This window comes from Myotis yumanensis, unplaced genomic scaffold (assembly GCF_028538775.1).
Source record: "Myotis yumanensis isolate MYYU_CA2020_CCGP unplaced genomic scaffold, mMyoYum1.0.hap1 SCAF_17, whole genome shotgun sequence".
NCBI lineage: Eukaryota > Metazoa > Chordata > Mammalia > Chiroptera > Vespertilionidae > Myotis > Myotis yumanensis.
In genome coordinates this window covers 10,122,925-10,585,395 of record NW_027223768.1, presented here as the reverse complement: position 1 = coordinate 10,585,395, position 462,471 = coordinate 10,122,925, and the positions used below count along the sequence as shown (strand labels likewise).

Below are 462,471 nucleotides of genomic sequence, written 5' to 3'. Positions count from 1 at the left end.
TATAGTTTCCACCTTAAAGAATGGGGGGGTGGGGGGGGGGATCTTCATCCTGAGTCCCCCCGAAGCAGAAGAAAAGAGAACACTTGTGTGGAATTGAAAATGATTAACTAGGTGTGAGGATGGGGGCCTCAAAAGTAAGGTAAAGAAATCCCATTTTTAAAAGTAAGCACTAAAATTAAGCCTCCTTCTAAAGTAACTCATCAGGCGATAATTATTGGCTGGCAACTGGTATTTATAATAGAAGCGTACATGGCCTTAACGATAGGGTTTGCTTCTGAAAACATTCTAATTAAAAAGGGAAAGAGTGATTTTATAGGAAAGTACAAATCAGTGTTGTGTATGTGTGCTAATGTGTGCAGGGACGGAGGTGGTAATTGCTGGGCTGTGGTGTGTACGTGTGCTAATATGTGCAGAGACAGAGGTAATGGCTGGCTCGGCGCAGGTATCTGTTGCTGAAGATAATGACCTTGTAAATGTACAAATAGTTTCCAGCAAAGCTGAAAATACATCATTATTATTCACCAGTGTGGAATGGAATGTGAAATTGGAACTCAGCAGGTGTGAATGGTGGCTGGGCCTGGTCGGGATACCAACTTTGTTTTTGTTTGTAATTATTCTGATTTCTGCACTAGAATTTGTGGGGGTGATCACACTGTAAGGTATAAAAATGTGGAATCACTATATTGCACACCTGAAAACTAATATAACCAATATCACATTGTATACCAACTATACTTTAATATAAAAAATAGATTAAAGAAATAAAAAGAATAATGTAATATGACTACGCTATTCTCTTGTCCAGACCACTGGCCAGGTCATTTTTCTGCACACCTTTGATTCTTTCCTCTTATCACACTCACTAAAAGTCCAAGCAAGGCAAGAAGAACAGATGCCAGCAAGTCAAAGAATGCTTCCCACATTGAAATCGACATCTGGGTCCAGGAAAGGACACCTCATGGCTGAGAAGAGCCCTGTGCACAGTTCACACCTCTGTTGGTTTCTTTTGCAAGATATAGTTACCTCAAAAGAGCCTTCCTTAATTGAACTCTTATGGTCCTCAATCCTCATCTGTCTATAGTCATTTTTTAAGTAAGTGAAGACATGGATAGGATGAACACAGACCGACTTATGTAAACTGGAATTAAGAGACCACCTTCAAGTTTCAAAAAGACAAACTTGGAACATGCCAAAGGTAGTGTAGTTCCTTACTCATCCACCACTTAGGCTTTTGAGGAGAAGAGGGGAGTTGGAAGAGTTGAAGAGAAGAAAACCAGGGAAGAAGAGCGGGAGAGAAAGGTGAAAGGGTGCTCTGGAGGGTATGCACCTGTTTAGACATGGGGAAGCTGCCCAGATACTACCAAAAGAAGAACCAATGTGGAGTTCCTCCTTGCACATCTCCCCCTTCCCTCCTGAAGGCCCGGAGTGAACCCACAGCATTTTTCGAGCGGTGAGAGAGAACTGCCCTCAGACACCTCCCTGAACTCCCTCCAAAGAATTCAAAATGCCCCCAGTCCAAATCAGTTCCCCCCATGTCAATAGTTGTGCATAAAAATTATAATAATCACATTAATACAGGTCAGAACAGTAAATATTTATGGAGGGCTTACTGTGTGTACCTACTTTATTGTTTGCAATGCTCCAACCAGTGTGTGAGCAGGTATTATTAGTCCCACTTCACAGACACACAAAGTGAAACCTGAGACGTTGTCCCAAAGCATTCAGCCGTAAACAGCAACACAGCCCAGGTCCTTCTGACCAGCTCCAGTGGCACCCAGTTAACCCCTGTGTGATACGCACGCCTCCCCACATGTCTCTGCCTCAGGGATGCGACCCCATCCATTGCTTAGACTACCCACTTGAGCATGGAAGAAGTCCTGTAGTCATTTATTGTAAATCTGCTCCCCCGGATGAGAGAAAGTCAGGCAATTTTGCAGGTTGGTTTCACACTACCACTTTTTATTTTGAAATACTCTCTTCTAAGTGTATCGAATCAGAAACAAAGCCAGTAGATAAAGAACCAATTCTATTTATTGCCATATCTTTGTTTAAATTATAAACAAAAAAAACCACACATACTATTTAAAAATTAAAGGGAAAACACCTATAATACCAGCACCTATAGCATTTTGGAATATTTTATTTAGTTGTTCCTTCATACGCACATTTCAAATAGTTATGATCAAGACATACATGCAGCCCGATCGGTGTAGCTCTGAGGTTGAGCATCAACCCAGGAACCAAGAGGTCATGAGTTTGATTCCTGGTCAGGGCACATACCCGAGTTGCAGGCTTGATCCCCTATCCCCAGTGGGGGACGTGCAGGAAGCAGTCAATCAATGATTCTGTCATCATTGAAGTTTCTATCCCTCCCTTTCTTTCTCTCCAAAAATCAATAAAAACATTATATATATATATATATATATATATATATATATACACACACACACACACACACATGCAGTTTTTATCCTGCTTTCTCAGCTAGTTCATATGTTATAAATCTTTTCCGTTGTTGCTACATAATTGTTAGTTTCTGCATTGTGTTTCAGCACTGATGATAAATGGAGCTAGAATGCTTTCTATGTTAGTATTGGGCTCTGTGTCCAGAGCTGTCTATCTTATTGCTGAGACAGCGCCCGCAGACAGCCCTCCCATACTGCTTCCATTGCCAAGGCCAGCGGGGTGAATGGGTGGGCCCTTCAGCAGCTGCTCTCTAAGCTCACTACCATCCCCACCACTACACCCGTGGCATTCACAAAACTTCACCACTCTCCTGGGGGCCTCTTTCTGTTCCCTGTTTCCTTCCCAGCAAAAGGCTTCACTTCCCACTTCAATGAAGACATCCCCTAGCTCAAATATCACCTCCCCTGTAAAACCTTCCCTAGCCCTCCCACTTTTACACCGGGGGGAGGGGAGGGCATGAAAAACTTCCCCAAACAACTCTCAACACCACAATTTATCTCTCATGCACCCACCTTTACTTCCTGTCCTATCTCAGAGAAAAGTCTTCCCTTCATTCCAATGCTAGTCCTTCTGTTCTGGCCATTGATTTCACCTGCTTCTACCTTTTGCAAGACCATTTTGCCATTCATTATCCTTTTGCCCCCACTGTCATTGTCACCCATCTCTTCTCTGCTGGTCTAATCCCTTCAGCCAACAACTTTATCTCAGCCTTAACGCATTACACACCACACACATGATTAATTTGGCTCAGGCAAGTTTCTATTTCTTTTCACTCCCAAACCTCTTATCCCTTACTGTTCTTCCCTTCTCAAAACCCGGGATCACTTCCTTGGCCTACGTTTATTGAACACCTGCTATGGGAAAACAGTGGGGAAGTATATACTGGTATGAACAAGACAGTCCCTTCTCCTGAGGTGGGGAGACAACTAGTAAACCAAAAAACAGAACACAATAAGTGTCATAATAGAAATACGTGCAAAAGTACCCATACCTGTAGAAGGGCTGTCTGGAGAGGAATTAGAACAGCTTCCTTGGGAGGTGACAGTAGTTAGGCCTGGGACAATGAATGGGATATTGCCAGGTGGAGACTGAGTCAGGGAGAGCCCACAACTGAGAGGAAACCATAATATTAACAGTTACTTAGGGAATATCAGCCAGCTAGCTCGGTTACTGCAAGAACTGAGTGGATTGGTTTAGGTCAGTGATGGCGAACCTATGACACGCGAACTCATTTTTTTGGTTGATTTTTGTTAAATGGCATTTAAATATATAAAATAAATATCAAAAATATAAGTCTTTGTTTTCCTATGGTTGCAAATATCAAAAAATTTCTATATGTGACATGGCACCAGAGTTAATTTAGGGTTTTTCAAAATGCTGACACGCCGAGCTCAAAACGTTCGCCATCACTGGTTTAGGTCGATGGTTCTCAAACTTGAGCATGCATCAGGATCACCCAGAGGGCATGTGAAAGCACACATTTCTGGACTCCACTCCCAGAGCTTTGGGGTGGGGTCTGGGAGGAGGCTGGGTAATTTGCATTTCCAGCCGGTTCCCAGGTGATACCAGTGCTGTTAGTTTGGAGAGCACACTCTGAGAACCACTGGCTTAGTAACTTGGCTTCTGCTTGAATTGTCCTAGTAAAATTACTTTTAGATGTCACCAAAGGTCTTCGACTGCCAAATCCTCAGTCCTCATCCTTCTGGACCAGTGGGCAGTGTTTTGATACAATGGATGATTCCTTAACTGGCCTCCCAGTTTCCAGTCTCACCTTCTTTCAATCCATTCACAAAACTGCCCAAAATACAAGAATAAACCTATCACTTTGTACTTAAAATCCACCAGTGTCTCCCCATTCCCTGTGGTTAGAGCCCAAATTCCAAAGTCTGGGACAATAAAAAAAAAAAGCAACAAACAAACTGGTATTCTGGCTATGTTTACCTCTTCTGCTGCTGCCTGTATTGCACAGTTTATGTTCTAGGCCAGTGATGGTGAACCTATGACACGCGTGTCAGAGGTGACACGCGAACTCATTTTTTTCGTTGATTTTTCTTTGTTAAATGGCATTTAAATATACAAAATAAATATCAAAAATATAAGTCTCTGTTTTACTATGGTTCCAAATATCAAAAAATTTCTATATGTGACACGGCACCAGAGTTAAGTTAGGGTTTTTCAAAATGCTGACACACCGAGCTCAAAAGGTTCGCCATCACTGTAATCTAGGCACATTGACCTACCTGCCAGTTTCCAGATGTGCTGTGAGCTCATATGCTCTTCACCTCTGCATATGCTCTTTCTTTTCCCTGGCATGCCCTTACTCCCTCCCTTTCTCCACCCCAGCTCCCCCATACCCTGTGGAATTCTAGTTCAAGGCCTAGATCAATGTCATCTCCCCTGGGAAGTCTTCTTCAGTTTTGTTGTGCCTTTCCCTGAGCCCCTCTACAGTTGGTTTTGCATATTATATATACCATTTAACACTTAGTTGAACATGAGACTACTATATTAAGACCTACTTGAGTGCAAAGTTTGATTCTATCTTATTATTTTAAAATTATAGTTGACATACCATATTAGTATCAGCTGTACATATAATGATGAGACAATTATATACCTTATGGAGTGAACAGGATAAGTCACGTACCTATCTGACACCATACATAGTTATTACAATATTATTCACTATGTTCCCTATGCTGTACTTTATATCCCATCTATCTTATTTTTTTAAAGATTTTTTTACTGATCTTTAGAGAAAGATGAAGAGAGGACAGGGAGAGAGAGAGAAACATTGATGTAAGAGCGAGACATCAACAAGCTGCCTCCTGCACACCCCCTACCAGGGGTTGAGCCTGAAACCTGGGCATGTGCCCTGACCAGGAATCAAACCCAAAATATTTCAGTGCATAGGATGATGCCCAACCAACTGAGCCACACCAGCCAGGGCTATCTTATTATTTTTGTTCTCATAGAAGACATTCAATGTAGGTGTGTTGAATGAATGTTGGGTACACAGGCAACACATAATTAGCGGTTTGAGTAGTTACTTGCTGCCTCCCCAGTGGAACCCAGCAGTGGGCAGGCAGGCAAAGAGGAGGAGAAGAACACGGAGAGCAGCTTCGTTAATGAGCACGAGCAAAGGTGCCACCTCACACCCACCCAACTCCCTGACTGAGAGGATGAACCATAGCTTTTATTTCCCATGACTCTCTCTTTCTTTGATGGCATACCGGTTTGTCAGCTCCATGGACCGAGGCAGTTATGCAGCTGCCTTTCTTGCTTTTGGCAAACTACTCTCCAGAGGCCTTGTCCAGAACTAGAGCAGGAAATGCTTTGGTTGCTTGGCTTGGTGAGCACATGGCCAGCAGGCAGCCACTCACCTCTCCTTTCTGTGCTGCTGCTGAAGGAATGCTGCATGCTCTCTGGTTTTGGGAAGAACAGATTGTGTCCATTTCTCTCTCTCTCTCTCTCTCTCTCTCTCTCACACACACACACACACACATTCTGATTTCTGTGGTGGCCATATCCTGCAGAAGTAAAATAGGCCTGAATGTCTGTGTGGCCAAGCTGCATTCTCCTCATTCTCTAATGATAACCATAAGGTTAAGAAAGCATCTAGTAGCCAATGAGCTCAGAAGGCCATGCCTTTTGTCACCTAGCCTTTTCCTACCTCTGTGCAGATAGATATTCCTATGAGAGAAGCCATTTATTTAGTGACTATGTGCTAGATGTTTCCACATATGATCCTCACAACATTCCTGCAAGGCAGATCTCTTTTTTCTCCATTTAACAAACGAAGATACTGAGGTTCAAAGAAATTAAATGACTTATCCAAGATCAACAAGCTAATAAGTGTGGTAGGGGTAGGATTGGAACCCATGTTGTAATGATTCCAAAGCCTGTATGTTTTCCATTATTTCTACCATGCCGGAGAAGTGAAAAAGCTGAAAGTTACAGAGTCAGTCATTGTCACAGGGATTAAATTCAAGGTGTCCTGATTTCCAGGGCAGCCTAGAAATACTCACTTTTTTGGAAGAATTATTTGGGTATATTTGATGTTCCAAGAATTTATGAAACTTAAAAAATATATTGAGGTCATAATGTGAAAGTGATCCAGAACTGGAAAAGCTGCCTATTTACCCACCAGTGTCCCTTGTCTATTCTCCTGTAGTCAATGGTTCCTCTCAGGTGTGTGCACCTGAGCAGAGATGTTTCCCTACCCCCTAAAGTCACACATTCACCAGTGGTTCAGACTCCCACTCAAAGCTGTGTTTTAAAATCTCCCCTCCACCTCCTCTTTTCCCTCTGGATGGCAAAGAGTGACCAGGAAGAAAGAATAAGACTGTGACTGCATGCACAACTAGTTTGACTGGATATAAATGATGATTTCTAAAACAAAGTCAATTTTAATAAAACAATAATGCTTTTCTTTTTTTTCTGGTCAACTTGACCCTTAAAAAGGAGGTTTTCTTGAATAGTTCCCTGTTCAACTGGTGCTCTTGGCATCGTGAATAAAGAGAGCTAATGACAACATCCATCAGAGAGTTAAGCACACAGAGTGGGTGATAAAGTCAACAAGAAGCTGAAAACAAGATCTACCACGGATAAGCTGCCAACAGTTGGCTATAGATTCCAAGTGGCCACTATGGCTCATCCATCTTCCCCCCTCCGTGTCCCACCCCAACATCATCCCTCATGACAAGGTAGGAAAGCAAGAGAGAAGGGAAGTTCAGGAGTCGAGTACAGACGATAAATACGTAGCATAGCTGATCTGACTAATATAAATGCAGCGTCTCACTGGTAAATTCCGAATGACTTTCCATGGGAGAACAAAGAAGAGCCTTTTATAAGTCAAAACAACCAACCAAATAAAGGTCAGAGTCTAGAAGAGCAAGTAGACACAAGTCATTGCCAGGTTTCCTCCAAGGAAGACTTTTTTTTGTCCTTCCCTCTCTCAAGCCCAGCTAAGGAGGTTGTAGAGTCTGTCTGTTGTTCAAAGACTTGAAATTGTTTTCCTTGAATTATTCTCCACCCTGTACTTCCCTTGCCTCTCTTTTCAAAAGTAGGTTAGGGATATTCCGGTTCCCCTGAAGCATCTTAATGAGTTAGTCATGATTACAATTGCATCTTTTAAATTGCCCAACCGGTTGAAAGACTGCCATGAAAGCAGCTTCTACAAACACAAGCTGGGCTGTGTTTTTCATTTTCTGATGTTGCAAAATGTGAATGAGGAGTTACCTCCAAGCGCATAATTAGCATAAAAACTGCTGAAGCTGAGAGGAGAGAGGTAGGCTACTATCCCAATAGGAACTGTTGCTGTTGTTCCTAAAAGGAATGTGTACATTGAGACTAAAATAAAGAGAAGTTTTTTTGCTAACAAATGTGAAACGGTTTCACACAGTCCACGGCACATAATAAATGCTCAAAATGTGTTCACTAGATAGGAATCTTCTCCATAATCTACTTTTCAAGCAAGGAACCAACCCTGCCTACCTCCATTTCCTCACCATCCCCTCTTTTAATGTTCATCTGGTAACTCAAATTACGGTCTCATAATCTCTCACAGTGTTTCTCCATCTCCCTCCCCCACCCCCACCTCCACCCCCATGTTGCCCTCCTAAGCAGCTTTTTTAGACATTTTTACATTTCTCCCCATGACATTCTAATACCAGATACATTATTATATCAGTGTATGTACTGCATGTATATCTGCACTTTGTGAATGAAAACATTCATTTGTTTTTTATCCCCCAAGAACCATCCTCGCTCCTGTTGAGAACGCATGACCTAGCAGACCAGAGTAGACACAACAGAAGCAGATCACAGAACTTAAATGCTAGATGAAATCAATCTGGGAAAACATCCAGGCAGGTGTGGCAGGCATGGGAGTTTGTCTAGATCAGGCTTAGTATGGGTCAAGACAGACAGTTGGCCATAGAGGTTAGCTAACCAGAACATAGGTTGCAGAATGCAGCTGAAGGTAGTTTGGTGGAAGACAGGAGAGCAAAGTTCAAGACAGGCAGAGGCATGGAGAATATTGGTCCACTGGGTCAGAGAACGTCTCACACAGAGAGATCCCAGTGTCCACAGAAGTTCCATGGAAGAGAAATTGCTCTCAGATCTGAAGCCAGATTAACCATTTTACCTTTGATCCTGAGAGCCCCTGAACCACTAGGCTGGCTGTGGCCTGTTAATGAAAATGTCTGATTATTATAGGGAAACACAGCAAGCTGGTCCCTATATGAGAGCTACCCATATCGCCCCATACTTTGAACCTTCTTGTCCGATTAAAGAACCAAGCCTTCCAACCTGACTTGGAGCTGTGCTGTGGTGTCATGTCCCAGGCAATCAAACAAGGTGATGGAATAAAAAGTCTGGTTTTCCTCTTCCTCAAGTCATTTCTTTTCTGGAGATCCTTCCCCTCCTGACCTAAAAACAGGGTGGACCTAAGGCCCTGACTGAACGCTCTCAAAGCTGTGCTTCCTAAAACCATCAGAATCTCTCAAGGGCCTTTCTTGTTGATGTCCCAGGTCAGCGTCTCAGTGGCCTTTGGGGCTGCTGCTCATACTCTCCTCTTTGATTACAGGTCAGTCACTCTGACTCTGGTCTTCATCATAATCCGCTTCCTCGAGTCTCCTGAAGTTCTCTCTGAGTGTCCTGTCCATCTCCTCCTTCCTCCTTACTTTCCTCAAGGGCATCCTCTATCTTTGATTCTTTCCTATGGCCCTCAATGCTCATGCACGCACCTGCTCAGTTTAATTTAATAAACAGCGTTGATCGCTTGCTGTATGCCCAGCACTGCTATAAACAAGACATGGTCCTTGCACACCCTTGCGGGAGAACAGAAATGTACATAACCAAGCAAAACACAGTGTGAGATATGTAACACAGATGTGCACAAAATATCTTAGTAACCCAAGTGAGGAAGTGATTGATTCTTGAGGAGATCATAAAAGGCATTGCAGAGAAAAAAATCGCATTTGTGCCTTGAAGAAGGAATAGAGATTCATAAAACAGAAAAGTTGGAGGGAGAGCATTACAGAGAGAGAGATGAGGCTGGGGAAGGCAGAGAAAAGAAGGGTTAGAAAGTCCATGTGACATGAGGGATGGTAGGTGTGAGAGTGTGGCTGGAGGGGTAGGGGTGGGAGTGGTCGGAGATGACCTCAGAGAAGCAGGAAACATGAGCTTCAGTCACCATTTAAATCTACATCTCAGTTCATGAAAATGGCTCATCACAGTGTCTGGGGCAGATCCATTTTCTAAAAATAAATTTGCTCATATGTACTATATGTCATGTACTGTATGAGGTACAAGTGACACAAAGAGAAGCTGCCCCCTCCAGAGCTCAAAGTATAGTTAGGGAGATAGACATGTTTAAAAATTTAATGTATGCAACACAAGCTAATCCATGCAGTGATGGTAGCACATACATGACACAAAATAGAGAGCGATTGGCCCTGCATGGAAGGACAGAGGACGCTTCAGAGTCCTGGCTGGGTAGCTCTATTGGCTAGACCAGGGGTCCTCAAACTTTTTAAACAGGGGGCCAGTTCACTGTCCCTCAGACCGTTGGAGGGCCGAACTATAGTTTTAAAAAAAGCTATGAACAAATTCCTATGCACACTGAACATATCTTATTTTGAAGTAAAAAAACAAAACGGGAACAAATACAATATTTATATTTGCATGTGGCCCGCGGGCCGTAGTTTGAGGATCCCTGGGCTAGACCATCCTCTTGATATGCCAGGTTTTTGAGTTCCATGCCTGGTGAGGGCACATACAAGAATCAACCAAAGAAGGCACAAATAAGTGGAACCACAAATTGATGTTTCTGCCTTCCCCCCCTCTCAAATCAATTTTTTAAAAATATCTTTATTGATTTCAGAGAGGACGGGGGAGGTGGAGAGAGATAGAGAGAGATGAGAGAGATGCATTGATCAACTGCCTCCTGCACAATTGGGGATCAAGCCCGCAACCCGGGCATGTGCCCTGACAGGGAATCGAAATGTGACTTCCTGGTTCATAGATCAGTGCTCAACCACTGAGCCACCGCATCTGGGTTCAAATCAATCTTAAAAAACAACACAGAGGATGCTTCAGAGAAAAATGCTATCTGAGCTGAGCTTTAAGAGACCAATGGGCATTGGATGGTGTGGCAGGCAGAATAATGGCTCTCCAAAGATGTCCAGGTCTTAAACCTGTGACTGTTACCTTACATGGCATTGGGGACTTTGTAGATGTGACTACATTCAGGGAAGATGAAAAGATTATAGATCACCCAGGTGAGTCCATTGTATTTACAAAGATGCTTGCATGAAAGGGAGGCAGGAGTGTCAGAGCCAGAGGAGATGTGACGATGGAAGCAGAGGTGGGAATGATGTGGCCAACAGACAAAACACGTGGGTAACCTCTAGAAACTGGAAAAAGCCAAGAACGCATTCTCTCCCAGAGCCTCCTGAAGTTATGCAGCTCTGCGAAAAACTTGGTTTTAGCCCATGAGACTCATTTCAGACTTCTGATTTCCAAAATAGTAAGATGATACATTTGTGTCATTTTTAAGTCATTAAATTTGTGATCATTTGTTGCAGCAGCAATAAGACATGAATGTGGATGGAGCAGTAAGCAGGGTGTGGGGGTGGAGGGCAGTGTAGGCAAAAGGAATAGCAGAAGCACAGAAACATAAACTAGTATGGCACACCCCTGGGTCAGGGGCTACAGTTAGCCTCATGATGCTGAGGTTCAAGGATCACCAGGTAGGAGGGAGTGGAGAAAAGGCTGGGGTGTGAGGCAAGGACCAGATGATACAGGGCCTTGTAAGGGGCTGTGCTTTGATGGAGTTTAGGTGTTGCTTAAGGCAAATTGGGAGCCATTTCCTGCTTTTAAACAACAGAGTAAAAATAACAGATTTTCAATTTTGAAAGAAAGGCTGACAGAGAAAAGCCTGTCTGGGAGATTGTTTAGGAAGCTATTGTGAAAGTCCTGGGGCAGGAGCTACAGCTTGAACTAACGCCATGTGAGTAGAAGGAGAAGTCAGAATAAAGACTTACTTGACAGAATACTGGGGGCAAAGGCAGTGGGAAGAGATAGGGATGACCCCAGATTTCTGAATTGGACCTTAATGAATAGCCATGCTGCCTACTCAGATGGAGGAAGAAAACTAGAGATTTCTCTGAATGCTTCTTAGACTTATATTTTATTTTAGTGTCCACTAGGCTGATTAGACCCAACAACCTATATTTGGACTGTCTATATTCTCCTAGCTGTGTTTCCTAATGCTCGCCTTTCCCCTACTCAATGAATTCTCTACGTTGTAGTTACAACAACTAATTCAATATTCAGCAGATACTTATTGAGTGCCTACCATGTACCAGGTACTGTTACAGACCTGGGGAATATTATAATGGACAAAATAATTTTTAAACAAACTAGCTTGCATTTCATCTAGAAAGGTCTTTTCAGAAGGTAATTGTGGGCATTTCCAGCACCAATTCACATCTTCCACAATGATCTCCAATTTCCTCTCATTTAACGTTTACGTTTTTTGGTGTGTGCTCAAGTTCTCTGTCAACTCCCTATAACTCTCCCAAACTAACTATAAGGAGTTTCATTTGCAAATCGGTTGTAATCTAAGAGCAGTGCTTCTTCAACTATCTGTAGGTTTGTTGTTGTTTGTTTTTAAAAAATTCCAAACTATTGTTGTCTGACACCTGGTCCTCTTGCACATGACTAATGCCCAAGCCATGACCCCTGTGAATCACTGTGCAAATTTCACAACACTCAAACTCACCCACAGCCTGCTCAATGGTGAGTCCACTGATGAAGTGCCTGTATGTCATGGCATTCTTAATTTGCTCTGACAAATTTTAAGTGCTTACTCTCAATGTCTGTACTCTCAATCTCAGCACTGTCCACAGACCACACTTGGAGTCCCCATACTTACCAAGTTCCTTACTAAAACAGTTTTGAAGAATTTGGAAAAAATTATATGGTGGTGGCATTTTTTGCTAGCCCACGGAAGCCTATATTGGCCATACTAGCTTATAGTTTTCCTATAAATAGACCCTAGATTATGTGGAGGCAGGAGGATAAAAGTTCTAGAACTGCTGTTTGGCACATCACCTTTTTAAAGGAGCAAATGCTTCTTATTTCCCCTTCCTTTTTATGTTCTTCTCTTACTTCTTTAGTCAGCTACCTCCTTAATCCAACCCCTCACACAAATGAAAAATAAAATTAACGTGAAAGCCTCTCAATTCTTTATCAATTCTTGCCAGAGATGGTCCAACCACCTCAATAGATGAAGGCATTTTAGCATAACTCATAGTTTAATTCAACCTCAGGCTTATGAACTGGGTGGGACTAGGAAATTGGAGCCTTTTGTCTCGGATTCACTGGTTCAACTCTGGGCTGGGCTTTTGCTGGACGTCCTCCAGCCCCCAGTGAGCATGTTTGCAGGCTTCTATTACAGCTCTTCTAGGACCTTTGTTCAGTCCTCATCCTCCTTATCCTTTCTTTGATTTGAACACCACTAACTCTTTCTTCCTTGTGGAATAAACTCTCTTGTTCTGTGGCTTCCATGACTCCACATTGGATTTGTTCTTCTTCGTCATCTACTTCAATGTAGTCTTTGCTGTCTCACTCTCCTCTCTCTCCTCCTTTCCCAAGGGCCTCATCCTAGAGCTTCTTCTCTCACTCGCATGATCTCCAGGTGCTCTCACCCTCTCTGAGGAATTCTGTTATCATCTAGGTACTCATGACCTATATTCTTTCCTGAGTAGGAAACACATAATTCCAACTGTTTTCTCAACCTCTTCATGTGTGTACCTTATAAGCATCACATTTCAATTTAATGTCACTTTCAAAAACCTCTTCTTACTGCATTTCATATCAGGACACTGCCATCCACTTAAACATTCAGGATAAATGCTCCTCTCTTTTCCTCATTCCTCCCCTTCAAGCAGTCACCACTCACCAATCCACCACTACTGTGTTTCTCCAGTCATTCTCTTTTTCTCCATCTCCACCACCTTGCTCTGGCTCCCATCACTTTCTCACTGGAACCATTCTCAGTTCTCTCAACCCTCAGATCACCAATGTCACACTGGACTCTGAGCTATCAGTCCCATCCCTCTCCAGAGCAGCCTTTACTCAGCTGTCCTTTTGCATTGTCCTTTCTCTCAACAGGCACATCCAATAATTCACACTCTTGAATACTGACCTTCACAGCTCTTTTACTAGGTCCTATAATATGATCAAAACTCTTTTCTTAGCATGGGTTACCAGGACTTTCACACACAGGCCTTGACTAGCTTCTGTAGACACTTCTACTTTAACAACAAAATCACCATATCCCATAGTCCATCCTCACAGGCTTACTTAACATTTCTCAAACATGCCACCATATTCAACATCTCTCAGGCCTTTGCACCTTTGAGCATTCTATTCTTGCCACCCAAGTATGAACCAACCCCTGCCCTCTGTCTTTATGGCCTACAGATCATTTACCTTCTGGGGCAGCTCCTCCAAGTGCAGGTCAGGGCACCTTCCATTGCATTTCCAGAGCCCTTTGTATATGGGCAGTTCAGTCAGTGGAGTGTTTATGAGCCAGATGCTGAGCTACGTTCTAGGGGTACAAAGAAGACGGTCCTGCCACAAAGGAGCTTACTTTCAACTAGCAGAGAAAGACATAAGTGTAAATAGCATATACATTTGTGTATTTTTTTTAAAAAAAAATCAATGTTACAAAGCACAATAGGTGCTATAGAAGTGTGAGCAGGACACAGTGGACAATAAGCAATGCAGGGAGCAGTTCATTCTACCTGTGAGAAGAAATTGGAGGAGAGGAACCTAAGGAAACGTATCATGAAGGAGCTAACCCAGCAAAGTCCTGTCACGATGGAACAGCACGTCATGTGTAGGGAAAAGCAATTGGTTCTCTACAGCCGATCTTCGACATTAACATTGATGCAGTTAGACAAGAGGTCAGAGAACAAGGGGGAGGATTTACCTGGCAGGCAATGAGGGGCCACTGCAGGGACAGACGAAATGTTCCAATTTCTATTTTTAGGGAGATCATTCTAACAATAGTATATTGAGCACAGTATAATGCTTTGGGAGGGGGAGTTATACATCCACTCTCCCTATTAGATTTTGAGCTCCCTGATGTCAAGTTTTATGTCTCTTTCATTTTTACCTTCTCATGCCTAACACACTCATTGACCAAGCAATGAGAGAAGCTACCCGACATCAGTGCTGGAGTGTGGATTGAGAGTCGGGGAGGCGAGCTCGAGGCCAGCTCCCATCTCAGCTTGGGGAGACATCAGCAAGTCACTCTGGGCTTTGGTCTCTTCAGCTATAAAATGGTGGCTTATTCAAGACCATCTGTCAGTTCTCTTTTGCCCTAACATTCTGTAATCCTATAAGGGAGGTTCCTTTTTTTTGGAAGTTTGCAATCAATATTTGGTAAAGCAAATAACAAATCTGTCTCCAGTTTATAGAAATGAGTGTCAAGAACTTAGTGCACCATGAAGCACAAGTTGACTCAAAGGTTATATAAATCATTCTCTGAATAGTGAGCAATGGTTCTGGTTAAATTATTCACACGGTAAAAGGACGGGTTCTTCCTGCTGAAGGGGTATAGAATTGACTCCCCAAACGTTTATTCTTTTTTTTTTTTTTGAGAAAAATAAACAGAACATAGATTATTATTATAAGCCTTTAAGTGATAAGACAAATGCATTTGGAAAACATTAGAAGCTTGAGAGAAACCCGAGCTTTATCCACCTTAAATTAGTCGGTTCTCTCTTATTAGCTCAGCAGAATACACAGAGCTCTATTCGTTTCTCCAGGTCCCTTTCATAGTTCTTGTGTATCTTTGACTTAGTAGTATATACGCTCACATTTCTCCTTCACCGGTGGAACGTTGGCCTGATGGCTAGAATTTAAAATTCAGGATTTCTAGGAAAAGAGCCAATTTCTACTGGGGGGTAGGGGGAGCAAAGGTTTCTCTTAGCCTCTCTTCTGTTTGATCTCTATCTTGCTGAGACTATAGCTTTCAACTAGCTTTCAATAAAACATCTTTTTTGGCTGAAATGATTTTACTATCTTTTATCCAGAGGGCTTTCTTTTTTAATTTTATTGAAGTAACTCATGAATATAGTTTTAGAAATCTAGTAGTAATTCCCATTCTTCCTAAGTTCTATCATAATTTTTGAGTAAATCAACATTCAGAGTTTACATGCTTATGACTATGTCCATTTTTTTTTTTTTTTGGCTGAGCTAAGTAGAATAGCATATGTTCTCTTTCTTATTCAAAGTTTTAAAATATTCCTGGAGTTATTCATTGATACTCTAATTTTTTTCTTAATGTATTCAGTGATTAAATACTTCAATAGCTCTGTAACATGCCTCTCGATTCTATTTTCCTTACAACTAAGTACATTAGTTTTGTGTGTGTTTTTTTATCCAGAAGATCTCCCTGGAGGCTTTCCTTCTCCTATTCCAACCTGGATTGCTTGCTTTCTAGGCCTCCTGTTTTTCTTAATTAAAAGAAACATCAAATTAATTTTTTAAAATTAAAATTTTCCTCCATATATTTTTCTACTATCATCTTTCTCCACTGATATTGGAATATAATTATTTAAACCTAATTTATTAGAGATTTTGCTTTTAAACTTTAATGTCATAGTAGCCTTTTCCCAAGAAATACTGGTAACATTCACTATCTAGTACTGAGCTCAAATATATAAATTATCTAATTTCTTAATATACTATCTATTCTCACTTTGACCATATTCTCATACTAAACAATGTCCCTGGGCTCCTTTTTACCATAAAACATAGCTGATTCCTTTGTACCAGGGCACAACTTCACAGAATGACTTACAGACCAGCTAAAGTAGCCTGGAAGCGATTCAACAAAATGGAGCCTCCTTTAAAACAAGCCTTTGGGAGAGGAAAAGAGGCCTGTTGAGTAGTTTGGTGGACACAAAAAGAAAGACAGTGGTGACACCACCCTTCCCTGATTCTCTCACACAAGCTCATGCTCTAGGTGGGCGGGTGAAGCCTGTGATGCTGGTAACCCCTTGGGCTTGGGCTTAGCTGAGCATGGACTCTGTTTTCAGTTGCTTGGCTTGTTCTTAGATGAGCTAACAGGGTGGATTCGGGTCTCACCATGTCATCTAAACAAACAAGTTGTGTAGTTTAGCAGTTTCGCCTCCAGAGAGGGCCTTGGCCTTCTAACCGTGCTCTGGTACTAAAGAAGAGACAGGACTGTTCTTGACTGTCCATCTCCTCCAGGCTGTTATTCTTAAGGGGCTTATTCTCATTGGCTCATTTACCCTTAAATCCACTAAGAGCATCTTGTTTTCATTTGTTGAACTGCATCTGAAATATTTGGGGGTATAAGATGAACAGTCCTTAGGAATCAAAAAACTCTGGCCAGGTCCCTATCACATGATAGAAAGTTCTAAAATTCACAGCAAATTCTGAACCAAAATGCACTATTTGAAACTTAAGCTGGATATCATTTTAGCTTCTCTTTTATCTCTTGAAGAAAATAAAAATAACATTCAATAGGAAAATTCCCAATAAAAGGGGTGTATTTCCTGTTCCTTTCCTTATCTCCAAAGTGAGATGATTATTAAAAAAAAACTTTAAATATCCTATGCAAGAAATAATAACAGGAAGGAGAAGTGTGGCCACTGCAGATGAGTTTCTCTTCCCCACCCTAGACCTAGTAGAACCTGGAGAAAATAATATAAGAGTTACTGAAATACTAAAATATAACAAATTAATACAAAGTCTAAATGCTGTTCCAGCCACTTCTTTTGGCTGATTTTTCCCTAAGGGTATCGAATGTGAAAAGGCTAGCCTTATATCACACCTGGGAGAAATGAGAGGGAATTGTGAACGAACTTCGGAAGATGGCAGATAAGAAAAATGAAAGGAATTTGGGAGGGATCCAAGATGGCAGCAGAGTAGGTGGAAGTTACACTTACCTCCTCCCAAAACCAAATCAGAATGACAACTAAGTTACAGAATAATCAACCGAATAACCAACTGAAGACTAGCTGAACAGAAGTCTTATAACCAAGGATTTATAGAAGAAGCCACGCCAAGACTGGTAACAAGGATGGGCCCGTGGAAAGGGCTGGCCCTGCACCCATACGGGGCAGCTGAGAATCTGGTTGAGAATTGGAGGGATACCTCAGCTGCAAAAGTGCACCCTGGAAGAGTGAGGACTCTCAACTTCATGCCGAGCACCCCAGCCTACAGCACCAACACTGAGAAGAAAAGCCTATGTAACATCTGGCTGTGAAAATCAGCTGGGATTTTGTTCACAAGGGTGAGATGGGAGATTGCTAAAAGCCCAGGTGCCCTCTTAAAGGACCAGCACACAAGATCTAGTTCACAGGTATTTATTCACCTGGGGCTCCAGCGGAAGGATGGAGGCTCAGAGAGGACTGGAGTCATACAAGAAGAGACTGGGTTGTGTGGCTTTAGGGAGATGGCTAGAGCAGTGGTTCTCAACCTTCTGGCCCTTTAAATACAGCTCCTCATGTTGTGACTCAACCATAAAATTATTTTCGTTGCTACTTCATAACTGTAATGTTGCTACTGTTATGAATTTTAATGTAAATATCTGATATGCAGGATGGTCTTAGGCGACCCCTGTGAAAGGGTCATTCGACCGCCAAAGGGGTCACGACCCACAGGTTGAGAACCGCTGGGATAGAGGGACAGCTGCCAATGTCCCTGTGCTGAGTCCCTCTCTTATGCTACTCACAGATGCCATCTTTCCCGGGTCAAGCATTCCCCTCCATATGGCATCAGCCTGGGGGAATGCGCTTGCCCCACCCTCTCGACTCCCAGTGGCCCTGCCCTGCCAAGCTCTTGCCCTATGGAGGAGTCTGCTGGCTGCAACCAGCCTGGGCCTGCTTTGCAGTTTTTCTTGGAAGGCTCTCAAGGAGGTTTGGGCAGACTTGGGAGGTGATAGAGACACACAGGAAGAGACTGAGTTGTGTGACTTTGGGGCGAGGGCCATTTTCCCCTGCATGCCCCAAGCAGTGCCACTGTTCCTGTACAAAACCCTCTCTCCATAGGGCCAAATCTTAATCTCTTTTAGCCTGATGAACTCTGCTGGCACCACCCAGATGACTCCCTGAGACCTTGGCCCACTGCAAAGATCCACAGGCCCCAGGCAGGTGGCAGCCGGCCTTGGTGAACCCTGAGACTTTTGCTGAGTTTGAATCTATATCAACGTGGGGAACACCATTCACCCCTACCTGGTGACACTGAACCTGCCTCACAAATCTCAGGTACCGCCAGAGGCTCTTTCATTGGCGGAGCCTAACAGGAGCCGGGAGGTGGAGGAGAATGGCAGGGTGCTTTGGGCACTTTGCTGGCCTGCCCCAGGCACAGTACTGATAGAAGCCTGCTTCAGTAGACAGCTTGACCCCACTCATGCACACCCAGGTCCGGAATAGGCAGCCACCAATGTGGCTCACTTTGTAGCTCCTAATAGGTGGCCCAGAGCCTGTCATAAGCAGCAGCTGACATTGACCTGCACTGGAGTCCTTCCCGAGAGGCACCAGAATCAATACCTCCAGCGGCTGGCTTCAGTGTAAAAGAGCACGACCTTACTAACTCTACAAGTAGCAAACCAAAAGGGAGATCTTGGCAGATACCAGAACCTGCTGGAATAAATTCCACTTCGTGGGGTCAGCTCCTGCACAGCAGCTCATACACCATGGTCGGCATCAGCCCTCACAGTCAGCCAGCCTGAGGGCCCAAACCACCCACAGATGGGCCAGAAGCAGTTCCAGCAAGATCTTTGGCCATCAAGTGAAATAAATAAATAAATAAATAAATAAATGCTCATTTGGTTATAAGATCTAGGATATAGGATTTCAGTTATACTTTTCTAAGGTAGTCAAATAAATCACTGGTTAATCCAGGGTTATATGAGAACTATGTGATTGTTTCTTTAATATATAATTAAAGAATCACTATATATTATTTTTAGAACTGCATTTTAGGTCTTCACTTGTTTTATAAATGAAGAATTGATATCTTATTAGAAAAAAAAAGGGGGGGGGGGGGCTAAAGATGTGATCTTTAAACTCCTAGCCCACTTTACTGATTTACCAGATAATGCATTTTTATTCAAGGTGAAGAAAATAGAATGTATAGAATTAGAATATTAAACTTAGCAGAAAGTAAAAATAAAATGAAAGGTACCTTTTGCTATCTAGGAAGATTTTAATGACTATAAATAAACAAATTTTATGATCTTATTGAATATTAACTTCATTGGTATGTAGGTTGCTTTCGAATACTGGCAGCTGGTACCTGTTAAAAACAGGTTGTAGAATGCTGGCCCAGCTTATGTAAGAATGGCCCGACACTACTGAAGAAATAATGACAGAAAGTAACTCTAGCCCTAACCGGTTTGGCTCAGTGGATAGAACGTCAGCCTGCGGACCAAAGGGTCCCAGGTTCGATTCCAGTCAAGGGCATGTGCCTTGGTTGCAGGCACATCCCCAGTAGGAGGTGTGCAGGAGGCAGCTGATCGATGTTTCTCTCTCATCAATGTTTCTAACTCTCTATTCCTCTCCCTTCCTCTCTGTAAAAAATCAATAAAATATATATATTTTTAAAAAGACAGTAACTCTACACTTATTTTGCTTCTTGTGAAAAAGAGGGCAGAAAACGATGATTTAACAAAATAAGCTTGTCACTTTGTTTTAGAAACAAAGTTAACAAATTTTGAGTACCAAACATTTAAACAGCTAAGGGTTGTTTTAACAAACCATTTACTGGGAGATATATACTGAGATAACTGAGTCTACAGAGCCAAGGCAGCATGGTGGCTGCAAAAGTCAGATTGTCTGGTTGTGAATTCTGACTGCCACTCTCTAGTCATGAGGTCTTGAACAAGTTACTTACTTTCTGTGCTTCAGTGTCCTCACCTGTAAGATGGAAACAATAATGACACATACGTCAGAGTTTTGTGATGTTTGAATGAGTTAATATGTGTAAAATGATTAGAAAAGTGCCTGACACAGAGTAAGCACTTCAGAAATGTTAAGATTTAATTACACTGATTAAAATTCTTCATAACCATGAATGGCCTGAGATTTTAATGGGATATAGGACTGAGACTGAAGTAATATAGACCACAGATCTAGAAAGTTTAAAAAGTGGATCCTCCTATCTCCCAGGATCCTTGTTTACGTTAGAGCAGAGCTTGGAATCTTTTCATCTACCTATACCTATAAACGTGTAGCCCAAATTAAATACCATTGAAAAGTGAACTTTTATTTTGGCTCCTACTCTTGTTCTTTCTCCTATTTTTTCTCCCTTTTCTACTGGCATAACATTTTTTTTTCAATTAATATAATTTGAGTTCCAGTTATAGTAAAGCCACAGGCTAGATTCTGTATAGGTGTCAACCACATACATGTTTCAGAGTTAAATAAACTACTATAGAGATCTTAGAACATGTACAACATTGTTACTAGGGAAAACACATTCCACAATGGCAAATCATTGTTTAAGAATTCATCTCCAGAGAGATTTAAAGATGGCAGTGTAGGTAAAGGCTGTACTCACCGCCTCCCATAACCACATCAGAATTACAACTAAAATACAGAACAACCATCATACAGAGCCGCGAGAAAGCTGGCTGAATGGAGGTCCTACAACTAGAGAAATAAAGAAGAAAGCACACAGAGACTGGTAGGAAGTGCAGAGGCACAGAACGGGCTGCTCCAGCACCACATGTGCTGCTTTTTTTAATCGAGAGGAGATCATCCCTGGGGAGGCTGCCCGGAGGACCAAGGGGTCCCAGCTCCACACCAGACCCCCAGTCCAGGGGAAGTACCTACAGGCAGTAAGAACTATGGGCTGTAAAAACCAGTGCAGATTGGGGCTCAATGGCACAGAGGTTGCTGGAGACCCAGCTGTTCCCCTTAAAAGGCTGGCACCAGGAAATAAACTTACAAAATCCTGCTTCCTTTGAGCTCCAGCACCAGGTTGAGCCTCTGGGGCACACAGACACATACAAGGAGGAACTGGATTGTCTGGCATCGGTGCAGGAACTCTGGGGCAGCTTTCTCCCAGATGGAGGTGTTCACAAGGATCGTTGTTTCTATGCTGGGAACTCCCAGGCCTGACTGGTGGCCATTCCTGTTTGTTCCGCTCTGGTGATTCCCTAAGACCCCACCTCACCCAATTTATATCCCCACCCCAGCTGTTTGCAATGGCTTTGGCATATGAATTGCCTGTCTTTGCTCAGGCTTAATTTTCTCAAACAAGCTGCAGCTGGGTCAGGGAGCCTCAAACCTATCAATAAAAGGCTCAAGACCTGGCACCAGCACCAGCACCAACCTGCCTTGCTTCATAGCTGGGCCTCATCTGGGCACTTCCAAACTTGATACAAGAGGAGGAATCTGCAGATCTCTCTGTAGCTCCTGCTGGGTGGCCTCGGGCAATGGCTGACTTTGCACTTCCCTGGAGACCCAAGAGCCAGTATACCCAGTGATCAGTGTCAGATCATACCAGATTACAACTCTACACATCCATAAGCCACACACTCAAGGGGCAGACTCAGTGAACACCAAAGCTCCACTGAAGCAAGTCCTGTTCCATAGGGGTGTCTCCTGCACAGCAGCTCTCTGACTGTAGTCACAGCTGGTCCTCATAGCCAATTGGCCTGGAGGTCAATTCCTCCCAGTGACACCAACAGCAAACAATCTCAACTACAATAAGACTGTGCTCCTAACCCAGAAAGGGGTGCACCTAGAGCTCCCAGCTCAGATGACTAGGGAGGCTGAGCCACTGGGCCCTATAGAACACCTACTACACAAGGCCACTCAACCAACTCAAGGAGTCATAGCAGCTCTACCCAATACATAGAAATAAACACAGGGATGCATCCAAAATGTGGAGACAAAGAAACATGTCACAAATGAAAGAAATGGAAGCAAGCAAATTACTGGACGTAGAGTTCAAAACCATGGTTATAAGGTTATTCAAGAATCTTCTAGAAATCTCCCCCAAAATGGAAAAGGACTAGTCAGAAATTAAGCATACACTGACTGAAATAAAGAATAATATACAGGGATTCAACAGACTAGAGGATTCTGAGAATCAAATCAATGATTTGAAATATGAGGAAGCAAAAAACACTCAACCAGAAGAGCAAAAAGAAAAAGAATCCAAAAATATGAAGATAGTGTAAGGAGCCTCTGGGAAAACTTCAAGTGCACCAACATCTGAATTATGGGGGTGCCAGAAGAAGAGAGAGAGCAAGATACTGAAAACCTACTTGAAGAAATAATGACAGAAAACTTCCCCTACCTGGTGAAAGGAAATAGACTTACAAATCCAGGAAGCACAGAGTCCCAAACAAGAGGAACCCAAAGAGGACCACTCCAAGACACATCATAATTAAAATGCCAAGGGCTAAAGACAAAGAGAAAATCCTAAAAGCAGCAAGAGAAAGCAGTTAGTTATCTACAAGGGAATGCCCATACGACTGTCAGCTGATTTCTCAACAGAAACTATGCAGGCCAGAAGGGAGTGGCAAGAAATACTCAAAGTGATGAATAGTAAGGACCTACAACCAAGATTACTCTACTCAGCAAAGCTATCATTTAGAATTGAAGATCAGATGAAGAGCTTCACAGACAAGAAAAAGCTAAAGGAGTTCATCACCATTATACCAGTATTATATGAAATGTTGAAGGAGATTCTTTAAGAAGAGGAAGAAGAAGAAAAAGAAAAAGATCAAAATATGAACAACAAAATGGCAACAAATACATACCTATCAACAATTGAATCCAAAAATAAACAAATAAGAAATCTAATGAACAGAATAAACTGATGAATAAAATAGAATCACAGGTATGGAAATGGAACAGACTGATGATTCTCAGAGAAAAGGGGGTGGGAGGGTGGGAAGAGATTAAACAAAGATCTTATATGCATTACCTATGGACACAGACAATAAGGTAGTGAAGGCCCGGGGTAGGGTGGGAACCGGGTAGAGGAGGGCAATGGGGGGAAAAAAGGGGAACATCTGTAATAATCTCAATAAAGATTTAAAAAAAAGAAAGTTAAGTTAAAAAAAAAAGAATGCATCTTCATTCTATTTCATAAGTCAAAGGCCTAGGGTTACTGATGACACCATCTCTGTTTCTTCAATTCTCTGAGTAATTAAGACAAATTACTTGCCTAGGAGAACAGGGGTGCTCTTGTAGCCAACTTGCAGGCTGGTTGAAACGGCACAAGCCCTAACGGAAGTTCATTGCCAGGTTGCCCTTATGAGTTAAGTGGTTGCCAAATGTTGTGCCTTAAAGAGTTCTGGGTGGGATCATGTCTCCAGAGTATCTGCACACTGACCTCTGCTCTCAGAGTGATTTAAAATCCTTACACCCTGCTGGGTCTTCCCCACTGTGATTCATGGTTTGGCATGTAATAAAGGGGTGATGAATCATGCCCTCTCTCCGATTTGCTGCTGCTTCTACTGAGTGATTTGAAATATAGTTGTTTTATGTATTTATTTTTAAATATATATTTTTTATTGATTTCAGAAAGGAAGGGAAAGGGAGAGAGAATCATTGATTGGCTGCCTCCTGCACTCCCCACACTGGGGATCCAGCCCACAACTTGGGTATGTGCCCTGAAGGAATCGAACCATGACCTCCTGGTTCATGCTTTGGTGCTCAGTCACTGAGCCATGCTGGCTGGACTGAAATACAGTTGTTTTAGATGATTATCAAGCCCAGCAATTTAGGTACTACACTATTGCTGTTAAGACTGAAAATCAAAAGCTTTCCAAAAATATCTTAACTGTGTATCTAGAAATTACTTATAAGAAAATACAAAATAGTTAATTTGCTTATCAAATATGTAAAAAACACCCACAAGTTAAGCATAGAAAATACACAGAAATTCCAGGTTCAATATAAATATTGTATCAGCCAGACCACGCTATCCCCAACCTGAGTTCTCTGCCCCAGCTGATGTCTGCCTTTTGCAGACGCAGCCCTGCGCAATCCTTGGGCCAATGAGAGCCAGATGTCATTCCAATTCTTTCTCCAGAGGAGAGTGGAAAAATCAGGAAATGGCTTATTCGTAGCCCGGTTCCCAGCACTAAGCCCAATACCTGGCACAGTGCCTGGCCTATAAAGAACACTCAGTAAATATTGATTAAGTGAACAAATAGGCCGCCACCCCCATAGCCAGTATCTAGTGTGATTTGGGATGGATTTAGCCTCTTGAAGCTCCTTATGTGCATTAATCTTGTTTCCCTGCCTGCCTCTCACCATGTGTGGCTGACTATCCCAGCTGACCCTTTTGATCCCGTCACCTGCCCCTGGTTTCCTTTCCAAACTGCCAGGGAGGATCATGGGATAGTCTGCAGCACCAGCTGAAGTGGAAAGTGGGGCAGGCCAGACCTTCTTACTTGGGTCCAACGGTTCCTTTTCCCTAAGCCAGGCCTGTTTCCAGGGTTTCTTATGTTGCCTGGGAACCTTGTGATTAACAACCCTGAGTCCTAACATTGAGAATCCCCTCTCCCCAAGGCTCTGCTCTGCTTCCTGACTCATTCTTTGGACACTACTGCCAGAATCTTCTCCAGGTTATGACTCAACGTTGACTCTTTTGGCCATAAGGTATTTTACTCTCATCTGTTTTGTGATTAAAATCCAAGTATGAGATCTACATTAATGTATTTTTACCAAAGATTTGCTCAATGCTCCAAAGACTTGAATTTACTTGGTCTGTTCTGTTCTTGGTTTTCAAACAGCCAATCTACTCTTTCTGAAAGAAATTGAAGTTACCTCCCTGTTAGAAGAAATCCTCCTGCCCTCATTTGATTTTATGGGCTGCTTCTAGTGTGTACTGAATTCTAATCAATCTTTACAGTTTCTTTCCTTTTTTTTTTTTTCTGTTCCCATTTCTACCATATCAACTAAGGCTTGTGTTACCTCTTGCCTCAGTTATAGCAATACCTCCCACATGACCTTCTTACTTCTTATACCACTTCATACTGGCCCCAGCCCTTATTATCTGTGGGGCCTGAAGCAAGTTGCTTTTGCTCTAATCCTTAGTTTCCTCATCTGTCTAATAGGCATATTCTAGTTCATGCCTTGTAGTGTTATGATAAATGTACGCAAATGTTCTGTGTTCCCCCAGGCTATAAATCCAGGTGCTAATTAAAAATCTTAATAGTTCTCATCCTCTCCCAAATATTTTAGGAAACCCACAAAATGGATGAACTCAATGACTACTGAATACTCTGTGCCAGTCACTGATCTGGGTTCTGGGGAGACCGTATAAACACATAGACCTGGACACTGCTCTCATGGTGATAAGTGCTATGAGGAGAAAATTGGGGTGGGTGATACAAGGGAGTGAGGAAGGGGAGATGTTTAGTTTTATTCAGGGTGGTCTAATCGAAAAGGTATTGTTTGTGCAAAGCCATTAGTGGGCAGATCTTACCTGTGTTCTTGAATCAGTCATACCATCATTTATTTTTGCAATTAGCTTAGCCAGAAACCATGATGCTGGCTCTGGCAGCACCACGGTGAGCTGGAAGCCCACACCATGCCTCCTATGGAGCCCTACATTGTTCCCCTAGTCAACAATGCTTGAGAAAAACAGGAAGTAAGAGAGCCCATTTTTTCAGCACTAGCACTCAAGGTAAAGTAATTACTGAACTGATGTCAGCTACGTTACCTTGCTGCCAAGTTAGACGAAGACCTTTTCTGTCACCACAGCTGACCCCGTGGTGCTGGTTTTGTGGGAAATTTAGGGCTGACTATCCCTGTGATGCCTGTCAGCATCCTCTTTCAAAGTGCAAACGGAAAAGCTCTCTTCTGGGTGCTCCTCTCAGTTACCCCCGCCCCCACCAATAGGCCCTAGGGCATTGCAGAGTTTCATAAAATGGTTCTTTCTATTACACAGAGGTCCTTCTTTGTTTTCTTCTAGAAGACACATACAGGGAAGCTGAGTAAGGCCCTGCCCCATGACAGTCTTCCAGGACTGAGGTCCAGCTTGACCATTGCAGACTTCTTCCTCAGCAAGCTATGTGCTCCCTGGGGGCCCCATATACCTCCCTACAATCTGTCTACCTCTGGAAATCCCCCCAGACATATCTATCCATGACTAAAACCCTACTGCAGCCAGGATTTGAGTTCTCTCCCCCAGCAAACTTCTCAGTCCCCTTATAAATCAATGGATGCCAATCATTGCTTGAGGGGGAAGGATATTGTCTTGCTTTGCATCAAAGACATATCTGTCTTAATTCTGGCTCAGCTGGGCCTTTATATTACACAGTGACTAGAAACTCTCTTTATAAAGTGACTGCATGATTCTTCTGTAGAGTAGATGCTCAAAAACTAGTAACTATCATAATTATCTGGGTAGTTGAATTGTGGAAAATTATAAATTTATTCTTTATAATTTTTATTTTTCAAAATGCTTTACAAAATTATGTATCCTATATTCAGAAGCAAATTCTTAAAATTAACACAACTCTTGACACGTAGCTGTTTTCTTCCCCTCATTTTTCATCTAAACTTTTCAGAAGAGGAGTCTTATACTCACTCTTTCCACTTCCTCAACTTGCTTCTATCTGGTTTCACCAACCATCCCTCTAAAGTTGCTCTCACTGAAGCCACCAACTGTTTCTTAATGTCATTCCCTCAGGAATATGTTGGTGGGCTGGGAAGGGTAGGCAACCTTAAGTAAATGATAACATGGAGCAGAGTAGACTTGAGTATAAGAGTCAAGAGGGCAAGAAGTGAGACCATTTCATCCAAGCTAAAAGCATGACCCAGGGCCGAAGCTGAATCCAAACACTCACCTTGTCCAAGAGTCAAGCAGTCTAGTTAGAGGTCAACTCACCTAAGTAGAAGAGGGAGTCCAGAAACAAGCCAACTTCAAACAGGTAACAAGCTGACAAATCAAGGTAGTCCCAGAGGAAGAGGGCAAGGCAATGGCAGGCCAAGAGGAATTCCACACTCAGCAAGTTACCAGCTGCATTTGGCTGGCTCTCCTGGGAATGCCTGATGAAAGATCCTAATCTACAAAGTCACTGTTCAGAGATGAGAGATGGGCTCCCAGGAGCACTCCTATACTGGATATGTCAACAAAGTGCCTGCCACACCCAACTTCCTCTTCAAGATGAAACTGCCCCACCCACAGCCCCCTGTTCTGAGAAGCCGAGCTAGGTTGTTCTTTAGCCAGGGATGGCTCCTGATTGGACCAGGGATTGGCCTTTGACATGAGTGCTGCCCCTCCAAAAACCAGGGCAAAAATGGAAAAGATGAGTTAAATCAGCTTCAAAAGATGAGGTCAATCAGATTCTCTCCTTCTGGGATTTGAATTGAGAAGCATGGAGATAATGAGGTAGCCAGCCATGAAAACTGAAGTTGAAATGGAGTAGGGGCCATGGAGGACTATGGTCAGACAAACCAAAGCTCTGAGAAGGCAGAGCAGTAAGATAAGACAGCAGAATTTATAAATAAGCAGCAAGTATGCAGAAGAGAAAATACATGAAGTGTAAACAGAATTTGTTAGTTGGAATAGGATAGGAAAAAGCAAACCTGCAAAGAGTAGTTGAGAAATGGCATACCACTGTCATGAAGATCTACTAAAGCTACTTTCCTGCCATCCAGAGATACTAAAGTCCCTGTGTCTTCATCAGGCCAAACCCAACTTCCTGGGCTCCCTTGCTAATGTTTGTTGGGCTAATGTTTGTAATGAGCTAGGTGGTTGTAGATGTTTGGGATCTCTCACTGAACAAAACAGGAAAGTAGTTATAACAAATCTCTCATTTCTTCAGGTAGGATCTCGGTTTCAAAGGGCCAAATTAAAGTGTGCCTTCATTTTTTCCCATAGTCTCATCGGTGTGGTCAGCCATGGTGTCATAATGAGTCTGCTCCCTCTTGGGAACACAACTCATGTTTATTCCCCCGTCATCATTGGGGGGATGGTTGCATAATCAGGAGGAGAGATTAAGAGTTTGGACATTGAGGAAGCCAGCTAATGTATGAGAGGGCAGCAGAGTGGCTGGATGCCCAAGCTTTAAATTAACTGAGGTTCAAAATTTGGCTCGATTACTTACTCATTGTTCTTTGGTGAGTCAGTTTTCTCAGCTATAAACTGTAGGTAGAAATAGTATTCTTATTGCACTGTTATAGGATTCAGTGAGAAAATATATGCAAAGCATTTAGCCCATAGTAACGATAGTTGTTGCTGGTGGTATTATCAACAATCCTCTAGCTTGTGCGAGGGGGACAATTAGATAGCATCCTATACTCAAACCTTCTCTCTGTACCAGAACATGGTACATTCATCAAAGTTCCTTCAGTTAGTGAACATCTTCCCAAGTCCTATCTAGCTGCAGAAGTATCAATAATGTTGGGAAGCCCTAACTGGTTTGGCTCAGTGGATAGAGCGTCGGCCTGCAGACTGAAGGGTTCCAGGTTCAATTCCAGTCAAGGGCATTTACCTTGGTTGCAGGCACATCCCCAATAGGGAGTGTGCAGGAGGCAGCTAAATTGATGTTTTTCTCTCATCAATGTTTCTAACTCTCTATCCCCTCCCTTTCTCTCTATAAAAAAAATCAATAAAATATATTTTTTTTAAAAATAGTGTCGGGAAGAAGTGGTACTCAAAAGTGTAAGGATGAAAACCATTGTTGCACAGGAAAGCAGTTGTAGAAGGAGGGAAACAATAAATTGAAATCAAAGTCTGTGGCAGCGACACTAGCCAGAGCAGCCAGCTGTGTGGGAGAGGGAGAAGAATACAGGGGCGGTGGGCAGGTGGACGTGGACCTGATAGGTCCAAAGGCTCTGGTTGGAAAGCAGTGCTTTGACAGACCATGGAAGTAGGAACTCTCTTTTACCCCTCAGGATACAGTGACTGGAGTGGATGGTGGAATAATGCAGGGAGGGAAGCATGCCATCTTTATGGAGCTGTCACTGCCAGGACAGTCAGGACTGGGCAGGAGGGCAGACAGAGATGAAAGTCCCATAGATGGAATGCTGGGGGCACGTGCAGATCACGAATCACAGCTGCTCTTCAGGAAGCCTGGGGTTATCTTTGCTTGAGGTCTAAGTGTTGTCATGGTAGTGTACCAGACACATGTGTCGAGAGGGCCATGGATTGTGTTTTGGTAGCAGAACAGATAGGAAGCTGAGCTGATGCTGCATTCAGGCCTTCCTGACAGGATGCACACCACGCTGCTCATACAGAGACCTTCCCGGTATTTTTACTCCTCAGAGATGACTCTAATACTCAAGCCAGAGTGTCCCCGGGGTGAGTCTCTCTGCTGCCCCTTGTCAGGCTTACAATATCGGCCATTGCTCTGTGGTTCTGTTGCTGCCTGTGTAGCCGATGGAGCACCTGAGTGAGGCACATGAGGTGAGCCACCTGCATAGCATGAGCTGAGCTCCCAGGTTTGTTCAAGGCCACTGCAGACTAAGGTCACTGTCTTGCCTTAGAGCCTATAGGCCTTGAAGACATCTTGACAGCAAGCCGCTCTCCTTCCCAAACAGGGATGATAAAGGACAGGGCAGGGCTCCTCCTCAGCCAGGATGGCCCCTCCACAGCTATCCCAGCACCAGTCCCAACAGTGTAAAGTGGAACCAAGTTGGGAGCAGGCTACCTAGAGTTGGCACACAGGTTAAGAGGATATACTCTGGAGCTGGACTGCCCACATTCAAATCTCAGCTTTTACTTCTTTTTTTTTTTTTTTAATATATTTTATTGATTTCTTACAGAGAGGAAGGGAGAGAGATAGAGAGCTAGAAACATCGATGAGAGAGAAACATCGATCAGCTGCCTCCTGCACATCTCCCACTGGCGATGTGCCCGCAACCCAGGTACATGCCCTTGACCGGAATCGAACCTGGGACCCTTCAGTCCGCAAGCCGACGCTCTATCCACTGAGCCAAACCGGCCTCGGCTCAGCTTTTACTTCTTAGCAACTTTTTAACCTGTGAACTTAGAAGAATTACTTTACCTCTCTGTCTCAGTTTCCACATCTATAAAACAGCATAATAACAGCACATATCTCATAGCATTATTAGGAGCATTACATTTGTTACTGTAAGTCAAGTCATTACCAGGGTGCCTGGAACTCAGTAAGTTCCTGCTAATGCTACACTGGAGCAAAGGTGAAGGGAGTCTGAGTTGCCTGAGAAATGGTGTCAACCTCAGCACATCAGACCAACTTCCTTCTCTTTTTTAGGAGGTCAGGAGGTCATTACTGGGTCAGCTGCACAGAAAATAACAAACTGCTATCAAGCATATCTTGGGATGTCTAGGTGTCCTCAAATGACCAAGGGTTCTGTCAGTCCAGAATCATAGACACTTTGCTACAGTAAACTTGGACCAGAAATGCCACACATTTCTGGAGACTGTGTTGGAGGTGCTGATGCTTCAGGAAACCCAGGACTGTTGGACTAGAGCAGTGGTCGGCAAACTCATTAGTCAACAGAGCCAAATATATCAACAGTACAACGATTGAAATTTCTTTTGAGAGCCAAATTTTTTAAACTTAAACTATATAGGTAGGTACATTGTTATTAACTTAATTAGGGTACTCCTAAGGCTTAGTAAGAGCCACACTCAAGGGGCCAAAGAGCCACATGTGGCTCGCGAGCCGCAGTTTGCCGACCACGGGACTAGAGGATTGCCTGAGGCATAGTTGGGCATGTTATGTGTGGAAGTTTTCAAGAGTATTTACGACATAGTTGAAGAAGTACAAAAACCATCCCCTAGAAAATCATGCTGGATACTAGCATTTAGTGCTGCCACGGGTCAAGAGGCATCATGGTCTCCACAAACTGTCCAGACACTCCTAGAAAGTAATCTTTCACTCCTTTATCTTCTAAATGCAGCCAATGTACAGCAAACAAGGTTATAGGAACTGACAAGGTCTAATTTCACGAGCACCCAGAGCTGGCCCAGAAGGAGCATGAGGAGACCAGACAGGATCAGGCCCCCAGTAGTCCTAGCAGAGGCCCAGTTCTCTGCTTTTCTCCTTCACAAAGTGCCCCAATGCCTTTCTGGGAGAAGTGGAGGCTCAGTGGATCCCAAGGCCTATGAATTCCTACTGAGTCTCAGGTTATGGGGGTTGCCAGATAAAACATAGGACACCTAGTTGAATTTGAATTTCAGATAAACAATGAATAATTTTTTTTAGTATAAGCATATCCCAAATGTTGTGTAGCACATACTTATACTAAAAAAAGTATTTGTTGTTTATCTGAAATCCAAATTTCACTGGGTTTCTTGTATTTTTACTTAATAAATCTTGTAACCCTCGCTGGGGGTGGGGTGTAGTCGTGGAAGGGTGATGGATACGTACAGCCTTCAACTGAATGTGAAGAGCAAAGGTGCTAGAGGATTCTGGTGCTCTCACCTTAGAGGAGCCCCTAATACCGGCTCATTCAGTTCAAGTTGCTGGGAGTGAAGCAGGTCTGGACACTTACACACTCGAATGCTGCAGTTGGCCACTCTGTGGACATCAGAGGCTCTTGCCGGTTCATTGTGGCTATGAGAAAGTGTTAGTGATGCCATAGTGTGGCTTTTCCAGCATACATGAGATGTCCTTTTGTCCCCAAATACAAGTCTTGTATCTTTATAAACTGCTGGAGCTGGATTTAAAAGCATGGCCACTGGGAGGACGACCTCAAGACAGAGATCCTGCTTGACAACAGGCATTGCAAGACTTGGCAAGGTCTGACCAGCAACCTGCGATCTCAAAGCCAGCAGCCCCACTGTCAGTAGTTTGCCACATCCACAGAGGGCATACAGCAGCCACCATCTGAGACCACACTCCTCATTTCCCTTCTGGAAGCTGAGTTGCTGAGAAACAGCAGGAGACACAGCCTGACCTCGCTCCCTCAGGTAGGAGTAGGTAGTTACCAAAAGTAGGGATGTGGTGTAAGGCTAGGTTTCCTAAGCTGAGAGAGCAGTCCAGAACCTCAGACATGTACACACAGGTAGAATCCAAAAGCCAGGTCACAAAGACGTACCTAAACAGGTGAAAACATCAAGACAGTCTCTGGAGACAGAGGTCAAAGAGAGTGAGCCAGCAACAGGTCAATGTTTCCAAAGTCAGCACATGACTAGCCATCTGTGGTTCATTTTTTTTTTTTTTTTACCCCTGGGGTTCTGGGTGGGGAATATGGCTGGTTACAGAAGCTTCTGTGAGGTTAGAGATCTTGTCAGGGACGAGGCCTGACTGGTAACACCAAGGCCATTTCCAGCACAGACCGCTGTCCCTGACTATGTTAGATGCTCTCTTTTTGTTGTCACTCTCTAAACACTTGGCTTTGATAATTTGTACTCTTCTGGTTTTCTCCTCCCTGCTCTTTTCTTGTCCTCTTCAAGGGTTCTTCTTCTTCATAATCCTTAAACATTTATATTCCTCAGGGTCCTGCCCTTGACCCCCTGCTCTTATCGTCTCTTTCTTTTCCATGGTGCCTAGATGTTCTCATTTGCTGTCATGGTTCCATCTAAGAGCATGTTTGATTGAAATGTGGGCTGTGAAGACAAAGCACTTGTAGTGAGACTTGGGTGACTTTTTTTTTTAAGCTTCTTTAGGCTTTATAGCCTTATCTACACCATGGGGGTAAATTATACCAACTAGCTTGTAGGACTGTTACAGGCATTAAATAATGTATGTAAATTGCTTTGCACAATGCATGACATAGTAAGTGCTCAATAATATAATTGTATAACTATTATTTATTACTACTTACATGCTATTGAATCTCAGATCTTTGTTTCTAGCTCATTATTCACTTGAGACCCATACTCATATATCCATCTGTTCACTGTGTATTTATACATGAATGTTCCAAAGACACCTCATGTTCATTGACCAAAAATAAAACTGGCCCTTTCTCCTTCTCAACCTCCTCCCCTTCTCTATTCTCTACCTCAGTTGTTGGCACTATCATTCATCAGTCACCCACGCTGGAATCCTGGAAATCATCCTTAACTCCTGTCTTTTCCTTGACACTTGCCATCTATCTCTGCTCATCATCAAATCAAACATTAGAATCTGATAATTTTGCCTCTTCAACTCTTTCACTTTATATTCTTCTCCTATTTCTTTCTTTCTTTTTAAATCCTCACCAGAGGATATGTTGTTTTTTTTATTGATGAGAGAGAGAGGGGGAGGGAGGGAGAGAAAGAGGGGGGGGGAAAGAGAGCGAGAAAAACATTGATGTGAGAGAGAAACATTGATTGGTTGCCTCCTGTACACACCTTGACTGGGGATCAAACCTGCAATCTAGTTATGTGCCCTGACCAGCAACTGAACCCACAACCTTTTGGTGTACAGGATGATGCTCCAACCAACTAAGCCACCTGGCCATGGCTCTTCCCTCACTTCTTGATAAAAAATATCTTGACAAGGTAGTAATTCAAAGCCAAGGCCCTTTGACAAAGCCATGACATTGGTGGCAAAGACAGATTCCTGTGGTAGATTATATTATTGTTCAAAATATTCACATCCCTGCCTATGGGGCCTATAGGAGAAATATACATCTCTGCCCCATTGACATCTGACTTGGCTATCGACTTGCATTGGCCAATGGAATGGGAGCATATTTGACATGTGCCAATTCTGACCAGTTATGAGCAATTCTGAACAGAAACTGTGAGTTAGCATATGGTTCCACCATTTCCCTTTTCCCCTGCTGTGACACCACTATGTCCCCAATACAGTCTGCTCCTTCAACCTAAACCCCAAATACAAAAGATAAAACAGGGCAGCAGCCCAATACATGGTATACACACAACATGAACAGGAAATAAATCTTTTTATTGTTAGAATATTGGGATCATTTGTCACTGCATCATAACTTAGCCTAAACGGATTGATACAACTCCTTCCAGGATTATTCATAGAGTATTTGAAGCTAATGCACAATGATATGGAAATCAGTGAGTCATAATGATGTAAGGCACAGTATTCTCCAACATAGTAAGAAAACTACATGTGCTATCAAGAATCAAAGATACTTCACATGTGAAAATGCTTCTTCTGGTCAGAGTTCTATTTGGCAAAGTAAATGTTTACCATTTTGAAGATGTCAGTAGCTATAGAAGTTTCTAAAAGAGGCCAACAAAATCAGACTTTAAAAAAAAATCTGTTGTGTGCATACACAATGGGAGGGGGGACAAAATAAGAGCTGACCAAACTGAGAGAGATCAAGGATTCACAGAGTTGCGTGCTGAAAGGAAATGGCATTGCTGTGAATTTATTTATGACCTACTTCAACACATTAGAAGAAATGTCAGCAATCTGAGGGTTGGTAACAAAATTTGACAGAAAAACAACTTCAATTTTCTAACCCACCACAAGGCCTAAATCAGCCTGACCATTTCTAGGCGCACAACTTTGCTCGGCAATAACAGTAACAAAAACAATAGGTAAAAACAAATGGTCACATATATTAAACTGTTTTAACAGCAATCAATGTTCAATAGAACATACTTTGCAGTTCCATGTGGCAAATTTGTGTATTAACAGGGCTCTTCAAGAGCCTAACATAGTCTTGACTCAATACTAAACACTCAATACTTAACATTAAAGCAGTTTCTAAACCTCAGCATATTGATAGGTGAGACCAGATAGTTCTTTGTTGTGGGGACTGCTTTGTGCCTTGTAGGATGTTTAGCAGCATCCCTGGCCTTACCCGTTAGGTGCCAGTAGCACCCCCACCGTTGTGACAACCAAAACATGCCTCCCAACATTTTTGTCAAATGTCCCTGAGGTGTCTTCCTGCTTTAAAGGAATGACTCCAATGAGAAACCATGGCACATGAAACTTTTGAGTGGACAGGCCTTTTGGTTTATCCAGTTAGTTCAGTTAGTTAGCTCTTCACTTTGCTTCTAGTCAAGCCAAATCTGCCCCCATTCCTAGTAACAGCTGTTTGATTGAGGCCCTATTATAGACCATAAACATAATTTGCATAGTAAATAGAGCACGGAGATGAAGCACTTGGCTTTGGTGTCAGATAGGCTGGGTTAGAATCCTGGCTCTGCTATGTGTTTGCTGTGTGACCTGGGGTAAGTTTCTTTACCTCTCTGCTAATTTTTTCCTCATCTATAAAGTGAAATAGTATAGCATGTATGAAATAACATAGGATTGTGAGACTTCAATGAGTCAATGTTCGTAAGAACTGAGCCTTGGGTGTGGGAAACAGTCAGTAGAGGTTTACTGTTACTCTTAACCTTGACAACAACCCTGCAACTTAACCAATATTATCTCCATGTTATCTATGTGGAAGCGAAGACCATAGAGCCCCCAATCACACAGCTGCTGAGTTAGTTGGCCACAAGAAGAGGAATCGTGATTCAAACCCCAGGACTGAAGTGTCTGTCACTACACCCCCGAGTGGGCGAAGACAGGTTAAACCTGGGAGGACGAGTTCTCTTTCAGGGATAAAATTGGAACTTGTCCACTCGGCCCGTTGTCTTTGCGTGGAGTGATGGAAAGCACACTGAGCAGAGACGGAAAACAGCCTTGACTCACTAGTTGTGAGAAGTGGGGCCAGTCACTCGAAGATCCTGAAGCTGTTTACTCATCTGCAAAATGGACACAAAAACATCTCTGTGTTCTTCACGGGTGGTGGTCAGAGTGATGTGAGAAAAGGGTAGCAGAGCACTCAGCAAATGCAAGAGCAGAAGGTGACACTCGCAGCTCTGAGCTGCCCCTGGTCGTGTCATTCGTCAGGCTTCACGTGCACACGGCGGGCACGGGCCGGGCCTTCTCCCTCCAGGTCCAGGGTGGGCAGTCTGGAAGGCGACCCCACCATGGAGGCAGCAGCTGCTGCTTATCTGGAGTTAGTCAGCCACCCAGACAGATGAGGTGTCCGCGGCGACCTTCCTGCCTCAGTGACTGTGGGAACTCGGGGCTTCCCAAGGCCAGGGGGTGGGAACATAAACAATATGGGCCCTGCCAAAGCTCCAGCCTCACCTCCTCCTCTGTTGCCCTCACCTGGGAGGAGGCTGGAGGGATCATCCAGGCACCACTGCCACCGAGGGTGCGAGGGTGTGGAGGGAAAACAGCCGGGCTCTGGGGTGCCTGGGTGGCTTTACATCCTGGCACACTCCTGATCCCCGCGGAGGTGGGTGGACGCTTCCTGCCAAAAGTCCCACCACCAGGGGCCTTTGCTGTCAACACGGCAGTCAGAAATCTATCAACCTGGTGGAAGCTCCTCCTCTCCTGGCCCCTCAGCAGGTTTATCTCTGTGTTCCCTAGGCTGCTTCCTGGTCAGTCATCTGTAAAGACCAGGGAGTTCCAGTCTCTTTCTAGCAAAAGGCAGCAAACAAGAGGCAGTGTGGCAGAAACGGCTCCTTCCCGGCCCCTTTCATTTGTGTGTAGAAGGCTCGGCCTAGCCACGGGCCCCTCGGGACGACACCTCTGCTATGCTTTGCATTGATTTTCTTCTCCACACTTCTCCTGTGTGTTGGAGTCTTTCTTCTCAACTCCTCTCACTCGCCTGCTCCACATTCCCTCACTCCTCCAACAGCACCTCTCAGAGGGACTCTGGCAAAGTGGGAAAGCAATTTAAGTCCATGTCTTCCCTCTTTGTTCCTAGTCTTCTTCCTCTCCAGCCTTCTATTGCTCTGCCGTTAACTAACGTGCCAGAAGCCGTAGGGTGCCAGGGATACCTCAGCCAGCAAGCAAGATAAATGTGGTGGCTTCTTGTTGCTTACAGTCGAATTGGGAAGGTAGCTTTTGGACAAGTATTCTCAAGAAAACAAGATGGTTGGGGTGCTTATATCAGTGGGTGCAAACCCACCCTAGGCTCAGGAAAGCCTCCTTGAAGAGATGTTGGGGCTGAGCCTGAAAGCATGAGCGGTACTTGGGTAAAGGATTGGGGAAAGATGGGAAGGAATGGGGGCAATGTATGTGAAGGTGCTGAGGGAAGACAGAGCATTTGCAAAACCCAAAACGAATGGTATAGTGGCTTGTGGTGCATGACCTGGGCCGCACCCTCCCCTACACACTTCTGCCTGCTCACCCACCGTAAAACCTGTTGTGGATGCTCTTTCTTTGAGGCTCTGCCTTTCTCCTTCCATGACTGCAATCTCAACTGATAATTTCCTAAAGTGGGTTTGGAGTCTGGAGACTTTGATTCTTACCCAAATTCTACTGCTTAACTGGACAACCTGAGCAAGTGACAGCTTCTCTGAGCTGTGGTTCCTCGTTAGTAATATGGGCTAGTAATGTGCCAGTAGTAATATTTAACAATGTTTACTCAGTGCCAGCCCCCAGTGCTTAGTGCTTACTGTATAGTTTATTGCATTTAATCCTCATAAACATCATGAGGTAGGTAATATTTTTATCCCTTTCAACCCTTCTCAAGGAGTTTTTGGGAAGTCTCAGTGCAACACAATCACACATGTGCTTTGTCAACATTAAGGGTTAAAACAAAAGTGAAATGACATTACCACAGTGTTCAATAAGTGCCTATGATGAAATGACTAAATTCATTTGTTGAATGTCACAATTCTGGGCTATACATAATTAAAGGAGGCTCAACATCTTTCGTGTCTGCCTCCCAAGCAAACCAAGAAAAAAGCAGTAGCAAGAATGAAAAATGTGGTGATCACAAAAGAGCTCACTGCACGTAGTGCCAAACCATGGACGGGAGAATTCCACAGATGTGACCCCGAACCTCTGAAGCTTGCAGTCTGATGACCACTGCTGTCTGGAACACACACTCAGATAACAGAGTTCAAGTTCAGAATCAGCTCCTGAAGAGGCACTGAGGTCACAGCAAACTTACTGCCCCCCAAAGGTGAGGGTCTCTCAGGAGGATGAATGAGCTGGGAGACATTCGTAAGTTCATAGCAGAATTCAAGGCTGGGGCTGAAGCCAGGGGTGTCTAAGTCTCTTGGAATTCTCCTCGGTACTTGTTTCTGCACTTTCTCCCTGTATTATAGCATTTCTTTATTCCAAACCCCAATTCTAGGAAATTTTTTATACACATGCTATATGCACTGATGTAATAATGATAGAGTCTTACATTGTCAATTTCTGAAAACGTGCATGTGTATCACAAACTAATATGAATATGTGTATGCGTGTGTATGTGTATGTGTATGTGTGTGTTGATATACGTGGGTATGTGTGAATGGCTCCTACATTTCACACTCTCCCACTGGGCAAGAAGTGGTGCTGGCTCCCCCCCCACCCCCCGCCCCCAAGCAGCCAATGTGGGAGAAGTGACACCAAAAACAAATGAGGTGAAAGAGGATAACTGTGGTTTGATGCTCACAGATGGGATGATAAGCAATAAATAAGAAAGTCAATGAGCTGAACATGGCTTGCATGCAGATACCTCCTAGGGATTACACCGCCTGTAAATGATTATGGAACACAGTTGTTTAAACTCCTTAAAGTGCTTTGAGCTTTAATATCCATTTCCTCCTCACCGTAGAGGGCATCTATCTTAGAGGTTAGAGCACTTTCTGGGTTCAAATCCCAGTTCCAGCAGGTTCTGCCTCTTAGTAGCTGAATAATATTGGGCAAGTCACAGTGTCTCTATGCCTCTGTTTCTTCACCTCTAATACGGGGAGAGTGCTGTCTACCTCATGGAGCTCTTGTAAGGGGAAAGGAAAAGAAAATGTAGTGGGTGTTTTGCGATCAATATTTAGCGAATGACTACTGGGATGGTGTTTTACAAGTGACAACACAGATGCCCAGAGAAGACAACTTCCTCTTCTGGGTCCCCCTCCCCCCCAGCTAATTTAGTAGCAATGCCAGGGCAGCAGTCAGGCATCCCGTCTCTGGCCCACAGCTCTTTCTACTCAACCACATGGAGCACCCATCCCACACTGAAATAATTTTCAGGTTACAAGTGATTTTTCATGCATAACCTCTTTAATTTGCGCTTCCCTGCCAAGCCCGCACACGAGCAAGCTCAGCACTCTGAAGAAAAATGTTTATGTAGGACCTTCTGGAAAATTAGTCTAGATCTGGGGTGGCCCGAGGAGACCCAAAGGGATGTGTGAGAGAGAGAAAAAAAAAGACACGGTGTCACACACCCTTCCCTTGTGGACATGTAGGTTATTTACTTTGTGGATTGATGTGACACAATCTGTAATCCCAGTTGGCTACGCTCTGCCACTTCCCTGCTCCATCACTGGGTGTGTGCTCAAGCAATGTAAACTCCGGAAAGAAACGCAAAACCCGGGAAATAAGTCTGCTCTTTTCACCTCTCACCCCGCACCAGCCTCCTCCCGGCTTTTTCTGTCATCCCCCTCAAGCTTTAGAAAACCAGAGATCAACACATTTTCAATTATCTTTGCTCAGCCCCCATTCTGAAAACAGCAGAAAGACAGCAGGCCTGGGGGTCAGGAAGCCAGGGGCGCTGATCCAGGTGACATTGTTCATTGTGGGCTTCAGACAAGTTCGATCAGCTTCTCAGGCTTTGGCTCCTTATCTGTAGTGTGAAAAGAGCAATGACTGAGTGCCTGCTTTGTGCCACGTGCCTTCGATGGGGTTACTTTAGTCTTTGAAAATCTGTATTTATGCAAATGAGAAAATATAGGGGCAGCGAGGCTAAGTAAATTTATCCCAGGCCCAGGAAACAGGAATCTGAGCTGAAATTTGAACCCAGATACATTCCAAATTTTATCTTGTCCTAGTAATCCATTACAATCAATAATGCTCCTTTCTATGCTAATATGCTGTTCTGTGAACACAGTTAATCAATAGTTGGCTGGGTTAGTTACAGTGAGTCATTCCTCCATGGCTTGGAGTCTTAGGCTGAGTAGGCAGAGGCTGCGAGGAGATTTACCACACCCCTCATTTGGTCAGCTAGCACATCAACTATACACCCTAATAGTATAAGAAGTAGTTTCCTCGCCATCAGTTGAAATTTGATACTTACCTCTATCTTAAATACATCTTCCAATAAGGAAAACATTTCCTGGAAGCCCTTCCTTTATCTTTCCTTGGAAGCTTAATATTTATATAATTGACTTTACCTTCAACTATTGAAGACTGTTCATTAACAAAGCAAAGATATTTCACATTTATATAAGAGATTCTAACCAATCTAGCATCAGAGTAGTAAGAAGGGTATTTGATTCCTGGGAAGGGGTGGATGAGAATATTGGTGAGGAGCACAGTTTCCATCTACTCACCATTGTAACAGAGATTTGTCCTTCCCCTTCTTATTCTCGGGTAACTCTGAAGTTAAGACTCAAATAATAATTTAACATGTCTCAACTGTCACTTCAGTGCATAATGGCTGGAAGAGGGAGAGCTAGGGAGTGTACCCCACTCTCTGGGAGGAGAGACAGGAATACTAAATGTTACCTGTTCCTTTGGTAGTCAACCAGATATATCATGGAGCCTATTTTCTTCACATAGTTACACTGTCCAAAGGTAAAGGTGATGTTTGTTTTATTTTATTGTTGCATCCTAAGGTTAGCCCAGCACCTAATGTATAGTAGGTGCTGAATAAACGTGTTAAATAAATGAACATGATAAGGCAGATCAACAGGGAAGATGATTAGGGGAAACCTAGGCCATCACTAGATTAAATGTAAGTTAGCAATTTAAATCTACCAGAAACATATAATATCAGCTCCGTGAGAGTGGTGACCATATTTTAATCATCTTTGTGTTCCCTAGGATTCAGCCTTGTATAATAGGGGCTCAACCATTTCTATGGAATTGAATCATCTTTAGGGACTCCAATGATTGTGTAGTAAAACCATTCTAGAAGATAATATGTTGGAAGGATAAATGGTTAAGTGATTTGCAGGTAATAATGCAAGGACGATAACAACAATCACAATCAGACTTGGTGGTGCTGGGAGGCAAGGATGCTCCTGGGAAGGAGTGATGCTAGTGCTGGTGGGACTGTAACAAGTGGTCCAGGGAAGGGCTGTGATGACCGAGTCCTCTCTCTGCTGCTCCATGAGGCCAAAGTGAGTCCGTTCACATAGGCACTTTAGGGAAAGTGAATCCCCAACACTCCACTCAATCTTGCCCCCATCATCTCCTAATTGTCAAAAATATCACAACTATCACTGATCTGATTATTTTTTCTTTTTCCCTATTTGCATATACAGCCACTTCCTGGGCACACCGCCCTTGGATGAATTCCAGAGTCTTCCCTCCTGAACCCAGTACCACATCCCTCTTCTTCTCCAATGACAACTTCTCTCCAAAGGGGTGGAAGGGGGCTTTTCACTAGACCCATGACTCCTCTCCTTGCCCTCTCCTCCTAAAGACGGCCATGCTCAGTGATTCCAAGGTTATTCTCCTTTCTGCACCGTGGTGGCCATCACTGACAACTTCTACTAACGAGGAGAAAAACATACTTTTTCATCTTTAGTGGGACACCTCCTCTGGCTAAGAGGGCATCTCATTATGTAAGAATTCCAGCAGATGGAGAAGAGAGGATTTCGTGATGCTTCCAAGATGTGTGGTTGTGGGGTCAACCTAGATGTTGACTCAAAGTTGGCGTGAATAGGAATAAATTAATGGTTTTGGTGTGTGTGTGTGTGGGGGGGGTGAGTTGGTCTCGTTTCAAGTCTGGAAGGAGTGGTATTCTACATAGATGAATAAGACAGACAGGAAATATGCTGGAATGGAGCAAGAATGTGGGAAACATTTGGATGTGAACACAGACGAAAGAAATGCAGAGCTTTAAAGTCCTCGTTGAAGATTTAGGAAAATAACAATAACTAAAATTATCCACCCAGCATTTTTCTTAGTTCTTTACATATATAGGGTGTCCCAAAAAATGTATATATGCTTTAAATCATTATTAATTCCAATGGGTTAAATCTAAAAAGAAAGAAACATCAATTGAGCTGTTAAGCATATATACATTTTTGGGAACACCCTGTATTACTCCATATAATCTTCACAACAAGTCTATGAGATAGTTATTAGTATTATCCCTACTTTACAGAATAGGACACCAAGGCACAGAAGTGTGGAGTAATTTGCCCAGGGCCACATACAACTGAGTGGTAAAGAAAGCTGGAATTCCAAGCTGAAGTTCTGTTCTCGACTGACATTCATTCAGTACTAACTATGCTTTAGTCTAGCTCTGGGGTGACCCTGGGAGACCTAAAGAGCTGTAAGTGACAGAAAAACATATCCTGTCACAGCCCCTTCAGTTGCCAACATGTAGATTGTTTACATTGTGGGTTGATTTGCTTTGTGATTTGTACGACACAGTCTGTAAGCCCTGGGTTTTCTTTACACGTATCGTTCCCACAAAATATTTGTATGTACACACGGGAAGTGTGTATATGTTGTGGTATTTATGTACTCAAACACAATTTACCAAACAGTCTTCAAGATCATGCCTCGCTCTTATCTCTAGTATTTAGCATGGTTTCCATTATATTCCTCCGAGGAAACTTTACAGGCAGTGAAAGTGGCTTGGAGGAGGTCAATGGCTTGAGCAAGGTCACAGGTCAAGTTAGCGGCATTTGGCTTAAATCAGGATCAATAACCTCCGTCCCTCCAGCCTGATCCTCGGAGGGTCGGCCTGTCCTGGGGCTTGGAACGCATTCCAAATTGGGTAATCTGGTGCACGCTGCCTGCCTGAAATTCCCCTTGTGGTTTTGCTCACATCTGGTGTTTTTCACTTCTCTTTCTAAACACGTGCTTTGATCCTACTGCTGCTACAGCAGAAAGATGTCCATGGTTCCAAGGAGCACAGCTAACTTAGTGAGAGGTGAAAGATCCTCCTCTCAAAGGGACTTCTAAAAATAAACAGTATCAGAGCCTCGCCTTGTCATGCTTGACACACTTCCCGGAAACCCCCAGATGTAGAGACATCTACACAGTCTCTCTACAGCCCCCAGACCTCTCATGGGCCTGGACTCCAGCCCCCTCTCCCCTCCCCAGCTCCTCTCAAATGCTCGACAGGTTTGAAATCTTGTGCCATTGCTTCCTCTTTGATTCTCAGAGTGCACAGGATGGCAAGTGGTTAAATGTCTTCCATAAGAATTCTGTGGTCAGAATTCTCTCTCACACACTGAGCTGAGAACCATGTATATTCACTGCCAGAAAAGCCTTATCTACAACTAGCTTTCTTGTTGTATTTATTTTATCAAACTTTGTTATTCATTCTGCCCCTTACCTTATTTAGTAAGGCTGTTTTGTAATTATATATGTATTTTTTTTATTATAATGAAAAATTTTAGGGAAATAGAGAATAAGGAAAAAAATCCCACAATCCTGGTACTCTAACATAGCCATTCTTAATTATGTGGTTTGTTGTCTTCTGGGCTTATTTTCCTTATATGCATGTGAGTATATGTTCTGTTTGTTTATTTATTTTTACATAGTCAGCATCATAATTTACATGCAATTTTTATATGCTCTTTTTTTCACTATTACCATTATATTGTAAATGTTTTCCCATGTTGCTACATAATCTTGCAGATATAAAGGAAAGGGGAAATGTAGGTTTTGGCAAAGGGACCAGGCAAAAGCCATCAGTGACCTCCACTAAAAGAATGGATTGTGACAGGCATTTGTGGGGACCCAAATCTTCCCTAAATTGCTGGGATTTTGAATGGGAATATAGAAGACATAGCTAAGTACAAAGAAGCAAAACAACCCTAATTTTTGAAAAGCAAAGATTAATTTGAAGTCACAAATGGCTAAATTCAAGATTCAAGACAATGAACCATCCCTGTTGCGATAAGTCAGAGGCGAGGCTGAATGTTTGGGTAGCATCTACCTAAACAGTTTCCAGAAAAGAACATCTTATCCCAGGTATGGCCCAAAAGAGGGATGTTTGGAAAACACCCCTCCTTGGGAAAGAACATCTTCCCATGTGGAAAGTTAGAAGTAAGTTATGCCAAAACTGGTTTGGCTCAGTGGATAGAGCATCGGCCTGCGGACTGAAAGGTCCCAGGTTCGATTCCGGTCAAGGGCATGTACCTTGGTTGCAGGCACATCCCCAGTGGGGAGTGTGCAGGAGGCAGCTGATCGATGGTTCTCTCTCATCGATGTTTCTAGCTCTCTATCTCTCTCCCTTCCTCTCTGTAAAAAATCAATTAAAAAAAAAAAAAAGGCTAAGTTTAAAAAAAAAAAAGAAGTAAGTTATGTTGCTCACTCCCTTTCCAGAGGGCTTTTGGAGAAGACACGATGGGGGAGGGCATTCTTCATATGAGAGGGAATTGTTTGCTTCCTGGTGGTGTTTTCTACTTTATCTTTGTGACTCTTTCCCTTCCAGTTGCCCGTCCAGACAGCCACCCCAATCTAAGACATACTATCCCAAATGGATTAAGTCATCCTCCTTCCACCAATCTTCCTCCAGCCAACCTTTCAATCCAACCCCTCTTGCTTATCTTTGCTGACCCTCCCAAACCCAAGGTGTCTAGCCAGCTCCCTCCTGCCATTTCACTCTCCACCTTCAGCCTCACCACGCAGAGGCCGGGGCTGAGCAGCAGCCACTTCCCTGCTTAGCAGCCCTGGGGAAGCCTTCATTTAAGAACCAAGTGAGCCCTGAATGATGAATGCCCAGTTTTACTTCTTTGGAGCTGCTCTCCTGACTCTAGCGACACTAGCTGACCTACTATGTGTCAGCCACTTTAATCCTTATAAGAATGCTGAAGATTGTTATGGCTCTTCTCAAATTACAGCTGAGGAAGCTGGCGCCCAGGATTTGTCTATGTAATAATACATAATACTTTAGAGATGGGAGAGAATTCAGAAAATACCCAGAAGTGCAGAAAAAAAGTACAAAGCAACATCACCCATCATTCACCCTCCCAAAAGAACCACTGTTAACTTATTTGTAAACTGTTATTTCCTTTTAGTTGTATGTGTGTGTGAGGGGAGGGGGAGGGAGAGAGCAGGATATTCATGACATAGATGGGTTTGGGATTATACTATTTCTATTAGTTCACTAGGCAGGCACAATAATGCACCACAAACTGAGTGGCTTAAACAGCAGAAACTTATTGTCTCAGGTCCTAGAGACTGGACGTCTAAGATCAGGGTGTTGGCAGGGTTGGTTTTCACTGAGGGCTGTGAGAGAATGTCAGGCCTCTGCCCTAGCTTCTAGTGGTTTTCTGGAAATCCAGGAAGAGATCCTGGAAGGAAGATGCAAGAGAAACCATCAAAACTGACATAAGGGAGTAAGTGAGGGAAGTTTTGGAAGGCGAACATAGAATTGTTAACTATGAAGCACTATAGTATGATCATTAAGTCCTACATAGAGTTGGAGAAGTGCATTTTCAAATTCTAGCTCTCAAGCTCATTTTGGCGGGGGGGGGGGGGGGGGGGGGCGGTCTTGGGTATTACTACTCAGTCTCTCTATGCTTCCATTTTTCCCTGGTAACAGTACCTATTTATAGAGCTGTTGTGAAAATAAAAACAAGGTGATATATGTAAAGGTTTGGCATGAAGAAAGCACTTCATTCAGTCAGTCAGTCACTCATTCAACAAATATTTGGATCTACTGTTCCAGGGACTGTGCTGAACCTCTGAATCCACAATGACCAAGAAAACGGACAAGGTTCCAGTCCTCCTGCCACTTACACTCTGGAAGAAAGGTAGATATTTAAGCAAATAAACATACAACTGAAGTCCACAATTATAAACTGTATAAAAAATGTAAAGATAAAAACCTAATTTCTAAGATGGAAAGTGGGAAATTTGAGTATGTGGGGTGGAGAGGGGAGGCACTGAGGGAGGGGCACTCTGAGGAAGTGATAGTAAACCAAGACCTGAAAGTCAAGATGGAAACAGCCTTGATGGAGGGGGTGGGGTGGGGAGGCAGTCCCAGGTAGAGGGAACAGGGCCTACGGCAGTCATAGCTGGGTTCCTTAGGAAGTGAAAGACACAGCAGTGTGTCTGGAGTGTGTGTGTGTGTGTGTGTGTGTGTGTGTAGGGGGATTCAGAGAGACCCTGAGGAGAGGTTTTTAAAAAAGTCAAGACTTAGGTTGAGGAGGATGAGGACTAAGCAGGACCAAGGGATTCAGCAAGTAAGAAATCCTTTGACCTGGGAGAGAGCAGGTCAGAGTGGAAGCTAGATGGCACAGGGTGAGGAAGTAGCATGTGGTGAGGAAGTGAAGGTAGAGAAGGAAGTTCGCATAGGTTCTTTTCAGATGTATTGTGACAAAGGAAAAGAGAAAGTTGGGTTGATAGCTAAAAGGAGGGTTTCTTATTTATTTGTATTTTAGGTGGGGGGATTTTTGAGCATTTTCTAGGCTGAGGAGAAGGATCCAGTGGTTAGAGATTGAAGACAGGAAGAGAAGGTGGAACTGAGGTAGCTTTCAGAAGGCTCCATTCCCGTGGGTATGTTGCCTGCAATTAGACTCCTGTGTCGCGATTGGACCACAGACCTGAGCAATGTGATTTCAGTGATAGATATGGTTAATCAAAACTCTACAAAGGGGGAAGGGATTAAGAAGTACAAATTGCCAGTTATAAAGATAGTCATGGGATGTACAGTATAATTGTCAATAATACTGTAATAACTATGTATGATGCCAGGTGGGTATTAGACCTATTGGGGTAATCATGTTGTAAGTTTTATAAATGCCTAATCACAATGTTATACACCTGAAACTAATATAATATATGTCAACTATACTTGAAAAACATTTTAGATTAAGAGATGTATACAAACCATTTCCATATATTTTTAAAAATGAAAAGAGTTATATTTTTAAATTCTGGACTTTAAGGCAATTGGCATTTAAAGTAAAATTTTAAGAAATTTATATACAGACACAATTAAGAATTTATTTCAGCTCAGTTAGCATGGCTCTGTGGTTGAGTGTTGACCCATGAACCAGGAGGTCACAGTTCGAATCCTGGTCAGCGAACATGCCCAAGTTTCAGGCTCGATCCCCTGTGGGGAGCATGTGGGAGGCAGCGATCGATGATTCTCTCTCATTATTGATGTTTCTGTCTCTCTCCCTGCTCTCTCCTTGCTCTGAAATTAATAAAAAGAAAATTTTTAAAAAGTGTATTTAAAAAAATATTTTTAAAAATAATTTATTCTGCTGAACACTTTAGTGCTAGCTATAATGCCCTTCATGTAATTGGCTTTATTTTAGAATTTGATAAAAGCCTTTCTTGGCATTTACCTTGGATCATTTCCTTGGGCCCAAACACTTTCAGGACAGCCCCAGATTTCAGGCCAATTTGGCATCAACAGCTCTTAGAGATTTTTAAAGTCTCAATTGCCTGTTGCACATAATTTTTTTTCCTGCCTCAAAAGGAGATGAAAAGACAACATCTCTGCTGGGTTGATGGACTCAAGGAACAAGAAAGTTTCCCTTTACCTTCCTTATCAGCGACGAATGATGCTCATTCCACCTACCTCCTCCTTTTTTCATACAGCAGAAGATAAAAGATAAATTACTGTTTTTATTTAGTTATTTATATAACAGTTAAACATGCATAGTTTCAAGAATAGAATAGTTTTATGTTATTTAATAGCAGTCCCCCATTTCACCTCCTCCCATTTCTCATTCCTTAGGTAAAACCACTTCCAATGCTTTAATTAATGCCCCTCCCCTTTCTTACGTATCTAAAACAGCTACTTCCTAAAATCTATTGGCTTTCCACTGTGGAAAATGGAGATTTGGCTACCACCCCTCCTATACTACACACACACACACACACACACACACACACACACACACACATATTTTTTCTGGCTTATATACCTGTATTATCATTAGATTGATACTCAGTGTTTTTATTATTTTGACCAAATAAATACTATTCATATCTGTGTGGTATAATAAATTATGATCAATTTCCTGAGTAACATTTTGCTTTCTCTGGAGTTAATAATTGTGTCATTTTTCATTTGCCTAAATTTTCCTCTGCATGTGTCACTAATTAAATCCCTACCTACTCTCTCCTTCTGATCTGTTCCTATCTGGGCTAATTAATCTCTAGGCTTGCTGTTGAAGGGAACCAACGGTTTGCCATTCTAAAGCTGCCTTTGGGACATTCATTTTAAGCTGTTTATTAAGAAACAAGACTCGCCTATCCGGTGTTGCTCAGTGGTTGAGCCTGGATCTCTGAACTGGGGAAGTCAGGGTTCAATTCTTGGTCAGGGCATATGCCCGTGTTGCGGGCTCAGTCCCATTAGGGGGCATGTAGGAGGCAGCCGATTGATGATTCTCATCCTTGATGATTCTATCTCTGTCTCCCTCTCCCTTCCTCTCTGAAATCAATTTTAAAAAAATTTTTGTTTTAAAAGAAAAGAAACAAGCTCAGAAAGAATCTTTGACCCTCCGCTTGTTTCAGACCCAAGAGCTTCAGGCAGAAACCCTGCTTTAGGAGAGACCCTTGGCTTAATCACATTACACATCTTCACCCTAGCCTTAGTCAGGAAGACCCCAAGCCTGATAGCTAGACACCCAGTGGTCCCATTGTTCCTGGGTTGCCTAGGAGCATTTTCCTGCCACGTATGCTTCTCAACTACTTGTAAACTGCCCACTCTCACTTCTAAAATCTAATATTCCTTATCTCCCCCCTCCTCTTTTTTTTCTTTGTCCAAAATGTCTTATATACCCAATGTTGAATCACTGTCTTTGGAATTTTCATGCATAGGTGAATTCTCCATGCACACATATTAAAATTTGTGTTTTTTTTACTTTTAATCTCTCTGTGTTAATTCCACACAGTACAGCTGTCACCTTGGGATCTCCCTTCATCACATCCTGGGGATTCCCTTCACCTGTTGTGTTCACTAATCTGGTTCTTGCAGCCTCCCTCTTTCTTGTTCTTGCTTCACTCCATTGTTTTAGGGGAGCACATCCTTCAGTAATTTTCTAAGAAAGAGTAGATTTCTAGGAAGATATAACAGATGCCATCAATGCCCTGTCCACAATCTCTTGGCACTTACCACATCTATGCATTCTAAATTACCAGCATAAATGTCTCTTTGCCTGAGGGCTTTTTCTGGCCACTGAAAGTTTGCTCAGAAAATCTTAGGAATTAACCCCCTTCTCCCTGGAAGCAGCCGTTAACCACTGACTGATAAGAGTTAGTAGATAAATACCCCAGTTTCCTCAGCCCTGACTGGGGATAACTTTGAGGCACCATTTCTACACTGGTCTCCAGAATTCCCCAAAGGAATCACGTCCTAGTTTGTTCACAGTAACTTGCTGGGTTTATTGGCTTCCTTGTTTCACTTCCCACTGCCTTACAGGTGTTTCCTGGGATCATCTCCCAAATAAACTACTTGTGCTCTTATATCTATGTTCCATCTCTTATCTTTATACTTTACTGTCTACTTTCCAAATCTTCTACTGAGTTTATTTTTTGCAATCATATCTACATTTCTAAGGCCTCTTTTTTTTTTGTTCCCTAAAAGTTTCTTTTTAAAAAATAGTATTCTGTTTTTATTTTATGTGTGCACAATTCCTTCTTAACTCTATGAGACTATTAATAATTTTTTTTCTTTTTCTCTCAGAAACGCTGCTGTTGTCAGATGATCTTTAGGGCGTTTCTCTCCAGTGTGTCAGGTTCCCAGAGAAAACTTTTATAATCTCCTGGTTGGATGCCAGGGTTGCACTACCTGCACAAGGAGAGAAGGCAGGGGGTCTCTAGGTAATCTTTTTTTTTTTTGTCTGTTGTCCTTTCACACTACTCTGCCTGGTCCTCCCTCTGTCTTACTCTCCCACCAGGAGAAAAGCCTGCTTTCTTTAGGCTTTGGGGGGCAGGAGCAGCCCACCTGAGAGCAGCAAGGGGAACTGGGGGTCTGAGGATCTCGATGCCTCTTGAACGGACTTTCAATTCATCCTGCTGTTTTTAACCACAACTTTACTCGCAAAATACTCACAAAGTACCTGGCTGGGCCACCAGTGGCGGAGCACACGGTGGATTCTGAAATGTAAAGTGAGTTGCTTGAGCTTTCTCGTCCGCTGGCGTAGAATGCTGCTTTCCCAGGCCTCTGGTGAATCTCTAGAAACACAGACACAAGAAGCTGGTAGCAGCGCTCACTATGGACAGGCAGAAGGTGGGACCTGGGCCAACGGGAGACACGGATGAGGGATACTTTTGTTCTGTGCCTTTTTTACTTTTTTTTTTTTTTTTTTCGTTTTAGAACCATGTGAATGTATTACTTCATCAAACATTAACTTTTGGTCAAGCCCTAGGAGGGAGTGGAGCATAATGCCTTTGTTTAATCTGTGGTCCTTAACCAGAAATCTCGAGTGTTGTTTTCTAAGTTAGCAGCTGCAATGTTGAGTCCATGAGAAGCTTCCCAAGCAAAAGCCATTCTGAGCAAATGCAGAAGCCATAAGCAAAAATATGGACAAATTTGACTCCATAAAAATGCAAGATTTCTGTGAGTCAAAAAAGCAAAAAGAAAAGAAAACCAGGACACCAAAAACAAATGGGAAAGATATTTCCAACTAATAGAAAAAGGGCTGGTTTCCTTAAAATATGGAGTTCTTGTAAAAGAATTAAAAACAGATCAAAGTCTAATAGAAAACAATAGGCAAAGGACATAAATAGAATACATTGGTAAATCCATACAAATGGCTTTTTTATTTTTAAATTTTAAAGCCACTTTTTATTATAAAATAAAACAAAAATACAACAAAAAATATACAGACAAGCAAACAAAACAAATGTTATATAGTAAGCACACTTTTAATCGTCACCCAGAATAAGAAAGAGAACTTGGTCAGCCATGTCAGAGGCCCTCCATGTGCTCTGTGGTGATCATAACTGCCTCCCTTCCCCTGAAAGTAACCACTATACTGACTTCTGTAGAAATCACTTCCTTCTAATTTTGAGGTCTTACCAACCAAGTGGCATCCCTGACTACTATGGTTTAGTTGTGTCCAACAAATAGCTTTTAAATATAAGAAAAACACTCTCAACCTCACTCATGGTTGTAAGAATGAGCATTCAAACAATGAGAAACCACTTTTAACCTATCAGAATGGCAACATTATAAAAATCTGATAATACATACTGGTGAGGTGAGAATAGTGGGGAGATAGGAAATGTAAAACATGTTTTTGTGAATTCAAAAATTGGGGCAGTTTATTTGTACTTCAGTTTGGTACCAAAGGTCAAAGTTAAAAAGTTATACCTTTTGACCCAGCAACTTTACGACCAGAAATTTATCCTGTGAATATGCTTGCACTGGCACTAAGACATATTGAAGACATATTTATACGGATAAACATTATAACCTAATTTGTAGTCATAAAAACTGTAAGCAACCCAACCATTTACAGTAGTACACAGACTGCATATATTGTAGTATATTCATTCTATATACTGTATGGAATACTAAGCAGCCATTAAAAAGAATGAGGTACCTTTAAATTATGTCAATATGTATTGTTAAGTTTAATAGCAAGATATGAAACAAATGTCTATGAATGACCCTATTTCTGTGTTTGGTGGTTTTTCAAGTGTTAGATAGATATACATAGATATATTTACATACACACAGAATATCTCTGGAGGAAGACATAAGAAACTAGCAATTATGGCTACCTCCAGAGAGGGGAACTGGGAAAATAAGAGGTCAAGAAAGGGAAGGAGACTTGCTTATTTTTTTTTCTTAAATACATTTAAGTCTTTTATCCATTTTGAGTTTATTCTTTCTTTTTTTCTTTATTAAGGTATTACATATGTGTCCTTTTCCCCTCATCCCCCCTAGCCCCCCTCTCATGCCCTCACCCCCCTGGTGTCTGTGTCCTTTTGAATTTATTCTTATGCATGGTGTAAGTTGGTGGTCTAGTTTCACTTTTTTAAAAAAGTTTTATTTTAATTAATAAAATAGTTTATTTATTAAAAATAAGCAAACATTATAGAAGAATTGAAAATAAATAGTAAAGTCCCTACTCTCATCTCCACTTTCCTATTCCATAGGAATAATCAATGTTAAAAGTATGGTAGGTATCTCTAATCTCTTTTTCTGTGTATATACACATATATTTATATTTATATTTATTTCTAGATATAGGTGACATGTGTATAATCTTTTATTACTTGCTGTCTCACTCTACATGTAAAATGGACATAACTGAGACTTGAAGTGGCTGCATGCCAATAAGTTACTGACAGGTTGGTAAGCCGTGCATGGAGACACAGTGTCTGAGGAGAGGATGTCATACTCAATGGAAGGCTTGGGGGTAGGGTGATATTTTTGGTTCAGTGGGCTTCATGGCGCCCCTCAAAGTGTAAATTACCTTTTGTAGAAAAATACTAACTTCTACATTCAGGACTGCTTTAGAGCATGGAAGGATCTCCAACATCATCCAGTCCAACCTCAACTGTAGGAAAAGCACTGTTTTCCTGGGAGAAGGGGAAGACTTGGTTAGGGGCCTTGCCTAAGATCACCCAGCCAGGGAGAGTGACAAAGTTGGGGCTTCTTTCTCCAAGACCCTTGTTCACTGTGTTGTGCTGCCTTCGGCTGCTTTGAGAGGAAGAGGAAGAGGAAGGGCAGTGCTCACTTTGAAAATATTCAGTTGCTCAAACCACACGATTCCTCAGGTGGCAGGGCTGGTGCCCCGTGCCTGGCTCCGTGCCCATGAGCTCTCCCGTGAGGTTTTACTCTTGCCTGCTGTACACCTCATTAACTGCCATGAACTCATTTTTGGGAACATCAGTCTTGTACTTTTCAATCCTGGCACTTGGCACTTTTTATTCCTCAAACACAGCTTTCTTATTTGCTCAGGTCTTGGCAGACTACTGAACAGGACAGTATTATATCAGATGGATGATAAAAGGAGGGGGAAAAGACAACCAAGTTCAGATCAATGCCAAATTCATTTCTTTGGGGAATAGTCATTAAGTGCTAGATAATGAGAATGGGGGAGGGATACAGTCAGAACAAGATATATCTCTTGCTCTCTAGCAGCTTCCTGTCAAACAACCTCCAAACTCTTTTCATCATTACACTCCATCAAAAAAAAAAAAAAGTTTAGCATAGCCCTAGCCGGTTTTGCTCAGTGGATAGAGCATTGGCCTGTGGACCAAAGGATTCCATGTTCAATTCCTGTCAACAGCACGTACTGAGATTACAGGTTCCTCCTGGCTGGGGGACCTGGTCGGGTCATGTGCAGAAGGCAACCAGTCAATGTATTTATCTCACATAGATATTTCTCTCTGTTGTCTCTCTCTCTCTTCCACTCTCTAAAAATCAATGGAAAAATATCCTCAGGTGAGGATTAAAAAAATGTTTTTTGCATGCACTCCCAACAATTGCATACTTATTATAAATTATATATGCTCTACTGTAATAATTTTTAGATATTGGTAAAGCTTAACTTTCCTAATATTTAGTATCTATAATAATAAAAGCATAATATGTTAATTAGACTGGACAGCTGAATGACCTTCCAGACATCATTCCAGACATCCTGCCAAACAAAGCCGCCATGGCAGGGACTGAGGCAGAGGTGGTTAGGGGCAATAAGGCAAGCAGGAAGAGTGGTTAGGGGGCAATCAGGCAGACAGGCAAGCAGTTAAGGGTGATCAGGCAGGCAGGCAGAGTGGTTAGGGGCAATCAGGCAGGCAGGTGAGTGGTTAGGGGAGATCAGGCAGGCAAGTGAGTGGTTAGGGGCGATCAGGCAGACAGAGTGGTTAGGGGTGATCAGGCAGGCAGGCGAGTGGTTAGGGGCAATCAGGCAGGCAGGCAGAGTGGTTATGGGTGATCAGGCAGGCAGGCAGGAGATCAGTTAGGAGCCAGCGGTCCCAGAATGCAAGAGGGATGTCTGACTGCCAGTTTAGGCCCGGATCGGGCCTAAACCAGCAGTCGGATATCCCCCGAGGGGTCCCGGATTGCAAGAGGGTGCAGGCCAGGCTGAGGGACCCCCGCCACTCCCCCGCCCCCACTGTGCATGGATTTCATGCACCGGGCCTCTAGTAAAGAATAAAAAGAAACAAGTGCTCACATATTTTTCTTCCCACCCCTTGGTGTATCATCTTGGCCACCCCACTTTGGAGCCCATTGTTCCAACAGGGGAATCAGATGGATACCCCAAAATACTATAACCCAAGCGAGTGTGAAAAAGGCTGTAATGTCAGGGTAAGCAAAGTATTCTTTGAGCATCAAGGAAGCATTGCCAGAGGAAAGGAAAGTTGAGAAAAATGAAAGGACTTTTGACTTACCCCTGAGCCCAGCTCCTCTGGGCTTGGGCCAGGGATTAGTGCCAGGCTTCATTTCCAAGGCTGGTGTCCGTGCAAACACTGCCTTATAAAAAGACTGCAATAAGCTCCTACCTCAACCCTGAAGCAGCCAGTTTCCAGGCCCTTGAGCTTAATCAATAACATGGCCTTTCATGATGCTGGAGGCAGACATTTCTGACTCATGGCCCAGAGCCACGTTCAACGTCTACACCAGTGGTTCTCAACCTTCTGGCCCTTTAAATACAGTTCCTCATGTTGTGACCCAACCATAAAATTATTTTCGTTGCTACTTTATAACTGTAATGTTGCTACTGTTATGAATCGTAATGTAAATATCTGATACGCAGGATGGTCTTAGGCGACCCCTGTGAAAGGATCATTCAACCGCCAAAGGGGTCGCGACCCACAGGTTGAGAACCGCTGGTCTACACTCAATAGTGGTGAGGCAAGGGCCCTTGTTGTGGAGTCGGGAGGCTGAGCTGAATCCTGAGGCAGAACTGGTCTCCTTATTCTTAATCGACTACTAACCAATTGTGTGACTACTGCCCTTTAACCTCTCTGAGCCTTCATTTTCTCATCTGCAAAAAGGGAACAATAAATGCCTCCCAGGATGCATCGCAATTTCTAACATTAGTTGAGTTTTTCACTGTGCATAACATGTATCATCTCATGAAATCTTCATGACAATAGGATGAAGTCGATGCTACAATTGTTCCCACTTTGCAGACATGGAAACAGAGTCATCGAGAGAGTAGATTGTTTGTTTGTACAAGTTTACAGAGCAAGGATGTACAGAGCCAGAGTTCTGCGGACTCAAAAGCCCTTGTTCTGCCCACTCTCCTGGGCTCCTGGCCTCACAATGCTGCCTGGAGCAGCAGATTGATAACTCTAACGCTGAAGTGCAAAGGAGGTGGTATTACAAGTCTAAATGCAAAATATGCTGCCCGGCTCATGTGTCTCAGTGGTTGAGTGTTGACCAATGAACCAGGAGGTCAGGACTCAGTTCCTGGTCAGGGCACATGCTCAGTTGTAGGGGGCGTGCAGGAGGCAGCCAATCAATGATTCTCTCTCATCATTGATATTTCTCTCTCTCCCTCTCCCTTCTTCTCTCTGAAATCAAGAATATATTTTAGCTGAAACCGGTTTGGCTCAGTGGATAGAGCATCGGCCTGCGGACTGAAAGGTCCCAGGTTTGATTCCGGTCAAGGGCATGTACCTGGGTTGTGGGCACATCCCCAGTGGGAGATGTGCAGGAGGCAGCTGATCGATGTTTCTAACTCTCTATCTCTCTCCTTTCCTCTCTGTAAAAAATCAATAAAATATATTTTTAAAAAAAGAATATGTTTTAAAATAAATAAATGCAAAATATGCTTTTCTACACAGCCCTAAAGGTCAACAGAGTAGGATTTGGTTAGGAAAAAAAGGTTGAGAAGAACTTGAAAGTTTTCTTGCTCTATTTTTAGTCCCTTATAACAGTGTATCAGAATCTGGGAAGTGTAGTCGGTTAAGAATAAGGAGACCAGTTCTGCCTCAAACTTGCTGCCTGACTTTGGACACATCATTGAAGCTAAGTGTACTCCTCTGTTAGGGGTCCTAATATATGAGCTCTGCAGGGTCTTCTTGTCTGGCGATCCCCAAACTCCACTCTCAAAACGGTCTGCAAGCTGGACTCTCCCTGATCTCCGGGCAGGGGGCTGGAGAGAGGCCAGAGTTCAGGGAGGCGCAGCTCAGGTCAGCGAGGGCGAGGGCGTAGACAAGGCCTGCGGGGGCAACTGGGAGGGGGCGGGGACTCCAGCCAGAGCTCTGGTGGCCACTCCATAATTATAAGGAGACATCGCAGAGTTTCTGTTGTGGTTGTTCCCTCTGTTTTCTTTGGGCAGTTGTCATTTTTTAACTGACCCTTCCCAGATGAGATCGTCCCTTTTCAGCTGGGTAAAGTCAGAGCCTTGCAACTGATGGGGTATTTGAATCCTCTGTGGAGAGAGGCCAGGGGCAGCTGACCATCCTGCCCCACGCCCCTCGACTCCCCCCCCCCTCCCCCCCCCCCCCACACACACTTCAGGGAAGTGAAGCCAGGGCGGCAAACTTGCTGACAGTGCCAGACAGCCTGCAAACCCAAACATCCTCCTTTCCCTGCCTGGCCTCCTGCCTCCTCAGTGCAGCCATGCGGGGCAGCAGCGCGAAGAACACAAAGCCACGAGCTTTCCAGAGCAGGGGAGGCTCCAGCCATTCCCTCCCAGCCCCTCGCTCCTCCCTTGGGCTCGCAGCCACACAGGCACAAGGTTATAGTTACAGTTGAGAACTGCTGACATCTACTTTTTGGTTGTTGCTTAAGCACACACACACACACACACACACACACACCACACACACACACACACACACACACACACACGCGCTTTCCTTCATGGCTTAAAGCTTCACAACACAGTTGATTCAAACCCAAAGGTGCATATTTGCTTTGCTTCTCATGTTTCCTTAAGTTTGAGCAAAATGAATGCGGTGTTTCAGAGTCAGAGAGAAGGCTCATTGGCTTAGTTATTTTCCTAAACGTTCCAGTTCCTTTCGGCCTCTGGAAACCAAAGAATAGAGTCTTTTACGCCTAAGATTAGAAACATCTGGCCATCACGTTTGAGTGAGGCTGGGCTAGAGTCTGGCAAAGCCAGGTGGAGCGGCCTGCCTACGTGAATGATGGAATTTTAAGCATCGATGGGACTAAAAGTTACTAAATCCAAGCTCTTGGTTTTACAGATAAGGAAACAAGCCCAGAGTGGTTAGGATTTCGTAATGTCACACATCTTGTGTCAGAGGTGAAGCCAGAACCCAGGAGATAACTGGGAGAATCCCATTCCTGGTCTACTATACCCACAGGGAGGACTTGACTATTGAAAAAAATTAAATGTTTATAAATATTCTTAATTCCTCAATTTGACACACCCAACTATTTCCACTTTTGCATATTTCTACCCAGTTTTTCTTTTTTAGAGACAGAGGAAGGGAGAGGGAGAGAGAAACATGGATTTGAGAGCCAGAACTGAGCCAGCAATCTTTCAGTGCACGACAAGGCCCAACCAACTGAGCCACACCAGCCAAGGCTTCCACCCAGTTCCTATTCTTCCTCAAGGAGAAGAAAGCACCCACTCTGCGCCAAGTGTTCACTTACATTTCATCATTGAATTGTCACAACACTAATATATGGGAGGCACTGTTATACCTGTTTCATAGAGGATGAGACAGAGAGAGATCAGACACATCTGCCCAAGGCCACACAACAGAAAGAGGTGGTGTCAGGATTTGAATCCAGGTCCCTCTGACTCTGCAGACTCCAATACACCATGTTGCCACAGCCACTGTGCATGTCACAGTCAATACATGTACCCTTTCCCACTTCCATAATTCCTAGTTTTCACAATTATTACTTTTATGGATGTATTCATTCATTCCATAAATACTTATCAAACAGCGACTCTGTGCCAGGCACAGTCAAGACACGAAAGATAAAGCAGTGAGTGAGCAACACAGATGAATCCCTGCTCTCAAAGAGCTCAGATTCCACAGGGCAAATCAGACAGTAACCCAAATAAGTCACACAAAGTGCTAAGTGGAATGAGGAGGATAAAATGAGGACGGGGAGTAGGAAATGCTGGGAGCTGGGGGTGGAGGCAGATGACAATTTTAAATAGGATGGCCAAGGAAGGAAAGCTCACCTGTGATATTTAAGGGGGCGAGAGAACGAGCCAAATGGACATCTGGGAGAAGAGGGAAGAGTGAGTTCAAAGTCCTGAGGCAGGAGAAGACCTGGTGTGTCCAGGTAACAGTTAGGAGGCAGGTGTGCCCAGAGTGGCGTATGCAAGAGGAAAAGTAGTACAAGATGGGGTCAGGGAGTAATGGAGGCCCAGTGAGGTGGGGCCTGAGACCAACCAAAGATTTCAGCTTTTATACTAAATGAGAGCGGAGCCCAGGAAGATTTTGAATGGAAGACTAACATGTTTCAGTGTTCTCAGTGGTTCCAATGTCAGCTGTAATGGACCAAAAATTTTTAAAAATCCTAAATGGTTCCTATGACTGCAGTGTTGAAAGTAGAGTAGGGGGGTGGGGAACAAGGGTGAAAGCCGAAAGACCGGTCGGGAGGCCATCGCAATTCAGATGAGAGATGATGTGATTTGGACCTGAGGCAGTAGAGAATGCAGTGAAAAGTGACGCAATTCAGGGCCTATTTTGACAGCGGAGCCAGCAGGGTAATCTACCCTCTTTGCATGTCATGATGTCATAAAACATTTATTTTAGAGATATAGGTTGTTCCCGCTGGTGCTATTACTGATAACATGCTCATTAACGTTGCCACTCATGCTTTTTGCGTGTCTCATTTCCTTAGGATAAACTATTAGGAGTTGGATTACTGAGTCAAAGAAAGTGATCCTCCTTATGCCTCTTGCTACGTAATGCCACAGTCCATGGTAGACTCTACCAACAGTACCTTAAAGATCTTTTATTCTAAGTGCTCCGGAATTCCTCTCCTACCCCCAGCATCTCTCACCCACTATGATTTTCTTCTTTTTCTCTTTCTCCTCCCTCTCCTTTTGGGGAATTTATAAAGGGGCAGGGTAACAAAGATGAACAAAGGTTAGGGCTGGCCACAGAGAGAGGTAAGAAAAGACAGGGAGGAATTTCTTCATTTTTTTTCTTGTGTTACAGCCCTGAGAAAGGGCCAGCTGCTTCCCTTTAGTTATTCTTTGGTAAGAATCAACAAACTAACAATACTGCTTACTTAGAGACCCTTTTTTTCTTCTGGAAAGATCAATGGACTTAACAATTTCAATTATCTCTCACAATGTCCCCTGGTGCTAGATTAAACTGCCTCCTCTGCACAAACATTCCTCTCACTCGGGTGGGAAGTTCACCAAACTTTGGGCTCCTTTATTCCCCTCCTCCAGCAGGATGGTCCCCCTTTCCAAGCCCCCTCCCTCCCTGCTTTCCACACTCCAAAGTCTACTTGCTCCATCCTCCTTATCCAATTTCATCCTTAGCATGAAAAAACAAAAATTCATCATTTTTTAAAAGTAAGAGGTTTCTTATGAATTTTAGGATCAGTTTGTCAGTTTCTGCTGATCCTAAAATTCATATGGAAATGAAAGGGACTCAGAACAGCCAGATGATGTTGAAAAAGAACAAAGTTGGTAGACTCACACTTCCTGGTTTCAAAGCTTACTGAAAAACTACAGTAATCAAGAGAGGGTGGTACTGGCATAAGGAGAGGCATTCAGATTGATGGGACAAAATTAAAAATCCACAAATAAATCCTAACCGTTTTTAGGCATTTGATTTTTGACAAAGAGACCAAGAGTATTCAATAGGAAAGAATCGTCTTTTCAACAAATGATGTAGGGAGACTGCATATCCACATGCAAAAGAATTTGGACTTCTATCAAATATATACATAAAAATTAACTCAAAATGTACCATAGACCTAAATGTAGGAGTTAAAGCTATAAGACTTTTAGAAGTAAACGTGGGAGTCAGTCTTTGTGACCTTGGGTTAGGCAATGATTTGTTAGATACAACACCAAGAGCACAAGTGATAAAGAATTGATTTCATCAAAATTTAAAAACTTTGTGTTTCAAAGGACATCATGAAGAAAGTTAAAGGACAACCCATAGAATGAAAGAAAATATTTTCAAGTTATATATCTGATAAAGGACTTGTATCTAGAATATTAAAAACTCTAAATTCAATAATAAAAGATAAATAACCCAGTTTCAAAATAGGCAATTACAGCCCTGGCTGGTGTGGCTCAGTTGGTTGAAGCTTTGTCCCGTACACTGAAAGGTCATGGGTTTGATTCCCGATCAGGGCACATACGTCGGTTGCAGGTTCAGTCCCAGTCAGTGTGCATCTGAGAGGCAACCAATCGATGTTTCTCTCTCTCTCTTTCCTTTTTCTAAAATCAAAAAACATATCCTCAGGTGAAGATTTAAAAAATAGGCAATTACAATAGACATTATTCTAAAGGAAATATGCAAATCCTATATAATAAAAGCCTAATATGCTAAGTGTCCGGTCATCTGGTCAGCCGTTCAACCAATCAAAGCGTAATATGCTAATGATACCCTAAGGCCACTCAACCACTCGCTATGATGTGCACTAACCACCAGGGGGAAGACACTCCAACCAGTAGGTTAGCTTGCTGCTGGGGTCTGGCCGATCAGGACTGAGCGAGACAAGCAGGACACGCCCTGATCCCTCCTGTGATCCCTTCCTGGCTGGCCAACCTTTCTCGTCCCTCCCTGGCCCTGATTGTGCACTGGTGGGGTCCCTCGGCCTGGCCTGTGCCCTCTTGCCATCCAGGACCCCTCGGGGGATGCCAGAGAGCTGGTTTCAGCCCGATCCCGCAGGCCAGGCCAAGGGACCCCACTGGTGCACGAATTCGTGTACCGGGTCTCTAGTAGCTAATAAGTACATTGAAAGTTAATAGGGAAATGCAAATCAAGATCACAATGAGATGCCACTTCTCCCCCATTAGAATGGCTATAATTTAAAAAGCAAACAATAACAGTTTTTGGTGAGGATGTGGAAAAATTAGAACCCTCATATATTGTTGATGGAAAAGTAAAATGGTGCAGCCACTTTTGAAAGCAGTTCGGCAGTCCCTCTAAATGCTAAAAATAGTTACCATATGACCTACCAAAAATATGTCCACATGAAATCTTGTATGTGAATGTTCATAGCAGTTTTATTTGTAGACTCAAAATGTGCCGTAAACAAGCTACATGTCTATCAACTGATGAATGGATAAACAAAATGTGATGTAGCTATACAATGGAATAGTATTTGGCAATGAAAAGGAACCAAGTACAGACACATGCTACAATATGGTTGAACCTTAAAAGCATTATGCTAGGTGAAAGAAGCCAGTCACAAAAGACCACCTATTGTGTGATCTCATTTATATAAAATGTTTAGAATAGGCAGGTCCATAGAAATAGAAAGTAGATTAGTGGTTGCCTAGAATTAGGGGGAGCAAAAGAGTGGAGTGGGGAGTGGAAATGGTGACTGTTAATGGGTACAGTTTCTTTTGGGGATAATGGAAATGTTCTAAAATTAAGGTGATGGATGCACAACTCTATAAAAACCATTTAATTGTACACTTTAAAGATGTGAAGTTTACAGTATATAAGTTATATCTCCATATAGCTATTTTTAAGTGGCTTCTTGCTCACTATTGGAAAAAGACACCAGATTGTTCCATTTAGTTCCCTCAAAAAATGTGTTCCTGTGATGCATGGAGGAGCAGGCTATGAGAATTGCCTTAAGGGTCACTAGTAATAAAAGCTGGAGGCTGAGAGGAGCCAGGGGAAGAGGAGGATGGAATAAGGGATGGAGAAGGAATGATAAGGGATAGGCAAAGGGATGCACCGGAAATTAAGGCATAAGTCATCTCAAGGTTGGACAGCCAGGTGGGAAAGGGAGAGGAAATGTGGGAGTGGGATTTGCAGAATATATTTACTGCCAACTTTGTAGGAATGGGGGCCAGGTGGTTCAAAGCCAAGCTGCAAAGCAAATAATTATGAGGATACAGACTTCACGGATTCCTTGAGTATATAATGCTGTGTAGAGCTGATAGGGATTATTTGGTAAAAGTATATGAGCACTGTGGCCAGTTGGGAAAAGCAATCATGACTGCTATCACCAAATCTATAGCAGAAAAAAATTATAATACGATTCTGCAAATAGCCAGAAAAAAAAAACCACAAATAAAAGGCTAACCTTTCCTACAAACAAAGCTGTGGATTAACGTTAGGTAACTTCCAACAGTGCTCCTTTGTCTAAGCAGAAATCCATGTGCATAATCTTATTTGTACAGCCCCTTGCACCTTGAGAAGAGTATGGTTAATTTCTAAAAAAGTTTTTCCTAAATTAGAACTTTTAAGAGAGATGTTGGATCTGAAATGTGCCTATATTTTAAAATTGATTTTAGAGGAGAAGCAGGGGATAGAGAGAGAAACACCGATTGGTTGCCTCCCATATGTGCCCCGACTGAAGGATCCAACCCGGAACCCAGGTATGTGCCCTGGCCGGGAATCAAAGCCTCAGCCTTTGGGTACACAGGACAATACCCCAACAATGAGCCACATTGGCTATGGCCTACATAAGAATTTTAAAATAAGAACACCCGATAAGTTAAAGAATACAATGGTAACTCATTACGCACACGCACACATCATCCCCCAAAGGTTAAAAGCCTGGCAAGATGCAAATCACACCACTAGTAGCCTCTTCCTTGTGACTTGAGAGTCCATCTCTTCCTCTCACAGATGGTAGAAGAGACAGAAGAGCTGTGACCAGGCCTTACTCATCTGTACAGTCACTAGATGATGATAGTTATAATAATTAACATGTGTGAAGGTTTTTGCAGTGTCCAAGCCACCACCATGCATTTGCTTTTCATTTAATTTTAATCTTTACAGAAACCTCCCCTCTCATGAGAAAATCAAAGCTTAGGAATGAAGTAACTTGCTTAAGATCTCTCACCACTTTCTCCTCAAGTGTATAAACACACCTTAACCTCTCTCAGTTTAACAAAAAGAAACCCATTCTGTACTCCCCATGCCCTCCAGCCAGCCCCTTTTCCCATAAGTAACCTTTTTCAAAAAGTAGCTCACACTCTCTTTGCACTCATATTATTACTTTCTTGTCTAAGGAATGTAATGTACAAAGGCAGGTCACAAGGTGAAAGGTCACACCTGGGGAGCACGCCTTGAGCTCCTGCAGCTTGGACCATGCATGAGTATTAAACACAACTTGAGGGTTTAACAAGAGGGATGCCCTTGACCTCTGAAGAAAGTGGGCAGGCCCTGGGCAGGCCGTCAGGCTTGGGAAGCTTGGAGCACTCCTCGGAGCTCCAAGGAGCTTCCCGTTCCATGGCTACTTTCCCCTCCCTTTCTCTCTGAAGGGAAGGAAGGAAGGGAGGAAGGAAGGAATGCAGGGAGGAAGGAAGGAAGGAATGCAGGTAAGGAGGAAGGGCCGGAGGGTTCTTTCAAAGCAAAGTCATCTGATCACAAACCCCTTTATTAGGATCCCTTCCAACTCACTGCTGTTGAGGTTGCAAACAGAGGCCACACTTTTAGGATGTGTAGCTCTGGCCTGTGAGAGAAGGTCCCTCTCACCAGAATTGTTTCCCTCACCCCCTCTCATTGCACCTATAATTCCTCCCTTTCAACCTCATGAATGATCTAGATCTTGAAAGATGTCCTGAATTGAAGAGTCTCAAGAAGCTGAACAGGACGGGAGCGGGTGAGGATGCTGCAGGCGCCACCTGCTTCCCAGTGCTTCTCAAAGTCACCCAGGGAGGGTCTCGTAGAGGATAGAAAAGTACGATGCAAAGAGGCCGAGGAGTAACTGAATGGTCTTGGGTACAGTTCGTTCTCTCTCCCCTCCCAGCTGCACTCACCGTACTTCCTGTTCTGTTATCTGAAGTGTGGGTCTGGCACCGTGTGAAGACACAAGTGCCCACTTGCAGCCAAGCACAGCAACCTTTCCTCCAGCCCTATGGTCACCCCTGCTCTCGGTGCTCTGCACTTCCGGCTGCAAAAGCAGGCCCAGCGCTCACCTCCCCAGATGCTGAGGCGATGAGCCAGTGCTTAAAATCTAGACAGAGTTCCTACATATTTTCCCACACTTTTCATCCCTTCTCGGTAATCCAGGCTGCTGGAGAATTAGTATCTCCTTTGATAGCAAAGGGGACAAATATAAGTAGTCAGGGGAGGCCAAGGCAAAATCACAAAGTAGGCGAAATATATCTTTCACGCTCCCTTCTCTTTCCTTGCTCCTTCTCCCTCTACTGAAGTCAGGAAAGAATCAGAAAATACTAATTTGTAACTTAATGTGAAATGTGAATATAAAGTTCTCTTGTATCTCACAGGGCCTTTATCTGCAGTTATAAAATTTAAAAGTTTGGGCACTCCTAGAAGCAGCCTTTCAGGCAGGTAGCAAAGGTATTTTTAGGGAATGGGGGACCCGTCACCTGGGAATCACCCCAGGTAGAGAGCTCTTAGAAACACTCTCAAGCCCAGGATCTTCCTGCCCCTGGAGCTGGACCAGGTGGGGAGTTTGAGATGAATGGTCCACAGTCATTCGATTCAGGGGCTTTCTCCCAAACTCTACTGCTCTGGTGGCTTTTTCCGTCATCACCCCCCTTCTTAGGCCAGTACCTGGTAAGTCATGGTAACCCAGGAAGGTTGGATCAGGGGAAGTGAAGAACAGGCTGTGCTGATGATTCATTAAAGCCTGTGGCTTCTGACTCCTGCACAAGACTCCTCAGCGGAGGGTGCGGCTTGGGTCATGCTGGGCACTCAGCAGCTTTGTGGTGGGTATTGGTTTGTGCTTCCTCCCCTTTGCTTTCGATTCAGTGCTTTCCTGTTGCAGTCTGAGCTGTTCTGTTCAGCTGTGGCCCCACAGCAGCCACCACTGTGTGCAAACTGGATCCATCGAGGGGCAAGCGGAGGGCAACCACAGGGGGAAGGGTTGAGAGGTAAGAAAGGAAAGTGGTGGAAGCCAGCTGGAAAGGAGAAAAAATTCCAAAGATAAAATGTCATGATGAATAACAATCAAGAAAACATTCCAGTAATTTAAAAAGTATGTTCCAGCTCACATTCAGCCCTGGTTAAAGTCCATCCTGATCTAAGTTAATTTGTTCAAATACATTTTCATTAGAACATACCCTTGAGTATATTTTTCAAAGAAATAAGAAATGTATAGGATGAGATAAGGTTAATCCAAGAATTAATTGAATTCAAGAGGGTTGGGGGGAGGACAACGAGGGTAAAGGGGGTCAAGTACGTGGTGATGGAAGGAGACTAGACTTCAGGTTGGGCGCACACAATAGAGTATGCAGATGCTATATATAAAGTTGTACACCTGAAATGTATGCAACGCTATTAACCGATGTCACCCCAATACATTTCATTTGAAAGCATGTTTACCAACTTAAAAAGAGTTAATTAAAAATTAAGTATCCAAATTCAATTTTAATTCAGGAATAAGATATCTGACAATATTCGGGGGGAGGGAGGGCTTAGATGAGCTGTATTTGAGGTCCTGTAATAGACTGTCCCAAGTGAAGGGACGAGCATCTGCGGAGGCCTAGAAGCGAGGAAAGTAGGGGTGTGCTTGAAACCCTGGAATCCGGCATGAGTGCAGTGCAGACTGGTGGTGGGAGGACAGGCTGCTGATCACAAAGGGCTTATGAACCCGGCTAAAAGGATTGTTCCCTAGCCTACATGATTTTAAACAGAAGGAGGTTAACTTTATCAGATCTGCATTCACAAAACACCTTTTGATGGCTGGTGGAAAATGATCCAAGGGGAGAGAAACTAAAGGCAGGAAACGAGCAAAGTGTTGCAAAGATCATTTAGGCCAGGATGAGGTTAAGTGGGTAGTTTCAGAGAAGTAGACTTTACTGAATTTGGTTACTGATTGAATGTGGAAGGTGAGCAAAAGAGGAATCAAGGATGAATCCTAGATTTCTGGCGCAAGCAATGGGGTGGATGTTGTGGCATGTATTTGGATAAGGAGCGTTAGAGAGAGAGTTTGAGTGAATGAATATGGTTTCAGGAATTTCCAATTGGAGAAGTTGTAGAAGACAATTGAATGTGTCAAGTTCAAGGGAGGTAGAGATTTGGAAGTCATTGGCATACAGACCTCAACCAGTCCTCGAAGGGGATGAGATTTCTCAGAGAATTCGTAGAGAGAAAGGACTCTGACATAGGTCAGGATCCCGAGGAACACCAACCCTTAAGACAGTGATGGTGAACGCAGGACACGCGTGTCAGAGGTGACACGCGAACTCATTTTTTTGGTTGATTTTTCTTTGTTAAATGGCATTTAAATATATAAAATAAATATCAAAATATGTCTTTGTTTTACTATGGTTGCAAATATCAAGACATTTCTATATGTGACACGGCACCAGAGTTAAGTTAGGGTTTTTCAAAATGCTGACACGTCGAGCTCAAAAGGTTCGCCATCACTGCCTTAAGAAGTTCATAGAGAAGGAGGAGCTTGCAAAGAATGCGGAAGATCCATGACGAAGGCAGGAAAAAAATAGTGCATGGAAACCAAAGGAAGACAGTAGGTCTTTCAAGGAGGTTGATAGTGTCAGATACTTAGAGTCAAGTAAGATAAAGACTGATGTGTCCATTGCAGTTAGTGACACAGGGAGCATTACTGTCCTTAGCGAAAGCCCCTCCAACACAGTAGGAGCCAATTCCAGATTAAACTAGGTTGAAAAGAGAGAGAAGAATTAGGAACAGCAAGGGTAGACAGCTCATTCCTCTTCCTCAAATGTCCTTCCACACTGTTCCTACTTTGTAAAGTCTTGCCCATTTCAGGACTGAGCTAAAGTGAAGGGAATTTCTTTATTTCCCTTTCAACTTTATTTTGTATTGGTTTCAAGTGTACAGCGTAGTGGTTAGATAATCATATACTTTGCACAGTGATCCCCTTGATGTTTCCAGTACCCATCGGACACCATCCATAGTTATCGTGATGTTATTGATTATATCCCCGTGACTGTTTTGTAACTGCCAAATTGAAGTGAAGGAGATTTACAAACAAACAGACAAAAATCCAATATATATTTTTCCAGAGACAGATTCAGCCAGGGCTAGAAGTCAAGAAGTTGAGTGACTTGCTCTGTGCTCACTAGACAGGAACTTTCAACCCATAAAGGCCCGCACACTCCCTGGTGCCAGTGTGGGGGTGTTGGTCTACATTACGCCAAGAATGTGATGCAATTCTTAAGAACAGGAAGAGGTTTAGCTGGAATGGAAAGATGACTCTGGCTGGGGGGTGGCGGCAGAGGGGATGGAATGGGAAACAGTCTTTTTTTTTTTTTTTCAAATGAGCGGAGCCAAAAATGAAGTGACATATGCAGAAGGGAAAAACTGTAATGGAATGCCCTTCTACCCCATCTCTGATTGTAGTGAAGCAGACAGAAAAAGCATCAGATTCAGAATTGGCTCTTTTGTCATTTATTAAGAGAGAACAAGTACCCATCCCTGGAGATTCTCTTGACTTAGGGGGCAGCTCCCCTCACTTTTCTCTTTACGCAAAGAGCAGCTATTCTGATTACAGATGAGGTAATTTATCTGTAAGATGGGGATAGTGGCTATCAACCTCACTTGAAATGTGTATGAGAGCACTTCGTATGCTACGGGAACAGTTCAAATGTTAGCCACTGGTGTTCTTGCACAGTACAAAAGCACAAGAGGCCCTGGCTGGGTAGCTCAGTTGGTCAGAGCATCGTCCTGATATGCCAAGGTTGTGGGTTCAATCCCTGGTCAGGGCACATACAAGAATCAACCAACAAACGCATAAATAAGTGGAACAACAAATCGATGTTTCTCTCTTGCGCAAATCAATTTTTTAAAAAGCATAAGAATATTTTTTAAAAATTTGAATAATGAAAGAGTAAGAAAGATTAGATATAAATAACACTTACTCCAAATGACACAGACACACGCTATGACAGACGTATTTACACAGTGTTGGGAATCGTTTTTTGGACCAAGGTAGGCATCTTAAATGGAAAGAATCAGGCCTGAATAACTTACTTTCTTCTTATTAAAAAAACTATTTAATCCCTGGCCAGTGTGGCTCAGTTGGTTGAGCATTGTCTTCTGCACCAAAAAGTTACCAGTTCAATGCATGGTCAGGGCACCTGCCAGGTTGTGGGCTCAATCCCCAGTAGGGGGCATGCAGGAGGCAGTTAATCGATGTTACTTTCTCGCATCCATCTTTCTTCCTCTTCCTTCCTCTCTAAAAATCTATAAAAATATACTCATAAATTATTTAAAAACTGGTGCTATGTAAGATCTAAAATTCTAGAGTTAAATAGGAAACATGACTAGGAGTATCTAATTATACAGGTCAGATCATTAAAATGAGATTAAAGGAACGGCCCAAATCATTTTCTTCAGAGGATTCAGAAAAGGCAAAATATTATTTGAAATGAGTGAATGTCTGTTATAGTATTTATAATAATGGGATCGGCCTCATCTGTCACTTAAAAACTGTCATTTTTTTAAAGCTGTTCTCTTGACAGGCTGATGGTTACCAGAGGTGAGGAGGGTTGAGGGCTGGGTGAAAGGTGAAGGGATTAAGAAGTTCAGATTTGTAGCTACAAAACAGTCATGGGGATGTAAAGTACAGCCTAGGACAGTGGTCGGCAAACTGTGGCTCGAGAGCCACATGCGGCTCTTTGGCCCCTTGAGTGTGGCTCTTCCTAAGCCTTAGGAGTACCGTAATTAAGCTAATAACAATGTACCTACCTATATAGTTTAAGTTTAAAAAATTTGACTCTCAAAAGAAATTTCAATCATTGTACTGTTGATATTTGGCTCTGTTGACTAATGAGTTTGCCGACCACTGGGGCCCTAGGAAATATATTCAATAATCTATGTATATAAAAGGCTAAGTGACTGTCCATCTGTCCGTCCATCTGTCCGACCGACCAGCCAGTACATATGACACACACTGGCAATTTAAAAATAAACGTTGACTCGCACACATGTGATACATATAAAGCTCTCACTGGCATCATAATCGAAGCTGTAGTATTATCAGGATCTGTGGAAGGAGAGGTTGTTCTAATTTTAAGAATTGATTTGTCCCCATCTGACACTGGCCTCCCATTTAAATTAATTCAAAGACAGTTTCCAATGATGCCAGCATTTGTGATGGCTATTAATAAATCACAAGAACAAACTCTAGACAGAGTAGGGATATAAAGTTGTAAATACTTCATCACAAGGGAAATTAGTCAAGCACTCTGAAAGTGTTTTTACTCTGAATGTGGTATGCAGGGAGATATCAGAATAAGTTTAATCAATTATCAGTCATTGTTTTTATCAATGTTGTTTTTATATCATGTTTTTTGTTGGTTTTATATCATGTTGTTATTGCTTATTTGTTCATCAATTTATATATTATTTTCATATACATTTTACTAATTTTCATCTCTGACACTTCTGTTATAGAGAAAGGTCAAATAGCGATATTAAAATATTTCTTCTAATTAATTTCCTTTCAATGTGCACGAATCTGTGCACCGGGCCACTAGTATGGATAACTATGTATGGTGCCAGTTGGGTACTGGAAATATTGGGGGGAACTTGGTAAAGTATATTATCGTCTAACCCAGGGGTGGGCAAACTTTTTGACTCGAGGGCCACAATGGGTTCTTAAACTGGACCGGAGGGCCGGAACAAAAGCATGGATGGAGTGTTTGTGTGAACTAATATAAATTCAAAGTAAACATCATTACATAAAAGGGTACGGTCTTTTTTTTTTTTTTAGTTTTATTCATCTGGCCCACGGGCCGTAGTTTGCCCATGACTGGTCTAACCACTATGTTGTACCCATGAAATTAATACATAATGATATTGAATGAAAACTGTAATTGAAAAAATTTTTAAAGAATTAAGAGTGAAAAATGGATAAATAAAAAATAAAGGGTGTTCTCTCTGCAGTATAGTTATTTTCCTCTAAGGAAACACTAAGGTTAGACCCTCTGAGGACGGGACAAAGAGCCTCTGAATTGGAGTTTTGCTTCCCTCTTCTGGAAACATTAAGTCATGACCTGAGAAACGGATGGTGCTAAGGGATCCTAAATACTGTAGTATAACCAGACCAGGATACAGCTCCATCGAGAGTAAAATAATTATGCAACTGGGTTGTCAGTTTCCAGAGGAACAGACAGATTGCACTGGTCACAAATGTTTCCTTGAAGTTAGGATAGTGGTGGTAGTAGTAATAATAGTATAAAATAATAATAATAATAATAATAATAATAATAATAATACAGGTCACTTCGAAGTTCATAAAACCCTGACACACATTACTGCATTTTACCTGCTCTTATCCTCCAATCATCCAGGTGAAGCAGGCAGAGATCACTCCTGTTCTCAACCATGGAAAACTGCGGCCTAAATAACTTACCTAAAGTCCTACTGGGGCAGAGGGGGAGCTGGGTCTGGAAGCCAAAACTCCCGACTCCCTGGTTCAGTGTTTTCTGCCCTCTCACCTCCATGGACGCTGCTGCATGTGATGTCAGTAATTTGTCAGTGTTTTATGTGAATCTCTGCCCTTCATCAGCATGTCCCACAGTGTTCACCTAATTGGTGAAAATAGATACGCTGCCTTGTATAGGATTCTAGCAAGGCTGTACTGTTATTGTAGAAAAAACATCTCCTGAAATCTCACAAGCACGTGGCTGGTCTACGGCAGAACTTTACTTAAACTTTTGCTCGAAGTTCTTTAGCATTTCATTGTTGTTTTTTATTTTTCACTTACAGTTACCATACAATATTATATTAGTTTCAGGTGTACAACATAGTGATTAGAGTTATATAAATTATGAAGTGATCACCCCATTCAGTCTGGTACTCACCTGGCACCATACATAGTTATTACATAGTTACTAACTATATTCCCTATGCTGTACTTTACACCCCATGACTATTTTTTTAAAACCACTATATGTATGTGTGTGTGTGTATGTGTGTGTATATATATATATATATATATATATATATATATATATGAATCTTTGGCACGTAGAGTTTTATAATAATAAGTTCCAACTCTGTTACTGGGCAAAATTGAGTTTGAGAAAGATGGAAGAAAAAGTAGAGTGTAAAGATGAAAAAAAAATCAAGAAAAAACAATTTGAAGGTCAAAGTGCTTTTATTTTACAGTTCTAAGTGTGCAAATAAACACATTCTGCATATTAATGAAATGGTCAGACAAAAGGCATACGAATCGACATGCTCTTCCATCTTCCCACCTGCCCTTGTGTGCCCAGCCCAAAACACCTCATTGCCCGCCAACACTATTTGCAAGGGAACCACGGGGAGAAGTTTGGCAGGTGCAAACTGCCACCAACTGGTCAAAACCAAGCCTTACACCAGTTTTGTGCCTTTGGCATGATAAAATATGGCTTCCTTTATAGGGCATTGTTGGTCAAGGTATTTATCATTGGAGTTACTTTTTTAGATGACAAATTGGTAAGGAGTTAAGTGACATGAAAAACTTAATTGCTACTATCCACACAACGTAAAAGCAACCACAGGCATGATGGCTCTGTGGTCAACCAGAAACTACAGGTCTATTTGACTTGGTGTTTTCTCTTCATGTCTAATTTGCCTCCATGCCTGAACTTTCTGCCTCTTACCTTTCAATTGTTTCTGCCCTAAAGAACTGATTTCATTTGCTATATTATTTTCCTCTTCTCCAATGGGTTCACTGTATATAGAATCTTCCTGTTGGTCCTCTCGTAATTTTTTTAGTGTGCCTTCCCTTTCCCATTCTCTTATTAGGCCTATACTATTTTTTCCCAGATTTCTTCTTTCATTCAAATTACGTGTATATCCATGACTTAAGAACAGCCCAGTTCCAGAAAACTTGGGCAAGAACTTTTTAAAATATACATATTTTATTGATTTTTTTACAGAGAGGAAGGGAGAGGGATAGAGAGTTAGAAACATTGATGAGAGAGAAACATCGATCAGCTGCCTCCCGCATACTCCCCATTGGGTATGTACCTGCAACCAAGGTACATGCCCCTGACCAGAATCGAATCTGGGACCCTTCAGTCCACAGGCCGACGCTCTTCTAGCCACTGAGCCAAACTGGCCAGGGCTGGGCATGAACTTTTTAAAGACAACGTACTCATTCTGCAAATATTGCCGAGTACCTCTAACATCAGCCATTGTTCCATGTGCCAAGGATTCCAAACCATGAATTACAATTGGTCTGTACCTCAGGGACCTCATATGGTCTACACAGCCAAGGAGAAAAACAAGCACACAATGACTGCTCTTTGAAACTGGCAAGTTTGCTATGAGAGGACGAAACCATAATCGCCCCTCCACCCCCACCCCACCACCCCAGTTGGTGGGGAGAGGCAGGTGAGAACCTTAGAAAGGCTTTGCAAGGGAGACATCAGAGCTGGATCTTTAAACAATAAGCAGAGCTTTAGCAGATTGAAAGGGAAAAAGCTGGGGGTAAGGTCACAAAAAGGATGTTCTAGAGAGAAGGTACCACTGAGCTAAGGCACACGGTAAAGTGCTTGACTGGTTAGAACAGAGAACTTGGTCAGGCTCAAACAGAGGTGGTGGGAGTGGCAGGTGAGTCAGGAGTGCTACAAAGCACTCAGCGTGTGGGAGGCAGCCTGCAGTACATGACCTTTTATTCTATAGAAAACAGGGTGTGATCAACTTTTTTTTTTATAGGTTATAAGCTTGATTTTTTTTTGTCTAAAGTTTTACATGTCTTCTTTTCCCCTAATTGACACCCCCCCCCAAGCCACTCCCACCCCGGCAAGCCCCCACCGCCCCAGTGTCTGTGTCCATTGGTTACGCTAATATGCATGCATACAAGTCCTTTAGTTGCTCTGTACCCCCCCTCCCCGCCCCCCCCTACCATTTGTCTCTAGATCCATCTATTCTTGTTCTGTGATGAACTTTTTAAGAAAATTTCTGTTACTCACATGGCAGCACTGGGTTGAAAAAGAGACCTGCGTAAGGATAGTAGTAAGGAGGCTACTGCATGAGTCCAAGTTAAAGTTAATGAGAGCTTGAATCTAAGGCCCAGGGAAAGGAAATGACGTCTGAAACATCTTGGTGGTTATTAAAAACAGACTTTTTTTAAACAGTTGAGAGGTGGAAAGCAAAAACACAGGAGGCATCAAATGCAGTTCATGATTTGCTCAGGTGATGCCAAAAAAAGGAACAATAGTAGGAAGCACAGGTAAGGTTTTACCTTTGATAATGAAGTGCAGGTAATAAAATGTTTCAGATGCAATTACATATTTGTGGAAGATTAAAACACAGACCTCCAATAAGCAGCAACAAATTTGGGTCTGAACCTCAAGTTTGAGGGTAGACAGGTATACTTCAGAGTTACCACTAATACAAGAGCTCAAGTCCTAAATACTAATGGCAAGCTAGTGGAGCTTGTTCTTAAAGATTTCTTGTAATGTTTGAATTTTTTTATAAAGGGACTCCTTAAAGCAGGGGCATATCTGCATTAATAAGAGAACATAGTATATTATAAAATCAATAAAAGGTTAGATGAATGAAGGTCTAAAAATAAAGAGTAAGTATAACAGTTGATTTTTTTTTAAAAAATATTTGTAATGATTTCAAAGAGGATGGGAGAAGGAGAGATGGAAACATCAATGATAAGAATCATTGATTTCCTGCATGCCTCTACTGGGGATGGAGCCCACAACCCAGGCTTGTGCCCTAACCTGGAACCGAACTGTGACCTCATAGGTCGATGCTCAACCATTGAGCCATGCCCACCGGGCTATAACAGTTGATTTTGATAGAGCAAAGTTGAAGGATTACATTGACTCCTCAGTAGAAACAGCATCTAGGGAAATTATGTAAAATGCGAAGGGATAAAAGAAGTGAGAAAAAAAGAAAATGGGCAAAAGGAAGGGAAGACTTACTTTTAAAAATCATTTCGCACACTGGCCAGGTGGCTCAGTTGGTTGGAGTATCATACTGTATACCAAAAGGTTTTGGGTTCGATTCCTGGCCAAGGCACACACGTAGGTTGGGGCGTGTATGGGAGGCAACCGATCAACGTTTTTCTCTTACATCAATGTTTCTCTTTCTCTAAAAATCAATAAACACATTCTCCAGTGAGGATTTAAAGAATCATTTTGCTAATCCGTAAGTGAATCAGATGTGGAAAAATGTTGAATTGATAATGAGATCTAATGAAAAAGTCAAACCAAGGATAAGAAAGGGCAAATAAGAACTCAAGAGCAAAAAACGTTAAAAAGGAATACAGAATGACAAAAAAAAAACAAAAAAAAAAAAAACTAAAAAGAGAATGGAATAATACAATGAAATTGTTAAAAAATATATACCTTCTCCCCCAAAAAGCAAATTAAATAAATTGACAGGACAAAGTGAAATGCCAAGTGCTTAAAATGAACATGTCTGCGTGATTATTCAGGAGTATTACACTACTGGGTAGGTGTCTAGGAGTCTGGGTTATGAGGATTGTAATGATACATGTAACATGCCTAATATGTAGTGCTCAATAAATGAAGGTTATGGGGAAAACATTAGATGTCTTGATTAGTATCTATATGAAAGTCAAATTTCCAACAAATTTTCTAATCTAAAACATGGATTCAGTTACAGCACTTATAACTGCTCAAGATAGTTTTCTACTTTTGGATCAACCTTCTCTGTAATGAATAGGATGTGAGCCTCAATTTGCCCATTCTATATCAAACTATGAAACATATGCTACAAATTTTCTTTCGGGACCTTTACTGTACAAGCTATTCGGTCCAATCAGTTAATTTGCAATTATAGTATAACACCTATACACCCACTGCTCTTTGCCTTTTTGCTGAGCTGTTTGAAAAGACACCCAGGGAGGATTCGGTCAGTTTTGCTAAATACACTAACCAAAAAGCCTTAACTGTGTGGCCACCAACATTCAAGCCTTTAGTCATAAAAAACCCCAATGGGATGGGAAACTAAATTATGAGATGTTTTCTTATACATGTATTATTAAATACTGTGGGTGCAGAAGTAATTATCCATTTGTCTTAACTTGCTTTTGCTAGACGTCCTGATAAAAAGTAGAAAATATAAAAGATAAGATCCTTAAATGTGATTTTGTGGAACTGAGACCAAAAATTTTTTTTAAATATATTTTTATTGATTTCAGAGAGGAAGGGAGAGGGAGATAGAAACATCAACGCTGAGAGAGAATCATTGACCGGCTGCCTCCTGCACGTCCCCTATGGGGATCGAGCCCACAACGTGGGCATGTGCCCTTGACTGGAATTGAACCTGGGACCCTTCAGTCCACAGGCCAATGCTCTATCCACTGAGCCAAACCAGCTAGGGCCAAAAATTTTTTTTCTGTACAACCAGATCCCTAAATGTACTACAAAAAAATATTGATAGAATTTTGTTTGGTATACAACCTTTCAAGAATGCATCTCATCCACTAAGTTAGTTCAAACTATAGAATTCTTCCAATTCACCAGAGCGGGACAGTTTTCAAAGCTTCTGGGTACTTACCTTTGACTTCCACTTCCTGCATGTCTGGGGTTCTTAACTGGGGGACCATGAGCCACTGGGTTACAGCAGGCTTCAGGAGTCCTGAGAATTCCCTGACATAGTATGTGATACTTGGTATACACATACGCATGCATTTTTTTTCTGGGTAAAGGCACATACCTTTCATCAGATTTTCAAAGGCTTTCCAAATAGCATAAGAACCAGTTAGACATTTAAATGAGCAGATGTATGTACAATCTGCCAAATATTTTTAACATTTGTGAGATTTCTTAGTTTAATAAGCATCTTGGGAAGTTCAGTATCGCAACAGCCAGAAAAGCTACTTTTAAGAGTAATTCCACATCTTTACTTCCTAGTAATTCACACAATCTTCAACCCACTGCAATTTGACTTCTGTCTCTATGATTAAGTTCCTAATTGCTAAATTCAAAATACATTTTTTGGTACTTATTTGTCCACTTGGTGGTATAGTATAATGAAGAGAAGCGGACTCTGGAGCCAAACTGCCTAGTTCAAAGCTTAGCCCCATCACTTTCTAGCTCTCCAGCCTCGCATAAATTAACTCTCTCTGCCTCAGAATGGTATCCTTAGTAAAAAGTGTCTTTATTCATGTTGTGTGAACAGTACTTACTTCAAAATGTCAATGGGAGAATTCAATGAGCTCCCAACTAAGAAAGCTATGTAAATATGAGTTACCATTTGGTACCTGGGATAACTCCTTTCTTGAAAATCATTTGAAACACGTCTCCTAGGTCTCATTCCAACTTGGGTGGCGCCTTAGTTTCATCTTCCTAGTTCTAGGCTTATCCCTCTCTAATGTATCTTTTACACTATGGCCAGAATGATCATTTGAAACTACAAACCTGATGCCATCTCTTGCCCCTTTATGACAGTGGGCCAGTCTAGCTCTTCTTCCTTAAGTCCCCATTGCCTACACTTACCCTAGCAGGTCCATGGAACCAAACTAACTACAATCCCCAAAATGTGCCTTATTCTTTTAACTCATGACACTGTATAAGCCACTGACTGTCTAGAATTCGGTATCTATTCTCAGTGTGGCCCCAATAACACTGCACACTAATTACACATTCTATTCTAGAAGGCTGATACATTTCATCTAGTCAGATCTTCCCTTCCCACCACCTCTAATAAAGAGTAGAAGTAGGAGCCATATTATGACAGTCTTGTTCTTTTTCTAACATCATAATCTTAAACCATTTTCTTATTCCTTTATTTGTCATTCCATAATCCCCCTTCTCATTATTTAACCCACTGAGTTTATGTAGAAAAATAGCTAGAAGGTTATAGGGACATAAATAAACTAGGTAACAACACTTCACGCTGAAGGGAACATTCTAGAAGTATTTATTTCACTGCTGACCACTTGGTTACAGCATGCAACTCTCAACAGCGAGCTGCCACCCTCCACTCCTACAGAAGCACCAAATGCTACGGTGCCTCTACTTAGTTTTCAGCCTTTCACAGACTTTTATTACCAACATCATTACCGAGGGACAAGCCCTTTGGAGACTTAAAAGCACTTATTCTCTATAAAAAGTAACTTCATATTTCATGCACAAAACTCCAATTGGCAGATGTAGGTCCAAAATGGAAAGAAAAAAATGTATTCTAGTTCTGTAAATTATCAGGAATAAAATAAGCATTTCTCCTTGCCCTGTTATAAGGAAATAGAATTATTTTTCTCTATCAGGAATCAAGACAGTAGCTTTGATGAGCCCACAGTTATAAAATTATTCAATGGTTAAAGTTCCTTCTGAAGATGTTAAGAGGTAAGAAGATGGCTCATTTTCCTGTACAATTTAAAGAAATATTTGCAGTATTTGTAGGAGATATAGGTTATATTGCAGGCCCTTGTGACAATATTTAAAAGACCTATTCTCCCATTTAGAAAATTCAATCTCAGAAGATAAAAGAAAATCCCCATTATCCCTGAGCAAAAAGGGGAAAACATCATAGGTACTTTTGTTACGAGAAGTCACTATAAATGAGCTGCCTAACTCTAGGTCATTTGCAGAGAATTTATATAAACTTACGCAGGTGTGAGGTGCCCTCAGACTTTCTCAGATAAATGTATTTAGTAGTTTGAATAGTCACTCTGCAAAACTTTAAATTTAATTAACCACACAACTGAACATTCTCCATTTTGAAATTTGAGACTGTCCTGAGAAGATGCCTATGGGACATGAAACTATTGGGCACAGAATAATTTTTTAAATATCAGCAAACTGTGACAAGAGGGAGAGAGTGGGGAAAACTGTAGTGGAGACAGTGAGAAAGGGGCAGGGCAAAGCTATAGTTAGGAACTGGGCCTTTCTTCTCCTCAAGTCAGGGGCCTCTAGCTACATGTATGCTATCCTCACTCTTCATATAAACCAGACGTTGAAAAATAAAATTAAGAATGTCCCAAACTAATTTAAGTCTTTTAAGGAATAAATGACAGAAAACATTTTAGCTTCTTAATCAAGGAGTGCTATAATAGAATTTCAAGGCATCTTAATATAATTCGTTTAACCCTAAAGCAATTGTGCAATAAGCAAAATATAAAAGGAAAATAACAAAGGTTAACTTCCTACAGGGGCCAACAGACAAGATCTTTGCTGCACGGCAATTAACCTTCACACACTGGAGTCTTATTTAAAAGGCCATCGGAAACTCAGATTACTGAAAATCACAAATGTCACCAACAAAAGGAATGTTGATCAGATAGAGTCAAAGAACTTCCCAGAGGGCTGCCTTCTCTGCAGGAATTTCAGCCTGTTGCTAGCACAGGTTGGTTTAGTTAAATCTCACTGATGGCTCCGTTAAAGAATGAATGCCCCAGTCAGTGCTGTTTTAAAAATGTAAAACACTGGGAGGGGAAAAATACCCAAAATAAAACAATCTACTGTTCCCTAACATATACAGCTTAGCACCCAGAGAAAGCCTCTGCCCCCAAAAGAGACTTTCCCCATAGGGTTAAGCTTCATTAAATGAGGTGTAACCTTTCATTTTCAGGATTTGTCTTTTCTTGCAAGGTCCTTAAAGGCAGAAGTTCCACTTGGATTCTAACACACATCTCTGTGAGCTCAGCTTCCTGAAAACACACACCTGCCGGGGTCTAGGTTCTCCCTTGCCAGTGACCGGGCTCACTACTTCACAGCCACCAGAATCGCACATACACTATCAACATGATGAAAAACACAGCCACTGCTGCAAGTTTGGCGTAAGTGGACCGCATGTTCAAGTACTTCGCGTCTTGGCGGTATTTCTTAGACAGACTGGACAGATTGTTAGCCTTCGAATCCAATGCTGTCAGAGAAGAAGAAAGGAAAACACTAATTAGTCCATGGAAGTATTTTATCAAATGTATGAAGTCATAAAAATAACCAAAAGGAGTGGCACGATACCAAACAACCACTATGCTTAAATGATCATTTTTATTTTAAGGGTAAGGTTACCTGTACTGATTAATTCATGATCCTAAAGCACTGAAAAATCTACAATGCATTTTAAAACGATCAGACCAAGTTATGTTCAAATTCTTGAGGCTGCATAGTGAAGTGGTTGGGAGTGCAGGCTCTGGCCTCTGACTCTTTGGTCAAATTTCAGATGCATCAGCCATGTAACTCTGCCTCACTAAAGCCCCGGTTTCATCATCTATGTATTGGGGATAACAGAAACTATATCAGAGGCTTATAGGTACAAACCAATGCCTGTAAAGTGAGCACAATGCCTGCATACGGTAAACATCTGAGAAATGTTAGCCAACATTAAGCATCTCCATAATCTTTCAATGGTCTAAATTATATTCCCTCATATTTTGAAAAATAATAATCCATGTAAAATAACATTCAGATAACCAGGAAATCCAATGAACCAGCCATTGAGTATTAAGCTATATCTCAATGATGAATGCTGCCAAATGTCTAAGATTCTCCACATTGTAGAGACTATTATAGGTGCTAGAAAACCACCAATATCTACTAAATTAAGCTTTTTAGAATATTTTGCAACATTTCTTTTCCCTACAAGTAAATGACATTTGTAATGTCATTATCTTCTTATAATTGTTAACTGAGCAATTAGAGAAATAGCCAGATAGACAAAAGCTAGACTGGACTAAAATATATGGCATATTTTAATAATAAAAACAAACTCTCAATTTGACATAAATGAATTCTGATCAAACTTTTTACTTCTTTAAGTTTTTGAAAAACTATTTTGCAATCTGAATGTTTGTTCTTCCTCAGAGAATGCTTCTGGAATATTTAGAGTTGCCTAATAGAGACTGGTTTTGATTGAGAAATGTGGCATTACTTAATAGCACAGGCATGACAGCTACTTCTAAATTATCAACTTGTCCTGTAAGAAAAACACCTAGTCATGTAAAAAAAAGAAGTTACAGGATGAGAAATAACCATGACAATGCTGCAAGGAATCTTTCTAGCCAGTCTACTAGAGTGCACAACTCATTGGACAGAGGTTTTTAACTACTGTGTTTATTTTGCTATATTCCCAGTAACTAGGACAGAGTCTGGCATATATAGTCAGTGCGCAATAAATAAATATTTGCTAAATGAATCTAAGCTGCTGAGACTAACTGGACAGAGGAACAAGTATTAGGTCATATGAAATAAGTAATAGTTAAGTGAATTCCTCTGCATCAGAACATTTAGAAGCACATGATGTCATTAAGACAAAGCTACTGCTTGGAGAAGTCGTTTAGCCAATATGAGAAGACACCATGTGAAGTGCTAGAGGATACAATGATGGCCAAAACATGTTTTTTGATCCCTATATTTTTGAAATTTACAGTGACACCTTTGAATGAAAATACAGAACCTATGACTTAAGAGAAATAGGTATATGTAGGCAGTAAAAAAGGTCATAATTTGGTCTTGCTGAAAGAACTCACAGGAACTATTATTGGGTCTTAAATGCAAAGTAGACTAGCTAAAAATTAGAGAAGAAGACATAAAAGATGGATTCTTATTATGGATAAGCTTAAAGAGAAGGAAAACATTATATGAGGTAGGCTTATTTTTTCATTGTCCTTCAAATATGCTCCATTCAGAAATGGTTTTTCTTCCTCTTAAAATACCACTCTGCACTCCTTCCTGATGTATTAAATTTCAAGAATCCTTCCTGCTCAGTTCACATTTATCTACTTCCTTCTACATTTTTATAGCTCTCATTGTCTATATGTCTATTTAAAACTATCATACAATGAAAATGGACAATGGGCCAACAAAAAAGCAGTGTGGCTTTTAGGAAGCTATTCAACCTTTCTGAGTCTCTGCTTCTTTATCTATAAAACTGGTTTGACACCACCCACTTCACCTGGGATTGCTCTAAAGCAGGTGTCCTCAAACTTTTTAAACAGGGGGCCAGTTCACTGTCCCTCAGACCGTTGGAGGGCCGGACTATAGTTTAAAAAAAAACTATGAACAAATTCCTATGCACACTGCACATATCTTATTTTGAAGTAAAAAAACAAAATGGGAACAAATACAATATTTGTATTTGCATGTGGCCCGCGGGCCGTAGTTTGAGGACCCCTGCTCTAAAGAATAAATAAAATATATGTAGTCCCCCAAACATCTTGTCTATCATTAAGTGTTCCATTGATGTTTGTTTCTTATACCATCTATAAAATTCTGACAATGTTTCTTATTTTCCCAATCAGATGAAGTTACTTCTTTTTCAATCAGCATCTCGGCTTTGTAGCAGCCAGCAAAGCACTAGGAGAGAATTCTTTACATTTCTGATGAACTCACCAATATATGTATTTTGGATTTTTAAAAAAGTTCCTGTGGTCTACTTTATCACAAGTAGAAACTTTAAGTCTGTTATGATAAAAATATACACAGACTCACTTAAAATTACAGTGTGAAGCTATATGCTTGGACAACTGCTTCCTAGTAACATAAAGGTTAAAATTTACAATATATGATAACAAAATTTATTCATGAATATGTAGAAAGGTTAAATTCAAGAAATATTCTTAAGACATCTACTTGTGATCATTATTATGAGAAACATAAAAGAAATATATGAAATAGACATAAAACATAAGCACTACCTTTAAAAAGTACATGTCCACATTAAACACTTAGGTAACATTTAAATACTTAAGTAACATTTAAACATTAAATATAAATATATATTTAGTATTAATAAATATATGAAGTATAAATATATTTATTAATACCAACATATATATTTCAGGAAATTTTCATAAATAAGTACATACACACATATACACAAATACCATATGGTATTGGTTAAGCACCATATGTAGCTAAGTGCTTTAAAGAATTTATGTGCTAAAAAACACCATATGTAGCTAAGTGCTTTAAAGAATTTAATGTGATATGGACTATAAGGATCAGAAAAGGCTTATTTATTTAAATATGTTTGTATTGATTTTAGAGGGAGAGAGGAAGGGAGAGGGAGAAACATTGATGAGAGGCTGCCTCTGGCATGCCCCCTACTGGGGATAGAGCCTGCGGCCTGACCAGGATTTTAACCAACAACCTCTTGCTGCATGGGCTGACATGCAACCAATTGAGCCACACTGGCCAGGGCAGCAAAGGCTTCTTCATAGAGGTAGTTCCTACCTAGATTTAAAGAACAGGTCCAGGATGACCTGACTGAGTCAGAATGTTTGTAACTAGGGAGAAGGAGAGGAGTTTGTAATCTCCTTACCTCCCAGTATAGAGGACACAATGCTTTTGCACATTACAAGTACACAATAATAATGACTGAATTAATTAAAAGTAAGTTGAGACCAGACTAAATCTCATCTTACAGTCAGAGTTTTTAAAGTTTTCAGCAGAGGATTATATAACATTTGATCGGGCAGCAGTAAAATCTCCCCAAGTGGCTACTCAGGAAACCACAGCAATTGACAATTTCCTCTCATTCTTCTTTTCATTTCTGCTCACTTATGTAAGTGTTTCTATAAATATTTACGTAACTTTGTAAATATCTTGGAAATAGTAATTGCTTCTGATATGGAATGAGACCCTTATTGTTTCAACTCAACAAAAGTAATCATGCTAACAAAAAAATATCATAGTGGAAGCTTCATAATGTCATCTGTTTCTGAGAAATGAAGTCTTAACAGTGCTCCATAGACTCTGACAGCATGAAAGTTACACTAATATAAGCTATCCTTGCCTCTGGAATGAGAACCATCTCTTCCTAAGACTTATATGACTTTTAGCTACTACCTGAGAGTGCTTCTCCTCGTTGTAACACTTCTTCGATATTGGCCACCATGAGCCTCTGCACGTCTTGCAGTTCAGTGTTGATGGAGCCTAGGTTTCTCCGAGCACGACTGTCAGTGTATAGCTTCTTGGTTTTCTGAATGTAGGTCTCTAGAATGATGGAGAAAAATGACCATAAACGACTTCTTTCATGTCCATCAAAATACTGAAATAGGGTTTAGGGGCAGTGATGGCGAACCTATGACACGTGTGTCAGAAGTGGCACACGAACTCATTTTATTGGTTGATTTTTCTTGGTTAAATGGCATTTAAATATATAAAATAAATATCAAAAATATAAATCTTTGTTTTACTATGGTTGCAAATATCAAAAAATTTCTATATGTGACATGGCACCAGAGTTAAGTTAGGGTTTTTCAAAATGCTGACACGCTGAGCTCAAAAGGTTCGCCATCACTGGTTTAGGGAGTTCTGAGTTTAGCGCTGGATTGCTACTATCCATGCTTAACCAAGCTGTTGGGTGAGTATCAAAAGGGGAGTTTTGATTTCTTCATTTGTAAAATGTAAAGATATAATTAGATGACTATGCAGGAGAAATATCCTTTGCACACCCTCAAAGTGCAAATTAGAAGTGGCTACTTTCAGGATCCTTAGAGAAATTAAGACCCACTACAGTAAGCCTTTCCTGAAAGCAGACATTTTCCAACTGTATTGTGAGACTCTTATGGTTTCATTACTTAACACGACAAAAAAAAAAAAGGCAACAATCTAGCATTTCTACAGCCTAACATGGCAAAAGAGTGATAAAGTATTTTCTTTAACATTCATCCCAATTTCACTCTGTTCGTAAACTTCGGGTAAAGCAGACATGTATTAGGGAATTTCCCAAATAACACTGTAAACTGCAGCTTCAATTGTGTTTAGGCCATGTCTATATTTCTTAGAACTATAGAAGAATGACTTATTATTAAAGATTACATCTCAACATTTAACAAAAATCTTAAGCTATTTGTGCTGGATACCTCTCATTTGCCTCTTCTGCACCCTGCTTTTGCCTTGGGAAGTTGACCTACGTGGACTACATCAATGGGCTCTTTGCCCCATAGCTTTGAGCCAAAGAGGGAGCCCCAAGAGTAGGAAAGAAGAGCAAACAGTAACATCAGGGTATTTAATCCTTTAGCTCCTCCCTGAAAAGTCACCTTGGGCTGGCAATGTCCCTCCACCAACTTACACTGGAGCTGGCCTTCTCTATGAATGTTCTCCTTCCCCAATCCAGAAACTGCTTCTTTTTCTCATTCCTTTGGGCCTGGGGATGGTAACAATTACTGTGTTATGCGCCCCAGTACCTTGCAGTGCACCTATAACCCGTTCATGTCTCTGTCTATAATCCTTTAACCTAACTTGAGTGTACCAATTATTTCCTGTGTGACCTTGACAAAGCAGTCTTATTTTTTTTCTTGGTTTACTAGACTGCTATTGTCTACAAACATAAAATTAAAAATCACATACATTAAAGCAATCAGCTCTTGGAGAGTTATAAAACACTGGAGTATTTTGCTAAACTTTATTTATTTCTAAAAAACAAGTTGACGTCCTTATCTAGAAAACTTGAAACACTTCAGAAATATAGAGATAGTAAAAACCAATTTCGTTTTTTAACTAAAAATGTCAGCAGTGAAGGCTGACCATAGGTATGCCGTCTTACTTTTTCTACTTGCTGTACTAGAACATTTCCTTTGATCTACTACCATCAGATACTTTAACGAGGCTGAGCAATGCTGAGTCTATAATTCTTATACAAATATCAACACCCATACTCACTACTTCAGCATGTAGTAAATGTTATCCCCCAATGCCATCTATCTTCTGGTACTTTTCTTTAAAATTAGAGAATCTTATTTTTCTAAAAGAAACAAAACACCCAAAATCTTGCTGATTTCCAAATTCTGACCTCCATAAAATGAGCCTTACTGTGAGTGTGTGTGTATGTGTCTGCTTGGGAAAAGAACTTGGCTATTATATACCAACTAGAGGCCCGGTGCATGAAATCCATGCACTGGGGGGGGGGGGGGGGGCGCGAGGGGGGTTGTCCCTCAGCCCAGCCTGCACCCTCTCCAATCTGAGACCCCTCAGGGGATGTCCGACTGCCGGTTAGGCCCGATCCAACAGAGATCGGACCTAAACCAGCAGTCGGACATCCCTCTCACAATCTGGGACTACTGGCTCCTAACCACTCTGCCTGCCTGCCTGATTGCCCCTAACCACTTCAGCCTGCCAGCCCAATCACCCCCTAACCACGCCCCTGCCAGCCTGATTAACACCTAACTGCTCCCCTGCTGGCCTGATCACCCCAACTGCCCTCCCCTGCAGGCCTGGTCCCCCTCCTAATAGCCCTCCCCTGCCAGCCATCTTATGACAACATGGGGGTGGCCATCTTCTGACATGAGGGCATGAGGGTCAATTTGCATATTACCTCTTTATTATATAGGATTAGGTAGACTTGACCTTAATGAAGAATCAAATCAAATAACCAAAAAGGGCAAAGGGCAACAAGTTCTATGGGGAAAAGATCAAAAGACTAGCAAAAATTACTTATAAGAAGAAAGGCCCATTCATTTAAAAGGACAAAAAGAGGTGGAATGAAAGAGGCAGAATCCAAAACTTCAGTAAAATTATGTGAAAATTGTCAGCATAACAAATAGCTTTTCCATATTCTTTGCTCCCTTGATAGAAAGGTGAGGAACAAAAACTTACCAAACTCAATAAAGCAATAGGGTCTAGACACAGTGGGCACCTTCTTTCCATACTGTTCATCAAACTCTGAGTGTAAATCTTCTAAGAAGGCAAAAGCCAACTTCTTAGGGAAGTTAGCTTCACTCAAAACCAAGTAACACACTCCTTGTTCAATAATGTAGCTGGAGAGAGACAAAAAAAAAAGTTGTTTGTACAGTAACAATTTTCTGACAATTTGAAGCAGACTCTCAGTGCCATATAAGCTTTTCAAAGATATTTTAACCTAAGGAGTGGGAGGCTAACTAAATCAGAAAGCCAATTTCAAACAATAAATCCTTGGAATCAGAAAGCAAACATCTTTCCATTAATAGAAGTATATTCCAAAAGGAGTACTTAGACATGTTTAGTATAACTGTCTATTCACTATATAATTCTTCAACTAAAATATCCTAATACCTAAGGCTTTTTCTTGATACCTTGGAGTTGTGACTCCATCCATCCTTTGATTATGTATGGTAAACTAGTATACACAGTTTTAAACTCCTTTCAGCTGTAAGAAAAAGAGTGAAACTAAAAAATGTCATGGATACTTCAAAGTTGGAATTTAACGTTATTTATAGGCAATAATGACCTCAGAACTAACAATATCCCCTGGTATCAAGGTAGGAGGACTCCGTATCAACTGGAAACTGCCCAGTAACAGAGCTGGCTTCCTCTTGTGAGAGTGAGCTCCCCACATTCTGGAAGGGGCTATGACTGAGATGAGCTACTAAGCCCAGACAAGCAGCACAAGGAAACTGAGGCAGGTAGTTAAACAAGCAGTTTACAGCCATCTAGTAAAACGCATAATCTTATTGCCCCTAAACCAAAGACACTTAAGAGTAAATGGTTTGCACGTCTCCTCCCCAACCAGAGGTAAATAGCCTAAATCACCCTCATCGGGGAGACAGATAGAAATCCAATTAATGCCATTTGTCCCAACCGTACCCAAGGACAGATGAAGTTAAGGAAATAAATCTTATTTTGGCACCAGCATAGAACTGCTGAATATTCTACTGAGATTCTCTCATAAACCCCCAGCCTTTAAAACATTCAAAGTCCCAGGGCATGCTCTCCCTCCCAGGAGCACCTGGGTGCCTCTCCCAGCCCTCTCTACTTCCCCCACAGGCCTGTATCTCCTAAACTCTAAGGAACCCCACAAGGCTTGCAACCAGGGAGCAATAGGCAGCAACCCCCTGACTCTGTCCCCCTTTTCTCTGACTTATTAGTGAGCCAAAGCAGCCCAGCCTAGGCTCACTTCCCCACCGAGTCCCTCTCCTGTTGCTTCTTCTATCCTAGGCCCTACCTTGTTTCACTGTCCTCAGCTTTAATAACTGTCCTCTGAAAATCACCTGGACTCACAGTGTGAAATCTTTCCTGCATGAAGTCCAGAACCCACACACTACCAGCCCGCACCTAGGCAGACCCGCTCAGGGCCAGGTCCCCTTTCTGGTAACGTGATTACATGTTTGAGATATTCTTGGAAAGATTAGGCTACTCAGTGGTTTTCAAATGTATTTTGGCCATTGTAGTGTTTATTTCAGCAAAAATTACATTCAGAAGACCAATATGTATAGAAAATAAAATATGTTCTTCAGTTTAAGGAGGCATCTATGGGTCCCCCACCCCTCCCCTGCCCTACTCCTAAGGCATCCTAGGACTCTACAGAGTAGTGTTTCTAGTCTATTATATGATCACTCAGGCCCTTTATAATAATGTTGATGATGGTGATAATACTGCTGTCCTATCTTTTGTTGTTTTTTTCCTAACCTATAGTAGAGATAAAGGTATCATATAATTAAGTGCTTTTAACCTTTTGATGTTAAAAATTAGATTTATAGGAAATGTTTTATATACTACACAAATTAATACCTTATGAAACTTAATGCCACTACTTTATTAACCAATAGGCCAGGGTTTTTTGTTTTGTTTTTGTATACTTATTTGCTTGTTTTTGATGAGTGGAAGTTTTTGTTTTTTTCCTTTTAAGTTAAATACACAAGGCTGCTCCCAGATACCTTAGTATTCGAGTTCCTAAAATAGCAACATTATTCAGCTAATCCTCTTTTCTTTTCCTCTGATTCTCTTATCCTCTTTTTTCTTTAATCCTTCCTGTTTTATCACCTTCAAACTTGACATGTATTAAACATTTGATACCAATTATTTGTATATCATTTGAAATCCAATAAAGTGCCTTTGATCCCCCTCTCAGCTGTATGCATTATCTATAATCAAGGATTGAGATGCTCTTGAAGTGTCTTTTATAATTCTCTTTTTTCCTAAGTAATAAGTAACACTTCTAACTATTCTCTATGTGCCAGGCAAGATATTAAGAGATATACATGGATTCCCTTTACATGGAATAAAAACTATGATTACTTTCCCTACTTTATAGAGGAAACTGAGGCCTGGAGAAGTATATATGAGTTGTTCAAGGTTACACTATTAGTAAACAAATATCCTGGTGCACAGATTTGTGTACATTGAAAGGAAATTAATTAGAAGAAATATTTTAATATTGCTATTTGCCCTTTCTCTATAATAGAAGTGTCAATCAAATTCACAACCGACATGACAGATAGAAAACACACGCATGTGATTTGCACCAGTGAGAGCTTTTATATGTACCACGCATGCAAGAGTCACCTTAGCCTTTTATATCCTATATAATAAAAGGCTAATATGCAAATTGTCTCCACAGGCAGGAGTTCAACCAACCGGGAAATAGATGTGCGCTGACCACCAGGGGTGGCGTGTAACATGGTGGGCATCGGCAATGCAGCGCTGGCAGTGGGCAGCAGTGGAGGTGCTGCTGGCCCCATGAGCCCCGACAAGAGTGGGACTGCGGCGGGATGGTGGAACAGGTGAGTGGGCCGCACCAGGCCAAGGTGGGTGCAAGTGGGGACCCCGATTGTCCTACCAGTTGCCCCACAGATTGGCCCTGATCACCGGCCAGATCTAGGGACCCTACCCTTGCATGAATTTTGTGAATCAGGCCACTAGTATATAGATAAACTTGCTTAATTAGACCTGCTTTCTGATTTAGCTAAACTTTTCTCAGGCCAGTGAAGCACCCCAACTTCTCTTTCAGATAATTGTCAGCAACACAGCAGTAAATATCAACACAAAGCAGATTATTACTGTAGATCATGCAGGGAGAACAAAGGGTAAAATATTTAACTGCAGCAGTGTTTGACTATATTCTGAGCAGTGAGAAAACCTGAAGTCATTTCAAGTTCCACCATTTCTTACTTCTTTTCAGTCAGGTCAAGTTCCTAAACTTTCTAAATCTCTGTTGTCTTGCTAATGAAAAGAAAATAGGATTCTACTGAGTCTCCAATGTACCTACTGCAGAACTTCTGTGAGGATCAAATGAGATGAGGCACGAGAAAATGCTTCACAAACATTTGGCTGAACTGTAAAATGTTTCCACCTGGCTATAAAGCAAGCTGTGTTCCTGGGCTGAAGAAACTGCAAGGAGGCTAGTCACTAGGGAGAGGAGGCTGGGCGTTGCTACATGATGTCATTACCCGGTGCCCACAGCCACCGTTTCTGGGCTGGGTTGGGCTGTGGGCTGCATTTTGCGCCATGGGGTCTTGGCAACGTTGACTGCAATTTGGTGGGGTGTTGCTCCAGGGTGGTGGCGGAGCCTGTGTCCCACTTGGACAAAGCCGAGTATTGGTTTGTTGGTGCCAGGTCCATGGTGCCATTTATTTTTAAATGACCAGTGAGCATCATGGCAGCTCCTGCATTGAGCGTCTGCCCCCTAGTGGTCAGTGTGCATCATAGCTAACTGTCATGGGGAAGGATGGACACTCAGCCTTTTATATATATACAGATGTTTGAGCAGGGTACTAACCTGAATGTGTCTGGTTCAATGAAGCTCCTAAAGCAAAAGCAATCTATTATTGCATGACAGGTATAGCATTCACTAGACACAAGCTGAATAAACAAATCAAGATTTGAGTTTTGCAAAATTAGAGCTGGGGAAGTGGCTTCACTTTTAAAGTTATCTTACTTTTAAAAAATTATTCTCATCACATGTTACTTACATTTACTGTATTTCATACTTAAATGATCACAAAGAAATCAGGATTATACTCACTGAAAACTCATGGTGTCAGCTTCCAAAGTACATCTGGTAGGGGATTGCTCGTTCAATTTTCGAAAGAGTTGCTTAGCCTGACTCTGGTACTTTTGAAGGTCCCGAAAAGCCTGAAAGAAGACACCTTCATTTAAGAATTTTCCAGCTCTGGCCAGTATGCTCAGTGGTTAGAGTATTGTTATCAGTCTGGATCTGAGGTTGAGTATTGAGAAAGAACAAAGTGAAATCTTAAAATTCTAGATAGTAAAATGCTGAGCCAAGAGTAAAAACAAGGAAGCAATAAAAATTATTTCAATGGCAGATAAGCAATGTACAAGTAAGTATAGCTATATTTAAAATGCTGAATTGAAAATGCAAATCAAAACCACAATGAGATACCACCTGACACCTGCCAGAATGGCTAATATAAAAAAAAAACAAGAAATAACAAGTGTTGGTAAGGATACTGAGAAAAGGGAACCCTCATTCACTGTGGGAATGTAAATGTATGTGCAATATTGCTTAATGATAATATATAAGGGTGCAGCCACTATGAAAACAGTATGGAGGTTCCTCAAAAAATTAAAAATCGAACTGTCATATGATGCAGCAATCCCACTTCTGGGCAGTTATTCAAAGAAAATGAACACAGTAATTTGAAAAGATATATGCACCCCTAATATTCATTGCAGCATTATTTACAATAGCCGAGATATGGAAACAACCTAAGTGTCCATCAATGGATGAAAGGATAAAGAAGATGTGGTATACATACACAGAATACTATTCAGCCATTAAGAAAATGGACTCTTATCATTTGTGACATCATGGATGGACCTTGAGGGCCATTACATTAAGTGAGTCAGAGAAAGAAATACTGTATGACCTCACTTATATGTGAAATCTAAAAAACAAAACAAACAAAACCAAAAACCAAAATCATAGATGCAGAGAACAGATTGGTGGTTGCCAGGGGGAAGAGGGAGTAGTGAGTCAAAACGGATGAAAGGGATTAAAAGTTACAAACTTCCAGTTATAAAATAAATAAGTCATGGGGATCTAACATACAGCATGATGACTAATATTAATAACATTGTGCTGCATATTTGAAAGTTTCTGAGAGTAAATTTTAAATGTCCACATTACAAGAAAAAAAAGTAAGTATGTATGGTGATGGATGGTAGATTTATTGTGGTGACCATTTCACAGTGTATACAAATATCAAATCATTATGTTGTATACCTGGAACTAATATGTTACAGGTCAATTATACCTCAATTAAAAAATAAAATAAATGAGAATAAAATGGTAAACTGAACAATTAAATATGAATAAGAAAGTAAACAAGTGAACCTGGGAGTTAGGCAGAGACCACTAGAACTATCAATTTGTATATTTATCTTGCTCAGCGCTGTCTTTATGGCAATGATTTGTTATAATGCTGTTCACTTGAGAAATATTTCTATATCAACACATATAAGTGTATATATATGCATGTACATGTGTGTATATGTATGTATTTATAGTTTTATATATTAACACTTTGAAATAATTAACATTATATACTATCATTAAACAATATTGCGTGTATGTGTGTGTGTGTGTGTGTGTGTATAGGGTGTCCAAAAAAATGTATACACACACTTTGAATAATTATAAAGGCAGTGTTTATTAAAATACATTTCATTTTCAAAATTGAGCTATCAGCTGTTCAGTTGTGTATACATTTTTTGGGACACTTTGTATATATATATAAAATTTTTTCATGACTGGTCAGCCAGTAAAGGAGACTGAACACGATCACATGCTTTGAACTAGTGCACAATACCCTACGTTCCTAGGTTTGAATGGTATTTGCCAATCTGTTTGCTTCCCCATGCCCTTATGTAGCATTCAGAAGAGTTCTGACCCCACAACAATAGATAAAAAGAATGCAAGTAAAGTTGGAAACGCTACTAAAGTGCCAAGAAATAATATCAACGTAGACTAATGCTTTTCAACCTTGGCTTTACAATAAAATCACCTGGAGATCTTTAAAAAAAAATACGCATACACAATCTCCACCCCGAAATGAATTAAATCAGCATCTTGCACAGAGCTCATACACTGCTATTTTTAAAGATACCCACAACCACAGATGTTAAGTTTTTGACAGCTAAAGGCAGGTGAGCACCTTAAAGTTTATTTTATATCTGACAAGTCAAACTTGCTCAAGGGCTTGGGGTCAAGAAGAAAAGGGGCTAGCGTTTGAGCCCAAGCAGTCTAGCTCTGAGTTCCTGCTCCTAAGCATGCAATACCACCTCTTCAATTAAAACTGCTGCAGCAATAGCAGATACACCATCCAGGTCATGTTTTACCATTTAATATTAAGTCAAATTCATAGAAAGTGTTCAAGATACCATGTGGCAGCTTAAATCTAGGTCTCACAACATAAGCACTACTTATGTTAAAGATAAACCCTGTGTGCTTTCAAGATTAAAGTCTACCTAAAAATAATTAGATTAGATATCTTAATTCTGTTTCCTGCTTTATCTAAAATGGACTTGAACCTTTTTACACTATAAGGAAAGGTATCTGTTAGTAATCCAATAATAAAGAGGATGTGAATGTCTGAAAAATTCTGAAACTAATCTGAGTTCATCCAGTAGCATATTTAGGATGTGGGTCTGTATATAATATAAAAAGTACAGGGTAGCCGAACCGGTTTGGCTCAGTGGATAGAGCGTCGGCCTGCGGACTCAAGGGTCCCGGGTTCGATTCCGGTCAAGGGCATGTACCTTGGTTGTGAGCACATCCCCACTGGGGGGCGTGCAGGAGGCAGCTGATCGATGTTTCTCTCTCATCGATGTTTCTAGCTCTCTATCCCTCTCCCTTCCTCTCTGTAAAAAATCAATAAAATATATTTAAAAAAAAAAAAAGTACAGGGTAGTAATTGGCCAAACAACTGCAATAATTTCCATTGGTGTCACTAGGACTGCTGAACAACTAGTTGTATCAAATGCCATCTTTTGCCTTTGCAGAATGTTTAGGTAAACGCTTATCATTTTAAAATTCCTGATGAGCTCAACTGGTCAAAGGCCAGAAGCACCAAAACCAACCATTTTCCTCTTAATTACAGTAAGGTGATTAATCAAAACTCATTCAACTCTAAACAGACTATGCTTTTTTTGGAGCTATCTGTTGCCTACTAGGTTAGCTCTTCAAGTCCACAGAGCTGGGGCAAAATGAAAGAGAAGAGAGTATGTTTCATTTTGAGGTAGAACAGAAAGGTAGGTGAAAAAACTGCAAACACCTGAAAAGGAGAAACAGAGAATGGAAGAAAGAAAAAATAGATTATCAGTTAGGAACTCTAGGATTGAAAAGAAAAGTTCATCTCTCTATTGCCCTAGACCCGTGTTTGGCAAACCGCGGCTCGAGAGCCACATGCGGCTCTTTGGCCCCTTGAGTGTAGCTCTCCCACAAAATACCGCGCACATACAGTGCAATAGAAACTTCGTGGCCCATGAGCAGAAATCGGTATTTTATGGAAGAGCCGGTATTTTGTGGAAGAGCCACACTCAAGGGGCCAAAGAGCCGCATGTGGCTCGTGAGCCACGGTTTGCCAGCCACAGCCCTAGACCTATGCTTCTAGTTAAGCACAGAGGAAACAATGCATAAGACAATCTGCTGATATTTTTTTATTTTACTCTCTATTGTATTATCTGAATAACCATTCAACTGCAGTAATAATGCAGCTTGTACACGGACTAGCACCTAGTAACTACTTAAAATATGTTCTATTTTATCAGTGTAAATACTTGAAAAGGTACTTTGAATTATTTGACCTGGACAATTAAGATACTTACTATAAAAGTATTTGGTAGAGATATCCATTTCTTAAAAAATTATTTCTGGACTCCTAAGATGTAAATACATTATTAAAAAGTCATAGCACAAGGTTGTAAATTTAGTGTAGTGGGTAGATACTAAGGCTCTAGTCTGGAGTCAGATATTGATTAAAAACCAGGGTGGCAAAGCAGGGTTGATTTTGCCCCAACCGCCACCCCCGACCCCAGGACATCTGGCAGTGTCTGCAAACATTCTCGGTTGTCACAACTGGAGGGAGGGCGGAGGTAGTGCTACTGGCATCTAAGGTGTAGAGACCACGGATGCTGCTAGACATCCTACAATGCACAGGACAGTTTCCCGCAACAAAGAATTCTCCATCCCAAAATGTCAACAGTGCTAAAGTTACGAAACCCAGATAAAAAATTGCATTGTGCCCAGCCAGAGTGGCTCAGTTGGTTGAGCACAGTCCTGTGCACTGCAGGATTGCCGGTTCAATTCCCAGTCAGAGCACATACCTGAGTGTGGTTCTATCCCTAGTCAGGAAATGTACAGAAGGCAATCAATTCATGTTCCTCTCTCTCTCTCTCTCTCTCTCTGTCTCCCCCCACCCCTCCTCTCTCTAAGCATGTCCTTGGGTGAGGATTAAAAAAAAAGAAAAAAAAATTTTGGTTGTGCTACTTATAAGCTATGTGACTTTACTCAAGAGACCCATCCTAAATTTCAGAGCGTCCTTATCTAGAAATGGGGATAATAACTGTATCTATTGCTGTTAAAATTGCATGATATCATGCACTTAACAGGCTTAGCACAGTGCATAGACTGTAGTCAGCATTCTATAAATATTCTGTATCTATTGTAATGGTAAAGATTAGTCTACAATTGATATTTTTGCAGGTAATAAAAGTTTAATGCTTTATCATTCAAAGTCAACATTTCTAAAGGAAATCACCATGGGATTACAATCACAAAAAATATTGTGATTGTCAATTGAACAAAGCAACCCATTTTGGTAGATGGATACCTAATCTGTAATTAAATTAAGAAACACACACTAATATGTCAATTTTTCAATAAAGTATCAAGGTAGAGAGTCGGAGCCTACTAATATTAATTTAACTTCAAATCCATTTTATATTCTTTGCCCACATTGAAATTCAATGCAATAGCTGGAAAGCTGACCAGATTTCCCCCACTTTGGGAAAACTATTTCTCAGTCAAAAGACACACCCTTTAAAGAGTATTTCACCACACCATCCCACTCTTCCAAATCATGCTCCATTTAAAACTTCCACTCCTTCTGCAGAGTGTTTCTAGAAAATCTTAACAAATTGGAAAAGAGAAAAATATTTCACAATTTAAAATTCAGAGCATGCTCCATTTTTTTCCACATTTTATATCAATGTTTAAACTTGTTTTGTTGAATGAACAGAAAACATTTCATTTGGCATGACCTGCAACTTCAAAATCTGTATCACTGTTCTTCTAAAAGTGGAAGTAAACACATTTCTATATCAAACCTACAAATGCATACAACCAAAGAGAAGCCTCCCTTATTACCAGATGCTGCTGTCGGTGTAAATGTCATTTCTTCTGGGAAGAGTTTCCTGATCTCCCCGACTCAACGTAGAGACCATACCTTTTCCATGTTTAACCAAACCTTCGTCCTCGTCCACAGCAGTTACACTCCGTTATAATTGTTAGTTGTCTGGCTTTCCCACCAAACTCTAAGTCCCAGGAAAGTGGGGACTGTGTGCGCTAATCCCCTGCATTAGCACCAGGCTTGGCACATTGGGTGTGCTTCATAATTTATTTTTCACAAATATATGAACAAAAAGTCCAAGAAAAGATACGTGCAAACATTTTTTCCCCCCTACAACTCGTCTTATTTTTAAGCCTTGAAGTTTTCGTCCAAAAGCTACTTAGGTTGTATGAGAAAGTAGGATGAAATTGTTACTTTAAACATGTTATAAACAGTTCATTCTCAGCCTCCCTTCTTCAGAGACCTCCCAACCTTGCTCTAGAAACTTGCTTCACACCAAAAACTTTCCCTTGTGCGTCTAAGGCACAAAGGAGCTCCTTTTCAAGATGTCTGAGTTGTTGTTGTTTTTTTTTAATCAATCCAATACCTTTTTGAGCACCTAGTAGCATAAAGCTGCTGTTGTAAAAGCGATCACAAACACAAAGATGGCTAAGATCTGTCATTTGCCTGCTAGGAAACTCTATGAAAAGGCAAAGAAAAATAGTAACGTGAAGGCAGAAAGCGCAACAGGAAGAAAACACAGGGGCTGTACCTCCAACGGTAAGAATCTATAGAAGGAGGCGGGGACTGGGCATAACCTTGACAGAAGGTGCGGAACTGAACTTGAGACAGGTGCCTCCATGTGGCAATACCACCTCACCCGCTTTCAAAAGATATCGGCGAGCGAGGCCAAGGATCAGGTGCTGGAGCTGAAGAATCCGGGAGCTGGTGTAACCCAGGGCCTGTCAGCCAACCTTAGCAGCAGCCAAAACTTAGACGTCCTGGATTTTAACCAAGTCCCTCAAGAATGGCAGAACACTGGGGGACCCCCATCAGCGGCACCTCTCCTTCTCCAGGGCGTTCTGTCTGCTCGTTGCAAGAGAAACAGGTAACCCCAAAATCCACCTCCGCCTTCAGAGCAGATTTCTTCTAACAGGTCGTCTCTCCAAAGCCAAAAGGTAAAACAAAGCACTTTAGAGAGGACCGGAGTGTCCGGGAAGTCGCAGGGGTCTCCCGCGTCCTGAGAAGAAACCAAGTGCTGAGAGCACAGCCCACCCCCGGCAGGGACTTGGGGTCGCGGGGAGCCGGTAGCTCACCTGTTCGTCCTCCTGTATCGAGGCGGCCAGCGGGAGCCCGTCCGCCACTCGGGCGATCATCGTGAGCAACAACATCTTCGCAGGTTACAGGAACCCCACGCTGGGCCGCCCGGCTGTCGGCGTCCTCTGGGTTTCCTCCGCCGCTCGCACAGTTAGGTCTCTCCCTCAGTTCCCGGAGACCCAGCTGCTGGCGTCTCCGCTTCCTGCTGAGGTGGCCGGAACCAAGCTTCAGAGCTTCCACTACCGGTCCCCAGAATTGGCTTCCCACTGAGAAACACAACCCTCGCAACACAGTTCCGCCGCCTCTCCTTCCACCTTCAGGCACTTCCAAGGCCCCACTCACTTTTCTGGATTTCGAGCTTCCGGTAAGCCTCGAGGGCGTGGCACACAAACTGAAACAGAAAGTTCTAGTTCTTGATACTTTACATTTGTGGAGAGGGCTGGAAAGGAGGGTGGGAGTTAATGAGTACTTAGATGGAGGGTGTGTAAAATAAAATCAGGCTACATATATTCATATTTAATTTTTCTATTTTTTATATTATATGTCCTATACATAGTATTTTATATGTTAGTATATTTTGAGGCAGAGATTTTGGGTTTTTTTGTTTTGTTTTGTTTTGTTGTGTTGTGTGTGTTTTGTGTTTTGTTTTTTTGCTTGTTTGTTTATGCTCTACCACCAGATCTCTGAACAATTTCTGGAAAAAAAAAAAGAAGAAGAAGATATTGTATGTGTGAATAAGTGACCAAGTACAGGACCTCAGAAATCACCTAGTCCTAGATCAATCACTCTTCCAAAAGCTGGGAGATCTGCTACATCTATCATGATAGGTACCAGGGTAGTCTTGCTAGAACCTCCAGTAACTAGGTATTCACTCCCTGCAGGAGAGACCTCTAGAAATTCCATTTATGTTACCATCTCTAAAATGGGGATATTGTCTGCCTCTCGGGATTTTTGTGAATATTAAATGAAAAAATGTATGTACACAGGTTTTGTAAACTATAAACTTTTTAAAATTTATTATTTTAAAAATAATAAGTACTTCTGTATTTATTATATTAATAACAACTCTTTATTAAGCACTTGCAGTTGGTGTTAAGTGCTTTATGGATACTTATGGATACTAGTTATTTAACTAAACAACCCAGGAAGGTTGTTTCATGTTAGGTTCCCACTTTGTAGTTGGAGAAAAAGCACTAGAGAGTTATTTTTCCAAGGTGACACAGGTAGCAGCGATAGGAACAGGATTGGAACAGAGGTTGAACTTCAAAGCCTATTCTTGTAATCCTGATGCAACTCTGTCTTAACATTTAACCATCAGAAAAGAGCTCATGTTTTTGTTATCTTTTCTACAACTCTACAGCTATTAGGGGAAAACTAATATTATTTCTTGAGAGGATTTGGGGAGGAAGACCCAATAAGATCTAATAATTAACTCCAGATAAAAGATAAAAGACTAGAATATAGGAAAGACAAAGAGACCAAAGCGGTTATTAACAGACAGTGAGAAAGTAACATAAAAGGCAATCCTTGTGTGTATGAGAGCTTAAGTTGGTAAAATCATAATATCTTACATTTAGAATAGCTCATAGATAAAAGCTGATCTAACTTCCCATCCTCCAACATAATAAGTACAGCCTCCTACCACCGTTTCAAATGATAGTCATTCAGCCTCTTCAAGAACAATTCCAGTAATGAGGAGTTATTAATACAAATATTTTAACAATACAAATACATTAATATAAATAGTTTAAGGGTACTGCTGTGAGGATCAGAGAAGTAGAGAGAGAATACAGCAGGCATGCACAAGGAGCAGATTTGGAGCAAGTCCCAGCTTCTTTCCAGTTCCTGGCTCTGGTCTCTTCCCAAGGCCCATAAACATTCCTGCACACAGATTCTATGAGCCACCGTTATTTCTATACAATAAGTCCTCCCCCCCGCCCCCCCCCCCCCACACACACACAGATTTTTGCCTAGTTTCTCTTACTTACAACCACAGAAATTAACTAATAGGGGACTGCAGAGTCAACCTGAAGCAACACTTTCTTGAAACAAAAACATTCATATTTGCACCTCGTGCTTTTTTCCTCTGAGACACACCAATCTGACACCGTTTATACACACTGAAATTATTCCTCCAAGGAGTGGGCAGTGGTCTTCTTAGGTCACAGAGCAGCCATAGGAGAAGGCCAGAACTGTCTCTCTGTGAAACTGCCCCACACTTAGACCTCAGGAACTCTGAAGTCTGCACTGCTTTTGCTTTTGGCTTAATGAGCATCATCTCATTCACACCCAGGAGTTACCTTTGTGCTCCTGCCCTTTGGTCCTTTGGGCGATACAGGACTAGGTAATAATGGCAAACACTGTGATCAAAATCTGGAAGGTTCTCAACTCTTTCACACTGAATGAAAAATAGGGTAGTAACAAACATTGTCCAGAGCTTTAGAGTTCATGAAGCTTACATATATACTTTGCCTGAAACCTAAGAACACTGTGAAATGGGTCAAATACAAGAATCATGGAGCTTGTAAACTTTGTACTAAAAAGAAAGAAAGAAAGAAAGAAAGAAAGAAAGAAAGAAAGAAAGAAAAAATAGAAGCCTTGAATATCAGAGCTGCAAGTAAAGTCTTAAAACTTATCAAAGAAACCAAGTAAAGCACATATCTAAATCAATTTAAATTAAGCTGCTAAAACAGGATGAGACTTTCTATTAAATGAGTCAGAAGGTTGCAGAGATTTTACACATGAGATCAAAGGAAGGAATAAAGGCTTGTGACCATTTATTCTTAAACAATTCTTGACTACCTAATTATATGCCAGACACTGAGCTAGGTTTTGAACATGAATAACAGTCCTGTGGCCTTATTAACCCCCAGACCAAACACTGTCGATTAAGAGAAAAAAAAAATTGTAAGTAAATAGTCGCTCCTATTCCATTTACATTATTGCATGACTACAGGCCTGATGCACGAAATTCGTGCAAGGGGCTCGGCCCTTGCAGCCCGGGCTTCAGCCAGAAGGTCATCCGGATAGTAGTCCGGACCATTGTTCCACCGTTCGGTCTAATTAGCATATTAGCTTTTTATTATATAGTATAGGGTTGCTTAAATGGGTTGGGGGGGGGGAGGGCGTTTCTCAGCAGGAGGAGATGCTCTTGGCAGATAAAAAATATATAACCCCTGTATCTGGACTGATAGCCAGCCATATGCAATATACTGCCAAACCAGTTATTAAAAAATTGAACCACTTTCTCACACCTTACACCAAACAGCTGTTGCCCTTAAAACCCCTCCTCAGCCTCCACCTTAGGTTCTGCCTTTGCAGTTCACCCAGATTAGGTTCTGATTAGTCGGTTTCTATGCCAGTCAGCGTCAAAAGCTCCGCCTCCTAGGCAGCCATTGGTTCCTCTGGGAAATCCAGAACGGCCCCTCCTTCATGTTTGGTGCCAGCCCTTCAGTCACGCCCCCAGTCGGTTACCCTGACCGCTCTGAGAAGAGGCACCTCAGGTCTGTGCTGTTGGCAATTTTGAATTCTCATCCCTGACCTAACCTTCTTACAGTGCGAGCTCTGTAAAGGCAAGCATTTGTCTTGTTCATTCTTAGTTCACTCATAGACTTTACCTGTGTCTTTGCACACAGGCTGTCCTTTTGAAGTGAAAAGTATACATTTGGGGAGGAAGGAGGAGAAAAGTAAAAAGTGCGTATTGTAAGTAATGTGAAAGCCCCTATTTATAAAAATTACTGTTTTAAATAGCCTGCTTCGAATATCAAGCCTGCCTTCCAGAAGCTACCTATGAAACCGCATCTTTTATCGTGTCTGTTTGGTCTCCCTACTTCGTCGGAAAGCCAGGCCCAGCTTGGAGTTCGGAGTAGTAGCAGTGTGGTGGGGAGGTGGAGTGTTGAGAAGGATAGCTGGGGTAGTTTTGATAGCATCTAAATATGTTACTGAGATTAAAAATAATTTTTAACAGATTTCTTTCAGCCCCTAAATCCGTTCAGAGCAGAAATAGTCATTTGTTATTCCCCAGAGTCTAGTATCCTGAACCTGTAACATAGCAAATGCTCAATGAATGTTTATTGAATAAATGACTGAATGAATGACATGCTCATGGATTGAGATAATACTTCATTGGTTGTATACTGTACTAAGACATACCCATAATCATTTCCTTCATGGATTGGAAGAATCAACATAGTTAAAGTGGCCATATTACCCAAAAGCAATATACAGATTTGATGCAATAAAAATCCCAATATCATTTTTTAAAGAAATAGGACCAAAAAAATCATCAGATTTGTATGGAACCACAAAAGACCTTGAATAGCCAAAGCAATCCCGAGAGGGAAAAAAAAATAAGAACGAAGCCAGAGGTATCACACAACCTGACTTTTAATTATACTACAGAGCAATGGTAATCAAAACAGCATGGTATTGGCAGAAAAACACACACACAGACCAAAGAAACAGAATTGAGAGCCCAGATATAAAACCACACCTATATGGATAGATACTTTTTGACAAATGAGCCAGAAACACACAATGGAGTAAAGAAAGCCTCTTCAATAAATGCTGCTGGGAAAATTAAAAAGCCACATGCAAAAAAATGAAACTAGATTGCAGTTTAACCTCATGTACAAAAGTTAATTCAAAATAGAGCTAAGACCTAAATATAAGATCTGGAACAATAGAGGGGGAGACCAAGATGGCGGCGTAGGTAAACACCGGAGACCGCTGCCGCAAACAACCATTTCAAAAATACAACTAAAAGACTGAACGGACATCACCCAGAACAACAGGAAGGCTGGCTGAAGAGAGACTCTACAACTAGAAGGAAAGAGAACAGCAAATCGAGGCTCAGAGGCGGCGCAGTGTGGAAAATACAAAGGTACCGAGGTGCGCGCGAAAGCGGGCTGGTGGCTGAGGGCGCGGTTGTCGTTTTCTGTCGGGAGTGAGTCTCAGACTCTGGGCTCCAGATCTGGGCGAGTCTCTAGGGACCCAGACTCAAACGGGAGAAGCGGAATTATCCGGCATCAGTTGGAACCTGAGGGCAGCTTTCTCTCCGAGGTTTGCAGCGGCTGCCGGGGTTCTGAGAAGCAGAGCCTCTAGGAACGGGACTGAGCGTGGCCATAACTGCTCCCTCCGCCCGCCCTGTTGATCCCGCCCCGCCCAAAGCCTGCGCACAGCCATTTGCCGATCGCCTCAGGCAAAGGCTGGATTAGCGCCTCCCCAGAAGACAGACGTTTTCCGCACAGCTGATTCCTACAGCCAGTCGGCCTGGGGGTCAAATCCCTCTAGTGTTAACTACAACAATTAAGGCTTGGCTAGAACAAGACTGCGCACAGAGACCACAAGGGGGTGCACCAAGAAAGCATAAAAGATGCGGAGACAAAAAAACATGACAGAAATGGAGGATATGGAGCTAAGAATCGCAATTTTGAGGGCTTGCCATAAATTTGTGCAGAGCCTCACGAAAACTAATGAGACCCTCGATGCTACGATAAAGAAATTAGAAAGTAAGCATACACGGACTGAAATAAAGAATATTATACCCAATAGCAGACCAGAGGAGTACAATAATCAAACCAAAGATTCGACAAAAAACACCCAATTGGAAAAGCAAAATGAAAAAAGAATCCGAAAGTGTGAAGATAGTGTAAGGAGCCTCTGGGACAGCTTTAAGCGGTCTAATATCAGAGTCATTGGAGTGCCAGAAGATGAGAGACAGCAAGATATTGAAAACCTATTTCAAGAAATAATGGCAGAAAACTTCCCCCACCTGGTGAAAGAAATGGACTTACAGGTCCAAGAAGCGCAGAGAACCCCAAACAAAAGGAATCCAAAGAGGACCACACCAAGACACATCATCATTAAAATGCCAAGAGCAAAAGACAAAGAGAAAATCTTAAAAGCAGCAAGAGAAAGAGGCTCAATTACCTACAAGGGAATACCCATACGACTGTCAGCTGATTTCTCAACAGAAACTTTGCAGGCCAGAAGGGAATGGCAAGAAATATTCAAAGTGCTGAATACCAAGAACCTACAACCAAGATTACTTTATCCAGCAAAGCTATCATTCAGAATTGAAGGTCAGATAAAGAGCTTCACAGATAAGGAAAAGCTAAAGGAGTTCATCACTGCCAAACCAGTATTATATGAAATGCTGAAAGGTATCCTTTAAGAAGAGGAAGAAGAAGAAAAAGGTAAAGATACAAATTATGAACAACAAACATGCATCTATCAACAAATGAATCTAAGAATCAAGTGAATAAATAACCTGATGTACAGAATGAACTGGTGATTATAATAGAATCAGGGACATAGAAAGGGAATAGACTGACTATTCTTGGGGGAAAAAGGGGTGTGGGAGATGCGGGAAGTGACTGGACAAAAATCATGCACCTATGGATGAACACAGTGGGTGGGGAGTGAGGGTGGAGGGTGGGGTGGGAGCTGGAAGGAGGGGAGTTATGGGGGGAAAAAAAGAGGAACAAATGTAATAATCTGAACAATAAAGATTTAATTTAAAAAAAAAAAAAAAAAGATCTGGAACAATAAATTACATAGATGAACACGTAGTTACTAAACTTACTGACCTTGGTTGTAGAGAACATTTTGTGAATTTGACCCCAAAGGCAAGGAAAGTAAAGGCAAAAATAAATGAATGGGACTATATCAAACTAAAAAGCTTCTGCACAGCAAAAGAAACCGACAACAAAACAAAGAGGCAGCCAACCAAATGAGAGATGATGTTTGCAAACAGTGATAGCTCAAAGATTTAATGTCCAAAATATATAAAGATCGCATAAAATTGAACACCGAACAACCCAATTAAAAATGGGAACCTGAACAGACACCTTTCCCAAGAAGATATACAAATGGCCAACAAATATATAAAAAGTTGTTCAACCTCATTAGTAATTAGGAAAATGCAGATCAAAACTATAATGAGAGAGCACCTCACTCCTGTTAGAATGGCTGTTATCAACAAGACAAGTAATAAAAAGTGTTGGAGAGGTTGTGGAGAAAATGGAACCCTCATTCACTGCTGGTGGGAATGTAGACTGGTATAGCCACTATGGAAAACAGTCTGGTGGTTCCTCAAAAAAAATTAAGAATAGAGTTACCATATGACCCAGCAATCCCTCTCCTGGATATCTATCCCCCCACCAAAAAAAAAAAACCTCGAAAACATGTATTCTAAAGGATATGTGCACCCCTAGGTTTGTTGCAGCATTATTCATGGTGGTCAGGACATAGACATAACCAAAGTGTCCTGTGATAGAGGATTGGATAAAGATATGGTACATATACACAATGGAATGCTACTCAACCGTAAGAAAAGACAAAATACTGCCATTTGCAACAACATGGATGAATCTTGATAATATTATGCTAAGTAAAATAAGTCAGTCAGAAAAAGCTAAGAACCAAATGATTTCATTCATATGTGGGATATAAACTGAAACTCGTGGACATAAACAGCAGTGTGGGAGTTGCCAGAGGAATTGGGTGAGGACTGGGGGATGAATGAGGCCTAATATATGGTGACAGGAGATTTGACTTTGGGTGGTGGACACACAGTACAATATACAAATCTTGTGTCATAGAAACCTACATCTGAAACTTATATGATCCTATTAACCAATGTCATTCTAATAAATTTAATAAAAAGATCAATCAATTAACAAGCAACAAGTGCTGGTGAGGGTGTGGAGAAAAGGGAACCCTAGTGCACTGCTGATGGGAATGCAGACTGGTGCAGCCACTGTGGAAAAAGTATGGAGTTTCCTCAAAAATTAAAAATGGAACTGCCATTTGACCCAGTGATCCCATTTCTGGTAATATATCCTAAGAATCCTGAAACACCAATCAGAAAGAATATATGCACCCCTATGTTCATAGCAGTGCAATAGCTAAAATCTGGAAAACAACCCAAGTAACCATCAGTAGATGAGTAGATAAAAAAGCTGTGATATATTATATAATACTTATGTAGCTGTAAAAGAGAAGGATCGCTTACCCTTGGAGACAGCATGGGTGGACCTGGAGATTATTATACCAAGTGAAATAAGCTGGTCAGAGAAAGACAAATATCACATGACTTCACTTATATGTGGAATCTAACAAAAGAATCTAATGATCAAAATAGGTCCAGAGACATGTATACATGGAACAGACTGATAGATCTCAGATGGGAAGAGCTTGGCGGGGAGGGATGGGCAGGAAAGATTAACCAAAGAAGAAATATGCATGTATGCATAGCCCGTGGACACAGACAATAATGTGGTGAAAACCTGGGGTGGGGCCAGGGGCTGGGTCGGTGGGTGAAAGAGGGGGACATCTGTAATACTGTCAATAATAAAAAAGAAAACATGTCTACTAAGAAGTATGCACATGAATGTTCATAGCAGCATTAGTCATAATAGTAAAAAATGTCAATTAACTGATGAATGAATAAAGAAAATGTGGTCTTTTCATACAATGTGAAAAGCAATAAAAATGAGTGGAATACTGGCATATGCTACAAAGTAAATGAACCTTGAAAACATTATGCTAAGTGAAAAAGAGTCAGACACAAAAGACTGTATGTCATATGATTCCATTTATATGAAAGGTAAAGAAAGAATATAGGTTAGTGGTTGCCAGGGGCTGCAGGGGGGGAGAGCAGATGATAGAGATGGAAATGGTGAGTGCCTTTGATGGCTATGGGGTTTCTTTTGGGGGGGATAAAAATGTTCTGAAATTAGATAGCAGTGATGGTTGCATAAATCTGGGAATACACTTAAAGCTACTGATGAAAGAAATCAAAGAAAAACTAAATACAGAGATATATTCCATGATGATGGATAGGAAGACTCAATTTTGTCAAGATGTCATTTCTTCCCAACTTGCTCTAAAGATTCAATGCATCCCAATCAAAATACCAGCAACTTATTTTGGGGATGTCAACAAACTGAGTCTAAAGTTTATATGCAGAGGCAAAAGACCCAGAATAGCAATACGATATTGGAGGAGAAGAACAAAATCAGAGTACCAACACTACCTGAGTAATCAAGACAGTGTGAGATTGGTGAAAGAACAGACAAATAGATCAATGGAACAGAATAGAGAGCCATAAATAGACCAACAAAATACAGTCAACTGATTTTTTGACAAAGGAGTAAAGGCAAATTAATAGGGAAAAGATAGTCTTTTCAACAAATGGTGCAGGAACAACTGGACATCCACCTGCAAAACAATGAATCTAAATACAGACCTTACACCTTTCACAAAATAACAACATGGCCCAGCTGGTGTGGCTTAGTGGTTGAGAGTCAACCTATGAACCAGGAGGTCATGGTTCGATTCATCATTGATGTTTCTCTCCCCCTCTGAAATCAAGAAAAAACATATATATTTAAAAAATTAACGGCATGGGTAAAAGACCTAAATGCACATGCAAAACTGTAAAACTCCTAAAAGATAAGAGGAGAAAATCTAGATGGCTTTCGCTTTGGTGATGATTTTTTAGGTACAATACAGATATGAGCCATGAATGAAAGAACTGAAAAATTGAATCGCATCTAATTTTAATTAAAAACATCTGCTCTGCAAAATACACTGTCAAGAGATTGAGAAGACAAACTGCTCTTTTTTTCCCCCTTTTTCTGTCCTTCAACTTGGAATTTTCTACTGACCTGTTTTCCATTTCACTAATCCTGACTTCTGCTGTATTCAGACTGCTATTAAGCATGCCCAATGGGTTCTTATTTACAGGTATTGTAATTTTTATAATTAGAATGTCCACATGATTTTTATAGATTCCAGTTCTATATGAAGTAAATTATCCATCTTTTATTTTCTTAAACCTATTAGTCACAGTTATTTGAAGTCCTGTCAACTTGTATCTATTTCTATACTTTTCTCTTAGTGTTTAGTCATTTGGATTTGATTTTTAGCATGCCTCATAATTTTATATTGGATCTTAGACATTGTGAATAAAAAAAAATTGTAGTGGCTCTAGAAAATGTTATCTACCCTTAAAAGAGTTAAGTTTTGTTCTGGTAGACAGAATACTGGCAGATCCCTTTGGTCCTATAAAAAGACTTGGTTTAAAGCTTTGTTAGATCTATTCTATTTCAGTATTGCCCTTACTCTATGGGTGTAGCCTTTTTTGGGGGGGGGGGGGGTCTCAACTAAAGGCCCTGGGGGTCTCTCTACCTTGGAGAGGCTTGAAGTCCAACTTGTGTTGGATGCTGACATCTCTGCTTAGCTAATTAGCCTCCAAACTGCTCTTTTCTGATGTGGTTTTTGGCATCTTGCTTGTGCATGCTGGTCTGAGGAACTGACCACCATCTTGAGTGGAATTTGTACCTAGATCATTGAGCTACTTCTCTGCTATTCTCTTTTCTTTGGGAAGTCTCCCTCAAGTCTCCGCCACTTTGGTAGCCCTGAATTTTGACCTTTGACACTTTAACCCAGTAATACAACTGCCTTTTACATGGCCTTTATTTTCTAGCATCTGGTTTGGAAAATTTCCCTTAGGAGAAAAATCCCAGGGTAAATATGGAGCCTCATGTTCTCTTTTCTCTAGGGTCATAGATTCAAGTCCTGCCTGTTTTCGTTACTCTTCAATGCCTTTAAAGAGTTATTTTTATATTTTCTGTAGTTATACACATAATATTTGTATAATATAACATATATTTATAACTGCTTATATTTATAACTACTTATAAATATAATATATGCTATTCTATCTCACTCCCCCTCCCCAGGGGAAGAGTTAGTCTGATACATGTTTCTTGATCTTGGCTGGAATTGGAAGTCTCAGCACTTCTTAGCTTTTGGGTTTGCAGTCATCTCACTGAACTTTTTATTTATTTGCCTCAACAAAGATCGCAGATTCCCTTTAAATTAAGGAACCCCATTCCTATTCCTTTTTAATTTGCGTATTAGATGAAATCTACAACTCTTCTGTGGGCAAAACCAAAGTCTGAGTCTCCAAGCACAGCAGCTTCAGCTAAGTAATAGGAGTAGAAGCCTGATTGTAGAGAATTAGATGGTAAAGAATGAACGGAAGTCAGGAAGTGTAGACATCAAACAAACACAATGTATTTAAGCAAATTGGTTATGAAGGGAAGTGAGACATATGATGGTGGTTAGCGGGGAAAAGACTGTTTTGGGGATGACGAGACTTGAACATGTTTGTTGGCTGGGGATGGAGCTAAAGGTGAAAGGGAAGCTAAAGATATAAAAATAAGAAAAGGTACCTAAGAATTTCTTAGTAGAGATGAGAGTGGTAGGATAAATTGCCCAAGTAAGATAGCTTGGGGGGGAGGGGGTAAAAGGGAAATAAAGACATAGATTAATTTAGACGACTTAAAAGAAAGAATGATGAGGTCCCTGATGGTGTCATTTTCTGCAGGCAGTGGGACTCATGATGACAGGGGCCACTTGAAGATAAAAAGTGGTAAAGAAGTAGAAATAAAGACAGGATGAGGTGAATTTGGAGCCTGGGCGACTGGATGGATGGCAGTGCTGTTTTTTGTTGTAGTTTTGAAAGAACAGACTGAACAGCAGATTTAGAAGGAAAATGAGTTGAGGCTGAGTTCAGCTTTGTTCATATGGAGTCAGTCAACAATAGTGACTATTGCCTATGTACCTTGGGATCCACAGCATCCACTACAATGATATACCTTCTCCCTTGCAGGCCTGTGCTATATAATAGTGTATCAGAAGCTTTCTTCTTTGTTGGAGACTCTTTAGCCTCTGTTCTGAGGGAATACTGTGGGAATATAAGCAAAAAGTTTTCAGAACAAACGTTTAGTGGATTTACTTGACCTATGAATTTTTCTTTTTGAATCATGAAGACATTCCCTTGACTTGATGGTGGATACCATGCTATATACAAGGTGGGCAAAAGTAGGTTTACAGTTAGGAGTACATGAAGCACAGAGTTCATTTTTGTATTATTTATTAATTATTGTATTTATTTGCATGACAACCGTGAGCCTACTTTTGCCCACCCCTGTATACTTTATTATGAGTTCATGAGAAATGGCATTTGGAAAGTCTCAACTGAAAGGAAAACTGAGTTTGTTTAGAGGAAAGGCTTTTACAATAACAGGAAAATTGAAAGGAAAAGTCGATTTTAAAAGAGGGAAAGAGAGAGGAAGGGGGTTAGCCAACAATCTGAAAAGTGGTGATTCGGGGGAGGTAAAAGGATGAGTAGTTTGGAGGGAGGAGGGAGAGAAGGAGAGAGAGGTGCGGAAGGAGAACCGTTTTGAGGTTGGAAATTGAGGAAGGTGCCAATGGAGCGGACAGAAAGAAATAAAAAGATCTGGGGATGAAAAGATCTCCAGGTTGAGGTAGTGGGTGGGGTGTTTGTGATAGAGGCACCGCGCAATCTGGGCGGAGCAGGTGGCTCAGGCAGCCTTGGCGGAGGCCTGGTCCTTCCCTCTCTCCGCTCTCCGCCACAACGGGGACCACGGGGCGGATGCTCATCCACACCCGGAGGACGCCGCAGGCAGTGCGGGGAGACCGAGCAGGGACCGTCACTAGGACCGGGGCAGCCAGGCCCGGGGAATCCATGGAGAAGACCGACAGCGGGTCCTGCTGCTGCCGCCGCGCGTCCCGCCGGGCGCACCACGCGCGTTACTGGTCCGGGGACGCGGCACGAACCCTGCAGCCTCCTGGCCCGGAAAGACGGCGCCCGGAGGCGGCCGGGAGCTGGGCTGCGGCGGCGGAGGAGGAAGAGGCAGCCGGGGCGGCCGAAACCTGGATGAGGTGAGAGCACCGCGGGGGCCCAGGGGCTGCGAATGGCGCTTGCTGGCACTGGGCCGTAGCACCGCCCCAGGGCTGAAGACTAGGATGCTTGGGAGGGGTTGTTGCGGAGTGACACGAGTGACATTAACTTGGGGAAGGTCGAAGGCATGGGGGTGGGGGCTGATGGCGCTAGGGGCAGGGGCTGGAGGGGGAAGACTGTGGGAGCTGCCTAGAAATAAAGGTGTGGCGCTGGCTTCTACTGGACTGTAGCTTGGGAAATCTATAGCTCGGGAAACCCAGTCTCCCAAGATCGTTGCTTAATGTGTTGCCCCCACTTTGTTAGTGGAGATGAGGTTGAAGGCCAGGCCTGTTGGGTCAAAGAAGAGATGAGCAGAGCACAGGATTCAGGAGGCTATGCCGGGATGGAAGCATTAGAGGTAGGAAAAGGAGATAAAGGATCAGGAGGTGTGCGCAGTTGAAAGAGTGCGCTCTGCCCTCTATTACACCCCCTGTATAATATTTTTTTAATCTTAGACACAGCAGGGTGGGGTGGTGATGAATCTTTTCCCCAGGCTACCTTTCTTCCCCCACAGAGCTGGAGCCTGCCTTTTGGCTACTGGATGAGGCCATGCAGGATGAGCGCCACCTAAACCGAGTCCCTTCGGTGGCGGTGGCCTGTAAGACCAGACAAATGAGGCCCACATTTTCTTCATTCAGCAGCAGGATGAAAATGTCACACATGATTTTGGGGTTTTTTTTTAGAAGAGACAGATTGTGCTGCTCCTTTTTTGAAATAAGCATTTCCTTGTCATACATCTTTAGCTTATTCTTTTTGGGGAGCTAGCACTCATAAACCCAGCTACAAGGCAGGTGGATTTATGGTTTCCATCTCTCACCGCCATTAACTCACTGGGATCTGAAAAAAAATGACTTCATTTCTTTGGGCTTCAGTTTCCTATGCATAAAATCAGGATTTGAATCTTTTGAGTATTTATTACAGAAGTGTTAATAGATCTGCATTCTGTGTTCAGGACTATGCTTTATTTGTGAACTGGGAAACTTAGTTTATTCACAGACACTTAATTGTATTTATTCGTCATACTGTCCACAGTTGGAGAAAACTGAGACAGATATTCAGTTAACAGTGCTTAAAGGAATCACATTTATATTAAGACACATATAATTACTGCTTTTAAGAAGGAATGAAACAAGTATTCATTATTTTATTTTTTTATAAAGTAGAATTTTAGCCCAAACATAATTACTTTTTAAAAACTTGTATATCTATGGGGTGTTGAATATTTTTCACAGACTACTTTGGAATTTTTTAAAAGCCTGAAGCAAACAAAAAATAGTAGTCTGATATATATTTATAATTTAAAGTCTTCTTGATCCCTGACCAGTTTGGCTCAGTGGATAGAGCGCCAGCCTGCAGACTCAAGGGTCCCAGGTTCGATTCCCGTCAAGGGCATGTACCTTGGTTGCGGGCACATCCCCAATAGGGGGCGTGCAGGAGGCAGCTGATCGATATTTCTGACTCTCTATCCTCCTCCCTTCCTCTCTGTAAAAAAATCAATAAAATATATTTTAAAAAATAAAAATAAATAAAGTCTTCTTGAATACTTTATATTCCTTGGGATAAATTCTTGAATCAAAAGAAGCCAGATTTTAAATACATCATGACTCTTTGTCATTAAGGTGATATTTTTCTTACTGTCATTGCTAACACAAAGTTTGTAGGGTTTGAATTTGCTTCCCTAAATGTGGTTTAATTGTTAAAATAGCACACTTTCATTATTCCCTTTAGTAGTTATTCCTCTGTCAGACCTCTACGTCAATCTCAGTTGATGTAATGCTGAACCTTAAAATACTTTTAAACGTTATAGGAATTCTCAAATGAAATTCTCCAACGTAAGGCACTTCACCAAGGTTGGTGCTACTCTGACCCTCATTTAAAAACCAGTTCTGTCCTGGTCGGTGTTGCTCAGCTGGTTGGAGTGTCACATACCCAGGTTTTGGGATTGATCCCCAGTAAGGGTGCCCACGGGAGGCAACCGACGGATGTTTCTCTCTCTCTCTTTCTCTCTCTCTAAATCAATTAAAAAGAAAACACCTGTTCCCCAGGAATGTGCAGCATACTTTAAAAAACATATTTGCCATAGCTATAGTATTAGAGGTTTATGAGTGAGTATGAGAGGCTTGTACTTGGGAAGGGTGTTTTTGGTATCTGGTTTTCTAATTTTCAGTCAACTAAAAAATGTAAGAAGGCAGCTCTTCACATTATCCAGATTCAATTTAATTCAATGTTATTTATTGAGCAATGATGGTGGAGACCAGTACAAAGCTGGATGCAAAACTACCCTTAGATAACTCAGAATCTATAGTTCTAATCTATGCTCATCTAACTATAGTATAAAGTAAGTGCCATAACAGAAATATGAACTGAGGGAATAAAAAATAAATAAATAGAAGGATCTCTCTGGGGGAAGCTGACTATGTCCCAGGAGGCCATACAACTGGCATTATCTTGGAATGTATGAGTTCTTTCTTCCCTGGGTAGTGAGTGTCATCAATGATCAAACTCTCTTCTCATGCTCATGTATACCTTCTTTTTCCCTGTCTCTTACATGCTAATATATTCAACCAAATGGTAGGAATCCTTGTGTCTGTTTCAAGTGTCTGCACATTTCTGAACCAGTTTGTCATCATTGTAAAGTTTACATTCCAAATGACTGGGTGGGATTTATCCCTGAAACTTGACATTCATTTTAACATTCTTAAATCAATCAACATAGTTCACCATATTAACAGAATAAAAGTGACATAGGCATTTCAATAGATATAAATATCTGCTCCTCTTTAAATTTATTTTTTAATTAAAGTTTATATTTTATATCATTTAGTATTACAGTTTCAGGTGTAAATATAGTGGTTAAATAGTAATCTACATTACAAAGTGGTTGCCCCTTGATATTTCAAGTACCCACCTGGGACCGTACATAGTTATTACAGTATTATTGACTGTATTCTCTATGCTGTACTTGAAGTCTTAGCCACAGCAATTAGACATGAAGAAGTATTGTAGAGGAATAAATGAAACTGATGACATGATATGGTATTTAGAGGATCCTAAAGATTTCAGCAAAAAAATATTAGAACTGATCGATGAATTCAGTAAACTAGCAGGATACAAAATTGATAATCAGAAATCAGTTACATTTTTGTGTACCAATAATGAAATAAAAAAACGGAAACTAAGAAAACAATCCCATTTACAATTTCATTTAAAAAAAAACACACCTAGGAATAAATTTGACCAAGGAGGTAAAAGACCTGTACTCAGAAAATTATGAGGCACTGAAGAAAGAAATCGAGGAAGATACAAATAAATGGAAGTATATACCATGCTCATGGATAGGAAGAATTAACATCATTAAAATGTCCATACTACCCAACACAGTCTATAGATTCAATGTAATTCCTATTAAAATATCATCAATATTTGCTTTATATATTTACTGCTCCTTTACTGGAATGCCTGGAGAGTTTTCAAATAAAAACTACTATGCAGGCCTAGGCTGACTGACCAGCAGAAAAAGCCTGAGGCTGCGGGATGTGTTGGGTGGAGTGGGGTCTCGGGGAGTTAAGGGTAGAGCTAAGGCAGATTCAGATTTGGCCGTTTTGGAGGAGGACTCAACACAGGGACAATGGCAGCTGCCCACCAGTCCTTGCCCTGAAGGCACACTGCTCAGTTTCTCCCTGTATGTCTCTCTCTGGTGCCTCCAGAGCCACTGTCCCTCCATTCAAGCCCAGGGTAAATGCCTGTGAGTGAGAGTCTGTGCTCGGGCCCTTTAAAAGGACGCCTGGGTTTCGAGCAGTCTTCCATCTCACCCAGATGAACAGAACCCCCTGACTTTCACAGCCAGATGTTTTGTGGGTTCCTTATCCCTGGCACTAATACTCTGGGCTGGGGAGCTCCAGCATGGGATGAGATCAGGATGGGGATGGGACCAGCCCGTTTCACATCTCTGTCCCTTGTACCAGTCTCGATGTGGCTTTTTCATGTCCTTAGTTATAGGACTTCTGTCCAGCTAGTCTTCAGATGGTTCTCCAGGTTGATTTATCTATAATTTTGCTGCAGTTTTATGTGGTCATGGGAGGAGGTGAGCACAGCGTCTATCTATCTACTCTGCCATCTTGACCAAAACTCCCATCTTGCATGGTTTACAGTTTTTCCATTTCAATGATCCTAGATTTGCTTTTTCTTAAAACAAACAATCAATCAAAACAACAATACTAAGACTGACGTTTTTTGATTGACAAAAAAACGTTCTGGTCTCCAAATTAGCATATCAAGTGTGAAATTTCTTTTGTTTTAAAATAATAAGCTGCATTACTAACATCTGACTTTGTGGGGATATGCTTTCAGTTCATAGCGCAACATGCCTGAAGGTCAACACAGAGAAATAAATGACCTATTTAAAAGAAAAGAAAGTGTGCCTGGACATGAGCAAGAATCTTACCAAAAAACCATCAGAAACTCAATATTTAGGTTAATAAAAAGGGGTGAGCTGTACATTTCAGAGGAGAATCTGGGACACTGTTCAAATAACAGACTTAAAGCAAGCTGGGCTCAGTGCCCACAACAACAGGCACACGTGTTCACAGAATGAGGGGCTTTTGTTCACTGTCTGTGTGCTCATGTGTACCCACATTTAACCACCCAACATTAGCTCGGTGAAAGTGGGACCAATGAAAGAAATGTTAACATGCACGAGTGACCTTAGTGTACAAACAGAAGCAATACCACATTTTAGCATCCTTTTAGTGTCCATATTCCAGCCTATAAGATCTTTGCCTCATTGCTATATATAAACCTTGACTTTGGAATCTCCAATTAAATACTTCAACTGAAATGTACAACTTTCCTATCATCTTAACAAGAAAGTTCTTAGTGGATTTTACATGTTTTCTAAAATAATAATGTTTTTGGTAGGAATTAAAAGCAAATTTGGGGGAGAGAGTGCTTAGGCAGTATATTCTACAGAATGGTCTTACAAAGGGACTCGCTTTTCACTCCCTTAATTTTCACCATCAATCTAGATTTCCTCTCGTGCTGCCTTAAATAAGTGTTCTGAATTCTTTGTCCTTCTTCACTTTTTCTGAATCGTAGGGCTGAGTCTCTAACTCTACAACATGACCTTGGGTTGTAGGAAAGTTCAGAAGTCTGTATTAATTATCTATTGCTCCTTAGCAAATCACCCCAAATCTTAGTGGCTATTATGGTTAATTCTATGTGTCAACCTGATTGGAACACGGGGTGCCCAGATATTTAGCTAAACATTATTTCTAGGGGAGTCTGTGAGGGTGTTTCCAGATGAAATTAGCATTTTAAATGAGTAGACTGAGTAAGGCAGATTGCTCTCCCCAATGGGGTGGGCACTATCCAATCCATTGAGGGCCTAATAGAACAAAAAGGTGGAGGAAGGGAAACTTTGCTTCCTTTGCTCTCTAACTGCTTGGACTTGGACTATTAGCCCTTGGACTTGGACTTACACTATGGGCCCTCTGGTTGTCAGAACTCCACCATCAGCTTTCCCGGATTTCCAGTTTCCACAGCTGAACTTGGGATTTCTCAGCTTCCATATTGCACAAGCCAATCCCTTATAATATATCTCTTTCCAATACCAAGAGTGTGATTACCAGGGATCACGAGGGTACTTCTTAAAGATTGCCTTGTCACAGTCTGCATCCATTACCTCAACTCCTAGAAATTAGATGAATAAGGCAATTTATTCCTTCCCTTTCTTCCTTCTGGAACAAGGCTAGTACAAATTAAGCACAAAAATCCAGGAGTGTGACCAGAGCTGAGGCCGAAGACTGTGCCAAGCTATGTATATCATGTTAAAGATTTTCATCTGTATCCTTAGAATAATAAAATCCCCAGACTCTACCTGCTCAGTCAGCTCTCCCAACATCTCTGGAAAACATTGCTGGCAGTGACTGGCTCTGGCTATTTTCTTGGATGCCTAAAAGGTTGAGTGGATCAATTTCTGGACAATGTAACCTGTTTGCAGCACAAGAGGAACACTGGCTGGGAAGCTCTGCCTTAGAGGATCTATTGGAAGACCACCTTGTCGAGGGTGGGGCAAAAGTAGGTTTATAGTTGTGAGCATGCGAAACAGAGTTTATTCTCACATTATTATTTATTCATGATTGTATTATTTGCCATATGAACAACTGTAAACCTACTTTTGCCCCACCCTGTATGTGTAGTTTATAGTGATGGCCCCGCAAGCCCCTATTCTGAGGGCCAAACAATATACATGGTGAGGCCTCGCTGTAGGATAAGTTCTGCCAGCAGGGGGCATCTGTAGATGGTTGCACTGTCATAAGACCAGGTTTGGTGTTTGTGGGTGGGCACTTCTTGCCAAGGGAGAGGCTACAGTTTGGTAGTTTCCTAAGCATTTTTTCTCTGTGGCCTAGATTGCCTGATACATGCTCCTTGGCCGTGGACTGGAACTGCTTGTCCCCTACAGGAAAATGACTCAGGTTTTAGTGATGGTGCAATTGTCGTGAATGCCTGGAAAGTTGTTTGTGAATTTACGTCAGTATTGTTTTGGATCGCAGGAATTTATTTTTTTTAACCCTCACATCAGTCCCTTCAATTTTTAAGGCCCAATATCTGTGTTCAAAGCAGTGAGAATTATCCAGGTATTTCACACAAGTCTTCCTTCACTGACCCAACCCCCCTTCCTAGACATTTTCATACCACATTTCTTGCATAATTCCCCCTGCTCCCACATCAGATACACGTAAGTAGTGGGTGTTGAAAGAATGAGGGGGATTGTATGAGTAAATTACCACCAGCTGTCTGAAGGCTTGATCATAATTTCTTTCCTTGAGGGGTTTTTTGTGTGTGTGTTTTTTTAACAGCTGACAGGGCTAGCTAGTAAAGGAGATGGGTCTGAATCACACACACACACACACACACACACACACACACACACACACAGTCCTAAAGACAGAAGGAGAAGATTGGGAGAGAAAGAATACAAGATGATGGAAATACCTCCTTTTATTGTGCTTAGAACTCCAGCCAGGTGGTGAGGGAACCAGTTCATTTAGCTGCCTTGCCAGTGCCTCGGTCTCATATGATAGATCAGAGAGCTGAGAAATGGAAAAACCTGGGTCACTGACCTAGCCCTCGAGAGTAGTTTGGAACAGAACTGACTTTATGTCTTCTATCCAGGGTTGGAATCCTGCCTGGTATGCAAATATGAATAAAAAATAGCTATGATGTATTCACTGCTTTAAATGTGCTAGGCAACACGTTAAACACGTCATATGTTAGCTCACTTTGTTCTCACAACTACCTTATTAGGTAGTTGTTGTCATTAACCTTATTTTACAAATGAGGAAGCGAAAGTACAGAGTTTAAGTAACTTATCAAAATTACAGGGCTGGAATTGACCAAGGGGGAGTGAGGGGAGGAGGGATTCACCCAAGTCTCTCTTACTCCAGAGCCAGAAAGCTTAACCACTCCGTTGTAATGCCTGCCAGTGACAGCATCTACACTGCATGGCTCTTCTGGATGGATGGGACCATAGTCAGTCACTCAGAGGAGACTGGAAACATCTCTCCTTCTCTCAGTGAAAATTCAAATTGTTTAATAGAAGCACGATCTTTTGCAATCCTAATATGTGATAAAGTGTTTTAATGGATAAATGAATGAGATAATGTATCAGAATTCTTGTGTACATGAGAAGGCATTGGTCCAGTTGTCTAATTCTGCATAATGATGCACTTAAAAACTTAGTGGCTTAAACCAACAGCCATTTTATTACATCTAATGATTTTGTGGATCAGGAATCTGGACAGGTCTCAGTTGAACAATTTGTCTACTTCCTGTTGAAACGGAATTTTTGGACTGGAACCCGGATTCTTTGTCCGCCGGAATCAAAGAATGAATCCACGGGCAGAAAGTGGTATAGCAAAGGTGGAGATTTATTGAAGAACAAGTACAGACTCCCACGTGGGGAGAGGGAAAGAGTCCCACAGAATAGACTCCCATTGGGGAGAGGGAAAGGGCCCCACTGAGTTCCTGTTCCCTATGGCTTATAAAAGCTGCAGATCCTGGTGCCTTGATATCCCCTCTGATTGGTCACTATTCCCTTAGACTGGTTCCTATAGCAACTCCTGGGCTCAAAGGTCAAACCTCACATGGAACATGTGAGGTTCTCCCCCACCCTTCCTTATTGTTTTCCTATTCCTTTGGGATTTCTTCTCCTTCTGGATGAAGGATTTCCTTCTCTTTATTCTGTAAATATAGACCTTTTGCTGCTCCCAGCTCCCTTATTCTATGGAAATGTACCTGTTGCAGCTTTTCAGCTTCCCTATTCTATGGAAACATACCTTCTGCTGCTCTGCAGCCCTGTGCTTCCTCCATGGTCCCCTTAATTTGCAAAATTTCTAAAATTTCCTAAACCTGTCCCATTTTACCCCTAAAATTCCTGTTTCACTGTGGTGTTGACTGGGTCTCTAGATGGTATTCAGCTGGGTCTCTAGGTGGGTGTTTCGGAGATCCAGAAAAACTTCGCTCATATCAGACTTAGAATGGGAGTGACGCCTGATGGCTTCATGTCGACTGCTAGATGATATTTCACAAGTGGCCTCAGGGCCTGTCATTGGGGTTGTTCCAGCAAAGTGGTCAGTCTTCTTTTATGGCAGCTCCCAGGTGGAAGCTGCAAGGCTTCTTATGCCTCAACCTCAGAATGTATAACCTAGCACTGTATCCTGTTGGTCAAGCAAGTCACCAAGACCAGCCTAGAGTCAAGGGGTGGAGAATTAAACCCCAGGTCTCAATGGGAGAAGTAGCAAAGAGTTTTCAACCATCTCTATCTACCACATTCCTCCAGCTTTGCCCATGAACATTACCACATGCATTATTTACTCCCTCTCCAAGCTCCCAAATTTCATAACATTTACTTCATCAGCTCAGAATCTCACCATCTAAATCAAGTTCAGGTGGAGATGAAGCTGCTGGGGTACAGCTCCTTAAGTATGGTTCCTCTAGATCTGAAGATATCTTGGTCTTGCCCTCTGGGCTCCTGATCCCATTCTTTGAGTCATTCTCCCCCTCACCCCCCCCCCCCCCATTAAAAAATGGTACTTGTTTGTAGTCAGGCAACTTTCTCAGCCTGCTTTCTCTCAGCATCAGGTTGATGGGTACAAAGGCATCTTTTCATTCCGTACTGTCTAATCCCTTTCAGTCCATGCTGGTACAATTCACTTTAAAAATTTGAGGGCATCTTTTGTGCAAATTTATAGTCCAACTTCTCTAGACAAAAGTCACATCCACACTTAGTTCTGAAGCACACTCTTCTCTACCTCTGGCTGTCTATGAGGCTGCTGGAGGATAATGGATCCTGAAAACTCTTAGCTCTTTTGTCTACTGGAGAGGCACACACTTAAGAGTCTTACAGGCCTTTTATTTTATTATTTTTAATCCTCACTGGAGGATGTTTGCTGATTTGAGAGAGAGAGATCGTTGTGAGAAACATTGAATTGATCGGCTGTCTCCCACCCTCACCCTGACTGGGGATCCGATGGGAATCCAGCCTGCAACCTTTTGATGTATGGGACAGCTCTCCAGCCAACTGAGCTTACAGGCCTTTTAGTTTAACTGCAATTATAGGTGAGGCACTAGCTTCAATCTTTTTGAGTTCTTAATCATCATTCTAGTGGTTACATCTCAGATTTGATTTTTGCTCTGAAACTACATTTGACCCTTGAACAACATGGGGATTAGGACTGTCAACACTCACTCAAAAATCCATGTATAACTTTTGACTCCCCCAAAACTTAACTGTAATAGCCTACTGTTGACTGGAAGTCTTACTAATAACATAGTCAATTAACACATATGATAGGAAAGAGAAAAATACATTTACAGTATTATACTGAATGTCTACATCCTTTATTTTATTTTTCAATTACAGTTGATATTCAATATTATTTTATTAATTTCAGATGTACAGCATAGTGGTTAGAAAATTATATAATTTACAACATAATTCTAGTACTTATCTGACACCATGCATAGTTATTACAATATTATTGACTGTATTCCCTATGTTGTACTTTATATCACCGTGACTATGTTGTACTTCTTAATCCCTTCACCTTTTTCACACACACCCTCCCCCCACAGCCCTCCTTCTATCTGGCAACCCTCAGTTTGTTCTTTGTATCTATCAGTGTGTTTCTGTTTTGTTTGTTTGTTTGTTTATTTTGTTCTCTTAGAGTCCACATGTAAGTGAAATCATATGGTATTTGTCTTTCTTTGCTGACTTATTTAACTTAGCATAATGCGCTCTAGATAATGCCATCCATATTGTCTGCAAATGGTTAGATTTCATTCTTTTTTAATGGCCAAGTAATATTCCATTGTATACATGTACCACCTTTTCTTTATCCACTAATCTGTTGATAGGCACTTGGAATGCTTCCATATCTTGGCCATTGTAAGTAATGCTGCAGTGAACATAGGGGTGCATATATCTTTTTGAATTGGTGTTTTGGATTTCTTCGGATATATACCCAGAAGTAGACTTGCTGAGTCATAAGGTAACGCTACTTTTAATTTTCTGAGGAAACTCCATACTGTTTTCCATAGTGGCTACACCAGTTTACAATCTCACTAACAGTGCAAGAGGGTTCTCTTTTCTCCATATAATCACCAACATTTGTTTGTTGATTTATTGATAATAACCATTCCTACAGGTGTGAAGTGATATCTCTTTGTGGTTTTAATTTCTATCTCTCTGATGATTAGTAACATTGAGCATTGTTTTATATATCTATTGGCCATATGCATGTCCTCTTTGGACAAATATTTAATAAGTGAAAAAAGGAAGACATAAACTTATGTCTAAGTTGTAATTTTAACTACAAATAGATATGTAATAATATATATACTAGAGGGAATATGGAGACATTTAAACAGTTGTGCTGGCGGATTAGATATATAGATAAATAGTTTTATTTCAGAATATAATACAAAAAGTTTCTTTTTGATAATAAATGTAATTTTTTAAAACAAAGAAATTTTTCAAGAATATACTCGTGTGTGTAAGAGTCATTGTTTAGGTTAGAAGGTACATTTTTTAAAAGACTGGAAAGAAATTAAATTTTAACATTGATTACCTCTGGGATTAAGGATAATTTACCTTCTACATACTTTTCTGTATTTTTCAAATATTTTACAATGAATATATTATGAACTCTGGAAAAAAAGTAATTTTAAAAGCAAATGAGTATATTTTCCAGCTTCATTTCTGAGACCCACACTTTATCTAGTTAATGTGTCATTTCTTAAATACAGTACATGTCTCTGGCTATAGACAGAGTTCCTCTCCAAACTCAGTAACCCATAATTTGATTTGAGACAAAACTAAATATAGCACCAACTTTGGGAAGGAGGTCGGAAATCTGACTTTCCTGGCCCTCCCCCTCCCCCCCCGCCCCCCTAAAGAGGCAGCAGTAGATTCTTTTCAAGACAGGTGGCCTGTGAGCCTTGTCTCATTAAACGTTTTTAAATGTTTCCTGGAAATATTCTGAGTTCAAGAGCTCCGTGGCCTTAGGTCAAAGCTAAGTGTTACGATTCGACTCTTCCTCAAATGTTTTAATGTTATCCAACCCTCCCGGCCCCCATTCTTTACTGACAATTAGGAGAGCTAACCCAAGAGGTGGGAAGCAAGAATACAAGCTCCCTATAATACCACGCATACTCAGGCATGCTGGGGTCCTTCCTGAGTTTAACTCTTGGGCTGCCTGAGCGAAGTCAATTAATTCCAGAGAAGCCTCATCCATTTGATCTTCAGAAAGCATGTATCTAGGGCCACTCTGTGTAGGAAACAACCTGGATCAGAGCCTTCGCAGAGCCTCTGAGCCTTTTTGGGTCTCACATTTATTAGCTGTGCCACAAGGGCCACTAAATCAGCATTGCTACTCATGGACACTATGAAGCTTTCTGCAAATTAAAAAAAGGTCAGTGGTAGTGCTATTAATAATGGTGGTTATGTCACTTAATAAAATGGGTTTATTTTAGAGCTGAAAAGGAGCTCCGGGGCTGTAAGCACTTTAATTATAGCATGTCTGACTTGTCTAAATCTCTCACAGAAATAGATGGTTCATGGTCTCCGGCAGTGCCATCTCCAAAGGACCCTGTTCCATGGTCTTAGAGCTTATAAGGCAGCTTCTACGTCCTGATGGCCAGTGTTTGGAGCTTTTCTGGGGGAGTTGGGGAGCACCCCGCCCTCCTGCAGCGAGTGGGAGAGCCCAGCTGCCTCCATGCTTGGGGAACTGACACCCAGAGAGATAGAAATGCCACAAAACCAGGGATGTCTGAGATGGAGACAGCTGCTAAGGCTGCAGTGTTTCGTTAGGATGCTTCCCTTCCCGAGCGAGCTTCCAGTCTCCAAATGAATGGTGAGACCGACATGTCAGATCTCTAATAACCCCTAATTACTTACGGGTGAGACCGACATGTCAGATCTCTGAGAAAATAACCTGGCGTCCTCTGACCATGTAGCATGTGCATCCGCATGCAGCCGGGACTGCGCCTAAAACCCTCCTGCACTCCTGCTCTGGCTCCGGGGTTACCTGCGGGTAGGGTGATGGAGGCACCCGAGAGGACCTCCTCTCTGAATTCACCCAGCCGTTGGTTGGCTTTTTCCAAAGCCTGTCGGCGGGGTGGGCAGGCACAGAGGGCTTGGTGTGGCGTCCCTTTCCTGTCCCTTTGCCAACATCACCAAGGCAGGGAGGGCCGGAGGGTGTGTCTAGGCGGCGGGTAACCCGCTCAGCTCCTGACTCCGGCGGCCAGAGCCCCGCCTCCCCTCGCGGTTGACAGCTCAGCTGGAGCCGGAGCCGCTCGTGCCAGCCAGTCGCGTCCCAGCCTGCGCTGCCTCTGGCCCCAGCTCCCCAACCAGCTCCGGGCGCCGCTCGGCTCGGCTCCGCGTCCAGCTTCCTACTGAGAACAGTCCCTCCCTTGTGCCCGGTGCACCGTTAGCTGGAGGTTTGGCCACGTCAAGTAGGGTTTTCTACAAAAACAGGAGCAGAGAGCTCTCTCCCTTTGCGGACACAGAAGGAGGGAGCTGGGGAGGGCAAGGCTGCTGCTCTTTGCACTGGAGATTCGGGGGCAAGGCTTCGCCTTCTCCCGGGCTGCTTCCTCTCCCGGCTGAGGGGCGCCTGGGAGCAAGCACAGCGCCTGGAAAATGGAGCAGCCGTGGACAAGGTAGGGTGACTGCTGCTTCCGCGCCGCATCCCGCATCCCTGATTTTGTGTTCCCCCCACCTCCACCCCGCTCCCCGCGCCTTTACCTCTAGGGGTCTCTTTTTTGTTGTCTTGCCCTCCGTAATGCCCATTTCTCTAGATCCCCCTGCACGTGTTCGCGTCTCTGGTGTTTCGTTGCCTAAAAAAAATCTCGCCTCTAACCTCGTCTCGATGTTAAAAATACCCATGAGGCTGCCTGGGAGTTTTTGGAGAAACGTTTCTCCATCTTTTCCTTGTTCCACAGAGGAGAGGGATCCCCGCAGGCCTTTCTTTAGGGATACCTTTGATTTCAGACACCTTGGAAAAGATCAGATTTCCTTCTCCCCCTGCCACGTCTTCCTTCCAGACCTCACCCTCCACCTACACAAAGCAAAGGGCTGAGTGAGCAGGCCAGCCAGGCTCATCTCCAGGGTCCCGTTGGAACTGAGTTTGAGAGAGGAAAGGAGGGAGACCGGAGTGCCCTTCATCGCTCAGACCTCGTGGAGGCCAGGGCGATAGCAGCTTTTCGTTCTAGGTCCTATTTTGGAGATGCTGGTGAAATTGTGTCTTCTCCATCCTCCCTTCCTTCCCCCAAAGATACTGTAAAGTGGAGCTCATTCACCGGGAAGAGATGATGGGTTGAAATGAAGACTTTATTTTTGTTTTTCAGTAGGAGGGCAGGTGGAGAGACTGTTCAGAGGTGTTTCCATAACAGATGTTCCCCCATCTCCAAGACCTCGCTTGGGGAACTGGAGTGGGGCCAAAGAGTGTTGGGAGTCCTACCAGAGCTCCGGGCCGGGCAGACGCAGAAAGTAAACGTACTTGTGAAAAAGATGCGGGGGATTTTAGCCGATTGTCCCACAGGAGTGAACTGTACAATGTGCGTTTTAAAGAAAGGGCAAATGGAAGTTTAGGGTATGCTGGTAAATTCACTAGATTTGCAGGTGATGATTCTACTTTCTACTCTTTTCTGCTCTTCTCAGGCCTCTCCTAGGGGACTCCGTTCTCCTAGGGGGCATCACTAGATGAAAGGAATGCAATCAAGAGGCAAGGAGGACTGAGAAACAGGCCTTGGGGGGGTGACGGGAGGACCTGGGGCTCCTTAGTCCAGAGAACTGAAGACTGGGGAGGGGGTTACTAGGTTAATGATGCAGATTTTTCCCAATAGATGGGGTTCCACATATGTTGATATGTATGCATTTTGAGATGTATGCTATTTTGTTGTATTGACAACAAGCTTCAAAACTTCATATGTCAAATTTTCTGAAGGTTTTAACATCATAAATATTTTTACCCTTAAAGATGTGGAATTTCGGCCAAAAAAAAGAGCATTTGCGGGAAGTTTTAATTCATTACTTTATTTGGAAGAAAAGTGCTAGCGATTATTAAATGCAGATTAATCATTAACCGGTTAATTATTCGGATACCGGTTAATTATGCGGATTACTCAACTATTTGAAGAGTAGCTGCTGTAGATGGAGTAGATCTATTTGGAATCTGTTAGGAGGACAGACGACTGATGAAGCAAGTTGTGTGGAGGCATGTTATGGCTGAGTATAAGGGAAAAGCTTTCTAACAGTGACCTGGGCAGTAAATAGGTTCCTGACCCCAGAGTGATTCAAGCGAAGGCTTGATGACCACTTGATAATAATGAGAGGGAGTGTATGGGGGTTCTTGCTCTCTCTGTGTTTTTCATACTTAAAAAAGGTATTATTGACTTTTTTGAACTTTATATTTAGATGTAACAATTTCAGAAATAATTTAGAAAAATCACAAATCATGTTTACTAGTATAGTCCAGCTGATTGCACAAATTGAGTATACCTATGTAACGGGCACTCAGATCAAAAAAGAAAACAGTACCAGCACCCCTGAAGCCCTCAGGACCTGAAGAATAACCATCATCCTAATTTTTAACACCATAGATTCATTTTGCCTGATTTTGAACTTTATGTAACTGAAATTATCCACCGTGTGCTTTCGTATCTGGCTTCTTTCATTCAATCTTATGCTTGTGGGATTTTTAGACATTGTGGTATATAGTGGTAGTAGTTCATTTTTGCTAATATGTGCGATTCTATTGTGTGTAAATATCTCAAATTTATTTGTTGTTAATGCACTTTGGGGCAATTTCTAGTTTGAGGCTGTTAAGAATAGTGCTGCTGTGAACCTTTCTGTACTTGTTTTCTCGTGAACGTGTATACACATTTCTGTTGGGTACATACATAGAAGTAGAATTGCTGGGTAATAGGAAATGCACGCTCAACGCTCGTACATACTGCCAAGTCGTTTTCTAAAGTGCTTACAGAGAGGATAGAGACTCCATCCACATCACTAGTCATCAAGGACATGCAGATGAGGACCACAGTATACATACCACTGCACGCCATACCACTGTATACATATCAGAAAGGCTGGAATGGAAAAGACAGAAGATACCAAATGTTGGCGAGGTGAAACAGTCAGAAAGCTCACCCTTTCTTCTTCATCCCTACCCACAATAAGAAATGTATTTACATCCCAACCAAGTTACATTACACTACCATATGTCACTGAAACAAAAGTTTCATGTAACAGTACTTACCCTTACTCCATGTTTTGTACTCTGATCTTTTCTACCCTATTATTTTTCTTTAAAAAAAAAATGCTGGTATGACTCACTAAATGTGTTTTACCACCTAGTGGGTCACACATGGAAAAATCCTCTAATCATATATCATCACTGATGTCTCAGATACTTCCTAACTCCCAGCTAAAATCAGTTCATGATTTAAAATGTGAGCGCCCCATACAGATCAGGCACTGTGCTAAATGCTAAGGCTAAAACTATGAATGAGACTGGGTTCTGCCTTTGGGGGGTCTTACTTTCTCATTGTCTGTAATTCTGACAGAGAGCAACGAAGGCAGGCATGTGCCCTGGCAGCTCTGGGAACACAGTGAAGCAGCACAACATGGAGAATTCAAAGAATAAAAATTAACTATGAAGTTACCATTTATTAAGCTTGCATTCATTAGCTTGTGTGTTAATCCCTTTTCATACTTTATTTTATCTAATCTTGCAACCCTATGAGGTATAAGGTAAATGTTGTTATACTCATTTTTTAGGACGAGAAAATTGAACTTTAGAGATATAAAGTAATACCCCCGGTTATGCACCCATATGAGGAAGAAGTATAGTTTGGAACTATCTAATTCCAAAGACTAGGCTTTTAATTGCTTTGTTTGAGTTGAGTCTTGTAGGTGACTAGGTTTCTGAATTGGTTCTGAAGCTGCCGCTTAACCTGACTACGCTTAAGCTTATGAGTGAGTTTAAGACTGTGATTCTATTCCCAAGTTTTCTTCTTGGCAGCTCTGGAAAGCCCCTCTCTGATAACTCGTTATCTTGCTTAGTCTTCCAAAAAAGAACTGGGTGCTGAGTAATTGAGTTCTCAAAGTTAAATATCCCTATTCCCGCCCCCCACCTACACATCTTCCCTGCTGCAAGTCAGTGGGAGTGTCCTGTCCTCCCCCCCCCCCCCCCCCCCCCCCCCCCCCCCCGCCTCCCCACCACCGTCTTGCCTGACTGTTGCCAGACTCTGATTAAATCATTCAGGGAGAGCCTGGTTGGTTCTGGAACAACAAATTTCACACAAATACGTAAGCCTTACAAAAAGCTGGTTTGGTCAGTAATCAAACTGATATCCACGGCTAGGGTAGGAGTTGTCACAGGAATGAGCTCATGGAGATGATGAGGGTCATTTTGTTCACCTTGTAAGTCTAGCACCAATCAGACAAACCGCTTCTATTTAATTTTTAGTGTTCATCTCTCTGGACTAGCAACTCTCTAGAACCTTTTGGATACTTCAGAGTCCCTGTTTGTATTAGTTTCTTTTGATGCTGTCACAAATGCCACAAACTTAGTGACTTAAAACAATGAAAATTTATTATCTTGCCTTTCAGGAGGTCAGAAGTCTGAAACTTGGTCCTCTAGGCTAAAATAAGGTGTCAGCGGAATGTGTTCCCTTCTTGCCTGTTCCAGCTTCTGGAGGCTTTCTGCGTTCCTTGGTTCATTGGCCTCTTTCCAGAAGTGGCATCACTCCAGCCTCTGTTCATCTCATCTCCTCCTCTCATTCTTCCTCTCTTGTTTATCTCTTACAAGGACCCTTGTGGTTACATTGGGCCCAGCTGAGTAATCCAGAATAACCTCTCCATCTCAGAATCCTTAAATCCTATCTGGAAGTGCCCTTTGCCATGTAGAGAAGCATAGTCACAGGTTCCAGATATTAGGAATGCGGGCTTCTTTGGAAGGCCGCCGTTCAGCCTACCACACTGGTAAGTGTTGGAAAAGTCATTACTCATTCTCTTCCCCTTTTAGGTGGAAATGTTCTTGTTTCTAGCATATGCGAAAGCTGACTACAAGTCAGGAAACCTTATACAGTTTCCCTGAACAAATAATTCAAGAAAAAGTGAACTTGAAATATTTAAGACTGAAGGTTAGGAAAGGAAAATTAGTCAGTCTGTTTTGTTTTATATTAATCTGTAATTTGTAAAATGCAAGCATTAATTGTATTTGCCTGCTGTGGCTGTGAAAATTTGGAGAAGGGGAGTAGCATCCAAGGAAAACAATGGTTTGGTCTCACGATTCAAGAATTTTTATTTTGTTTCTCCGCTCCCACAAAGCTCAAGTGTAGCCTTCAAGTAAGACAAGATGTAGTTAAATTGCACTTAAATGGTCCCCATTAGTATAGATTATTTGCATTTTTTTCCTGCTCAATGTTAACTCTTAACCTAGAGGAAGCAAGGACATTTATTTCTCTTGGAATTCATGGTGAGTTAGCAGAGTCCCGTTTACTAATTCATAGTGACAACCAGAGATGGAGTCTCCCCTTTTTACAGATGTGGCCGCTGAGGCTTGGAGGGGGGGGGGGGGGGTCAATAAGCATTGGAGCATGAGGATCTGATGATGTTCTCTTTGCTTCCCTGGTGCTGCTGGTTGGCATATTAGGGAAATGCTTCTTTTCTTAATTCTCTTATTATTGAGACATCTTTGGACATTGGATTTCCTGTTTACCATTCAGCACTTCTAGCAATTAATTTTCTGCATTTGGTGAAGGAATATTTCTGTGTTCACAATTCTGATCTGATTTAAGTAGGACCATAGTTGGATTTTGACTTGAGAAATTTATCTTAATCTGTGCTTTCACCCCCATTTATTTCCCACATACCAGATCAGATGAGCCCCCACCCCCTTTCTTTCAGCTTACACATTAAGGCTGGATTTTAAATACCAGAAGACTGGGATGAGGTTGTGTTTGTCTCTGCAAGGATAAGTTGGCTGACACCTCTCCATCACGGTGCCCTCTCCATTCTGGGTGACTCATGGCTAGTTTATTCAAGGCTGCGTGGAGCACCCATTCACTCAGTGGATGCCCTCACTACTCCTATTGGAATCGACCTTATTTTATAAATAAAATTCCAAATTGGGCTCAGAACATTCCACAAGTTCTGTCTCTGGCAAAAATTCAAATCGCATTTAAAGTTAGAAGAAAGTCCAGAATAAAAGAGCTGTCATGATGACCCAAGGTGGCTCTGTTCGATTCTATTTTAAAACGTTTAAACGCTCCAAGGACTTGTTTTCTTCCATCTCAGAACACCTTCTGAGTTCTGTGGTCAGCAAGACAAGTGTGATCTGAATTTTATTTTTTTCCCTCATGGCTGAAGCACTTCCTTAGTCATAGACTATTTATTATTGTAATAATAATAACTTGTGTTTTCATTGCACTTTAATAGTTTCTCACATATTTTCCCTTCATCTGTCTCATTAGTTCCAGTCCTTCTCTGCTGGTTCCACTACAGAAACTTCTTTCTCGCTTGACTTCCCCAAAGCCCTTGGGAAGTGGGGGGGTCTCCTCATCATGGCCAAGGTGGGGGGGTGTAAAGAAGCAATAGCTGCTGATGTATAGAAAACATTGATTGGCTAAGAAAATCGAATAAATCATAGAACTTCACACAATTGAAGTATATATTTATTTTCCATTTCATACTGTGGAGTATTATTATTCTAAATGTAGAATAGCATGTCATGTGGAGTAATACTTTACTTAATCATTCCCCTAAATTAAAGCTTCTAGGTTTCCAATTCTGATAAATATCAGGTGCCCAAAGCATCTCCTTCCATAATTTATTTTTGAATGGTAAATGTTCAGAAGTAGGATAACTATGTCAAACACTTCTAGTTCTTGAAAATACATTGCAGTTTTCTTAGGATTTAGAATCATATAACTCATACTAATATAAAGGTTATTACATTCAATTTAAATATCCTTTTCAAGACCTGAGTCCCTATATGGCAGAAGGGGAAGTGAGGCACACACACTGACATATACTAGGATATCCTGTTCAGCGGTTCTCAACCTGTGGGTTGCGACCCCTTTGGCGGTCGAACGACCCTTTCACAGGGGTCGCCTAAGACCATCCTGCATATCAGATATTTACATGACAATTCATAACAGTAGCAACATTCATAAGTTATGAAGTAGCAACGAACATAATGTTATGGTTGGGTCACAACATGAGGAACTGTATGTAAAGGGCCAGAAGGTTGAGAACCACTGTATGTGAATCAGTAGCAATAGTCCCAGCTTTTACTTCTCTGGGTAAGATGCCTCACTGTTACTACTGTCTCTGTTACCATCTTGAAGTGTTTCCTGAAATAAACAGAAAATTTTAATATAAGACAGAAAAAGTAGATATAATTTACATCAAAATTATGCATACATATTAGGATGTTGATTCCAAGGAGAGAGAGAAAAAATTGAGGCTGTATTTTGTTATACATACTGCTTTGAAACCAAGTAAGCATATGCTTTTATATCAGGTTGTCACTTGGTAGACAAAAATGTGTCTACCAAGTGACAACATGAAAAGTTTGGAACTGAGTTGGTTTTGGAAAGATTCTTCTGTGCATTACTGTGCTTTGAGATTTCCAGATTATTGGCACCTTGGGAACAGCATTATGCCGGGAGCTGGTTCTCCAGCATCATTTTATTCACCCTGAGCTAAAATTATTATGAGTGGGCCTCAGTACACCAGTTGTTCCCACCTACACAGCTAGCCTTGCCTTTGTTAGGATAACTCTGTGTATCCTTCAGAGGGTAGTTGCAGCACTACCACCTTTGGAATTATTTTTGGAACGTAGTTCTGTATGTTTTCTATCGCCGGACCACACTCTGCACCTTGACCTCACAGTTCTTCAATTCTAATTCACTTCAGTACCCCTTAAGCACAGCCACCCTTTGTTACTCATCTTCACCCCAAACTCCCCATCCCTGTGATCCTTAATTCTACAATTATATTCCCTGACCATAAGGTCAAGTCCCCTATCTCTTCATTCTTTCTGTCTATTCGGTTTACCTTATCGTTCAGTCCAGTTCCTCCACTTCTCCGCATCTTCCAGGCCTCCTGCTCTTCATTCCTCTCCCTGCCGAGCATTTGAATTGTTCCCAGCACTGCTTTCGAATCTCTCACCGCTTCAACAGTTCCCACCCTTGGTAACCCTCAGTCATTTTTATTATCCTCTAGGATGCTATAAGCTCTTTTTAAATATATTATAAAACTATACTGAGAAGGAAGATTCTAGATCAGGGGTGGGCAAACTTTTTGACTCGAGGGCCACAATGGGTTCTTAAACTGGACCGGAGGGCCGGAACAAAAGCATGGATGGAGTGTTTGTGTGAACTAATATAAATTCAAAGTAAACATCATTACATAAAAGGGTACGGTCTTTTTTTTTTTTTTTTTTTTTTTAGTTTTATTCATTTCAAACGACCCAGATCCGGCCTGCGGGCCGTAGTTTGCCCACGGCTATTCTAGATTCATTCTTTCTAATTTCTGACAGGTCTGTAATGTTATAACACTTTCTCCTCCTTCGCTCACCTGCCTCCTCCCTCCCTCTTCCTCTTCCCCAAAAATGCATTCCTCAAAACCTTCGATTTCAACACTATTAAATCAAGATACAAATTGTTTGTTCAGTATTATTTCTATTTTGTAGAATTCACACAGGCATATGAACTGAAGAGCAATACATAAAAATCTTTGACAATATTGCCTTTAGGTGGTCGCACTTTTTATTTTTCTCTCTATACCTTTCTCCTTTCCAAAATTTCTAGAGCACATAATTCTTTTCAAATCGTTAGAAATAGACATTACTAAGAAAGGAAACAGTACAAGATAATGTGAATAAAAAGATGAAAGCAGGGGGAAAAAATCACCTATCTCTTGATGCTTGGTCTTGCGCTCTGACATAGACTGAGCCAGTTGCCTCGGCATACCCAGTGCCTTGTGGGTGGTGCTTGTCCATGAAAACTGAGGCGTACAGAATGCAGTGTCAGGACCAAAAGCAAAAAGCGCAAGCTAAGTTTTCGAAGTGGTGGAGAGCCCATCTACCATCCTGGGTGATATCAGTGTCTTGGCTGATTATTTTATTGATTTTTTTACAGAGAGGAAGGGAGAGGAATAGAGAGTTAGAAACATCAGTGAGAGAGAAACATCGATCAGCTGCCTTCTGCACAGGGGGTAGGGGAGATAATTCATTCGGTATTTGGATATCTGATAACCTCATAGGTCAAAGTGAAGAAAATAATTACTTGAACTGCCTTTATCTTTTTTACAGTAGTAAGTGGTTTTTCTGAACCTTGATGGATAGCAGCAAGAAAAATGTCCTTGCCCAGCTGGACCGGCTCAGTTGGTTGAGTGTCATTCTATGACCCAGGAGGTCACAGTTCGATTCCTGGTCAGGGCACATACCTGGGTCATGGCCTCCATCCCCAGTAGGAGGCATGTAGGAGGCAGCTGATTGATGGTTCTCTTTCATCAATGTTTCTCTTTCTCTCTCTGCCTTCCTCTCTAAAATAAATTTAAAAATTTTTTAAAAATGTTAGTTCTTTTTAGTGAAGACTTAGTATAGGAGCAAAATAGGTCATAAAACTCGAAGTTGTTGCAGATGCACAATGATGCTCGTAGCCCCCTATAGCTACTGAGGACTTAGCAGAGTTCAGCTGGCCCTGGTCAACCTCAGTGAATACAGACTGTTGAGTGAAGGGTGTAAATTGCAGCCTGTGTTGGAGAAAACTGGATACCCCTGTCACAGTGTCAAGTCAGCCCATACTTAGTGTGCAGAGGGAGGCTCGGAGTGATGCTCTCTCCTGTCAGAATGGCTCTGCCAATTAAGCATCCTAGCCTGCAATTTTATAATGATAGGTCTTGAGATAAGAAAAAATTATAATCTTACTGCATTTATCATATGATAGTCTGGTGTTCTGCATCTGTGACTTCCATCCCATTTGCATTTAATTTATATGTTTTTGCAATTATGGTGCCAAGTGAAGGGTAGCTGGCAATATTTGGATCCTGAGAGATATATACTCAGTGTCTCTCTTGGCAAGAGAAGAAACTATCTGAGAAGTCTCAGAGCTTATTCACTAAGGGCCTTTCCCATTTGGGTTGTGTCTCTTCCCATCACCTGTCCTGCCTGTCAGCTGATTGCCTTTGCCTGTTAGGGACAATGCCAAGTATCATCACACAAGGGGGTCAAGGCAGGCGTGGGTACTTGGAGAAATTTGTCTAGAAATAGGGAAGTATAAAATAATAGATGACTCACTTTTTAGGATAGGACGTCTATAAAAAGTCGTATTTGCCACTTCCCTTTTAGGATTTTAGTCATTCGTCACATGGCATCTGTTTATACCAGTACTCACATACTCAAGTGTGAACAAACTTGTGTCAGGATTTGACTCTCAATTCCATCTACTTCCCACAGCACCACTGCCCACCCTTCCTCTCACCTCACTTTCCAGGTCGCTTCCCTGGAGGCGAGGCAGGTACAAAGGAGGCTCATTTACCCAGTAACTGAGTGGGTACAAATAGGGTGGAGAGGACAGAGTAAAGGTGTGGAATCAGACAGAAACAGTGTTCACGTTTCTGAACCAACTAGCCAAATAGCTGATCTTGGCCAAATGACTTCATCCTTCCAGGTCCCTCATTTCTGCGTCTGTAAAATTGGGGGAGCAGTGCCTATTTTACAGGATTTTGTGAGGATTGAATGAGATAATGCCTGGAAAATATTGGGCACTCAATAAATTATGGCGGCAGCACTGGTGGTGAGTGGCGGTGGCGGTGTAAATAATGATGGTGGTCATTGACTTCGAGATTAGTGTTGAGGAAAATTCCAGTGTAAGAAAACATGTTGAACTGTAAAGTTGTGCACAGGCAGTCTAGAGATTGTTACCTGTTCACACCCTTTGTTTCTAAGTTGGCACTGCTTGTGAAACCCTACCATGTAACAGCTCTCAGAGCCAGAGCTTCACATATTAAAGAAAGTAGGCCACAGTTCTCCTCCTTCGGGCCCTTTTGTATCTGCAAGGGTTGAGTGTGGATATAAACCAAGAATATGAAAGATCTTTTTTTTTCTTTTTTTAAAACTACTTTTTTTTTAAAAGGTGTTTTTATTGACTTTTAGAGAGGGATGGAGAGGGATAAAGAGCTAGAAACCATTGATGAGAGAGAAATATCACCAGTCAGCTGCCTCCTGCCCGCCCTCCACTGGGCATGTGGCCCGACCAAGAATTGAATCACTACCTCTTGGTTCCTGGGTTGATGCTCAACCACAGAGTCACACTGGCTGGGCCTGAAAGATAAATCTTTGAACATTAGAAAGATTTCTTTCATTTGAACCAGAACCTAGCAACTCATATCAAGTGTGCTTTAAGAATATGGGAATTAAGAGAAAATGTGTTTAGGTCAGTGCCTAATATTAGAAAAGACCCAAATAATCATCAAACTTCACCAATCTTCCCATCATACCACACATATCTCCCACTGTTTGAGAAGGCCACACTGAGCCTAATCCCATTTCATCTTTTATCAAGGACATTCAATAAAAAAGCAATGTAAATTAAATCAAAACATGATTCCTCATTTTTAAAAAAAATAAGAATTATACCATCCTAAACCCTTGCCTATGCACCTCTCCTGTTTTCTTATGTACCCACACCCATCCTTCAAGGCCTAGATCACATGTTCTCTGTTTTCTGTATATTTCCTAGTGCCCCCCCCCCAAAAAAACAGGACAAAATTATCTCACTTATTTTCTGAAATCTGTTTTAAATCTCATTATTCTAAGAATTATCCCTTTGAATCCTGTCCTCCTCCCCTAATAGACTCTGAGCACCTTGATGACAGGGTGTATTTCTTTTTCACCTCTATTACCAGTGCTCGCCATATAAGCAACTTACATGTTTATGAAATGGAATGAAAAACCCTAAAGGTAGCAATCAGAGGCCATTTTGTGCTCTAAGTACTACTATATATAGCATATTGTTTTCCCTCCTCCTGAAGAAGAAAATCATAAAAGGAAGTTTAAAAGATAGTAAATGCTTCTAGGAGATGGCCTTTGTCCCCAGGCTCAGCGATGTGAAGCAGGGTGGTGATGGGGGGTGATGAAGTAGGGGGACCACATTGTGTGGCAGTCCAACAACGTCAGTGTGTGCAATTGCCCTGGGGAGAGACCTGAAAAAACCACCACCCCTTTGGGAGTTAGGACACTCATAAGGGAAGAATTAGCCCTAGATTAATGATCTTTTTTTTTTTTTTTAATTTATTTTAAAAATATATTTTATTGATTTTTTACCAACAGGAAGGGAGAGAGATAGAGAGTTAGAAACATTGATGAGAGAGAAACACCGATCAGCTGCCTCCTGCACATTTCCTACTGGGGATGTGCCCGCAACCCAGGTACATGCCCTTGACCGGAATCGAACCTGAGACCTTTCAGTCCACAGGCCGACGCTCTATCCACTGAGCCAAACCGGTTTCGGCTAGATTAATGATCTTAATAGGTGAGACTAAGAAGGAAAAAGTAATGGGACCTAGATAGACAACACCTTTTTATAAATAGTTTGGGGTGAGTTTGGTCCAGGGGTACTAATATTTCATTCCATTCAAAGACTTGTTGCGCAGCCTGCTTTGTGATGGTGAAGTTGTCCAATCACCATCTTGCCATTGCTCATGTATAATATGGTCCATTAGCATGATTCATTTCTCCTCTCAGTCCACAGATTAAACAGGCCAATGCAAGGCAGCAACGTCACATATGCAGTTTGCAAAGGACGGTTTATGGCTGCCTCATAGAGAATATCTCCCTATGGGCTCGGTTGTGGTGTCACCCTTTACTAAGGCAGAAAGACTTAAGTTTCTACCCCTCCCCACAGTGTGATGAGAGACTAGACTGGTGAGACCGGCAAACTGCTCAAACCTTGGAAAGGAGCTGTATCAGTGGCCATTTTCAAGCAAAGCAAAATCAAGTGCCTTGGAGATTCCTGACATAAGTGAAACTACCATATGTACTTGGAAAGTTGCTGGAAGAAATGATCAGAGCACAATTCGACAGCATCAGAGTATCAGAGTGTAGCAGATGGCTTTGGGAGGAGCTGTTGTTTTCTGATCATTCTCAACCTAAACACCCTGGAAAACTATAGGAAAAGCTAGTAATAGGAGATATTGAATGTCATAGTTTGAGTCCAGTGTCTTCATAGCTGCTTATGAGCAAATCATGAAAATGTGGGTAATATACCATCAGAAATTAAGTAGGTGAACAGCCGGTGGGTGGATTGTACTTGGAAAATGCTTGGTTCTTCAAATTAAGCAGAAGAATGTCCTGATAAAAATTAATGAGTGTAATTTTAGTGTAATTGGTGTCAGTATCAACAGATGAATGAGGTTGGGAGAAAAGGATGAGGCTCATTGAGGGAAAGTGTAGTTCATTTATACTGAAAAAGCTACATTTAAGGGAAAAGCATCTTGGGGGAAAGATCATATATGTCCATGTATGCAGGAGAGCTACAAATGCCCTGTCGAACCACACACTCGCTGAGCATGAGTCAATCGTGGACTCGTGTTAAAAAAAGAAATCGAGAAACACTTGAATTTTAGAAACTGGGGCAAAAGATAAACAAGTTTTTTTCCAGACTTGGGTAATACGGAAGAATTTACCAACGTATATTACTGCTTTGTGTGTGTGTGTGATGTGTGTGGGGTGGCGGGGGGCGGGCGGGGGAGGGCAAGCTTGGAGTCGGTCTGTAACATACTCCAATTCTCTTTGCACTTTGGTTTATCAGATGTCATGGATTGCAATCCCCTGAACATATACCCTGTGTTTCTTCACCATGAGCCCCCCTTCCCTGGGGGAGCATTAGATTCCTTACCAACCTTTTGGAGCAGCTGAGTGAGTCCCACTCTCTGGCAATAAGAGGGAACTTGAGCTGTTAATAGAGTTAAAGTGATTTTTAAAAAACCTCCAGAGACTACAATAATCCCATTAGCTCTGTATCCATCCAAAGTGACCTCTCTACCCTTTCAGTTATCGATTCATCCCGGCCAGACAGCTAGCTCCGAGTGGGTGTGGGCGGGGCAGAGAAGGTGAGGAATCTCAGGGGGCCCATATGCATGGCCTTGCTGTAACCTGCTCCTGATGGATCTAGAATGTGGAATCTTCCGAGCAAGGAGGATTGAATGAGATCATGTCTGGACAGTTCCCCAGATATTTGGAAAGTATTAAAATGGGTTTTATGCTTAAGCATCTACTAGAACAGAATTGCATAAATACTGTAAGGAGCTGTAGAAATTCATGGACTTCTTTTACAAATACTTGAGAAAATTGAAGGCCAGAAGAAGTAAAAGTGACATCATAAGACAGTTAGTAGCTTATAATCACAGATTAATGAAACATGTGCTAAAGCCAATAGTTACTCGAGACTGTGTCTTTAAGCAGAAATGAAATCTGTCTGTGCTTTATCAATATCAGGAAAATAGCCTCCAAGACCTGTACGGAGTCTGGCAGGTATCACAGAGAGTTCATGAGTTGGGACTGAGAGGGACTGTGGCAAACTGGAGAATACACCCGTTCTGTTTAAAGGTGCCAGGTTATCCGCGTGTGGGAAGGCAGGCCAAGCATTGCTAGACCCATTCATTTTCCAAGAGAAGTTAGAAATGGGTCAACTTTGTGTTGACCAAATAGAACATGTGGGATGGGCTGAATTTGGCCTGAGGAACGACCCTGCTCCCGATGGCTACCTAGGTCTATGGGCCGAGTATAAAGGAATTCATCTAACTCGTGAACAGAAGCAGCCAAGTATAAGTTTTAGTCTCTACAGATTTTTTAAGATATTATTCTGGCTGATAGTGTCATTATCCAAGTAGTACATTTATCTCTTCCATTGTTCATTCACAAGGAAAGTTTTTAATGAGAAGTGGAAAAGGAAAGAGGCAGGGGGCCTGGAAGGAACCACCAACTGGTGACCTGCTTTTGCATAATCAAGAGTTGGCAGGTGGTGTGTGTAGACGAATGTGTCCTTTCTGGTACTTTCATGTCCATCTGGAAATTAACACAGTGAAGATTTGTGCCAAGATCCAGACCCGAGACAGTGAAAAAAACATCAACAATTTCGGAACACATGCCTTCCTGTGAATGGCTTTTTAAAAAAAGAAGCCCTCTAAATCTGTCTACAGAATTATTTTTCCAGCAACCAACTGGGAGTATCCAAGGTTTAAGGAATAAGCTGAATGTTGAAAGCATCTCATTGTAGGATGATTGCAATGCTCTCTCTGTTTCTGCCTTCCCCACCCAGCCAGTCTGGTGTCAAAACAGTAGCCAGCCCTTTTAAAACATTCATCACTCAGTTCATCTCTGTTTTAGACACACAAGACTCCAGTGGCTAAATGCCTCTCAGTATCCCAAAAGGCTTTAGATAGTCTGCTCCCGTCCAGCCTTCCCATTACTCCCCTGACCTCCCCTCCTGCTACTCACCACGTGCTCACTCTGCCCAGCCACACTGGCCTCCTTGCTGTTCTAAAACCACTCTGGCGTGCTCCCTTCTAAGAGCTGTTGCTTTTGATTTTCTCTGCTTAGAAAATTCTTCCCCCAATACCCCAAGGCTACCCGTAGTGCTTTTCAGAGAAACCTCGCCTACTGAAAATCGTCACACATACCCCATTGCTTCCAGCACTCCCTATCCTCATCTCTAATTTTTAAAAGTACTTGTCCCCAGTTTCTAACTATACATTTTCCTTTTGTTTCCCCCTTTCTCTAAGCTCCATGAGTGCAGCTATTTTTTTTTTTTAGTTTTTTAAAATATGTTGTTATTGATTTTAGAGAGAGGGAGAGGGAGAGAGAAACATCAATGAGAGAGAAACATCCATCCACTGCCTTTGGCATGCCCCCTACTGGGGATCAAGTCCGAGACCTGGGCATGTGCCCTGACCGGGATGGAGCCAGTGACCTCTTGGTGCACGGGATGATGCTCAACCATCTGAGCCACACTGCTGGCGTTTTTGTCTGTTTTGTTCACTATACATTTGTGCCTAAAACAGTGCCTAAGAACATAGTAAGTGCTTGACAAGTATTTGTTAATAATTTTGAGGTTTTCCCCCCTTCTGTGCTAGGGAATGGTGATCTTTATTGTGCTGGATAGATACACCTCTTGCTACTGAATATTGGTGTTTTTAGCATTTCTATTAATAGACTTTGATTTCTATGCCAATTCTACTTCCTAAACATATCTTGAATTTTTTGCTTTTCTCCATCTCCAGGTCATTTTCTTTGGTTAAAATGATCATAACTCCTTGCTTTCCCTGTCTACCCTTGTTCCCTCCACGCAGTATCACTCAACAGTCAGAATGATCTGTCTAAAATCTAAACCTGGTCATTTACCATTCATTCCCTGATTTAAAATCCTTCTGCGGTTTCCATTGCCCTTCATATAAAACTCAATATCCTTACCCTATCCCACAGGCCAGACAAAGTCTGGTCCCAATCATATTTTCTCTGTTCCTTTCCGACTCCGGTTCTTTGCTGTTCCCTCATGTTGGAATACTCTTCTGTTCCCATTTTTCATCTGGTTGACATTCTCTCTCTTTTCTTTAATTCTCACTCAAGAATATTTTTCTTTTCTTTCCTTTTTTTTTTTTTTTTTTTGCTGCAAAAAGCTTTATTGTTTCATTTGGTCCAATGCATGGAGAGGGCTTCAGGGTGGTTAAAAGAATGGTTAGTAGTTTCAGGAAGAGGCTCAGGTAAAAGCCAGACACCAGGGGATGTAGAGGGGCCTCTCACAAGTCGTTCTTGTGGGTGAGTCTTTCGAAGAGATATTCGCCCAGCCCAGCCTGGGGGCCAGCGGCCTGCGGAGGTGAGGCAGGTGTCGCTCATCTTCTTGATGAGTTTCACCTCCTCACCCCGGAAGTGGTTCTCCAGGAAGTCGCAGAGATGAGAGTCAGCACGGGTAGAACCCAGGGCATGCCGCTCCAAAAGGGCCTGGTTCAGGTTCCTCTCCAAGGCCAGGGCAGCTTCCATGGCGTCCTGAGTTTTGCCCACTCATCTTGGGAGGCTTCAGCACGTCCTGGAAGAGAATATGGCCACCATGCTTGTTTTGCAACTTTAAGAGATGCTCAGCACCCTCGGGCTTCTTTTTAGAAGTCGCCCCCCTACCCTCGAGAGCCACATTGTCTCAGTAAAAATAGAAACCCAGAGCGTGGGAGGCCCACAGATGCAGGTTGGCCAGGCGGTTGACCGCAGCCTCCACCTCGGTGGAATAATTCTGACGAATTTGGGAGCTCATGGCTGTTCAGCAATAAGGAGTTAAGGTAGGAAAAAAAACCAGTGTGCGCCTGGTCCCAGAGGTGGTTCTGAAGGTGGTGACTGGATAAGACACAGGAGAGTGGTCGGAGGCTGGAAGAAGGGGCGTCCTTGGGTCTGTTCCGTCCAAACACTGTTGAAGCAAGAGATAGACCCGGGACCGACGATACTTTTCTGTTGATTTTTAGAGAGAGTGGAAGAGAGAGGGAAAGACAGAGAGAAATATCCATGTGAGAGAAACACAACGATTGGTTGCCTCCTGCACACACCCTGACCAGGGCCCGGGCTGGGGAGGAGCCTGCAACTGAGGTATGTGCCCTTGACCAGAATCGAATCCGGGACCCTTTGGGCAGCAGGCCGACGCTCTATCCACTGAGCCAAAAGGGCTACGGCATGGTTGACGTTCTCTTTATCTCAGTTTTAATGTCCCCTATTCTGAGTTTCTCTCAGTCTCTCTACTAGTTAACTTACTCTGCATTTTCCTTCATAGCATTTGCCACTTGGTAATTCAATGCTTGTGGAATTGTTTAGTCTATGGCCATCTCTAGGTGTGCTTATTGAGGATAGAAACCCTTCTGGTGGGGTTTGTCTTTGTATTTCCAGCACTTACCACTGTCCCTGAAGCTTAGTAGGAGTTTAGTGAATACTTGTGGAGAAATAAATGAAAACAGAACATAGGTAGGTGTCTTGTCGCCCCAGGGATTGGGGACCCGGTGAGAGGTTATCTCATGAATTATTTGTTTCTCTTTACAGAGATTATTTTGCAGAGGATGATGGGGAAATGGTACCCAGAACAACTCATGCAGCAGGTAAGGAAGCTATGGGCCTTGTCTTGTTAAATTCTTGGTTTCCTGCTGGTCATAAATCCCTTGAATCACAGACCTTTCAATTCACCATGGCAGTGTCCTCAGACTTTCTGTGAATTTTCAAACATGCTACTGTGGCATGTAACTCCTCACCTGGCCAGCACATGCAGTGAATCTGTATGTGAACTCTTTAGACTTTTAATGATGCTGTAATCGCAAGGTTAGAGTCACTTGTAAATTGATTAAAATAGAGTCTGCCAGAAACCTTCACTGTAATATACCATTAAAATGAGTATAATAACAGTGTCAAGCTCACAAGTGAGGTTAAGTGGGAAGAGCTCTTAGAACAGAGCCCGTGAAGGAATAAGCACCCAGTAAATATAGTTATTAATGTATTCATAATACGTTCTCATCATTACTGCCCTAACATTAGCCAGAGATCTACCTAAATTACAAAACCAGTGTGAAGATAGCTCTCTCTTTTCAGGTTTTCACAAAAACTTAATCATTTGAGGATTTCACTTTGCTAAGTGATCTGCCTTTTTCATACCAGCCTCGGAGCACAGATAGTTCATATGCACAATGTGGGGAAAAGTTTATAATTGGAACATGTTAGGGATTTCAGAGTCACTTAAAACTAGCATTTGTAGTTGCGTATGTTAATCTACAGTGATCACAGTGCCACCATTATGTGACATCATCTGTTGTTCTGTTTCACTGGAAGCTTTCCTCAGTGACACTAAAGATCGGGGTCCTCCAGCGCAGTCACAGACCTGGAGAAGTGGTGAGAAGGTCCCCTTTGGGCAGACACATTACCTGAGAGCCTTTGAAAAAGCCCCTCAGGTGCAGACCCAGGCTCTCCGAGACTTTGAGAAGGTAAGTCACATGGGTGGGTAGTTATTATCCCAACTAGGAGGAGTCCCATAGGTAGTGATGTCTTATAAAACTATGATCCATGGCTTGCTCTGGTGTGGGCGTGCTTACCATAATGGCGCCTCTTGTACGAGCATGTGCCCCAGTAAGCATCTGCACTATTAGCTGTGTGCCTGAGCGCTGTGGTTCGTGGGCAGTGAGTGGCCTGAGGCCACAGTTCTGCTGCCTCGCCATTTTTATCCCTGGTTTACTTCTCAGATCAATTCAGGAGGTTTAAATGGCACCTGAGCCCAGGGAATCCAGTCCACGTGGCTGGCATTATCCTCTCTGTAGCTGGCTTGGACACAACTCTACACATCTGGATACTGTCTGTGGTGTGAGGCGGCTCAGCCACAACCATTTGCTGCTCATCAAGAATCTGTCATTGTGGCTCGGAACTCCTACTTCAACTCTTGACGTGCTCAGCACCTTGACATGTTTGCCCTTAGATTTGGCCGAGCCAGATTATGGATAATGTAATTCAGGTAATTCAGGACCCCAGCTCCCTGTGCCCTGGATTGACCCCAGGAAGGCTGTACAGTAGAACCCATCTCCTGGCATTTATATGGCCTGCACAATAAGACCCATCCACTGGCTTTTATATGGCCTGGAAAGAGCACCCAGGATTTCTTACACCCTTGTGTGCTAAAAATAGAAATAGTTCTTTGGTGCCCCCTGGGGGTTACCCAGGTATCAGGCCACACACCAGTACTGTGTAGATGTACTCAGACCCGTGGGTTTCTTCTATTCTTGAATTGATAGCTTTTGACATAAAATAATAAAATTCCATTTTCAAAACAGGGCTAATAAAGCCGTGTTGACATGGGTTTGCCCCGCCTTCTCTCGGTTTGTAAATAGAAATGTTTCATTAGGACCTACTGTGCATCCTAACAGATTTCCTGTGGACAGAGAAGATGTGCCACGTCCCGTGGGCTTGAGAATGAAACAGCTTGTTCTTGCTTTGGCTTTGTTTTCACCCAGTGTTGTCATGGATACTGGGTGTGTTTTTTTTTAAGACACAGAGAGTTTGCAGGAATATTAAGTGGCTTTTGAAGACTAAACCTCTGAACCGCTGTGGTGCTGGTGGTGGGAGTCAGGCTGGTAACACCCAGCCCCTCCCTCTTTGTTCACCTTTGGGTTCTGCATAAGCACCCAGGGGTGGGCAGAGCGGCAGGGCTCCTCAGAGCTGGGGGCGTGGCTCTCGGAAAGCCAGTCTGCCTGCAGGTTCCTTTTGGTTGAGAGGCCATTTAGAACCTGGAAGTCGGGGGTGTCACCTACACTGACAGAATGAATGGCCGGATGCTGGGGGGGAGGGGGGAGGAGATAAAGGGCCAAGTTGGGTGACAAACAGAAGTCACCTGACGTTCAGGTATGGAGGTCTAAGTCCTTTTCTCTTAACATCCAGGTCTAAGATCCCTGATTAGTCCTTGTTCTCAATGCTGGGGATCAGGGACAGAAACCGAGCCAGGACACAGAAAAGGCCAATAGGAGATATTTTAAATCTCTCTCCCCTGTGTGTCAAGTAATACATAAGTAACAAGGGCTATGACACTTTTTTTGTCAGAAATGTCATTGCTGGGACTAAGAAACTGACTTTTTCAGGGTTATGGAGTTTATGTACCATGATTATAAATCCAGACAGGTTATTGGGTCAGAAAGATTCTTACATGTAAATGGTGTTGAGAAAAACTCCTTTCATGCTTTCCCCAGCATGTCTGGGATGAGGAGAATAGAGCAGCAGGTAGACAGTACTAGCTATCACATCTTGATCACTTTCTTTGTGTCAGGTACTGTTTTAAGTATGTGCAGTATTATCTCACTTAATGAGAGGGGGGGAGAGAGAGAAGAGGTGAAGGGAGGGAAGGAGAGGGGAGGAGAGGAGAGAAACATCTATATGAGAGGAACATCAATCAGTTGTCCCCCCACCCCCACCCCCAGTACTTGCACAGACGAGGAATTGAACCTGAAACCTAGGTATGTGCCCTGAGTGGGAATCAAACCCACAACCTTTTGGTGTAGGGAAGATACTCCAATCAACTGAGCCACCTGGCCAGGGCAATACTTAATATATTTCATTTCAACTAATTTTAAGTTCATTTTTTCTAATTTTGAGATAGATATTATTACATCTGTTAGACCGATGAAGTGACCAAGACTCAAATAACTTACCTAAACCTATACTGGTTTAAAGTGACAGAACCATGATTACTCCAGTAATTTCCAAGGTTCCTAGGGAAATGAGTGGACCATTCAGAGAAAGAGTTAGATTGGCAAAATGTGCCTAGTGTGGTTTTATGTGTAGAATCGAATGGCAGATGCTATAGAAAAGCTATGGAGATGTGGGGGCCTGTGGCCATAAGGTCTAAAGGGGGCCTCCACTGCTTTCTCCTGTTTACACATCTATAATAATTAAAGCATAATATGCTAATTAGACCAGACGTCCTTCCGGACGAAGCCGGGGCTGCGAGGGAAGCCCAGGTCCCGGGTGCAGCCGGGGGAAGGAAGGCCTAGTCTTGCACGAATTTTGTGCATTGGGCCTCTAGTTTTTAATAATGTTGTCTTGAACATGAAAATACCAGCAAACCCAGCTGCAGTGTTTGCCTAATTATAGTGTGATGCCAGGTTTCCCTGGTTTTCTGATAGTTTGAATCCAGCCACAGTGAGTCAGCTGGGTGAGGCTCCACCCATCCTGGAAAAATTTTCCTCTTGAATCTTGAAATCTGTGTCTGTGTGTATGTGTGTGGTGGTGGTGGTGGTGGTGGGTGGGGTGGGGGTGGGAGGACAAGTCCTAGAAGGGACCTTTCTGCCTTTCTGGAGATCCGAATTCTCACAGTCTGGATCTCCTGTTCTGGGCTAGGTGAATCGGGATCAGATCTCCGCTGGCTTTAGGTCCAGCAGCTTCAGTGTTTCTTGGGAGTTTCTCTCTAATTACAGCCTTGGGAAATGAATGCTACCAGTGAGGAGCATGTTCACTAAAAACAAACAACTCGGCACTTATGCCTCCCAAACCACAGTCCCCCAAGCATACTGACTTCGTTTTTGCTGGTGTTTGGGGCATTCAGAAAGTTATTAGAGGACCCTAGCCGGGTAGCTTAGTTGGTGGGAGCGTTGTCCCCATATGCCAAGGTTGTGGGTTTGATCCCTGGTCAGGTATCAAACATACAAGCATTAACCATTGAGTGCACAGAGAAGTGGAACAACAAAATCGATGTTTCTCTCTCTCTTCCTCTCCCTCTCTAAAATCAATCAATAAATAAAAAATTTTAAGTTATTAGATGAGAAGGGAAGGGGGCAATCCTAAACTTTCAGCAATCATAAGGACAGAATTTTCTTCTTTCTAAACATGACTTTTCAGGAGGATTCCACAGTCATTCCACAGAACTTCAGAAACAATTTCATTCCTAAGCAACATGGCCAGATATGTATCAACACAACCTTTTTTTTTAAAAGAACTATTAATAAAAGAGCTGATTCTGAGTGATGTAGAGGATACAGAGATTCATACAAGTTACCATTCTCAAAGAGTGTACAGTCTGATTGGGGTACATGAAATTTAAGTCATCCAAGATTTAATTTAAATAACAGCTAAGGCAACAGGGGAAGAGATATCACAAGGTTAGAACTTTTGCTAAGGAAATGTATGTCTTTAAAACCCAAATATTAGAAAAACATTCTAAAATTTGTATTAATATAAACATGTGTAAATGTCTCTTCTTCACTCAATGAGGAGAGCTCTATCTTCTACCTATGGACCTTGAGGAATTTTCATTCCAGTAATAATTTCCATTCCAAAAATAATTTTTAAAAATAGCAACAAAAGTGATGGTGCCAGTTAACATTGATTGAGTGCTTACAGTGCCCAGGGCTCTATGAATGCACTTGACTTGCATTATCTTGTTCGGTTCTTATAACAGTAAACCGAGGCTGGCACAACCATTATCTTGATCTGTGCAGAGAGGGACACTGAAGCCAGAAAAAGATAGTGATTGTTAGAAAGGGCTGAGCTGGGATTTGAGCAGAAGTGTACTTATGTCAGAGCCTGAACTCTTTTTTTGAAAAAATATATTTTTATTGATTTCAGAGAAGAAGGGAGAGGGAGAGAGAGATAGAAACATCAGTGATGAGAGAGTATCACTGATTGGCTACCTCCTGCACACCCCCCTCCCCCGCGGATTGAGCCCACAACCTGAGCATGTGCCCTTGACTGAAATTGAACCCAGGGGCCTTCCAGTCTGCAATCCAATGCTCTATTCACTGAGCCAAACCAGCAAGGAACAGAGCCTGAACTCTTAGCCACACTGTGTTTTAATCCTCACGTGAGGATATGTTTTTATTGATTTTAGAGAGAGAGGAGAGAGAGAGAGAGAGACAGAGACAGAGACAGTACTGTACAGGGCCTTGCAAGTTATGTAAAGGGTTTTCATTTTTATCGGAATTCCTTGGGGAACCATTGAAAGCTTCTAAACAGGGATCAGATTTTCCCTTTTGACACATCCCTTTGGCTTCTGTATGGACTGTGGATTGGAGGAGTCAGTCCAAGGCAGAGAGGCAGTTAGGAGGCTGTGGAGTAGTCCAGACAGAGGTTGGTAGTGGTGACCGATAGGATGAGAGAAATGGACAGGGGAAAGAGAGATGTCAGAAGCAGAAGTGACAAGACTAAGCGATTGATTGGATGTACAACCCGTGATGGAGAAGAAGCCTAGGGAGGGGGGTAAGAGATCAACCAAAGGACTTGTATGGATGCATATAAGCATAACCAATGGACATAAGACACTGGGGGGTGGGGGGGCCAGGGGATTGTCAAGGGCAGGGAAGAAAAAAAAGGACACATATGTAATACCCTTTATAATACTTTAAGCAATAAAAAAAAAGGAAAAAAAAAGAATGTAAATTATAAAAAAAAAAAAAGAAGAAGCCTAAATATGACCTCCCACCAATTCATCTCCATTCCCATCGCAGGGTAGGGTGTCACCTGTTGCAAACTTCCAGAGCACCTTGTACTTTTCCTTTAATAACACGATATATGTATTCAGAGTCTCTCTTCTCTCTTAGGATCTGAGCTCCACGATAGCAGAGACTGGATTCATCTCATTCACTACTAGATAGCGTAGTGCCCAGTTATAGCAGGCATGCCTCTTTTCTTTCTTTGCTGTGTTTTGGATGAATGAATGATATCAAGCTTTCTTGCTTGGGCAACTCAACTAGGTGATGCCATCCACTGAGAAGGGGAACAACTGAAGCAGGCACATGCAGTTCTTGTATAATCATTAAACCACCAGCAACAAAGGCCAAAAGCTAGGAAAGGGGTTTTCATTTTTGGAGGGACATTAAGGCGATCCTTCTGCTCTTAAGGGACTCTCAATTGAATTGGCAAGATAGTCAAACAGATAATCCCAAGGACAAGAGTAGGAAGCACTTGTGAGGGGCCCTCCCCTGGCTTTAGGGTCAGATAGGCTTCCTTCAATAGGTGCTATCAGTCAGCTCCTCCAGGGCGAGCTGGTGACAGTCAGAGCCGAGTGGGCGCCGAAGAGGAATGGCTGAACACTGATCCCAGGACAAGTCCTGGGCAGCAGACAGCGTAGTGAATTCAGAAACAGGAGGGTTGACGTCATGGCTGGAGCACTAGTGTTGACAAGTTCAAGTTGTCAGTGTCTCCCCCTAACTAGCCTCTACTCCTGGTCAAAGCCTCTTTGTTGCAACCGTGGTTGTTCATGATACACTGTGAACTCTTAACTCATCCGCCTGGAGAACGTCCTAATCGTGCCTCTGAAATCGCCTTCTTTCCTAGAAAAGTATGGAGAAAGGTTGGTTGGAAATCTAGAAAAACAGGTGAGGCCGTCAATTGATAGGTTCCCCCTTGAGTATTAGAAGCTCTTCCTGGGTTGAACCAACTGTGAACAGACAAAACACCAAGTCCTCTTGCTATAGGTGGAGCCACGCTGATGGAGGGTCGAGTTTGGAGCCTAGGAGCCCTTGGGAGCTGCCAGCATCGGTGCAGCTCAGCTGTCCTTTCTGCTGTGGAGCGCATTTCACTGTCTGACAGCACTGCTTCTGGCTGCGCCATGTATTTTTAGAAGTCAGGGAATTTATTATTTGTTTTGTTTCTGTTTTATAGAGTCCACAGTGCTCTACTGTGGTGATGACGACAGCACCTTGTTATTCCAGGATCAGGGGGTGGCGTGGGTGTGTATCTCTGGTGGGGGAGGGCAGCAGGGATATTGTCTGAACCCCTCTCCTTCATCCACACGATGATGCTGCCTGAGATGGGGCTTTTTTTTGTTTGTTTATTGACCTGATGGAATAGCTCTGCTGTTAGCTCTCTGGGCGTCCAGACAGTTATTTCAAGAAAAGGCTGCGCAGAGGATGGGTATCTGAGTTTTAGGGGAGACAATGGAATGATAGTAATATGATAGCATTTAAAAGGTGCTGGAACTTCAGGAATGATGTTGAAATTTCAGAAACAGAGTTTCGGAAGAAAGATGTGTTTATTGTGCAACTCAAAAGAAAAAAAGGTCTTTGTAGAATTGCAGTCTGCTTTATGAGCAGGCCTCATCACCAGCTGACATCTGGAATGTGGGTCAGAAACCCTGGGTGGGAATGAAAGGGTTGAGGAGTGGAAGACCAAGTTCGTTGACTTTGGTTGACACTCTCCTTGTCAGAATGGTCTCCAAAAGTTAGGCATTTTCCTCAGGGCCACTTCAGGAGTATGTTTTTCCTGTAGCAAATCCGAGTGGACCTACATTTCCTTTTGTTTTATCTCAGGATTATAACAAAACCTTAATTGGTAAAACATAACCCATGAGTTTTTTGTTTTTTAAAAAATATATTTTATTGATTTTGTTTTTACAGAGAGGAAGGGAGAGGGATAGAGAGTTAGAAACATCGATCAGCTGCCTCCTGCCTCCTGCACACCTCCTACCGGGGATGTGCCCACAACCAACGTACATGCCCTTGACCAGAATCGAACCTGGGTCCTTTCAGTCCGAAGGCCGACGCTCTATCCACTGAGCCAAACCAGTCAGGGCAACCCATGAGTTTTTTTATATTGAGGGCCATTTAAAGGATACTTCATCTAGCCTTTATGTTAGGGCCCCCTAATCTAAGCAGAACATTTTGAAATGATCAGTTCTAAACCACTTGCTTTTAACTGAAACTTTATCATAAAAAAAAAATCAGTTAAGCTCCTTTTGTGACAGGACATTTACTCTCATAATGTAAGTGCTCAATAAATATTTGGTGAATGGCCCTAGCTGGTTTGACTTAGTCGATAGAACACTGTCCTGTGGACTAAAGGGTCCCAGGTTCAATTCCGGTCAAGGGCATGTACCTTGGTTGCAGGCTCCTCGCTGGCCCAGGACCTGGTCGGAGCTCGTGCAGGAGGCAACCAATTGATGTATTTCTCTCCCATCGATATTTCTCTCTGTCTTTCCCTCTCTCTTCCACTCTCTCTAAAAATCAATGGAAAATTATCCTCGGATAAGGATTTAAAAAAAAATTGGTGAATGGATGTGTGGATGGAGTGTGACAATAAGTTTACTATATCCAACTCTACTAGAGAATTTATCCTTTTATCTAGCTATTTTACAAACAACAGGAATGTACAAAGACTAATAAAACACTGTCATTGTACCCAATATTTAAATTATACCAAATATTATTTTCACTGTATTTGCCTCAGATTAAAAAAACAAAAGTTAGCATTTCAGATACAGTTACAAGCTTCTTAGTAGCCTATCCAGATCTGTCTCCTGACTCCTTTCCAATAGTTAATTACTAGTAAGTAATTTTCCAATAGTTAATTGCTAGTAAGTAATTTTCCCAAAGTTACACAATTAGAAAATAGCAGAACTGGGATTTGAACCTACATCTCCTTGGTTCAAAAGCTTTTGCTCTTTCCACAATGCCCAGCTACTTCACCTAGATAAATATTCATAACAGTGATAATATTTGTTGCCTATTTGTAAATGAATAGTATGGTGTCAAAAGTTACTTACAATAGTATTCTCCTGTTTCTCTGTTTACCATATTATTTAAGGCTATTTTTACTTTCATGCAATATAAAGATATGAATTATAACAGATATCAAATTAATATAGTTTTAATTGAAGAAGTGCTATTATATTTGAAATGAATGTGTCTATTAACACATTGTGGACCAGTAGTTTTATTGCTAGCTTTACCCAGTGGCCAGAAAAGTTTCTATTGAACGAGTACAAAAAATGTTCTACATAAATGTTATAGGCACGCTTTAAAATTAAATACCCATTGCATTTTGAAGTTATTTATTACATGTTCTTACAAGCTAATATCTTTTAAAGAATTCTTGTGATTGGCCACAAACCTTAGAATAGGAAACACAAGAATTCTCGTGATCCGTCCCCAATGTATTAAGACGATTAATCATTTGTAGCAGAGTGGAAGTTTATTTTTAGGAGAGAGAACGGTAAAAGATTAGTATGTTTTCAAGCATTTCCATTTAGAAGAGCTATGTGGGGGGTCTGAATATGATCAGGCAAATGTGAAGCTGAGTTTTTTTAAAAGACTGACTTGACAGTTGTTTGTGTTAATGGGGCATGACATGCGACAGCTGGGTTGTAATCCTCCTACAATTGTTGGCATTGATCGAGTCCTTATTAAAGTCTTATTTCCAGTTTGAACTAATACATTAAGAAGCAGAAGAAATTAAGGAGAGAGCAGGGGAGAGCCATTAATGTTTGGAAAAAAAATATTTTTAGGGAAGAGTAAAGGTTTTCAATGCACTGTGTGAGAAAGAAAGAACAAAGGCAGAAGCGCTGAAAAAAGAGGTAGGGCCCGGCCAACCTGGCGCACTGTTCATTTCCTAAGTAATTCAGAGCTTAACGAAAATACATGAGCCTGGGGGAGAGGCCCCGGTTCAGTAGGCCTGGTGTGCATCTCGGGGATGTGCATTTTTGTTTGCTATAAACCACAGACACAAGCAATAAACAAAACAGTTTTCTGAGTAAGCAGGTTCTGGCCCTCCCCACCGCCTGGCCTTTCTCCTCACCCTTTGTCTAAATTGAGAGCCAGGATGTGCCTAGAGCAGTGGTTCTCAACCTTCCTAATGCTGCGACCCTTTAATACAGTTCCTCATGTTGTGGTGACCCCCAACCATAAAATTATTTTCGGTGCTACTTCATAACTGTAATTTTGCTACTGTTATGAATCGTAATGTAAATATCTGATATGCAGGATGTATTGTCATTGTTACAAGTTGGACATAATTAATCCTACCAGACCTGAGGCCCTGAACCTAACTGTCCCCTGTACCTGGGCTCCTGAGCATTAAAGAGAAAAAACCAACATGATATAGAAAAATGTTAGTTACATGCAAACAAGTTGTTAGAATAAGATAGAACTTGGAGACATTGTAGAAAATAGGTCTACCTTTCATCTACCTTTCATCTAGCACCAATATTCTACCTTTGTGTGGAAATTACCGAAAAATCGGTACAGCGGTCTGGTAGGGTTATAAAGCATAGTGATTAATCACAAAAAACAATATGTAATTTTATATGTATTTCCGATGGTTTTAGGTGACCCCTGTGAAAGGGTTATTCGATCCCCAAAGGAGTCGCAACCCACAGTTTGAGAACCACTGGCCTAGAGGCTCCTCACCCTGACTTTCAAGATCTCCTGAAAATGGTTCTTCACCCCCATCCTCTCTGTTCCTCATTACAGGACAGTATGTGCCATTGTCTCCGTCCAGTTGGCTCTCGGCACCATTGCTTAAGCTCCGCCTGCCTTGATTGCCTGACATTCTCCCCCAAGCCTAGCCACACGTGACTCATCCTTTAAGGAGAGCTGAGATGCCAGTTCTCTATGGAACCTTCTGACAGCTCTCCTTCCTAATTTCTAAGGTTTTTACAATTTGTACAGTTCAGATTGTCCTTGAATTGTAATTTGTCATATATTATACCCCATTTGTTCAGAACTCATACAAAGTTCAGATTCTGCATTGTATATCAAAATTAGTCTTTTTAAAAATATATATCTGTATATATATATTATTGATTTTTTTACAGAGAGGAAGGGAGAGGGATAGAGAATTAGAAACATCGATGACAGAGAAATATCAATCAGCTGCCTCCTGCACACCCCCTACTGGGGAGGTACCTGCAACCAAGGTACATGCCCTTGATCAGAATCGAACCTGGAACCCTTCAGTCCACAGGCCGACCCTCTATCCACTGAGCCAAACCAGCTAGGGCCAAAATTAGTCTTTTAAGATAACTTTTTTATAAAGAAGAAGGATGCCTTTACATATGCTCTTCATCCTAAAACATCTAATTTTGTACACAATTGAGTTCTCATAGGATTAAGTCCAGTCAGTAAGTTAATACATTGCGGGCAGATCACGAGAATTCTCGTGTTTTCTGTTCTAATGATTGTGACCAATCACGAGAATTCTTTAAAAAGATATTAGCTTGTAAGAACATGTAATACATGACTTCAAAATGCAATGGGTATTTAATTTTAAAGCGTGCCTTTAACATTTATGTAAAACATTTTTTGTACTTGTTCAATAGAAACTTATCTGGCCACTGGGTAAAGCTAGCGATAAAACTTCAGGTCCGCAATGTGTTAACTATTCATCCCTTCTTTTGTCCAGCAAATACTTACTGAGCACCACTCTTGCCTGGTGAACAAAACAGGCAAAAATCCTGGAGTTTATATGCTAGTGGGGGAAGACAATCGAGAAACAAAATACCTAAGTAAATATGACATTTTAGATGATGATAGTGCTATGGAAGAGAAAAAACAATGGCGATATGAGTGCTAGGGTGAGGCACAGAGTGAGTTACAGTTTTAATTATACAGAGAAAGCAAACCATATGGAGGATCCACAAGCTCAAAGGCTCTGAGGAGGGAGTGTGTTGGCTGCTTTTGAGAAATAGCAAAGAGAAACTGTGGCTGGTGCAGAATGTGTAGGGGGAGAGGAGGAGGAAAAAAGTAAAAGAGCAAGGAGAGACTCCAGATTAAGTAGGGCTTTGGGCCTTATGGGCTAGCAGGGGTGGGCAAACTTTTTGACTCGAGGGCCACAATGGGTTCTTAAACTGGACCGGAGGGCCGGAACAAAAGCATGGATGGAGTGTTTGTGTGAACTAATATAAATTCAAAGTAAACATCATTACATAAAAGGGTACGGTCTTTTTTTTGTTTTATTCATTTCAAATGGGCCGGATCCGGCCCGAGGGCCATAGTTTGCCCACGGCTGGGCTAATGGAACGATTCCATGTTTTGCTCTAAATTAGATGGGAAGCCAGAAGGAGTTTCCAGCAGAGGAGTGACCTGGCGTATTTTAGAACGGTCACTCTGACTTGTGCTAAGAATAGATTATAGGGAGTAAGGGCAGGAGCAGGGAGACCAGTTAAGGGGACTATTCAGATAATTTTGGGGAGAGATCATAAGTATCTTGGCCAGAGTGGTAGAGGTGCCAGTGGTGGTGGTGATATAGTTGGATGGGTATAGATACAGTGAAAGTAAGAATAATAAGACTTACAGGCAGATGAGATGGTGTATGAGAAAGAAGAGACAAAATAACACAACGGTTCTGGCCCAAACAACTGCAAGTATTGAGTTCTTATTCAATATTGGGGTCCAGCGAGGAAGGAACATATGCACCGTGAAGGATCTGTTTCATTCCTGTTTCATTAGCAGGCTGTACAGTGGGGTGAATGTTACTGGAGAGGCTGTCTCAGTTTAGTGGGAGTGAAGTAAATGTGGAAAGACATGTAAATGCCTGGGCAGCTTACAGACTAGTTGGAGAAACAGAAACACACAAGTCAAGTAGCTCTAACGGGTGTAAACAATCCTTCAAGACAACCGGAAAACAGTATCACGAAGCAGCATGTGAGCACTTGCCAAAGGCAAATATTTGCTTGAGGAACTCAAAAGATGAGGAAATCTTTCTAGGCTGGGGAAGCAGGGAACACTTGGTTTGGATGGGATTTGAATTAGGGCCTGAAAAAAGTGGTAGTGGCCGGCCAATGTGGCTCAGTGGTTGAGCATTGACCGATGAACCAGGAGGTCACAGTTCGGTTTCCAGTCAGAGCATATGCCCAGGTTGGGGACTGGATCCCCAGTGTGGGATTCTCTCTCATCATTGATGTTTCTCTCTCTCCCCCTCTCCCTTCATCTCTGATATATATAAATATAAATAATCAGAGACAGGGTGTCTTGAGGGAAGGTGACGGTGTGGTTTTCCATTCATTCTATGAGGGATGAGACACCTGATAAGGGTTTTAAGTAAGAGAATGACAGGATAAGATCTGAGTTTTGAAAACATCGCTTTAGCTGTAATACAGAGCAGATGACCTAAAGTGAATTCTGGCAGGCATGGTAAGAGACTACTACAGATGTGTTTGCTATGAAGTTGGTTGTAAGGATGGGACGTTCACTTGAGCTATCTAGCAAAGAGTATGTGTAGGGCTAGGTCTTAGGTAAGAGAATTTGGTTGGAGATTTGGGGGTTGTTTAGGAGGCAGAAGTGTTAGCCCTAAAAGTGGATAAAATCTCAAAGGGAGAAAGTATGAAGAGAAAAAAAAAAAAGCAGAAGGCTAAGGACTAAGCATCATTTAAGCACTCACTTTAAGGAGCAGCAAAAACCAGAAAAGGGGGCAGATGGAAGAACAAGGGACCACAGGGCATAAGAGGAAATAGGCATTAATGTGCAAAAAGAAATATCTAAGTTGGATAAGAATACCCTGCATTGTTATGCAATGTTACTTTTCACAAAGCTTCCATTAAATTATCTCACTTGATTAAAGAATCCAAGTAGACATAGCAAACGTTATCAAACACTAATCAAATCTGGTATCCTGGTTCCCCATGTGCCAAATGGAGGTGATAAGAACTAGGTTATTCCTTTTGGAGCGTAGACCGAGAAGGTGCCTTAAAAATCACCTAGTTTCCGACCACTTTATTTTATAAATGAGGACAGGTAGGCCTCTGGAGAAGCGCACTTCTGAGGTCATACAACCATTTAGTAACAGAGCTGGGACCAGAAACAGATCTTCTTGAGTTTTAATTTAGACGTTTCTCTTCCTGAACTTTATTCATTTATTCTAAGAGCATGGACATAACAAAAATAACTACATGGATTTTAAATGTCTACATTTTTTTAAAAAATGAGTATTTTATCTTAAGTTGCCAACAGTCTATGGTAAAAAAAATATGTTGACTACTTATAATCCAAATTGATTCGAGAGAATGCTCAGTTCTAATGATGCCCTCCTGAGGCCTCTTTATCCACCCAAACCTTTTCTGTCTTTCAAAGCGAAGGGCAAGTGCAACTCTAACGTTTTCTGCCACCATCCCAATAAGAATTAACCACTTTGTCTTCTGGGTTCTCATAGACTCAGCGTTTTCCAAACTTCAGGTGGAAACGTCGGTGCGTAAATGCATCAATTCAGGGGGTCCCTCCCAGAAAGAGAAATAGAACAGATAACATCAGTGTGCATCGCACGCAGTGGTGGTGACATTACTTTGTGAAGCTTTCACTTCATGCATGTGTGTGTGCTGGATTGCAGTATAAAATGTAAAAGGTGTGACAAGCTTGGAGGATTATAGTGAAAGACACGCACCTATATCCATATAACTCTTTGAGATTTGGGACTGTCCTCACCTTTCTATCCCTCATGCCCAACATACTACTCGGTGGGGACTCAGGAGATGAAGAGTTATTATTAGAAGAATGAAGAACAGGTAGGTTGGGGGGAAGTGAGTACTTGAATTAGTATAACTTTCTTTAGTCTTCTTTACTTTGGACGTTAATATTAATTTTTTTCAACCCAGTATTTACCACAACCAAGAACCTGTGTTTGGTATGTGTGTCTCCCAGTGACCTTCAATGTCCTGTGTGGTGTGGTATAAATAACACTTCCTGCTAATGTTGCAGCTGTCATTCAAGGATCTTAAATTGCTCTAGGAGCAGGATCTGGTGTTGAGTGCCTGGCTCCACTTGGCAGGTGCTCGAGTTAGAACCAGGGACCGGCTGAAATCTCTGGGCTCCAGGCTGACGCCTCCCTCTCCTCCCACCCGCTCCTCCCACCCTCTCTTTCCCTCATCCCTTGTGGGGAGGAGCCATTGACCCTGCTGTTTTGTGAGCTTGTGTAACAGTAAACAGAGTTTGCAAACATTCCAGTGAATGAGAAGGTTGCTCTTTAATTTGGGCTGACTCTGATGTATAATATGTGGAGGGGGAGGGGTCATGGAAATAAAGACTATTGATTTAAGCAACTCGGGGATGGAAAAGTCAGGGGAGAAAACTGTGAAGGGACTGATTAGAGGTTTAGGATCATCCAAGGAAATTAGAGACCCCTCTGGCTAGTAGCTCTTTAAGATTTGCACTTGACCCAAAGGGCTATTTGATTAGCTATGTGCGATATCCATTTTGTGTCCTCTTGTTCATGTCTTCCTTCTGGCCACACTCCATCGGTTGTGTGTGTGTGTGTGTGTGTGTGTGTGTGCATGCAAATCAGCCACCAGGAGTTTAAATACCACTCCTCCCCGCCCCCCCCAACACCCTTCATTTCCCTCTCTTTTTTGTAGCCCTACCATCACCTTGAATTACTCCCATTCCCCATTTCCTGGAAGCTCCTCGGGGTCGCCCCCCTCTCTTTCCCCAGGAGCTGTTAACTGCCCACAGTTGGGCCTGGGAGGCTCTGGGAGGGTGGCAGCTTGGAGTCCTGGCTTGGAGTCAAGTTACACCACTTGTGTGTGTGTGTCTGAGTTCACGCAGCATGTTCCTCTGTCAGGGATTCCGCAAATATCTGCCGGAGGTAAAAAAGGAAAGTGCGCTGCGCTCCAGCACCCAGAGCAGTGAGCCCCGCGTCCCGAGTCCCCGCGAGCGCCAGGCACCAGGGCCATGTCGCCGCCGTAGCCTCCACCGCGCCCCGGCCGCTCGCTTCATGCCTCGGTGCAGCCGCACCACGTTCCTGGGGTGAAGGGGTGCCTGGGCATGCTCCTCCCCATGGGCAGCCCACCATGTCTAATGGATATCGCACTCTGTCCCAGCACCTCAATGACCTGAAGAAGGAGAACTTCAGCCTCAAGCTGCGCATCTACTTCCTGGAGGAGCGCATGCAGCAGAAGTATGAGGCCAGCCGGGAGGACATCTACAAGCGGGTGAGTGAGTGAGGGCAGGGGCGCACAGATATTCCAGGCCCTTCCTGGCTCGCGCTGTGCGCACTAGCGAGGGAGGTGGGCTCCAGGCCTGGGCTGCTCACCTTAACGGCGCGTGACCTTGGCCAAGCCCAGTTCCCCTCCTGAGAGAGGGAGCTGGATTGAACCAGAGGTTCTCAAACCGCGACAGTGTGTGTGGAACCGTGCAGAGCAATCGCCTTGGGAGCTGGTTAAAAGGTAGATTCCCCGCCTCACCCCGGGATTCTGACTTAGTCACCGGTGGGGAAGCTGGGAAATTTGCATTTTAAAACAGCCCCCAGAGGTGACTCTGAAGCTGGTAGTTCCCAGGTGTCACACTCCATAGAGAAAGGCTGCGTGTAGCCCTGGCTGGCCCCGTGGAGGCAGAGAATGATGCCGCGGAGAATAGGGCAGCTGCGGAGGGCACTTCTGTTTCTTGAGAAATTCATGTTCAGTTTTTTAAAAATATTTTTTTAATTGCTATCAGAGAGAAAGGGACAGGGAGAGAGAGATAGAAACATCAATGAAGAGAGAGAGAATCATGGATCGGCTGCCTCCCGCACGCCAACTGGGGAGACCTGAATCGAACCCTGACCTCCTAGTTCATAGGTGGACGCTCAACCACTGAGCCACACCGGCTGGGCTCATGTTCAGTTTTGAAGAGCGTTATGTAGAATAGTTTTAAATACAGAATCTTGGGCGTTTTCAGTCTTAGGAATAGGTAAGCTGAGCATGAAGAAAAGGTAGCAGCAGGCCTGCTGAGGGGGAGGGGAAAGGGTGGCTTCCCTGAACCACATGGCTGTCTTGATTGACAGCTGAGTGACTCAGGGTGGGGATTGGCTGAGTTGAGGGTGAGATGAGACAGCACCTTGCTAGAGGACATCAGGCTGTGGGGGTGCAAGGATTAAGCGTCCTGACTGGTTTCCACAACATTGGTTTCCACAGCCTTAGTGTCTGTGCGGGCGCTGAAGGGGCCTGAGTGACCTGGAGCTGGGGTGGGGAGGAGCGGGGGGGGGATTTATCAGAGATCCTAAATCTACAGCTGTTTACACAGGAGACTGTGCAAATAAGATCCCTGTGCGCCCCTGGGATGCATCACAGGCTGCCCGATAGGATCTTGGTTAGAGGGGTTCCTGGTGTCTATGACACCCAAATGACTATTTGGTAAATCAACAAATGTGGACCACCACAATGGGGAGATTTAGCCCCATTTTCTGTTTTTCCTGAATTTCCATGTTTTACTCTGAATTTTCCTGAAACTGGTCTAGGTTCGCCTTTCGTCTTTTATATGGCTAGTGATGTGCCTCAAGGAGCCGCCAGGATCGAGGAGGATATTGCCAAGTGAGGGTTGTTGGCTCAAAGATATATAGGAAAAGGGTGGAGGGTAAATGGCAGTATTTGCCTCAGGGTGGAAGTAGTGAATGAATTTGTTCACTGGAGCATTTTTCTATTAATTGTCCCCAAAGCAAGACAGAAGGAAGAATAGTTTCATAGATCACTTGAGGGAAAGATGTTGTTTTTCTTTAGCTTGAATCAAGGGATTGCTTGCATCGTTTGGTCTCACTCTGCTCTGATAGTCTCCAGTGAACACTTTGGGTGGGCTGTGCAGAGGCCCAGCTGTCCGGAGAAGCGTGATTAGGATTAAAGGAGCTGCTGAGGGGCGGGGGGTGGGGAGGGAGTGGTCACAGCACATTGTCACATGCAGAAGTGACAACCATTTTGTTCAACCAAAGTTGCCACTAGCCCCATTTAGGAAACAGGCATGGCTCTATGTCCTCCTAATGTCAAGTACGGCGAAGTCAGGCAGCTGCTGGACAGCACGATTGGAGGGATCTCAAACTACTGGGGCCCCTTATCTCCCTTCTCACCAAATCTTCGTTCATTCCACCTGTCATCTACTCATCCCATTTGTCTGTGACTTGGGAAACACTAAAGGCTTACGGTCAAAATGCTCTTATGTAATGCTAACAATGCATAAAGCCATTGTTAACATTAGAAAAGAGGCTCCAAGATTTGTCACGCAGACTTTTCAGCTCTGAGTTAACTCACCTTTCATCTGGGAGATTTATTTTCTGCAACAAGTGAGACAAGGGAGGGTCAAGACGCCCTTCTGGTACCAGCTGCTTGTCAGGGAACTTTAGTTCAAAGTAATCAATATGTCATTGTGAGATATTTTGGGGTGGCCTGTCTTGGGCCCCAGCAGTGTCTTAAGTTCATCCTTGTTGGTCACATCATGATTCCACGAGATTAGGTGGATTAAATAACAGCCATGTTGGCAAAGAGACATCAAGGATGACATGCGTTACATCATCACATGGTAAGTCAGGTATTCAGATGGGAATGCAGAGCCCTGTTCGGTGACCCAACTTAGCTTGGTTTTTCTTTACTGTTGGAAGGACACTTCTTTAAATAGAGTAAAAATATTAAATCACACCCAACTGAGTCAGAATCTGCAATAATTTGGGTGCTGCATGCATGGTTCTCTTAAATAAAACCAATATTTATGAAACATGTAATGTCAGTCAGTTGTGGATAGTAATTATTTTACACATTTCCACTACTTCAGATTCTGTTGAGATATTTGTATTAGGAGTGAAAATTACTGTCTTTAGGAGGGACAGTCAGGCTTTTTACCCTGATGGCAGCAGGGGAGGGAAATACGGGAAACTTTAGTAGGAAAGGACTGGAGAGAGGGTCCTATCTTTCCAAGTGGCAAGTCATTCTTTATGTAGTTGCTAAGGGAGAGACAAATATAGATATAATCCATAAGGATTTTAATTAATTGTAAGAAGTTGTAAGAGAGTTATATAAAAACCTGGAAGTGTCAACTTCAAGGCAAGTAAATAAAGGAGTTAAAGGTTTCTCTCTTTCAAGCTGTTCAGAAAATTCAGAAATAATCTTAAGACTCATGCTAACTATGGACTAATAACGTAGTATTAAATTATACCTAAAAATTTGTTTCTGTGAGACTGGTTACTTTTCGGCTGTTTTAACTATCCTTTAGCTTCAATTTTTGTAAATAATTAAAAAACACAGAAAAAAAATGGGCATATATCTACCTGATTAAGTACCACTGCCCCCTCTTGGTAGCAAATAGTAATTGTAGGTTCAGTTTTTTGGGAAGATAGTTTTGGATGTGTCTTCCCAAGAAGAAACCATTGCAGTACTGCTAGCTCCTGATTCTGGAGCAAAGTAAAGAGAGAAAGTGCTGTGACCGGCCCACAGCTGAGTATGGCCCACTCCTTCAGAGAGTGGCTTGTTGGCATTTCTGGACTGCAGCTGCTCTGGCAAATAATTTCTGGGTGGCAACTTGTTGATTTCCTCGTTGTTGTTGCTTATCTAATACTGCATCTTCTCATGATAGCTGAGTGTGCCACCACTAGAAATATGTTCTGCCCTGGAATTAATGAAATCCACTGCTGTGTGCAAAACACCCAATCCACTGTGTTTCGTCTTATGATAGCTACTTGTTAAGCTCCTGTGAGTTTATTATTATGGTGCTTTAAAAAAGATTTAAGAATGGAATTTAAAATCTGACAGATCCAATAGCAAAAATATCAGGAGAAGCTGAAGGTTGTCATCTGGGCCAGGTAGAGTCAGTGTTTAAATCTGGCATAATTGATGTTAGAAGGTGAAAGTGGATTTGGCCTTCAGATGGGAGTTGGAAGAGTTGTGTTCTCTTGTTCTTTGGCCCTTAAACTGCCTGATTTCTCTGAGCTATCGTTTCTCATCTTTGAAATCAAATGATATTTTTCCGGAGCAAACTTTGAAGTTTATGCATAGCATATTTATGCAGCTAGGTTTTTAAAATTGTGACAAACTAAGTACTGGTTTTACTTGCCTACCAGATTTTTATCATTTCTACTATTCAGCTGTCACTGGGCATAGTAGTTAAGAGTTATGAATCAGTCCGACTGGTGTGACTCAGTGGTTGAGTATCAACCTATGAACCAGGAGGTCACCATTCGATTCCTGGTCGGGGCACATGCCTGGGTTGCGGGCTCAATCCCCAGTGTAGGGCGTGCAGGAAGCAGCCGATCAATGATTCTCTCTCTCCATTGATGTTTCTATCTCTCTCTAAACCTCTCCCTTCCTCTCTGAAATCAATAAAAAATATGTTTTTAAAAGAAAGTGAATAAATAAGAAAGGCTGGGTTTGCTAAATTTCTTTTGTTTTAACAAAATATTTTATTTAGCAATGGTACAAAGTCCTTTGCTTTTATACAAATTATTATGACTATGATTAATTATAATTCAAAATGTTTTATCATCTTGGTTTAATACTTTCTGATATAATTTGGTCTGGTTCTAAATTCAGCTTTTAAAAAAGTTTTGAAGACCTACCTCTTTTTGGTTGATCCTGCCTGCTTCCTTAGTTTCAGGGGAGAGATGAGCTTAGGCACTGTGTCCAGGAATGTGCTGCAGCGAACTTACAGATTTTCATGAGTGTGGAGGAAAACAGAGGGTCCATGTGGGATCAACAGCCTGCCATCTTCTATCCTAGTTCCCTCCCTCCTCACCTACATCTACCTGGAGCTGTGTTTCCTGAGGTTGGCGTCCAAAAGGCCAATTGAGCTCTCAGCCCCGATGATGAACTTCTGGAGCCTAATTTACTCTGATTCACATTCAGTTATCCCCTTAACTACGACGTCCACCTAATTTATACTTCTGCATGAACTTATTACAAAGCTCCTTCTTAGTATTAGTTATGTCCACCCAGGCTTACACACTGGTAGACATAGCATGATAGAGTTGAAAGGAGGCATTCTAAATTCCTGTCTCAAATGTTTCCCTTATTTGCCTTATCCCCTTGACCATTTGTTCACTCACATTTGCACAAATTGCCACATTCATACATTCATTCAAACATCTGTTGATTATCTGCTCTATGCCAGCTACTGTGCTTGATGTTGGTAGAGAAAGATATTAACAAACAAAACGATATAATAAGGGCTTCCATATAGACATACGAACATATTGGTCTAGAGTACAAAGGAGAACAATAAAGTCCACCAGGAAAGGTCTTGCCAAGTGGGTGAAGTTTGAATTGAATCTTGAAAGGTGATTAACACAGCAAGGAGTGGGAGAAGCATTGCAGGCAGAAGAAACAGCATATACAACCACACAGAGCACTGAAAAAGCACTGTGTGTTGGCACACTCCAGGTCTTCAGGATGGCTAGCGCACGTGGTAAGGATTGTGGTGGTGGGAAGGTGAGACTGAGAGGTAAGCAGGGTACAGATCATGGAGAGCTTTGGGACGTATCCATTCATTCATTAATAAACATTAATTGGATACCTTCTATACTCTAAGTACTCTGCTAGAAGTTGGGGGTTCAAAATTGTAAAACACAAGAGGGAGTGTGGTAAAAAGCAAAAATCGAGATGTGTACAAAGTTAGTTGATGGATGGTGCAGTGGAAAGAAAGGATTTTTGCCAGGAACGAAAGCCTAGAGACAAGAAGGCGTGTGATTCATGTGGAGAATAAAAGTGGTTTTGAGTTGATAAGTTTAAGTAGTAGGCATATAGAATAGGCTTTGAAGTATGCAGGACACAATCCTTTGTGCCATTTTAAAGAGTGTAGACTTTATCCTGAAGATGGTAAGGAGCCATTGATGGGCTTTAAACAGCGGGGAACCCCCAGATCCTTCTGGTGGGTGGGAAGAGAGGCTCCAGGAAGGGAGTTCAGGAAAGCAGGAGGACAGACAGGCCAAACAAACTGTGGAGACAGTAAAATGATCAATAGCTGGCAGGGGTTTGGGGGAGGGAGGGATGAATAGGCAGAGCAGAGAAAACTTTTAGGGCAGCAAAACTATTCTGTAGGATACTGTAATGATAGATCTGTGTCATACATTTGTCCAGACCTAAAGAATGTACACCACCAAGGGTGAGCTCTAATGTACAACACTGTGGACTTTGAGTGATGATCATGTGTCATTATAGGCTCATCAGTTGCCACTCTTGCCACTGTGGTGGGGAATGTTGATGTTGGGGAGGCTGTGGGGGAGGACGGGGTATGTGGGAACTCTCTGTACATTCTGCCCAGTTTTCTGTGAACCTAAAACTACTCTAGAAAATAGTCTATTTTTAAATACTAAAAAATTAAAGAAATTTTAGAGACAAAATGGGGGCCCATGTCAATAGGAATAGAGGGGAGGGAACTGATCTGGGAAATATTTAGGAGGTAAAACATCTGTAGGACTTGGTGGCTGATGGAATGGGAAGACTGAGGGGAAAGAATCGAGAAGACTGTCAGACCCAGCCAGGGTGCCTCAATGGTTGAGCATTGGCCTATGAACCAGGAGGTCATGGTTTGATTCCTGGTCAGGGCACATGCCCCTATTGTGGGCTCGATCCCCAGTAGGGGGTGTTCAGGAGGCAACCAATAGATGATTCTCTTTCAACGATGTTTCTATCTCTCTATCTCTCTCCCTTCCTCTCTCTAAAGTTAATTATTTTAAAGACTCTCAGGTTCCTGGCTAAGACAGGTCACTTTTTCTGGGCCTCTGCTTGTTTATATGTAGAATGAGTGGGCAGGATCCGGATCCATGCCAACATCCCTCCCAGCTCGAAGTTCTGTGATTCTGAACAGCCTCTTCTGGATACTCTCACCCTAGCTTAGCCAGTTGCCTCCCTTCTCCCAGTCTCTCAGCTCATGATGCCTCTCAGTGCAGGAGTTGCCTGCAGAGCTGAGATGGCTTTAAAACTGCCAGCCAGTGTCAGGAAAATTGGGTGCTGTTATCAGGTAGCTGGGGTTATAATTAGCCCAGTTGCTAGGGGAAAACTGAGATTCTGTAGGCATGGACTGCCAGAAGCAGCTTTCCCCTGCTGGATGAACTGACTCCTTTGCAGGAACAAAGTGGATAGGGATGGAGTGTTTTCATGTGTTTTTAGAGGATTCAGTTTTTGCCTAGGATAGTGGTCGGCAAACTCATTAGTCAACAGAGCCAAATATCAACAATACAACGATTGAAATTTCTTTTGAGAGCCAAATTTTTTAAACTTAAACTATATAGGTAGGTACAATGTTATTAACTTAATTAGGGTACTCCTAAGGCTTAGGAAGAGCCACACTCAAGGGGCCAAAGAGCCGCATGTGGCTCGCGAGCCGCAGTTTGCCGACCACGGGCCTAGGATATAGGATAGGCTGAAAGCAGAAAACAGGCTTATGCTGGGGCTAATCAACATCTTCTGTGTGGTAGGAGGAGTGGGCAAAATTCTCTTGATCTGAATTTGGGTAGCTGGAAAGAGACTTCACATGATGGAGAGAAATAACTCACAGTTTAGAGCTAGAGAGGATCTTGGAGGTAATCTATATAGCCCTTTCGCTTTTTAACAAATATTTTTATCTTAAAATAATTTTAGACTTATAGAGAAGAGGCAAAAATAATATAAAGCGTTCTTCTATACCATTCATTCAGCCTTCCCTAATGAATAAGCCCTTTGTTTTTAAAGATAAGGAAATTGAGGCCCCAAATAGTAAAGTCACTTGGCCAAGGTCACACAGGTCAGGTTGGGATTAGAGTCCAGGAGGCCTGGCTACCTGTCTGGGTACTCGAAGTGACTTCCTTGGTCTTCAGCAAAGTTTCAAGGAGTTTACATGCTTGCCAAAAATTTAGACTTTCTTCCGCTTTGTGCTACTGGGCTAAAATGGAATATACACAGCAGGGGCTAGGGTAATTCATAGATAAGGATTCTGTACCCTGTGCCTGCTGCCAAAAGAACATATGTAGTTCCTCAGCCTATATACGCCTTCCGTAGGGGTTTCATTTATGTTTCCAAAGCCACTGTGAACATTTTTTATCTCTGCTTCCTGCTCTGACCTTTGCCATCTCCTCTAAGCAAGTTCAAATTCACAAACTTCACAGTGAGATGAGGCTCTGTGATACGTGGAGAAGGCACGGAGTGGGGGCTGGGGCACACTGGAAAGAATCCACCCTATCATGTTAAACAGCAGCTAAGCCACCCACACACCAAAAGACCTGGTACATGCTGTTCCCTGCAGAGTTAAGTAATGGTGCAGGTGGCTTTTTGCCAGGCAGCGTTAGAACAGACTTTGGGCCACACCGGGCAGTTATCATACCTGTTATTTGGAAACTTGGCTTGAAGAGGTTGGAAGTAAATGAGAGGCACTGCCTGTCTTGTAATGCCAGCTTTTCATCCCCCAGCCTCACGCAAGGTCCCACTGCGTGAAGGGCAGGAAGCCACCTCTATATGTACTCAGGGCCTTAGAAAGCCCTCATGGGGGTTTGAGGACGAAGCCTGCTCTGGGGCCCCTGGGTAAGTGGAGGGAGTTGGCCAGCCTGCAGGCCATGACCTGGAGCTGCGAAAGGAGAGTCTGTGCCCTGGCTGAGGGCCAGAAGTAAGAAGTCCTTCCGGGTCACTTGTTCTGGGTAGGTTTCCAAGCTTCCTCTGAGGTCGCATAGTGTGGCCCCTCTCAGAGTTCTCCATTAGAGCCAGTCAAACTGAGTCAATGCTCAGTACTAAACATACATCTGGTCCTGCCCACCTGGCGCCACTCAGCTGATGACACAAGGCGTGCTGTCATCACTCTGCTCCCAAGTCAGGAACTCTGAGTCCAGAGCAGAATCCTGGGGTCTTCCAGGTACAGAAATCAGATGAAGGTGGTGGACCTCTGGGGCTCAGGTGAGCGGATCCCTTACAGATGGGGAGCCCCCTCTCTTCTGAGTCTGCTTTCTCTCCGACCCCTTCTCGGTGATGGGATTGTGAGGCCTCAGGGGATTCTTGTAGTCCAGTGGTTCTCAACCGTCTGGCCCTTTAAATACAGTTCCTCATGTTGTGACCCAACCATAAAATTATTTTCGTTGCTACTTCATAACTGTAATGTTGCTACTGTTACGAATCGTAATGTAAATATCTGATATGCAGGATGGTCTTAGGCGACCCCTGTGAAAGGGTCGTTCAACCGCCAAAGGGGTCGCGACCCACAGGTTGAGAACCGCTGTAAATATCGTCAGAAGGGTCATAACTGGTCCCTTCCAGCCTCTGCCAAGCTGGGAAGGAGAGCAGAGGGGTCCCTTCAGTCAGGGAAAGCTTGGTTGTAGAGGGGCCACATAAGGGCTTGCCGAAAGTGCTGCAGGTAGAGGGTGATCAGGAGATGGTGGTTAGAACTGGAACTCCGCCTCAGGCTTCCTCCACCCTCAACTGCTCATTTCCAAATTGCTCTCCCTTCTCTTTTCTCTCCTGTTTCCCTACTTCTTCAAGGCGTGTGAGAGTATGTCCCCCGTGCCTCAGAGTCTTGACATAAGATGTAAGAAAAGAAATGATCAGGAGGAAAACTCCTCTATCCTTTCTAGGCTACTGCTCTCCAGAAGTTTCCAGAGCCAGATCCTCTCCCACCTTCTTGTATCACTGTTCTCCCCCATTTTTAGGCCCTTTCTGTCCTTCTTTGTCCCATATCCTGCCTCTTTCCCCTCAATTTCACACATAAATGCTAAATGCTTCCCATTTAAACCCTCTTGGAGAAGGAAATCCATTTAGTGTTACTGCAGGCCAGGCTCTATGCTTTTGCATTTTATACATATTTAATCTCAAGCCCTTAATAGCCCTGTGAAGTTGGTGTCTTGTCCTCATTTTTTTCATAGGACCAGGTTTGCCATCAGCAGCCCCAGGGAGTGGACCTGGTATCCCAGCAGCTACATGGCCTGATTCTTGAGTTAATCAAGGCCTTGGCACATCCTTTAGAATTAAAAGTTAGTCCCTCTTTCAAATGCAAATGATGCTTTTTAGTGGCTAACCCTACATTGTATTAAGGCCTGACCAAAGAGAAAAGAAAGAGTTCTAGTGAACCGATATCTATTTTCATAGTGGCTTTCACCAAGACTGTGACCGGAAAGGGTGGCATTATCTCACTGATCTATCTGCAGTAAAAGGTGGCTTTGACCTCATTTTTACTTGTGAAACAGGTGCAAATTGCTATGTGGAATGTAATAGAAACCGTGCTATCCTTATCCCCGTGCACTGCCCTGAGTCTGGTATGGGAACTCCAGAAATACAGAGGAAATTAGGAAATATTCAAACCAACATGCAAATTAGAAAATGAGGTTTATGAGTAAAGGGCAATGGAATTGGGATTTTTAATTCGGGGAAGAATAAACTTAAAGGTGACCTAGTAGTAGTCTCAGTCTGTGACAGATGATCAGCTATGCTCTGTGTCTGATGAGAATAAGTTGATCCTAATTTAAACATAAGCATTTAGGCCTCATTCACAAAAATATTTTTGACCACCTACTATGTTCCAGGTGCTATTGGAAGTGTTTGGAATATTGTATCAATGAACAAAACAGATAAGCATCGCTAGCTTCATGGAATTTATATTCTACCTTGAGAAGACAGACAATGAACAACAAATATGTAGAATATTGGAAAGTGATTAAGTCCTCTTCAGAATAAAAAGAAAAACATAGAGCAGGGTAAGGGGGTCAGAAAGTGTAAGAATGGAGGGCAGGTTACAGTATTAAAAAGTGGTCAGGGGAGGCCACATTTAGAGAGTGATTTTAAACACACACACACACACACACACACACACACACACACACACACACACATTCCTTACTTCAGTTTATGTGGTCCAGCACTCCAGAAACAGCTTAGCTGAGTTCTCTGTTTAGCACTTCACTAGGCTACAGAGAAGGTATTGGCTGGGCTGAGTTCTCATCTGGAGACATGATGGTGAAGAATCTGCTTCTGGGCTCACTTGGGTGGTAGGACTAGAGGTCCCAACTTCCTGCTGGATGTTGGCAAGAGGCTGGCCGCAGTTCCTCGAAGCCACCCACTTACCCTTTGCCATATGGGCTTTTCCACATGGCAACTTGCTTCACCAAGTCAACAGGGAGAGGCGCTAGAGCAAGTCTGCTACCAAGACAGTCTTAAGGCTTAACATTGTCAGAGCAGTGACAGTCCCTACCTTTGTTATATTTATTGGGTGGAAGCAAATTACACATGCTGCCCATACTCAAGGGGAGGGAACTATACAAAGGCATGAACACCAGGAGGCCGATATCATGGGAGCTGTGTTAGAGTCTGTCCACCACATAATCGTCCCACTTTTTTTTTGCAGAGATGGCATGGGAAGGGAAGTAAATAACATGAGAGTGACCAATAGAGGAAGATGTGTTCCTAGGTTCTACGTTCACAGCATTTATAACTGTCAAGCATCCCAGATTGGTGGTCTCCATGCTGAGCTCCTTACTCACCCTTTGTACTTGGCTATTTGCATTGACATTTCCTTTATCATATCTTTCTTTACATCTTTTTGTTTAAATCAACTTTATTAAGTGTACAGTTTGATGAGTTTGAACAAATATATACATCTATGCAACCACCACCACCACACAATAGAAATATAAAGTATTTTATGAACTCCAAAATTGTATGTCCCATTGGTATCAATCCTCTCACACCACTGGCTGTAAGAAACCATTGATCTACTTTCTGTCTATGGCTTAGTTTTATCTATTCTAGAATTTCATGTAAATGGAAGCATACAGTATGGATTCTGGTACCTGGCTTCTTTTACTTAGCATAATGATTTTGAAGTTCATTCGTGTTGTGTCACTAGTTCATTCTTTTTTATTGCTGAGCAGTATTCCATTGTTTGAATATAATGCAATTTGTTTATCTGTTCACCTGCAGATGAGCATATGGGTTTTGTGCAGTGACTAGCTATTAGGAATGAAACTGCTCTAAACATTCATGCACAAGTCTTTGTTTTATTTTTTGTGGGTAAGTACTCAGTAGTGGAATTGCTAGGCCATATCATAACATTTCAATTGATAAGATGCTGCTAAACTATTTTCCAAAGTGGCTATGCCATAGAAAATGTCTTTTTAAAGCAATGCCTTAAAGGACATGAGGATGTTAGCCAAGCAGATAACTAGGAGAAGAACATTCCAGGGCAGCCATGGAGCCTGAAGCAGCATGAGAAGGTGCAAGAATGCTGAGAGATGAGGCCCTAGAGCAGTGGTTCTCAACCTTCCTAATGCCGCAACCCTTTAATACAGTTCCTCATGTTGTGGTGACCCCCAATTTCATTGTTACAAATTGAACATAACTAAAGCATAGTGATTAATCACAAAAACAATATGTAATTATATATGTGTTTTCCTATGGTCTTAGGCGACCCCTGTGAAAGGGTCGTTCAACCCCCAAAGGGGTCTTGACCCACAGGTTGAGAACCACTGGCCTAGAGGTAGTGGAGCTGATGCAGATCAGATAGGCCCTCATAGATAATTGTAAAGACTTTGGCTTTAACTCTTATTGATAAGGGAAGCCATTGAAAGGTTTTGAACAGCAGTGACCTAATAAATGAGAGTTCTATCTGAATTTTGAAAAGACCTCTGTGGACTGACAGTTGGCAGAGGGGAGTGGAATTGGGGAACTTGGTGAAACTGGTGAAGAGATTAAGAAGTACAAATTGGTAGTTACAGAATAGTCACAGAGATGTAAATTACAGCACAGGGAATATAGTCAATAATATCAAATAACTATGTATGGTGCCAGGTGGGTACTTGAAATGTCTGGGGGATCACTCTCTAAAGTACATGATTATCTAACCACTATGCTGTACATCTGAAACTAATACAGAATAATATTGAGTGTAAACTATAATTGAAAAAATAAAAAAAATTTCTTTTAAAGATCATTGTGGTTATGATATTGAGAAAAGGCTGTAGAAGGGAAAGGGTAGAAGCCAGGAAGGGCTGCTGGGAAGCTATTGCAGTAATCCACATAGGAGGTGATGATGATCAGACCAAGGTAATAGCAGTTGATGGGAGGGAGAGATGGTGAAGGTAGCACCAAGAGGATTTGCTGATGAAGGGATGGATGTGGAATATGAGAGAGAAAAAAGGAATTAAGGAAGACTCAGGGTCAAAGCCCAAGCAACTGGAAGGATGGAGTTGCCATAATTAAAACTGAGAAGGCTATATGTGGAGCAGGTGTGAGGGTGGGGAGTGGGATTTCAATTTTGGACATTCTGTGTTTGGGATATTTGTTGGACATTTCCAGTGGCAATATCAAGCAAGCAGTTGAATTTATGTCTGAAGTTCTGGATAATGCATTGGACTGGAGATATAAAATTTGGGTGTTGTCAGCATATAAATAGTATTTAAAGCTGCATAAGATCACCAGGGAGTTAGAACTACCAACAGGGAAGAGAAAAGGACCAAAGACTTAACCCTGGGTCACTTAAACATTAATAAAAGAACCAACAAAGGAGATAGAAAAGATGCGATTGGTGAAGTGGGAAGAAAACCAAGAGTCTGGAGTCATGGAAACCAAGTAAAGAAAGTAATAATGGCCCAACCAGTTGAGTGTCAATCTATGAACCAGAAGGTTATGGTTCAATTCCTGGTCGGAGGAACATGCCCTGGGGTTTTGGGCTCGATCCCCAGTCGGGGGTGTGCAGGAGGCAGCCGATCAATGATTGTCTCTCATCATTGATGTTTCTATCTATCTCCCTTCCTCTCTGAGATCAACAAAAATATATTTTTTTAAAAAGAAAGAAAGTATATAATGGAAGAGGGTGGGATCAACCTTTTGAACTGCTGCTGATAGCTCAAGTAATATGATGACTAAGAATTGACCTTTGGCTTGGCCTGCATGGCTCAGTGGTTGAGCATTGACCTATGAATCAAGAGGTCACGGTTTGATTCCCAGTCAGGGCATATGCCACGGTTGTGGTTGTGGGCTCGATTCCCAGTAGGAGGTGTGCAGGAGGCAGCCAATCAATGATTCTTTCTCATCATTAATGTTTCTATCTCTCTCTCTCCCTCTCTTTTCCTCTCTGAAATCAATTATAAAATTTTTTTTAAAGAATTGATCTTTGGATTGAACAACACAGATGTCACTAGCGATCTTGATTATTGTAGTTTGATGGACTGGTGGAGGCAAACCTGATCACAGTAGGTATAACAGAAACTGAGAGGAAAAGAATTGAACTCAATGAGTACAACAAATCTTATTTAGGAGTTTTGTTGCAAAGGAGGACAAAGAAATTGAACAGTCACTAGTAAGGGGTTTATAGAAGAATTTTTTAAAAAGATAGATGAAGAATAGCATGTTTGTATACCAATAGAATTTTCCAGTAGAATGTGAAATATTGGTGAAGAGAAGGGGAGAGTTTCTGGATGGTTCTTTTGAGAGGCAATGCATAAATGGGATGTTTGGCTTTAGGTGGGAGCATGGATAGTTGGCCTGTGGTCCAAAGTGGAGAGACAGAGTATGTGAGCTCAGATGCCTGTAGACAGACAGATACGGTGGGAGAAGACTGTCAAGAGTTTTCTTCTAGCATTTCAGTATTCTCAAGGAGGTAAAAAGCAAGCTTGTAATACCTTAAACAATAAATTTTTTTTTTTTTTTAAAAAAGGGGGGGAAAAAGCAAGCTTATTCTCCCACTGTGTATTTTCAAACATGCTCCTAGAGTGAGTCACTCTCCCTCATGTGTGCTAATCCCTGCTGACATATCCTCATTCACACCTGGAATACCCCTATCCGTTTTCTCTGCTTATCTAAACCTTTCTCAGGTTTCAGAGTCCAACTCAGATTCTACCTGCTCCGGTGGGCCTGTCCTTATCACACTGCCTGAAATCCTCTTTCACTCTCTGTGCTCTTCCAGCAACTACAGTCGAGATGCATTATTTGGCCAATGTTATTGAATTCCTGGCTGGCAACTATCTTTCCACATATACAGTCCTTGTCCCTCCTTTTGGATTATAAACACTTTGTGGGGTGGACTGATCTCAAACTTCCGCTGTAGCCTTCAACATAATCTTCAACATTGTTGAGCCTATAACAGAAGCTCAGAAAGTGTGTGTTGATTGTTTGCAAACACCCTGAAAGTTGCAAGGGAGGCTCATCTGTGCAGAAAAAGAGGAAGAGCAGAACACCTTTGCATCCTTTGCTATCTCCTCCACCTGGGAGGCCCAGGAACTGTGCTTTGGAGGAGAACCCTCATCTCTTCCCGGAACCCAGCAGCCTCTCCAAGAGAAAGGTTGGCAGAAATAGAGAGTAAACACATTGAGGAATGAAATAGGTAAGAAGAAGAAATTCTTGTGTAGGGGTGGGGGGTAAGAGGTCAATCAAAGGACTTATATGCATGCATATAAGCATCACCAATGGACACAGACAGTAGGGGGGTGAGGGCCTGTGCTGGGGGGTGGGAGCGGCCAGGAAGAGGTCAATGGGGGAAAAAGGAGACATATGTTATACTTTCAACAATAAAAAATTTTTAAAAGAAAAAGAAGAAGAAATTCTTGACAGTAAGAATTGCTTAAGAGTGGGCTCTGGCCTAGCCAGATTGGCTCAGTAGATAGAGCATGAGCCTGCAGACCAAAGGGTCCCCGGGTTTGATTCTGGCCAAGAGCATGTACCTTGATTTTGCAGGCTCCTCCCTGGCCGGAGCCCTGTTTAGGGTGCAAGCAGGAGGCAACCTATCAATGTGTTTCTCTCACATTGATGTTTCTCTCTGTCTTTCCCTCTCTCCCACTCTCTCTAAAAGATCAATGGGAAAAATATCCTCAGATGAGGATTAATCCCCACCCCCCACCCCAAAAAAAGAGTGAGTTTTGTTTTATTTTGAACAAATTCACTCATCTGATAAAGATATAATCATCTTCTATGTATGGGCACTGTGCTAACAACAGTGGGGATACAGTGGTGAGAGAATAGAGGGGTCCTTGTCCTCCTGATACTCATCATAGTGCCTGAACATAGTTCGAGTAGGCCTGGGATCTGACTCCTCCTCAGTGCCATGCTTGCTACCACTCGTCTTGTTTTGCTTCACTTATAATGAGCTGGAGTCACGTCTGTGTTTTGTTGGTTGCTGAATGCCATCATCCCATGAAACGCTAAGATTCTCCTGCACCACAGGATTAGTGTAATGCAGGGCAGAGCGTTTTCTGTGTGATGTACCGAAAGCTAGTGCACCTTTTCTCCTAACATCTTACAGAGCAGTGCTGTCCAGTAGAAATACAATGTGAGCCACAGACGAAATTTAGAAATTTCTAGTGGTCATATTGAAAGAAAAGTTTTAAAAAAAAGTGAAATTAATGTTAATAATGTCTTTAAAATATTACTTCGACATGAAATGAATATTTAAAAATCGAGAGTGTATATCCTTTCTTTTTTCTTAAAAAATTTTTTTTATTAGTTAAGGAATTACAAATGTGTTCTCATCCCCCCCATTAACCCCCAACTTCCCCCCCCCACACCCGCACACTCATGCTCCCATCCCCCTGTTGTCCATGTCCATTGGTTTGGCTTATATACATGTATACAAGTCCTTCGGTTGATCTCTTCCCCTTACCCCCGCCATCCCCTACTTTCCTTCTGGGGATTGATAGCCTGATCGCTGTTTCTCAGAGAGTGTATATTCTTTCATTGTGGTTGGCCTTTGCAATCAGTGTGTACGGGGTCTTTGAAGTCCTTACAGCATATCTCAGGTTGGACTGGTCATATCTCAGGGGTTCAGTAGCTACATGTGGCCTGTGGCCGCCGCCCTGGATGGCAGAGCTGTAGAACCTACAGTCGTAAGTGCTGTGCCTGGTCCCAAACAGAAGCGCAGCCTCAGAAGAGCTGACTGACCAGAGGGCCTGGCTGCAGGACACAGCGAGGCTTTCCAGAGGAGTGGCTTAGATTCTAGTGCAGAGTGTAAGCTTCAGGGTAAGAAAAACCGTCCTGCACTTTGCAGGACACCAATCAGTGGCTCTGTCCTTTTTGAAAAATAAAAGCAAGTGAGCCGAATTTGGGGATAAATGTCAGATCACGTTAGACAACATGGATACTTTTTAAAAAATTTATTTTTATCAATTTCAGAAAGGAAGCGAGAGGGAGAAAGAGATAGAAACATCAATGATGAGAGAGAATCATTGGTCGGCTGCCTCCTGCATGCCCACTACTGGGGATTGAGCCCCAATACCAGGCATGTGCCCTGATTTGGAATCAAACTGTGACCTCCTGGTTCATAGGTCAATGCTCAACCACTGAACCACTCTGACTGGGCAACACAAATCATTTAAAAACATTTAGTAGGCCGTATGTTTCCTGTGCACCAATTTATCTATAGAAAAATTAATACAGTTGTTATATTTTTTAACTTCATAGTCAATTTCTACTTTGTTACTTCCAGTTCTAGACCTGCTGCCCAGAGAAAAGCCAGGCAGAGCTCAGGATGGTTCCCTGAGCTCCCCTTCCAGACTAGCTGAGGACACAAGTCATTCTGAGCATCCCTCTCAGCCCGGTGAGTGGGGCTGGGCTCCTGACTGCACACAGGTGGCCTGGGGATTGCAGGCTCCCGCCTCGCCCCGGCTTTCTCAGGAGGCCTGCACTTTGCTAAATTAAGCCCCGCCAGGCCTATTTGTGGACCCAGAGGCTCCAGCCAAGTGAGAGAGATGCGTCCAGCTACGGAATGTTCTGGGAGGGAGAGAAACACTGAGATCATTGGTATTTATGTACAGTTTCTCACTTGCCAGATCAACAGAGGCTTCAGGGACTCAACCAAGATTTTAACAGAGTGGCCACGGGGGACAGTTGAAGCGCAGAGCAGTGTGTATACGAAGACCTCTGAGCTCAGTCTAACTGAAACAAGCCCCAGACACCTCAATCCTCCCCACACACTTTGTAATAGACTTTATTTTTAGAGCAATTTTAAGTTCACAGCAAAATTGAGCCAAATATACAGAGATTTCCCATATACCTCCTGCCCTCCAACATCCACAGCTTCCCCATCGACAGCTTCCCCATCATCTTAGTCCAAAAACATCTCATTTTAATTTTCTTGGGTTCCTACAATTAGTGTTGACCAGAAATAGCTCTCTCTTTCTTATGACTCATGCATCTTACTACCTGTGGGGAAACTAACATTTCACCAGATTATGTAACCAGACAACCCAGGGGTCTGGGCTGCCTGTCACTACTTGAGCCAATTAAGCAGAAACGGGGTTGAATCATATATGAGCATTTATTCCACTAATGCCGTCAGTGTGGGAGAGCAGCAGGTCACCCACAAAAATCTGCTCTGCAGCCCCCCATAAGCCAGCTGCTTATATTGGTTAGAAGGACGAAGATTACGTGAGAAAGTAGGAATTACAGGCATGGGGAAGTGGGTATGGGATGATCATTACAGGTTACAAGTCACGCGGGCTGGAGGGGATTCTCAGAGGTCAGGCAGGTGCCTCCGGGCGCCCCGGCACCAGATTACAGGTGATGGGGGCGGGGGGGGGGGGGGGCGATTGTAAAGAGCAGGTGCCTCTGGGACTCGATTGTTTCAGCCACAAGGTCATAAATCTTTCCATAATGATAGACAGTTCTCCGAACAGGAGGATGGACTGCATTCTGATGTTAGCTCCCATATTCCAGGGTGTACAACTCCCAGCCAGGTAAAAATGTGCTTTCTCTAATCAGAAAAGAACAATCATGGTTAACAGAGCATGATTAATATTTCTTATAGTTATAGTTGGTTTCCAATATTCTATTTCTGCCTCTAACACAGCCGTGGGCAAACTACGGCCGTTTGAAATGAATAAAACTAAAAAAAAAAAAAAAAAAAAGACTGTACCCTTTTATGTAATGATGTTTACTTTGAATTTATATTAGTTCACACAAACACTCCATCCATGTTTTTGTCCCGGCCCTCCGGTCCAGTTTAAGAACCCATTGTGGCCCTCGAGTCAAAAAGTTTGCCCACCCCTGCCCTAACACCTACTCTGTGTCAGATATTTTCACCGTATTTTCTCATTTAATTTTCACAATATTCCTGAAAGGTAGTTATTAACACTCAAAAAAACAAAACCTTGGGTTAAGCAATTTACCTCTAGAATACAGAGGTTGAACTGTATGGAACTATGTGAAACTGAAAAGTGGCTGAATACCTGTACTTTCCTGTGATTCAACCTAATAGAATGTGAGCGAGCTAGTACTTTAGTCCTAAAGTCTACACTCTTTGCCTTGTACCGTATGCTGCCCTAAGTACCAGATTCTTTCTTTCCCCTTGGCAGTACGGTAGTTTCAGACTCATGTCTCTCACCCCCTTAAATATTAGGACTAGGGAGCCGAGAGGAAGGGCAGCCCAAGGTCTGACATGTGTTGGGTTGGGTCTAGGCGTATTTCTCTAGAGGCGAAAGCTGAAATTGCAGGGTGGGTCTCTATTGATTTGTGTACCTGCTGCTATTTACAGCTGCCATGTGTGTGAGTTTCTGTACACTATCTGATTCTAGATCCTTTCTGTTTATCACACACGACTGTAACCATCTGCTTAATTGCCCCCATAGGCTGTAAATTCCCTGAGGACTGTGATTGTGTCTCCTCGTTCTTTCTAGTACCTTGCACATCCAAAGTTGGTGCTTCATAAATATTTGATCAAAAAAGAAGTAAACAAATGCTACCATCTCACAAGCCACCCTGTCTTCTGCCCAGTGAGCACCCTTTCTCCTTCTTTCTCTCTCTCCCCTGCGTCTGTTCATACACCTGACCTCCTTACCGCCTTCGAACTCATTCACAGCTCAGTGTTTCCTCGGATGTGACTGTGTTTGTCTGCTTGGGCTGGGAAGAGAATGGTATTGTTTTCAGGCCCCTACGAAGGACTGACATGGGTTGGGCTTGAAGGAGAGACCTGAATAGAGAAACTTTGCCATTTGGATGTGGATCCTTGTATTATGTATTGTATGACCTGAAATTTTCCACTTGGGTTTTTTCCATCCCTTTGGGGGCTTGGACATTAAAGCAGGCTCTGGCCAGGAAGTGCCCTGGCTGCGTAGAGTCCTCTGGGTACAGAGACTGTGGACACTGCCCTGCTGTCCTTTCCCTGGCAATGAAGGACGCTTGTCACGTGTTGGGGCAACCTAGGTGTCTACGGTGGGGCTTAACTGCGCTAGTAGGAGACAGTGAACTTGGAATCTAGAAAGGCAAAAATTTCACCTCTGAGTAAAGTCTTTCCTGTATCATAGGGTCTACGGACTGTTAAAAAAAAAAAATCCAACCCAGCACATTTGAAGATCTCACTGGCTTTATTAAGCGACTCATGAGTCAGGCAGCGTCCCGCCTAGCAACTAGAGGGATGATCCCGGGGTTGTACAAAATGAAAGCTTTTTACAGGAAGAAGGGGAGGGAAGGGAGCTGATAAAAGGAAAGACTATTTTTAGACCACTGACATTTTCTTCTGGGAGCTGGGGGACAGCAAGGGTTTTTATCCTGCAGATTGCCTCTCCTCAATATGGGGCATGGTGAGGGCCCATGTGATAGATTACCTCATGGGCGTTGAGCAGAAAATTCCAGACTGGTTGATTAAGATTATGTTTCTGGGAGAGTTTGAAAGGGCACTTGGGTCAGGTATTAAATCCAGGTTTGGTATCACGGGCTTTAGCGCAAGGTTTTTTTGTGACTGACTTCATTCACTTAACCTAATGTGTTCAAGGTTCACCCATGCTGTATACATCATTTCTCCTAATGGCCAAATAATATTCCATTGTATGGCTACACCACATTTTATTTATCCACTCATCAGCCAATGGATGAAATTTTAAAAAGTGACTCTAGAACTTGACAGTGTCAAATATTTATGCTTGAAATGACTGAGCTCCTGAATGGTACTTGTCCGTTTTGGATTATATAGCAATTTCTATCTTAATACCATATTTCCTTACCTACAGTGATGTCCACCCTTCTCTTTCTTACCCAGTCAGCCTCCTTGGGTTAGGTTATATCTGAACTCCCTTACCAATGATCACCGTTAGCATTTTTTAATCCATATCTTGGAATTTTGCTCTTCTTCCCTCAACTGGATTGCAAGCATCCTGAGTATAAGAAATACATATTAGACATCGTCATTATTCCCCACAGGGTCTCTAAAGCCCTTTTACACTAAGAACGTTGCTAAATGTGCAGGACAAGGGCCTGCAAGAGTCAGAGCTGACCCATTCACACGGTTGGCTGTGATCACACGTCTTCAATTTAAACGTCGCTCCCCAACTCCTAGAAATGTGGAATTTCTATGGGAGGCAGTAAGTAAACTCTTGACCTCCTTAATATAATGGGTAATGATGCTTCTGGTCTCATGCTGAAAAGATTGATACATTTTGCTTTAAGAGCTTTTTTTTTTTTTTTTTTATTGGCCAGATAAAGCGGTAGGGTTTTTTTTTTTTTAGGATTTGCTGTGCCATGGCTTCTACTGGGACATAAATTTGAAACTCTTCTAATTTTTAAAAGTTAGAACCATATTTTGGATTATATAAGCGAAGATCAATGAATAGAATTAACACCGACGCCTTGAAAAGGAGTCAGGTAATTGGTTGCTGCTGGCTGCTCTTAACCCAATTCTGTGCTGAACTTTGCAGTAAAAATCAGGGTGGGAATCGATTCAGCGGAATCCCATGTTTCACGTGGACTGCTGTGAAGGCTCTGGTCAAGTGATGTTCCCAGAAACAAAACAAGCTACCGACACAGAGAAAGTCTGATTAAACTCTGTGTAACTAGGCAGTGATTTTTCTGCAAAAATAGGTTGTAGAGGGGCTAGACCTTAACACTTTAAATCGGAATGTACTTGTATTTCCGTGTGGTAAGATTTTGTATCACCTGTGAAATGACTTTGATCTGCTGGAATCATTGATCATAAGATTTCAGATCTAATCTGTGATGCTGAAGCTATTTCAGCAGTTCTGTGTGAGACATAAATGTCACCGTCTAGTTGATTGAACAGACATAATACTAAGGCCTAGAGAAGTAATCTATTCTTTTTATCGTTCCTCATTTATTTTTTTGCTTTCCTTCCTTTTCAATTCTCTTTTCTACTTAACTTAGAAGGATAAAGCTAACATGAAGAATATGCGGAGTGGATATGTATTTGCGTGCAGGATCTGGGATAGCTCACCTTCGGTGTAATCATTTATTTTTCTTTCTATGACATAATACTAGTTTAAAATGTGGTTATGGCTGAGAACTTTAACTCCCCTAGTCAGACAGGGTAAATTGGTTTTATAGTTGATAATAGGTAATATTTCTTGAATGCTTACTGCACACCAGGCACCATGCGTCTGCTTTTTGCGCATTATTTCACTTAGTCTTCCGAATATCGGTATGAGCGAGGAACCATTACGATCCCCCCTTGATCGATGAGGAGGCCGGGGCTTTTAGAAAGGGCAGGTGACTTGCCAGGCCCTCTTCTCACCTGCAGGGCCTATGCTCTCGGCCACTCTCCTTACTGCCTCCACATCTTTCAAGAATGCACAAATGCAGCACATTCCCTAATTTTATAGCTCACTACATTCCACTAGGTCAGGGGAGATTGGCAGCGTGTCCTGGCCTGGTCTCTGAAACACTGGAGTGGAATGCTGGATTCGGTTATTGCTTTATCAAGAGGAACCCTTCTGGGTTTCAGTTTCCTTATTTTTAAAATGCGGGACCACCTATACCACTGAGAAAACGGAGGCTCATGTGATGAAGCCCATAGCATAGTATTAATAAAACTCCTCCTGCTTCATACTGTGGAATGGATTTCATCAGGGAAGGAACGGATTCATTTCTGTGCACTCAGCTCGAAGCCTGAATAAAGTCCATCCTGAACTAAAATGCAGAGACCCCTCCATCGGTTCACCCACAAACCTGCTCCCCTTTCTGTGCCCTGGTTTAGTCATTAACACGTGTTGCCACCCACTGGCTAGAAACCTCAGCGTTGGCTCTGCTCCTCCCTCTGGTCTAATTGAGTCTCTCACTCATCCGCGAGCCCTGTGGAGTCTACCTCTGAGAGGTCTTTTTGAGTCTTCCTCCCTGTGCTTTGCTGGCTCAGACAGTCCCCACCTGTTCTGGTCAGTTGCCTCTTGGCTCATCATCTTCTTCACGCCTACCTACCGTGAATTCCTTCCTCAGCACAGAGCTGGCCGGGACCCTATTTTGCCTGCAGCTCCCTAGTGAGTTCTTGTTCTCTACTGATTACTATTCAGCCTTCTTAGCATGACGTTCATAAACTGGTTGTAAGCTGATTTCTGTCCCGATTTCCCACTCCTCACCATATACCAGGCCACTTCCCCTGCCCTGGGCACTTCATGGACAAGCTCTCACCAAATCCTTGTCCATATTTGACTTGGGATGCTTTTATTTCCTTCTTCTGTTTGTGCAAAATCTGACTTGTTGCTGCCTCACCTCAATACAAATGAAGTGTCCTCTTCATACATTTGCCATCAGAATCTCCTGTCACCTTAAACAAATGCAATTTTATGAAAGTCCAATTTTATCGTAAAGGCAGGGTATTGTTTTCAGAAATGCTCATCACACACAATTTCTTTAAATAATTAAATTCCTAGGTATACTTAAAATTCAGTCCTATATACAGCACTTTGGTTTACAGGAACACACCTGTGTTGGTAAGAAAAAACTTATTCTAATACACACTCTGTCCGTGAGTGCATTAAAGAGCGAACAGGCTTGGGCAGTGCTCAGCACCAGGGGCGGTGAGGGACAGATGGGAAGGATGGTTAAGTAGCCCCGGGGAAGTCCTGAGGCCTACAGTCTGTTGGTCATTGGCTAGGTTACTGACCATCTGAATCCACAGCTGTGTCAAGGGCCAGGAAGAGGGCTGAGTTGAGATGACAGGTGGAGGACCGAGGCAAGTTCAAGTAGGAACCTGGTTCCAGGGTAGAGGGTCTGCGGCAGGTAATGATGATTCATGCCTGTGTGCTTTTCAGAACATCGAGCTGAAGGTTGAAGTGGAGAGCCTGAAACGAGAACTCCAGGACAAGAAACAGCATCTGGATAAAACTTGGTGAGTTGCAGTTTGCACTAGATGAGTTCTGGTCCCTTCCAGAGTCTGGCTCACTAACCCGAGAATAATAGGTTTGGAACCAAATTCCTTAGCCTGAACTCTGGCATCTGGATGCCATGTCCAGTTCAGGGCTCTGTTATTAAGTCTGACAGACCTTGCCATAGATGGATAAATTCACCAGACCTAAGTTTATAAACTTCCTATTCAATAATCTACTGATATAACACCAAGGGCTGGCATAGAGATTGGGGGAAATGGGCACGCTCATATACTGCTGACAAGAGTGTGAATTGTGGCCACATTTTTAGTATGTGGCACTACCCAAGTAAAAACTAAGCATTTCCTCTGATCAAATAATCCTTAAAAGGAATCTGTTCCTTACACATAAGAACACGAATATGAAAGGATAAATGTATAAAGATAATTCCTGAATCATTATTTGTAATGGCAAAAACCTAGAATCAACTATGCATCAATAGAGCAATGGTTGAAGGCAGTTTGATCTACCCATACTGTGGAATATTATGCAGTCATTAAAAAGCATGAGTTAGCTCTATCCTGGTGGGAAGTCCCTGACAGACTAAGTAAGGGGGAAAAGTGCTGAGTGATGTTTATAGTGTCAGCCCCTTTGAGTAAAGGCAAACAGTGCTCTCTTTGTGTATATGTGTTTGATGCTGCATAGGAAGAAAACTGGAGAATTTCATATCAAATCCTTTAATGTGCTTATATCAAGGGAGTGAGATTGGAGTTTGTGATGGGAAAAGGACTTGATTTTTCCTTTATATAATTTTGTGTTGTTAAAATAGTTACTTTTATAATTTATAGTTTTTATAATTTAAAAACTGAGTTTTAAATGATAAGTATTATTAAAATTGCCATTAAAAATATAACATAAGACACTGGGGGGTAGGGGAGACCAGGGGATTGTCAAGGGCGGGGAAAAAAAGGGACACATATGTAATACCCTTTGTAATACTTAAAGCAATAAAAGAATTTAAAAATAAATAAATAAATAAATAAAAATAATTTTCAGATTGTATCCTGTGATCGGTTTACATTCACTCTGATCTGTAAATCTTTCTATTGCTACTTCTCTTGACATTTAGGATGACTAGTCTAGCAAGGTCAGAATACTCAAAACCAGACTCAATAATACACAATATACTGGTGTTATTAAACACTTACTAAAGCACTAAGTGAGCTGATAGCTTTTAGGAAAACATAGAAAATAACAATTGAGTAATAGATTTTGAGATTTGTGTAATGCTTTAAAATTTTTTTATGTCATTTCAGCTTTTCACTAGGTGGCATTATCTATTTTTAGGAATGAAAAAAGTAAGGTACAGGGTATTAAAGTCTTGTCAAATGAGTGGCAGAACCCACATCTTCTGGCATCAATTCAGCACCTCTGACTTTACAACAGCTGTAGCCTCTTCAATCAGGAATTCCTGGCCAACTGAGCTACTCAGAAAATGTATAACTTCCATTCTCAAGATATTATAGTTAGCTTTTGCCTATTGCATTTATCAAAGAATATGGAATCAAAGTAAAAGTTGATGATTTCTGAGGCCTACCTATTTAGGGGTCTTTCTACTTAGGGTTATTCTTTTGACTTGTGTCCCTTGTACAACTAAGACCCTTCTATCCCCCAAAGACTCAAGTTACATAAAGCCTCTGGATGGTAGTGAGTAGTGTCCACCAGTAACTAAGGGATCCTGTCATCTTTAGGAAAGCTCCCTTTGGTCTCCATGGACACAGCCTTCTGGGTCAAATATTAAAGTACCACTCGGCTTGGGTAGAGTAGCTTTGACTTATGAAGGTACAATGTTGCTCTCAGCTCTGAGAACAAGAAGGTGGTCCATGGTTCTCAACAAATGACTTAAAGCAGGAATAAAAACAAACCGGAATTAAGATCATTCAGCACCTGATATTGCCCCCAAATTTCTAATCCTCAGACATCCACGGGCAGCTGTTGTTAGCTAAAAATAAGCTGGTGACACCTGACCCACTTTAGCGCCTGGACATTCATTCCTAAGGACGTCAGAGGAGCCAAGCTAGGCCAGAACCCCGAGCCTCCGTAGATTAAATGTCTGCTCTCCGCAGGGAGAACTGGATGGGACTCTGGCCAGGTAGCCCAGATGCAGGGCAGGTATTTAGGAGTTACTGGCTATAAAGGAGGAGAGCATTTCTGTGGCTGTCCAAATGGATATTCTGTCCCAGCAGTGGAAGGAACACTTTCAATTCAAATAGCAAGAAAGGCAGGGAACTAGCAAAGCACTCTGGGAGGATAAGCCTGAATGGAAGAGTCCCTGGACAGAAGATAGTGGACATGGATGCTGAGTTCTGAACAGTTTGATGGCGTCTCACCTTCCAAATGAAAGACCCCCCCAGGAAGCTATAAGAATAATGAAGCCTCTAGGGCAGGGATGGGGAAGGTCCGGCTCGCGGGCTGTAGAAGGCCCTCGAAATCATTTGGTCTGGCCCTGCCAAGGCATTAGGGGTGAGTTAATTAAATGTTTGACCAAAATATAGCAGGCTAATGTTTAAGTTGATAATTTTGTATGGTCCACGAATGATGTTATACATATCCAAATGGCGCTTGGCAGAAAAAAAAAGGTTCCCCACCCCTGCTCCAGGGAGTCAAGTGTATTCTGATGGACAAGCAACAAAAACTTAAGAGTTCCTGGAAAGGTTGGGAAAAGCAGTTCTGAAAATAGTTGCCGAGGGAAAAAGCCTTCATTCTTCTCCTCCATCGTTGTGTGAAACAACCGACATGGGTTCACGAGCTAAATGACGTGACTGGCTCTGACTGGCCCGTGCTGTGCGGTTTCAGTGCCGATGCGGAGACTGTCAGCAGCCACAATGAGGCTGAGCTCCGGCGCCAGGTTGAGGAGCGACAGCAGGAGACGCAGCATGTCTACGAGCTCCTGGAGAACAAGATCCAGCTTCTGCAGGAGGTAAGCAGGGGCCCAGGGCCAGGCTCCCTGCCCTGTTCCCTACTGCTCTGCCCCTGCATTCACCTTTCCTCCCCTCTCGTGCTTCCCAAACACATGGAGTGTCCCTATGTTTTAGGGCTCTTAACCTCAGCGGGGACTTCGCAGTCTCTCAGTTTTTGTTTTTTTTGCAGGAATCCAGGCTAGCAAAGAAGGAAGCTGCGCGGATGGCAGCTCTGGTGGAAGCAGAGAAAGAGTGTAACCTGGAGCTCTCGGAGAAACTGAAGGGAGTCACCAAGGACAGGGAAGATGTACCAGGAGACCGGGTCAAGCCCGACCAACACACGGAGGCCCTGGCCCAGAGGGACAAGTAGGTGCCTTTGGTGCTGTATTTGTCACCGGCCTTTTGCCTGTTCTCCAGGTTCTGAGTCACATAGCAGCTGCACTGTTCCCTTTTAAGGACTTACAGTGTCCATTTCTAAGACTCGGTGGCTCCCACAACCAAAGGTTTTCTTTTTAGGGTTGCGTCTTCAATGGTATTCATGAAAAGAACGCATTTGTTGGCAATCGGGAGCCTTGTGTAGGTATAAATAGAACAAGGGTCACACGGTGGCAAACGAGAGATGTGGATTTGCTTATTGTACAGACGTTTACTGAGCACCTGCTACATTCCAGACACCGGGCTAAGCACTAAGGTTACAGATAAAAAGACCCAGTTCTCTTATCATGTTGCACAGTCTTAATAAGTTCTCTGATAGAAGTAACGGGATGCTTGGGGGACATGGAGGATTGTCATCTCTTCCAGACTAAAGGTTTCTTGGAGGAGCTGAGATCTGAGCTGAGTTTTGAAGAATGGATAGAAGTTAGAAGAAAGCATAGGAAGTGGGGGGAAGAGAAATGTTCTGTGCGAAGGAGAAACTGGAGGGGAGACAGAGGGAAGGGCGAATTTCAAGGCCTGCGCATGGTTCTACATAACTAGAGCAGAGAGTCTGGGGAAGACTAGGGAGAGGTAAGCTGTGCTCACAGTAGGGGTCTGATTGTGCCAGCTTTGTGTGCCATAATAAGGAACTTGAATTTGTTTCTAAAGGTAACTGGGCAGTTGTTAAGGCCACTACTGTCCAGGTTACTACAGCAAAACTTCTAACTATTCTCTTCACTTCCGGTCCTGCCCCTCTACTGTCCATTCCTATCTAATAATGCAGAGCTGTTTTGAAGTGGAGAATTCAACATTATCAGAGAAACAGCAAGATATGCCTTGCGTGTTGTAGATAAGGAATAACTGTTTATTTGAACCCATGGTTTGTATATTTCAACACAGCCTTCGGTCTTTTAACTTACTAGTAATCCTAGCCTGAATGTCCAGCCTCTTCTCCAGCCATTGTCTCTCCTCCCCCAACCTCAGCCTTTCCGCCTTCTTTCTACCAATGACTCTTCCCCAAATATAACTTGTGTCTTCATACTTTCATTCCTCTGTTCAAACTCTCCTTCTGAACCTGTAAATAACCCAGTCTTCAAAAATCTCTTCTCCTGAGCTTTCCCCAGACTCGTTCCAGTCAAATTAATCATTTTTTTAAAAAAATCTGTCTTCCTGTAGCTCCATGGCAGCATCTAATGTACTACAAGGTACACATACACCTGTGGTATGGTAGCGCTTTCTACATTCTATGACTATTATTTGTTTCTATTGCTGTGTCTCTGCACTCCCCAAACTCTTGGCACACACACTAAAAGAATTAATGTTTTCACAGAGCAGAGATTGTGACTTTTCCAAACTTATATTCCCAGTACTTGGTAGAGTGCATTGAGTATACATAATGGCTATCTAAGAATTGTTTCTTGAGTGAAACAACAATAGCAACCCAAGAAACTATAACTTCAGGGCCCTTATTTCCAGTTACATACCTATGGTCTATAGATCCATAGATCGGCTTCAGGAGGCCCGTAAACCTAGTGACAATGTAAGCAAATTGTGTAAATGTTTGGGGGCTGGAGCAGAGCATACATGGCTTTCTGAAGAAAAGAATCAAAGAGTTCAATGACCCCCAAAGCTAAAAACCTCCTGTATTGAACCATGCTCTCTTTGGAGTGGGCTGAAGGTAGTAATAGTATCATGAACATAATTGTTCTTACTTTTTCTTCAATCCAGACAAATTGAAGAACTGAGTCAGAGCCTGGCTGCCCAGGAGAAGCTTGTAGAACAGCTCTCTCAAGAGAAACAACAGCTGCTACATCTGCTGGAGGAGCCAACTAGCATGGAAGTGCAGGTGAGGTTTGGGCTGTACTTCCGGAGGCACTCGCCTCGTGCTTTCATGAGTCCTGCTTTCTTATATCTAAATGTATTAGCTATCTATTGCTGTGTAGCAAGTTACTACATACTTAGTGGTTTGAAACCATAGACATTTATTATCCCACAGTTTCTGTAGGTCAGAAGTCCAGGAATGGCTTGGCTGGTTTCTCTGCTCAGGGTCTCCCAAGTCTGAAATCAAAGTCGCAGCTGGGCTGCATTCTCTTCTGGAGGCTCACTCGAGAACTGATACATGACCAAGCTCCCTCCGGTTGTTGGAACAATTTTTTTTTAATCCTCACCTGAAGATGTATTTTTATTGATTGATAGAGAACATCAATGTGAGAGAGAAACATCAGTCAGTTGCCTCTTGTACATGCCCCAGCTATCGATGGAACCTGCAAGCTAGGTATGTACTCTGACCGGGAATCGAACCTGAAACCTTTTGGTGTACGGGATGACACTCCAACCAACTAAGCCACCCAGCCAGGGCAAGTCTCTTGGATTTTAATGAGGGACGCAAAGTGGTATGAAAGAATGCGCTCAGGTTTTGGAATTTGAATCTGAGTGTCAACACTTGTTTTATGTATAGTCTTGGGCACTTTACATAAACCCTCCAAGTGGTTTCCTTCTCTGTAAAATAGGCATTAAAATACCTCATGTTCGCTATTTGTACGGATTAGAAATAACATGCATGAGATGTCTAGGGTATGACTTACAACATGGTAACTACTATCATCACTATCCCTATTAACAGCCTGAAAGAGTAAGGCTGTTCCTAAAATGAGTAGCCGTTATGGAGACATAGTCAGTCAGTCAGATATTGCAAACCTCACTCACATTGCAGCTGTCTTTGTTTTATAACAAGGACAAAATTAATAAATATAGCTGTTGTTTATTAGTGAGATTAATGTTCATAATTCTCCCTTCAGACCTGTTAGCCTTGCACATTAAAAAAAAAAAACTATTTTACAGACAAAAACTGAACTCAGAGTTGTCAATTTGAGTTATTGCTCCTCAGGTGGACCACATTGGAGTACGAATGGTTCAGAGCAAATTGATCACAATGATAATTATCTCCCACTTTAATCTCTTAGACAAAAAGACGTATTGAAGCACTTTCTGTAATATCTTGGGAACATTTAATCACTCAAATGGTTGTTATTAAAATATAAAATATATCCCAAGTGTAATTTAAAATATTTATCAGTGAATATTCAACAACTTTTCTGTAGTAATGAAATCAGCACATATTGTACCATTTTCTATGTACCAGGTGTGGCTCTAAATATCTTATACATTAACTCAAATTAACACGTCTGAAAACAACCCTGTGAAGTATATTGACATTGGAGGCATAAAAAGAGAGTAATTTATAATAAAATAATGTTTTTTTAATACGTAAGTTCTTGAGCACAATTATATTAAAAAGAAAGAAATAGGTGCTTATAACTGTAACAGAAAGCACTGTGATTATCACAGCTTCAAATGCAGTCTGCCTTTATAAGTGATGTTATAACATGCAGGCATGTTCTGTTGGCACTTCAGAAATGGCAAGTGGCAATGCTGTTAGTAATGAGTTAGTGGTGATGCCAACATGGTAATGAGCCAATGGTGATGCCAAAACTCTTGGTAAGTTTCCAAATGAAACAAAACCAGTTCTCTCCTAATTTACACAGCAGTTCAACTCATGGAAAATTTAGTGTATATTAGTATGTCCATATATACAGTAGAATTAAGTCCTCAGTTCAGATGATTATGTAAACAGTTTTATTACTTCCATCAGTGCCCCGTGGAAGATTTGAAAGTCATTCAAATGTCATGCTTTGTCCATTGCAAGTTATGTAGCACCCTTTGTCCCACTCATTATTGGTATGACAATGAAAACAAGAAACACCCCCATGAATTTGCAGAATTCACCAATGGAGATTGAACAGTTGCTCAGTAGAACCATGGCCTAAGGGGTCCTAGCCTCCAAAGGGTTAATAGTCCAATAAAAGATTGGCATGTAAAGAATTAAAATACAGGATGATAAATAAAGACATAGAAATATATGCGCAATGCTAAAGGGACCCATCAATTACAGGGAATAAGTCAGAGAAAGCCTCACCTGGAAGTCCCCCTTGACCCGGCCTTAAAGATTGAGTACACCCGACATAAAATTGGAGAAGTGCATTCTAAGCAAGGGGAACAATATATGCATAGTGAAGGAATTGGGAGGAATTGGTATTACCAAATATATATGGTAAATGTTGAAGAGTGAAATACATAGCTGGAACGTCCCACAAATGTCACGCTAAGGACTTCATGTTGTAGGCAACCGAGAATTTTAAAAAAATTAAGCAAGGGGAATGAAAGCATCTGATGTATTTTAGGAAGATAATCCTGGTAGTTGTTTAGACTGATTGACTGAGCAGATATTTGATGTCATGCCTTGAGGTAGTACATTGTGGTCTGACACAGCTAATAACTGGCTTCATCTACTCCATTCTGTGAATTGGACAGAGGCATAAAGATGATGCTACAACCAGTTATGAGGCGCTTTGTCTCCCCCCTCTGTATGCAGTAGTGTGTGGCAACGCTTGCTATTTGTGACACCAGAAGGCTTTGCTCTGGGTGTCCCCCGTATCTGCAAATAGTAGCTGCATTTTAGTTTCTGCAAATAAGTCGCACGGCTTTGATACAGATTAGTTGACTCAACTGATTTTATTATCCCTTTGTTTCCCTTTTCCATTCTACCAAAACATCGCACAGCATCCACTGCGGCTGGAGTGTGCTTGCACAATACTTCTGAGCTTCTATTAGATAATTAACTTCATAGAACAACAACAAAAATGCCATAAGCTTAACATGCCACCGATTGACAATACTGCGTTGGCCTCCTGTCCTCTGTATCCACTCGGGTCGCTAGCATGCTGTGATCGGGGTGCTTGGGAGCTGTTTGAGGTGGCTGTCCCCCTTTTCACTAGGGAGTCAGAGAACCGAATGGAGCGAAGTTTACAAAGCATCTCTCTCTTCCTTGGTGAAGGCGTCCTCAGCATTGCAGGGGAAAGCTGGCAGTGGCCCCGGTGACGGATATTATTCCCTTTACAGAATGGCAGGAGCTTCATCCCAAAGAACCTTTTAAATGAAACCATTCCTGGAGGGTGTGCAGGCAGGGGAAACAAAGTGCCTGCAAAGGACAGTCTAGAGCAGTGGTTCTCAACCTGTGGGTCGCGACCCCTTTGGGGGTCGAACGACCCTTTCACAGGGGTCGCCTAAGACCATCGGAAAACACATATATAATTACATATTGTTTTTGTGATTAGTCAGTATGCTTTAATTATGTTCAATTTGTAACAATGAAAATACATCCTGCGTATCAGATATTTACATTATGATTCATAACAGTAGCAAAATTACAGTTATGAAGTAGCAACGAAAATAATTTTATGGTTGGGGGTCACCACAACATGAGGAACTGTATTAAAGGGTCTCGGCATTAGGAAGGTTGAGAACCACTGGTCTAGAGGAACTCTCGTTTTGTGTCTTCCCCCTTTCTCTCTCCATTCCCCCCAGTATGAGGTGATACTCATTACCATGTAATTTCACTGTGGCTGGCCTGAGAATGAAACAGAACAACAGAATTCGGGAGAGGCATGCATTCAACAATCAGGCACCCACACAGAGCAGCAGACACGAAGCCATTGCATTTATGGCTTGTTTGGAACCCAATGCAAATAACGCTGCTGTTCAATGAGGCATGATTCCTAAAATAGCAAACATTCCAGCGTTACCATGGAGAGATCTGAAGTAGAGGTTAAGGCAATAATGCGCTCCAAAGCTCAAGGCAGAGACTGAAAACCTTGCAGGGATTAGCAGCTCAGGCAGCCCCAGCCAACTTCATATGAGATTTTTTTTTTTCAGAGCAGCTTTTCTGCATCCCCATCTTAAGCTGATGAATGTTGAAGCTAGAGACTCATTGACAAAACGTCATTCAACATCCCTGTCTCCCAGACATAACCTGCATTGATAACATGTATCAGAAACAGGTCTTATCAGCTAAGACAATCATAGTTCTTGAACATCAAAGGAAGTGGAAAAAGAAGGGCCTTCTTTATAGCTTCATTGAAAATGCTTATTGAGCATTTACAGTGGAGATAGTATGCACAATGATTAGAGGAGTAAGCTTCTACTAAGGTTTCCAGAACCTGAAATGGAAAGCATAGTGAAAATGTGAAGCAACATTTCTGGATAAGCCAAAGATATTCAGAAAAAGGATGGAATGAATGTAGTGTTTGGTTTGATAGGCAAGGATTCTGGGGAGTTAACGGCAACAATGTTTACACGTCCACCCAGGTAGAGAAATTATACAACCAAGTTTCTCTCTCCTGCTGATGCATCTCTAGCTTTATACATTGTTAACCAATGCTCTCCTCCTTCAAATCTTGTCCCCTCTCACCTGTGCTTGGATTGCGGAAGAGTTTTCTCAAGTCACCTAAACTCAGCAGGACCCAAATCAAATTTTTCTTTATCTTTTTGCAAATGGACTGACGCTTCAACTTGACATTTCTGCTCATTTAGACTATTTTATCTACCAGTCTTCCAGACCAAAAACCTTACTTCCATTTTCAATCCTTCTTTTCGTTCATCCTCTCTGCATATACGTCATCAAGTCCCGCTGATCATGCCTTCAAACTGATTCACACCACTTTCTTCCCATTTCCATCCCAGACTTCTATTACCCCACATATGAATAACTGCAGTGGCGTTTTAGCAGGTCTTCCTGTAATCATCCCCAAATCTCTTACTGAAACTCTAATTTCTGACCTTTTGACTGAGATTTTGAATGTTGCCTGGCTAATCTTCCCAAAACAAAGTTTTCATCATGCCATTCCCTGCTCAAGTTTATAACATTAAGTCCTGATTCTAGTTGCCAAGGCCCTCCATAGCACCACAGCACAGTCTGGCTTACAGTTGGCCCTTCACACATGTTCTTTGAATGAGAAATGACAGAGGATAAGATGTATTGAGTAGGGTGAAGCTGGCCATTCAAATGCCTGGCAAAATCTCTACTATCTCCCTTTACCTACAGACTTCTGACGATGCTGTTTCCTTTTTCTGCAGTCCCTTCCTTTGTCTCCATTCTAAGACCCATCTCAAAGGCCGCTCTCGTCCCCTTTAACTACAAAGCCCATGCTCATCTCAACTTTTTTTTTACAGTCACATTGAAATTAAGTCAGTACCATTTAGTTTACCAACCAATTGTTCTCATGGTAGCATCCATATTTTCTCCCCCCTCAACTAAACTGAAAGCTCCCTGAAGGCAGAGAAAAGACAGAGTTTGCATAAATTCTTGCGCATGGGTTGCTTGATGTAACGCTACTATAAAATTCACTTAAACAGCTATGGGTATTTAATAACTTAACTGGAAAGACTCTGATGCTTACTATTTTAAGGGATCCTGCTGATACCCATATGACTACAATCTATAGTTGAACTGGAAATCTGGTTTTAAAGAAGTGTTGGGAAATGCTGTGTCAGTAATTAATGCAAAACACGATTGTTTCTGACATCTTAAAGATTTCCAGGCAGCACAGGGAAATCATGCTTGTGGTATTACCATAAAGCCTAACTGGTTTGATTGATATTCTTGCATTTCCTCATCTGCTTTACTTCTCTGCCATAACCACTTTTTTTTTTGGCGTAGTTTTTAGTTTAGAACAGCTATTCCCAATGTCAGAACTAGGGCAATGAAACCTAGTACAACTGGTTTGGGACATGGGGATTTTCCACATCTGATTCTGTTGGAAACTCCCAGCCCAGAATTAGGTCTTAGAAACACTACAATGCTGGGGGTACAAACGTGACTATGGTCCTCAGAGATACTTCCCAGGGCCCCAAAATGTAGAGATCGAAATAGAGATAGTGCAAAACATCCTGACCACAGTAGTACTTAGGAATCTTGTTCCAAATTAGTATATCGTTTTCTCTGAGGTCAACAGTTTTATAAGTAGTTCTTTATTGGTGGGTTTTTCAATTTATCTGAAGAATTTCTGATCTTTGACTGAGATTTTACTAATACAGTTTAGGATACTTCTGATTCAGTGGTTGACACAGTGTGATTCCCAGACAGCAGCATTATTAGCATGATCTGGGATTTGTTAGGGACGCCAATTCTTGGGCCTCACCCCACACCAAATGAATTAGAAACTTGAGGAGATGGGTCCCACCAATGTGCTTTAACAAATCCTCCAGGTGATTCTGATGCATGACAACGGTGGAAAGCCACTGTTTAAATTCAACATGTTTACTTTGTAGATTAGGAAATTAAGGGCCAGATATAAGTGATCTGACCTAGGACATACAGTTGCATGTATCAATACATTTTGAAGCAAAGTGCTGACATATAAAATCAATAATTTATTTACTTCTTAATAGCTTGTTATGATATGCACCCTGCTCTCAAATTTTCCTTTCTTATGTACCTCTGACAAGTTTTAGAAATAATCATTCTATTCTAAATCATCACAGAAGCCCTAAATCTCACCTTAATATGTTTTGCTTCACTCATAAATGTGTGGTGTGCATATACATGTAAAATAATATTTTCCAAATCTCATATGGGCAGGAATTATAAAGTTTTGAATTTGCAAGTGGGCCTTTTATAAAATTTTTCTGGGCTACATTTTATCTTCCCAATTTTCAAAGCTATTCTTATGACAAAGTGGGGGTTAGCAGCTGTAATGAGTTTTACTTGGAACTCTATTTTGCATTCTTGGTATGAGGGCCAGAACATATACATACTTAGTGAAATCACACATGCAGAGTTCTGTAGCCTGTGCCGCCCAAAGCTCTAAGAGCTGTCCCCTCTCCCAATGGAGCTACTAAGATTTTGTTTTGGTGATTACTGGTAAATAAGAGAACAATACAATCCTATGTGTGCAGCGGCCCACAAAGTTTTAAAATTACTTGAAAATATTTTTATAATGTTAAAATAACAACATTCGCTATTGTTTACTGCCAGAGTACTTCTCCCAAATCATCTCATTTAATCCTCCATAAGAAGTCTGGGGACTTCTTTGGAGCTGTCATTGAAGGCATTTGAACATCTCCAGGTTGGGGAGTGCGGGCTTAGATATACTTAGACTGTTGCTGGCCATGACCTCTCACAAGGTCAGGTTAACAAAATTCAGCATTATTGTCACTGGGAAGTGCCCTGCGCTGGGGGACTCCAGGTAACCGCTGGGGCTGTCTTCCTTCCTGTGAGAGGTGTCTGCATGCCTCTCACAACAAGAAAGTTCTTTATTGTAAATGATTTGACACCTGGGTTCCTCCGAGTCAGAGCTCCAGTTTCCCCCCAGTCTTTGTGTGCATCCCAAGTTCTATACCCAAGGGTGGGGTGACTTACAACTGTATAGTGTTGAATAAAAAAAGGTACTAACTAAAGCCCGCGAAATTCCCAGCCCTAAATCTGCAGAGCAGCACTCCCTGACACTCTGGACTCTTGCTCAAAGAAGCTAGGTCTTCTGTTCCAGAACCTGAAAGAGAATTTGGTGATGGTAATCTACTCTCAGGTGTCTACATTCTTGAAACAGCCCACTTTTTCTTCCATTGTCTTTAACATCTTGCTTAACCAGCTGCATTCATGTGGTATTTACTGGACTCTCGCGGGTGATTGCTTTGTGCCATCTCTGAATTTCTAAAAAGAAAAGGGCAAATCATCCGGGGGTGCGAAAACCTACCACCCACCCCCAACATCGCGAGGGGAGAAACACTTGCCCTTTATTCTATCTAGTTACTCCCAGCAGTCGAGGGAGAGGTTGCATTGAGCCTTCTAAAATCCGCCCTACGCGCGCCCCCTCTGGTTCATCCACTTTTCCTCCGCGGCAGCCTCTGCAGCCTCAGGGCCTTTTAATGCGAGCACCGGACTGGATGGGAGAGGAGGTGGGGCTGCAGGCCGCAGGGAGGCGGCGCGCAGCGGTACCTAGTGGCGCTGCCTGGCTGCTCCATCCAGAGGACGTGGCACTGCCCGTGGGGAGAGGGGGAGGGCTTCGGCTTTCTCCTCCCCGCGCACAGCCTCCGGACATGCTGCAGGGCGGCAGGGAGGACCCACGCGGGAACTGATGCGCTTTCTTGGTGACATCTTAGCCGATGAAAGTGGCCTGGCAGCGGCCAGCGTCCGTCCTGCTTGCCACTGCGAACACGCGTTGAGCCAGGTCTGTGTTACCCCGCAAGGAGCGGTGACCCGATTTGGGGCGGAGGGACGCACTCGCCACCACGCATGCGCAGAGCCGGGCTGCGGCCTCCCGGACTACAGTTCCCAGAGGAACCTGCGGCAGGCGGCGGGAGCTTGAGCCGCTGACGCCATCTTGAAATCTGATCCTCTGTCTCCAAACCTCAACGTCAGCGGCCGGCTGCAGCCAGCCCGGGCTCCGCGCACCCAGCCTGCTTTCTGGGAGGACGTGGAGGACGCGGACGGCTGGCGGCAGGGACCGCCGGAGGAGACTTTGCAGGTTCCGCGCACGGCCTGCTCTGCTGTCACTTAGCATCGCCCTGAGGCGTTTCCGCGCTCGCGCCCTCCCTGAGGGGCGGGGCTGGCCGCTCCGGTACCCAGCGCTCGCGCGCGGGGGGCAGAGGTGACCCCCTGCCGGGTGGGGATCGCGGCGGGCTGTGCCATGCCGGCGCGAAGCCACCGCGGCGGGAGACGGAGCACGGCGCCGCGCCGGTGAGTGAACCCCGCGCGGCGGCGGCCGCCTCGGGGAGGCTGGAAGCGAAGATGAAGGAGATCTGCAGGATCTGTGCCCGGGAGCTGTGCGGAAACCAGCGGCGCTGGATCTTCCACACGACGTCCAAGCTCAACCTCCAGGTGCTGCTCTCGCACGTCCTCGGCAAGGATGTCTCCCGCGACGGCAAAGCCGAGTTTGTCTGCAGCAAGTGCGCTTTCATGCTGGATCGGATCTATCGCTTCGACACCGTCATTGCCCGGATCGAAGCCCTGTCTATCGAGCGCCTGCAGAAGCTGTTGCTGGAGAAGGACCGCCTCAAGTTCTGCATCGCCAGCCTGTACCGCAAGAATAACGAGGACGCGGGCGCGGAGGCCCGGGCGGGGAGCGGGACGGTGGACCTGGCCGGCTTGCCCGACGTGCGGTATTCCGCGCTGCTCCAGGAGGACTTTGCCTATTCGGGCTTTGAGTGTTGGGTGGAGAACGAGGACCAGGTTCAGGATCTGCACAGCTGCCATGGTTCCGAAGGCCCAGGACACCGACCCAGGAGATGCCGTGGTTGCGCGACTTTGCGGGTGGCCGATTCCGACTATGAGGCCATCTGTAAAGTGCCCCGCAAGGTGGCCAGAAGTATCATGTGTGGCCCTTCTTCCAGGTGGTCCACCAGCATCTGCACCGAAGAACCAGCACTGTCTGAGGTCGGGCCCCCGGACTTGCCAGGCACGAAGGTCCCCCCCGATGGAGAAAGCATGGAGGAAGGGACCCCGGGGTCCTCGGTGGAATCTTTGGATGCAAGTGTCCAGGCTAGTCCTCCGCAGCACAAGGACGAGGAGCCCGAGAGAAGCGCGAAGGAGCTTGCAAAGTGTGACTGCTGCTCAGAGGAACAGGCTCCGCAGCATACGTGCAACCCCAAGCTGGAGCTCGCTCTTAGCGTGATTAAAGGTCTCGATTATAAACCCATCCAGAGCCCCCGAGGGAGCAAGCTTCCTATCCCAGTGAAATCCAGCCCACCGGGAGCCAGGCCTGGCCAGAGCCAGAGCGGGGCAGATGGCGGTAGTTCCGGTTTCCTTAGCAGGTCTTTGAAACCCCTATACAGCACACCTGTCAGTTACTCCTTGGAGATTTCAGACCTGCAGGAGCTGTGGGATGACCTCTGTGAAGAGTATTTGCCACTCCGGGTCCAGGTATACAACATGGCTACATAGTGCCTTTTAAAATTATAGTTATCTGGCCGCAAGCTTCACAGGATTTCTAAATGAAGGTTAATTAGAAAATTAATCATCGAGCCCATTTTTGCTGCACCTTTCGCTCGTGTCCCAGTTAGCCTATGTGATTCACACTCAAATGATTTGCTTTCCACAATCCCCTTTGTAGCAACATCTATTGATGCCGTCTCCTTAATTATCAAAATTGCAGATAAAGATTTCGAATTCACCTTGACCCGATGAAAAGATAAAATCTTATGTCTGGCACTAGAACTCTTCTTCCCTCTTACACACCTCCCCTCCCCCTGTCTCCCTTCTTTTTTTTGTTTTGTCTTTATTTTTTAGATTTGTAGATGTTTTCTCCCATTCTGTGAGGAAGTTAGTTCTTCCCCAGGTAAGCTTCAAACTGATTAGAGCATAGGGTAAAGGTTTGGGAAAAATCTATTAATTCACCAAAGCATTGTAGCATCTGGGCAATATTTATACTAAATTAATAGAGGACTGATGGTGACTTGCTCATAAAAGAGATTTGGGAATTCAATTGTTGTCATTTAAAATGTCATTTAAGGAGAAAACTTCACAGCCAGTTAGTCTATTGAGCTTCTTTAGATGTTTGATATTAAGAAAGGATTCATCCATTATCAAGTAATAGAGCTTCATCCACTATACTCTTGCTTGTCTAAATGATTAGAAGATAGCAGTTGATCTTAATTTAAGCTGTTTACATCGGGCCAATAGATTTCATGCCACTTTTTAAATTCAGCTATATACAGGGATCTGACAAATGCTCTTTTGTTTCTATAGCAATAGTAAATGCTAGATTCAGTTAACTTTGTGAAACATCTGGCATTTTCTACTTGATACAAATTCTTTAGTGATACCGTTATAAAAGTGGTCAATCTAGAAGGCATTTTTGGAAAGCCTGCAACAGTTACCATCATCCTAGAAATGTACAGCTTGATAAAAAAAAAAAAGAAATTGTTGATTGTCACTTGAAATTTTTGAAAAGTAGTTTTAGTATAGATATTAAATTTGCATCATAATGACAAATTTGTCAGAAACAGTGTACATGGAAGTGTTAGAAAAGGTTTGATAATGTTTTTATTTGTATAAAATATTAAGTATTAGTGTGCCTACTAAGAAGCTGTGTGCTTCTTTTCTTTTGCTTCCTTTTCTTGGAGTGGAGCCTCTCAGCTAAATTTGGGCTTTAAGTATTTGTGTGACCAGACATAGATGTCACAAATTAAACATGGTGTTTTCATATTAGGATCTAAAAGGAGGCTGGGGCAGGGTGGCTGGGAAATAAGCTTATTTTACCCCCTCTCATATATGGTCAATATTATAGAAAAGTAAAGGCAGAAAATTGCAGGCAAAATGAGAGGAATTTTAAAATCCGTATTTAATTTAAAATTCTGTCTTTTTGGTGCCTGCACTCAACAAATTTTGGTGTTGGAAAGGATTTTAAAGATCATTTCACGCAGGCCCTCAGTGGAGAGATCTGGAAAGCTCATAGTTTAAATACTTAGCCCGGGCACAGCCAAAGATCCCTAACCATTCTCAGCCGAGGTCTTTTAATCTGTGTATTAAGTTACATTGCCTGATATATGTTGAATTAAATAAGTACTTATTTTAAACAGTCTCTTTTCTACAATCTAAGGATTCCCGGAGGATTCCTTTAAACTATGTTGACTGCATCTTTACACCAAGTCCCTTTACTTCACTAAATTTGGGCATTAGGAAAATAGATGTTTAAAACAAAGTATATGACCTTTTCATCCATCACTTGGCTTACATTCTTTACTGTTTGTTGAATAATAAAACATCGAGAGGAGGGAGAGAATAACATGCAGCTTGAATTATGGCGTTTAATTATTATGCCATTTTCTCTAATAATTAAGGATGTGGGGGGAAATAGGAAGATAAACTGTATCTAATGTTTGTAAATAAAATGTATGTTTTGGACCCCTAGTCTGTTCTTTAGGCCAGGTTGACTTTTAAATTCCCTTAGGCCTGTTGTGCTTTATGGCAGAGCCAGAGCCAAGTGGAACAAAGGCAGACTGGTTTTTGTCTATTGCTCTGAACAAATGTGGAAAGATTAGAAATAAGTGTAAATTATTTTTGGTCGTTGTCCTTTTAGTTTGTAGAAAGGAAAAACCACAAAAGAATAAAATTTCCTTTAGTTATATTCTACTACAAATATGAAGAAAGAGCAAGATTGTTCTGTAAGATCATTTTAATTTCTTTGTTTAAACCTTTACTTTCCCAATGATGTGCACTATTCAAATGTCACTATCACAGTGCCTTCTGATTACTTTTCTTACTGTCTTTCTCTTTGCTTTTTCCTTCCTTATGTTAAAGACAAACAGCAACAGTGTCATTCTCCTGCTTACTAATTTTTAAGTATTATGTAAATTGACTTATTTGCCTTGTACAGAATTTGTGCCTGAATACCCAAGGTTGTCTAAATATCTTAAAGAAAGGTTTGAAGCTTTATTCTAGCTGGTCGTTATTCCTTCTTTATTGTCTGGCCCTGAACTAGAAGAGCTATGATAGGAGGGGTGTGGTTCCTTAGTAAACAGCAGTTCAGCTCTGGCCCACATGCAATTTCCTTTTCTGTGTAAATTCAAAGAGCAAATCTTTGCTTCAAGCTTTGCAATGCCAGGGTCTGCTCTTGTGTGACTATAGTAAATCATAGCTCTCATAGTTTAGCTACATAACCAGATCAGGCCCTTTGGAAGATGTGTTAGATGCTGGGCAAGATTAGGTCTTTAATTTTATGCTGGGTGATGATTCTTATGTATCTCCCTTTACCAACAATAGAATAGAAAATTACAGCCGTTTGAGATTAATGACTTGCTATTGTGAGGACTAGTAATGTGCCAAGAAAAATGCTATTAACCCGGAAGACCTAAATTACTGTCTTTTAGCCTAAAGGTCTTACAATATACAACATTAGACCTGGAAGCAATTCTCTTTTCTGATACTGGATTTGTCCTAACTGAGTTAAAAGCAACTTAATTAAAATTGTTACAACATGATTTTAGTAGCCGATAGTCTGGAGATTAACACTAATCAACCAAATCAAGTATTACTGAATTTCAGGCTCAATAAAATCTTCATAGGAGCGATTGATTTATGTGCTTGATACTTCACAAGAATTCACAAGCTCAGTTGGTTCAGTGGGGCTTTGCTAAATGCTTTTTTGGCACTTGTATTTGAAAGGACATTTTTCTGAGATGTAAAGTATTATGATTAAAGAAGAAACAAACAACTTCTAGCTTGTAAGTCAGTACATTACAGAATTAGGAGTTTCCTATGATAATTTATGCCAAGATGGGTTCAGATGAGATCCGGATTCATTTGTACTCTTCTATGACCTTCTTGGCTTCAAAGTTGCTGTTGAAATATCTATATTAAATATCTATCTATCTGGTCTTATTTGTAAGAGAGCCACTAAAGGATTAGAACATTTTCCTGAGAAGGAGACAGGCCTATTTTTTGTTTGCTTGCTTTTTATTGTTCTTATTAAGCAAAAAACTTTTGGTCCCTATAATATTTTAGGCATTGTGATAGATAGTGATTTTATATAGAGGTGAAAGATACATTACCAACTTAAGTGCATTTGGTTAAATTGGAATCTTTTCCTGATTTCCTGTGTCACTTTGGTCAAGTGTCTTACCATCTCTAAGTTACTCACCATTTCCTAAATGTAGGATGATATTGGACCAGATAATTAAAGTTTTCTTCATATCGCTAAGATTCTTTGGTTTAAAGGGCATAGATATAACCACAGTTCCTACCATTTTAAATCTGAGGCTATTTTTTTAAATTCTGTTTGTTATAGTTTAAATTTGAAACATATCACCCTAACTGGTTTGGTTCAGTGGATAGAGTGTCAGTCTGTGGATTGAAAGGGCTCGGGTTCAATTCCAGTCAAGGGCACATGCCCAGGTTGCCAGCTCAATTCCCAGTAGGGGGCGTGCAGGAGGCAGCCGATCAATGATTCTCTCTAATCATTGATGTTTCTTTCTCTCTCTCCTCTTTTCCTCTGTGAAATCAATAAAAATATTTTTAAAAAAATTTTGAAACGTATCTTATTATAGATATAATTGGGAAGTTGTTTTATTTGAGGAAATAAAAAGCCAGGTTTTGTAGACAAAGTTTTATCATTAAGTAAATGATAGTTATTTATCATTTAGAATTGTTGTACATGTCTATTAAATAGTTACATCTCCCATGTATGACATAATTCACATTGCTTCAGGGCAAGGCTCCCTGTTATACCACAACAACAAATATCTCAATTTTTCTAGGAGTTGTTTTTCTTGCTGCTTTTTTCTTTTTCTTCTTCCATCTAGTCCTGTTTGCTGTACTTTCAAAACATACCTACCCATTTCTCTCCCCCGCCATTACTACCACTATAATCCAGGCTCCTCTTATCTTTCATCTACATTGCTGCAACAGCCTGCTACCTCGTCTCCTGTTTCTATTGGTGCGCCCCACAATCCACTCATCACAGAGCAGCTTGGTGACCTTTTGAAAAATTAAATATGATTGGATTACTTTTCTGTTAAAAACACTGCAGTCCATTCTCATTTCAATGGGAATGAAATTCAGTTTCATTAACTCTGGTGTACAAAAGCTTTATATGATTTGACCCCTGCCTTCCTTTCCATCTCATCCTGTATTACTGTCTCCTTTGCCCCTCATGCTCTGTCTCTGTGCTATCCAGCAAGGTAGCCACTAGCCGTACGTGGCTATTGAGCACTTGAAATGTGGCTAATCCGAATTGAGATGTGCTGTGAGTGTAAAATATCCCCCTTAATTTCAAAAGACAGTATGAAAAAATGTAAAGTATCTTGTTAATCATTTTTATATTGAATGCTTGTTTATGATAGTATTTTGGATATAATGGGTTAAATAAGATATTTTATTAAAATTACATTCACCTATTTATTTTTACTTTAGCCAATGAAGATACTAGAAAATTTAAAATCATGTATATGGTCCATTGCATTTCTATTGGAAAGCCATACTGTAGTCCCCTAGGCCTTTCTCTTTCCCAGGCTCACATCCACCCTAGGTCTCTTGCATTGGCTGTTCCCTCTGCCTAGCTTGTTCTGTAGATCCTTGCACACTGACCAACCAATTTAGGGTAACTTAATCGCTTTATCATGCTCTCTATTTTACTGCATAAGGCTTGTTCCTTTCTGATATTTCTTGTGTTTCCATGTTCCTTTATATGTAGCTCCCTTCCACAGTGCTTTATATACTATGGTATTTAACAGATGTGCTGGATAGTATGGGGCTCAGTGAACAGAGGAGATAGTAATGCATGCTGAACAGAAAAATTGATAAATAGCACTGAAGGAATAGAAAAGATTTTTCTTCTGAAAACTTTATGCTTCCAGTTGCTGGCAGGAAGGGACTTAAGGTAAGCTGTAACTCCACTGCCTGCAAGATGGTAATTAGAGGTCAAAAGTGTGAAGGAAAGAAAAAACGAATACCAGTTGCTTTTTTTCTCTTCCTCTAATGGGTTTATAATTTTTCTAATTGGAATGAGGTGGAATAGGGAGGGAGGAGGTGGAATTTAATGCCACAGTGAATTCCTAAAGCTTTATGTTAGTAAGTACTCTTAGCTCATAATGAATATTAGTATAGTTCAATGAGTTCATCTCAGTCTGATTGATCATCCCATATATAAGTAATACATGTGTCTGTTTTTTACCTGAATTGTTTTGGTGAATTACTCTTTCTGTAAGACACCTTTTCCTCAGACCACTATGGATTTTTAAATTTATTTTTAAATATTTTTACTTTTTATTATCATTTTTTAAATCCTCACCTGAGGGTATGCTGAGAGAGAGAGAGAGAGAGAGAGAGAGAGAGAGAGAGAAAGAGAAAGAAACATCATTGTGAGAGAGAAACATTGATCCGCTACCTCCTGCACATGTGATGGGGATTGAACCCTCAATCCAGGCATGTTCCCTGAATGGGAATCAAACCAGCAATGGCAACCCTTTAGTGCACAGGAGGAAGCTCAACCAACTGAACCACTCCAGCCGGGCTTACTTTTTACTTTGAAATAATTTCATGAGGGAGGTACATAGAACTCCCAGATTCATCAGTTGCCGAATATTTTCCTAACTTTGCTCCCATTGTCTATATAGACACATTATTTTTTTCATTCCTGAACCATTTGAGAAATAGTTGCAGATAATATGCATTTTTACACTGAATACTTCAGCATTTATTTCCTAAAGACAAGGACATCTCTTATATAACTATAGTATTATATATTATATAATTTTAGTATTGATAAAATACTGGTATTTAATATACAGTCCATATTAAAGATCTGCCAATGTCTCCAATAATGTGAGCAAGCATGCTATAAGAAAGATAGTTGGAATATAACTTTTCCTCTCTTAGGGATGACATAAGTTTGATCAGTGTGCCTTTTGAATTTCTTAATTGAAAACAGGATAAAGTGAATATATGATCATCATTTTTCTATTTTGAATGCTCCCCTTTCTTTAAACTCTTAATTAATTGCTTTAACTGAATAGCTAGTGTTTGTGTGAGTTGCTGGGAGAATTAGAGAGGGGAGCTAGAAAGTATAGTAAGGATGGAAGTGAATCAGTACTCTTAATAAGGAACAGGACTGTCTTCAGGAATTCATACTGATATTTCATGGAACAACCGGTTTTTCTAAGTCTCTAGCAAAAGATGCTAAAATCCTTTGAAGATAAAATTTGTTGTTGACTACTTTTAATTCAAGTAACTTGTCTTGTTGCTTCTTCCTAGCCCATGACCCAAGAGTTATTCAAACAACCAAAGTTGAATTCAGATGAAACCATTATAACTCAACAGTCGGTACCTGAGTCCCACATGGCAGAACTCCAGGAAAAAATCCAGCAAACAGAGGCTACCAACAAGGTATGATCACCTGGTGGCCCTTGGAGATCATAGACTCTCCTGAGGATGTGACCGACTCTAGCTGAGTCTGTTAACTTCTCTGAGTAGGACCTGGGAGATGGATAGTGTGTGTTTAAGTATAGTTCTTCTTTATTTCGCATCAGTATGTTAGCCTGTTCTGCACAGATCAGGTTGCAGGTGCCTTTTACGTATGTGATTAAAACTTGAATGCAGTCTTTAAATGTGTAAGGTACCGAGATAGGAGATTTGTGCTTTTGATTTTAGCTTAACTTCTCACCCCTTCATAACCAATGGGTTTTAACATCTGCTTAGAAGAAAAGTCCCACAATTTGGGATGCTGAGCTTCTGGCCTGGCATAGTCCTGTATGATGCTAGATAGCAGAAGTTCCATGGTCTTGGTTTAAGGGATCTACAGTGACTCATATGGACAAGCGCCCAGGACGGCTGCCATCATAGAAAAAGCACAGTGCATGAGAATTGCAGCAACTGAGTGTAGGAAGAAGTATTTCACCTTTCCTGCTACTTCCTCTTGCTGATTGGCTTAGGACTTGAATGGTCACTATATTTAAGGAAAAGTAATAAGGTAATATTTCCCAAGGAATCCTCTAAACCTACATTTGAGGGAGGATTTTATACATTTGAGGTTAAAAGAAATAATTGATCTAACAAACTCTCTTACTTTTCTGAATTCAGATTCTTCAAGAGAAACTGAATGAAATGAGCTGTGAACTAAAGTCTGCTCACGAGTCATCTCAGAAGCAAGATGGTACAATTCAAAGCCTCAAGGAAACTCTGAAAAGCAGGGAAAGTGAGGTAAAATATTTGGCAATCAAGGACCTGTGAGGAAATGATGTGTCCCATTAAAGTCGACAAGTATTCTATATTTTTGATGTCAGATTAATACATCTTACCCTAGAGAAATTGTAGCTTAACCTGAGTTGGTATTTTGGAATAGTCCTGCTACTAAAATCTGTACAGGCGAGATAATGGAGTTAATTAACATTTCGTTTACTAACAACATGTATGGTGCTCCCTCTCTCATTTTCAGACGGAGGAGTTATACCAGGTGATCGAAAGTCAAAATGACACAATGGCAAAGCTTCGAGAAATGCTTCACCAAAGCCAGCTTGGACAGCTTCATGTATGTGGGGGTCACATAGACAGACTCCATGGAGGATGTGCCATTCTCTGACCTATATTGTTGGTCTTCTCAGCTGCTTGGTGCTTGCCCTCCTTGTGATCATGATTTTTACTCTTTTCAGAGCTCAGAGGGTACTCCAGCTCAGCAACAGGTGGCTCTGTTTGACCTGCAGAGTGCTCTATTCTGCAGCCAGCTTGAAATACAGAAGCTCCAGAGGGCCGTACGGCAGAAAGAACGCCAGCTGGCTGACGCCAAACGATGTGTGCAATTTGTCGAGGCTGCGGCCCACGAGAGAGAACAGCAGAAAGAGGCTTCTTGGAAGCATAACCAGGTAAATCATTAATCGTTTTGTGGCCCTAAAGCCTGACTTTGCCCAGATAATAACTTTCTATTGGGACAGTTTGTGTTGAACCCTTTAGTCGCTTACTTTATCTGAGTAATTCAGTTCAATACTTGTTGTGCTCATACTATGTGCCGAATATTGGGCTGTGCTCTGGAAATACAATAGTGAAGATTACAGGCTCTTGCCTTGTAAGTTACTTGTAATTTAATTTGAGATACAGTCACATAAACAGAAACATTGATCGATTTCCTCCCGCACACGCCCCAACTGGGAATCGAACCCACCACCTTTTGGTGCATGGACGACGCTCCAACCAACTGAGCCACACAGGCCAGGGATATGAAGTTATTTTTGAAGGATGGGTAAAAGTGAGAAAGAAAAGTGGAAGCGCAAGCAAGGTCAAAGGAATGGCACATGCCATTAGACATGTTTGTTTTTAATAAAAGACATAATTTTTAATGGTTTCTTTATCTTGTTAGTTTAGAGCATATGCTACTCGTTTTTAAGATTTAAAAGGAAGGTTGAAATATCCTATCCTTGATCTTATTGTAAAGCAAAGGATCCAGGTTTGCAGTGGGACAGAGTCCTCCTTAGTAGTTAAAGAGGCCTATCATTTTTACCAAATTTACATTCTACCCCCATCCACAGTTCCCTCAGTTTCCCACATCCTAGTTGATTTGTGTATAATATTTCTGAGTAATTTTAAGAATGGTACTTTCCTACTTTATTTTGTCCTACATGCCCAGAAAGCTTCAAGGCCTCCATGTCTAATGACCTTGTGAAAATGTTAGATTCTTAACAAAAGGGAACATGGGGGACCATTTAAGAACTTGCTTGTGTTGTCAGTTTGGCTCAAATAAATTCTTACAACATTTCAAAAAATAAAATAAGGGAATCTGTTTAATTCAGGAATTGCGGAAAGCCTTACAGCAGCTACAAGGAGAATTACAGAGTAAGAGCCAACAGCTTTGTACCCTGGAGGCTGAAAAATACAATGAGATTCGAACCCAGGAGCAACACATTCAGCATCTAAACCATAGTCTAAGTCACAAAGAACATTTGCTTCAGGTGAGTCACACAGTGATTTCATCGAAAACTGGACTCAGAGAGCTGAGGTTCCTGTTTATGTAATCTTAAGATATCAGTCCACCTGCGTTGAGTACCTGCCACATGTAGACGAGTGAGAGGTGGGGATCAGGAGGATTCAAAATAAAGTACAACCTGTGAACCAGGAAGTCCAGGAAGCAAATAGAGACCTGAAAGACGTAGGCCATACTCGTAAATAGTTATTAAGCACCTCTGTGAGTCAGAAAGTATACTAGGTTCTAGGAAGACAATGAGAAGAGATGGTCACTGCTCTTAGCCTAGTAAGTGAAGAGATTTGAATAGAAATTTCCCCAGATGATAAAACGAAAGTTTTAGGGGGGAAATCGAACACTAAAGAAGACAGTGGATCACTTCTACCACCTACTCTAAGCTCCAGTCACATTGAATCCCTTATAGTTTATTGTGCATACGATTTTTCCTAGCATGCATACATTGTACATACTTTTTTCTTTCTCTGAAAGAAATACCTCCTCCATCACCTCTTCTAGTCCTTTCAAGACTCAGAGCAAATGTAATCTTTTGTGAGATCTCTAGTGACACCTTCAGGCAGAGTTAGACAGTGCATCCCATGTTCCCCTACGCACATGTGTATGTGTTATGTGATGCAGAATAGTTAAAAATTTGTTATCTCGGCTAAACTGTTCCCCTTGAAAGTGATCACATTTTGGTTTTTATCCTGAATAACTAACAAATTGCTTGTCAGAGTATGGGAATTCAGTTAGTATTGGATAGATGAATAAAGGAAAATATTGTTTGGTTTCATTAGGAATTTAGGGAGCTCCTGCAATATCGAGATAACTCGGACAAAACCTTTGAAGCAAATGAAATGTTGCTTGAGAAACTGCGGCAGCGAATACAAGATAGAGATGCTGCGCTAGAGGTATGTCCCATAATTTTTCTCATGATGCTGTGGATTGTTCTGTCCACATAGGTCCTATAGAAATCTGTATCTACTGGGTTTGCTGCTTTTCACAGTTGAATCTCCATTCCTTTATATTGGGATTCCTATTGGAAAAGGGTGATCAGGATAGTGACTCTTACAGAGCTTTAGGATCCTTGCTTTCCTTGCAGCGGGCTATAGATGAAAAGTTCTCCACTCTAGAAGAAAAAGAAAAAGAGCTGCGGCAACTGCGTCTTGCCGTGAGAGAGCGAGATCTTGACTTAGAGAGGCTGCGCGGTATCCTCTCCTCTAATGAAGCTACCATGCAGGTAAGAGCAAAATCTGTCCTGACTTGGCATCCCTCTCCTACTTGCATTCCTGAAGCATCAGCCCTTCTATCATTTTCTGCAAACCAGTGTATTAATTTATGAGAAAAAAATATAAAAACAAACAAAAATAATAGTCATTCGTTTCATCATCAGGGATTAGGAAGTGAGAAGTTTTAGCACTTTCATGAACTTTGTAGGGGGAGGCAGTGAATATGGATTTCTATACATGGTTCTAATTAATTTCTAATCCTTGTCAATATTTGTACACTTTTACATAAGCATTGCCAGGGTGCAACTACTACATTGTGGTTTTCCCATTAATGTTATATACATGTCTGTGTATGGCCACAATCAGATCATTTGTTTATTTTAATAATATTTACTGTGGAGCATTTTTGATATTTATTTTAGAGCTTATGTATCTTACCATCTGCCACTTCTTAAAGAAGTTCTTCACTTCTTGTATAGTATAGCCTACTTCCTCCAAAATACATCATTTATCATGTATGTTATGTTTATGTCTCTACAAGCTAGATGAGAGTTTCTAAAAACAAAAAATAAATTAGTATGGCATTTTTAGATTAGGTACTAAGTTTCCTCCTTTTGTAAAATAGTCGATAACATGAAGATAATTTAAAGGTAGATCGGGTTTTGTGTGTAACCTGAGGTGTGTGGAGTGGTCCTTGGATTTACAGTTGCTTTCTTTGTGACCTAGAGCATGGAGAGCCTCCTGAGGGCCAAAGGCCTGGAAGTGGAGCAGTTATCTGCTACCTGTCAAAACCTCCAATGGCTGAAAGAAGAAATGGAAACCAAATTTAGCCATTGGCAGAAGGAACAAGAAAGTATCATTCAGCAGTTACAGACATCTCTGCATGACAGGAACAAAGAAGTGGAGGCAAGACTTTGTTAACTTACTGGTAGTCAGTTTATCAGTTACATAACCTCAGTCTTGGATTAGATCTCTTGAGGTCTGGGAGGCCAGTGACCCAAGTCTTTAATTCCGTTCTGTGCCTGGGCAAGTCATTGGCTTTCACTGGGACTGTTGTCCCTACGCCTATAAATTCAAGGAGTTTGTTATTTCAAAACAGTATGTCAGTTGCCATAAGTATTCTTTTGTATTGTCCGTGTTCATTCACTGAGCATGTATTTATAGGCTTCTATGTGCCAGGCCTGTGCTAGGTCTGGGGAAACAAAAACAAATGAAACACTGATACTTGTTCTTCAGAATCTCACAGCTCTTTCTTATATGATAGATTCTTAAAAGCCCTTTGATATGTATAGAGGGAATTCTTTCCTCCGAAACTTACACTGTTTCTTCTGTCTTAGGATGTTAGTGCAACCTTGCTCTGCAAACTCGGACCAGGCCAGAGTGAGATCGCTGAGGAGCTGTGCCAGCGACTACAGCGCAAGGAAAGGATGCTGCAGGACCTTCTAAGTGACCGAAACAAACTAGCAGTGGAACACGAAATGGAGATTCAGGGCCTGCTTCAGTCTATGAGCACCAGGGAGCGGCAGAGCCAGGTAAGGACTAACACACGCTTTACCCAGAGTAAAGAAAGACATCTGTTATCCCAATTCAAACCAGAATCTTATTTTTTTAAAATATATTTTTACTGATTTCAGAGAGGAGGGGAGAGGGAGAGAGAGAGAAACATCTATGATGAGGGAATCATTGATCGGCTGCCTCCTGCATGCCCTGTACTGGGGATTGAGCCCATAACCGGGGCACGTGCCCTTGACTGGAATCGAACCTGGGACCCTTCAAACCGCAGGCTGATGCAGGCCAATGCTCTGTCCACTGAGCCAAACCAGCTAGGACCAAACCAGAATCTTGACACCTTGGTCTGATGAGTTCTAGCAGAACCAATTTCAGATTATTTCATCTTTAATATATCTGTTATATTCAGTTTTTTCTAATGTTCTACCTATGAGAGACTTTTCACTCATTGCCTGTTTTCCCCTGTAAACTGAAAGCAAGGAAACTATTTTCTAGGGTCCCAAAACTGGCTTCATAAATGGTTGGCTTTTAACCTATAACATCAGAACACAAATTTTGTTTTATTAGAGAATCTTTCTGATGTCATGTGTGATTTCCATTCTAGGCTGCTGCCGAGAAGATGGTGCAAGCCCTAATGGAAAGAAACTCAGAATTGCAGGCCCTTCGCCAATATTTAGGAGGGAAAGACTTCATGGTGTCCCAGGCACTCATCTCCAGCCAGCTGACTGGAGGGACCTCCATCAGCCCCCGCCTCGGAGAGCAGACTGATCAAGTAAGACTGTAGACTTGTGTAGATATGTTTGATAATTATCTGACCTGTGTGAGAAGAATCCAAGTCCTTGTCATTGTGATCCTGGTTCCTGCATCTTCCTAAATCCCCCAACTCCTCCAATTTTCAGGGTTCCGTGCACATACCCTCCAGAGATGATAGAACTTCATTGACTACCAAAGGGGATGCCACCATACCCAAGTCCCCATCAGGTAAGCATCGAATTTCATTTCATTAAGGAATCTCTGCTTTTCCTTCCCATAATTCTCTTTTAATAGGTTTGGCCAAGACTCTCTTTCCCTTCCTACCTTAATGGAAAAATTAAATTTGCGTTCCCCTGAAAGGATGAAGACGCATCTATTCTAGGAAGAACTGCCCTTTCCTTATGTTGAATTGAGGTGATTGCTCTGGGTATGCAGTTTGACTAGGGAAATTGCATCATCCTTTTCAGATAGCTTTGCAGGGATTCAGCAATGCAGGAGGTAGTGTTTTCAAACCTGCACAGCAGAACGATGGGACTGATACCTTCTGGGTATCTTTAAAGAAGGCTGAGGACACTTGCTGTAAGGTGACATTTCAGTGTTGGGAGGGGCAGGCAGTTGCCTCCATAACTACAATATAATTATCACACAGGAAATTTAACTTTGGTGTGGTTATACTATGGCTTACTTAATCTTATTTTTATAAGCATGTAGGTTGCTTGCAGTGTTTTGCTTTTACAAATAATGTTGCAAAGAACAACCTGTGCATATATGTTGTTTTTTATTGTTGGGGTGTGTCTTCAGAGTAAATTTCTGAGAAAGGAGGCAGCAGAGATCATGCTATGTTAATAGTGATAGAAACTAGCACTGTTTTTTGGTGTTTTTTTTTTTCAATTTTAGGAGACTTGGACACAGTTGCAGGGCTGGAAAAAGAACTGAGTAATGCCAAAGAGGAACTTGAACTCATGGCTAAAAAAGAAAGAGAAAGTCGGGTGAGTTTTCTAGTCAAGCCTAATTTCTGAATTCCTGGTTTTTCTTTCAAAATAATTTATATTTAAGAAAGTACACTTCTCCAACTATAATATCTGGAGAAAAATATAAATCACTTTATATGCACATTACCTCTCCAAGATGCTCTGGTTCTTATAAATGGGGACTGTTAAAACATTTTAAGTGCTAAAATAATAGTTTTCTCTGCCCATTGCTAACTGGAATAAAATAATTGGGAATAAATGGCATGCTATATAATTGCTGCTTAGATTTATGACATTAGATCCGTAAAATTAGTTTTGGAAACATGGAACAAGAGAAATTTGAGAATGATCACTAATGTTGAGTAATTGCTAAATGCAGTGCACTGTATTGGCTACTTAAATTAGCACTAATGCTTACAATTCTATACAAAGTAAGTGGTATTGGCCCTACTTATAGATGAAGAAGCTGAAACTCAGATTTTTTAAAGCACAGAAGTAGGGAGTAGTCATATAATTAAATACTAAAGCTAAGATTTAAGCTCAGGTCTTTTGTGACTTGAAATGCTTTTTAAGTAGTCATTTCCTGGAACAGATGTTTTTTTTCCCCCATGTTTATGCTCTATTTCTAGCAATAGAGTTTTCATCAGTCTTTTTAGAAGAGGCTGCTTAGCCTTACAGACTCTCTCCCCCTTCTGCCTCCCTGTGCAGCTAGTTGTATGTCCAGCTATGACGCAGAGGGAATATTGGGGCCACAGTATAGTGTTCCAGACTACAACTAAGAGCCTTTATTTACCAGGGCATCTGTTTTAGAAGGTCGGTTCGGGTCATGGGTTCCTAAGTCCAGTTCAGCTGGCTAAGCTGTGTAGTTCCTCAGTTTTGTTCCACTTCTTTGTCTTAGATCTATAATGTAAATCCTGTGTTCATAGTTGTGATGAAAGTATCTTATTATACCTCTTAGCTTCTCTTTTTACACCATTTATCTCCTTACAGACAGACCCACATTATATGAATAAAGTTTGTAGATATGAAGTTGCATGGCATTTAAAAAATAACAGTTTTAAAAATCCCCCAGTTACTCTCCCCCTTTTTTGGGAGGGGTGCGGGGGGGCTCTACCCCAACCATTATCTGATTATTCATGTCAGTTCTTTAGTTTCCATATGCAGTTCCTGTTTTTCTCATATATGCTCAATTCAGAGCAATATTACTCTTTGGTCTGGTCCTCTTTTCAGGATTATAAAATTATAGTGAGTAAATGGATATTTGGAGTGAATGATATTTAGCTATATTACTTACCTTTATGTAACCTTAACTACCAACTTCTCAGTTCAATGTCTTATATTCATTATCAACTTCCCTCTAATATCTGTTATTTTCCAAAAGCCATGAAGATTTTTCCCAATTTTCAAGTACTCCCCTACTATCTTGAGATAATTGTAGTGGTGGTAATAGTAATCATCCTTTATTGATTGTCTAGTATGTGCCAGGCACTTTAGATACATATTTTTTATTTTCAGATAGCCTTAAAAAGTAGGTATTATTCCTATTTTACCATTGAGGAAACTGAAACTCAGTTTAAATGTCTTGTCAGGGATATTAAGACATGATTTGACACCCATGTGTGTCTGACTACAGATCTTTATCATGCTGCAATAATGTTTCTTCCTCATGTTTTCATTTTTTTTAATGGAGTAAATTATCTCGATATTTAATGATAGAGATCTCTGAAGAGGGCCTAATACATAGCACCCCTTTTTACCATAACGCAGACCTGAGCAAACTGTTAATGGCAGATGATGTGGTACTTTATCAACTGTGTTACTGATAAAGGCTTAGGTAGAGAACTTAATGCAAGAGCCAATGGGCCTGCTAGCCAGTCCCCAGAATTAGGTAGACTTACCTCCCCAGTCACAGGCAACACTGGGCCTGGGCAGATTCCCCAGTTTGCATGGTAAGGAGGGGCCTGCCCTTGGAGAAGCCGTGGCAGAAACAGGCTTCCTGCAGGCAACTCTCTCCGAAGGTTAGGAAAGGCGGAACCTAGTCAAGCATGCCCCATGTACCATTACGATAGTCCCTCTGCCTGCCCGGGGCTGCGTGAGGAAAGGGGTGGAGAGAGGTCAGGATTTACACTGCCTGGGCTTCTTCAACATGCAAAGAAATGTGAGGAGAAACATTTTCTCCTAACATGCCACAGGAGCCCAGAGGCATCAGATAACTTGGTATTGTTATAAATCATCATGAGCCCACACAGTGATACTGTAAGCTTTGATAGAATTAGAAAATACACAAATAAAATTTTTGTTGCTTATAATTTACCTGAGGATTTCTTCTCTGCACAGATGGAACTTTCTGCTCTACAGTCCATGATGGCTGTGCAAGAGGAAGAGCTGCAAGTGCAGGCGGCTGATATGGAGTCCCTGACCAGGAACATACAGATTAAAGAAGACCTCATAAAGGTCTCTGAAAGCTTTTTAAAGACCATTGGAAATAGCTACAACTCAGAATAGGCACCTACACACATTCGGATGCATTGGTCCGTTGGCCAGTGCTTATTTCTTGGACACACTGTTAGAGTCTCGTGATAATGCTGTGTTCTCTTGGACTTGAATCAGAGTTGCTGTGACTTCGTTCAGAATACATCATTACCTTCATATGGCTTATCCGTATCCCACTTGAAAGTGTAGCAGACTGTCTTAGGAGCATTTTTTCCTTTGCTGAATAGTATTTTTATTCCTGTTCCCATTTGTTTGCTTCTAGGACCTGCAGATGCAACTGGTTGATCCTGAAGACATACCAGCTATGGACCGCCTGACTCAAGAAGTCTTACTTCTTCGGGAAAAAGTTGCTTTGGTAGAATCACAGGGTCAGGAAACTTCAGGAAACCGAAGACAACAAGTAAGTTATTGGAATACAAACCTTATTTTTACTGTGAAATAAACAGTGGAAAATCTGTCCATCTCAGTTAGCTGTGAAAGGGTCGGGGGATAGAATTTCATGGAGAATCTGTGCTCTGGAGTGTCCTGCCTTGGTCAGTGTCAGCCACCAGCACAGAGGCTCCTTCCTTACACTTGTAATTGTGAAGGGAGAAGCAGTTCTTTCATCACACACTGTCAGTTGTCCCTGACCCCTAAGTCGCCTCTCTCGGCTGAATCCATCTGCCTGCATGCAACCATTTTTTTAAAATGATTAAATTTTTAAGTTTTGTGTTGTTGTTTTTTAAGAAGAAAAACTTCTGCCTCTTCCCCAAGTTCTTTTGTAGCTTCTGTCCCACGTCTAACCTTTTTTCAATGATAAACTTCTCAGAAGACCTACTTGCCTGTGCTTCTGGTCTCCACTCTCATCCCTCTCACTAACTGCTCATGTCACTCCAGTCTGGCGTTTAACTCTACCAGTCCCCTTAAACAGATCTCTCTGGCCATGCACTGTCATAGCTTGCCGTCTTTATCGCACTTATCAGAGCTCACAGTGACACAGTGACAAACGTGATTGATGAATGTCTTCCCCCTGACAAGATAGTAAGCTTATTCCTAGAGCAGAACCTGGCACATAAGGGACTCAATAAGCATTTATTGGATGAACGAAGAATACTAGGAAGTCCCATTACATGTTTCCCTCTTGCCCTTCCTCTCTTTCTCTTCCCCTCCTTTCTCTCAGCCTCATTCCTAGGCTTCTGGCTCCTCTCTATCTTTTACTTGCTTCCATGTTTAAACACTGCCTTATAGGGTTTTAAAGAAGAAAAAATGGTAGTTCATGTGGCATTGATTTGAAAACTAGAATACCATGGAAAGCATAAGTAAGTAATAATATAGTGAGCTTTCTTTTAGTCAAAGTACATACTAATGCATTCTTTTACTCTTTCTCAGGATTAACTGGCTTCATGTTTCATGTTTCCATTTGCACATTTCTTCTACTCTTTCCTCAGCTGCTGCTGATGCTAGAAGGACTGGTAGATGAACGGAGTCGGCTCAATGAGGCCTTACAAGCAGAGCGACAGCTCTATAGCAGTCTGGTGAAGTTCCATGCCCATCCCGACAGGTAAGAGAGTGACTGCACTGTGTTCCCGTTTACTCTCATTAAGTGCAGATGCGTACAATAGCGAAGAGGGGAGAACAGAAGGCAGAGATGGCTACTGGGACTGCCCAGTTTGTCATTTGTTGTGTGGATTGCTTTGAACAGAAGTGTCCAATCTTACTTAAGTCAGTCATATAGCTGTTGCAAATTTCAAATGAGAAGAACTAGCAGGTTTCTAAAATAATGCCTTGCCTCTAGTAAGCACTCCATGTATAGTCCTTTCCTTTCTCTGCTCCATGTCCTACTAAAGACTGTTCTGCTGTAAGACTAGGGCTGTAATGGGAACTGATACTGTTGAGTATCACTGAAGAAAACATATTTACTGCGATGGCAATATCACCCCAGGATCACCAATAGCCATCGTGATCAGTCTGTATTCTTGTCCCTCTTGATTTGGGGTCATGTATATTATATCGTTCTAGTCCATTTTATATTCTTCCCCTTTTTGTACATTTTGCCTTCTCTCCTAGGCCCCTTTTCTCTTTCCCAATTTTTATTCTTTTACTATTCTTTTATTCTTTTACTATTCAGTTTCTATTATTTTTGGATTTAATTTTTTTTTCTACTTCAAGCAAATGAAGGAAGAGGAAAGGTAGAATAGGACCCCTTGATTGTGTTACTTTTAAAGAATGTCTGGATCCTTAGTGTCTGTGAACTGGGTTCCTTTTCAGAGCACTGTCAAGTCTGGTTAACAAACAAGAGAACAAGTATTTTACTTGGCTCAATAGTGCTTCAGTTTATGTTTAGTTTTTCCTTTTTTTTTTTTTTTTTTCCAGAAACTAACACTCTTAGTCAAATAATGAAATTTCTCTTATGTGCTATAGGGGTGTGAGATAAATCTCGGGAGCTATAATTTCATGTGAGATTGGCCCAGAGCCTAGGATAAGGGACAAGCTTTAAAGAAAGGAGCAGATCTTGCTAATCTACCACAGTGGCCACAAATGCCACAACAAAGACTACATTCATTCACTGTGTCCTGGAGAAGAGTTACTTTAGACAAGCATGTCAAACTCAAAGGCTAACACAGCTGAATAAATGAGGCATGCAGCCCGCGGGCCGTGAGTTTGACATGCTTGCTTTAGAAGGTCTCATGGCATTGATGGCTCTTTGCAAGCACAGGTGGACTCATTACAGTTGATGGCTAATCCATTTTCCTTCCGTGTGGCATGTTTAATCAGCTCTGACAGAGACCAGACTCTGCAGGTGGAACTGGAAGGGGCCCAGGTGTTACGTGGTCGGCTCGAAGAAATTCTTGGAAGAAGCCTGGAGCGCTTAAGCAGGCTGGAGACCCTGGCCGCCAATGGAGGTGGGGAACTGGAAAGTGTGCGAGTTCGTCACAAGCATGCCTTCTGAGCACTGGCGGGTCACTGCAACCAGGATGGAAAGCCTTGTTTGTACTAACCAGAGAGAGCCTGGTCTGACTGGCAGAATTCAATGGTGACTTACTAATGATAAAACTGGTACAAGTAGCATCAGCTACAAAGTGAAACTCACTTTAGTCTACCTGAACTTCACAGTACATCTCCATCTCTACGTTGAATGGTGGAGGTTACAAAGTGTATTTGCACATTTTAAATCATTCCATTTTAGTTTTCCCACCCGTATCCATTCTTTTCCCCAGCGCCTCCTCCTGATTCCTTCATCCCTTCTGTGGGCCAATAAAGTTTATTCCTCCCCCACTCTCACAATCCATTTCATATGTTCCATATCATGTCATAATGCATGCGTGTGTATTATTTTTGCCATTCAGTCAACTCCTGCTCTTTGAGGGAGAGTAATTTAAAGTTTCAAGATGAGAGAGAGAGACTTAAAGTCTATAAAAATGACTTTGCATAAGTGATATAATCCTTATCGGAAGGTAACCAAAACCAAGTCTTGTCGTGGTAGACTATATATAGCATTGGGAGGGCCACGTGAAAGAGCAGAGGCAAAGGATAAAGCATTGATAGTAAACCTTTACCTCCAATATTGGTTCAGAATTGATTGTTTAATGACTATGAAATTAGATTAGGAGCAGATTAAATTCCATTAAATTCTTTTTCTTTAAACCAAGGGTATGTTATTTAGTCAGAACATGACTTGAAGAAAGCTCCCAGGTCTTCTAGAGTCAGAATCCTCTATGTAAAAAGATAATTCGAAATGAACGTTCCCCATTAAACTTAGTATTTCACCAAATAAATCATTATGGCCAGAGGAGTGTATTGCTTGTCTATTTTCAGGTGGTAGTGGCACTGATGGAGTCCTATATTTTTCAATTTTTAGTGGTTCTCCATTTCTTCATATTAAAATAAGTAATAGGCTTCAGGCTTTGAGGTGTTTGAATAGTTTAGAAATAAATGTCACAGATCTGTGTTTGTAGGTTTCAGTCATTGTCTCGGTGCTTTCTTACAGCGACAGGATAGGTATAAGGACAGGGCCACTGGAGATTGTACTGGTTGTCATCGCTGTTGATAGTGTAAAAAGAAACCAGGATAACTTGGAGCTCTGTGGGTTCAAATGAGATATCCTATTTTGCTGGATGGTAGTTTCTTAGATTAGAAGCTAAGATTTTGGTTTTTAAACCTGATGAGCAGGGATTGAGGCTTTCTAGCACCGTAAATGTGACTGCTCTTTGTAAACGAGGTAGAGTGCAGTGAGTGTCCTGTTTGCCCTCCACTGTTTTCCAGGACATTTATTTCTTTCACACTCTTGTGTTGACATGGCTTGCCTGACATTCTAAATTCCATCCAAGAGAACAGCTAGCATTTTCTATAAAGTATTTTGCAAAGACTGATAGCCTTAATAAGCCTTCCTCTTCATGGAAGAGCTTTCCAGGTTTAGTGGCTTTGGCGGGGAAAGGAGTCATTTAAGGAAGGAGATAGGAAGTGTAAGCAGAACCATCCACTTTCTTACTCTTCTAATCTTAAGAGGCCCTTCCTGCACAGAGTTTATTGTGACTTTCTGGATGTAAGGAGGTGGGTATTCGAGCAGTGAAAATGTCAGCCAACCAAAACATTTAGGAAATGTTATCTCTTAATTTTACGAGTAGACCAAGGAAGCTTTCTAAGTCTCCTAAGATTCAACCTTGAGTGACTTGAGTCCTAATGATTCACAATGATTACAGGAACTTACGTTAATTACCACTGCTGCTTCCGTCAACCTTGAACAAGAGGAGGAACTTCCCTTGGGGTCTTGAACTGTTGCAAAGTGTTAGAGGAATTCAAGTTAGATGAATAATGAGAAACTCAACTTCCTATTGAAAAATTATCAGAATAGATTAGAGAGGAAAAATGTAAGTGAATTTCTGGTCCCGATTTAGATTCCAAAAGGACAGACTAACTTACTTGCCTTTTGATACTGTCTTTGGAAAACATTTTAGAAAATTCAGTGCTTTAGTGGCAGAGGATAAATTAAGTTTAATTTTGATACCACTGATGTGACTGAAATCAGTACTGATTTCCTGGTAGCTGGAATGAGGCTTACAAACAGGGCTGTCTGGAGAGAGCTCTCTGGGCCACCACTGTTGTGTGATAATTTGACATCTTATTAGGGAACACAGTTCTGATGAATTTTGTCCTATAACGTACATATAGATGATATTGTGATCGACCATATCAACTAGAGTTAACATGATATAATAGTATCCATTCTCTCTTTAGAAGCACAGACCTTTTCTCTTATTGGGTTGTGCTACCTGTGTCAGGCATTTTTCAACATCACCATAATTTTAGATAAAGCATTGTGTGTTCTGCTTATGGAACTTTATGCCTGAATAAAAAAATCTTGAAAGAAAATGAATGAATTAAATTCTCCCTCAGATCATAGCTGTTTAGCCAAGTTGTAACTTTTGAAAAGACATTTTTGGGCTATTCTAATATTGTCTGCCTTTTAGTTTGTTAAGGTGTACTTTTACCCTTACCCCCACCCCATTTTTCTTCCTTCAGTTGTAGGCAGCAGCAATATTTTTGGTACCTCTACTTCCTTATTCATATTTTTAAAATATTTGTCAATGCTGTTATATATAGTGAGAGCTCTATTAAAGCAAGAAAATCTTGACCTGAATAGGATATTAGTTTCTAGCCACAAGACATTTTCTTAGAGGGTTCTTTAGTATATTTCACTTGCACAGTTTATACATACGTGATCTCTGTGACAAATCTTTATAAAGACCTATCACTATTATGCTTATTTATGCTCCGAATTCAGTGTCTGGTCCTGAGAAGTTTGCTTTATAGCTTCAATGCAGTTCACGAAATTGATTTCGTTTTTCTCTGTCTTCCAGTTAGACCTAGAGTTCTCTGATTGGGTGAAGGGGGAGCAGATCAGATTATACCCAAATTGCTCCTTTCCTCGAGGAATAAAGTCTGACTGGTATACCTAAAGTCACTTCCCTTTGGGCTGTAAGCCTTAGAGAGAACAATGCTTAATTCCTTGGCTTTCCTTGAGCTAGTGTCAGAAAACTCTAGTTCCTGTGGTTAGGATAAAGCCACTGTTTTCTGGTTTTTGGTCTTTTTATATGAAAAAGTCACAGAATCTTCACATTTGACAGCCCTGAAAAATTCAAGTTGCCTCTTCAACTCGGGCCTCAGTAGTAATTATACAGGTCAGCAGCCAGTGCCCTGTAGGGAAATGTGACACTTCGTATGAAGTTAGGAAGAAATATTGGTCCTCCGCACACAGTCCATTTTCCATCCTGTCTTGTAGAAATTGTACTGATGGTAGAATAAGTGAAATAAGCTTTCTTTTTCAGATACTAATATCCTGAGAGATGAAGCCTGCAGAGTATGTTCTCTCATTTCTCTTGGGGTTAAAGTTCAGAGAGATTTTCTTCTCCCTTTGGTGGTATAGAACCATTTGTACTATAGAAAGAAGAGCTAGGAATATGGGGCTCATGGGGCAGCCAATAACAAAAAGCAAGGAGTGAGCCAATGGGACCATACATCGGAGTGATTTCTATGGGGTGACAGTTTCTTAGACTTTACACCTTTTGGAATATGATTTACGTCACCCTCTCGCTAGACAGTTGGATCGATAACTTTGTTAAACCGTTTTTATTATGATTACATGACAAACATGTTGCTGTTAAGTAGTCTGAGTGTTGACAGAAGGTAAGTCCTCAACCTCTTGCTATATAATCACAAGAGCCAGGATGCATTTCCCAAGTCAAACATTGGCATTGCAATTAGCTTCCAACAAAGGATGGGAAGTGGAAGGGAAACAAAACTGTAGAGCTGACAATAATAACTGTACCAGATTTCAAATAATAATTAAACTTACCAAGTGAATTACTCATTCTTTTTGCATTACTTTCCCTTTTTTCCCGTTGTTTCAAGTCAAATTTGAGAAATAAACATCTCTATCATATTATTTTCCTCTTGCAAAAGCTGGAAGGATTAAATGGAAAGTTCAGCAACATCAGAACATGTTTGATGTAAAATAATGTGAAGAGTAGGGGTGTTAGGTTCATGAACCAAATCAGCTTCCAGGTTCCCTTAAGGAACTCAGAAATGTCTGGCACATGCATGAAGTTTGCTTTCCATAAGTAACATGAGTGCGCACCGCTTCGTTTGCCATGATCAAAGTCCTTGCTCTAAAATGCCATCCTCTCTCAAGCTGCACCTGTGTATACAGGTATGTTTTACAAATCATGAATTTGTTTCCACGAAGTAGTGGCAGTTTGATAATAAAAACAGCTTTATTTTCATCGCTTAAAAGTTTGCTCCTAAGGCTTTTGAGAAAAATGAAACTGATTCAGACTATTTAAATGAAGGAGGAAGTGACATGTTAGATGACCCAGTAACTTGGCATTAGATTATTTCCAGGTCTATTTCCCAGTCCGTGTATTTTCCTCAGGAAGTGCATGTCTTCATGGCCCTGTGCTGTGCTAACCTGTGTTAACATCTGTGCTGACGTGGAGGGTGTACTTTTTTTTTTTTTACATATAAGTATTAGAATTTCAGCCACTTGAGTTGAGACACACAAAAAAGTTGTTACTGATCAATAAAAGTATCCAAGGCCAAACAGTAACTATTGGTTTCATTTTTAAAAGGTTTAAGAGAAGAAAAAAAAAAAAGAGAAAGCTCATATCTTTTTTTTTTCCTTATAGGAGAATCAGTCTGTTGACCGTTGTACTAAAACTCCAAGTCAGAGTAAGGCTCTGGTGTGAGTGAATGAATGCCTTTGCGTTTATTTAACTAAAGGGAGGAAGAGGAAGGAACCTGAATTTTTCTGCTTTCAAAGAAGTGAGCCTAAGGGACAGCCTTGAATTCCCTGCAGAAACAGAAATGGACTATTGTACCTTAAAAACCCTTTCTTGCTCTCCTCACTGAAGGAGAGTAGTAGGAAGAGGGATGGAGATGTGAGGAGCCAGTTCTTATGGTGGGTGGTGCTGTCCCCATAAAGGTTCCTGGAAAGTCCTGCTTCCCATGTCCTTTGCGTGGAAAGAGAGAGACCATGAGCAGGAAGAATTCCTTGACATGGTAGAAGCTTAAGCACTGAGAAAGTTGCTTTCTGAATCAAGGACAAGCTGGTAGCGACTTAAGAGAGGTTGCAATTTAAAGACAAAGATACACCCTGAGGGGGCTTGACCAAAGACAACAGTTTTCTACCTACTTCTGTTCTAAGATCAGAATCTGACCAGTTAGAGAACTTTATTTCTCGGCAGAAGTTTATGGAGGACTATATGAACTCTTAAAGTTTTCTTATGGTCCAGAGGGGAGTGGATGCAGGTGAAATTGTCGCGTTCGATAGGCGAGCGGTTTCCTTTGATTCTCTCATAGTGCATCATAATACCTGAGCCTGCAGTAGCTGGTTCATGATGTGAACATGTGACTCCTCGTAATGAGCCCTTGGCAGGGTGCCCAGAAGTGAAAGTGAGATGGGCCCAGAGGACCCGGCTCAGCAGCCTGGCAGCAAGGGAAGAACAGCCGGGCGCTTGGCACCGCCAACTTGTTCATGCTGTGAAGTGTTTAGCTCTTTGAATCTTCTTTCAAAATAGTCAGATGTGAGTCCCGTATCCTGAGTAACCATATGGGAAAATGTTACTCTTTTTCTGCTGGTCCCATATAAATGGCTGGAAGGGAAATCAGTAATGACTCTAGAGTTGGGGGAAACTGGTTGTGTGCAACCAGTTTGGGCTCGTTACTGCAGAATTAAAATAACACTTCATGGCTTTCCCTCTAAGGCTTATTCGTGCCTGATGGAGTTTGAGGGCAGCTAGAATTTGATGATGATGAACCCGGTGTATGAAGCACCTGTCACTCAAAAGAGCTCATTCTATTTACTTACAACTGTGTTCTTTCAACGGTTCTGGGAAGCAGGGAGAACCAAGTGTGATTTCCAGCCTCTTGTTTGGGGAAACACACAGACATGCAATAGATTCAATCCAGATCCAGTTAATCACAGGTATAAAGTTTCCCTCTGCTGGTTACCTAACCTTGGGCCACTTTAGTTTACCAACAATAATAAGACAGTAATGTTTAAGGGCAATATTTAGTGGTACACGCCATATGCCAAGCACCGTTCTAAGCACTTTCAAACGCAGCAAACCCTTTAAAGTGCACAACTAGGGAGTGGGTGTCATTATTAACCCTAGTTAACAGGGTTAACTGCTGAGATAATTGAGATACGGAAAGGCTGTGACTTGCCTGAAGTCACATAACTAATGACAGAAGCAGAAATCTAACCTAGACATTCTGGCTCCAGAGCCCCTGTTCTTAATAATTATAGCCATCTGCTATTTAAAAAGCACCACAAATGCATGAGTTTTGCCTCATTGATAATATATATATTTGCATAATAATTAAAATTTTGCCAAGGATTGTATAGTATTTTAGAGGTTTGCTTTATTTCTGTATACTTTATCATCAGATCGCTGGCAGAAAATAATTTTCTAAATCTAAAAAGGAAGGTTTTGGTAACACTTCAGTATGTGTGTTTCAGAGCCTAGAAACTTGCAGGAATCACAACTTGAGAACTATTACTGAAGCCTCAACAGTTTTTAATAAAAATTTCAATCTAACACATGAAACTTAACCCTGGAGAAGGAGAAGCAAGTTAAATCTGAATGAACAGATTCTTAGCTTTCAGAGATTCTAAAGGTGACAGACTATTTTATTTCACATTCATGAGAAATAAGTAGTAGGTTTATTAATACAAAACATAGCACCTTTAAATTAGAAATTTAAAGTATTCCAAGTTAGTTTTGAAGATAGTGCTTTGTTGCCTTGTAAAAGCTTAGAAAGGGGTATTTTGTACAAAAGTAGTTCTTTTATTGTCATTATTTTAAAAAAAACAAAACCAGAAGGTAACGGAAAGAGGGATGTCTAATGTGTAAAACATGTAGGACCTTGTGTAGGATAACATTCATCCCAATATTCTCTATAATTTTTTTTATTCCACCCCACTCTAACACTAAAAAGCTTTCTGCATTCTAATTCAAGTTGGTGAAAGGCTGAGCAGCACTTAACACTGTCCTGGAGGAAATATAGGGACTATAAACTAGCTTAAAAATAAATAAATACATACATAAATAAATAAACATTAAGGAAAGTAAAACCCCTGTGTAGTGGAGTGTTGGGATGAAATGGGCATTCTTGCTTGGTCTCCCTTTAATTCCTAATGAGTTCAAAACTGTGGTATCCTGCTCCTGAGTGAATTAAAGAGACAGCATTATCTAGAAAGGTGGATGTGGCATCAGGAAGGTGGCAGAGGTAAGTGGAGGACAGAAAGTTAGACAAAAACTTTCAAAACCAGTGACAACCACCTATTCTGATTCCCCATTAAACCTTACTCCTGAAACCTAGTCTGGAATCACCTTGGGATGTAAGCCCAGAATGGCTACATAACTCACCAAAAATGGTGTGGGGATGAGGATCCTGACCTCACAGAGCTGAGCTTTCTTCAGTCACAGGGTCATTCTCTAGCCCAATGCTCAACAGTAGGAACCATGAAAAGTGTGTTTCTTAATCTGCCACTGAGTGGGGCAATTCATTTTTCTTGGCAGGAGAAAATAAAGATTCTGATTTGTACTGTTGTACAGAAAAAAAAATTGATAGTAAGCATAATACAGGGTGTCCCAAAAAAATGTATACACACTTTAATAGCTGGTAGTTCAATTTTTTAAAATGTATTTTAACAAACTGCCTTAATAATTATTCAAAGTATGTGCGTACATTTTTTGGGGGTGGGGGAGACACCCTATATATGATACAGATGTCCTCAAGTGATTTAGCATCCTGAATTTAGTGAATTTCCAAAACAGCCAAAGCTTAGGGAGTGTGTTCATTCACTCTACACCACCAGTGTCCTGAGCCAGATGTTCTGGGGCTGGTTTAAAAGATTAAGTAATGGAAATGCCTATTGTGCACTGTCCTCCAGGGGACTCCAAAGATGTTGAGTGGTAGAAGTCCCTTGTAAGTAGGGCTTTATTGAACAGGTACTGCCTTGATCCAAAGATAACACAACATTCACGGTGAAGATCAGTGAGTGAATCCTAAGATGAAGCTGTTAGAACAACATGCCTACTACCTTTTTGGACTTTAATGAGATTGGCCCAGACCATTGCAAACATCTGGCATGAACTTGCAGATGCCGAGATGGGATGCGGGTGTGACCCTCCCCATTCACCTCCTCTGCAGATGGTACTGAATGCTCGTTATTCACGCAAGGCCTTTCATCCAGGGATGTCTGAGCTCAGAAGCAGGGTCTTGAGTCTTGAAGAAACAAAGGTACAGATCTGACTTGTCATTAGAAGGAACAGTGAGCTGCCTCATGAAGTTCAGACACTTGTCTTCTTGTCAGAACCTTGGACACGCCACCAAATCTCTTCGAGGCCCAGGTTACTACTCAGAGGTCAGAAGAGTTTTAACCAGGTTGGTTGCCAAGGTCAGGGTCACAAGTAGATCTCTAGGTTCTCTAACTTGGGCAGGTTCTGTAAGAGCCAGAGAGTGTCAAGGTAGATTTTCTTTGGTGTTCAAATGAATTAACCACTATAAATTCCTACACTTTCAGAAGAAATCTGTAATGTGGGCCATAGGCCTTAATCTGAAATTGAATGGATAGATAGTCTTAATCTAACATGTGAAGAGGAAGAATTGTCCTAGGTTTGTACTGTCCAGTATGGCAGCCACTAGCTACATGTTTGAATTTTAATTTAAGTTAAGCTATTTTAAATTAAAATTCCAGTTCCTCAGTCACCCTAGCCATATTTCCAGTGCTCAGTAGCCACTCACATGTGACCAGTGTCTACCATGTTGGGCAGTGCAGACATAGAGTTGCAGAAAGTCTATTGCTCAGTACAGCTCTAGACCTTTGCCCAGACCACCAACTGCAGCTCCTTGTCCCTTAGTGCAGGGCATAGATGCTTGTGCCCTAGGGCAACCATGTCCATCTTTGGGGAATGAAAATGTGGATTAAATCCCATTTGGAAAAAGCAGTGCAAGAACCCTTCAGGCAATGGATGTTGGCATTGAGCAAGAGTCTGAGAGATGGGATGGGGGTTGTTAAAGAATTAAGAAATACCTGTGCCTTGGGCCTTGACTAGACCTGAGCTTCTGTAGGACACAGGGCCCCTAGAGGAGGCTTCCTCAGAGAGATTGTCACCCCATGCACAGCTGATCCCAGTGACGGAAAAGTATGAGAGGAGCAGGACTGCCCTAGTCCCCAGAAAATCGGGGACCCTGTCCACACTCAGTGGTGGGGAAAAGGGTAGTCATGCTGGGCCCATGTTACAGAAGAGAAACTTGTTACATAGCCAGTCAGAGGCAGAACCGGGGTGTGGGGGGAGGTTGTAATTCAGACTTTGTGGAAATAAGTGAAAGGGTAACCACCCTGACAGTGGGCCCCTTAGGTACAGGTCTGTGCAATCAAAGCCAGCTTATGTTTTGAGGCATAAGCTTGAATGTTAGTAAGAAAATACCAGTGATATAGTGAGAAGGCTTTTCTACAGATTTGGCACGTCAGTTCTGCCTTTCCTGTCAGCCCTGCTGGCTAGGGACCCATGCATATGGGGAAGGGAAGAAATCAGAGGCAGATGGCAAAAGGAGTGACATTTTAGCTGCCGTCTGGAAGCCACCTGTGAAGGGAATCACCTTTCTCTTTTGGACTTATTTCCAGGTGCAGCTGCAGGGGATGACACCGAAGATGCGAGCACCGAGTTCACTGACAGCATTGAGGAGGAGGCTGCACACAACAGCCACCAGCAAGTAAGTCTGAGTCAGGTTCTGGGTCCCAGGGTGGAAGACTCGTAACTCTTTGGGGTCTGGTGCTTTCCTGCAGCTCTTGTGGACCGAGCGTGAGAAGCTCTCTTTTTATATAAACCACTTCCCAGTCTTCTCCCTTCCCTCCCTGAGCTTCCCAGCCACTTTGCCAACCTCTATCTTCACTCCATTTTTCTCTCCAATACACTCTTTTGTTTTTACTCCTCCTGTCTCTTACCCCTGCTCTCTCTGCCCCTTCACCGGCCTTTGTCCCTATGTACCATCTATAGCTGTAGCTCCAGGAGAATTTTTACTTATAACAAGACCACAGACACTTTCCCTTTTGGGCTTTTGTAACTGAAACACACCACTGAAGACAGAGAGTCAAAGAAGGGCTACTTGGGGAGGTGGCAGGGCCCGCGACCTGCTTTGGGAGAGTGCTCTTTGAGAAAGTCTAAGAGGATTGAATCATTCTCAGTGAAATCTCATCATACAAAAGAGAACTTTGTTGGGAAATCTGACAAACCACCCAGGTCATGGCACATCAGTGACCAAGAGATGGCACTTCAAGAGCAAGCCCCTGTCAAACCTCAACTTGGAACCCAAGGCTGACCCACTGTTCTCACCAACCATCAATGATGAAATAACCAGCATATTCTCAAGCTCAAGAATGTAATGGCCTGGACCTCAGAGATTAAGTCACCAGTAGTGATCCCTAGCACTCACTGGTACTCCTTTGTGTCTCCACCTTGCCCAGTGACATTTAGCCATCACATCTCCTACATGGACCATGCCCGTGACTTAAGGAGAAAGTGGATTTTTGTTATTTGTCCTTCTTGCAGAAGCAGCTGGGTATTTCCAGTGATAACTTTCTTGGGGGTATTAGGGAAACTATAGGGGAAATGAGGCTTTCTGAGTCTGCCTGTACATCCGCACAAGAAAAAGAGGAGACATCTAATAAACCAACAAGAAGAGCCCAAGGGAGCAATCCCCAACTCTTGCAGGATTTGGCACAGTCTTTGGTTCTTGACATGAGTAGTTGTCTGGAATATCTCAAGTCCTCAACACAGATTATTTACCTTCTATCAAGATCCTCTCTTTATTGCTCTAGACATACCTGACCCTTACTTTCCCCTTGAGTTTCTGCTTGAGCTCTACTGACCATTTTACTTTAACAGCTTCTTCTGAGTCCTCCTAGCCAATGCTTGTAACTTTACTTATGTACCCCACAGCCCCTTTGCACTGGTCCCTCTGCCTCTCACTTCCTGATTTCACTGAGGACTCTGGGTGAGTGAGAGGGCTCTTCAGGATGACCAAATGTCCACCCTAAGACAGACATATTGGGATGTCAGCAGGTTATTGCTACTGTGGGAAGGATTGACTTTAGAATAAATGAACAAGAGACACATAAGACAAGAGCCAGGTTCTGAGAAGTCCTTCATTCTAATTCTCAGTTGTAGGCAAACTGGTTAGTAAAGTCATTTCTTCCTTAACCTTCTTTCCTATAGTCTGCATGGAGACAATGACCAGAGCACATTCTGAGAAGGTCAGTTCAACCCTGAAGTAAACCTTTACACTGGGGCATTTGTATTTTTCTTGCAACATCTTCCCTATTACTTGGCATAGGAGATAATAAATTATGGGTTAAAAAATCTTTGGATTGGGGCTTGGCTCGTGATTGACAAAGTATATACCTATTGGATGAAGGATATCTTGCGAAAGCACCATTTTGCTTTCCATCACCTTTTCTTGAAACTCTAATCTTCGGTTTGGAGTAAAGAGGTGTGTGAAATCATTGTAAATTTACTTCAACTTTTCTGGAGCTTGAGGGTGTGACTCTTCTGCCACAAATTAAATAAAGCTTGTTTTGCCATAACTGTTTTGTGTCCAGATTCTCAAAAATGTGTTTGTTTGTATCCAGGGAAATAGGCCGTTGAAATTAGGTTCTGAGCTTCTTCTAGTTGTGTCCTTAGAAGGTTGGCTTTGTTCTTGACACAAAGCTTCCTTCCTACCTCAGGCATACACACAAGTCCCCTAACAAACACACCCAACTTTGTGTTTCTTCCAAGGCAAGAACCACCTTTTGGCTACAGCAAGTAGCTTTATCCTTATGTATGAACTCACCCACCTCAGGAAGTCTCAGGTCCAGCCATGGTGGTAATTTCCAGTCTCAATCAAATGTAAAATCTATAATAAATACCTAGGAAATTCCTGGGAAAGAAACTAGCATAATCAATTATTATCTTTCTTCTTTGAACTTTTGCAATGGAAAAAAATTAATCAAGAACCAAGATTAAAATCAAAGGAGAGAAAAATGAGTAGACTTAGTGTGATGAACTTGAGAAAAGAATAGTTTTAATGCCCCTAATGCTATCAGAGAACTGATTTACATTATGAGAGATGTGAAGCAATAAGGTAAAAGCAACACAACTCTCTTCAAACAAGAGATCAGAGCTGCATGTAAACCTGCATGGGGTTAATGGAAATCCAGCACACACAAAAGTTGAGTTATACCCTGACGTAATAGAACAGATGAATTAGAAAATGGGGGAGGGGGGGGAAAAAAAAGCTATAAGAGATACAATTAACAATAGACTTAAAGGATTTATACTACCACCACACATACTTGGGGCTTTATTGGGGGAGGGAGGAAATATTAACTTTCATGCATTTGTATTTAAGATTTAAAGACAAATTAGCCAAAGTAAGCTTCCTTTGACCTGAAAATATGAAACCCAAATCATCCTGGGAACAAATCAGATCTCTCTTTTCTCATTTTATAGTGGGAAATTAAACCAGATGGACTTTATGGTCCCTTTTAGTGTTAATATTCCATGGGTCTAATTTTGTATTTAAATAAAATGGGTATATTTAAATCAATAGAAAAATATATACATCCAGAAGGTACATTTAAAAATAGGTGGCTATCATTAAAGTCAGACATTATTTTTAAGCAGAAGGAACCTTTAAGGTTTAGAAAAGAACAAATGTTGCCCTAGCTGGTTTTGCTCAGTGGGTAGAGCGCTGGCCTGTGGACTGAAGGATCCTGGGTTCAATTCTGGTCAAGGACACATGCCCGTATTGTGGGCTCCAGTAGGGGGCGTGCAGGAGGCCGACGATCAATGATTCTCATCATTGATGATTCTACCTCTCTCTCCCTCTCCCTTCCTCTCTGAAATCAATTAAAAAGAAAGAAAACGGATGTTTCACCCATATTAAAAGCCGATGCAACATTCAGTTAGTTGCAAAGAGTTTACATAAAAAGATGTCACATAGTTCGAACGAGGGCTGAGGTTATAAACTTTCAAACGTGGTTTTATCCAGTCCCCCTTCCTTTATTTTGTCCCAAGTGCCTTGTGGCACATGCAGGGGTGGTCACCAGTCTCACCCAGTTTGGCAGCAGAGGCATAGAGGCAGACATCTCAGAACTTCCCAAATCTCAGGCTCACAATCCCAGAGGGGATTGGATGCCTAGGAAATGAGCAATTGTTTTTGCTCATCTCTTTCATCTTTGACATGGATGTGCATCCCTTCACAATCCCAAATGCTATGCTCCTAATCACCATTGCACATACATGTCATGAGTCAACCCCACCATATACCTGCAGCCTAACTTACTATGCTCTGTCATGGAGTCAAAAGCAAAAGTCAATGGCTTTGTGCCAAGCCAAGCAGCTCTATCGATCATTGATCTATTTACACTCCTCTGGACTCTGTTCTGTTCAACATATTTGTGACCTGAATGAAGGAATAAAGCATTTAATTAATTCTGCAACGTATCCCTAATCACAACCCCACTATATGGTTTATGGAGATGCACATAAATATATTAATGACTTTGATCATTGGGAAATGATTTGTACAGCCAGAATGAAGTTATAAGTAACAAGTACAATTTATAGAGACAAGTCATATTTATAGAGATACAAGATGACAAATAATATGACCAAGAAATAGCTATGGGGAGAGGTGGGAAATTGGGAGGTCAAAATTGAGAGGAAACAGAAGTCAAGATGACATTGAGATGTATGATTAATACTGGATGTTCAGGCAAATTCTTGTACTAAAATAATTAGTCATTAACTAAGTTGATTATCATACTCAAATTTGTTTTCTACACTTTTAAATGCATGGGGGGAACTGGAGAGGAGCCCAAGATGAAAATTAAGGATGTCTAAAAGTTAAAAACTCTCATTTGAGGAAAAACCATCCAATCCACTTTAGTTGAAACATTGAGGAGTAATGTCAAGAGTATCCTAAAAGAAAGGGGAGGTGGGGAGTTGGGAAGTTGTTTCCGCTTAGATTTGCAGAGAGAGTTTCACCCGCAGCATCAGCACAAGGGTGATTAACCAACAAGTTAACTTAGCTGCTGGCAGGTGGCCTCACTGTAGCTTCTCAGTACTTGTGGGGTGTGGTTCTCCTGCAGCCAATGAAATTCAGCTTGCTGTGTCTTACCTGCAGTCCCATCCGTATTCTGATTCTGTCACTGACTCCTGACTGCCCAGCACCCTGAGCTCTCCCTCTTGATCATCCTCTTTGGAGTCTGAGTTATAGGCACAGTCTGAGGATTTGAGCGCTGGTGTCTCGAGCCTTGATCTTCCCAGTCAGACTCCAGGGTCATGGAGCTGATGAAACTTCCTGACTTGTGAGAAGATTCAGGGGACTCAGCCCCTTCAGGAGGAAAATCACAGCACGCATACTTTCCAGTCCTGTTTAAACCTCCTTTGTTCGAATTTTTATTTCTTTATTATATGCTTTTGTGTTTTTGTTTTTCTCACCCACCTCTGGAATCTCCTCTTCCTGCCCATGGCAACAATTCTCCCTGCTCCCTGGGTGTGTCCTCCCCACCCAAACCAGTCTCCAGGGCCCTTCTGGCTGAGGAAGGCCTTGGAAGGCGCTCACTCTAGGTCTGCCCTTTTTTGTTCCCATTCGAGGATACCCTTGAGATCTGATGTTCCTCTTGGATCCTCTTTAATGGCCTGACTTCTTTAAATCATGATTTTCTTTCAGCTCATCAAAGTGGCTTTGGAGAAGAGTCTGGCAGCTGTGGAGAGCCAGAACATGTCTCTCTGCCCTCCGACCCCGACAGGAGCGGGGAGTAGCAGGGGTCTTCAGGAGGAAATGCTCCACCTGAGAGCTGAGGTCCACCAGCACCTCGAGGAGAAGAGGAAAGCCGAGGGGGAACTGAAGGAGCTGAAGGCTCAAATCGAGGAAGCAGGATTCTCCTCTGTGGCCCACATCAGGTAGGACAACCCCCAGACCGGGGAGCCGGCCAATGGAGAGGCCACCATAACCGAGGGACTTGCCTTGCTGCAGCCAAGGCATCTGCCCCTGCCATGGGGCTTCTTGGTCCCCATCCCAGGCTCCATTTGTTTATGTTTCTACAAGTCCTTTAGAGAAAAGTGCATAATACTGGATAATGGTGATTTCTTCCCTTGATTCTACTTGTTAAAATGTGTTTTACTGCCCTAGCCTGAGGACAGTAGCATCCCAGGTTCAATTCCAGTCAAGGGCACGTGCCTGGGTTGCAGGCTCGATCCCCAGTAGGGGGTGTGAGGGAGACAGCCGATCAATGATTCTCATCATTGATGTTTCTATCTCTTCCTCCCTCTCCCTTGCTCTCTGAAATCAATAAAATATATTACATATATATATATATATATGTTTTACTTAAAATATGTTATATGTAAACTTAGTTGAGCCGTCATAGGTAAGAACAGTATATCTCTTTTGATCCTACAGTTGAACCTACAATCAAACCATATGTACATATTTTTATGGATTATTTTCCTTTCCCCTGACAGAGTTACTGACCTGACACTCTGATTTGTTTAACTCTCTACCCAACTTTAAGATTGGCTGATCTTGTAGCAGATAGAATTTATGAAATTCTTAGCCTATCTCTTGAGATGATTTTGCTGAGTTTTGGCTTTCATTATTGTGAAAACAATAGGATTTTCCCCAAAGCATAAAGTTAGAATATTAAATATTCTTTCCTATACCATACACGTGCCCTTTATCTCCTTCTTACACCTCCATTTTGGTAAATTACAGCTCCCTTTGTCTCCATTGAGGAAACACTCTCATAGACAGTGTATCTGAGTCCATGTCCTAAAGCATTTTCTTCCTTCATTCATATTAGACAAGCTCTTCTGTTGGTTCCAAGACTTCAGGATTCTAAGAAATTCAATCTAGAAGCATAGCCAGCTGGCGATGCTTCAAGTTGTGAATTACTTATTTTCTTTGCCTCTTCTACCCAGCAGTTCTCAATTTGGCACACGTAAGAAGCACCTGTGGAACTTAAGTAGAAATGTAAATTCCTAGGCCTCAGCCCTAAAGCACTTCATAGGATTCTGATGTTAGTCTTCGCAGGGCTGCAGCTGTACAGCAGAATTAGATGACTTGTCCACGGCAGACCCTCAGCTAACCACACACACATGTAATTTCATTGAAGCATCCAAGAACTCCACTAGGTCACTGCTGTGATCCTTATCTATATATATAAAAGGCTAATATGCAAAGTTTCCCCTTGGGAATTTGACTGAGAGACCGGGAGTTTGACCGCTCGTTATGACGTGCGCTGACCACCAGGGGGCGGCGTGGAATGAAGGAAAGACCCAGCTGCCAGCTGGCAGCTGGGGAAGGAAGGCCCCGATTGGCCCTGATCACTGGCCAGGCCTAGAGACCCTACCCATGCACAAATTTCATGCATCGGGCCTCTAGTTTTATATAAAAGAAGACGGAGACTCAGAGAGGTTAAGTGAATTGCCTACTTAAGTGAATTACCTTGTTAAAGCTATGCTTTTTATTGCTTCCACCAACCCTACAAAAGGATTTGGTGGAAGGAAAAGGTGGATCTAGAATGTCTTGGTCAAAATTATTTGTTGAGTCCATTTTATTTCTCCTGCAAATGCGAATGTTTAATGTGGAGGCTCTGAGGCACGGAGTGAACAAGACAGACTTCTGCTCTCATGAAAATGGTCTCCTATCACAGGAGTCATGAAGCAATTAATTCCGTAGTGTGTTTGAAGTTCTGATTTGCATTATTTATTTCTGCCATGTTCCTAGGTCCCAATTTCTCATCCAGTAGTTGAAAACTGACTGATGCTAATTAAGAGAACTGTAGAATGCATGACAATAAATGTGTCCCAGGCTAGGTCTTTATGTTTTTTTTCTTAATGGTGTATTCCAGGGGCCATTAAAAATTAGAACATGAGGCTGTGTGGCTGGGTAAAGACAACAAAACCAGGTGCTTAAGTCCAAGATTTTTAATGAGGCAAGACTCTTCCTGAGCGTTGGTTTTCTTGTCTATAGAATAAGAGTGTTGTTATAGGTCTCAGAAGTTACTTCATGCTCTGGGGTGTCTCTGAGTCTACGATGGACTGAGATGTGGGTAAGGGGGATTTCAGGAACTCGGGCCAAGACCAGACTTGGCCCCTGATGGTGTATGTTCCCTGCAGAAACACCATGCTGAGCCTTTGCCTTGAGAACGCAGAGCTGAAAGAGCAGATGGGAGAAGCAATGTCTGATGGATGGGAGATGGAGAAGGACAAGGAGAAGGGCGAGGCGATGGTGGAGACGGTCGTGGCCAAAGGGGGTCTGAATGAGAAGAGCCTTCAGGCTGAGTTCAGAAAGCTCCAGAGAAAACTGAAGAATGCCCACAACATCATCAACCTCCTCAAGGAACAGCTGGTGCTGAGCAGCAAGGAAGGGAATAGCAAGCTGAGTCCAGAGCTCCTTGTGCACCTGGCCAGGGAGATCGACAGAATGAACACGGAGCCAGTGTGTTCTCCTGGGAAGCATCAAGGCCAAGAAGAGGAGGGCGTGACCGGGAGGCCCCGCCCCAGACCCCAGAGCCTTGACCTTGGGGCTGCCCTTGCAGTGGATGCCCACCAAGTAAGTGTGGGATTACATGGAATGAAAGGCCTTTGGAGAAGGGCTGGAGTTGTCAGTTTCTTCCTTAAGCAGCTCTGCCTTGTGGGTCCAGAGGGACTAAGGGAAGGGCACCTTTGACCACAGGCAGTGGTCATAATAGTCCTCACACATCCAGGCTTAGGAAGGCTTTTGCAACATTATGCCATAAATATTTCTCAAGTAATTAATTTCCCAGAAATGTATCTTGAGTGCCTAATTTTCTAGTAACATACTAGGTATTGGCAGCAGGCAACACGACCTGGTCTCTGTCCTCCAGGGACTCAGTATGGAGGGAGAGCTGGACAGAAGCAGTTCACTGCAATAGGAGGCAGTGTAGCGGTGCACAGGGTTGTAAGGCAGCCCAGACAGGCGGTGTGTAATGACATCTTTTCCTTATCACTGCCATTTCCTCTCCCCCTTCTTATTGAATTTATTAGGGTAACGCTGGTTAACAAAATTATACAGGTTTCAGATGCACAATTCCACAGCACAGCATCTGTACACTGCATTGTGTGATCACCAGCCCAAGTCAAGTCTCTGTCCATCACCATTTATCACCCCATCCCCTCCTCCACTTCCCGTCACCGCCCGCCCCTGCCATTTTCATCACAGCTCCTCCCAGGGGTCTGTGGCTGGGTCTCAGAGGGGTTAGCAGGCTCCTTTTAAAGGGGAGGGACTGTGCTGAGGATGAAGAAAAAATGGAGAACCCTGAGGATTCAGAAAGGACAACCGAGGCAGGAATGCAGGGGCAGATGAGTGGAGGTTTCTGCCCCTTCTCTTTCCAACCGTTGAACAAACATTTACTGAGGGCTCCTCTGAAGACTCGGTTGGCCCCGTGCCATGTGCTGTAGATCCCGAGGTGAATAAAACATTATCCCAGCTCCCCAGGCTCCATCTGGAAAGCAAGATGCTGCCAAATGGCATGAGCAGGGCTGTGGCAGACACTTGAGTAAAGTCCATGGGGCTTAGAGGAGAAGTGGGCCTTGCTCCTGGGGCTGACCTCAGACCACCCCGATCCCTTCACTTCCCTGTGCTGGCTCCTCTTCACAGCTGGATGACCAGCCCCAAGCCTGTGACCCTGGGCCACCGTCGGAATTGAGCCTCCCAAGACCCACCCAGCACCTGCGCTCCCAGCTGGCGCAGTGCAGGCAGCGCTATCAGGATCTGCAGGAGAAGCTGCTGGTAGCGGAAGCCACTGTGTCAGCCCAGGCTAGTCAGCTGGAGAAGTTCAGGCTCATGCTCAGTAAGTCCTGTGTTTCCGCCACCAAGGGTCTGTCTTCCCCCTGAGAAGCCACATGCCTTGCGGACTTCATGTCTTCCCCAACCTTGAAACAGACTTACCCCTGACCATGGTCCTAGCGTCGTAGAGGAGGGTATTTAACTTTAATTTGCAGGTGGCAGAGAAGAAGGGATGGATAAAGCAGTTGGCAGTGAGTTAGGGAGGCAGTGAACTAACAGCTGGGTTTGATGACCTCTGATGTGGTCAGCACACGGCCTTGCCTCACTCAGCACATACTGATAGTTTCTCTGCTGTTCCTCGGCACCACGTCCGATTCTTCCAAAATATATCATCACTGTGGGTCTAGAATCAGTGCTTTCCAGCAGAAGGCGCTGCAGTGACAGAAGTGTTCTCTGTCTGTGTCACGAGTGGTTATTGAGCAAATGAAATGGGGCTAGTTCATCTTGGGAGGTTTACCTTTTCTTTAACTTTAACTAATTTAACACCAAATAGTCACATGTGGCTAGTAGCTACCATATTGGACAGTGCAGAGCTAGATGTCTTGGGATTCTAAGTTAGTTCAGTGTCATTCAGGTATTTCCTGAGCTTCTGTGGCTAAGGCACTTGCTAGTTTCACTGGGGTTCCTAGGGATGAGAGTATGCAATATCTGCCGTCTAACGATGTCTGGTCCCAACTACGTCTGGGTCAACGTTGGTGAGATCATCAGTGGCAAACAATGGCTCACCCTGGTGGAGGGAAGTTGTGCTGCCTGGAGAGGGTGGTCTCTTCCACTCCATGAGTCCAAAGAAGGGTATATCCCACCCTGGATCTGACTTCCCGCCTCCAAAGGCCAGCGTGTGTGCCACCGAGTAAGTGAGATACCTTCTGTCTCTCAAACAGGTGAATCCTTGGTGAAGCAGGACAGCAAGCAGGTTCAGGTGGACCTCCAGGACCTGGGCTACGAGACCTGTGGCCGGAGTGAGAATGAGGCTGAGCGGGAGGAGAGCACCAGCCCAGGTAAGGCTCACCTCCCCTCCCCATTCAGCCTTCACATCTGGGTGCTTTTCGCCAGTCCCACACCTGATGAGGAGGAGGGTGAGGGGGTGTTGTAAACTGAAGAGGACACAGGACCAGAGAGGGACAGGAAGTTTGGATGAAAACTCTTACCCCAGATGAAGCCGAGCGTGAGTTTGAATTCCTAGACGTAGTTTCCAGCATACTACTTTAAAGAAAACACTGTTCTAGCCAACTGATTATTATAGGGAAAAATGCTAAGGCTTACTTAGTAGTGAAAAGACCAAATGAGCTTTGGGGAATATGCAAACCATAAGTTAAAAAATTGTATTTCTACTATAAAAGGACTTTGATTGTAGGGATACCCACCAACGTGCAATCTAAAAGAGGAGAGAAAACACTTTGTAAAACAGAGGGAGGCCACACTGACTTGCAGGGCTGTTGTGAGGACAGTAATACTGTATTTGAATGCTAGTCCCATGCCAGGGCTGAATAAAGAACTGCTTCAAATGTTACTCTACCATTGTCCTTGTGACCACACTATCTCCCCTGAAGGGCGAGGCTATGGAGCATGTCCAGCTTTACTCAGGAAGGCGGCTTTGTCTTTTCCCAGAGTGCGAGGAGCAGGACAGCCCCAGGGAAACAGTCCTCATGGAGGGGCTGTGCTCTCAGCAGGAGCGCCTGGGCTCGACCCTGGCCGGCCCCCCCAAGAGGAAGCCCTTGGAGAGCCAGCTGGGGAAGCAGGAGGAGTTCCAGGCATATGGAAAGTCCGAAGACATCTCTGTCCTCCGGAAGGACATCAAAGATCTGAAGGCCCAGCTGCAGACCGCCAACAAGATCATTCAAAACCTCAAGAGCCGGGTTCGGTCTCTCTCCGTCACCAGCGACTACTCGTCCAGTCTGGAGAGACCCCGCAAGCTAAAGGCCGTTGACACCCTCGAGGGGTCTTCACCTCATAGTGTCACTGATGAGGACGAGGGGTGGTTGTCTGATGGCACTGGGGCTTTCTATTCCCCAGGCCTTCAGGCTAAGAAGGACCTGGAGAGTCTGATTCAGAGGGTGTCCCAGCTGGAGGCCCAGCTCCCGAAGTCCGGACTGGAAGGGAAGCTGGCCGAGGAGCTGAGATCAGCCTCGTGGCCTGGGTAAGGAGGGCGTTCCTCGGACCCTTATCAGATAGAGGATGGCGGAGTTTGTGCTTGCAGTAGGGTAGCCAGGCAGGTGGAAGGGAAAACCCAGCAGGGCACTTATTTCAGTGGTCGACCAAGTCTGAAGAAAGGACTGGGAGGCATCCAGGGCATTGGGTGGCGGCCCCAAATGGGCAATACCAGGTCTCTGGGATTTCCTCCTGGGAATGTATTAGGAAAGTGACAGTGGGCACAGTGTAATAGTAAGACTGTAGGTAGGCTGCCTGAGTTTGAATCCTGGCTCTGGTACTCACTAGCTGTGTAACCTATCTAGTCTTTCTGAGTCTGTTTCCTTACTTTTTAAAAAATATATATATATGTGTGTGAGTGTATATGTGTGTGTATATATTGATTTCAGAGAGGAAGGGAGAGGGAGAGATAGAAACATCAACAATGAGAAAGAATCATCAATTGGCTGCCTTCTGCACGCCCCCGACTGGGGATCAAGCTCGCAACCCAGCATGTGTGCCCTTGACGGGAATCAAACCCAGACCCTTCAGTATACAGGCCAACGCTCTATCCATTGAGCCAAACCAGCTAGAGCCTTATGATTCATTTTGGGGCCATATGACTAGCATATATAAAACAGTGGAAGAAAGTGGCATAAATTATTTGGTGCAATAATCTTTCAGAGCAGAATTTACTCTTAAATACGTCCTTTGGTTTATGTGCCAGAATTCCACTTGGTGGGGAGATCCTTAGAAAAGTGCTCACAGAAATCTCCATGGAAGCCCCTATAACTTATCATTCCCTCTTCTTCATTCTTACTCTTTCCTTCTCTTCCCTGCATTAGGAAATATGATTCCCTGATTCAGGATCAGGCTCGAGAACTATCCTACCTACGCCAGAAAATACGAGAAGGGAGAGGTATCTGTTATCTCCTCACCCAGCATGCAAAAGATACAGTCAAGTCTTTTGAGGACCTCCTAAGGAGCAATGACATTGACTACTACCTGGGGCAGAGCTTCCGGGAGCAACTTGCCCAGGGAAGCCAGCTGACAGAGCGGCTCACCAGCAAACTCAGCACCAGTAAGCTGGCCACAGGGCTTTGGGACACGCTCAGTCACGCTCAGCCTCCACTTCATTCCCTGGGGGCCATTACGAGATCAGGCCTCTTAGAGTAACAAAGGTGGGAGGCACCGCAGAGGCACACGCAGGGTTGGAGAGGCCACGGTTACACTGTAGAAAGGTCATCCTTCATGGAATGTGACCTTTGGGAAGGAGGCTACATCCATCCAGTGCTGAGGGGAAGAAAGAGAGGTGCTCAGAGGACCTTATGACAGTGGAAAGAGCCCGGAACTTAGAATTCAAGACCCAAGCTCTGGCCTAGATGCTGCCATCAACTTGCTTTGGGCAAATAACTTATCTCTTTGGTGTCTGTGTTTCTTCATGTATTGCATGGTATTGCACACAAAACTAATTCAAATATAGCTAAAGCACCATGCCCTTTTGGACATGGTGTAGGCACCGATTGCCATAGTGCAAGGGCTAGGAAAGTTGGTTATTATTGAAGCTCTTTGCTTAGAGAGAATTTCCTGGGTACAGCAGAATCAGTCTTTGGGGCCAAACGCCCCACGTCCGATAGCAGGTGCCGAAGTGGGACAGGGCTGTTCGTCATCTCAGAGCAAGAGTAGGTTCTACATGAAAGCCGTACAACGGGGAGTTAGTGCTTGGCAGGCATGGAGGCTGGATTGTTCCGGAGGGAAGCTGGGCACATGCCTTTTACACTTGTTTGCGTAGATTTAGGGCAGAGGAAGTCATGGTGGGGATCACCAGACCAGGGAAGGTCTGCGGTGAGCTCAGGAAAGCCTGGCGGGTCCCTTCCCTAAAGACGGAATCTGAAGCCTCCCAGAATGATGCTCCCACACACCCTGGACACACACAGAGTAATCGTTCCGTACACAAGTAGGCCCCTGCGTTTGTAATGTGTGAAGTGGAACCTGTTTGTTTTACCGTTTCTTTTCTGAATTTGGTTTGCAGAGGATCATAAAAGTGAGAAAGATCGAGCTGGACTTGAGCCGCTGGCCCTCAGGTAATTCCACATGGGATCTGGTAAAGGGACCAGGAATGAGGCCTGAGGGATGGCTCACAAATTGGGGAGGGGTGGGCGGGGGGTAGAGAAGGGAATGTTGATTGTAATTAATTCATTTATTCATGGAACACTTTACTGTTGTCTTTAACCTAATTCTTTACTCTCTTTTGATATGATTCTGTTGGTTTCTATTTGCATATTTGTTCTCCAGGCTTGGAAACCTAGAGGCAATCTGATTAAAAGTATACTAACCATGTTTTAGGAGTTTTGCACCCCCAGGGTCTTCTCTGCTTCCCGCTGTGTGCTTAAAGACCAGGGTGTACTTTTTGCCCAGTTGGCTTACTCTCCCCCACCTCCCCCAGTTGAGTTGGCAGCTAGTCCCTAGCCACCCAATTTCCCAAGGAAAAAAGAATTATATTGCAGTTCTTAGTGAAAAAGGCCTAGACATTGCGGGTCCCTGGGAAGCTCAGTGCCTCAGACACCAGCTTTCTGTGAGTCACTGCAATAGCCTTATCATGCACAATGACACCTGGGCTCAGAGTTTGTTGTAGCTGCTAGTTGGAGCCACTTTGTGTCATGAGTGTGCTTTAGACCGCACGGTGCTTCTCCAAATGTCCCTGGTGAAGGGCAGGGTGCTTTTGTTTTTGCCTTTATTTTCACTTCTAATCCCAGACACACAGGTGGTCTGTACCTCAGTCATGCAGATGGTTTCATCTATATTGCTCCTGGATGTTAAGGCGAGGTCAAGCTGCCATATGGCTCTCAATGCTTTCCTTCCATTCTGTGCTGTCTACTTGGAGACAAGTAGCCAACAGTTCTCAGGCTGCAGCAATAGTGGGGACCATACTCTAGGCCAGCCGTGGGCAAACTACGGCCCGCGGGCTGGATCCGGCCCGTTTGAAATGAATAAAACTAAAAAAAAAAAGACCGTACCCTTTTATGTAATGATGTTTACTTTGAATTTATATTAGTTCACACAAACACTCCATCCATGCTTTTGTTCCGGCCCTCCGGTCCAGTTTAAGAACCCATTGTGGCCCTCGAGTCAAAAAGTTTGCCCACCCCTGCTCTAGGCAGTAGTGCCTTAGAGGGCTGGCCCAGTCCCCGCTAGTCCTCAGCATATGGTGTGGCCAGTGCCCTGGGTAGCGATTGCTTCCCCTCCCTCTGCGCCCCACCTGCTCCCCACCCCTAATCAGAGATGGGTCACTTCCATTATTCTCTGCAGGAATGTTCCCTTGACTTCTGTGGCTTTTCCCATGTGGTCCAGTCAGGACCTGCTGGTCTGGGGACCTTGATTTCACCTGCTGTCCTCCCTCCCCCACCAGGCTCCGCAGAGAGCTGCAGGAGAAGGAGAAAGTGATTGAGGTCCTGCAGGCCAAGCTGGACGCCCGGTCCCTCTCACCCTCCAGCAGCCGCGCCCTGTCCGACTCCCCCCGCTCACCCAGCAGCTCCTCCTTCCTGTCTGAGGAGCTGGAAGCCTGCTCCGACATGGACGTAGCCAGCGAGGACACACACTATGAAGAGAAGAAGACTTCGCCAGGCCACCCAGGTAGCCACCACTTTCTGAGTGGTTCCAGCTTTATGTAGGCCAAGAGGAGCCCTCCATAACCCAGCCTCCTAGATCCACCTGGTGTGGATCAGGCTAAACACGGCTCTGGGACCAAGTGCCCAGTGAGTTAGGATCCTTGCTCTGCTCCTGACTCTACTAGTTACAGTGGCACCAGGTCTCTGGCAGCATGTGCATGAGGTTAGACCCCAGGCGAGCCACAGGGGAGAATGAGACCATGCCGGCGTTTCTGTCCCACTGCCTATGAGCACAGACTCTGACCTCCTTTAAGGTGGGGCCGCTGGTCCTTCCTGCAGCAATCGCATCAGTGGCAGCTCCCGAACAGCGTCCCACAGGTGCTGCCGGTCCGGCCTGGTGTCATTGGAGATGCCATTTTCATGGTTTCAGGGCTCTGGGCCCCGGTATCACCTCTGTGCTGGCTTGCCTCCCCAAGGAGCTCTCTGTACTGAGGAAATGACCCCTGCTCACAGTGCCTGTGCTTGGAGCTGCCCAGGTACCCGGTTAAATATAAGGCCAGGCTCCAGTTCTCTGTAGATCATCAAACATTTTCTTTCATTCGTGGGTTTTGTAGATTCCATCCATCACTCAAGTCATTCTGCTGTTCTGTCTTCTACACCATCATCAACCACTGCGCCTCAGGGGGTTAAGGCCGAGCCCAGCAGCAACCCCAGCAGCCTGCCTGCTCCCCAGAACCCCCCACAGGAGGCCACCCAGGCCCGTCCAGGTATGCAGCGGTCAGCGGGCAGGGCTTCGTCTCCTCTCCCCCAGCTGCCTGTTTGGCTTTTCTTCAGAGACAGATGTTTCCATTGTTAGGGGCTTATTTGCATCAAATCCTGGGAAAAATCAAGAGACCATCCTAATTCATTAATTGTGCCTGACTTTTCTTTGTTTGAAATATTTTAGAAAAATAAGTCAATCACAACAGACTTTGAGCTTCATACCAAAAGACTCTGACCAATAGTTGCCTAATCACTTATTTTATTTATTTTTCATGAATCTTCACATGAGGATATTTTTTCCATCGATTTTTAGAGAGTGGAAGAGAGGGAGGATGGGGGGGAGGAGGAGGAGGAGGAGAGAGAGAGAGAGAGAGAGAGAGAGAAAGAGAGAGACATCAATGTGAGAGATACACACTGATTGGTTGCCTCCCACACATGCCCCCGCACCTGGGCCAGGGGATTGAACCTGCACCCAGTATGTGCCCTTGACTGGAAATCGAACCTGCTGCCCTTTGATGTGCAGGCCGACAACTAACCACTGAGCACACCACCCAGGACTGGGTAATCATTTTTGAATAAAGATATCATTTCTTTCTCTCATTTCACCCTGAGGAGCAAAGAGGCACAATGTTTCTTGCAGTATTATAGTAGTCAAAGCACAAAAGGAAAGTCACATCTGCCCCCTGTACACACTACCGTTTTACCTGTGCCGCAGCCTCTGCTGTACGTGGGCTGCTCATTTCCTAGCTGGGGAGGCCTCAGAATCCTCAGACAAGATTCTACCATATTAAATCTTTAAGTGAGCAGGGATTCTGAGTGGGTCGGCAGTCCTTGAGATGTACATGGTGTGTATCCTGAGGCCAATTGGAGGGTTACGTTTCGTTTACCTGCCTCAGCGTAGTGGCCCGGGGTGCCCTGGTTAATCTCAGGTCTGCACCAGCCATGCAGGGAAAGGCAAACCTAGTCTTTGCTTCTGACACTCCTCCCCTCCCGCTGCTGTCTGCAGTGTGGTTTGTGGTGGGGTTGGGTTTGTGTAGAGGTGCCCCCCGAAAGCACAGTGCTTCCTTCTGTTGCCCCCATCTCTCCTGAGGACAAGTCAGCCAAAATCTTGAGGAAGAGGGTATGGCCGAGTCTTCCTGAGCTGGGCTCAGGTTTCTCAGTCACAGTGAGCAGCAGCCGGACCAGGGACTCATGGGAAATCTGCTCTCCTAGCCTGTAGACATCTGCGGAAAGGCCTTGGGGTCAAACGGCGGAAGGCCAGGACTTTAAGTCAGAAGCTTCCCAAAGGAGCCTGGGCGGTGTCACTGGCAGCCCAGTGTCCTTGCAGGACTGCTCTGGTCCCGGGTCAGCATCGGGCAGTGGTGTGATGTAGAAGGTAGACATTCTCTCCCACGTGAGACATTCTCCACGGTCAGTCTCGGTTTCTGCTCCCTCTGTGGGCTACCTGCCCTGTACCTGGTTTTGTTTTTTAATCCTCACCTGAGGATATGCTTATTGTTTTTAGAGAGGAGGAGGAAGAGAAACATCGATGTGAGAGAGAATATTGACTGGTTGCCTTCCGTACTGCAGCCTAGGTATGTGCCCTGACCAGGGACGGAACCCACACCTTTTGGTGTACAGGACAACACTCTAATTGAGCCACCTGGCCAGGGCCCTCTAACTGTTTTTATGAAAGAGGAGACAGATTCAAAAATCCCAGGGTTCCTCATGACCTATCTATAGATCAACTGCATAGTGATCACTATGAAGATTTGTTTAAAAGAAAATTTCCAAGCTCTATTCTCAGAGTTGCAGTGGGTCTGCATTGGGGCCCCAAGAGTCTGTGTGTATTAAGAATTTTTCCCAAGTGATGCAAATGCCCAGACAGGTGTGTGAGCCACTGTGTCTATGTCACTGCACGGAGGCCTGTTTTTCACTCGGTGAAGGAAGCCTGTTTTTCACTCGGTGAAGGAATGTGTTGATGTAGGATTCTGAAATGTTTCCATTAGTCTTGAATTGCATGCATTCATAATGCAAATTTCCCCACAGTCCTAGTCCGGCCTGAACCAACCCAGGGTGAGCCCTAATGCTTTCAGAAAAAGGAGTTCAGGGTGTGGGGCGAGTCTTGTCACAGGGGAAGGACTGGCGCCTGCTGTGACAGTGCCCAGGATGCTGGGTGGGGCTACGGCCACCTGGCTATGGTAATACCGTTGCCTTGTGTAGCCAATTGTTTTCAAGATGAACATAGACCATGTCTGCAGGTTGGCCCTGACAGGGGAGGGGGCGGTCAGCCAGACCAGCCTTGGGGAGCAGTGCTCACCCTTGGCCGTGGCTGTGGTCACTCTTAGCCATTCCAGGCAGCACCACCATGAATGAGAGTCACTCCCCAAGGAGACATCTGCTCAGGGGACAGTTTCACCTTTCTCAATCTTTTACTCATTCCTTTCTCTCTAACGATGTCTCTGCTTTCTCCCTGACCTTCTGTTTCTAGGCCTTCATTTTTCCTCCATACCCACTCGGGTTAGCCTCCCGCAGGCACCATTGCCCTCAGCTCCACCCAACTTCCTGCCTTTCCGCCCCACTGGCCCTCCCCTCCTCGGCTGCTGTGAGAGGCCCGCGGTCTCCTTGGCCGAGGCTCAGCAGGAGCTGCAGATGCTGCAGAAGCAGCTGGGAGAAAGTGAGCACTTCCTGCATGCGAGCCTGCGGATGGCGGCCCCACCCGTGTCGCTCTGCATGGCTTTGGTTTGATGGCAGTTTTCTAAAAGCCGAGGGGTGCACATGGCCAGGGGACGATGGCGGGATAACGCTGCTTGCTTTTTGAACATTTTTTGGAAATGTATTTACTGTTATCTTTCTGGTGTGTGTGTCCCATCAGTTAACAGGCGTCTAGCTCACCAGGCCCTCGTCCTGGTGCTCTCCCACTGCTGTCAGTGGGAAATCCCACCAAGTGTGCCGAAGCCTGACACGTTGCTGACACACTTGCCTGTGCAGGGTGAAGTGGCCGTGACAAAGATGGCCACGTTCCGTGGGATCCTTTCCATGGCCATACACCCTCCTGCTGTGAGATGCCTTTAGTCGAGTTCAGATCCTTACACCCTCAGGTGGGGGCTACAAGGTGGAGGTAGAGGGATTAGAAGGGGGTGACAGCCCCTCTCCCTGTTGCACAAGGTTCATTTCTGCCCCTGGACAGGGGATGCATGGGCAGTGAGACCCAGAAACATAGGGATGTCTGCTATGAACTCAGTCCTCTAACTCACAGAACTCATAGACTGTGTAGTTACCTTTTAGAAAAGTGTTTGATGTATGGGCTAGATGCCCCATCATAAAAATTGTGTGTGTGTGTGTGTGTGTGTGTGTGTGTGTGTGTGATCACTTACAGCTTAGAAAAAATAAGAAAAGCACCTCACATGATGGATTTGCTCTCTAATAGTGCTTAAAAACTACTGGAAAGCACCTTGAAACTAGTGGGAAGTGCTGGTGTGTCTGACCTAGAACTTACTGCGGTAGCAATTCTGGAACCAACAATTGATGGACAACAAATCTGTCCCGTGCCCCAATGACAAGAGTGTTCTCAAGCTTACCTTTTCCCCTTTCCCTTTCCATAGTTGCCGACTCGCCTTCATCCAAGGGGAAACATAGAAGGAGAGCACTGCCTGAAAAGGGGCCAGGTGCTGTGGGCGGAAGCCCCATCTAGTCTGGGGCACTGACCAGAGTTGGGTGGTCCCCGAGTTGGTGAGGAAGATTGTAGCCCTTTCTTTGCCCTCCTGAGGTGCGGTCCTCTCCGAGGGACCATCGCTTACTCATGCTCCTTGTTTGCTTTGACCCAAGCTTCCGTGTAGACTGTAGTGCATGGCGGCTTCTCAGGTTACTGTGGGGCTAAATCTTGTCTGTTGTCCTTGCATGATTTAGGGCATGTGCTCTGCATTGTGTGGCCAGGGAGACTGGGGAATGAGAATATTGCTCACTGGTGCTGATAGTCTTGGGAGCTCCTATGACCTTGGGTAGAAAGTATACGTACTGACTGTCAACAACACTTTGCCTTGGGTTGGGGTGAGCCGAAGGGTGTAGGAAATCACATCTTTATTGAATCCCAGGTAACATTCAGAGACTTACATTTTCCATCCTGTTCTCTAACTCCCAGTGATCCTAATGGATGTCTGTATTTTGCAAATTTGGGGAAGGAGAGACCCATGACTGTATTTCTCACATGTTGCTGTCTATTAGAATCACGTGGGATGATTTAAAAACACCCAGTGCCCAAGCTGTACTCCATACCAGCTAAGGCAACATCTCGGGGGCCCAGGCATCCGTATATACTTTTCTTACATTGTCCCAAGTATTTCCACTATGTAGCCAAGTTTGAGAACCAGTTACAGATGGAGATAAAAATTAGCAATTAACTACTCAGAGGAGTCTGGCTTGGCAGGAGGAAATGTGCCCTCACTTCTGTTTGCTTAGATAGAGCTACCTGTGTACCTTGCCACCCATGTGTATGATCCCTGAAAGACAGCGGTCATGTGAATATGAATGTCCTAAACTACAGCACTGCCCTCCTCTCTCCATCGCTCCCCAAGCTGGCCTTCGTTTTATATAGAAGCGGAGATGATGGTGCTCAAGAGAAGGCCCATGATTTCATAAGATCTGTGAAAGCATCAGCCTGTGAAATGAAAGGTTCTCTCCCCTTCCTGCCTGCCTCCCCCCCTGCAAGTCTTCAGTGGTTCTTCAGGCAGGAGTGAGGAATCATGTTGGGTGAGGTCCAATCCCCACTTGCCTGCCGTATAGCCTCCTGCAGCCTCAGCAGAGTTCTCTGGTCTGGAGGAGTTGGGGAGACCATGTCTATCTGGATTTCATGTCCCCTTTCTCTGACAGCCCCAAAGGAGAAAGGGAAAGACTGACTGCTTAGCTCCTGGGGAAGGCAAGTTCCCACAGGCCAACAAAGAGTCCTGTTCACAGGTGGGCTCAATGCTGGATGCCATCACCCACGTGACCCCCGACTTTGGGAGTGAGTTCTACTCCTGGAACCTCCCTAGACTCTGGCATAGGAGTTGTGATAGGAGCCAGGGTCCACTGGATTTCTTTGGCTCACACTGGTGACTTTCAGATACTTTACTGTCTCCTACCTCTTGGTGTCTCCTGATGGCAAATACTAACTAGTACATGGCCTCAAGGTTATGAGTCTTCATCTACTGGGTTCGCTGCCATGGGCTGGGATCTCTGACAGCCACAGGCACCCGTCGGGGTCTGTTCTCAGTGAACACACTTCCTCGCTGACCCTTCCCCTCTGAGGCTGTTTCTCACGTGGGTTTCTTTCTGCCCAGGTGTCAGCACCGTCCATCCCACCTCCCCGGCTACATTGCTGAGCAGCCACTCAGACGCCAGCTCTTCCCACTTCCTCCACCCTGCCCAGCCCCACTCTTCTCCGAGGGGCGCCCTAGAACTGGGCGGGATCCTGGAGCCCGGGTATCTGGGCAGCAGCGACCAGTGGGATATGATGAGGCCTCAGAAAGGGAGCGTATCTGGGGACCTGTCCTTGGGCTCCTCCCTGTGCCAGCTGAACTCCAAACCCACAGGTAAGTGAAATTAAACCCCGTGTAGAGTCTGTGCCCTCAGCAGGGCTCTTTCATGTCTCTAGTCCCTGGGGATAAAATGAAAGGGCCATAGCGGTGCTTCATCCTCTCTGCCCAGGGCCCAGGTGCTGTGCGGGGCATGGGAAAGCCAGGGACCCCGCTGCCCTCACACTCGCCTGCATCCCGAGCCCCTGACAGCACACTCTGGGCCCTTCCGGGATGCCGGGCACCAGCACTCACAGGACATGCGTCCATCAGTCAGGAATTGCCGCAGAGCAGGTGGCCCACCCCATAAATATATCCTGTGCCCAAAACCAGGTCCGACTTTCCTCTATCCTAGCTTTCCTGGTCAGAGTCAAGGCAGTGCACCAGGTGGACCTGTTAGATACAGGTGGATGCTGGGATGCGGCTCAGTGCCAACAGTGAGACGACTGTCATTAAAAAAAAAAAAAAAGGCTGAGCCCGAAGCAAAATGGTGCAGCTGGTGCAGCCTGTCAACAGCACCCCTCCCACCTCTGTTCCTGCACCTGTCATCCTTTCCTGGGGCACTTCCTCCTCTCACCAGCCCTCGGATATGTGCAGGCTCTCCCTCCCTCCCTCCCTCCCTCCCTCCTTCCCTCCTTCCCTTCTTCCCTCCCTTCCCTCCCTCCCTCCCTCCCTCCTTCCCTCTTTTCCTCCTTCCCTCCTTCCCTCCTTCCCTCCCTCCCTCCCTCCCTCCTTCCCTCCTTCCCTCCTCCCCTCCCTTCCCTCCTTCCCTCCTTCCCTCCTCCCCTCCTTCCCTCTCTCCCTCCCTCCCTCCTTCCCTCCTTCCCTCCTCCCCTCCTTCCCTCCTTCCCTCCTCCCCTCCCTCCCCTCCTTCCCTCTCTCCCTCCTTCCCTCCCTCCCTCCCTCCCTCCTTCCCTCCCTCCCTCCCTCCCTCCTCCCCTCCCTTCCCTCCTTCCCTCCCTCCCTCCTCCCCTCCCTCCCCTCCTTCCCTCCCTCCCTCCCTCCCTCCTTCCCTCCTTCCCTCCTCCCCTCCCTCCCCTCCTTCCCTCCTCCCCTCCCTCCCCTCCTTCCCTCCCTCCCTCCCTCCCCTCCTTCCCTCCTCCCCTCCCTCCCCTCCTTCCCTCCCTCCCTCCCTCCCCTCCTTCCCTCCCTCCCCTCCCTTCCCTCCCTCCCTCCCTCCTTCCCTCCCTCCCTCCCCTCCCTCCCCTCCTTCCCTCTCTCCCTCCTTCCCTCCTTCCCTCCTTCCCTCCTCCCCTCCCTCCCTCCCTCCCTCCCTCCTCCCCTCCCTCCCCTCCCCTCCCTCCCTCCCTCCCTCCCTGGTAAAGGGGATGTGAGGGCAGCATTCAGGGCCATTAACCAGCGGGGTGAGTCCATGTCTGTGAAACTGACCTGAGGCCTTGTCTTGGGGGCGGAGGAAGAGCTGTGTGTGGATTTAATCCAGCAACAGTAAGAGAAGAGGGTTAGGGTAGCGTGAGGCCTTCCCTGTCACACTCAGGAGTGGCCACACCTTTCCAGGTGCCAGCAGGCCTGTCCCAGCCTCAGCTATTTATTTATTTTTTTGCACACATGAACAGGTTTTTAATAACGTTCCCCCTGAATCAAACCGAACTGAAATAAAAGGGGCAGCTTAATTCCCAGAACTCAAAAGACTGCAGACTAAAATAAAGTCAGGCAGAAATATTGAGAAATTCTAGCAAACTCTGTGAATGAATCGTCCTAGGAGTTTCAACATGTAGATTGGTTCCGGTCCAGGCGGTGACTAGAATTCAGGGGTCACCAGACCATGAAGAAGGAACTTTCCCACAGCTCCACACGCTGGGCGAGACCCACGTTCAGGAAACCACACGAGAACTCAAGCAATGAGATCTCAAGCTGACGAGCACTCCCAGTTACTTTTCTAAACCAGGCGGAACCCCCTCACACTCACTAGTTACACTGGTCACTGCACACTTGCACTTAGCCCTGCGTGGGAGGGGGTCCATGGGGCTTGCTTGGCCCCAGGCTGTCCTGTGTTGGAAAGCGCCCTGTTGCCTGGGGGCCCATGTGAGAGGGTGCAGTTGGCAGAAGGAAGGTGACGTTTAGGGATCTTGCTGAGAAGCCAATGGCCGAGCCCTGCGCCCACGTGGGCCCTGCCTGTGACCAGGATTCTCCCACCTCTCTCCTGCCCTGGTGGCGGCTGCAGGGGCTGACCTGCTAGAGGAGCACCTTGGTGAGATCCGGAACCTGCGCCAGCGCCTGGAGGAGTCCATCTGCATTAACGACCGCCTGCGGGAGCAGCTGGAACACCGGCTCAGCTCCACTGCCCGCGGGAGCGGTAGGACGGCCGGGCTTCCTGTTCCTGGTCCTAATTGGGAGCTTCTGGAGGGAGGGCCCTTGGGCAGAGCTTCTCAGCATTCAGAGCACAGTGGTCGGCTTACACAGGTGCTGCCTGCAAACAGCCAGGCAGGGCTCTGGACAAGTACCACTGTCCTTACTGTGCAGGTAGATGGAGGGAGCTCAGGGAGGGACCTTCTCACAGCAGAACCAACCAGGTCTGTCCCAGAGCCCCGGACTTCCTGCTGAGTCCTCTGCGCCCCTGTCCTGTGGTTGGCAGGTGGTGGGGCCAGGTCTCCGGGCCCTCGCCCAGCCACTTACCCGGGTGGCCTTTCCCCACACTCGGACCCCGGCTGCCGTCCCTGCAAGGCCAGCCCTCCCACACGCCTTGTCCGGCCCACAGCGCAGCTGTGTAGGGGAACGAGCCTCCCTGGCGATGGCAGCCAGGGCAGGTGACAGTGCAGCCGAGAACCCCGAGAGGAGGACAGGAAACCAGGCCTAGGCCCCCAGGCCTGAGCCCAGGCCTGAGTCCTCAGGGTTTTCTGCTGGATGGGACAGTGTCTTTGGAGATACAGAAGGGGCAGCTTTGAAAGCAGCTGCCACCCACATGCGTAACTTGTCTGCTTTCTCTTCCGGGGCAGGATCCACGCCTAACGGCTACAGTCAGGGTCTGGAGCCCACGGCTCAGCTGCACAGCGAGAACAGGGCCCTTCGGGAGGAGAACCGCAGCCTCCAGGCTCAGCTGAGTCACCTGTCGAGAGGTGGGTGTCAGAGCCACAAACTGGTCACCTCGGGTGCCTGTCTTCCCTGGCCACACCCGTCGCCAACCAGAGAAGCAGAGAGAGGAGGTGGAGATAACAGCTACCCAGGTTCCCATCGCCATTCTCAGGCTGGAAAGGGCTGCTCCTGAGAGGTGCCACCTACGGGCCCTCGGCCTCCGGACCAAAGGGACACATAGCCCTAGGGAACCACGCCTGCCGTGCAAACCCGCCTGCTGATACCCAGTCACTGGCTATCAAAGTGGATACCACTTAGGTACCTGTCCCACCTCCCCAGTGCACAGCTGATTTCGAACCAGAAAAGGAAGGAAGCTAAGAGCCTATAAACAATCTCATGTTTCTCCTGATTTCACTGCAGCTCTGTGTGTCCCTCCCAGTACCGGGCTGCCATCCCCATCCCCTCACCACGTCCCCTCACTCCTCAATCAGGCTCCTTTCTGGTCAGATGTGTCTGGAGGTGCCTGTAAAATGTTTCCAGAGCTTTCCCAATCTACATAGTGGGCATCCAGGGTGGCATCCACAGGTGGGCATCCACAGGTGGGAACCCACAGGTGGGCATCCATGGGTGGGAACCCACAGGCGGGCATCCACAGGTGGGCATCCACAGGTGGGCATCCACAGGCGGGCATCCACAGGTGGGCACCCACAGGTGGGCATCCGCAGGTGGGAACCCACAGGCGGGCATCCACAGGTGGGCATCCATGGGTGGGCATCCACAGGCGGGCATCCACAGGTGGGCATCCATGGGTGGGCATCCACAGGCGGGCATCCACAGGTGGGAACCCATAGGCGGGAACCCACAGGCGGGCATCCACAGGTGGGAACCCACAGGCGGGCATCCACAGGTGGGAACCCACAGGCGGGCATCCACAGGTGGGCATCCATGGGTGGGCATCCATAGGTGGCATCCATGGGTGGGCATCCACAGATGGACATCATTTCTGATGTGACCTGAGGTGCAGCTGACCTTAGTGTTAATTGACTTGCTCAGATCACTAAAATTGTCAAGAACAAATTATTTTTATTTACTAATATTTATTAAATTGTCATAGAAGACTAAGAATAGTGTCCAGATTTTTCCAAATTAGCCACTGCAGAGCAAGGAGATAGGAGAGGAAAGGTCACTACTTGGGGAAGATAAAGGTTAACACATAAGAGAGAAGGCACAGTTACTAAAGCACCATTGTGTGCCTGGAAAGACTAGAACAGACCTCTCGGGGGGTAGATAGAAGAGTTAAATGAGCAGTTTGCCAGGCCCAGGTGAATTCTACCCGGAGGACTGACGGCACCTGCAGTCTTGTTCTCAGATTCCTTGTCCAGGATCTTTAAGAAATGAAGGCCAGAGAGATGCCACAAGCCCAGAGCAGATGTCCCTATTTTCAAAATGATGACAGTAATATGTACTAAAAACTGTAGACAGGAAATCTTATTGATCTCTGGCAAAATTCAAGAATGGACTATTGTGCAGAAGGTTGTGAGCACGTAGAAAATAGTGAGCGTTAGAGACCAGAGTGTTTTCTCTAACAGCAAGTAGGCCTTACTCAGCAGAGGACCAAGGGCATTGCAAGGACGAGGCCCCATTCCCCAGTGTGTGTGGACAGTGAGCTGACCACACCCGCCTGGGCCGGCTGCAGCATGCGCTGGCCTTCCTTTTGCCTTAGCTCTGTCTGCCGGATGACGTGCTTGGGCTCACCTTCCTGCTGACTTCTGCCCCCAGTCTAAACGCTCCTGTTTTCTGCTCACCAGAGCACTCCCAGGAGGCAGAGTGCCTGAGGGAGGTGCTGCTGGCCTCGCGGTCCCGGCTGCAAGAGCTGGAAGTGGAGCTGGAGCACCAGAAGGTGGACCGGCAGCAGCTTCTGGAAGACTTGAAGGAGAAGCAGCAGGAGATCTTGCATTTCCAGGAGGAACGACTCTCCCTCCAGGAGAAGGACTCCAGGTCAGGGGGAGCCCCCTAATAAGGAAGGAGGCGCCAATTTCAGGTGTAGAAGAAGGGATCTTGGCAAGACAGTTAAAGGCCCCTTTTGGGGACCTGTTTCCCCTTTGCAATTGCTGATTTATGGGTGACGTGCACAGAAGGAGGGACTTCTCTGCGAAGGTAGAACCCCGGCACCAGCCTAAACGCTAACTGCCTGGCAGCGTGAGAAGAGCATGGGGCAGTAGGAAGGCTGTGCTGGTGTGTCCCAGCCACTGTAGCTATAACACCACTCCAAGCAGAGTCACTTCCCCTCTCCAGCCTCTGTCCCCCACCTGTAAAGTCAAAGCCAGGGGCTTTGTGATCCCGCATTAACAGCTCGGGCTAAGCCTCTTTTGTGTGAAGGTTGGCTCGCAGCATCTGGCCCTGGTGTGGCCAAGCGCCCTGTCGGCTCAGCGCCCTCTCCCTCCTCCTCCCCGCAGGCTGCAGCACAAGCTGGCCCTCCTGCAGCAACAGTGTGCGGAGAAGCAGCAGCTCTTCCAGACCCTCCAGTCGGAGCTACAGATCTACGAGGCGCTTCACGGCAGTTCCAAGAAGGGCCCGAAAGGTATGAGTTCTCTCTCCTGCCCCTGCTTAGGATCCCAGTGGGGTCTTCTTCATCTTGGAGTGTACAGGTGCTGGAAAGCTACAGCATCATCTCAGAAAAACCACCAGCCAGGCCTGGGGCTCCCAGTCCAAACAGGGGAGCTCTCATACACAAAGCCCGGAGGTTGGTGACAACAGTGAGGTCGAGCCTAGACATCCTTAAAAAGAGGCCACAAAGTCAAACCTCACCCACCATCTAGGCCAAAAGCCAGTTCCTCAAGGTTCAGATATACAATGATATTGTTTAAGTGCACAGAACTGTCCTGATGATGTCATCAATTGAAAAGGTCTTGACTAGTGTGAACATTACATCCCGACCACCATGCGGCCCATGCAGCAGGCCGCCTGTTCCCACTCTGACCCCTTCCTAGCACGAAAAGAAAAAGATACAGGAATTGTTTTTATGGAAATACCACTAATAGGACCTACATTTCAAGGCTGGGTTTAAATTTTAAACTCTTAAAGAAGACGTTTGTCACTGGCTGAAATAATAATTTTTAAAAGTCCTGAGCTTAATTAAAAACATCTGTGGCACCCAATAAATTTAATAAAAATAAATAAATAAAAAATAGTGGTAGAAATACAGGATGTGGAAATCCTGGGTCTGTAGCTGTCCGTGGGCTCTCGGATGAGGGCAAGAGGTGGAAACACATTTCCACAAGGATGCTGTAGGCCAAGGTTGATAGAGGAGCCACCTCACCCCGAGACCACCGTGGTGCGAGCGTGGTGTCCCTATGGTGAGACCATGTCTGAAATATTGTCAGGTTGTAGGTACCGTCTTGTAAGGAACATTGACAAACTAAGGAACATCGTGAAGACATGGGCCATGAGGTTGAGGGACTAGAAATCTCAAACTGGTTGAAGAAACTAACAGTTTTTAGGCTTGGAAAGATCCTGAGAAGATGGGAGCTGGCTTTGAACATTTGAAGAGCTGTCAGGTGTATTTGTGTTCTCCAGAGGGCTGAACAGAGGGCCAGGGGGGAGGGGCCATGGGATTTGCCTCTGCAGTTCACGCTTTCCTTGTCCCTGGAGCCTTCCGGTGGTGGAGAGGCCGGCCTGTGGAGGAGTAAGCTCCCCTCCCAAGCCCCGTTTCAGTAGAGAGGGGTGCTTTGTCAAGGATGACGTAGAAGCAGCTCCTGCTTTGGACAGGAGCTGACTCCCCGAGTGTTCCAGCCCTGAGGTATTTTTGATGATATGTTCTAAAATTCCATAAACAATATGGTTTATTATATTAAGAATTTTCACTCTTCAGCCAAATTTGAATTTTCATAAAACTTGATCGAGTTTCCTAATTTTACTGAACTTGGACTTGAAGAAGTACAGAGGGCCCAGGAGGCTGAGAGAGTAGCTGATGTACGAAGTCTGGGTGTACTGGGCCGGGAGACCTCCCTGCCTGGAGGAGAGCTTTGTACTGGACCGGGAGGCGGGGGGTGGGGGGGGTGGGGGGGGGTGGGCGGGCGGTGCCGTGAGAAGTCAGGTCAGCCGAAGGAGAGTTGTCAGCAGACAGAAGACCTACCGGGAGGCTGAAACTTTACCTTCTGTGAAGCAGGCAGATCTTTCCGAGCAAAATAGGTCCATGGTGGAAACAGAATCTTAGGAGGGTGAGACTGATGGGCCTGGTGGGAGCTGGGAGACCTTAGAGTCGGGAAACCTCCTGAAAGGGTGTAGTGATGTCCTGGGTGCTAAGTGATGAGAGACTAATTCAAGGTGCTATCAGGAAGAGAAAGGGGAATGGATAAATGAAAAGCATGTTTTAATAAGCAAAATGTTGTGAGAATTTGGATGGAGGGAAAGAAAGAGAAGGAGGGGTTAGTGTCCCGAATCACCTCCCCTTTTGTGCCCTTATCCGTTTTTGTGGGTCTTTTAGGATTCATTTCAAAGCTACTTCCACTAAAGGCCCAGAACCCTTTGTCCTTAATGCTATAATCCAGCAAGAGCTCTGAATGGAAGTCTTTCTCATGTGCTCATTTGGTGACAAAACCTAACTGAACTGACAAAGTGCGTTCACAGTCTCCACTTATCCCACTTAGTGAGAATATTCACATGTCATTGCAGGAATATTGATGCGTCCGATAAGGTCTGTGGCCCAGAGGCAGCTGGGTGCGTGGATTGTGTGGCACACACGGTACATGCATCCCATTGCCTTGCTAGCAACCAAAACAGATTTTACCTTTGCAAATACACTTGGCCTCAAAGTTTTCAGCTAAGCTGTTGTGGTCTTATAGGTGACTTCTCACATCTCTTCATTCCCAGTAGCTACAAATAGACTGTGTAGTGAGTAGAGGTAAAAAACATGGAGAAGGTAAAGTTCAATCGGGTATGATCCCTAGTCTGTGGTGCCTGGTTCCCATGGTTACAGGCTGCCGAAGTCCTGGCGCCTTCCTCCTTCTCTCCTTGATTCCTGAGTGTGGGGGTCATCAGTCTCCCCTCCCCCAGCCCCTGCCCCTCTTTCATTCTGTGCTAACTTCCTGTCTTGGAGGACCCTGCTCACTAGCCAGCAGGACTCAAGTCAATATGGAGTTGAAATGATAGACTTGACCTCAGCTGCCAATCAAATGCCCTCTAGATGCAAGTGGATAATTTCAGAAAAAGTCCAGACTTGGGCGTGTGCCAGACTCCACACAGGACCAGTGGCATTCCCATCACAGATGTACTCATTGCCTGGGACTCTGCGATGGCAGTGAGTCCTGGAGAAAGGAATGTCACGGAGTGTCTGACAAATGCTGAGAAATACTTGGATCAGAGCTACCAACCCCTCCTTCTCTGCTTTCAGCTCACACCTGGGATGCCTGTCACCAGGTCCCTTTGAGCAGCGACCTGAGCCACCTGGTGGCAGAGATCCGGGCCCTGAGAGGGCAGCTGGAGCTGAGCATTCAGGTGAACAACAGCCTGCGGCTGCAGCTGGAGCAGCAGCTGGACCGAGGTGCCAGCAGAGCCAGCCACAGCTCGCCCGCCAGCACCGGCCCTGGAGACAAGCAGCCGCTCCTCCCAGGTAGGAAGGGAAGGGCATGGGGAAGCCCGCAGCCAGCTGCCTGGCCCCCAGGCGTCTGTGGTAGAAGGGACAGCTTGCCTCCTCCAAGCTCCTTAGTTAAGGTCAGGGTGACATCGGAGATGCTCCAGTGTAGTCAGTGCCTGAGCGGGGCGCGGGCTTCAGGCTCAACCCTGCCTCCGACCCTGAGGTGCCACCTACCCGTGTTCCCCTGGGGCCAGGTGTTTGAGCTCCTCGGGTATTAAAGCCTGCTTTTCCTCATTTTTTAAGATGCGGGTAACAATATCGAGTTTGTGTGGTTATTTGGAGTGTTAAATGAAATAATTTACAAGTGCTTTGCACAGTAAGAATTGCTCAACGATTGACAGCTATGTGCCTTAACGACTCCTGTATTTGTAGAGTGTTTTAAAACTTCCCACAAGTTTTCAAATAATTTCATCCACGGCAGGGCAGGTTTTACGCTCTGTTTTTGCGGGAGAAAACATTGGCACGTTAACCGACCTGCTAAGACTTATGGGGCTCAGATCCCACCCAGGACCGAACCAGAGGTTCCGATTTCCAGGCTGCGTTCCTCTCGGTGCTGCTGCTGTCCAGGCTGTCTAGCCTGGCTTCCCTTCCCCTGGCACCGGGGGACCTCAGTGACTACCCCTTGTCCTGTCCCACCACAGAGGCCTGACAGGGAGCAGGCTCCAAGCCACGCTGCCTGAGCAGGATGGTCTCTGTCTTCAGGACACGTGCCACTTCCTCCACTGAAGGCTTGCTGCCTCGTCTCCCACCGGCCCCCCCCGACCCCCAGGGCTCCTGTCTCCTGCTCTTCCCACGCTGCTGCATTTTCCCAGCACTAACTCCTCATCGGAAGGGTGACTAGAATGCTGGGTTTAGCCCTGGCTGGTTTGGCTCAGTGGATAGAGCATCGGCCTGTGGACTGAAGGGTCCCGGGTTTGATTCTGGTAAAGAGCACATACCAAGGTTGTGGCGTACATACATCCCCAGTAGGGGGCGTGCAGGAGGCAGCTGATCAATGATTCTCTCTCATCATTGATGTATCTATCTCTCTCTCCCTCTTTCTTCTTTTCTGAAATCAATAAAAATATATTAAAAAAGAATTCTGGGTTTAGTCGCCCATACATCCCTTTATTCCTTGATTCAGTATTTTTAACATATATGTTACCTATATTTATGCATATTTATACTTTGTTGCAAAGCACAGTTTTAAACACTACATGCAAAATCGTATTCAAAACTGGGGTTAGGAAAATATATACCTGATAATTTTTTAAATTAGACTTTGCTTTCTCCACCCTTCAACTTCAGGAACATCTTGTTCCGCATCACAAGATGGTGGTTGATGTGCTCTTGCTTGCGCTGTGGCCTGTGGGTGTGAGAGGGGCTGAGGGAGGAGGTGTGCCTGTGCGTGGGAGCAGCGTGTCCCAGGGCCCCTGAGAACTGTCCTTGTCTCCACCCCCAGATGCAGTTGCCTCCCCTCCCGTTCGGGACGTCGGCATGAACCCAGCCCTGGTCTTTCCGGGCTCTTTCACGGCTCCCAGTCCGCACACAGCCCTCCTCAGTAGGACAAATGGTAACTATGGCAACCAAAGGGCACAGGGGCTGGTGATGGAAAGTTGTTATGCAGGTAACCCTCGGGTTTCTGCACACACACTGTCTGAATTCAGGGCGTGTTCTCCGCCTGCCCCAAGGCCGTTGGCCCCACTCATTGGCCGCCTTTCCTGTCATTACACTTTCTCCTGTGGGTCTCCTTTTGCTCTGCTGTTGCTTCATCGCACAAAGTCGCTCCCTTCCTGAAAGTGCTCTCTGAATCCAGCCTCCTCTCCTTCTCTGTCTTCTCATCCCAGACGTTTTAATGTTTTAATTAAAAACATTTGTCCCAAATATTTCTTGTGCAATAAACACAAAATTTGCCTCCCATAATTCTATCATTGTGAGATGATGTAAGAAAGATGATAAAGCATAGAACCCAGACCATCTGGACTTCACGCCGTGCTTTTCCACGACTGCCCTGGCCCTTGCAGCATTCGTTGTGTGTTTCGGGTTGACGTGAGCAGTGGGGTTTGCTGTGCCTTTATTTTCCAGATCTGGGTTTGGATGGAGTGAAGAGCCCTCCCAAGCTGGAGGGCGATGCTGCTGACGGCTGCTTCGCCAATAAGCACGGCCGCCATGTGGTTGGCCACATCGACGACTACAGCGCCCTGAGCCAGCAGATCGGGGAGGGCAGGCTGCTGGCCAGCAAGATCGCGTCAGCCGTGAGATCCGCCTGCAGCTGCCCTGGCCTCGAGGCTCGGGGCTCCAAGGTAGTCACATCACAGTGCCTGGGTGCCCCTATCCTGGGCCCTTTTATTTCTGATTTTTATTTTAAATTGATTTTTAGAGAGAGAGGAAGGGGGAGAGAGAGAGCGAAACATCGATGTGAGAGTGAAACATCAATCCGCTGCCTCCGGCATGCCCCCCACCGGGGACAGAGCCTGCAATCCCTGCAGGTGCCCCGACCTGGAATGGAACCAGTACCCTTCAGGTGCCCAGGATGACACCCAACCAAGTGAGCCACACTGGCCAGGGCCCTTTCTTCTGATTTTAGCTCCTCTCCCACTTACTCATGCATTCATTGATTGCTTCTTTTTCCCCTCACCACGTACCCCTCTATGCCCTCTTCCACCTCCACCCGCTCCTGCCATCAACACGGGAGATTTATTTTCTCTTTTCAGAGGGACAAAGGAGGGTCAGAGTGTCTTTCTTGCACCTGCTCTTCCTCAAGTAACTTTAATTCTAATTAATCAGTATGCCCTCATGGTATAGTTTGCTCCCCTTCAGGACTTTAGACTCCAGAGCTTGGAGCAGGACTAGAAGTAAAGAGAATGTGGGGGAAGCTAGGATCCGCTGAGTCCTTGCAGGTGGGGGGTCACCGCTGAGGCCGGGGGCTGGGCTTCCAGGCTAGGCTTCCCCGTGCATCTGGCCTGTGTCTGCCTCACTCACAAAGGAAGCTTAAAGCTTAAGATCCTGACAACGTGCTTGGGGAAGTGATCTCTCAGCCCCAGTGATGCCCGCGCTCCTCCCTCTCTCCCAGGTGCTGGGCAGTGAAGGCGTCAGTGAACTTCGCAGCAGCGCCAGTGCCCTGGGCCACGTGTTGGACGAGTCGGCCTCCCTCCTGACCATGTTCTGGCGGGCGGCCTTGCCCAACTCCCACAGCCCTGTGCTGCCTGGCAAAGCGGTAAGAGACCAGCACCCTTTCTGGTTCTGCCCCCAGTTACCACGCTGCGTCCCCAGCCCCGCAGATCCTGGAGATCAGGAGCCCAGGGCGAGTCAGATAGACGGGACCTGGGGGAGACCTCTGTCTGTGGGGGCTGCTGTCGGTGCCATTCTGACCACATCCCTTCTCCTCCCGCCCAACCCCCAGGATAGAAATCAAAGGGGAAAGAAAGGATGTAGAGAAGGGAGAGACAGGAGAAGCCTGGTAGCGTCAATGCTCCGTTTCTTTAACTTCCTGAAGTGGGGCTGAGAAGTTCAGGGACAAGTTCAAGCATCAGTGCCCTCGCCCGCCCACCACCCACAGAGTCAAGCAGGGTCCCAGGATGTCCCGTGAGAGAGCCGCCTGCTGGAACCCATAGAGCACTCAGTCTGCATCTCTGGGCCGGGCTGAGAGCGTCAGCCACCCCGTGCTCTCAGACCTCAGGCCTGTTCCCTGGTAGGCGGCACCTGGACAGGCAGGTCAGAATCCCCTCCAGGGCTTCTAGCTCCAGATTCTAGCTGCCGACACCTAGGGGACCCACCTATGCTAATTCCAAGGGGGAGGGTTTTGCCATCTTGCGGTTGGCACAAATATTTACAAAAGTGCAGACAGTCTCTGGCCAGCCCTGCCTCCCTAGGCACAATATTCCTAATTACAAGGCTTCCGTGTGATGCCCAGTGATGTAGGACGTCAGCACTAAGGTTGAGCTCTTGGTCACATCCGGGAGTTTTTGGGCTGTCCTGGAGTCAGGTCCTCTCAGCAGCAGGAGTGTAGGCCTGCAGGCTGCTCGGCCCCCAGGTGCTCAGTGTCCCACCTGCTGGCTCAGGGCCCCAGGTGCTCAGTGTCCCACCTGCTGGGACTCCCAGGTGCTCAGTGTCCCACCTGCTGGGACTCCCAGGTGCTCAGTGTCCCACCTGCTGGGACTCCCAGGTGCTCAGTGCCCCACCTGCTGGCTCAGGGCCCCAGGTCCTCAGTGCCCCACCTGCTGGCTCAGGGCCCCAGGTGCTCAGTGTCCCGCCTGCTGGGACTCCCAGGTGCTCAGTGTCCCGCCTGCTGGGACTCCCAGGTGCTCAGTGTCCCACCTGCTGGCTCAGGGCCCCAGGTGCTCAGTGTCCCGCCTGCTGGGACTCCCAGGTGCTCAGTGTCCCACCTGCTGGGACTCCCAGGTGCTCAGTGTCCCACCTGCTGGGACTCCCAGGTGCTCAGTGCCCCACCTGCTGGGACTCCCAGGTGCTCAGTGTCCCGCCTGCTGGGACTCCCAGGTGCTCAGTGTCCCACCTGCTGGCTCAGGGCCCCAGGTGCTCAGTGTCCCACCTGCTGGGACTCCCAGGTGCTCAGTGTTCCACCTGCTGGGACTCCCAGGTGCTCAGTGTTCCACCTGCTGGGACTCCCAGGTGCTCAGTGTCCCACCTGCTGGGACTCCCAGGTGCTCAGTGTTCCACCTGCTGGGACTCCCAGGTGCTCAGTGTCCCACCTGCTGGCTCAGGGCCCCAGGTGCTCAGTGTCCCACCTGCTGGGACTCCCAGGTGCTCAGTGTTCCACCTGCTGGGACTCCCAGGTGCTCAGTGTTCCACCTGCTGGGACTCCCAGGTGCTCAGTGTCCCACCTGCTGGGACTCCCAGGTGCTCAGTGTTCCACCTGCTGGGACTCCCAGGTGCTCAGTGTCCCACCTGCTGGCTCAGGGCCCCAGGTGCTCAGTGTCCCACCTGCTGGGACTCCCAGGTGCTCAGTGTCCCACCTGCTGGGACTCCCAGGTGCTCAGTGTCCCACCTGCTGGCTCAGGGCCCCAGGTCCTCAGTGTCCCGCCTGCTGGGACTCCCAGGTGCTCAGTGTCCCGCCTGCTGGGACTCCCAGGTGCTCAGTGCCCCGCCTGCTGGGACTCCCAGGTGCTCAGTGTCCCGCCTGCTGGGACTCCCAGGTGCTCAGTGCCCCACCTGCTGGGACTCCCAGGTGCTCACTGTCCCACCTGCTGGCTCAGGGCCCCAGGTGCTCAGTGCCCCACCTGCTGGCTCATCCTGAGCTGTCAGCACTGCAGGGTTTTGAGACTTCCATGGAATCCACTCCAGAAATCATTGGGAAGATCAAGGAATCCTGCTTTGGATTGTAAGAGCCACGAGATGGGGTGTGTAGGCCTCTGACCATCGACAGCCAGCTGTTCCTCTTCCCCAGGGAGAGTCCGCGACACAGGAGCTTCTGGAGCTGAGAACCAAGCTCTCCAGGCAGGAGAGCCTCCTCCAGAGCACGGCCGAGCGCCTGAGGACCGCCAGCCGGCAGAAGGAGAGCCTGGAGCAGTTCATCTTCAGCCAGCGTGGGTGCCTGAGCCGGGAGGGGAGTGGGGGGTTGGGGGGGGGGGGGGCGGACTCCGCACTGAGCTGCGGATGGGCAGAGGAGGGGAGACTGATGTGATGCACCCGCCTCCTGTGCCACGAGTCAGCATGAATGCAGAGCGATGTGGGGGTTGGGGGCAGCGGGAGGCCCAGGCTGAGTTGGCCTGGAAGACACACTGGGGAACACACCCAAGGCCAGCGTGGGCCCCGCTTGCTGGTCATCTCCGCCTTGTTGGGCTCTTCTGTTTTTCAGTGACCAGGACGCACGATGTCTTGAAGAAGGCAAGGACTAATCTGGAGGTAAGGAAACCACCACACACCCACCCGCATCTGTCGCCAGAGTCTGCGGGTGACCCTCCGCCTGCTCCAGCCACCGGGCTCCTGGTCCGCGGAGGAGCGCAGGCGGTCAGCAGGCGGCCAGCAGGCGGTCAGCAGGAAGTCAGCGGGCATCCTCTAGTCCCCCCTCCGCCCTCCACTGGGGGCTCCGTCTTCTCTCTTTACTCCACTTCCCCCTCCTCTTCTGCCAGGTCAGGGCCCCAGAGAAATGCAGCTCAGTTGACTCTGGAGTCAGAGGCCCCGTGGGGGTCAGCCTCTGCCTCAGCCCCAGGAAAGGGCTCCTGAGGCTGGTGGTGCGCTGGGCTTTTCTGTGCTACTTTATGAAAATATAAAAGCAAGTGCCACCTACTATGTTGAATTCACTGCACACTATTGGGCCGAAAACAGCACTTTGATTTTGCTATATCCTTTAAGCAACATCACACAAAAAAGCCGTTGGGTCTTATTGACCTAAGAGAATTTGATAAATAACGGTTGAACCGTAGAGGGAAAGGTGTGCTGTACACGGCAGACATTCTCTACAGCTGCTGAAAGCACCAGCACACTTCCTAGCAAGTACTTTGCAGAAAAACTTGAGATGTTAGAAATGGCTTCCCAATCAGAAACCGAGTCTTCTAACCTGGACTTTAACTGCTTTGCCATAGCAGCTAAGCATATTTCTGAATGGTAACTGGGGAGAACGTGGGTTTCCCCAGTGAGAAAATGGGTTAAACTCTGCACCCCCCCCTTTTTTCTCTTTTTCTAATTCCCTCTTGTTTTTCTCTTGATGATTCCTTTCTTTCCTGAGCCTTTTTAGAAGAACACTTCCAAGATTGCCTCTGTAAAGCCTTATTCCTGTCCCAGCAAAGGTAACCCACCGGCTTCAGCTCCCGTTGGCTCCCCGGCTTGGAAGTTTCTCTCTACCCCTGCGAGGCCGTGGCAAGGGGCCTGGGCCTGGGTTCTAATCCCAGGCTTGTCACTAACCGGTTGTGTGGCTTTGGCTGCCCTTCAGTTGTAAGAGGTGGCACCAGACCTAAATGATCTCTGATGTGGCCCCTCTTTCTCCTCAAGTAGGAGGGGCTCTCGCACAGTGTCCTCTCCTTCCCACAGCGCGCCGTTCTGTGTGTGCATGTGTCAGACTGAGCATTCTCTCCCTGGGAGAGCGCAGAGCCGTCATGTTGCTGCAAAGTGAATTGGAGAGTGAGCTGGCCCCTGAGGGGGTGGTCGGATCCGGCCACTGGGTGCAGGGTGGCTTGGAGCAGGGATATCCCGCGCGAGGAGACGGAACCTTCCCACTAACCTGGTGGCACCCCTTGCTCCCCAGCCACAGGGCAGCCCCTCGGCTCCTCCTCTTAACAGGCCCTCGCTGTGCTGGCTTCTGCCACCACTCAGCTCCCTGCAGCCTGTGCCCCCAGAGGGCCGGACAACAGTCCTCACGTGGTTGTGGTTTTGTCTGCAGGTGAAATCCCTAAGGGCTCTGCCGCGCGCTCCAGCCTTGTGACCCTTGCCTTCCAGGAGCCATGCAAGAAGCGAAGCCACCAGAGGTCCTTAAAGCAGCAGGAAGGATGGGCCTGCCCCCCTTTCGTGCAGCTGCCTCTCTGCTGAGGAGCCCCAGCCCTGCTGCTCCTCTCCTGCGGGGGTCAAGAAGGAGTCAGATGCGGCCAGTGGGGCGGGGCGGAAGGCGGGGCCTCCCCTGCCCTTACAGACACCAGCCCAGCCCCCTGCCCAGCACTAAGCAAAACACGCTGATCACTAAGCAAAACCCACGTAGCTTGTAGAGGACCTGGGGCGCTGCTTGTGAAAGCCCCGGGGGCACGGGACCCGCAGCCGCACATCTGCCCCAGCAGCTAACCTCAGTCAACTCAGGGGAACCAGGACCCTGCTTCCCACGATGGACATGTGGTCCTGACACTGGAGCTGCTCGGCAGACCCAGAAGCACACGGCGGAGCAGCGGTGCCCTGCTGGGCAGGGGGCTCAGCAGCACTAAGAGCCACGCCTGCCCGGGCCAGCTCAGCTGGTCCCAGGCCGCCGGGCGTCCGCCCGCACAGCAGCAGTGCGTCCTTTCAATCCTCACGGTGGAAGGGGCGACTCCCGGACACCATCTCATGCTTAGCCAGCGCCCTCCTTTATTCTCCCGTGATCTCCAAAGTGTGCCAGCCTCACGCTGGGTATGCTGTCCCGCTATCACCCTATTTCCCTCCGGGGACTGGGGACACATGGCCAGGCCAAGCCATTGAAAGTCTGTGTAAAGCAAACCCGTGACCTTCGTAGGTGGCACGTGAGAGACGGTTGTGCTAAAGCCTACCTAGCCTGTCTCCACGTGCTTCAGAACGTGTGTATGTGTGTATAGCTGTATGATATGTATTTATATATGTTGCTAGAGTGATAGATTGAAGGCTGACATGACTGGTGGACAGGATCTGTGGGAGGAAATGAAACCTTTTTTTCTGGGGGCTATTAGAGCAAAACGTGCATAAAGAAATAAAAGGTTTTCTTTGCCCGCTTTGTCTCCAGTGTCTGCCTCAGTCTCTAGGCTGCCTGTGTAAGAGCAGGAAGTACACACAGTTCCTGACACATGTAATCGATTATTAATAGATATTGATTGAATACAGGAATGGAGCAAGAGGGATATAGGGAAGTACGGTCTTTATGGCCACACAGACTTGGGCTTGCATCCTGTTTCTGTTACTTAAGAGCCTTGTAGTGCGGCAGGTCATTTTCTCTTTGAGCCTAAGTTTTCTCATCTGTGAAATGGGGAGGTTGTGGAATGAGTAAGTGAGGCTGTATGGCAAGCTCTTGGCACAAGACCTCACGTACACTGGGCAGTGAGTGGCTACTTGATCTTATGATCAACAAGGCTACAAAAGCGAATCAGATGTAAATTCTGGCCTTGTTGAGCTTGCAGACGGGGAGGGCAAGAAAAAAACCTGCACAACTAACCACAATACAAGGCAGGACACATGTGCTGCCTGAAAGTGCTGTGGTGTTTGGAGGAGGGGAACGAAGTTAGGGATGACAGGAAGCAGGATTTAAAAATGAATTATATTCATAAGAACAAAGGAAACCCATAGCTAGTGGAAGGAAGGAAATAAGAAAGATCACACCCTTCGGACGCCTATCCTGCCCCCCCCAAATAACCAAACTACGGTGTTGGCGATAATATGGAGAAATTGTACCCGTGTGCACCGCTAGTGGGACTGTAAAGTGGTGCAGCTGCCATGGAAAACAGCATGGAGTTTCTTCAAAAAATTGATAATAGAACAACTGCATCATCCTGCAGATCGGTTGAAAGAAGACATAGTTGCACACGCACGTCCATAGCAGAATCGCTCTCAATGGCTAAAATGTGGGAGCAACCAAATGTCTACAGACGGACGAACAGATGGACAGAAGGTGATATACGCAGACAATGAAATATTCAGCCATTTATTTATTTATTCATTTTAAAATATATTTTTGTTGATTTGAGGGAGAGGGAGAGGGATAGATAGAAACATCGATGAGAGAGAACATCTATTGGCTGCCTCCTGCATGCCCCCTGCGACCTGGGCATGTGCCCTGACCAGGAATCGAACTGTGACTTCTGGTTCATGGGCTGATGCTCAACCACTGGGCCACACCGGCCGGGCTCATTCAGCCTTTTTAAAAAAGGAATACATTTCTGATACATGCTACTACATGGAGGAACCTTGAAGACATGCTCAGTGAAGGAAGCCAATCACAAAAGTGTTAGGTCGGAGGGAGCCCGGGATCGGATACACGCGGACATGGGATGAGACAATGGACTTCCTCTGGAATTTCTCACAGATCTGGAATCTCTCACGGGTCAGCGTGCCAGACACAGATACCTGCTTCTCCTTGAAGTTCACAGAGATCCCCGCACAAGATACTGACCCATTCCTGAATGTGCCGCCCACCCCCTGCGGCCGAGACTCCCTCAGTTGAATGTGTGATGATCCCTGCTGCGGGCACTTCCTCAGTTCAGGCCCCCGCCCTCCCCAAACACCTGAATAAAGAGATGTCCCTCCCTCCCTGAAGGCGCGAAATTCACTGGCCCCACCTTTTGGGCCGGTGGGTCTCGCCCGAGAACGCAAATAAACTTTCCTTTCCTTTCTTCTCTGATTCACTGGACTCTATTTCTTGCGCCGCTTTCCTGGGTCACCTAACATTTGGTGCCTTGAAACCCGGGTGGCGCGAACACCTAGTCTTGCCGTCCCTCCACGGCTTGAGGTGTCCGCCTCTCCCTCCTTGTGGCCCAGGACCCGTCGGGACCTCGTTTCTTCAACTCGGCAGCCTCTTCCCGGTGGCAACATCAGCGGTGAGTCCTGCCCCGCCCCGTGCCGCTCCCCCGTGGCCACACACCTACCGGCGTCTCTGTCCGCAAAACGCGGCCGCGTCAGAGGCTGACCTCCGGACCCTTCCAGGAAGGTTCCTCTGGACCTCAGGAGATAGTGGAGACGTCCCTAACTCCTTTGGTCTACTCCGTCTGTCCGTGGCGCGAGTCAAATCGCTAGGACGCTAGCTTTTTGGCTCCGCTACTGGCCGCGGGGAACGGACCATGGGCAACCAAAATTCCAAACCTGACCCGACCACACCTCTAGGGTGTCTGCTCACCAATCTGGCTGAACTGGGCCTGTCGCAGGACCTGCGTCCGAAACGTCTCATTTATTTCTGTAACGTGACATGGCCCCAGTATGAATTGGATAATGGCTCTAGCTGGCCTAAAAACGGGACATTTGATTTTACCATCCTCACCGACCTCAGTAATTTCTGCCGACGAACCGGGAAGTGGCTCGAGATCCCTTACATTCAAGCCTTCCTTTGTTTGCGTTCTCGTCCCACCCTCTGTTCTTCCTGCTCCACGGCCCAGGTTCTCCTGGCCCGTGAGAAACCTACTCTGCCTACTGAGATCTCTTCGTTTTCCGCCTTATCTGAACCACCCGAGAATCTTTCCTCCCCTCCCACTCGTCCGCCGCCCTACTCAGGCCCGTCCGCCCCAGCGCCGTCCGCCCCAGCGCTGTCCGCCCCAGCGCCGTCCGTCCCAGGCCCGGCCGCCCCAGCGCCGTCCGCCCCAGCGCCGTCCGTCCCAGGCCCGGCCGCCCCAGCGCCGTCCGTCCCAGGCCCGGCCGCCCCAGGCCCGGCCGCCCCAGCGCCGTCCGTCCCAGCGCCGTCCGCCCCGGCATCCTCACTCTCCGCACCCTCTGCTCCTCCCTCCCTGCCGGACCCTCCTCCGGCCATGCCCTCCGCCGCTGACCCACTGACCCTGCCTCCCACCGACCCTACCCTTCCTCTTCCACCCACTGCTGCTGCTCCTTCCCAACCCCCGCCTACTTCCCCGGTGTGTAAACACACGCGTTCCCACGCTCCTCCTCTCCTCTGTCCACTCCGGGAAGTTGCAGCCTCAGAGGGAGTGGTTAGGGTTCACGTTCCCTTCTCACTCTCGGATCTCTCCCAGATTGAGAAGCGGCTGGGATCTTTCTCGGCCAACCCCACCGCGTTCATCAAGGAATTCCGATACCTCTTTCAGGCCTATGATCTCACTTGGCATGACATTCATGTTATTCTTTCTTCCACCCTGACCTCAGATGAAAGGGAGAGAGTCTTGGGGGCAGCAATGGATCACGCAGATCAGGTTCACCTTACGGATGCCAGCATGCCGGTAGGGGCCCAGGCCGTTCCTCGCCAGGAGCCGGGCTGGGAGTATCAACTAGGCACCCCCGAAGGGCAAAACGGGCGCCGACGCCGAGACCAGATGCTCCAGTGCCTGATGGCTGGTCTAAAGGCCGTCTCCCACAAGGTAGTTAATTATGACAAATTAAGGGAGATCACCCAGGGCCCAGATGAAAATCCCGCAATCTTCCTTAACAGGCTGACTGAGGCTCTGACCTTATATACTCGTCTGGACCCTGGGTCTCTGGCTGGGGCAACGGTCTTGGCCACCCATTTCATTTCGCAGTCAGCACCAGATATTCGGAAGAAATTAAAAAAGGCAGAGGATGGTCCTCAAACTCCTGTCCGAGATTTAGTGAATATGGCATTTAAGGTATTTAATGCCCGTGAGGAGAAGGCAGAATCAGAACGGGAGGCCCGCCTTAGACAGAAGGTAGACCTGCAGACGCAAGCCTTGGTTGCAGCCCTGAGGCCGGCAGCAGCTGCGCATGGTCCCAAGAGGGCCGTGCGCAGTGGGAGTGCAACGAAAGGACGCACACCGCCTGGACAATGCTTCAAATGCGGCAATGAAGGCCACTGGGCAAAGCAGTGCCCCCAGCCCCGGGCTCCGACCAAGCCCTGCCCGGCGTGCGGTCAAAATGGTCACTGGAAGAGTGACTGCTCCTGGAAAAGTGGCGAGCCTTCCACGTCTCAACGTGGTGGGGTCGCCCTTCCGGGCCATGACGCACCGCTGGCCATGCTAGGATTGGCTGAAGACTGAAGACGCCCGGACTCGTCCACTCCGATCACCCTAGCCGAGCCTCGGGTTGAAATGAAGGTAGCGGGTGCACGAGTCTCCTTCTTGATCGACACGGGGGCTACCTTCTCTGTCCTTCCCTCTTTTTCGGGGCCCCTTTATCCTTCCAAAATCTCGGTCATGGGTATTGACGGCAAATCCACCTGCCCGCTGGCCACCGGGCCGCTTCCCTGCCTCCTTGAGGATAGCCCTATAACCCACTCATTTTTAGTCATGCCTTCGTGCCCCGTGCCCCTGTTAGGACGAGATATTCTCACCAAACTAGGGGCCACTCTGATGCTCACTCGGAGCCCTTCAGCCTCCCTGCTCCTTCCCCTCCTGGCCCCCTCCCTTCATGGAAATGCCGAACCCCCACTGCCTGCGTCCCTGGTCGACCCAAAAGTGTGGGATACATCTACCCCGGTGGTTGCTAGACATCATGCCCCAGTCAAGATCAGACTTAAGGACCCCACCTCGTTTCCCTCCCGCCCCCAGTTTCCCATCTCCCTAACTCACCGCCGAGGACTTAAACCCCTCATTACCCGGCTTCTGGGGCAGGGTCTCCTCATCCCTACCGACTCCCCCTGCAACACGCCCATCCTCCCAGTTAGAAAGGCAGACGGGACCTACCGGCTGGTTCAGGACCTCCGGCTGATCAACGAAGCGGTAGTCCCTATCCACCCGGTAGTTCCCAATCCTTACACTCTCCTCTCACGCGTCCCGTCCGGTACCACCCACTTTTCTGTTCTCGATCTCAAGGATGCTTTCTTTACTATCCCTCTGGACCCAGACTCTTTCCATCTGTTTGCATTCACTTGGGAGGACCCGGATGAACAGACATCCCGCCAACTCACCTGGACAGTCTTGCCCCAGGGGTTCAGAGACAGTCCTCACCTGTTTGGCCAGGCCCTAGCCAGAGACCTCCAACAATGCTCCTTAGAACCCAGCACTCTTCTCCAGTATGTGGATGACCTCCTCCTCTGCAGCCCCTCCCTGAACATGTCCCGGAGGCATACAGCTAATCTCCTTAATTTTCTAGGAGACAGGGGATATCGCGTGTCCCCTGCCAAGGCACAACTGTCGGTCCCCACCGTCACTTACTTGGGGATCTGTCTGATGCCCAATTCTCGAGGACTGACAGTTGACCGAGCACAGGCAATACGGGACCTTCAGCCCCCCACTTCTGCAGACCAGATCTTGTCCTTTTTGGGACTGGTAGGGTTTTTCCGCCATTGGGTCCCAAACTTTGCTCTCCTAGCTAAGCCCCTATACCAAGCTGCTAAAGAAACACCAGTGGGTCCCCTCTCCTCACCCTCCCTCGTTCGTCAGGCTTTCTCTAAGCTCCGGGATACCCTTCTGGCATCTCCCCCACTCTCTCTCCCAGACACCTCTAAGCCGTTCCAGCTATTTACTGATGAAAAACAGGGAATGGCTATTGGGGTCCTCACCCAGTCCCTAGGGCCAGCCTTTACCCCCGTGGCCTACCTGTCCAGACAGCTTGACCCCACGGTCCGGGGATGGCAGCCCTGCCTCCGGGCTCTGGCTGCAGCTGCCATTCTCACCAAGGAAGCCCAAAAAATCTGCCTCCAACAACCCTTACAGGTCTTCTCCACCCACAGGTTACAGGATCTCCTGTCCCACCGATCCCTATCTCTCCTTGCCCCCTCTCGCATGCAGGAACTCCATCTTCTGTTCCTCGAAAATCCTGACATCACCCTGACCCAGTCCCCAGCCCTAAACCCGGCCACTCTCCTTCCCGCTGCCTCCACCCTACCTGCGGCAACGCATTCCTGCCCCGAGGTCGTCGAGGCCCTTACTCAGCCTCGGGCAGGACTCTCAGATTCTCCTCTCTCTAATCCGGATTTAACTCTGTTTGTGGATGGAAGCTCCTGCCTGGACCCCCAGGGACGTCGGAAAGCCTCCTACGCGGTAGTGACACCCGAGCGGACCCTGGAGGCAGCCCGACTCCCAGAGGGCACCACCTCTCAAAAAGCCGAGCTCATCGCACTGACACGCGCCCTACACCTGGCCAAAGGGAAGAGAGTAAACATATATACAGACTCCAAATATTCCTTTCTGATAGCCCATTGTCATGCTGTTATCTGGAGGGAGAGGGGCTTTCTCTCTACTAAAGGCTCACCTATTATCAACGCTAAACTCATAACCCGTTTACTTGATGCCTTACAACTTCCTTCCCAGGTAGCCATCATGCACTGCCGAGGCCATCAGACGGACTCCTCGCTGGTTACGCGGGGAAACGCCCAAGCAGACGCGGTAGCCAGAGGCTTAACTCAGGGTGAAGGGTCCCCAGCCCCGGTCCTGTTTCTTTCTCTTCCCTCCATCTCCCCTCAATATACAGAAGAAGAGAGAAACAAATTCCTGCAGCGGGGAGGCTCACCCGGTCCTGAGGGATGGATCTTTTTAAATAACAAAATTGCTCTCCCTCGAGCCCAGACAGGGGCCATTGCCCAACAGATCCACCGGTCTTTGCACATTGGACCACTGGCACTTTGGAAGTTCCTTGAACCCCTCTTCACCTCGCCCACACTGCGAGAGGCAATCACAAGCGCCTGCTCCTCCTGCCCCACGTGTGCAGCTGTCTCACCCCAGGGAGGGATGCGCCCCAACTTTCCCACCCATCAAATGAGGGGACACCTCCCAGGGCAGGACTGGCAGGTAGACTTCACCCACATGCCTCCCCACAAAAAGACCAGGTACCTGCTGACCATGGTAGACACTCTGACAGGGTGGGTAGAGGCCTTTCCCACCCGCAAGGAAACTGCTGAAGTGGTGGCTGAGACGCTAATAGCACACATTATCCCAAGGTTCGGCCTCCCCACCTCCATTCAGTCAGACAATGGCCCAGCTTTTATATCAAGGGTCGTACAGCAGGTTAGCACCTCTCTTGGCATCTCTTGGAAACTACACATACCCTACCGACCACAGTCATCGGGTAAAATTGAAAGGATTAATGGCCTCCTTAAAGACCATCTAACTAAACTCTCTCTAGAAATTCGCAGCTCCTGGCCGGATCTCCTGCCCATGGCTTTGACAAGACTCCGGGCTACACCAAGGAGCCCCACCTTCTTAAGTCCTTTTGAACTCCTATATGGGAGACCTTTCTTGCTCAACCATCGTCTCCCTATCGATCCTCCTCCCCTGGGTAATTATCTTCCATATTTGTCCTTAATCCGGCAGCTGCTCCGAGAACACGCTGACAGGTTCCTGCCCAAACCGGAACCAACTGACCAGGACTCCGGGGGACCAGCTCTTCACCCTGGTGACTCGGTCCTCCTTAAAAATCTACATCCAAAAACCTTGGAGCCGAGGTGGACGGGACCTCACATCGTGATCCTTACAACACCCACCGCGGCCAAGCTGCTTGGCGACCCATCGTGGCACCACCTCTCCAGGCTCAAGAGGACCCCGGAGCAGCATGACTTCTACAAATGTGATGTATTGGGTCCCACTAAGGTCCGCCTTAGCCGTCCTCCCCCTCCTTCTCCTCCCGGCCCTGAGCAACCTACACCAACCCCCACCCGCTTATGTGTGGAGATTCAAGGTCCGTGAAACCTACTATCAGAACGGCAAACAAGTCACCCGGCAGGTAGGATCTCAGGACTGCCCTCTAGCGGGATGCCAGACAAGGATGCAGATGGCTGTCGACATCCGGTCAGTGTACCATGGTGGCCGGCCCTATGCTTGTTTTGCTTACGACCAAGAGGACCCAGACAGGTGTAATCAAGAGGTCGACACCTATGGGGGTTGCCGCTGGAGGGGCTGTGTTGTCAATGATGCCTACAGGGGTGGCTCCTTTATCTGGAAGGATGGGGCCTTCCACATCATAATCCAGGATCCCTGGGACCAGCGGTGGGTTACGGGTGTCGTGGGAAAGCTATACTTAAGTAGTTGGAGCTCAACCCCCTCAGGGACCATTTACATCTCCCGGGAATATGTCCTGGCCCAAGAGGCCCAAGTCCAGGTCTCCAACAGCATCCTACAGGCCGAACAGTCCCTTAAAGGGAAGCTGCCTGACTCCCCCCGGGTAGAAGTCCTGTCTTCTTGGCTCCAACTTATTCAACACACCCTACTATTCCTCAACGAGACCCACACCCTGCCCAATGTCTCCCACTGCTTTCTGTGTGCCTCTCTCCGAAGGTCTTTGCTGGCTGCCGTCCCACTCACGACTTCTCCAAGAGCCCAAGGGAAAGGTGAATGTCAGCCTCCCGTGGCTGGCATTCCCCTTTGGGAACCTGAAACTCCAGAGCCCACCCTGCCCCCACGGATATGCTACCAGACCAGTAATCCGGTAACTGGGGGACGAGTCACGTGGAACTGCACCCAGAACTACACTGCATCCAGCCTCACCAAGGCCAGTCCGGGTACCTTCTTTTGGTGCAATGGCACCTTAAGTAACTGCATAAACTCCTCTGACCCCGGGCCCTGCTTCATCGTCATAGTAGTTCCCCAACTAACCTTATATGGAGAGTCAGAGCTCGCCTGGCTGCTCCCTCCGTCCCGCCGCCGGACTCGCCGGGCAGCTTTCCTCCCTGTCATGGTAGGGGTGAGTATCGCTACCTCGATAGGCCTTGCGGGGGGGGCCCTCGGGAACAGTCTGGTCACTGCTCAGGACTTTAATGACAAGCTCCAGTTAGCCCTGGAGTCCACTACTGCTTCTTTAGCTTCCTTACAGCGACAGATAACATCAATAGCCCAAGTAGCCCTGCAGAACCGGCGCGCCTTAGACCTTCTGACTGCAGAAAGAGGAGGAACCTGCATATTCCTTCAGGAGGAATGCTGTTATTACATCAATGAGTCTGGAGTAGTGGAGCAAAATGTACAGACCCTGACTAAGCTGAGTGAAGAACTACATGCAGGACACTTCCAGGACAACTCCCCTTTCAGCTGGTTCCAAAGCCCCTTAGCTACCTGGGTCCTGCCCATGATAGGGCCCCTGATTCTCATCTGTGTCTTTTTTCTCCTAGCCCCGTGCCTCCTCAAGTTCATCCGCTCCCGGATCGCAGAGATGTCACGGGTGACTGTGAATCAGCTCCTGCTCCATCCCTACACTCGGCTCCCCTCCGACCCGACTCTGCCTAACCCCGGCCTTTAACCGCCGCCCCCCTCGTCGTCCCTGTTCAGCTGGAAGCAGTCAGAGAGTCGCCAACCCTTATCACAAAAAGGCCGGGATGTTAGGTCGGAGGGAGCCCGGGATCGGATACACGCGGACATGGGATGAGACAATGGACTTCCTCTGGAATTTCTCACAGATCTGGAATCTCTCACGGGTCAGCGTGCCAGACACAGATACCTGCTTCTCCTTGAAGTTCACAGAGATCCCCGCACAAGATACTGACCCATTCCTGAATGTGCCGCCCACCCCCTGCGGCCGAGACTCCCTCAGTTGAATGTGTGATGATCCCTGCTGCGGGCACTTCCTCAGTTCAGGCCCCCGCCCTCCCCAAACACCTGAATAAAGAGATGTCCCTCCCTCCCTGAAGGCGCGAAATTCACTGGCCCCACCTTTTGGGCCGGTGGGTCTCGCCCGAGAACGCAAATAAACTTTCCTTTCCTTTCTTCTCTGATTCACTGGACTCTATTTCTTGCGCCGCTTTCCTGGGTCACCTAACAAAAAGGACAAAAGTAAGGGCAGGAGGGGATGGTGGATAATAAAAACATTATGAAGTCGGTGGATTTGTGGTTGACGGTGTTGGAAAGTTAGGAGTAGGCATCCTAGAGTAAGCGTTCTGGGAAGATGAAAAGAACGAATGGGAGAGTGAGGTGTCAAGCGTCATATCTTGGGGATAGTGTGCTGATTGTCCTTTGGCAAGGCCCAAGGCATGATGGTGAGAGTGGGCCTTAGTGTGTGGTGAGGAAAGTTCCGAGTGAGGAGGGGCAGGATTTGAGCATTCACTGCTGGGGGGTTTCCACATGGAAGCTGAAGTCACAGAGCAGGGGTGAGGGAGAGACAGAACAAGGCGCTCCATGTCTTGGTGGTGGCAGGTCTGAGGGTGAGTACAGGTGATACAGCAGATGGTAACTGCTCCCGAGGCGCGGGGGCTTCTGCAGGGGAAAGGAGGAGAGAGGGTTTGGATATATTGGTGGGGCCGAGGAGGCGAGCTCTCCCACCTGCAGGCTGTTGTTCCCTAGTTGGTGAGGGGGGAGGAAACACCTGTTTCCGATGGAGGGGAGGCTGGGAAGGTGGACGTCACCAAAGGCCCAGAGGGCTCGGGGGTGGTACAATAGTATGGGGATGAGTTACAAAACCCATCAATCGTTTGGAAAATCCAACTATTGAAAGAACACAGGCTCCTGCATAGAGAGGCACAGAAATGCTTTGTTAAACGAGGGATGGTTGTGCCAGCTCCTCCAGGACCCGGCTCCAGGCTTCCGTAACTCAGGGCTCTCACCCCCCGGAGCTGTGGTTGGGCCTGGGCCGCCTCCCACACAACAAGGCACCGCCATGTTTCTCAGCCCCAGCAGGCAGCGCCCGTAGGAGGAGGTGCCTTGTGCCCACCTTCTCTCCTTCCCGCGCCCCACGGGGCGGGCGGGCGGGTGATGGGAGACAGTTGGACTGTGTGGGTGGTTGAGTTCCCTGGGGGACCTCGGAGCCACCAGACAGAAGGCATCGGAGCTGTGCCGCCGGAGGGGCTCCTGGAGCAGACCCGCCCTCCCGTCTGGGAAGTGATGGGAAAGAGGTAAGTGCTCCCTCGTTTGGGTCCTAAATGCTATGCCGGGGGGCGGGGGGCGGGGGAGTCCAAGTTCTGGGTCTGAACTTACATGCCAATTGCATGCTCGTTTATTTGTGCCACCTTCATGGGGTCACGTACGTGGCCATTTAGAAACCTACAGTCTCCCCCCGGCCTCAATCAAGATTCATTGGGAAAATGTGGAAAAGGCTGCATAATTAAGTTCCGTTTTGCCATGACTTCTTTACCACCTGAGGGCTTAGCCAACAAAGGCTAGTGGTGAGCCCACAGATATTGGAATGAAAAAAAAGACTGAAGAGTACCACGTCTCTGTCTTGGTTTTGAGTCACATGTGGGGTGCCATCTGTGCCAGGTGGCCTTCTGCTTCTGTTTGGGAGAACGGCTCTTAGCATTCCCTTATTTCGGGGTGAATTCCGCTGTTCCCCAAGCAACAAGGAGACACCGCAATATGATTCAAGGCTTGAATTAACCGCACATCAGTGCAGCTACCAAAATAAACACGTTGCCATTGAAATGTGGCGCAGGCCATCTACACCGAGCATGTCAGACTCGCGGCTGGTGGGCCGCGTGCCTCGTTTATTTGGTCCGTGTTAGCCTTTGAGTTTGATATGCGAGAATAGAGCTACACCAAAGCCTTACATTTCATTTATTTAGTAAAAAAAAAATGTTTTTATTGATTTCAGACAGGAAGGAAGAGGGAGAGAACCATCAATCGGCTGCCTCCCGCACGTCCCTCACTGGGGATCAAGCCCCCTACTGGGGATGACCTCCTGGTTCATAGGTCAATGCTCAACCACTGAGCCACAGCAGCCAGGCCAAAGCCTTACATTTTTAAAAAGTTTACCTTCACTGTTCCGAAATGGGGTTCGTGGGGATTGGGATTGACTAACTCCTGCCAGGGCAAACCCGTTTGGCTGCTCTGTAATGGGCACTTTAAGGGGTGGCACCAGCCAGCATCCCCCCCCCCCCCCCCCCCCCCCCCCCCCGTGCCGCCTGCGGGTGAACACAGCCGGGCAGGTTCAACTAGGGTTCACTTAGGTCAGAGACAGACGGCTAGTCCCTCCTTGGATAACAAATAACACAGCTGTAAGTGCCTGGAATCGCAGGCGAGAAACAAAGGCCACACAGACCCTCATCGAATCCTCGCCCTAGTGGGCCCGGGACAGAGATGCACTTGTAAGGTGGGAAGTGGCGGGTGGGACAGGAGGGAGCAGGAGACTCCGCTAGAAGCCAGGTCCAGAGGGTGCATTAACTTGGGGATGGGGAGAAGGGAGATAGAAAGGCTTTGTTTTGTAACCTACATGTACTCAACTCTTGGTCACAAGTGGCTGCTTGGTTCTGGTCCGCTGCTCCCAGACCTGTCCTGGGTCCTCCAGCCTTGCACCCAGGAACCCCATAAAATGAACTTTGGGGAAATGCTCTTAGTGTTTGCTCACTGGGTATGAGGTTGGCTGTGGGTTTGTCATATATGGCTTTATTTTTTTATTTTAAATCTTTATTGTTGAAAGTATTACATATGTCCCCCCTTTTCCCCCATTGACCTTCTCTAGCCCGTCCCCTATGGCTTTTATTATGTTGAGTTATGACCCCTCTAGTCCCGCAGTGGGTGCTGGATTTTGTCGAATGTTTTTTCTGCATCTATTGATATGATCATGTGATTTTTATCCTTTGTTTATGCGATGTATCACATTTATTGATTTGCGAATATTGTACTAGCCTTGCATCCCTGGAATAAATCTCACCTGGTCATGGTGTATGATCTTTTTGATGTGTTGCTGGGTGTGATTTGCTAGTATTTCGTTGAGGATTTTAGCACCCATGTTCATCAGGGATATTGACCTATAAGTTCCTTTGTGTTGTCTTTATCTAGTTTTGGAATTAGGATAATGCTGGCCTTGTTAAAAGAGCTTGGAAGTCTTCCCTCCTCTTGAAGTTTTGGAATAGTTTGAAGAGGAAGTGTTAGTTCTTCTTTGAATGTTTGGTAAAACTCGCCTATGAAGCTGTCTGGTCCAGGACTTTGTTTGCTGGGTGTTTTTTGATCACTGGTTCAATGTTGTTAGTTGTTACTGGTCTCTCAGGTTTTTTTGATTCTTTCTGATTGAGTTTTGAAAGATTTTATGTTTCTAGGAATTGGTCTTTTGGCCAAGTTGTCCAATTTGTTGGCATATAGTTGTTCATAGTATTTTCTTACAATTCTTTGTATTTCTGTGGTGTCAGTGGTTACTTCACCACTTTTGTTTCTGTTTTATTTATTTGGGTCCTCACTCATTGTTTCTTGATGAGTCTGGCTAAAGATTCATCAATCTTGTTTATTTTTTCAAAAGAACCAGCTCTTGGTTTCTTTGATCTTTGGGTTTTTGTTTTGTTTTGTTTTTTACACAGAGGAAGAGAGAGGGATAGAGAGTTAGAAACATCGATGAAAGAGAAACATCGATCAGTTGCCTCCTGCACACCCCCCACTGGGGATGTGCCAGCAACCAAGGTACATGCCCTTGACCGGAATCAAAACTGGGACCCATGAGTCCTCAGGCCGACATTTTAACGATGTTGATTCTTCCAATCCATGATCACGGTATATTCTTCCATTTGTTTATGTTCTCCTCTATCCCTTTTTTTCAAAGTCCTGTAGTTTTCTGAGTACAGGTCTTTTACCTCCTTAGTTAAGTTTATTCCTAGGCATCTTAATTTTTTTTTGCAATGATAAATGCGATTGCTTTTTTAACTTCTCTTTCTGTAAGTTCATTATTGGTGTATAAAAAAGCCATAGATTTCTGGGTGTTACTTTTGTATCCTGCTACATTGCCAAATTCATTTATTAAGTCTAATAGTTTTTTGATGGAGTCTTTAGGGTTTTCTATGTACAATATCATGTCATCTGCAAATAATGTGTCATTTATTTCTGCCATTTATTTCTGCTCTAATTTCCTTCCTTCTTACTCGTGGCTTGTTCTTTTGCTGGTTCTTTTAGTTGTAGGGTTAGATTGAGACTTTTCTTGTTTCTTGAGGTAGACCTGTCATGTGATGAACGTCCTTTTCAGGACTCCTTTCACTGAGTCTCATAGATTTTGGGTTGTGTGTTCTTTGCTAGAATACAACTGATCAAGTATAAATGTCTGGCATGTCCAGAAAATTTGCTGAATTGTAAAAACAACCTTGTGGTTGCTTTATCTCCTTCATGTGAAGATGTTTCCATGGAAAGTACAGGGTACCCATCACTAGTGAGAAAACAAGGCTGCTTCCCACCACTCTGACTTCTAGAGGCTAACCCAGGGGAGGGGCTCAGCCCAGGGAACTGAAACTACACCAGAGTCATCTAACCACAGCCCCCCAGGACACGGAACATGCCGAGGACACCCTACGGATGCGACAAGACCAGCTCTGTCAGCGAGGACATCTGTGGCTCTTCCAGACTAGCCTTCAGTGTCCCGTCACCCATACACATGTTCAGTGTCCTCCTTTCATTATGTAAATCACAACAGTGGTTCTCAACCTTGGCTGCACATTAGAGTCACCTGGGAATCTTTTTAAAATCCTGATTTCTGGGCCTAATCCTCCAGAAATTCTGTTTCTTTGTTACTAATGTTGTAGCCCCACCCCATAACAAAGAAAGAATTTCCGGAGGATGAGGCCCAGAAATCAGGATTTTAAAAAGATTCCCAGGTGATTCTAATGTGCAGCCAAGGTTGAGAACCAGTGCCCTAGCAGCTGAGCTGGAGAGCACTAAAGGTCAGACCACAGCTGTCAACAATCATTAAAAAGCATAAAGCACTTTACAAATATAAAAGTGCTAGTTTTTTTATTTGTGCTACTTGGCAGTTTTGCATTTACTCCTCTCCCTGCTTGTGCCCTCCTTGTATAAAGCCTGGAGCTTTCTACTGTGCCTTCGTGTAAAAAAAAAAAAAAAAAAAGTTTCTACTCAGACCGGAGCCCAGATCAATAGGAGTGAAGGTGGGGATTCCATGAGCTCCCCCATCACCATGGGGGAAGGGGGATACACAGATACAAAGCAAAGGCAAATGAGACAAAGGAGCCTTGCCCCCCAAGATGTGAATTTTGCTTTCCTGTGTCCCTCACAGAAGGCCAGCAAAGCTCTGGAAGTGGTTGACTTTTGTAGCAGGTCACGGGGCCACTGTGGATGGTCTGAGGTTCACTTGAAATAAGCACCCAGCTGACCCGGGAAAGGGAAAGGTGCCCAGAGCTGGGATGGCTCCATGTCCCTGCAGGTAGAAGGTCACGAGTGAGACCTGAAACACGGAGCCAGGCGCACACATGGCCCTGGGGGCAGGGCCTGCTCACCACAGACCACCTTGGCCCAGCACGAAACCCGGACGTTTCAAAGGAAATGGCAAAGAACCAGATTCCCTAGATCTGAAAAGCAGTTATGAGTGAATGTCTGAGTTTCACCTTTGAAATGAGGGTGTGCAGCTTTTCTGCCCAGCTTCCCCTGGATGCCCCGAAACAGCAGCTAACTGTGGCTCAGACAGGAGAGCGTCCGGTATATCCTCCCGCAGGATGGCAGGGTTCCTCTGCTTTTCTTGGGACTCGAGCTGATGGGGGCGGGGGGCAGGGCAAACGGTGGCTTCACACCTGGTACAACCAGGATAGAATTATTTACACCCACCTTTTCTTTTACCCCATGACCCTCACTCCAACCACAGGCTCTCCTGATTCCCACAGAACATCGCAGCCCAACCTACTCTATGTCTGCCACCCTGTCCCCGCCCCCCCCCCCCCCAAACCCCATTTCCTCAGGGTCCTCAAAGTGCCCGTTTAGCTCCTAGAGTGTTGGAGGGAGTCAGCACGCTCATTCTAGATGGGTTTGCATTTTTAATTTTATATAAACGGAACTGTACTCTTTCATGTCTGCATTCCCTCACGTAGCATGATTTTTTATTTTTTCAACCCTCACCTGAGGGTATTTTTCCACTGATTTTTAGGGAGAGTGGGAGACAGGAGGCGGGGAGAGACACATCCATTGGTTGTCTCCTGCACACACCCAGACAGGACCAGGAACCTGCAACCTAGGTACATTCCCTTGCCAGGAATCAAGATCCGCAGGCCGACACTCTTAACCACCCAGCAACTGGCCAGGGCATTTTTGATGTCCTCACTGACAAAGCTGGTTTTTGTCACATAAGTATAGTGTCCTCGGTATGTTACCTTTCTACTAGGGGCTGTAGTTAGAGGACTCTTCGATAGCATGATTTTAAAATCCATCCATCCTACTACATGCATATTAGTACATCCATACACTACATCAACAGTGCCACTCAGTGTAGATTCACCTTTTAATAGACATCTGAGTAGTTTCCAGGTTTTGGCTGTTATGAATAAAGCTATTAAGGGATATTCAATACAGATTGTTGTGTGAGCATATAGTATAAATACTTGGGAGTGGAAGGGCTATTCATGATTGGTATGTTTGTGATTCAGCTTTTCCAAGTGCTTGTACCATTGTCCATACCGTAAGAGGAGAACTCTAGTTGCTGTACATCCTCAGCACATGTGGACTTTTCAGGTTATCTTAGCCACGGTAATGGATGTGATGGTAACTCACTGTAGTATTCATTTGTTTCCCTGAGGACTGAGGCAAGCATCTTTTCATGGGCTTTTGGTCATTTGTATATCTTCTTTTGACCAATTCTAATATTGTAAGATCAGTACACTGAAAATCACAGAACTAAATAGATAAACTTCTTGTGGGTTGGAAGACTCTATATGGTTTAGATGTCAATTCTTCCCAAACTGGTCAAAAGATCTAATACAATCCAAAATTCCAGCAGGTATTTGGTATTTATAAGCTGATTCTAAAATGTATATGGCCCTGGCTTGTGTGGCTCAGCTGACTGAATGCTGACCCATGCGCCGAAAGGTCCCTGGTTCGATTCCTGGTCAGGGCACATATTCAGGTTTTGGGTTCAATCCCGTCAGGTGTGCACAGGAGGCAGCCGATCGAAGATAATCAGTACAAACATATAAATGCAAATGATTTTAAATGATCAAAGCAACTTTATGGCACTATTTTTATAAATTTCATTATTTTTTATCCCTCCAAAATACATATAAATGGAAACCTGCTCTTCAAATGCAGGGGAAGGCCTCTGCCTATAATTTAGTATTACATCATAAAACATTCTGATATAAAAATAAGTATGCAGCTCTTACACACTATACATATACACACAATATATATATTTGAAAGTAGTTATGAACTTTCTACTTAGACATATTCCTTTAGTAGAAAGTTAGAAAACTGGGCAATTCCCATGCTTTCCAGCCCTGGGAAGATAAAGATAAACATAACCTCTCTGATTTTTTTTTTAAAGATGAAACATGTAAATGACACAACTTATTTAGACATGTACATATTAGAGTACAGCAAGGACAGTGCCACGTAAATGACAGTGTGTTTCTCGAAGAGATAAAATTTGAATAAAAATGCAAAGTTGAACAGGTAAGATGACCAACACTGTTATGTACAGGCTCCAGGGGAAATCAGAATTCTCTCACTAGAAACAGACCCACACCCATCCCAGCCTCCCGTGACGTCAGCACCTGCTGGCAGCAGTTGCAATCTTCCTGTAGTCACCTGTCTAAGCAGGCTCCATAAGGCATCTGTTTAAGTCCAACAGTCAGTAATAAGGGCAATGAGAAATCCCCATTCCCCAAAAAAGAAGTGTAAAATCGACTTCTGTGACTCAAGAGTTCAACCAGGTCAAAGCTCTGATGAAAGGCCATTTGTCAATTTCTTTTCCTAAAACAGTCCCAACTCCCTGCCATGTAGACACACATACATACAGGGCACTCATCATCCAGAAGCTAACCAGGAGTCTCAGCTCGACTGCACTTAATATCCTTTATTAAGAGAAGGACAAGCAGTTCGTAAGTAGGATATTTCTATGTACAGAAATAATCTGTAAGAGTTAGTTTAAGGAGGCCGCTCTAGGTCATTTCCATGGTCCTTTCAGCTCTCCATGACCTTGCATTTGTGGGCAGAGGACATTCAACTGTGCACCTGTCTCAGCCGGAGAACGCAGGGTCACAAATCTGCCAGGGCAGAAATAAGATACTCTTGAAATGTTAACTCTAGAGAAACACATACCTAGTTAAAAAATTTCTTTGCCTTCTGCTAGATTATAAGGGGACCAACTCCTGAAAGGCCCAACCTTCGAGGCACAGAAAAGATTTCCAACGACTCATCGGTCAAATCCAAGCAATGGAGCCCACAGGCAAAGCAGGGCCACATCCTGGGATCCTCGGCAGACGGTAAGCTCTTACTTGGCTCCTTGTAAGCTGACTTGGCCTCTAATGCTGCTGAGTTCAGAAGTCCTTTATATTTCAGTTCTAGGTCAGTGTTAAAATCAGCTTCTCCCTCTTTTTCCTCTTCCTCTTCTTCTCTTCCAAGTGGCTGGTAGCATCAGCGAAAAACATAACTTCACTTTTTGCCTCGCACTCCCTCTTGAGATAATTAAGACCCGCCAGGTTGAAGCCGATAACATCCTGAAGCAGAAGACAGAAAGGTGAAACTTGTCTCACGTGAGCTCAGTACCTTAAGAATCAGCTTATGTGAGTCAGGGGCCAGTAAGCCTGGGGCCCTGTGTTCCTATTCCTACCAGCTCCACCGCCAAGCTAACCTCAAATACAGATCATGTCTGGCCAATACCACCCAAGACAGAAGGAGCCCAGGGCGCTGTGCCTCAGTCACACACTAGGGTCTCCCCCTCACTGCTGTAGCTCTACAACATACTTACCCGGACTTGGCTGACTTTTGAAATAGTTGTTTCCTTTAATTTTTCAATCACTGGCACAAGCATTTGGTTGCTAGTGATCTGCCCAAAGTGAATCCTAATAGAAAAAGAAAACAGCCATATTTTGAAGAGGGGTAGTGGGCTGGCTCTACTTACCCACCCCTTCCACAAAATAGCAAACAGACACAATAGTAAAGCAAAAACACCTGTTACAGCATCATGGGAATATAAAGACGTTTCTAGTAAAAAGGGGAAAGGACTTTCTTCCCCACTATTCAGTTTAAAGACACTGTGCTAGACCCTATCACAGGTTCAAACTCAGACCTGGAGGACCCAGACACCTTGATGAGCACAGGCTCCTTCAACCCCACTCACCCTCACCTTCGACTGGGACCTGACATCTCTACCTGTGAGGTAACTGGTATCCACCTACAACCCTTGGATATGCTGGCACTCAGGGTGTTTCTTTTTTTTTTTTTTAATATATTTTTTATTGATTTTTTACAGAGAGGAAGGGAGAGGGATAGAGAGTTAGAAACATCGATGAGAGAGAAACATCGACCAGCTGCCTCCTGCACATCTCCCACTGGGGATGTGCCCGCAACCAACATACTCGCCCCTGACCGGAATCGAACCCGGGACCCTTCAGTCCGCAGGCCGACGCTCTATCCACTGAGCGAAACCGGTTTTGGCTCAGGGTGTTTCTTTTAGAAAGAGTAATCCTGATTCAACAGTTCACATGCCACAGCAACAAGAAATTATTAGTAGTACTGTTAAGTCCTTACAATTTACCCCAAATTCTAAATATGGCAACAGAACAATGTAAATATATTGTTCTTCTTTCGCTAACATCCAAATAGAAAAAGTATGGAGGAGGGCTAAGAATCATGAAAACAGGCCAATTCACCAACTTCACTAAACATACCTATTTCTTTGAACTACTTGGTATTGGCTGACCAGTTTTTATTTTGTCCTCCTAACAGCATTTTAAGGAATGTGCAGTTTGTCTCTTCATGTTCTCTGTTCTATCAGCTTGAAACAGAGGGGCAGAGAGTGGGAGATAGAGTAATACATTCTTAAACCTTTGTAAATAGTCCTCTCAATTACATATGAATAAGAATTCTTCATATTTGAGAATATAATCTAATGAACATATTTTCTGATTTAGTTTCTTTTATATATGCCCTCCTTTTGCATCTGTACCTTTGCAGAGCTGGAAAATAATCCACTATTCCTGAAAAGGCTGTTAGGAGGACAAGACAAAACCATTAACTTAAACTTACAAATGAGGCAAACTGCTTAGACCCAGGCTGGGGACTGCAGCCTGAAGACTGGCGCCTGACGAAGCATTCCTGAGCAATGTTAACCTCATAGTACTTGTTTTAAGGGCAAAACTGATTCTGACTATTCTCAAGGACAAGGAATAATTCACGCCAGGCCGCACTGAAGTTCTGTGACAGTTGCTGAAACCGAAACATCGGTTTCTTCATCCCAAAGTGGTGACAGCTTCAGTGAAGGTTCCACTGGAGCAGTTGTGCTGAGAAGACAGGGTCTATCCTGGAAAAGGAGTTACCTGAGGAGGAAGAAGAGGCACCTACACAGAAGTTCCACGTCAGAGCCCAGCTGGATGAACTCATTGAAGAGTCTCAGGATGTCCGGGACGTAGGAGAAAGGCAGCACCAGCAGCGACTCTTCCAGCTCACTGAGGAGAAAGCGTCACAGTCAGTGCAGCCGTCTTAAAGCTTTCCTCGACTATTTTTCCGACTGCTTTTATTGAACAGACCTTACCCATTTAGAGTGAAATTCAATATTCTAGATGGTTCTCTTTTCAATGTTTTGTTTTTTATATTTAATATTTTAATCTATTGGATGCATATTGGTCCATGGCACAGCAGGAGAATCTAACTTTTTATTCTTCTAGAAACCAATTTCTCCAAAGCCTATTGTTGACTATTCCATCTTTATTGAGTCCTTATAATAGTCTGTTTGAGGCCTTCTGAGTCTGTTTTGATGATCAACTGATTCTGACAACAACCCTGTACTATTTAAATTTTGCCAATTAACAGGTTTTTGTACGTTTTTAAATCTAGGGGAATAGCTCCCCCTTGTTGCTCTGGTTTCATTTGTTTTACTTTTCTTGAACTAATTCTAGCATCATTTCAGCAATTCCAAGAGGATTCCAAATGGAATCACAAAACTGTAAGTTAAAGAAAAAACCTTTAAAACACAGACTCTTCCCACCTAGGAACGCACTGCACCTCCATGGATCTAAGCTCCCGTTACATGTCTCTAGTGAAGGCTCCTGTTTACTACTTGTAAAAGACACATTTACATATTGTAGCTCAAGCTCACAAGTAAAATCAAAAGGGAAATCACAAATAAGAAACATTATTCCAAAAATATACGACAAAAGACACAGAAATTATTAAAAACCAGTAAGGGCTAACAACTACAAAATTTTAACTTCATCAATAATCAGAGATAAAAATCACCTTCAGAAAAATAATGACAGATTTCTACGAAAAGGTGTTCACTGAAGCAATATTGATAATAGCAAAAGACATGCAAGCTCCAATAGTAATTACTTGTATAATGGAATATTTTTAACTAATTCAATGATTTTGGTAAACTCTTAAGAAATATTCTGTGAAAAAGGACAGGATACAAAATTGTATGCAAGATGGTTCTGTTATGTGCACAGGAAATAAGTCAAAGAAGCACACTACAAAGAATGTTAGCTGCTGCTATGACTGAATTACAGAGATCAAGCATGTCAAACTCAAAGGCTAACACAGGCCAAATAAACGAAGCATGCGTCCTGCGAGTCTGACATGCTTGATATAGATGATTTCATTACCTACAATATAAAGTAATACTACCCTTCATTTCGCCTTAAAAGTAGAGCCTCTTACCTCTACTTCAAAAAGAACATTATAATAAATTATTTTCCCTCAAAATTTTGACATAGTTAACCCTATAAGGATGATGAATCAATTATAACTTCTCCTTATTTCATGTTTAGATACACAATAAATGTTAGCTGACCAGTGATAATAACTGTGCACTGAGACACACCTTGACTTGATTCCTTTAAAAATCTCCAACACGTAAGCTGAAGGCTACAAAGGAAGGACAAAGGTATTAGTGACAGTCTTGACTGGTTTCTACTGAATCTCTCATTTCCTAAAATCCAGGATCCTCTCTGACGAGACAGTGTACTGAAATGGCAAGACGTACATGGAGCCAGTGTTAGCTCTGGGCTCACGATCCAGCTCTGCCACTTACCAACTACGTCACCTGTAGCTCTAAGTCAGGCCAGTTTCCTGTCTGTAAGAGGAAGATACCCTGACTCACAGGACTGTTGGGAGGAATGAGACATGCAAGTCACATTCTAAGGAACTGGAGACTGTTGGTAGTTGAACTGCACATTACTCTCCCTCTCTCTCCTGTATCTGATTGATGCTAACTTTTCCTCCCACACCATTAATTTCGAAGTTCATTTAGATGAACAGAATCTTCAGAGGGCTTTGGACACAAAACATGAATAAGCACTAGAAAACTAAAGAATGCCAGGCCAGTCCAACCAAAAAGGATGACCTGGAAGTTACACTAAATTGGTCCTTTACAAATTCAAAGTAATAGAGGACACCACCCTTCAGGAGAGATTTTTAATGACAAAGTATTACCTCCTCCCTCACCTCTGACTGACCAAGAGGAAACTTAGATGTACTCACAGAGATATTGCCGTAAGCCATTAGGATGGGATTGGTGGGGAGAGGAACCTGTGAAGAAATTATTAAATCCAGTCATTAAAAAATGAGACTTTGAAAGTGCTTGTCACAGACAGGAAGATACTAGTATTTTACATTTTAAAAAAGAGACAAGACTGACCCCCAAACAGAAAGAGTGTAAAGACCCATCAGGCCTTTCAGTTTCGATAGTGCTTACGAGTGAGTTTGGGCAACAGGTTTCACCAGAAATCTGACACGGTTACCCTGCCTCCGAACCAAAGTAGGAGCGTGAGTGTCTACTCAATACAATAATCTCACTTTGCTGTCCTTCCCGTTTATTAAGACCAAGCTTCCCCTACCCCCCACTTCCTCAATTCGCTCTTTTTAATGTTTGAATGAGAACGAATTCTATTACATCCCTCTCTTTCCTGACCTGAGTTAGTAAGTCCTGAACAATGGTTTTCCTCTCAGGAATTCTCTATCTATAAATGTCTCCCAGAGCGTAACGTCATGGGCTATCTTACCTCTTTCCCTGCAGCTTTACAAATGGCTTTGTGTTCTTTCATTTTTGCAGTTTCTTCTCGGTATAGTTCAACAGCCTCCATGATCCTCTCAGCCTACACAGACGAGGACAAAGGACAGAAGTCACCATGATACACTACTTCATCCCAGAACACTGCACCTGGAGGGCCTGATGGGAAAATCACCAAAGCGCTTGACCCAGTTTAATAAAGATGTGCCAATGGAGTGGCAAACTGCATGCAAAGGCATCCTTGGTCCTTCTTTTCTTTTTATTTCTAGGGAGGGACTAAGTGTCCTGGCTTCCGGTAAGAATGGAGGTGGATACCTGGGTAGGGCAGCTCCCAGGAACAGCTGAAAGGTGCTACTTTCAGGAGACCAAGCTTTCCTTTCTAGAAGGCAAACAGGTGCAGCAACCCCTGTCCTTCTTACAAAGAAGGAAAATGGGTTTTGATCTCCCTATAAATTTAATCAATTTTTTTTTTTTTTTTTTGCCACAAAAGACTATTGGTTGATAAAGACTTTACTAAAGAGTCCAGATCCTGTGAAAAAATGAGGTACTACATTCTATATCAACTTACTGCTTTGACTGTTTCAATAGTTTTCTTTCCAGTAAAGTAATTTTCTCCTTGAGTCTCCCCTGGAACCTGCCAGAAAACAAAGAGATCCTTGAATAATACTGTTGACAAGCATTAAAGAGCCAGTAAGTTAACCTACTATCCCTAAAAGAACAGGCACTATGGTTTCATAATAACAACACTGGTCATCAGCTACACTCACTGAGGACTGAGAAAGGGCCAGACACCATGTTGAGTATTTTACATGTATTATCATAAGAATATTTTTCTCTACAAATGTTTTAAAATTACACCCACCTTCTCAATTTTTCCCAATTTTAATTTTTGTTCTATAGTGAAATAATTCCCTGAAGTCTCCTAAAAAAAAAAGCCAGAATACAGTTGACTGAAAGGACTACGCATAATCTGTCTCATCTCAGCTGGTGATGACCTTGGCATCTGCTCCAGTTCTAACTCCCTCAGAAATTCTTGAAATTAGGCTAAATTCCAATAAGATAATTCCAGGCACAATCCCAGGATCCCAAGTTTACTTACTGCTGGCTGGTCTTCTTTGGCCACACTCTCCTCATATTCTGCTTCCCTTTGCTGCCAAGACACAGACAGAAATTAATCTGAAGGAAGAAACATGGTCTCTATGCAAAGTGAAATGAGGAGGAGACAGCGAGGAGCTGCTGCTTTAAAGTCTCATCCCTGTGGCCTCGCCTCTGCCCGGCTGCTGAACGGTGGCAGTCGCCGTGGGAACATCCCCCATCTCAGGCGTCCTTGGACTTGCACTGCCTGAGGGGTGACTAAACCAGACAGAGAACTTGGGTGGGGATAGCGCGTCAGACACCCACCAGCGCATTTGTAACCAGGCCCAAGTCCTTACCATTTCCCTCTCCTCCTCAAGAATAAGAGGCTCCCTTGTTCTCTCCCAAAGTCTCAGAGATTTGTCATGGGACGATGACACGACATAGTCTCCATTGGGGCTTACAGCCAAGCACCATATCTCCTGGTGGTGCCCCTGAAGAGAGGAAAAACAAACCCCCAACCGGAAGTCAGAATGTTACTCACAGACGGCTACCTGCTTACATTAGGGGAACCAGCACCCAGTCTTTGAAGTACTTCAGTCTCAAGCCAGCAAGCAGGCGGGTTACCTCCAGAGTCTGTATGTGCTCAAAGTTGTCCGCGTCCCACTGCTTGATCTTCCGGTCTTTCCCGGCGGTGAAGAAGAGGTGAGACTTGGGGACAAACTGTAGGTACATCACACTGAAAGGCAAGAAGAGTATTCAAATGTCATCCAAGTCCACGTTATTCAGAGTCTTACATACATCAATAGCTTTTGAATAGCTAGCCCTAGAGTGTCTTACTTATACTTTAGAATTTTAAATGTATAAAATCTGAGACACTAAACATAGACACATGCTCAAGGGAAATGGTACAGGCGACTGAAAGGGAGTCTCTGAAAAGACTGCGCCCACCTGTCATCGTGTGCAAAGAGAGACTTGTGGCAGTCCCCGAAGTCCAAACCCCAGATTTTCACATTCCTGTCGGCAGAGCCGGTTGCTATCAGTGCTCCGTCCTACGAGGAAGAGAGGAAACACATCGCTTTACTTGATTATCCGACTCTGTAAAGTAGAGAAAGACAAGCTACCAGAACAATTAACCCACTCTCTCCAAAACATGAAAATCAATGCCAAGAAAGCAACCCCATTTCTCTACCAAGAGCACCTACTTTGCCTTTATCCGCAAACCTACTTAAAAACTTGTTAAGCAAAAGCTTCAATGTTTCTGCACAGCTACAGGGCTGTGTTGTGCCTTGATGGAGATTGTCTATTGACCTGTTAAGTAGGTAGGAAAAAGCACCTCTAATCTGCTACAGAATTTGGGCGAAGAGAGGGAGAGAGAAGGAAAGAACGAGAGAAGTATCTACTAGAATGTTGGGACCTCGCCATGTTCCCTATCACATTTCTCTCTCCTCTTCCTATTTCAATGCCTAGTTCAAATGGCTGTTAACAAGAAAATCAGAAATCTTTTTTAGCACCAACTTGTTCTGTTAACTCGCTCGCTCAAGCACAGGCCCACGCCTTTCATACCGACTGGATGATGTTTTTAAGTATATATTGCCACCCCTAACCGCAACTAGACATTGCAAAGATAGGATTCTGGTCAAGAGACTAAGTTTACAGAGTGGAAAATACCTGGATATCCACATAAGAAAGCTAAGGCCCATCCTCCTTACCTGCTTTCAAAGCAAAGGGGGTGCCTTTTTAAAGTCTTTTATATGTTAGGGCGCTCTATCAATTATAGTATTTTACACAAAATATTATTTGAGGAATCCACAACAGGGAGCTAGTTATGAGGATTAATTTGTGAAAATATTCTGAAAACATTAAAATATCATATATATATGTATATATATGATACTTCGATGTTTATATATGTGTATATATATATATATACACTTTAATATATATATATGTATGAATATAATATATATTATTTTGCTTTTGGGTCAGGGGGAAATATACAACAAAATGAAAAAATAAATATTCTAAAATGACCTATCAAGCCAAGAACTAAGAAAATGCTTTAGAAAAATAACTTGTTACTGAGATACTATTTAAATTTTACTTACATAAGAGATGTCCATGCATATAACAGGCAGTTTGTGTCCATACAGTGAGAGAAAAAACTAAACATAAAAAAGAATATAAATAATTCATGTTTGTCTATAAAATACAGGCATAATTTATTACGTTAATCTAAAATATAACTTCAAAATCCAATGCTAACACTGTCTGGGTCACCTTATGTGTTTATTCTCAAAAGCAAACCCCTGCTGACAGCCGCACCCGTCTCGCTTCATACCCAACATGCCCTTGCCAAGGACAGGGCAGCCCAGTGGAGCGGGAGGCCCGGAAGCCTCCTGCCTCCCTTGCACACAGCAGAGATGGTCTCTGGATTGCTCAGCTGGAGAGACCCTGGGGCACTTACTTCACACCATTCCCAGGTTCAACGCAGTCCCACCAACCCTGCGGGTAGGGCCCAGTAAACAGTATTGTTAAAGCAACACAAAGACCCTGATATAAAGCCAAGTGTGGAATCACTGCCCAGGACACCCAGCAACGCCCCTGAAACTACTGGCTAGGACAGGATTTTCTGAATATATGCAATATAACTTGCTTTAAACAAAAGCTATAAACCAGAAGACTCTTTTAAAACTCTCTTGGCTTTCCTAGGGCACCTACAATGTTTGATCCACATACAAGTTTTTAGAAATATGCTCCTGTTGGGCACTCAAGGCCACTTCTTTTTCTTTTTTTAAATATATTTTTATTAATTTCAGAGAGGAAGGAAGAAGGAGAGAGATAAACATCAATGATGAGATAAAGTCATTGATTGGTTGCCTCCTGCACGCCTCCCACTGGGGCTCGAGCCTGCAACCCAGACATGTGCCCTGACCGGGAATAGAACCATGACCTCCTGGGTTCATAGGTCAACACTCAATCACTGAGCGACACTGGCCAGGCACAAGGCCACTGCTTTTTAAAAAAATATATATTATATTGATTTTTCAGAGAGAGGAAGAGAGAGGGATAAAGAGTTAGAAACATCGATCAGCTGCCTCCTGCACACCCACTTACAGGGGATATGCCTGCAACCAAGGTACATGCCCTTGACCGGAATCGAACCTGGGATCCTTCAGTTCGCAGGCTGATGCTCTATCCACCGAGCCAAACTGGTCAGGGCACTAGGCCACTTCTTTCAATCTCCACCCAGGCCAGTCAGAAAGGGAGAAAGGCATGACCACGGTACCTTTAAAGTGTCGACATAGAAAATCTTCACAGTGCAGTCCAGCAAAGACACAGCCAACAGGTTCTGATGGGGTGAGTACCTGACACTCAGAACTTCTTCATCCAGCTGCAGGGTTCGGGTTTGCTTCACAGAAAGCCTAGCATCACAGAAATCACCCAGAAAAAAACAATGAGTACCTTACAAAGGCAGACGAAAATACCAAAAAACTCTGGAGCTCAAGAGAAATACTCAAAAGTCCATTCAGTGAGTCAGTCCCCTTTCAGTCCAAGAAATGGAGGACAATAAAAATGTCTACTCACCTCTTCTGGGCACTATTTTCATCTTTCACCAACTCAAAGTCCCAGAACTTGACAGACTTATCTGCACCACCTGTCACAAAGCCACGCTGAAAACCAAATGACATCCCAATTAAAAAGAATTTTAGCGCAGAAACCTGGATAAGATACCAAAATAGTATAAAGACCATTTGTCTTCAATGGCATGAGATAAGAACTAAATGTGGTTTCTAATTCCCTCAATATCTTTAGGGGCTGCTGCCTCAGACCGTATTTGAGAATTCCTAGTGACACAAATGACAGATGACAACTAGTGGAAAGTCCTAGTTATACTTCCGTTCGGCATCAGGAGGAAAGACGCAGTGAGCGTTGGGGGCTTGTACTCCACCTGAGAAGGCAACAGTCTAAGGAATCTGCTACTAAGTAGTAAAGCAGTTCCACAGATAAACAGACTGGATCACCTAAGTAAGTTTGTTCACAGTATTCACCTAAGAGCATAAACGTATCCCTACACTATCGCTGCTTAAAATATGTTAAAATCGCTTCCCAGTATCAAGACAGTTAGCCTCATTCCGTTGCAGAGCTGGTGTAGTGCCCAGAACACAGAGGTAGAAACAATTTCAAGCATCTGGTCGGCCAATTCAGAGATTTGTAACAGGAAACAACTTTACAGTGACGCTTGCTGTTGCCGTGGTGATAAAGACCACCTAGTTTACAAAGTCATCGCAAAAATAACAATAATCTGCCCTGACTGGTTTGGCTCAGTGGATAGAGCGTCGGCCTGCGGACTCAAGGGTCCCGGGTTCGATTCCGGTCAAGGGCGTGTGCCTCGGTTGCGGGCACATCCCCAGTGGAGGATATGCAGGAGGCAGCTGATCGATGTTCCTCTTTCATCGATGTTTCTAACTCTCTATCCCTCTCCCTTCCTCTCTGTGGAAAATCAATAAAATATATTTTAAAAAATAACAATAATCTGCATATTGCATGTGAAAATATTTTGGAAGAGACAGACCACTGTACAAATGCAAGATGGTGTAACCATTTAAAATTTACATGCTGCTGCTGCATTCTGACTCCAACAGCATTACCCACTCTAAAATCCAGATTCAGTTTTTTCCAAAAATGTCTACATTCAACGAATGAAGATTCACCACCATTCAGAGTATGCAAATGAATGGGCCACAATCTCTTAAGGTATTTTAAAATAATACCTCACAATGTTCTTAGCCACTGCACCTCATGGAGGGTGATGCCTCTGAAGGAAGCCCACCGTGAATGACTCGTAAGGGCCAACTTATCTGCTAAAACACTAGACTTAGTCACAGATGGACTAAAAGGGGAGGAGAGCCTACTCTACCCTCTGCACTGCGCTGCCCAAGGAACTGTCCTCTTAAGAAGTATCATAAAGCACTGGCAGAAAACCATGAAGGTAAGGAATGTGATGACATGTAACCGATGACTGAGAGCAGCTGAACAAGGACTCATTTCACAATGACATCTAGGACATCACACAGGAAACTGAAAGATTAGAATAAACATGCCTTCGTTAAAGAAACCCTGAGAGAAATCTATTAGGCAGCAGTGAAACCTGACAGAAGAAATGGGAGATGCAGCAGAGTCCTGAAGTCCAGATGAGAACATCTGTACGTTACCTGGTCTGGAGAGAGAGACATGGACCACAGAGCGCCGTCATGGGCATCCACGGTCTCCAGCAGCGTCCCCGAGGCCAAGTCATACAGCTGCAGCCGTCCTGTCTGTGGGCGACAGAACGAGCACAGCTCTGAGCAGCACACCCACTACTCCTGCCTGCTCGGGACAGGAAAGACTTCACCGCCAAGCAGCAATACTGCGGCTGCTTGGAAATGGGCTCCACCCCGTGCTCTGTACTCCTACCCAAATCAACGCAATGAAACCCCTGCTGACGTGCGGAGTTAACCCTGGCAGGGTGGCTATTCCTGTAGTAATCCTGCCATTTTCATTGGTTCCCCATCTTCAAAAGGTAAACATCACGGCCACAGGCCAATCAGAATAACCCTAACAGCACATGGCAAACCTGCAATCAGACCTGTAAGTGGACTACGTCTGTGGAACTGGCTTAACCAACCCTTCCCCATCTAGCCTTGGTTTCCTCTCTACCCTACACTGATAATCTACCTACCATGCTAGGGTGAGCAATGAACCTAAAAACATTGTAGCAACTTAGAAAACATCGGCCATGCTTGCTCAGGACCCTGTGTAAGCCACGGCCACAGTGCCAACAGGGACCACACAGAGCGGCAAAATCTGCTCTGAGCTTCTGCACGCCCGCTGGGAAGAGCATGAGGTGGAGACTGGAGTCCCAGGGCTGCCTCTTTCCAACTCAGTGACTGTTGGTGAAATCATCTTTATGGACCCGCTTTTTAAATCTGTAAAAGCCCACCTTTCTACACTGTTGTGGGGATTCAATGAGATAATGTACATTATCCGCCTAGCACAGAGGCTAGGCTAGGGGTTGTATTTTAGTCATACAGGTAGCCTTGAAAGGCATTTGCAAAATTGTCTCTCAACAGCAAATGGCAGATGAATATTTGTTATAAGAATGAAAAATGAGGGAGACTTTTAATTGAATTTAATGCTCTTTCCCTGACAATGACCCCACGATCTCTCCAGCTTATTTGTCACTTTGTGCTGGGCAAAGGATATCCATTGTGTTACACAGGTTTTCTAAAAATAACCATGCACACATGGCCCTGGTTTATGGAGATAAAAATGACAGACACTTGCAAAGCACTTTTCAAAACATTACATAGACCTTACTCCATTTATTCTCACTCCTACTCATTATTGCTACTTAAGGTACCAGCTCTTATTAGTAGCATGTTGTGAGCCAGGTTATTTACACCATTTTGCATGAGAAAACCAAGGCTTACATGGTTAAGTAACTTGCCCAAAGGCCTCATAGCCAGTGAGTGGAAGGGCTGGGTGGGATCAAACCGAGGTTCATCTGGGGGGAAAGCTGTCAGAAGCAAGCCTCATGATCCCATTATAGAGATAAGGAAACTCTAAGAGAAGTTATGGGACTTGCTCCAAATTACCCATTTCTTAAGGGAGAGATTCTGACTCCAAATCCACACCTGCTCATTCCCACATGGTATCCCCCAATCTGATGAGCAGCTGGGAATGAGGCCTTGGTCAGGTTTTTACTGAAGCTTCTATCTGCCAAGCATGAAGCTGGGTACTTAATGTATTTATCATTAGTCTTCTCAAATCACAGTTACATATGTGCTCAAAAAGATGCACAAAAGCCTGACCACCAAAATGTTAGTGAGTTATCTCAGGGCGTGACTTTGTCTTCCACAGAATTGACATAAGGTTTGATTTCTTAGAAACAAAGCAAAACCCTCAAAACAGGGATAATGAACACCCTCATGTTATCCAGCTCTAACACACTTCCACTATGCTAAAAAAGCCAGGTTTCTCAAACACCTTTTCGAATACTGAGTAGGATAGACACCAAAATCCAAGAAAAAAATCCCGATTTACCTTTGTTCCGATGACCACCTGCCTATCACCAGGTACAAAGAATGAGCAAAGCGCATATTCGCAGGTCATTGTGCGGATACACTGCAGTGTAGACCTGTCAGAGAGAAGGCGGAACATAAATGTTTGTGAAGAGAACCTGCCTCCCCATCTTACAGGTCAGGGTGTGTGTTCAATGCACACTTAGCCACACAAAGCGATCAACGTGAGAGAGGACAAAGCCCGAAGAACCCTCGCTCAGACCCAGTTGTAGTCAAGGGAGAAAACCTTGTTTTCATTGCAGGAGCCTCCTCGTCTTGAGGAGCAGAGATTAGACAACAGCAGGCAGAAAAAGCATCTGCTGGCTCAGAGACCCCACCTGCCACTACACAGAAGTGAGCTCAGGATTGCAAGTCAAATTAGCTTATTTCTATCTATCCCTATAAGTTCATTTATTGGACCATAAACATCCATTCAAAAAATATATATCAAATGCCCATTTCATCCATCAAACATTTACTGAGCACCAGGATCTCATAAAGCTTAGCATTCTTTAGGAATGAGACAGATAAATGTTGGTCTACCTGGTACAGGTGGTAGCAGGTGCTATGGAGAAACACAAAGCTGGGGGTGGGGGGGCCTGTATGTGTGCAGAGTGCAAGGGTGGGGGAGGGTAGCAGGACTGCCCTTTGATGAGAAGGCGGAGAAAGGGGAAGGTGGTCCCAGGCAGAAAGAACAGGGAGCACAGAAGCCATGACACAGGCATGTTCTTGTGTTGAAGGCAGAACAAAAAGGCCAGTGAGGCTCCAGGGTAGCAGACGGGGCAGCAGTGAGAGATGAGGTCTGGAAGGGCTTTGGTTTCAAGTTGGATGAGATGGAGCTACTGGAAGTGACATAACTCCCACACAGACTGCAGTGGCTGCTGTGTTGAGAATGGACTATGGGGGGACCAGTCAGGAAGCTATTTCAACAATCCAGAGGAGAGATGATGGTGTGAATCGGGTGCAGGCAGGGCAGGTGATGAGGTGGCTGGATTTGGGTACATTTTGAAGGTAAAGAATTTGCTAATGAACTGGACATGGGTTATGAAAGAGAATCAAGAATGGCCGCAAGGATTTGGAGCCAGAACAACTGGAAGGAAATAATTATGTACTAAGATGGGGAAGTCTCTAAGAAGCGGGTGGGAAAATTGTTGAAGAAATGAAGATCACAAGTCTGGTTCGGGACATATAAAAATTTGAAATGCTTACTAGACATCCAAGTGGTGACACAAACAAAGCATTTGGATAAATGGGCCTGATGGGGAGGGAGAGGCTAAGGCTAGAGATATAACCTTCTGTGTCACCAGCACAGAGAAAGGTGTGACTAGAGGTCACATAGAGTGAATGGACACAGAAAAGTTCCAAGGACTCCCCCGTGAAGCATTCCAACACGAAAGGTAAGAAGGATCCAGAAAAGACTAACAAAAAATAGCCAGAAGAGGAAGTAATAAAAATCAAAGAAAGTGTTTCAAAGAGAAAGTGATCAATTCAGAGAGAGAGTGTCAAATGCAGCTCACAGGTTGCTGGGTTTAGAAACAAGATCTCTGATGTGGTGACAAGATCGGTTTTGGTGGCACGGTGGGGGTAAAGCCTCATGGAGACAGATGCAGACAGCATGGAGATGAGCAAGCAGATGGGGAGCTGAACAGAGAGAGGAGCATGAGACAGGGTTATTACTTCTTTTAAGATGGAAGATAGTACAGCCCATCTGTATGCTGATGGAATGGCCGATGGAAAGGGAAACTGATGACACAGGAGGAAGAAATCTGCGAGAAAGGAGATGAGAAACACTCTCACACACAAATGATGATTAATTTTGTTAGAAGCCCTAACACAGCACTGTGAGGAAGGGCAGAAACCTGGATAATATGAAGACGTTCTAAGTGTGGCAGGTGTAATGGGGGCATATGAACGTTTTCTAGAAGTTTCCACTTTTCCAGTGAAGTAGGAAGCAAGGTCACCAGCTTAAAGGTGCTTGAGAAAAGGTGTGAAAGAGTCACCCAGCAAAGTGAGGAGTGAAGCAGTAAAGTGGCATTACTGGACAGCACGAAGAACCTACCTGAACTTAAGAAGTAGGCAGTATGTTTGTTTCTCTCCAGCATGAAGCTTATAGCTTTCATACATGGAACAAGTTTGAATTTTTTTTTTTGCATGGAACAAAAAGGCAACTTTTCCTAAACCCCAGATATACGCTCAAAAAACACTGAAGATACATTTGGATGGAACTGTCTTTAAGGCCTTAAGAAACTAATAACTAACCATGAAGAGCATTAAGAATTATTCAAAGGGAAGAAAACACTGCTGGATAAAGCTACCGAAAGATAATTTCACAAACCTGTTCCAAATCTTAATGGAGTCGGCTGCCGCGGAAAGGACAGCGATATTGTCCGAGCTGAAGGACAAAGTCCGCACGTCACTGCGATGGCCCCCGAGGGTGACCCTGCTCGTCCTCACAGGCTGAGGTGCAGGCGCTGATGGGTTCAGTGAATATAATTCCACCAAGTTGTTCTGCAGCAGGAAGACAGCCTTTAACTCCCCTTGAGGTGAGAGGATCAGGTCAAAGGATCTGCATGTGGAAATATTCATAAATGTCTCAGCTCCCACAGTTAACTTTTTCTAGGACAAAGGCTTTGCAGCGTCCGGAATCTATGTGAGTGTGAACAAGTGTAAATAATTTTACATGTAAGAGAACTCTGAGTATTGGATACTAGTTGAGTATAAGCTTTTAAGAAATCTGGGCTTAATCACTGGACCTGGCATATATGTTGTTCTTGTGTATCTTTTGTAAGTGACCTCAAATCCTTTCGGCACAGGAGGAATACATTTTTCTTTTAAATTGGCAGCAGGAAAGAATAGTAATCAAATAGATGAAAGGTAAAACTAAAATGACATGACGAGTTAGTGTGCCTGCTATGAGGGAGCGGGAGCTGAGTGTGACACAGGCATCCCACGATCACGGTCTCCAAATAGACAATTCGTTCAGGCCGCTCACAAATTGCGTAACCAAGTCAATACAACACTGCCGCTCGCTGTTCCTATAACACCGCAGGAGCTCCTCAGATACTTCCCACACTGCACGCGTACTCACTTGATTTTGGCAGATGTTTTGATGTTTGTCACCCGCTGGATTTCATCTTGCAGAGTCATTTCAACACTGACTTCAAGGTCTTCCTCCTCCCCTTTGCCAGAGTTTAATCTAGAGGGAAACAAACTCATGCTACCACTTTTCCAGCAGCTTTGCTACTAGTTGAGTCAAGTTCTGGCTCTGAGACTCACAGCCTGTGTGATCTTGGGAGAGGCACATAACCATACAGGATGACTGTGAGAACTACAAATGTAGTGGATGGAGAAATGCTCTGTGCATTGCAGTGTCACAAATGTAAAGTATTACTGCATTTAAGGGGTTCTCTCAAAAAATGGGCTCACCCTAGCTGGTTTGGCTCAGTGGACAGAACGTCAGCATGCGGGCTAAAGGGTCTGGGTTCAATTCCTATCAAGTGCACATGCCCGGTTTGCAGGCTTGATCCCCAGTGGGGGGTCGTGTAGGAGACAGCCAATCAATGATTCTCTCTCCCTCTCCTTTCCTCTCTGAAATCAATAAAAATATATTTTTTAAAAAATGGACAAGTCTCTGTAATTTGAACTATTCCACTGAAATGTATCTGGTAAATTTTTCTAACTTCAGGACATTTTAGAAAATCCATTAACCCGGATTTTTAAAAAAATCCAATCCAATCATGTCAAATGAACCAGAGATCTCAAAAGAGTTGCCAAGTCAGATGACTTTTTATTTGAGATGTGGTTAAGTTTCAACCATTGAGGAACCAATTTCTATGACTATAATGTCCTATTTCAGGGTTATACAGCCTCCAGACTTCAATTACATGATTGTCCAACCAGCCTTCTCACAGTCCCACAGGTGAGCATCGTGCAACCCGCTTCCTTCTGTACAGGCTGCTGTCACTGAAGACACAGGGCTGCCCTCTGGGAATTTAAGTCATTTAAAGTGATTTTTAAAAATCTGTCTAGCTCTGTGTGGCTCTGAGTTCAAGACTGGAATGCAAGAGTCAAAAAGCTGTACTAAAGAGCAGAAATGTAAACGTGGACTACCAGCATGCCTCAACATCTAGCTTTTAACAGTAACTGGAAATAGAGTAAATATTTCCTTAACCCAGTTCTCTATGGGTACTATGTGGGCCCACCCAGGATACCTGACTATTAGTAAGTATATGGAAACACACCTGGCTTTCTTTCTGGCCTTCTTCATCTTCTTATCCATTTTCTTCTGAATCTCCTCTCTGGAGAGGATGCAGAACAATTCCAGCACAGAATCAATTCCCTAGAAAGACAAAAGGCTGAGTCCAGGATGGGCAATTTGTCAGCTAGCTTTTTCTCAGTAAGAACTAAACCCATTTCCTTTTCTTCCCTAATTAGTTGTATCACCTTGGACAACTTAATCTCTCTGGGTTCACTGTCTCATCTGTGAAGGGGGAACACCACCTCCTACTCAGAGCACTGCTCTGAAGACTAAGTATGAGTTAATGCTTTGAGACTGCTTAGGAAAGCAAGCATGTAATGGCTGCTCGTAAGAACATAACAGCCGTTATTAATGTGGTGGCTGACAGAAGCTCGGGATTACAGGTCCACACGGTATCATCATGACTTTTAGCATGACCAAAGGAAAACTCATCTTCACACAGACTATGAAAGAACAGGTCTCTGAAAGGAACGCCTAGTCCTTGTGACTTCCTCCTGCGACTGGAACTCACATGGCAAGCAAGCATCCTGCCTGTCCTGTCGGTCGAGAGGTTCACGACTCTGTCCCTTCCTTCCCGCAGGATGGAACCAGCTTTTCTGCAGGTGAGGATGCGCTGCAGGAGGAGCAACAGGGAAGAGGAAGGTTAACCTCTGAAAAGACGACTAAGAAACGCAGATAACAAAGACATTCCCTAAAACAATGCCAAGAATTATAAATTCAATAACAATTATCACTTTCCCCACCAGTCAGCTCAATCAGAGACCAGAAACAGAAATGCCTTACATCCTCAGGAGCCTCGTCCACCTCGAGGGCACCATCCTCTGCTTCATGTGTGTCCTGTATTCCAGGGGACGACCCCTTGATTTTCTTGGGCTCTGGTTCTTCTAGATCTTTAATCTGTTTTACAAAAATGGAAACTATGAAATAATATGTTCTAGGAAATAACTCTTAACCCTAATGACTTAGGAACCTGTCCTCATGGCCACTAGTACCCTCCACTCAGTGATCTCTCTGATCAAACCTCTTCAGTGGCAGGACATTTACTAGGATATATTAAAGACTGACTATTACAAATGCATACAAAACATTGTTGGCTATCCTATCTCCAGTAACTTCCAGAGTATAGGAACTATTATTTAGTAACAAGGTGACAAAATGATGATTGACTCTTCATTAACCTTAAAACCTTCTTAGGTCAGCGCTTCTCAACCTGTGGGTAGCGACCCCCTTGGGGGTTGAACAACCCTTTCACAGGGGTCGCCTAAGACCATCGGAAAACACATATATAACTACATATTGTTTTTGCGATTAATCACTATGCTTTAATTATGTTCAATTTGTAACAATGAAAGTGGGGGTCACCACAACATGAGGAACTATATTAAAGGGTCGTGGCATTAGGGAGGTTGAGAACCACTGTTCTTAGGTAAAAGATCTACCATATTCTAGAGCAGTGGTTCTCAACCTTCCGGCCCTTTAAATACAGTTCCTCATGTTGTGACCCAACCATAAAATTATTTTCGTTACTACTTCATAACTGTAATGTTGCTACTGTTATGAATCGTAATATAAATATCCGATATGCAGGATGGTCTTAGGCGACCCCTGTGAAAAGGTCGTTCAACTGCCAAAGGGGTCGCGACCCACAGGTTGAGAACTGCTGTTCTAGAGGGAAAGATTCAAACTGGCATTAAGAATTGCAAAAGCATTGCAAGAGAGGTTATACTTTCCCCTTAAATAAAGAAAAGCTAAGCCCTCGCCTACTAATGTAGAACCTATCGAAGTGGCTGTTGGACACACCACACACTGAACTCCAGCTACCAGTAAACCTAAGGTCCAGAATCTTTTCCTCACAAAATCTGTGAGGACCTGAGAAAAAGTTACAGATCTCAGAAAATACGTATTTAGAAACACACAAACTTTACAGACTTTTGTTTTAGGGGAAAGAGTCACTGATATTCTCAAGTCCATCCATGGACACCGAAGGTGCAGGAATATTAGGCTAAGAATCCCACAAGCTAAAACATTAGCATGACCCGCCTAAAGCTATCCTTCCAAGCCTGAACCCATGAGGGCAATGGAGCACAGAATGAAGAAAACTTGTTTAGAAGTTGCAGGTTATGAATGTGATAGCATTCCTCTAGAACTACATGACACTGTGTGAAGCACTCAGTAATTATATCCGATTTTTTAAAGTCAATGAGCCCCTAAAGCCGGTGAAACACGACAGGCACATAATGAGAAAAAGGAATTACCTCTTGCAGATAGGCTATGTCCCAGGCCCTCAGCTCACTGTCCGAAGCCCCTGTGATGAGTCGCTTTTCTTCTGACACCAGAACCAACCCCCACACCTAGAGTATAAAGAGATTCCAATAACACAACTTTTAAGACCCAAGGATGTATGATGTGACACTCCAAGAGGTTCAGTACACTGTAGTGCATTTGCAAAGTCCAATATTAAGGTAATTCTGTCAACATGGATTGTGAGAAATTCCACTGTTGGAAAGAAAAAATGGCCTATGGCACAATTGTTGTCTGATAACTTGACTTTTCTCTGCAATTTGCTATCTTTAAAATTAGAGAACAGTGTTCAAAATAAATCCTAACAAGAGTCCACTCAAATGAAGATTTTTAAGTCTGATACTTCCTTGCCTCATAAATAAAAGGAGCTCCATTCATATCTGCTGCATAATATTCAGCCTCAAATACCCTAGAACTAAACAATAAAAATAGCAGTACTATTGCAAATCAATAACCAGAGATCTAACTCGCTTTTCCTCCTCATTTACTCCAGGTATATGCTTTTGAAAGCCTGGTTTGAACAGAGTAGGATGCAAAGATGTGAAGTATTTCCTGATCTCTACAGAAGAGCTCTAAGTTCAGGTAACTTTTATAATGACTACAATTTGCTATTCATATGTCACCGGGCCAGGTACTGTACACACAGTGTCATTAGTCTCCCTACAATCATAAAGGTGGACACTTACTATTTAAAAGTGATGAATTTAGCCCTGGCCAGGTGGCTCAGTTGGTTGCACCAAAGGGTTACAGGTTTGATTCCCCATTAGGGCACATATCTAGGTTGCGGGTTCGTTCCCCAGTCAGGGCATGTACGGGAGCAACTCAGATCTCTCTCTCTAAAAAACAATAAAAACATATCATTGGGTGAGGATTAAAAAAAAAAAAAGATGAAACTCATATTCATGGGTTAAAACGTATCCAAAGCCAATTTTAAGTAAATGCCAGTATCTGCTGATGCCTGGCACCTCCCCAACCACACTGACACTGTCTCTCAGGTAGCACTGGAAGATTACTGCTGCTGAAAGCCAAGAGCCATGAAAGGACCGGGGGAGAAAACCAGCCTTTCCTGTTGCCCCGAATTCTTCCCCTGGGCCCGGGAGCCCACATGTACCTCAGTTCGGTGGCCAACCATCGTTTTGAAGCAGTGCTGGGTATCAAGGTCCCACCATTTCACCACGGTATCTTTTCCACTAAAAGGAGAAACAGGAAAAAGCATTATTAGGAAGAACCTTGAAACTAACAGGGAGACCAAGGTCTCATTTGTAGCCTTAAACAGATAAGGTACAGCAATGTCTACCGCTGCTACTCTCCCCGACTTTCTTTTAGAAAGTAAAGAACCTGAGCTGTCCATGTGAATATTTTTAGGTATGGTATGGCTCAACTGGTTGGTGCATTGTCTCATGCACTGAAAGGTGTCGGGTTCGATTCCCGGTCAGGGCACGTGGGGGAGGCAACCGATTGATGTTTCTCTCTAAAATCAGTAATAGGTTTCATCTGTAAGCCCATCATGTTTATCATCACAGCACGAACATTTTTGCACACTGTCTAACTCTCCCTGCTCCCTAGGCTCCCATGTCATTTTTCTATCAAAAAAAATGCCGCCTCGGTGAAGTCGATAAGCCTTGATTCCTTCCAATCCATTTCTGTATTTAAGGCCTACTGCCTGAATTATTTTGACAGCTCTTGGTCTGGTTGCTCTGCCCATTCCTGTTCCCTTGTCACATCCAATACACTTCTGTCCGATAATCTCAATTTCCGAAGTTCACACCAGACTCAAAACCAGGCTCTTAATCAGCACCATTCTCAAAACCTCCCATCATCTGGCTCTAAAATTTCCTGCCAATGGGCTCTATTCTGCCCTGCTCCCTCACTAATAGAAATCTAATTAAATCCCCTTTCATGACCAAAGTGGGGAAAAACAAAACAAAAATCCCATTTATAAAGTTTTTCCTACAAAATTCCACCTCCGTTATTTTCCCTAAACTATAATGTGCATATTCCAGTAGATCTGCAGTCATTCCTGCTCTCACGGAATCTATTATCTGAACAGGACACACTGGTGTTCCACTCTCCCCACAGGAACAGCCTACCACTGGCATAGCACGCATGTTCCTTCATAAGTTCCCGAGTTATTCCTATGGCTCTTTTGGCTAGTGTCTGGCAAACCTCAGGACCCCAAACTTTCCTGGGTAGCCATTCCTCAGGAATGATAATTGTTACATTAGGTTAACCCTATGCAATTGCTGATATCTGACCAATCATTTTTGATCTACACAAATGGACATTTCAAATGGTTCAACCTAGTAGATGCCAGAAGGCCTAAATACGGAGCACATCTCTTCTCGACAGGCTAAACAAGCGGTCGCCAACCCGTGGTCCATGGATCAGTGGTGGTCCATGAGGTCCGAAAGGTTGGCGACCACTGGTTTAAGGAAACCTTTGGAGCAGTGGTCGCCAACTGGTGGTCCGAAAAATTGGCGACCGCTGGGCTAAACCAAATACTTAGTATTCACCTCTGCCCACTGCTCCATATTGTGATTTCCTACTTTCTGGGGATCCAGAAAGTGGACAGCTCATTCTATAGAAGGCACATCAAGAGGTTAAGGAACATGGAAAAATTGGTATCAGAAAATAGAATTTAACCCTTTGCACTCCGCTGTCCCCTCTCAGGGGACATCGGAATTCTAGCATATCACTCGGATGTCCCCTCTCAGGGGACATTGCAGTTTATTAGTGATTACGGGGAATTGAGTTATTTCAACGCAACTTTTTGAGACATGCATGTTTCCCTGAAGTTTTATCTTGAAATGGCACAAGAAATTAAAGCAAAATATCGTAAAATTACTAAGATATATACAAGAAATGTCAGCGGGTTTTGTGTCGGATTAAACAATAAACTACATATTCCCGATGTGGGACAAAGAAAACGGGACTGCATTGTGTGTTCTAACAGGAAAACACCTGGTGGCAGGCGTCAAACCACTTATTACTGTCAAACATGCACTAATCAGCCTGCAATGCATATTGGGGAGTGTTACAAAACTTATACTGTACAAAATTATAAACAATAAAATATTGCTTTTTTTTGCAAATATACATTCCTCGATGTCACCCAATTCATATAAGTCCAATATCATTATAATGTTACTTGGTTCCAAAATTATACTAAATAATACGAGGGTCTGTAAATGCACGTTTCCGCCGCAAAGTAGCGTCGAGTAGCTGGTAGCCAATGTCCAGAATGGTTCGGAGTGCAAAGGGTTAAAAATACTATGAATAACTTCAGATAGCTTCTATGATACTGTTTGGGAGGGGAGGGGAGCAGAGAGAAAAACAGAGAACAGAGGAAACTAGAACATGAGCTTGAGTGTAGCGTGGAGAAATGAGTAAGGAGTGGAGCAAATTCCCTCTTTAAAACCCTTCACCTAGAGGAGAACTGGAAGCGAAACTTGTTTCCTTACCTACTGACTAGCAGGTTCTTTTCTCGTAGGAACAATGCTTGTGTGATGGCGTCCTTGTGCCCCTTTAGACGGTAGAGGCCACTTTCATTGATCACGTCCCACACAATAATATCTGTGTCCTAAAGGGATCAAATAATATAGAACCTTCTTTATCATATAAAGGGCTAACAATAGGATGTAACATTTTTATTAAAAATTTTTATTATATAGTCCTTATAATCACCACAGATACTTTATGTTCTTCCAGTTTTGATGTATATATCCAGGTTGATAATTTCCTATTAAACTGACACCATGCTATTCATTAAAAAACCCTCCCCTTTTTTCACTTAATGCATTTCCATTTTTCCATGTCTTTCCAGACTGTTCTCATTTTTTTAATGGTCTCTTAATAATCCTAAGGATATACAATAATTTATCTAAAAAATTTTTTCTATTTAAGCCATTTAGGTAGTGTCCAATATTCTACCATTACAAATATGTGAAATGGACATTCTTATATATCTTTGTATATATCTCTGATCAGGATAAATACTATGAAGGGAAAGTCTTGGGTTAAAAAGTATTCCTATTTTTCAGGTTTGCAACTCATATCATCAAGGTACTCTCCAAAAAGGGTGCACCAATCTCTGTGTCCAGCAGGGGTAGTACGACAAGACCCATTTCCTCATCCGCTCAGCTCTGGGCACTATCAGCTTCTCAAAAACCACTGCCTATTTCACACGCTATAAATGCTGCCTTGCCCTAGCTGGTTTGGCTCAGTGGATAGAGTGTTGGCTTGCGGACTGAAGGGTCCTGGGTTCAATCCTGGTCAAGGGCACATGCCCGGGTTGCGGGTTTGATCCCCACTGGAGGACGTGCAGGAGGCAGCCAATCAATGATTCTCTCTCATCATTGATGTTTCTATCTCTCTCCCTCTCCCTTCCTCTCTGAAATCATAAGAATACATTTTAAAAAATGCTGTCTCAATATTTATTTGCCTTGTATTTTCTGAATACCAATGAGAAGTTCTGTACACGGTCTATGGTGATTACTGACCATCTGTACCTCTCTCGAACCACCGAGTCCTGTCTTTTGTCTACCTTTTTGGGTCTTATTTTCACTTTATTTTAAGTTATTAAGAGACAAATGATATTAAAGCTTTCTTCCAATATAGAAAATATTACATGCTTTCCCCCCATTTTATTGAGAACAAATTGCTATACATCACTGCGTAAGTTTCAGATGTACAGCAAAATGATTTGATGTACACATATTGTGAAATGATTACCACAATAGGTTGAGCTAACATCTACCTTCTCATATATATACCCAAAAAAAGAAAAAAAAGGAAAAATATTTTCTCCCTGTGATGAGAATTCTTAAGGTTTACTTGTAAATAGCTTTCCTATACAGTATTAAAAGTACAAATGTTTTAAATTTAAGTATTCAAATCTATTGATCTTTTTTCTTTTATAGTTTCTTTGCTGATATGTTTGAAATCTTTTTCCACTTGGCACCAGGTACATATTTACTTACATTATCTTGCAGTTTTCTTGAAATATCAATCACTCTTTAATATTATGGCATGAAATAAAGCTTTAACTTACCCCCGCCCCCCACAGTTAGCCAATTGTCTAAGTACCATTTTCTACTCATCAGAAATATCATCTCCAAAATATACTCATTAGGAATAAGAAAGATTTGTTTCTGGAACTCTCATTAAGTTGTAATAATTACCTATTTTGTATTGATATGAGATTAGTATGCTTTCAATCATGACTTCATAGTGCATTTTAATATCTAAAACCTCCTTAAAAAAATCTAATCCTGAAAAAAAAATAAACCCGAAAAACTGAAGCCCTCTTTTATTAGTCTTCTTTCCCAAAATCCTAGAGTTTATGATTCATTTGTTTTTCCATAGATGCTTTTAAATTATTTGATCACGTTCTAACAACAACAAAACCCATTGGGATATTTATTTAAATTGCTTTTACTATTCTAGTTAGAAAACACTAGCATCTTTTCAATACTTTGTCTTTATATTCAAGTACATGGTTTGTGTGTCCATTCAAATCTTCTGTTACTTTCTTTAGTCAAGTTTCATAGTATTTTTCTGTCTGTTACTTAATAAACCATTGTAAATGGAATCTTTTACATTACATTTTCTAACTTTGAGACATAGGAAAGCTATCAATTTTACTAAACTCAATGGCAAAGAATGATCATTTTGTCTCTGCCCTTGTGTACTATTTGGGCAGCACTTCCACAATGATGTTATATAGCAGTTACCAGGGGCACACTCATCTTGTTCCTATAGCTAATTGGCTCTAATCAGAGACTATGACAGAAAACAAAATGAACCTCCCCATTCAGACCCATCCGTCTTGCTGTTTCTACCATCTACACTGTTGTGTACCCAATGTGCCCATTGTTCAACAATTTCTGTGTACATCCTGCTTGGCATAGAATTAGTCCTTTACTAGATCAAAGTCTGGGCACTGATTCAAAGTCTCACCTTGGACCCAGATGCCAGCCTGCCTCCCAGCTGATCATACTTCAAGGAAGTGATGGCTGCTTTGTGTCCATTGAAGGTTACATTTCCTTCCCCACTCAGGAGACTGAAGATTCGAATAGACCCATCCTCATAACCAACAGCTAAGTGCAGCCCATCTGGGGAGGGGCACAAGCAAGTGACTTCTTGTTTAAGCCCCTGAAGGATAAGGATCTGAAATCATAACAGTGAAAATAAAAGTAGAGGAGTTAAGCATGTCATCAAGGGAAGAGTGGGAATAATCAAGCACCATAAAATTAAGAGCACCAGAAACTCCAAATCAGTCTTACAAGTAATAATGACACTGGAATCCATCTCAACTTCTTTGATATAGGAATTATTATTAGTACTGGGCAATGAAACATTCAAGAAAAGGCAAAGTTATTTTTTCCAAAGCTCTACATTAGCATAATACATGCAGACATTACCTAGGCAATGGCATGAATTACTAAGTTCTTACCCTATGTCACGAAGTGGTTTTCCATAAAGGGTTGTGAGCACATCCTTGGCTTAACACAGCCCCATCTTATAAGAAACCAACCTATGTGGCACCAGAGTGCTTTCATGGTTTACCCCCAAGGGGCCCTGCACAGCAACAAGTATCCAAGTATTAACTTCTTGGAAGTCACACAGTGAGTGGACAAGATCAAACGGCCTGTATTTGGTTTGGTAGAAGTGGTAGACTTATGCGTTTAGTTACACAAAGTCTCAAAGCCTAGTTTAACAACCTGAGCGTCATCTGAATAAGTAAGAAAAAGATTCAGTCAACACAGCAGAGAACTATTCCTTTTAAATGCCTCAATTTTATAACTGGCTGTGAGGGCAAGTAAAAGAACCTGACAGATAGATAAGTGGTAAAGCAGAGAAACACACACATGGAGGGAATAATGATTACAAATAATTAACTGTAAGTATCACTACACATAGATTGCTAAGAGGTACGCTCCTCTTTGGTGGTGGTTTGCAGAGGTTAGTATAGAACACACTAGAACCTGATACCTGGCTATCTAGAACCAAAGAAAAAAGATTTCCCTTCCAGGGGCACACACATACAAAATCTGGGCATGAAATGGGAGCTCTCGTGCTTCTGCCTCTCCATCCTCAAACACCCACATGTCAACACGGACCCAGGTGATTTCCGGCTTACCTTCTCTCCTTTTCTCAAGTCCCAGATGAAAACATGCTCACAGGCTGGTACTGCCACGTAGCGGCCTTTTTCCCCACGAAGTGTCACAAAGACAATATTGCCTTTCTGGCTGCCAATGAGGCCAAAGACTGCACTGGCAACATAGCGAAGGTACTGCTTGGTGAGCCCCATGTTAGAAGCTCTGAAACCACAGGTGAGGCAGCTGCACAGGCAAACAAAGAAAACTCAGTCCTTTGGGTACGTTGGTTCTACTAGGCTAGCAAACACCAATTGTTTATCATGTGGTTAACTTATACAATAATTCATGACATAAAGTATCTGGGCATCTTACTTTTTTACTCATCCATGATTCAACATGTCATCCCTCATTCATCAAGTTGCAAACTGCTCACATTGTCATGCCCCTCTCACAGATATCTGATCTATGGTCTCAATGTCGATAAATTAGCTTCTGTCCATTTAATCACCCTCTTACGTTTTTACACCGAGACTGAGAGCCTGAGATTAAAAATATTTATCAACGAACATTTATTGTGAACTAACTAGGCAGGTACTGCTGTAGATGCTAGAATACAGGTCAACAAACTCCCTGACCTCGCAGCACTCACCTTCTAGCACAGTGATTCTCAATCGCTCTAAGTACCCAGCTCACCTGGGGCTCAGGAGAGCAGATTGCAGGGACCCGCGCCACCTCCCCTCCCCAAGGCCCATTTCTGACTCAGTAGGTCTGGGAGGGGCCCAAGACTGTCCATTTCTAACAAGTTCCCCAGTGCTGCTGCTGTGTTCCTCGGTTTGGGATCTACTGTTCTAGTACAGTCAGGGTAGCCCCCTCCCCTTGGCACAGAAAATGGCACAGCAACTTGGCACAGGTTTTGAAAGATGCCACAGTTCCCACACTAAGTCAAATTCACTGAAAACACAGGTTATGGATAAAAGAGACAACACGTGAAGGAAGTAACAAGCCAAGCCCACGTGCGCTTGACATGGTAAAGTGAAAAGCCAGCCCCCAAACACCCACGCAACTTAAAAAACACAGGAACCACTCACTGGCCCCATTTTTCTTAGCAAAGTAACCACCGTAAAACCAGTTAAAAATCAAGGAAAGATAACATTCACGTGGTGATAATGCCCTTAACCTACGCCATTTATCAACACTTCCCCAATTCATCTGATTCCATAACTGCAGTTGTTCCTCGTGGTAGTCCTTGGCCATCTCCCGATTCTTCCCACAGTGCTTTCCTTGGAGACGTCATAGAGACTGCCTCATCTTTATTTCCAGTCCTGTCCACATCCCTGAACAGATTAGACACCCCCATTGGAACACCTTGCAGCATCACGTTTAACACGTGGAAAAACAAACTTTGCTTCCTGAACCCCTTGTTGTTGTTTTTCTGACTTTAAGACACACAAACCTCCTAGCCATTCGGGCTCAAAACCTTGTAGTAACCTTTGGCTCATTAATAAAAAATATTACAGCGGCCGACACGTGCTCACTATAGCAGCTTCAGGACTTAGGATGGACGGGGGGCTTCCCAGTAAGCCCCTTGTATTCCTGCACATCGAACCGCCTTTAATACACCGAACCTGCAGAGCAGCACAGCTCAGCCTCCAGGTGGGCACCGCCCTCTAACATGACCACATGTGTAGAGTATCGGCTGTTCACTCTCGTGATCGCGCGGCGGCCTGGGAGCGGGCTCACTGCCCAGCTCACGGAGAGCATGGAATCCTACGGCACAGAGCTGGTCCGGGAGAAGATCAAAATTCACAGTACAGTTTGCATGGCATGCACACCCCCTTTCCCACTGCCGAATAGAAAAATCCCGAGTCGGGACTGCCTGTGTGTGTTGACGAATATACGTACATAACCGAAAACCGTATACAACTGTGTAGTCACCTGCAGCCATGGAGTCCCTTAAGTGGGTTCATCTTTGTAAAACACTTACAGCACCTCGCATTTTGTAAATATAGATATAAAAAAAAATTCTTCACCATAACCTTCCACGGTAGGTACTGCCGTTATTCCAATTTTACAGACCAGGAAACCAGGCGGCGACGGGAAACAGCCCAAAGCCAGACCCGGCCCAGGCTCACGCCAGCATTCCTCGTGGCCCACGACGTTCCTCGCGCGGGTCGGGAACTCCCACCTGTCTCCCCGAGGAGGACCTTTTCCTCTCCCCCCACCACTTCCGCTTCCGGCTTTTTATCACTGAGTTCCGGCACCAGTTTCCCATCTAGCACCTCCGCCGGCATGTTTAAGAAGTTTTTTCACTTAAAAGTCGTAACGCTACCAGCCTCATCTTTTTTTACGCGCGCTGCCCTGAACCCAAAGCCCTTGAAAGGGCTAAACGGTGTGCAGTTCCCAAGACTCCTCCTCTCGGCCCCTCCTCATGCCTCACACAACCTCTCAGGTCCGGCTATTCGGTTTCCCTCCGCGTCCTGCCACCTGGCCTTCACGTCGTCCCTGTCACCGACAACAAGCACGCTCCCTCTGCCTCTTTCAATCGGCCATTTCCTCCGAGGCCCGCTCCCGTTGGGGCCAGTCCACTTCTCACGGCCTCGTCCGCAGCCTCCGGCTTTACCGTCCTCCACACGAGGCATCATCACTGGGCTCACGGCCTCACCTGCCTTGGCGCCCCCACCGCCGCTGCGTCCTAAGCCACAGCCCCCCCCCCCCCCCCCGCGCCTCAAACACGTTGCTTCCACTGAAGGGCGGGGACGCCACTAAGCTGAGCCTTCAGTCTGGAGAGGGTGAGAGGAATTCGCACACCGGACGCCGCCGGAGCGTCCTCGGGCGAGCCTGTGCACGCGCCGACCCCGGGCGCCCGCGCGCGGCCTCCGCTACGGCGTGGGGCGCCCCACCGCCCAGGTGCCCCTCCACCCCAGCGACCGACCCCAACTCCCCCTCGCCTCGTCTGCTGCTGGCAACCACGAAGGCTTCAGCCAGGAAACAAAGTCGAGGAGCGGAGCACCCCGAGTCCTCATCTCAGCAACCTGCGTCCTCACCTCAGCCTCCACGAGGCGCCGGGCTGCTCGGGACCCGCCCCTTCCGGTCCTCCCCCCCAATCTCTTCCATCCGGCGTTTCCTAGGCCTCGATAGGCGGAAATGACGTAAGAGCCGGGCTCTGATTGGTGAGCACCGGCCGGGAACGGAAGTCGGTGTTTCGCAGCCCAGAGCTTCTGCAGCTGGTCACTCCGGCTTCCAGGGACTTGGATCGCCTTACCCTTCCAGCTCCTGGAAGAGTGGTCCGGGGTGCCGATCGGCGGCTTCCTATGAGGAGTTCAACCCGCCCCGCCTGCCGCCCGGATGGGACCGCGGGAGTGAGGTGAGCGGCGCGGCAGAGGCCGGGAGGGGAGGCGGGGCGGAGCGGGCCGGGGGCGCACTGGACTCACCCCGGCTGGGTGTACGGGCAGAGGGTCAGTTCTGTGGCTTCTCTGGAAGAATGATCCTTCCCCGCTGCTGGGTTTCTCTTTCCCGGTGCGCCGTCCCGGACGACTTATCCGGGAGGAGAGAAGGTAGGCAGATCCGGGCACAGGGATCGTGATGCTATGGTCACGGGGGAGGCGCGTGCCCTGGGTTCGGAGAAATGGGGCGCGGGAGCCCTGCGGGTTGTAGTCCCGGAGTGGGATCTGCATGTTGCCCCGGTGGACTGGGCGTCCCGTGTCGAATTGTCTGGATCCCCGCAGCCTCTGGAGTGACATTGGTCCGGCTTTGTGTTTCCGCTCCCTGGCCGCTGGAGGAGGAAGTGACCCGAGCCGACGCCCCCTCGCTGGGTAACTGAGGCTTAGGTGCTCTTGCAGTTCTGTTCGCCTGTATAGTTGGGCGGCACAGAAAAGTTCAGAAATGAGTCCTGGTGTCTATAGCTGTGGAAAAGGAAAGCTAACCTGTGCTTCCGTAGAAAACGGAGTAGGCTACCTACTACCTAGATCACACCCCTTGGATGATCTGATGCTAAGAAAGCTGTTGTACACCTGTGTAAACTGTAGATAACTAATCTCAAATTTAATAAAAGTTGGTGTAAGAGCAGCTGTGACTGAGAGCTAAGGTTATGCATCTTATCAAGTTCCCAATACATACACTATCCAAGAGGAGAACCCTAGTTTCTTATTTAGATTTAAAAGTGCTCAAAGTATTAATACTTATAATTGAAGATAGTAAAGTTCTTTTAATGTGGTACTGCTAACTCATCCTTACAGCATGTGCTTTGGGTGTTTTTGAATGATGATGTTGAATTGGACCTGTGCCCTTGACACGGTTTAGCAATATGTTTGTTATACTCTATTTATTGTCGACATATTTGACTGCTTGTTTGTTTTTCCATCTAAGTAATTTTGAAAAAAGAAAAGTCATTCTTTCCATTTGCATAGAATGACTTAAATATAATGGATTTGATGTTGGGATAAAGGTAGGTGTGCACAAATATCTAATGTACCCCGAATAAATATTGAAATACGAAGACGTAAAGAATGGTAAACCTGTAATTTATGCAAAGACAGTGAAAATGAACTGGTCGAAATGGGAGGTCAAGGGCAGCTGGTGTGGCTCAGTTGGTTGAGCGCGGTCCCCACACGGTTGGGGCACATGCCATGCAGGGGTGGGGGCTCCATCCCAGTAGAGAGCGTGCAGGAGGCAGCCAGTTGATGTTTCCCTCTCATCCATGTTTCTATCGCTCCATCTCCCTTCCTCTCTCTGAAATCAATAAAAACATGTTTTTAAAGGGAGATCAAAAGCAAGGACCAGCTCTCTTTGTAATTTTATCTAGGCCTATCTAATCAGTGTAAGCATTTTGAAGAATAAGTACTACACAGATATAAATAGAAAATGATAGTTTTCTTTTTATCCAGACAACAATCAGGTTGTTTTGAGACAGCGATCCAAGGTGTTCTGCTTAATTCTATTGTCTTTTTTTTTTATTATTATTATTGATGTTTTTAATAGAGAGGAAGTAGGAGAAAGAGAGACATCAATTTTGTTGTTCCATTTACTTATGCATTCCTTGGTTGATTCTTGTATATGCACTGACCGGGGATTGAACCCATCCTCTCTCTTTACCTGAGCCCTCTGTTTGCATTCTTTCCATCACTAGGATTCTTAATCTGAGTCTGAGAACCCTCTCAAATTTATTTGGAAGTATGAGCTTATGTGCTCACATTTTGGATGATGAAAGGGTCTTTATTACTCATGTGATTTTCAAAGGGGCCTGTGACCCCAAGAATGTTAAAAATTATTGTTCCTTAAGGATAAGGAATCAGATTTTCCTGCCTAGCTTGGCTTTGGGGCTCCGTTTGCATCGCTGGGGAGGAGGAGATTTAAATTTCTTTTTGGTTAGAAAGTAAATTTCTGTTTAGAGATGGAGCTGAAAAAGAATTTACCCTTTGTTAAATGCCATGCACTGCCCTTAAATGCCATTCAACTCTGCCCTACAAATAGCGCTCTGTTACTTACTACTCATTTAACATCCAGTATCTTGTGGGTCACAATGACTTAAGATCTGGGAAGAAGGTCTAACAAGATGAGGTTGGAGATAAAGGAGAACCCGGAGTATGTGCTGTCAAAGAAGATAATATCGTTTCAGGAAGGAAATAATTGATAGTAAATGCAGCTAAAAGTTGGTTAGCTCTTAGATTCCACGTTTGGGGAGTTATTGTTGACTTTGAAAGGGCAGCTTTAGCATTGTTAGAGAGGTGGAAGCAAAACTGCAGCACGTTGCATAAATGGAAGAATAGGAAGCAGAGCTGCAAAACAGATTACTTTTTAAAAGTTCAGCAATGAAAAGAGTTTCCATTACCGAAGGAGAAATGGGGTAGGGAAATGTTTTGGGAATAGGCAGACTGAGGGGAAGGCAATCAAGATGTTGTGAGAGAGAATTGAGGATACTGCATTCTCTTTTTTTTGTTTTTTTTTGTTTTGTTTTTTTAAATATATTTTATTAATTTTTTACAGAGAGGAAGGGAGAGAGATAGAGAGCTAGAAACATCAATGAGAGAGAAACATCGACCAGCTGCCTCCTGCACACCTCCCACTGGGGATGTGCCCGCAACCCAGGTACATGCCCTTGACCGGAATCGAACCTGGGACCTTTCAGTCCGCAGGCCAACGCTCTATCCACTGAGTCAAACCGGTTTCGGCCTGCATTCTCTTAAAGAACTAGTCAAGTGGAAAGTGAGTGTAGTCTCCCTTTGTCCTCTGTTCAGCTTGTGCAGTTCAAGTCTGAATACTTGTGAACAGATCAATAGAATTGTGCCTCCAGTTTCGAAGGCTGATTCGATGGGCTAAATACAAACTTGTGGATAAAAATAGTTTCTTTATTTCAAAATAATTTCAAAGGAGTACTTAGTAGCAAATAAAAATAATCTTCTCAAGTAGTTTTATCCTGGTATTGAGAGAGTAGACAGTTAGGCATGTGCAGAGCAGGAATGTAGGCCTTTAAAATCCGTGCTTTCTCCATCTCCTTCTCTACTCAGTTCAAACCTTATTATCTCTTACTGCTTGATTGAAGTAAACTCCCTGCTTCTCATTCTGTATTTTGCCACATTGTCATTAGACTGACCTCTTTACTTATCTTGCAGCACCTAGCTCTTCCCCCATTAGCCGACACTCGGTGAGTGTTGAATGAATATTTCTATGTTTCTGGAAAGAAGAATTGGTGGTCCCTGTGATTATTTTAGTGGCTGTAATTCTCTGAAAAGAATTTGTGCTTAAATAATCCCTCTTCCTATTTTAGAAAAGCTGGAAGAAATTTAGAGAGAAAAAAATTAGCAATCCTTTGTTGTACATTGATTTTTATGGACTATATAAGTGACTATAATAATACGATATACTGTTAAAGCACTTCACAGTAGGGTTTTGTGAAGTAAAGTAGTATCTGTGCTTCTCTATTAAAACATTGGTTTCTTTTTCTCTGAAGCTAAAGTCTCCCGTGAATATTGAGTTGCTGAGGAATTTGGGAAAAGACGAGCTGAAGTTCCCATTCCATGGATCCCTTGGGTGCACCTTCCCAGTTTGTGGATGTGGATACACTGCCAAGCTGGGGTGACTCTTGTGAAGATGAACTAAATGCTTCTGATGCTGCAACCGATGCAGACACCATTAGATCACCTTTTCTTTTTAACAAGACTATCAATGGAAAAGTGATTCTTTGGTAATTCTTTGGTTAAATCATATCACGATATGATAATTCATTCTCAGAACTTCTTCCTAATTTCTTTTTTTCTCAGAGTTTCTTCTAAACTTTCTTTTGTAAGCCCTACCATTGTTGAAATGGTGCTTTGCATAGACATATGTGCCTCTATTAAGGTATAATTGACATACAAGAAACTGCACACATTTAAAGTGTACAATTTGGTAAATTTTGACATACGTATACACCCATGAACCCATCATCACAATCAAGATAGTGAATATACTTATCTTCCCCACCAAATATTTTTTGTGTCCCTTGGAAATCCCTTTCTCCTGCCTTCCCTGCCTCCACATCCCCAAGCTACCATTGACCATTCTGGCACTATAGATTAGTTTGCATTTTCTAGAGTTTACCACTTTTTAGTCTGACTTCTTTCATTCAGCATAATTATTTGAAAGTTCATCTATCTTGTTGAATGTATTAGTAGTAATACATTATTTTTATAAAAAGCTTTATCGAGATAACAATTCACCAATTTAAATTATACGAGCCAGATATCACAAAGTTGTGTGACCATCACCACTGTCAATTTTAGAACATTTTCATTGACCCGAAGTTCTATACTCATCAGCAGTCACTACCCTCTTCTCTTTTCTCTACCCCTAACCCCCAAATACACACATACACAATCTCTCAATTCTAGGCAACCACTAACCTACTTTCTCTATATATAGCTTTACCTATTCTGGACATTTACTATACATTGAATCAATTGCGACTTAGTGTAATGTTTTTAAGATTCATCCATGTTGTAGTTTGAATCAGTACTTCATTACTTTTTATGGCCAAATAATATCCCATTGTATGGATACACCACATTTAGTTTATCAATTTATTAGTTGATGGACAGTTTAGTTGTTTTCATATTTGGGGTATTATACACAATACTGCTGTGTCTAAACTCTTTACACCAACCACTTCTGCACTATGAGCATTTTATTATAATGAAACAAATGTGAAGGAAGCAAAGGATTAACATGGTTTTATTTGTTTTAGACTTGTAGGAATTGCTTTACATATCTATCTAGGATGCCAGATTAGTCTTTCTGAGAGTAGAATGTTTTGAAAGAATTAGAAACCAGCTTTCTTATCTCCTCCTCATCCCCACACTTGCTCTGTATGTATTGTTTGCTCAGGAAAGGAGATGTGGCATTGCTGAACTGTACAGCCATTGTGAATACCAGCAATGAAAACCTCACAGATAAGAATCCTGTGTCAGAAAGTATCTTCATGCTGGCAGGGCCTGATTTGAAGGAGGAACTCCAGAAACTTAAAGGTGAGTGGATTTTCTTAAGGATGTATTGCTTAGGAAGAGTCTGGGCAGGACATGGTGGAATCTGGAATTGAATGAAAGCAGTCTGTCTGGCATCCAGCACTGCCTTTCAGTACCACCCCCTTTCTTCATATTGATTGCCCCATTTCCGCACAGTTAGGTTCCCCTGGGTTGCTAAATCAGTTACTTCTAGGTCATTGACTGTCTACCCTCCAAAATTTTGATGCTTAATTTGCTTCACGTTCTCTCCCATTCTTTTCGTCTCTGTTTTCGTACCTATTGTATTGCTCACTGTCATTTTGGGAACAGGTAAATGTGTTTAACCCATGTTTTTAACGGAAATTTCTCAACGTTCTTATACTTTCTCTGTGTCATGCATTGTTTTGTTGTTTTCTAACACCACCATGACATATGTGCTCCATTGTTCCCAGGGTGCCGGACAGGTGAAGCCAAATTGACAAAAGGATTTCATCTAGCGGCCCGGTTCATCATTCACACAGTGGGACCCAAGTACAAGAGCCGCTACCGCACGGCAGCTGAGAGCTCCCTGTACAGCTGCTACCGGAACGTCCTTCAGCTGGCCAAGTACGGCCTTCTCGCTCCCTGGCCATAGCATGCCATACATTGTTAAAGGTCCTGGTTTTACAAGGAAGCCTAGCTACGGGAGTCAGAATTTGAGGGATTTAGATAATTTCAGAGGACCCTGAAGATAGAATCCATTGTCTTCTCAAACTTAGCAGTAACAGGAATGGCTTTGGGTGACTTGAGAATGTAACTTGTTCTCATTTTACTCAGTCTTTATGTGGAATATATTTCCCCCACATGGTGCAATTAAATTATAAGTTAATATAATTCTTAAATACTACAATTGCGTTAACTACTATGGTAGATTTGTTGAAGGGACAGGGAAGGAGAAGTTAAGCTGCATTTTAAAATTAGTTGTGGATTATGGATGTTGGTAGTGTAATTTTTGTGTTTTCTGTTTGGTTGCAGAGAGCAGTCAATGTCTTCTGTTGGATTCTGTGTCATCAATTCTGCAAAACGAGGTTATCCTTTAGAGGATGCCACACACATAGCCCTTCGTAAGTAATATTGGAGGTGCCGTGCATCACTTGGCTTAGCACTTCATACATGGGGTTGAGGGACTGTACATAAATTGAGACTTAAAAATTTTATATCACTAATGAAATAATTATAGCCAAAGAAGAGTTGTTAACCGACCATGGCACCTACAGGGAAGCTTGTCTTGATAAAGTGTAAACCTCTCAATTTACTTTCTTGTGTTGATATTTTTATCCATTTGAATGGAAGATTTGCTTATTAAAATGATACCAAGCTAAGAAGTACGGCCAATACTTGGGTATTTGAATCCTAATTCATAGTGGGAGCTTAATAAAAAACTGATTTCTTTATTATTACCAAAGTAATACATAATCTTTGTGAAAAAATACAAAAGTATCCTATATAATATCCTATATAATAAAAGCGTAATATGCTAAGTGTCCAACTGATCGGTTGACCGCTTGACCAGTCACTATGATGTGCATTGACCACCAGGGGACAGACTCCGACCGATAGGTTAGCTTTCTCCTGTGGTCCAGCTGATTGGGACTGGGCGAGAGGGCTGGATAGGCCCTGGAGCCCTCCTGCGGTCCCTCACCTAGCTGGCCGGCCAACTTCCCGTGGCTCCTTCTAGGCTGGCCAGCCCCCATTGGACCTGATCACTAGCCAGGCCGAGAGACCCCACCGTGCAAGAATTCGTGCACCGGGCCTCTAGTATAGAATAAAAATTGACTTTCTTGTCTTAATCCTGTGCCTACAACCAGGTCCCTGCTCCCTATGTGTATATAGATATATGATTTATTAACTGGAGAATGACATTTCTTATCTATTGTCTTCTGATTTTTGGATTTAACAATTATTTCATACATGTTTTATAAGCTAATAAATACATCTGGTGTATAATTAAACAAAAAATAAATATGAGGAGCTAAAAGTCTTATATCCACCAAAAAATTACAACGATATTAGCATGTATAGAATTTAGGGCAAGGGCTTGGCCTCAGTCTTAAATAAATAGTCTTATTTAATAATTAGTTATTTTAAAAACTAAGATCCTTACTGCTCAAGGATTTCATAGTAAATTTATATATTGTGTAGATAGAGTATTATTTATATACATTATATTAGACTGAACTTCTTGAGGAGCAGAGATCTTATCTTTCCATTGAGCAGAGACCTGAATGAAATGAGCAGTGATCCATTACAAAAATAAAACTTTGAAGAGTTTGATTTTTCTTTATATGTAAGTAACTTCTTCTTTTTTTTTTTTTTTTGAATAATCTTTCTTTTTTTTTTTTCCTTAGGCACTGTAAGGAGATTTCTAGAGATTCATGGGGAGACCATTGAAAAAGTAGTATTTGCTGTCTCTGAACTTGAAGAGGTATTTTGCTAATTATGTTGCATTGTTTAAATCTTACAGACCAATATCTCTTATGAATAGAGATGCACAAATATTTAACAAATTATTAGCAAACTGAATCCAGCAACATATAAATGGGTTACCAAATGGGATTTATCGCAGGAATGTAAGGTTGGTTCAATATACAAACGTCAATCAATGTAATGCACCATAGTAATAGACTAGTGGGTAGAATAATAATAGAATCAAAGATAAAACCACATGATCTTCTCAGTAGATGCAGAAATTAGACAAAATCTAACAGCCTTTCATGATAAAAGCACTCAACAAACTGGGAATAGAAGGTAACTTCCTTAACCTGGTAAAGGGCATCAGTGAAAGACCCGTATAGGTGATTAGATGTGACATTGCAGGCTCGTCAGTTATAACAAATATACCACTCTGGTGGAGAAATCTCTGTACCTTCTCAGTTTTGTTTTGAACCTTAAATTGCTTTTTAAAAAAGTCTTTTTTTTTTTAAGTGGGCAGAAGTTTTAAAAAGGCATTACTTTAGAAAAGATATCCAGATGACCAATAAGCACATGAAAAGATGCTCCACATTTGTCATTAGGAAATTGCAAATAAAAAACACTTTTCATTCACTGGTATGACTGCAATTGCATAGATAATAACAAGTGTTGGTGAGGCTGTAGAGCAATCCAAACCTCGTACATATCGAGTGAGGATGTAAAATTGTGCAGCTGCTTTGGAAACAGTGACATTTCCACAAAAAGTTGAACTTACAATGTCACATCTAATCACCTACAGTAAAGACAGAAGAAAATTGAAAACATTTGTCCACACAAACACTGTACATGAAATATTTATGTCAGCATTCTTCATAACAGCCCAAAAGTGGGAACAACCAAATGTAATCGACTGATGAGTTGACAAATGTGTATATACATACAATGGAATATGAAGCTGTAAGAAGGGATGAAGTACTGATACAGGCTGCCGTGAGGGTGAACCTTGAGAATGTTACACTAAGTGAAAGAAGCCAGACACAAAAGCCCACGGACTGTATTCCATTTTTATGAAATGTCCAGAATAGGCAAATCCATACAGACAGAGTGAATTAGTGGTTGCCAGTGTCAGGGAGGGAGGAATGGGGTTGACCTAGCTAATGAGTTTAGGTTTTCTTTTTAGGATGATGAAAATGTTCTGGAATTAGATAATGGTGATGGTTCTACAACTTGGTGAATATACTAAAACCCATGGAATTATAATACTTTAAAAGGGTGGATTTTATAGTATGTGAATTCCATCTCAGTTTTTTAAAAAGGCTATAAAAATGGCGTCTCTTCTTATGTGTCTATACATGAAAGATGATGCAATATTACAGGTGAACAGTAAGAAAACTGACATGATTTCTTGAATGATTTGTTTTTTTAAGCAATTCTATCATTCTTTGTTTTTTTTTTTATACTATTTTAGTCTTTTGTTTTTTTTTTAGTATCAGGAATAATTAATGGCTAATGATAAAATAATTTCTAGGATGATGAAAAAGATACAGGAAAAATAAGAGCACTAAATGCCTATGATGTATCATGGATTTATAAATGAGTCAAATGAACCAACTCATATGGAAATTATAAAATAGAATGAGTTTCATTCTCATTTTTAAAAAAGATTTTTCCTTTGTTCTTTGGGAAACTTCTAATGAAGAATAAAAGTCTTGAAATAGCAATTCTCCATAATGAGTATTAAAAAGAATACTCAAAAATTAAACCGGGTCAGTGGACCTTGATGGCTCACTGAGCATTGTGGAGGAGCATCTGAGCCGAATCTTGAAAGACATGTCGTTAGTAAGGTGAAGGGTGGGGAGGAGACAGGAGTGGCAGGACCTGCGCATTCCAGGTTCAGTCACCGAGAATTGCCGGAATGGGAGCCATGTTTAACTAGCTAATGATGTCCTGATCTTTAACACAAAACTGAAGGAGGTCCCAGACAGCATCTGCTCTGAGCTTAGAGCAGGGGAGGTCTTCCTCCCTGATGGAGGCTCTCTTCACAGCGTCTGAGCAGCACTAAGCACTGAGGTGCCTGCTTCATTACTTCGTGATTTGTCACAGAATGTCTTGCTTTTCCGACACAGGCTACTTACCAAAAGCTGCTCCCTCTGTACTTCCCAAGGTCATTAAAGGAGGAGGGTCGGTCATTGCCGTACCTGCCTGCAGATATTGGAAATGCAGAAGGGGAGCCTGTGGTACCTGAACGGCAGATTCGAATAAGTGAGAAACCTGGTGCCCCGGAAGGTGAGTTCTACCTTTCTCATCTCCCTCTTAAGGAAGGGAAGGGATAGATCACAGAAGTGGGGAGTGTCTGTTAGTGTGACACTGAGATCAAGACCAACTTAGAGGTTTTTAGAGTCTTATTCTTGTTAAGATTTACTCTTTAAATAAAAATTTTAAATACATGTCTATGTCAGGTCTGTGTTAGGCAATAGAAATTCAGAGGTGAATATAACAACATTCTTGCCCTCATGAGGTTGATACAGGACACTGTTGAGACAGTAGTCCTGTACATTATCATCTAAAATGTTCAACAGCTTCAACAAGGTCTTCTAAAACCATACCTAACATCTTCCTTCCTTGGTGCCCTGACCAAAGGTCTGAGGTTTATGTGCCGGCCGATCAGGTGCTCCCTCCTTAAACGGCTCTGGATAAATGACCCCAAACATTTGTTGCTTTCCTTCATTATTTCAATTCTTCAGATGCCTAAATCGGATTTCATTTTCATTCTCAAAATAGAACCTTAATTCTGTTCTTTTGAGCTAGCTCATAGTCATCCCTGTTGGGCATTCACAATCTGTTTGTAGCGTTTACAGTCAAGTTTTGTCCTCAGCTCTCTATTGCTGGTGTTTTTGTTACAGACGACCAAGAAGAGGAGGAAGAAGGCTTGGGAGCTGACCTCTCTTTCATTGGCTCTCATGCTTTTGCCCGAATGGAAGGAGATATTGACAAGCAGAGAAGACTGATCCTTCAGGGACAGTTGTCAGAGGCAGCCCTACAGAAGCAGCATCAGAGAAAGTAAGGGAAACCCTCTGGCCTGAAAGACACGTAAGGACCTGGAAAGGAAGGAAGGGCCTTCCATCTGCTAACTGATCCATGTGTATGCTTCCCACTTTATTCCTCATGGCAGTCCCGTGAGGATAATATTGTCCCCGTTTTGTGGTACAGAAATTCAAAGTTAATTTATCGGGGGCCACAGTTAGCATGTGTTGAAGCCAGTGTTGAGATGCATGTCTGATTTCAGAGTTCCTGCTCTTTCTGCGATAATTGTGGTGCTTCTGGGTGAGGTTCTGTTGTAAAAGTGGAAACTAGGGAATGGGAATGGCAGACTTACAAAGGTTTTACCCGGCTTGACTATGTTTATAATTAAAACATAATCTACAGTTTTATTACATTTAGAAGAGCTTTATTTCTCCTCGATTTATCCTCAGGACCTTATAAAGGCATTTCATTTCTTTCAGGTATTTTTTTTTTAAAGCAATTCTGAATAAATCCTCTTTGAAACAAAGAAAAGTAGCTTTTGTACTTCTGGGTAAGCTTTTCCAAGGATTGATCGTTCTTGGAAAGCTAGCTGCTTTTCAAAAAAAAGTTAAAGGAAAGAAAAAAGTCATAAGCAATACATGGTTAATATCATCCATTACCTTATAGGGCTGGCTGAGGGGATGACAGCTCATATGGTTGTGAACATTAAATACGATAATGTCATGAGCTTAGCACCGCACCTGATACTTAGCAGGCTCTTAAAACTGGTCACTGCTATTCTCTTCAGTACTGAGCAAATCGTGGTCTAGTTTACCTTTGCGCTTTGCTACTTGGCATCCCTTTGGACTGGAATACGCTCATCCTTCAATTCCTGCCCATTCTTTAGGTGTCAGCCCAGAAGGGACGGTTTCTGGAAACATACCTCACTGGAGATAAGTTGGAATAGATGGAATAGAGTCTGGAGCAGATGCTGCCTCCTATATGCTTTTTCAGACTCTAATTAACCAAAGCCTAGCATAGCATTTATCCACTAGAGTTAAGTGTGGTTGTCATTCTTCATCTGTAAAGTGGGAGTTGGACTAGGTCAGTGGTCGGCAAACTCATTAGTCAACAGATCCAAATATCAACAGTACAACAATTGAAATTTCTTTTGAGAGCCAAATTTTTTAAACTTAAACTAAATAGGTAGTTACATTGTTATTAACTTAATTAGGGTACTCCTAAGCTGGCCTTTGCTAAAAACGTCCTCAATCTGATTGAGGTATGTTCACTGAGGTCGACCCCTTCCAACTCTCCCATCCACACTCGTCTTGTATACTTGTTTCGTCTATCTCCTTTCCGAAAACCGACTTCTGCGCATGGGCCACGAAGTTTCAATCGCACTGTACATGCGCGCCTGCATGTGGTATTTTGTGGAAGAGCCACACTCAAGGGGCCAAAGAGCCACATGTGGCCCACGAGCCTCGGTTTGCCGACCACTGGACTAGGTGATCTCTGGAGTCCCTTAGAGTTAGAATTTCACGTCTCCTGAGTTCCTGGTCTTCACTTTATTATGATTTCATTTATATAAACAAAAGCACAGTAGCCACTAGGGGTCACCAATAAACAGCCTTTCCAATCAGATGATAGTTTCAGTGATTTCTAGGCCATGTGTAAGAATCATCTGGCAAACGGTTTTCTTTGAATATCCTCTTAGCCAATGCCAAACTGTGGTCCCCGTGATCTGGTATAGGGAGTATAGTACAACTACTGTGACTGACCAATCATTAAAGAAGCCAGGACTTCACAGATAAACTTACCTAGTTCCTTTGTGGTCCCACATAACATAACATGTACAACACACCTGTTTTTCTTCTGCAAAGTAAACTCCTGTAGGGCACTGACAGTGTCTTTTCACTATAGTATTCTCAGCCCCTATCATAGAGCAAATCTTTGTTGAATGAATGAACATCTATTTTGTAGAACTGCTATTGCTTTAGGCTTTCTCTTTGCTTTTTATTTTTATTTTTTTGCAAAGGAGAGTAATAGTATTTAAAAACAGTGTTAGTTTGAGACTTGGTATCTGAGCCAATAATACGAGTATTCTTCATTTGATCATAAAGGGTTTCTTAAATATGTATGGACACCTTTTCTGAGTAACTCGTTTGTGCTTATTTTATCAATAATACACAGTAGAGCCGAAACCGGTTTGGCTCAGTGGATAGAGCGTCGGCCTGGGGACTGAAAGGTCCCAGGTTCGATTCCGGTCAAGGGCATGTACCTGGGTTGCGGGCACATCCCCAGTAGGAGATGTGCAGGAGGCAGCTGATCGATGTTTCTCTCTCATCGATGTTTCTAACTCTCTATCTCTCTCCCTTCCTCTCTGTAAAATATCAATAAAATATATTTAAAAAAAAAAAAAAAAAAAAAAATAATACACAGTAGAGATTCTGCATAGTATAATGGCAACTCTAACTTCTTCCTCATTATAATAAAACAGGGCAAGATAAAAACAGGTCCCAACTGTTGAATTTAATTTACTAGGGTTTATTATAATGATTATATCTTTTATTTCTCTAGTTATAATCGCTGGTTATGTCAAGCAAGATCTGAGGACCTATCGGATATTGCTTCTCTGAAAGCCTTATACCAAACAGGTGAGCTTGTGGATATGGCAACTTATTCTATTACTAATTAAGGACCCTACCTGGCATGCTGTTCGAGACTTCATTTTTCTCTGCTGGTGTCCGTTTTCTATGAATAAAGTGTTTTTGTACTAATGAAGATGGAACCTATGAAAATTTCAACTGGTAGTTGTACATCAGCCAATTTCATTTCTTCTTAATGTCCTTTTCTTATTACATTTTTTTCTGCTTTTAAAAGTACCATATACTTGGCTATACAAAATTCAAACCTTATATAAATATAGTATAATGGAGACAGAGAAAGTTCTGAGACTCAAATTCTTTCTCCATTGTATTTTTTTCAGACAATACTTGAGTTCCATTTAATTTTCCCAGATTACCAATGTTTTTAAAAGTTGTAAGTTTAAACAAAAAGCTATATATGAAAAGATCTTTGCCTGCAACCATAGCTTTGACTGCCCTTGATTTAAAACCCATAAGAGGCCTTATCTTAAAAGTAATAAGGGCACTCATCAAAACCTCCTAAAGGTAAACTAAAAAGTGTTTTCTAAGAAATCTGAAGATGGAATTTGAAAAACTTATGTTCCTGGCTTTCAGTCTTTCACATATGTGTGGACTATTTTTATAAGGTTGGTGCCCAGGACAAATCCTTCTGGAATAAAGTTTCCGGGTACTGTTTACATTTCCTGTTTATAGGTGTGGATAACTGCGGTCGCACAGTGATGGTGGTGGTTGGAAGAAACATTCCAGTAACACTAATAGATATGGACAAGGTAAGCCATAGAAAGGCTGTTTTACAAATAATGTTGATTTAAAAAGAAGGATGTGAATTTGGAATCAGGGTTTAGAATGTGAGATGATTGTATTTTTCTGGCGGAGTGGCAGCCCTGGGGTTCTGCAAATCTGCATGTGTCATTTCAGTAAATTAGGGGTTTGGTTTTGCTCTGTGGGAGAAACAGAAATACTGGGATGTCATAATGTGATCTCCAAAAACCCATCTGCTTTGTTTGGATATCATGTAACGGGCAAATTTTTTATTGGAATCTTTCTGTATTATCATTGTACTAATAAAGTCTTTCTTTTTAAATTTATATTTTTATTGATTTTAGAGAGAGAGGATAGAGGTGAGGAAGGGGAATGGAGAGAGAGAGAGAGATCAAGATAGAGAGAGAGAGAGAGAGAGAGAGAGAGAGAGAACTCTCAATTTGTGTAACACTCATTCTTATCATTAATAGTGTAATTGATGCCAATAAAAACAGATCCTGCATTGATGTCAGTGTGCACTTCCCTGATGGTCTAGATATTCATGTGTCATTTCATATAAAATACTGAGATGTGTTATAAGGTTAAACCAGGTAACAACTGGTAGCAGTTGGATCCTAATCCATGTTAATCCGGTCATGGGACTGCCAAGGACTCCCTGAGGAGGAATTGGGAAACAGCCTGTTTGATAACAATCTTTCAGTTGTTACCTCTTAGCCTCCTCCTTGCCATAGTTTATAGCTACACCACTGGGTCATACTGGCCCTGCCCATATTGTATGTCTGCTTTGTGTTTGTTTCACTTAAATTTTATCTTTCTTGTAATGGAATATTTCTCTAACCGATCTGGGTTACATTACATTTGAGTCTTTCAGAGCTCTAGAAAAGCTGCCCAGCCCATGGCCATCTACTGGCTCAACCTGTTCTCATTTTTATCATTCAGGTCAACAGTAAAGGTGCTAAGAAAATTAGCCCTCAAAGTGAACCATGTGAGGCGTCACTTACAATATCCTCTTTCAGTAATTCTCAGTTATAAGAGAGCCATGAGCCTCTATGTGGGTAGAGACTGCAAGGACTTTTCATTGAATTTAAGCAGACACTTCAAGAATGATTGAAAGTCTAGAAATTCTACTGCTAATGATTTTGATGTCATTATTCTACAGAGGAAAAACCTGGTAGTTGACCAAAGAACTCTTTTGAGTAACAGGAAGAGTTACTAGAATAGAAACTCGTTCTTCTCATTCATCCCTTAGGACAAGAGAGAAAGGGATCGTACTGTAGCATTCATGAGAATGATTGAGCGGTGGCATGATTCACTCTCCTGGAGATCCTTCTAAAGAGAACTGATGCTCACCAGAGTGAAATGTCCATCTGCGGTGCCTGGGCATAGAGCAGCTTAATCTGGATTTTTCCTCTCTCTGTGAAATAGACGGCTCTGCAAAACGATCTTTACCTTTGCTCCTCATTATCTTCTAGGCCCTTTTATACTTTATCCATGTAATGGACCACATCGCTGTGAAGGAATACGTATTAGTGTATTTTCACACACTGACAAGCGAATACAATCACCTGGACTCTGACTTCCTGAAGAAACTCTACGATGTCGTGGATGTCAAGTTAGTTATTTTTTGCAAATTATGAAGCGGGAAAGAGCTTCTTTCTTTCCTAATTGAAGCAAACATTACTGTGTATTCTGTGAAAGTGTATTTCATATACAAAGGTTTTTATCATTCATAGTTCAGATATTTTAATAGTTGTAGGCGCTCCTTAACTCCAACTTACCACATTTAAATAAATTCATATGTAAACTTGAGCCTGCTTTTCAAACACCTTAGAAAAGGTTTGAGGTCATGACCAACCTTTGTATATAAAATAATTAAAAATGCTACCTTCTATTTATAAGGTGTTACACTTAATCAAAATATATTTATAAACTTTGTTTTATTTGATCTAGTGACCCATGAGTTTGTTAATTCATAATCTAATCCCAGAGATTCTAGCATCATATAAAAAAAAAGCTTATCATAACTTTGTTAAGTATGAATTTACTTCGTCTTTTCTCTAGCTAGATAAATATAGATATATTTCAAATCTACATTTGAAAAATGGGAAAATATGGACATTCTGAAAGAGGAAGGACATTGCTCAAGGTCTCCTAACATTAAATGCAGAATTTGGCCTTGAACCTCAGCTACTGACATGGAGCCAGAAAATTATTTTCATTAAACTATATTTCCCTTAAAATGATAATAGACATTTTAACCAGAATATATAGACACCTCACTACAGCAAAGATAAAATGTTCTGCTTTAAATTTTTTTCTCAGTAATAGATTTCCTAAATAAAAATGCAATCCACCTTCCTGGTAGTTGTTTTATTACGGTAGCATCACAAAGTCTTTGTGGATTGCATTGAAAAATCGATATTGCAATTAGTGTACAAAGAAGGCAGATTACCATAAGTTCCAACAGTCTTACTCCGCCCCTTAAATCTCATCTTAATCCGCAATATTAAAGTTGTCATTACCTCACACACACTTCATTAGCTTGCTCTGAATGTGGGTTTTATAAGGAAGCATCACTCCACGATAATTCTGCCTCTACCTCTAACCAACTCTTTAACTTTGAACAGGCCTCAACTGTGAAATGAAGAGTTTGTACTATTTCTCTGAAGTCTTCTCCAGTTAACCTGATGCGACCCAGTGGTGATTAACAAGCTGTTGAAATGATCTCAGGCACGCCTGGGGAGGCTAGATAGAGTAGTGGATAAGAGCATGATTCTGGAGCCATACTGCCTGGGTTCAACTTCTGGCTCTACCAGTTGATGGCTCGTAACTCTTGGAAAATTAAAATAGAAACAGTGTCACTTCATAGACTTGCTATGAGGATTAAGTATAAAGCCTTTGTACAATTTCTGGGACACAGTCAACTTCCTATAACTATTGTTGTAATATGATCATTGGAACTTTAGCTTCTATTTTTACTATAATTTTAAGTGGTTTTACTGTTGTTTATAATAACCCGATCCCAGAGATTTTAGGTTCATATGAAAAATGGCATTAAATAAATGCTTGTTAAATATGAATTTCCTTTGTCCTACCTGTAGATGGCTGTTACAGCCTAGAAAAACATAGTATCTCCTATAAAACGGACACTTTAAATAATAAAATGTTCTCTAAATTGTTTTTGACATTTCACCTAAAATTGAATACGTAAACCAGAGCTGTCTAAAAACTTTTTTTCCCCCATCTGTGAATGAATATATATACTCAGGCAAAGAGTTAATTGTCCATAATGGTGAGTGGTTTGGGGCATGACTTATACTGACCCTTTTTTTATTTTAAAACAGGTATAAGAGGAATTTGAAGGCTGTTTATTTTGTTCATCCAACATTTCGTTCAAAGGTACAGTATTTTTCCTTTTAGCTAAATCATGAATTTAAATGCACTGCATGCTAGCATATTAAGACATATATATATCAACATCCTAATTCTTGCTGTCACACTGTGACTGCTAATTTCTTTGTTTACCCTTCCTTGTTAAGTGATCTTGAGCTGTGGTCCTGATGTTGGTCTCATTTAATTCTAGTATCTTTGTAGACAATCCTCACAAGCCATGACTTCTCCATCTTTTCTTCTTCTTGCTCTTTGTTCATCTGGACGTTGCTCATGTTGTTGGTACAGAATTCACTTTCCTTCCTCTGCTCATGGCTAACTTGTATGTCCTCCAGGTCTCAGCTCAACAATTACTTTGCATAGAAAGCCTTCCCTGACCAGTCCTGTACCTAGTTGGTACTCCTTCATGGTACCCCCTTAAGATTTTATAGTCTTCTATCATTGTTATGTTTTTAATTCAGATCACATGTTTCATTTTCTGCCTTGTATGTTAGCCTCCAAGATGATGAGAGTTAGAATCTAGCCATCTGGCTCACAGCTCTATCCCTAATGTGTGATCCTACATCTTGACTTCATCAAGACATCTAGTCCTTTGGCCCTTTTACTGAAAATGTCATCTCTTTTTTGTCCTGATTTCGCCCCCCCCGCCTTCTCCCCCATCCAGTCTAACACCCATGTTCCATCACTTCAGCCACTTTTGTCAGTGCCTAACTAACCTATAACCTCTCACCCTTTCATCACACTTGCCCATTAATTTTGAGATAGTACATCATTCTGCTTTCATCACTCCCGTATCTGGGTTGCCGAGCACTGATGGAGAAATCGGCAGAGCCAGGGGATTTGGGCTGCTGGTCAGACTTGGGGCTTGATCTGCTAGAGGCCCTTTGATAGTTCACTTGACAGGGACCCAGTGTGGCTGTCTGCTCTCCTCAAGCCCCGACCTACCAGCAGTGCTCACTCCAGCAGATGCTTTGCCTTGGTCTCAAGATCATAGAAACCTCAGTAAGGAGCTCCCTATCTTCTCCCTCGCACCCCAAACCAACTGCCATCTAGTCCTTTCATTACCTCCTTGTTCTGTCACAAAAGTGTTTCTTAATGAAGGGCAGTCTCTGGATCCCATGGTAATAACAATAGCTGACGTTGTCTAATCACTTACTATCCGCCAGTTCTCCCTGTGGATCATCTTGTGTAAGCCTTATAATAATAAATCTCTGCCGCAGTGGTAGTCATCTTCCCACTTTACAGATAAGGAAATTGATGCTTACAGACACTAAATTGCTTGTCCAAGGTAAGCAGCTAATAGGTAGCAAAGGCAGGATTTGACTCTAGGCATTTTAATTCCAGGGCCTGCACTCCTAACTACACAGTACATTCCCATCTCCTCGGGAAGCTCTCTCCAGTAATTCTCCTCTTTCCCATTTTTCTGGATCTAACTCATCAATTTTTAAACACTCTAAAGTCTCCAGTTATCGCTCTTCTTCTTTACAACCAAATTTTTAGTGTAATCTATGTTCTATGCTCACCATTTTCATTTTTCATACATCTTAAATTACTCCGTCTTGTTCGAAATTCTGCTGTGGCTGCTCACACCAAAATCACTGGTCATCTCTGTTACTAAGCCCAGTAGACACTTTCCTGTCTTTGTGTAACCTGTTTCCCCGTAGCCTTAGACACAGTTGACCACTTTTTCCTCCAAACACTTTGGCTTCTTTGAAACCTACCGAGCCTCGTTTTCCTCCTCCTTCTAGCTACTCCTGCTCAGGTTCCTCTGCCTCCTCTTTCTCTGCTCCTCCTCCGAGTGTTAGTGTTCCCAAATGCTCTGCCCTTATCTTTCATTCTGTACCTTCTTTCCTTTCTGTGTCTTCAACAACCCTAGAATAGATGCAATTCCCAAATAAAGGTCTTGGAGATGCAGTAAAGCCCAATGTTTAAAAGCAAGGGTTTAGGTTGAGGTAATAATGTAGGTTCTAATGCCAGCTCTACCGATTACCAGCTTCTCATCCCAGGCAAGTTATGCTTTCATTTCACCTTCTATAAGATGGGAGCGATAATAGTACCTACCTTGTTAGGGTGTTGGAAGGATAAAGGTAATACATGTAAAATGCTTAAAACATTCACTGACCCAGATTGAACGCCCAGCAAATGTTAGCTATCCTCACCATTCCTGTACTTAGACCTGCATGTTGAAATACTGACTAGGTATCTTCACTTAGATGTCCCACAGGCCTCTGAAGTTCAGCATGTCCTCCTGCCTCCTTCCTTCCCTCCTAAACTGCTTTTTATATTCCCTGTCTTAGTAAATGGGACCACTGCCTACCAAGGTACTTGAGCCAGAAATCAGGGAGGCATCCTTGGGTACTTTCCCTACCTCACCTCTCACCACATTACATCAGTTCTGTGTGCCTACTGTTGTCCAAATCCATGCCTGTGTCTTCAGGCCTGACTAGTGAAGTTTTCTTATCAAACTAATATTCTAGAATATTTACTATAGGTTCCTTTGCGAACGTTTGCCAAGACCTGGTCTTAGGCAAAAAGAAAGAGTATATCAGTGTCTAAACCCAGGGGAATAAAAACCCAGGATTTAGTGATTAATTAGATTAGTAGGAGTGAGAGGAAGGTGGCATCCATGACTCCCAGGTGGCATCAGATATAGGATCATGGATTGGGAAATATTTTTGAGAGTCAATATCAAGTAAACTGAGCTTTAGCCCTAAATGTTCATGAATAAAATCACAGAGGGGCTTAGAGCAAAGAGGACAACTGCAGACAGAGCCCTAGCATCGGGGAAGGAGACTGGGAAATAAATCTAAAAATCAACAAGGAAACCAAGATTTGACTAATGCCGTGGGAGCCAGTGGATGGGAAAAGCATCAAAGATGGTAGAAATAGTCTTTATTTTAGAACATTGTGGAGAAATTTAAGTAAGAGGAGTAGTGAAAAGTCCTTGTTGTGTATTTCATAATTAAGAGATGAGTGAAGACTTCAGTGAGGGATGTTTTCCACTTTGGGATTTCTCGTGGTTTACAGAATTCTTGTTGAGTTTCTCATCCAAACATTGGAATGGTTTTAGCTAAGAGTCAGGGTGAATGCAGGGTGGGCAGAGGCTGAGGACCAGGTCTGTAAAGTGACAGCCATCCTGTTGCCTCTCAGTAATATTTTGGGAAAATGAGGGAGTGAGAGAATAAAACCCACGTATAATGAAATCCACTCTTGTTTGAGGCTAAGTCAAAAACTATCAATGGAGTGTTTCTCATTATAATATAATGAGATGAAATCAAGGGATAATAAAGCAATCGAATCACGCTGTTCTGATTTCCATACTCCTCAGATTTTTTTCCAGGCCACCCCACCCAGAGTGATAATTGACTGCACATATAAATCACTGCTCTTTTTCTCCTTTGAAACTTACTAATAGAAAGCAAGCTAATGGGATTTAAACCATCCTTGATTCTGGCTCCAGTGGATTACCATTACTTGTATGAACCATCTTTTCCTGGTTTATATTGTTTGGGATCCCATGTTCTTGGTTTTATGTCTGTAAAGAACTGGATGAAATAATCTCTAGCATTCACAAACGAACTCAGCAGTCCTTTTCACATTTTTAATTTTCTTCAGTTTCTTAAAATAGTAGATACTAAGGAATTCAATTTACCCAACTAAATGTGTATTTATAACTTGTAAATAAACCAAGCTCTCTAAAACTAAAATGGAAAAAGTGAAGACAGTGTTCTTGAGTCTCCCTGAACAGAAAACTTTTAACTGGGTTTCTGCTTCGGTCTACTTTGAGTAATTTTCTCTTGCTAATACCTGAAGGATGTGAAGGAGGAAATGGGAGGAAAAACTTCTTTCAGAGATTGTAGGATTCTTCCCCGACCCAATCTTCTCTTTGAATTTTCCACCCAGCCCCCTGTCTCTACGGTGCAGCACATTCAAGAGTCCTTTCATAGACCTGTGTATTTAAGAGTCATTTAAAAGCATTGAGAGCTAACCTGCTCAATTTTATGGATTAAGAAACTGAGTCTCAGACTGAAGAACAGTTTATTTTTATAATTGTAGACGCACTTGTGTCACAATATACTACTCGCATAGGAGCACAGCGACACAATGGAAATCAAGCTTCATGGGACACAGCTCTTTACTGCAGTGCACACTAGTGCGTCTCTTTAAATGCTGGTCATGATCATCTAAAACGAATCACACCGTCACTGACGGACAGCACCCTGCATTTTGAAAAACACTGCTTATTACGAGATGCTTCTGAGCTCAGTTTCAGTTTTGAAATACAGTTTTTATCTGTTATAAATTCTCAAACTCATGTTTGTATTTCTAAGCTCTGGCCACTGGCTTAAATTATTTTCTCTTCTATTAATCAGGTATCAACATGGTTTTTTACCACCTTTTCTGTCTCAGGACTGAAGGACAAAGTCCACCATGTGGACAGCCTCCACCAGCTGTTTTCTGCCATCTCGCCAGAACAGATTGACTTTCCTCCTTTTGTCCTTGAATATGATGCCAGGGTGAGTACCAGGAGTTCTCCCTGCCCTGCTGCAGGCTCCTAACTGCTCTGCAGAGCAGGGCTTATAAGGACATCCTTCCATTGTAAGATGATATTAATGCAATTAGTGTGTTTTTATAAACTTGATTGTATCAATTAACATCCTTAGGAAAACACTTTATCCTAAAAGAGGGCTTCTCCCCCAATAAACTTTTCAATGGCAGATTTTTCTGCAATAATTTTGAAGCCAGTCCTGGGTTGTGTTGTGAATTTTTCTACCATCTTTCAGACATACCTCTGCCTATTTATCTTAAGATTGAATGGCTATTCATCTCCATAAATAGAACCAGAAGAATCGATTGGTATCCATTTTCAATATTAATTGTAAATCAGGTAGCCTGTCTTAGTCTTTACTAAAAGTTTCATTTTGCTTGGTCAAAAGATCCTTAGTCTCCTTATTTAATTGTTGCTGGTTACATATCTTTATGCATTAACCAGGGAAGATATTGGAAGGCTATATTAAGTTGAAGTGAATTATTATTCCTTAATTACTGAACAACATGGATACAGTAAGATAAATATCCTACAACACATTTTATCTCTAACTTCTTTAACTTCAGCTATGATTTCTGTTCTTCTTTATTTTATGAGTAAAGTATTTCATGTGTTCTGATGGCTAATAAAATCTTATGGGTGGTGCGGCCAGCGTGGCTTAGTGATTGAGCATCAAACTATGAACTAGGAGTCAACTTTTAATTCCTGGTCAGGGCACATGCTGGGATTGTGGGCGCGATCCCCAGTGTGGGGCGTGCAGGAGGCAGCCGATCAATGATATATAAAAATATATGTATATGTATATTTATATTTAAAAAAGACTGGGTGGACTTAATGCTCCTCACCAGCTGTCATGTAAATAAATCATAGAGCAGTGCCATTTTCATCCTGCCCCTCACTCTCTATTTCCAACTGCTATCTTACATTAATGCTGTACATTTTCTGTTTAAGGTTTCCTGAAAAATACGTTGTTTGTCAAAGAAATGCTTTCCTTAAAAATGAGAAAAATGAATCTCCAATCTTATAAATGGAATCTAGAGTCGATCTCCTATAAAGTTAACTGCTTTGATTTTTATTAAGATAAAGTTAGCCAAAATGAGGTCAAGAAATTCCCCTGACATGGATGCAGTGCTTTCTACATTTGACATTAAAGCTCTGGCATTTAATTCTCTATTTTGATCTTGAACTAAGCGCCCTGAGACCTGTAATCGGTACAAGCCTGGACGCTCAGGCGTGTTATGGAGAAGACTCATTTCTGCCAAGAAAGTTATGGTTATTAAATTCTTCAGCAATCGTTCCTTTTGTCTTGTGACTCTATATTAAGATTCAGCACACAGTAAGATCACGCAGTCTGACAACAAAGAATCTGGGCGCTATATTCCATTAGCCATGGATTCAAACGCGGGCTCTTCTGGTGACTAGCTAGGTGGCCTGTGTGAGCCTCAGGTTCCTCTCTGTAAGATGAGGGTGTCACCTACTTCATAGCATTCTGTGAGGATGTGAGGGATAAGGGATTCAGAAAAATGCTGATAAAGTTTCTAGCATATAGAATATTCAGTAAGTGGTAATGTTATTAAAAAAAATCATCATCCATCATCCTGATCACCTCTACCTATTGTGCACCAACTCTGATTACCGGGGAACTGCTCTGATGGCTTGCGCTAGACATTTTATATGTATTTAGTCATTGACTCTAAATCCCTTTCTTTTATGTTCCCAGTTAAAGTGATCTTATGACGTAGGGTTCTTGTCTTTTTTTCTTCCCACAGGAAAATGGGCCTTACTATACGTCATATCCCCCATCCCCAGACTTGTGACCTGCCCTCTCCCAGCCCTGGTTTCCAAGGACACCGCCCTCTCCACGGATCACTACCCGCTGAAGTGATACTCATTTTTGCTGTACAGATCCAGAGAGCCTTTTGTGCCCACCTCTCTGGTATTTTTTTATTGACTGTATATTTTCTGGCACATAAGCAATCTGAAAATGGTAGGCCATTCTGAATTGCACACTTATTTTAACTTTGTATATTTGTATCAAATGAAAGTGTTCATTTGTAGAGGGTTGTTCATAGCAACTGGGGAGCAACTTTTGAGTATCTTAAGTTTCCTGAAAGGACCCTGGATTCTCCATTAGACAAGCCACCCATGTCACTCATACCCTCTCTTTAACATTGCACACTTCCTTTGTGTACTTGAGCCTGTCTCAAAATATATAGAACCAATGTATGCTGACCGGATGCATTATTTGCTGCAGATCCTGGCATCACGTTTTATACAGATAAGGTGATTATGATAAAAGAGGATTGTCTAGGACCAAGGATTTGGAAATGAACTGATCAGAAATGTCCACATCATGAGCTAAATATAGGTCTTAGAATTTTATTGCACCAGTTCAGACGAAGATTTAAGAACTAAAGTTCCTTGGAGCATGTGGTTTGTTAAGATTGTTCTGGTCTCAGCGGTGGGGGAAACAGGAAGATGGTAGGTATCTTCAGCCTTTTTCCTATAATCATGGGTGATTCGGTCTCCTTATTCAAGGGGACCGTGCATATTGGAACCCTGAAGTGGAGGGCATCTCCTGGACTCCATCAGGGAGCCTTTGGAGATGTGCGGTCTTCCCAGAGTCTTGCACGACCCTGTTTGGCTCTTAGAACTGCCCCCTGTAAGGACCCTTCCTAGTTGCCCACATCAGTGTGGAGGGAGTGTGTGCATGGAACGAGATTCCAAACCACATTTGTCACTCAGGCTCTCCCTGTGCCTTAGCTTGCTTATGGCTAAAAGTAGAATTATGCTCCCTACCTCACAGAGGTGTCATGAGGGCAGCATTTAGAAAGGGCTTTTGATGTCTTTGGATGTAGAATGCTAGGCGAGTTTGGGGGTAGGGTGTCTTCAGTTACTTTTTCAGTGATAATAAATATGCTTGAGGGAGTGCTACAAGCCCTTCCCCTTGTCCTTGGCATCTTTAGAGTGACTTTCTTTTCTTTTGGGACAAGAGCTGTTGGAGCAAAATCCCAACCCTGAGGACCTCCTTCCTCTTCGTCCAGATTTCTTCTGGCCTCCTCCCCCAGCGCTGCACTTTAATGAGAGGCATCTGGTAGCCATTTTAAGCATTTCTTCTTCAATTAAGGTCACACCATTATCATTTCCATCTGGGTGTCCTCGTCCCCTCCATGTCCTTCACCCCGGCATGTCCATTGGCATTTTGGAGAAGCAAGTGTAGACACCTTCTGGTCTAAAGTGCCCAGGATCGGTGCTCCCGAGGGTCTGTTCCCTTTGCCCAAATTAATTCTTCAGTGGAAGTAAAAGAAACAACTTCTTGTTGTTTGTGGTAGAGAAGTCCCCTTTGGTTGTGTTAACTGCATCCCCTGTTTTCCCATAGAAATGAGACGGGACTTTACATTTCTAAGATACGCGCGCCTGTCTTCTGCGTGTAGTGGACACATTTGCTTTCTGTGGGAAATCAAAACCACTTGTTCCTTATGTATTGCTTGTTTATTAAGGACTTCCTGATGACTTAGGTCATCGGGTCCAGTGAGCCAGTCAGAAGTCTGGTGTTAAGCTTCCTCTCGAATAGTAATCCCTTAACCCCGTGAGCCTTGAGCCTTGAGAATCTGAAAAATTAACTTCATCTGCTCCAGGCAATTGTTAGGTCATGTTTGAGGCATCTTTTCCCTAGAGGCAGTTATAAAAATATGCCAGCTTTTCTTGGTTAAAGCTGGACTTGGCTCCTTCACATTGGCACCTGGCCCGAATCATTTCCTCTATAGATAACAGAGGCTGCAAGCTACTTCGCCATTTGAATGGAAACACATTTACACGGACAGTTTCTTATAGGCAATCATTTTGAAAGGATGTCCCTTTGTGGTGAGTATACCAGTGACACAAGCAGGAGTCTCCTAATACTGAGGTTCTAGTTCAATTGATGTCCTAGGGGAGAAAGGTAGTGTAGGACTACGTACATGTCAACCACATTTCATAATTAAATGGAGACGAAAGCTAAGGGCTGCTCTTCTCAATGAAACTAAATTTGGTGTGGGACCAAGTTTGTGTTGTTCTGCTGCCTGAAGTGTTATGTAATGAAGTTGTTTCTCGGTGTACTGAGGTCCTAGGAGTGGAACACAGTGACCTCGATATTGAAACGATTAAGTAATGCTCAGTGTCTATCTGCCTCTGTGGAGCAGTGGATGCCTGGACAACACACGCCATGTTCAAGGATGGACTTGAGGATGAAAGGGTGACTGGGTGGGGATGACCACTAGCATCTGATGTTAATTCAAAGCACCACCCAGTCCTTAATTCAGTTAAACTTTGGTCATGCCAAATGCTTAACTTACAAGACGTTAAGTTAATCCATTCATTAATTCATGCAAGGCATAATATGATTTTTAAGACACGTATGTTTCTTGCTTCAGCATATGTTTGGATTCTTCTGAACTCATCTATATCTAAGTTTCTTGACAGCAAAAATAACCTTGAAAAAAGCTCAGTTTTTATTAGACTCTTAGTGTCTAGAGGCCAAAGTGGTTCATATTTTAAAGATTTTGCTTTAATGTATATCTTAGTTCATTGGCTGGTGCTCTATTTATTTATTTGTTATTTTTTTTAAGGAATCCATCTCCAGTAGTTTGAGAGTGATCAACAGAGGATTTTCAGAATATTTTTGATAAGAAAAATGGATGTAGATTTTTTTATCAAATACCTGAAATCTAAAAGGATTAAAATATCTCCTATTTGTAGAGATGGATGAGTGTAATCACTTTAGTAGAAAAAAATGGTTAGCCTATTTCTATTTGTTCAGATATTGTTTAATGAATTCAAACTGTACCTAATGGTTTAAACTTTTCTTTGCAACAGTTAATAGGAAAGCGATAAAGTGTAGCTTCAATATAGGCTAAAAACCACTTTTTGTGTTTCCCTTGGTACATTGTGTATGTATGTATATAGAGTTTACATTGCCTACTATATAAACAGAAATTATTAGAATTTGAAGTATTAGAAAGAAGAATTCTATGGTTCTAGGTGCAGTGGGTTGATTGTATTAAGGACCAAAAAAACTACAGCATAAAAACCTCTAAAATTGGGATTAGCCAGGAAGTTTCTGATTGTGGTTCCCTTAAGTTACGGTCATTATAATGAACATGCAGGAGAGTTTTTTTAGCTGTACTGACAATTTTGGTATGTACTAGTACCTCATGGTATATGATTGATTCTTGGTTTGCGATTGCCTGAGCCCATGAAGAATAAAGGAGGGTTCTATCTGTAATCTAGGTCATATAAAAAAATAAAAAACTCAGAAATTATAAGGATGGCCTAGTAGGCGTAACCATACACACACACACACACACACACACGCGCGCACACACACACTTTCTTCCCACCTTTTGTCCCTTCCTCCTTCTATCTCCCCACAAGAACTTTTTAATTTTTTTAAATTAAATTTATTGGGGTGATATTGGTAATAAAATTATATAGGTTTCAAGTGTCCGATATGTAATACATTTATGTATATTGCATTGTGTGCTTATCACCCAAGGTCAACTCTCCTCCCATCACCGTATATTTGACCCCCTTGACCCTTTACTCCTGGTGACCACCATACTGTCTGTGAGTTTTTCTCATTTGTTCATTTGTTGCTTTCCTCATATGAGTGAAATCATGTGGTTTTATATCCCACCTATGAATGAAATCATGTGGTTCTTGACATTTTTTGTCTGACTTATATCGCTTAGCATGATATTCTCAAGATCTATCCATGTTGTCCCAAATGGCAGTATTTCATCTTTTCTATGGAGAGTAGTATTCCATTGTATATATGTACCACATCTCCTTTACCTAGTCATCCGTCAAAGGACATGTCAGTTGTTTCCATGTCTTGGCCACTGTGAATAATGCTGCAATAAACATGGGGGAACATGTATCTTTACGAATAAATGTTTTCAAATTTTCAGGTAGGTACCCAGAATATCCCCACAGAATTTTTAATGGTGGTTAGTAGTATCGGTGCTGTGGCTTCTCACATATCTGGGTTCAGACCTTGGGCATGCTTCTCAACCTTTTCTGAGCCTCAGTTTTCATATTAAATAGGGATAGTAATTCTCCTTGAATAATTAAGAGAGATGAATGCAATAATGTTCATGAAGCTTGCATAGTGTTGTTTTTTTGTTGTTGTTGTTTTTCTATGCATAGTGTTTATAAATGCTAGCTACCATCACTTTTATTAGAAAAAATAACATTTTGCTAAGGTCTTTATATTATTTTATATATTGAGTAGTAAAATCAGGATTCAACTTCAAGTCTGACTCCAAAGCTCATGCTCTTATGAAAAATTATTTAATAAAGACCATCAATATCAGTTGCTTATAAGTTTTTAATCTTAATATTTTCGCAACATTTGTTATAAAATTAATGTTTCTGTGGAGGGGAAATGGCTAAGGTTCCTTTTAACAATCATGTGAATGTGTTAATAACCAAATTGACACTAAATAAATATAAACTTTATTTACAAGTTGTCATGCTAGGTTTCGGTCTAGTAAAGGTATGGTGGGGCCATGAGGCCAACGTGTCTATTATCTTGCACATCTATGATCTGTAACTAATGATAGCATGGGATTCGGCCTGAATCGTGAGACAGTTTTTGCAGGAAAAGAATTTTCCCCCAACCAGTATTATCCTGATGTTCCCTGATAGTTCTGAGGAATAGTACGCAAGCATCTTAAATTTGTGAAACCTATTTGAAAGACTTGCTTTGACTGTTCTTTAAAATAGATGTTAGTAAGTCTTCTATCTCTTCCTAGTTTTCTAAATAAATTCTGGAGTTCTGAAAAATGAACAAACATACATGCAGGCTTGGTTTATTATTATTATTATTATTATTATTATTATTTTGCTGTTTTCTCTCATTGGGTGATGGGGGAAAAAATACCAGGAGAGGGTTGTAAGAGGAAGTCAGTTACTTTTTTAGAAAGGATAGCGTGTATCCAATTCAAGTCCTTTCCTTACTCACTATACTGTATTTGCATAGATTATTAAAGTAGTGGAGACACCAGAAATGAGGCCGACATTGAATTCTGTTTTAAAACTATTGCCCTCTAAACATGGTAATAATCTATGCTGCAGAAATTATTGATTCTTTCCCCAATCCAGCCTCTTTCCCCATCTGCAAGGTTTTGGAGTTTAAATGACTGCATGCCTCTTCATCCACACCTGTGGGTTCTGAGGGTAAAAGACACGTGATCAGTCAGAGCCTCATCCATCACCGCAGAGGACAACGGTTCTGGCTTCGCATTTGCAGACGAGGCCCAGGGCTACCTGACTTCCCCCATTTCAGCTTTTGTTATTTGATGTAGGTTAGAAGCCTACTTCAGTTCAAGTTATTTTCCTCTTTTATTAAATACAAATAAGACTGGTTTGCCTGGCTGATATGACTCAGCAGTTGAGCACCAACCTATGAACCGGGAGGTCCTGGTTCGATTCCTGGTCAGGGCACATGCCCAGGCTACAGGCTCGATCCCCAGTGTGGGGTGTGCAGGAGGCAGCCAATCAGTGATTCTCTCTCATCATTGATGTTTCTATCTCTCCCTCTCCCTTTCTCTCTGAAATCAATAAAAATATGTATACAGTATATTTTTTAAAAAGACAAGTTTAATTATAACTTTTCCTTTACTACTTGGGTGAAATGCCCTCAGTTTTTTGCTTCTTTAAAATCCGAATTTATTTTTTATAAGTAGGTATGTAAAGCATTTTGACTATTTTGTTATGTCTTCTAGTTTAGATGTACTTGAAAATGCTTATTATACATAACACTGATTTTAAAAAAAATAGATTTTATTGATTTTTTACAGAGACGAAGGGAGAGGGATCGAGAGTTAGAAACATCGATGAGAGAGAAACATCAATCAGCTGCCTCCTGCACACCTCCTACTGGGGTTGTGCCCGCAACCAAGGTACATGCTCTTGACCGGAATTGAACCTGGGACCCTTCAGTCCGCAGGCCAACACTCTATCCACTGAGCCAAACCGGTTTGGCGACACTGATTTTTTTAAGCATTGTTTTTAGGTGGGTTATGTTATCTATGCATTGTATTTCTAATAGTAAAGTAGGTATTAAAATTTATTATGAAAGGAGTCATTGGTTCTCAAACAGTTGAGAACCGCTCAAGCCTATCACTTTGCAGATGAAGAAATGGAGGCCCAGCCCAGGCAGGTGAAGGTGCTTTGGGCTCATAGCAGACAACACAGGCTGTAGGTGGCTTCAGAATGACCTCGCCACCCTTGCGAGAGCTCTGGTTTAACTGTTTGCACAGCTGCTTGACTTGGACATTCCCTCTCGTCCTCTAAAGAGGGTTTGTTGGTGGTGTGTGTTTTTTTTTTTTAAATGTATTTATCACTTATTTCTTAAGTTGCACTTTCTCAGCCAAGTTCCAAGGGAGGACAGAGTTCTGTAATCAGCAGCAGAGGTGATCAGCCATACGCAGGGACTGGAAACATGTGCATTGAGTGTTTGACAGGCATTGAAAGAAGATGCTGCACACATACTCCCAGCATACCAGAATTCTTTTTGTGAGCTCAGAAACGGGATTCTTTCCTTTTTTTGAAACCATGATGTAAAGGACATTAAACAAAGCCCTGCTCGTTGCTCCTGGGCATTTGTTTAAAACTCTTGGTTGCCTTATAAGTCACTTCCTCAAAAATGAATACTTAAAAATGACCTTTATGGGATCCAAGTTGCTTCGGCATGAAAAGTGAGACGCCGCAGCCAATTAGATTACCACGGCCGTGGGCCAAATACCCACTCTTCACCGCCCCGGCCCAGTGTGTCTCCCGGCAGGCCCGCTGCCTTTGCTGCTTGTCACTTTCTTTTTCCTCCTCTCGCCTCCTGTTAAGTCAGTGAGAGGGGCTTATTAATAGTCAGAGGAGAAATTCAGATGTTACTGATTTTGTCTTTTCTCCTCTAAAGCACCTGCTTACACGCCCTTATCATTTACATCAGGACCTCGAGATCATGACTCGTGACTCGTCCAGGTAAACAGTGAGGTGGAGGGTATTTCTGTTTTCACAGAATGCCCTAGAAACAAAACCTGCTGTTTATGGAGATTTAGAAAGCATCAAGGTACCGCCTTTGCCTACTACTCCCTCCCCCTTTTCTTTCACTGCACCCCCCCCCCCCCCCCCGCCCCCAAAAGTCCCATTCTAAAACCTGAGTATTTTCTCTCACTGTTTCTGGGGCAAGCCGCTATTCACATTTTGGTCATGTCATGTCATGTCATGTAGTTTTTCTCCATGTACGATTACTGGGGCTTCTCCTCAGCCACATCAGTTTTAAAAGTACTTCCACCTTCCATATGAGTTGCTAAATAGCTGCTATGCGGAGCCCCCCAAATGCCTTTGCTACCCCCCCCCCCCCCGAAATTCCCTGGAGTTCCCCACAGTCCAGTAGCTAAAGAGTTAACAACTCTTGCCCTTCCAGGACCCCACTCCAAGATTATGGCCAACTTCTCTTCGGATTGGTCAATGCCCATGCCATACCAGTTTAAAAATGACACCTGTTTATTACCATAAAATTCCATTCCTGTATATACAGTGTATATGAATGACTAAGAGCATGGATTTTTCTGTTTTGTTCAGGTCAGTGGTCCCAATGTCTCCTTGAACAGAACCTGCCATGTAGCAAACTTTTAAATAATTGCTATACACACTCCCATATATATGGTGATTATATATATATATAGAGAGAGAGAGAGAGAGAGAGAGAGTGAGTGAGAGAGAGAGAGAGAGAGAAATAAGATAAGCTTCATTCTGGTATGATTTGTGGTTATTAACCATGAGCTTTATGTTAATAAACCAACTATATATTACATACATATATGGTTATAAATATATGCACACACACACACATACATACACACACACATATGGTGAGATTATATATATACACTTTCTACTTAATCAGGGCTAAGCCAGGATTCTGGACTCTCTTGCTTTACATTTCACTACTTTTCATGATTCTGAGAATCTTCCTTGTCCAGAACTTCCTCTGTTGCATTCTGCAGTCTTTAAATACTAGCCTCTGCCCTTTGACCTTGTTTTGGGACCACACGTCCATTCTCAGTAGGGGAGCCAACAACTCCCCACTTGGATTTATGACGATTCAGTCCTTGTGGACCCCTCCCAGCAGAATGTCATCATTAGGAGGCTAATCGTGACTTATGGCAGCTTGTTTTCATCCAAGTCCCTTCTCATCACGCTGGCCTGTATCATCCATCTGCTGTGTGACCTGGGTTCCTGGGGGACCCCTGTGGTCTGCGACAGACGGGTGACCTCCCCCCAGCTAATTTCAGAGAGTTATTTGTCACTGTGAGCAGTTGCTCAAGTTCAAGCTTCCAAGTGTAGAATGTTGAGCAGCTGTACTTCTGTGGCGGCAGCCATTTCTCTCTGTTTCCTATGTGGGAAATCCTGGCAGTAATCCGATCAGCCGATCTTCATCAATTCTGCAAATAGGCCACCTGCTACAAAATATTTTTCTCTCTCATTCCTGTAGGTATGAAAGGAGTTTTATTAACCTTCCATGTGGGATTTGGTGAAAGACAACATCCCACCTAGCCTGTACACTCCAGCGGGGCAAACTACGCAGCACCAGATTCGAACACAGTAGCCACAGTGCTGAGCATAACACCCTAAATACTAGTATGTGTGGGGTTTTTATTTATTTTTTTATTGATTTCAGAGAGAAATGGAGAGTGAGAAACTGAAACATCAATGATGAGAGAGAATCATCGACCGCCCGCCTCTTGGACACCCCCCACCAGGGATGCAGCCCGCAACCAAGGTACATGCCCTTGACCGGAATCAAACCCAGGACCCTTCAGTCTGCAGGCCGATGTTCTATCCACTGAGCCAAACCAGCCCAGGCAGGTTTGGTTTTTTTTTTCACTGGTTGGGCTTAGTATCACCTTAGACTGTCACATTCATTGGAAGCCCTGCCCTTTATAGCTACAACGACATTACAAATACGCACTCTTTGGCTACATAAATAGCCAAAACAGCCTCCTTGTTGTTGGAGTCAAGGGCAGGATTATACTGTTTTACACCCATCTTTGTTTTTCTTGACTTTATAGCGTACTGTGAAAAATAAGTAGGCATGCAGCTGCAAAGCCATGCATTACAACTGGGGGTGGGGAGTAGGGAGAAGAGAAGGCAGGAAAATCAGTGTCTTGCCCTGGTTTAAATACCTAAGTCTCTAAATGACTTTTGGTGTTGAGTGAGATATTTATAAAGATATAAAGGATGAATAAATTTTTTTTACCAAAAATGCATTCTTTGGCAAGTGAGAGAGTGCCTGGCCTAGTTTAGAATGAAAGGCTTAGCAGTGCACTGTGTGTTAAGGATTATAGATTCATTTTCTTCTTTTTCTTCCTCTCTTCCTTGTTGAAAGCGTGTAACTTGGTAGAGTTACAGAAAGAACACAAGCTCTAAAGTTAGAAGACCTGGGTTTGAACCCCAGCTTCTCAGTTTCCTTACCTACCTGGCCTTTTCCTCTAGGCTTCACTCTCTCCTTATAATTATACTTTATTAGCTCACAATGTAGCTGAGGGTAAATTGTAAACTACAAAGCACCATATCCAATTCATAAAGTATCATCATCATCATGTCCTTTATAAATCAAGATGGCCAACCCCTGGACTGTGGCTATTGTAAGGATTTACCAGAATTACATCTTTTAGGATTGGCCTCTGCCGCCCACATCGAACATAATACATGCAAGGGCTTAGCCAAGACAAATTCCTGAAAAGAACACAATGCAACAGAAGAGGTTCACAAAGTCCTGTGAGTTTGGGTTGGAGATTACATCCTGTTGCGTTGTTAGCAACAGTTGGCAACCAACCTGAAGAGAGAAAAAAAGAAGCGATGAAAATGTCAAGCTCCTCCAACAGATATGTCATTGAACGAGTTGGACTGGACCAGGACATCGTGTTCAGCAATAAAGGCCAGGAGATTTGGCCACCTCTTGTACCAAATTATATTTCACTTGAAGGACCTCAATTTGCTGTGAAGTATTGAAAACAAACACATTCCAGCAGAGAATTCTTAGTCCTGACCTTCCTTCTAGGTGACCTACGGACAGCAAGACAATACTGTACTTTCTTGTCTTAAAACTTTAACTCTTGCTTCCCTCCCAAATAAACACTTGGGACCAGTAGTATGACAGTTGCAGTTGAGCCTTTAAGGAGACTAGAGCTTTAATGGAATTGAAGGCTCTTCCCTCTACACAGGAAGTCCTTATTTGGTCATGGTTCTAGTGAGGTGTGATCAAACTAGAACTACAACGAAGTTATAGATCATTCTGAATAGCCAATGGAAGGCTAGCTGATTTCACACATATGTGGAATCCAATGAACAAAATAGATTACCAAACAAAATAGAAATAGACTCATAGATGAGAAGAGACTGACAGCTGTCAGAGGGAAGAGGGGTTGTGGGGCTGGGTGAAAAAGGTGAAGGGATTAAGCAAAAAAAAGAAAGAAAGAAAACACCCAAAAATTCAGTAGACACAGATAATAGTATGGTGATTGCCAGAGGGACGGAGGGGTGGGGAAGTAGGGGAGCAAATGGGGGGGATACATAGTGATGGAAGGAGACAACTTGGGGTGAGAAACACACAATACAATATACAGATGATGTGTTATAAAATTGTACATCAGAAACTTTTTAAAAAAATACATTTTTATGGATTTCAGAGAGAGAGGGAGGGGGAGAGAGAGATAGAAACATCAATGATGAGAGAGAATCCTTGGTTGGCTGCCTCCTGCATGCCCCACACTGGGGATCGAGCCTGCAACTTGGGCATGTGCCCTGACCGGGAATTGAACCATGACCTCCTGGTTCATAGGTCGACACTCAACCACTGAGCCAAACTGGCTGGGTGGAAACTATTTTATTGGCCAATGTCACCCCAATAAATTCAATAAAAAGAAAGAAGGAGAAAGAATCAGTAAGCAGCGATAAGCCCGTGGGAGGCTGACCGAGGGTGGTGAGGTAAATAATCAGCCAGTATTTACAATCCCTGACCGCATGCCAGGCAGTCTTCTAATACAGCGGTTCTCAACCTGTGGGTCTCGACCCCTTTGGCGGTTGAACGACCCTTTCACAGGGGTCACCTAAGACCATCCTGCATATCAGATATTTACATTACGATTCATAACAGTAGCAACATTACAGTTATGAAGTAGCAACGAAAATAATTTTATGGTTGGGTCACAACGTGAGGAACTGTATTTAAAGGGCCAGAAGGTTGAGAACCACTGTTCTAATACATGTGTGTTCTTGATTCTCCCAACAATCGTGTGAGGCTTGACCTTTTATTCTCCCCACTCTACAGATGAGGAAATTGAGGCACAAAGAGTTAAGGCCCAGCGTCACATTAGTGACAGCGCCAGGATTTGAACAATGAATGCTTTACACAGGTGGTTTCTCCTGTCTGAGTCCCTGTAGGAGAAGCACCTAGGAGTGAACCTGCAGGGCAAAGGATACGTGTACATTTCATTTTAATAGAAATCCCCAAATTGTCCTCCCGAGGGGACCCACTCTGTTGAAGAGTGCTGGCTTCCTCGCGCTCCTAGCTGCACTGCGTGTTATGGGACTCTGAATGCTTTCAATCTGACTGTGGAAAACACTGCATATGTTTGTAGTTTCAACTTGCATTGCCCTTTCTGTTCAAAAGTTTCACATATTTTCTTTTCTGTCAAGTGTCTGCTTGTGGCCTTCACCCTCTCGGTTGGGTTATGGGCTTTTTTTTTAGTTGATGTGTAAGAAGTGGTTTGTACGTTAAGAAAATTAGCCTTTTGTTTGTGATATCATCACACTTTTGAGCTGGAAAGAATCATCTCACGACAATCTAGTTTAGCACCGTCACATTTAAAAACTGATTTAAGGAAGTTAGATGCCTTGCAAAGCTGCAGCCCAGAAGTTTTGACTGGTAGTTTGGTCATTTTTACAGTGCATCCTGCCACCCCTAACACAGAAAGAACCAACGCCCGCCCTCTCAAATGTCTAAGCATTGGGATTTGAGGACCCTGCCAGGCCCCCGGGCCCCACTATGCCTCGCTAATCCATTGGGAGGCATAGCTCCCTCCCGACCTAATTTGCACTTTCTGGATTTACGAGACGAGACTTTCCCAGCAAATTCTCATTTTGAGTCAGTCCCTCGCCCTGGACTTCCTGAGCTCTTGTTAAATGAGGAGCTCTGCCTTGGGCAAGATCAGAGGATAGAAAAGGAACAGGAACTGTAATCCCTGCCTCGTGAACAATCCACTTGAGGACACGAAGCCAACGCCGACTTTCTCTGAAAAGTCATTGCTAATGCTCAAGGCATTCAAATGAAGCGCGTGACTCAATGGGTTTGTGTCCATCAGAAAAGGATTCCCACAGGTTAAGCTGTTCCTTCAGATCTAGGAAGAAGTGATGTGCGTTGCAGATATCATCTCTTCTCGTCTGAATGGCGGTCCCTTTTCTTCATGTTACACACGAATAAGCCTCAGAATGACTTGTTCCGACTTGGGAAGGGACCAGGCTCCTCTCTCGGGACCTGTGACCTCTGCACTCCCCCACACTGCTTCAGTTTGGCAGAGGACGAGAAAGGAGTCGGAAGAGCATCCAGACGAAGTGAGTCACCGATTGGACCTCTTTTAAGAGGCCCTGTGGTATAGTGGGAAGAGTGGAATTTGCAGTCAGACTGGAGTTGAATCTGTCTTGCTATTTACAAGTTGTGACCCTGGCAAGCTGCCTAGCCTCCAAGCCTCCATTTTCTCAAGTGCAAAATGGCATGAAGCATATCTACTCTTTTAGATCGCCGGGCATACAGCAGGCGTCTTACAATGGCAGCTCCTTTAGCCGGGAGCGGGCTAGCGTGAGGACGCGGCTGGGTTTTTCTCTTGCATGTGTTGCTCATTGACTTGATTGAGGGCGTGGGACAAAAGACACACAGAACAAAAGGGCGTTGGGTCCCAGGGAAAAGCACTCCCCTTGCTCCTCAGACTCCACTGTCCTACAGGCAGGTGTCTGCAAAGCAGGGAAGAACTTCCAGAGAGAAGGGTCGGGAGATTCCTAATTCTCTGGGTGCAATCCTCCTTAGAGGAGCACAGGAATGAGGTGTCTGCAGAGTGCACTGAAAACCGGTAAAGCAAGTTCTAGACTCAACGGAAGCGCTGGAGAGAGAGGTTGGCAGGAAGGATGGCCCACAGGTCTGGGGGCCATGCCTGTGAGGAGGAGTCACCAGGGCTTCCGCACAGACGCAGCGCTGCACGTGCGGGAAAATGTAACGTCTGTGGCAGCACTTTGTCGGCTTGGCCCACTGTGAAACGCCATCCTCATTACTGGGGAGAGGCGCAGGAGAATGGAAAGAGAAGGAGCTGGACTGAATGGCCTCGGGAGGCCCCTCGGAGTCCTGGGCTGCTCTGATGCTTTCTGAAAAATCAGACAGACGCCTAAAACCAGGACTACAGGCTTCATTAGAGGAGAAGCACCTGCCAGGCTGTCTCGCAAGGGGAGAACAGCAACACGTGCAGGGGTGGGCACGCCTTTTGAGGGGCAGAATGGGAAGGGGTGGGGGGCTTAGAAGTAGGGGGGGTTGGGAAAGTCCCTGAAGCCTACCTGTGGAAGGGAAGCGACGAGATCCCCACGTGTCCTGGTGCGGCAGGGTTCGAGAGGTGTCCGGAGCGGGCCAATCAACTCAGAACCGTTCCACCCAGCAGAGCCAGAGCAGGAATCAGAAGTTCGGGCCTAGGTTCGAGGATCGTCCACGCTCCCGTTCACCTCTCCCGGGTCTTCGGCACCAAAATGAAAGATCAGACGGAGGCCTAAAACCAGGACTACAGGCTTTATTAGAGGAGAAGCACCTGCCGGGCTGTCTCGCGAGGGGAGAACAGCAACACGTGCAGGGGTGGGCACGCCTTTTGAGGGGCGGAATGGGAAGGGGTGGGGGTTTACTGCATTGGCCATATAGGACAAGGGCTTAGGGTATTTGGCAGGTGTGGATTGGTGGTCCAATGTATAGTTCATATAAGGTACCTGGTTAGTCACTCAGGTATTTCTGGGCTGCAGGTTACGTCACACCCCGCCCACCAGTTGGGGGAAGGGAGGATCTATCACTTTCAGGGTGGGTAAACTTCCCCGAGGAAAAAGGGGATATTTATTTGCAGATTTTCCCGGTCCCACACAGTGCCCGAGTGCTTCCAGAGGACAGACGGTTCCAGGCATTGTCCAACCCAGCACCCGGGAGAGCAGGCCCGGCCAGCAGGCTGCGTCACGCCTGGAGGCGTGCGTGGGAACTGGCAGGCCGCGCCGCATCCCAGACACTCGGCTCTTGAGAAGGAAGTGCCCTGACGCCGGGGGCCCTCAGACCTCCACGATGTCCAGTCAAAACAGCCTGGGTGGCGAGGCCCCGGGCCAGCGCGGCCCGGGAGAACGCTTCCAGCGTGGCAGCCCCAGCCCCATGTGCGGATGACATGCTGGCGCCTCACAAGGTTGCAGCACTTTCCCCAAACCCCAGGGGGCCGAGGCTCAGCGCCTGGGCCTGTCAGCAGCCCAGAGCCTCTTCAGGTAGCCAGAGTCTTCTAGAAAGACCCTCTCCAAAAGGCTTCTTCCCTCCCCCCCCTCTCCTGCCTGGAAGAGCTTGCTGTAAATCCAACCCATTTGGTCTCTGATCTTTGCAGTCGCCTCTGGGAAAAAGTGAGCTCTTTTCACATAAAGCTTAGCTTTAGACAGTTTGACCCCAGAGGAGCTGGGAACGCTCTTCCCTCTCAGGGAGCGTCTCACTAAGCAAGTAAAGAGGGTGAATTAGCCCGGCCGGTGTGGCTCAGTGATTGAGCATCGACCTATGAACCAGGAGGTCATGGTTTGGTTCCCGGTCAGGGCACATGCCTGGGTTGTGGGCTCAATCCCCAGTAGGGGGCGTGCAGGAGGCAGCTGATCAATGATTCTCTGTCATTGGTGTTTTGCTCTCTCACTCCCTTCCTCTCTGAAATCAATAATATATATATATAAAAAGAAGCTGAACTAACTCTTTAAAGTCACTGAGTGATGATGCCACTGTGTGGTGATCTGTGAATGGGAGCTGCTTCCATCTGAGAGGCAAACAGCCTCTCCAGGCCGTCGCATGGCCTCCAGGCCCCCAGCATTGGCGTCTGAATCACCCAGAGGAGGACCTATTAGAAACGTACTCTCAGGCCCCACCCTGCCCTACTGAATGAGAAACGGGGGTGGGGCCCCGCATCTGGGTTTTTGCGAGTCTTTCCAGAGGTCCTGCTGCATGCTCAGCTTGGAGAACCACTGCCTTGGAGAAAAATCTAGAATGTGGAAACTCTGTCATATGAAGGAAGGGAGGCCCAGAAAGAGGGGGGACTTGTCCTAGAAGAGGTAGATAACCTTGTGGTCTCTCTGGGTTCCCCCTCCTTTCTCACTGGGAAGTTCCGATTTTTTTCCTTTTGAATTATTATCCTTTCCCAGAAGTCGTAGCTGCTCACCAGCCCTCACACTATCAAGTGAACTGTAACAATTTACTCTGTGTTTCTATAAATCTGGTTATTATATACGGTAAAAGGTATATGATACTAAGTGCTAAAGAGACCCCAGAGAGAGAGTATGTGGCTTAGATTGGGTTCCCTGGGAGCAGAGAATTGCGTGTTTCTTTGGGTTGCTTCTGTAGACACCTATATGACTGGTCAGAGGGAGAAACTGACCCCCAATATGGTTGTAACGGAGGCCTTACACAATCGTACAGGGAGCTCTGGAGCTGGGACGACCTTTCAGAATTATTTGCAATTGAAGCAAGGGAACCTGGCCTTTACGTCGCTGGGTTAGCCAGCCATTGGCCGTGAGCCACCCCCTGGAGGGGCCTTATTCTTGGGCCAGGCAGTTCTCCGCCAAGGGCATTGCCTAGTAAAAGACACAGCTGTGAGCCATGGGGAGCTGGGTGTGTCAGGCTTGAAGATGGGATTTGGAGAGGATAGAGAAGTATTCTCTGGAGAAGGCATTCCAGATTTGGGGGGTGGGTGGCAGAGTCAGAAAAATAAAACAAAACCCCCAAGACTCAGCATTGTAAGAGTCAGATCCTAAAATGGATGTTGCTGATGAGACTGGAGTACGTACCATTTCCACTAAATCCTCCCAAATCTCCAGACGAAGATTGTGGCAGGTGCTGGAGCTCTCCTACGGGCGTGCCAAGGCCCCCTGATGGGCAGCATTGAGTCGCAGATGGGGGGTGGACAGGGGCCTTTCACTTCCTTGAAAACTTAGGCTGGCAGGACAGGACTTGGGGTGACTGGAGTCCCTCTGTCAGGCCACCCCAGTGTGCCACGCAGACATAGCTCTGTGTTTGGGTGCCCCATGCATAAAACGTTGGGAAGCTCTAGCTTGTAAAGAAAGTTGCTGTCAACTCACTTGTGCCCTGTGAAGTCTGAGACAAAGCTGGTGTCACAGGTGGAGGTGGTCTGTGTGAACCCACACCAAACTGCTGGGTGCGTCTCCAGCGCCGTGTCAGAGAGGGAGCCCTCGAGTTCTGAGAACAGCGCTGTTTATGCAGAATTGGCCCCTATGTGTTCTTGTCCACATGGAGAATAGCTGCTTTCAGTGCTAGCATCCTCCATGGACTCCTCCTCACAGGCACCCAGAGAACAGGCTGGGCAGCAGTGATCCTCCCTGACAAGATTCCCCTCATTACCATTCAGGATCTTTTTGAGAGACTCGGTTCTCCATAGCCTGCTGGTCTATGAGGAACTTACGGAATGAAGTTCCCACCCCGGCAAAGCTGAGGGCCAGCCTCTGGATCTATTCTCTCCCGGCCCCATCGTCTAATGAGCACACCAGGAAAGCATCTCACACAGAAGGGACTGGCCATTGGAGAAGCAATGTTTTGTCACAGGACACATAAGGATTCTGGGGCCATGCTCTCTGTCCAGGACTGGGAAGGGTGAAGAAGAAGTTTGGGAAGCCTTGTTAACAGACATCTGATCTGTGACCTTGGGCTGACTCCGTTGGGGTATCAGCAACACTCAGCTGCATGCTCTGTGACCTTCTGGCACAGGGGAAGGTTAAGGGAGACACTAGAACCTACTCATCTTCCCCATTCCATCTCTCACCTTTTTGTAGGAAAAAGTTAGGTGTTTTCCCTGTGTGGCTATGAGCTTTTTGTTGTTGTTGTTACTCCTCTCTCAAGGATTCCCCCCACCCCCCCCCAACCATTGATTTTTTAGAGAGGATAGAAGGGAGGGAGGGAGAGAGGGAGAGAGGGAGGGAGAAAGAGAGACATTGACGTGACAATTGGTTGCCTCCTGCACGAGGGATGGGGAACCTGCAACCCAGGTACGTGCCCTTGATGGGGAATCCAACCCATGAGGCTTTGGTGAATAGGCCACCCTGGCCAGGGCTGGTTGTGAGCTTTGATCCAAAATCTTGGGCAACCTGGCCCCAGAGCTGCCCAGGGTCAGATCGCAGGTGGATCTCAAACTAGATTTGATGCCCACAGGGCTGTGGGAACAGAGTCCTCTGGATTTTCTTTCCAGGAGAGAGGGGAGAGGTAGGTGTGGCCCAGAAACCTGTGTCCCAGGATTCCTGTCATCAGCAGGGGGCCCCCCAGGCCCCGCACACACAGCAGGCCTATTTCGTAGCACTGGGGAAAGGCGCACCAGCTTCCTGTCGGTGACACCATGGAGGTTGTTCGGACAGAGCAGGTCTGGGCCAGTCTGAGCCATGTTTCACCTCCACTGTTGGTTTAGGGCGAGAGAAGCAGAAAGGGGAGAGAGCCAGGCCTGACCACTGAAATTCAGCCTGAGCCCCTGTCTCCCAGGAGGCTTTTCTGCTGTTCCCTGGGACCTCGCCAGCCAACTTTGGGAGAGAGGTGTCCTCTGTTTCTCCAAGGTCCACTCCCTGGAGCCTTGGAGCAGCCAACTGACTCTGGCGTCTCCTTCTCATCCTGCTTTAAGAGGATGCCAATGGGCTCCACCCTCAGCCTGCTGGGAGATGGAGCAGCCACTGCCACAGGCTTCCTCTTTCTCCACACAGGCCCAGAGCATGGGGCCTCCAGCTCTCTGGGTCCCACCGAATCCCCAGGCCCCCTGACACGCCGCCAGAGGGTTGCTGCATCACAGCTGGAGGGGGTCGAGCGTGAATTCACACCACACTGCTTTGGGGGTCTCAAGCCCCGTGCGGGAATGGGAGCCCTCGGGTTCTGAGAACCAGCGCTGTCTATGCAGAGACGTCCAGACTGTGACACTGACTCCTCCCAAGCTGTTGCCATCATCTCTTGGCCTCCCCGTTCGCTTTGTAAGGACAGGAGCGGGACCTCTTCCTCTCTCCACGCCCCAGGGCACCTAACACAGGACCGCCCACAAAGTGAGGTCTCAGCACCCCCAGGACCACTTGGCCATCCTGGGGACTCAGTGCCCCTAAAGATCAGCTCTGCAACCGTGGAGAGCGAGCGGGAGCAGGTCTAGGAAAGAGGCCCTGCCCTCTGGCCCCTCTGAGCACACCTTCTGTTGGATTGACTTCAGACGAAAGTAAATCTATGTGTTTGCAGGATCTAGGAGGGAGTGCAGGAACGGACATAGCAGGAAGAATGGACCAGGTCTTTGCACCCCAAGACCATTGACCAGCTGAGGGTTGGCCCCGCTTTGTGGAGGCTTTGGTCAGGAGGAGCTGGGAGAAACCACCTGGGAGAAGTCCCAGAAAAATGTTCTCTTCACCCCGCCAGCCTCAGCCCCAGGCCCAGGCAAACACTCTCCATGGTTGCAGAGCTAATCTTGGCTAGAGCAGAAGTCCCCAGCCACCAACCTGTCTTATTCCACACCCCCATGAACTTCTTCCCAATCCCTGTTCTGTCCCACCATCAGATCTCAAGTAGCAGGGTCCCTTTATGATCATGCATTTTGATTTTTCCTCTCCCTCATGCCCTTGACCAGTCCCTCTTCCTTTTGCTCCCTTCAGCAAGATGGCCTTGGGAGCTATTGATCTGCCTTTGACCTACAGCCCTCCGGGTCAACCATCCTCAGCCTCACTCCCCAGAGGAGCCCTGAACAGCTCCAGTAACCTGCCCCAAGGTGGAAGTACGGTTTCAGTAATGACAGCCTTTTGTGGTTCTAACTCAGGGGTCAGCAGCCGGTATGGCCCACAGGTCAAATCCAGCCCACCATTCTCTAAGTGGAATTTAATTGAAACACAGTCACACCCATTCATTTGCATAGTGTCTGGGCTTCTGTGTGCTTCACTGGCAGAGCTGAGTAGTTGTGACAGAGCCTACAAGGTCAGCAAAAAGCCTACGATATTCACTCTCTGGTCTGAAGTCTTGTTGGAATGAGGTCCTGTGCTTGTGTCCGAGGAAGTGGCTCTTGGTGTTTTCTGCAGAAGTTGCTTGAGCCTTTGGAAGGCATCAGTGAGTGAGTGCCTTACCACAGACAGGTGGTAGCAAAAGAAAACACAATTGCCGTCTTGTACCCACAAAACAGCACAGTCACCCCAATAGTGAAGAGGATATTCTCGCTCCAGGAGAGCGAGCTGGGGGTGGAGGTCTGATCTGGGCTTGGAACAGGGCAACAATTCCCCAGTTTTCTCACCACTACTCCCTTGGTGAGAGCCTCTTGGTGCCACAGGGACAGAAACAAAAGTGTCGTCATTAACACAAACCTGTGACTTTGTCTAAAGTAAGGCGTCTTGACTGGTGTAATACTAGATCTCTCTACCCTTTGGCGACCAGGTCTCATCAAGGGTTCAGGACTTCTACTTGCTCCCTGTTCCTCTCATCTCAATGCAACTATGTGAGTCATGAATGGTCAACACTTCCACCCACACAGGACTGGCCATTTAGTGGTAGGGCCATTTTCATTGTGGGCTTGATGATAATATTGTTGACGTAAGAAAAAAAAAAAAAAGCTGTAGAGAAGTTTTATGAGTTTACTTGTGCCGAACTGACGACAATTGCTGGGAAGCAAAATCTCAACAGACTGAGAAAATGCCCTGGAGAATGGCGGTTTTGCAGCTTATTTTGATCCAGGAGAATCCAAGGGGGAAATGTAAGGGGAAGTTATAGGAAACCCATTGGTGGTAGATTATTGAGGCGGGAAAAAGCAAAGCAGGGAAGTCTCTGAGATTGGATAGAGAGAAAAGCGGAGAGACACATTTCTTTCCCATTGGTGGGTACAGCATAGTTAACAGTCAGCATTTACAGCACATGGAAATTATATTTGGGGAGCAAGGTAACAATGAGAGGTTCTGTGGTCTCCTGCTCTGAGGTGGTGAGTCCAGAAAAAAAGGGATTTCTCTGACATTAAAGAGTGTATTATCTTAAATGCAAAAGACAACAAATAGACAGGCTCAGTTAAGACTGACCTTTGTCAAAGAAGCTGCAGGCCTAGGACCTGACTGCCTGCCCTGACTTGCTCTTAGTTAGGGATTTTGATGCTCAGACCATTACCCTCTGAGGTTACTTTTGGTTTTTGAGTTTGTAGGGCCTGCCATGCTGGCCTCCCTTGAGCTTGTCAGGGTTAGTAGGTGGCCCCTTTTTCATCCACAATATTAATAATGATATAATTACTATGACTATTCTTTCACACATGGGACTTGCTCTGCCAGAAATTACGTACTTTACCTCATGACTCAAGTACTGCCAGATTCCACCCATGGCTTTGTCACAACAAGCCACGCCCCCTCCTCGGTGACTATGCCCAGGGTTGCTCGGATTCTGCCCTGTATCCGACAATAGAATCCTGATCAACTGGAGCTCCTACTGGTCCTGCTCTGGAAGCATCTCCGAGGCACTGCCGTATTCAGATGTCTTGGGGGCCTTACCCCACGCTGTTTTGAAGCCACACCATAACTTACAACGGGCCCTCATCATCATTGCTCTGGGAGTTGCCTCTGAGCTGCTACACCACCTGCATATTCAGTTCTACGAGCATGATGGCCGCCGAGCCTTCCCTAGGGCTCCACTCTCTTTAGCATCCTTGACCTTGATGAGAACTGTTGGTCTCAGGGTCTTTGGGAGAAGCCTCACTGCTCCTTTCTGATGAGTTACTGTCTTTAGAACAACTCTGCTGCTGTTGCTGCTGCTCCACAGACTCCCGGGATGCCATTGCTTTATTTGTTTATTCAAAGTACAGTGCCCAGCACCTTCTGTGTGGACAGAGTGGACAGAACACAGTCTCGACCTCAGAGGAGGCTGCGGGCTAGGTAGGGGAGAGACCAAAGCACACGAGAGGCATAGAGCACTGGGTGCAGTGGGAACTTGGACTTGGAAGCAATGGCTCAGGAGGACTTCCCATGGGGCTAACATCGAGATGCATTTTAAAGGAGGGGCAGGAGCCAGGCAAAGGGATGGAGGGTGGGGGTAGAGTTACAGGCAGGAGCAGCAACTTATACGTTAACCGAAGGCATAGGAGAGAGTGGGAGGTCTGAAAAAAGTTTATCTCTGTTTTCCTTGACTTACGGGGCCTACAGATGCATTCACAGTACCCAAAACTCCAGACCCCAGCAGAAGCCGATCATTACAGGTGACAGTGTCCCCCATGGGAATGCAGACCAGCCCCCACCTGGAACACAGACCCCTGGGTCATACCATGTGGTGCTGTTCCTTCCTTCTCCTACTGCCCCTGACACAGACTGCGGGTCCACCTGATCCTGGCATGGGTTGGCCCTTCTATTAATCGAGGGATATTTTCCTAAACCACTCTGATGAATTTCACTAGATTAATGTAAGGAAACAAGTCTTAAAATGCCTTTTTGTCACGTCTTCAGAAGCTCCATAGCATCTGGACCACCACCCCACTCTACCAAACTAGAATAAGCCCAATTCCCCGTCACCCCCACCACCAGCACCACCTATGGAACCCTTGGTAATGTTCACTAGACTCTACTGGCCCTGCGCTATTCTTACACGACTGGTTGAAAATTACGATTTGTCCTGTCATCGCATAGCTTTAACTTGAGAAAGGCATAGAGAAGACGGAGACCCCTGTCCCAGTTCTCAGAGAGAGAGAAAACATCTAAAACGTTAATCTGGAGTTTGTGCTTGGCTTTATGGTTTCCGTGAGGTTTGTTCAATTGATGCCAGCAACATCTGGAACTGGGAGTGTGTCTTGTCACATTGCAATAAAAGGAGGTTCCCATGGCTGGGTTTCCCTGCAGGAGGTGGAGCAATGGAGGGTGCGAGGGTGTCGGAGGGCAGGGCCTGTGATTTTGTCTAAGGACGGAGCAGCCATTCCATCGGCTTAAGGCAGGACCCAGCAAGTAGAGAATTGCCACCAAGAGCAGGTCCTCTAACCAGCCAGTTCCCTTCTTTCTTCACCTCCCCACTCCTTTACTTCTAGCCTCTTGGTGCTCTTCTGCTCTGAGCCATGATGTTAACTCTTAACTCTAAATCTATCCCCCAACCTTCTCCCATAAAAAGATTTCTACTCACAAAATAGAAATATTCACACAAAAAAACACACACAAAAATCCCCACAAAAACAGACACCAGAAAACCCCAATGTGCCGAGGGACAGATGCAGGAAATGTCGGAGTGAAATCAGTTTTAAGACAATAGGGCAAGGGTGACTTCTTTTCCTGCCATAAAAATTCCTGTACAGTTATTATGATCATATTTTGTTAATAAAAGTGATATATTTTTACTTCTTTGTCTTTCCCTCCAGCTTTTTGAGTCGACTATATTGCCAATCTTTGATACATTGGGTTAGGGTGACATGCTATCTGCTTAAAGCTTGCTACTCCCAGAAGCAACTGTTCTCGGAAGATGGATTCCTGGAGTCAGCTGATCACCAAATGCTGTTTCTCTACTGTCATCGCAGTAGCACAGCTGAGAGTGTAGGGAAGGGGTAGGTAGTGATGCCCCGAACCTTAACAGTGGGAAAGACCTTGATGGTCATTTGGTCAAATCTTCCTTCCCCCCAAGTGGTGGAAATCTCCCCCAAAACACCCAGAGCTGCTTGATTGCTTCCAGCGATGGGAACTCACTTCTGTGAGAAGGCAGTTCAGCCTTCTGATGGTATTGTTAGCAAGGTCTCTTCGGTTTTGCTGAAAGAAAATCTGCCTTCCTGAAAATCCCTTTTACCAAAGCAAGTTAGATTCTCTGGAGCTGAAATAAATCTAATCCCTTTTGCCATGTGATAGTAGGTTAAATATTTAAAAGTAGCCACCACACCCCAAGGTTTTTCCTCTCTAAGCAAAATAAAATCTTAAAATCCTTCACCTCTTTCTGGTGTGACTCATACACAGTCGACCTGCCTCTAGGAGTCTCTCTAGTTGGTCAACATCCTCTTCAAATCTGGTTCCAAAATTGGGCTTGAACTCCAGGTACATTCTATCCATGTGCAAAATAGAGTGTGTCTTACAGCTCTTTTAGCAGCCCTAGGAGGCCATTGGAGTTGAACCTGAAGTAGATATTCATTTCTTCCTCCTGTCTCTGCCTCTCCCCAACCCTTTATCCCAAAGGTCCCATTTCCTAATACCATCACATTGGGGGTTAGGGTTCCAACATAGGAATTTTGGAAGGACACAAACATTCAGTTTATAACACTACATTCCCCTCTCCTCCAACCCCTGGCAACCACCTTTCATTCTACTTTATGTTTATGACTCTGACTAGGGATCTCAGGCAAGTGCACTCATACAGTGTTTGTCTCCTTGTGGCTGGCGGATTTCACGTAGCATAATGTGCTCAGGGTTCATCTGTGTTGTCGCGTGCATCCGGATTTCCTTCCTTTTTAAAGCTGAATATTGTTCCATTTGATGTATATACCACTTTCTGCTTATCTATTCATCTGTCGATGAATACTTGAGTTGCTTCCACCTTCTGGAGAAGTTTTGAGTCAGCACATATTCGCCCTAGTCCTTAGTCTACTTGACCTTTGTCAACAGAACATAGCACATAGCATCCAATAGACCTTGGATAAGAATTTACTAAAATTCTGTCTTAATCTCTCACTTACTGTGCTCATTTGCTGAATCTGGGTGTGTCAATCTTCAGTCATCTTGAATTTTCTTGTCGGGATAAGTCTCTGTCTTCAGCATGCTGGTGCTGACCTCAGGAAACCTCTCTGGGAGCGTTCTCACCTTAACTCTTGCTCTTCCACACCAATTTCTTTGAAGAACTTTTCTGATTAGGCCTTTCTGGATCAAATTAATCCGCCTCTCCAGAGTTGGCAGGCTCTGTTATAGTTCAGAGTTGAAATGTGATTTCTTCCTCGCCAACGTGAAATATGTCTTAGTACATTTCCTTTTAATTAAATGACTTGGGATATTTTTATTTCTCTGGATGAATCCTTCTCATCAAGAGGGGTGATGATTCACTTGGGAAAGCAAACTGAAAATTTATGTTGCTCATAAATGTTTGACAAGAAGCCACTTCATACTCTGGGATAGGAAGTCATAGGCTTGCCATATGGATGGTCTATTTGAGAGCCTTTGGTTCTGAAGTAAATACCCATCCAGTTGGGCGTCAGTGTGAGCAGCATTTATCTCCTCGCCACTAGGTGAGACCATATGTGAGTTCATCCCTGTAGACCCACCCCTGCCGGCCACTCCTGGCTGGACTGGTGGCCTGTGTGAGAGTCACATGTTCACCTCAAACAGGCCAAATTGGTTTGGATTTGCAGTTCTCAGCTTCTTTGGGGCTTTATGCCATCCTACAAGAATGTAAATTCTAAATTCTATGATAATAGAAGCTTATATAATGCCAAACACGAGCGCACATGTCCTATGTCACTGGCCTAAGTTTAATTGGAATACCTAGCAATTTTGAATTGCATGACTAAACCAGTTGTCCTGCTGTGACCCTACCCCTCGCAGCTCTTTGTGTGGGTGGAGGGCAAGAGTTTCCTCCTTGGAGTAGGGAGGAAATGCAGATGTCCTGGAGGAAGCAAGGGCTTTTTACAAATAGGAGACAGAAGGAAGAATTGTACAAGGGTCCTCTAGAGCAGCGGCCACCAACTGGTGGTCCGTGGACCACTGGTGGTCCGTGAGGTCTGAAAGGTTGGCGACCACTGGTTTAAGGAAACCTTTGGAGCGGCGGTCGCCAAGCAGTGGTCCAAGGACCATTACTCTAGAGGACTCAGCTGCCCAGGAAGGTCTGGGAATGCCTGAGGCTACCATCGCTGAGAGGCAAGAGCACAAAGAATGAACCAGGACTGCAAGTGTCTGAAGGACTTGATTTAGAAACCATTGGAAAGGTCAGAATTGATTTAACTTGGGCTGAGACTGCCACACCCAAGAGGGTTGAGGGGTCTGACATACAGAGAATGTGGGGAGGCCGCTCAGCCCACCGCTGCAGCTGGCTTGGTTGTCTTGACACAGCAGTCTCCTTCCTAAAGACTTCAAAGCCACCATCTTTGTATATGTAGATGCTATGCTAATGGCTCCTCCCAGACTGTGGATCAGCAGCAGGGTCACCCACTGCCCATCCTAAAAGGATTAGGGAAGTGGGGCTGATTCAGGGCATAATCCAGATAGGATGCAGGCTGTACCAGTCAGCAAGAGCCTGGTCTGTGTGCAGGCCTCAGACCCGCATCACGTTCTCCGTTCAGCAGTCCTCCAGCAGGGCTCGGTCTTTCCTGGGCCTTCTTCTTTAAGGCTAACCCCTCACCAGTGTGCTTGCTCTCTCACTGGCTTATTTCCTTACAGAGCAACACATTTCATCTATGAATGAGCAGGAGGGGGGCTTGACTCCCTCATTAATCGAATCCATCTTGCACGAGATTGACTTAACAGTTGAAAATCAATCACTACAATTCACCATGCTAACAAAAACAAACCCATGTTTTTATCTCAATACATGCAGAAGATGCACTTGGAAAAAAAATAGCATCCACCAAGGATTAAAACCCTTAGCAAACTATAAATAGAAGGGAACATTCTCAACCTGGTAAGGGGCATCTACAAGAACTTACAGCAAAATATCACACTTAATGGTGAAAGACTGAATGCGTCTCCCTTGAAACTGAGGAAAATGTAAGAATGTCTACTTTCACTTCTTCTCTTCACCACTCTAGTGGAGATCCTGGTCAGTGCAATAATAGAGGAAAAATAAGTTAAAAGGTATAGAGTTGGAAAGGCAGTATAAAACTGCCTTTATTCACTAATTACATGATCATTCATGTACCAAACCCTAAGGTATCTACAAAAACAAATAATTGAGTTTAGCAAGTTTGCAGGATACAAGGTTAACTTATAAAAATCAGTTGTATTTCCCAATACTATACACAAAACACAAACAGAAATTAAACTGCCATTTGTAATAACATCAAAATATGAAATAGGAGTAAATCTGACAAAAGATGTGTAGATCTGTATACTGAAAACTACAAAACATTGCTGAACAAAATTAAAGACCTAAATAAATGAAGAGATATGCCATACTCATGGATGGGAAGAGTCAATATTATGAAAATGCCCATTTTCACCAAATTGATCTGCAAGAATCAACACCATCGCAAACAAAATCCCGGCAGGATTTGCTGTAGAAACTTCCTGATTCAAAAGTTGATATTCGTGTATCAGATCAACATGTTGTACACCTTAAACTTACTGCAAGGTCAAATGTCAATTACATTGCAGTGAAAATCATTTAAACATTGATATGTAACATTTTCCCTCCACACCCTCACCCCTAACCTGAACCACAAGTTTTGTTTGTATTAATTTTTTCCCTTTCCTTTTTATTTTTACTTCTGTGGGAGTCCTACTGCATCTTATTCTTCTTCCCAAGATAGTATTTGGCTCCCTCCTTTCCCGAGAATTGTCATGGTGGTTGCAAAGAAACATGATTATGTGTGATTCAAAATAAAAAAGTACATCGATTTATCAGTTTCAAAATATTTCCCCCCAGGAAAAAAAATGCTCAAAAACAGGATGGGCTTCCTTGGAAGAGACTGAACTCTCAGTCCCTGGAAACATCCAAGAGAAACTGCACTATCTTCATTCAACACTCACTCACAAACACCTACCATGGACCAGGCGCTGGGAATACAAGCAGTAAATAAGGCAGACATGGTCTTCTATCCTCCTGCGTCTTAACGTTTAGAAGCATAGCCAGGATCACAGAGAGGAGAGATTTAGACGAGGTGGCTCCACAGTTCTCCCCTAGGGTCTATAAATGTATGTTTCTGGGATAAAAAAAAAAAACACACACACACACAACCAAAACCAAAACAGACCTTTGTCTTGTAAGGCAAATGGTTCTCTTGTGCCCTCTCTTGGGGTTTGACGGTGGGAGACTGAGTGCAAAGGAAGGAAGACCCCCAACACCTACAAAAGCACCCTCTGGCCTAAAACAACAGAATGTGCCTGGCTCCTTCATTAATCGAATCCATCTTGCACACGAGAGCTCTCGTGAGCCCCTGCCAGAGGGAAATGTCTAACACATGGGCTCAGGCCATTCTTGCCCCCGGGAAAGCGTGGAAGGGACTTTGTCAGAAAACGCGAACCCATTTCCAGGAAAGCCCACCTTCTGGCCTTGTCCCGTTTCCCTGGCTCTGGGTGCTGCCTCGGGACCCTTGGCTCGGGGACAGTGAGGCGGCTGTGAGCCAACCCAAGCCATAGTGTGCAGATGGCCTGGCATTCGGGGACATTCTAGGCCTATCCCTCCAAGAATTCCACAGAACAAGGACGGTTCCAGGAAAACGGGGAGCTGTAACGAGGCTCATGGCTTTGGCACACAGACCAGCACAGAGCCCCCTGAGCAGACTGGCCGGAGTCAGGCCGGAGTAGATCATTGGCTTCTACAAACAAACCGCTTGGATTCCCCCGCCTTGTTGGGCATGCTCACTGCTCCCTCCCTAAGACACACCTGGGGTCTCAGCCCAGGGCCAGCTGCAGCTCTGATACCTGGGAGCAGGCAGGAGGCGGTTCAGAGGGTGAATGGGCACCGGGTCACCACCCCGCGAGCAGTTGTGCCCAAAGCGCTCTCTTGCGTCCTCCGCATCTTTTTTCACGTTCCGTCTTCTTCCCTGGACGTTCCCTGCCTTCTGTCCTGGGGAAGCCCAGCTCTTTTCCCAGCGTTATTGTAAGTGCCACCCTTTCATGCCGCTGTCCTGGGCTCCTTCGGCTCCAGGCAATCTCTCTTCTCACAGCATCCCGTGGTCAACAGTCTGCCACACATTGCGGAATGCTGTACGAATTACATTTTTTAATTAAAATTAAATTCCAAGTAACTTAGAGACCGTGGCTAATTCTCCTTTTACATCTCACCCCACCCTTAAAGCAGGATGATTCCTGCCCAGAATCATCTAATGATGATTCCACCATTAGACGAAGAGAAGCCTGGGGGGGATGGAGCTGAGAAAACAGGCTTTAGAGCAGAACCTTCCCATGCCTGCAGAGGTCACGACCAGGTCGCTCTACTTGTCTCTAGGAGGTCAACCACAGCCCTTTCTGTCCCAATAATCTAAAAAATTAGGAAACTCAATTCACACGCAGTGATGCCTAATCCACCCTGAGTTCCACCAAAGTGAATTTTCCAGATCACTGGAGCTTACTTATTAGAATCCAAAAATTAAACATGATTTACAAAACATACTTTTCTAAAAGCGTTTAGAATATCTCTGGAGAGGTCCAAAAGAGATTGGTTCCAGAGGTCGTATCCATGGAGGACCATTGGGAGATTAAGGGATGGAAGAGGGAGGAAACCTACTTTTCACCATGTACCCTTTTGTGCCTTTTGCATTTTGAGTGAGGTACATCTATTACCTACTAATTTAATTAGAATGGCGCACTTCCTTAAATATAGCTGCTGAACCTAATTTAACTTTCAGTCTGGATCAAGGTCATCATTATTGTTTGATTGGTTTGTTCCTAAATAGCATAATTCCAACAGAGGATATCGGGTGATAGTTACTGGCCCTTTCCTAAATGGCTCCCAAACTTCTGAGTCTCCAGAGGTTTGGGGTTTGGTTTACCCTTTAGATTTTCTCTCTCTTCCCCAGCAGCCACCAGTTTCTGTGGTTCTCATAGCAACTCCTTACAGCAGTGGTTCTCAACCGTCTGGCCCTTTAAATACAGTTCCTCATGTTGTGACCCAACCATAAAATTATTTCCGTTGCTACTCCATAACTAATGCTGCTACTGTTATGAATTGTCATGTAAATATCTGATATGCAGGATGGTCTTAGGCGACCCCTGTGAAAGGGTCGTTCGACCGCCCAAGGGGTCGCGACCCACAGGTTGAGAACCGCTGCCTTACAGCAACCACTGACCTTCCTTCTGACTCCCTCATTTGTTCTGATGAGACTTGGAGGTCAGATGATTGCAGATGATAAATAGGATTCAGTCAGCGGAGATGGGAAGATGAGAATTCCAGGAGTTGTAATAAAGTGGATTAGGTTGACTGGTGTTCTAATCTTACACCAGCATTACTTTTCTTTCACTCATAAATCATAGGGTGCTGAGCCTTCAGATGGCGGGTCCTTGGGCGGGGCAGGCCTAATGGACACAAGTAGTGACCTGCTGGAGGCAATGCCTAGGAAAACTAGAGGTAACCGGTATCTCTCTGTCCCTGGAAGACAGGAAAACTGCTAAGATAAAACCTAGGAGTTCAGAAAGTGATGAAGGTCAGTGCCATCAATATGTGGACCTCGTGATACCTTTTTTGGCCTCTCTGTGATTTCTCGGCTTATTTTTAGATTTTGGTTTAGATTTTTGCATGTTTTTTTTGCTTATTTTAGACTAGAGGCTCAGTGCACAGATTCGTGCACCTTGGTGTGGCCTGCAGGTATTGGGCCAAAACTGGCAATCCAATGCCACCTGCTGCTCCTGCCTGCTGCTCCCATTCATCCCGGCCCTGCTGTGCCTGCTGCGGCTAGTCAGTCCCAGTAGGGAGAGGTTCGCTCTGCCGCAGTGGTGCTTACCAGCTGTGAGCCCTGCGTCTGGCACCCGTCGGTCAGTTGCGTGGCGCTCCCACTGTGGGAGCACTCTGACCACCAGGGGGCAGCTCCTGCATTGAGCGTCTGTCCCCTGGCAGTCAGTGTGCATCATAGACCAGTCGACCGGTCATTCGGTCATTCGGTTGCTTAGGCTTTTATATATATAGACACCTGAGTGACTAGATCAGTGGCTTCTAGAGAAATAGAGAGCTACAATTAATATCATTAAAGTTATTGTTTTCTCTCTTTATCTGAATGAGGTTAAAAAAAATCCAGGACAATGAACGGGCAACATAGATTTAAGCAACAATTGCTCCACATTCAGAATAAGCCACCCCCCCCCCCCCCCCCCCCCGTGAAGGCTCAGATCTGTCACCTCCGTGGTGCCCTGAGCCCCACTCTCCTGGTTTAAAGTATAAAAAGTGTGGAAAATTATCGGGGATCTAAAAAGAGAGTTGAAAATCAAAGGCAGAGCCTGAGAAGAGGCCATAAATATAGTGTTGATGTCTAAAAGAGAAAGCTAATTGTGGAAATTACTGGCCAGTCAATTGGATAGTCATAGTAATAAAACAGATGTTAACAGTGGACATCCATCAACATCTGGAAAGGATAAAGTCACCAAGGATTTATGGGAAGGAGCGAGTTCAAGAGACTCGGCAGAAGACAAAGCGAGAGCGAGGCCAGGGCTTTAGTGAAGGACTTGGAACCGGGTAAAAGGTTTTGCTCCGCCTGCCACGCCATGACTACTCCCTGCCCAGCTCAGATAGCTCTGGAGGAGAACGTGGTCACATGGACTCAATAACTGGCTGGGCCATCATCAGAAACGAAGGATAATGACATAAACACCCAGAAACAGCTCCAGTGAGGAGAGTGGGGGGCTGAGGGCGCTTCCCTAGAGAGCAGGATGACCGGGTCTGGTTTTAGCTAACACCTTTGCTAATGACTGAAAAGCAGGAACAGATGTCAAGCCAATGTAAAAAGCACATGCACTGTAGGTGAGGTGCACACACCCGCCAGCAAGGAGTTTACTCAACAGGTGTGAGAGCGACCCCCTAAGGGAGCTGGAAATCGCCTAGGTCGGGGCAGCCTGGAGAGTGATCTGAAACAGGAGACCAGCCACCCTCCCGGGTTGGATGAGGAAGGAGTGAGGGGTGGGGTGGAGGGACGGGAAGTAAGGGTGGCCAAAAGCAGCCACAGGGGACCCATACGTTTAACTACACAACAATGGAAATGAGGAAGCCCACAGAACAGAGGCTCCGTTTTGAGGTTTGTAAATGTATGGCTGTGGTTCAACAAATGGGACATAACTGACCCATTCATTCGGGGTTCAGGGGAAAGAAAGACGGCAGGAGTGTGCAGATCGGGCTTTGGACATTTACCCGGAATGTTCACGTCCTAAGGGTGCATATCTGTGCACTTCTGGGTCAGACCCCTAGAATGTTGGAAGTCCCGTAACCTAGCCCCGACCCTGACACAGGGTAGGTGCTCAGTGACTATGGGACCAAGGAAGGAAGCTCTGGAGAATTCTCAGTGTATCTGAGATCACTGCGTGAAATGGGATGAGGGTTGCTGCTAAAGACACTCCCATCTTTGAGATGTGGGAACTCTGCAGTTGGAAGAAAAAGAGCCAGGAGCAGACGGGTTTTAAGCAAACAGTGACGGCTGCCCCACCTTCTGCTCTGGGGCCTCCACCTGCCCCTTTCCTGCCTCTGAAAATGGAATTGTGGTGCATCTACTACTCCTGCTGGTTCTACTGCTCCTGCTCTTGACTTTGGCTAAGGGACTGGTCACCTATGAGCAAACCTTCCTTTCTTGTGTACCTGCCCCAACAGGGTTCTAGCTGTGTCTGGAAGGACCCAGCTGAGATTCATTGCTTTCCCTAACTGTTTAACTCCAAGTCAGCAGCTCAGAGGAATGACCCATTTTTTTAAATGTTTTCTTAAAATATATTTTTTAATTGATTTCAGAGAGGAAGGAAGAGGGAGAGAGAGAGAGAAACATTGATGATGAGAGAGAATTATTGATTGGCTGCCTCCTGCACGCCCCCTACTGGGGATTGAGCCCTAAACCCGGCATGTGACTCCAGGTTTATAGGTTGACCAGGCCCTTCATTCCATGTTTGTGGAGAGGTCCTTTCTCTCTGCCCCCAGATGTGAATAAAGAAGCACATGGCCGGCCCAGTTCCTGCTGGTGCACACCGTGCACCCAGCCTGCAGTCAGGGCAGACACGTGGGAAGGGCAGAGTCGAGACTTAGAGAGCAATGGGCCTGAGCAAACTGATCCTGAAGTCAGAATGGCTTGGGAGTTTTCAGCTGTGGGAACCAAAAAAATTTCCCTTTATTGTTTAAGCCAGTTTGGGTTAATGTAATGTGACTAATGTTGTTGTTTTGCAAAAATGCAATTGGCACTGGCGACATAAATACGTTCATTTCTGCCATGAGGTTGGATTTTTGCATTGAGCATGACTGGTGCTATCGTGTTCTTTCTTCTATGCTTCTCTGTTCAGACCCCCGGGAACCCCGGTGCTTACAGTGGGCCCTAGGCTTTCAGGGGTGACCAGCTTCATTCATGCACCAAGTCTACGCCTTCTTCTTCCCTTGTTAGCAACAAAGTGGGCTCCACGGTGTCTCTGATCGGTGTGTAGACACAGACACAGATGTGGCACCAGCCCTTCTGTGTACTTGGCCATGAGGAGTCCTCGTGGTGACTCAGAAGATGCCTAGTTTCGTCTGTTAAATTGTCAACAAAATAAGCACAGCACTTGACCTTCAAAGGGAACGTATGTAGCCTCAAGAGGACTCCGGGGTCTGTGGGCCTCACTGAAAACACGATATGGTATGAAGCACCTGGGACTTGGCGCCGGAGGCCAGGCTGGCGCCCGGCTCCCTGACTCCTGTGCTGTGATCCTGGACAAAGATTACCTTCTTCGGAGCCTCCGTCTCCGCGCCTGTAACAGGGAGACTGACTCACCTGGAAAACTTTTACGAGGCACCTGTTGCGGGCCAGGACTATCCTGCCTGCCTTCCGCTACTTCACTGAGTTGTTTGGAGGATCGAATGGGATTATTTAGTAGGAAGCGTTATGCAAAACCAAAGCTCCTACAGTGGTTAATATTTTGTTTTCTTGCACTTATCTCTCCCCTCCTGAGCCAGACAGGCTCCTCTGCACCCTGTCAAATGCGTCTCAGAAGTTGTTCCCACGTCTCCCTCCGTGGTCTCAGGGCACCCTCTCTATAGATCTAACCGGTCCTGTCTGTTTACCTGCCGTCTCTCCTCCTTGGCCAGGAGACGGCCAGCTCAGGGCTGCTGCCTGGTCCACAGGGAGTCAATCAAGTAGATGATTGCTCACGAATGGGCCTGAGGCTGTAGGGGAGGAGATGAGGCCTGAGAAGAGAGGACAAGGAAGTCAGGCGCTCCTTCCCCACTTGAGGATTCTGCCTAATCCTGGCCAGGGGCACCTCCCATTGCTGGCCTTCACTACAACCCACGTGTCAGTCACAACAACGGCAGCAGCAGGGCACGAGTTTGCTCTGTAAACGGTGACTGAGTCAGGGTTTCGCTTCCCCAAGAACCTCCCTGGGAGTGATTGGAAAAGTTGAGGCTGCCTTCGCCTTTGGGGCCATCGTCCCTGTCCCAAGGTCCAGCACAGGGCCAGGGTGTCTCCCTGGCTATTTGAAGGGCCCCGGGAAGCGTGTGTTCCTGGTTGGCTTTGTCTACTGAGAGGCGGAGGGCAGGAGGACTGGGTGACAGCAGCCATCCCAGGAAAGGAGGAAGGTTGGGAGGTGGGGAGAGGGCTGGGTTTTCAGAATTGCACGGGCCTGGTCCCTGGGCTGGGGTGGGGTGGAGAGAGAGGGCAGCCACTCCACACTCTGCTGAGCCCAGATGGCAGGTCCGTGAGAACCACTTAATTGCCCACAGAGAGAGGACATCCCACTTTGGCAGAAGATGTAAGCCACTCAGAAACAGCCCCCACTCTCCCCGCTCCCTCCTTCCCTCCCGCCTGGGAATGCCGTTCGATGGGTCCACGGAGGGCTTCCAGGACCTTGACACCTGGCCGTGCCACCAGCCTCCAGGGCGGGACATGCAGAAACAACTCAAGGAGCTTTTCCATTGGGAGTGGCTGCGGGAGTTCCTCTGTGCGCCCACCCTGGCCAGGGCTCTCCCACGAGCTCCCAGCAAGCCCAGCTCTGCCTGCTCCCAGCCTGTCTTGGTGCCAGAGCCCTCGTGCTGGGGACGCTCGGGGAAGAAAAGGAAGAGGGAGTAGAGACAGCTCGGAGTTTCAGAGGTAAACAGATGAGGGTGTCGGCGAAATACACCAGGGCCCTCTCACTTCACAGTGGCTCTGCATGACCTCGGGAAACCCAGTGACCCCTGTGAGCCGAGGTTTACTCCTCTGCAGAGGAAAGCTCAGGAGACCTACCTGATAGTACGTTGTGCAATGATGTAGGAAGTGCCTGGCACTCGGCAGAACAACTCCTTCCTCTCCCAGGCTAAGGGGATGCTCGGGTCCAAGCCCAAAGTTGTTGGTGGTTAATATAGAGATTTTTCTCCTCCCACCTCCTTTGCTATCTCTATCTAGTTCCTATTCTCTTTTGACACAGTTTTACTCTTCCTATTGCAAAGACTTAAAAATCCATTCTGCATTAGTGCTGGTTATAAAACAATTATATGTATTATACATTTATTTGCATATATGCACGTGTGTGTATATATATATATGTTTTGCAAAATATCTGCAAGGGCAGCTCAGTAAGCGCCCCCCCCCCAACCGTCCCCCACCCCTGCACACACACACGGCTCTGTCACAGTCCAGGTGGGAACCACAGTAGGTTTTGTAACCCCAGCTGGGCTTCTGAAACAAGTTGCATGTAAATGGGCAGCTTCAACAGAGAATCCTATTTGAATGCACTTTTTGGACATTCAGCAGCTGGTATGTGTTTTCAGAGGCCTCTAGCCCTGTCCCTGGGCTATTCTCCTTTGCCTGTGGCCCTGGGGCTCCCCACCCCCCTCCATCTCTCAGAGAGGATGCGGCTAGAGAGCCCCCTCCCCTTCTCTCACTGAAGGGCCCAGCCTCTGTGCGTCCCCAGAGCATCCCAGCCACATGTTCTCATTGCTCAGGGATGCGGTCGAAGGCTGGATGCTCTTCTGCTCTCTCTGGCTTCCCCTTATTCCCACAGAAACGGTCCCCACCGGCCAACGCCTGGGACTGGGCTTTAAGCACACTCCAAGGCATCCACTCAGTTGAGTCTTACTCGCATCTTCAGCAGAGGCCTGCCAGAGCCGGCATGGCTGGGGTCGAGCCAGATTACCCCGACTGGGCCCTGGAGTTGCCAGAGCTAGGTTTTATTTATTTATTTTTAAAATATATTTTATTGATTTCGGAGAGAGAGATAGAAACATCAATGATGAGAGAGAATCATTGATCAGCTGCCTCTTGCACGCCCCCCACTGGGGATCGAGCCCACAACCCCGGGCGTGTGCCCTTGACCGGAATCAAACCCGGGACCCTTCAGTGGGCTGGCTGATGCTCTATCCACGGGACCAAACCGGCGAGGGCTCCACAGCTAAGTTCTATTTGAGCCCCAGCTCTCACGGAGTATGTGCTCCCGGGGAAGTCGCCTGTCACTGGTCTATGTCCACCGCTTCCTCAACCCTGACATCAGTGGGAAGAAGACTAAGATGCTTCATCTGCATCCAGATTCAAGACTCCCCAGGGAAACGTGGGCGCTGGGCACGGCCACTAGGTGGCAGTACTGGGAAGGACACGGAGGGCTGGATGCCCAGGTGCAGCCTGAGGCGAGAGCTGCCGAGATCACACACTCAGTGGTCCCCACGCAGTCACAGAGCACCAGCGTTTGGCCATGTTCTCCCCCTTCACCTCCCTGCACCCCCCGCTCAGTCACAGGAATAGGCGCACACCCCTCGTCCTCCCTCGCTGGGCAAACCCCTCCTCATTCGCAGGACTCAGCTCCCATAGGTCCCTGCGAAGATTTCCCTGACACACCCTCCCCCCTCTTCTCAGTGTTCTGGTCACCTCTGCCTCTCGGCCACCTTTGATCCACACCCTGATCGTGGCACCTGTCTGTCCCCATTACTGGAGCAGGAAGTCCTTGACGACAGAGACCGGGTTCTCGTTACCTGTTTCCCCAAAGCCTAACCCAGGGCTGGGACAAGGCCTGCTGCCGCATATTTGTTTTTCGGATGAATTAACTGATGAATAGAGTGTGGGAAGGCCAAATCAATCTCTTCATTGTATGCTTTGGATCTGCCTTAACTCTTAGTATTAAGAGTGATGCCTTTTTAAAAAAAATTTTTTTTATTGATTTATTACAGAGAGGAAGGGAGAGGGATAGAGTTAGAAACATCGATGAGAGAGAAACATCGATCAGCTGCCTCCTGCACACCCCCCACTGGGGATGCGCCCACAACCAAGGTACATGCCCTTGACCAGAATCGAACCTGGGACCCTTCAGTCCGCAGGCTGACGCTCTATCCACTGAGCCAAACCGGTTAGGGCAAGAGTGATACCTTTTGAAATTTTGATCCAGAAGTATTATTTCGGTGGGGTTTTCAGCTTCCTTAGCAATGGAACTCTTGATTCAAATGAAAACCTCTGACCATCGAATGTATAAAACATGGAAGTAGAGCTACTGGAGTTGAAGCTGGAACCAAACCTTCTGTCTCTGCCCATTCCCGGTTCAAGGAATACTTCCTTAAATTCTGAGGGCTCTGTAAACACAGTTTGCTAAACACGCCCCTGATTGCTGTAATAATTTATCTTCTATTTATCTCCGGTTCAGAGAAAAGATGAATGGCTTGGGCAGGATTGCATTTCTTGGGGCAGGAAGCCTGTTCCTGTCATCGCACAACCTTGGCAAACAGTACACACTCAGTGGGTTTTTGATAGATTGACTAGAGTTGAGTTGAATTAAAATGACAGACTTGGACGCCAAGCCTTGCTTTAGAAGTTGGAGCGAAATGGCTCTGCCTGGCTTTTCCCCAAGGTAGACGCGGGAAGGTGGGTGAGGAGATGGCTGCCCTCCGGATGACCTCCGTCCTGAATTAATTCATTGTGACCCTGAATCATGGGCAGGGGGGTGGCCACCGGGCCAGGTAGCCCCATTGCGGAACTGGACGATCGAATCCACGATGGAGTTTCAATCTCTTTGAATACCCCACCTGGGGTCAGTGCACGGCACTACACATACAAACAGGTCAACAGATCATCGTCGCGTTGAAGAAGTGAAGTTAGCAGGTATCAGCGGGTTCAGCCTCTCGGACAGCGGGTGGGCTCCAATAGTGACAGGGAGCTCACATCCTCGAGGGGCAGCTCAGCCACTGCAGGAGAGGGTTCCCTTGCATTCAGCCTCTGTCTTCAGCTTCTCCCTCTCGGACAGCTTCTCCCCTGTTCTATACATGTGCTCAGGCCTCTCGATGTCTCTTTGTTCAACTTAAACATTTAAAAAATTCTTTTAAAAATATTCTCCCTTTACCCAGTATCTCTTTACATCTGTCCTTTCCTTCACAGCCAAGCCTCTTGAGAGCAACCAATGTTCTGTCTCTACTTCCTGACCCCCCCTCCACCCCTCAGCCCACTGCAGCCTGGCTTGCCCCTTCCACTCCGTTGGCACTACTCTTGCCTAGATCAAAAGCTGTCTTTTTGGACATTTGGCAGCTGGCAGGCGTTTTCAGAGGCCTGTAGCCCTGTCCTCGGGCCACTCTCCATTGCCTGGGGCTCCCCACCCTCGTGCATTTCTCAGAAAGGCTGTGGCTGGAGAGCCCTCTCCCTTTCTCTCGCATTGAAGTATCCAGTCTCCTGCCCACGAACATCCCCAGAACATCACTGAGTCCAGCACTTGGACACTGCTGGCCTCCTCCTTGGAACCCCTGCCTTTCTTTCGTGCTCGTGACCACGGTCCTGGTTGGCTCCTTCCTTCTCCGGATCCTTCTCCTCTACTCTCTCCTTGGGTTGCTCTTAGCGGGTCCTCCACCTTCTGTTCATCTTTCCCCACCTACTCTCCCGGGGCTGTCTCACCTGCTCTTTGTCAGTGAGCAGCATAGTGGTTAGACAATTATATGCTTTACAAGGTGTTCCCCCTGGTATTTCTGTGCCCAACTGGCACCACACATATTTATTACAATATTATTGACTATATTTCCTATGTTGTACTTTACATTCCCATATTTTATTTTTATTTCTGATTGCTCTTCATGTGGCAATAGCTAAAGAATGCTGGCCAAACAGTTAAAGGGCTTAATGGTTCATAAACTCTCCGGCGTACATCAACCACCTATTTTAAACATTACGGTTTTTACGTAACTCCAGTTATCGGTGCCGGGAGCCCGGGCTTTCACGCATTGACCTTCTTGGAAGCAGACACACCTGTCTTGGAAACGAGCCGTCCAAAAGATAGGAGGCAATATTTGTAATTAAGTGGAAAATTCCCCCGTGGCTGTGAAGTTAAAGTACAAAGGAACTGATTAAGCACAGTAAAGAGAGTACTATTCGTTCTTTTAGTGAAAACTCTTTGTTTGCCCAAGCCCGAGAGTTGCCATTTCTGAACAGAAGTCAAACACCTGTTGCTTCAGAAAGGAAAATTTCAGACCTGGCTTTTCGGAGCTATCGCTGATAAGGGCTGGCCGTGAAAAGCTTCCAAAAATGGGCATCTGGGCCCAAAACTTTATCTTCCCCTCTGCTTGTTTTCTTTATCTGTGTGTGTGTGCCTTCGCTGGAAACATAAATGTGACTCCGGGCCAGGGCTAGCAACCCTCTTTCTTTCTGGAAGGACCATTGGGTTGGGTGTGGCTGCTCCAGATAAACTATGAGCCCCACACCACCCGGCCCATCCCCCCCAACCCCAGCCCTGCTGTGGCTTGGTCAAGCCTTGGTCTCTAGGTCAGTGATGGCGAACCTATGACACGCGTGTCAGAGGTGACACGCGAACTCATTTTTTTGGTTGATTTTTCTTTGTTAAATGGCATTTAAATATATAAAATAAATATCAAAAATATGTCTTTGTTTTACTATGGTTGCAAATATCAAAACATTTCTATATGTGACACGGCACCAGAGTTAAGTTAGGGTTTTTCAAAATGCTGACACGCCGAGCTCAAAAGGTTCGTCATCACTGATAACTTACTCATCTGATCACTGGCTTGCCTACAGATGGCGCCCCCTCACCTGTAGCTCCCCCAACCCCAGATTTTTGACCCGCTTCCCCTAGAGACCAAGGCTCACCCGGAGTCTGTATTTTTAAACCTTCGAGGTAGGGTGATCAGCCAACCGCCCTGGTTCACCTGGAACTGAGGGGTTCCCCACGCAGTGGTATTTTCAGGGTTAACGTTGGGGATGACCTGGGAACATCCGGGTGAGATGGTTAGCCTATTTCGGGGTGATTCTGGTTTACAACAGGCGTCGGCACAGGGGAGCCCGCCAGCCCATCCAGCCTACCGCCTGTTTTTGTAAATAAAGTTCTCTTGGAACATCCTCATGCTCATTTGTTTACATGTTGTTTCTGGCTGCCTTTATGCTACAGCAGCAGAGGTGAGGAGTTGTGACCGAGACTATATGAACCACAACATGTGGACTATGTATGCTTTGTCCCTTCACAGAAAGCGTTTACTGACTCCTGATTTATAAGATAAAATCCAACACCCAAACCCTTCATCCTGAGCCTTCTGCCTCCTCTCCAGCCTCTTCTTGACTCCTTCCTCCCTCACGCTATGACCCAACTCCTACTATCTATTGATGGCTCCAGAAAAGGGCCGAATGCTTTCTCTTTTACTTATTTCTTTTTTTCATGTGCTTCTTCCTCTACCACAAATGCCCTTCTCCTCACTCTGCTGGGCCAATTGCTTTTGGTCCGACAGAAAACAGCTCCTGCTCCAGGAAATCTTCCCTGACTGTCCCCCATCCCTCCCCAGGTTCTCGGGCAGGTGCATCCCCTGCCTGCCTGCTTCCCTCCCCCGCCCCCCCCCCCCCCCCCCGCAGCATTGCTGGTTTGCTTATTGGTTTCTCCCAAGGGTTTCTCCCAGGATCCTCCAGGGAGAACACTGTGGCACGTTCACCTTTATAGCTCCCTCCCTGCGTTTGACTCCTACCGTGGAAGAAACCGGGAATATCTTTATTGAAAACCGAATCTATAAAATGGCAATAAGAACCCTCTTCGTTCCTGGAAGACACCTTGGCTGGGGTGTGGCTGCCCCAGACGATCAGTGAATAACATGTTGTTCCTTCCCGGGTAGAAACGCATGGCACGTATTGACCACAAGGGAGTGCGTTTGTGAGTACCGTGTTCTGGATCACCATAAAAGCGGGGTCACAACATCTGAGGGGATTTTTTATCTTCCGAGAAGAACCTTTGTTTTCTTGGAAAACTCAAGGAGAAATATGGGAATCCCCTGTTCTCTCCTGTATTTTTTCTATGTTTTCCCGAGGCCCGCTTGTCTCCAACTAAACCAGACGTGATAGATTCTTAGATTAAACTCAGTTTGAGTATGTTTTATGGCTCTAAGTTAATGAAATGGCTTTAGGTCAGCAATGACATCCAAAAAGTACTTGAAGGCATGCTCATTTCACCCCCCCCCCCCCCAAATTTGCTTTTTCTTTTGAGAGGATTTTCTTCGGTCTGTTGCTTTTTCTGTTTCCAGAAACTTTGCTTCTCCAGGTGAATGACTACTCCCGGACGGGCCAAAGGATCCTGAGGGCGGCTCAGCTCCGAGTGCTGGGTGTCCATGGCCAGGACTTCCCAGGGGAAACGGAGGAGGTGCTGCAGGGCCCCTGGGCAGAGAGAAGCCTGCAGAGCTACGGAGAAGGCAGGCCGAGGGGGCCGCCCTGGAGCCAGGGCCACTGGGGGTGACCACCCAGACCCACCGGCAGCACCCAAGGGAACGATTCTGGCGCGAGATGAATCTGCAGATCATGACGTCACTCCTCTGCAGAGTGGGTTTGGCAAGAATTGACCATCGGTTGGTGTGCAGGCCGCTGGCTGCCCTCTGGACCTTGTGCTCCCACAGCTCCTGTGTGACAGACCTGCGCTCCCTCTGCCGACGGCACAGACCTGAGATCAGAGGGAAGCCTGGGACATGCGAGATCACGGCCTGGCCTGGCCCAGAGGCTGGACCCAGGGCCGGCGTTTTACCTTCTCAACCCCTGATCCTTCTGTATGATGGACATAACAGCGTAGTATATACCTCAGAAGGTTAACGTTTACACGAGATCACATGTGGAGAAGTTGTTTTCTTTTTAATGTTTTTATTGATTTCACGGAGAGGAAGGGAGAGCTAGATAAGTGTTAGGAAGGAAAAGCATAGGGCGCCTTAAGGAGTATCACAGGAGAACCACATTTAGATTGGGAGGCTAAGGAATGTGTACTGAGGCGCCTTTAAGTTATAAATAACAGAAAGGCAATTTGAAGTCGTTCAAGACAAAAGGAGGAACGGATTGAAAAGACGTTGGGGTAACTCAGAGAAGCAAGGGAGAGCTGACAATCCAGGCTTGGAGGAGGGCGAGTCCAGGGACTGGCACCCCATCTGAACTCTGCCTCCCTTCCTCTTCTCTGTCTCCCTGATGAGCCTCATTCTCTCCCACTCGAGACGAGCTTTCTCCGCACACCAGAGAACAAGATGTATAGCCAAGTAGCTCTCTGACCCAAGGACCAGAGAACCTTCCCTACCACTTCCCAGGTAGGAAAACCTAGCAGAGGACTTTACTGACCAGAGATGGGATTCTGTAAAGTTGGTCCAGCCAGGCTTAGAGCCTATCCCTATAGCCAGACAGCAGGGCTGTTGCCTAAAGAAGAAAAAGTGCGGCGAGGGTGATCGTCAGAAGACTTTTTTGAGGAGGTGACATTTAAAGCGATATGAGACTGAAAAGATAAATGAGATTTAAGCAGGTAATAAGTGAGGAAGGAACATGCTAAATAAAGGAAACATCACTCATTCATTCGTTTATGTAGCAAATATTTATTGGCTATTTACATATCCCTGGATTATAATAGTAAATGTCATAATGAATATCACAATATAACGGATAAAAAGAAAAAATAGAGTCCCTGTTCTCTTGGCGTTTATAAGGGAAAAGATCTTAGGCCAGAGAGCCTCCTAGGGGACTGCAAGCGCCAAGTGCCTGCGGGATCATGAAGGAAGAGCTTAGCAGCGCGAGGCAGCGCTGGAGAGGGAAGAAGGCACGGCGTTCAGATCCTTGCAGGCCATGCCAAGGTTTGAATTGTTCTCCTAGCGCCAACGGGAGGTCACGGAAGGGACACTAAAAAGGAACATGATCCTGTTTATATTTCTAAATATCACTTTGTCAAAGGGATTGTAAAGGAACAAAAGGTTAAGGACACCAGTTAGAAGACTACGGCTGTAGGTCAGGCAAGAAAGGATGGTAGCTCAGCCTAACGAGATAAGAAGAAGAAATGTGAGGTACAGTGGCCCTCCCTTATCCATCGGGAATTTTGTTCCAAGACCCCCAGTGGATGCCAGAAACGGCACGAGGCCTTGAATCCTATATATACTATCCTTTTTCCCCTACACATACATACCTGTGATAAAGTTTAATTTATAGACTAGGCACAGGAGGAGACTGACAACAATAATAAAAGAGAACAATTCCAGCGGTACACTAGAATCACAGTTACAGTGGCGCCTTGACTTACGAGTTTAATTCGTTCCGTGACGGAGCTCGTAACTCAAATTACTCACATGTCAAATCAAAAGTGAACGAGTGAGACACGTGATGCTGGGCTGATGTGGCGTTCACTGTGACGTTCGCTGCGCCAACTAGCGGTGGGGTATCTGAAGCTGGCTCGTAACCCGAATTTTAGCTCGCAACTCAAAGCAAAAAATCGGCCGAGAGACGGCTCGTATCTCGAAAAACTCGTTAGTCGGGACACTCATAAGTCAAGGCCCCACTGTATTTGAATGTGATCTCTCTTGCCCTCTCAAGATATCTTATTGTGCTGTGCTCACCTTTTCACTTAAAGAGAGCTCCTTATGGCCTCTCTGTGGCACATCAGGGTTGCCGGCAACACTGCTCTTGCACGTTGGGGCCACTAGCAAGAAAAATAAGGGAAATTAAACACAGACCCTGTGGGACTGAGACAGTCGAGCTGATAACTGAGATGCTACACGTGACTGACAGGTGGGTCCTACACACAGCGCAGAGCTTCCGGGCAAAGCTCAGAGTCAGAGGGTCGGGGTGTTGGGCGGCCAGGCACCGAGGCACTCCCAGGGGTGGAGGCTGCAGGGTGTCCTGCTCCACAGCCAGGTGCCTCAAGCGCCTCTTTTATACCAAACAGACGGTGCGTGCACGGCCCTCTGGCCTGCACAAAGGGCTCCTTTCTTAGAGGAGTGACCAGGCCATTGTTCACAGATGGTGAACTACGCAAAGCAAGGGAGAGGTTGGGGCGGGCAGGAACTGAGAGCCAGAGTCCCAGGAGCTGTCGTCAAGTCAGCGTAAGTCAGACATGCGGGAAAGAGATCTCCGAGCGAGCAGCGGGGAGCCATGAGGGGATGCGACTTATTTCCAGCTAAGTTTTCAGCAAACCCATGAATTTTATCAAGGCAGAGCCACCCGGACACCCTCTGGTTTCTACAGTGTCAAGTCTGTGTTTATGCAGCGGCCTCCCCTTCCACATTGGAGGGCAGCGTAATCTCCCCTTGGGGACAGGGAGAGTCACAAAACTATGCATCGATACAGACCTGTGCACATAGTAGGACACACTAAGGACACATTGAGGGGTGAGTGAGCGAGGCAAAAGAGACAGATAAAGCTGAACACCGTGTATTTCCATAAAGGGAGCGGTCTCTCCCAGGCATTGCCAATAGCACTTCTGGTATCACTTGCTTTTCTTTTTTTAAATATTTTTTTTATTGATTTTTTTTAAAAAATATATTTTATTGATTTTTTACAGAGAGGAAGGGAGAGAGATAGAGAGTCAGAAACATCGATGAGAGAGAAACACCGATCAGCTGCCTCCTGCACACCCCCCACTGGGGATGTGCCCGCAACCCAGGCACATGCCCTTGACCGGAATCGAACCTGGGACCCCCCAGTCTGCAGGCCGACGCTCTATCCACTGAGCCAAACCGGTTTCGGCTTATTGATTTTTTTAAGGGAGGAAGGGAGAAGAATAGAGAGCTAGAAACATTGATGAGAGAGAAACATCGATCAGCTGCCTCCTGCACACCCCGCACTGGGGATGTGCCCGCAACCCAGGTACATGCCCTTGATTGGAATCGAACCTGGGACCCTTGAGTCCGCAGGCCGATGCTCTATCCACTGAGCCAAACTGGTCAGGGCTGGTATCACTTTCTTAAGGGTAACATGGAAATGAAAATGTGCCCTGGGCATGTTGCTTTCAAAGGATCCCACAGAGGCTCTCTCTGCGCCGGTTTCCAGGGTCTGGGACACAGTGAATGATGAGAGGCTGAGCAAAGCGGCCGTCCGGAGGGATAATAGGACCTGTGTTTGTAAAGCAAATATTCCTTGAGCACGCACGCGTGCCAGTTCTGTTCAAGTCGTTGGAAGCGAGCCCTGGAGGTGTCCTCAGGGGAACCTGCCACCCGATTGTGGAAACAAACAGGCACCAAGGTAAACCCACACGGAGCGGGGGGGGCGGGAAGTGCCGAGGGAGAGCCGAGCTCCCGACGCCCAGTCTCGGCTTTCCACGACGGCCCCTCCGCTTGGGAAGGTCGAAGAAGCGGCTCACCAGAGGGAGCAGATGGACAGGCACGATTCTGGGTTTACTTCGTTGGTGTATTTTGCTAACTTTTAAAAATATATATTTTTATTGATTTCAGAGAGGAAGGGAGAAGGAGAGAGAGATAGAAACATCAATGATGAGCAGGAATCATGGATCCGCTGCCTCCTGCATGCCCCCTACTGGGGATCGAGCCCGCAACCCGGGCATGTGCCCTGACCGGGAGTCTAACCGTGACTTCCTGGTTCATAGGTCGATGCTCAACCACTGAGCCACACCGGCCAGGCAACCCACACAATTTTCACATCAGGTCTGCGAGGGGAAGGCAGCAGGTGCCATTCTTCCCATTTTCCAGATGAGAAAACTGAGTCTCAGAAGGTTCACAGGAACCCACAGCAGGGCTGGGAGGGAGCCAGATGTCTGCACAGGTGGCTGACTCCCAAATCCGTGCTCTCTGATTTTCCACCGTCAGGCCCAAGCTCCAGACCTGGACATGCCCCGCAGCCCAGGTCTCCACACCGGGGCCCACTGTCCATCCCCATTTCATTGGTCATTCAACGCGCCCTTTGGAACACTTGTCAGGACTGGGCTCTGGGGCTTTGAATCTTATCACTTAGGACCACTTCCTGCCTCATTTTCTGCCCATCTTCTCCCCAGCTCTTCCTCACCCCCACTGCGAGCTGATGGCCTCGCTTCACGTTTTATTGAACAAATGGAAGTCTCGAGGACCAAAATCTGTCCTCTCCCCACCACCAGTTTTCAATATTGTTGGGCCAACACTCTCTGCCTCCTCCTCCTCCCATCAGAACGGAAGGTGTGTCCCTTCCGCCATAGACCAGGCTCACCACCGGGGCCATGGACCCCATTCCCTCTCATCTTGCACCCTCAGTCGTACCCTTTCTCTTCTTCCCCATCATTGATCTGTCTCTACTGGATCATTCTTTTTTAAAAAATATATTTTATTGATTTTTTATAGAGAGGAAGGGAGAGGGATAGAGAGTTAGAAACATCAGATGAGAGAGAAACATCGACCAGCTGCCTCCTGCACACCCCGCACTGGGGATGTGCCCGCAACCAAGGTACATGCCCTTGACTGGAATCGAACCTGAACTATTCTTACCCAGTTTTGGAAACGAGATTATACCAGCCTCATGGTAGGACAGTTTTTATTCTTTTTCTATTGTCAGAAACTCATTTAAGATAGAAATTATCTGGTAAAACTCATATGGAAAACCACCTAAACCTGGGGAGAGATCTTTGATTACAATTTCATTTTACTTAGTGCTTACTGATCTTTTCAAATTTCAGTTTCTTTCTTTATCAATTTTGAGATTTATATTTTTCTAGAAATGTTTTCATTTCGCCTAGATTTTCAAATATATGAGCATGGAGTTTTCATAATGTAGTTGTCTTAATGCGAGCTGCTATAACAAAATAGCATAGGCTGGGTGACTTAGACATTTTCTCGTAGTTTCAAAGGCTGGGGAATCCAAGATTAAGGCGTCAGCAGATTTGGTTCTTGGTGAGAACTCTTTTCTTGGCTTGTACACAGCCACCTTCTCACTGTGTGCTCACTTTCCTCAGTGTGTGCAAGGAAAAAGGAAGGGAGGGAGAGGAGAGACAGAAAGAGCACGAGCTAGCTCAGGTGTTTGTAATTCTTCTTACAAGGGCCCGAATCCCATCCTGGGAGCACCACCCTCATGACCTCTTCTAACCCTAACTACATCCCAAAGGGTCCACCTCCAACTACCGCCACCTGGGGGACTGTATCTTGCAGGGGCAGAGGGGCGGGAGGGCTCCCTAGACTTAAACATTCCTGTCATATCTATTTATTTGTCTGTATTGTGTTTATTTTTTATATGTTATCTTTTTTCTTGATCTGTCTTAGAGATCTTACGAATTTTTTGAAAGAAGCAGGTTTTAGTTTACTAGTCTTTTCTGATGTTGTAATTGTCGCTCTCTTTCACTGATCTCTGCTCTGGTTTTTATTATTTCCTACGATCTTATTTCTTTGGGGTTGGCTCTGTTGCTGCTTTTCTATTTTTTGAGTTGGTGGCTTAGCTCACTCCTTTTCATTTTTATTTATTTATCTTTGCATTCTGATACATGTTTTCAACAACACATCTTCCTCTAAGTTCCAGTGTCTCATTGTCAGTTCTAACTCTTTTGTTATTTCTTTGGGAGTTAGTGTTTAACCCAAGTGATGCGCTTTAGTTTCAGACATATGTGTTTAAAAACGAAATCTTGTGATTCATTTCTAATTTTCTTTCATACGTTAGAGAACATAGCCTGAATGATGCTGATTCTGGCGGCTTCTTTAAGGACTTAATATGTGGGCAGGTTTGTAAACATTCCAGGTGAAACTCAGAAGAACAGAGCGCGCCCTCGGTGCCTCACACTGTGGATGGCAAAGCTTAGACACAGGTGGATCTTAACCTCCCCTCCTCACCAGCAGGGAAAGCAGGTCTTTTTTGTTGTTGTTGTTTAAAGTTATGTTTTTTGTTGGTTTCAGAGAGGAAAAGAGAGGAAGAGAGGCATAAAAACATCACTGATGAGAGAGGATCATTGATCGGCACCCCCCTCCCCGACTGGGGATCGAGCCTGCAACCTCGGGCATGTGCCCTGACCAGGATCAAACCGTGACCTCCTGGTTCATAGGTCGATGCTCAACCACTGAGCCACACCAGCCAGGTAAAAGCAGGTTTGTGGAAAGATGTGGAGTTGGGCTCAGTTGGCACCTGGCATCCCTTTCACCATCATAGTCTCCAGCCTTCTATCGGGAGGGGATTCACGTCTTCAATCGAGGATAGAGGTCAGAGAGCAGAGCACAGGAGTGCAGAGGGTCCAGGCTTGTATTCTGGGTATCAGGCTGTTCTCAAGAGGGTCCCTACTCACTTATAACCTCTGGCAAGTTCCTTTCTCTCCCTGAGCCCGTGTTCTGAACTGTAAAAACTGGGATAATTTTATCTGCCGGACCTAAATCCCAGGGCTGTGTGGGTCCCCAGGGAGGGTCTGTGTGTGAAAGAACCAGAAATGGGGCCAGACTGTAGCCAGACCGTAGCCTCTCTCCATACGCCTTCGTTCCCGGCACTCGGTTAAAGAGGTGCGACCCAGCCTTTGGACACCGTGTGGTGAAAGGAGCAGCCTGGCTATGAAGCTCTGGGTGTTTATGGGCTGAGGCCATCTGCTCCCTTTCTGCTTGCTGTGGGTTTGGGTCTGCTCGACTCTGAGCACAGGCCTCTGAATGATTATCATGTTCGAAGGATGTTTTATTTAATGACGTGTAAGCTGGACTGGGATTTCGCTGTTAATGTCTCCAATGTTTTTTACAGTTGCTGTTAAGAATTTTATAACTAGTTTTATGATTATAATAATATTCCCTCTCTGCGTTTAGAAGAGCAGCCCAGTATCTGATTTCAGGCCTTCTGTGCATCTCAGTCTTGGGCAGTGGGATGAGGAAGAGGAGGAAAGAGAATATAAATATGGTTGAGTCTTTATGGAACTCCTGTAAGTGAAATTTCATTCATGCCAGTCGAGTCCAAGCACATTCTTAGGTTCTGAAGAAAAGAGAGACACACACTAGCGGTTCATGCTGCTTTTCTGAGGAAACGCACTTAGAAGTTCATTTGCTTCGCCATTTGCGAGTGTGCTCAGGCTAATATTCATACGGGCAGCCCCTGAGGCATGTACACCGAATTTACCAACAACTCTTCCCTAGGAGCGGCCACCACCACATCCAGCTGCCCTCCCGCTGCCCCAGACCCTGCTGAACGGTCCCAGGTCCCCCAGCTGGTCGCGCATTCATTCAGCACACACAGTAAGAGCACCCGGTCCAGCCACAGAGGCAGAGTGGGCCGTGCCTGAGATGGTGGGTTCTGCGCCTATAGTTGGGGTTGACATTCTGGCTGAGCAGCTGTGAGACCTTGGATAAGTGGCTCTTCAAAGACCAACTCGAGACGACCCCCTTTTTATCTTAGTTCTGCAAATAGCTGTGCTTCTCCCTTGAACTTGATACCGTGCAGACACTAGGAATCTTGAAAACAGGTGACTTTCCTCTTGCTGTTGATTACCAAGCAAAAGCTCTGCGCTAACTAGGCATGTGGCTTCTCTCTGGTAACCAGGACTCCCTGACAGCAATTTGTTGGCAATGTTGTACGTGGCCGTACAGATATGCACTGATTGAGTCACCACTCCCGCTGTCCCCAGAGCCCAGCTTGGGTCTCTACAGCTGCCTGTAGAGGTTATGTCTGTTTGTGCAGCCTCAGTGTCCTTGGGGAACGGGGGGAGGTAGCCACCATGAGGACTTCAACAGGAAAACTGCCTGCGCCCTAAGTGTGCATTCTTAGTGGCCCAGCTCCTTTAGTTCACACACGTAGCCTTGTCCCCCGCCCTCCAAGACGCGCCAGTTGGGTGAGAGTCAAGATGGAGTCCCCGGTCAGCTGCACACTGTGTCTAGAATCAGCACTTTCCTTCATTAGCCCTGTCTCTTCCCACCTCCTTCTTTGGCGGAGTGTTTCTTCGTGGGGCTCCCCCCGCCCCCCCCCCACCACCATTGCCTTTCCTGCTACCGGGCCTCCGCCAAGCCTACCTAGTTCACCAAACGAGCCTTCGTTATTTTGAAAGTTCAGGAAAAGAGGTTGCAATGCCAACACCTTTTCTCCCAGGCCCTTGCAAAGTCATGGATACTCGAGGCTCCATTTGACAGTAGCCGAAACCCAGTGCCAAAGATGTGTTACAACCCGGTGATGTCTAACCCTCACTTCTCCAGCATCTCAGCAGCGGGCTGCTGCCCAGCCAAAGGCCCTGCCACAGCTCTTTCCCGGGAAGGCTCACTCACGGATCCCAACCACAGTCACTCTTGTGTGTGTCTTCAACGCCTCGCACGATGTTCAGGTGGGATGGCCTCCAAGCCCACATTCAGCTCGCCTATCTGCTCATTAGGTATAGACCTCAGAGCAGGTTACCCCTGGAGCCCCCTGGCATTGCCAGGCAACACAAGCCTGGGCCCAAAATCTCAGCGGGGTGGGGTGGGGTGGGGGGCTGGGGAAGGAAAGGCACAGGTGTGCTCCCGGGTGGAGATTTTAGGGGAGGTCCCAGGGGAAGATCTAAATAGAATCTTCAGGAGCTTCCCAGGTGTGTCCATTCAGGGTGTGGTCTCCACTGACTGATCGGCCAGCAGCAGGGCAGCGGGTCATTATTCCATGCAGCTGGGCCTGGTGGCTGGTTTTATTGCTTAACTGGGCCTGGTGCTAAAACACAGCTGAGGCCTAGGTGTTATTTCTAGGGAGGAAAAGTCAGGGGGTCCAAACCCAATGACCAGCGATGTGCTAGGGGAGGCAAGGTCACCCTACAATTGACTGTCCATTGCTAGGATGGCCTATCCTACCAGGAAAGTAAAACATGGCCTCAGGAACCGGCTCCTGACGTGGGCTATCAGATTTTACAAATAAAAATGCAGGCTGCCCAGTTAAACCTGAACTGCAGATAAACAACACAGGCATTTTAGGATAAGTGTGGCCTGTGCGATGTTTGAGCTTGCGGTGATGTCCCTGGGCCTAGGAGCTGCTGCTGCCAAGCCCACGTGGCACTCAAGGGAGCCACAGACCTGCCGGGTGCTCAGGGTCTGCTCCCCAGCCTGGTGCCTGAGAGGCAGGCCCGGGTCATGGGTCACACGCCCCCTCCTTGTGGGCTGCGTGGATGTGCAGCACCCCCTGGGGAGGGGAACCCGAGTCAACAGCCCCGGGCTTTCCAGGAAGAGAGGAGAGGAGAGGATGCTGGCTCCTGCTTTTATGAGCAGGGCCCGCCCGAGTGCAAGTGCGAGATCTTGGCTCCAGGTCTCCCCCATGTTTTTCTTGGAGCATCACACCGGGAAGCGCTGCTCTGGGGCATGTGTGCGCTCAGAAGAAATGGGAAGCTTTTCTCCCCCAGAGGAGCACTTTATAGAGTGGTTTCATCGCTCTAAACTCTAAATGTGTTTGTTAAAGGAAAAGGAGGTGCAAGCTGAGAGGAGCCGCCAGCCCAGGAGCCCAGGAGCCCAGGAGGCGGCCGTCCAAGGGCTTTGGCTGCGGCCGCCTGGAGGGAGGTCGCTGACCCGACCAGCCTCCCTGAGCCCGGGACAGGACCGGCAGGGATTTCCAGTCCTTTCAGGCCCAAATGATCCAGAAAGGAATGATAATAAAAATTCCTTCCACTTCAAAGCCTATGAAGCGTTTTTTATAGACATTCTCAGTAGCCCTTCTAGCAGGTGCGAGGCACGGGGCCCGAGGGGAGGGAGCCGTGACTTCCCTGGAATTAGGAGTCTGTGAGGAATGGAGCCGGGACTCAGCCCCAGGCTTCTGGGCCTCAGTCCAGAGACCTTTCCAAGGTGGTCAGAGGCCTCGTTGCGTTGTAGGCGGCCAGAACGGGAGCATGTGTCTGACCAAACCTGGGTTCAGCAACCTCAGTACTTGGGTTCTAGCTAGGAAAGGATTCAGAGCAAGACCCGAACTGTAAGAGAACACTGATCGGGTAAGTTACAGAGGCAGAAGAAGTAATTCCGAGAAGAAATGGGCTTAGGAAACGAGTTATGGAGGTAAAGGAAGGGCCACGGAGACTTGGGAGTGAGAAGCTAATGGTAAGGAGCCTGGGGGGAGAGAGAGGAAGGGAAAAGCAAAAGCGTTCTTGCTGGAGGGAGAGTGCGCTGGGCCCTCCCTCAGTCCTCAGGGCTTTAGGGGCGGAGGGTTTAGGGGCGGTCCCTGGGAGACTCTCAATAGAATATTCAGCAGCTTCCCAGGTGTGTCCTTTTAGGATTGTAGTCTCCACTGATTGATCGGCCCAGCCCGCCTGCACTAGGGCAGGGGGTGATTATTTCAAGCAGTTGGGCCTCAGGGCAGCTGTGGCTGGTTTTATTGTTTATCTGGGCCTGGAGCTGAAATACAGCCTAGGGATAGATGCTATCTCTAGGGAGGAAAGGTCAGAGGGTCCAAACCGCATGACCAGGGAAACGCTGGGGGAGGAGAAGTCACCCTGGGGGCACGGTTCCACCCTACAATTGATTGTCCATTGCTAGGCACCTGTGGCTTTACACGCCGATGGCCTTCTGTGCCTGATGGCCTTCTGTGCCTGCCCCGTTGTCCTTGCTCTGCTCCTGTCTGTCCAACTGCCTACTGCAGTTGTTCCTTCCAAGTGGCTTGGACAGCCATGGACAAGCTCTGGGCATGGTGACCAGATGTCTGGTTCGTGCAGGGACCAGGGCTTCCCCCGGAGGTGGGACTTTTAGTGCTAAAATCAAGGCAGCCCTGGACAAACTGGGATGGCTGGTTACCTACTTGTGAGGCAGCAGGGGCTCCCCGCTCCTGATGGGGCCCTGGCCTGGGACAAGCGGGAAAGGAGGTGGTGGGACTTGAGAGCCACGGAGTCTCACTTCCGTCTCTGCCCAACTGACCTTCTAGCTGGCGCCCCCTGCCTTCCCCGTGGCTCTCTCCCATCCCTCATTCACTTACCTCTTCAGTTCCCTTCAGGTCTCCTGACAGGATCCGGGGTGCCACCTCCTCCAGGAGCACCCCGGCCTCCCTAAGGTGGTGGGAGGTACCCTGTCCACTCCCAGGGCATAATGACTTCATCACAGCATTTTGTGTTGAATTTGCTTATTTGCCTAGCGTCTCCCCGAAAACACCTCTGGGAGGGCAGGGGCTGCATCTTCCTGCATTAATTAATTCCACAAACACTGAGGGGCTGCCCACTGTGGGTCAGGAACGAGGGGATACAGTGTATCCCGGGGGTACAGTGACAGCAAAAACAAGTCCAGTCCTGCCCTCATGGAGCCTGTGGTCCGTTGGGTGAGACAGGCATTAATCAAATACCCATACGAGTAAAAGCAACATTACAACTATGTCAGTGAACGTTTGATTTGATGACCATGCACGAAGAACCAACAGGAGCCGTATCCCACATGAGGCGAGTTCAGGATGGGGACCAGAGAGGCTTCTCCTGAGGAGGTGCTGGTGGCATGGAGATTAGAGGCCAAGAAGAGGTTAACTAGGAACAGGGGCAAGAGAGAGCTGCAGGCAGAGGGAGCAGCCTGTTCCCTCGTTTCAGGAGAGAAGACAGAGCTGCACAGGGAAGGTTCTCAGTGGGGGTGGTAGACTTTGCCCCCCAGGGAACACTTGGCCACGTCTGGAAATATTTGTGTGTCACAACCTGGGGGGAGAGTTGCAGCTGACCTCTAGCAGGTAGAAGTCAGAGATGGTGCCAGCTACCCTACCACGCACAGGACAATCCCCTACGACAAAGGATGACCTGATTTGAAATGTCCATGTTGCCCCTGTTGGTGGAGCAGAGAGCAAAGGGGAAGGGGCTGTGAGCGAAGGCTGGCCGCCCTGCGGGTATGGTAGGCGCGGTGACACGATCCGGTGAGCGTTCTGGAAAGGTCAGGTTAGCTGTAGTGTAAAACAGACGCGTGGATGGAAGCGGGGAGGCCAGTCATGGACAGCTGTAGTCGTCCAGTGGACAGGTGATGGTGGCCTGGACCAGGGCTTTGGGCATGAAGAGGGAGGGCACGGAATGGAGGAGGTAACAGAACAGGACGCGGAGGAGAAGGACTATCAGAGCCGACACCTGGCTTTCTGCATGGGTGGTGATAATGGCGAGCACACGCCAACAGGTTTAGGCAGCAGGGACGGCATCATGACCCGTCAGAGCAAACCTGGGTTCAGCAACCTCGGGACTTGGGTTCTGGCTAGGAAAGGTTTCAGAGCAAGACCCAAACTGTAAGAGAACGCTTACCGGGTAAATTACAGAGATAGAAGTACTTCTTAGAACAGTGGTTCCACCCCATAACAAAGAGGCAGAATTTCCGGAGGATGAGGCCCAGAAATCAGGATTTTAAAAAGATTCCCAGGTGATTCTAATGTGCAGCCAAGGTTGAGAACCACTGTCCTAGAAGAAATGGGCTTAGAAAACAACTCATAGAGGTAAAGGAAGGGCCCTTGGAGCGTGGGAGTGAGGAGGCTAAAGGTAACACCTGTGGGTGTGGGAGGGAAAGGCCCAGCGCTTCAGGATCCTGGGTCCTCTGGGTCCTCCATCCTAAGGGTTTTCAGGGTGGAGATTTTAGGGGAGACCTGAGGGGAAAGATCTTAGTATTCAGCAGTTTTCTAGGTGTGTCTTTTCAGGGTTGTGGTCTCCACTGATTGATTGGCCGACAGCAGCGCAGGGGGTCATTATGCAATGCAGCTGGTCCTGGGATCAGCCAGGCTGGGTTTATTGCTTTCCTGGGCCTGGAGCTGAAATACAACCGAGGGATAGATGTTATCTCTAGGGAGGAAAGGCCAAGGGTTCCAAACTGCATGAGCAGCGAAGGGCTCGGGGAGGAAAAGTCACCCTGGAGGCAAGGTCCCACCGTACAAGTGACTGTCCATTGCTAGGCACCTGGGCGTTCCATCCTGGTGACCTGCTGTACCGGGCCCATCGTCCTTGCTCTGCTCATGTCGGTCTAACTGCCTAGAGCACATCCCGCTATTGCAGAAGGGTCAGAGGTCCTTTTTTACCACTGCATCGTATTCCACTGTGCACCTGTACCACCGCTTTTCTATCCACTCACCTCCTGAGGGGCACTCGGGCTGTTTCCAGATCTTATTTGCATTTTAACAGTTTCCTCTGGCTGCCATTAGTGGGAGGAGAGAAGCCCGTTAGGAGGACCGCAAGTCCAGTGACGAGTTTCTTGTCACAAGGGCGGTACGTGCTGAGGCTTCCGAAAGAGGGATGGTGTCCAATGATTGAGCTCTTGGCTGCAGGTCTCCTGGGCTGAGTCAACTGTACTGAGAGACAGTTATTGCATGGGCACTAGGTTCCCTATAAGAACAATGTGGCAGGAAAGTATAAAATAATGGTGGCTGAAGGACTAATAAGGCTCAAGAAACGGAGCCAACTGCTTCCCACCCCCAGTGCCCACGTTGCCCTAACCCAGCAGAGATGAGGCCACAGCTCCAGTCTGACCGTAGCTGAGATGCAGAAGTCTAGAAGTTGGACAGTGGAGGACGCATGAGAGGGGACACAGATCAACCAGAGCAGGCTCGGGGGAAGCGCGTGCTGTGGTGGGCCGGGGCCAATCTGACAAGATCCAAACTGCTGGAGAGTGAACTGTGAGACACGGAGATGGATTTGATGGACAAGGCTCTGCAAGAAGACAAGATGCCTTAAGGATGTGGCAATACCCTGAATAAGCTTCCTGAACCTGAACAGGACAACGGTGGCCCCACAGATGCTGTGAAAGAACAAGAAATGAAGTACGTGTGCCCTGACAGGTTTGGCTCAGTGGATACAGCGTCGGCCTACAGACTGAAGGGTCCCAGGTTCGATTCTGGTCAAGGGCATGTACCTTGGTTGCGGGCGCATCCCCAGTAGGGGGTGTGCAGGAGGCAGCTGATCGATGTTTCTCTCTCATCGATGTTTCTAACTCTCTATCCCTCTCCCTTCCTCTCTGTGAAAAATCAATAAAATGTATTTTTTAAAAAAGAACAAGAAATGAAGTATGTGGACTTAGCTTTATGGAGCCTCCAAGAGAATGTCCCCTTATATCAAAAGCTGATGCCTGGCTTTTTTTTCGTGGAAGAGTTTTTAAAAAATACGAAGATATAAACTATTATATTTCAGTTTCCCAATTTGAATCTCTTAGTGATAAATCAACAGTCAAAAAGGTACTCCCTTGCCCGGCTGGTGTGGGCCAGTTGGTGCGGCGGCATCGTCTCATGCACCAAGAGGTGGCCGGTTCGATTCACATGCTGGGTTTGGGGCTCAATCCCCACTAGGGGGCGTGCAGGAGGCAGCTGATCCATATTTCTCTCTCATTGATGTTTCTGTCTCTCCCTGCCTCTTCCTCTCTAAAATCAATAAAAACTTATTTTTTTTTAAAAAGGTACGCCCACTTGGTTTGTGGCAGCAACGTTCGATGTGAACATGTTCACCAGAACGAGAAACTGATTAGATTTCTCAGGAATGCAGAATATTTGGCTGTCGGAGCCTAACACTCTTCATCTACTAGCTGGTGTGTGAACAGGATGGGTTCGACGTCTGCCTTGAGCTCTGATTTTGCTTTGCTGCCAGACTGGAACCCTGCCCAGCTACCTGTCCATGTCCCGTGATGCCAGGTAATCGGAGACAGGAGAGAGAGGGGCAAAGAGAGAGGCAGCCGGGCATAAGGAGAATGGCTGCCTTCTCGTTTACCCCCGGGAAGCGTGCTGAGTGGGTGCTGCGGAGCCTGTCCATGCAGATAGCTAGCCCTCTCGCTGATTACTGGGATTCCTAAGATTCCTCAAGGTATTTTCAAGCTTTGGCTACGTTTACAGATGAAAAAGTTATCTGACAGCTAAAAAAAGAGTCAAGCAGAGTCCCAGAGAGAAGGGCTTCGGAGACACTGCGCCTGGGCTCAGCCCTGACAGCTCCCAAGCCGAGCGGGAATTCTGCTCCTCAGAAGTTAATCCCCGTTTCCCACCACCACGATCATCTTCAGAGAAGTGCGATTCGCCAAGACTGGCGTGCTTTTCCTTATCTACTTGTAAACCATTCCCCAGGAAAGGGAGGTCTTTCCACCAGCACAGAACGTCTCATTTACCGTGTTAATTAAGAAAAAAAGCTGGTCGGAGTCTCTTTAAGTAATTTTCTTTCCTTCCAGTTTCTAGATCAGTGGTTCTCAACCTGGACTGCCCATTAGAATCACCTGGGAATCTTTTTAACATCCTGATTTCTGGGCCTCATCCTCCAGAAATTCAGTTTCTTTGTTATGGGGTGGGGCTACAACATTAGTAACAAAGAAGCAGAATTTCCGGAGGATGAGGCCCAGAAATCAGGATGTTAAAAAGATTCCCAGGTGATTCTAATGTGCAGCCAAGGTTGGGAACCACTGCTCTAGATGAAAACAAACCTCCTAGTCATCACAGGCTCCTCTCTCCCCCTTGCTTCCCACTCCCAGGGCCCAGCGTTGTGGGTGCTGCCCTCCCTATGTCTCTTACATCCGCCCCCCCCCCGCCCCCCCCCCCCCCCCCCCCCCCGCTGCTGCCTCTCCATTTAGCCTTCTAGCTGGCCTCCTGGTTTCCTGCCTGGCCTTGCCTCCTCCACGGTGTCACTGCCATCCACATTGCAGACGGATTCATCTTTATTCAGTGCCTGGGGTCCAGGAGGGGCTTAGGAACTAGTCCCCAAATTCTGAATTTTCTACCATCTTATTCAGAACCCTACAGGCACCCTGGACCCTACCCATGAAGTCTGAGCTCTTTGGCCTGCCCCCTGAAGCCCACCCTAATCTGACCCAGCCCACCGGTCATTGTCAGCCCTCATGGATCTGCTGTTCCGGCCACACTGAGGGACAGCTTCTGGTGCTGCCCAGCTTCTTGTCCATTGTTCACGCTCCTCTCTCTCTCCACGTGCAATGCTCGGTCTCCCTAATGCTACCTGTTCTGCAAGCCCACGCTCAGTGCCCCCCTCCCCCTTGAAGCTGTTCCTGATCCGATGCAGCCAGACACACCGTTTCCACGCTCTCCACCCACTTAGCACTTATTTTGCTCTTTCTTGTGTAGAACTCACTGTCATTTAAGCACATGTCGTCCGAGATTGTGCACATTTTGAGAGTGACATCTGGGTCTTCACTCAACAGCGTATGCAGGGGGCACATCAGGATGTCTGGCACTAGCAGGCATTCAGGCAGTGCTGGCCTCACCTTTTGCATCGAGCTTTTCCCAAGATGACCCACTAAAATCTCGGCAGGACAATTGCTTTTCTTGAGAAACCCAGGGGTTTCACAACCGAGGCTCTCTGCTTACGTTAGGGCCAGTGGCATGAGGCAGCAGAACACATCAGACGTGGGTCTGTCATGTAGTACTTCAGTGATCTTAGAACATATGCTTAACTTCCTCATTTTCCTTCCAAGTAGAACGACTCTAATAAGATGGAAATTTATTGTCCTTTTATGTAATGACCCATTGGTGGGCAGGTGGTTGAGGACAGATAGGAAACTGTTCTTTGAAGCCAGCCAGAGACCCAGGTTCTTTTTGCCTCATTACTCTAATGCTGTGCAGGTGAACTAAAGCTTACTCACCAGCCCTAAGCCACATCTATTTCCAGTTCCCGGGAAGGTGGAGGCGAGAGGAAATAGCTCCCTTAGTAAGGGCTTCACCTCAAAATTGCACATATCACTTTAGTGCCAATCCTGTCAACTAGAACTTAGTCACATGACCCCACCTAGCTGCAAGGGAGGCTTAGGAGATATTTACCAGACCTGAGTATCTGATTCTTCCATCATCCTATTAAGAAATATTTTGGAAGAATGAATATGGAGGGGACAAGTACCAGGTTTTTTTTTTTTTGCCACATCTACTTTACAAAGTTGTTGCAAAGTGTAAATGCAAAGATTGGCAAAGCACCCAAGATTATGTGCAGCAAAATCAATATTTGTTCCCTCCTAATTTGTCTCAGTGTTTCCCACTTGCCTAGCAGCCTTCCACATAGCAAGCAAGTTCTCACTATACTTTTCATGACCGAATGCTTAAATGAATGAGCTCATGTTGCAGGCCCATCATTTCTAACTACATAAAGCCGTTTGCAATTTGCTTATTTATTGCTGTTGGATGAAAGCTTGCTGCTCAAGTAGTGTACTGATTAATGGATAAAGAGCTTTCTGTCTACATCAACCATATGCCAAACTAGTAGAATTATCCTGAATACCTCTAAGCCTTAAAAATTCCCAAATGAGGAGGACTACGTTATTAAGGCTTTGTGGCTTAGTGTGAGATTGCTAAATTCCATTTTATGTGCGTGCCTGCTGTTTCTCTAAAGAGCAGATAGAAAGAAGTGATCCCCACCAGCCCCTCGCATTCTTTGGTTCGAGTGCTCAGGCTTGGCCTGTCTCCAGAAACTAGGATGGAGAAGTTGCGGGAAGCCAATTCTAGCGTGTCATAATTTTAAGAGTTTCATCAAAAGGTTGATGGAATTTGGGGACTCAAGAGGGTTGAGTCACATATGTAGTCACCTGTTGGGAATGGCTGATTGGCATTTCCCCAAACCTGAAAAGGGATGATTGTTGGCTGCCAGACAGCTAAAGGGCATCTTTTTTTTTAATTTTTATTTTTATTTATTTTTATTTTTTTAAATATATATTTTATTGATTCTTTACAGAGAGGAAGGGAGAGAGATAGAGAGTTAGAAACATCAATGAGAGAGAAACATCGACCAGCTGCCTCCTGCACATCCCCCACCGGAGATGTGCCCGCAACCCAGGTACATGCCCTTGACCGGAATCGAACCCGGGACCCTTCAGTCCCCAGGCCGACGCTCTATCCACTGAGCCAAACCGGTTTTGGCTAAAGGGCATCTTAATCTACATGTTATTGCCTCCTACTGGCCAAACACCTGCCATAGGCTAATTCCCCCATTCTGATAATGCTTGTGTATACCCTTTGAAGTGTATATCTCTGCCTCGCCTCAGGACAAGTTGTGTTAATAAAAAGCATGGGGTCCCTGAGGCAAGGAGACCTTAGATCTTAGACTTTAGAAACTTAGATCTTAGTTTCCTTTAAGCTAAGCTCCTCTGACCCCCAAATGCCTTTCAAAATTATATTTTGTCTCTGGACTCTTTATTAATCTATGCACAGCCTTCTCCAGATTGCTGAACCCTTCTTAATGCTGGAACAAGAACCCCGGCAGAAGTGGACGGGCAGAAGGTCCTAAGATAGTGGTCGGCAAACTCATTAGTCAACAGAGCCAAATATCAACAGTACTTCTTCAGAATAGATTTGCCCAGGCCAAAAACCGACTTCTGCGCATGGGCCACGAAGTTTCAACTGTACGCGCGCCCGCACGTGGTATTTTGTGGAAGAGCCACACTCAAGGGGCCAAAGAACCGCATGTGGCTCGTGAGTTTGCCGACCACGGTCCTAGGAGAAGCTGAGCAGGACTGTGGAGTGCTCCCGCTGAAGGTCACGGCAGCCTGTGAATCCTGGGAAAAGCACACGGACAAAGGTCTGCGCCAGATGGGAAGTGGGAAGCTCACCTGGCAGGAATAACCCTGGAGATCAGCTGCGGTGAGTTTGAGCTGTTGCTTTAGTCAGGGGAGTCCCAGACTCCTTTGCAGGAATGTGCTTAAGCAGTGACTCAGCAAATGACAGAATGCCCAGGAATTGTCATTAAAACAACTCCCAGGGCTCTGGAACACTGAGTGGACTGGCCTAAATAGAAAAGCAGCTTCTGGATGTCTAGAGGGAAGCAACTACTGTTTCACTAGACACATGGTCCAGAGGAAGCGCTGGAAACCTGCACCCCCACCCTGGAGAAAACCCTGTGAGAATCAGGGCAGCCTCCCCGGGGGGGGCCCGAGTCAGGGGCCCATTAGGGGTGGCCAGCCAATCTGGTGCTAACAGTCCAGATTCCCAGGACTTCCTCTCTCTCTCCTCCTCCTCTGCATTATCTCCTCACTGGGGACAACTTCCCACTCCCTTCTAGAGTCCTTCCAAGTTGCTGAGTTAATCTCTTCTCTTGAAACCTCAGAGTTTGTATACTGAAATATTTCCTGACATTGGATGCTCTGTAATCATATGTGTGTGCGCACATATATGTGTCTGTTTAGGGATTTCTCGAAACATTTATTTACTCAAATAATGTTTTTGGGTGCGTTCTATGCCAAGGCATTGTGATACCAAGACCCAGCAGTAAATAAAACAGACTATGTACCTACCTTGATGAGCAAAGAAATATTACATGGTGTGTGGGTGTCTATATATACACTGTGTGTACACACACACACACACACACACAGTGACTGTCACACAGTGAGTACCCAATAATTAGATGCCCAATAAAAATGAGAGCTAATGTGTATTGAGTACTCATACGTGCCAAGTGCTCTTTAATAACTCTAAAAGATAGAAACTATTATCTTATTTTACAGATGGAAAACTGAGGCATAGAAAAAGAACACAGGTAAGAATTAGTAATGTGAGACTGAAACCCCAACATTGTCTCCAAAGCCTGAATCCTTTTTCTTCCTCTTGAAAATGGGCTGTCTTTACTCAAAGGCAGACTGTAGATACTCTAAATCTGCCCACGCTACTCTAAGAAGAGCAAGCTTCAGGGAAAAATCTGGCGAGAGAGAACGTGGAGTTGGGTGGGGACAGGACTGAGAGACTGTTTGTTTGACTGTGGGCCTGTGATGTGATTCTCATCTTCCAGTTTTGCTTGTCTTAGACAGTGATGCTTCTGAGTGCGTCGGAACACCTACTGTAAGGGAACAGCAAACTCCGTCCCAGAGATCTTCCCTGAAGGCCTAAGTCCAAAGCCAAGGTCTTAATATGATCCCACTCGCTATTGGTCTGAAATCACTAAAAACCAAGTTCAGAAACTGATACTTCGGGCGATTGCATTTATGAACTCACTAGGTTTCATACATGATCAGGGAAAATGGGATCCTGGCAGAGGAAGCTGTGACATACAGGAGGAACTGTAGAGGGACTGGTGTACCCCAGCCTTCAAGCCCCTCTGGAACATTCCTCACTGCAACCCACTCCCACCCACTGGAGGAACCCGACCATCCACTCTACTGGGCTCCCCGCTAGCAAGGCCCACTCGATGGCAAGCGTTTGAACTCCCTGTGGCCTGGAGGGGGTTACGTGGGATTAATGTAGAGAAGAGAGAAGTGTACACAAGAACGGGCTGAGGATTACTGCGAAGATGAGAGAAATCCTGCTGGTGTAGACTTTGAGGATGGGGTGTGTTATTACTGGCTTTGTTTGTTAGTCTGATGAATATCAGATGGGATCTCAATCTGACTAGAGAAGGAATGGAGAACATGGCTCCGTGGCATCCCCTTGGACGCAGTAGCTAACGTAACTTTGCTCAGAGCCCTTGGCATTTGTGCTTGTATGTGGGCATGTCAGATCATGCTGGGCAGCAGGACATATGGGTTGAAGTGAACTCTGTGTGTGTGTTCTATGCTAAGCAACTAAGGGGGAGAATGTAATGGACTCCACGTGGAGCAGTTGCCTAAGTCAGAACAGCGCCCCCTTCTCTGAGTACCGCCCCTAAAACTCAGGGTGGGCCATGACGTCTTTGTCTCTATCACCCACCAACACGCTCCACCGGCACCAGTAGCTGCATGCGGTGGTGTGCCAAAGGCTGGGCACGGGGAGAAACCTTCCTGGGAGCCAGCAATGAGGAAGTCGGTACGGAATTTAAAAGCAATAATATAACTAACCAGAAGTCAATGTGCTTGTTATTACCACCATGTGCCGGCAATGCTAAACAACATCCACGATAAAGGGCCCCTTCCTGGAAAAAATCCGTTGTTGGCCTAAGTTCTAAACAACTGCCACACTGCTGCTGTGTTTTAATCATATGTATCTAGCTTCCAATTAGCACGTTTTTATTACTTACCGTTAGAGCTCGCATTCTACATGAAAGCTAATTGCAGAACTCCCGCTTGCTCCGTCACGCAGTACGCAGACCCAGCCACACAGCCTGCTTCCAGGACGTCTTCAACAGTTGGGAACCATTCACGCCCACTTTGTGCGCCCAGCTCTGTAGTGCTACCAACTCCTCACCTAGACTCGAAAGAAGCAATAATAGCACAGTGATTACCAACATGAGGAAACAGAACTTGAATTACTTTAATGCTGTCCTGTCGTGAATGCCAAGAGGAAAGATGTTGGGCTTACGAGACAGGAGAAATCCAAAGGGCCATGTTTGAATGGCTTGATCCTGACCACCAAGCACAGGATGCCTGATATAAAGCAATGAATGGGTCAAATAGCGTTAATGTTTGCTATTATTCAGACATTTCCTCTGATTTCTGTAAAACAAGAACTTTGGGAGATTTAACAAAAAATGATTAAGATGTTTGATGACATTTCTATTTTACTAGAGAATTTTCAACTGTGTCAAATTTGAAAGCTCCTGTAATTAATACCTAAGACACAGACATGAATAGTATTGCAATTCTTTGAATTTATTGTGAAATGGGAGTTTTGGGAATCTTTGCTCAATTTATCCTTATTTTATGTATTACTTCATATGAAATAAAAATTTTAAATTAAAATTAATAAAAACTGTTGTGTGGTCAATCACGAGCAAAGATAGATGGACCTACCTTATACTGCCTGTTGAACATGAATATGCAAATATTAATTTTTGACAAAATTACTTACAAGTATACGAAAGTTACAACTGAAAACAAATACTGAAATATTATTACTCATCACTGGTGACAGACCAATATGCAAGTACTAATTTATTTTCCTTTTTTCCAAAAAAGCACAATAATGTAATAAAGAGTACTATTTCGTTACCTTTTTTCTTTTATTATACTGCAGTAGGTATTTTCGTTTGCATCTTGCTTTTAAAATTATATTTTATTAGCATGAATACATGTACAAAGCTCAATAATAAACCTTTTTCACTGTGCTTCTTTTCTGCTATTACTATTACTAGCTGTACTTCATGATTATTACTGAAAATATCTTTGTTGAGGAGGATGTTAAAAATGATCCACTCCACCCTGGCCTGGTGTGCTCAGTGGGTAGAGTGTTGGCCCTCACACAGAAGGGCCTTGGGTACGGGTTCAATTTCCTGCCAAGGGCACAGAACTGGGTTGCAGGGTCAGTCCCCCCCAGCTCCCCCTCCCCATTTGGGTATCTGTGGGAGGCAACCAATTCATGTCTCTCTCTCTCACACTGATGTTTCTCTCTCTCACTCTCTCTCTCTCACTCTTTCTCTCTCTCTCTCTCCCCCCCTCCCTCACTCCCTTCCATTCTCTCTAAAAATCAATGGAAAAAATATCCTCAGGTGAGGCGTAACAAAAATAAATAAAAAGATCTCCTCCAAGGGTCTACTATGCCGGTAAGTCACTGACGATTGATCTGAGGCACATACCTGACCCGACGGGGACCAGTCTCCTGCAATGTGACCTGCGGGCTGAGGGACACGGGGGTTAGAGACATGGACGCTGAGCTGGGTTATGAACCACAGCAGAGTCCAAGTGCATGAACTGCTCCGGAGTTCAAGAGCTGCCCTGCTCTGCCCTTCCCACAGCTTCCCTGGATCATGTGAGAGGCCCGGAATCATTCCAGTAAACCTCCCGTGCACCTTAGAGGCAGGCTCAGCGTCTACACCTGGGACAACTGTCTTCATTACTGACCCTTTGGGCTGGGGACCCAAACCAAGGTCCTTCTGCCCAGGGCCCTCGGCGCCAACAGAACGAGACAATTCGCTAAAGCAGAGCAGAAGGGAGGCGCTGGCCCAGGGGTGGAGACAGGGAAGCTCCCGCGCTAGGGGCACCTTCTCCAGCCGGGACTGGAGCGATCACATTCACTGGGGCCCTTCTGCACACGAGGCTCCATGACCTTCTTGGGCTGTGCGCCCCGCCCTCTTGGTTCGCAGTGGGGAACCCTTTGCAGTTCCTGTAAGCAGGCACAGCTCCTGACGCAGGTAGGCATTGAGAAACAATGGGATCTTTTGGATAATAGCCCGGTGACATTTTTACACAAGGCAGGGCCAGAGGCAGAGGAGGAAAGGAAAGATGGGAAAGCCACTGCCAGCCAGGATGTGAAACATCCTCCCCCCCCCCCCCCCGCCCTGCCCCCCCCCCCCTTTTCCCTGCTCACTCTGCTCCCAGTTAGAGGTCTCATCCTCAGAGTGGGGTTCAGGGGACTGGCCCTGTCAGAGGATCCCACAGACCTCCCTGCAGCTCCAGGCTGGGTTGCCTCTATCCCTCTGCCTCCCCCAACCCCCCTCAAGGCTTGCCTATCCCAGAGAAGGGGTTCCTCTGCTGTGTGTGGGGTCCGAGGGGAGGGGAAGGGAACGACACCTTCCTGTGGGACATCTCCTGTAATTCCGACAGTCACCGCACGAGGCAGGGATGGTCAGCCTCCTTATTCCTCCTGCTTCTCTTGTGCCTGAAAAAGAAAAAAGAAAAAAAAGCAGCAGCCTTGGCAGTCGTGGGTCCCTCCCCCTCCCCCCACACCCTCCTCTGGGGCCTTGTTTTCTACACCAGAACAGCACGGACAGGAAGCCAGCTACTGCTGCTCCCTGAATACAAGACGCCAGGGAAAGGCTCTATTTTCATACCAAACCTGGTTTCCTGGTGGGCACACAAATTGTTGCCTGTTAAAATAGCAACTCGGGCAGAAATGTCTCCATCTGCTTAGATGTGCATCCCATCAGGAGCTGGCCTTGCAGTCAAATCACTGATGTTTCTAATGAGCTGGAAACAGAGCTCCCTTCACGGCTCCCAGCCTTTGGCCCAGGATCATCAGCTCAACCAGAAACCCGGGGCCTTTGGCTGTGTCCAGACTGCCCTCTCCATCACTCTTCCTCACTCTTTTCCAGCCCGCAGTCCAGGACTACTGCTCTTCCGCCTGCACACGGGCCCTCAGTAGTAGTAATAGATGGCACCGGTCAAGCCCAGGCCAGGGGGCACGGTGCCCGGCCCTCCCTCAAGAAGAGGACAAAGACACAACGCTTGGGCTATTTCTTTTGCGCTGTCCATGCTCCTATCCACAGCCCACCGCCCTTGCCTTTTTCCAATCAAGATCAGAACCACTGGACCGGTTTCCACAGTCTCTGTCCACAGAAGCGAATAGCAATGTCACAAACTCAAAGGCCTCAGGGGACCAGACAGGTCGTAATAAAAATAGCCGACCCCGAGCTCCACTTGGCTCTCGCTCACCTTCCTGGAGTCTTGTGGAGGCCTCTTCTCAGCGGGGTCTCCCTGACTAGCCTTTTCAAATTGCAACCCCAGCGTTCTCCACCCCATTCCCTGATGTATCTTCCTCCATAGCATTTGCCATGACGTTTACTATATAATCTACTTTAAGAAATCCTCACCTGAGGATTTGTTTCCACTGGTTTTGAGAGAGAGAGAGAGAGAGAGAGAGAGAGAGAGAGAGAGAAACATCATTATGAGAGAGAAACTTGGATTGGTTGCCTCCTCTGTGTGCTCTGACTGGGGATTGAACCCACAACCTTTTGTTGCACAGAACAATGCTCCAGCCAACAAAGCCTCTTGGCCAGGGCTATAATCTACTTTTTCATTTTCTGTCCCCCACTCTGCCCCCATGTGGGTGTTGTAAGGGCAAAGATTTGTCTGTTTTGTTCCCTGATGTATCCCCCGTACTACTGGCCATAGTACATGCCCAGTCAGTACTCACTGTATAACCCAAGGCCAGGCACTGTACCAAACACTTAGATGTATTAATCACTAATCCTCACAACTCACCTATGAGATAGTTGTTATTATTTCCACTCTGCAGGTGAAAAGTCGGGAGAACAGAGAGGTGAGGGGTGGACCCTGGACTCAGACACAGGTGGTGTGGCCATGCTCCCAGCCACTTGCCTGCTCCTAACACACTCTGTGCAACATGGGAGGGGCCAGTGGGAACTGGGACAACTGGAAAAGGCTTATCCTGCCCGAAAGCATTTCATTTAAAAAAAAAAAACTGTGTTCTGAACCAAAAAAATAAATAAATAAATAACCCGTTGACCTTAGTTAGCCCTCAGGCCACCAGTCAGATGAGGATGGCCCTAAAGTAGAATTGTAGACAAAAATAGACTTTTATCGGGTGGGGAGGGACCAGAGGTTTACGGTAAAGAGATTACCCAACCAAACCGTGGTGTTGGAGAGTCCACAGGTGTGTTTTCCTTGGCTGTTTGCCCTCCGAGTGGGGTCTGTGCAAGGGACACTCAGGGGGAGCTGTTTGAGCAGCAATCTCCTTGCGGCCAGCGGACCCCCCCTAGGAGAGCCAACCCCAGGGCCCACCCCAATGTCAGGTGCAACTGATTGTCGCAGTTGGTCTCCTGGGATGGAGCAGCCTCACAGAGGACCAAGCCGAGAGCCACACACACGTGCATTATCTTGGCATCTCCCATGGCCCCGAGGCACCTTCCTCTGGGTCCTCCTGGCCATCCCCAAATCATCAGTTTCGTTAGCAGGTGGGCAGTGTGGCTAAGACACCAAGACGCCTCAGCTTGCGCAGACCCCCAGCCATCTCACACTCGGCGTCCAGCTCAGGGGGGCCAGGGCCCCAAAGCCTCCAGAAACGCCTTCAAGCAATAATGCTTGGAGGCCACAAATATTGACGTCGTGATCTGGACTGGAGGAAAATGAAGAGAAACCATTCTCTTTTGTGAGGCAGCGGTGGCCACATAATAACCAGCCCAGTCTCTCCATGCAACTAAGACGGGCTAGAAGTCACCAGTTCCTTCAACACGCGCTCCATGACCACTGGCCGAGCCCCTCGCGGGGCAGTAATGTGCTAGACCCGTGGTCGGCAAACTGCGGCTCGCGAGCCACATGCGGCTCTTTGGCCCCTTGAGTGTGGCTCTTCCACAAAATACCACGTGCGGGCGCGTGTACAGTGCGATTGAAACTTTGTGGCCCACGCGCTGAAGTTGGTTTTCGGCTGAGCAAGTCTATTTTGAAGAAGTACTGTTGATATTCGGCTCTGTTGACTAATGAGTTTGCCGACCACTGTCAGCCAGACGATGGTATAGACAGGCACGAGACAGGTCTAAGCAATGCATGAGATGTGCGGGCAGAAGAGGCACCACACCCGTCTGGGATATGTTGATTTGGGGGCACAAAAAAGCAAACCAGAGCCTCGTAGGGCAGGGTTGTGTTTGGGGAAAAGATTCCCGGGTGGGATGCAGGTGAGCAAGTTACGAGGAGGATTCCTCGCGGACAGACGGGAAGGGCCGAGGGACTGTCAGTGCCCAGCCCTGGGGCGGGGTGCCCCATGGTGCCCAGAGTGCCCAGGAGCCCACACACACTTGGGCAGAGCCCCGTTCTCCATTCACACGGGCTGGGGTGGAGGGAGCCCTGCGTGGGGCAAACGCAAGTCGCCTCCACCGTGGACGCCACGTCATCCCACAGGACTCACCTCTGGCCTCTGCGTCTCACGGAGCCTGAGCATCTGTGAGTGGATGCTGCCAGCTTCTCTGTGAGTGGATGCTGCCAGCTTCTCCGTGCCCACGATCTGGCGTAGGCCCTAAAGTCGCTCTGCCACTTCCTGGCTGTGTGGGCCGCACACAGTTTAGTGACTCTTCTGGAGACTCAGTCTCCTTGTCAGCAGGATGGCATGGCGTCTAACTTGGAGAATGAGATAGAAACAGGCGATTAGAGAACAACATATATTGTGTTAGCGCAGAGAATCCAATAGGGTTATCTCTTCGGAAAGTGCCTTGTAAACTGTGAAGACCAGTGCAAGTTCGTCAGGATGATATCTGTTAAATGAAAGCTCCACGAGAGCAGGGGGTTTCGTCTGTTTTGTCCACAGTTGTGCCTCCGGAGCCTAGGACAGTGCCTGGCATACAGCAGGCACCCAGTAACACTTGTGGCAAAAGTGAATGAACGCTGGCCCAGAAGGAGGTACACCCGCTGAGAACTCAGCAGGCGGAGGCGAGCTCCTTCACTTGGCCAGGACTGGAAGCTGCAGGTCCACACGGGGCAGCCCCCCAACCCCCTGCCAGTCGGCCAGCTCATGGGGTGGGAGTGCACCCCTGCCTGCCTCTCTGGGGCTCAGTCTCAACCCCTAGACCTAACCCTTCTGGACCCTCTCTAGCTCAGCTGTGGGCTGGGTGACACATGCGTGCCCCTTCCTGCTCCATCCCAGCCACCACCTCCAGGATAGGAGGGTGTCAGGAGCATGAAAGAACCAGTCTTGGACGCTGGGGCTGAGACATGGGCAGAGAGCACTGGGTTCCCTCCACACGTCTACACCGGAGCCTGAAATAACTGTGAGGCTAAAAAGGATCTCAGAATAGCTTTCGGCTCCACCACAATTCCAGGCTGGGGCACAGGAGGGCCAAATAGGCAGCTCTCGGCGTGGGAAAGTCCTTGGGGAAGAAAAATGAAAATTATGTTATAAAAACCCAGGCTTGTCCTTGTTCAGGGAAGAGCGACAGCGTCTTCAGTGGCTCCAACGATCCAGCCAATGGATGGTGAGCAGCATGGCGAGGTCATGGAGCCAGCAGCGAGGCCTTAGCTGTGGCTGCTGAGCCCTGGAGAGCCCTGAGGCGGGAGCTTCCCAGAGGCCAGGAGGCTTTGGGAAGTGTCCCCTCATCAGATGTGACCGGCCCGGCAGGGGCCTTCCACCACAGAGCCACGCGTGCCCGGCGCTGGGCCGTGCACCTCAAAGACGTTATCCTACTGAGTTCTCGCCACACGTCTGAGCAAAAGGCACGATGGTTCCCATTGCACAGGTGAGAGAGCTGAGGCTCATGGGTGGTAAGAATTTGGCTCAATAAGTCATGGAACTGGGATTTGAATGCTGGTTTGTGTGATTCCAAAGTGCATTTTAGCTGGGGCTGGGCCAATGGGAAGGATCCGGCCTCTGACTGGGGCCAGGGTAGGGAGGGGGCACTGCTCCAGCCCTCAGGTGGTTCAGAACTGTCTCTGGGATGGCGGACCGCACCACCACCCGCACCAATGCTGCAACGCGGACAGGACGGCTGGAAAACCTGAGTTCTCCCGTGCCTTCTGGTCCAGACCCTGTTCCTGGGCAGGCACCCCTCTCTTGCATCCTTGAGAGGTGGGATGGGCAGGCATGGGGCGGGGGAGGTGGAGGGGGGAGTCGAGAAGGAGACAAGAGGAAGCCAGGAGGCTGCCCAACCCCCTGTAGAGTTCATACCACTTGTTGCTTCTGCCTTTGGATCCCTTCTTTTCTGTCCCCATCACCCACTCCAGGAGGTGCCACATCTGAGACTGTTCCAGGGTCTGCGACTCTTCCTCAAGGAGGGACATGGTGCTACTTTTCAGGGTACCCTCAGGCGTGGCTTTGGAACACAAAAAGGGTCAGGTGAGAGAAAGAGCTCAGCCTTCACCACATCCTAGGTTACCCCAGCCCCATTCCTAACCTGCTGCCCAAGACCCTCAACCTCCCCTGCTGTGTCCTCTGCTCCCTCACCCTCCGGGCAGAGGCCCGCCTTTCTAGAACTACAGTAAGGTGGACGCAGGGTGTGGTGAGGAGACTACCACGAGGGGGCAGTGTGGAGCAAAACCCCCATCCGCCATCTCACCAAGAGTGTTTTTTCACTTCCTCCAAGTCCCGGGACCAGAGGGCCACCCTTGGACGTATTCCTCCAGCTTTGCATGGAGAATCTTTACACTCATTGTGTTAATTTCCATGATAAGTTAAAGTATACGCACATTCTGAATTACCCACAATACCTTGTTACTGAGGACTGAGCTTCAACGCCGACCTTGACATTTGGCAGCAAGTAGCAGTAAGTTAACTGGCCTAAACCAGTGGTTCTCAACCTGTGGGTCGCGACCCCTTTGGGGGGTCGAACGACCCTTTCACAGGGGTCACCTATGACCATTGGAAAACACATATATAATTACATATTGTTTTTGTGATGAATCACTATGCTTTAATTATGTTCAATTTGTAACAATGAAATTGGGGGTCACCACAACATGAGGAACTGTATTGAAGGGTTGCGGCATTAGGAAGGTTGAGAACCACTGGGCCCTAAACGAACGAGTGAAGAGCAGAGGAACGTGGAATATGGGAATGAGGTGATTGTTCTGCGCGGAGGCCGGTGATACCTTCTCACTTAGGCTTCGCAGTTCTTCCAGGGTCCCCCCCCTCCCCCGCGACTCCCCGGGGGGCAGCATCCAGCAAGCCAGGTGCAAAAGACCCTGAGCTATGGCTGCTGTTTGATGAGAGGCGACCGACTCGCAGCCAAACCACCTCCTCTGCTCCAGTCCATTAGCCACTTTGGACTTGGTTGTGTTTCTTTGATGATATTTAACCTGTACATTTACTTTAGATTTCGGGATGTGTGATCTAGCAGTTTATACGTATTAAATTTGTGTACTTATTTAAGTGACATTATGAAATGTAACTCCATCCAGCTGGCGTAGCTCAGTGGTTGAGCATCGACCTATGAGCCAGGAGGTCACGGTTCAATTCCCGGGCAGGGCACATGCCCGGGTTGCAGTTTATAAAAAAGGTTCACATCTTTTGATTTGATCATCAGTATAAAGAACTCTGAGAGAAAGAGCCCATGACTCAGAAAATAATACATCTAAAAACATGGGTATAAAGGGGACACTCGAGACCCAAATCCAGACATCTGGACCCGAAGCCCTTGCTTGTCCCCCCCCCCCCCCGCCCCCAAACGTGCTGTTTGCACATGCACAGGGCAATTTTGCAGCTGGCGCCGCCTCGGGACACTTACAACCTCAGACGTTCGGGTATTAACTTCCCAATGTAGGCACAGGTACCAGGACACGTCTCAGTCACCCAGAGCTCTGACTCATGAATGTTCCTTGGTCTGGTTTTGACCGAACAGGATGAAGTTGAAGAGTTCCAGCCTTAGTTTCTGTTCCTCTTCTTGCTCGTCACTGTGACGTTCCTTGAAGAGGGCACACGTGTTCATTCCACGGCAGGCATCCAGCCCTTCCCAGAGGGAGGGGCTGGGTAGGAGCGCTAGGCATGAGACAACAGGGACTAGAGACGCAGGAAGGAAGCAGGTGACCTGGTAAACTTTACCTCCTTCACAGCTGCCTTGAGTATGTGAAATGCATACAATCCGGGGACGGGACACACTGCTGATTCTCAAATGTTTTGTTTTAAAACAGAGGAACTTCCTTTCCAAGTGGAATATGTCCTGGCCGGTGTGGCTCAGCTGGTGGGGTGTCATCCCGTGCACAGAAAGGTCGCCATTCAATTCCCAGTCAGGGCACATGCCTGGGCTGTGGCTTGATCCCTGGTCGGGGTACATAGGGGAGGCAACCAACTGATGTTTCTCTCTCTCTCTCTCTCTCATAAATAAAAACAAACAAAAATAAATAAAACTGCCCTAACTGGTTTGGCTGAATGGATAGAGCGTCGGCCTGTGGACTGAAAGGTCCCAGGTTCGATTCCGGTCAAGGGCATGTACCTTGGTTGCGGGCACATCCCCAGTAGGAGTTGTGCAGGAGGCAGCTGATCGATGTTTCTCTCTCATTGATGTTTCTAACTCTCTATCCCTCTCCCTTCCTCTCTGTAAAAAATCAATAAAATATATTTAAAAAAATAAATAAAACCAATAAAAACATACAAAAAATAAAGTGAAATCTCACTTGGAAACCCAATACTTAAGCAAGAACAAGCAGAGATTCTCTTATTAACAAGGAAGTGTGGGGAGGCCTGGCGTAGCACCCACAGTCCCCCAAGCCACCCACCCCCTCCTGAGGTTCCTCAGGGCACAGGTGAGCACCGCTTGCGAATCACCTGGCCAGATCACCTGCCAGCTGGGCTCAAGGAAGACAGTGATGAGTAGCAGGCACCCAGGCCCCAGCGATGAGCTTTCAGGTCATTTCAACACCAGGTGCGAGGGGCCGTGACACAGGGTGAAATATTTTTAAGAAAGGCCCACCACATGCAAAACGCCACTCCTCTAAATAAAGTGATGCTGCCATTTCCAGGAGCGGTCGGCATCCACCCGGCCTTTACCACCGCAGGGTACGCGGACAGCTGGTGTGTGGTCAGTGATTACCGACTCGGCTTGTGTCTTGCCTTCCAGTTTGAACACGTGCCTACTTCCCAGCCAGTCAATATTCATGGCGTACTTTTTGTGCCACAATTTGTTTCTTATGGATCTGGGTGGCTCACAGGAGGCACATTTTACAGGAAAAGCAGCCGTGTGGTTCTCCACCGGCCTGAACCTGATAAGCAAATAGACACAGGACTTCAAAGGGAAGGTGCCCCCAGGGCCTTTGATTGCTCCAGGACTGTCAGAGGAGAGCTCTGACGGGTGAAACCGTGGCTTTGGAGCAGCCTAATCGGAGTTATCGGAGGACTATCGCCAGCTCGTTTCGGAGGGGCAAACAGTGCCTCTTATCCCGGCTTTCCTTATCTGTGACGTTGACCCACCCTCGCTGGCCACCTGGAGGGATCTGGCGGTTTTCTAACTGGCAGATCAGTCCTGAAGGGCCGAGAGCCCGGCGGGCAGCATGGAGCACACGTGGGCGACTCCGCTCTGCTCTTGGCTCCTCCCAGAGCAGCCTGGGCTGGCCTTCCCACCAGGGACTTCCAAGTGACTCCCACTGAGCTGAGCCCTTATGGTAGGTGGAACCCCAAACCAGGGAACTGGACCCCGGCCAGAGGAGCTGTGCTGGGAGCCAAATCCGGCCAACAGACCCTGCATTTCCCAGAGAAGGTGAACAGGAGACGAGAAGAGTGGTGGGTGCTGCTCCAGCGGCAAGGGGTGGGTTAGAGTGTGCAGGCCAGCTAGGGTCACGTGGGCCTGCAGAAGAAGCCCAGGAGGAGGTAAAGGCTGGGAGGAACTGTTAGCTTCCTATTCTGGCCTTGGCCGGATCTTTTTTTTTAAATATATTGTCATTGATTTCAGAGAGGAAGGAAGTGGGAGAGAGAGATAGAAACATCAGTGATGAGGGAGAATCATTGATCGGCTGCCTCCTGCACGCCCCACACTGGGATCGAGCCCACAACCTGGGCATGTGACCTGACTGGGAATTGAACCATGACCTCCTGGTTCATAGGTCAATGCTTAACCACTGAGCCACGCCAGCCGGGCTTGACGGGATCTTATGGCTGGAAACTCGCAAGGCCTCTGTCCCCTTGGAGGACTGCAGCTGCTGCAGGGGAAACCCAGCCTTGGCCACGGCGTTGACCGAACCCACCTGCCCCAGACCGCCTGAATAATCGGTGCTTCACCGTCCCTGGTTTCTTACAATTCTAGGGTGAGGTCCAGGGGCCATTGTGATCCTAGTTTTACGGCTCGTCTCAAGGCTGTTGGAGACTGGCTCCAGGTCACACAGCTCATAGGAGGCACATTGACTCTGAAATCGGATCTTCTAGCTCAGAAGTCCCATCTCTTTCCAACGTTCACTGCATCTCGCCCTCGCTCCCCAGACAAGCCTCCTTTATAATGGAGGTCACTGTTCACAAACTGCCTTGTACATCCCGGTGTCCTTGTGTGAGACGTGCTGTCACTCTGTAGGACAAATGAACGCATGAGGCTCAGAGGCTGAATGGCTGGGCCAGAGTCACAGAGCAGAGTCAGGGTTCACCTGCTCTCAGGGATCCTGAGGATGGTTCTCAGGAGGCAAAGGGTTTAACCAACTTCTGCCTCTGCCTTGCTGTATGCAACCCAGCTCTCTGATGTGGGAAAGTGCATCTTATTTCTGGAGGCAGCAACGTCCCGGGCTTTCTCCCGTCGCCCAGGGGCAATGGAGGAGGACACCTATGGAGGAGAAGGTCACAATCCTGTGCCCCTGGGGCGGGGCCAGCCCTGGACTTCCCTTCTGCCTGGCCGGTCCCCCTTCACCCTGTTGTTCGTGGCCCTCTGGCGACCGTGGCCCAGGCCCGAGAGGCAGCCAGGCACCTGGCATTGGTGCGCTCCAGGCAGGAGACTGGGAACCAAACAGCCAGCCGCCTGGAGTCCAGACAGAGAAGGAAATAGAAAGTGTGGGGAGAGGAACTGGACGCAGGGGCGGGGTGGAGCGAGGGGAAGTGTCTGGAGGCTGCTGCGTCCACACGGGGCTGGAAGTACCATCATCCAGTCACCCCCTTACGTCACAGATGGGGACACCAACACCCAGGATGGGGGTGCGGGGAGGGGAACTGGCCAGAGCTGCACAGCTCCTTGGAGACAGGGCAGGCCTGGGAAGCACCGAGCCTGTGCTCTCCAGTCTGCATTGGGATCTGCTATCCGGGTGTCGGGGGACCATGGCCTTCACCCGATAGCGCCCCCACCCTGTCATTGGTGGGAGCCAGCTGTGTGTCAGGCTTTGGGGTTGGCCTTGCTGCCGAGGCACTGACACTTGGGCTGGGCCCAGGGGCAAGGGGGAGGCGGTCAGGTGGCCAGCTCAGAGGGTAGCTTCTAGAAAAAGGACAACCTTAGACCAGGACACGGAGAAGCAGAAGAGGCCTGTGGTGCAGAGGCATGTGGAACCCATCGTTTCGTCCTGGGGGTGTTGTAAATAGAAACACTTTGCGTTGGAATTCCATAAGCATTCAGGAGTGCTTGTGGAGCAGGTATTTTCCAGCATGAACTCTGTTGAGCCAATGTGTTCTGTTCGTCAATCTTGCTATACGATGCAGTTGCACTATTTCCTAGTTTTCCTTGCTCTTGTGTGACCAGAATTATTTTTGCATCTATTCTTGCTGTCACTGGTGGGAGCCAGCTGTGTGTATTATGCAGCAAACAGCAGAGGTTTCACTCACGGGTCTGTTTATTTCCTTCACATCCAACCGTACTGATGAAAGCTTTGCCATCAGGAGGTGTGGGCCCTTATTCCTGCCAGCTTTGACACTCCTGGGTCAAATTGTATATAAGCTAATGTGGTCTAGGAGATCTTATTATTTTGTTTATTTTTTTTTTTTGGTTAAAAAACAATTTTACCAAGTATGATTCTTGCCATGCTCGCTTTTATTCTGTTTTGATTTTTTCTACTGGGAATATAAATGGAGTCAACGACTGAGTATTTCTGTTTCTTAGATGGTCTTTGATATTTTTGTTTGTTTGTTTTTCAGAGAAAGCTGAGTGAATTTGTGAGACATACGGAGAGACAGGTGGGAGAGGGAGAACGCACAAGAGGCAGGACTCAGAGAGACACGCTGCCAAACCCACATACAAGTCTGTCTCCCTTGTTTGGAGAACAAAACTCACCACCCTTTAAAGGGAGACAAGGACATCCTGGCTCCTACAGGGTCATTCACAAAGTCTAGTGCACAACAGAAAATTACTAGACACGTGAAGAAGCAGAACAGGGTGACCTGTAGGCCAGGGGAAAGCGGCAAGTGGTTCCCAGTGGAAAATTTTGAATGGGCGAAACGGCATCAGTTGTCTGTCTTAGAAGGACCACTCAGGTAGCCAGAGACCCGAGGACCCTGACAAAGAACTGGCCTTGGAAGAGAAGGCATATCCTGTTAGCAGAATCTCCTCGTGGCTCCAAAGGAAGACGATGAAGATAGAGACCAAGGTTCCACAGATCTGTGAGATTTGTGGCTGCACAAAGGTCACAAAATGTCAGAGCTGAAACATCTTAGAGAGCATCTCCTTACAGAGGACGGCACGAGGACTCGGAGAGGGTCGGTAAATTTCCTAAGGTCCCAAAGACATTTCCAAGACAAACCGGGATCAGAGCCCACGCCTCATGATGTATCACAGGGCCTCCCTATGACTGCCTTGTGCTAAAACCAGGTCCCCGATATGAGTAACCGTGCGCGTTCTTACAGGGGGAAATCCCAACCACGGTTTCTAAGACGGCACCGTCATTTCTTCTTTCTCCCACGTAGAGTGAGGAGGTTTCCAGGAAGCTGTCAGGTAGCGGCAGATAGTCATCACAAACTAGGCACTTAATGCCCACTTACATGAGGCTTCTGAGACGGGATTTCTAGAGACGTGTTTGACAGTCACCCTTGAGACTGCTTAGTTCTTGCCCGGAAGCAACATGAGGAGGCTGCGACTGGGGCTTTGATCCACGGCCGTGCCCAGTTAATATCATCCGGAGGAAAAGGAAGATACTTCCCATGACCTCAGCCAGCACTTGTGAATGAGGTGGCGGCAACACACAGCACCAAGTGAAGGGCCACAGTGGACAGACCGGGTCCTCTTCCTGGTCCTGGGACCAACACAAGGCACCAGCAGTGCTTCTGCAGGTCTTCCCTCCCAAGACAGCCTCCACCCTCACCCCCAGCCCATGCCTGGGGGCCCTGGTCCAATCGCTCAGGAAGTACTTTCCAAGTACTTGACATGCCTGACAACAAAATGGGCTCCCTCCTGGAGACGTAAGTTCCTTCCTAGGCCTTAGAGCTGCTCAAGCCTGGGGTCTTGAGGGCTGAATGACCAGAGGGTTCCATCCAATGGGGTCTTACAAGCCTTCCCTGAGGCCGCTGCTGGCTGGGCCTTGGTGTTGGTGCCCCGGCAGGTGCTAATGGGGGAGAGGAGCGTGAACACATGCTAAGAGGACCGAGTGACCCAGGTGGGGGTAGGCCATGAATTCTGAGGCTCCTCCCTGCTGTGCAATGAAAGGAATTCTCCGATTGGTTACAGAGGGAAAGAGGCCCACCTTTACTAAGCAGCCACCGTGGGCCAGGGAAGTAGAGTTGGTTTTATACGTGTCATTTTATTTAATCCGAACCTCGCCCTGTGATGCAGGCATCCTCACGTCCCCTGTGTTTTCTAATCAGGAGGCTCCAGATGTTAGCACGGGCAGCTAGTTAGGTATTAACAAAAGGGAAGAGAGAGCGCTGACTAAGCTACAGTTTCCAGACACCCCAGGGAGCAGCAGCATCCCCAACCCCCAAAGCAGGCAGGAAAAACCGTCTTCCTTCATACATATATTGATTTCAGAGAGGAAATATATATATAGATTCATGGGTCAACACTCAACCACTGAGCCACGCTGGCCGGGCAGAACCAGTTTTCCAATCTAGCAGGGAGCCAACCCATGCTCCCCCAGATTACCAGGGGGAGGGAGATCCAATAAAGGGGAGATTCCTCTGCTGAGGCATGCGCAGTAGACACCAAGATGGCTCCGTAAAGGGGAGGAGTCTAAGCTGGGGAAAGGATTGGATAGGGTAAGATTAGGAACCCCCCAAGAGCCAGGAAAGGGATTGGATTGCGGGAGGGCCTAGCACAAGCCCAGGAAGAATAGGAAGACTGGTTAGTTTGAAAGAAAGCCTGCTCTCTCCCCAACCCAAGGAAATACAGGGAAAGTGTAACAAAGGCCTGAGGTTCATCTGTTCATGCTCCTCTCTCCCACAGGCAGCACGTGGGCTGGAGGGCAATGCCTCTCCTGGTCCCAGCACCATGGAGCCCTGGCAGCGACATAGATGGGGAAAGAGACCCAGAGAATTCCGCATCTCTGGGTCCTGGTCCTCCTGGGCTTGGTGAGGATACGTGTGCGCCTGAGGGCCCAGAGGCTGGGCTTCTGCAGCCAGACAGCTGAGCCACCTGGTCGTGGATGTGACGTCGGGCACCGGGGACAGTCCTTTGTTTTCCCTCCAATAAACCTGTACAATTGCTCACATCCTCCTATGTGTGGGTCCCCAAAAGCTTTTCTTGTGACTCCGTGGAAGAATCCCATTTCCACTGACAACACAGAGATCAAGTCTTGGCCCAAGGTCATGCAGCTCAAGTCCAGATGCCTTTGACTTCAAAGGCTGTGCCCCAGCTGCCACATCACAGCACAGGAGGGACACGCCCCTGGGGAAGCACCTGGTTCTAGTAAATTTGTCATTGAGTTTATTACACACTGTACCTGGCGCATACGTAACGGAAGGAAGTCTGGGGAAACAAAAATATGCTAATGAGAAGTAGCAGCTTGCTGGAAGCCGATCCACCTTGGCTGCTTGAGGCAGTCTCTGCAGAGATGTTTCAAGTAACCTTGTAATGGAGATGAGAAATGCCCTAGCCTTTGGAATGGAATGGATGGGATTAAGATCAAATAGGATAAATGCAGATGTAAGAGGACAAGAGGGGAAGGAACCTGGCTAGGAGAAGACAGGTTGTTTCCCCAGGTGAGGATTTTTATCAGTAAACCCTTTAACTGAGTGTCAGAGGGGTGGTTGGTCACTTTGATCTTTGCTTGAAGTGACCTCCTTCAGTTACTTCCTTGTAGCTTAGTGGAACAATAGAGTAACCTTTGAAGCCCCCTGGCCTTTTGTATAGAATGGATAGGATTGGGACCAAATAGTATATATACAGATGTTAGATGACAATAAAGGGAGGTACCTGGCTAGGAAGAACCTGGCTATGATGATCACCTGAACACTGCCTCCATGTCATTCATTCTCCGCCGACTCCGTCCACACCTCGGGAAACCCCTGGACCCGCTGGGGCTGGACCCCAGCAGCGGCTACTTGAGTATTTCCAACCCACAAGTGGGATATTCAAATCTTTACAAACCAACTATGGCAGATGGTCAGAAACCAGGGTAGAAGCCGAGGGTGTATGTGCGTGGTTGTGTGTGTGTGTGTGTGTGTGTATGTGTGTGTGTTTGTGTGTGTGTGTCCGCTCAGGTATGGGCATGTGCATCAGCCTGTGTGATGATGGTCTCTCCACACACAAGGTATGCATGTGTATGAACAGATTGGGCAAGCATACTTCCACAGGTAAACAATTTACTTATTTCATTTTTCAAAGCACAAAAAACGAAACAAAAAACTTCTACTTTTAGTTACAAGACAGTCTTCAAAGATCTATGTGACTGGCAATGTTAACTTTTTCTGGGATTTCAAACCATTTATTTAACTGTTTAAAGTGCATGCAGTGGCAAACTTTGAGTTTGAAGAACCAAGCACAAGGAAACATACATCGTGACTTACCCAAATGAGTAGCAATTCTTGCTAGTCAGGTTCTCTGGAAATTCTTATCTAGGGATTGCACGTGTTGGGGCCAGGGAAAACAGACCTGCCCAGTGGGCTTAGGGCGGGGCTGGGTGAGGGGAAGGCAGACAAGGGGGTAGATTTCAAGCCTGAGGACCTTCTGCCTTCTTTATTTGCTCCTTCTAGAACTGCCAGAACTTAGCAAGACCCAGGGAGCAACCAGCATATTTTTATTTTTTAATATATATTTTTTATTGATTTCAGAGAGGAAAGGAAAGGGAGAGAGAGAGACAGAAACATCAATGAAGAGGGAGAATCATTGATTGGCTGCCTCCTGCACACCCCACACTGGGGATTGAGCCCGCAACCCAGGCATGTGCCCTTGACCGGAATCGCACCCGGGACGCTCTATCCACTGAGCCAAACCAGCTAGGGCGTGGCCTATTTTTAGAAAGTGCTTCAATCCTCACCAGGGTACACAGGGGTGAAGAGAAGAGGGCACTGCCTATCAAAGCTGCCAGCATCCCCTGGGGGAACCAAGAGAACTGAGTACAGAGGGGAGAAGGGCCATCTGTCAGGGCTGATAGCCTGGGGTAAAGATTTCTGCAAAGGGCTGAGCAATACAGACCTGGCCTAAGATTTCCCCACCCAAGCCCTCTGCAACCCCGGAAGCGTGCCGGCGACCTCCAGCAGACTTCTCTGGCTCCCCAAGCAGGGAGGCACCTTGGTGGCCCTCAATCCCAGCAGAGAGGGGGCCTCCCTTCTGCCTGCCAGCCCCAGCTGTTGGAAACCCAACAAACAGCTGTTGAATGAATGAGGGCATCTCTACCCCTACTTCCTGCTCACCCTACAGCAAGATTTCCTGGGAAAACTCAGAAGGCAATTGTCGCTTTTGATGTGCCAGGCCATCCGAGGAAGTGTGTGTTCTACTGGACAGTCAAGAGGAGAGATGCTGTAGCCCTGGCCAGTTTGGCTCAGTGGATAGAGCGTCTGCCCACGGACTGAAGGGTCCCAGGTTCAATTCTGGTCAAGGGCACACACTTTGGTTACAGGCTTAATCCCCAGCCCTGGTTGGGATGCATGCAGGAGACAACCAATCAAGGTGTCTCTCTCACATCGATGCTTCTCTCTCCCTCCCTTCCACTCTCTTTAATAATCAATGGGAAAATATTCTCAGGTGAAGATTAACAACAACAAAAAGCAGCAAAAATTGAAGTTCTAGGTAGATTGAATTTCACTCAACAAACATTTATCAAGCTCCCACACACTGCACGTGACACTGGGCAATTCCAGGGAACTAAAACTGGCTTATCCAATGAAGGGGTGTGTTTTCAAACTCCCAGTGAGAAAGTCTCTCGGGAACCTCAAAATACGCCGGCCTCCCAGCCTCCACCTCGGAGATTCTGACCCTGGAGGCCTGGAATGGGGCCTGGTTGGGAGTCTATCATTTAAATAAGTACCCCGGGTCATTCTTTAAAAAACAAAAAAACAAGCACACAAAAAATATATATTGGGGTGGCCAGTAGAGCAGTGATTTTCAACCTTTTTCAACTCACGGCACATATAAACTCATTCCTAAAATCTGTGGCACACCGAAATATCTATTTTTTGATCTGACAAAGAAACACACAAAAGGTATATTGACTGATTTCAGAGAGGAAGGGAGAGGGAGAGAGGGATAGAAACATCAATGATGAGAGAGAATCATTGATTGTCTGCCTCCTGCATGTCCCACACTAGAGCTTGAGCCCACAACCCGAGCATGTGTCCTGACCAGGAGTCAAACTGTGACCTCCTGGTTCATAGGTCGACGCTCAACCACTGAGCCACACCGGCCGGCCCTCAGGTCATTCTTGATGTCCAAGTGGTTTGGGAAATCCTGGGCTCTGTGAGCTCTCAGGTTCTTTAGACTGTGCAAATCCTGCACACGTCGGTCCACAACCATGCCAAGTGTGTATATGTGTGTGTGTGTGTGTGTGTGTGTGTGAGAGAGAGAGAGAGAGAGAGAGAGAGAAAGAGACAGACAGAGAGGGCATGTCTTCAGGGCTCATGAAACTGTCACCTGGCCCTTACACTTCAAACACATAGTAGGCTGTCAGCTTTTGAGAATGAGTCATCGCATGATCACCCTGATGCCCAGGCAGCCAGCGCGCAGACGTCACCTGTTTGTCTCTGTCTCTGACTCACGTTTGCTTTCCTCCTGAGACCTCTGTCCCTTCTGAGCAGAGCAGTGGCCCAGGCCTGCAACTGGGGTGCATCCCTCTCAATCATTCTAGAAAGATGCACTTTTATGAGTTTCTAGAACACTCCCCTTCCTTCCAGCCCCTCTCCACACAGGCAGGGCTCCAAAAGGCCGAGTTTGAGGGACATGAGCCTGAGCAGCCTGAATTGCTCTCTCCACCCCACCCCCCCGCAACCCCCCAGGCAGGGGCCAGGTGCCAGAGGCAAGAGGCAGAGCTGATGGGGGCAGTGAGGAGAATGTGGCGTGGGCATCAGAAAGCCTGGGTCTGAGCCCACATCTGTCCCTGACAATTGCACGCCTGGGAGGAAGTCGCTTTACATGTCCCCGCCTGCTTCCCCATCTGTGAGCACCTCCGCACAGGGCTGTGGTGAGCTGTTTTGTAAGTGACAAACTGCCCTGCCCCGCCGCCTGCCCTGAGCCATCTTTCCAGTCGCTATTTCCAGGTCTCCTGAAAGCTGCACCTGCCAACCACCAAGTTTCTAAGTGACCAGACCTGGTTTTTCTTAGCCCCTCGGACTGCGCAGATGCAAATTGTTCTCACTTCCCAAGCCCTGTCTTTGACCTTGGAGAGCAGCAGTAAATCCCCAGGGCCCCAGGGCACAGGCTGGGGGTCAGTGGAGACGGGGGAAACCCAGAGGGTGATGGTCTGGGAACAGGGAGATGGGGGTGAACACTCCAGGCTGTGGACTGTGTGCTGGTAGATGTCTGTGCACATGTGTGTTTGTCTTTGTACCTGCATATCTACAGCTGCTTTTGGTGTGTGTGTGTGTGTGTGCGTGTGTGTGTGTTGGGGTGGTGTACACACTGTGTGTGTGTTCACGTGGCCTGTAGAGCAGCGACTTTCAACCTTTCTCATCCCACGGCACACATAAATTCATTACTAAAATCTGCAGCACACCAAAGAATATATTTTTTGCCGATCTGACAAAAACACACACAAAAGGTATAATTTTGATTCATTCACACCAGACAGCTATTGTTGTGTTGGCTGTTGTCATTTTTAATTTGACAATCTGAGGGAAAATAGATCAGTGCCCCTGACTAAATAGTCAGGAATTGCATGTTTTCGAGCTTCGGTGGCACACAGGTTAAAAAATCTCTCTGTAGAGTACTCATTCTCCAGAAGCAGACTTACTACTGGCCTAACAACAGTGTTAGAATCACTGACTGTCCCCTCCCAGCTCCTGCCCATCAGGTCACAAGTGGGGACTGAGGGCCTCAGGGGTGAATGAGCCTCCTCGTGGATGCTCCCCTCCTCCACCATGGCCTGCAGCCTCCTCCCGGGCCCCCTCACCACCTCAAGTCCTCCCACACGCACTGTCCAGTGAATCCTTGTCTCAACCTGGACAGAGGCTGGAGTTAAAGAGCAACCGGTTGCCGGAGCTGAAAGAGCTCTTAGAGCAGTGGTTCTCAACCTTTCTAATGCCGCGACCCTTTAATACAGTTCCTCATGTTGTGGTGACCCCCAATTTCATTGTTACAAATTGAACATAATTAAAGCATAGTGATTCATCACAAAAACAATATGTAATTATATATGTGTTTTCTGATGGTCTTAGGCGACCCCTGTGAAAAGGTCGTTCGACCCCCAAAGGGGTCTTGACCCACAGGTTGAGAACTGCTGTCTTAGAGATACATAGTCCGCCTTCCATTCTGCAGACGGGAAAACTCTGACACCCAGAGAGGTCCAGTGGCCAGTCCCAGGTCCCAGACCCAGCTGGTGATATTTCTTCCTCATTTATTTACGGACAAACATTCACTGAGTTTCTATTATGTGCCTGGAGCTGGATAACCAGGGCGGGAAGCGGGTGGGAGGGGGTGTCCGAGGAGACTTTAGGAAGTGACACTGAATGTACTTGTGTAATCCTCTCTCCTGAGTGTGGGCTGGATTGGGACTCCCTTCTGAAAAAGGGAATAATGTAGACATGACAACAGGTGACCTCAGAGACTAGGTCCTCAAATGCACGGTGGCTTCCTACTTGTGCTGTCTCTCTCATCACTCACTGTCAAAGCCACTTGCAATGTCACAGAAACAGTCAAGAAGCTGACGGAGAGGCCACGGGGGAGGAGCAGCCATGTGGGTATGAAGGCCGATCCCACTGCCCACTATGCATGTGGGGAAGCAATTCTCCAACCTCAGCAAGGCCTCAGGTGACTGCAGACCCAGATAGCATCTCGATGGCAATCTGAAGGGCGAGGGGGGGGGGCACTCTGCCAGGTCCATCCAGCTAGGACACTTCTGAGTTCCTGCCCCACAGATGATGTGAGATAAGAAATGCTTTGTGCCTCAGCAATAGATAACGAATACACTCCTGCCCCTCCGGGAACTTAAATAGCCCCCTCTCTGCCTGCCAGGCGTTTCCTCATTCTTCCAATCACCATGTAAATGCCACTCCCTCTGCATCACCTTCTGTGGTGCCCGGGCCCCAGGGAACCCCAGTTTCTCCGGGACTTTGTAGGCAGTTGTGTGAACCTCCATCTCAGCCCTTCCTGTATTGAATTACAACTCTCTGCTTATTGTCTTTCTTGATTGGAATCAGAGCACCTTGGGGGGGGGGGGGGGGTGGTTGCGTCTTATTCATGTTTATATCACTAATATCTACTACAATGGTAACAGCCAATTCCTATTTAATGACTTGAATCAATGAATGCAGAATGCCTAGCATGGTGCTCTCTTCTTTTTTAATTTATGAAAACATTTTATCTGAGAAATAGCATTGATTTGTTATACTATTTACTAATGGAAGGTGCTGCTAATTTCTTTCTATGGCTTTCCTATTTTCTACGTCATCAATTAGCTTAGTCAACAGGGGTTTGCTGGTTGTCTCTTTGGTCTGGGGACTGAGAGGGGGGACACTGTGACAGGGAGATCTCTTGGACCTGAGCTACCCAAAACATTAGTCACTAGCCACTTAAAGTGAAACCAAAAGCTAGTTTCTAAGTCACACCAGCAACATGGTAAGTGGTCAAGAGCCACATGTGGCCACGGCTACCATATTGGACAGTGCAGATACAGAAGTTTCTATTGTTGCTCTAAGTCAGGCGTGGGCAAACTTTTTGACTCAAGGGCCACCATGGGTTCTTAAACTGGACCGGAGGGCCGGAACAAAAGCATGGATGGAGTGTTTGTGTGAACTAATATAAATTCAAAGTAAACATCATTACATAAAAGGGTACGGTCTTTTTTTTTTTTAGTTTTATTCATTTCAAACGGGCCGTAGTTTGCCCACGGCTGCTCTAAGTGCTGACTTAGAAGATGCTCGAGAGAGATTATCGACGGTAGAAGGGATAAGCTGAAGTGAGGACCATGAGATGGAGGGGCAAGTTCTCTCCGAGACACAATGTGACTCAGAGTGAGGACAGGTGGGTGCATCTAGGAGCCTTCCAGGTTTCTCCCGGGGGTACGTGTGTGGATGATGCAGTCACTCACTTACCTAGAGCCCATAGGAGAAGAGGCAGGGTGTGGGGAAAAGGGACACAATCAGACTTGGACCCAGTGAGTGAGAGATCAAACGGAGACAGGCCAGTGTGCCTGGAAGCTGCTGGAGCTCAGAATGTGGTCTGTGAGTCTGGGAGGAGCGGTAGCTGTGAGCAGGGTGGAGTCATGCGCTGGGGTGAGGGCGCTCGGGGGGAGCAGCACGACATGGTCGGTGGAACATCAGGGCCTGGAAGCATGGGCTGGGGGCAGGGTTTTCAAATTGTGGGTGGGTCATAAACAGAGGAAGTGTCCACCAGCATTGAAAGTATCCATGCTCTTGCCCTAACTGGTTTGGCTCAGTGGATAGAGCGTCGGCCTGCGGACTGAAAGGTCCCAGGTTCGATTCCGGTCAAGGGCATATACCTTGGTTGTGGGCACATCCCCAGTAGGAGGTGTGCAGGAGGCAGCTGATCGATGTTTCTCTCTCATTGATTCTAATTCTCTATCCCTCTCCCTTCCTCTCTGTAAAAAATCAATAAAATATATTTTTTTAAAAAAAGAAAGTATCCATGCGCTGTGCATATCATCTCGGTAAAGATCTTTCCCCGAGACTTGTGTTGGGAGTCTACCCACATGCATGTGTGCACACTAGGTTGCAAGGTTGTGGTCCAATTCATTTGAATGTCGCCGATTTATAAAATGAGCAGCACAGACTGTCACATGGGCATGGAAACTGGGACCAGGTCCTTTTGCTCATCACCACCCCAAATCCCGGCATATAGTAGATGCTCAGTAAAGCCATACTACACGAAGGAATGCTGCTAGCGGCACTCAGAGACGGAGCAGGCGACTTTTCTGAGAATTGAATCTAGGCTGTGGCCTGGGAGGCACTTCCGCCCACAGCGGGCAGAGGGGCTGGGCTGTTCCGTAGCTCCTTGGGGGGCTGCCTCAGTTTAGCTTTCTCTTATTTTGTAGGGATTTCAGAGCCCGGTCCCTGGGCTCTGTGGAGGGGTGGAGGGCTTCCTGAGGGAGCAGCTAGCAGCTAAGCGGGCCCTCTGGCCCCACATCTGGTCGCACAGCTGCTCGGCCTCCAGCTGCGTCACAGATCGGGCACCCACAGCGGTTCATTTCAACAACGGCTCTGATGCTAAAAGGAACATGTAGGAAATCCCCATGGTATCAATCCTCCCCAATACTAAGTAACAGACATCGTATTTAGAAATACTAGAATTGCTTTCTTTTTCTTTCATCTCTATTCCTGACTATTCATTCAGACAACTTGCTTCAGGCCTCCCTCTGGACACTGGGCCCTGAGGGCCTCAGTTTTGCTCGCCCCCCCCCCCCCCTTCCGACCCTCCCCCACTTCGGTGCTGAGGAAAAGACTGCTTCCTTGGTGAACACAAGCCAGTTCCAGAGGTGGAGTCCTACCGGGCAGGGGGCACAGCTGGACCTCAGGGCAAAGGAGTGGGACCCCCTGCAGCCACTGCAGCCTGGGTCCCATGGGGCTAAGACGTGTGCTGCCTGATCTGACGTCTCTGCTCTGGACATGTCTGCTGGATGCCGGGCACTCTGGCCTCTGGCCTCCTGTCTGACCTGCTGGCCCCAGAGCTGCTGACACAGGAGCCCTTCACTGTGCAGGCTGCCTGGTCCCTGCGGGGGCGAGCTGGGCACAGCGGGCAGCAGTCATGTGACGGCCAGGAGCCAGGCATCGGCAAGCCCAGGCCAGGCCGGCAGGGTGGAGGGGGCGAGCTCAGGGCTGCCCAGATGGGAGCGTGAGTCCGTGAGTGGGAAGCTTGCTGGTCTCCAGCCCCAGCCCAGCCACTCGTCCTGCAGAGAATGAACTCCCTCCAGAGAAGGTGCCCACTGTGACTCCGAGACTGAGTTCAAAGTCGTGGACAGCATGGGTCATGTGACCAAAGGCAACTGTTCCTCTCGGCTGCAGTCCAGAACTTCATTATTAAAAACAGCAAAGTCATTTCTGGAGTTATTGCTACATTCCAGACATTCTGCTAAGTGCTTTCTGTGTATACCTGGGTCAAACTTACCTAAATTGTAAGGATATTCCCCATTTTATTGATGAGGAAACTAATACACAGAGAGGTTTGGTAGCGGTCAGGACTACTGGGTCAATACAGGTGAACTAGGTCTGAATGGCCACATCCCATCCACTGAATTACCAAGAGCAATCATGCTGCTCCCTGCCCAGGGAAAGCCCACGTGACAGCCACCTATGCACCTCAACGTCCCCACAGCCCACCCCGCTCCCCATGCTTCCAGATCCCCGTGCTCCCCATCAATCTCCCCACCTTCATTTCCTAGGGGCACCTGCCTGGCTTATGTCTGCAGACTCTCATGAAGAGCAAATGCTTCAACACAGGGTCCTCAATGAGTCCCCAAGGGCAGTTCTAACTTGGGGGACCCCAGGATAGTTCTCATACTTCAAGGACCTTCTATTCGTGTGTCTATATTCGTGGCTACAGTCCAATATTTGATGGTCCTAGTGATATCTCTGAGTTATCAAGGACAGATAAAATTATGTGTGCCTTGGACAAATACTCCCTCTCCTTGCCTGTTATGTTTTTAAAAATAGGTGTTGGAGAGAAAAGGAGAAGGAGAGGGAGAGGGAGAGGGAGAGGGAGAGGGAGAGGGAGAGGGAGAAACATTGATGAGCATCAACATTGATTGGCTGCCTCCTGCATGGCCCCTACTGGGGATCAAGCCTGCAACCTGGGCACACACCTTGACCAGGAATCAAACTGGTGACCTCTCGGTTCATGGGTTGGCGCTCAAACACTGAGTGTGTTATTTTTGACATTTTCATTGTATTTCTCTTACCAAGGCAGGAAAGTATGCAATGAATTTTAGAAGTAATTCTATCAGGAAGGTAAACTTTTGGAAGTGCTGGCATTCAAGGGCTCATCTGGTCTGTGAGAACCAGGCTGGGCAGCGCCACTCAGCGCCTGAGCTGCAGGATAAGCCAGGGTGCAGCACCAGGAGGCCCCCAGAGACAAGAGATAAAGAGCGAGGAGTCATTCCATTAGCCTGATCTTTCTCGAATTGCCAAAACAGATTCCCTTGTTAACAAGCAATACTCCTCTTTCTAGGTCTTCAAGAGATTGAGCAACAAACCAATGAAGCTTTTTAAACTAGAAACACAGCATTGATATCATAATCTCTTTCTCCAATAATTTCATTGCTCCTCACCCGCAGTCTTCTGCTACTTTTTCCGAAGGCAGAACCTGGCCTCTGGCCTTCGGTGACATGGGACACAGCCGCCACTGCCGAGTCACTGGCTCCGTCCTCACAGGCCCCGTCCTGGAGAGGGAGTGGGTGGATGGCATGGACCTCCTGGGTGGCTCCACCAAACTCAACCCAACCACAGCCTGCAGAGTTGTGCTGGGTACATTTTATCTCACGACCACAGGTGCTGTAGGTCCTACCTATTCTGACCACGGCGTGAATAAAGATTTGCTTTTGTTAATAATTGGTGCAATTCAAAAGAGATCTTCCATACATGTAAAGATACTACAAAAATCTGATGTACGCAACGGAATGAAGTGGACCTGACATGATAAGTACATGGCTAAATAAGTTGCCTTTTTTCCTTATTATCTAAATCTCTTCAAAACAAATCTTCGGGGACCCTACCCAAAGGGGGGTAAGAGAACAAACACTGGGCAGTCACACAAGGCAGACGAAACAGGACATGTCTCTGCCTTCCCTTCAACCCCAACAACAATGACAGAAAAAGAGTAAAAAACAGCAACTGGATGATGACAGTGAGGGTGGGAGCAATGACAGCTGGTGGGAGTGACCCACACAGGTTTGGCAGCCGGGAAGGGTCAGGTGAGCAGTGAGCGAGAGAGCAGATTCCAGGAAGCTGACATCAGACTTAGGACGGGGAGAAACGCACCAGAAGCAGGTCGACAGGAGCCTCAGAGCCCCGGAAAGGCCGAGGAAGTAGAGGCACCAGATGCCTGTGCGAGTCAGACCAGACGTGGGCCGGACCGAAAGCCGGGGGATCTGTAAAAAGTCTTCTTAAAGAGCCGTTACACCCCATAACTCCTTCCCAAGCCCCCGCGGCCTGGCAAACGGCCCCTGCCACGCTGGGAGGTGAACTGACAAGGCTCTGGATTTGGGGATATCAAACCCAGCTACAGGCACGCCTGAGCCTCCCTTCTGAAAGTGAGATTAAGTGAAAATCCATACACTTCACCGTGATCCAGGCTGGTACCTCCAGACACGCGTCCAGCTGACAGGTTCCTTTTGAGAAAACTGACCAGCGCAAGAGAAAATACCTACAGATATCCACGTGGGCAGGGGGGAGCCACCAAAGCATAGCTGAGCATCGGCCTAATCCCCCGAGGAGGAGGCTGGATGCCTGGCACGGACTAGCGCGTCTCATGGATATTAAAGCGACCCCATCCAAAGTAAGAGTGACAGCCAAGAGTGGGGCACCTTCTGAAGCCGCGTACCCCTCACCTCCAGGATAAGAGATGGGGTAAGACACAGACCCAGAGGGAAGGGAGTTGGAGAAAGAGAGCTCAGGGAACGTGAGAACGGGTCAGCAAGGCTTCCGGGTGCTGTTCTCAGAGTGACCGCGGAGGGAGAGGGATGATAGAAAGTGGCAGGTGGGAAAGGAAGCTACAGAGGGGCATGCAGAAAAGAACTTTTAAAAGTCAAAAACTTGATAGTAAATATTAAAGACCCCATGGGAAGTGTAGAAAGTGTGTTCAGGCTACCAACTTGGAAAGTTCAAGAAAAGGAGACAGAGATGAAGGAGGGAGCGAAGAGGGGGTGGGAGAGAGAGAGAGATTGATTTTGATTGAAAAGCAGAGAGAAACAATAACATTCAGCAATTAGCTCAGAAGGTCCAATCTCTGAATAATCGAAATCCAGAAAGAGAAAAGGAGGAAAACATTTGAAAAGAAACAATAAAGGAAGAACCGAAGGACATGACTTTCAGATGAAAATGGCCTGTGCAGTGCCCAGCACAGGGGATGTGAACACACACACACCCCAAGGCACTTCGTCATGGAATTTCAGGAACCCAGAAATAAAGAGGGGACCCTAAAAGGGCAGGGAATGGGCACAGGTCACATGCAAAGAATAGGGGCTAGTGTGGCATCAAACTTCTCAACAGCAATACTTGACACCAAAGAACAATGAGAGATGCCTCAACATTTTAAAACGCAATGCCTCCCAGCCCAGAGGTGTGTGTCCAGCTGCATTCAGCCGCCTCTGAGGGTAGAATGAAGGTAACTGTCACCAGCCCGAGCCAGGGTCCTGCATCGTGTCAGCCTCCTCTGGGCACCCACGTCCTTCCCAGCTGCTCTGAGGCACAAAGGCCTGGCTGGGCATGGAGCTGGGGGCTGAGACCCCACAGACGGGCTAGCCCAGTGTCTGCATTTGCAGACGAGGAAGCCGAGGCCTCGCGAGGGCCAGTGCCTTGCCTAAAGCCACCTGGTCACACACGCTGGGAAGGGTGCTTAGTGGTGGCCCTGCTGGGGAGCGGGGGGGTGGGGGTGGGGTGAGGAGGAGCAGCCCCAGGCCAGCAGAGTAACAGGGCCATGATGAAGGCCCCAGAAGGGCAGGGAGAGCTGCTGGGTCACGTGCTCTTCCCACTGGAAGATTCTCCTTTCACAATGAAAACCTCAAGACTGGGGACTTTATTACAGGAAGTGAAAACCTCACCAATACCCTCTGAGCGGACTTCAGTTTTTGGGTTGTTTCGTTCTACAAATCACACATTTCCTTGATTTTAATACCACTCAGTACACAGTTCCTCCCCGGGAGCAATGATTTCCCCCTATAAAATGTGAAGTAAAAATGCAATGGGTTAACAATAGTCAAGTCAAACCACAAAAACAAAACCACCGTTCTGCACTCTGCTCCGGCGGTCACCCACCGGTGGTCTGCGAGGTCTGAAAGGTTGGCGACCGCTGGTCTAAGGGACTGGCAGGCAGACCGGTTTCCCACTGAATCCGCGTGGGCAACCCCTTAGCAGTCCAAGCCAAGGCCAGGCGTAGACATCGGGCTGACGGGTCTGATGCTTCTGCTCACCCTGTTTTCTTGTTGAAAACTGACACGTGATGCCACCTTCAAGTATTTTCAGGATGTCACCTTCTGAGACAGGGCCCCCGTTTTCCAGCTCCGGAAGGCCCCCTGACGGTCCCTGCTCCCATGGGCCATCTCCTCAACCCTTATGGCTGTGCTGTCCAAAGTCTAGAGGTTCATTTGGGAATGAGTCCCTGGCCCTATCCCTGACCTAGTGAATCACATTTGGTGACATCCTGTGACCCCGAATGTTTAACTAGCACTGCAGGTGATTTCAATCGGGCAAAAGGGCCACAATGAAGCCCACTTCTTCCCTGGCGTGTTTACACATACACACACACACATACACACACACACACAGAAGCTATCACTTATTAACCATCTAGTTAGTACTCAGGTCTTTGCTAACGTTATCTCTTTTAATCCTTACACCAACCATACCAGGGAAGCATCCTCATTTTTACAGCCAAGGAAACAGAGGTCAAATACCGTACCGAAGGTCGAGGTGTTGGGAAATGGCAGTGCAGAGTCCGCCTGACTCCTCAGCCCTCTTCCACATCTCATCTCGCCACCTGTTTCCTCCGGAGGACGCTTAGTGTCCTTCAGATACATTTATTTTTATTTTTATTTCAGAGAGGAAGAGAGAGGGAGAGAGAGAGAAATACCAGTGATGAGAGAGAATCATTGATCAGCTGCCTCCTGCACTGAGGATCAAGCCCACAACCTGAGCATGTGCCTTGCCTGGGAATCGAACCCGTGACCTCCTGGTTCACAGGTTGACGATCAACCACGGAGCCACTCCGGCTGGGCCAGACACTTTCCTCCTGGCTTGAGCCTTCTGGACATTTCTTTGCCAAGGTCGAGCCTCTCTCGCTGTGGTCCCTCCATCACCCTGTCCCTTGAGTAGCTTGTAGAGCCACCCTCCACCCCCCTCCTTAGGGAGAACCTCCATTGTTTCCACATCTGGAACCTCCATCCTTCCTGAGCATCTGGTATCGTTTCTCCAAACCTCTGGCAACCTGGGTGCCCGCTACAGAACAGACACTGGGTTCCCGGGGCAGGAGGGGCGAGCCCGGGGGGACAGACCCTGCTGGACACGCCCAGCCTGGGGGGACAGTCAGCGCCTGACTTTCAAACAGCCCCAGGATGCCTACGAGAAGGGGTGAAGGCCTGGAGTGTGGAAGTCAGCCCCCAGGAAACGACAGATCCATGGAGCGCCCAGGCATCGTGAGCAGGAAGAGAGTATTTGGCTCATCGCTGAGGGGTACGCGTCAAAAGCCCCAAGCAAAGTGCCCCAAGTTCTGTGGGAGGAGTTTTAAGCCCAGACCAGGCTGCCTGGGAGAAGGTGCACTATTTGGGGGCTCTATAAAGACCGAGAGGGAAGTCCACCTTCCTGGGAACACAGAAGAAATCTCGCTGGGAAGAGGAGCTTCCCAAGCTGGGCAGAGGAATGGCGGAACCGGGGCCAGGAGGGCCGTCCGGGCCAGAGGGCAGGGATGCCACGTGGCTGGAGCCTGCAGTCCCCGTTTCAGGGTCACGGCGACAGCAGCTCATGCCAGCAGGTGCAGCCGGCAGCCGCACCTGGACCCTGAGGCCCGGGGAGAGGGAGCCAGCAGGAGGCCGGTGGCACACGGGGACCAGGGCAGGCCGTCAGCTCCACCCGCCCGAGGGACATGCTGGGGGAGGGGCAGGCAAAGAAGAGGAAGAGTTTTGCTCTGAATCGGTCCATCTTCTGGACAAGAACTGGCCTGTGTTCACATGCAGTCGGCGAGAATGGCTTTTACCCTTTCAGTGGTTGGGGAAATCAAAAGAATATTTTATGATACATGGACATGACATAAACTTCCAATTTTAGCATCCTTCAGTAAAATCCTATTGGCTCTGGCTGGTGTGCTCAATGGTAAGTGTCTGCCCGCACACCAAAGGGTCGAGGGCCCTGGTTGGGGCGCGTGCGGGAGGCAACCAATCATTGTGTCTCTCTCACATCGAAGTGTGTGTATGTCTCTTTCTCTTTCTCATTCCTCCCCTCCCTCCTTACCTCCCTCCTTCCCACTCTCTCTCAAAAAATCAGTGAAAAAAATATCCTCCGGTGAGGATTAACAAAAACAAATAAAATAATAAAATGTTATTGGAACACAGTCATTCCAGTTTATGTGTTTTCGTGCTGTGTTCATGACAGCGGAGTCCCAGCCTGTGAAGGAGACTGTACGGACGCAAAGCTTGCCCCTTAAGATTCCTGCCCCTGGAGCTAGAAGAACCTTAAAAACATCCGCCCCCAGTCAGTCATGTATCGAATCGGTTCCCATGATGGCTGGATGAGAAACTCGTCTGAGCTGCAGCGTCTACCTGCGGTCCCCATAGGTCCCGCTGCCTTCACCGCTGGAGGCCCTGCCTGCTCCTGGGGTGGAGGTGGGGGTGGGGGGTCGGGGGAGGCCCTTGTCTGGCTGAGAAAACACAGCCCTGTGGAGTGCGAACGTGTCCTACTTCAGGCAGGCAAAGGTCTGTCCCCCTCGGGGCTTGGGGACTGGCCCCGGGGGCTCGGGCTGGGGAGGAATGTCTGAAACAGCAGCTTTGGAGGGAGAAACGCCCTTCCCTGCAAAGTCCTCTTTGTTTATCAACACCATTATGAGAAATGTGCACATCCCAGCAAAACCCGCAGGTCACACATTCACCAACGAGGCTGGGGGGAGGGGGGGAGCTGGGGCCTCATCAGCCCGCAGGCCTTAATTCCTGGGTCAGGGAATTGTCCAGTGAGAGAACACGGTCACTTCACTGTACAGCCAGTGCCCAGGATGGTCTCTCTCTCTCTGGGCTCACCCCCAGCACAGGGGTGGGGACACCGGGCTGAGGTTCTGGGGAACTGTGTGAGTTGGCAACACCTCGGGAGTGAGGCTAATTGGTTGTTAGTGGGAATTAGGATGATATTGCAACCCTAGGGCCAACGGGCAAGGGGGCGGGCAGGCTGCCAGGACACAGCCCTGGCCGGAGCCCCAGGCTCGCAGCCCAGCTGCTGGGCATGGTCCACACCATCTGGCTCCAGGCAGGACACTGCTCAGCCCAGGCTGTGTGGGGGGCAGCATGTGGCTTGCCATCTCTGAGCCTTGGCTCCCTGTCTGTTAAGTGGGAGGTGGGGTGGGGGGAGAAACTGCTACCACTGACCTGGCAGAGCTGGCCCGAGCCTTGGCCCTCGCATAGTGAGACACCCTTACCTGGCCTGAAGGCTCAACGAAGTGTAGCTAGTGTCACGGTGTGCTGTCTAACGGGGCTGACGAACGGGTGCACACGTGTTAGTGCCTTTAAGACCACAGAGCTGCTCTTAGCTCTCTGACCAGGCTGTCAACGCCCCCTCTCCCGAGGGCAGAGGAGAGCGAGGTTAGACCCGCCTGTGAGCACCTGGGAGTGGGCTCAGGGCTTTATATCAAATACCTTGTCCTTGAATCCCCGGCAACCCAGCTGATGGGCGAGAGCACGCAGGGAGTCAAGGGAGTTGCGCTGGGACCTCTGGCTCCAAAGTGCCCGCTGTCCTCACTGCCTCAGGCAGGCGCTCTGCCCCTCTGGAGGCCTCCTCCCTCCGATCCTCATGCCCTGCTGGGCACACAGCTGGCGCTCAGGCAAGAGGCTGGAAGTGTAACTCCAGGGGGAGGGGCACCCCTGGAGCCCAGAACCGCGCTATCCAGCCCCTGGTTTGACATTTGCCCAAAGACAGACTCGTTTTCCTTGTAGTAGAATCTAAAGGAGGACGAGAATGAGCTGCGGAAAGCTGCCTCTGCTGCCAGGGCTGAGAGAGGGGCGCTCTCCTGCCCCGGGGGAACCTGGGAGGGCCAGGGACACGGAGCCCTCACGTGGGGAAGGGACAAAGGGCGCCGGACCACTGGTGCACGGTGTGGGCCTGCGAGGAGGGAAGAACCACAGGGCACACGTCTGCATGGATCCGAAACAGCAGGGGTGGCAGAGAAGCCCACGCTGCCAGGAGGCACTCCTAGCTGCCCAACGCGCTCCTCCCAGCCTCCGGCTCCCCGGGGCCAATGTAAAGATGCTTTAAAAAACCAACGCCTTTGCCTCCGCTGTGGTGTTGACTTAGGGATAAGACAACCCAACTCCTGCTATATTTAGCGCATGAAAACCCACAGGTGTTTGATTCTAGGAACTGCCTGGGTTTGCTCTTAGTTTTTCGTCCCCCTCCCTTCTCGGTTTCTTTGCACCTGGGCGAGCAGGGCCTGCAACCCTCTCGGCTGCAGGAGGTGTCGACACCCCTCCATCATGTACCCTCTCTCTTAGGGAAAAGGGGGTGCTGTTTCCATTTCCATCCTCACTTAAAACTTTATGCCAACCTCCATGCAGCGTAGGCCCCCTATGCTAGCTCAGTTTTTTTAAAAATATATATATATATAGTTTTATTGATTTCAGAGAGGAAGGGCGAGGGAGAGATAGAAACACCAATGATGACAGAGAATCATTGACTGGCTGCCTCCTGCACGGGGTCTACTGGGGATGGAGCCCACAACCTACACATGTGCCCTTGGCCGGAATCGAAGCCAGGACCCTTCAGTCCACAGGCTGATGCTCTATCTACTGAGCCAAACCAGGTAGGGCATAGCTGTTCTTGACTAATCAGTTGAACCAGTCCCTTTGGCCTCCATCATAATACTGTTTCCTAACCATCGACGGTTAGTCTCTGTCGGAAGGTGGATGTTTGCTCTTGTGTGTCTCATCCACGTGCCGCCCTGTAAAATACATGTGGGAGCAAAACAGCACATCACCGAAGGGCTAAGAGCTTGAGCCCCGACATCTGACACCCCACGGCCCGGTCCTGGCTCTGCCACCCTACGACACGTTGGCTTCCCCTGGACACGCAATGGTCCCACCTCCGCGGTGCTGGAGATTAGATGCTGGTGCCGAGCACAGGGCCTGGCGCCTGTGACAGTCCCCAAACACGGGAGCGAGCCTGCAGCAGGTCCCTGCCCGGCACCCCCGTCACAAAGGGAGGGCTGTCTGAGGGGGCCGCTGGCCTGTCCAAGGAATTCCTTCCTGTAGGAGGGGAAGCGGATCTATTACCAGGCAACTCAACACCTCTCTGGCCTGCGAGGGGCTGGCGTAACAATGAGCTTTTATCTGCGTGGCTATGGCGGTGGGGAGGGTCGGGTCGTGGTGCACAAGCCGACCTCTCATCAGACACACAGCTCGGGAGACCCCGGAGTGCTCCGAGCCCCTGGGAGTTCCCTTGTCTGTGGGAACACTGCTACCCACCGCCCACGTTTCTGAGGCCTGCAAGCTCCACACATGCACCGTGTGGTGGGTCAACCCCAATGCTGCAGTCAACTGTGAGCGACGGTCCTTCCATTTTCTCACGGCTGTAGCTTCCAGCAGAGCCCTGAGCAAAAGCTAGGACCCGACCCATATTGAATGCACTACGACTGTTTAGAAAAGTCCAGCCAGAGTCACGGTTGTGCCCTCTCTCCCTTCCTCTCCCCCTCCCTCTCTCTCTTACACACACACACACTACCGCTCTGGAACCCTCCCTCCAGGTGAGCATCTGAAAGAAGGCAGGTGACTCTCCCAGGATCGCTTTTTTTAAAAAAATATATTTTATTGTTTTTTTACAGAGAGGAAGGGAGAGGGACAGAAAGCCAGAAACATCAATGAGAGAGAAACATCGGTCAGCTGCCTCCTGCACACTGCCCACCAGGGATGCGCTCACAACCAAGGCACATGCTCCCGACCAGAATCGAACACGGGACCCCCGAGTCCGCAGGCCGACGCTCCATCCACTGAACCTAACCGGCCAGGGCTCCCAGGACCACTTTTAAGGAGCATCCCACCGTGAAAGGCAGCCTGAGTGGTGACTTGCTTTGATGAAAGGCCTGGCGTGGACAGACCTGCACCGTGGTCGTGGCTGGCATGGGTCAGTGATTGCTGGGAGCCTGAAACAGAGCCTCCCACCACAGCCCAGGTCCCCCGCTTTCGGACAGGACAGCACTCACAGAAACCTGCTCTGGAGAGGGGTGCCCTGCCAGGACAGCGCGTGTCCACCTCCTCCCCCGGAAGAGGGACACAGCCCCGTACAGGACGACGCCTGGGAGCGGGCGGCAAGAAGCCAGCACATGGGCCCAGCTCTGCTGTGGTCACTTGGGACAGCGGTCACTTGACCTCACCAGCGTCCCCCTCAGCCTGTGAGTAGGGGTGGCAAGTGGACCAGGTGCTGACCACGGTGCCAGCCAACGTCTCACCATATCTCAGATGGGGCTCCACCCTGACAGGCCTCTCCTTGACCTCCCTTGTTTGGAAAACCCTCTGAGGTCCTGGGGATGCTTTTGGAATCTTCCAGCAGATGATGATCCCAGATGACAACCAAAGGAGGTTGCTACCCCAGCTGTCACCACGCCCACGGTGAAGGAGCAGAAACTGCCCCCTAATTGCAAATACACTGGACCCTGGAGATCCTGGTGCTCACGGCTGCACCGCTCCGGTGCTGAGGCGCTAACCCTCGGAGGTGACGTGGGAGAAGCTGTTCTAGAACACCCGGAGGGAAAGGCATTGCAGGTACGGGGTGGATGGGTGTTCAGAAGAAGGCCCGGGAGTGTGAGGGCTGCAGCCGCAAGTCCGGGCCTCGTTCAGGTCAAGAGCCGGTGACCCACAGTGTCACTGTCCCGGAGGTGACTCCCGTTCCGGGGAACTGAGCACCACCACTTCCCACGCATGTTGACTGCGCGTCAATATTGGCCTGGACAATGCCTGGACCGGAATGTTTCCTGGCGCTGCAGGGAGCTTTACAACACACCCAGGTAAACAGCCAGCACTCAGCCTCCCGGGGGCCAGTGGCCCCCGTCCAAGTCCTCCAGGGACGAAGCGCCGAGCTCAACATTTGCAGCAGCAAAGCTCTGCCGGTTGTGTGGGAGGCCGGGGAGGGGCCGTGAAACACGCAGGTGTCCCCCATGGGGGGAAGAGCTGATGTGACCCAGGAAGTGCCCCGACAGAAACAGCAGGCCGGAGACGGAGGGTGGGAAGGCAGCGAAGGAGTGACATCGCCACGGGGTGCCTGGGGGCTTCTCCGCACGGTGGGGGGCATGGAAGGACCTGTGGGAGCTGGAGGCCGCTTAGCGGAGGAGGTAAAGGGCTGGGAAGGTGGCTGGAGCGAGCTGTGCCGGACGCCTCAGATTTTTAGGTCTGATACCTGCCCTCGCACAGTCAGGTCTTCCGCAGGCTTTACGGGATGGGCGGGCACAGGAACACCGGTTTTATTTATTTTTAAAAATATTTTTTTATTGATTTCTGAGAGGACGGGAGGGAGAGAGAGAGAGAAACATCAACGATGAGAAAGAATCATTGATCGGCTGCCTCCTGCATGCCCCCACGCTGGGAATCGAGCCCACCACGTAGGCATGTGCCCTGACTGGGAATCAAACCTGGGACCCTTCAGTCCGCAGGCCGACACTCGATCCGCTGAGCCAGGCCGGCTGGGACCGCATCTGTTTTAGAAAGAAGCCCACGGAGGAGTCAAGAAAAATAACAGGCAAAGTGACAAGACTCATGAAGTAGCCCACGCAAGCGCTGCAGGCAACACCACAGGGGCAGAGTGGAGGAACACTGCGAGGGAACAGGCAGTCCAGGGGAGGAGGGAGGCGCACTGGGAGCTGGCTCACAGGCAACCATAACAAGATCGTAAAACTGTTCTTTGATTTGGGCCCAATTCTGTGATCATGGAGGGAGGAGAGTCACCCCAACCTTCCTGAGCAGTTCTGGATCCAAAGTCCAGCCGCTGCGAGGAGAGGACGACAGAGGAAGTCAACTCTAGGGCTGCAGACAACAGGGATGGTGCGGGCTGGCTTCCGAGGGGAAGGGTCATCGAATGGACACCCCAAAGAAGTGACCTGGAGGCAGACTCCCCGCCTGCTGCCCTCGAGGATGCTCGTCTCAGACGGGAAGGTTTGAGGAGAACAGGCAGGCTGAAGACAGGGGGTGAAGCGTTTTTACACAAAGACATACGTTTTTGTTTTTGGTTTTTGTTGTTGTTGTTCCTCACCTGAGGATATTTTTCCATTGATTTTTTAGGGAGAGTGGAAGAGAGAGGGAAAAACAGAGAGAAAAACATCGACGTGAGAGAAACACATTTATTGGTTGCTTCCTGCATGCGCCCCAACCAGGGCCAGGCCAGGGAGGAGCCTGCAACCAAGGTATGTGCCCTTGACCGGAATCGAACTGGGGAACCTTTGGTCCACAGGCCAATGCTCCAACCACTGAGCCAAAACAGGGCAAGCCATACATTTTTTTTTTTTTTTTATGGCAGTTACAGGAAAACTGTAGGAGTTCAAGAAAGAACAGCACGGAAGAGAGGCCATGGCAGGGGCAGGGCTGGGGGCAGAGGGTCAGGAAGCAAGCTGGTCGCCGTGTGCGATCTACAGTCTCTCTCTGTACCCTCCAGACACCTATCAATACCAACTGTCACTCGTTCACTCCTATGCTTCCTTTAAAATGTGACGAGACCACGGCAGCTGTTGTATACAGCAGTTGTTGTGTTTCTCTTATTGAAAGGGGTATGGGGCCAAGGTCAAGCTCAGAACCACCCAGCTTTTAGCAGGAAATCCAGCCAGGTTTCGTGAAGGGAGGTTTCAAGACTGCACCAGCGGCGTGGGCATCTGCCGAGGGCTGTGGTCCCCAACCAGGCTCGGTTTCATCAGTCGGGCGCCTTGGAGAAGAGTCCAGCTGGGAAGGGAGTGGCGTGCCCCGAGGTAACCGTGTGCCCCCCGGAGAAAGTGCCATCCTCCAGAGCAGCACCCAGGGTTACTTTCGACAACCACCCACCCCCACGCAGCATCTTCCCGGAAACCTAAAATAAGTTCCCCGCTGAAGACACACACAAAGAACTGAGCACAGTCAGGTCGCATAATGGACAAGGTATTTTTTTTTTTTAAATATACGTTTATTTCTCAAACTCAAAGCGCTATTTCATCAAGTTCTAATACATTTTGCATTGACAAGTGACTTTACCTGCTTCACGTAGGAAGGTCAGTGACCATTACACCAGAGAGGAAACCTCACGCATCCTAGGCACCACTAGCAAATTAACATTTCGAAGGTTACACAAATCTAGAGGAACAAAAACTTTCAATTTAGTCTAATGAGTGTCTTACTTTTACCTACATGAATTTGGAAGTTCAGGGATATAAATTCTCAATTTTCCTAAAGCAGTTTTTTTTTTAGTCCATAAAAAAAAAAAAAAGCAAAACATCCAGATGGCTTGGAGTTTTAAAACACCCACAGATCCATATTATTTAACGACTTCCTCTTTGGTGGATGGTCTCCTCACCTCCTATGCAAACACGAAAATTTGCACCAACTCTCACCAGCCCAGGCAAAAATCCAAACATTTCTTTTGCTGACACTTAACCTATTTTTTGGTAAGTGATAGGTCAACAAAATTTAGAACTTGAACTCACAAAAAAAGCATTTTCGTTTCTGATCCTCACCTTGGCAGTCTCCACAAATAATCCTGAAAAGTTGCCAGGTCTTTTAAAATATACGGCTGCCCCCCCCACCCCCCCCAAAACACACACACACACACACACTTCCCCTGGTCCTCTGAATATCACTGGCTGGTTTGGAGTATGTTCCAAAGTCAGCTGTGACATTCTGGTCTCTGCCAGGTTAAGGGTACAAACGCAACCTTGGCAACTCAAAGTTCTGTCACCTCACAGACAGCCCCCCCCAAAGGGTTCGCCCTAGCGTGGAGCCCCAGTCTGACACCCCAGAAGTAACAGCACAGGTGAGCTTCGGGGTCTCTCCTCACAGCTGGATAATTGCCATTTATTTTCTGAGAGAGGACAGGGAAGCTTAGAATAGCTGCACCCTAAAACAAGGCACCAGTCCCAGGAGGCTCACTAGAGAGGAGGTATTCCGAGAGTCGGCAAGTTGCTTTTGATTGGCACCATTTCCCACAGTTAAGAAAGCGGCACTAGTTCAAATCCTCCTACGGGGAAGGGAAGCGGCCAGTGCCGGTGGAGAGGCTCTCGCCATTTGTTTATTAATGCATCGTCACAAAACCAACCCACACAGACACAAACCCACACAGAAAGCCCACAGGTTCACGCGCAGCTCACCGTTAACTCAGATCTCCAGGGGAAAAATCAAACTGGGGGGGAAAAAACTTAAATGCCAAACCACATTCATTGCCATCTATCAGGTACCCAGCTTTGCTCCTCCCCGACTCCCCCATCTGCCAGGCCTCCGGGTGTGGCTCAGGCCACATCCCACAGGCTGTCGGCAGGAACCCTGATTTAAGGCGGTGGTGATTCGGAGTTTAGTTTCCGAGTTGGAGTTATTGAGTGAGGAACAGCGTCTCCCTGCCAAGGTGAGGTCTGAGGGGGAGACAAGCGCGGGGCCAGGAATTCAGTGTGTGTGCCCTTCTGCCAGCACCAGGGGAGAGGTCCTGCTTTCATCCCCGCTGCTCAACCTGGTTCCCAGCGGCAGGCGGGAGGCCAGCTGCACACCTGCAGGCGGCCTCGGAAAGCTGTCCCGAGGAGCCACGGCGGCTGCTGCATGCACGCGAGAACTTGCACTTGAACGTTAGTGCCCTTGGCCACTGCCGCGTTTCATGTTACTCAACACGCAGAAAAGAAGAACCGCTGGGCCCGGAGCGGGTTCAGAGTGCCCCGTGCTCGTGAGCAGCATGGAAGTCAGGCTGCAGCTGGGGTTTCCAGACACCCGAAGCCCAAGGTTCCCGGGCTGATCTGAGGCAGGCAAACGCGCCCAGAGCGGGTGGAGACCACCAGTCCGGGCCCCTGGAGCTTCCCACCCTGATGGCTCTCCAACACGTCTCCTCTCAAACTCCAAAGCAGAGGGGCTGCCTGAGACTTCAGGTGAAAAGACTGTACCAAGCTGGCCATCCTGCAGGGATGGCCAAGAACTGGGGGGCTGGGAATTTCTAGCATCTTCTGTGCCTCCCCTAAAAGGACTAGTACCAGCTAGGAAAAACAACGAGCAGAAAGAACACCAAGGCCACACTGAAATTTAATTCCTTGGTGGGTTCTGGCCCCACCTTCCCTGGGAGCCTTACGCCCCTTCCCCAAGCCTCCTGGGCGGATGCAGTACCGACCTGTTCGCAAGGGCCTGGTGCTGGCAGCTTCATCGGGGTGAACATGTGGTTAAACAGATCTGCCGTCGGGGGGCAAACATGCTGCCATCTGACCGCAACGGCAGTCGTTTTAGGTCATGGATGACCACCTTGTTTTTCAAGCCGGGATTCCCTTTTCACACTGAAGCACCCCGCCCCGCCCCTCCAATGTCGGTGGGCCTTGACTCGCAGCCAGTGAATTTACATGTGACTGGCTCCCAGGGAAACAGGAGCTGGTTACACTAAGAAGTGGCCTCTGTCCACCTAATACAGCACAACCTGGAGACCAGGGAAGCCTTGGGGTTCCGTCCTGCCCCATCTGCTTTTAAGCGGACCGAAACATCACATTCTAGAAAAAACAAAACAAAACAAAAACACAACCCACCTGTAAATATAATCTTCAGAAAAAAGTAAACCACTCCTTTTCTATGAAGCATTTTTGCATCAAGGTAACATCATGGCTTATTAAAGCAAGGAGAAAGCAATCACTCTGGGCTTGGGGTTTTCTGGCCACGGGTTAGATTAAATCACCTTAGAAACCAGGCTGGCTGGCAATATTGAATTTCTTTGCCCTTGATACCCTGAAGTGATGCTTGCTAAGAGATGGTACATGAAGTTTCAACACACAGAATCCCTTCTTTAATCTACTGGGAAAGCAACAGCCTAGAACTCTCTATTTACTAAGCTTGCTTTAGACTAGAGGTTAATACTGTTTTCCTTCTAAAGTGCAGAATACAAACAGGTCTGGTCAAATCTACCGGAATAAGGAAGATTCTTCTTCATTCACTCAATTCTTCCCCAGGCACACCAGAATCGATCCTCGCCAGGGGCCTCGGCACGGCTGGGACATACCAGGCCTGGCCGGACGCTCAGCCCCCACCTGATGCTCCATGCCACCCCCCACCCCTCGCACAGCGCAGCGTGCGGACAGCAGTTCCATTCTAAAGCGACTGAGAGCCAAAGAACGCCGCCCACAGGGGCAGGTCCTTCCACAGGTCACAGAAATTCCTGAATTCATTTGCTGTCAGACAAAACCTGGAGGAGAAAATCTCTACTTTTGAAAAACAACAACAACAAAAGTCAGCCCAAGTACTCCAGAAAAAACCAGCGAGTCATACTTGGAATGTGATCAAAGTGGGTTTCCAATGAAAGCGCCAGTCACCACACGGACCCCGGGCACACAACCCTTCGTCTCGGGAGGAGAAAAACAAAAGTGATGAGCTGATGAGGAAACGAGAAGTGTCATTCCAGAAGAATTCCTTAAAGAAAAAAAAAACTGAACATTCTTGTTTCCTATTTACAATCACCCCCCCACCACCATAATTCTATTTTAACATTAGGTTCCACATTTTATTTTGTTTTCAAGTTATAGTTCAAGAAAAGACCTTTTTTTTTCCTTTTTTTTTTTTTTTCCTCAGCAATGTCTCACACAATTCCTCAGGATAGCACAGCATCTAAACCATATACCACTTCCAACCAGACCTCGATTCTCCAGCGATTGGCTTTGGTTTATTGATGAAAGCAATCCTCAGCTCTGCTGACAGGGAATAAACATAAACCAAGTAGTCCTTTGAACAAAAAGGAGCACCCTCGTGTTTACAATGGCATGCCTAGCTAAAGCTGAACAAGAAAATAGACTCTCAGCACAACTTTCATGTCACTGAGAATCCCGGGCGAGCGAGGGCCAGCACAGCCTGCTCCAGGCTCCAGGGAGACGAGCAGCTGAGCCCGCCTCGTCGGCTGCCCACGCGTCCCCCAATCTCAGCGACCGCACAGAGCTCAGGCCCCTGCGCTGACGTTCCGGACGTGACGTGTGAGCGTCTGCCTGGGAAAGAAGTGGAGAGGCCATACTTCCTACAGCATTTTCCAAAGTGGCACTGTAATACCGGGTCCCTTCAGGGTTGGCTCATGATAGACTGTAGACCCACTGCAATGGGTCCACAAAGAAAAAAAAGCAGAATCAGAGCTGAGTTCCCCTTTAAAAGCCAAACACCTACATCTAGAAGGAGGCCCCCCTACCTGAGAGCCCTGCCCTCTGGGGGTTCCCCACTGAGAAAACCCTCAGGTCTCAAGGTTAGTTACAGGGCAGCCAGGTGGGGTAGGGCTGGCTGTAGGTCACTGGAGGCTGGGCCACATAGTAGTTGTTGAAGTTGCCGTCGCTGACGTACGGAGCCGGCTGGTAGTAACAGGTGACGTTGGTGGCGCTGGGGATGATGTTCTGTTCGGCCAGCACGCGCAAGGCCAGGAGGGAGATGAGGTTCAGGGTCTGCCTGCGCTCGTGCCCCATGAGGCACACGGTGCTCTCGTTCACGACCCTGCGCAGGATCATGAGGTAGTCGTACTTGCTCCTCTCCTCCTCGGCGAAGTGGTTCTGAAGGTAGGTCTCCAGCTTCCTCTGCTGCTCCAGGATGTCCGGGAAGTCGATGAAGAACCTGGAGCACATGTAGCGCTCCAGCGTCTTGATCTCCTCCTGGTCGGTGGGCCTGAAGTCCCGCACGAGGAGGTTGCTGTACTTGAGCAGCCCGCCGCCCCGGATCTCCTCGGGGTTCTTGGTGGCGATGAGCCTGTTCTGCAGGTGGTCCAAGGCTTCCTCGAAGTCCCCGTACATGCTCTCCCCGATCACCGTGGGGTGCAGGAGCTCGGAGATGGGCTGGCTGGAGCAGACGTAGAAGACGAGCAGGGAGTCCAGGATGATCTGGAAGGAGTCCACGCTGAACTCAAACTGGCGCCGGATGGAGTCGACGAACTTCAGCTCCACGTTCCTCCCGTTCTTGTTGGAGAGGGAGATGAGGCTCCAGCGGTCGGTGTCCGTGCACACCTTCACCAGCTTCTGCACGTAGGCCTCCTTCAGGGTCACCGGGCTGATTTTGAGCTTGTTCACGCCCTCCGGCAGGAAGTTCAGGAGGGAGCACAGGACCACATCCCGGACCAGGTGGAATTCTACCTCGGTGGGAAGAGCCACGTGAAAGATGAGGTCCAGGTCTTTGCAGCCCAAGCCGTTGTCTTTGACCAAGACGTGGCCGGCGGCAGAGCCGTTCAGACGGACGTCCTGCACCTGGATGCCTGCCTCCTCCAGGCGGCTGCGCACGGTCTGCACGATGTCCTTCAGGGTGATCTCCAAGGTTGGGAAGTTGCCCCGCCCATGGACGGGCACGACCTCGTTCAGCACCTCGTGCAGCCGGCTCACCTGGTCCCAGCTGAGCACGCTGCAGGACGCGCAGTCCCCGCGACTGCTGCTCTCCTCCGCCATCGTGGGGGACGTTCTTGCCAGGGAAACTGAAAGTGGGGGGTGAGAAACAGAGTTAGGGTTCACTTCTACATGGCAAAGCAGCTCCAGGGATCAGGGGTGACTTTTCTCTGAACGCTTTCCTGTAAACAGGGATGCGTGGCCCCCACTGCTGGGTGCTGCTGTAAGGATGCGAGGAGGTAAGTGCATCAAGAACAGTGTCTCCAGGAAGTAAGGACAAAGCACACACGTGGACCCTGCACCACACTGGACGGCTTCACAGATTTGTCTCAGTGCTTGTTCTGTTTGCTTGTTCTGAGTGAGGGGTGGGGGTGGGGGTGGGGGTGGACTGCACTGGTTTGTGTGATGAGAAGGAGACAAACTCATTACCCCAAGCAGCCCAAGCACATCATTAGTCGCTAGAGGGCACACAGGTTTTGCTACGTGTCCTTGTTTTCTGCAGACATGACCTCTCCTGGTCCCTAACTGCATCTTAACTGGTTGCTACCAAGGCCACACACAGCACACAGGAGCCACAGAAAAGCCTTCCTTCACCCCGTGAACAGATGAATTCTCAAGTCGGGGCTGTAACTGCCCAAGAGGAGGGAACGGGGTCAGTCCCATCAGGAGCAAGTGCATTGCGGTCCTGTTGGCAACAACCTCACGTCCTTGTGCTTGTGGGAGGGGTCTGCCCGAGGGGGTGACTGAAGTCCTGGACTGCAAAGGGCGAGGCCAGCTGTGTGGGGAACAGCTCTGCCCGCCAGGAGGCCCGCGCAGCCTGTGGGAAACTTCCTCAGGGGAGCGTCACCTCCCAGCTGTGGTTTGAACACTAGCACCTTGGAGCTATCCCAGGAGGAGGAAGCTTGCGCTCAGCACCAGGAGAGAAACATCACTGCGAGAGCCCAAAGTCACCAAAGCAATTTTCAACTGAGTTACACTTCGCTGAAAATGAAACGCAACCGACTCCTGGAAATCCTAACCTATTGAAAAATACTGATATATCGGAGTCCGGGTGCCGGTGGACCCACAGGGACGGAGGAGCTGAAACAAAAGGTCAAGGTGCTGCCCTCAGACTTCACGTGGGCAGCTTTCCCACCCTTCACCTTCCTGACCCGCTGGACACACAGAACCGCCCCAAGGACCTCTGCAGGTGCACTGCGTGGGAGCTGCTGCTTCGGATGCACAGCCAGCACGCGCGGTCCTGGGTGCCAGCTTGGATTGTTAGTCTTGCTCTGGGGTCAGGGGTCCTTGCCTTACCTAGGGCGCTCACATCGATGGGGTGGCTGTCAGGGTTGGGGCGCCCTTGGACAAAGTGAGCCGAGCTTTCCAGGAGCTGGTCATTAAGAAGGTGGGTGTGACAGGCAGAAAATGTACTAGGAGGGTAGGAGAGAGAAGTGTCCTTTGATTAGGGTGAACAGGAAGACCACTTATGGGGATGGGACACAAGACGACTGAAAGGCAACATGAGCTTGAGGCTGGAATCGAGGGGCAGAGGCAGCACGCAGCCAAGACCTGGCCACGTCCACCTGGCCTTAATGCACCTCTCCTCAAGCCAATCAGAAACAATATATGCACCCCTATGTTCACAGCAGGGTTATTTACAATAGCTGAGATCCGGAAACAGCCCAAGTGCCCATCAGTAGGTGAATGGATTTAAAAAATGTGGCACATTCACACACTGGAATACTACGTGGCTGTAAAAAGGAGGAAACTCTTACCTTTTGAGATAGCAATGAAGGACCTGGAGAGGACTGTGCTAAGCAAAATAAGCCAGGCAGGGAAAGACGAAGACAAACACCATATGATCACATGTACATGTGGAAACTAATGAACAAAACAGACTGACAAATGAAACAGAGCCAGAGGCATGGATACTGAGACAGACTTCAAATGTCACAGGGGAATGACTGGATGGAAGGAGGTGAAGAGATTAGCTAAGAACATGTACGCATAGCCCATGACAGAGACAACAGTGTGGTGAGGGCCAGGAGGGGAGGGCGGGGCCTGCGTGGAGGTGGGCAAAGGGGGGAAAATGGGACATCTGTAATAGTGTTAACTAAAAACAAAACCTTAAGTATAAAATATGAAACCCTAAGAGTACTAGGACAAAAACATGGTACCTATATACTTACATAGTCCTTTCTACATCATATAAAACCCCAAAGTCACAAAAAATTGATATGTTTGCCTACATAAAAATTAAAGTTCTACATGGTAAAAACACCATGAAGAAGTCAGAAGACAAAAGAAAAATATCTGTAACATTAGGCAAATATTCCTTAATGAATAACAAGCTTCTACAGATCAGAAATTCTCCAACCCTAATAGAGGAAGGGTCCAAGGGCATGGACAGTGGCTCAGATGCACAACATTCAACCTTCCCTTAAAGGGACGGGCAGATGAAGTCTTCAGTGTATCCTTCTGACCTATCAGATTGGCGAAGACCCAGCAGCAGTCACCTTGGGTACATGCCCGGGGTTCTCTCTAGAGAACAATGCGGCACTCTCGGTTTCCAGGGGCCATATCCTTGGACACGCGGTTCTATTTCCAGGAAGTCTACTTGGGGTGTTATCCCATGGACATGCTTGCAATTATGCACAAGACCTGGAGAATTATGTATAAAGCTACACATACCAACGCATGCGGTTGTCCGAGAGAAGAGCGACAGCTCTATCTGAATGAACATGAAGTGCTCATCAAGATTTATTAACAGAAAAGCAAGTGCAAAACTGTGTGCAAAAGTACAAGTCCGTGCTTATGCGATCTGAAACGTCCGGAAGGACACGGAGTAGTTCAGCCCGCACCAGATACCACCACGAGCTGGCAGACAGAGGACGAAGAAAAATGTATTTTATCCCTTTTGAATTTAGAACCTATACATGTGTTAGCTGAAAAAAGCTAAAGTCTTATTATCCGTGTTCTAAAATCTTCCCCCATCAGCCTCTACTCATCTGCTACCTTATTGAATTCCTTCAGTGCCTTTCCTGTCCCTTCCCCACCACCCCCATATCCATGTGCCAAAGTCAAACACACATAGAAGCTTCCCCTGCAAGCCTTCAATGCTGATCTCCAGGGGGTGGGCAGGGGAGGGGAGACCATTTCTCCTCAAGGGTGGCTTTCAGTCACGTTTCTACTTATGTTCTGTGTAAAAGAAGATGTCCACTATTTACCAAAACAAAGAACCACACTACAAAATAATGGATAAGCCATCTCATCTAGCTTCCTTTTATGTTTGTTATCCAAAATGTTTCTTGTAATTGTATAAGAATTGTTATTTCTCATTTCAGACACATGATAGCCACCCTCACATGACACTGTTATGTTGATTATTAGCTACAGCAGCAAGGGCCTTAATAAAGGCAATAACATTTTCAAGACTGTCCCATGCCTGTGGCTGGCTTCTCCTGTGCTGATGTCTTCTGACACACTCATGAAGAATGGAGTTAACGTTTAGTAGTCTGTATATGAGCACAGTGTGGGGCACGACAAACACCAAGTCTGTGGTGTAGCTTCTCACTCTTCCCATTTACCATGACTCAGAGAGGAACTCAAGCTACTGAAGGCGCAGACTTAGACTGGGTTCCAATTCGGTGCTTAGTTGATAGGCGAACCCGGGATGCGGTATTGATCCTACTAGCAAGGAATCCTTTGTTTTCCCTCACCGATCCAAGCAATTTCAAACATCAGAAGCACATTTTCCAGTTACTTAGACAAACATTGGTATTACTAATAAATCCAAGTCATGGGCCCTTAATGCTTAGAGAACACACCGGAGCTTAGTGAAACAGTTTTCATTTTAATTAACCACACGAATCAACATGGGTGTAATCCCCATATGAAAGGATCACATGAAACACACATTCCCAGCTCACAAAAGGCCCTGGTTCAAGGCAAATTCTAGTTCAAAAATTCACAAAACAGTAAAAAGAAATTAATTAGAAGCCTGGCAAAGTCCAACGGCAGTGTTTTGATTTCCCTTTTACTGCCTGGGAAGCAGTCACTGTGTTCTGCACAGAGGGCACTGGAAAGGCAGGAGCCGTGATTTCTCATTGATTTGAAAATTCAGGCACCTTTTCACAGGCGAGGATGACCAAGCTCTTTAATCTTTTCGTGTCTGACTCATGAACAGCTCTCTTGGGTGCCCTTGAACCCCTTTCTTCCACCCTCTGGCTGTGACAGAGGGTAGACTGCACACGTGAAAAGAACACAGGTTTGCAGAGGTAGCAACAGAAATGGGAGGGAAAAGCCAAAGGAGGCCAGAAGGGGAAGCCAAGCCCCCTGAGGACAGCCCATGTCTAACTCAGATTTGCTTCCCCGCTGCCTGGGACGGAGCCACTCCTTGAAGGGTGACCTGAAAACCCGTGTTTGAGCCCATTAAAGGAAGGGGGAAAAAGCAATGTCTATCCTGCTCCATAGCTAATCTAGATCCCAGCAAGCCTGAGGGTACTCAAGGCAGGCAAGCAGGACAGGCAGGGGAACAGCTGGAGGTGAGAGCACCTAGACATGTATAGCACTTCCGGGTCTCAAGGTCAAAGATGTAGGTCAAATCGACACTCACTCCTACTTGTGACTGGCATGAGACAGACACTGTCCAGCATTCGCAGTGTATGTGGAGACGCGCCTCCCTGGGGAAGGACGGTGCATATGCAAGTCCGGGGCTGTGATATTTAGTGCGAAAGCCCTAGAGGCTCCTATGCAGCTGGCATGGAAATACTGCAGCTCTCTTCAGCCCCTCGTCCAGCCCAGAGACCACTGGGCCACACCCCCACCTGCCCCTGCTGTAGGTTTAAAATACAAAAGAAACCCAAACGCATTTCAGCGTTCCTTTCATGGCGAACTTCCCTCTCAGTGTTGCTGGTTGCTTCCTCAAAAGCCTGGACCTTCCTGGTAACACTGTCCAGCTCAGGTGAGAGCCCGGCCATGGGCAGTGGACCGGGCCTGGTGGCGGACCCCTGGAGGTGTGTGTGCAGAGCAGACACCTGCTGTCCCTGGCCCCCGGCTGAGGGGACCCGTGCAGTGTAGCTGGCACCTTTCACAAACTCTCCTCCGTCTACCAGAGGACACTTGCAAATAAAAGCCTGGAGAACTTAAGCAGAAGTGGCAGGGGAGGGCAAGATGCCTCATTAAACCTCCCGCCTCTCACGCAGCTGGCTGAGGGAGAGCCCAGTCTGGGCCTGTTTGTTTCCTGAAAAAGGAAGGTGTGGATGCACGTGTAAGAGCACTTGGTCTGAGCCACTCAGTCAATCCCCACTTCACTCTCACGCGCTCTCCGAGGAAGCTACACTGTCCCTTTCCCACGACTCAGGAATGAGGACCAGGCATGACTAGGAGGCCTGTCCCCCAGCTCCCCAGCTCGGGAGCCTGTGTTCTGAGTCTTGGAATGGGTGACAACGTCCCCCAGTTCTCGCTGCTAATAAAGTGATCTTTTCTAAAACAGAGATTGTGTTGGTCCTGCCCATAGAAGGAGAAAGCACCTCCTGTTACCCACGTAACTGCGGCCCCTGCCTCCGCTGGCCCCTGGCCCCACCACAGGCACTGAGACAGCAACAGCTCGAGTCGGCACCCAGCAGGGCCTGTGCAGAGCAGACTCCGCTGAGCAGAGGCAGTGGTCATCTTCAGGACCCCCAGGGGGCCCCGAGGGCAGAGAGGCAGCGGTGGTGACGCATTGCCCACCGTGCGGTGTGGGAACTCCCACCCTCAGTGGGATGCGCATCAGCTGTTGCATCACCGAGCATCTGACTAACCCTGCTCACGTCCTTTCCACGGGTCAGTTCACCACTTGCTCAGACTCCAGCAGGCATGACAGATGCGGGGCCCTCCGGGGGCTCTCTGTGTGGCCACAGGCATGGCCAGAGGACACCAAGGTGACTAGATGTCTGGCCAGGTGTCCTAGTCTGAGCCATCAAACTCTATTTGACAACATCCCAGGTGCGGGAGACACTGCTGCAGGGCTCTGTGCGGGCCACCCCATCGCCCCTTGGGGTGGCACTACGATATCTGTCCCCTTTACGGACAGAAAACTGGGCACAAAGAGGATCCGCAAAGCAACTGCCCAAGGACGCCCCGGGGGAAGCAGCAGAAATGGGGTGTAAGAGGCTCCCTGGAGGTGGTACGTGGGTGTATGCATTGGGTGGGGGGGGAGGGCTTTGAAGACAAGCTCTTTGCTCAGGTAGTTGTAGGAAAGTAGAGGACAGCAAGAGGGAGGAAAGGGCAGGGAGGCAGGAGAGGGAGGGAGGCACGAGAGGGGAAGAAGGTGGGAGAGGGGAGGGCGGTGGGAGGGTTTTCTACCAGACGAGGGAAAGGTGTGCTGAGCCCCCTGGGGAGGTCAGATGGCAGGTGCTGAAAGCAAGACAAGCGCATTTAGAACTGAACTAACAACCGTCAGTACAGAACTGCACCCCTCAGACCCATCCTGGATTTGGGGCGGGGGGGGGGGGGGGGGGGGGGCGGGGCGGGCGGCGGGTGCGGTCTGGCCAGCCACCAGAACTGAGTGTAATTCCACATAGAAACTCTAACAGTTATGCTAATGCTGTGTTAAAGAGACAGTGGCTGGAGATGAAGGCCTGGGTCCTCTCCTGAGGCAGCGCCAGGATGCTGGCTGGGGGGCAAGACAGTGATTTCAGAAGAAGCAGAAAGGAGGAGCCAGGAGGGGAAGGAGCTGGGAGTCCGCTTGCTGGACAAGCATCAGGAAGAGAAGTAATGGCACAGGAGGGAGGCTGCAGGGATGGGCTGACCCTTCCGGATATGGGCACCTAAGGCACTTGCTCTGCTCACAGCATAAAGGGGCCGCCAGGGCTCGGTCCGGTGGCAGGGAGACCGGGAGGGCCCACCTACTGGAAGGACACTCCCGCAGACAAGGAAACAGGTAACCCAACTGGAGCTGCAGGGACGAGGCAGGCCCATCTGCAAGAGTGAGCAGGACCCAGGCAGCACAGGAGGGAGGAAGCGGAAGCAGCTGGCACAGAGCGCCCTGCGTGCGCAGTGCACCTGGGACTGGACACCTGCCACGTTCCCACCGGCATCTAGTCTGACCCTTGAGAGTCCTTCGTCCTGAGGAAAACGGCAGGCACTTCGGACGACCATGGCTTGACATGTGCAGCGGCAGATAAGCGGGCGGAAGGGAGCAGAGCCGGGGCCAAGGTGCAGGTGGCCTTCTGAAGAGCAAACCTCCCTGACTCCTCGAATTCCTAGACGGGTGAAGGCCAGAAGTTATCTGGGACCCGGGGAAGCCTGAGCGAGCCCTTTGTCTGCCGGCTGCAGCCCCTCACCAGGGCCTGGGCCCCACCGCAGGGGGGAGAGGAGATTCTGGAGCCTTGGCCACTGCCCCCAAGCACATTAGAAAGTTCCAGATAACTGAGGCACACCTGTGTCTAACGCACAGGGACTATACATTCACATTAATAGACAGCCCAAGGCAACAGGACCAGATAAAATAATGCCTTGTTTGTGAAAAGGGCAATGAAATTTATTGTTTCCTTTTTCCACAAAGTTATGTTTACAGCTGCCCATGCAAACACCCACAAACACATTCTCCCTCGGTTCCAATGGCTGCCCCGGGCCACCGAGCTGTGCCCAGAGAAAACATTTCTAAGTCAGCGACACAACAAACCCGCAGATGGGCTTTTCTCACTCTGGGCCCCTGGTCACACTCAGGTCTCAATCTGTTTTCTCTGGGTCATCAGCATCCTCCTCGCCACTTCACACTAGTTAGTTTACCGGGGCTGAGAAGCTGGGGCTGATTCCCACAGCGCCCGGACGCTGCCTGCGCTGGAGAAAGAGAGGCCCTGGGCCGGCGCCTTGCTTCGCACCACATCCTTCCCTCCCAAGTTCCTCCTCCCCCCTGATGCCAACACGCAGTCTTCGTGGTTATCAAAGACGGGGCTCTGTCCACAGACCCCGCCCTGAGAAGACTCGAAACAGAAAGCTCATCCCGTCAGTCAAAACAGGGTGCTTCAGCCAGTGTGGCCGGGGAGATAACACCGGGCTCCACAGCAGCACAAACGGAATCAAAACACTGGCCCACGTATAACGGACACACAGACCTGAGGGCGTACAGGGATCTGCGGAAATGGCTGCCAATGCAGATACTAACAAGGTCGGAACATAGACACCTTTCGATGGAAGCTAAGCTGAGAAGCCTTGATTTTCCCAAGGTGTCAGCATTATTAAGTGCTAGCTACGCAACTCGAAATGGAAATAATCCTTGTTGCTGCTGGGTGGCCCACGCCCTCCTACCAAAGGCCTCTTTCTAAGTCAGAGATGCTACTGGTCTGAACTCATTGGAGAGATGCCCGGAGCTGGCCATCCTGTTTTAGAGACCGACTAGACCGGGAAACCGGGGCCACCGCTAGCGGGAGACCGTTCCTGTAAGGATGGCCAAGGTCACCTGCATCCACAGTGCTCAAGGGCTGACAGCCTCCAGGTTTGACCAAGGGTTGCTTCCACAGGCGACTTTACCATCCAACTCTCCAGCTTAGAGCTCTGGTCAGCTGTCAGCTGTGCCAAGCAGGTCCTCGGTCCTCTAGCAGCATCCCTGGGCCTTCTCAGGAAAGGCACGAGCCGTTCTCTGATGCTCAAATGCACTTCACATACATGAGACACATATGCACCCCTCTCACATATGTCTATGCCCGGGCTGGCCTCCACTTCAGTGCGGACGCCAACTATGCACAAGGTTCCATCCAGGTTTTAGCTCGCACAGCCCTTCCCTGGAGTTAACATTCACGTAGCAGCTACTTGACCTCCAGGTCTGAGCAGGCTCAGTGATCCCTCAGACAACATTATAAATGCTGCTAAGAACAGAGATGTGGATAAGTGTACAAAATCGGGGGTGAAGGGGTGGGATTAAAGTAAAGGGGCCAAACCGTAGGGTGGTACCTATTTCTGCAACAAATGCACTTCCGGTAGCCAAGCCACTTCACTTTGCCTTTAGTGCACCGACATATGGAGTCACACAAGCCATGGCTGTAACTCACTAGGATGATTACCATTACATCAGCATTTACCAAGTCAGGCGCTATTGTCACTGGGCATCTCATAGAACTTTTCACTGGAAAGGTATTTCCCACTGCACTTTCAAATTTTAATTGTTGATAAATTGTGGAGTCCTGGTCCCCTGCCCCCCTCAGATTTGATCTGCAATTCTTTGATTACCTTATGAGCATTTTCACCTGTAGAAAAACAGAACAGGGCATGCTGGGCCAGGAATCAAACATCCTGTGCTCTAGGGTCAGGTCTCATTCACAGCTGAATGACTACCAATGAGGTGGCCACCATGACTGAATTTCCTTTCATTCTTTTCAAATATGTGAGTGCCTGCTGTGTTCCCAGTGCTGTTCTAGAAGCTTATAAGACAAAGACCTCTGCCCTTGTAGAGCTTATGTCCTAGCTGACACTCTCCTTCCATAAGTGTGTTAACTCTTGCCTCCCACACAAGTAGAATCAGAATTTGAGAGTCAAGCATGTTTGCAGATGGTGGAGGCTGGCACTGCCCAAAATTGTACCCACAGCCTCATGGGGCTGCCGAGCATTAGAAATGGGCAAGTCCAAATTCAGATGTTCTGTGAATGTAAAACACACACGGGGATCTCAAGGATTCAGTACGAGACAAAAAAAGTAAAACAGCTCATCAATATTTTTATATTATTTTAAATTGAAATGATATTGGTCATGATGGGTTAAATAAAATTATTTTCACCTGGTTTTTTTTTTATGTTTACTTTTTAATGTGACGACTAGAAACTTCATTGAGGCTCTCACGTTTCTACTGGACAGCGCTGGTCTATGGTCCTTATTACGATGAAGAAACTGAAGCCTGAGAGGTACAGGCGCTGCCAGGGCCAGAACTCAGGCGTCGACACAACTACGGCAGCCTCAGAGCGGGGAGGAGGTCAGGATCAAGACCACAAGGGCCTGGGCACGGGAGACCCAGACACGCGCAGGTACTCAGCCGGTGTCCCCCATCTCTGCTCTGGATCAGTGGGCCTCCTACGCAGCTTCCTCCCCGCTACTCCAGGACCGCCCAGTCAGCTGGCCACGGGGTCCTCACGCCTACTTCTCCACTATTGCAAGCACAGGTCAGAGACAAATAGACATGGTGTGTTTGGGGTGAGGGGTAGCCAGCCAGGCCAGGTGGAAGACTGCCCCTTCTCCCACCCTCCTGAGGGCTAAGCAAGGTGATAGCAGCTATGTCAGCACAAGGGATGGGAGCGGCTCAGGATTCATGGATGATGTTCTCACAGGTGCTTCCAGGGAGGTAATGCGGAGACAGATACGGGACTTTGTGTGTGTATCCAATTGAAGATGAGATTGAAAAGAGTAGAAAGTAAGGCACAAAGCAGAACTGTCAGGAGTATTTAAGAGGAGAGGCAGAGATTGAGGGGACCCTCAGGTGGGGTTAGCTCAGAAGCCTCTGAGAAGGGTCCGAAGATGGATTGGAGGATGGTGAGGGAGGAGCAGCATTAGCTTGATCAAACCTCTGAGTATGTGTCCTGGGAGGCAAGGCAGGGCAGCTGGGAAGGCTCCGAGGCAAAAGGTCGAGAATAAACAGAAGGTCAGGAAGATTCAGGTCCTGACAAGACGCTCAGCTCAGCCTGCGGGTTATGAAGGTAGCAACCCAAGAACTTGGGATGGAGAACTGGGCGGGCAGGGAGAGGAGCTGACTGCCGCTCTCATCGAGCTGCCGTCGGCAGGGCCCTGAACTAGGTCAGTGAAGGCAGTGGAAAACAAACACATCAAAAGACGAAGATTCAGCAGAACTGACCACCAAGGGCATGTGGGGAGAGAAAAGCTGTGGGTGCCGTGCCGGGGGCCGGTGTGGGGTGGATGGGAGATGCTGAAGGGAGCAAGTTAACAGCTTGAGGGGTTTCAGCTGTGGGCCAATTAGTGGTCACAGCCTCCCAGCTCCAAACCTATACCCCTGAGGCCTCCATTTAGAAAAAGGCCCAGGCACCACTCAGCATTTCAGTCTAGGACAGTGGTTCTCAACCTTGGCTGCACATTAGAATCACCTGGGAATCTTTTTAAAATCCTGATTTCTGGGCCTCATCCTCCGGAAATTCTGTTTCTTTGTTATGGGGTGGGGCCACAACATTAGTAACAAAGAAACAGAATTTCTGGAGGATGAGGCCCAGAAATCAGGATTTTAACAAATATTCCCAGGTGATTCTAATGTGCAGCCAAGGTTGAGAACCACCGGTCTAGGAGCTTTGGATCCCCACAGCTCCAGCACCCTGGCCCACCTGGACCACACCTACTGGAAGCTGGCCTCCCCTCCGAGAGGAAGGGCCGCCTGTGCCAGCAAGCACTGCGCCCACTGAGCCTCTGTGTGCCAGGCCCTGCTCTGGGCGCCCACAGTGAGCACACATCCTGCCCGAGGACACTGAGCTGCCCAGCTCCTCCTGCATCCGGGGCAGTCCCAGGCCTCTCCACACACCGTTCCCTCAGCCTCCTCAGCACCTGGCACAAACCAGGCCTCGGAAGCACTTAGCCACTGACTGACTCAATCCTGTCATCCAAGAAATAAACAGACAGCGGGTCAGTGGCCAGGACCCCAAAAGACTCGGAGACTGAAAACATCCTACGGGGAGAGCTGCTGAACACCAGCAATTGTTTCTTTGTATTAGTTTTTTCCTGTTGTTCCGAGAAGTCCCGAAACAGTTCTAGAGCAGCTACCGGGGACAGCTGTCCAAAATCCATTCACTCTCATCAGTTCACAGGGCGACTCCTGACAGAGTCGGTGCCAAGGTGCCTCCTCTAAACCATTTCAACTACAAATGTGAACTTCCTTATAACACATTAGTGAAAGAATAAAAAAGCCTGAGACCAGGAACCCCCGAAGCAGCACAGGTCACCAGCACCGCTGTAGCCAAGTGGCTGTAAACACATCAGGGTGCCTTTACCCACAGATGTCTGCTTCATGATAATAGCACACGCCAGCTTAACATGCTGCAGTCAAGGCACCACGTGGCAGAACATGTTTACTGCCTGTTTACTTCAGTGACCACATAATATAGCAACGAACCTTATCTAACCTGATAATATTTTATTCCAAGTAACACCTCAGACTCTGCATTGCTTCCCCTTCTCCCCCCACACCCCTCTCTCTCTCACTCACACACACACACACACTCTCTCTCTCTCTCTCACAATAACAGATACAGCCCAGTCTGGGGTGGAACCGAGAAACCCAAGCACAAGTTTAGTTTAACTCCCCAAACTAGTCTGGGGCTTCCACAGCTTCTCTCGGTAGCGCGAGCAAGGTTTAGCACACCCACTCAGAGCTCATGGCTCCTCACTCTTTACTGGATGGACCCTGTGCACACAACATTTCAAAGATGAAGACAAGGTACTACTTACTTGGGCAGTTAAAAAAAAAATCATTTTCTAATTCGGTATCAGAAGAGTTGGTCACTGCACTGGCAGAGCAAGGGCATTACGGTCCACCCTAAGTTATCTTTATTGCTGCCGGTTCCCTGGACGTTAGGAAGGACGAGGACTGCTCTGTCCTCTGGTGGATGGTGCAAAATGTCCACAGTCTGCTCTGGCCTTGACCTCTGGGCATGGAGGCTTAGGGGGGCGCCGCTGGGAGAGGGGCTCTGGCGGGAGCTTCTGCAACTCAGGGTGGGTTTCCTGGAGCTTCTGGAGCTCAGGCTGGAGCAGAGGAAGGAGGGGGCGCCCTGGTGCTAGGCTAACTCACGTTCATTCTGACAAACAGGCCCAGGGCCAAGTCCTTCCCTTCAGAGTTACTGCAACTTAATCTCTCAATATGAGGAAGGTGTTGGGGAAACAAGTCCACACAGAGTGTCGCTGTTTAACTCCACATGCACACACGGATGTTCCTTGTGAAATTAGGGACCGTTGTTTGGGGTAACAATTTAGAAGCCTCGTGGCAGAGAAGCTGGTTATGTTTTTGTTTTCATATTTCCACGGGACTCTCCCCACAGCTACCTGAACAACTCTCTACAGCACACTCTAGCTGCTCTCTAAACACGCCCTGTGGGGGATGAGAGCACGCTACAGATAGGGGTATACCTTAAGACACAAGTTTCAGTTATCTCAAGGAAAAGCTTGGCTCCCGAGATATTAAGTTTTCCATCTTCACAAACAACAATGGCAAGGGACAGAATTCCTGCTGGTGCCGCTCAGACCGCTCCCCTGAAAGCGAAGAGAAAAGTCAGCATTCTCTCCTCCCCATCCCACCAGCTTCAGCGAGCAGTCTGTGCGGGTCTCGGGCCCCTCCCCCCCTCCCCCCCCCCCCTACCTCCGGGGACTTGAGCCTCAGCACGACTCTCCTCGGAAGCGCTCCTACCACCCTGGCCTCGCTGCCCTGCTCCCTTCCCAGCCAAGTCCTTGCCAAGTTACACAGGTTGAAAGGTGAGTGGAGCCAACAATGGCCACTCTCATCCCCCGCCCCCCGGAGGGCAGCTGGGCCGAGCCCAGAGTCTCCCTTCAGGAGACTTGAATCGTCTTCACTGCACTTCCTGGGGAGGTTCGGGTTCCTAACCCACCTCCCAAATAGCCCGACCACCAATGGTCACGAGACAAACGACCACACGGCGCTCCTGAACGCCTCATCGATACTTCAAGCGCTGCCCTGTGTGCACGTTAGAACTCCATAAAAAACAAAAGTTAAAAAGCAGCAGGTCCCTAGCCAAGGACTTGAGCAACCCCGCGGAAGCCTTCCTCCTACTCCGAACCAAAAGGAAAGGGGCTGAGCCGACCCTCCCGCGGGGTCCAGCCCTAACCCGAGGTTCCAGCGAGGATGGGGGAAGCCCCCCCGCGCTGCGAGGTCGCCCCGCCGAGGCGCCTAGGTCTGCGGGCTACCAACCTGTGCTCAGCTTCGCCCCCCTCCGCCGACTGCCCTCCCACCTTCGCGATCCCAACTGCGACACCTCCCAGGGCAGCAGCGCCTAGGGGCCACCCGCGGCACCGCTAGGCGAGTCCGCTGACTGCCATGGCTTTTCGTCTACGCAGTAAGCAAGTTTCATTTCTACCAGGGGCGGAACCAGGTCGCGGACAGCGTATTCCCGAGAAGTTGCCGAGAGAAGCGCAGCGCCCAAGTCACTCGCCTGGGTCACTCTGCTGCCCACGGTGTCCACAGGCTGGTGTGAGTCCAAGAAAAGTGTTACGGTTTCCGCCAGGGCGCTGGCACCGGGCCTGGGGGGCGCCCCTCTCCCTCCCTCCCTCCCTCCCTCCCCGGCCTGAGACCAGCCCCCGGCCGCGGCGCCTCCCCAACACGCCGCACTCGCATTCGCGCTGCGTGGGCCGGAGCGGGCGGACGCGCCGGTGGGAGCGCAGGTGCGAGCCCGAGAGGCTGCAGGCGAGGAGAGGAGGGGAGGGGGGCCGGGGCGCCGGCGGGCTCCGGGCGGGAGCCCAAGGCCCCCATCACGTACGCTTCGGCCTCCGCGCGGCGCCCGGCCAGCGCACAGCCCGCGGGACGCGCGCGGAGCAGGAACTCGCCAAGTTTGCCAAGCCCGGGCCGAAGTCTCTGGAAAGTTGCAGCTCCGTCTCGGAGCGGCTCGCCGGGCCCACGGGGACGAGGGGGTGGAGGGCGGCTGCCAGGGAGGGAGCAGCGGGGGAAGGAGGCACCGGGTCCCGGCACCTGTCCGCCCCCCGCCCCCCGCGGCCCCCAGGGGCTCGGCCGGGACAGACCCCCGAGGGCAGAGCGCGCGGCTCTCGGGAGCCGCCGCATACTCGCCCCCTTGGAGGAGGGGTGCCCTGGACTCACCTGAGCGGCGGAAGAGGAGACGATAGACGCAGGTCCTTGGCGCGGGCAGCCCCCCGACAGGAGCGGCGCGGTCACCAGGGCCCCCAGGCAGCGGCACCAAGTGAGCCTCCCGGCCGCCGCCCCCTTCGTTCTTATTCGGCCTGACCACGCCTCCGCCCGCCGCCCCCGCCCCTGCCCCCGCCCCTAAGCCTGCCTCCCCCGGGAGCGCGGGGCAGGGCAGGGCGGAGCCAGCGCCCACCGGATCCTTCCGCCTGGACGCTGACGGCGAGGGCCGGGCCAGAGGCGCCCTCTGATTGGCTTCTCGGGTGAATGGTTGCCTGGAGACGAGTAAATCTTCGGCGGTGGGACTGGGTGAGGGTGCCCAAGAAGGGCACTGCGCAGGCGCAATAGAGAGGGGCTGCGCTGACACCCCTGAACTTCGGAGTTGCTGGGACGCCCTCTGTCTCTACTTTCCACTGCGCTCTTCTCGGCTGTTCGTATCACCCAACTCCCCCCCCCCGCCCCAGCCTCCCGCACCTCCGTCCCGCTCCCTCGCCTGCCCGTTTTCCTCCTGCTTCTCTGGAAGTTTCGCATTGGTTCTCTCTTTGCAGGAGTGGGGAGTGGAACCCCCACGCCTACCTCCGGGGTGTGTTTTGAAGTCGGAAAAAAAATTGTATGGTTTCTGAGCGGAGGGAGGCTTCCTGGTTGCCCAGGCAAATTGGCTGCAGGTCGTTGGGGAAGGAGGCAACGCAGTTGGTTAACCACCTGTGCGCAGTGAGCGGGGCTCAGGGCCTCGATCGAGGAATCCCTCGCCAAGCCCGGCCGGCTCGGCAGCCCCAGCCCCACGCGGGCTGTCTCCGGGCTCGCGCGTGTTAGGTAACACGCGGGCGGGGTTTGGACGCCACCCACTCAGTCCGCAGCGAGCGGTTTGGAGTCCAGGTTGTACATTCCGAGAACCTGGGAAGGGATGTCCACTCATCACCTAACTATCTGCAAGGCCTGGAGCAACTAACTTCACCCACCCGCCCTCAGTCTCCATCTCCTCACCTGGACGTGGGACTGACACGGGAACCGCGTGGTAGGGTTACCTAAGTCTTAAATAAGAAAAGGGGAAGCTCTTCGCGCATGCCCCACATCAGGTGTGTGGTCCGTGTTATTGATATAAAATAGTAACTGTTGTTGATCCATAAGCATTTATGGAGCTTGTACTGATGGGAGAAAAGATTACTTCTCGGAGGCGGTATTTCCGTGCCCGCCCCTCCCACTGCCGCCTGAAATGAATAATTTGCGCTCAGTGTCTGCCAGGACAAACAGGGTTCTCACATACATGCCTTCCGTGGGAGGGGTGGCTCCTGAAACGTTAAGGAGAGAGGAGACCAGTAGGAGTGCCTGTAGAAAAAGCCAGCGACTATTGTAGGACATGTACGCAGGTGATATGGTCTATGTGGGTGTTTCTTTTTTTTACTTTCAGTTTTTGAGGTATAAGTTCAGTAAAGTGCACAAAGCTTATGTGTACAGAATGATGAATTTCTACATATGTGTGCACCCATGTAACCGCCACCCAGATCAGGACATTGGCACTCTCCCCCTTCCTCGTGCCCCTTCCCATCCAGTGTCCCACGAGGGTAACCCCTGTTCTGACCTCTATCGCCATATCTTAGTTTTACCAATATTTGAAATTGATATGGGTGACTTACATAGTGTGTGTACTTTGAGGTCTGGCTTCTTACACTCACTAGTGTGTCTATAAAATGCGTCCATGTTGTTGCAGGGAGCAGTGGCTCATTCTTTTCCAATGCAGTGTATTGTTCCATTACATACATATTCAATAACTTATGTACTCATTCTACTGGTCGATGTGTGGTTTTGCCTATCACGAATGAAGCTGCTTACAAATAATCTTTTTTTCCAGTTTGAGGTATACTTGACAAATAAAGACTGTATATATTTAAAGTGCACTACATGATGTTTTGATATACAGTGTGAATTGATCACCACAACCAAGCTATTAACATATCCATCATCTCACATAGTTACCGTGTGTGTGTGTGTGTGTGTGTTGAGAATGCTTAAGACCAACTCTCTTAGCAAATTTCAAGTAGATAATACAATGTTATTAGCTATAATCACTATGCTGTATATTAGATCCCCACAACTATTCATCCTATGTTTATACCCAGGATTGAATTGTAGAATTATAGAGTATACACATATTAAGCTTTAAATAGACTGCTAAACAGTTTCCCAAAGAGGTATAACAATTTATATTCCAGCCAGTGATATGAGATTTCCGGTTGCTCCACAACTTTGCCTGGTATGGTCAGTTTGTTTACTTTAAAAAAGGGAGTGTGGATTCCATTGGGATTTTTTTTTCTTTTTTTATTGTTTTATTGCTTAAAACCATTGGGATTTAAATGTACATTTCTCTAATAATAATATTGAGATCGTTATTAATAATAATTAATAATATTGAGATGCTTATTGGCCATTTTGATATCCTTTCAGTGAAATGTCTGTTTAGGTCTTTTGCCATTTTTGGGGGGTTGTCTGTCATACTGATCTATGTGTCCTTTGTCCAATACAGGTATTACAGATATCTTCTCCCAGTCTGTGGCTTCCTTTTAATTCTCTTAATGTTATCTTTTGATGTACAGAATTTCTTAATTAAAAAAATCTAATTAATCTTATTTTTATGAGTAGTGCTTTTTATGTTCTGTTTAAAAAAATCTTTGTCCTACTTAGTAGATGTCATCTACTTAGTTTTCTTCTAGGAACTTGATTGTTTTAGCCTTCACATTTAGGTCTATGATTCCTCTCAGATTAATTTTTTGTGCAGCTTGGGGTCAAAATTTATTTTTCCCTCATGGAAAAAATATATCGTTTAGTTCAGCACCAACAACACATAGTTTTGTTGAATGAATGAATGAATGAATGAATAATGAATGAATGATTGAATTGCTAAAAAATGCAGTTAGGAGTGACTTGTTACTTAAAATGCAGATTGTCCAAAAAATCCAGCATACACAACCACCTTAAAATGAATGCAGATTATTATATTCCGTTGGCCTTTGGACCATTTCTACTTTTTCAGTACCTCATGGATGCCATTAGCACAGGTAGCCTCAGGGTAGAACACAGGTCAGGAATTCTTACCTAGAATTTGATCTAGCAGGGGTTGGTTGGTTCTACCTTTGTTTGGATAAAATTTTGTCCAGCTTCCTGACCATTAGGCAATTTTGTGGTAGGTACGAAGGGAGAGCCACGAGCCAGAAAAGAAATTCATTATCCATATGTGTGTATACATTTATCTCTGGGCCCTTTTTTATTTCTGGGGCATGACGACTTTGCTAGAATTTTGTTTCCATTTTTGTGTGTGTTTTTTGTTTTTTAAAATACACAGTGTTCTTTCTACCTCATAAAGCTGTGGCACCCTGTGCAGGGGGTTTCAGGAAGTCGCCAGGTACTGCCCACTGGCCGTGGAACCACGTATTGAAACTGTCCTTCCGAGGTTATCGGGGCCTCCTTCTTGCCCCATTCTGGCCTCCGCTGGAGCACATCCAATCAAAATGGTTTCAAGACCTTCGCATTCTGAGCGCTGCTTTGATCTGCACCCAGGATTGCCAAGGAAAGAAAAGCAGAGGCAGGAAAGTCTTCGAAATGCAGGTTGTGCCTCACTTGTGGCCATGACCCTGAAAAAACTGTCTCAATAGAATCTTTTTTTAAAAAAATATATTTTATTGATTTTTTTGCAGAGAGGAAGGGAGAGGGATACAGAGTTAGAAACATCGATGAGAGAGAAACATCAATTCAGCTGCCTCTTGCACACCCCCTACTGGGGATGTGCCCGCAACCCAGATGCATGCCCTTGACCGGAATCGAACCTGGAACCTTTCAGTCCGTAGGCCGACGCTCTATCTGCTTAGCCAAACCGGTCAGAGCTGAATAGAATCTTATTTAACTACATGGGGAAGCAAAAAAAAAAAAAAAAGTTTCTATTATTAATCCTTTTTGTAAGGCAAGAAAAACCCCTTGTTTAGCGCCCAGCTATCCTCACTTACCAGTTTAAGTCTGGAGTTTTTGTATTACTTTACCTCTAGGTGGATCGCCATGCTATGTGTTTATTAAATGCCCTGGTCCAAAGATCTTTCTAAAAATGATTTTTAAGCAAAGTTTTTTATTGCTGTACATTGCCATATAGAGCATGGCATCCAGATCATAAGAGCACAGCTCAACGATTTCCACAAACTGAACAAACCTGTGTCCCGAGCACTCGGACTGGAACCTCCATGGGGCACTGTCCCCTTAGCCAGGCTCCGGTGGGCGAGGCAGGGCCTGCTTTCCGCTCCATCTGGAACTCCCAGCAGTGAATCCCGGTCTCTTCCCTGCTTCTTCCAGCCACTGTTCTTCTTGGGTGGTACAGAAAGAACACTCGTTTTGGAGTAAAAAGGTGTAAGTTTTTAAAAAATGTATCTTTTTATTGATTTCAGAGAGGAGAAGAGAGAAGCATCAATGATAAGAATCATTGATCGGCTGCCTCCTGTATGCCCCCTCCTGGGGATCAAGCCTGCAACCCAAGCATCCTGACCAGGAATCGAACCGTGACCTCCTGGTTCACAGGTCGATGCTCAACCACTGAGCCACACCAGCCAGGGGAAAGGCATAAGTTTTATTTGGAGCAAAGCATAGAAGGAATGAACCAAGGACTGGTCAGACCTGATGGGCAGGGAGGGGGAAGTGAGCTCGATCTTTGGGGCAGTTCTGACAGCAGAGACACTGGGGCACTGGGGCATCAGGAAGGGAGGAAGATCAGGGCCCAGAAAGGGGAGAAGGCGATGGTGGCACTGCCGGAGGAAAGAGGGTGGGTGCTGAAGATGCTGTGCTGGCTGCACGCCTCTGAGGGATGTCTCTGGACCCGCTTCCTGCCCACCTCCCTAAGGGTGTCCCTGGAGGAAGGGGGAGGTTGGGTCAGATGGCTTGCATCCCTGTCAAATGGCTTCCCAATCTGAGTCTCGGCTTCCTCATCCCAAACGGGAATGGTCATTAGCCTCCCTGCTCCACGGAGGTGTGTGCTGGTCAAAGGAGGTAGTGAACCCTGCAGGCCCTGGCCCCGTGCACACAGTAGCTCCCTTCGCCAAACAGGGCCCTTTCTCACGTTACTGTCAGGACAGCTTGGCAAGCAGGTTGGTGGAGAGGAGGGGAGGGTGAATGCCCCACGCCTTGCTGTGGCGACCGTCACTTCTGAGGCCCCAGGTTTCTTATCTGAGGATTAATGCTTTCAAATCTCCCTTCAGGGAAAAGGGGTGCCGTGGACATGTAAATTGTTAACGGATCACTTCATATCTGTGACCAACCCCTGGGGCCACTCTGAACCTGCCTTACATTGAGGCCCCGGATGTCTCTCCCCAGCTGCCAAAATGCCCGAACCCCCCCCCCCCCCCCCCCCGACGTCCATGTCTGCTGGAGACGAGACCTGCTGCCCACTCCCTCCGCCCTCCCAGCTGGCCAGAGGGCTTGCATGCTCCGCCCCGCCCCCCCCACCCTCTGACATCCACGTCTGCTGGAGACGAGACCTGCTGCCCACTCCCTCTGCCCTCCCAGCTGGCCAGAGGGCTTGCATGCTCCGCCCCGCCCCCTGGCTAGGAACAGCGCACTCACCTACCAGGTGTGCTTCTCAGTGCTCAGACTTTATCTTCCAGTCCTCAGCTCAGCCTGGATATTTAGTTGCAATTCTTCAAAAACGACTCTGGAAGATTTACACAAAACGGGATTTCTTTAAAAGCTACTGGGGAGCCCAGAGAATCAGCAGGGTGGCTGGAGAACAGGGCCACCACCACCACAGCCACCACCTGTTGCCCATCGAGTCTTTGTGTCCCTGCTTATTCTCAAAATCTGGATGGGGACCGTCTCATGGGCAGAGCCCAAGCCCCACTTACAAAGAAGGTTCAGGAACAGGTTCCCTGGCGCTTCCAGCTTTAACTCCAGGAAGGGGCTCTAGCCCAACAGCAAAGCAAGTTCAGATGGAGGTCTGAACACATGCCTCTTCCTTCCAGCCTCTACACCCATCCCTGCGAGCACTGCTTCAGCCAATCAGTATCTTTGATGCATCTACCTCGGGGTCACAGACGCAGGCATGTTTCTGAGGCCTACACGTTGGAGGACCAGGAAATGGATTCTTTTTTAAAAAATATATTTTATTGATTTTTTACAGAGAGGAAGGGAGAGGGATAGAGAGTTAGAAACATCAATGAGAGAGAAACATCGATCAGCTGCCTCCTGCACACCCCCCACTGGGGATGTGCCCGCAACCAAGGTACATGCCCTTGACTGGAATCGAACCTGGGACCCTTCAGTCCGCAGGCTGATGCTCTCTCCACTGAGCCAAACCGGTCAGGGCAGGAAATGGATTCTTGAGAAGCGTCGAGGATGGAGACTATCCAGCTGGCCCTGCCCGGCCAACACTCCCTGCTCTTGGTCAGGTGACACTTTTCCTCCACGTTTCTTAGAACAGACACCGAGTGGATGTTTGGTGGAAGAAAGAAAAAGAAAACAAGAAAGGAAGAGGCCTTGGATAACGTCACCACTCCCCCAACCCCAAGTCTAGGTTTCATTGCAAGCTCTGTGTTATATTAGCCGCTGCTCTGAGCCTCAGTTTCCCATCTTTTTTTTTAAAGGACCTGGCCTGGCTCACCCCCAGCACCTATGGCTCCGGCAGGGACGGGAAGGAGGGGAAGGGTGTGTGGCTGTGCATCTCCATGCGTCCTGGGGTTGGCTGTCTGTAATGACAGTGTCCCAGAGCTGAGCTTGTGTAACAGGCGGATATACTGAGTGGGGCCGACTGTTTGCTCAGCAGCCAAGAGGTCTATAATTAGACTGTCACAACCTCAGCAAAAGTACGGGATCAATGTAATCAGAGAAGAAATGGAAAAGAACACGGCATCAGTCAAGGCCTCCAGCGGGTCCCCGCGGTTTCCGGAGCACTAATCACGCAGGCGGAGCCCAAGTCCCGCTGTGGGTTTCCTCCTGGTGATGACCAGCTTGGTTTGGGCCCATCCTGATGCCCCTCTCAGCCACCAGCTCTCCTCGCCTCCCCCTTCTCCCTCCTCTGCTCACTGAGTCTTGGCGATGAGAGTCCAAAGGAGGCAGGTCGCACCCACTCAGTGGGGAGGCCCCTCCAGTCCTCACCTGTGCATGTGGGGGTGAAGGCTTCCCTGGGAGTGGCTGGGAACCGAGACCCCAGGCAGGGAGCTGACCTCACAGCGCCCGGGACCTGAGGGCCACGGTGATCCAAGCGCTCATTTTTCTCAATGTCCTCTTGGCACCATATTAGTGATTCCTAACCATTCATGAGATTTGGCTACTGTCCCTTCCAGTGTCTCCTCCCACCATGAATTTGCAACTCCTTTGCCATCTAAAATTCAAACTCCCGGAGGGGGGTTGGTGCTGGCAACTCTGTGTGGGCATGTGCTTGCCCTCGGGTGGCTTCTAGGTTGGGACCACAGAGCACAGGTGCTCAAGGGACAGCAGAGGGGGGCCAAGAGCCTGAGGCCTCCCGGGGTAAGCAGCAGTGCGACCGCCACAGCCGCAGATCCGTCCCCGCCCGCCCGAGGATCCCTTCCCATCGAGCTGGTGCTGTCCCTCCCAAAGCACGAGCCAGGACTGTGCTGTTAGAGAGCCTCTCTCCCCAAGGGCTTGTTTCAGTGTGAGAAATCCTAAAATGATCCCAGGCCAGGTGCTTGCAGATGGTACAGAGGTTTTGTAACCACACTGGGGTTCTCACCACCCACCTGGGTGAGGTGGCACCTCTCCCCTGCTCTTGCTGGGGTGTGGGGCGGGGGGTAGGGGCTGGGACCATGGGTGACTGCAAGTCCCAGCAGTAAGGGGGTGACCCACAGGAACTGCTTGCCAGCGATGTTCTGATTGTACCGGGTCAGCACGCAGGACCCACGCTGGGGACAAGGCTGCCCCTGGAAGGAGGGAGGGTCCCATCTGTCCTGGTGTCGGTCCCCTGGGGAAGAGGTGTGTTTCTCAGACTGGAATCAGCTGGGCCCCCGGGGAGGAAGCCCTTCCCCGGGGTCCTGACCTGAAGCACCATGAGGGCTTCCCATCGGGGGCAGTGAGTTTGTGCCTTCGTTTAGGATACTGTTCTGCAAACTGGAAGACTGTGGAGCCACCCGGGTACTTGCTGAAAAGGCACCTTCCCAAGCCCCAACCGAGGCTCCTCTTCCATGGCTTGGGATGGCACTCCTGGTCCTTCCCGCCGGGATGAGCAAGGACCACCCCTACGACACCTGGTCTAAGGGGAAGGTTTCGGTGCCAGGTTGGCCGGCATTCGCAGCCTGGAGGCTGTGTGGCCGTGGGCGAGCTCTTTACTCTCTCTGTGCCCCAGTTTCCTCTTCTGAGAAATGGGAACAATAGTATCGGCCTCATCGGGCCTCTAGGAAGAGTAAGTGATCGGAGGTGCTGCTCTCCATGCACAGGTGGCAGAGTGTGACTGACCACCCCTCGCTGACCGGAACCCGTCCAGGGGCCCTTTTTGCAGGAACAGAACATTAACCCTAGCGTCCTGAAGGAAGCCAGCTAAGGCTGTTCCATCCGGAACCTGCATCAATAAACAGGCCCACCCCAGCACGCCCGCCTC

General features: G+C 45.5%; 5 protein-coding genes and 4 long non-coding RNA genes across 43 annotated transcripts in view; 3 read left to right on the top strand and 6 right to left on the bottom strand.

Annotated features, from left to right (window-relative positions):
• Positions 1-77,099: 77,099 nt before the first annotated feature.
• On the bottom strand, positions 77,100-96,732 carry SEC22B (SEC22 homolog B, vesicle trafficking protein). The gene is made up of 5 exons (XM_070395870.1): positions 96,509-96,732; positions 89,867-89,976; positions 85,744-85,904; positions 82,993-83,139; positions 77,100-79,066 (listed from the first exon to the last, which is right to left on the bottom strand). The coding sequence occupies exons 1-5, from the start codon at positions 96,581-96,583 to the stop codon at positions 78,912-78,914; spliced, it is 648 nt and encodes a 215-aa protein (XP_070251971.1). The 5' UTR covers positions 96,584-96,732; the 3' UTR covers positions 77,100-78,911.
• Positions 96,733-109,154: 12,422 nt separating this feature from the next.
• PDE4DIP (phosphodiesterase 4D interacting protein) lies at positions 109,155-271,936 on the top strand. 27 transcript variants are annotated; one of them, XM_070395851.1, is made up of 48 exons: positions 109,159-109,271; positions 139,977-140,032; positions 140,754-140,905; positions 155,977-156,087; positions 179,793-179,869; positions 182,703-182,826; positions 182,997-183,172; positions 184,949-185,066; positions 201,804-201,935; positions 202,629-202,748; positions 202,984-203,076; positions 203,198-203,407; positions 204,329-204,487; positions 205,293-205,406; positions 205,598-205,735; positions 206,451-206,630; positions 207,062-207,256; positions 207,838-208,005; positions 208,133-208,214; positions 208,884-208,975; positions 211,295-211,411; positions 211,713-211,850; positions 212,878-212,990; positions 214,205-214,332; positions 224,121-224,209; positions 229,214-229,446; positions 231,664-232,099; positions 233,168-233,360; positions 234,238-234,354; positions 234,965-235,493; positions 236,329-236,564; positions 237,516-237,567; positions 238,893-239,116; positions 239,706-239,858; positions 242,324-242,509; positions 245,151-245,402; positions 247,567-247,698; positions 248,339-248,458; positions 250,223-250,412; positions 250,871-250,995; positions 253,807-254,025; positions 255,491-255,601; positions 256,114-256,331; positions 257,102-257,245; positions 259,433-259,571; positions 259,844-259,890; positions 260,723-260,774; positions 261,365-261,609. In XM_070395851.1, the coding sequence occupies exons 1-48, from the start codon at positions 109,267-109,269 to the stop codon at positions 261,508-261,510; spliced, it is 7,341 nt and encodes a 2,446-aa protein (XP_070251952.1). In that variant the 5' UTR covers positions 109,159-109,266; the 3' UTR covers positions 261,511-261,609. The 27 variants fall into 27 exon arrangements, 23 of the variants coding, with proteins under 23 accessions (XP_070251953.1, XP_070251948.1, XP_070251966.1 ...); XM_070395847.1 differs by lacking the exons at positions 260,723-260,774; positions 261,365-261,609 and adding an exon at positions 269,550-271,936 and having other exon boundaries at positions 109,156-109,271; XM_070395865.1 differs by lacking the exon at positions 260,723-260,774 and having other exon boundaries at positions 109,158-109,271; positions 261,421-261,609.
• A 708-nt stretch (positions 271,937-272,644) lies between these two features.
• LOC138996227 (uncharacterized) lies at positions 272,645-285,310 on the top strand. Its single transcript, XR_011468734.1, has 3 exons — positions 272,645-273,049; positions 280,195-280,327; positions 285,115-285,310. It is a non-coding gene; the product is annotated as an uncharacterized lncRNA (long non-coding RNA).
• On the bottom strand, positions 277,894-310,005 carry WDR3 (WD repeat domain 3). Of its 4 annotated transcripts, XR_011468732.1 has the most exons (28): positions 309,953-310,005; positions 306,950-307,151; positions 305,767-305,976; positions 303,270-303,388; positions 300,920-300,998; positions 299,763-299,858; positions 298,291-298,404; positions 298,019-298,120; positions 297,491-297,588; positions 296,338-296,445; positions 295,585-295,815; positions 293,233-293,326; positions 291,363-291,464; positions 289,735-289,820; positions 289,436-289,571; positions 288,255-288,311; positions 287,098-287,198; positions 286,774-286,885; positions 286,506-286,640; positions 286,172-286,222; positions 285,641-285,706; positions 285,065-285,157; positions 284,544-284,591; positions 283,885-283,928; positions 282,383-282,511; positions 280,813-280,906; positions 280,340-280,561; positions 277,894-280,108 (listed from the first exon to the last, which is right to left on the bottom strand). XR_011468732.1 is itself a non-coding variant. In XM_070397207.1 (27 exons), exons 2-27 carry the CDS (start codon positions 307,118-307,120, stop codon positions 280,406-280,408), a joined length of 2,832 nt encoding a protein of 943 aa, XP_070253308.1. In that variant the 5' UTR covers positions 307,121-307,151; positions 309,953-310,005; the 3' UTR covers positions 277,895-280,405. The 4 variants fall into 4 exon arrangements, 2 of the variants coding, with proteins under 2 accessions (XP_070253308.1, XP_070253310.1); XM_070397207.1 differs by having other exon boundaries at positions 277,895-280,561; XR_011468733.1 differs by lacking the exons at positions 277,894-280,108; positions 280,340-280,561; positions 280,813-280,906 and having other exon boundaries at positions 282,460-282,511; positions 283,885-284,136.
• A 94-nt stretch (positions 310,006-310,099) lies between these two features.
• GDAP2 (ganglioside induced differentiation associated protein 2) lies at positions 310,100-338,683 on the top strand. Of its 3 annotated transcripts, XM_070396034.1 has the most exons (14): positions 310,100-310,272; positions 313,855-314,088; positions 315,267-315,406; positions 315,835-315,988; positions 316,397-316,485; positions 317,770-317,846; positions 319,960-320,119; positions 320,737-320,893; positions 323,417-323,493; positions 324,178-324,254; positions 325,719-325,858; positions 327,591-327,645; positions 332,010-332,153; positions 333,955-338,683. In XM_070396034.1, exons 2-14 carry the CDS (start codon positions 313,922-313,924, stop codon positions 334,000-334,002), a joined length of 1,485 nt encoding a protein of 494 aa, XP_070252135.1. In that variant the 5' UTR covers positions 310,100-310,272; positions 313,855-313,921; the 3' UTR covers positions 334,003-338,683. The 3 variants fall into 3 exon arrangements, with proteins under 3 accessions (XP_070252135.1, XP_070252136.1, XP_070252137.1); XM_070396035.1 differs by lacking the exon at positions 327,591-327,645 and having other exon boundaries at positions 332,047-332,153; XM_070396036.1 differs by lacking the exon at positions 333,955-338,683 and having other exon boundaries at positions 332,047-332,107.
• A 47,587-nt stretch (positions 338,684-386,270) lies between these two features.
• LOC138995577 (uncharacterized) lies at positions 386,271-398,303 on the bottom strand. 3 transcript variants are annotated; one of them, XR_011468645.1, is made up of 5 exons: positions 398,072-398,303; positions 397,667-397,708; positions 396,173-396,339; positions 388,359-388,575; positions 386,271-388,041 (listed from the first exon to the last, which is right to left on the bottom strand). It is a non-coding gene; the product is annotated as an uncharacterized lncRNA (long non-coding RNA). The 3 variants fall into 3 exon arrangements; XR_011468646.1 differs by having other exon boundaries at positions 388,359-388,570; XR_011468647.1 differs by lacking the exons at positions 397,667-397,708; positions 398,072-398,303 and adding an exon at positions 396,454-396,626.
• A 95-nt stretch (positions 398,304-398,398) lies between these two features.
• Positions 398,399-405,124, bottom strand: LOC138996002 (uncharacterized). The gene is made up of 5 exons (XR_011468717.1): positions 404,975-405,124; positions 403,420-403,564; positions 401,671-401,879; positions 399,620-399,636; positions 398,399-398,688 (listed from the first exon to the last, which is right to left on the bottom strand). It is a non-coding gene; the product is annotated as an uncharacterized lncRNA (long non-coding RNA).
• Positions 405,125-433,688: 28,564 nt separating this feature from the next.
• TENT5C (terminal nucleotidyltransferase 5C) lies at positions 433,689-453,961 on the bottom strand. Of its 2 annotated transcripts, XM_070397308.1 has the most exons (3): positions 453,855-453,939; positions 452,159-452,281; positions 433,689-439,176 (listed from the first exon to the last, which is right to left on the bottom strand). In XM_070397308.1, exon 3 carries the CDS (start codon positions 439,148-439,150, stop codon positions 437,975-437,977), a length of 1,176 nt encoding a protein of 391 aa, XP_070253409.1. In that variant the 5' UTR covers positions 439,151-439,176; positions 452,159-452,281; positions 453,855-453,939; the 3' UTR covers positions 433,689-437,974. The 2 variants fall into 2 exon arrangements, with proteins under 2 accessions (XP_070253409.1, XP_070253410.1); XM_070397309.1 differs by lacking the exon at positions 452,159-452,281 and having other exon boundaries at positions 453,855-453,961.
• Positions 453,962-457,814: 3,853 nt separating this feature from the next.
• LOC138995788 (uncharacterized) overlaps positions 457,815-462,471 on the bottom strand; it is an 18,840-nt gene continuing 14,183 nt past the window's right edge. Inside the window, exons 3-4 of the long non-coding RNA XR_011468671.1 lie at positions 459,489-459,576; positions 457,815-458,239 (exon numbers count right to left, since the gene is read on the bottom strand). This is a non-coding gene — a long non-coding RNA (uncharacterized lncRNA). The remainder of the gene's footprint in view (positions 458,240-459,488; positions 459,577-462,471) is intronic.

Excerpts from the sequence above, each read along its gene's own strand:
- SEC22B (XM_070395870.1), bottom strand. The coding sequence starts at position 96,583 with ATGTTGTTGCTCACGATGATCGCCCGAGTGGCGGACGGGCTCCCGCTG. Across the intron at positions 89,977-96,508 it reads CGATACAGGAGGACGAACAG|GCTTTTCGGGACCTTCAAAA; the intron begins GTGAGCTACCGG and ends GTCTTCTTTCAG. Across the intron at positions 85,905-89,866 it reads GCTGACACCATGAGTTTTCA|CTACATTATTGAACAAGGAG; the intron begins GTGAGTATAATC and ends GTCTCTCTCCAG.
- PDE4DIP (XM_070395846.1), top strand. The coding sequence starts at position 193,845 with ATGAAGGAGATCTGCAGGATCTGTGCCCGGGAGCTGTGCGGAAACCAG. Across the intron at positions 205,407-205,597 it reads ATAGAGATGCTGCGCTAGAG|CGGGCTATAGATGAAAAGTT; the intron begins GTATGTCCCATA and ends CTTTCCTTGCAG. Across the intron at positions 248,459-250,222 it reads GCTGAGTCACCTGTCGAGAG|AGCACTCCCAGGAGGCAGAG; the intron begins GTGGGTGTCAGA and ends TCTGCTCACCAG.
- WDR3 (XM_070397207.1), bottom strand. The coding sequence starts at position 307,120 with ATGGGGCTCACCAAGCAGTACCTTCGCTATGTTGCCAGTGCAGTCTTT. Across the intron at positions 298,121-298,290 it reads TGGACGAGGCTCCTGAGGAT|CGCATCCTCACCTGCAGAAA; the intron begins GTAAGGCATTTC and ends CTCCTCCTGCAG. Across the intron at positions 297,589-298,018 it reads GCAGGATGCTTGCTTGCCAT|GGAATTGATTCTGTGCTGGA; the intron begins GTGAGTTCCAGT and ends TTGTCTTTCTAG.
- GDAP2 (XM_070396034.1), top strand. The coding sequence starts at position 313,922 with ATGGATCCCTTGGGTGCACCTTCCCAGTTTGTGGATGTGGATACACTG. Across the intron at positions 314,089-315,266 it reads AATGGAAAAGTGATTCTTTG|GAAAGGAGATGTGGCATTGC; the intron begins GTAATTCTTTGG and ends TTGTTTGCTCAG. Across the intron at positions 324,255-325,718 it reads CACTAATAGATATGGACAAG|GCCCTTTTATACTTTATCCA; the intron begins GTAAGCCATAGA and ends ATTATCTTCTAG.
- TENT5C (XM_070397309.1), bottom strand. The coding sequence starts at position 439,150 with ATGGCGGAGGAGAGCAGCAGTCGCGGGGACTGCGCGTCCTGCAGCGTG.